At 42.3% G+C, this 559,780-nt stretch overlaps 6 protein-coding genes, 4 long non-coding RNA genes, 1 other non-coding gene and 2 pseudogenes across 34 annotated transcripts; 6 read left to right on the top strand and 7 right to left on the bottom strand.

The window, feature by feature from the left end:
* Window positions 1-12,749: 12,749 nt before the first annotated feature.
* On the bottom strand, window positions 12,750-16,496 carry LOC129644616 (uncharacterized). Its single transcript, XR_008710881.1, has 2 exons — window positions 16,392-16,496; window positions 12,750-13,233 (listed from the first exon to the last, which is right to left on the bottom strand). It is a non-coding gene; the product is annotated as an uncharacterized LOC129644616 (long non-coding RNA).
* A 52,388-nt stretch (window positions 16,497-68,884) lies between these two features.
* On the bottom strand, window positions 68,885-69,634 carry LOC129644615 (40S ribosomal protein S6-like; annotated as a pseudogene).
* Window positions 69,635-88,311: 18,677 nt separating this feature from the next.
* Window positions 88,312-92,421, bottom strand: LOC129644614 (uncharacterized). Its single transcript, XR_008710880.1, has 3 exons — window positions 92,358-92,421; window positions 91,483-91,591; window positions 88,312-88,766 (listed from the first exon to the last, which is right to left on the bottom strand). It is a non-coding gene; the product is annotated as an uncharacterized LOC129644614 (long non-coding RNA).
* Window positions 92,422-99,465: 7,044 nt separating this feature from the next.
* Window positions 99,466-349,334, top strand: RBPMS (RNA binding protein, mRNA processing factor). Of its 18 annotated transcripts, XM_055567171.1 has the most exons (13): window positions 99,480-99,606; window positions 106,328-106,419; window positions 110,688-110,797; window positions 135,570-135,609; window positions 230,310-230,387; window positions 234,209-234,247; window positions 235,516-235,578; window positions 270,572-270,722; window positions 323,481-323,611; window positions 336,177-336,246; window positions 342,694-342,795; window positions 348,623-348,679; window positions 349,110-349,334. In XM_055567171.1, exons 2-10 carry the CDS (start codon window positions 106,387-106,389, stop codon window positions 336,237-336,239), a joined length of 708 nt encoding a protein of 235 aa, XP_055423146.1. In that variant the 5' UTR covers window positions 99,480-99,606; window positions 106,328-106,386; the 3' UTR covers window positions 336,240-336,246; window positions 342,694-342,795; window positions 348,623-348,679; window positions 349,110-349,334. The 18 variants fall into 18 exon arrangements, with proteins under 18 accessions (XP_055423158.1, XP_055423156.1, XP_055423159.1 ...); XM_055567170.1 differs by lacking the exon at window positions 348,623-348,679; XM_055567172.1 differs by lacking the exon at window positions 348,623-348,679 and having other exon boundaries at window positions 348,957-349,179.
* Window positions 155,164-160,658, top strand: LOC129643080 (uncharacterized). Its single transcript, XR_008710057.1, has 2 exons — window positions 155,164-156,242; window positions 160,056-160,658. It is a non-coding gene; the product is annotated as an uncharacterized LOC129643080 (long non-coding RNA).
* Window positions 299,682-299,753, top strand: TRNAF-GAA (transfer RNA phenylalanine (anticodon GAA)). The gene has a single exon. It is a non-coding gene; the product is annotated as a tRNA-Phe (tRNA).
* A 6,159-nt stretch (window positions 349,335-355,493) lies between the features above and the next one.
* Window positions 355,494-442,839, bottom strand: GTF2E2 (general transcription factor IIE subunit 2). 6 transcript variants are annotated; one of them, XM_055567160.1, is made up of 8 exons: window positions 442,533-442,822; window positions 437,674-437,837; window positions 416,268-416,359; window positions 389,874-389,981; window positions 388,132-388,314; window positions 378,392-378,485; window positions 357,227-357,342; window positions 355,494-356,007 (listed from the first exon to the last, which is right to left on the bottom strand). In XM_055567160.1, the coding sequence occupies exons 2-8, from the start codon at window positions 437,831-437,833 to the stop codon at window positions 355,891-355,893; spliced, it is 870 nt and encodes a 289-aa protein (XP_055423135.1). In that variant the 5' UTR covers window positions 437,834-437,837; window positions 442,533-442,822; the 3' UTR covers window positions 355,494-355,890. The 6 variants fall into 6 exon arrangements, 5 of the variants coding, with proteins under 5 accessions (XP_055423135.1, XP_055423136.1, XP_055423137.1 ...); XM_055567161.1 differs by lacking the exon at window positions 442,533-442,822 and adding an exon at window positions 442,017-442,137; XM_055567162.1 differs by lacking the exon at window positions 442,533-442,822 and adding an exon at window positions 441,376-441,394.
* Window positions 409,510-425,610, top strand: SMIM18 (small integral membrane protein 18). 2 transcript variants are annotated; one of them, XM_055567187.1, is made up of 3 exons: window positions 409,510-409,618; window positions 424,751-424,829; window positions 425,277-425,610. In XM_055567187.1, the coding sequence occupies exon 3, from the start codon at window positions 425,314-425,316 to the stop codon at window positions 425,608-425,610; it is 297 nt and encodes a 98-aa protein (XP_055423162.1). In that variant the 5' UTR covers window positions 409,510-409,618; window positions 424,751-424,829; window positions 425,277-425,313. The 2 variants fall into 2 exon arrangements, with proteins under 2 accessions (XP_055423162.1, XP_055423163.1); XM_055567188.1 differs by lacking the exon at window positions 409,510-409,618 and adding an exon at window positions 420,949-421,017.
* Window positions 412,245-415,851, bottom strand: LOC129643075 (WASH complex subunit 3-like). The gene has a single exon (XM_055567186.1). The coding sequence runs from the start codon at window positions 415,748-415,750 to the stop codon at window positions 415,169-415,171; it is 582 nt and encodes a 193-aa protein (XP_055423161.1). The 5' UTR covers window positions 415,751-415,851; the 3' UTR covers window positions 412,245-415,168.
* A 20,836-nt stretch (window positions 442,840-463,675) lies between the features above and the next one.
* GSR (glutathione-disulfide reductase) lies at window positions 463,676-508,390 on the bottom strand. The gene is made up of 13 exons (XM_055567159.1): window positions 507,999-508,390; window positions 494,144-494,170; window positions 491,898-491,986; window positions 490,293-490,362; window positions 487,311-487,458; window positions 483,770-483,824; window positions 478,060-478,159; window positions 476,296-476,382; window positions 474,473-474,631; window positions 470,309-470,420; window positions 468,115-468,246; window positions 467,151-467,284; window positions 463,676-464,620 (listed from the first exon to the last, which is right to left on the bottom strand). Exons 1-13 carry the CDS (start codon window positions 508,293-508,295, stop codon window positions 464,471-464,473), a joined length of 1,560 nt encoding a protein of 519 aa, XP_055423134.1. The 5' UTR covers window positions 508,296-508,390; the 3' UTR covers window positions 463,676-464,470.
* Window positions 508,391-513,536: 5,146 nt separating this feature from the next.
* LOC129643076 (60S ribosomal protein L26-like) lies at window positions 513,537-513,967 on the top strand (annotated as a pseudogene).
* Window positions 513,968-527,811: 13,844 nt separating this feature from the next.
* On the top strand, window positions 527,812-545,398 carry UBXN8 (UBX domain protein 8). Its single transcript, XM_055567165.1, has 8 exons — window positions 527,812-528,031; window positions 532,491-532,613; window positions 533,409-533,479; window positions 535,134-535,256; window positions 536,034-536,171; window positions 537,846-537,887; window positions 542,712-542,786; window positions 544,813-545,398. Exons 1-8 carry the CDS (start codon window positions 527,944-527,946, stop codon window positions 544,978-544,980), a joined length of 828 nt encoding a protein of 275 aa, XP_055423140.1. The 5' UTR covers window positions 527,812-527,943; the 3' UTR covers window positions 544,981-545,398.
* On the bottom strand, window positions 536,185-553,604 carry LOC129643078 (uncharacterized). The gene is made up of 4 exons (XR_008710056.1): window positions 553,463-553,604; window positions 550,891-550,951; window positions 549,426-549,586; window positions 536,185-536,351 (listed from the first exon to the last, which is right to left on the bottom strand). It is a non-coding gene; the product is annotated as an uncharacterized LOC129643078 (long non-coding RNA).
* Window positions 553,605-559,780: the final 6,176 nt, after the last annotated feature.

Here is a 559,780-nt window from a genome sequence, read left to right as displayed (position 1 = left end):
ACCAAAGTCACTCTGCTGCTGCTGCTGCTGCTGCTGCTGCTAAGTCGCTTCAATCGTGTCCGACTCTGTGCGACCCCATAGACGGCAGCCCACCAGGCTCCCCCGTCCCTGGGATTCTCCAAGCAAGAACACTGGAGTGGCTTGCCATTTCCTTCTCCAATAGTCACTCAGCTAGTCAATGGCATTTCAGCTCCAAAGTGCATAACCTTTACCCCACTCAATGCCGCCATTAGGAAGGCTAGTTAAACCTTTTAAGATAGAGATTCTATAACTTGGTGAGCTTCCTAAATGCTAGTGGGAAAACAGCTGTGGATTTGTCTTGCTTGGTTTTTGGCTCTCAAAGTTTTTAAACAGCCTGAGACAAAACAATAGGAACATAAAAGATTTGGTCTTCCCACTGGATTCAATAAGAATTACTCAAAGAGGGATTAAGGTTAAGACTACAAGTCATTCTATCTAGAACTCTAAACTGCTTCTGCTTATTATTACTAATTAAGTGTGGTGGTAAATTGTGGTGGTATTTTCATTGTTTTTACTTCTAAAAGTAATATAATTTCATTTTAGACATTAAGAGGGTAGAGAGGAAATACTTCTAATTCCATGGCTTATCCTCAAGCACCACCTCTTTTATCATTTTGCTGTCTAATTCTTAGCATTCAACTCCTAATGAAGGTAAATGAAGATAATTTAATCTTAAAGGTTTATAATCCCACTGTAGACCTGCTGTTTTATCACAAGAGGGCACCAGAAACAGGATCATTTTTCCCCCCTTTTGGCTAGCAGATGGGTTCTCCTAGAGAATTTTATTATCCTTAGTAATCCAACCTATATTAAGGCTACTTTAGACTTAAGTGTTTTATTAAACGTAAACTAGGAACAGTTCCTCGCCTGCCTCCTTCAAAGGAAGATAGGTATATTTTATATTTTAGAGTATTTACCAGGGGCAGAACCAGTCCCACTGCACACATCCAGATGGGGGCTCAGGCACAACATCGTCCCTCAGAGAAGCGTTGCTGGTCCCACTAGGGAGCTATTAATAGCAAATGAAGGTTGGCCAGATCTTTGTTAACATCCCTTCCAGAAGAGTGTCTGCACTAACTTCATGTGTGTGTGAGGGCTAAGTCTCTGAGTTTAGATGTTCTGTTTCTTAAACCGACTCTGCTTCCCTATGGTTCAGACGTTTGAACCAGTCTCTGTTCTTTCTGAAAAACGGTGAGGAAGGCCCACAAACTTTTTACAGCTAGTAAGTAGGCCAGTTCCTGATGGGCTAGTCACGTTTTTCCTGGCATTGTACGCTTTTCAAAGTCAATCACTTGTTCCCAAACTTGTTTATGCAAGTTGTACTCAGTAATTACATAATTTCATGCAGTATTACCAAAATCAAACAAATATGAGTGTGAAGAGAGTCATAATCTCTCTGAAATTACGTTGAATGCTTGAGAAAGACCTGGTATCAGGAAAAAAAAAAAAGATGCTGTGGAATCAAGTGTGGACAGAACAGATGTGAAAGTTTGGGTGGGAGGAAAGGGCAAAATCTAGAATTCTGCCCTTGGTTTGCTCCCCAAGTGTCTTGAGTCCTCACTGCGCTGAAACTAAAATGACAAGGCTACCTGCTGTGCTAGTGGATATCTTCCGTGCACCCCAATCAGGAGACCCCGTTCAGAGAAGAGGTCTTAGCCTGATATCAAAGGAATGATGGGTGAATGAACTTGTATATGTTTTATGTTAAAAATAAAGTTATAAGGACATTTATTATAATTTTGTGATTCCCCATTTTAACTTGCTTTTCTGTTCAACTTACTTTTCTCTTTAACTGGCCATTGACAGATCCTGACGACACAGCAGCAGGGAGGTTCCACAGTGTGATATAACAAGCAGCTGCCAACCGCACACAGGTACAGGAACATGAATTACCTAGACCTCAGTGCTTGCTAGTGACGTAAGTACTTTTTTAAATCAGCCTCATTTTTATAAAGATTACACGAAAGTCCTTATTTCTGGGTTAGACGTGCTTCATTTTTAATACAGTAGATTTTATAACTTAACTACATATAATGTGCCTAAGCCCATTATCTGAAGAGATGGTTTCAGATCTTTCAACTTATCCTGTAACTGTGCCTGAAGTATGTTTCCGTTTTACTTAAGGCTGGCATAATTGTAGATATGTGCTATATCAATATATTGCTTAAATGCTTACAGCCCAGAAGGAAAGACTGTGACTTTTTATTTACTCCTGTAGTCAGTGAAGCTCTGCCATCATGTTTAGTATATTTTTGGGAAAAGAATGACCCACACCTGATCGCATACACCAGCTTTTACATTTTAACTTTGTCAGAATGTAATAAGAAAAATTAGAAAGCTCTTTACTTAAGTATAGACAAATTATTAAAGTTAGTTTGTGCCGGGTGACAGAAAATCAAATGCGTTTGGGTTTTGAATATTGAAATAAGAAGCGGGGGAAGTCATACTGCAGTATGACTGTTTTGCTTAAATTACCTTCCTCTGTCTGCAGTATACAGAGGCCCCTTCCCTATATTTCAAGCTTTGTATATAAGAAGAGCCATATTAGATCAGGGGCAAGCATCTGTCTCCTCTTCCTCCTTCTCTGCAGATTCTCAAGTTTTGTTCAGCTGTCCACCTAATCCACAAGTAAGCCTCAGTCAGTCCAGGCCAACAAGTTTTTGGCCTTTCCTTGGCCCACACAGGTGCACATGTAGCTTAGATTTGCTCAATTCAAGCTCAGGGAAGAACTTATAGTTGGGAAGGAGATTTTCCTTCTACCACAGGATGTGTTTAGGGGAATAGGCTGCATATTTGCTCCTGACAGCCACCTTACCACCCAGAGGGGAGGCAGCAGAATGGAAAGATAGGAAAAACATAGGCGCTTCAGGACATGGCTGAGCCTACCTTAGGGCCTACCTAACCTTGAACTTGTTAGGAGAGATAATACATTTTCTCACTGTCTTAGCTGGGGTTTCTATTACCTGCAGGAATTTTGTATCCTAACCGATAAAAAATACAAAATTTTTCAAGAAAGCTTGTCTCGATTTTGTGTGTGTGTGTGTGGTGAAGGTAAGTATAGCATTTATTTGCAGGACACAAATCCAGGAGAATGAACAATTTACCCTCAAAAGACCTGAACCCCCTGATGCTTTGGAGCAAAGGTTTTTTTTAAGGCAGCATTAGGAGTGAGGATCACAGGTTTGTGATTAACTCATAGACATTCTTCTGATTGGTTGGTGGTGAGATAACAGGATGATGTTTTGGGAATCTTAATCATCAGTCTTCTGGTTCTAACCATTCTGGGGTCTGCATGCTTGTGGTCAGTATGTACTCTGACTGTTTGTGATCCCATGGACGGTAGCCCACCAGGCTCCACCTTCCATGGAATTCTCCAAGCAAGAATACTGGAGTGGGTTGCTATTTCCTACTCCAGGGGATCTTCCCGACCCGAACCCGTGTCTCTTGCATCTCCTGCACCGGCTGGCAGGTTCTTTTACTACTGCACCACCTGGGAAGCCTCCACCTGGTGGGGCTCTTAGTTTATATCTTAAGCAAGGTCCTGGATCAACACCCACTGTGTACCACAGACAGCAGGCATGACATGGCAGGCTTCCTGCCTCAGTTTTTTGGTGGCCTGCTTTGTGGGACCAGCATAAGCCTGGTCCATCTATTGAGCAACCCAGCCCTGTCAGCTACTGCGTGGGTGATAGGTTGAAGAGCGGTAAGAGTGAGTAGAGAGACCAGAAAGAAATTTTGTTAGCAAGAGATGTTTGTATGTAGGCTTGGTATGTAACAATAAAGGTATTGACAAGAGGAAAGGGACCAGAGGAAAAACTAAAGGAGAGATTTATGAGATAAAAATGAAAAGATTCAGGGATGAACTAAACCTTGCTGGGGGGAGGCAGGCAGGGCAGAGACAAGATGCCAAGCATGACCCAGGGGTTTCCACTTTGCATAAGTAGATGCACTGTGGTCCATTCTGAGCTCCACAGAGCATAGAAAGAAGACAAGGTTGATGTGAAAGAGCAAGAATTTAGTGTTGGACTCCTGAGTTAGAGCTGCTTTTGAGATCCCCAATGAAGATTTTTCTAGAGCAGTTTGAGACATAATTTATCCTACAAAAAGAAAACCCCATACTCATTAGCAGTGCTTCCTCCTTAACTATGGCCACCACTAATCTATTTTCAGTCTTTATGGATTTGCCTGGTCTAGACATTTTACATGGAGAAGGCAATGGCAACCCACTCCAGTACTCTTGCCTAGAAAATCCCATGGACAGAGGAGCCTGGTAGGCTGCAGTCCATGGGGTCGCTAGGAGTCGGACACGACTGAGCGACTTCACTTTCACTTTTCACTTTCCTGCATTAGAGAAGGAAATGGCAACCCACGCCAGTGTTCTTGCCTGGAGAACCCCAGGGATGGGGGAGCCTGGTGGGCTGCCGTCTATGGGGTCGCACAGAGTCGGACACGACTGAAGCGACTTAGCAGACATTTTACATAAATGAAATCATATAATATGTGATCTTCAGTGACTGGCTTCTTTCATTTAGCATAATGTTTTCAAGGGTCATGTAAGTTATATCATGTATTGATACTTCATTCCTTTTTATGGCTGAATAATATTCCAGCATACAGATAATACCTTATTTTGTTTATCCATTTATCTGTTGATGGACATTTGGGTTGTTGCAATTTTTTTGGGGGGTATTATAAATAATGCTGGTATGAGTATTTATGTACATGTTTTTTGAGTGACAAGTTTTAATTTCTCTTATTCATACCTGGAAGTGGAAGTGGAATTGTTGGGTCATGTGGTAACTACGTTTAGCTTTATTTTTTTTTAGAGATCTTATAGGTTCTTTTTAAAAATTTTGCCTGAGATCAGCATGTACACACTGCTCTATTTATTTATTGACATGTACACACTGCTTTATTTATTTATTTTTGGTTGTGCTGCCTCTTTGCTGCTGCACTTGAGTTTTCTCCAGTTGGAGAGCACGGGCTCTGGACACATGGGCTTCAGTAGCTGCAGCACAGGGGCTTATTAGTTGTGGCTTGAGGGCTTAGTTGCTCTGCGGCATGTAGAATCTTCCCAGACCAGGGATCGAACCCGTGTCCCCTGCATTGGCAGGAGGATTCTTACCCACTGTGCCACCAGAGAAGTCCTGTGCTTTTTGAGGAAATGCCAAAATGTTTTCCATAGTGGTTGCACAATTTACATTCCTACCAGCAACAAACAAGGACTCCAGTTTTTCTACATCCTCACTAACACTTGGTAATATTTGTCTGTTTTATTTTAACCATTCTAGTGGATGTGAAGTAGTGGTGTCTTATGGTTTGAGTTTGTATTTTTTTGATGACTAATGATGTTCGGGGTACAAATCATGGTTTGTATGCAAAAAGTTATTTTAGTAATTGAAAAAAGTATTTTTCAATATTGCAAAGTTTTGGGGGTTTTTTTTTGGTGTTTTTTTGGCTGTGTCCCATATCATATGGGATCTTAGTTTCCTGACTAAGGATCAAACCTGCAGCCCCTGCATTGGAAGCACAGTCTTAACCATTGGACCTCCAAGGAAGTCCTATTATAAAGTATTTTGATAAAATATATATCCAGTAGTTTAACAGATAATAATAACTTTATTGAACAGTACCATTTGAGCCATCTGGTAATAAACTAAATTTACAGAGAAACAAATCTTTTATCTTTTACAAAGAAGCTTATAATTGGGAGATATAATGAAAATAACATGTATGTAAGCCCCATTTATTAAGGCTCAAATCAAAACACTAATTACCTAACTATTTAATTTGTGGTCCATGGATTATATGCAAAATGTGGGGTTTTTTTCTGAAGAGAGGGTCTGTAACTTCCATGAGTTTCTTAAAGAATTCTAACCATTAACACCCCCCAAAGCTAAAAATGACTGCTCTAAAGTTTTCATCAGGGAAAAATGACTAATATATTCTTAATGTCTGCTTCTGTTTACGTTTCTTTCTCACTATTAGTTCCTGATTAAGTTACGCATTTTGCTTTGGTTACCATTTTTCCTAGTCAAGACTTTTTGGGTCACAAAGTAAAGACATCACTTCAAACTAGTTTAAGCAAAAAGGCCTTTATGGAAGGCTCTCGAGGTGGCTGATGGAATCCGAGGGCATCCAGCCTGCCTTGGGACCCACAGAGGACTGGCCCAGAAAGCCGGCAGCCTGCGCCCCTCGCTTGCGTTCTCTCTCTAATTGTCCGCTTGGCTGGTCCCTGAGCGAAGCAACTGCCACTGCAGATGCGGGCCCCTGACCGCGTGCCTGCCCTCGCTCCCTAGTTTCCAGTCCTCCGTTCACTGCCCTGCGGTGATGACTAAATAGCATCTCACAGCCCCAGTGCAAAACTCTCAGGACTGAGACTCTTAGTCCCACTGCTAGTCCCATCCGACTCTAGCCAGGAAGGCCGGATCCTGTGGACCAAGTGTGACTGCCCCTGGGTCTGAGCAGAGACAACTCTCAGGAAAGGGGAGCAGAGGCCAGGGGACATCTGGTCTGTGTCTAATACTCCAGTCAACTGAAAATCAATTTGCATGTCTGTCTACCTGACTTTCAGGAACTTTTCATTTATCCGAGTCTCTAGAATCTGAAATGAAACACCCTCATGTCCTGTGGAGAAGATAATCAAGAGAGAAAACTCACTGATTTTACTTTTAGATCAAAATCTCCATTATGTTATCTTTATTGCCAACCAAGCCTTGAGTGACTTATGTCACTTCTCTTGTTATAGTTTCAGATCCTGGCCAGCATCACCACCACGGCCACACCCACCCTCACACCCGCTAGCCAAAAAGACGTCATTGTTTAGTCGATAGTGTTTCTGTTCAGTTGCTCAGTGTCTGACTCTTTGCGACCTCATGGACTACAGCACACCAGACTTCCCGGTCCTTCACCATCTCCCAGAACTTGCTCGTGGCCAACTCTTTGCAACCCCATGAACTGTAGCCCACCAGGCTCCTCTGTCCATGGCATTTCCCAGAATGCTGGAGTGAGTTGCCATTTCTTTCTCCAGGGGATCTTACTGACCCAGGGATCAAACTCGCATCTCCTGCATTGCAAGTGGATTCTTTACCACTGCCTCCTTGAATATTTAGCTTAAAAGTTGTCATGGTTGGCCTGTTTATTTTTATCAATCTGAAAGAGGTGAATCCCAACCTATAGAACCACATATATATTTTATTTCACAAATCCTCTCCCATTTCCAAGAGTGCTATGAGTTTTGTTTGTATGTGTATTTTTTTTTAATGAATTTAAATGAATATTGCTTTGAAAATTAACTGACTATTTTCCAGTATCTGGTAGGTTAATAAAGGATGTGGAAACCACCCTGGGGAATCTGTTCAATCCAAGGGACCCAGGGGACCCACGCCCTGTTATCCATTCATAGCAGTGGGTGGCTGCTGACACTCCCTTCAGCTTCTGATTCCAGCCAGAGTCTTGCTGTCATGGCCTTCACAGGAGGGTCCTACCCAGATTAATGAGAAAGCCTGGAAACCATTAGCTTGTTACCTAAAAACTGGGTTTTTCTCTTGACAGACATCAGGCCAGAAGACAAAACCAAGCACAGAACTCATATACACAGAACTCATAGCATTCTTGGAAATGGGAGAGGATTTGTGAAATAAAATATATATGTGGTTCTACAAGTTGGGATTCACCTCTTTCAGACTGATGAGTAGAAGGAGGGATTTATTATTACTTGCAGCAAGTAAGAACACTAGGGATCTTTCCCAAAGCAGTCTCTCTCTGAAGAGCAAAACTGGGGAAGTCTTAAGCTAAAGGTACATACATACTCATGAAGGTCTTTGAGCAGAGGAAAATTCAGCATAGAATAGAAAATTCAGTATCGAATGGGGCAAAGATCGACAGAGGCCAAGCTTTAGTTGATTGAAATCAGGAGGGTCGAGTCAGCACTTTCTGGCTTCCACATGGAAAGGAGCCTTAGTTCCTGCAGAACTCAGACATAAATCAATATTATGTATATCCCTTGAGAAAGAGCTAGGACTCTGCTTTATCATTTCACTATTTTTTGACTGCCTTTTCTCAGTTCCTGTATTCCTTTGTTCCCTTAGCATCGTTAATTACTGAGCCACGTTAAGGCGAACACTGTGGCTAGGCTTAGAGCCCAAAATGACTTCTCTTATGTTGAGAAAGCCATTCCTGGTTCTCTTTCTCCAGGGACCCTCTAAACTATCTGTTTTAAGCTCAAGGGTCCTCTACCTGGGCTTTACATCAGCACCCCCATTCTAGACCTCACAGTCTCTGAAGATTAAAAGCTTTCCAGGTGACACACGTCCCCCAGGTTTGAAGATACTACATTTGATGGAATTTTCAGACAAAATGTGTAGCATAAATTGCAAAACAGGGTAGGTTCCCCCCCCCCCCGCCATATTTCAGTTTCATTATAAATATGTCCCATTTAGTACAAAACTTGGGAAAAAAAGACACCCACCTCAACGTGAGGAAATCACTGGTACTATTTAATTATATTTTCTGCTAATTTTTTTCCTATCCATATTTTTAAATAACTGAGGCCCCAGTGTAAATACACAAAGACTATTTGGTTTTATTTTGTACTACTAGACACCACAAAGAAGCATTTTCCCAGGCAAGGCAGGCAGTAGGATTATCCGAAAATGAATGAAAATCCTTCCATCACTGTAAGGTCCATCCCCCCCATCTTACTCCTAGCTTCACCAGGTCAGAACAAGAACTCACCAAAGTGTACAATGTTAAAACACAAACATGCCAATGGCAAGTCAGAACGCACTGGTTTTACCTCAGCACCTCACCGCGTAAGGGCCCTTTTGATAACAGAGCTCCGTTTAGGGACACTGAGCTGCCTCCCCTCAGAGTCTAAGGGCCACTTGCTTTGATGTGCAGTGCGCTTTAAGGTGCCTGGAAGTTCCTGAGAGGGCCTGTAAGTCAACAGCACGGATTTTTGAGCCATGACCTGACCTGATGTCCCTTCCCTACCTCTCCCAAAGGCAGCATGTGTGGGGCAGACAACGGGACCCCAGCCCCAGAGGGAGCATCCGTCCCTCTTCACCACCGCCGGAGTCACAGGAGGGAGCTGCCAGCCAGAGAAGGCTCCTCCTGCCCTCGAGTGAAGGTGTGGCCAATCCTCCTGGAGTCCTCGTTAAGAGTCCTTGTCACTGGGCAGCCGCCCTCTCTGGAAATCTGAATTCTCTTTGAATAGTTTCTATTTCAGTTAGGTTACTGTGCACAAGTATTTTGCATAATTCTGGGGGGTGACTCGGGGAGAAATGAAACAGAGAAATGATCAGATACATAACTGTACTTACAGGCACACACATATAGATTGTCCATAAAGTACAAGTGTAAAGATTATGTATATGTGAAGACACATTATTTATAAAGGAGAGTGAGCTTCATTCTAGACCACAATCCACCCCACCTGTCACTTATGATGCACGGGCAGGTGTGGAAATGCCAGAGCCTCCCTCTGAAGCCCCACCAGACAATACAGATCCTCCTCAACTTGCAGAGGGGTTACTTGCTGATACTCCCATCATAAGTTGAAAATGCATGTAACCTACAGAACATCATATGTTAGCCTAGCCTACATTAAACATGCTCGGAATACTTTAACTTGTGTACTTAGTCAGGCTTCCCTGGTGACTCAGTTGGTCAAGAATCTGCTTGCAATGAGGGAGTCCTGGGCTCCATCCTTGGGTTGGGAAGATCCCCTGGAGGAGGGCATGGCAACCCACTCCAGTATTCTTGCCTGGAGAATTCCCATGGACAGAGGAGCCTGGTGGGCTACAGTCCATAGGGTTTCAAAGAATCAGACATTAAACACAGAACACTTACATTTGCTTACAGTTGGGCAAAATCCTGTATCACAAAGCTTCTCATGTCATTGACTGAGCGCTGTACCGAAAGAGGAAAACAGGGCGGCCATGAGGGTCTAGAATGACTGTAAGTGTACGAATTGCTCACCCACGCGATCACAGGGCTGACCAGGAGCAGAGGCTCGCTGCCCCCACCCAGCATCACCAGGGAGCAGGCCGCTAGTCCAGGAAAAGATGAAAATTCAGAATTCGAAGTATGGTTTCTACTTGCTGAGTATCACTTTCACACCATCCTAAAGTCGAAAGATTGTAAGTCGAACTAAGCTGAGGACTCTAGTGTACACTTAGTAACAGAGGAAAGGCCTTTGCCCCTGCAGGGCCCAGATCCAGGCTTTCCAACTTTGTTTGCATAAAAGAACACTGTTTACAAAGTAGAAATGAGCAGAATAATTGAACAAGAATGGCAGTTGTCTTTTGGTAAAGCCATAAATTCTTTAGCATTTGAGTCAAACTGAAACCTTAATAATCAATCACTCTAAAAAAGTCATTCCAAAAATATTTCATTCCTCAGGATGTTGCCTTTTTCCAAAAGAAACTTGAAGTGGGTTAAGATAAAGATGTGTACACGTTAAGATTAGCAAAGCAGACATGAACAGGACAAGCAGGAAAATGAGGAGAAGCAGAAAACCTGACCTCAAGAACCAGCTAATCTCTGACGATCAGCCTGGGCTTCGAGGGCAAGTTTATAAGGCACCTATCAGGAAACCTGAAACATGGTATGGGCTAATAAATGGTGGCCAGTGTTATCATAATTCATAACCAATATTACATTTCTGCTCTCAAATTCCCATTTTTTAATTTATTTTTTAATTTAGATTTTCCTGTTTTTCCTTTTGGCTATGTTGTGCAGCTTGCAGAATCTCAGTTCCCCGGCCAGGGATTGAACCTGCGCCGTTGGCAGTGAAAGCACAGATCCTAACCTCTGGATCGCCAGGGAATTCCCTCAAATACCTATTTTGTTTCACCACATGAAATTGCAGCTACATTCATTTTTAAGGCTTTAAAATAATTCTGGAACAAAATGTCATTGGGTTGGAATCTTCTGGTACAGCCCCATACCAAACTCCCTCTTCTGAATCAGGATCATCTGAACCTTGCATTTCAGCAAATAAAAAGGAATGATTAAATTAGCAATGTGCTTTTCCCATACATTTAGCTCTTCCATCTCTGACTAGAAAGTTTGGAGGCAATAAGGTCCCCAGTATTTTGGTTTGAAAAACATTTCTGTGATTCTTGGTAGCCATGACACACAAGAAAAAAGGACTTCCCTGGTGATCCAGTGGCTAAGACTCTGAGCTCCCAAGGCAGGGGCCCCTGTTCAATGCAGTCAGGGAACTAGTTCCCGCATGCCACAACTAAAGATCCCCAAGCTGCAACGAAGATCCTGTGTGCTGCAACTGAGACTGGAGCAACCAAATAAATGCGTGCGCTCAGTCGTGTCCAACTCTTTGCAACCCCATGGACTGTAGTCCGCCAGGCTCCTCTGTCCATGGGACTTTCCAGGCAAGAATACTGGAGCAGGTTGCCTTTTCCTATTCCAGGGATCTTCCCAACCCAGGGATTGAACTTCATCTTTTATGTCTCCTGCATTGGCAGGCGTGTTCTTCCACTAGCGCCACCTGGGAAGCTCTTAAAAAGGGGGGATTCATTTTGATATTTGGCAAAACTAATACAATTTTGTAAAGTTTAAAAATAAAATAAAATTAAAAAAAAAGGGGGGGGGATAAAAAGAGTAATTTCCATTTTCCCCATCACCTATAATGGAAGGTTTCAACTGGGAGACTCTCAAACGATATTTCCAGTGCAGGTCAGAGAGACAGAGAATTGAACCAAACGGGATTTTTCTGTTATCCTTCATCTTGATCTAAGACGCTGCCCTCAAGGACCAGCTTGTATAGCCGATGGCCCCAGCACAGTCCCCGCAGGTCTCCCAGAAATGTCTTGTGTTGAAGCCTGGAGAGAGTGTCCCACTTTGTACAGCAGGCTGTCGCCGGCACCAGGGGAAAACTAGCAGATTCCACCTGGGCACGAAGGCCAAGTCTCCCTTCATAGCCCTTCCTTTAGCTCTTCCGTTTGCCTTCTGCCAGATCCTTAGGTGAATCCATCCTGAGATTCACCTGAGATGATACCAGAAGGTGGTTTATAAAAGCCTGGCCTCTCCCCAGGCGTCTAGCACAGTGCATGACGCATATGTGCTCAGTAAGTAAATGAGAACTGAACTGCATCCAAACAAAAATGACCCCAATGATTCAAGTTCAGTCCAGAAGGGGAAAAAAAAAAAAAAAAACAAACTCAAAAGAGGAGAATGAGCTGTCAGAATAATACTGTCAAAATGAGATCCTCTAGATTTTCCCATATATGAGTCCTCCTCCTCCAGTCACACTGGTTGGATGTCCCTTCATGTCTGTATTCATTCGAGCCTCCTCACCTATCAGAAACCATCATCGGCTATTATCATTTAGTAATTCTATCTTGATGAGATTAACAAGATTGGAGGTGAGAGGGGGAACAGCAGATGGAATATATTCTGAATTGATAAGATAAAGAAGGGAATGTGGACATGGACAGTTTGCATCACTGATCAATTAAAAAATACTCATTTCCTGAAAAGAAAATGTGTGGGTTCAATGCGTCTTTGTTGTTTTAGTCACTAAGTTGCGTCTGACTCTTTTGTGACCCCAGGGACTGCCAGGCTCCTCTGTCCACAGGATTTCCCAGGCAAGACTACTGGAATAAGTTGTCATTTCCTTCCCCAGTGAATCCTCCCCATCCAGAGATCAAACCCATGTCTCCTGCATTGGCAGGTGGATTCTTTACCACTGAGCCACTAGAGAAACCCCAATACCTTTCTACTTTTTCTCAAAAAAAAAAAACTGTATTTGCTTCCCATGCACCAAATGAATGTAATTTTCCCGGATTTATATCAGGCTAAAAACTACCCTATCTCACTTCATTCATAGTTAAGAACCTATAAAAGCTGCCTCCTGTCCACTGGAATTTTTATTTAACCAAAGAAATCATCATTAATACTAACATATACATTGTTTACATTGTGATTATGCAAAGCAGAAAATTTAAGAGAGTAATTTGACTTGTGGAGTCTTTCCGTCATTGTTAAATTCTCTAACTGTCCCCCACTACAACCCCACATTAAAATCTTCAGAAGTGAATTTCAAACTTCATACAAATGTATTTTAAATTTGTTTGCACATATAGAACATGATTTCAGGGTCTTCCCTGGTGGTCCAGTGGTTAAGACTTCTTCCAATGCAGGGGGTGCAGGTTTGATCCCTGGTGGGGGAGGTAGGATCCCACATGCCTCAGAGCCAAAAAAAAAAAAAAAATCAAAACATAAAACAGAAACAGTGTTGTAAAATTCCATAAAGACTTTTAAAAATGGTTCACATCAAAAAAGGAAATCTTTTTAAAAAAGAAACAAAACATGATTCCACTTGTGATGTGAACCTAGGTACACAAGCCTTTTATGGCATTATCAGGATTGTTGTTTAAGTAAAATTTCCAGCTAACATATGGTAGTTGTTAGAGGTGCTTAGCCGAGAAGGCAGTAGCGGGCGGTCGGGTTCAGAACACACCACTCAGGTCCTCTGATGGCCACGGGAGAGCCTTTTTCCCTGACTGCTGAGCGTTGAGACCTCCACCAATCAGCCCCACACCCAGTCTCTCAGCCAACAAGCAGCAGATTGTTAAGAAGCTTTTTTTCTTGTTTTTCTCCTGGAATGTTTCCACTTCAAGATCAAAGCCATGCTTGGAAATATCACTGTGTGGTATCTACACTGATTTTTTTTTTTCTTTCAGTGCAAAACAAGAAGGATTGGAATTGGCCCAGTGGTCCAGAAGCTCTTATCCAGAGATAAGTGAAGGGAGGCTATACACCCTCCTTGCTTTACCTCTGATCCCAGAGGCTCGAGCCCCCAAGGGTCAAGAGCCGGGAAGGATAGGCCCAGAGCAAACTAAGCTGGGCCTGGATTCAAAGAAGTTAGTACACAGGTGGGAGCACTAGAGTCCTGGTCACTTGGGCTAACCACCACCCCTCACCCTCCTCTCTGCCCCATCCTGCCCCGCTCTGCTTGCTCCCACTCTGCCAGTCTCCCTTCACTGGTGAAACGCCCTTTAACCAGCCTGGTCCACCCTGCAGCCGATTCCCAGCCTCTGCTCTCCCCTTGTCTTCTTCACACCCCAGTTTCCACGGCCACCACCTCCTCAGCTGCTCCCTAAACGCTGCCGTTCCTTGGGTTTCTGTCTGGGAGTTCTACTTGAGTGATTTCATGCACACCCCTGGCCTCAGCTGCCTCATTTGGTAATTGTTTGCAGCCTGGATTTCCAACCTGGGCCTCTCCTGGTATCCAAGCTCCGGCTGCCTTCTAGCAGGTTCCACTGAATGGTCTGCTAGTACTGCCTTCAGCGTGCGCTCTCTTCCGACCAGCCTCCCAGACGTGCCTCACGTGTGGGGGTCTGGAGCGAGTCCCACTTGACTCCGTGCCCGTTTATGCAGTGGTTGGCACCAGTGGCAGCACTTGCAGGCGTTAGGAGACCCAGCAGAGTCCACCTGGGCGCGGAGAACGAGCTCTCTCCACACGTCCTCCCTGAGCTCTTCCTTTTCCCTTCTGCCAAATCCGTAGGCAATTCCATCCTGAGATTCACCCGACACAGTAAAGTGTTAGTCGCTCAGTCGTGTCCGACTCTGCAACCTCATGGACTGTAGCCCGCCAGGCTCCTCCATCCATGGGATTCTCCAGGCAAGAACACTGGAGTGGATTGCCATTTCCTTCTCCAGGGGACCTTCCCAACCCAGGGATTGAACCCTGGTGTCCCACATTGCAGGCAGATTCTTTACTGTCGAAGCCACCAGAGAAACATCCTTCGATTCACCTGACATGACCAGTTTATAAAAGCCTTAGCCTCTCCTCAGGTATCCAAGTGCGTGGTAGGGACCTGCTCCCCCAAACCAGCAAACTTTCTGTCATGCCTTACTCCTTCCTACACCATCAACAGCCAACAGAGCTCAATTCTACATCCTAAATATTTCAAGATACTGTCCCTTTCTCTCCATCCCACCTCCTGAAGCAGGCTTCATCACCTGCATCCTCTAAAAGCTTCCAGATTGCTTTTCATCACTCCCCTCTCTTCATGTCTCTCTAGTTATTTTTCTGAAAACACAATCCACCACTTCTGCACACATTCAATGAGTTCCAGTTGCTTGTACTTTAGTAAAGCCCAGCCCCAGTGTGTGGTGCGCCAGGGCCTCTGCAGGCGACTATACCAGCTGCATTCTGGTCACTCCCCAACCCCCCCATCCCACTGGTCACTCTTGTCTCCTCAGCTCTAAATGCACTTGGCTCTGCCTGCAAAACACCCACTTACCATTTAAAAACTTAGTTTAGACATGAGAAGCCCCAGTCCCTTGGGCAGAGTCCACCGCAGCTCCCTGTGCTCCGTGGGCCTGCCAACCTAACCTCCCGGGACTCACGACTGGGCTGTCCCCTCACCCACCACCAAACCCACTCCCAAGGGTGGTGCTTTCAACAGGCCAGGTGCTCAAAAGTGCCTGTGCTTTTGATTCCACGAGAGTAAAAAAGCTGGAAAGCCACAGATCCGTTTCCTAACAGTCTTGTTATGTTTGTATTCTCTTCCATCCCCACAACAGATACTGTCTACATAAGAATCTAATCTGGTGGGTACTTATTGATTTCTAAAAGCAAAGAAGAAGCTCTCAATGCAGAAACTTCACAGTGGAAGCCTGTTTGGGAGCCATCAGGCACCACCCCCGGGACGCGGTCAGTCTTTACCTGGACAACCCGGAGCCTGGCAGAAGAGGGCAAGGGAAGGAGGGAGAAGAAAAACTAGAATCGCCAACACTACAACAACCCCTCATACGTGTCTAGATGAGCAATTCATTTAAGCCAATAGAGAAGTAATGGTCTTAATCAACTGCAAAGAGCAAATGACATTACGTGGTGATCAGATATGAACTCAGGGTAGGAAGGCCTGGGGGCCTCTGCTCCATCTCTGATCCGTCTCTTCCCCTCTCCTACTTCTGGCTTCCCTGCTGTTTAACGGGAGCCTTGCAGAGGCTGGCTCATCAGAAGGCTGGGGAGCTGCTGGGGAAAGGCTGTCGGGGGCAGGGAGGACGGAGGGTGGTGAGGAGGAGACAGAAGTGTCACTTGGGTTGTGGAACAGCAGGGTAGTGTGGGACCTTCTGTCCACTGCTTTCTCCCCTCCTGGAATTCGGGCTCTGGTCGCCTCTCTCCTGGACTGTTTCCTTTGATGACTAAGCTCAGTGTCCCACCTCCACCCTCATTGCTCTGGTCCCCAGGCGGCCACCAGAGCAATGCTCCAAGGGGCTAATCTAACCTTGTCTTTCCTCTGCGTCCCGGGGCCCAGTGCATTACAGGATTCACTCGTCTACTTCAGCCAACAACTATGGGCCCCCCAGTCCTAACCCCTGTCCCCTCTCACCTCCCATTCCAGTTGATGGGTCTCAACTTGTCATCCATCACCTCTGTACTGGCTCTGCCCTTCTCTTTGATTGGAGTCTCCTTTCAAGATTTAGGTCAGGTGTCTTGTCTTCAGGAAGGTGTATACCTTGTTGACCTAAAACAAACAGACTGCCTGTCATTTCTCCAAGAAAGATGGATCAGCAGAGAATTGTGGAGGAGAGCAAAACTTGCCACTCTAGGGCTTCCCTGGTGGCTCAGATGGCAAAAAATCCACCTGCAATACAGGAGACCCGGGTTCAATCCCTGAGTTGGGAAGATCCCCTGGAGAAGGGGATGGCTACCCACTCCAGCATCCTTGTCTGGAGAATTCCATGGACAGAGGAGCCTGGTGGGATACAGTCCATAGGGTCTCAAAGAATCGGACATGAGTGAGCGACTATCACAGACAACATGCCTCTCAGTCTTGGGGATTATTTCAAGCTGGAAACAGTCAAGGCCCAAAAAACCCAGAAACTTTGACCTTCCCACTAACTGCCTAAAAGAATTTGCATAGAGATGTCTGTTCCCAGAATAGAGCTGCCCCAGAGGCTTCGGCAGAAAGTATGGACCAGAGTGGTAGGGAAAACCCCTAGAGATCAGGGTCCAATCTGGGTCCCAATGTCTCTGCAGGCCCAGAAGACAGATGTTTATTTACCAAACATTTGCATTTCCATCTCCTTGTGAAGTGCCCTCCTCCCCTTTGAAGTCCTAAACCACACCCAACAGCCTCTTTTGCCTTTGGCTGTTCAAGGTGAGGGCTTGGCCCCATTTTCATGACTTGCTGAGTTTTCCTGGGTCTCCTCCATGAATACATATTATTGAAATTTTGTTTGTCTCTTGTTAATCTGTCTCATGTGCATTTTATTCTTAGACCAGCCAGAAGAACCTGGCAGGGTAAACAAGAATTTCTTGCTCCCCTACAATTGCAGCTAGGGGTCTGAGCCATGGTAGTCAGGGGAAAGAGATCCCTTTTCTGGTGGCGGGCGTGGGAAGGGAGGCGTGGGGGCAGAGGAAGAGGAGGGCTGTAGTAAACGCAGAGTCTGTGGCTTTCCATTGGCTGAGAGCTTGCCAGGAAAGGAGTCTTTCTGCTTCCTGGTGGGCTCTGCGGTCATCACAGGGCCTGAGAGCTCCCTCTTCTGTTCTCCCAACTCCATTTAAAATAAATCGAGGGGGACTTCCTTGACAGTCCAGCGGTTAAGAGTCCAAGCTCGATGCATGATACTGGTTGCTTGGGGCTGGTGCACTGGGACGACCCAGAGGGATGGTACAGGGAGGGAGGTGGGAGGGGGGTTCGGGATGGGGAACATGTGTATACCTGTGGCGGATTCATGTTGACTTATGGCAAAACCAATACAGTATTGTAAAGTAATTAACCTCCAATTAAAATAAATAAATTTTATATTAAAAGAAAAAAGACTCTACTTTTCACTGCAGAGGGCACTAGTTTGCCCTGGTCAGGGAAATAAAATCCCACATGCTGTGTAGCACAGCCAAAAACAAAGTTGGAAGAAAAAGAAAAGAAATTGAGGTTTCTACTTAATTTTTACAAAACATATAGATATACATATAGACAAACACAGAGATAGACACATATGTTCATACACACACACACACACACACACACACGCACACACACAGCATACTACACCACACGTTGACACTGGGCTAGATCCCTTCCCTGGACCCCCCCAGCACCTCATCCTGACCTCATCCGCACTGAACCAACCATCTTTTACCTACAAATCTGTCCTATCTCACTGATAAACCCCTCCAGGTCAGAGACTGTGCCCCTCTCAACTTTAACACCCTGTTTTCCCCCACACTCTGTCTGCTTCATAGTGGGCCATCAATAAAGCTTTGCTAACTGAACCCAACCCTAAGGGTGACCAAATTTAAAACCGATTACCCTCTTCGAGTCCCTGGGCAGACTGCAACTACCTTTCATGGCAATGGACAGTATCACACCCCTCCCCGCACCCTTCAAGTCTTATCTTTGCCCCTTAAAGCATACACAAAAATTGTACTCCTAAAACCCAGCCATTGGCTGTTGAATTCAAAGCCCTTCTCCAATTTGAGATATTCCACAGAATAAATGGAGTCAGTGCCGTTTCTAGGCAGCCAAAAGGAAACAGAAAAGGGACTAGCTTAAAGTTTCATTCAGCACTCACTCACTTTCCCATTTATCTCCTTTATTAAGACCTTTTGAAGACAGAAACTACATCTGACTGTTCTTTCAATTTCCCACAGCTCCTCGCAGGATGCTTTCGATACAAAAGACAAAGTGTTGCCAGAGGAGACAGGAGAGGATGGACATGGGCCCTTTGGATCCATGGACATGGGTTTTCCAGAGGAGAAAAATAACACGTAACATGGAAATGTAATACACGCTTCAAAAGTACATGTCACCACCTGTGTGCATCGCAGGAACTCAGCTGTGTTTCTGTCTGTCCCACGGCAGTTTATACACCTGAATCAGCTGCTCATCTGGGTCACACACAGCCACCACCACAGGCTTTGGGACCAGACGGCTCTGGGTGGAATCCCAACTCTCACCCACCAGCTGTCCGCCCAGGGCTAGCCTCTTGGGCTCAGTGTCCTCACGGGTAAAGAGAAGATGACACGCCTCGCAGGGATGGGGCGCTGTCACCGGGGGCGGTGTGCTCTTCAACAGTCAGTATCTGTCTTTCAAACTTCAAACTTTTGATTTTGCACTTTGTATTGGAGTATAACCAACTAACAATGTTGTGGTAGTTTCCAGTGAACAGCAGAGGAACTCAGCCATACAGAGACATGTGTCCCTTCTTCCCCAAACCCCACTCCCATCCAGGCTGCACACGTAATTGAGCAGAGTTCCCTGTGTTATCCAATAGGTCCTTGTTGGTTATCCATTTTGACTATAGCAATGAAACAGTCACTATCTGATTGTTATTGTTATGTGGGTCCTCAGTATTATCTGAAATGAGAGCAGAGATTCTGAATTAGAGCAGGACACTATTCAATTATTGGTGGAAGTTTGGCAATTTGGAGAGTATAATGGGAGAGATCACACCTGAATATTTCTAGAGCCAAACAACAAATTAGTAAAGAAAGTTTACTTTAGGCACTAAGACCACTGCCTACATAGGGCACTTCTTTGGCAAAAGAAGGTGGGGAGGAGGGGGTCCAGCTGGGCCCAGCACGTGGAACAGGGGAGTGAGGGAGTGGCCGACCACTGACAGAAGGTCAGCTCCGAAAGCCCCTTTAGGTCTCTGGTGGCAACAAGTTCCCACCCGGAGAGGAGGAAGCAGCCCAGGAAATCCAGGGCTCAGGCGAACCTGAGCCTGGACCTTAGATGAATTCCACCTCTCAGGCAAAAGCGGTCAGCAGCCGCACAGAAGCCCTTTCCAGTGCTGGTGAAGCCTGGGCTTCTCTGAGGCTCCAGGACTGGCCAGACCCCTCTCCATGGGACTGGCCGTCAAGCACAGTGGAACCAAGATGGAAACCGGGGGGTCATTTGGAGGCCAAGGCTCCCTAAACCCACAGGAATCGGGGGTGGGGGGAGGTGCTTAAACTCTGTAATTCCTGCCTGCCCGAGCACTGACTCAGGAAACTGCACTGAAGGGAGAGCATCAGAGAAGTCAGTGGTCCCAGCTCTGAGCAATTGGTGGAAGGAGTCAGGAAGACGGGATGCAAGCCACACGTCCAGCCGGGTTCAAATATGTTGTGTTATCCATCATTGACATTGGTCAACTTTTTCCCTCCCAGATGCATCTTTGGATCGAGGTGCAGCTACCTACCTATGGGCACATGTCGTTAACTTGCAGATATTTTTATTTAAGAATTTTTAAAATTTATTTAGGCTGCAACACGTGGCTTGTAGGATCTTAGTTCCCTAACCAGGGATTTTTTTTTTTTAATTTTAATTGGAGTATAGTTGATTTACAGTGTTGTATTAGTTTCAGGTGTACAACAAAGTAAGTCAGTTATATATACACATATATCCACACTTTTAGATTCTTTTCTAAAGAATACAGGCCATAACAGTGTAGAGTCCCTTGTGCTATACAGCAAGTTCTTACTAGTTATCTTATTATATAAAAATATAGTAGTGTGTATATGTCAATCCCAATCTGTCAATTTATCTCTCCCCACCTCCCTTACCCCCTGGTAACCATAAGTTTATTTTCTACATCCATGACTCTACTTCTGTTTTGTAAATAATTTCATTTGTACCCACTTTGTTTTCAGATTCCACATATAAGTGATATCATATTTGTCTTTGTGTCTAACTTACTTCATTCAGTATGACAATTTCTAGGTCCACCTGTGTTGCTGCAAATGGCATTCTGTTCTTTTTTATGGCCGAGTAATAGTCTATTGTGTGCAGGTACCACGTATTCTTTATCCATTCCTCTGTGGATGGATATTTAGGTTGCTTCCATGCCCCGGCTATTGTAAATAGTGCTACAGAGAACACTACAGTGTTTGACCAGGACTGAGCCCATGCCCTTGCCAGTGAGAACGCAGGACCACCAGGGAATTCCCTGCAGATATCTTTATAATAACATCACCAGCATTTACACAGTGCTTTTTGGATTCCGAACCACTTTCATGAAAACCGGCTCACTTGTTTCTTGGAATAACTTGTGAGGTAGAAAAGGAGGTGATTTTTACCACCTGAGATATATTTTGAAGCCTAAGAGAATTTGAGGTGTCACACAACACTTGATTTGGGTTTCAGAAGAAGGAATAGGAGATTGCCAAGCATACTTGGAAGGCTGCTTTCTCCGGAAGTGATGGTCATTTGCACCATTATATGCATGCCAACCCATCCGCCCAGTCACTTTAATGCTGGACCAAAAAGTTGGGGAGACATAACCACTTCCAGTAGAGTATCTTTGTGGGACCAGTGCCCTGGGACTTGCGTGTGACCTACAATCTCAGTTTTAACGTAACATCTTCCAAAGCAATTAAAAATACTTTACCCACGGATTGACGTCGAATTCCCTTCTCTGTACCCAATTAAAAAATAATGATAACAGTCTTATTAGATCTAAAATAAGCCCAGATTAGAAACAGCCTGTTTAAAAATCAATAAACTTTCCTTAATCCCTGCAGTGGAAAAAGAAAGAGGCTCCTCTCTGTCTTCCCTAAAAAGTCAGTATTTACACAAAGCATTGCGTTGCCGGATTCGGAGACTCAGAGGTGCCCGAGCCTTCACCCAGAGGCCTGCACCCCCTGAATCCTACAAGACTTATTTGGCCATAACTAATCTTAGCTCCAGGCTTGCTTACATTTTTGGGTGACCCTTTCGCCTGGAATGCTTCTCAGTGTTCTCATTAGCACTGTCTTCCCAGCCCCGGCCCTCATCTCCTTTTGTTGCTGTTACTTTCTGTCCTGCCATTTGTAATCTTGACTGCTCCCAGCAGCCGGCCTGGCATGTTCCCTCTCACACTGACATCTGTTCCCGCACCAGACCCGGCCCGCCTCCTACCCCCCTGCCCTGTCCCCACGGCCAAGCCCCTCTGCTGCCCTCCCTGGATGTTTGCACCTGGATTTCTGATGTTGTTAATTCTTTTTCCAATTATGAAACATACTTTATGCTTTTTATATAAGACTGTAAAGAAAGATATTAAGAAAACCCCCATAATATACACTCAGAGTCAGACACTGCTTTTTGTAGTGTGATCCGTATTTATATTTTATTGTATGTTTCATTCAGAAAGTAACGTAGGGAGTTGTCTGGGGGTCTGGCATTAAGATTCAGCCCTGTCGCTGCCGTGGCCCTTGTTCCATCCCTGGTCGGGGAACTAAGATTCTGCAGGCCACACAGTATGGCCAAAACAAATAAAAACAAACCAAGTAATTTTTTTAAAGTAATCTATTCTGTGCTGTGACGTGATGAGAATGACACTTAACTTTTGTGGTCTTTTTCCCCCAAATTCATAACCGCAATCTAATCATGAGGGAAAACATAAACAAAGTGAGGGACCTTCTACAAAATATCTGACCAGAACTCCTCAAAACCGTCAAGCTCACCAAAAACAAGGAAAGCCTAAGAAAGTGTCATGGTCTAAAGGAGCCAAGGGAGACACGGTGTCTAATGTCTCCTGGTGTCCTGGATGGGCTCCTCCTGGAACAGGAAAAAGGTATTAGATGAAACACTTTAAAAAATCCCATGAAAGAATAGATATTGGTGGGATTCCCTGGTGGTCTAGTGCTTAAGACTCTGTGGTTCCATTGCAGAGGGTGTGAGTTCAATCCCTAGTGGGGGAACTAAGATACTCACATGCCATGAAGCCAAAAAAAGTTGACATTGGTTAACTAAAGTTGTTCATTAGTTGTAACAAATGCAAGATGTTAACAATAGAGGAAACTGGGTACTGAATATATGGGAACTCTCTGAATTATCTTTACAACTTTTCTGTAAATCTAAACCCATTTTCAAATTTAAAGTTTATTTTTTCTTCCAGTTTTATTGAGATATAATTGACATGCAACACTAAATAAGTTTAAAGTGTACAGCGTCACGATTTGACTCACATCACGAAATGATTATCACAGTAAATTTAGTGAACATCCATCAACTCATATAGATACAAAAGAAAAGAAAAAAATTTTCCTGGTGATGAGAACTCAGGATATACTCTCTTAAAAATGTTCATATAGAACAAATTTTCATATATAACATAACAGCAGGGTTAATTATATGAATCATACTTTATATCCCAGGTACTTATTTATCATATAACTGGAAGTTTATATATGTTTTGAGCACTTGCATCCAAGTTTCGGGAAAAAATATTCAGGCAACACGGAAGAGTGAAGCAAAAGGCAATAGGTTTCCAGCTCACCTCCCCACCTCACAGTTGGCACCATCCTTATTTTCTGGAAACGTTGCCTCTTTGTGTAGTTGAGCTCGTGCTGCGGTGCAGTTCTGAGTCCTGGCTTTTTTGTTTTGTGTTACAGTGTAAGCATTTTCCCATGTCCTTAAAATTCTTCTTAAAGACAATGTTACAGGTTGTATAACAGTCATGCACTGTTTTCTTGCCTAAGGTAGCTGTGATCCACCTTTATGATTCCAGGAGATTTGCTTTCATTTTCCATATTTTAGAAACTTTCCTCCTGCAAAGAACTGCTCCCCTACTATCTCCAAGCAACAAGGAAGACCTCAAAATCCTCATCCAGGCCTTCCTAGGGCCTCCAGAAAACTTGTTTAATCCAACATGCTTCAGCAGAGTTTGGGTGTCAAGCCTTTCTTTTCGTGATCTCTTCCCTTGCTTTTATTTCTCACGATGGAGGATTTGTAATCCAATGGGTAAAACTCAGGGGCTGTCAAGACTGGTGATTAAAATGTGGACTGTTTGAACGTTAATGTACAGGGTAGCATCCTTCCCAAATTAGATTCACCTGGAGCCCCAGAACAAGATGCTATTTCAAGGTAGGGTCTTTGCTCATGTAATATGGTAAAATGAGGTCATGCTCATTAAGGATTAAGGTGGGAGTCCAGTCCAATCACTGGAGTCCTTGAAAGAAGGCCACGTGGAGACACACACACACGGAAGGAGAATGCCACGTGAGGGTGGAGACAGGTTGGAGGGACGTATCTAGAAGCCAAGGAACGCCAGGGGCCAGCGGCGGCCACCAGGAGAAAGGCAAGGGACGATGATCCTCGGAGCCCCCAGGAAGGAACGAACCCTGCATATAGCTTCAGTTTGGACCTCGAGTCTCCGGAACAGTAAGAGAATACATTTCTGTTCTTTTAAGGCACCCAGGTGATGGCATTATTTACAGCAGCGCTTGCAAACTAATTCCAGCAGGCTGTGGTCTCAGAGGGTGGTGGGTGTAGGCAGAGCTCCGGCACTTGAGTGGGGAAGGGGTCGTGGTTCCCCTGTGGGAGCAGTGAAGTATCTGGGGATGGGTGGGCGGGCGAGAGCTGGGGGTCACAGGCGTCAGGCACTGAGCAAAGGTCCCACTGGCCGCAGGTGTTTCGTGTTATTTCCTTTCTCCACAGTCCTCCCCACCTCACGGCCGTTTCTTTCTGGTCAGACAGAAACAGGCCCACAAAGATCCCGTTCTTCCCTCACATCTGCGTCCAGAATATTTCTAGAAGACCCAAGCTGTTGTTTGCCAGGAAATGCCTTAATTACACAAAGCCTCGAGGGTGCAAAGCAGTTCATTTCCAAGCTCTGGCTATGACAAAATAAATTACTTCAGCGCTTCGTTTCTTATTCACTATTTGTAGTGAATTTGCTTGGATAACACACGCACACCTTAACAGCGATCGCTGTATGGATTTTTCACTTTTTCCAAAATCATCTTAGATTACTCTCCTAAGGAAAATATTGTCACAAAACCTCCTTTAAAAGAGAGGTGCTGTATCTGCTGTAAAAGCTGATTGCTGATGGAGAGGTTCTCCTCAGAAAAGAGGCTGAGGCTCAAGGTTGGTGAGCAAAGTGTGAGTGGGATGCTGTCGATAACTCTCAGCACGGTGACGTCTCAGGGGTCCATGGAGTCATTGTCTTTAAGGGGCTAGAAGGTTCCAGGAGATCATGAGGCAGGTATGTGGTGAGGGATTCCTCTCTTGGGGCTGGGGGAGGGGTGGTGCTGGAGAGCAGAGTCTTAAAGGGGCTTGATGACTTTTCCTACGATTATGACAGCGGTCCCCAACCTTTTTGGCACCAGGGGTTGGTTTTGTGGAAGACAATTTTTCCACGGACTGGGAGTAGGAAGAGTGGTTTCGGGATGATTCAAGGGCATTGCATTTATCATGCACTTAATTATAACATCAACTCCACCTCAGATCACCAGGCATTGCATCCCGGAGGCTGGGGACCCCTGAACTATGGGGTCAGAGTGGCAAGAGAAAACAGTCACCCTGGACTACTGTGAATGAAACCTGGAAGGAGGGTGCGGTTTGTGGGAGGAGAGAGCTCCCGGGGTTCACTGCAGGCAGATGGGCCACACCTCCCCAGAGGGGCCTTCACATCCTCTGAAAGTCCCAGCGTCGCTTTCTGTGTTGCTCATCAATTGCTGTGTAACCTCAGAACTGAGTGGCTTCGTACGACCAATGTCTGTTACCTCGGAGTCGACGTGGGTATGGAATGCGGGAGTGGAGTGGCTGGTCACCAGCCTCCGAGCCTAGCAGCCTCCCACTCGGGTGTGATCGTCTCCTTCACCTTCCTGACCTGAGTGTGCATCAGGGTGAGGTCGGGGCTGCGGAGCACCACCCGGCCCCCCACCCCGCCCCCAGGGCAGAGCTAGGTGTAAGTACAGATACTCTCCCCTCTCAGCTCTGCGGCCTCATTGCTCTGAGCTTGGAAAGCTAACAGGGCCTCCCACCCAACCCCAAGCCACCCAGCCGTCCCTCAACCCCAGTGCTCACTGGCTCCAAGGCAAGAAATTGACACTTTGCTGTAGGCAGTAGCGGGTCAGCCTCATTACCGGTCACTCTGAACATTCTTGGTCATTACTGGTCACTCTGAACATTCTTGGTTGGGTCCGCTAGTCTTCTGCATCAGGATGTTGCCAGCATGCAGTAATGAGCCTCTTGCTGCGGTGAGGAGGGAGGTGAGGGACAAGGCCAGAAGTGGGGTCACAGAGCCAGCGATGGGCCGAAGGTCTGGCCAATCTGATGAAGCAACCTCAGAGAGGTCCAGAGAGTCCAGCCCAGGAACAGTCTGGGATGATGCAAAAGGAACCAGACATTGACTGGGAAGCCTTCATCCTAGCTTCACTTCCTGAACAGGTCTGGAGGCCTGGCCTGGTGAGCCAGGGCCAGCAGCTGGGAACAAGGACTCAGAAAAGCACCTTTTCCGTGCACGAGGGATGTGTAGCCATCAAAACAGGTTCCAATCCTTTGGCAGAAAACTCAGGCCCCTTCCTGCTGCAGCGCCTGCTTTTTGTAATTTAATTCATTGTAGGAATCCTCCCACCCCATACTACCCCTCCCTCCCAAAAAGCCAACTCTGCACAGTCCAGACAGGGACTCCTGCTTCCAGTAATGCTGAGTCCCTTTAGTTTAGACACTCATGCAGCTGGGCTCTCCGATGGAGACTGGTGGAGAGAACGCTGGTGCCTGGTTAGACAGACTTGTGTGGGGAGTGGGGGTGGCCAGTTACCAGTTCATCAAGGGTTTTAAAAATCATCTCAAAAACGAGTTCTTTTGTCATTTGCAGAGGCCAGGAGAAGAGTTTTAAGGAAAGGGTGGGAGAAGGGATAGGAATGGATAGAAGCCTACTATGAACTGTTTTCCCTCCAAGACTTAACCAAATGCCCGCTCTCCTCCACGCACAGACCGTCTCCCAAAGGCCTCATCATCTTATATCCATCTCCCTTTCTGTGATTCCTAAAGCACTTTTTATCTGGGCATTCATCTGAAGTTTAGTTATATGTTGTGTTAGAAATCTGTGATGGCTTACAAAAATATGAAATTGAAAAGACTTTTAAAACTCAGGTATATTGTCACAGAGAAGTGCATGGTCTTATCCAGTTGCTAAAAGGGGTCAGAAAGTTTCTCTGAGTATCCTTCCTGGAGGCAGAAGTTAAAGGGCAAAGGACCGTTGCAGGGGCCACACAGTGTCCCTTAGGGGTGATCAGACTGGTTTTTAGGAATAGAACATCTCTCAAACAAAACTGAGAAAAATCTCCCCTGTGGGTCCAGCCAAAGACCTCCGTGTACTGTCTCATCTGAGAAAACGGATCATCTCTTATGACAGTGTGGGCTTTTTGTTTGGTTTGGTTGTGGTTCCTTTTTTTTTTTAATCAAAATCACAAGCTGGCTCAACTAACTTACTCCTTTAATAGGAATGAGAAAAGCGTGTGTGTGTGTGTGTGTGTGTGTATTAGTCGCTCAGTCGTGTCCGACTCTGCAATCCCATTTACTGTAGCCCGCCAGGCTCCTCTGTCCATGGCATTCTCCAGGCAAGAATACTGGAGTAGGTTGCCATGTCCTTCTCCAGGGGATCTTCCCGACCCAGGGATCGAACCCAGGTCTCCTGCATTGCAGGCAGATTCTTTACAGTCTGAGCCACCAGGGAAGCCTGAGAAAAGCGTAAGCCAATGCAAATAGACAAGAAAGAAGACAGGAGGCAGGAAAGGGCACAAGAGGCTTCCCCGCCCCGACAAGAACAGACCATTTTACTAAGCAGTCGGCTGTTGTCCTTCCTTCCCAGACGGGGGCTGTGACTGGGCACCCTGCTGCATCTTCCCTGTAACCCCTTCTCCATTTCTCTGGGGGTCGAGAGGTTCCTTGTCCCTGTCTCCCGATTAGGGGCTTCTCCCAGGCCTGACTGTCACCAGCCTCTTCCTCTATACGTAGGTCCTCAGGAAACGGCATGCTGGCCTCTGGGTGCAGAACCTCCACCCTTGTTTGGCTTGCTGTCTTGTTGCAGCTGGTGGATGACCTTGTAGTTTTATGTGTAGAAAAGCTCCTGTTGGGCTCCAGCCAGGCGAGTCACTGCTCAAAGACGGGGTCCAGCCGGGCCATCAGACTCTTCAGGTGTCGCCCTGTCTGGGCCAGCTGTTGTGTCACTTGGACCAGCTGTTGAACAGGTATTTTTTAGAAGCTTATCAAGAGTAAAGGACAGAAACGTTTAAAAAAAAAAGAAAAAGCACCTAAAATTTCCACACCAAGAACCATGTCTAAAATTTGCTGCCTCCCTCCTACAGCACCCATCACAATGACTGGCCCAGAGTAGTTCCAAATTTTTCTTATTTATCACAAGGTCGCTGTCTTCCCATTTGTAACTTTAAACAGTGTTTAACAACTGCTTCCTCTCTTCTTCCCTGAAGTCGCAGCCTGTGCTAGGCTGCAGGGTTCCAAGTGGCCAGCAGGTGTCGCCAGCTAACACGATTCTGAGACGCCAGAACACGTGAAATTCTTTTTCTCTGAAAACTTTCCATGGACCCTTAATATGGGCCGTGTAAAGTCCAAATCCTAACCAGGACATCCCAGGCCCTTCAGATTTAATCCAATTCACTTTTTATGGCCTTAGTTCTTACCAGTCCAGGCATCCATTCAATTAATCAGGAAAGGCTTATTGAATTTTTGTTGTTGTTGTTTTAATTAGGTGCTTTGCTGGGGGCTGGAGATAAAAAGATGACAGAGATTTCATCTCTGCTTTGGAGAAGCTCTCTGCCTACTCCACCTCAGAAAGCAATGTAGGGTTAAGCTGCTATGTTAAAGAGACATCTATCTACATACACATACACAGTGGCTTAAATTAATTTCTTTCTCACACCAGAGACCAGAGTGGTCCAGATTGGTGGGTCAGCTGGGGTTCTGGCTTCTTCTCATCCTGTTGTGTGTGTCATCATCTGTAGGATATTATCCTTAGTTCAGTTCAGTCGCTCAGTCGTGTCCGACTCTTTGCAATCCCATGGACTGCAGCACACCAGGCCTCCCTGTCCGTCACCAACTACCGGAGTTCACTCAAACTCATGTCCTTTGAGTCAGTGATGCCATCCAGCCATCTCATCCTCTGTCATCCCCTTCTCCTCCTGCCTTCAATCTTTCCCAGCATCAGGGTCTTTTCCAATGAGTCAGTTCTTCGCATCAGGTGGCCAAAGTATTGGAGGTTCAGCTTCAACATCAGTCCTTCCAATGAATATTCAGGACTGATTTCCTTTAGGATGGACTGGTAGGATATTATCCTTAATTGCACAGTCACTGCTGGGTCATAACCATATCCATGCTTCAACCTAAGAAAGGAAAAGAGAAAAAGAGGAGGGCGGGCAACTTCCTTTCAAGCAGCAAACACAGAAGTTGCACCTACCCTTATATTCACATTCCAGGGCAGGAACCTAGTCCTGTGGCCACATCTAGCTGCAAGGAAGGCTAGAAAATGTAGTCTTTATCCAGGTAGCAGCACGCCCAGCTAGCAATAACTTGCAACTATCAGTCTGGTCAAAAGCATCTCTTTTTTCATACAACCTAACTTTACGTTTCTTTAAACTTAAAAAAAAAATTTTTTTTTCAGCAGAGCTCTGCGGCATGTTGTAATCTTAGTTCCCTGACCAGGAATGGAACCTGTGGTCCCTGCACTGGAAGCTCAGAGTCTTAACCACTGGATTGCCAGGGAAGCCCCAACCTAAATGGATTCTTGAAACAGTTTATGTATCTTCTACATTGCTGTCAATAGTAATTGTACTGTCAGGGTTTAGGAATGCTAGTTCATGGGAATTTGTGGTGACTGATAGCAGTTTACCATGCATGTTTCATATTTGTGAGACATACCTATTTCTGCCCAGCAGAAATGATAAAGTATGACCACAAAGACAACTAAGTTGATAAAATTCAGTGAAATGAAACTTAAAATCCAGTTTATTTTCCACTCAAGAAGATATGACATCTGAGTTAGTCTCTTGAGAATGTTCGGGTGGTAAAGGAGGAAGAACATTCTAGAATGTGAACAGCACCTATGGAGACCTGTAGTCATAGAGAGGCCAGCTATAGTGGTACATTGGTTATGGGGCGTGAGTATGTGTATGGGGAAGGGAGGCAGGAGAGAAAACGGAAAAATAGAATCAGATATTGCTAGGCTTCCTACTCCAAACCAAGGAACTTGGATTTTCCTCGGCAAAGCAGTTGCTTTGGAGGTACTTCCCAGTCCAAGAGCCACACTCAGATCTCAAACTTTCTGTCACTGTACGTGGGTGGGCTCCTGGCAGCCAGTGTGTAGAATGTGACGCAACTGACTTGTGAGACCGTGAGTGGAGATAACGTAGCAAAGGTATGTGTGTGTGCCTGTTGTTGTGTTCTTATTGGAAATTACTTGTGTGCGTTATGAAATCAATAGTAACGATCTAGAAGCCAAAGGTTGAGAACAGGAGAGAGAAGATTTATGTTCCTCCAGAGGGCTCTTGGCCAAGATTCAAGGCAGGATTGAAGGACTGCGCTTTCATGGGGGGGTTGTCAACCCTGCCATAACGAGAGGACAAGAAAGGAAAAGACAGGCTTTCATTTGGTGTTGGGAAGAAGAGGTGGCCATTACTGTCCCAGCCATTTCCGTGTCTCTGCATGGTAGAAGCAAGATCACTTCCTGAGTGAGGAGATCTGAGGAGAGTAGAGTGGGTTCAAAACCGGCAAACCTGGTAGTGTTACTCAGTAGTCATCAATTTATGCACGTGTTCAATCAACGAATGTTCACTGAGATCAGGCCGAATGGCAGGCAGTGGGAAGTGCACAGACGAGTAAAGCACAGCAGCTGACCCCAGGGCTTCCCCGCACAGCTGTGCCGGTTGTGCACTGCCCAAAGGTGCCAGTGAGGGACGAGCCTAAGCTGAAATCTGGTTCACATGTAACGAGGCAAGTCCTGCAGCAGATACGTGTGCCCAGAGTTAGTGCCTTTATCAGTGACCTCAGAGGGCCAGTGTGAAAGTCTGAGGGCCTGGTTAAGGGCTAGTTTTGTAGGAGAGAAGAATTCACTGTGGAGTGAGTGCTGTGATGAGGAGAAGGCTCTGCGGGCACAGAGGGAAGCGTGACATGAGCCAGTGGAGAGTGAGCAGGGGCCTGGAGCCACCAGAGAGTGCTCTGGGAAGCAGGCAGAGCAGGGGGGAGCGGAGTCACGAGCAGAGGCAAGGAAGCTCCGTTCACCACTTTTTTCTGTTTGACTCTGAACAATTCTCCACTGCAGGCACGCTCTCTCCCCATCAGGGACACTTAATCAGAGCTAGTTGGCCCCACAGGCAGGGGGCACCAGGCCCCCCAAGTGTAACACTCCACTCAGCCTGGAGTGTTAAGATGCTGATTGGCAGCAGGCTTTCTCCTCAGCCAGGGTGGGGTGGCCCGCATGGCAGTTCTACTAAGCAAGAAGTGTTTATTTTCACGTCTAGGCTGTGTTGGTGAAGAACAGGTCCAGGAAGAGGACAGGACTGGGGTAGCCCCATGTAGCTTCTGACTCTGAAGGCTTTCTTTCCTTTCTGAAGCCGGGGGTCCTGCTCACAGAAGCCATGACGCCCTTATGAGACCTCCAGCAAGCCATGTTTTGGGCTTCCCTCAGATGGTAAAGAATCCACTTGCAATGCAGGAGACCCCAGTTCAATCCCTGGGTTGGGAAAAACCCCTGGAGGAGGGCATAACAACCTACTCCAGTATTCTTGCCTAGGAAATCCCATAGACAGAGGAGCCTGGCAGGCTACAGTCCATGGGGTCTCAAAGAGTTGGACACGACTGAGCAAGTAACACTTTGACTTTTTTCAAGCTGCGTTTTAAATATTTATCAGTGATTGGTGATATTACATATATTCACTTCATGGAGTAAAAGCTCTCACCTGTGTTATCCAGTCTGAGATGGGAGACAGCTCGGCGAGTGGACAAGGCCTGTGTCTTGGGGAAGGTAGCTGATTCAGCTGAGGACACGGCTGTTTCACCGGCAGAGCCAGGATGCAATCCCTGTCTGCCTGATTCAAAAGAACTGCTCTTATTTTTTACCCAGAGAAAAAGAAAGGTGACTCCTGCTTTATAGTTGTGAGAATCCCATGAGAAAATCAACACAAGGTGCCCAGCAGAACTCTCTACGCACAGTCGACATGTTCACTCCCAGAAACTCTTCATTGCCTTCTCTCTGTAATCAGAAGTGACCAACCGCTGCTAAACCACGACACTGAGAACACGGCTGGTCCCAGCCCCCGTGCCTGCGCGTCACTCTGCTCTCACATGGCGCCCGGCTTCTGCTTGATGTTCTAAGATGGGCTTCTTGGGGTAGTGTTCTTCCTCTGGCTCCTCTCCCATGTGGTGGTTTAATTGCTAAGTTGTGTCCGACTTTTGAAACCCCATGGACTGTAGCCTACCAGTCTCCTCTGTCCATGGGATTTTTTCCAGGCAAGAATACTGGAGTGAATTGCCATTTCCTTCTGTAGGGGATCTTCCCGACCCAGGAATTGAACCCAGGTCTCCTGCGTTGCAGGCAGATTCTTTACCTACTGAGCTACCAGATGCACAATAGCTAAAAAAATGAGAAACAGCATGGCGGTCGTGGTGGGGTTCCAAGACCATCATCAATTCTTATAAAAAAAATAATCATTCTCTTTGAATGTGGTGTTTATCTGGGTACCGTGCCAAACTCAGTCTAGGACAGACACTGGGATAAGTTGAGGGTGGGAAGAGCGTCTCCTGACTCTCTAACCCACCAGCTGTAGGAAGTTTTTCTAGACCCAAGGGTTCTCAACCTCACCGGATCCAACTCCCCCCTTTTTTAATGAATACTCTATATTATTACCATGAAATAAAAAGGTAAACCACTGTAACTTGCCTTTGATGGAGTATTGATGGGCAAACACACAAGGGAGCCTTCTGAGGTGTTGGAAATATTTTATATATTGATTTCAATGGTGGTTACATGCCTATATTCATATATAAAAATTCATTAAACAAGGGATCTCTCTTTTATTTTTTTATAAATGTATGTGAATCTATAATTATCTCCTTTAAAATTGAAATTAAAAGTGAGATCCAGGTAAAAATTTAACTGTGTGTTTTGCCATAATTTTATATAAATGAGGTGTGCTTACACCCATAAGTGGCAGAAATTGGGAAGTTTAATACTATTCAGTTTACAAGGATGTAGAAAAAAGGGGAACTCTTCCGGGCTGGCAGAAGCATAAATTAGTACAGTGACTATGGACAGCAGTGTTGTCTGGTAAGACTGAAAATGTGTATGCCCAGCAATTCCACTCGCACACGTGAATAGGGATGTATGTATGAGTCTGTTCCCTACATCTGCACCTCTATGCCTACCCTGCAAATAGGTTCTTTCTAGATTCCATATATATGTGTTGATGTAGGATATTTGTTTTTCTCTTTCTGACTTACGTGGGGGGCAGAAGAGGGGCACTGAGAGAGCAGCATTGACATATATATACACTACCATCTATAAGACGGCTAGCTCATGGGAAGCTAGCTATCTTAGCGCGGGAGCTCCGCTCAACTCGGTGCGCTGTGATGACCTAGAGGGGTGGGATGGGGGTGAGAGGGAGGCTCAAGAGGAAGAGGATATATGTATACTTAGAGCTGATTCACGCTGTTGTATGGCAGAAACTAACACAACATTGTAAAGCAATTATATTCCAATAAAAAAAGAATATATGAGATATTCTTTGGAATATTGCTAGTAATGGTACCATATTTAAAGCAAAGTATTCATAAGTTTTTTTCTTTTATTTAAAAATAAAAAATACTATGTAAAAGTCAACATGGAACAGGAAATATTAAACTTGACTCTGGGCTTTGAGAAACCATTCAGTGCCCAATAAGCACACACATACCATTATCAAGCAATTGTGGTTATTGAAGAATTAAATAAAAATACTGTTTTTTTTCCTTAAAAAAAAAATCACTATTCCCCACTACAATATTTTGAAGCAATTAGCCTCAAATTAAAATTAATTAATTAATTAAAAAAATCACACTTCCATGTTGCCTATCAAAAGTGTAACAGACAGATGAGGTACTAGACCATTAACTCGTTTCTGTCTATTAAAAGCCCTTAGAGAAGCAAGCAGGTAAGTCATCCTGGCGTTAGTTCAATGATGGGGGTCAGTGTTTGCTGACAGTAAGCATAGTTCTCAGAACTCTTGAAGACACCTAGGAAGGTGCAGTCCTGAGGAGCCGGGGCGACCCTAGAAAACTACCCCCGCAGCACTCAAGACCTAGGATGTTAAGAGACGATGTGGCATTGGCACAACCGTGGGACCAGGAACTGAGCCCATCCACGGGGCAATGTGCTAGCCATCCCCCTGTAATCCTAGGCCCCAAGTGTTCATGCCCTTGTGTGGTCCCTTCCCACGGGGAGTCAGCTGGTCCTGTGGGGCCAATAGAATGTGGCAGAAATGACTTCATGTGGCCTTCGAGGCTAGATCATGAATAGTACTGCAGATTTCACCGTGGTCTCCTTGATCTCTAGGGAGGTCCATCCACCATGTTGTCGGGACGCTCCAGCAGCCCCAAGGAGGGGTCCACAGAGAGAGGAACTGGGGCTCCCAGCTGCCAGCTGGCACCAACTTGGTTCAGTGTATGAGCCACAGTGAAAGTGAATCCTCTTACCAAGCCGTGTACATTATGTTCCGCTTTTTGTATACGAATTATACCTCAGTAGAGCTGAATATAAAAGAAAGAGAATCCTCTAGCCCCAGCCAAGCTTGCAAATGACTGCAGTCCCAGTTGACATCTGACCTAAATAAGAAACCCTGAGCTAGAATAACCCAACCAAACTGCTCCCAAATTCTTTGTGTGTCTATAATAAATGACCTGTAATATATGAAATATGAATATATATAGCCTTAAATCAAAACAAATAAGAAAATTTTAATAAAAAAATTTAAAAACTTTATTATAGTTGACTTGCAATGTTGCATTAATTTCAGGTGTACAGTAAAGTGAATCTTTGGTATACATATATATATATATATTTTCATATTCTTATCCCATGTAGGTTACTACAGATTATTGAGTAGCATTCCCTGTGCTATACAGTAAGTCTCTATTATCTATTTTATGTATAGCAGTGTGTATATGTTAATCCCAACCTCCTAACTTATCACTTCTCCCCACTTTTCCCCTTTGGTAACTGTAAGTTTGATTTTGATGTTTATGGATCAGTTTCTGTTTTGTAATTAAGTTCATTTACATCATTTTTATTAGATTCCACATATAAGTGATATTGCACTCTATCTGTCCTTCTCTGTCTGACTTGCTTCACTCAGTATGACAGTTTGTAGGTCCATCCATGTTGCTGTAAATGGCATTATTTCATTCTTCTTATTAGGTTGCTTCCATGTCTTTAGTGCTGCAATAAATATTGGAGTGCATGTATCTTTTGGGATTATGGTTTTCTTTGGATATACGCCCAGGAGTGGGATTCTGAATTCTTTTCTCATTCAATTTATATCAACAAATAAACTAAACAAACAAAAAAAAACCCAAAACAGTTTACTCATTTCCCCCATTCTCTACCCCTCACCTCTAGCAACCACCCATCTTTTCCAAATATAAGTGAGATCGTATGGTATCTGTCTTTGTCTGTCTGATTTATTTCACTCAGCATAATGCTTCAGAGTCCATCCATATTGTCACAAGTGGCAAGATGTCCTTCTTTTATGGCTGAATAATATTTCATTATATACATATAACACAATTTCTCTATCAATGGACACTAAGATTATTTGGCTATTGCAAATAATGCTGCTGTAAACATGGGAATGCATATATCTTTCTGAAATAGTGTTTTCATTTTCTTTAGAGGCATACCAAAGTGGAATTGTTGGATTATATGGTAGTGCTGTTTTTTTTTTTGGAGGAAACTCCATACTCTAGTGGCTGTGCCAGTTTACACCCTCACCAACTGTGCACAAGGGCCCCCTTTCCTCCACATCCTCACCAACACTTGCTATTTCTCATCTTTTAGATAATAGCCATCCTAACACATGTGAGGTGATACCACAGTGTGGTTTTGATTTGTGTCTCCCTGATGATGAATGATGGAGGGCATCTCTCATGTAATATCTATTGGCAAACTGTGTGTAGTTTTTTGAAAAATATTGTTTCAGGTCTTCTGTCCATTTTTTAATCAGATGGCTTATTTTTTGCTATTGAGGTGTATGCATTCTTTATATATTTTGGACATTAGTGCCTTATCGGATATACAATTTGCAAACATTTTTTCTTGTTCAGTATGTTGCATTTTCATTTTGCTGATGGTTTCCTTTGCTGTGCAGAAATGTTTTAGTTTGATATAGTCCCACGTATTTATTTTGCTTTTGGTGTATGTTGGTTCGGGGAATTTAAAAAAATATCCAATTACTAGCTGACCACTAAGCTAAATGAGCAAAGAATTCAGTGGCCACACATGACCAAAAATGCAAACTCTATAGAATTAGTTCAGGAAAGTCACTAGGCAAGCAAATAACAAAACAGAAAGAGAGAGAGGAGAAAAAAAAATCTCCTCCCCCTGGGGGAAGAGAATCTGATTTCCAGAGTTGCTGATTATATATTTTTTTAATGTGCAGTTTTTGACAAAAATTACAAGATATGAAAAAAACAGAAAAGTATGGGGCTTCCCTGGTGGTTTAGTGATAAAGAATCTGCCTGCCACTGCAGGGGACACGGGTTCAATCCCTGGCCTGGAAGATCCCACATGCCGTGGAGCAGCTAAGCCCCAGCACCACAAGTACTGAGCCAGTGCCTGAAGCCCAGGAGCCACAACTGCTGAGACCGTGTGCCTCAATTACCGAACTCCACGTGCCCTGGAGCCTGTGTCCTGCAGCAAGAGAAGCCACTGCAGTGAGGAGCCCATGTACTGCAAGTACAGAGTAGCTCCTGCTCACTGCAACAAAGACCCAGCATGGCAAAAAATAAACACACAAATTTTAAAAATACATAAATCAAAATATATTTTTAAAAAGAAAAACATGACCTATACACAGGAGGAAAAGCAGTTTATAAAAACTGTCCCTTGGATGTCTATACATTCAAGACCCTTAGCAAACTCCAAGTGGATTAAACTCTAAGACACCAACACCCAGACACATCATAATCCAACTACAGAAAGCTAAAGACAAAAAGAGAATCTTGAACATAGCAAGCGAGAAGCAGCTCATCACAAAGAAAGGATCTTCAGTAAGATTAACAGATCATTTCTCATCAGAAGCGATGGAGACCAAAAGACAGTGAGTGACATATTCGAGGTGTTGGGATGAAAAAGACTGTCAACCAAGAATTCTATATTCAGCAAAGCTATTCTTTAAAATAAAGGTGAAATGAAGGGATTTATAGATATTTTTAAGCAAGAGCATTGCTTGTTAGCAAACCTGCCTTGCAAGAAATACTTAAGGAGTTTCTCAAGCTGAAATAAAAGGATACTAGACAGCAACTGTGATCTATACAAATAAAGAACACCATAGGTACATATACGTAAATGTACCATTATACTTTTCTGTTCTCTGACCACAATGCAAACAAATTATAATAGCAGAAGGAAATTTGGAACATTCACAAATGCATAGAAATTAACCAACACTTTCCTTGAAATTTTCTGAGTGACAAGTATGAGAGGAGTGTCTTTTGTTTTTCATAACAAGACACTTTCAACCATACCTGAGTTATTCTACTGAGGTAACTCTTTTGGTTTCCTAGATAGCTGACCGACAGAGGAAGCAATCTTGTGATTAAAAGGTTGGAATTTTCAGTCCCAACCCCTGACTTCGTGGAGACTGAGTTAATCACCAAGGGCCAATGATTCAATCAATTATGCCAGGTGGTACTCGTGGTAAAGAACTTGCCTTCCAATGCAGGAGACATAAGAGATGTGGGCTCAGTCCCTGAGTTGGGAAGATGCCCTGGAGGAGGGCATGGCGTCCCTCTCCAGTATTCTTGCCTGGAGAATCCCACGGACAGAGGAGCCTGGCAGGCCACAGTCCATAGGGTCACACAGAGTCAGATATGACTGAAGTGACCTAGCACTCACACATACACGCCTCTGTAATGAAACCTTCATCAAACCCCTAAAGTGCAGGGTTTGGAGAACTTCAGGTTGGTGAATACATCAAGGTGCTAAGAGGGCGTGCTGGGGATTAGCTCTCATTTGGCTATTCCTGAGTTGTACCCTTGAGTTCTGTGAGCCATTCTAGCAAATTATCGAGCCTGAGGAGGCAGTGTGAGAGCCTACCTCCCAACTTTACAGCTGATTGGTTAGAAGTACGGGAGGCCTGGGCTTGCAACTGGTCTTTGGGACTGAGCCTTTATCCCATCAGGTCTGCGCTAACTTCAGGCAGTTGGTGTCAGAATCAACTTAAATTAGAGGAAACCCAGCTGGTGTCCAGAGAGTTGGGAAATTGGTCGTTGTGGGAAAACTCCTCACATATTTGGTATCAGAGGTATTCTGAGTAAAAACAAATCGTAGTAGTAGGGTTTAATATATCCATTATGTATTCCTGCTTACTAAGTCATCCCAAACTTAGTGGCTGAAAACAAAACCGCTTATAACTTCTCATGATTTTGTGGCTTGGCTGGGTGGTTCTTCTGCTGATCTTGCCCGGACTCCATCAAGATGCTGCATTCAGGGACTTCCCTGGTGGTCCAGTGGCTAAGACTCTGTGATTCCAATGCAGGGAGCGCGGGATCGATACCTGGTTGGGGAAGTAAGATCCTGCATGTGTTGCAGTGTGGCAAAAAAAAAAAAAAAAAAAGAAACTGCCTCCAGCAGCTGGAGTGGCTGGAACTGGAAGGTCTCACTTGGTGGAGACGGCCAGGAAGCTGGGACCTCTCTTTTGGCAAGTCATCTGGATTTTGAGAGCGTAAGCCCCAGTGTGCACGTGCGTGTCAAGCCTCTGCTGTGTCACGGTTAGGTCCCATTAGCAAAGCAATTCATAAGGCTAAGCCCAGTGTCAGTGTGGGAAGACGCTACCCAAGGGCATAGATGCCATGAATACCAGTGGGCTTGAATCACTGGGAGCCATCTGTGTAACAGTCTGTAATTCTGTAATTTTATATACATTATTGCTACCTTGACAGACAGCAGCCTGCCACCTAATTTTTCTTGTCACATCTTTTTCAGATGAGGCATCTAAGGCCCAATGAGGTCAAGTAACTTATACTTGCCCAAGGGCTTCCCTGTTGGCTCAGATGGTAAAGAATCTGCCTGCCAATGCAGGAGACATGGGTTCAATCCATGAGTCAGAAAGATCCTCTGGAGAAGGGAATGGCAACCCACTCCACTCTTCTTACCTGGAGAATCCTCATGGGCAGAGGAGCCTGGCGGACTATAGTCCATAGGGTCACAGAGTCAGATATAATGGAGCAACTAACATTTTCACTTTCCAGGTCCATAGCAATTAAATAGTGGGAAATTCTAATTTTTTTTCCAAAATCTGTGACCCTCTACTGGATTACAGGCTCCTCTTGGGAGGACCGAGAATATGAGAAGGAACGCAACTCACGCTGCTGCTGCTGCTGCTGCTAAGTCACTTCAGTCGTGTCCAACTCTGTGCGACCCCATAGATGGCAGCCCACCAGGTTCCCCTGTCCCTGGGATTCTCCAGGCAAGAACACTGGAGTGGGTTGCCATTTCCTTCTCCAATGCATGAAAGTGAAAAGTGAAAGTGAAGTCACTCAGTCATGTCTGACTCCTAGCGACCCCGTGGACTGCAGCCTACCAGGCTCCTCTGTCCATGGGATTTTCCAGGCAAGAGTACTGGAGTGGGGTACCATTGCCTTCTCTGCACAACTCATGAGAGAACTCCAATTCATGTTTATATTGCAATGAGAAGCAAAGTGAGGTTTATTTTTGTTTGCATGTTCATGGAGAAGATGAATGAGTCCGATAATATGGGCAGAGGAGATATTAAAACTATTGACCTCGATGGCCAAGTCATCCATGCTCTCAGTGGAACGTTCATGGTTCCTCAGCTGTGGTCACTCAGTATTTCATAGGTGATTCTCTGTTGTAGCTCTTTCCTGTATACTATTTGGTGTTCACCCTTTATTATGAGTTCTTCCTGGTCTGAGTCCCCACAGCCTTTTACACTATCTGAAGCACAGAAAACTCTGAACAAATGTTTGTTGAATGAATAAATGAGCAAGCAGAGGTTAGGAAGACCAAAGATGGACTCCACACTTTTCCAGGGAGTCCAAGGAGAATCAATGATTCACCAGGGAGTGAAACATTAAATGTGATGAACAATGAATGAATCATGTATTATCTGAAGAGCAAGCAAGAGTTCATAGGAGCAGGTGTTTTGATTAAACAAATAGGTCAAAATTCGAGAACTTAAAGACTAATCTTAAAATTGATTTACACTTCTAAGTAGCCTTGTCAGATTTTTCACTTAGAAAATTTCTCTTTCATTTCAGCCAAATCTGCTTGCTTGTTTCATTTTGATTTGTTGATTTTTTTCCTATAGCTTTTTATCAACAATTTTGAAAGTCCCCAGACAGGAGCCTGACTCAATAGCACAACTTCTCTCCTCTTGCTCGTTCTATTCCTTTCAGCCTTGATTTCAGGAATTTAAATTTTCCTCTCCAATTGAGAGTAAATTGTCCCAAAGAAAATTTGTTTTAAAACACAAGAGTTGGGAGGTTTTGTCTCCAGAGAGATTGAACCATAAAGGGTTTATCCCCAGTGAAGTAAAGGGGTGAAGAAACAATTCAATAAAAAAAAATAAAATAGACTTTAAAAAAGTGACTGTTGTTCAGTCACTAAGTCATGTCTGACTCTGTGACCTCATGGATTGCAGCACGCCAGGCTTCCCTGTCCTTCACTACCTCCCAGACTTTGCTCAAATTCATGTCCATAGATTTGGTAACGCCATCCAACCATCTCATCCGCTGGCCTCTACCACCCTCTTCTTTTGCCTTCAATCTTTCTAGCATGACAGAGTTGGCTCTTTCCATCAGGTAGCCAAAGTATTGCAGCTTTAGCAACAGTCCTTCCAATAAATATTCAGAGCTGATTTCCTTTAGGATTGAGTGGTTTAATCTCCTTGCAGTCCAAGGGACTCCCAAGAGTCTTCTCTAACACCACAGTTCAAAAGCATCAATTCTTCAGTGCTCAGCCTTCTTCATGGTCTAGCTCTCACATCCATACATGACTACTGGAAAAACCATAGTTTTGACCATAGAGACCTTTGTTGGCAAAGTGATGTCTCTGCTTTTGAATATGCTGTCTAGATTTGTCATAGCTTTCCTTCCAAGGAGTAAGCGTCTTTTAATTTCATGGCTTCAGTCATGGTCTGCAGTGATTTTGGAGAAAATAAAATCTGTCACTGCTTCTAGTTTTTCCCCATCTATTTGCCATAAAGTGATGGGACTGGATGCCATGATCTTCGTTTTTTAAATGTTGAGTTTTAAGCCAGCTTTTTCACTCTCTTTTACCCTCATCAGGATGCTCTTCAGTTCCTCTTCATTTCTGCTATTATAGTGGTTATCATCTGCATGTCTGAAGTTGTTACTTTAAAAAAGTAAATGTATTAAAAAAAAACAAAAGAGTAAGTGTAAGTCCACTCACTGAATTTGGCCCCCCAGGCAGTTCGAATGCTATGTTTGAGTGGCGAGGGTCGAGTTTGCTACAAAAAGAAAAACGAACCTCCAACAGAAAGGAAGGGCAGATTCATATGGACCATTTCTGGAAAAAACACTAAGATGAGAAGGGGTAATTTAACATCCAAATGAAGTATAGAGGGAAAAGAAGGGTGTTTTGAACCATTTCTTGTTTAGCTGGATCGAGTGTGCTCACACAGACAGCTCGGCTTCCTTGGGTTCCCCAGATGTCCTGAGTGAAACTGGGAAGGGGTCCTGATCACCCAGGGTTGCTGTGGTGGCAGGAACCACTCCTGGTCCCAGATTTCCTTCCTCCTTCTAGAAGTGTCTGCGGCTCAAGTGGGTGTCTCCCTGGGACACTTGGGGCAGGGAGACAAGCGATGGTAAAGGCAGGGCTGGATAGTGTGAGATCTGGGAGGCCGGGCTAGAATTCCAGGAAGCTCATACAGATTTCAGATTCTTTCTGGACTTGTCTTCACGCAAACATGTCTCCGGCATGATTTCTGGCGATAGTCAGAGGCTTGTGGAACCAGAGCAGGCACTCTTCATGTCGAGAGCTGATGCACAGCATTTTTTTTTCATTTTCCTTAAGAGCATGTGTGCTCAGTCTTGTCTGACTCTTGGCAACTCACCAGGGTCCTCTGTCCATGGAATTTTCCAGGCAAGAATACTGAAGCAGGTTGCCATTTCCTCCTTCAGGGGACTTTCCCAACCCAGGGATCAAAGCTGTGTCTCTTGTGTCTCCTGCATGGCAGGTCGATTCTTTACCACAGCAAACTTAGTTTAAAAGAACCTCTATATGCTCCATCTCAGTTGAGCAAGTGAGGCAGGTTATCACTGACCCAAGATTAGACAAGGCCCAGCTAGGACTTCATGGCAATCACACAGAAGACAAAAACCAGACTAGAACCCAGGTCTTCAAGTCAATTATCCAAGAAAGTGCACAGGGCTCCCTAGGGCCCAATACCAGCCCTCCAAGGCCAGGTGGGCCCAGGATCCCCTAGATGGGCCAGTCCATCAGCCTGTTGCTGGCTCTGAGAACTCTATGTCTGGCCATGTCCCTCACCCCTCTCCCAGCTGCCGTGACTGGCCCCTCCAATGTTGCCAAGGGGTGTGGGGGACTGTGGCAGAAGTGGGTATAAATATTTATAACGTTATGCATTAATAAAACACATATTGAGCACAAAGTATGGATTCCTGCTTTGAAGATCAAGGTGACCTTTGATGGGTGCAGGGCTGATGGGATGCAGGGCCCCATCTCTATATATGGCCATGTTTTGGGGGATGAGTTTCTATGACTCTTGGCTCTCCCCAGCCTCTTGCTAAGGTGGTTCTCAATCAGGAGCAATTTTATCCCCAGGGCACATTGGGAGATGTCTGCAGGCATCCTGGGTTGTCAAAGCAGGGAGGAAGGTACTCTAGCCTGCAGTGGGCAGAGACCAGGGTTGCTGCTGTGTATCCCAGGACACACAGCACAGCCCCCACAAATGTCAGTGGTGCCGAGGCTGAGAAACCCTGCTCCCAGGCAACAAGCCTGGGCTCAGGAAAGGACTCCCTTGACAAGGCAACTTGCTCAAGACCTCATGCTAGTGGAGGCCAAGCCTAAGGTCAGGGATTCCAGTCAGGTGCCTCCAAAGCCCCCATTCATTCAAGGAAAAGCCATTATGTTTCCTGACATTTCATTTCTTTTCCTTTCATTGTTGATTTCTTCTCCTATAGAATGGGGTCACGGGACTTCCCTGGTGGTCCAGTGGTTAAGACTCTGCATTTCCAATGCAGGGTATGGGGTTCAACCCCTGGTAAGGGAACTAAGATCTCACATGCCACTCATGGTGTGGCCAAAATACTATAAATAAATAAATGAGTAAATAAATGAAAAAATTTAAACTTGGATCACAATACCTATCGAGTAGTATTATTATGAAGATTAACTCATCTAAGGCATATGAAAATGCTTTGTAAACTGGCCAAGTACTGAACTAATACCAGTTATTATGAATAATCAGATGGTGAGTAACCACATGGTACAAGACAGACCGTATCTGATCTTGTAGGTTATGGACCGTGCTGGGATGTTGCTTCAACTCAGCCAAGAGAGAAAGCTTCCCTTGTGGCTCAGACAGTATAGAGTTTGCCTGCAATGAAGGAAACCCAGGTTTGATCCCTGGGTCGGGAAGATCTCCTGGAGAAGGAAATGGCAACCCGCTCCAGTGTTCTTGCCTGGAGAATCCCATGGACAGAAGAGCCTGGTGAGCTCCCCTTTGCATCTCTGCGGTAGACGAAGGACAGTGGTGTCTATCTCACTGTTGTTTCTTGTTTATAACACTGCTTGGCCCATAGGAAGTACAGAGTAAACTGTTATTTTGCTACCGTTATTGTTGCTGTTCTGCTATCTGTCACCTGCTTCCCACAGTGCTTTTTGTTTTTAAATCCCTGTATGAGCTCTCTGTACTTTTTTTTAGCCACACCAGGTCTCAGTTGCCGCATATGGGGTCTAGTTCCCTGACCAATATCAAACCCAGGCCCCCTGCATTGGGGGTGCAGAGACTTAACCACCAGGACCACCAGGGAAGTCCCTATAGTGCTGTTTGACAAACTGCCTGTAGCAACTCCCCACCTGGGAACATTTTTGTCACATTTTACTCTTTGTAGTAAATGTCGCAAATTCCAATCAGATTGAGGTCAGGACTGTTTTGTTGCACCTCCACTTCCTAACACAGTGCTATGGACTGAATTGTGTCCCTCAAAAAGTCATGCGTTGAAGACCTAACCTTCCATGTGACTGAGTTTGGAGCTAGGGCCTTTAGGAAGGTAATTAAGGGTGAAGTCATAGATGAAGTCATATGGGTGGGGCCCTGATCCACTGGGATTGGTGTCCTCATAAGAGTGAGAGACCCTGTGGAAGACAGAGATCTCTCCCATGCGTGCACACAGAGGAAAGACCACATGAGGTCACAGGGAGAAAGCAGCCACGTGCAGGTCAGAAAGAGCTCTCACCAGAAACCAAGCCTGACAGCTGGTTGATCTTGCACTTGAGAAATTAAAGTTGTGTTGTTTAAGCCACCTTGTCGGAGGTATTTTATTATAGCAGACACATGGAGTGCACACAAACTTTGGTGGAAAAAACAAGTGAAAGAATAAATACATTTCCTGCTCTTGAGAATCATACCACCTAGTAGAAGTCTGTCACCAAGTACTCACAGTGTAATACTTGTAATTATTAAAATATCTACTGGTTCAACCAGTATTTATTGACCCTTTACCATGTGCCAGGCACTGTGACGTTACTGAGGATAAAGCGGTGAATGAAATAGGGTCTCTTCTGTCACATCTGATGTGGGAGACAGCAAACAGCTTGATATCCAATCAGGGAGAGGAATACAGCAGGTGAGAGGGAAGGAAATGGTGGCGGCTATCTTTTGTACAGGATGCCTGCGAAGTGCTTTCTGACCCAGTGGTATTTGAGCAGAGACCTGAAGGAAATGTGGAAGGAACTGTACAGGTATCTGAGGGAAGAAGGGCCAGGCTGAGACGGGCAAAAGCAAAATCTTGAGCAGGGAGCTGACATGTTCATGCAAAGGGGGCCCCTATGGCTGGAGCGAGACAGGAAAGGCTGAGCAGGGCTGGGGTCCCCATGGAACACCAGGGCCCCCACTGGCTCAGGTGTCTCCTCCAAGCCCTGAGAGGAGCCTGGTCATGTCTCGCTTGTCACCCACTTTGTAATTTACACAGTTGAGATATTCCAGCTGAATTGGGCCTCCTGCCTCCTTCTGTCCTGTTCCCTTCTATGGCACTTACTCCCAAGGTGGGTGGTGTCACCTGTTTGAGTCTTTGGTGATCCAGAAGAGAAAAAGCTAGGAAGCCATTAAGTGGTTGGTGGAGTGTTTTATTTTGGTTTTTGAGGGAAATGTCTTTCTTTTATTATGGTAAAATAGAATGACATAAAACTACCATCTTAGTTGCTAATCCTAACCCTAACCCTAACTACCATCTTAGTTGCACTTCCCTGATGGCTAGTGATACTGTTGGGTGGTTAGAATAGGAAACAGGAGTCCAAAATGGTGCTGGCTAAAAGACAAAGAAGGGAAAAGCCCTCGAAAATAGAACAAAGGAAGGTCAAAGGAAGGTCCGAGGACCGTAGTGAGGACTTCAGGTAGAACAAACAGAATTTCTGGCTAGCCCAATTTGCATAGGGCAGGCCCAGGGGGAGGAAAAACATATAAAAAGAGGAGCCAAAGGGCTCTCTCTCTCTTTCTCTTTCTCTCCCGCATGCTGGGGCATTCTTATCTTCGAGTCTTTGGGTCGACATGCCCTCAAGCCTTGAGGATGGATTTTCCTGCTATTATCTAACCTTTTCCCTTTCACTATCTTAATAATTTTTAAGTGTGCAGTTCAGGGATATTAAATTCATTTGCATTATTGTGCACCCATCCTTGTAAGTCTTTTAATCGAAATATTGTTGACGTACAATATTATGTGAGTTTCAGGTGACTGCATAGTGATCTGATATTTGCATAAACTAGGAAATGTTCACCACAATGAGTCTATTAGTGTACAAAGTTATTGCAATATTATTGACCATATTTCTTATGCTGTGTACTACATCCCTGTGACTTATTTATTTTATAAATGGAGGTTTATAAATCTTAATCCCTTTCACTTATTTCACCCAGACTTCACCCCATCTGGAAATTACCTGTTTGTTCTCTGTGAGTCTGTTTCCGTTTTGTTTTCTTTCTTTGTTTGCTTTGATTTTTAGATTCCACATGTAAGTGAGATCATACAATGTTTGTCTTTCTCAGCCATTCTTTTTTATGGCTGAGTCCGGTCCCATCACTTCATGGGAAATAGATGGGGAAACAGTGTCAGACTTTATTTTGGGGGGCTCCAAAATCACTGCAGATGGTAGCTGCAGCCATGAAATTAAACGACGCTTACTCCTTGGAAGGAAAGTTATAACCAACCTAGATAGCATATTCAAAAGCAGAGACATTACTTTGCCAACAAAGGTCCGTCTAGTCAAGGCTATGGTTTTTCCAGTGGTCATGTATGGATGTGAGAGTTGGACTGTGAAGAAGGCTGAGCACTGAAGAATTGATGCTTTTGAACTGTGGTGTTGGAGAAGACTCTTGGGAGTCCCTTGGACTGCAAGGAGATCCAACCAGTCCATTCTGAAGATCAGCCCTGGGATTTCTTTGGAGGGAATGATGCTGAAGCTGAAACTCCAGTACTTTGGCCACCTCATGCGAAGAGCTGACTCATTGGAAAAGACTCTGATGCTGGGAGGGATTGGGGGCAGGAGGAGAAGGGGAAGACAGAGGATGAGATGGCTGGATGGCATCACTGTCTCGATGGACGTGAGTCTGAGTGAACTCCGGGAGTTGGTGATGGACAGGGAGGCCTGGCGTGCTGCGATTCATGAGGTCGCAAAGAGTTGGACACGACTGAGCGACTGAACTGAATGAACTGAATATTTGATTGTGTATATATGCCACATCTTCTTTTTCCATTCGTCTGCCGATGGTTGCTTCCATGTCTTGCCTGTTATAAATAATGCTGCAATGAACACTGATGTTTGTCTATCTTTTCAAATTAGTGCTTTTGTTTTCTTCAGGAGCTGACAGAGTGTTTTGAGCATTAAAGGATAGTGCATGTGTCCTGTTAAGACTACACCACTCTGAGGGGGTCATAGTACATCAGGACACTCTGGCCCTGCAAACCTCTGCATTTGAATGGAGTCACAGGGGTTTTTCTAGAGGGTGCAGGCAGCCTCACCCTTGGGTGGGGAGGAAGTTGCCATGGGGACTGGCCAGATAAGCAGTGAGCGGAGATTGATGTGAACTAGGGAGATCAGCAGGGCTGGATCACAGTGGACTGTCGATCATCTCCCTTTTTCTTGGTTTTGTTGTTCTTAATAAACAGGCACCATATTAAAGTGGGGAAGCAGTGAGATCCACCAGTATCTTCTTATGCTCTTACTTGGCCCACACAGACTCTAGCAATGTAGCTGTCTTCTTAGTTCTTGGTCACAAGAGAGAGATCCTGAGGACATCTGGGTGACACCAAGGCAGCATATTCATGCTGTAGGGAACTGGCTCTCCACTGCACCCTAAAGTTCCGGGACCAGCAGGCCTGTCTGGGGCAAGGAGAGCTTGACGGATCTCTTTGACCATGACCCCTGGACACATTAGACATGAGTTTATGTGGTTTTGTGTGTGGGGGTTTGTGTACATGTCCCTTTCTACATCTTTCTGCCCTTCATTTCATTACCAAAGCACCATAAGTGGCTCTGTTTCCCAAAGACAGGTGGTCTTATTCTCGGAGGGGTCTGCTCTCTGTCCCAGCACGTCTCATCATTGTCCCTCGAGTGCACCATCTCATGTAAATAGATCCCAGGTGGCCTCACATCTGGCCCTTCTTTCATGTCTGAATATGTCTGAATTTCCAGGGGACATCCCAGGCTAGGCTCTCACTCTGGAAGCCCCACTCTCTGTACAAACATGTGTATACCCTATAAAGGCGTTATGCACATTCAGAGGTGTTTGTATATCTGGATGATGTGCCACGGCTCATGGAGCTAACCACAGGAACGTGCGTTTTGGTGTGTAGGCTAGAGTTTCTGCTCATGCCCACGTCCACACGATTGCCTTCTGGGACAGAATGACACAACTTCTCTGCCTTAGTGTAAACATGAAGAAGGAGATCCTTTCTGCTGTTTCAGTTACTCTTATTTTACATTAATCGGGGGGTGGGGGAAGAGAATTTTCCATTGAGTTTTTGGCTGATCATTTGGAGGTCTGTTGTCTGACGGTATTTCCTTTGTCTTCCTTCCGCTGTGTGTGTTTTCTACTCTGTTTCGACACAGGCATAATATTCAGTATCTACCATTCTCGTCGGTAAAGAGCTTTATAATTTATAAAGTTCTTTGGCATACAGCATTTCGTGTAAACATCACAGCAGCTTTGTTTAGAAGGCATTGTTTCTGTTTAATAGATGGAGTAATTACAGGCCAGAGAGTGTATACATTTACCCAAGGGCGCACAGATAGGAAATGGCAGTACCGGGACTTGAACCCTACATGTGTGTGCCAAGGTCGCTGCCCCAGTATGAGACTGTTGGTGACTCCTTGTGTTTTTGTTTGAGAATGTTCAGGTGGGTGGTTAATGCTTTCTTGCCACAGAAACACTAATGCTAAGGAAACAGTTCTCACTCTTGCTATCAGACAAACACAGTATTATTAGCTGTTTGAGAATGTCCATTTTCTAGCAGGGCTAGGCAACTTTTCAAAGCCAAAATTCCTGTTTTGGATGAAGAAGCATAATAATAAAGAATCAATGAGCAGTTTGAAGCTAGTTTGTATCCAGAAAAAAATATACCTTGGGGTTTTCCTGGTAGTCCAGTGGTTAAGAATCTGCCTTCCAATGCAGGGCATGTGGGTTCAATCTCTGGTCAGGGAACTAAGATTCCACATGATTTGGGGCAGCTAAGCCCGTGCACCCAACAGGAAGACCCAGTACAGTCAAAATAAAAATAAGGAAAATTTATAAACACATAAAGGACTGATGCTGAAGCTGAAACTCCAACACTTTGGCCATCTGATGCAAAGAACTGACTCACTGGAAAAGACCCTGATGCTGGGAAAGATTGAAGACAGGAGAAGGGGACGACAGAGGAGGAGATGGTTGGATGGCATCACCGACTTGATGGACATGAATTTGAGCAAGCTTTGGGAGTTGGTGATGGACAGGGAAGCCTGGCGTGCTGCAGTCCATGGGGTCACAAAGAGTCAGACACAACTGAGCGACTGAACTGAACTGAAAGTTTAAAAAAGAAAAAAATACATCTTCCTACTGGATTATCAGTTGAAGTTCAAGGACCGGTAATAGAGATGAACATGGGTTAGCATAAACCAAAAGGAGGAATAAATAAAATCACAGGTTGTCTCAAGGAACCAAGGAGCAGAAGGCCGCCAAGCTAGGAGCAGAAAGCCACCAGGCTAGGACCAGAAACCATTAGGACATTTTCACCCCAGTTCTTGTCTCTGCTTCCCTCTGAGCATGTGCTGTGGTCTCCTTTCTGTTCTCAATTCAGACATGGTTTTTCTGCCTCTCTGGCCCTCCAGGAGGATTATGGAAATATGGCCACCTAGTATTTCCACAGCTTGAGACACCAGCAGAGGCTGACAGGCAGCTTTTTGGTCCCAATTCTCAATTCCCAGAAGAGAGAACCTGGGCCCCACCTTGGGGCCAGGTGTCCCCTCTGTTCTAATTAACAGGAGCAAGGAGAGGAGTTGGTCCCATAACAGTAACACCGTGAACCAGGGGAAGTTCCCAAAGGATGAAGAATAGCAGTTTTGCACTTTGTATGTGTCCTCAAAAGTGTTTATCATAACTGAGTTGCAGGAAAATTGTTTTTAAAATTTGGAATTAACCATTAGTGATAGTTCTGTATGACTTAATTTTCACTACTGTTATAAAGAGTTCAGAAACTCTTTTTTCCCTCCAGTTTTTTTGTGATGTAACTGACACATGGAACTGTATAAATTTGAAATGTACAGCATAATGATTTGACATGGATACATCATGAAATGAATATTGTAAGAAGTTTAGTGAGCATCTGTAACCTCATGTAGATATAAAAGTAAAGAAATAGAAGCAAACTGTTTTCCTTGTGATGGAATTCTTAGGATTGACTCTCTTAACTTTCATATATAATATAGAAGTGAAGTGAAGTCGCTCAGTCGTGTCCGATTCTTTGCAACCACATGGACTGTAGCCTACTACACTTCTCTGTCCATGGGATTTTCCAGGCAAGAGTACTGGAGTGGGTTGCCATTTCCTTCTCCAGTATATAACATACAGCAGTGTTAATTACACTTATCAGTATTGTGCACTACATACCGGTACTTATTTATCTTATAACTGGAAGTTTATACCTTTTGATCACCTTTATCCAGTTCTCCCTCCTTCTACCTGCTGCCTCTGATAACCACAAATCTAATGTCATGTGTTTCCTTGTATGTTTAAATTTGAGAACATCTTTAGAGAACACCTAATCCACACCCTGTTATGTAACAGTGATGTAACCGACACTCGGAGGGTTAAGTGACATGACCAAAGTCACACAGCAAGTCAGTCGAAAGATGAAATTGGAACACATATCTGAATCCCAGAACTGTGCTCTTTTTATTGTACCAAGTTTCCCTACGTGATCTGGAAGTCTGATGACTGGTTTTGGATAGAAACGACATGTATCAGGCAGTGCTAGCTCCGAGAAGCCGAATCACTAGGAAGGATGTTGAATAAGGGCGTTAAATTGACTGAGAAAGCTAGTTAAACAGTTTGAGTCCAGCTGTCCCTCCTGGATCTGGGGCCAAGCCCAGTGTCTCAGGGTGGGTGATGGAGAAGGTAAGATGAATGCAAAGTGGGGAAAAGGGGGGCAGCTGACCTCCTTCTGCCTCTCACTGAAGTCCACATCAGGCCACCCCATCTCCATTGTCACCATGACCTGCAGGAGAGGGTTTGGAAGAGCTGGAGGAAGAGATCCCACTGAGCTGGAGCTTCAGCCCATTTGCTTCCCGCACCAGTAATGGATCTATTGGATCCACAAAACCCAGTGGGAGCTGTGACCGAACCTGCCCTGTCTGGGCCCTCTGGGAATAGTTGCAGCTGCCACCCCACCTCCATCTTCCACATCACGTGCAGATGCCTCTTGTAGGCAGCCCTCACCAGAAACACGGAAGAAAGGGAGTTGTGGGGGCCCTCGCTCAGCCCCACCAGGTTGCAAAGCCACCACATTGCAGCCGATGGCTCTGGGGATGGAGCCTCCCAGCTGCCGCCCCTCCCCCGAGACCAGCTCTCTTTCCAGCTCTCTTGTTGCCGCTCCCACCAGAACACAGGCGGCCAGAAGTCTGCCATCTGCACTGATGTCCAGCGGGGGAAATGAGGTGACCAGAGCGGGGCTTCTCACGGGCATCCTCATTGCCTGTAAGTGATTCCCTAGAAGGTACCGACTCTTTGCTTGGGTTCACAGAACGCGAGCATCTCCCTCCCTTGGAGGGTGGGGAGAGAACCGCTCCTCATTATGCACCCTGACTCGTCCCCAGTCTCAGACAGAATCCGTCTGGAGCAGCACAGGCATGGTAGCGGAACCTGTTCTGCCACTTTCTGTGAACTCCAGGGGGCGGGGTGGATGTGTCTGGCCCGTTATTGGCTAATTGTGTCAGTTTTAGCTCCTCTCGTCCCCAGCTTTGAGCCTTAGCCACAATTCCAGCCTGATAAGAAAGTTCTGACCTAACATCTCATTTCACAGTTCTCCCTTGGAGCTTTCCGAAGACACTAAAGCTCCTACTATTAGGAACACCAATTAGGGAGCTTTTAGAAATATGTGCTTTTCAGCTGGGAAGGAAATACACATCTGTCATCTGAAAAGTGATGGGGAATCAATAGAAAAACTGGATGTCCAAGATAGGTACCCTTCAGTTCAGTCATGTCTGACTCTTTGCGACCCCACGGACTGCATCATGCCAAGGGAATAAAGAAGGGAATGAAGGACTTCCCTGGTGGTCCAGTGGTTAAGACTCCATGCTCCCAGTGCACCAATGCAGGGAGCATGGATTTGATCGCTGGTCTTGAAACTAAGATCCCACATGCCACAGGGTGTGGCCAAGGCAAAAAAAAAAAGACAGAGAAGGAGAAGGGAATTGAAGCAACTTTGAGGCTTTCATTGAAATGACTAGAGTCCTCTGGGCATCCTGGTTGCTAGGAGGAAGAACTAGGACCATGAATGGCAGAGGGAATGACTAACTTGCTGTCATACTTAGGATTCCAGGGGATAGAGGGTCATCATTCCTGCCCCAGGGCCATAATGTCTTCATGGCACTTGGCTAGAGGTTCCATTCCATAAGAGATCGTAATTTGTTCCTCTAAACACCTACTCAGAAAGCTTTCTGCTTTTCTTTCTCCATAATCGCATCAGAAGAAAGGAGCAGATGTTTTTAATTCAGTTAATTTTCCTTCCCCAATCACATAAAGAGGAATCTTTGGTTTCTTGGCAGACTTACGTCTCTGCATGTAAGTTGCCCTTACATGTAAGTTGCCCTTATAAGATGCTAGGCTGGTAACTTTCTTTCTACTTAAGTTCATCCTCAGGCTGATTCCTTTCATCCCCGCAGGCCGATAGGAAGACATCTTCAGAGACGCACCTGGAAATCTTGTTCTCCCTGGCCTCTGCATACCTCGGGCAGTCAGGTTCACACATAAAATTAACCACAGCATGACTTAACCTCTCTGAGTTTAAGTTTCTTTACCTGTAACTGGGACTAAGACTTTCTCCATCGAGGGGTATCTGTGAGGATCAAGGCGGTACCCAGTGTTCCCCTTCACCCTTTCTGTTCCCTTGTAGTGAGCACCCGTGGCAGGGGCTTTTATCCCCCAGGCCGATTCATGCTCTTTCTGACTTCTGCATCCTAGGAAAATAAGCAGAGAGCATCAAGGTCAGTTTCTCTGAGCAATCAGGCTTGTCCAAGTCTCTGTTCCTGCTCCTCTCTGCCTACAATGGGCTGAGTTTATTACCTTGAGGCTGCATATAACCTTCTTGGATTCAAGAAGGCAGAGATCAGAGAGTTCCCCTGTGTCTCTCTGGTCTAACCCATATTCTCCAGTGCATTTCCCCCAAGACAACCCACATCTGGGAGTATGGAGGGCTAGGCCAACTATGACCAAATCATGCTTTGTTTCCCATCTGACTGTTCTTCCCTGCAGAGAAGCCCCTTGGAGCTATGGGCCATGGGACTGAGAAAGTCCTACATTCCTGGGCATGATACAAACACTGGCAAAACCTCACTTCTAACTTCAAATACTGCCTTTCTTTAAGTAATACAGAACCTTTCTAAAGTCTTCAGTTCGGTTCAGTTCATTTCAGTCACTCAGTTGTGTCCGACTCTTTGCGACCCCATGAACCACAGCATGCCAGGCCTCCCTGTCCATCACCAACTCCCGGAGTTTACCCAAACTCATGTCCATCGAGTCGGTGATGCCATCCAACCATCTCATCCTCTGTCGTCCCCTTCTCCTCCTGCCCCCAATCCCTCCAGCATCAAGGTCTTTTCCAATGAGTCAACTCTTCACATGAGGTGGCCAAAGAATTGGAGTTTCAGACTCAGCATCAGTCCTTCCAGTGAACACCCAGGACTGATCTCCTTCAGAATGGACTGGTTGGATCTCCTTGCAGTCCAAGGGACTCTCAAGAGTCTTCTCCAACACCACAGTTCAAAAGCATCAATTCTCCGACGCTCAGCCTTCTTCACAGTCCAACTCTCACATCCATACATGACCACTGGAAAAACCATAGCCTTGACTAGACGGACCTTTGTTGACAAAGTAATGTCTCTGCTTTTGAATATGCTATCTAGGTTGGTCATAACTTTCCTTCCAAGGAGTAAGCGTCTTTTAATTTCATGGCTGCAGTCACCATCTGTAGTGATTTTGGAGCCCAGAAAAATAAAGTCTGACACTGTTTCCACTGTTTCCCCATCTATTTCCCATGAAGTGATGGGACCAGATGCCATGATCTTCGTTTTCTGAATGTTGAGCTTTAAGCCAACTTTTTCACTCTCCACTTTCACTTTCATCAAGAGGCTTTTGAGTTCCTCTTCACTTTCTGCCAGAAGGGTGGTGTCATCTGCATATCTGAGGTTACTGATATGAATAACTTTAATGTTAAATCTATTTATGAATGAAATAACCACTGAGTTGTTGGAGGTTCAAAAGGAAGGAAACACATGCATATCTAAGGCTGATTCATGTTGATATTTTGCAGAAACCAACAAAATTCTGTAAAGCAATTATCCTTCAATTAAAAAATAAATAAATGTAAAATTAACCAAAAAACCCTTCAACATCCAAAAAAGTACTTTAAAATTTTTAGTAAAACGTAGTATGTAATTGAATAGAAAATGTCCTAGAATATCCTTATTTCGGATCTGTGATTGCACCTGCTCCCACCCACATGAAAAAGTCACTCCAGAAAAACAGGTAAACTGGGTCAATGCTGCTGTTCAGTCGATCAGTCGTATGTGACTCTTTGCAACCCCAGGGACTGTAGCATGCCAGGCTTCTCTGTCCTCCACTATCTCCTGGAGTTTGCTCAAACTCATGTCCATAGAGTCAGTGATGCCTTCCAACCATCTCACCCTCTGTCACCCCCTTCTAAACTGGTGCAAAATATCATTTTGGAGACAGGGAATTTTGCCTTACGTTTGGGGACATGAAGCTCTCTGGGGGGCAATTTCTTATAAGCAAGAGCACACAGCAGGAGGCGGGTCTTGGGGCAGGGTGGTCTTCTGCTGTCATGTATCTCTGTTATTGTAAGATTCTCACCCTAGGCTTATGGGATTTCTGTATCATTACGGGCAAAGCTTTATGCCAATCTTGAAAAATCAAGAATTTTCTAAGGCATCCTAAACTCTGCTTGGGTGGAAGCAGACACTGCTTTAAGGCCACTGGAACTGAAGGAGGTGCTGAAAACAGGAGGCTTACAGAGGCGCTTCAGCTGTTGATAGTAGGGATGAACTAGCCATGTCCTGCGGCAGCGAAAGGAATTCTACATGATGGGAGCCACAGAACAGGCCTGGAAGGGGCTCAAAGTCATGGAAAGGCAGAATGACAAAGGAACCCTCTATCTTCAAGGAGGCGGCAGCTGTGTGCCCTGATGATGACTTGGCAATGACATGGTTTGAGAACTGAGACCCCAAATCCTCCAAAGTCCTGGAGATGAACAGAGGGACCCAGAAAAGGAGCAGGTACCAGAAGAAGAAAGTGGGACAGCACCCCTCTCAGCTGCTCTGTCTTGCAGGCAAACACATTCTGGATGCTGGTCACTGGATGATGTCATGATTGTCGTCCTTTTGACTTAAACACCATTTGAGTTTTACACATTCCAGGACTGAACATTTGCTTGACTTAAGAAGAAGCAACATTAGCAGAGGCAGTCTCTGAGTGGCAGGGTCAGAGGTGTTATCATCTTACTTTAATATATTGGCCGAACTGTCTACAATGAATATGTGCCACTTTTAACATTTTATAAAACACTACTTTAAAAAAAATTGTAATTACTCAAAGCTGTATTTAGACATTCTATTTGAGACTAAAGGAAGGAGATGCAGCCTGGGGAAGTCCAGGGGGCTGAAGAAGAGGGGACCCACAGTCTGGGTAGATGTTAGACTGGGAAGATTATGGTTGGAAGGTTCTAGGTTGTTTAAACCAGTGGCCCAGTGATATTATCAAGGAGCTGAATCCTTCCTCTCTCTGTTCTGCCTTCATCAGTTTCCGCTGCATCCAAAGCTGACTCCCCACATTCTGGCACAAACGGCTCCAATAATTCCAGGCTTCACATCTATGCACGGCGCCATCCAGCACAGCACTGTCCGGTAGAAATATAATGCAAGCCCTGTGTGTGATTTAAAATTTTCCAATAGTCATGTTTTTAAAAAGCGAGAAGAAAAAGGTGACGTTAATTCTAGCCACATACGCTATTTCACCCAATGTATACAAAACATTATCTCAGTGTGTAATCATTAAAAAATCAATAACCTATTTTGCATTCATTTTTTTGTACTAAGTCTTCAAAATGCAGTGTGTTTTTTAAAGTATTTATTTTGTATTTTTATTAATTTATTTTTGACTGCACTGGGTCATCATTGCTGTGCAAGGGCTTTCTCTAGTTGCGGCAAGTGGGGGCAACTCTCTAGAAGTGTGCAGGCTTCTCATTGCAGTGGCTTCTCGTTGTGGAACACGAACTCTAGGGTGTGGGCATTAGTAGTCGCGGCTCACAGGCTCTAAGCTCAGGCTTTAAGAGTTGTGCATGGGCTTAGTTGCCCCCTAGCATGCGGAATCTTCCCAGACTAGAGATGGAGCCCAGGTCCTCTGCAATGGCAGGCGGATTCCTAACCACTGGGCCACCAGGGATGTTCCAGCATGCGTTTCACATGTGTTTTACACTTAAAGAGGGCTTCCCTTGTGGCTCAGCTGGTAAAGAATCTGCCTGCAATGCAGGAGACCTAGGTTCGATCCCTGGATTGGTCAGACCCCTTGGAGAAGGGAAAGGCTACCCACTCCAGTATTCTGGCCTGGAGAATTCCATGAACTGTAAAGTCCATGAAGTTGCCAAGAGTCGGACATGACTGAGCGACTTTTACTTTCACTACACTCAAAGAATATCGTAAGTCAGAGCCGCATTTCAAGTGCTCGATAGCCTCATATGTCCGGTGGCTCCTGTACTGGGTAGGACAGATCTAGAGCAGAGGAAAAGTCCTTCTGTCCCAGCGTTTCCAGCTAGCGTGGACATCCACTCTGATTGGACTGCATTAGGCTATTGCCTAGGACTGTAGCCAGGGCAATGGATTGTGCTAATTGGATACAGCTTGGTGTGACTGTGGGAGGCAGAATACTGCCCCTCCCCCAAAGATGTCCACATCCTAATTCCTAGAATTTGTGAACTTGCTAGATTACATGGCAAAGGGGAAGTGAAGTTACAGATGGAATTAAGTTTGTGATGAGTTGATCTTGGGTGGAGGAGATTGTCCTGGCGGTAATGTAGTCACAAGGATCCTTACAAGCGGAAGAGAAGTGGCAAAAGAGAGAACCAGCAAGATGGCAGCATGAGCAGGGCTCAGCTGCATGCCCCTGGCTTTGGAGACAGAGGAGGAGGGCCACAAGTCAATGAATGTAAGCTGCCTCGAGAAGCTGCAAGAGGCAAGAAAGGGATTCTCTCCTAAAGCCCCTAGAAGAAACGCAGCCCTGCCAACACCTCAACACCTCGACTTTAGTCCAGTGAGAGCTGTGTTAGACTTCGGATCTCCAGTGCTGTAAGATAATGTACATGTATTGTTTTAAGCCACCATGCATGTCGTCATTTGTTATAGCAGTCAAAAGAAACTAAATTGATGACCCAACTTGGAAATCCAAAATCTTAAATGACAGCCGTTTTGAGAGATAAGAGTCTTTAGTTCCAAATGCTTGGTTTTTAAGTGTCAAAAACAAAACCATGAAAGAATGAGAAAATGTGTGCCATAAACAATAGACTGAAAAGAGAACAGATAAAGAATTGGACGACTCTGTACCCTGGGAGGTCAGATGAGGTTTTCCTAGGAGAGGGAAAGGAAGTCAGAAAGGCAATAAGGTCATAAGATGCTGTTCATCTTACTGTTAAGATGGTCCTTGCACTCTGTTGCTTCTTTTATGCTCGAACAACAATAGAATTCCACATATATATATGTATACAAATACATACACACACATACGGGCTTCCCAGGAGGCGCTAGTAGTAAAGAACTCACCCGCCAATGCAGGAGACATAAGAGATGTAGGTCCAGTCCCTGGGTTGGGAAGATCCCCTGGAGGAGGGCATGGCAACTCACTCCAGTATTCTTGCCCGGAGAATCCCATGGACAGAGGAGCCTTGTGGGCTATAGTCTATAGGATCCCATAGGGTAGGACACGACTGAGCAGCTGCATGTGCACACACACACATATATATATGCGTCTAAGAATAGTTAACCGCCCCCCTACCAGGGATCAAACCCACACCCCACTGCAGTTGAAGAGGGGCATCTTAACCATTGGAGGGCCAGGGAAGTCCCAGCTGAAGGGTTTTTTTGTTTGTTTGTTTGTTTTTTATTTTTGGCTGCACTGGGTCTTTTTTGCTGAGCTGGGGATTTTTCTCTAGTTGCAGCAAGTGGGGACTACGCTCCAGTTGCGGTGCTCAGGTTTCTCACTGCAGCGGCTTCACTTGTCGCAGAGCACAGGCTCTAGGGCATGCAGGCTTCAGTAGCTGTAGCTTCTGGGCTCTAGATCCCAGGCTTCAGTAGTTGTGGCGCGTGGACTTCGGTGCCTCTCAGAATGTGGGATCTTCCTGGAGCAGGGATCCACCCGTGTCCCCTGCATTGCAAGGTGGATTCTTAACCACTGGGCCACCAGGGAAGCCCAAGGTTGGACTCTCAGCAGTTGTAGGAACACAGACCTAGAGCCTGGAGATCCAGAGCTCCTGCTCTCTGGCTAACTGAACTGTTGGGTCATCCTTGACTCCAATATTTTTCAATGAAAACCCCTCACGTGTTTAAATTACTTTCCTTGCCTAAATCCAACAAAATGAATCTTTTCTTCTAGTGGAACATCTTGCAGGGTCAAGGCGGTCACTATTCTAAACATTCGCTCTCCTGTCCTCCAGGAGTATTTGCATCTTGCCAGCTTCCTTACAGGAAAGGTCCTGGAAGACCAACCTGAGGTTGTCCACAGACACCCTGGTCTCTGACAGCCAGCTCCCCAACTCTCTTCCCAGCCCTTTCTAGTCTCTTCTGACTTCACACGTGCTCCAGGTTTAATGTGTGGTCAGTGAGAGCCAGCACTTTGTAGACTTCACAGTATTTCCTGGTTCATGGCCCTGTGAAAAATCTAGGTTTTTTTTCCCCCTCTGTGTTTACAACAGACTTTTGTTGCTTAGATTCCCACACAGAGGGGAAAAACCCAGGAAGCTGTCTGCTGCTTTTTCCTCAAACTCTGCAATGGCACAGCCAACCCCCTGGGCTATTGTGAATCCTTAGAGTTTTGACCTTAGGATGATTTATGGAGGTTGTAAAAGTAAGTTTATGAGGGGAAAAAAGTGCAGGCATGTAATGTGTATGGAGAGAGAGAAAGAGAAGGGGGATGGGGAATATAGACACAGTAAAATCTACTAATCTTAGGGGAATGTATATGTGTGAGCTGTGTGTGTGCTTGGTTACTCAGTCATGTCTGACACTTTGCAAGCCCATGGACTGTAGGTTACTGTCCATGGGTTTCTCCAGGCAAGAATACTGGAGTGGGTTGCCATTTCTTACTCCAGGGCATCTTCCCCACCCAAAGATCGAACCCGCATCTCCTGCAGCTCCTGAACTGCAGGCAGATTCTTTACCACTGAGCCACAGGGGAAGCCCCAATAATTATTTATATTTATCATATTTGTCCTAAATAGGCACAAGTGCCTTAAAGATACGAACAGAAAATTCACATAGACATACAACTGATTAGCAGACATACAAGCAACTGTTCAATCTCACTAGCCTAATAAATATTTCTAGGTTAAAAGAAAATGCCCTTTCTATTTTTCAAATAATTAAACTTATTTTTTAAATGAATCCAATAAAATCCAATCCAATACTCCCATTGAGACTATAAATTAGCACAAGTCTTACAGAGTAAAATTCAAGAGCTTTTAAAAATCTTGATTCCCCTTTAATAGTTCCCTGTAGTGAGTCTAATACAAGGAAATCATCTTAAATATGGCAAAAGACTTTTGAAACAAAAATGCCCAGCCAGCACAATAAGTAATGTGTAAAGTAAGAAACAAGCAAATACCTAGCACTTAGGGAATCTTTACAAATATTGTGACAGGTTCACTCAGCAGAATATTAGATCGTCTAGCTAACTCCCTTTCTTTTTTTTCTTTTATTTATTTCTCTTTTTTTTTTTTTGGCTTGCGGGATTTTAGTTCCTGGACTGGAGATGGAACCCAGGCCTCAGGCTGGCAATGAAAGCGGGACTTCTAACCACTGGACTGCCAGGGAACTCCCAGCTGCCTTTGTTAGGACAAAGACAGACAGGAGAGGACAAGGTTCCAGTTAGCTCTGCCAGGATTGGCTGTTTTGTTTTACACACAGTGTTATAAAGCTGAAACCTCTGGAATCCAGGGATGTGCTTATCAACAAACAATGGACTTATTAAACTATTTTTTTACTTAATTAAGAAATGAAAAGCCTTTTCTGGTAAATGACTACAGAGTAGATTTATCAGTTTCTAGCACATTTCCTGGCCAAAGGAGGTGACAGTGGTTATTATCAGAGTAGTCAGGGATGTTTTATTGAATGCTGACTATATGTCAGGGGCTTTCTCAAGTGGTCCATATCATCTTATTCTCATTGCACACATTTTGCAAGGCTGCCCAAACTAGTGTTCCAATCTGTTTCCCTCCTAAGCATTTTGCCAGCCAGGTAGGTACGATGGCCCTGAGGGATGAAGACTTTCGAGTTATTAGCTTGGGGATCCTGGCAACCTGATCCTGGATTTTATTGCACTTGTGAAAGAGGACTGTGCAGGAAAAAGCAGGGAACTGGATTTGCCCATCAGCAGCCAGCTCACCCACCCAGACCAGCAGTCCCCAGCCACCGTAGGGCGTCACTGGGGCTCCAGGAGGAATTGGTACCCATGCTGGTGCCAGCCAGGTGCCCGCTCCAGATACAGGCTGAGACACCAAGTGTAGACAGCAAGGTCAGGGCAACCTGGTGTGTGGAGTCTACTACGGAAGATAGAAAACCCCTGGGAAGTAAAGGAGATGCAAATTCTTCCTTTTGAATTTGGCCTTTTCAGCCTTCTTCGTAGCCTCCCCACCACCCCACACCAGCCCCTTCTTCCCTCCCCCAACCCTCCACCTCCACCCGCAGCCTATAAGTTCACGCCTTTCAAACCAACAGGGAAAAAGCAGAATATTGTCGTCTTAGTCCCATTTCTTCAGAACAACACTGGCAGGGCACTGTGCCCTCCTCCCGAGGGTGTGACGGTGAAAATCTCAACCAAGTCAGCCTCGGAGTGGCCAAACCTCAGAACATCCCAGCTGAGCCAGCCCCAGGTAGAAACCTGAAGTCAAAAGCATTTCTCTTATTCCTTCTCATGTCTCTCATTTTTGGGGGGGAAAAAAGGAATTTTATGTCTATTATAAGAAGAAACGTTAACTTGTTTGAAAAACTGAACGCTGCTGGATTTGGAAGGAAAAGCGGGAATCCCTGATGTAGCCCTCTGCACTTCTGAGGCCTCTGCTTTTGTTTTTTCTGGTACTTACTCTGTAGTTTTGAAATATAAGCCTACTCAACTACAGCTCGATTTTTCAGTTTTAGATAGTGCCTATTGCCTTCCTAGCGGAAAAGCAAGATCTAGGGTTACAGAAAGGAAGACCCCTTCTGGGGCCGGAGAGAGGGCTCTTGTCTGACACCAGGAAATGATTGTTCAAGGATACACACGTGCTGACTAAACGAGAGACTTTATTGGGTGGGGGCAGCTGGGCGGAGAGCAGGAGGGTAAGGGAACCCAGGAGGACTTTTCTCCCATCTAGCTGGTATTATGGTGATGCTATTAGTCTCCTGTCTCTGGCCAATCACTCTGACTCAGGGTCCTTCCTGGTGGTGCCTGCATTGTTCAGCCAAGATGGATGCCAGCGAGGAGGATTCTGGGTAATTCTTACCATCTGTTGGTAAGACATATGGGCTGGTGTCTCCTTTTTGACCTTTCGGTGGTGGCTTATTAGTCCTGTGTTCCTTACCAGGATCTCCCTGTCATAGAGTACCTCACACACACGGTTACTGCGATGCCTGACTAGGGTGGGCAGTTTCAGTCAGCGTTCCCCCAACACCAGGGCTCTCCTGCGCACTGCCTCCCACACATTCCACCTCACCCCTCATCCCGCTCACAAACCCTAAATCCACATTTAGGGTTTCCATTCTGGTGACCTTTCATTTTATTCACAGCTGTAGCAAAGTTGTGTATTCTCTCCTCTGAGTTCTCGTCCATTGATTTTGGCCCTTGTGGATTTATGCTTTTTTTTTTCTTTTCACTCCTTCGCTCCATTTTTGTGGGTTTGGGAAACTCATCAATCCTCTTGTCACCAAAAGTCAGCTTATCAGTCTCCAGTGTGTTCTTTCTCCTCCAAAGCCTTGACTTGGACCCATTCTTCAGAGTCTGTGAGCCGATAAAAGAAAAGCTTGTCATTTCCCTTCCCAAGGGTACTTGCATAATTTTATGAGGAAACACTAGATGACAAAAAATATTCAGGTTCCAGGAGACAGGTTTATGGAGCAGAATTTCAGGCAGGAGTTTGGGTCCCTGGAAACTTGAGTGACACCTCTCAGAGTCTGTCTGTCCTGCCTAAGGGTGAGGCCAGTAGGCACGTCGTCCTCAGGCCAGGAAGGGGTTAAGGGCCAGCCGGCAGGAAGGACTAGGAAGGGAGGGGAAGGGAGAAGACAAAGGAATCCGGGTCTCTGAAGGAAGAGGGCTCATGGGCTGGACCAGCTCGTCCCTTCCCTGGACTTGCTAAATATAACTGTTCAGTAATCTGCAGTCCCAGGGGGTCAGGCTCAGAGGAGGAGCCAGGCCGGGAAAGAAGTGGGTGTTGGGCCCCCCAGGTCAGAGGTGAGCTGGGGAAGGCGTCACCAGAGTCTTCTTTTCCTGGACTCAGTGCCCTGAGTTCAGTGTCATCCCCATCTGGGGGTTTCACATGGAGTAGTCTGAGGGGCTGCCTGCACTTGCCCAGTGCGTGATAAAGATCCGCTGTCCCTGGGTCACTGCGACGGAGGGCCTGCATTCCTCCGGGTTCTTTATCTGGGGAACATTCCTGACTAAAACGGGACAGACCCCAGAGGAGTGCTGATGGACAGGGCCTCTGCCCAGAGCACACAGGCCCGGCCCCGGGCTCGGGGGCCCCGCCAGGACCGCTCCCTGGAGGGCGAACCCTTGGGAAGGGCCTCGCGCCTTGCAGAGGCGCTGGGGAGGGACCTGACTGGGGTAGCACCATTGCTGGAAGTCTCTGGCGTCCCCCTGCCCTGTCTGTTTACGGGACAGCCAGAGGTCTACATCTTGGGTCCAGGGTTCGGTGAAGGAGCAGATCGTGGGCTCTGTCAACGGGAAACTTATGTCCTCTGTTAAAAATATCAACAGAGAAAATCTCTTGTGGGCAGGGCAGTGAGAAAGAGAAAGCTGGATTCAGAGACTGGTTTCACTTCACAGTAAAGAAAAAGCCCTTCCCTCTCTTTGGAGAGAGAGGTTTCTGTACCCTCTCAGAAAAGGTCTTAATCATCTAGTATTTCCTTTTACGCAGGCACAGCGGTTCTGTTTATGAAAGAAAGCAGACCTTTTTCCTCACCATGCATATTGTGGAGAGGATTGTTTACAACACAACACACACAGGGCTAAGGCTCCAGGCACTTTGCAAACATAGCCTCTCGGGGCTGACCAAGGCTGTGGTGCTTTCAGTCTTGCCACGAGGTTAATTTGCTTCATGGTTTATGCAGGATTCTCCCTTCACCAGGCACCGCTCAGGGTTTCAGTGGATCTGTCCCCCTCTTCTCCCATACGAATGGTTTTCCTGGAGAGGGGCCCCTGCGAGGTGTTTGACAAGGGGGCAGCCAGCCTGGAGGTTTCTTCTCTGACCAGCATCTTCTCTCAGTCACCCAGAAACATCGTGAGGGCTGTGAGCTCCTCCCACCTTCATGGGAAGGTGTAGCTGGTTAATAAATGGGGCTAACTGAGTCCCTCAGCTCCAAACTCCCAAGTGCTCATGAACCACCTGAACATCTTGTTTAAAATGCAGATGCTGGGACTTTCCTAATGGTCCGATGGCTAAAACTCTAATGCAGAGGTTGCGGAATCCATCCCTGGTCAGGAAACTAAGATCCTGCATGCACAGCATAGCCAAAAATAAATAAATAATACAAATAAAATGTAGGTGCTGATTCCGGCAGCCGGGGGTTGGGCCTGAGAATCAGCATTCCTTACCAGCCTCCAGGGGGTACCAGAGCTCTGGTCCAGACCACACTTTAAGCAGTGAGGCCTGACCCCAGGGAACCTTGTTACAGAAACACAGAGGCTTTGTCCTCTGCCTCACTCTGTTTGTAAGGCTCCGCGTCCTCCCCATGGACCTGGGGTCTTCCCACCACCCCAGTGCTCCAGGTCTACACCCCTGTCCTTGAACACCATGCTCACCATGCCTCCTCCTTCCCGCTGAAAGCTTACTGCATGCATAGCAATAGTAACCGCAACTGCTCCCCTCCTCATGGGCACTATTAATAGGTATTCCATGCCCAGTGTGTGCATCACAACAGTTGTGTCCAACTCTTTGGGACCCTTTGGACTGTAGCCCGCCAGGCTCCTCTGTCCATGGGATTCTCCAGGCAAGAACGCTGGAGTGGGTTGCCATTTCCTTCTCCACTCCGTGCCCGTTTGTCGTCACAAATGAGGTAGACGACCATCATAACCGTGATCCAGGTGAGGACCGCAAGGCTCCGGAAAGGCTAACCTTTCCAAGGTCACAGTCAGTGGGAGATGCAGCTGGGGCGCCTCTTTACTGCCCTGTGCTGCCACCCCATCCGTGACATGGGTGGCAGCTGCTAGCAGGGAACCGAAGAGCAGGGCGCTTTCACGGACTCTGGACGTAACTCTGGAACCTGTGCCTGAGTCGCTGTATGTAGGACTCTACCCACACCCAACAGGTTCCCTGCATCTGGGACATGGGAACTGGAGCCACGGGGTCTGAAAATGAGTGGAGCAGGGTTATCTTCCATCCACGCTGCTGGGAAAAGACCGAAGGGGTGATAATCCTCAGATCATGAGGCTTTGGGAAAGACAAGCTGTTAAGGGAAAATGGGCTTATCTCCAAAAGCAGCCCTGGGTAACCTTTGCTTCCACCTTCAGCCCTGGCATTCCTTTATTTATTTATTTATTTTGGTAGAGAATAAAGAGTCAGGGAAGCAGCTGTTTGCTCTAGAATCTTTTACTCTTCTCTGTTTACCACTGTGATCAAAAGGGGGGACATAGGTCCCTTACCTCCAAACATAGCAAAGGTCCAGTGAGCTCTTGTTATCTTGTGTGCACACACACACATATGCACATGCATGCACACATGCGCGATTTGCCAAGCAGATACAGGGCTCAAACATGGAAGCATGGAAGAGGGGAATGTGTCCACACTTGTGAAAACAATCTCGTAAAAAGAATTCCATCTGCCTACGTCTCCTTTTTTTTTCGGTCTCATCATGTGGTGTGCAGGATCTTAGTTCCCTGTCCAGGAATCTAACCCTAACCCCTTGCATTGGGAGCTTGGAGTCTTAACCACTGGACTGCCAGCGAAGTCCCTCGATATCTCCTTTTTTTAAACTGACTCTTAAAAAATTTATTATTATTTATTCATTTTTGGCAGTGCTGGGTCTCCGTTGCTGCGAGGGCTTTTTTCTTCTCTAGCTGCAGTGAGTGGGGCCTACTCTTGTTGTGGTGCACGGGTCTCTTATTGCAGTTGCTTCCTATTGTGGAGCGCAGGCTCTAGGGTATTCCGGCTTCAGTAGTTATGGTTCCCGGGCTCCAGAGCGCAGGCTCAGTAGTTGTGATGCCACGGGCTTGGTTGCCCCATATCCAGTGGGATCTTCCTGGATCAGGGATTGAACCCATGCCTCCTCCATCAGCTGGCAGACTTTTTACCACTGAACCATCAGGGAAGCCCTTTTTGCAAAATGACTTTTACAGGTTTTTTTTTTTAATTGATTTTATTTTTTATTTCCAGTTTTATTAAGACATAACTGACACATGGCACCGTATAAGTTTAAGTGTACAATGTAACAATTTGACTTACATATGTAGTGATTATCATAATAAATTTAGTGAATGTGCATCATCTCATATAGGTGTGACATAAAAAAATAGAAACATCTTTTTCGTTCTGATGAGTGCTCTTACGATTTACTGTCTTGACTTTCATATATAACATATGGCAGGGCTAATTATATTTATCGTGTTGTGCATTACATACCTGGTACTTATTTATCTTCTAACTAGAGATTGGTCCCTTTTGACCCTCTTCATCCAGCCCCCCTCCCCGACTCCCTCCTATGTCTGCTTCTTTATCATTAATGTGAGTCTTGAGCTACTCTCACTTCATTAAATTTACTGTAAAAATTATCAACCATGCTCATCTTTTTTTTCCTGCATTCTTGGTTCTCTGCAGCTCAGTCTGAGCTCTCCTCCAGGCCCCCTGGGCAACCAGTCATCTCTTGGAAATAAACCATCTGATACCCTCAATCTTTGCCTCAAATGCTTGTTTCATCACCTTTTGTCAAAATCTGACTTTATCTGCAGGAGGATACGTTCCTCCTCTTTTTGCACAGCATTCCACACACATACCTCCTTTCCCCACCCTCCCCATTCCAAACTGACATGAGTCTCCTGATGCTTGCTTCCCTGGTTCCTTTTCCTGACTATTTTTTGGTCCATCATCAACTCCAAGGAAGTCCACGCCGCTATGCTTCCTCAGCTTCCCCAGTCCTTCTTCCTGCCTGCCACCCTCTAGGGTACTCTTCAGATGTCTCTTGCTCCTCACCATTCTAGAAACACCCATAGATCTTTTCTTATAGTTCCTCAGCCTCCTAGGGTCGAGAGAGCTTTATCTGTACTGCTTAATGTCATCAAGACACAGGCAGATAATCAAACAGGATCTCTCCTGGCCCACACTCTGAAGCCTGGAAATTCTCCACTGGGCTCTGCAGGCTCTCACATTCCCCCCCATCCCTACCGAACCCTTCTCGTTGTTTTCTTTCTTTGTTTTTTAAAAAAACATTTATTTATTTGACTGTGCCAGGTCTTAGTTGTGGCAGGCGGGACCCTTAGTTGCGGCAGGTGGGACCTAGTTCCTGGGCCAGGGAGGGAACCCAGACCCCCTGCACTGGGAGCGCAGAGTCTCGGCCACTGGACCTCCAGGGAAGTCCCCCCTTCTTGTGGCTTGAATGTCCTCCTGGACTTCCTTGCATCTTCACCCAGGCTGGAAAGTTCCCACTTCTGAATCACGCAGTTCCCTGTGTAAGCTGTTCCCAGCCTCCACCGTTTCTACGAGGGTCTCTCTGTGCCTCTTTGTTTTTTGATTCTTTTGCGTTTGTCTTTCGCAGGCTTCCCGAGGTCCCTCTGGTGGGGAACCTGCGCCTTTTACCTTCTCTCCTCTGCTGTGAGGCCACCACCGTGGAGCCTGGTTCCTGGTTTTACTTCTAGTTCTTACTAGTTAGTCTCAAGAAAGATGTCAATGACGCAATGCTCCAGTCACTCCTCAAACCCCGCACTGGAGGAGGAAATGGCAACCCACTCCAGTCTTCTTGCCTGGAGAACCGCATGGACAGAGGAGCCTGGTGGGTGACCGTCCCTGGGGTCACAAAGAGTCAGACCTGACTGGGCAACTAAACAACAATATACTCCCCACAGGGCCTGTCTCAGCCTTTGTTTCACCCTGTGGGTCCCCAGGCCGTCCCTTTTCCCTGCTCTTCAGATATCGTTCTGGACTGAAAACCCTGTGATTATCCAAAGTAAGGAGTTTCCTCATTTCCCCCATTCCCTATTGGCCTTCTTCTAATCAGAACATTTATTATTTTCAGCTTGGCACACTGTAAGAACCTCCTAGCTGCATGATCCCATCGTCTCCTCCATTCCAACCTACTGTTCAAAGACCACATTCCTGTCTTGCTTAAAAATCTTCATGTTTCCCCACTGAGGCTCAATGCTTTGACCTACTGGGCATGCCTATTTTTCACACATACCCCACTTTGCTGCTTAATCTTTGCTCATGTTCTTTTCTCTCTCTTTTTTTTAAAGATTTTTTTTTTAATGTGGACCATTTTTAAAGTTTTTTATTGCATTTGTTACCACATCACTTCTGTTTTATGTTTTGGTTTTTTTGGCTGCGAAGCATGTGGCATCTTAGCTCCCCTACCAGGAATCGAACCTGCGCCCCCTGCATTGGAACGTGAAGTCGTAACTACTGGACTTCCAGGGAAGTCCCTTTTCTCCATCTCAAGGGCCTTCTCTCCTTCATGGCCACATGAGCGAAATTCATCTTACCTTAGAGGCAAGTTCAAAAGCTATCTCAGACAAGTTGTCCCTAAAGCCTCCCCGTAGAAGTGATTTCTCCCACCTTTACTTTCCTACAGCTTTTGAGTCCTCTTAAACCTTGATAATTTTCCACCCCGTATTATGGTTGACACACAGAACTGTAAGTCCTTTAAGGGTGTGCATTCTTGTCTGTTCATCTCCGCACGCCCCCTACAAGCAGCATAGCACACGCCACAATGCTGGACTACAAGTGACAGGAACCTCGCTAACAGGCCGGGAAAAGAGAACGTATTAGATAAACAAACACAGCAGGTCACACAGCAGTGGGAGGCACAGGGGAACAGCTGGGCCTGGAATTCAGCAGGACACAGGCTCCATGTCTCTGCTTCTCCCTACCTGTTGGATTCATTCTCCTTCTGCAATCAAGATCCCTCCGCATGGCACTGACAGCTCCCAAGACTCACATACCAGGCTTCCACCTCCAAAGAGGGCCGGAATTTAAGTTGCAGTTGGAAAAATTGTCTTAGAGAACTACTCTGATTGGTCCAGCCTGGACCAGAGGTCTTCCTTCAATCAATCAGCTTGGCCAGTTGATTGGATGACTCAGTCTTTCAGGAGCTCACTCTGACAGTTCTGGAGCTGGTTTTTAGAAAAGAGGAATTTTCATGAGCCAGGCAGGCACCCCAAGAATTAGAGCATTCTTTTTCTCCTTCTTTTTTTTTTTTAAAAGAAGTACTATAGTTGATTTACAATGCTGTTTTGTTTTGTTTTGTTTTGATGTCTGATCTTATTTATTTGTTACTCTTAGAACATCTCATTTTTGACTGGACTCAGAAGTAGAAGCTCTCAGAGAGGACAGCCTCCGTCTCTTGGCAATCTGTTCCTGCCGTTTTTCTTTGGCCTCCTTCATTCTCTTGGCCAAAAGTTTAGCATATTCTGCAGCCTCTTCTTTATTTTTCTCAGTACGCTGTTTCTTCAGAGCAGTATGCGGGCGTTTGTGCTGCAGAACTCCTGGAGTCATGAGACGCTGAATCTTGGGTGCTTTAGTCCTAGGTTTCTTACCGTCTTTGTTTAGGGGCTTTCGCACAACGTACTGGCGGACATCATCTGCTTTAGACAGATTGAGTAGTTTGCGGATTCTGCTCGCTCTTTGGGGACCCAGGCGACGAGGCACTGTAGTATCAGTGAGTCCAGGAATATCCTCCTCCCCTTTTTTCACGATGACCAAATTGAGAACACTCAGATTGGCATCCACAGTGCAACCCCGTACAGATTTGCGCTTTCTCTCTCCAGTCCTCCTTGGTCTGTAACAGGAATGCCCCTTACTCCGTAGCAGGCGAACTCAGCCATGGGTCAAGACACTCTGCTTCATGGGGAAACCCTGCTTATAGTTCCTGCCACCTATTCGGACCACATAACCCTTCCATTCTTCACCCAGAGCGTCAGCAGCAACTTCTGTGGCCATACGCTTCTTGTTGAAGGTACGAAGTTTCGTTCATCGTCCACTTCAATGAGCTTCTGGCTGCCAGTGGCCAGGAAAGAGATGTTCAGCTTCATTCTGAAGCAGCCGACAGCCTCCAAGGTGCCACAGAAAAGAGCTACAATGCTGTGTTAGATTCTGATATACAGCAAAGTGACTCATATATATATATATGTATATATATATATAATTTTTTTAATTATAGGTTATTACAAGATATTGAATATAGTTCCCTGTATTATACAGTAGGACCTTGTTGTTTATTTTATATATTAGAGTGTGTATCTGCTAACTCCAAACTCCTAATTTATCCCTTCCCTAGCTCTCCTCTTTGGTAACAATAAATTTGTTTTCTATGTCTGTGAGTATTTCTGTTTTGTAAATAAGTCCATTTGTATCATATTTTAGATTCCATATATGAGTGATACCATATGATATTTGTCTTTCTCTGTCAGATTTACTTCACTAAGTATGATAATCTCTAGGTCCAACCATGTTGCTGCAAATGGCATTATCTCATTTTTTATGGTTGAGTAGTATAGCACTCTTCTATCCAATAAATTTATTTCAAACATATTATTAGTATTTTTGTTGATGAGAATTATGTAGTAGTGCCCTAAGAATTCAATCACTGGTTAGGGCTGTTCTTTGTCATATTAACCACGTACCCATTTCTTGAAAGGGAAAGTCGTTCAGTTGTGTCTGACTCTTTACAACCCCATGGTCTATACAGTCCATGGAATTCTCCAGGCCAGAATACTGGAGTGGGTAGCCTTTTTCCTTCTCCAGGGGATCTTCCTAACCCAGGTCTCCCACATTGCAGGCAGATTCTTTACCAGCTGAGCTACCAGGGAAGCCCATTTCTATTCCTTAAAGTAGGACTTTTAATAATTCCACTTGTCAATCTCACTCCTAATAGAATATACACCTGAAAGGAAGAAAATTGATTCTTTCCTTCTTTCTTCCTTCGGCCACAACCTGAAGCCTGTGGGATCTTAGTTTCCCAACCAGGGATTGAATCGGCACCGTTGGCAGTGAAGGCATGGAGTCCTAACCAATAGACCATCAGTGAATTCCTTCCTAAAGATCCTTTAAAATCAAACTTTCCTCTAATCTAGATAAACTTTACCTCTAACTAAAATGGGTTGATGAAATTTCTATGTGTATGTAGCTGGACCCCAGTGAAAAAATGGCATCAAGCTTATTATAGCTCTTGGTTGTTGTACACAAATTCCTTGTATTTTTGACCAATTTTCTCTCTTCCACTTTCATCAACATCCTATACCTTGAATCCCAGCACTTGTGGATTTGCTATGTAGAATGCATGTTTGTTTCTTTTGCTCAAATTGACCATTATTCATTATGAAAAATTATGAACATATTCTTCAAGACTGGTTTTTCTGGGATGGGCCCTCATGGCCAGGGCTGTGAGACTCAGATTGGAAAGTAGGTCAAGGGTGAATTGGTTTTCTCACTTTGAGCTTTTTCACACTTTGAGATCTTTACTAACCATTTTGACCCCTTTTATCAATGTCACCTCCACTGAAAGTCAATAAGAACTGAATTACCCAGACCTTCTGGTCCTTGAGTCCTTGAAAGCTGGGGGGATGGCAAGAAAAACCTTTTATTTCAACCAATACTTATGATTAAGCGAGGAGAGAAGCAAAGAGATGTTAAGGATAGCAGAAAGTGGGCTGTTAAAACTACACACAATAGCCAAACATCTATATGAAAAGGAGATTAATTTATCCAGATGATATGTCAAATGTCTAGACCATACCATGAACTGAATATTTTTTTCATAGATTTGGAGTTGCCAGGCTTAACAAAAAATATATAAGATGCCATTTAAATTTGAAATAAACAATGATATTTTTAAACTATAAGTATTTCCCATGTGATACTCAGGACAAACTTACACTAAAAAATTTAGTGTATCTGAAATTCACATTTAATCGGGTGTCCTGTATTTTATCTGGTAGTTCTACTTAGGTTAGGTACTTTGGCCTTATATAGACACAGTATGAATTTTACTTGTAAGTCAATAATTTTTTTTTTAAGATATATATACATAGGATTTCCTGGGTGGTCCAGCAGTTAGGAATCTGCCTGCCAATGCAGGGGACACCAGTTGTATCTCTGGTCTGGGAAGATCCCACATGCTACAGGACCACTAAGCCCATGAGCCGAAACTATTGAGCCTGTGTCCTAGAGCCTGGAAGCGGCACCTACTGAGTCTGTGAGTCACAACTACTGAAGCTCGCATGGTCTAGAGCCTGTGCTCCACAGCAGGAGGAGCCACTGAGATGAGAAGCACATTCACCACAGCTAGAGAGTAGCCCCTGCTCACCACAACTAGAGAAAGCCCATTCACAGCAACGAAGACCCAGCGCAACCAAAATAAATAAATAAATAAAAAATTTCAAAAGGTATATGTGCAGAGAAATGAAGCCTTTCCCATGGTTTATCTTTCCACTGTCTTTGAAATGAAAAACTTGACTACTCTTCTAAATTCCAAATTTTATCCCATATGGCTCACATCCTGGAACCCGAAAGCAGTTTAATCAATGGATAAATTGAGTTAATACTCTATTCTGTTAGCATGCTCATTGTTAATTTGATTGCTTCTTACTTTGAATACATTACAGTGCTTAGGCCAGTGTCACAACCTTTAGTCCTCTCACAAAATCTCCTAAATAGCGGTGATGCAGTCATCTATTCAAGGACCAGTTGTCAAACGCATAGTCCCTGCGATGCTCCTTTCTAGGCTCTATGAGATGCGTGCGTGCATCCCAGGTCGTTTCAGTCATGTCCAACTTTTTGCAGCCCTACACACTGTAGCCAGTCAGGCTGCTCTGTCCATGGAATCCTCCAGGCAAGAATACTGGAGTGGGCTTCCCTGATAGTTCAGTTGGTAAAGAATCCGCCTGCAATGCAGGAGACCCCAGTTTGATTCCCGGGTCGGGAAGATCTGCTGGAGAAGAGATAGGCTACCCACTCCAGAATTTGGGCTCCCCTTCTGGCTCAGCTGGTAAAGAATCCGCCTTCAATGCCGGAGACCTGGGTTCAATCCCTGGGTTGGAAAGATCCGCTGGAGAAGGGAAAGGCTACCCACTCCAGTATTCTGGCCTGGAGAATTCCATGGACTGTATAGATCATGAGGTTGCAAAGAGTAGGACACCACTGAGCAACTCTCACTCACTCATACTGGAGCAGGTTGCCATTTCCTTCTCCAGGGGATCTTTCTTACCCAGGGATCAAACCCATATCTCTTATGTCTCCTGCATTGGCAGGCGGATTCTTTACTACTAGTGCCAATTGGGCACCCCCATGAGATGTACAAAGATGTATGAAATTCATCAATGACCCTCCGAAAATCTACTGTGGCAGGCACTACTCAAGGTGCTGGGAGTGCTGTAGATGGACTTGCAATTGATCAAGGAAGAACACATCCAATAAGGTGGTAAAAAGACACCAAGGTCCCCATCGCCAAGGGACTGTGTTCTGCTAAAGAGTAGGGGTTTTGTTTTGCTGAGTGGAGGGTACAAGCTGAGGGCAAAGTCTGACTTTCTTAGGATGACAAAACGAATTCTTTTTTTTTTCTTTTTTGTTTTAGCTTTTTATTTTGTGTTGGACTATAGCAGATGAACAATGCTGTGATAGTTTTAGGTGAACAGCAAAAGGACTCAGCCTTTGAATATGCACGTGTCTATTCACTGCCAAACTCGCTTCCCATCCGGGCTGCCACAAAACACTGAGCAGAGTTGCCCATGCTACTGAGCAGAAGACATTGTTAGTTATCCGTTTTAAATGGAGCAGTGTATACATGTCAATCTCAAACTCCTTAACTATCCCTCTCCCCTCCCCTTCCCCCCTGGTAACTATAAGTTGTTTTCTAAGCAAAGGCAAGTTGAGTGGGAGGAAAGAAAGAAGAGAGAAGAGGCAACCAGCAGAGCTGGGCTCTTTGATGGGAAAAGACAAAGATGTCTGCTGGGGTAATGGATTCAGTTTCTGCCCAGTGATATGTGTGAGAGGTGATCCCTCTTTCACAGGCTCCAAAGAATCCCCAGTAAAACATCAGTTTTCTCATTAGTACTTTGTGGTATTGGATGTGTTTTGGAGCATATGACAGAGCGGTGAGCATGGCCTCATAGCGAGTGTAAAGTAAGAGTCAGGGCCCCCACGGGAGGCCCACCCATCTGGGCTGCATCTTGGGAATGTTCATCTCACATGTTTGGTATAAGTTAGAGAATCCAGCTGCAGTTCAGATTAAGTTGTTGCTAAGAAGACAACCTCGCCATCCATGCCAAACATTTGGACTTTTATGTAAGAGAGTGAAGATACTTCTGGCATGAGCCAATGGTTCTTGGCATCAGTTAAGTTTCTTTTGTTTTAAAGCAAATCAAGGCCGATTAAGCAAGAAGAAAAAAAAAAAGAGAGAGAGAGAATGTGGGGAAAGGGATTGGTGGGAGAAGGTATTGCAAGCACAGGGGAGAGTTCACAGACTCAAAGGAAGAGCTGACCAGCTAGGCCTTGGGAAGGACAGGGGGCAGAGACAAGGGCTTCTCCAGGGACCTCGGGGGCCAAAGCTCATAGATTTTTTTTTTTTTTTTTCTTAGCTGCTGCATTCATGTGTTTTAGCCTTACTTATCATCCTGGTCATGTTTTCAAGTCCCCACTAAAGAATCTTACTAGTACAGCTCACTCCAGGGTTCTCTACCCATTGTGGACAGCCAGATCGTACAGACATGACTCACAACAGAATCACCTCTTCTTTCCAGGCCTCCAATATACTCAAAACTAGCTGGAAGTGCTGTTTTCTTGGATGCTTATACAGCTATATCCCTTCTTTTGGTTTAACTGAGAATTTTAAATTATTCCATCTTTCTCACAAACACTAATTTGGAAGTTACATACTTGATTTATATTCTTCTGGTGGTTACCCTAGAAATTCCAACTTAATTTACAAAATTTAGGTTAATCAGTATCTTTACTCTCTTTTCAGGCATTATAAAGACCTTAAATACTTAAATTCCATTCCCACCTACCTACTTGTAAACTGACTTTTTTCATATATTTTAATTCAACTTTTAAAGCATAACCTAAAATTATTTATTACAATTTTATATTGCCAATGTTCATTTGCACTTGCCACTTTCTTTGCTTTTCCTTCTTTCTGTGTCTCGTACATTCCATATAAGATCACTTTTTTTTCCCTATGTCAAGTATCTTTTAGCAATGCCTTTAGGAGATTTTGGGTTTCCCTGTGGCTCAGCTGGTAAAGAATCTGCCTGCAATGCAGGAGACCTGGGTTCGATCCCTGGGTTGGGAAGATCCCCCTGGAGAAGAGAAAGGCTACCCACTCCAGTATTCTGGTCTGGAGAATCCCATGGACTGTATAGTCTGTCATGACTGAGCGACTTTCACTTCACTCTGCTTAGGAGATTTTGTTAGTGAGGAGTGAACAATCTTTATTTCCCTAGAATATTTATTTATTTATTTTGCCTTTATTCTTTTTAAAATTTATTTACTTATTTACTTTTGGCTGTGCTGGGTCTTTGTTACTGCGTGGGCTTCCCTAGTAGCTCAGATGGTAAAGCATCCACCTGCAAAGCAGAAGACCTGGGTTTGATCCCTGGGTTGGGAAGATCCCGTGGAGAAGGAAATGGTAACCCACTCCAGTATCCTTGCCTGGAAAATCCCATGGACAGAGGAGCCTGGTAGGCTACAATCCATGGGGTCACAGAGAGTCGGACACAATGGAGCGACTTACACACACAGAGAGGGCTTTGTCCAGTTGCGGTGAGCGGGGGCTGCCCTCTAGTTGCGTTTCAGCGATGTCTCATTGCGGTGGCTTCTCTCATTGCTTAGCACAGGGTCTAGAGCATGTGGGCTTCAGTAGCTGCTGTGTATGGGCCTCGCTGCCTCACAGCGTGTGGGATCTAAGTTCCAAAACCAGGGACCTAACCTGTGTCCCCTGAATTAGCAGGCAAATTCTTAACCACTGGACCATCAGGGAAGTCCCAATTGTGTCCGTATTCTTAAAAGATGTGTTTTCACTAGATACACAATGGTAGGCTTGCAAATTGTTTTTTTTTAATATGCTGAAAATATAGCATTATTTTTCTGGTGTCCATTGTTTGCTGTTGAAAGCTTGCTGTCAATCTAGCTCCTGGCAATCTTTTCTCTCTGTTTTTTCTGAGTATTTTTAAGAATGTCTTTATTTTTAGTTATCTATAATTTCACTATGATGTATCTGAATATATCTAAGTATGTTATATTGCTTGGATTCAGCAAATTCCTTAATCTCTGGATAAGTATCTGGAGCAGTGGTAAAAATGTTTGAGCATTATGTCTTCACATATTGCCTTTGCCCAATTCTTTTCTCCCTCCTTCTGGAATTCCTCTGTAACATTATCTTGCATGTCTCTTAACCTCTATTTCGTATTTTCCATCTTTTTGATTTTGTGTTGCATTCAGAACAGTTCATTGCTCTTTCAATAACTGTTTCTTCAATTGCACTCTTAATCTATCCCCTGAATTTTTAATTTCAGTTAAAACTTAAACTTTTTTATTTTTAAAGCCCGACGACACTTTTTATAGTTTACAAATCTCTGCAGATATTTCTAAAATATATCCTTTAAACACTAAGTAAGGATGTCTTATAATTTATCATCTCTAACTTAATCATCTAGAATCTACATGGCTCTTTTGATGGTTCTCTGTTGTTTCTGTTGGTTTCCGTGTGTGCCTGGATATCTTGGATATTTTAAATTATACACTGCTCACTGCCTTAGAAAACTGTTTATGGAGATGCTCTGTGGCCTAAGATGAAGGGGCTCTTCCTCAGGAGAATTTGAATTTGTCTTTCCTTCTTTTGGGCACATAGGTACCCTTCTGTGTGGTACCATTTTAACTTCATTCAGGGTTTAGGATTTCTCAGACCACCCAAGTCTTTTGAATCTGTGGGAGTAACTACCTCAAATTACAACTTCTCATGCATTTTGTTTTGCTCCTTTGCTCCTTCTGGCCCAGTTTAATCTCCTCAAACCCCATGGAGGTGGAAGCAGGGAGGTGGCGTCCCCTTTGAAAGTCCTGCTTCCTGTGGAGACTTCCATTTAAACCTCTGTCTTGGGCTTTAATTTCGGTCCCTCTCACACTGAGAGCTCAGTTCCTCGGAACCATCTGGCTTTTGTGAGGACAGAAGAGTGCTCTGTTTACCTCTGGATTTCTGCTTTCTCTTAGCTTTTGGCCAGATTTTTTTGTTTTTATTTGATCAGTAATTTGATGCTTTCGTGAAGATTATGAAACATTTTTCTTTTCCTCATAGTTTTTAGATGCTCTTAGCCAAAGGGTATCTCTGAATAACCTAACTCACCACAAAGAACAAGGCCAGGCCACATAGACTGAGCGCTTGCTCCTCAGGCCTCCAGCTGGTGTCACGTTTCTTGGGGAGAGTCAACACAGCACTTTCTGCCGTGAGACAAGAGGGTCTGCTTTGTGTCAGTCAAATGTCAAATGATTTTTGAGGACTAGAGGTTTATAACCGTCTTGAGGCAGTTAATTTTAAAAGGACGTGAAAGTGAGAAGAATTTCCATTCTGGAGTCTCTTAATACTTCTTCTATCCAGTACTAAAAGGGCTCAATCCACATCTGAGCTCCACACTTGGAAAGAGGAAACATCTGATGGGTGGCCTGTCTCCTGTAGCCTTCCCCTGTGGTCCTGCGTTCATCACGGTAGATAGAGTGTTTACCATACTTTATTCCTCACAGGTAGAGTCTGCCTCAAAAGACAGGTATTTGCACCTGACTGAGTCGAGTTCTATCCTTGTTTTATTTCAGAACCTGCTACATCCACATAGAAATTGTATGCGGAGGAGGAGACAGAAAGGGAAAGTAGCTGGCAGGGAAAATCTTCTGGGTAAAGATGAAGAATTTGATGGTCTTGTCTCTTGGCATTCAAATGCTTTGCCCTTCTCTCCATAAAGTGAAAGTGAAGTCGCTCAGTCATGTCCAATTCTTTGCGACCCCATAGACTGTAGCCTACCAAGCTTCTCCGTCCATGGGGCTTTCTAGGCCAGAATACTGGAGTCGGGTGCTGTTTCCTTCTCCAGGGGATCTTCCCTACCCAGGAATCGACCCCAGGTCTCCGGTATTGCAGGCAGATGCTTTACCCTCTGAGCCACCAGAGAAGCCCACCAACAGTGTAAGAGGATTCCCTTTTCTCCACACTCTCTCCAGCATTTATTGTTTGCAAATTTTTGGTGATGGCCATTCTAACTAGTGTGAGGTGATATCTCATTGTAGTTTTGATCTGCATTTCTCTAATAATTAGCAATTTGAGCATGTTTTCATGTGCCTCTTGGCCATCTGTATGTCTTCTTTGGAGAAATATCTCTTTAGGTCTTCTGCCTATTTTTTGATTGGATATTTTTTTATATTGAGCAGCATGATTAAGCAGAATACCTTAAGGAGAAGGCAGACATGATTATCATTTGTAGCTGTAGACTCGGGTTCAATCAGCATTGATCAAGGACCCCTTAGGCACAAGGCCCTAGGTTGAGAATTTTAAAAAATATAACTCATTAAATTCAAAACAAAAAAATCATGTCCCCTCTCTAGTGTTGAGCAGGGAAGTGTGAAAAACAACAACAACTATTTTAGGACTCTGGAAGGAAGAAAAGTTATTACTAGATTTTCTCCCACGTAGGGAAAAATATTTCAGGAATATGTTTGGAGACTCGGGGGTACATTTTAAAGCTCAAGTTTGTATAATATTCCATTCAATTAAGCCTCCAGTTCTTCTGAAGGATGTGGTAAGAGTCCTGGACGTGAAAGATTTGCATTTTAGCCATGTTAGTTCAAATTACATTTTAATTTTCCAAAAATTTATTTATGTATTTATTTTTGGCTGCTCTGCATCTTCGTTTCTTCATGTGGGCTTTCTCGAGTTGCGGCCAGCAGGGCGACTCTTCAGTGCAGTGCTCGGGCTTCTCGCTGTGGTAGCTTCTCTTGTTGTGGAGCATGGGTTCCAGGCGTACGTACTCAGTAGTCGCGACTTGTGGGTTCTAGAGCGTGGGCTCAGTGGTTGTGGCACACATCCTTAGCTGTCCTCAACATGTGGAATCTTCCCAGAGCAGGGAGTGAACCTGTGTCCTCTGCATTGGCAGGTGGGCTGCTAACCACTGGACCATCAGAGAAGTCCTTACGTCTTCATTTTAAGAAAAGTTGCACAATGTGCTATTTCTGTGAAACCCCCTGTCCACAGGGTAAAGATGCTCAGCACCCATACAAGAAATTGTATGCAACCCAGTTAAGGAGGGGAGTACCATGTGTCCACAGAGGGGAGTTTTTCTTCAGGAAGCACCTTACTGATTTTTCTTTGATGACATGTAGTCATTATACTACCTTCCACTGTAGCTATTTATGGATGCCTTCTATATCATATTAAACTCTACTTTCTTGTACATTCCGAGGCCTTATTTTCCCACAGCCCCTAGCACTAGACAGGCAATAAATCACAAGAGGCAGTATGGGGTATAGAGCATTAAGTACTAAGCTCTGATACTAAAGACAGAAGAGATGTGAGACTTCCCTGGTGGTCCAGTGGTTAAGGCCCTGTACTTCCAATGCAGGGAGTGAGGGTTCAATCCCTGGTCAGGGAACTAAGATCCCACATGCTGTGAGGCCAAAAAAATAAATAAATAAAATAAAAATCTTTTTTAAAAAAGACAGGAGAGGTACAAGTGTCACAGATGCTTGTTCTTTTTCTCGCGCCAATTTTTTTCTTCTTTCCTTCCTTCCTTTCAATGACAACAGAATCCCAATTTTCATCACTTATCCATTCCTTGCTCATGCAGTCAACGCCCCTTGGGAAAAATCTGATCCCACTCCTGGCTCCAGGGGTGTATTAGTCAGGGTTTTCCAGAGAAACAGAACAAATATATATATAAAGAGATTAATTATAAAGAATTGGCTCGTGTGGGGCTAAGATGGAGCTTGCAGATGGAGGCTCAGGAGAGTGGATGGATTGAGTTCAAGTCCAAAGACAAGAGGAAACTGATGTTGTTGCTCAAAAACAGAGAGCAAATTCTTCTTTCCCCCCAGACCTTTGTTCAATTCAAGCCTCCAACGGATTAGACAAGGCTCACCCACATTGGGGAGGGCAATCTACTTTACTCAGTCTACAAATTTAGACATTCATCTCCTTCAGAAACACCCTCACAGACACAGTCAGAAATAATGTTTGATCAGTGTATGGAAACCCTGTGTCCCAGTCAAGTTGATACATTGAATCAGCCATCACCAAGGGCAAACCCTATTTGGTTTAAGCCAGTCATCACATCCTGCCATGTTGCTGGTCACAGTGCTTGGTTCAAAATGAGCAAATATCCAACTCCAGGCCAATAAAATGCAAGAGGAGATGACATTTTCTGGAGACTGCAAGAATAGAAACTTTCTTACTTTTCTATGGAAGTGACTTCTTATCCACCTGGACATGAATGAAGAAGATTCAGCCCAGGAACTTTGCTAGTAGTCATCTTGAGACAATGAAGAAGCCAGGCTTGGGACATAACAGGTAGTGTGGAAGGCAGAGAAAGGCATGAAATTAAACTGGATCAGTGTTGAAATTATTGAGCCTGGGATCATGGTTTGCCTTAAAACCACCATATAGCTGAACTTAACAGTTATAGGAGCCAGCAAATTCCATTTATCATGTCAACTGGTTGGGGCTAAATTTTCTGTTACCTGCAACCAAAAGATTTCTAATACAGTTGGAATTTCAACGTGATGATCAATGAGAGACTTTAACATTCAATGATTCCGTTAAGAATGCACCAGAAAAGTAAACATTTCTGCTACGTGAGCAACCAAGTTGGACTGCATACATCAGAAAAGATGACCATGTATGCAAAACTTGAAACCACCAGAGGAATTCTGCAGAGCTACAGGCTACATTCCTTCCTTCTCTGCAGCTATAAACATCCTTCAAAGTAGCCTCCTCTTCTCCACAGGGTTCCAGGGATACATCTCAACAGTTCTCTGAGAGTTCACTTGATCGAGAATCTTTAAAGAAAGGGAGAGTAACTTATTTTTCTTTGTGCATTCAGCACTTTGAAAAGTGCCTGGCAAAGACTAAGCCCCTAATAAATATGAATGTATGAATGAATGGATTTATTTATTTAACAGTTACAGATCTTCCTCAACTTATGCTGTGGTTACGTTCCAGTAAACCCATCATAAGTTGAAAATATTGTCAGTTTAAAATGCATCATAAGGGGCTTCCCTGGTGGCTCAGTGGTAAAGAATCTCCCTGCCAATGCAGGAGACACAGGTTCGATCCCTGGTCTGTGAGGATCCCACATGCCCTGGAGTAACTAAGCCGTGCATTGCCATTACTGAGCCTGTGCTCTAGAGCCTGGGGAGCGGCAGCGGCTGAGTCCACGAGCCCCTAGAGTCCGTGCTTCACAGTAAGAGAAGCCCCTGAGAAGCCTGAGCAGCACGATTAGTGCAGCCCTCGCTTCTGGCAACTAGAAAAAGCCTGTGCTGAGACGAAGACCCAGCACAACCAGAGGTAAATAAATAAAATTATTTAAAAAAATTAAAATCACCATAGGGAATTCTCTGGTGGTTAGGACCCCACACTTCCATTGCAGGGGCACAGGTTTGACCCCTGGCTGGGGAACTAAGATCCTGTGTGCCTCATAGCATGGCCAAGAAAATAAAAATAAAATGCATCATAGCTTAGCCTTCAACATACTCAGAGCACTGAAACTAGCCTACAGTTGCACCAAACCATCTAACACAAACCGATGTTAAAGCAAAGTGTTGGGTATATGTCATTTATCGAATGCTGCACTGAGAGTGAAAAACCAGACGCTTGATGGGTCCAGAATGGTTGTAAGTGTATCACGTGGTTGACTTGAAGCTGTGGCAGGTGCCACTACCCAGCGTCAGAGTATGTAACCAGTGGAAAGATCAAAATTCCAAGTGTGGTTTCTATTGAATGTGTATCTTTTTCACACCATCAGAAAGTTAAAGAAAAAAAAACGCAAGTTAAACCATTGTAAGTTGGGAACTGTCTGTGTTTATTAAGCACCTGCTGTATGCCAGGTACCGAAGGAGGTGTCAAATTACAACAGAGCTCAAGACCAAGGCAGTCCTGGGAGTCTTGGTGTGACAAAGCTTCTAGGAAGAGGGAATGTTTTATTCCAGATAAACAGGTACTGGTTACCTCGGTGTGTTTATGTTGCAAAATTTTACCAGGCTGGGGACTTCCCTGGTGGTCCAGGGGCCAAGACTCCACGCTCCCAATGCAGGGCACCCGGACAAGATGCCTCGTGCTGTAACTAGATGATCCTGCATGCCACACAGAAGACCGGGAGCAGCCAAATACATTTTAAAACTGACCAGGTTTATGATGCATGCATGCTGTGTCTTTACTTCAATAAAATGCTCCCCCAAATAAAACACAGAAATAAAAAGTCCTTATTCTCAAAGTTTACATTCCCATCAGAGCAGACAATACAAATAAATATACAATATGTTGAGAGGTAATAAGTGCTATAAACGTCTGACTGTAAGAAGGATGAATTCAGCGAGAATGCAGACGTGACAGAGAAAGCACACTTTGAATATGTACTGCCACATGAAGAGCGTCCCCAGGCTCCCAGCCATCCACCTCAGAAGCTCAGCTTCAACTTGCTTTCTGAGTCAGGCTGACACATACCTTTGTGCTGCTAACTGGGCTCAACTGAGGATGGTCCTGCCAGGGACGGATGTGGGAGTGGTTAGCAGATGGGTACATGTGGGACTTCCCAGGTGGCTCAGTGGTAAGGAATCCACCTGCCAATGCAGCAGATGCAGGTTTGATCTCTGGGTTGGGAAGATCCCCTGGAGGAGGAAATGACAACCCACTCCAGTATTCTTGCCTGGAAAACCCCATGGACAGGGGAGCCTGGCAGGCTGCAGTCCATGGGGTCACAGAGAATCGGACGTGACTTAGCGACTGACCGCACATGCGCGAGCTTACGTGTAAAACCTGACTCCAGAAGAGTGCTGGGATACGCATCCTCAGCTCTGCTTCTCCAGATGTTGGAAGGATTTGATCAGATATTTTGTACATCATTGTTTATATTTTAGAGTATTTAACGAGAAATGTTAGAATTGCAGAAATGGAAAAGACATTTCCCCATGGCCAGCGGGTGTTTTTGGACAATCTATTGTGTGCCCAGACCTGTGGAAGTCAGTTCTAAGATACAGTTCCAACCACAGGCAGTTTATCATCTTAATAACAAGATGGATACCTGTCAAACAATTACAGAATAATATAGGAATTTAAATAATCAAACTTAGGACCACCCTGGTGGTCCAGTGGTTAAGACTCCTCCTTCCAATGCAGGGTGTGCAGGTTTGATCCCTGGTCAGGGAGCTAAACTCATATGCTGCAGGACCAAAAAAACCTAATCATAAAACAGAAGCAGTATTGTAGCAGATTCAATAAAGACTCTAAAAATGGTCCACATCAAAAAAACAAAGATCTTAAAAAAAACTATCTTGTGTGATTTTTAAAAACTGTAAAAAATTGGAAAACAAAAACACGATAGGCTTGTACAGTATCCTGTATCTCCTTTTTATAGCATTTGTCACATGTGAAATTTTATTTATTTTTTTAAATAATTTTATTTATTTTAATTTTTTGGCGGTGCTGCGTCTTCACTGTTGCGTGGGCTTTTCTCTAGTTGTGGTGAGCGGGAGATACTGTCTAGCTGTGGTGATTGGACTTCTCATTGCCGTGGCATCTCCCGTTGCAGAGCACTGCTCTAAGAGGGTGCAGGCTTCGGTAGTTCCAGCACGTGGGCTCAGCAGCTGCAGGTCCCGGGCTCTAAAGTGCAAGCTCAATAGTTGTGGCCCACAGACTTTGTTGCTCCAGGGCATGTGGGATCTTCCCAGACGAGGATTGAATCCAGGTCTCCTGCGTTGGCAGACTGAGCCGCCAGGGAAGCCCACGTGAGCACTTGTATTTTTATATGTGTGGGTGTTTGATCGTTCGTCTCCTCACCAGCCTGTTAGCTCTTTAAGTCTGGGACTGGGTCCAGTTTTGTTGACCGTCATAGTCCTCAGAGTGGAGGAAACTGCCCCGCACAGAGCAGGCCCTCGGCACACATGTGGAATGAAGTAACTGAGTGTGACAATGTAACCACATCACAAAGCCAGAGCGGCTTAGCAGTCCACAGCACGGGCTGTGCGGTTAGATCGATCTGCAGATTCCTAGATGGTTACTTGTGTGTCCTTGGGTAAGATCTTTAAAGTAAATAAATGTTTTACTCCATTATCTCTGCATAAAATGGGGAGAATTATCATTCTCACCAGGACGGTTCATTGTGAAGAATGAATGACAGGGGCAAAGGACCTGGCACATAGTGCTCAATAAACAGTACTTCTGAGTATTACCTTTGAAAGTATTCCAATAGTCGCTTTTATGAGGTTGAGGCAGAAACTAGCAGAAATTATGAATCTAGTTTCTAGTCCTCGTTTCTTAAAGAAGAAAAGAAATGAGATGTGTATCCTGGTTGTATGCATCCTTCACTCACTCATCCCATCTGATGAAGCCCCAAAGCCAGTGTTGTGGGGTGAGCGTTTAACTTATTGAAAGTCAGCAGACCTGGCTCCTGAGCCTCTCTGGGCTGCGCTGGTGAGTCGACTACACGCATCAAAGCTGCAGGCCAGCACAGGCATCAGGGCACTGGCCCTGGGACTGGCAAGGCTCAGGGTCTGTGTGACCCTGAGCCTTCCAACCACAGTCCTTAGATCTCTGCAGGAACCACAGTGAGTCTTCAGGGCCCAATATCTCAAGGATCCCCTTCCTGTGAAATTTCAGAGGTTTCTCCTGGGTCAGGAAGCCTTGGGTAGTAGTTAGCATAAATATTCTCACTTCCCTGCCCCAAATCCCAATTTAAAAACTGGCTTAAAATCCAAATACAATCACATGTTTACACCCAAACATGATCCAATGTGTATTCCCCACGTGGGAGGAATTGGCAAACCAGGTTGGTGAGCATCAGAACAAAATCACCTGCCCAACTAATTGCTCAGTCATGTCCAATTTTTTGTGACCCTTATGGACTGTAGCCCGCCAGGCTCCTCTGTCCATGGGGATTCTCCAGGCAAGAATACTGGAGTGAGTTGCCATGCCCTCCTCCAGGGGATCTTCCCAACCCAGGGATTGAACCCAGGTCTTCTGCATTGTGGGCGGATTCTTTACCAGCTGAGCCACCAGGGAAGCCCATTTCCCCAATAGTTTACTGGCAAAGGAAGGAGTTTCTACTCTGTTTTTACCTGAGCAGCAAGAACCAGGTGGACCACGTGCAGGATAGGTGATAACAAGCTCCAAAACCTAACCTACCCCGCCATATTCCAGATGGTGCAGATCATCCCCCCAAATTCCCTCATTAGAAATTCATCCTTTTAGTAAAGTTATTGATCTTTCCTTACAGTTCTTTTACTGCAATGTTTTAAAAGTCTCTCTCACTACCTGTATTATTAGCAGGCTCCTGTGAACTGATGTAACAGTTCCTTTATCCCAGCCCCCAGAAGGTTAGATGGCAAAGATGAAGGGCACAGGGGGATGGGGGTGCCTTGTGGATTTCACAGTTGAAGGAGACTGGGTCAAGTCTGAAAGCCAGGAATATGCCCTGCTTTTGATTTGAATCATTGAGGATTTGATATTGTTTATTAAAAAAAAAAAGATTATTTTTTGATGTGGATCTTTTTTAAAGTCTTTATTGAATTTTTTACAGTATTGCTTCTGTTTTATGTTTTGGTTTTTTGGCTACAAGGCATGTGGAATCTTAGCTGCTTGACCAGGAATTTAACCCACATTCCCTGCATTAGAAGGGAAGTCTCACATGGATGGAGTCTGTCATGCAGAGTGAAGTAAGTCAGAAAGAGAAGAATAAATATTGTATATTAAAGCATATATGTGGGATCTATAAAAATGGTACAGCTAAATCTATTTCCAAGATAGGAACGGAGACACAGACATAGAGAACAGACATGTGGAGCCGGTGGAGGAAGGGGAGGGTGGGAGATTGAAATTGACAAGTATATACTACCATGCGTAAAATAGATAGCTAGTGACAACCTGCTACAAAGCACAGGAAGCTCAGCTCAATGCTCTGTGATGACCTAGATGGGTGGGATGGGGGTGAGAGGGGAGGGAACCCAAGAGGGAGGGGATGTAGTATACATACAGCGGGTTCACTTCATCGTACAGCAGAAACTAACACACTATTGTAAAGCAATTATGAAGATTTTTTAAATTAATTAATTAAAACATAGGTGAAGTCTCAACCACTGGACCACCGTGGAAGTTCTGATGTTTTCTTTGAAGGACTGTGTAATTCAAATAAAAAAAGCTTTGAAGAGTAACTCACACATTCATTTATTCATATTCACCAAGTGCCTGCTGTATGCCAGACATTATTCAAGGTAGAGTCTCCCCCAACCCCCTACCTTTTGAGAGGCAAGAGGTAAATACAAAGGAAGACCCCGGCCTGTGTCCCCCTCTTCTTCTTATCTCATCCTGAAACTTTCTCCCACACCAGAAAGGCCCCTCTGCAAACTGTGTGGATGCTCCAGCCAGCCTGTCAAAGCTCCATCCACACCCATTTCGCTAGACTCTTAGGACAGACTCAAGGAAGAGGCTGATGCAGACTCTGGAAGTGGGCTTGAGGCCAATATGTGGATTCCCGGTGCATGTTCTAGAAGCAGGGGTGTGGGCTCCATGTGGCATAGCCACTTACCCACACAGACTCTTCACCTCAACAGTTGCGGGGGGCTGGTGCGGTGAGGGAGGCATGACCATAGAAGGGCCAGAGAGAGCCTCGTACAGCCTGTTGGGGTGTAAGGGCAGTATTGATTCTAGATGCAGGGAATACATGAAGAAACGCACCAAAATCTCTGCCTTCGTGTTGTGTACACTCAGTGGAGGGAGACAGACTATAAACAAATACAGAGCAAAAAAGTAAATAGCTACATATATAGTACACTTAGGGGCTTCCCTGGTGCCTCAGTTGGTAAAGAATCTGCCTGCAATGTGAAAGACCTGGGCTCAATCCCTGGGTCAGGAAGATGCCCTAGAGAAGGGAATGGCAACCCACAGCAGTACTCTTGCCTGGAGAATCCCATGGAAAGAGGAACCTGGTGGGCTATAGAACATGGGGTTGCAAAGAGTCGGAGGTATTTGATAGTAATAAGTACTCTGGAGAAAACAAGAGGTACACACAGGGGAATTTTAAATAATGTGGTTCGAGCAAGGTACTGTACTGGGATTGCTGTAATAAAGTATCACAACCTGGGTGGTTTAAGCAGCAGAGATATATTGTCTCATGGGAGTCTGAATCCAAGGTATTGGTAGGGTCTGTTCCTTCTGAGGCTGTGAGGAAGAATTGGTTCCGTGTCTTTCTCCTGGCTTCTGGTAACCTCAGGTCTTCCTTGACTGGTAGATAGCTGTCTTCTCCTCATGCCTTCACACCATCTTTCCTTTGAATGCGTCTGTCTGGGTTTCTAAGTGTCATCTTTCTACAAGAACACCAGTCATGTTGGGTTGGGATCGCACCCTAATGAATGACTTCATCTTCCCTTGGTCATCTGCAAAGATCTTGTTTCCAAATAAGGTCATAGTCACAGGCACTAGGAGTTGGGATTTCAACATATTCCGAAGGGACACAAGTCAACCCTTATCAGAAAGCTTTATTGTCAAGATGCTGCTGCTGCTGCTAAGCCCAAAGGTGAAGGGTTAAAGGAGTGAACCATGCTGAGATCTGGGGCCAGGGCTTTATAGCAGAAGAAACAGCACGTCCAAAGCTGCTCATTTCTCCAGAACAACATTTTTGTGGGTTAATACAATGAGCCTGGAAGGTCAGGGAAAGAGAGTCTGCAGCAGAATAATGCATTCCTGGGACTTCCTTGGTGGTACAGTGGCTAAGACTCCATGTTCCCAAAGCAGGTGGCCTGGGTTCAATCTCTGGTCAGGGAACCAGATTTCACATGCTGCAACTAAGAGTTCACATGTCGCAACTAAAACACTGTGAGTCAAGAGCCCACATGCTGCAGCAAAGATCAGAAATCCCCTGTGCCACAACCAAGACCAGGCGCAGCCAAATCAATAAAACGTTTTTTAAAGAAATAGAGGAAATGACCCATCCACCTCTCACGGATGTCCTCCATAACCTCAAAGTCCATCCTTTTGAAATGTTGGAGACTCTTACATTTCCCGAGAGCAAGGTGTAAGATCATTGGAAATGGAGAATAAGCCCCCTACCTCCTGGTGGTCAGTGAACATCGGTGGTTAGTGAACACAGGTGATGCTGAAGGTACCCAAGCCACCGTTCTCTTTCATCTCCACTCCAAGAAGTGGCTTGTACCCTTCAGCCCAGGAGGAGCCCATGGAACAAAAGGGAGTGTGGCTGGAGGCAGGTAAGGGCTAAGATGACAAAAGGCAAGGGAGTCAAGCTTATCATTGAAAGATGCCTATGGAATTTTGAGGATGAGATGAGATGAGATGGTTGGATGGCATCACCAACTCAATGGACATGAGTTTGAGCAAGCTCCGGGAGTTGGTGATGGACAGGGAAGCCTGGCATGCTGTAGTCCAGGGGGTTGCAAAGAGTTGGGACACAACTGAGAGACTGAACTGAATGGAATTTTGTCATCATTTATTGTTACTCTCTCGTCACGTTCAGTCCCCCATAACACGACCATCACTGACAGCTTTCATTCTGATTTTCTTAGTATTTTTTTTCTTAGTTTTTAATTGGAGGATAATTGCTTTACAATGTTGTATTGGTTTCTGCTGTACAACGTGAATCATCTTAGCTTCTGAAATCCTATCTTACCAATAAAAATTAGAGAAGTAAAAGAGAAAAGGCAAGTTTCCTGGAATTCAAATTTAGAGTAAGAGGAACCAGCCATGGATAGTTAGTGTGTGTGTTAATTGCTCATCATATCCAACTCTTTGCGACCCCATGGACCAGAGCCCACCAGGCTCCTCTGTCCATGGGATTTCCCAGGCAAGAATACTGGAGTAGGTTGCCATTCCCTTCTCTAGAGGATCTTCCCAACCCGGGGATCAAACTCAGGTCTTCTGCATTGCAGAGCCACCAGGGAAGTTTTCAGTTAACACACAAAAGAGAACAGGCACATTTCCTGGAATGCAAATTTAGAGTAAGAGGAAACGTCTTTAGTTGAAATCTGACAGCCACTGATCAAGCCCAGCATTACAGACCCACAAAGCCTCAAAAGTTCTCCCTGATGTGTCTCATTTCAACTCAGGTCAGGAGTGGAACGGGCAGTTCTTCAGACTTCCACTGAATCATGCCTAACCTTCTGGCTTCACTTATCTGCAAGCTGGAATGCTCTCTGCAGCCGTCAGCCATCACCCCCCACCCTTCCCTTCATCCTGCTCTGTCCTCAGATAACAATCCTCTCCAAACAGGCTCTGTTCCCACCACGTTTGGAATGCTTCAAAGTCAAACTGAATGTGAATCAGAACCAAAGTCCCTTCATACCATTCCGTTCACCTTCCTCTCACATTCCACACCTCGCCCTTAGCTGGAGGGGCCCGGGTGGTTTTCCGCTCACGACTCCCCCAGTTCCGCCTGACCCGGCCCAGGCTTGTTGGGAGACTAAGTCCTTTGTTCCCGTCCCCCTTGGGGCCCTGGGCACCCTTCCTCACCATCCCAGCTCTGCAACAGTCTCCTCCTTGTCTGCCCAAAGCCTACTCCGGATCCAAGTTCCCGTGTAAGGCTCTGGCCCCGTAGTTATTTTCTAGTGACGTGTACCCTTGGTTTCTCCCTCAGGCTGGGACAGGAAGCCCAGAACGTTCTTTAAAGCATGGCAGAGGGAGAAAAGAGACGGTATCAGCCTGTCCCAGAGCCTTGCGCTTTCTGGGGTTTTCAAAGTAGAAAACAGCTTCCTTTCCAGGGCTCCCCTATCTCCTCCAAAATGGAGACACTTGGTGCCTAGGGGAGTGGGCAGCCCCCCTAGGTGGGTTGTCTGTGTCATCAGGAATGTCAGGATGGGAAAGGGAGAAGGGTGAACAAAAGGCCTTGTGTGTGCACAGCAAAATTTCCTTGGAACCTACCAACTCCCAAATATCCTTAAAGGGCTTGGAAATCAATCCGTAGTGAGCATCCCTCAGGCGCCTTGCACATTTTCCTTGTATAGTTTTATCTTGATTTGTATGCAGATAATACACATGCAAACCACTGCGGGGTAGGTTTTATTATCCTCATTTTACAGATGCAGAAACTGAGGTGTGCCGTGCTAAGGGCCTCGCAGGTCACAGAACTAGTAAGGGGTGTAGCCCAGACTGAATTCGATCCTGAGTTCAAACCCTGGGCTCTTTCATTTCCTCTTATTTAAAAATAAATATTGTTGTTTTTCTGAATATCTAAGTGATACATATTCTTTTTTAATGTGTTTTTCTACTGAAGAATAGTTTATTTACAATGTTATGTTAGTTTCTGGTGTACAGCAAAGTGATTCAGATATACATATATATATATATATATATATATATATATATATACACATATTCTTTTTTAGATTCTTTTCCTTTAGGTTTATTACAGGATATCAAACATAGTTCTCTGTGCTATACAGTAGGTCCTTGTGGCTAATCTAAGTTTTTTTAGACAGTAATGTGTATCTGTTACTCCCATACTCCTGATTTATCCCTTCCCTCCCTTCTTCCCCTCCCGTAACCCTGTTTGTTTCCTAGTCTGTGAATATGTTTCTGTTTTGTAAGTAAGTTCATCTGCATTTTTTTTTTTTTTAGACTCCACATATAAGTCCTAAAAGTTTCCCTCTAAGCACTGCTTTTGCTGCATAGTTTAAGCTGTATTTTCATTTTGTTCAAAATATTTTAAAATTTCTCTTGAGATTTCTTCTTTGAACCATGTGTTGTTCAGATGTGTCTTGGGGATTTTTCAGCTATCTTTTTACTCTTATTTCTCGTTTAATTCCTGTCAGATCTGAAAGCAGAGATTGTATGATTTCTGTTCTTTTACAACCACTGAAGTATGTTTTATGGCCTAGAAGGTGTTCTATCTTGGTAAATGTTCCACGTGAGCTTAAGAAGAATGTATATTCCATTGCACGTCGATGAAGTAGTCCACAGATGTCTATTCTATCCCGTTGATTAATGGTGCTATTGAGTTCAACTATGTCCTTACTGATTTTTTGCTTCATGGATTTGTCTATTTCTGATAGAGGGGTGTTGAAGTCAATATCTATGATAGTGCATTCATTTCCTTGCAATTTCTCCTTACATTCCATCAGGTTTTCTTCACGTATTTTGAGGCTCTGCTGTTAGGCACATATACATTAAGGATTGTTATTTCTTCTAAGTAACTTCTTAAGTCTAAGTTTATGATACCTTGTACAGTTTTATGTCCTTTTTTTCTCACTAAAAACAGGATTTTGCTCCTAGGTACAAGCCCTTTCCACTACATAAGTCTAATATTTCTTAATCAACTTGGTTGGGACCAATTTGTGATGATTCACAGCATTGCCTGGCTACTCATGTGTTCTGGAAAGTGGTAGGAGGGAGTACAGGACTTCAGGTGGAGAATGGGTTGAGAGGGAGCCCTTAACTGCTGGCAGCCATTATCAGCAGGGGAGATGGCAAAAGAACAGGCAGAAGTTTCAGTTATTGAGTGAGACAGCAGGTCAGCATCAGCATAGATTGGACCAGTAATGCTCTTGCCATCTGAACACCTGCCTATTGGTACCGAGTTAGGACCAGGAACCCAAAGTAAAAGGCATTTTGAGTACTTCTTAAAACAGAAGCCATGTGGGCAAAGGACAGGGCAAAGTTGAGAGCCTGTGTAGAGTAGACACCGAGGTCAATACCACTCACCCAGTCTGAGTGTCCAGCGGGTCTCCTAGATGGCGCCTCCAGTCTCTGTTCTGAAACTCCGGGAACTTTCTCATTTGTCGCCTTGGAGCTCTGCATTGCTTCCTGTCACCTGGGCAGCCGAGCCACAGTTTGAAAGTGAGTCATGACAGATGTTTGACATGTAAACCCTCGTTAGTAACCACCTCTGGAAATTTCTTCAATTACTTTCCCAATCAATTCACTTGTCTTCTGGAGCTTTGGCCTTGATTGGCCATGCTTATGCTCAGAATGGAAGAAGGAAAAAGGCTCTAAAGAAAGGATTGAGCAGTGTTAAAATAGTAGGTTGGGTGAGGGCAATGACCTTAACACTACTGAAATCATCTGCATTTTATACTGTTCTCAGTTTCAAGGTCTCCAAGGTATGTCTGTGCCCAGTGCAATCATATGCTGAGCTTCAGGACTTCCAGACCTTTCACACAACAGTGACCCTGAGCAACCTTTTAGTGCCAACCAAGTCACTAGCTCCGAAGATAAGGGCTGACTTTGTCTTGCCTTGTAAGAGGGGCTTTGGCATCTTTCGTGGACTAAAATTTTTTCTGAGACATCTTTTGCTTTCACTGGAATACGGTTGTTGCTTTTCCATAATAGATTAATAAGGGATGTTCTAGAACTGGCAGTAACATCCTCTCATAAGCATTGCCTTTGAGCCAAGAGACAGTGTAGTATCATCCCAGAGATTGAAGTCTCAGACTTTGAATCAATGTTATGACCAAGTGCAGTGGAAGGACCAGGAAGAGCAGAGCAGGAAGGAAAGGAATACAGCGATGTGGTCAGGATACAGAAGCAGACACGCCTTCGCTCCTTCCTGCCTTGTTATTGTCCAGCTAGGTACTTACCCAGAGCTTCAGTTCCCCCAGCAAGAATTCCCAGCGTGGCCTCTTGAAGAGGGATTCCTTATCTGTTTATTGAGCATCTATTAAGCACTGTGAGCCTCTTGTCAAGCATAGCCAGATATTCTTCATCTTCTATCCCAAATGCCTAACACAATGTCTGCTACATTTCAAGCATTTTATCAACAATTATTGAATAAGTAAATAAATGTATGGGTGGGGAAAAAAATAAATGAATGGAGAAACAAATGAGTCAGTGTAGAACTGCTGACCTTTGAGAATCTGCTTTGGAAGGGCTGAAGGTTAGAGGAAGTGCTGGTTTTGAGGTCCCTAGTGGTTACTAGTACCAGCCACGGAAGTAAGTAGAAATAAAAGAGTTGGCTCCCTTCAAAATACACAGCCCGTAGAAACAAGGTTGCTACGAAAGGGGTGGAAAAAGCCAGAAGTTAACGGGCTCCATTGTGTATGGAGCAATGTGGCCCAGCAAGACGGTTGGGTCAATTTCATTAATGCCCTTAATGATTAATTTCTTAGTTAATAATTGACATGTCGTAGCAGAGAAGCCTGAAAACTGAAATGGCGATTGTTTCATTATTTCAAATTCTCGTGAGTGTCTGGGTCCTGTTAATAGTCTCCATGGGAAACATCTGCAAGGGTAAGGTGCGCTTTTAATCTTCTGACATGTTTAAATAAATTCAAATAAAATAAATGTAAATACAGGTCTCCTGGGATACCAGAAGAGGGATGAGCATCATCAAGAAGGAATACTGGACTTCCTTAAATATCTGGGTTCTCTGAACAGGTCCTCATTTAAGATCTGAGGCTCTCCAAACAGGGCTGCCAGAGAATCGAGTCACCCCACATGTATCGGGGGTGACTCATATAACAGGAAGAGCGCTGGAGATTTTTGCTTTGTCATTTCCTCTTTGAATACAACAGAAAAATCCATTTAGCCAGGATTCTGGAACTCTGCCGATGCTTCCTGTCCTATCTGACTGTAAAATTCAACAACGGATCATAAATAATAGACACGAAGCCAAAAATACATCTGGGGAATCCTGTCAAAGAGAAGGGCTGACGTCAATGACTTCTGCATGGCCTCTGATATTTAGTCCCAAGAGTGAGAAGCGAGATTACAGCTGAGGGGAGGGCATGAAGCAGGGACTCAGCTCAGCCCAGGTAGCCCTGGTGTTCTCTGATCTGTGGCTGCATAAAAATTTCCCCAGGGCTTAGCAGGTTAAAACAGCAGTCTGTCTCCTGACCTTGGGGGTCAGGAATTCGGGAAAGTTCAGTTGGGTGATTTTTCTGCTTCATGTGTATCACCTCAGGAGGTCTCAGCTGGAGGGTCCGTGGCTTCACCCTTCCACTCACGTGTCTCGAGCCTGGTGGGCTTGACTGGAACTGCTGAGTGGAGTGTGTTCCCAAGACCTCATGGCATGGCAGTCTCAGGGCAGACAACCTCTTACGTGGTGCCCAGGGCTCCCAGAGAAAGTGTTCCAGGAGACCTGGGTGGAAACTACACAACTTCGTAGGTCTTTACCCCCAGAAGTTCTAGAATGTCCCTTGGACAGCATTCTGCTAGTCAAGGAGGTCACTAAGGACAGGCCAGCTCCAAAGGGAGAGGCATGAGACTCCACCTCTAGATGGGAGAAGTGTGTGCCCAGCTGCTCTGTTGTGTCTGACTCTCTGCAACCCCATGGACTGTAGCCAACCAGGCTCCTCTGTCTGTGGGATTTCCCAGGCAAGAATACTGGAGTGGGCTGCCATGCCCTCCTCCAGGGGATCTTCCCCACCCAGGGATCGAACCCACGTTTCCTGCCTTGGCAGGCGGATTCTTTATCACTGAGCCACCTGGGAAGCCCTGCTGGTGGGAGAAGGAGCAAGCCTTTGTGGCCCCATTGACCTAGGCCATTGGAGAATGGAAGAAATGTCCCCCCAGTGGAGGGTGGTCCCCTGCAGAAGCCTATTGTCATTTCTCTGCAATAGCAAGAAGGAGACTGGAGAGATGAAAGGCAGGTCTTTTTTTTTGGCCCCCACCCCCACCTCAGCACTGCATGGCATGTGGGATCTTAGTTCCCCGACCCACGGATCTAACCTGCGTCCCCAGGAGTGGAAGGGCAGAGTCTTAACCACAGGGCCTCCAGGGAAGTCTCACAAGGCAGGTCCTGAACACATCCTCCCAACCTCTCCCAGGGACTCAAGGGTGCTGCAAACAGCCTTGGGGACCCAGAGACCCAGGGCCTTCCCTGTGAGTACCTTTTTCTGAAATGAAGAGCTCTCTCTGACCTCCCTCCCTAAGCTTTCAGCCCATCTCGTCTACAAAGTCATATACCTTTGGAGGTCTTGAAAAAACAGAGATGCTCTTCCTGCAGCCGCACTGATGAGGAAATTGATGAGGAAACCAAAGCACAGGCCTCAGACCCAGCACATCCTATAAACATTTACGTGCGGGCCTTTCCTCACCTGTTAAAGACATAATTCTTCATAAACTTTTCCACAATGTTTTCCAGTTCCTAAACACAGGGAAGCAAGGTTATGGGTGAAGACAATCCATGCATTCCCTGGCAGACATTTATTGCCCTCAGTCCCGGAGCAAACAGAGCTGGCTCCTAGCAGTACAAGGAAGGAAGGAACTCGTAGACCCTTCACACCAAGTGAGTCATAGGGAATGACAAGAGCCCAGAACTCTACAAAAGTTTCTCAAAACTCCCTGAGTAAGGACTATCATTTAACCTCTTCACAGACGAGGAAGAAATCGACTCAAAGGGGTTAGGGGATTTGTCTAATGGCACACATTTGGAGATGGTGGCAAAGCTGAGATTAGAACCTAGGTCAGGCAGTGAAACCTCCTTTCAGAAGACAAAAATCCCCTCACAGAAAGGAAGCAGAGACTTCCCTGGCGGTCCAGTGGTCAGGACTTTGCCTTCCGATGCTGGGGGTACAGGTTCGGTCCTTGGTCGGGGACACAGAATCCCACGTGCCTAGTGATCAAAAAACTAAAACATGAAACAGAAGCAATATTGTAACAAAGTCAATAAAGGCCTTAAAAATGGTCCGCATTAAAACAAAAACAAAAACAAAACCAGAAAGGAAGCGATTGCACTTCTGGGTAAACACGTCTGGGTACAGAGGGTGGGTCTTCCTAAAGTCCCCTCCTTCACATCTCCATCATTAGTGCTGGAGAGGGTACTAGAGAGGAACCTGAAGCAACATACAGGACCAACTTTTCCAGTTAAGCTATGATCTCTCCAGGCCCTGGTTGTCTTCTATGGCACTTTTGAAAAATATCCATCGCCTCTGGAGATCAGGCTGGCAATATATAAAAGAGAGCTATAAAACTGTCCCTACACTTTGACCCAATGGTCCCCGCTGTGGAATAGACCCCAGGGGAAATATGCAAAAGAGAAAAGCAAGTAAATAGCACCGAGAGGTTTACGGTAACACCATTCACAACAGTGGAAAAATGGGGCATGACCCAATGCCCCAAATTAGGAAAAGGTTATGCGAACTATCGTACATTAAGACAATGGAATGTTATGTTACTATTAAAGGGAACTGAGTTTACAGATTCTGTTGATAGATCGAAAGGCACATGTAAGATAATCGCAAGAGAAAAGAAAAGAATGTGAAAGAGTATGTTCACCCTGACCGCGGACATAAATCAGTCTGTGTGCTCATCGATAAGGATCAGAAGCCCACAGAATGCTGCAGATAGCTGGTGCTCGACATTTATAGCATTTTTTCCCCTCTAAACTCCATAGTACCTTGAAAAAAGATCCATTATTCACATTTGTTCCCAGGGAGGAGAGAGGGGATTTCCTCATTCCGGGGCTCAGTATGTGTCTGCAATGTAATATGTCTGTAGGGAGAGCCAGTAGCTGGCTCATCCACATGATAGAAACACGGTGTTCAGGGCAAAGGGAGGGGGTGCCTGGCCTACACTCACTGGGCCATCTCTCTGTAATCACAGATAGTTCTGGGCCCCGCACCCCAGGCCAGATGAGAGCCCATTTCAAGGAGGATAGCTAGCATGTGTGGTGACTAAGGATCATGGAATATGGGAAGAGCTTGAAAAGCCTGGGAATATCTGGTCTGAAGCAGAACAACCTATCAGAGACCCAAGAAACTCTCCTCCAGCCCTTGGGAAGCAGTCATTTGAGAGAGGGTTGGGCTTTAGTGGGTTGGGAAGACCTATGGACAGAAGTTATGGAAGAGCAGACTTCAGGCTGAAGTGAGGAATACAGTACTCAAGAGGCGGTGCGTCTCACACCACTAGACGTATGGAAGCAAAGCATGTAAATTTCCATCACATAAATGGCCCTCCAGTTTGACCTTCACCAGCTCCAGCAGAATTACGCATCAACCCAAGGGACAGACACAGTTCCTCTGATTCACGGAGGCCTGAGGGAAAAACATGGTAAAAATAGAATATTCTGCCCTCCATGTACCAAGATAATTTTACTGACCTGCTGTCAGCGGGGTTTCCACTGTCAGCTGTTTTCCTAGGACTGATCCTAAGTGTTTACAAAGTGATGTTGTGGAGAACTGCAGACAGGCCAGAGGTACAACCTATAGCTTTCCTGTTTTCCAATGGAAAGTGAATTATCCTGAATTGAGCAGTATCCATGATCTTTGACCTCATCAGTGACACAAACAACTATGTCTTCAAAAAATTTACCCTAACAGAATGTTGTAGTCTAGTGGCTTCTACACTGTTTAAAATGAGAAGCCCATCAGTAAAAAACAAACAAACAAACAAACAAACCTGAGTATGTACCCCTAATGGCTGGATGTTAATATACAAATTTAAACATGAACTGGGGCTTCCCAGGTGGTGCAGTGGTAAAGAATCTGCCTGCCAGTGCAGGAAACACAAGGGTCGTGGTTTTGATCCCTGCATGGGGAAGATCCCCTGGAGAAGGAAATGGCAACTCACTCCCATATTCTTGCCTGGAAAACTCTATGGATAGAGGAGCCTGGTGGGCTACAGTCCCTGGGGTCGCAAAGAGCAGGACACGACTGAGTGACTGAACACGCACACACGTAAACTACTGTCAAAACATATTAAATATCCACAAAGTTCAATTTCTTTCCTACCTATCTGCAAAAGTATATAAACAGAAGCTCCAGTATTTTCTCTCTAAGCTCCTTGGATCCTTTTACTCACCCCTCCCTCCCTGCCCTCAAACTTGAATACTCACTGAGAGTCCATAGCTCATGCCAACAGAGAGGTCAGTCTGATAATACTGGAGCAACTATAAAAGGAACAAGCACATTGGGCTTTAAGATAATGGGAATATCTAATAAACACTACTACCTCTGGGAAAAAACTAGATCTATTGGTAGGTATTGGAGCTGTGATTTGAGCAACTTTTCCCAAACCAGTTTAAAAGTATGATGAATAAAATCTTATACTAAAATATGAGCAACTTTATAACAACTAAATAGAAAGCTTTAAAAAGTAAAGGATAAAAAATAAGGGATCTCATCACTGAATGTCAGTCGTGCTACCTACTGAATGGATGGATTCATCTATTAATTCAGTGTTTATTAAGAACCTACTAAGTATCGATGAGGCATTGTGTGTTAGATGTTGGGGATACAGTAAGAGGAATAAAAACAGAGGGTCCCTGAGATTGTGAGATGATAAACAAGTGGATGAGACAGAAAACACACATGCAGATAAACAAATTTCTGATTATGAACTGTGGTCCGTGCCATGAATTAAATAAGCAAGGTGATATGATACACAGGGATGGGAGGAGGGAAGAGACAACTTCAGAGAAGGTCCCCAGGGTGGGCTTCTCAGGAAAGTGATGCTGAAGATTGAGAAGAGGCTGTCACACGAAAGAGGGGAAAGACCTACACAGCACATTGCCAAATGCAAATCGTGACACCCAAAGGCCCTAAACCAAAGGGCAAACTCACGCTCACCTTTTAGTTGGAGTCCATCGTGTATATTTTTTTAATTTTTTGGCTGTGCTACATAGCATTCAGGATTTTAGTTCTTTGACCAGGGATTGAGCTGGTGCCCTTGCAGTGGGGGCATGGAGTCTTAACCACTGACTGCCAGGGAAGTCACCCATCATGTATATTTTAATGCCCTCTAGGGTGGCTTCCTTGGTGGCTCAGTCGGTAAAGAGTCTGCCTGTAATGCCAGAGACCTGAGTTCGATCCCTGGGTTGGGAAGATCCCCTGCAGAAGGAAATGCCAACCCACTCCAGTATTCTTGCCTGGAGAATTCCATGGACAGAGGAGCCTGGTGGGCTATAGTACATGGGGTCACAAAGAGTTGGACTCGACTGAGTGATTAACTTTCAGGGTGGCGCTAGTGGTAAAGAATGAGCTTGCCAATGCAGGAGACATAAGAGACACAGGGTTCAATCCCTGGGTTGGGAAGACCCCCTGGAGAAGGAAATGGCAACTCACTCCAGGATTCTTGCCTGGAGAATCCATGGACAAAGGAGCCTGGGGGGCTATAGTCCATAGGATCATACGGAGTTGGACACTCCTAAATCAGAGTTGTTTTTTTAGGCTCCCAATGCACTGAGTGAACAGGTATCTGGTGCTAAGAACTTCCCTATAATTGGGCCATTAATGTCCTCATTTAAGGAAGCACACACACTCTCCTCTCCTTGGTCAAGGCTTCCTGGCAACCTTTCTGGATGACACCGAGACAAGAAGACTTCATAGCTACAGACAAGCTTCCCACTGGCCCTGCCCATGGGGAGCCCTCTTGGTTGAGCAGGGTCACCCAACCCACACCAGTGGGTACAGCAAACAAAACTGTGGACTTGCTCTAAACTAGTTCAAATTCCCTGCAAGGGCACCTGACTTATCTTAAAATGTAAAACACCTGGATTGAGTATGTTGTAGTTTCCGTGCCTGCTGAAGACGTAAATGCATGGTCGGTAGGTTGGATTTATGAGACGGTACCATCTGGGATTCACATTCTGTCCATTAGGTCGAGCTAAGTGCTGTCAGGAATGCGGGAAGAGCCATGCTGAAATGGGGGAGCAGATAAGCAGTTAAGGCGCCTTAAGTGAACCCAGCTGGACGAGCAGGCCCATCAGTAGCAGCGCCACACCAGGCAACCCCGCTGAGCCAACTTCAGACTCACTTAACCCTCAGACGTTCGAAAAGCAAAACATCAGTCCTTTGCTGTTTCATCTCACTGGCTTTCTGTGCACGCTTACGTGACAAGAAAACCGGAAGAGAGATCACCCAGACACACTTCAGACTGCAAAGAAGAAGGGTAAGTCTGACCTTGAACTTGAACTTGACTCACTCTAGGATTTTGTGGAAGACTAAGCACCACAGCTATGACTCTCAGAGGTTCACTGACACTTAGTTCAGTTCTGAATATCGCCAATGAAAGGGTGAGGAGGAGAGTCCCTAGATTCTGTTTATAGAAAGATAACCCTGAAGTCAGGTAAAAAAAAAAAACAACAACTGGGTATTAAAAATAGTATTAGAAGAGAAAGATAGCTTTCTAATGGGACCAGGAATAGCAGAGACACTTCTGATATGAAACCTTTGTCACTTTAATGTCAAAGAAACATGAGAAAAGGGAACCCTCGTGCACTGCTAGTGGGAATGTAAATTGGCACAGCCACTATAGAGAACTGTATGGTTGCTGTTCAGTCGCTCAGTTGTGTCCAACTCTTTGTGACCCCATGGACTGCAGCACGCCAGGCTTCCCTGTCCTTCACCGTCTCCAGAGCTTGTTCAAATTCACGTCCATTGAGTCGATGATGCTATCTAACCATGTCATCCTCTGCCACCCGCTTCTCCTTTTTGCGTCAATCTTTCCCAGCATCAGGGTCTTTTCTAATGAGTCGGCTTTTCACATCAGGTAGCCGAAGTATTCGGAGAAGGCAATGGCATCCCACTCCAGTACTCTTGCCTGGAAAACCCCATGGATGGAGGAGCCTGGTAGGCTCCAGTCCATGGGGTCGCTAAGTCGGACACGACTGAGCAACTTCACTTTCACTTTTCACTTCCATGCATTGGAGAAGGAAATGGCAACCCACTCCAGTGTTCTTGCCTGGAGATTCCCAGGGATGGGGGAGCCTGGTGGGCTGCCGTCTATGGGGTCACACAGAGTCGGACACGACTGAAGTGACTTAGCAGCAGCAGCCGAAGTATTGGAGCTTCAGTTTCAGCATCAGTCCTTCCATTGAATATTCAGGGTTGATTTCCTTTAAGGTGGAAGTACCTAAAAAAACTAAAAATAGAACTACCATATGATCCAGCAATCCTACTCTTGGGTATTTTTCCAAAGAAAACAAAAACATGAAATTTGAAAAGATGTATGTACTCCCACGTTTGTGTGCGTGTAGTCACTCAGTCGTGCCTGACTCTTTGCAATCCCATGGACTGTAGCCCACCAGGCTCCTCTGTCCATGGGGATTCTCCAGGCAAGAATACTGGAGTGGGTTGCCATTTCCTCCTTCAGGGGATCTTCCCACCCAAGGGATCGAACCCAGGGCTCCTGCATTGCAGGCGGATTCTTTACCGTCTGAGACACCAGGGAAGCCCACCCCCATGTTTATTGCAGTGTTATTTACAATTGCCAAGATATGGAAACAACCTAAGTGCCCGTCAATAGAGCAATGGATAAAGAAAACAGTATGTATGTAAATACAATGGAATACGACTCAGCCATAAAAAATACAATGAAATCTTGCCATTTGTGATAATAAGGATGGATCTAGAGGCTAGTAGGCTAAGTGAAATCAGTCAGACAGAGAAAGACAAATACCATATGATTTCACTTACATGTGGAATCTTAAAAAAAACACAAAACAGATTTACAGAGAAGAGATTGGTGGTTGCCTCAGACAGGGTCTAGGGATGGATAAAATGGGGAAACAGAGTCAAAAGGTACAAATTTCCAGTTATACAATAAATACGTCCTGGGATGTAATGTACAATGCCCAAATTACTATAAATAATAATACAGTGCTGCATATTTGAAAGTTGCTAAGAGAGTAAATCTTAAAGTTCTCATCGAAAGAAACAAATTCTGAAACTTTGTATAGTGAGGGATGTTAACCAGACTCCTTGTGCTCGTTGTTTCATAATATGTACAAATATTGAATCATTATGCTGTATAACTGAAACAATATCATGTTTTGTGTCATTCATACCTCCATTAAAAAAAAACACAAATTGAAGTACATCCAATGGTTGTATAAAAATGTAATCTGGAAAAAAAAAATGTAGTCTGAGCCATTCTCAGTAATCATTTACACACTTAAAACAGAGAGCAACCAAATGCACAAAAATTCAACCAGGGAAGAAACGTGTATTCCAGAGAATGTAGACCAGAATTGGTTTGATTTTGATTCCCAGCAAAACCTAAAAATTAGTGAATAACAGATGGTAAGTAAACCCTGAGAAAAGGAACAGGTGAAAGATACAATCAAACTAGCTTCAGTTATTTTAAAAGATTTTTTAAAGATTAATTTAAAAAATAGAGAAGGCTGTGTCCTGTGTGCTATGATTTGCAATAGATGTGTAACAGAATCCCTCAGGGTCTCTTGGTCAGAGGAGACACGTGGGTTCCATGTACAGGTGACAGGATCTGCGGGTGATAGAACAAACTGAGTGGGCTGTTGGCCCTGCGTGAGCCTAAAGAGGGCTCCCCGCTGTCTGGCCCTAGTCCTGCTCACTGAACTGTTTTTGCTAGCTTCCCAATGGACACACGGAAGACCGTGTATCCTGTTTATGATTGATGCCACGTTATAAGGGACTGTCGGCACACTGGAGGGTTCCACCCAAGTGTCCACGCACGAGCTATGGGAGCTTTTGTGGGCTTCGATTTCCTTCTCTGAGTCTCAGCAAATGAGAATACCTCCTAGAGGCTTTGCGAGAATTAGACTGCACAGCAGAAGTTAAACACCCAGGAGAGAGATTAAGTAAATGTGGATTTCCTTCTAATCTTTAGGAAGGGCTGGGATTCAATATTATCTCGATAGCTGAGATTGATAGATTAAAAATCCAAAACAAAATAGAATACACACCTTATCTTAAAATAGACAAAGGGTAGCCAAGGGAGAATGAACCTAATATCAACTTTGATTAAAAAAATAGAAACCCTGGGAATGTTTTAATTGCCTACAAGTTCATGGTAAAAGGGTAGCTTTTAGACTTCTTTTTAATGTATCTGATTCTGGAATTTTTTTTTTTTTTTTTTTTTTTGCCACGCATGCAGGGAGGGATTGGGGGCAGGAGGACAAGAGGACGACAGAGGATGAGATGGCTGGATGGCATCACTGACTCGATGGACGTGAGTCTGAGTGAACTCCAGGAGTTGGTGAGGGACAGGGAGGCCTGGAGTGCTGCGACTCATGGGGTCACAAAGAGTCGGACACGACTGAGCGACTGAACTGACTGACAGGGTTTGAGGGGATCCTAGTTCTCCGACCAGGGATCGAACCCCAGCCCACAGCAGTGGAAGCACACAGTCCTAACCACTGCACCACCAGGGAAGTTCCAGAGGTAGCTTTTAAAAAGATACACAATCTGAAGATACCTACCGTAGGGCTGGTGTGGCATGGAATAGGGCTGATGGCTGGGTGTTGCAATTAGGCAAAGTTTGCTCAATGAAAGAATGTGTTTCCTAAAAGAAAAAGCTGTTTGTGGATGAAATTAGTTTCCGCATGAGGTCGTGGCACCTCCATTAGGCTCTCTAGGAGGAGAGTACTCTTGTTTAAGGTCTTTCAAGGTCTCTCTCAGCAACGCCTGGGGTCCCTCATTCCTGGGCTTCTCTCCCGTGGGCTCTGGTCTGGGAGAGAGGTACGCGTGGCCTTTGCCTGAGTGCCGCCTAACACCTGAGCTCATGTGCAAGGAAGCTCTTCTCATATTTGGAGACTTGGTCTGGCAGCATCACCATGTAGCATTATGATTCTGTTTCTCACCAAGATGAGGCAGTAATAAAATAAAAAGAGAGCAAGTCCCAGTTCTAGAAAGACTGCATGTCTCAATTTCTGCTCACCTTTGAGTCACATGGAGGTGATAACAAGTACTCAGGTAATGTCTGCACTGACCAAGGAGTAGACCTGTGTTTGACAACATCGTGGTAATCATCGGTTCAAGATACTGTATATTTATTGAGTGATCAAACTGATCTCTTCTTTAAAAATACTTATTTATTTTTATTTGCTTGGCTCTGCTGAGTCTTAGCTGTGGCATGGAGAATCTTTAGGGTTAGGGTTAATTTGCAGCATGTGGGATCTAATTTCCCAACCAGGGATCAAATCTTGGTCCCCTGCTTTGGGAAATCAGAGTCTTAGCCACTGGACCACCAGGGAAGTCCCTGATGATCTCTTAATAATGAAAAATTCTATAGTTCAAATTTGATCCTGTGGGTGACCCTTTTCTTGCTTCTCCATTAGCTGAAAGTATTGTAACAATTTACAACCTAGTCTCATAAACTCATATCAGGAAGGACCATTGAGTCTTTCCTGGAACTTAGTTATTTTTGAAAATTCATACTGACTCAGATAATGTACTTTTCAAATTTTGTTGTTTACAGAAGTAAGTCATCACTGAGTCATGTTTATAGTAAAAGTAAGCAAAAGGACAGTAACATACTTAAATAAAAGTAACACACCGCATTGAGCCTGTACAGAAATAAATGTTTCATATTTACAAATACAGGTACTCAAAATGAACTTTCTTTAAATAAGGTCTTTCTTATCATCTGCCACCATATTTAGTACATGCCAACGTTATTAAAAACAAAGCCATTTTTTAGTTAAGGGCATAAAAATGCATCGCATCTGCTTTTTTTTTTTTTCCCCCAAAAAAAGAGGAAATAATTTCACCATTCTTAAAGTGATCAAAAACATCCAAGTGGACTTTTAGGGAGTTTTCCAAAAGCAAAAGAAAGGGGAAGTTAAATAGAAGAGAATCTGGTACCTGAATGAATTTTTTCCCAAAATATAAAAGATTAGTTTCGCAAAAATCAAAGCGCAGTGTATCTCAGGGGCTCAGAATAGCTCCTGAACTAGCTGGATAAGTATATCAGTTGTTATACAATTTATATTGTTATAAATGTGAATCTGGTGTTAAGGCATGAGAAGAATACAAGCTCTATAAATAAGTATATTATGATTTTCTATTGGGACAAGTTGTTATCAGTAATTTTGAATCTCAGCCCTTTGCTTGTTAAGCTTTACACTAAGCAGAGCTTCCAAATTAAGAATAGATTTGAAACACTTTCTTAAATTGCCTTTATCACGAGACTCCTTGATTGAATCTAACCTGCTTTGTGCTGCCGACTCTCTTGTTTTCACTGGCTAGCTGCCCCGACCCTAGACAGTGGGTCAGGAAGGTAGAAAGACACCCAAATATCCTCCCCAAATAGCTGACATACCTGTGGAGGCAGAGCTGTCTTGACTACACTTCACCACGCTGGCATTTTTCTGTCCAAGTCTTCTCCCACCATGGGAAATTGTCTGTGGACGAATCTATCTTCTAGTCCACTGGGTTACCTTTTCCTCAAACTTCTGTTTACCTGGGGTTCTTCCTTCCTCTCCCCAGAAATCTATTGCCTTCAGTCTTTCTCCTCCTCCAGTTAGCTCTCTGATTGAAAACATAAATATTGAATTTAACATGACTTCTGGGTGCTGTTCAGAATAGTTCTAAGTGGCAAAATATCCCCCGCAAAAGAAGAGAGGATTATGGAGGTGAACGGTACTGAGAATGAATCTGGTGTGGATATACCTGTTGCTATGAGGATAAATCTATGAGAAGTATAATTGAGCTTGTAGCAGGGTCTACTAAAATATAACTTTTCTTAAAAATTATTTTATTGAAGTGTAGATGATTTACAGCATTGTGTTGGTTTCTGGTGTACAGCAAATTGATTCCGTTATACATATATAAATTTATTCTTTTTCATATGCTTTCCCATTATGGCTTATCACAGGATATGAATATAGTTCCCTGTGCTCTTCAGTAGGACTGTATTTATTCATTCTATATAGAGTAGTTTGCATCTGCTAATCCCAAACTTCCAGTTCATTCTTCCCCCACCTACTCCCCCTTGGCAGCCGTAAGTCTGTTCTCTGTGTCTGTGAGTCTGTTTCTTGTTTGTAGATAAGTTCATTTGTCATATTTTTAGTTTCCGCATATAAGTGATATATGGTATTTGTCTTTCTTTGATTTACTTCACTTGTTGTTTAGTTGCTAAGCTGTGTCTGACTCTTTGCGACCTCATGAACTGCAGCATGTCAGGCTTCCCTGGCCTTTACTATCTCTCGGAGTTTGCTCAAACTCATGTCCATTGAGTTGGTTAGTATGATAATTTCTAGGTCCATCCATGTTACTGCAAATGGTATGATATCATTCTTTTTTATGACTGAGCAGTATTCCATTGTATATGTATATATGTATATATACACACACACATCCATTCCATTGTGTGTGTGTGTGTGTGTATGTATATATTTATCATTTCTTTATTTATGGACATTTAGGCTGTTTCCATTTCTTGACTATTGTAAATAGTGCTATACTAAACACTGGGCTAAAACATGAGTTTCTATTTTAAAAAATCAAATGGTATTTTATTACGTGAATGTTGTATACACATAAAATCAATGATCAAGAACAGCTTCAAATAACCTGTGGATGGCCCATTACATTAGGAAGCCTTGTGTTGCACTGTGGCCTGGTTTCAAATTTGCAGCACTGCCTAAGCTCAATGTCAGATATCTCAGTTTGCAAAGATCCTTTGGCTCTCTCCGTATAAATAAACGAGACTTTTTTTTCCTCAAAAATGATAATCACACTATTTGTAGATTGAACCAAGGACATGGGTAGAAAATTTAATGGAAGGGATGGAAGAGAAGCAGGAGTTAATGTTGATGTTTCAGGTGCTAATAGGTTTAGGGGAAATTAATAAGTTCGGTTATGAAGACATAATCTATAAACTGCTAACATAATGTCCATGTTTGGTGTAGGTACAAAGAAACCAGCTGAGAAGAGAAATTCTGGGAAAGGGATACTGGGACAAAGAGTGATGTATTTGGATGGGAAATTTCCACCTTGGAGGGTAAGATATTTAAGCAGATGTTTCTGACTCAATTGCAGATTTCCAATCGGAAGTTGAATATGGCAGTAAGTAAATTGGGTGGTGCTAGTGGTAAAGAGCCTGCCTGCCAATGCAGGAGACGTAAGGGACCGAAGAGATGCGGGTTTGACCCCTGGCTTGGGAAGATCCCTGGAGGAGGAAGTGGCAATCCACTCCAGTATCCTTGCCTGGAGAATCCCATGGGCAAAAGAGCATGGAGGTCTACAGTCCATGGAGTCGCAAAGAGTCAGACATGACTGAAGTGACTTAGCACGCTCGCACTGGAGACAGACACTTAGCAGTCATCCACACAGGGGTGATGCTTAAGGCTCTGAGTAGATAAGGGAGAATGATGACAATCCCGTTGATTTTTATAATATAAATCTTTTCATTGCCTTCTCCTCTGGTGTGTAGCCCATTACTATGTCTCTTCTGTGTCCATCTATTTTGGTTTAGCTTATGTGCTCACAGTGGGTAAGAATGTGTCTAACTCACTTTGAACAGTACACAATTCAATATCATTGCTAAGCAGGCTCTCTCTCTCTTTCCTTTTTTTAGTATTTATTTTTAGTTATTTGGCTGCATCGGGTCTTAATTGCAGTACTCAAAAATCTGATCTTGGTTGCAGCATGTAAACTCTTAGTTGCAGCATGCAGGATCTGGTTCCCTGAACTGGGATCCAATCTGGGCCCTCTGCATTGGGAGTGTGGAGTCTTAGCCACTGGACCACCAGGGAAGTCCCGCCAAGCAGGCTCTTAATGTGTACATTTCTCATCCAGATCTGAGTTGGTTTGACCTGGGCTTGGGGAGGGCAGGACCCAGCTCCAGGACACAGATCATGGAGTTAAGTATGAGCAGAGAGACAGGGTTGAGAATTAAAAACCCACTCAAAAGGCAGCGCTGTTGTGAAGGTCCTCCGAGGAGTCAGAATCCAGGCAGAAGACCATCAGAGGGCAAGCAGAACAGGTTATAAAGGGAGGGCAGAAGCTTTAATGAGTAAGGAGGAAATAGATAACGTGTAATGGTTTTCTCTGAGCTCCTCCACCAGGGACATATTCCTGAGTGTATGATTTCAGAAGCTCTGACACACTCTCTGCATAGTTCACCCAGTATCTTCGGCTTTGGAGCATGCATCCGGACGTGTACCTTCCCACATGTGAATTAGTGTCTTTTCTTAGTCAGTTGTGATTTTGACCATCTGCAAAGTACTAACTTGTAAGCATCTCAATGGCAGGGATGTGTCAGAAGCGCCCCTGCCCGCCCCCTTCATGGTCTACCCTGGAATCCTTGAGGAGCTGCCCCAGGCCTCCTGCAACCTGGGTTGACTGAAAGCAGGGTCCACTGGGTGCCCCCAGAATCAAGGACTCATTTTGCTAATACTAAACCGAGGACCTCTCCCTCGCTGTACCTTTCTCCTCCCCCACATCATTCTCTTCGTACCCCCAGGCAACCTCCTCACTCCCCAGCCCTCACCAAGCAGGCTCTTAACATGCACATTTCTCAGCCAGAGCTGAGTTGGTTTGGCCTGGGCTTGGGGAGGGCAGGACCTGGCTCCAGGACACAGACCACAGAGTTGAGTGTGAGCTGAGAGACAGGGCCCTGGAGGAGGATGTTAGAGAAAGCCATCGCATGTTATCTCTTTCCTCCTTACTCATTAAACTTTCTGCCCTCCCTTTCTGACTTGCTCCGCTTGCCTTCACAATCCAGGTCTCCTCCGGCTGGGTTTGCAGCTTTCTCTGACACAGCACTTTCTCTGAAAAACCCTGCCTCAAGCTAAATGGCCCCCAGGCTGAGAATCTCTGCACTTTTGCGCAGGCAGGCTTGCCCAGTTCATCCCAGAAAGAGATCTGGTCCTTCTTGTGGTTGTCCGCACTCTTGGCTCTGGCCTGTTCATCCCACATTTCTGACATCCTTGCCCCACTTCCTCCACTATGAAGGAGAGTGAAAAGCTAAAGGTTGAAACACTTACATCCTGTTTTAACAGGTATATGATCATTAGCAAATAAATATAATAAAATATAATTCAAGTGAATGAATAAAAACAGCTCACCTTTGGGTGAATATAGCTTTGGGGTTAAATAGAGACTTTTTTGCGTAAAATTAGAACCAGTTGCTGTGTTTTCAGAAAAGGCTTTGCTTCGCCAAGCAAATTGGCAGAGATGTTCTTGCAATAAAAGGACTACATCCTAACATCTTTTCCTAGCTCCAACCTATAAAATGCGGTCTCTGTGGTATTTCCCAACATCAGGGAATTATAACTTCCTCTCATCACACCACCAACGTTGCTAGGAACAGAAAGAGACAAGCCAACATCTTTATTAATTTTTTTGAATAAGTTGTTACTGTACACATGTCAAGTGTTAGAAATTGGGCTAAGCACTATGAGAATTACAGCTGCATAGCTGCTCTGATCCCTGGTCCTCAGGCACTCACAATCCAGCGGGGGACACCAGACAGGTGCATTTAGCCACACTACGAGGCAGTGTGTTGTAACTGCGGTGGGAGTGAGTGGGGAAGGGGGGAGGGAAATCATGTGCCGTGGGTTTTCAGAGGAGGGAGAGAGCATTTCTGGCTTAATAGTGGAAGTTCAAGTTGAGCTTGCTTTTTGCTTATTCAGTAACTATTGACTGGATGTCTCTGAGGAGGACTGGGGACTGTGCTCATTGTTGGGAAACACTAGAGTGGGCAAACAGCCACGGCCCCATGGCTCCCATGAGAGCCTAGAGAGAAAGTAGACCTTAAAAGATCATATAGTAAGGGGGGGGCGGTGTGCCATGGATTGGGAGATTGGGATTGACATTTATACACTATTGATACTATGTACCGAATAGATAGCTACTGAGAGCTGGCTGTATAGCACAGGGAACTCTAGTCAGTGCCCTGTGGTGACCTAAATGGGAGGGAAACCCAAGGAAGAGGGGACATATGTATACATGTAGCTTATTCACTTTGCTATGCAGCAGAAGCTAACAGTGTAAAGCAATTATGAAAAAGTGAAAGTTAGTCACTTAGCCGTGTCCGACTCTTTGTGACCCCAAGGACTATAGCCCACCAGGCTCCTCTTTCTTTTTTTTTTTTTTTTTGGTCTTGTTTAGTCTTACAAGACCTCCAAAAATTGGGTGGGTGAGATAAAATTCCCTTCCTTGGTTCTACTTGGCTTAGTCTGCACGGTGGTACCGGAGACTAAGCTCAAGCAGCACCAAGCAAGGGAGCATGGATGGAATTCTCCAGGCAAGACTATAAGGGGTTGCCATTTCCATCTCCAGGGGATCTTCCCAACCCAGGGATTGAACCCGGTTGTCCCACATTGTGGGTGGACTCTTTACTGACTGAGTCACCAGGGAAGCCACTATACTCAGTATTGATTTTCCTTCCTGTGAAGAGCTTGTCTCAGCCCCTTCCTCTTCCTCTCAGGAGTGAGTGGCTAGAGAGCAAGCATTCTCATGGACTCCCAGCAACTAAACTCCAATTTTAAAAATCACACAATATATAATAATAACTTATGGTAAGTTGAAGGAAGGAAGTTGAGGGAGTTAAGAGGGCTCAAAGGAGGGGGTCAGGTCAGGGAAGAATTCCCTATGGAAGGGATGTGACAGCTGAGATCTATAAATGAGTAGGAGTTAACTGGGGAAAAAAAGAGAAGAAAAGCAAGAAGAAAGGAGAAGGGAATAAGCATTACTCTCAAAGGGAACAGCACATGCAATGTTCTTAATGTAAAAATAAACGGCAACTTAAAATGTTTGAAATGCCCTATGTAGTGAAAATAATAGGGAAGAGGGAAGAACAGGAAGAGACTGGAGCCAGACCACTCAGGACCTGGGGAGATAAGCACTTTGGTCTTGATCCCAAGAGCGGTGAGAATCTACTGAAGGAATTTAAGAAGAGAAACAGGACTTCCCTGGTGGTCCAGTGGTTAAGACCCCACCTTCCAATGCAGGGAATGTGGATTTGATCTTTGATCGGTGAACTACAAAAAAAGAAGAGGAGAAACAATCAGATTCATCTGTTAAAACACTCTTCCGGCCACTTTGCCAGGAATGATTATTTCTAGAGCTGCAGGGTGGGTGCAGAAGACAGTTCTGCTACAGGCAATTACACTGGTCCAGGCAGTGGGTGACGATGGCATGGGAGGAGAGAAGTGGGTGGGTGGGGGAGATAGGTGGGAGTACAAAGCTGGTACCAGTTCTTAGTAGTGGGTTGCAAGAATATGGAAGCCTTTATTCTCAATTCTGATTTTCCTTCCTATAAAGAGTTTGTCTCAGCCACTTCCTCTTCCTCTCAGGAGTGAGTTGCCAGAAAGCAAGAGTTCTCATGGACTCCTAGCAGTGACTGAAATGAACATGCCCCTTGGGACTGTGATGTGAGTGGATCTGCTTTCTATGTAGCTATCTGGCCCTCACACTGAATTCAATCCTCAACTCTATCAGTAAAGCCAATCTCCTGATCTTCATACGTCCTCTTCATTTTATTTCTCAAGTTTTTCACAACTTAGGAAGAGAGATGCTGTTTATCAGGGAATCCTTTGAAACTTCCAATAGACTAGAGATGGGACGTCCATAATGGATGAATCAGATTTTGACAGAAACAGAAGGGAAAGCAGATATGAGAAAAGCCTAAGGAGAGAGGAAAATGATAGAAAAGCCTACAAGGCGTGAGGGTGGAGAAGGGAGTGAACTAATCTGGCTAAAGCTAAAGATCTATGTGGAGAAGTTGCTACAATCAGGCTGGAAAGATTGGATTAAGATTATGGAAGGTTCCTGAGGGATGTGCCAAAAATTTTGGACTTTATTCTATAAACAAAGGAAAGTCATTAAGGTTTTCAAGCAGGTGGCCTGAGCTAAACAGCTTGTGGTGTGTTGGGTAGGTTGAGCATGGAAACTAGTTAGGAAATTATTACAAAGTCCTGAACTAGTGTGGAAATGATGAAGAAGAAGCAAATACAGACATGTGAAGGAAGAATTCGCAGGTTTTTCCTAAAAGATGAGATGTGATGGGTGATAAACAAGATGAATTTAAGACAGCTCCAGGGTGTGCATTCTGAAAGCGGAGAGAACAAGAGTACCATGTGGATGTTGGGAAGAAAATGATAAATTCAATTTTAGACACCCCAGGAAAGGGACAGTTGTGGGAGACAAAAGACCATGAGGGACAGACAAGTGGGTGCATCAGCATGTGGAGATGGCACTGAACCTCTATCAGCTAAGGGCATCTCCCTCCCCTATGGTTACAAAGCGCGGTTTCCCAGGTCGGGGGTCCTCAGGCTATTGTTGGTCTAGAGGGCCTTAAGCATTTACAAGCTGAGTTTACCTTCCAAGAATGGGAGAAGACAGAAGACAGTTGCCTCGTCCAGATACAGGAATAAATTTTATTTAATGGGTTAACATTTAAAAGTCAGGAACTGATTTTCAGCAAAGATATCCAGCCTGAAGGGGGAAAGAATAGCGTTTTAAATGAATAGTGCTAGGAAAACTGGATATCAACATTCCAGAGAATAAGACTGTACCTTTACCTTACATCGCATATAGAAATTAACTCAAAAATGGACAAAGACCTAGATTTAAAAGCTAAAACTGTAAAACTCTTAGAAGAAAACAGAGAGGCAAATCTTTGTGACCTTGAATTTGGCAGCGGTTTCTTTAAAATAACACCAAAAGCAGGCAACAAAATAAAAATAGATAAATCAAACTTGATTAAAATTAAAAACTTTTGTACCTCAAAAGACATTATCAAGAGAATAAAAAGACAGCCCAAAGAATGAAAGAAAATATTTATAAATTGCATATCTGACAAGGGTTCAATATCTGCGTTATTTATTTATTTGGCCACACCATGCAACTTGTGGGATCTTAGTTTCCCAATCAGGGACTGAAACTGTGCCCCCCGCAATGGAAGCAGAGTCCTAACCAATGGACTGCTAAGGAATTCCCTGGGTTATATTTTTTTAAATTCCCGGAACTCAACCACAAAAAGATAACGGAGCTAATTTAAAAATAGGCAAAGGATGTGAACAAACATTTCTCTAAAGAAGATATACAGATGGCCAATAAGCACATGAAATGATGTTCAACATCACCCGTCATCAGGGAAATGCAAAATCAAAACCACAGTGAGATAGTACTCGATACCTGCCAGGATGGTATAATAAAGAATGAATCCTTGTACATTTCTGATTGGAATATAATATGGTGTAGACATTGGAAAACAGTCTGGCAGTTTCTTAAAAAAGTTAAACATAGAATTACCAAATGATCCACCAATTGCACTCCTAGATGTATACCTAAAATAATTGGAAGTAGGGGCTGAGGTATGTACACCAATATTCATAGCAGCATAACTCACAATAGCCAAAAGGTGGGAGCAACCCAAGTGTCCCTCACAGATGAATGGGTAAACAAAATGTGGTATAGCCATACGATAGAGAATAGCAGTCAGCCTTGAAAAGGAATGAACTTCCGATGTATATTACAGCATGAATGAACTTAGAAGATACTATGTTTAAGGAAATAAGTCAGATACAGAAGGACGAATCTTGTATGATTCCACTTAGATGAGATACCTAGAAAAGGCAAATTCACACAGACAGACGGTGGACTAGGGGTTACTTAGGCGTGAGGGAATGGGAATGGGAAGTTACTGCTTAATGGGTACAGAATTTTGTTTGGAGTGATAAAGTTTTGAAAACAGTGGTGATGGCTGTTAAAATGGTTAAAATAGCAAATATTCTTACCACAAAAGGCCAATAATAGTTGAATGCAATAATTATATTTTTATTTTAAAAATTGTTTTATTTTTTCCTTTTTTATTTTTAGTTGGAAAATAATCTCTTATAATGTGCTAGTTTTTGCTGCAGTAATTTAACTGTCCTTTACTGACTGCTGTCTGCATGCCAGGAGCTTTACAAGTACCATCCAATGTTATCTTCGTAATAGCCCTATAAGGGAGATGCTATTATTATCCCCATGTTATGCAGAAGGAAACTGAGGCTAATAGAAGCTAAATGATTTTCCCAGAGTCACCAAGCTGGTAAATAGTGTGAAAGTAAAATGATTTCAAGTCACTTAGTTAGAAGTTAAAAGAATTCTGCTTTCTTTTGTTGCTGTTACAGTTAAATTTTGTATCTAGAAATAATATTTCTAAGAAAATAATGTTAATAAGACTATAATTACTTCTAAAAACAAAGTGGTTTTAGAACAACAGTGAAATACCAATTTCTGCCTCTTTAAAAAAAAAAATATTTATTTATTTTATCTGGCTGCATCAGGTCTTAGCTGCAGCATGCAGCATCTTTTGTTGCAGAAGTGCTCGGGCTCTAGAGCACTCCAGTTCAGCTGTGGTACCTCGAGGGCTTAGTTGCTTCAGGGCATGAGGGAGGTTAGTTCCCCAACCAGGGATGGAACCATTGTCCCCTGCATTGGACTCTTAACCACTGGACCACCAGGGAAGTCCCCCAATTTCTGCGTGTATGTTAGTCACTCAATCCTGTCCAACTCTGAGACCCCATGGACTACAGCCCACCAGGTTCCTCTGTCCATGGAATTCTCCAGGCAAGAATACTACAGTGGGTAACCTTTCCCTTCTGCAGAGGATCTTCCTGACCCAGGGATAGAGAACCCAGGTCTCCTGCATTGCTGGCAGATTCTTTACCATCTGAGCCACCAGGGAAGCCCAATTTCTGCTTATTTAATCGAAAAGATGTAAACCTGTATAATAGCTGCTGTTTTTGAGGATGTAATGAGTTGAAAACCTTTGAACAGCAATCTGGTAATGTAAATCAGCCATTTCACAAGATATACCAGAATACTAAACACTCATTTTCAAAGTCGTTCTACTTTTGGAAATGGATTCTAAATGAGATTCTACATATATAGAGAAAGTTAACTATGCAAAGGTATTAACTGAAGCATTGTTTAAAAAATGGTTTAAAAAAAAAAACAGCTGTACCGTTTGATACAACCCTGGGCTCCTCAGGAAGCCCATATTATTTCTTTTTAAATAAAATGTTTAAAATCCTTATTTTTATAAGATCCTTTTTTTTTAAGATTGAAAAGGGTAAAAAAAATTGAAAACAGTCTAAACTGCTCAAAAATTTTTGAATACATTATTATATATTTATTCAGCAGAATATTGGAGAAGGAAATGGCAACCCACTCCAGTGTTCTTGCCTGGAGAATCCCAGGGACAGGGGAGCCTGGTGGGCTGCCATCTATGGGGTCGCACAGACTGAAGTCAGACACGACTGAAGCGACTTAGCAGCAGCAGCAGCATTTAGCAGAATAAATTTCTTAGAATATCACATATAATATTTGAAAGTACCTTTTTACAAGCTTGTTTTAAAAGTTAGATTAAAAATTGGATGTCCATTATGAGTGTAGTTCAGAAAAAAATAGTATACAGAAGAGAAAAATAACTTTAAATAAATAAACAAAAAATTTCAAATGAGATTATCTTTCAGTGGTGGAATTCTATAATGTATGGAATTCTTTTATCTATTTCTCATATATTTTAAAATGAGCATATATTACATTACAATTGTAAAATAAACTTTAAAAAAAGTATAGTTAAAAAGGATCAAATTCATATTCTTCTTCTGGATTAGTGAGTGAAATAAAAGATTTTATTTTCTCATCTTCAAAGATGGTATGTTCTTTCTATCACATCTTAAGAGCTCTGGTGTGATTAAAAAGACTGATAAATGACCAAGAAATCATGGGTCATCAACTACAACTCCCTGAGGAATGAGCAGAAAGCCCTAAGCCTTGAAGTTAGCATTAAACTAATGTAAAAAATTAGTCATGTTAATCCACCCAAATTACATACATGGTACTTCATTTATTGCTTAGTTATGTAAAGACTCAATACGCCAATGCAGTGAAATTGAAACAAGTTTTAATAACAAACAGCAATGGAGGTTTCACTAAGTGAAGCAGAGATACGACCGGAAAGATTTTGAAATGATTAAAATATTACAAAGAGCTGAAGACAATGCCAACACAGGGAAAGCCCTTGGCTGATTTATAGCCAGATCACCCCCTGTTGGGGTTGGCATGTGTACCTCGGGTGACCCTGGAAGAGACCTGGCTGAGACATGGGACAGAGCTAATGATTCCATCAAGCTGAGACCAGGGTACAATTAGATGAACCTTTATCCTAAATGAACATCACACATTTGTGATTCTGTCCGTGTAAGATTTTATTTCTACCTCAGGCTCTGTCCTGTGTCAAAATTTGCCAGTGATTTTTATGAATCCCTTGACGATTTTACACAGATCCAAATGATGCCTCTGACTTCTTAATATCCCTATTTAGCCATTAGATTTTGATGGATCAATTTAATTTTTAATATTGAGCATATTCTATATTTTAGACCAGGGAGTATAAAGCCATTCGGCAGTTAATGAGTTTCATCATTACATACAAGCCAATGAATGGTGTCTTATTTAACCTGGGCAAACATTAACAACATACCCAGAACATTTTTTAAAAACACTCTATGGCATATGGCAAAGTTTCATGGTAGATGTGAGAAAAGAAAAGGAAGAGAGAATTGACAGTGGGGAGGCCAGAAGGAGACACCTCCTCAGCCTACTCTTTTACTGGAAGGAAGTTCTGTGGGACAGGGGAGGCGTGTGGGCACGGAGCAGACCTCCTAGTTGTATCCATCTTTCCTATAGATTTATCACAGTGCCTGAGGTGCTACCATTACCGTTTTCCCCTGGAATCTTGAAAGCTAATCATGTTTATGGTTCTGCTTTGAAGATTGCAAAGCGCCTCTGGGAAGACTTCTTTTCTAATACCTCCAAGCAGGCGCTCTAACCAGTTGATCGAGATTGACTGGTGGACCTTTAATGGAAGAGGTTTGGGTTTCCGTTCTGCCTCGCCACTTACTGAGAATGACCCGGGGTGGGTTATCTTCTCCAAGACTCAGTTTCTCTAATTATAAAACAAGGATAATAATATTTACTTCGAAGGGCAGTTGTAAGGAGAAAACAGATGTAAAATAACCACAACAGATGCTACCTGGGCTTCCTTGGTGGTCCAGTGGATGGGAATCCACCTTCCAGTGCAGGGGACATGGGTTCCACCCCTGGTCTGGGAAGATTCCACATGCCCCAAGGCAACTAAGCTTGTGCACCATAACTGCTAAAGCCTGTGCACCCGAGAGCCCGCGGCAAGAGAAGCCACTGCAATGAGAAGCCCACACAGCCACAAAAACCCAGCGCGGTCATAAATAAATAAATGATACCTCTTTCAGCACAGCCACGTGGGTCAGTGGGAAGCTCTTAGCTCCTGACTGAGTTTCAGCAGCTCAGATCACGAGCTTCTCCAATAGAAGAGTTTTTGATCTAGAGGCCTCCAAACTTGGAAAGGTGGAGATATGTTTGTGTAATAAAATGAGATACTCAGACACACACACTTTATTTTTGTGGTTCAGTCGCTAAATCATGTCCAGCTCTTTATGACCCCATGGACTGCAGCATGTCGGGCTTCCCTGTCCTTCACTGTCTCCCTGAGTTTGCTCAAATTCATGTCCATTGAGTCGGTGATGCTATCTAACCATTTCATCCTCTGCCACCCCCTTCTCTTTTTGACTTCAATCTTTCCCAGCATCAGGGTCTTTTCCAATGAGTCAACTCTTTGGATCATGGAGCCAAAGCTCCATGTATTGGAGCTTCAGCTTCAGCATGAGTCCTTCCAATGAATATTCAGGACTGATAATACTACAAGGAGAACCAATCAGTCCATCCTAAAGGAAATCAGTCCTGAATAATCATTGGAAGGACTGATGCTGAAGCTGAAGCTCCAATACTTTGGCCACATGATCCAAAGAGTTGACTCATTGGAAAAGACCCTGATGCTGGGAAAGATTGAAGGTGGGGGGAAAAGGGGATGACAGAGAATGAGATGGTTGGATGGCGTCACTGACTCAATGGACATGAGTTTGAGCAAACTCCGGGAGATAGTGAAGGACAGGGAAGCCTGGCATGCTGCAGTCCATGGGGTCTCAAAGAGTCAGACACGACTGAGCAACTGAACAACAAAGCTTTAGGATGGACTGGTTGGATCTCCTTGCAGTCCAAGGGACTCTCAAGAGTCTTCTCCAACACCACAGTTCAAAAGCATCAATTCTTTGAAGCTCAGCCTGCTTTATGGTCCAACTCTCACATTCATACATGATTACTGGAAAAACCATAGCTTAGACTAGACAGAGTTTTGTTGGACCAACACTTTAGAGACTGTGATTCAGGAAGTCTAAGAGGCTTTGGAGGTCAAGAGTATAGATTCTGGAGTCAGACTGCCTGACTGGGTTCAAATGCCAGCTCCCTGGCTTACTGTGTGTCTGTGAGCAAGTCATCCATCTTCTCTGACCTAAGTCTCTTCATCTGTAAAATTGTGATAATAACAGTAACCTACCTCAAATAATTGTTCATGGGATAAAATTAGTAAGCGTGGGGTAGAGCCTAGCATCTGAGATGTTTAAAAAGCAGAAGATCATGAGATGCAGCTGAGCTAAAATCACTTTGCTACAAAGCTCTTTTTAATTAGCTTCCAACCACTGGCCCTTAATGTAATTTCAGAACTAGAAACAGAAGATTCGGGGACATCAAAGAATAATTTTTGGCAAATGACTGGTCCCTGACAAGGAAGATAAAAATGAGGTGGCATTGCTTTTTGATCACGCCTTATATGGACACATTTATGCCACACTGGGCAACTCTCAAGGTAAACCATTTACGTCAAGAAGCACAAAGTCGAAAGATTGGAAGGAAAACTGAAAATTACAGGATTGCACTTGACAAATCATAAGTAAATTAATCATTGCCAGAAATGTTTAACACTGCTTGAGTTGGACACTGAAAGTCAAGGGAAGAAGATATACCCATCTTAAAATGGAGAGAATTCCATAAATTAGATCCAGATGCATTAAGAGCTTCATACTTGTATATTACAAATAGACCAGCTCCTCTAAGAGTCAGAAATGGAAAGTAGACAATATGTAGAGAGGAAATTTCTGTACTTTTAGCAACTTAGTATGTTATCCATACTTCCAAAATTCAGAGACTCTGTCGGGCATTTCTTACAGCTTCTCTTCCTTGCTTTTTAAAATTGCCCTTTCCAAATTCCTTTCTCTTCGTCTTATGTGCCATCATTTACTCGTCTAAGCTGCTATAATATCAAAACCCATCGAAAACCATGGCATCTAGGTATTTACACAGCATATTTTAATTGAAAACTTTTTGTTGCAATAACTATAGATTTACATGCAGTTGTCTGAAATAATACAGAGAGTCTCTCTATCCTTCATCCAGTATTCCCTAGTGGTAGCACTTGGCAAAATTATACTATGGTATTATGACCAGGTAATTGACATGGCTACAATCCACTGATCTTATTCAAATTTCCTTTATTGATACTCATTTGTTTGCATGCCTGTGTGTTTATTAAGTTCTATACAATTTTATCATCTGACCAGGCTCATATATCTGCTACCAGAGTCAAAATACTGAATATTCCAACACCACAAGGATGCCCCTTTAAACCACATCCACCTCCTTCCTGCCCTACCCCACCCCCAGCCCCAAGTCCCCTACCCTGACATCTATCTTTCTCCCATTTCTAAAATTTTGTCATTTTTTGAAATGTTATGTAAATGGAATCATCCACTGTGCAACCTTTGGGGACTGGCTTTTTTCAGTTAGGATAATTCCCTGGAGAGTCATTCAAGTTGTCCTGGGTATCAGTAGTTCATTCCTTTTTATTGCTAAGTGGTAGGAAAGATGTTCCACAGTTAACCTGTAGGAGGACATTTCGGCTGATTCTAGCTTCTGTCTATTACAAACAAGACGTCCATGAACATTCATGCTCAAGTTTTTGTGTCAATATAACTTTTCCTTTCTCTGGGATAAATGCCCAGGAGTACAATTGCTAGATCATAAGGTAATTGCATGTTTAGCTTTCTGAGAAACTGCCAAAATGTTTTCCAGACTGGCTATATTTTTTACATTCCCACCCACAACATACAAGTGATCCAGTTTCTCTATAGCCTTACAAGCATTTAGTGCTGAGATTTCTTAATTTTAGTCTTTCTGGTAGAGGTGTAGTGATATCTTGTTGTAATTTTGATTTGCATTTCCCTGAGGGCTAATGATGTTGAATATCTTTCATGTGGTTATTCGCCATCTGTATATTCTCATCAGTGAAAGATCTGTTTGCGTCTTTTGCCCATTTTCTGATTGACCTTTTTTTATTTTGCTGTTGAACTTTGCAAGTTCTCTGAGTGTGTTTTATATACTAGTCCTTTGTCACACATGTGATTTGCAAGTACTCATTCCCAGTCTGTAGTTTATCTTTTCATCATTTCAACATGGTCTTTTGCAGAGGAAATGTTTTCAATTTTGATGAAGTCTGCCGATCTATTAGTTTTTCCATTTATGTATTGTGCTTCTGTGTCAAGTCAAAGAGCTCTTTGCCTAGCCCTAGACCAAGATTTTCTCTTATGTTTATACCTAAAATATGTTACAGCCTTACATTTTACGTTAAATCAGTGATCCATTTTTAGTTAATTTTTGCATAGGTGTAGAGTTTAGGTCAAGCTTTGTTTATTTATTTTTTGGCCTCTGAATGGCCAGTTGCTACAGTGCTATTTGTTGAAAATGTTCTACTCCCTCCATTGAATTGCTTTCTCACCTTTACCAACAATTATTGACTGTATTTCTGTGGCTCTATTTCTAGAATCTTTATTCTCTTCCATTGCTGCATTTATATCTCTACCTTGATTACTGTAGGGATACAGTAAGCCTCAATATAGGTGAGTGATTCCTCCACTTGATTCTTGCCAAGATGGTTTAGCTGTTTTAAGCCCATGACTTTCTTTATAGATTTTAGAATAAGCTTCTCTATGTGTGCAAAAAAATCTTGCTGGGATTTTGATAGGAATTGTATTAAATCTATAGGTCAGTTTGGGGAGAACTGATACTTTAAATATGTTGGACTTTCTAGCTATAATCACAATATGTGTATTCATTTATTTAGATCTCCTTTGATTTCTTTCACTGAAGTTTTGTAATGTTCAGCATACAGATCATGCTTTATGTATATTTAAATATTTTTCCTTTATTTGAGCGATTGTAAGTGGCATTGTGTTTTAAGTTTAATTTCTGTAAGTCTACTGTCAAACTGAAATGCTATAGTATTTTTGTGTGTTGATCTTATATCCTAAACCTTTGCTGAACTTATTAGTTCTAAAAGATTTTTTTTGTAGACTTCTTGAGGTTTCTACATAGACAATCATGTTGTCTACAAATAAAGGTAATTTTATTTCCTTTCTAATCTGTCTACCTTTTAAAAAAATTAATTTTTCTTGCTTGTTGCAATGGATAGAACTTCCAGGACTATGTTGATATGAGTGAGAGTAGACTTTTTTGCCTTGTTCCTGATCTTTTTCTTTAATTATTTATTTTTATTTTATTAAATTAAAAAAAAAATTGGCCATGCCACGTGGCATGCAGGATCTTAGTTCTCCAACGAGGGATCAAACCGGTGCCCCCTGCAGTGGAAGAGCAGAGTCCTAACCACTGGACCACCAGGGAAGTCACTGCTCCCTGATCGTAGAGAGCATTCATTTTTTCATCACTGTGTTATTAGCTCTAGGGTATTTTGTAGATGCTATTTGTTAAGTTTACATATCTCCCTTGTATTTCTAACATTCTAAGAGTTTTATCATGAATCAGTTCTGGGATTTACCAAATTATTTTTCCTACGTAAAGTTGATACGGTCATACAATTTATTTCTCTTCAGCTTGTTGATCTGGTGCATTATCTTTATTGATTTAGAAAATTTTTAATTGGAGTATAGTTGCTTTACAATGTTGTGTTAATTTTTTCTTTATTCTTGAATGTTGAACCAGCTTTGTATACCTAGAATAAATCTCATTTGGTCATGGTTCATAATTCTTTTTCTGAGACATGTTGTTTTGGTTTTGTTGTTGTTGTCGTTGTTTTGTTTTTGTTTTGAATAGATTTTTGAGTTTTATTGAAATCTTACATGAACAAGAAATTGGAAATACAATCACATCAAAGAACAAATTGTCACGGCTTTGACGTTTAAGCCAAACAAATTTTGTAGGGCAGGTTTCAAAAAGGTGTGAAGTTATAACAATTTAAAAACACAGTTGACCTACTTCTAGGAATGCAAAACATACAATCATAGGTTATTTTCTATACAAGAAAACTTAAATTTGTTTGCTTTTAATTTCTTCAAACTACTAAGACAAAGCACTAGCTTGTATTTTTATTTGCTTTTGTTATCAGGGTTCATAAAATTAGTTGGCTTCATAAGATTAGTTAGAAAATGTTCTCTCCTCTTCTATTTCCTGGAATACGTTGTATAAAATTGGTCTTAATTCTTCTTTAAGTGTTTGGTAGAATTCTCTAGTAAAACTATCTGATCCTGAAGATTCTGGGGGGCAGGGTGAGATGGAGGAGGAGAAGGGTAGTTTTAAAAAACATATATATTTTTTTAGAACAGTTTAGATTCATAGGAAAATTAGATGGTACAGAGAGTTCCCATGTATCCAGTTCTTCTGTTATTAATATCTTACTTTAGCAAAGTGCATTCATTCTAACTAATGAACAATATTGATACATTAATATTAACTAAAGTAGGGGACTGGAATGCAAAAGTAGGAAGTCAAGAAACACCTGGAGTAACAGGCAAATTTGGCCTTGGAATACAGAATGAAGCAGGGCAAAGATTAATAGAGTTTTGCCAAGAAAATGCACTGGTCATAGCAAACACCCTCTTCCAACAACACAAGAGAAGACTCTACACATGGACATCACCAGATGGTCAACACCAAAATCAGATTGATTATGTTCTTTGCAGCCAAAGATGGAGAAGCTCTATACAGTCAGCAAAAACAAGACCGGGAGCTGACTGTGGCTCAGATCATGGACTCCTTATTACCAAATTCAGACTGAAATTGAAGAAAGTAGGGAAAACCACTTGACCATTCAGGTATGACCTAAATCAAATCCCTTATGATTATACAGTGGAAGTGGGAAATAGATTTAAGGACCTAGATCTGATAGATAGAGTGCCTGATGAACTATGGAATGAGGTTCGTGACATTGTACAGGAGACAGGAATCAAGACCATCCCCATGGAAAAGAAATGCAAAAAAACAAAATGGCTGTCTGAGGAGGCCTTACAAATAGCTGTGAAAAGAAGAGAAGTGAAAAGCAAAGGAGAAAAGGAAAGATATAAGCACCTGAATGCAGAGTTCCAAAGACTAGCAAGAAGAGATAAGAAAGCCTTCTTCAGCGATCAATGCAAAGAAATAGAGGAAAACAACAGAATAGGAAAGACTAGAGATCTCTTCAAGAAAATTAGAGATACCAAGGGAACATTTCATGCAAAGATGGGCTTGATAAAGGACAGAAATAGTATGGACCTAACAGAAGCAGAAGACATCAAGAAGAGGTGGCAAGAATACACAGAAGAACTGTACAAAAAAGATCTTCACAACCCAGATAATCACGATGGTGTGATCACTGACCTAGAGTCAGACATCCTGGAATGTGAAGTCAAGTGGGCCTTAGAAAGCATTACTACGAACAAAGCTAGTGGAGGTGATGGAATTCCAGTTGAGCTATTTCAAATCCTGAAAGATGATGCTGTGAAAGTGCTGCACTCAATATGCCACCAAATTTGGAAAACTCAGCAGTGGCCACAGGACTGGAAAAGGTCAGTTTTCATTCCAATCCCAAAGAAAGGCAATGCCAAAGAATGCTCAAACTACCACACAATTACACTCATCTCACATGCTAGTAAAGCAATGCTCAAAATTCTCCAAGCCAGGCTTCAGCAATACGTGAACCGTGAACTTCCTGATAGTCAAGCTGGTTTTAGAAAAGGCAGAGAAACCAGAGATCAAATTGCTGACATCTGTTGGATCATCAAAAAAGCAAGAGAGTTCCAGAAAAACATCTATTTCTGCTTTATTGACTATGCCAAAGCCTTTGACTGTGTGGATCACAATAAACTGTGGGAAATTCTGAAAGAGATGGGAATACCAGACCACCTGACCTGCCTCTTGAGAAATCTGTATGCAGATCAGGAAGCAACAGTTAGAACTGGACATGGAACAACAGACTGGTTCCAAATAGGAAAAGGAGTACGTCAAGGCTGTATATTGTCACCCTGCTTATTTAACTTCTATGCAGAGTACATCATGAGAAACGCTGGACTGGAAGAAACACAAGCTGGAATCAAGATTACCGGGAGAAATATCAATAACCTCAGATATGCAGATGACACCACCCTTCTGGCAGAAAGTGAAGAGGAACTAAAAAGCCTCTTGATGAAAGTGAAAGAGGAGAGTGAAAAAGTTGGCTTAAAGCTCAACATTCAGAAAACGAAGATCATGGCATCCGGTCCCATCACTTCATGGGAAATAGATGGGGAAACAGTGGAAACAGTGGTTGACTTTATTTTTCTGGGCTCCAAAATCACTGCAGATGGTGACTGCAGCCATGAAATTAAAAGACGCTTACTCCTTGGAAGGAACGTTATGTCCAACCTAGATAGCATATTCAAAAGCAGAGACATTACATTGCCAACAAAGGTCCATCTAGTCAAGGCTGTGGTTTTTCCTGTGGTCATGTATGGATGTGAGAGTTGGACTGTGAAGAAGGCTGAGCGCCGAAGAATTGATGCTTTTGAACTGTGGTGTTGGAGAAGACTCTTGAGAGTCCCTTGGACTGCAAGGAGATCCAACCAGTCCATTCTGAAGGAGATCAGCCCTGGGATTTCTTTGGAAGGAATGATGCTAAAGCTGAAACTCCAGTACTTTGGCCACCTCATGTGAAGAGTTGACACATTGGAAAAGACTCTGATGCTGGGAGGGATTGGGGGCAGGAGGAGAAGGGGATGAAAGAGGATGAGATGGCTGGATGGCATCACTGACTCGATGGACGTGAGTCTGAGTGAACTCCGGGAGTTGGTGATGGACAGGGAGGCCTGGCGTGCTGCGATTCATGGGGTCACAAAGAGTCGGACACGACTGAGCAACTGAACTGAACTGAACTGAACTGAAAGTCTATACTTTATTCAGAAGACCTTAATTTGACCTAGTGTCCCTTTTCTGTTCCAGAACCCCACGTAGGGGTTTCCACATTGTGTTTGTCATGTCTCCTTAGGCTTTCTCTTGACTCTAACAGTCTCTCAGACTTATTTTTGATGAGTTTAAAAGTTTTGAGGAGTACTGACCAGATATTTCGGAGAAGGCAATGTCACCCCACTCCAGTACTCTTGCCTGGAAAATCCCATGGATGGAGGAGCCTGGAAGGCTGCAGTCCGTGGGGTCACTGAGGGTCGGACATGACTGAGCGACTTCATTTTCACTTTTTACTTACATGCATCGGAGAAGGAAATGGCAACCCACTCCAGTATTCTTGCCTGGAGAATCCCAGGGACGGGGGAGCCTGGTGGGCTGCCGTCTATGGGGTCGCACAGAGTTAGACACGACTGAAGCGACTTAGCAGCAGCAGACCAGATATTTTGTAGGATTCCCTTCCATTGGAACTATCTGATGTTTTTCTCATGATTAGAGTGAGGTTATAGGTTTGGGAGAGGAGGAACATCAAGGTAAAGTGCCATTTTCATCACACCTTATCCGTGTTATTAATACATAGTATCCACACGATTTATCACTGTTGATGTTGACTTTGACCACTTGGCTGAGGTGGTGTTTGCCGGCCTTTTCCACTGTAAATGTAAACCCTTACTTTCCATGTTACTTTTTGGAAAGAATTTACTACGTGTAGCCCAGGACTTCCCTGTTGGTCCAGTGGTTAAGAATCCACCTGCCAGTGCAGGGAACACAAGTTTGATCCCTGCTCCGGGAAGATCCCACATGCCTTGGGGGCAACTAAGCCCATGCTCCACAACTGAGCCCACACTATAGAGCCGGTGTTCCGAAACAAGAGAAGCCATTGCAATGAGAAGTCCACGGACTACAACTAGAGAAAGCCCACGCACACTGCCAAAGACCCAGCTCAACCAAAAATAAGAAATAAACTAATGCTAATACAACGAATTTATTATGTGTAGCCCACACTTAAGGAGGAGTTACGCTCCTTCCCAGTTCCCTTGCAGGCAGAGTATTTGTATAAATTATTTGGAGTCATACATGGGAGATTTGTCTCTTCTCCCCTATTTATTTATTTATGGTATGGCAGATTTTCCTTAATGCATCCACCTTCTCACATGTCACTAATGGCAGATATGAGATGGCTTTCCAGGTGAAAGCACCCATTATCCTTTCTTGGTTCTGCAATGCTTGGATACATAACAACCACCTCACTTTATAGGTGCGATACGGCACAAGATCCTTAGTGAGACGGAAGTGAATACAGACTCATCAGGATGTCAGGGTGTCAAGGCGCAGAGGCTGGGCTAGGAATCTGGAGGCTGCAGCTGGACTGCTCTGGACTCTAATGAGCTACGTGACCTTGGGGAAGTCAGACTCTGCAAGACAGTATGTTCACATGCAAACACGAGAACTGAAACCGATCAGCCCTTCCGATTCTAAAAATATCCACGTGTTGCAAAGCCACAGCTAGGTTCAGAGTGGTTAGCTGATCACTGCAGGTGCAAACGCTGCGGTTTTCCCTGACCAGCACTGGTGTGTGGACTTGAACCATACAAGCGGTGGTCTTGTGCTTGGCCCTGCCTCACGGTTCCATAGCCGTGTTTCCTGACTCTCTCTTCCCTTTCCGTGCCTATTACTACACTATCGTTAACATCATCAAGCTTCCATACCGAGACCCCCACAACACTCTCCTGGTGAGTATCCCAACTCCCATCTCTTGCCCAGCACTTCAGCATACATCCTGCAGTAAGGGTTATCTGAGAGCTGCAGATTTATTGAAGTTATAGGTTGAAGGAGACCTTAGAAAACAACCACTCCAGGGTTTACCAAACTGTGTTTTTGTTTTGTTTTGTTCCCTTTACATAGAGTTTCCTTTTATTTTTTTCACTGTTCACATTTTATTTTATTTATTTTTAAAATTGGGCTTCCCTGGTGGCTCAGATAGTAAAGAATCTGCCTGCAATGCAGGAGACTTAGGTTTGATCCCTGGGTTAAATTGATTTTTATTGAAATATAGTTGCTTTAAAATGGTATGATAGTTTCTACTGTGCAGCAAAGTGAATCAGCTCCACATATACATACATCCTTTCCCTTTTGGACTTCCTTCCTGTTCAGGTCACCACAGTGCATTAACTAGAGTACCCTGTGACCTAAACTGTGTTCTTTTTAATAGTGGTTATGCTCACACACATAAACCTGAATTTGTGATAAACTGCTTTTGAAAATTCTGTATTCCTCCCAGAGATTTACAACTCATGCTTGTATATGCAAGCATGTTCCTTGCATCATACTTTACCACCACCTATGAGTCAGGTCTTAAGACTGCTGAAAAAAAAAACAGGATATAATTTTTAAAATATTATAAAATATTTCTACACATATACTTTTTAGAAAAATAACATGTATGTGGGATAAAAATGGCTCTGAGAAGTCTTGTTATAGGGAAACCCTCTTAATGTTTAACCCAGAGTTCCTCAAATGAATTTGACCACAAAGCTTTTTTCTTGTTGTTGCCACAAAATACCAATAACATATCTTAGAACTAATGTTCTGAAGAACATGGTTGGAAAGTGCTGACCTGCCCATTTTCTAGATGAGGGAATTTTATCAATTGTTCAAGGTCACAGGGCTACTTAGCAATACTTGTTGTTGTTTAGTTGCTAAGTCATTTCTGACTCTTTTGCGACCCCATGGACTGTAGCCCGTCAGGCTCCTCTCTCCATGGGATTTCCCAGGCAAGAGTACTGGAGTGGGTTGCCATTTCCTTCTCCAGGAGATCTTCCCAACTCAGGGATCAAACCCCTGTCTCCTGCGCTGGCAGGCGGATTCCTTACTGCTGAGTCACCAGGGAAGCCATTTAGTAGTATGCTGCTGCTGCTGCTGCTGCCAAGTTGCTCCAGTCGTGTCCGACTCTGTGAGACCCCATAGATGGCAGCCCACCAGGCTCCCCCATCCCTGGTATTCTCCAGGCAAGAACACTGGAGTGGGTTGCCAGTTCCTTCTCCAATGCATGAAAGTGAAAAGTGAAAGGGAAGTCGCTCAGTCGTGTCCGACTCTTAGCGACCCCATAGACTGCAGCCTTCCATGTATTTATTTATTCAGGGCTTCCCAGGTAGCACTAGTGGTAAAGAACTCACCTGCCAATGCAGGAGTCGTAAGAGAAGCAGGTTTGATTCCTAGGTTGGGAAGATCCCTGAAGGAGGCCATGCAGTGTTCTTGCCTGGAGAATCCCATGGACAGAGGAGCCTGGCAGGCTATGGTCCATAGGGTTGCAAAGAGTCGGACACAACTGAAGTGACTTAGCATGCATTTATTTATTCTCCTGTCAATTTATATCTGAGATGATTCCTTCTCTTTTTATTTTGGTTGCTTTGGAACTGTGGTGTTGGAGAAGACCCTTGAGAGTCCCTTGGACTGCAAGGAGATCCAACCAGTCCGTCCTAAGGGAGATCAGTCCTGGGTGTTCATTGGAAGGACTGATGCTAAAGCTGAAACTCCAATACTTTGGCCACCTCGTGCGAAGAGTTGACTCATTGGAAAAGACTCTGATGCTGGGAGGGATTGGGGGCAGGAGGAGAAGGGGATGACAGAGGATGAGATGGCTGGATGGCATCACCAACTTGATTGACATGATTTTGAGTGAACTCCGGGAGTTGGTGATGGACATGCTGCGATTCATGGGGTCACAAAGAATCAGACATGACTGAGTGACTGAAATGAACTGAACTGAAGCAGTGTTGTATGAATTATCCTGCATGTACACACGTGTGTGAGCACATGTGCTAGTGTTTCTTTAGGCTATAACCTCAGAGAGAAGTTGATGAGTTATTAATATAAAATATACTACCTTCACTTTTACTGCTAAATTGCTTCAGTCGTGTCCGACTCTGTGTGACCCCATAGATGGCAGCCCACGAGGCTCCACCATGCCTGGGATTCTCCAGGCAAGAACACTGGAGTGGGTTGCCATTTCCTTCTCCAATGCATGAAAGTGAAAAGTGAAATCACTTTTACTAGATAATATGAAATAGTGTTCAGTTCACATCTTCACCAGTAGCATATGAGGATTTCCATTGTTCCACATCCTTGGCAGCAGTAACTTGGCAGATTTTTTTTCAAGTTTATATTATAGAAAATTTCAAACATAAACAAGAATTATAAGCATTCTTCAGCTTCAACACTTACTGACCCACAGCTGATCTTCCATGGGCCATCCTGGGGTATTTTAAAGCCAATTCCAGACATACTATCACTTTATTTGTAAACATTTCTGAATGTATCCTTAAAAAGATCCTACCTTTAAAAAACTGAGCTGAGACTACATGCAGTAAAGTACACAAATCTTAAGATTACAGCTCAGTAAATGAGTTTTCTCACATACCCACAACTACCACCCAGATCAACATCTAGAATGCTTTCAGTTCACCCAGAAGGTTTCTTTAAGAACCTTCCTAAGACCTAATAAAAGACCTTATAAAAACACAAGAACAAGACCACTATCATACTGAAAATTGGATAACAATTCTTTTAAAAAATATTTGTGTATTTTTGGCTGCCTTGGGTCTTAGTGGTGCAAGTGGAATCTTTGTTGTGGCACGTGGGCTTCTCTAGTTATGGTCGAGGGCTTAGTGGTCCCAGGGCATGTGGGATCTTAGTTCTCCAGTTCAGTTCAGTTGCTCAGTCGTGTCGGACTCTTTGGACCCCATGAACCGCAGCACACCAGGCCTCCCTGTCCATCACCAACTGCCAGAGTCCACCCAAATCCATGTCCATTGAGTCGGTGATGCTCTCCAACCATCTTATCATCTGTCGTTCCCTTCTCCTCCTGCCCTCAATCTTTCCCAGCATCAGGGTCTTTTCAAATGAGTCAGCTCTTGCATGAGGTAGCCAAAGTATTGGAGTTTCAGCTTTAGCATCAGTCCTTCCAATGAACACCCAGGACTGATCTCCTTTAGGATGGACTGGTTGGATCTCCTTGTAGTCCAAGGGACTCTCAAGAGTCTTCTCCAACACCACAGTTCAAAAGCATCAATTCTTTGGCACTCATCTTTCTTTGTAGTTCAACTCTCACATCCATACATGACCACTGGAAAAACCATTATCTTGACTAGACGGACTTTTGTTGGCAACATAATGTCTCTGCTTTTGAATATGCTATCTAGGTTGGTCATAACTTTCCTTCCAAGGAGTAAGCGTCTTTTAATTTCATGGCTGCAGTCACAATCTGCAGTGATTTTGGAGCCCAGAAAAATAAAGTCAACCACTGTTTCCCCGTCTATTTCCCATGAAGTGATGGGACTGGATGCCATGATCTTTGTTTTCTGAATGTTGAGCTTTAAGCCAACTTTTTCACTCTCCACTTTCACTTTCATCAAGAGGCTTTTGAGTTCCTCTTCACTTTCTGCCATAAGGGTGGTGTCATCTGCATGTCTGAGGTTATTGATATTTCTCCTGGAAATCTTGATTCCAGCTTGTGCTTCTTCCAGTCCAGCGTTTCTCATGATGTACTCTGCATATAAGTTAAATAAGCAGGGTTGATGTAAATATACAGCCTTGATGTACTCCTTTTCCTATTTGGAACCACTCTGTTGTTCCATGTCCAGTTCTAACTGTTGCTTCCTGACCTGCATACAAGTTTCTCAAGAGGCAGGTTAGGTGGTCTGGTATTCCCATCTCTTTCAGAGTTTTCCGCAGTTCTCCAAACTAGTTTCCAATTTCCTAGCTCTCCAACCAGGAATCAAACCCACGTGCCTTGAATTGAAAAGCAGATTCTTAACCATTGGACGACTAGAACAGTCCCACAATTTTCTAATATCATGAAATATCAAGTCAATGTTCAAGTTTCTTCTGCTTTTGTTTTATTTCATTAGTCCTATTAATTGTTTCTATTTCATTTATTTGTTTTTATTTTATTTCATGTTATTTCATTAATCTGCTCAAATCAGGATTGAAGTAAAAAACTACCCCTTTCTCCTTCTTGCAGTTTGTTTGATGAGCAAAACACGGAGTTTGTTCTGGAGCTTCCTGTGGTCTGAGTTTTGTTGGAGGCATTCTTGTGGTGCTGTTTCACAGGTTCCTCTGTTCCCTGTTTCCAGCAATGTGCTTGTTGCATCCTGAGACTGGATGAGATTCAGGATCAAATTTCTGGCAAGAGCATTCTGTAAGTGGTGGTATGTTCTTCCATTAGGAAGAAGGTTGTCTCTGTTTCTTGTTGGAAAGGCAGAAATCATTGATGATCATTGCTTAGTTCATTAATTCACTGGAGGCTGCAGACTTGTCAGATGCTATCATTCCCTTTTCATTTATTAGCTAGAATATTTCTTTAAAGAGAAACTTCTGCTTGCCATTTATTTGCTTAACCTGAGATGCATTTTGTATGAGAAATTGCCAAACTTTAAAATTTCTACCAATATAAAATAATATTGTGGTTTACATTTTCTATTTCCCTAATTACTAATGAGATTTTCATATATTTCATGATTTTCTTCTGCCAATTTCCCATTCTTTTCTTTTGCCCATTTCCCCCCATTGTACTATAGGTCTTCTTACTGGCTTTTGAATCGTTCACATATTTTGGATACTATTTCTTTGTTGGTTGAAAATATCTTCTTTTGGTTTGTGGCACTCTACTTTTGGCCTCTGAGGCTTTCCCCTTGCTTTGCTACCAGCTTGGGAAAACATTTTAAAAGACGTTCATTTTGCCATGTAAAAGGCACAGATATGTACACCACTAGAGGTATGTGTAAATAAACATGATGTTTACATGAAATATGCAGAAAGAGCAAACGGAATGGTCTGCCGCCTGCCATCCTCTCTCTATTCTGTGAATAAATGTGTTTGAGTAAGGTATAGCTCATTTGTAGAGAATTTAGACCACGAGAATAAAAGCTTCCTAATCAATGATACTGCTGCTGCTGCTGCTAAGTCGCTTCAGTTGTGTCTGACTCTGTGCAACCCCATAGATGGCAGCCCACCAGGCTCCCCCGTCCCTGGGATTCTGCAGGCAAGAATGCTGGAGTGGGTTGCCATTTCCTTCTCCAATGCAGGAAAGTGAAAAGTGAAAGTGAAATGGCTTAGTCATGTCTGACTCTTTGCGACCCCATGGACTGCAGCCCACCAGGCTCCTCTGTCCATGGGATTTTCCAGACAAGAGTACTGGAGTGGGTTGCCATTGCCTTCTCCATCAATGATCCTAGCTTATTCCAAAGAGGAACTTCCAGAGCTCATCTTCTGATATCCTTTTGCTGAAAAAGCTATCCTTTTGCTGAACTATGGTAGACCTGCTGAAGCAACTTCTTACTAAGCTACAGAAATGGGAGAGGAAATAAGCCTCCAGAGCCATCTTTTAAATTATTTGGGGGGGGCGGCTGTGCTGGGTGTTTGTTGTGGCATGTGGGCTTCTCTAGTTGTGGCCCACGGGCTTAGGTGTCCCAAGGCATATGGGATCTTGGTTCCTCGACCAAGATGGAACCTGTGTCTCCTGCACTGGACCTCTAAGGAAGTCCCTTGGGAATTTAATTTTAAAAATATTATGCAGATCCTAGCATGGAAGGCAGTTGGAGTTCACAGGAAGAAGGCAGCCAAGCAGGGTGACAGCCTGGCAGCCCTTAGAAGAGCGTGTACAGTGAAACTGAGCAATAGGTGAATTCATTGAGGGTAATGAGAGCCAGGTTACTCACTGATGGAGGAGGGAATTACAAATATAGAAAAGGAAAAAACTAGAATGAGCGTTGTATGTTGGATTGGGGTTACAGGGATTGATGTGAACTAATGGTATGGAATACAAATATGTAGAAATGAAGATATATATTTTATGTATATATATGTGTGTGTGCAAAAATCTAAGTGTGAGGGTGGCACTTTTATATATTCCCTTGCTCTGTCCATTAAGAGAACTAGTAGCAATGAGCACCTAATACCCAGATTTTGGTATCTAAATTCCTTTTCTCCACTAAAAGGGGTCCTTGTAGAAATGACTGATTCCAGGTCTGGGGCATGGGAAGTACAATTTGAGTCTATGATATCTTTTACCAGAATGTAACGAAGTGCGTATAGATGGATGGGATGTAACAAAGGGACACAGGAGTCAGTTTGAATGGGGCTCAAATCTGGGAAAATCTGAGCAACAAAATAAAGAAGAACAGGGACCTCCCTGCTGGTCCATTGGTTAAGGATCTGCCTTGCAATACAGGGGACTCAGATTCACTCCTTGGTCGGGGAACTAATATCCCTATGCCATGGAACAACTAAACTCTCATACCACAACCAGAGAGTCTGTGTGCCTCAGTGAAAGTTCCCACATGATACAACGAAGATTCTGCGTGCTGCAACTCAGACCCAGTGCAGCCAAATAAATAAATGTGTACCCTGTAGCCTGTCAGGCTTCTCTGTCCATGGGATTCTCCAGGCAAGAATACTAGAGTGGGTTGCCATTTCCTTCTCCAGAGGATCTTCCCAACCCAGGAATCAAACCCAGGTCTCCTGCATTGCAGGCAGTTTTTTTTTAACCAACTGAGCTACAAGGGAAGCCCTTAAATAAATAAATATTTAAAAACAAATAAATAAATAATGACAGTAACAGATTATATTCCATTGAATAGAATAGGAATCCACCAGTCCACACTACTTGTCAATAGACAAATGAGTAAACACACAGGGAGAAGGCCAACTAACAAGTTTAAAAAGAGTGGTTGAATTAGAAAATTACCACTTGTCAGTCATTATAATGATTTTTAACTGAGGCAGGAAACATCGACTGATGCTAAAACTGGAAGGTGAAAGTTGGATGAGAACAGGATATTCACACAGCCTCAAAGTTCCTTCCCAAAAAATAATGATTAATTATGAGGAAAAAGAGTAACCTTTCCATCAGACACTATTAACGTTATTTTCAGACCCTCTGACATGAGCTTCCTGATACGCAATAAGAAAAACACAGCATCACTTTTCTGATATCCCTGCCAAAGATGGATGATAATCTAATCATGAAAACAGAAAGCACCAGACACACCTAGTTGAAGGATATGCTACAAAATAACTGAGGAACTATTCTAGGTCAAAGGAAACTGAAGAGACATAACAAGACATATACACACACGACAGCATGTGACCCGGGATTGGATCCTTTTGCTTTAAAGGACATTATTGAGACAGATGGGGTTTCCCTGGTGGCTCAGATGGTAAAGAAGCTGCCTACAATGAGGGAGACCTGGCTTTGATCCCTGAGTCGGGAAGATCTCCTGGAGAAGGGATTAGCAACCCACTCCAGTATTCTTGCCTGGAGAATTCCCTGGACAGAGGAGCCTGGTAGGCTACAGACCGTGGGTTCACAAAGAGTCAGATATGACTGAGGGACTAACTCCTTCAGTTTCACACGTTTTCATTGAGACAGACAGTCCATGAAACTTGATGTTTCTGGGTGAATAGTATATGAGAATTCCTTGTACTGTTCTTGCCATTTTTTCTGTAAGTTTGAAATTGTTTCAAAATAAAAAGTAAAACACACACACATCATAAACCAGAATAAGTTCCAGATTTATAGTCAGATGTGGGAACAGGATGGAACACTTAGATACTCAAACGCTTCTTTGTGGTTAATGGAAGAAAGAGAACCCTTTAAATGAAAGGAGAAACAAAAAGGCTCATATGGCTGTAAATATCAATATGTCTTGCCTAGGTCTTTATGGAAAGTACTTCAGCAAATAACATTTGTATTAATTAGGAAAAATATAACAGAAATGGGCTTCCCAGGGGGCACAGTGGTAAAGAATCCTCCTGACAATGCAGGAGACGAAGGAGATGTGGGCTCAGTCTCTGGGTCAGGAAGATACCTGGGAGGAGGAAATGGCAACTCACTCCAGTATTCTTGCCTGGAAAATTCCATGGACAGAGAAGCCTGGCAGGCTACAGTCCATGGGGCTGCAAAGAGTCAGGCATGACTGAGCGATAGCACACACCCAGGTAAAAGAAATGATTGATCAAAAAATGAGGCAGACCTGTGTAGGTCAATGCGATTCTAGTCACTATCTCACAAACAACTACATAGTGAAAAGCAAGAGTTGAAAGTGAAGAAATCACATGCAGTTCAAAATCCAATAAAATATATAATACTGAGAAAAATAAAAAAGAAAGATAAATATATAGGACTGTGGGCCCAGCGCCAGAGGATATTCTCAGAATGGGCTTCAGACCTAAATTTTAACCATCTGGATTTTTTTTTTTTTTTTAAAGACTCATCCTACTCAACCTTTTCAAAAAGGATGAACCTTTTACTAGGAAGTCTGTATTGCCTCGTAAAGACCTGAGAAGCATGCCAAGTCCTTAGCTGAGTTAATCTCCAGAAAGCAGGCTCTTTTTTAGCATTGCAGAGTATATTGTATGGACTTGGCTTATGGCAAGCTTATTTCACGTGGTCATGTGTCAGCATACCAATCAGGAGCTGATGGACTGGCAATGTGCATCCTAACTTTGTACTTCTGTTAAAATAAAATATGGTATTGACTTTCCAGTGGTCTTGACTTCAGCTCTGAGAAGAAGGCAAGTCACCGTCACTAGCCGACTTTACAAATAAGGAGACCACATCGAAACGAGATGAGGCACCTTTCCCAAAGTTGATTCTTACAGGTGGCAGGACTTGGGCTTAACATAGATGCACTATTGCTAAATTTGCTTCGGTTTCCATGATACCAGGCTCATGCACAAAAATAAAAAATCAACAGTAAGCAGTAACTCTGTGATATCAAACAGTGGTTCATATGTTATGATGTACAGCTCAAAAAACTTATCCATTCAATTACAGCTAGTATGAATAACTCATTTGTAACTCATTTCTTTTTAAAAAAAAGTATTTTTAATTGGAGTATAGTGGCTTTATAATGTTGTGTTGGTTTCTGCTGTACAACAACATAAATCATCTGTAAGTATACGTATATCCCCTCCTTCTTGACCTCCCTCTCATCCATCCCCATCTCACTCCTCCAGGTTTTCATGGAGCCCTGAGCTGAGCTCGCTGGGATATGCGGTAGGTTCCCACTTGCTGTCTATTTCACACATGGAAGTGTATATATGTCAATGCTACTCTCTCAATTCGTCCCATCCTCTCCTTCCCCCAGTTTGCCCACAAGTTCGTTCTCTATGTCTGCATCTCTGTTTCTGCCCTGCAAATAGTTCATCAGTACCATTTTTCTAGGTTCCATATATATGCTTTAATATATGGTATTTTCTCTTTCTGACTTAATTTTTTGTATGACAGACTCTAGGTCCATCCACCACACTACAACGGATGCAATTCCATTCATTTTTATGGTTGAGTAATATTCCATTGTATGTATATACCACAACTTCTTTACCCATCCCTCCACTGATGGACATGTAGGTTCCTTCCATGTTCTGGCTATTGTAAATAGTGCTGCAATGAACACTGGAGTACATGTGTCTTTTTGAATTATGATTTTTTCTGGGTATATGGGCTTTCCCAGTGGCTCAGCGGTAAAGAATCTGCCTGCAACGCAGGAGCCAAAGGAGACATGGGTTAGATCCCTGGGTCAGAAAGATCCCCTGGAGGAGGGCATGGCAACCCACTCCAGTATTCTTGCCTGGAGAATCCCATGGACAGAGGAGTCTGGCAGGCTACAGTCCATAGGGTCACAAAGCGTCAGACACGACTAAAGCGACTTAGCATGCACGCACGCACGCACAAGAGTATATGCCTAGTAGTGGGACTGTGACCAAGCAATTTCTTTAGAATGTATTCAAGGGAAATAATCAGGCAATGTATGAAGACATTTCTGCATGGATATTCCTTATTTAATATTAAGAAATTGTCAACAACTTAAAGGTTCACTCATATACAAGTTGAACACCCATAGGGGCATTCTTCAAAGCTTAAAAAAAGATTAGATAGGAAAATCTAAAGTGTCTTAATACAGATAAATATTCATAACATGGTTAATTTAAAAAGCAGGTATAGAGTATTAGTATATAATAATAACTTTTAAATACACATTAAAATTGATTTAAAAAATAAATTTAAAGCAAACCAATTAAATAAATTGTTGAAACAAACTGTTTAAAAAATCTACTGGACCAAGGCGAATATATCCAGCCTCTAGTTTTTAACCTTTTCAGTCAGAGAATATCCATTTTACGTTTACAAGGATTAGTCATACATACATTTTAATATAGGTCACTTAGGGTAAAAATTATGGTAATGCTCAGGATTGCTGAGACCTTAAATTTATATACACGCACACACACACACATACACACATACACACAAAGATCTAGGTTTGCAACTTTTCAGCCACTGGTGTTTAAATTAGTCCTATTTCTTTGTCTTTTAAAAATTTATATACTTACTTTATATTTAAACTGATTTGATGAGGCTTTTTTTTGGGGTGGGCGCCAGGCTCCATGGCATGTGGGGGCTTCCCTGGTAGCTCAGCTGGTAAAGAATCCGCCTGCAATGTAGGAGACCTGGGTTCGAACCCTGGGTTGGGAAGACCCCCGGGAGAAGGGAATGACTACCTACTCCAGTTTTCTGGCCTGGAGAATTCCATGGACTGTATAGTCCAGGGGGTCACCAAGAGTCAGACACGACTTTCACTTTTGTGGCCTGTGACTTCTTAACTCCCTGACCAGGGATCGAACCCATGTCCCCTGCAGTGGAAGTGTATAGTCTTAACCATTAGACCGCCAACAAAGAAGTCCCAGTGAGGCTTTTTTCATTAGAAGAGAAATTAATTTCTGATATATAGGAAAACATGCTGTTTTTCTTTTTTATGCTGGATATTCCTAAAAAAGAGGAGAGAGACTTAAAATGTTAACAATAAAATGTGCAAAAAAAAAAAAAAAAGAGGAATCTGGGTATAAAATGCTTTCCTTTCAATCAATCCTCCAGGCTAGAGCCCCATTTTCACTCTCACTTCCAAGGTACCAGCTGCTCTCAAAGCTTTTGGGGATTCTTCAATGTAAGGCTGCTTCTCAATTTTCTCCCATCAGGCTTAGGATTTTATTTTCTTAGTTTCCCCCAATTTTATTGCTGTTGTTCTCTTTCATTTTCTTTATCCTTGTTAATTTACGTCTTAAATGGTAACAGCCACAGCAAGAAATCTTTTCCGTGTTTTTATTGGAGATTTTGGAACAGAGTGAACAGAAACGTGTAGGTTTCACCTGCCGTCTTAAACAATAAAATGTGACAATCCACATGAAGTCTGTAGCACCGTTCCCTGGCCAGTGCTTTTAGCTGGTATTATTTTTATTAGTGTGCTTGTTCCCCTTTTATATCTGACTGCTTGGTCTGCCTCTTTTCTGGCTAGTCTTTCTCCTTGTCCTCTCTTAGCATAGATGCTTCCTAAGATTCTACTCTTCAATCTCTTATTTTTTTTTTTAAGCTCACCTATGATTCCAATTCCGATGGCACCCAAATATACATATTAGCTCCTATCTCTTCTGGATTGCAGACCCATTTTCCAACCATCAGCGTGATCCTGACACTTGCAAACCTTATAACCTTATAACCTTGATGTTGAACTTGATGCTCATCTAACCATACAACCAACTCTTTCCTGACATCTGTTTTCTTTTTTTTCTTTCTGGAGTTGGCATCACTAAATCCTTGAAGCCTTGAAACCTGGCTTTTAGGTCAGATGCCTTATTCTTCCTTCGCTCCTACATTCAGTCATTTGTCACATCACATAGCTTTCATATTGGAAATGGCATTCACGTCCATCCTTTTTTCTCTGCTTGTCCATGGACCATTCACCATTCCTGTTTCCCATCTCCCACCTCACCTCACTCAAATCTATACAAGCCACTAACGATTTCTTTCTAAAGGGCAATTCTTTTTTTTTTTTTTTTTAATGTATTTCTATTTATTTATTTAATTTTTGGCCACACTGTGGGGCTTGTTGGCTTTTAGTTTTCCAACCAGGGATTGAACCCAGGCCCTTGTCAGTGAGAGCATGGAGTTTGAACCACTGAAGTGCCAGGGAAGTCCCTCAGGCAGTTCTTAACAATGACTAAATGAATGAAATCTTCAGCCTTATCCCTAATACTCACATATAAATTCTTTACATTCTCAACAAGTTAGAGTACGGTAGGCATTTACCATGTTTATTTTAGCATTTGACTTTTGACTGTTTATGAGTCTCTAAAAGGCCAGAGACATTTGCTAATTTATTAATTTCCTGAAGCACAAATTCAAATCACAGCTATAAAATTGGTTACAAAAAAAGAGTCACTTATCAAAAGCGTGCTTGCCAACTGCCCTGCAGCCACACCTCAATCTGGCTTTGTTGTTTTCTACTTATCATCATGTATTTAGCGAAATTTATTGAGGTTCTGAAGGCACTGCATATATTTTTTCAATTCCACTTTTCTTGTCGTGGAAAGGAAAAGTACACGTCAGAAATGGCATCTGCGATCTTCGCTGTTTTACAAATCTAACTCTTGGGTCGAGAGTTACCATACTGGCCCGTCCTTAAGAATGTCCAGTGCTTCCTGGTTTGCAGAGCTTGGCTTCCATTCTTCCCTGCTCCAGTGTGTTCATTGTCTATTGCTATATAAATAACCACCCCAAAAGCTAGTGGCTGAGAACAAGAATCATTTACCTGCCCACGAGCGAAGTGAAAGTCTCTCAGTCGTGTCTCTTTGTGACCCCATGGACTGTAGCCCTCCAGGCTCCTCTGTCCATGAGGTTTTCCAGGCAAGAATACTGGAGCGGGTTGCCATTTCCTTCTCCATGGGATCTTCCCAATCCAGGGATCAAACCCAGGTCTCCTGCATTGCAGGCAGATTCTTTACCATCTGAGCCACCAGGGAAGCCCTGCTCACAAGGGTATTTACAATTTGGGCCATTTCTAAGACCCACATGGGTCTACTCCATGTGGTGTCAGCCATGGCATCTCACTGGAGAGCATCCACCGCCAAGCCAGCTCACTCCGAAGGCTGGCTGCTGATGCTGGAAACTCAGACAAAGCTGAGTGGGGTTGAAGGAGCATGGCTAGGGCTTAAGTTTCCTCCACGTGGGCCTCTCCCGGTGACTGCTTGTGCTTTCTTATTACATGGAAGCTGGGTTTCAAAAGGGAGGGAACAGAAGATACCAGAATTTTTTTTTTTTTTAATTTATTGGAGTATAGTTGCTTTACAGTGTCGTGTTACTTTCTGCTCTACAACAAAGTGAATCATCCATACGTATACACATATCCCCTCCCTCGTGGACCTCCCACCCCACCCCCATTGCACCCCTCTAGGTCATCATAAAGCACGGAGCTGAAGTCCCTGTTCTATGCTATACAGCAGCTTCCCACTAGCTAGCTATTTTACACATGGCAGTGGATATATGTTGGACTTCCCAGTGGTAAAGAACCTGCCTGCCAATGGAAGAGACACAAGAGATGCAGGTTCAATCCCTGGTTTGGGAAGATCCCCTGGAAGAGGTCTTAGTTGCTCTAAGGTGTGTGGGTTCTCCCAGACCAGGGATTGAACCTGTGTCTTCCACATTGGCAAGCAGATTCTTTATCACTGAGCCACCAGGAAAACCCTACCCAGAAATTTTTTATGCCTGGGTGCAGAAATGTCAGACTGTCATTTCCTCCACATACTATTGCTTGAAGTAGAAATAGGCCTTTACCTCTGGATGGCAGGAGTGGTGTGTATGTACCAAAAAGTGATGTTATTTGGGGCCATGTTTTATTTTTTTTATTTGAACTCGAATGGCTCAGATGGTAAAGAATCTGCCTGCAATGCCAGAGACCCGGGCTTGATCCCTGGATAGGGAAGATTCCCTGGAGAAGGGAATGGCAACCCACTCTAGTATTCTTGCCCAGGAGAATCCCATGGACAGAGAAGCCTGGTGGCTACAGTCCATGGGGTTGCAAAGAGTCAGACACGACTGAGTGACTTTCACTTTCTCTGAAGATTAGCTAAGACCATCCGCCTTGTGGCCATAATATATTCTCCTCCCATATGAAAATATACTTGTCTCCTTCCCTAAAATATCAAAATATCTCATCACATTATCTACCAGTTCATAGTTTAGGATAAGGGTTGATCAAGTCACTATCAAGTCCATAGTGGCTTCCCTGGTGGTTCAGTAGGTAAAGAGTCCCCCTGCAATGCAGGAGACCTGGGTTCGATCCCTGGGTCAGAAGATCCCCTGGAGAAGGAAATAGCAACCCACTCCAGAATTCTCGCCTGGAGAATTTCATGAACAGAGGAGCCTGGGGAACTACAGTCCATGGGGTCACAAAGAGTTGGACACGACTAAGTGACTCACTTTTCAAGTCACAGACTGAGGGCCAAACCTCACCTGTGGGCTATTTTTGTACAGCCCTGAGATAAGAATGGTTTTTAGATTTATTCAGGGTCATAAAAAACAAAAACAAAGAATAATATGCAACAGGGATCACACATGTGACCTGCAAAGCCTAAAATATTTTCTATTTGGCTCTATGTGGGAAAAGTTTGCCAGTCCCTGGTCTAGAATATCAGTATCTAAGTCAGGTCCAAGTGCACACGTGGCTTCTTGGGTGTGTTCCTTAACTGTGGCTCCTCAGACACAATTTTTTTTTTTTGATCTGAAGATCAGTGGACTTAAGAGACAAAATATCTGTCTCTCACATTTGTTGTTGTTCAGTTGGTTAATTGTGTCGTACTTTGTGACCCCTGGACTACAGCACGCCAGGCTTCCCTGTTTTCACTGTCTCCCTGAGTTTGCTCAAACTCCTGTCCATTGAGTCGGTAATGCCATCCAACCATCTCATTCTCTGTCACCCTCTTCTCCTCCTGCCCTCAATCTTTCCCAGCATCAGCGTCTTTTCCAGTGAGTCAGCTCTTTTTATCAGGTGGCCAATGAATATTCAAGGTTGATTTCCTTTAGGATTGACTGGTTTGAACTCCTTGCTGTCCAAGGGACTCTCAAGAGTCTTCTCCAACACTACAGTTCAAAAGCATCAGTTCTTCAGCACTCAGTCTTCTTTATGGTCTAGCTTTCATATCCATACATGACTACTGGGTAAACCATAGCTTGACTAGATGGACCTTTATTGGCAAAGTAATGTCTCTGCTTTTTAATAGCTATCTAGGTTTGTCATAGCTATTCTTCCAAGGAGCAAGCATCATTTACTTTCATGGCTGCAGTCACTGTCCGAGGTGATTTTGGGGCCCAAGAAAATAAAGTCTGTCACTATTTCCATTGTTTCCCCATCTATTTGCCATGAAGTGATGGGACCAGATGCTCTGATCTTACTCTTTTGAATGTTGAGTTTTAAGCCAGCTTTTTCATGCTCCTCCTTTACTTCCATCAAGAGGCTCTTTAGTTCCTCTTCGCTTTCTGCCATAAGGGTGGTGTCATCTGCATATCTGAGGTTATTGATATTTCCTCCAGCAATCTTGAGTCCAGTTTGTGCTTCATCCAGCCTGGCATTTCGCATGATGTTTTCTGCAGAGAAGTTAAATAAACAGGGTGGCAATATACAGCCTTGCCATACTCCTTTCCCAATTTGGAACCAGTCTGTTGTTACATGTCTGGTTCTAATTGTTGCTTCTTGACCTGCACACAGGTTTCTCAGGAGGCAGGTAAGGTGGTCTGATATTCCCTTCTCTTGAAGAATTTTCCACAGCTTGTTGTGATCCGCACAGTCAAAGGGCTTTAGTGTAGTCAATGAAGCAGAAGAGGATGTTTTTCTGGAATTCTCTTGCTTTTTCTATGATCCAACGGATGTTGACAATTTGATCTCTGGTTCCTCTGCCTTTTCTAAATCCAGCTTGTACATCTGCAAGTTCTCGGTTCACGTACTATTGAAGCCTAGCTTGAAGGATTTGAGCATTACTTTGTTAGCATGTGAGATGAGCACAATTGTCTCTCACATACCCAACACCTAATGGTAAGGTAGGGACAGAAACCCCATAACAAATACTCCCATTTAAAAAGGGAAGAATATGAGAGGGAGGTGGATACTGGTCCCTAGCAATTCTGAAACCCATCTGGTCAAATGATATCACTTCCTTAATTATGCTCACTCCTGATCTTTAGAAGTAATTCTCAATGACTCTTTCATGCATGTTGAGTTATCTTCCATTTTGGAAACAGTTCATCATTTCAAATAAATAGTTTCCTCAGCCTGTCTATAATACTGAAGGTCCAGAGACCTCTTTTCAATATGAATAGTTTCTATTTCAGTGCAAGCTATTAAAGTTACAATCATCTCTCTTAGGCAAAAACCGTATTCATATTTTTTATCAAGACAGGCCCTTCTCAGGGACTTCCCTGGCAGTCCAGTGGTTAAGACCCCATACTTCTAAGATCCCACAAGGTGCAGGCAAAAAAAGAAAAGAAAGACCCCTCTCTACTTTCTCTGCCTTTGTACACTATTAAGGGACAACATCATTTAGATCCCCAGAAGCCCTGCTCTATAGTTGAAAGGATCTATAAGGTACTACCTTAAATTTTTCTGAGATATTCTCTTCTTGTATAACAATTAACTCCAACATTTAATGGATTCAAACTGTTATATTTCACACTTTCTGTTGGTTAGGAATCCAGGCTCTGCTTAGCCAGGTCCTCTGCCTTAAGGTCTCTCAAAGGTTGTAAACCAAGATGTCAGCCAGGGCTATGATCTTGTCAACCTGATCTGTGTCAGTTTCCAATAATAAGATAACATAGACTAGTGGTTTAAACTTTTTTTTTTTTCTTATAGTTTTGGAGGTTGGGAAGTCCAAGATCAAGGTTCCAGACAATTTAGCTTTTGATGAGGGCCCTCCTCATGGCTTGCAGATGACCATCTGTATACTCATAGAGCAGAGGGGCCAGAAGCTCTGGTGTCTCTTCTTATCAGGGCACTAATCTGATCATACAGGCTCCTCCCTTGTGACCTCATCTAAACCTAATTACCTCCCAAAGGCTGTACATCCTAATACCATCACACTGGGGATTCAGTTCAGTTCAGTTCAGTTCAGTTGCTCAGTCATGTCCGACTCTTTGCAACTCCATGGACTGCAGCACGCCAGGCCTCCCTGTCCTTCACCAACTCCTGGAGTTTACTCAAACTCATGTTCATTGAGTCAGTGATGCCATCCAACCATCGCATCCTCTGTCGTCCCCTTTTCCTCCTGCCTTCAATCTTTCCTAGCATCAGGGTCTTTTCAAATGAGTCAGTTCTTCACATCAGGTGGCCAAAGTATTGGAGTTTCAACATTGGGGATTAGGGCTTCATAATATGAACTTGGGGGAGGATACAAACATTCAGTCTGTAATAGTCCTTAACTAAGGCTGTACTTAGGTGAATGCTTCCAGGCATACTCACATGGTTGTCGGCAGGATTCAGCTCCTCGTGGGTTGTTGGACTGAAAGCCCCAGTTCCTTGCTGACCCTTGGATGGAGGCATCCACCACTCCTTGCCACATGTGCCTCTCTATCAGACAGCCAATATCATAGCTGCTGGTTTCCCTCAGAGGCAGCAAGTGAGAAAGCAAGAGAGAGTGTGTACAACGGGAGCTGAGGTCTCTTTGTAATTTAACCTCCGAAGTGATATCCATCACTGTTGCTATGTTCTAGTCATTAAAAGCAAGTCACTATGTCCAGCCCAGGCTTCCTTGATGGCTCAGTGATAAAGAATCCACCTGCAATGCAGGAGATATGCATTCAATCCCTGGGTGGAGAAGATCCTCTGGAGGAGGGCATGACAATCTATTCCAGTATTCTTGCCTGGAGAAACCCAGGCACAGAGGAGCCTGGCGGGCTACAGTCCATGGGGTTGCAAAGAGTATGACACAATTGAAAGGTCTGAGAATGCATGCACGTGTGTCTAGCCCACACTCCAGGGGAAGAATTTATTAATTTATTATACCAGGGCTTGTGTACCAGGGAGTAGGGATCACTGGGGGCCACCATAGACGCTGCCTACCACGGGAGTCTTCTAACTGCATCCTTGTGGTTTTCTTTTTTTCAGGTCATGCCCTGGGTCTTAGTTGCAGTATGCAGGATCTTTGATCTTTGATCTTAGTTCCAGCCCGTGGACTCTTTAGTTGCGGCCTGTGAGATCTTGTTCCCAGACCAGGGATAGAACCTGGGCCCCCTGCATTGGGAGTCTTAGCACTGGACCATCAGGCAAGTCCCCTACATCCTTGTCTTGAACTTTACCTATGGCCAGATTTTTCTGGTAGCACCCTGGCTTTGAGCTTTACCCTGAGGCCATATTTTATTTTGAGAGTGGAGAATCTAGGAATAAAGCAGCTTTATTTCAAATCCAGTAAGTCCTGACTTCTTTAGATTTCCCCCCATATTCTGATTGAAAATGGAACAGTTCCTTTTTCCTTTAGCTCACCTCATTTCTCTTGCACTAAATCAAACACATCTAAAAGAAACCATCCAATCCTTTTGGCAATCTATCCAGATCTAGCTAGATCCACAAGTTCATTAGGTATCTTTCACATAATAGCAGGCTAGTTTGGCTAACTGTTCTTCTAATACGTAAATGGGGTCCCCTTTTCTCTTGCCTGTAGTGACAATACTCAGTGTCCTTAAACAAAGTTCTCTGGCAGTGGTCCAGTGGTTAGGACTTGGGCTTCCATGGCAGGAAGCACAGGTTCAATCCCTAGTCCGGGAACTAAGATCCTGCAAGCCACAGGGTGTGGCCAAAAAAGAAAGAAAAAAAGAAGAAGAAAAAAAAAATGCTCTTCATGAGCAGACTCCTCAAAGTTCTTCCAGCTTCTAATAGAGGCCCCCAAAGCCACTGCCACTTGTTTGGGGTTGGTCACTGTGAAAGCAGGATCCCATTTCTAGGTATGCAAATTATGTTCAGATATCTATTTCTGTATAACGAACCACCCCAAAACTTAAGTGTTTTCAAACAACAGTATTTGCTTTTTGGCTAAAAATTTTGCAGTTGGGGAAACAACTCACTGATGACTGTTCACATCTCTTCCATGCGGTGTCAGCTGGGACAGATCAAGTGGACAGGAATGTCCACTTGTGAGATAACTCACTCGTAAGTCTGGCATTTGCTCCCCACTGTCTGCTGCAAGCTCAGCTGTAAGCCAGGGACCTAATTCTCTTCCACTTGGGCCTCTTCATGTGGCTGCGTGGGCCTCCATAAATGTTGGAGGGAAGTAATTGAATCTCAGAATTGTTTTAGGAGGTAAAAATCAGGATGTTGTACAACAATGTGAATATACTTCACACCACTAAACCCTACACTTAAAAGAGGTTAAGATGGTAAATACTATGTTGTGTGTTTTTAGGCACAATTAAAAATTAATAAATAAAATCAGGGGAAGGTGGTTATGGCCTGGAGGTGAATGGGGGCGGGGTGAGGGAGAGAGAAGTGCTAAGAAGGAAAAAAAAACAATCAAAGTAGTGGCTTCAAAAACATTTTTGGTCCAGCAAAGTATGTAAAAGAGTTAACGGACAATCTAACACTTGTGGTAGATCCTGCAGCTTTCTGCCACGGGTGCTAACAGAGTTACGAAGCCCACGCCACGCAAACTGCCTCAAAATAGACCTTTAATGTCTGCAATTCCCAGAGAGGAACATTTAAGACATAATTATAGGTTTGGATTTCTTAAAGCAAACTTCAAAATGAACACTGCCAGAGAAACAGAGATGAGTAATGAAAACTACAGGTGCATAGAATATTTCCCTCTCAATCTAGTAAAGAACCTTCTTTCAGGCCAGAAGCAATGAGGCAAAGCGGTGGGCAGGGGGGTAAGCAGATGTTTCTTGGTCATTAGCCCTGTTTTTCTAGGACTATAAAATCCCTTTGTTGTCTGATAACTCTTAGCATGTCTGGAAACTATTGCTACTGAGATCTCATTTTGATACTGTCTTTCTTTGAAGTAGTAAACCAGGTCATAAAGATCATTTATATCCTGATTCAACCGTTTGTCCTCCTCACTCTTTTGCTTCACTGACAAAGTTTTATAAATAGCCAGTCTATTTACAGATTTTCACTGAGTTTTGTTGGCAACTTAACTCTATTGTTCTTCCAAGTAAGCCTAAACTATTCTTCATACAAAGGACAAAATAGGAGTCCCTCTTTTCTGGTATATTATACCATGAATTTCACCCTCACCATTGACTATATGTTGTAGATTTCCCTGCTTTGTTGTAAATTGCCTGATGTGTCTGTCAGTTGACTGGCTGAGTGGTGTGATTTTATTTTTTGAAATCTCATCAGTTATCCCATCCTGCACAAGCTCTCTCTAGAGGGTCTCCCACTGCAGAACAATGACTAAACACCAAGACCAGGAACCTGCCTAGCGCTTCTGCGGTGCTCTCCATGCTGAGAGACCTCCACTAATTCAGTCCCTCCTGCAAGGTCTTGGAAGGGTCTGTTTGAATCATTCACGCCCTAGAATGAATACCCGGTAATGTGTTGATTCATTCCGAAGTAACTATAGAGTGCCTACTATCTGTTGGGTGAACACAATAATAAACAGGCCAGACAAGGATCCTCCATAGAACATATCCTCTTTTATTCCAGAGGCTTTTGACTTTTAACAACGGACAAGGTGCCAAATTGGCTTAAAGACAAAGGCATCAGGTTCTGTGTTTGAGATTAAGCCACATTTCCTTGGATGGGGTTAGGGGAAGTTCTCCAGCATCCTAGAATCACAGGACACCCACCTACTCCTAAGTGGAGTCTGATGGGGACTAGTTCTATTGTCATTTTTCCTGGGCCTCTGCCAGGCTCCAGTTAGACAATATCTTCCTGTGAAGTGTATTCAGGAACAGGCAAGAATGGCCAAGGAGGGCAAAGAATGGCCAGTGGCTGGCATCGGTGGTCAGCACATGGGCCCAAGACCACCACTCTGCCATTGCTCAGAAAGACATTGCCCCCTCGTGGTTCCTTGTATAACCCAGGGAGGAACTGGAAGTTCAAAGGGCCAGTTTTCAGATTAACTTTTCTCTTACCTCTTTTGAACTTCAACTGCAATTTCGATAGTCTCTTGGTTTATTTTCATCCGGGGTATTTTTTTTTCCCCATAGAGAGAAATGACATCATGACAGCAATGGAATCTTTTATCAAAATCTCCACCCCAACCCCAGAGAAGTCTAATTTAATATGTAAATCCAAATATCACTCCTGCTTTTTTTTTTTCTTTTCAAAATGCTCTCAAAGCAAATTATTTGTTTCGGTTTCTACGTTGAACCAGAACCTGCTGTTCTGGTGATGTTGCCGCGGAGCTGTTTGGGGTATCTTGTCTCCAGGGCACCACTTTAAATTCCCTAAAAGCAGAAGCCTTATCTTCAACTCCGTCGCCACCCCCATCTCATTCCCAGGAGCACTTAAACCAGTCCAGGGTGAAGAATGTCTAGTGGGGGAGGAGGGCGGGGGCAGAAGGGGGAGGGGAGGAGATTGAAGCAAGCCAATACGTAATTAGAAATTGTGACCGTCGCTGGGGCTGGAAGGGCTTGCTGTGCGAAATCCCGGGAGTGAGAAATGAAGGAGAATCTACCCATGTTTAGAGTTTTAAATTATGTGTTTGTAGAAATGGCAACCCACTCCAGTATTCTTGCCTGGAGAATCCCAGGGACGGGGGAGCCTGGTGGGCTGCCGTCTATGGGGTCACACAGAGTTGGACACGACTGAAGTGACTTACCAGCAGCAGCAGTCACTCAGTTTGAAAGCTTAAATGATACAATATTGGAAAAGTTCTTGGTGGCGCAGGAAAAGTGGAAATTAACCATGTCAGCTTCCAAGTATAGCCAACAACTGGGTCCGAATGGGTGCCAGCTGCTATAGTTTTATCTATCAATTTACAATCTCCTCTAATAACAAACTCCTGGGAGAGGAATAGAGCTACTTCTATTTCACAGAGGAGGAAGCAGAAACCAGGCAGTTCGGCGTGTGGGGAGCCAACAGGCATGGTACGCTGACCTCCCAGTATGCTGAGTCTCCCTTCTTTCAGCGGCTTTTACCCTCCGAAGATCATCTGTCTTGGCCTCCAGGTCGGCTGGCAGTGAGAAATGTTCCCTTAGCCAACAAATATTTATTGAGTGCCTACGATATACCAGGTAGCGTTTTCAAACTGCCATGGGATTCAAAAGACAAACAGGGCCCGGTCTTGTCTTCCAAGAAGGATCTCCCGAAAGGGTGAGAGAGGCAGCCAGGTAAACAATTCCAGGACAGTCTGATAAGGGCCGTAGAGGAGTCCGAGCAAGGGTGGCCGGAGAAGTTTCGGAGGACCCGGCGTGGAGGTGAGGTTTGAAGATGCGCCCTGAAAACGCCGGCCCGGCCCGGGCTGCCCCCGGACGTCACCCCAGTTCCCGCATCCTGTCATTACCAGCTGCCCACTAGGTACTGAAGAGGAGGGGCAGGGATTGGGGAGTGAATCCCTCGTGAAGAGCGAGCAAGCAAACAAAAGTAACAATCACACTTCCCGGTCGCCGGAGCCCCGCAACAAGCTGCGCGCACGTCCCGGCGGCCTCCAGGTGCCAGGCGGACCCAGCCTTTTGCCCTCCCCCTCGGCCCTCGCCCTCCGACCTACCGCGGAGTCGGGGGCCGGGGTCCGCCGCTTCCGCCCGCCGCCCCTCCCCAGCGAGCGCCATCCGGCCGCGGGGCCGCAGCCCTCGGCGCGGCCCCTCCTCCCGCGGGGGGCTCTGCCGTCCCTCGTCCCGTCCCTCCGGGCTCCAGCCGGCAGCCCACGTCCAGGGAGGGCGGAGAGAGGAGGAGGGGAGGGGAGGGAGGAGAGAGCGGGGGGAGGGAGGCAGGCAGGCGAGAGAAGGGGAGCTGCTTGGAGCCCGGACTTCCCAGAGCCAGCCAGGAGCGCGCACTCGGCGGCTCTCCGGGTCCCCGCCGCGCCCCGCCGTCCCGCACCTCCCTCCTCCTCTCGGGATACCCCCTCGCCCTCTCCCTCCAGCAGTTGCTACGCCCGCGCCAGCGGCCGCCCCCCAGCCCCTCTCGGCCACATCCCCAACTCTGCGGACTCACTCCCGGGACGCGCGTCCTCGCCCCATCCTTTCTTCCTTCCTGCCTTCCCTCGCGCCCGCCCGCCCTCTCCAGGTCTCCCTAGCGGGTCGCGATTGTCTCCGTCCCCTCCGCGCTGCGCCGGCGCCTCGCCCTGCCCCGTCTCCCCCTCGCACTTCCTGAGTCGCCGGCCGCCGCTGCCCCGACTCCAGCCCGCGGCGCCCGGGGAAGGGAGAAGTGGGCGAGCGCGCCCTCGCCCAGCCCCGCGCCCTAGCCCTGCCCGGCGAGGGAGGACCGGGAAGATGAACAACGGCAGCAAAGCCGAGAAGGAGAACACCCCGAACGAGGCCAACCTTCAGGAGGAAGAGGTACGGAACGGCTCGGTGCCGGGGCGGGGACGACCTGGGACGGCGGCCGCGGGCTCTGCCCAGAGTACGGGTGGGTGGCCGGCGGGGCGCGGGTCCCGGGGCGCGCTGGGGAAGGGGCACCGAGGGTTTGGGAATCGCCCTGGCGTGGAGACGCAGCCCCAGACTGCGGCCACGGGATGAGGGTGTATCATCGGAGAGTGTGTTTTGGTGGGTCCACGCGCGTCTGCGTGCCTGAAAATTGCGTAACTTTGAGGACTTTCCCGAGACCTCTGTAAGTATAATGGTCAGCTTTGTTTGCCCCGGATTTTAAAAGCGGAATCGAGAGCTGACTCCTGGGTGACCTCAGATGATGGGGACCCGGAGGGTCAGCACTTAAGTTCTGCGTTTGGGGCTGGAAGTTGTGGGGTGTGTGTTTGTGTGGTTTAGGGAAAAAACTCGGGGAAAGTTCTCCTGAAAAGACACCTTCCGTTCCCTGCCCCCCTAACCCCCACAATTTCTATGCGAAAAGTTCTCGGTGAAATATCTTTCCCAGCTAAGGCGTTTTGGATTAATAGATAACTCATCAGCCGCATTCTTCTCTGATGAGTCAAAGACCCCGAACCTGGCTGATTAGTTTTTGTAAATTTAGGGGCGTTGCGGTTGTGGGGCGCAGCATGCTGGAGTTTCAGACTTTGCAACTCGCGAAGTGTTGATCCAGACTATTTTAATAGGACTTTGACGTCTGAGCGTAAATTTTATGTGGTGCGTCCCTAACAACGGTAAAAATGTTGCGGCTGCAGAGCGTTCCTTTGGTAGAAACAAAACTCAGTACATGTGGGGGGCGGGGAACTCCTGAACAATCGTTTCAGAATTTTGTCGTTGGGATATTTGCGTTATCTTGTTAAATGGGCTCTGTTCTTGTTAGTGCGTTATCTAGAACCCAGTAAACACTGTTTTCCGCCTACCTTTTGAAAAGCCCAGGAAATTGACTTCTGAAACATTCCAAAAGGAACTTTAGAATATATGTAGATGCAAGAAAGTATGCAGTCTAGATAAAAGCATTCTTACAGAAAGGTGAACTGATTCCTAAGCGGTTAAGGTGTTCAGATGATTATGGAAATACTATGTTGCGTGTAAACGAAAATTCTGATTGTGAAACCCAAGGTTGCGGAGGACTTAATACATTTAAGCCCTCAGCACTTGTAAAATGGGAACTATTTAAATGGGGAAGACGGAGAGCTCCAAGACCAAGCCAAACATTATGCAAAATAACAAGATTTTACTCTTAACACAGATGTTTGTGGGTGCAACCCAGGTGAAATGCTGTTGAGCCTGAAGTTGCCGTCTCATCTGAGCAAATCGCCTTTATTATTATAAACTGTTCTGAAAAGCATTGTTTTTACATGCTGGTTTTTTAAATTGCAAGTGATGGAATAGTACTGACATTCCTTCTCTCTCAAAAAGGTGGAGACTTGAATTTCAAGTTCCGCTTTTTTTCTTGAACCTCACTGTCTGCTTTCCTATTTTATTTTCCCTACCACTGAAATAACCTTTAAAAATGTAGCTTTTTTTTTTTTGAGAATGCTGGAGTATTTTATTTTTTATAATTAATAAAAAATGTAGCTTTTTTAAGGAGTTGCAATGGCTTCAGAAACCTTTCTGTGTTTCACTTAGATTGGCAATCTGTTGACTTCTAAGGGTAAGACTGTATCACATGAAACCATCTTTCTCTCTTCACCTGAAAGAGAAACTTGTAAAAGTTCATTAGGGTAAACCAAAAACTTTTTTTTTTTTCCTGCACACCATAAACTATTTGACAGAACTAAGCAGAGAAAACTCAGGTTTTTCTTTTTTGACCTAGCTCAGCTTAACTGCCTGCAGCCCTGGCCTGTTCGCCCAAACCCCGGGTGTCTTGATGTGCGAGGCTGTGTACCAGTAAAATCACAGGTGATTCCAATACAATCGCTGTCTCTTAACCTGTCCTGTTGCCTTAAATCTTCCTTAATGGCCCGTGGTTCTAGAAAGTATCTGTCTTTTTAGCTAGATACTTGTTATTTTAAAAATAAGGGGACAGATTAAAAAATCTTAGAACCCAAGCTGTACAAGAGATGGAGTAGACAAAACAGATACACCGTGAAGGGAGAGGTTTTATGATATTAAAAATTTGGTAAAAGAAGTTGGCCTGAACTAGGTAATTTTGCCCTAATTCCCTGTTTGGGGCTTATGTTTTGTTTGTGAAAAACTCCTTTTTTCCCCAACCCTGAAAGCCACAAGTAAAACACATGTGTTTGAGTCCCATTAATGTGCTCAGCAGTATACAAAACCACCCGAATGGTCCTTTCCCTTGCCCACCCAGGGATCAGCAGTTTGTCCTCAAACACATTGGAAAGCCGTGCAGTGGAGGATTCCAGTAAACAGAACACACACATAAATGTATATACACATAATGATTGTTTTGTAGCTTCTGGTAGCCATTGAGCTGATGAGGAAGAGTAAGTCCAGTTATCTTTGAGGGAAAATAGTTCATTTCCTAGATCATCAGGGTTGTTTAGACTTCCTCTATCGACAAAATCCAGGTTTTATTCCACACTCCCCCCCCCCCCCCCCCCCCCCCCATTTAAGTGTGTTCCTTTATCTTCTGGTACATTTCAGCGGCCCACCTCCTGGTTTGAGAGCTTCTGAAGCTCACTCTGAAACAATGATGCTGAAACACTTCCTTTAGTTCCATTGCTATAGAAGGAACAGTCTTGAGACCTAGGAGCATTTCTGCAGCTTTTTAAGTAAGGTTGGAAGTTTTTGAGATTTTGGGCAGGATATACGCTTCTGCTTTGGGTAATATTTAAAACTTTGAGGAAAAATAATTTTAAGATTTGGCTAGCCAATAGTGTAAGAGAGAGGATACATCTGGCTTTCTGGCTTCTAGTGTGTTGTACATGCATAGTCCTATGCAACTTGTCCCGATAAAGAAGAACCGGTTGTCAAAATCTTAATGGCATCTGAGATTTACAAGGCTTCTGTATACATTTGTGTAGGGCAGACAAGACTGGGTGACTGAATAACAGGGCAGTAGAGCTTTTCTTACATAGCTTTACAGTTAATAAAAAATTCCTCGAATTTACCTCTACTTTTGGACTAGACATTCTTCTCTTCAAATACTTCACACTTGACAAGTTTCAGTACTGTTAATATGTGAGAGACATAATTTTTTGGCTTGAAGTTCTGTATATTGAAACAGTCTTGTAGTAGATATTATTTTTGATCCCTGAATTTTCAAAATGGAAATCAGATAAATAATTTGGTCTTATTTTTACTTTTATGGTATGCCGTTGGACACTTTTCAAGCTGATTACGAATCATTTCTAAAAGATGTGTTATTACGTCGAAGCACTGATGTGTGTTTTCTCCTTAAATCGCTGTGAACATTCTTTAAAACAAAACTTGGCCTTGTTGAAATATTGATCAAAAAGATGTTTGGCAGATGGTGGTCAGAAATCACAAAGTCAGGTGTTGAGAAGTTTAATACAGATCTTTACCTCGCATTCTACATTTTAAAGTGCTTTGTAATTTTTCCCAAATAACTGGGGTCATGAAGAAAATTGTTTGATACAATTGGCACAGAGAAATGTGTGGTGGTTTGATGCGTCAACCTCAGGTTTTCATTGAGCATTAAGATTAATCAGTATTTTGACCTGGGGGAAAAATACCGAATGGTTTTGTACAGTTTTACCAAGTTTGGAGTCTGTTACTCCAAATCAAATCAAATACAGTAAACTTATATTTCAGTCATAAATAGGATTCGGTGACAGCGTTTTGGATGAAAATGTGATGATTTCATAGTAAAATGATGCTGCAAGACCACTGCCAATATGGCATGCCCTTAGTTTTCCAGTAGAGGTTTTAAAATTTCCATGATAAACCCTGACGCTCACATGCAGTCATCTGTTTCTAAGGGCATTTGTGTGTTTAATGCTCTCACTGGACATGCTTTCATGTAAATTTTGCAGGTTCATCTTAATTTTCCACTTTGAGGATAGAACTGTGACGTTGGTGATGGGGCAATAAAATGGGAAATGTTGGGTGCTGCGATGAGGGCATGAATTATTACGGCTTTCGGAAGGACTTTGGTGCTCTATGTCAAATTTTCAAACCCTTTTATTCCGTGCTTTTATTTTTAGAAATTTACCCCAAGGAAATAAGCATGCGCAAAGATTTATTTGTAGGATGAATATTGGTTACTTAGGACAGACATATCTAGAGTCTGTGAATTTTCACTAACAAGGAAATTGCTAAGTAAATCGTTGTATAATTCCTCAAAGAGAATATTATGTGGCCATTAAAAGCCACAGTTTAAAAGAATGTACCTATGTGTATTTACCTTTTTGGGGGGGAGTGGCTTAAAACATTTATTCTCTCAGTTCTGGAGGCTAGAAATCTGGAATCAGTATTTACCTCTCTGAATGCTGTAGTAGAGAATACGACTTAATCTTCCAGCGTCTGCATTTTAATTGAGTTAATTCCCATGACATTACATGAAAAAAGTAAAAATGAAAGTTTGCTATTACGTGATGCCAATTTTTAAAAGTAGTTGAATATGAATACAAACAATGTGGTGGATTACAGGTCTTTGTATTTACCTTGTGATGCTTTTCTGGGTTCTCTGAATTTTCTGTAATGAACATAGACACAGAAGCAGTTCTAGGTCTTTGCTTAGATTTCATTAAAGACCCTTGCAGTATCTGTAGGTTTCACAAAACCATTGTGCCGGCCACGCTGCGTTTTGCTCGCAAGCCTTGCCCCAGGAATCAGGCCTCCATTCCTCATAGCATGTTTATCTCGCTCATTTCCTTGTCCTGTCTGTTCTAGTGATCTTAGCCTGCTCTCCTTGTTCTGACGTTCTTTCTCAATCCGTCCACACATATGCTGCCGGATGCTCTGGTGCCCAACTCCGTCAGCACTTGGTGAAGTTTAAATATGACCTTCAAGATTGCTCTTGGTGCTCCGTAATATTCTGCACACCATTTATTTCAACCAGTTTTCCCCTCTTGGGCGATCTTGACCTGCTTTCTAGGCAAAAGCCAAGGTTCAGCATGCATTTTGCAAGATCCCATCACCTGAATGTCTTATCCCAAAGAGATGACTTTCCTCAGATTTCCAGAAGTTATATTCTTCTATCAACATTTAACTCCTGGATCATTATCTTTAAAAAAAAAAAAAAAAAGGCTGTGCCATCTTACCAGAGTATTTCTAATCCCCAGCACATCCCCAGGTAAGTACCACCGACGCACGCTTACACCTGTGTGTGCACATATATTCCTGATGAGCAACTTATGAACGTAGGAAATATCCTTACTGGTAGGAGTGGTGGCCATGACCTTGAATAGGTAAGCTCTCAAAAAGCAGCCACTTAACTTCATGTGCAACTTAGAGCCTGTGATGGATGGACCCCCCACATGTCACCTGCAGCCTCCCTTTGTGCCCAGAGGCCAGTGTGCTGGCTGCATCTAACAGTGTGGGCCCCTCATCTCCAGGTGCAGCTGGGGCTTCACTGTTAGAATGTGGCGTCTGCTGTGGGATCCGTTCTGACCTTTTGGACCAGGGCTTCTGGGAGCTCCGGTTCGATGCGAGAGGAACCTTCCCAAAGGAGCCTGCTCTGTGTGACCTGCGCGACTGCCACTTTGGAATGTTTGTGTTCTTTTTCATTTGGCACCTTAGTGTCTGCCCGGGGGTAGGGGAGACGGAATGCAAATGGTCCTCTTGAACAGTGCTTGCTTTGGTGAAAGGAAAAATTTAGGAAGGAATGAAGAGAATGAACCTTAGTAAAAGCTGGGGCAGAAGTGGCAGCCTGGCTCTGTGGGGCTTGAGGCCAGCTGGGACCAGGCCTTTAAAGTGATGCTCTGTTGATTGGAGAGTGTCATCGGTGGATGACCTTGTCTGCCTTGTGGGGATAACTTGGGTATGATTGCACCGACTCGCGTCCCTCCTTTAAGTGTGTGGGGAGGATATTGCAAGTCACTTCAGTGCATTGTGAGTGTTGGGGGCAAGTGGGGAGTGCTTGACTGCAGAGCTGATCAGAGCAGAGTTGCCTAGTTTGTGGCCTGGTCATCTTTGCTGGGCATCCCAGGTGGCTCAGTGGTAAAGAATCTGTCTGCCAGTGCAGGAGACTCTGGTTCGACCCCTGGATCAGGAAGATCCCCTGGCGAAGGAAGTGGCAACTCTCTCCAGTATTCTTGTCTGGGAAATCCCATGAGCCTGGCAGGCTACAGTCCATGGGGACGCAGAGTCAGACACGACTCAGCGACTGAGCACGCACGCACATCTTTGCTGAGTGCAGAAAAAAGAAAATTCTGAACTACTTGATCCTGGGAAATTTTCAGAGATCTTTTTAGCCATTCACCCAGGTAAGAATTATTAACTTTTGAGTATTTACTCTGTGCCGAGTACGGGCCAAGCACTTTTATATGTGTCTTATGACTCATCCTCACAATGAGCTAATGTAGGGATCAGGGCAATGATGAAACTCATCATATGGGAAGGTGACTGAGATCCTGAGTGACTTGGGACCTTGAAGGTTCTGAGGAAGCCAAGATCTGGGACAAAGCTCCGACTCTTAAGTTGCTCCCAGGTTTAGTGGAGAGGGCCTTGAGTGCACAGGTACCATCTAGCACTGTCTTCAGTTAAGTGAGGCAGTAGTTTGAGCTGGAAACCAGTCAACACCCTAAGGAGGGAGAGGGTCATGGAGCTATATCAAAGGAAACTTTTTTTAAAAAAAGAGGTGATACTGGGATATTTTTTTTTTCCCAGGCGAGGGAAGGATTGAGGCATTAGGGGAAAGATGGTCCAGTCAAAGGGATCGGGCCTTCTATGAAGAAACAGGCTTAAGAAGTAAAACAAGCAGGGGAGAAAGGGGAAGTACGGATGATTGGGGTGGGAGAGGGATGGAGGAGTCCCTTCCGTGCCAGGGACCAGCATGCTTCCTGTGATGGGAGCGGACTTCTGTGCAAGGGGGACGTGGCATCCTGGGATGTTCCATTGAGGAAGTGGATGCATTAGGTTTCAAGGCTAACGCTGCAGGAATCCTGCTCTCAAAATAAGACAGTGGCTGCTGGTGGTAAGTGAGCCTGGCAGGGGCAGGAGACGTGTTCACGGGCTGCAGTAACTGTCAGATGCTCCAGAGAGGAGACTGGGAGCCTCTTGGATTTCTCTTTTCGATGATTAGCTGCGTGGTGGTTGTATTTGTAGAAGCCAGAAAATTTACCTTGAAAGGGGAAGAAAAGGCTGCTGGGAGGTGAAGAGGTTGGATTTGAGATGCAGAGGTCTGCTCTTGCAAAGAAATTTTCAGAACACTTCAAGATTATGTGGGACTTCCCTGGTGGCTCAGGGGTAATGAATCTGCCTGCAGTGCAGGAGACATGGGTTCAGTCCCTGGATCAGGGAGATCCCTTGGAGGAGGGCATGGCAACCCACTCCAGTATTCTTGCCTGGAGAATCCCATGGACAGAGGAGCCTGGTGGGCTACAGTCCATGCATGGAGTTGCAAGAGAGTTAGACATAGGGACTCAACAAATAAGATTATGTAGCTGGTCATCAAAAAGATGGGTGAATATGAACTGGGTGCCCATAAAATTGGAGAGGGTGTAGGACCCCAGTTCCTAGGAAACCTTGCAAGGGTAGGCAGCAGAAGATGGACAATTGACTTAAAATTTGAAGCTTTTTTTTTTTTTTTTTTAAGGCGTGGTGGTGGGGCGGGGTGAGGGGGAGAGCTGGACATTCTCAGAAAAAGTTAAAGCAAAATTTTAAATGCGCTTTCAATGTAGGAACACAAACATGTATTGCATATAATCTGCCTAGTTATACTAGTGTTCGAGATACTTAACCATTTGAAAGGCTGGCTCGGGGGAGCCTAAGAAATCTAGGTATATATAGTGTATATCATATCCTTTTATTTTTTCTTTCATCAGCAGTCTTTGAACATTGTTTTCCTCTAAAATTTGCAGTTTATGCTTAGGCTTTTACTTAAACTTTTCTTTTCCCAAACCTTTACCTAGAAGGGACATAAAATTTGCAAATGGGTTTGGAAGGTAAAGATGGAAGGCCTGAAGAGGCTTGCGTATTTTTATAAGAAAATCCCAAGTTGCTTTGTTCTTTTTCATTTCATAAGGGTTGGGGGAGTTAGAATGAGTCTTTGGCTAGAGCCCAAAGTTGTCTCTTCTGTGGGTTATATTTTCAATTTATTCATTTCGTTTGCTGCTTTTTCTGCTCACAGCGTAGTGTCAGCTTGTGAATAAAGAAATGCGGTCCAGGAATTTAAGAATAAACAATTGTGTTTCTCGTAGGTTTTAACCCTACTGCAACCATTCTGATGCACATTATGTAGAATACAGGAGTTAAGAAAAGGAAATGGCAGTAATAAATGCCAATCACGCCAAGGAAGATGGTTCCAAATTCCAGGCTGTAATACAGTATTGTTACACAAATTTAAAACGCTGAGGGGTTGCTAACAGCTAGCTTAGTTCTGTCACCCCCCCTCAGACTTTGCAAACATACAAAGAAATTTAGGCATCTCAGAATCAGTGCATCTCATGAGCCCACAAAAAGAAGTTAGAGACTAATTTCTACTTTCAGTTAATCTTTATTTCTCATGAGTTTTTTTTTTTTTCTTAAACATTCTTTGCTCTTCCTAAATTCTTATGTCACCAGGTAGATAGGCTGGCAGGTGGCCAACTTTAAGAAATCCTAGAGATTTTTAAAAAAAAAAAAAAAAAATTTTTTTCCCCTCAGATCCCCAGGATCCTGTTTTATGAACTTTTATTTTTCTGATGCCCACCTGTAGGATGGATAGTTTTGGCCTCATGAGAGAAGGGATGGCTCAGAAAGTGCTATCTTATAACAGAAGTACCAGAATTTCCTTTGTGCTCAGAGGAGAAGTGCTACAAAAGTGTAATTACTTTACCCAGCATGTGTGATTTACAGGCCTGAAAATGTGCGAGTTTCCAGAAGCATCTGTTTTTATATACAGTATCCCTCTAAGCCGGCAGGATGTGTTTTGGGCCAGGGAGGGGACATACACCACACATACACACACAGCTCTCTCCACTGTGACACACACACACACTCACACTCCCCGTCCTGTCCTATGCCTTCCGTGAGATGCTGGGTGACAAGAGACTGAAAATGTCGGTAATTGCTTCTCTGGGCCTTGCTTATCCTGAGAAGAAACACAAGCTGTCCTGGAGTCCAGTCAGCCTCCCCTCTGCCAGATCAGTGTGTCCTGAGTCTGCCTTCTCTCCTCTCTACCCTTCTAAGCCTGTTTCTTTCTTTTCTAGGAACTCCAAGCATTTTCCCAGCAGTGACCAAAACAACAAAAAAGGTCAGAGCCAGTGCTGAGACCATTTTTATTGCAAACATTTTTTTTTTAGTCTTCAGAGGTATAAAAAAATTGGAGGGATAATTGAAGATCAGGTGCATAGCCCCAGTATAATCAAACTTATAAAAGCTTTTATGGATTCTTGGCACATTGATTCACTAAGCATCTGTGGACTAATGTCGTCTCTTTTAAGCACTGCACTTCGAAATTTTTTCTTTTGGAGTATAGTTGTTTAATGGTGTTTCACGTGATTCAGTTATCCATATACATGCATCTACTCTTTGAAATTGTTTTCCCATTTAGGTTATTACAGAGTACTCAGCAGGGTTCCCTGTGGTATACAGTAGGTCCTTGCTGGTTATATATTTTAAATATAGCAGTGTGTACACTAAGTGTGTACTTTAGCCAGTGTGCACTTTAACACAGTGAGGTGTTCTCATGTTTAGGGATGAGGAAACCAAGGCTCTGAGAGATTAAGTAATTTGAGGTTTTATTTGTAAGTGGTGCTAGGAGCTGAAAATGTCTATAGTAGTATGTGGGGTTCATGTAATCTAGGCCTGCTGGTCTCTCTGACTACATCCACCAGGAGTCACAGCTTCATTCATTATGCTTCAGCTGCTGGGCCTTATTTAAGTCTCTCCAACATGCCAACCCTTTGCTGCCTCAGGGCCTTTGTATGTGCTCTCCTTTCCTCCTGGGAAACCATACACCCAGGCATGAGGCAGCCTTGTCCTTCTCATTCATTCAGATCTCACTTCAGATGTTACCCAGAGGGACCTTTGACCTCCAAGTTCAAAGGAGCCCCAAGTTCCCAACCACAGTCAGCTTCCTCTTATTTTCCCCACAGGACTTCTTCCTCACTGATGTTACCTTGTGTACTTGCCTTGTACTCCTGGAATGTGACTCTGGTCTTGTTTAAGGCAGTAATTCCAGCGAATGGAACAATGAGTGGAACTGCCTGATGCATTTGGTGTTTGTTAAATGACTGGAATACAAACCAACTTGTCAGATTCTGAGGCCTGTACAATACATTCCATCGTCCTAAACCTTTTCCAGCAGTTTTTCAGTTCAGTCACTCATTCGTGTCCCATTCTTTGCGACCCCATGGACTGCAGCATGACAGGCTTCCCTGTCCATCACCAACTCCCAGAGCTTGCCCAAACTCATGTCCATTGAGTCGGTGATGCCATCCAACCAACTCATCCTCTGCCGTCCCCTTCTCCTGCCGTCAGTCTTTCCCAGATTTTCAACATTTCCCAGCAGTTTTTAGATTAAATCTTAATGCTGCCTTCAAGATGATCACTTCTGGATTCCCATTTTATTACATCAGAAACGACAATTAGCATATGCTTTTAAGCCAGAAATTTTGGATGGGAAGTGATGAGTCCCATGGAGATGAAGAGGGTGGGAGAGAAAAGCTGATTTTCACATGTAAAGGTCTGCTTCCCCTTGTCCAGTAAAAATGGAAACCGAGTACATATTTCCACAGAAGCAGGAATGAAGTGTGGGCTGCCCAGAGAGTGGTAAGTTGAGTGGAGCAGGGTGACTTGGATTCCTGCTTTGCAGATGTGCTGTTGGTTTGCAAAGAGTTAATGTTAACAGCCCAGGTGGAATTGATTTGGAGATAGACACACAGGCCTTTGATTCAGTCTAGCCTCCAGCTCAGTGTGCTTTCTTCGCTTTGCAAAGTGAGAAGGCAAGCAATGCAGGACGCTGTGGGCTTTAGCTGGCCCTGTCCAGCCTGTGAGCACCTGTGCAGTAGCCCCAAGGCCGCCGCTAATCTGAGCCCTGTGAACCCTTAGGGAGGCACCTCACAGCCACTGGTCAGCCTCACAGACTCAGGAGCTGCTTTTATTCCCTGTAAAACACAACAGATGACAGGTTAGGATGAAAGAAATCGAAGTCATCCTTACTTTGGTCATCGGATTGTCTGTTAATCGAGCCCACGAAGGCACTCATGAAAACGCAGGCCATTGGCATATTCTTGTTTATGGCCTTCAGGTCTAATACTTAAGCCTGAACAGACTTTTTATTTTTCTTTTTGGCCACCTGTGCGGCAGGTGGGATCTTAGTTCCCCAACCAGGGATCGAACTTGTGTCCCCTGAAGTGGAAGCATTGGAGTCTTAACCACTGGACCACAGCGGAATTCCAAGAGCAAACTTTTTAAACTTTGCCGTCGTCCAGTGTCTGATAGTCTTGGAACCAGTGGTATATAATCTTTTTATTAGTCGGTTCTTGACCAAATAATCAGTACTCTTTAAGATCCCCTGGAGAAGGGAATGACAACCCACTCCAGTATTTTTGCCTGGAGAATCCCATGGACAGAGGAGCCTGGAGAGTCGCAAAGACTTGACACGACTGAGTAACTAACATACACGTTAAAAAAAAAAAAAAAAAAAAGATACCTTTTTTCCCTTTTGTAAGGGACCTAGGACAAGTCACTTAAGTATCTTGTTTCCCTAACTAAAATATAGAGATGGAGAGTCAACGCTTGCTGTGCATTCAAAGAACTGAAAGTTTTTCTATTTCATCCCACTTTCCATCTCCTCTGTGTGATGCCAAGTGCTGCGGTGGCCCGCCGGCCCAGATACATCCGGGGTGGAGGGGGAGAGACGGTTTGGGAGGAAAGGTTTTAAGCCTGAGATTGTTTTGTTTTTGTTTTTCGCTAAGCAAATCAGTGCCTCTTCTGGAGAACTGGGTGGGAGTTTCTGGGTGTGAGCTAACGGCAGGAAATGACCCTCTCTAAACAAAAGGACTCTTTAAGGCCCATCCTGAGTCTTTGTGTTTCTCGAGGAGGGGTTATGCAGAAAACCAGAGCTAGGAAATTAATCTCTGCTTTTAGCCTTTCTAAGGGGGGGGAGGGGAGAAAGAAGATTCCTTCCCTGCTTGCCCTCCTAAACGTCCAAAGGGCCCGCCACTACCCACTGTGAGCGCAGAGAGGTTTAAGAGCAAGGCAGCTTTTGGGCCACTGTGCCTTCATGCGTACAACACGCAAACAAACACCAGGTTGGGTAGAATTACACCCACTGTGACCTTCAGCTTTAACCTTGGCTTTCAGCTGCTGCTTGAAAAAACCCATCACCAGCAAAATGCAGAATGGGGAAAGGAGAAGAAAGGAATATTTTGTATGATCTATTAGTTGGGGTGCTGAGGTTTGCTAAATAACGTGAACGTCGCTCAGTCGTGTCCGACTCTTTGCGAGTCCGTGGATAGTCCATGGAATTCTCCAGGCTAGCATACTGGAGTGAGTAGCCTTTCCCTTCTCCAGGGGATCTTCCCAACCCAGGGATCGAACCCAGGTCTCCAGCATTGCAGGCAGATTCTTTAGCAGCTGAGCCACCCCCATAAATAAAAGATTTGAATACATTAGCCACAGTCTTCATTTTTCTAAATCTTAACAGATAAGAGCCGGTGACTTCTGCCAGTTGATTAACACAAGGCATTTCTAAGCTTTTCTGTGTTAAATGGCAAGCCCATATGAAGAAACGTTGGGCCTTGCCCCTGCTTTGGCATGCTGCTTCTCTTTAAAGTGACCGTTCACTGGATTTCTGTATCTGTAGGGCTGAGTCCCTCTGCTGTTCACGTGAAACTACCACTACATTGTTAATTGGCTATACCTCAATACAAATTGATCTTGCTGTTAAAAATAAATTATAAAAAATGGCCATTATATCAATATTTATACTGTAGGATTCTGAATTTATATTGCTAGGGAAGTGTCGATAGTTCTGTCTTATCAAAAATTATTTTGCTTTTACACATTCTTGCTGACTTGCAGTAATGAATTTCTTCCAACCACACCACTTTTATTTTTTTAAAGGAATATAAATCTTCCCACTAATAATTAGAAACACATATTTTGTTGAAAATGGTTTTGTGGTTTTACTTCATTTTCAGAATGAAAATGACAAACATCTTCTCCAAGAAACTTCCTTAGCTTACTATTTTAGGCTTTATATTGTAACTGTATTTTTAGAAAGGCCTGCCGATGTATTTGGTGGGTACAGTGTGGTGGGGTGGGGGCGCGCGGTGCGGAGGAGGGTGGAGAGGTGGATTCTGTCACAGCACCAGACACTTAACAGAATCGCAGAGATAAGATTAAAGCCAATGCTTGGATCCCAGAATGAGAGGATTTTGTCTGGATGTTGCATGTGTTGAAAGACTCTGTATCTCAGATAGGAACTGAGTGTAGTATCATTGTAAATTCCAGGGTTTACAGGGGAAAACTACTCTTGTTAAATTCTAGTGTCTGATGCGTCGGTAGGTTTTTTCATTTTCTTAAACTTGAGAGAAAGGTTTCTGTTGTAGTGTTAGTAATTTACAGATAGGAAAATTACACATTGACTTAGATTCCTTTGGAGGCTTATGGTATACATTTGGCATGTGTTTTTCATTTGTGAAAGATGACTTATTTTTCAGTTATTATCTGTGTAACATCACTTGTTATTTTTACAAAGATTAAAATACCAGCGATGATCTGCTCTCTGCATTTAAGCACTTATTTAACTACAGTGTCTGGCCAGTAGAGTTCTTTACATTGAGAACCATCCTGCATCTGTCTTGGTAGAAACTGGGACCAAATTCCCAACCTGCATTTTTTACACAGGTTAGTGTGTGGTTTAGCTGGATTTTGGGAATGAAGCGTATCTGATTGTATTGGGTGGAGGGACAGCTTTTTCCGTAGCTCTGTCCACTCGTGCAACTCCTGGTAAACCTTGAAACAAACTTGAAAATGTCCTGATCAGGAATGTTCTTTGATGATCAAAAGAAAGCGTCTTGCCCTCTGCATCTGTTGCTGTTTGGTCATAGTGCACCCAGCCTGCTGACTCTGTGTCTTAAAAACAAAAACAAAAGCCAGTAGGGAGGGAGCAAAGAACTCAAAAATACGCGTGGGGCTTTGGAATATGGTGAATTTCTGGTTTTGGCAGATGATCATTTGAGAAGTTTTAACCATTAAGTTGTCCCTTCTCCCCTCCCAAAGCCCCCCAGTTTTAATTAACAATTAACCAGTATCAAAATGGGTCATGATTATACAGAAATCCTATTGGTCTGAGCTTATTCTGAACTTCACTATAAAGTGTTACTTCTTTTGTTGTTTAACAAGTCGTGTTTCTAAGTCGTTGTCTAACTCTGCGACCCCATGCCTGTAGCAAGCCAGGCTTCCTGTCCTTCACTATCTTCTGGAGTTTGCTCAAACTCCTGTCCATTGTGTCAATGATGCCATCCAACCATCTCATCCTCTGTCCCCTTCTCCTCCCGCCTTCAGTCTTTCCCAGCATCAGGGTCTTTTCCAGTATGCTGGATCTTCATATCAGGTGCCCAAAGTATTGGGGCTTCAGTATCACTCCTTCCAGTGAATATTCAGGGTTGATTTCCTTTAGGATTGCCTAGTTTGATCTCCTTGCAGTTTAAAGGACTTTCAAGTCTCCTTCAGCACCACAATTCAAAAGCATCAATTCTTTGGGGCTCGGCCTTCTTTATGGTCCAGCTCTCACCCTCATTCCCAGTTGGCACTAGGTGGTAAAGAACGTGCCTGCCAGTGCACGCGGGTTTGATCCCCAGGTTGGGAAGATCCCCTGGAAGAGGGCATGGCAATCCACTCCAGTATTCTTGCCTGGAGAATACCATGGACAGCCTGGAGGGCTACAGTCCACAGGGTCGCAAAGAGTCAGACACGACTGAAGTGAGTGAGCACTCAGTTAGCACTCACATTCATACATGACTTCCTTATTCACTAATAGATTCAGTCCCAGGTAAAAGCTTGGGTGCTGCTCACAGCAGGAGACCCAGGCATAGAAATCCAGCAACTTGACCGCAGTCCTCCGACTCATCCCCGTGCGTTCTGAAATCTTGCCACAAAACTTAAAGGCATTATATTCTCCAAACTGAAACTGCAGTCATATTCCTTGGAAAAGGTATACCGTAAATACATCACTTCCCGCCCCCGGTGGGTTAATTTGCAGCCATACAAATAGGTTTGGGATGACGAGTAAGCATATTGTTCGTTGTATAATCCTGGAGTGGTTTCCTTTGTCTGAAGCTGTAGGATGTTAATTCCATTTTTTGTTGTTTTGGACATCTGTGGCCCCCACTCCTGTAATGGGCCACAGCTTAGCTTCCGTGTACAGCCTAGGTGATCTCCTGAGTAACTGCTGCATATTTTAAATCCTTTTATGCACTTAACGTTGCAGTCATTTCTCCCAACACTAAAATAATAGCTCCATTGGATTTTTAATTTATCTGGTTTGTATTATCGAGACTACCAAAATGCATAAACCACTTGTTGACTTAATTGGATGACATTGGGTGGGTCCAAATTTCTTCACTTCTCCCCGCCCCCAAAATAAAATCTTTTATTTTTTTTAAATAGCAAAAAGTTTACTTACATTATCCTTTTTTTGCCTTCTCCTCATTCCAAAAATAAAGGTAAGCAAAAAAAAAAAAAGCTATAAAATTTGTTAAATTTTTTTTCTTTTTGTTAAAATCTTATAATTTCTTTCTCTACAAGTAGCATTAATATTTTGGTGTATATCTTATGTATATGCTTTTCTGTGTGTATGAGTGTAAACACACTCACTCCCCTCTTTTTTTACAAAAATGAGATCATATCATAATAGTGTTTAGTTACATTTGATTTTCTTTTGACAGTATGAGTATCTTTGCATGCCAGTGGATAACAGTCTGAGCCCCATCTTTGTTTTTCTTCTCTAAGGTTCTAATTAGTTATCTGTTTTATACATAGTAGTGTATATATGTCAGTCCCAATCTCCCAATTTATCCCACCTCCGTTTTCCCCCTCTTCGTGTCCTTGTATTTGTTCTCAGCCCCCTCTTTAATTCTTAATACTGTGCCGTGGTAAGGATGTGCCTTCATACACTGAACCATTTTTTGTTACTGAGCAGTGAGTTTGTTTCCAGCTTTGTGATATAAACTGTATATCCTCCTAGCTAAATCTGTGTGTACACCCTTAGTGATTTCTTTCGCTTAGACCCTTAGAAGTTGTAATTTCTGGGTCAAAGGACTTACATTCCTTTTTAAAGACATTTTGATGTTTATTGCCACATCTTCCCAAGAAACAATTGTACTAATTTATACTCCCACCAGGAGAAGGCAGTGGCACCCCACTCCAGTACTTTTGCCTAGAAAATCCCATGGACGGAGGAGCCTGGTAGGCTGCAGTCCATGGGGTCGCTAGAGTCGGACACGACTGAGTGACTTCACTTTTACTTTTCACTTTCATGCATTGGAGAAGGAAATGGCAACCCACTCTAGTGTTCTTGCTTGGAAAATCCCAGGGACAGGGAAGCCTGGTGGGCTGCTGTCTATGGGGTAGCACAGAGTCGGACATGACTGAAGCGACTTAGCAGCAGCATACTCCCACCAAGAGTATTAGCAGGTCCATTCTCCTGCATCCCTGGCCACTGCAATTTTTAAATCTTTCAAAGGTTGCTTCTTCACCCTGTGGCTCAGTAGTAAAGAATCCACCTGCAATGCTGGAGACTCAGGTTCAATCCCTGGGTTGTGAAGATCCCCTGGAGGAAGAAATGGTAACACATTCCAGTATTCCCAAGGAATACTGTCCCTGGGAAATCCCAAGGACAGGGGAGCCTGGCGGGCTACAGTTCACGAAGAATTGGACATGACTAAGCGGCTGAACACAGCACACACTGATCTGTACAACACCTGGGTGTTACACTTTGAATATTTTTTTTTTTTTTTTTTTAGTGTCGATTATGTATTTGGCTGCACAGGTCTTCGTTGTGCCCCACAGGATCCTCCATCTTCGTTGGCAGCATACGAGATCTTTAGTTGTAGCATGTGAGATCTGGGTCCCCGATCAGGGATTCATACCTGGGCCCCCTGCATTGGGAGTGCCTTGTCTCTATATTGACTTCTTTAACCCCACTTCAAGACAACCCAGTTGTCTCAGGTACTGCTGTAGGCACTAAAATACTTCGCAGTTCATTTCTGGAACTGTTATTCTTGAGTTCCCTTGAACCCAATGAAAAGTGTTGATTTTGTGATCCTTGATGTATATTTATATTTAGGTCCTTGATGTATATTCTGGCTAAAAATGTAATGACTGGGTGGTGAGGCCAGTACTTGAGGTGTTCTGTGCGCATGGATAGAATTTCATTGCATTGGTTGCAATATCTAGTGAACCAGTAACGCTGCTGATTAAACCGTATTGTAGGGTGCATCCTGATCTCAGAGATGTTACTTGGTGGGGAGATGTCAGAGCCGGTGGATATGTCCTTGTAACTCTCCTTTTCTTGTCTCATGGCTTGAGGTAAGCATAGAGACACTTGGAGACACATTGGTCAGTCTGACATAAGTTTTGGTGGCCAGTTAGCCAGTTCTATCCCTGGAAAGAACTTCTATGGACACAGTTAAAACAGTAATGCCTTTCCTTAGGCATAGACACTCCAGTGGTCCTTTTCCTCCCCTCTAGATTGAGGAGGGCGCCTGGACCTCAGTGTAGACTCTGTCATGAGGATTCCTCAGTCTGAACGAGGGACCATCAGCACTTTCTCGTCTGCTCCAGAGGGGATGTTTTCACCATGATGCCCATAATGTACCAAGAGCTACATGTGGCTGAGGAGTGGGGCTCAGGTCTTCCCGTGTGGGTTGGGCAGTCTCCATTAACCCCAGCCCACAAGGTCTCCTTAATTGTTTCCAGAACATTCCTTCAGAGCACTCGCCCTCCACAAAGCCTACACAGATGTTCTTAGAGTGTGGCTCTAGGAAATGAGCAGATGTAATGGAAACCTCAGTCTTGACTCATTCTGTTGCATATGAATGGAATTTGCATCTCATTTTGCATTTACTCGAACACTGTTTCAGGGCAAATTCCCACTGAGGTCATGAAATCCTGAATTTTATGCACGCGGCACCTTTCTCAAAGGAACTGGAAGCTCTTTTGCAAAGAAAAACATGCCTTTTCCTTGAGGCCTTGATTGTGGTTGACAGATAGGGAAGGAGTTGGTGGAGAGACCATTGATTAGGGGTGAAAGAGGTACATCTCCCTGGGGCTCTTTCTTCCTTACGGCTGGTCCTTGTCTTGGCCCTTCAGGTAGGATGAGGAAGTGCTACAGAGAGTTCTCTTGTCTGCTTGGAAAGACTGTCAACACAGAAGACAATGGGAAAATACCGCGAGTTCCTTTGTAAATTGACGCTATTGTGCAATATAGACAGACAGCTTAGTAATTCAGAGATCAGTGTAGATGCGAAGGAAACAGACTTTTAAGAAAGTGAAAAGAAAGATGGGTCTTTATGAACTGGGAGGATTTAAATAGGTAGAATTGGGGACTGGAGTGGAGGTTCACCATCTTAAAGGGTTTGGAGGTAGGAATGAATATGATTTATTTCTGTGATGGGGGGAGCCTTTTCTGGCTGTGTATTTTGAATGAATGGAGGAGTGATGATAAAGCCTTGAGGATATTTTAAAGTTTCTATCAGTTTTCATTGGTTCCCCAACCAGACTTGTTCCATAAGTGACAGGTATAACCACCTGCAGAACACAATGCCAACACATAAAGCCCAGCTTGTCTGCTGGCTCTGAGGGTGGAGAATCTGCCTGCAATGCAATCTTCAATCTCTGGGTTGGGAAGATCCCCTGGAGAAGGAAATGGCAACCCACTCCAGTATTGCCTGGGAAATCTCATGGACAGAGGAGCCGGAGGGACTACAGTCCATGGGGTCTCAGAGTCAGACATAACTGAGAGACGAGCACTTTCTCCTTCCAGTTCTTTTTTTTTTTTTAAATATGTATGGCTTGCAAAGCCACCTAGCCATTCAGATTAGCATACTGGAAAAATGAAACAATTTCATTTTTGACTCTTCCCATTCAGCTTCCTCGATGGAGTCATTTACTCCATGAGGGCACTTGTTGCTTTTTGTCTTCCTTCTACAGTAGTGGGGCTGCTAATCAGTCATGGTGGCCCTCAGTTTTAGAAACTGAATATATAATTCCCCGGTGATGCAGTCACTCCACATATATATTAAACTCCGAATGTATTAGGCCCCGGTGATAAAAGGGACAGCGAACTTAGACATTGTCCTTGACCTTCCTGGAACTTCCAGTGTAGTGAGAAAGCATATACTAAACAAAAGTACCAGTAAATATAAAATTATAAACAGGGCCAAGTCTCACGTCACTACTGGAAAAACTGTAGCTTTGACTATATGGAGGTGTTACTTCTCATAAATCAGCTAGCACCTGAAAACATTTGGGGGCTTCTTGGCAAAGCATCTGACATCTAGGGAAGTACTTTGAAAACTGGAAAGCACTGTCTGCCACCATTTTTTTTGGTTGTAGTTAGTAGGTAGGATCCTGGTTTCCAAAGCTGACACACAAAGCTCTCAATGATCAGGCTCTTCAGTGCATTTCCAAACTTGGTGTCTGCTGTCTGCCTGCGTGCATTCTCTCTTCTTAACCTTCATCCCTGCATCTAGTTGGGTGATGGTGTCTTCATTCTTTTTTAATAACTTTCTCTCTCTCTCTAGTCGTTAAGTCATGTCTGACTCTTGGGACCCCATGGACTGCATGAAGGTATAGTTCACAAACCTTAAAATTCACCCTTCTGAAATACAGAATTCTGTTGTGAGTTTTTTTTTTTTTTTTTTAATATTTATAGAGTTGTGCAACCATCACAGCTCTAATTTTAGAACATATTTTGCTATCCCTTCTCCCTCCCGAAATAAAACCTGTACTCATCAACCCCTCCTCCCAGCCCTTGGCAACTATACTAACTTTTGTCTTCATGGATTTGCCTATTATGGACATTTTGGACAAATGGAATAGTACAAAATGTGGCCTTTTGTGTCTGACTTCTTTCACTTAGCATAATGTTTGTGGTTCATCCATGTTGTAGCATGAATTCATCATTTGTTCCTTTTTAATGCCTGAATAATATTCCGATTATCTGTCTGTACTGCATTTTGTTGGCATATTCATCAGTTGATAAAACATTTGAGTTGTTTATCAACTCACTTGTTTATCAATTTCTGGGCACCCTGTTCTTAGAAAGTGACAATTCCATCCAGGTCCCTGACTTGCTTGTGCCTGACCTGCTTTGTTCTGTCCTCTCCATAAATTTACATCCCCTTCGCACTTCCAGGCTTCCCCTGTGGGCTTTCCTACTTGTTAGCCTGTCTGGCTTTCCCCCATAGAACAATTATGTTAGTCTCTGACTTAGCACCCTGAATATGCTACCTAGTATTTTTACTTCTATCCTTTCATGAATATCTCCATATATTTATTTGGATCTCAGACTCGCTTGTTAAAGACGGTTCATTCAACAAATACAGAGTTGAGGCTAAGTCAGTGAATAAGGCTAAGAGCCTTACCTTTGTGGGGACATTAAATTCTAGCAGAACTTAGGTGACTTTTTAATTTAACTTTTAAAATTAATTTTTATTGAATATAGTTGCGTTAAAATGTTTTTACTGTACAGCAAGGTGAATCAGCTATTTGTATACATATAGCTTGGATTTCCTTCGTAGGTGGACTTATTAAATACATATATATTTTACTGCTATTCTTTTAGATTTCCACCTGACCACAATATATCACAGTGTAGATTCTCAGTAAACATTACTTGATAATTATTGCATTGAAATTTTCTTAACTTAAAAATTGAATGAGGCCACTTAATCCTCTCTGAACGGCATAGGTTGCTGTCTTATTTCCTACTGGCACGGTAATCACAGCTTCGGAGGTGATTCCTGAAGGTGAGAGGATGGGTGTGAAGTGGCTCCTTGGAGACTGGAAACCAGCTTGCAGAGGACGAGTCTCTCATCCTCCTCTACGCCGTCTTGAGTCCAGACCCTCGCCGCCGTTGTCTTATTTTGCTGGGCTGTTGGAGTCTGAAGTCTTCGTTATTCTAAGGACTGGAATCTGGGGGGGAGAGAGGAGGACGGGCGGAGTCTATTCTCCACGTACTGTCAGAGTTGAGAAGCTTTCCTCCTCCTTCCTGTTCATGAGGAGGAAAGCGTTTACTCAGTTCCTGATAAAGCTGAGGCTTGTCAGGCCCTGAGCAAGGCGCCGGAGAAGGGCTGCCAGGCCAGCCTGGGAGCAGGGTTTGGGGGGGAATGGATGCATGCATGTGTGTGGCTGAGCCCCTTGGCTGTCCACGGGAAACTCACAGCATTGTTGTGTTTTGTTTCTTTGGCTGTGCCGGGTTGTAATTGAGGCATATGGGATCGAGTTCCCTGACTGAGGTTCAAAGCCGGGTCCCTTGCATCCGGAGCTCAGAGTCTTAACCACTGGGCCAGGGAAGTCCCTCACAACATTATTAATCAGCTCTTCTCCAATTGAAAATAAAAAGTTTAAAAAACAAACAAACAAACAAACAAAACCTGCCAGCTCCTCACACAATGTGCCATAATTACCTGTGAGGTCAGGTGTCTGGCTTTCCCAGCCTCTTTTGGAAATGGTGGTAGAATGGCTATCCCAGAGCCCTGTGAGGATTCAAGAGTTAACATTTGTAGAGGCCTCTGGAAATGTTAAGTGCCTGGTGTTCTTATCTCCTTTCTGGGCATAGTTGCCTTATAAGGCTGTCCACTGGGCTGAGGGACCTCTGCTGGGGAGCTGGGCCAGCCCGGGAGGCTGCATGACTGGCAGGCTGTGACAGTTGGCCCAGAATGGGCTCCGATTTCTTATTTTAATACTGGTGATACCACTTTTTTTTTTTCCCTAATTGTTAGTGTCAGCCTCACAAACACTTTACCCTCAGCTTTATTGCATCTATTTTTAGCCCCTCATCTCCGTGATTCTTTCCCTGTGAAAACCAAGTATAGTAAAATCCATTTGAACAAAATAACCCAGTCAAAGTTTTTAAATTTTCTTTTTTTGGAAAGGAAGACTACTCATCCCAAGACGTATTTTGAAGTAAATGAATTCCCTTTTTTTTTTTAAAGCTGTATTTAAAAAAAGAAATAGCAGCTATGACTTTCCCATAGCGCTTCTAAAATAATCGATGAAAATGCACAGATAATTCAGTCTAGAGGACTATGAACTTTTGTTCATTTTTCTTTTGTGAAATAGACTGCTTTTCAAATAGCAGTATGTAAACATGGAAACTTAGGTGTTTGAGAGCTGGTTTTAAAAGGTCTTCCTTCTTACTCTGGCCATTTACTCTTGGCATGTCCATTTATGCTTATCAGAACTTTTTGGAGCTTGGCGACACCCAGGAAGTGCTTTTGTTCAACACCCTCCTCTGAGCAGTGAGTCAGCTGAAGGCCCAAGGTTGGGTCTGGAGCCCATTCTGTTTGTAAGACCGTGCTATTCAAATTGACCCTGTGTCTCTTTCTGGGTCCCTTGATGTCAAGCAGAATGACCCCTATATTTTGAGTTGGTTAATTTATAAAGTAGAGGGGATGATAGCTACTCTCAGCCTACTCCAGGAAAGGTGCTATCAAGGTGAATGGTGTAAATAGTCCAAGATGTTTTGGGATCTAGAGACAGGGAGTAGAAGGTTAGAATATTATTTCTTAGATCCTTATTGATCTCTAGAAGTATTGAAACCTTGGTTCAAACCTGGCTTCCTTTTTTTTTTTTTTAATTGAAAGTATCATCAGAACAACAGGTATTGTGGGGAACTTCCCTGGTGATCCAGTAGTTAAGATTCTGAGCTTTCTATGCGGGGGGGCATGGGTTTGATCCCTTGTCAGGGAACTAAAATCCTACATGCTGCATAGCGTGGACCAAAAAAAAAAAGAAAAGAAAAATTAAAAAGCTAATTAAAAAAGAACAACAGATGTTGAGTCATTGGTAACTATCTATACCAACTTACTGGGTTACCATCATTTTCATTAATGATACACTTCTGCTTGCCAGGGCAGTACCTTGTGAGTAAACCTAAGTCCTATTTAGAGGCAATGAGAAAATATTTTTGGTGAGCCTTGTACCTCCTGTATCTGTGTGAATGTTTATAGGCAATCTTGTTTATAAGAAATGGTGCAGAGTTGGGGAACTTTGGCCTTAGTAGTGGTGGGAAGTGGGACACAGTAGGCTGGGTCTGTTGCTGGTTAGCTCATTTGATGAGAACAGTATGCTCATGACCCCGAGGTCAGTGGACCATCTGTGTGTAGGCCAGCCAGCTCTGCTCTGCTGGGATTCCAGGAGGCTGGGCCATGTGTGTCACTGGTCACGAAGCTGGAGCAGATAGATCACCAGACCCAGAGAACGAATTCAAAACACATGCCCTAAGGATAGAAGACTGTTTGTGGCTCTTGAATTTATGAGTCTATCATAACAGTTAGACATTTTACACAGTTCAAGTTTTCAGAGGAATAACAAAATACATCACTCTCAAGGATCCTAGGAAAAAACAGTAGAGCATAAGGAAGAAAATTTAAAAAATCACTTATCCCGCTAGTGACAGATTTTATATTTTGGGTTTTTCTCATTCTTGACACTATCTATCCTTGACTTTCATAATACCGTGGACTTTCACCCTCCCCCCTCTCCCCCGCCACTTTAACCTCACTCCTTTTCATCTGTTTTCCTTGGTTTGGTTCTTAAGTGGTAGTATCCCTTAGCCTTCCGTTCTGTCTTCATTTCTCATTATCCTACCCTTCCATGGATGATGTCCTTATGTTGGACTTCTCTCCTCAGCTCGATTCAAATATCTGAGTGTCCACACCACCTCCAGTTGAATGGCTCCCATACACCTTAAACGTACCATGACCAGTAGCTGACTTCAGTATCCACACCCCCCTGAACCTGCTCCCCTGTATTCTGCATCTGAGCCACCCTTTACCTGGGTGCCCACTTCTTCCTCCTCCCCTCCCTGTCTGTCTGGCAGCCCAACAATTCATCCTCTCATGTGTCTCTCACGTGTGTTGACTTCTCTCCATCTTCCCTGCTGCTATCAGGAGGCCATTGTCAAAGCTTTCTGCACTCTGTGCCAGGTTTTGAAACACCTTTCTGTCTCTAGTGCTGCCTCGCCACGGTCCTTGATCTTTAGGACAGCCGGGGTTACCTTTCAGAAATTGGAAATATGCTCTACTATTCTGCTTAAAACCTTTGGCCATATCCTCTCACTAGGTAGCCTCACCTGTGACCCCGTCTCCTGCAGATTCTGCCTTTAATCATACTGAACTGAGCTTCACTGACTTCTCTAGTAGCGCACCGTCTCATTCGTTTATTCAGGAAGCATTTTTATTGAATATCTACCATGGCAGATGCTGTTATAGGTTCTGGCAACGTGCTCCAAGGAGAATGAGGGAAGGGGTCAGGATACACCTGGGGGAGGGCTCCCCTTAATGGCTGTAAGAGCTCTGTTTTTGGGAAAACCTGGGCCAGAACCGTGCAGTTCACTGCATTCTGTGTTAGATGGCAGTGCTTGTGCATTCTGTGCCTAGCCCAGTGCTTGCGATGCAGGAGGCACACTCAGCTTGCATTTCTGCAGGACTTTGAAGGATGACTCCTTGGAAGGACTGTATGAGAAGCACATTGTACAGAGGAAGGGACATCTGATTTCTTCATCAAGAATTAAGTGTCTGAGGTTTGGCAGTGTGGTTTTGTGTTAGTTTTATACTTAAAATGAGTTTGGATAGGGCTGAATTTTCATTGAATACAGTAATTCCTTTTTGTAACATTCCAAGTCATGTTACATTGCAATGTGGGATTTTCAGAGTTGGGAAATTCCTGTGGAGCCAGGATAGAGAGTGTTGTTTCTGGATATACTAGTGACTTATGACTTGAAAAAGTTGCATATATAGTAGCCATGTCCCCTGCTTCGTCTTGGGTTTGTTTCGCATCATCCTGGACAAATAAACTAAACAAAATGATAAAGGGTAGAAAAGGGCCTGCGTTAGTGGAGTCAGTGTTTGTATAAATGTTAATCCTTAGGAAATACAGTGTTCTTCAGGCCTACAGATCCATCCTTTGACCCTCATTCTACTGCCTCCACGTTTCTTCATATATGTTCCTTTTTGTGGGAGAAGCTTGTGTGTCAAAAGGACAGATACATCTTTTTGCCTAATCTCAGAATACAGTAAAACCTTTTGATAGTGTTTGTGATCTCCGAAAAATTTGTTAAAATGTTCAGATGATTTACTTTCATATGGAAACAGAGCAGAATAGATCACATTGATTGGGTACTTAAGCGTTTACAGAATGTTTGCAATCATTGGATGCATTCTGATTTTCTTGCTCACTGTCTCCACTTCCCAGGGACTTTTCCTACCCAGTGCCAGAGAACTGATACTAATCAGTGACTGAAATCAACATGGAGACTCCTCAGAAAACCTGTTGTTCATAAACTTTTAGAGACCTGCAAAGGGCCATAACTACGATGGCTCCTCATTTTTCCATTGTTAATATAATGTACAAAGTAATAAGACGTGATTTTTGTATGTCAAAATACAGAAGTACATGCAGCAAAAAAATGTAATTTCTCCCTCAACCTCCCACCCTATCCTGTACCAAAAATGTAATCACAGTTAATGATATAATATTCATCTTTCTTTGCACTTAGATACAGATAAAAATGTCTTCTTACATGAGTACATTATGATTTGGTCCCTCTTTTTAACTTGACAATAAATCTTAGATCTTGTGTATCAGAATGTATAGCCTTACCTCATTCTTTTTAATAATTATATAGAATCTGTTGTATGGATGTACACTAATATATTTTACTACTTCCTGCTGACATTCAAGTTATTTTTCAATACTTTTGCCATTACTAATGTTATTGCAGGAAGCATCTTTTATGCATACATCTTTGGACAGGAATGTGCTGGTATTTCTAACAGTAATGGAGTTGCATTTTATGCATTTAACTTATTAGAACTCAACCTCATAATATGCTCTTATGTAATTAAAGATGTAAAATTTTATTTTGCCTACATGTTCTTTATGATATATGTACATCATAAATAAGTTTATATTTATGTATATTTTGCATATTCAAATTAGGTTACATAACACTTGGACAACTTAAAGGATATTTAAGGATTAAAACAAATTTTTTTTTTTTTTTTACCATATGTCATTTTAAAATTTACTCTTTAACTCTGAAACATGAGTATAATGTAAAGATTCCTAGAATTGGATTTTCTGGATGAAAAGGTTATATGCATTTAATTTTTTGATAATACTGAATTTGCCTCTAAAAAGACTCATTAATACGCAATTCCATCTAGTGTTCATTTCTTCACCTCCTTTTTAACATCAGATGTTATCTTTCTTTGCAGTCTTTGGCTGGGAAAAAGGCATTTCATCACTTGAATTTGTATTGTCATTAATGAAGTTGAACATTTTCATATGTTCACTGGTTTTCTGCTTTTAAACAACTTGGTTAGTAGTCCTCTCTTATCCAAGGTTTTGCTTCTGTGGTTTGTTACTCACAGTCAACTGTAGACCCAACATATTAAATGGAAAATTCCCGAAATAACTCATGAGTTTTAAATTTCATGCTCTTTTGAGTAGTGTGATGAAGTCTTTGCCATCCCACTCTGTCCCATCCAGAGTGTGAATCATCCTTTGTCCAGTGTATCCATCTTGGGCATGCTCCCACCAGTTAGGATGGGAAGAAACATGTATAGACTGTGGGTTTCAGGCGTCCTCTCGAGTCTTAGAATAAATAAAATGGTGGCTCAGACAGTAAAGAATCAGCCTGCCATGAAGGAGACCTGGGTTTGATCCCTGGTTCAGGAAGATCCCCTGGAGAAGGAAATGGCAACCCATTCCAGTATTCTTGCTTGGGAAATCCTATGGACAGAGGAGCCTGGGGGGCTACAGTTCATGGGGTCACAAAGAGTCAGACACGACTGAGCGCCTGACACTTTCACTGTATTTATATTCTTTATTTTTCTATTATTGATTTCTAGGCTCTCTTTATATATTATAAACATTGTTTATGTACTTTCTAAAGTATTTTGGAAATATTTCGCCTAGTTTTTTGCTTGTCTTTTAAGAATAGGTCAAGGTGTGATTGTTTGTCTAGAAAATCCAGAATTATCAAGTGAAAAGGAAAAAAACCTAGAATAATAAACTTCGGTAAGGTGGCCAAACAGAATAAGCACAAAATCACAAGGCTTTTTTTGTTTGTTTTTTTAACCTACCAGCATAGGAAAGCAGTATTAAAGAATTAGAAATTTTAAGAGATACATTTTTGGCACCAGTAAAACAAACTTGAAAGAACAACCTGAAGAATATTGTAAAGAACATAAAAGACCCGAATAAATGGAGACAGAAACTATATTCCTGGATGTATATTGTAACGTTGCCAGTTTCCTCCAGATTAATTTATAAATTAAATTCCAATAAAAATTTCAAAGTAATTTTAAAAGAATTTGACGAACTAGTTCCAAAGTTCAATTGGACTTAAAGATGTAAAGACAGCCAAGAAAATTTTGAAAAAGAAGAACTATGAAGGGGGACTTTCCTCACCAGATAGCAAAATCCATTTCAAAATGTTGTGTTTTTTTTTTTTAATTTTTCTATAGTGCAGCATTTGAAACAGACAAATCACTAATTGAGGACAGTGAAGTCCAGAGAGGTGAAATGAGCAGCTGAAGGTCATAGAGCTCAATAAGGTCATTTTTCATGAAGTAGAAAAATATTTCTCAGTTTTTGAACGGATGGCATGCCATTCTAACTTTGAGCAAAACTCCATTTGGGGATTTCTGGTTTCATCATCTGAAAGAGTATTTTAGTATGCATTCAGAGAATCAACTTGCAGAACATTCACAAAGCTTGAATAGAGTTTAGAAAAGATGCTTGTACGCGTCAGCCAGGCTCACATGTTTTTTGTGTTGTGTGTTTCCTGGTGGAGGTGACTCAGTAGTTCAGAGGTGCAGGGGTGGAAGGTGAGAGTTCTGGGGTGTATCTAGGAACAGGAAGTAGGAATAGTTTAGAAATTTGGAATCAATTGACAGACAGGTTGGTTAGTATTTTCTTGATATTGAGTTAAAAGTTTCAAATATTGATCTGTTGCAAGTCATGAGAATGGCCAATTTTATTTCCCATTGATTTCCCCCTTATGCTTTAAATGTGTGCTGTGCTGTAAAAATATGCATGGATGGGAAAAGGGTGTGGAGAATTTGTAGTGACTTGTATGAAAATTTGGCTTTTTTTTTTTTTTGACTGTGGCTGGTCAGCTGCAAAATGTTCTGTTTAAGGAACTGATAGCATCTTGGGTGGAGCTAGGAGCAGAATCATGTCTAATCACATACTTACCAACTTCCTGGCACTAAGAAAATTATCACCAGGCAGCAGCTACCGGGCTCATGTAACTTCAGTTCTGGACAGGCACATCTGAACTAAATCATTTTTGAAGTAAAATTTTTTTGAGCAAATGTAGGCATTACTTGGCTTCCTCTTTCTCGTGATGTTTTCTTGCATCCTCTACAGTGTTTTTGTCATTGGTGTGTGCACATATGTCTTTCCCATTAAAAAATGCGTTAAAGTACAAATGTCATATCTGAGTACTATATTAGTATTCTTAAATTTGAAAGTACAATATCACATAGATGATTCTTGAAGATTTCTGTGTTAATCTATGTATCTACTATTGCAGTGCCCTCAGGTCGCATGTAGGCTAGGTGGAAAGTATTAAATGGAGGTTGAAAGTGTTGAAAATGTTAGTTGCTCAGTCGTGTCCAACTCTGCAACCCCATGGACTGTAGCCTCCCAGGCTCCTCTGTCCGTGGAATTCTCTAGTCAAGAATACTGGAGTGGGTTGCCATGCCCTCCTCCAGGGGATCTTCCCGACCCAGAGATTAAACCCATGTTTCATGCATTATAGGCAGATTCTTTACCGTCTGAGCCAAAAAGAAGTTAGAAAAGGTTAATTGCTGTAACAGATAAAAATAATCGCTGGGCAGGGTATTGAGGAAAGCAAGCAGTAGCGTTTGGGCAGGGATGTGTTGGATTATCTACTGTTACTTTATACACAAACCTGGGCTTTGTTTAGGGATGAGAGAGTTCCATGGCACTTCCTTTTGTAGGAACTTAATGTACAAGAGAAACCCAGATATGTCTTTCTGAACAAAGACACACGAGGGTAGATTTTGAAATCCTTCTACTTGGGCTCATTGCCATTATGTTCTCTTATATAGCCTAACACACAAGAAGTTGCAGAACAAATATGTAAAAAATTTAAAAAATAAAAAAGCTCCTCCTTAAAATGGAAAGATCCTATTCTTCATGGTATTGAATGGATGTGTGTTCATTTTCAGTTAGTATTGGTCCACTCTTCATGTTAGAGGAACTCATGAAACAGGAATCTTCCTGTCTGCAGTAAGTGCCTTTCCAATTTAGTTTGTTTTGAAGAGGTCATGTGTCCATTGATCCCCACTATCTAAAGTAGGGCTGAGGGGGACTTCCCTCATGGTCCAGTGGTTAAGATATTTTCTTCCCATGCCAGGGGGCTGTGAGTTCGATCCCTGGTTGGGGAGCCTTAGCTGCCATATGCCTCCCTGGCCAAGAAACCAAACCATAAAACAAAAGTAATATTGTAACAAATTCAATGAAGACTTTAAAAAATGGTCCATATTAAAAAAAACAAACAAACAAAACACAACGGAAAGCAGGGTTGAGAAGCAGGACCTGGCCCAAAGACCTTGGAGCAGCTGAAATAGGTATATATTACAGAGTCCACACCCTCCTCCTTCATGGCTGTGTTCATAGCAGAACTGTTCAACCTCACTTTTGGCCTCTTTGCTCTTGAACAGCATCGCCATGGGATTAGCTATCTGGTGTCCCTACCTAGCCCTGCAACTTTCTGCCCACCAGTGTCTTACCAGGGCTTTTAAAATTCTTACCCGGACTAGAGATCCAGACGCTCAGACATCTGTACTGGGTGTCCCTTATCTCTTTGTTCCGTGTTTCCGTCACCTTGCGGGTATTTATAGGTCACCAGTTCTGCTTTTGTTGGAAGCCCTGGTGGCAGGGCTTGGCACCTCTTTCCTCTTTGTGTACGTGGGGTCTGGTTGCCCAGCTACCTTGGAGGGAGAGTGAGGGAGGGTCTAGAAAGGGAAGCCTGGAGTCCGGGTTAGACTCTGACTCTCCTTGTTCTCCAGGGTGGGCGGAGCTCCAAGGGCCCACGGAAAATCTATTGCTGGGAAAACGGCCACTTCCCTTCCATTTCTTCTTTATGGTCTTTCCCTCTTTTTCTTCTCTCGTTAGTTCTTCATCTCTGCTTCTGCCGCAGACGCACTGGCGCTCATCGGGACCCAAGAATCTGCAGAGTCGATTGGGTGAGGGGTGGGGGTGGGAACTTGCTGAAAGAATAAGATTTAACTTTTCTGTGAGCGGACTCAGGGATCAGTTGAGAAGAAAGTTTTCGGGATGGTGGAGAGTTTTACCCTGGGTCTGTGTTCAGAAAATTTAGATGACCTTTCAACTTCTTCAGAGTGCCCACATTGGCACACCAGTGTAGGTTTTGAATCCCGGTCTCCTCTGCTGGCATTGTCAGCTAATAGCTGTGTTACTTTGGGCAAGTTACTTGATTTCTCTGAGGCTGTGTCTTCCTGTGTAAATTGCCAATCACAAAATATACCACATAGGGGGCTGCATATGGGCTTCCCTGGTGGCTCAGAGGGTAAAGAGTCTGCCTGCAATGAGGGAGACATGGGTTTGATCCCTGGGTCGGGAAGATCCCCTAGAGAAGGGAATGACAACCCACTCCAGTATTCTTACCTGGAGAATTCCATGGACAGAGGAGCCTGGTGGGTTGTGGTCCATGGAGTCCCAAAGAATCTGATATGACTGAGCAACTGACACAGGGTTGCATATGGATTATAGCAATAGTAATAGAGAGTATGCCTCCTTGGGTTGTAAATATGTGTTGTACAAGTACAGAGTTACCATTATTATTACTAATTTTACTATTTATTTGGAAGGGAGTCATCATGGAGAAATGGATGAGGACAGGTTATGGAGAAATCAGCCAATAAGCTTGGTTTTTGTGACGTAGAACATTTAATTATAAATCACTTACTTCAGGGGACTTTCCTGATGGTCCAGGGGCTAAGACTCCATGCTCCCAGTGTAGGGGGCCTGAGTTTGATCCCTGGTCAGGGTGGTTTCCACATACCCCAACAGAGACCTGGCACAGCCAAAGAAAGAAATACTAAACGTGTATTTTAAAGAAAATAAAATCACTTGAGGTGCAATTATGTTGGCTTCATGACTAGGTTCATAATCTGTTTTGCCTGCTAGCTAGGTGAGCTTTAACCTTTCTAAAATGATAGTTTCTTCATCTGTTTTTAAGAAAATGATAATATCTACTTCATGGAACTGTAAAGTAACCTTGTATGTAAAACATGTGGCAGAGTGTCTGACTCAGAGCTTGACCTAAAGGATCTTATTTTTAACTCTTAGTAAACTTTAAGGTAAAAGAGCAGTAAATTCTACAGTTAAATTATATCAGCATACTCTCTGTTCCTGGAAACATGGCTGTTTCCAAAATTTTTGACACTCCTGCTTTATTTTCCTGGAGAAAATATACATACTCAGCAATAGCATGAGCCCATTATTAAGGAACACTACTCCATAAAACCTTTTTTAAGTTTTTTGGCCATATCATGTGGCATGTGTAATCTCATTTTCCGGACCAAGGATCGAACCCATGTCCTCTGCATTGAAAGCATGGAGTCTCAACCATTGGACCACCAGGGAAGTCCCTACACTGCTCCATTATTACTTGGGTAGAAATTTGTCTTCCTTCAAAAGTTAAGCCTGGCTCTTCAGTGTATTGCAGTGGATATAAGCATGAATACTACTCTCAGCTTTCTATGCTCCTGTGATATAAAGATATATATGTAGAATAATTTTTTTTTTTTTTTTACCACCAGCATCTAGCATAGTGAATAATATGTGGTAGTAGCTCAGTAAATGTCTCTTTAATTTGGTTTGATTTTCTGATTTTTAAATGTTTTTCTTCTTAAAAATATATTTTTTTTCATGGAGAGTTACATTTTTTGCACTTGTAGTGGTTATCTTGGTGTTTTGTTTCACACTGAACAGGAGGCATATTACCCTGGATATTGGCATGTTACTGAACATGACTTTTCCTTCTCAGTTTTGTTGAAACAGCTCTTTTCTTTAACCAAGGAATTTTGGTGAGATTTGGCGTATTTGTCAAACACTAGCTTCCAAACACTGTTCTAAACATTTTACGAGCCTTACCTTACTGACTTCTCACAACAATCCTATGAGAAGTTAAAACCATGATCCCCATTTCATACTTGGAGAAAGCACAGAGAGGGCAGGTAACTTGCCGGAGCTCACACAGCTCGGTGATCAGGCTGGCAGTGAACTTGGACCACCGCTCTGCTGTTTGCTGCTGGGCGTGCTGCATGCCCAAAGGCTCGTCTCTGTGTCTTTCATGAAAAGTTGCTTCTAATCCCTTGGCTTTGTGCAGCAAAGAAATAGAACAGAAATAGAAAAGATGCTGACAACAGAGGAATTGTGATATGTTGCAATGCTGGTGATGTGATGTAAGATGTAATCCTGATGACATGCTGGGTTAGCAATGTTCACATTCCACCAGGGGACCCAGTCGCCAATCGGCATATAAGCTTTCTTGTGTTCAGACTCTTTGGTGATTATTATTCCTCAGAGGGCAGTCATCCTTTTAATCTTGTGGTAGAAAATTAAGAGCGAGTCTCACTGAGGTATGGTTTATTTTTAAGTTTTCTTTTAAATATTAGTTTCGAGAAGTTAATTAAGTACCCAGCCTGTGAATCTAGCGTCTTGGATTTCCTCCGTGTCTTCCCCGTTTAGAGGGCAGGTTTTCTTAGGAGAGTTAGATTACAAATTGGTGAGTTTATGCCTTATCAGTAAATCAGGAACATTTGGGGTCCTGAATAGGTGGCCGGCTTGCATAATATGACCTGAGTAAAGTTAAGCAAACATAACTATCTCAGATCTTAAAGGCCTTTTGAACAGAGCCTTAAGCTAACTAACGTGTTTCTCAGCTTTTCAAGTAAAGCTCAAGAGGCACGGATACTTTATCATTTTGCTTGCACTGATTTTTTTTTTTTTTTTTAAACATAATGTCTTAGGGTTGCTCCCGGTGTTACACGTTACGGGGAGGTCTGGTCTGCTTGAAAGCAGTGATTGTTGATTTGAGGGGTCATTAATCCCTTTGAGAATCTGGTGAAACCTGTGGGTATTCTCCCTAGAAAATGCACACACAGTTTTTTCCTAACCCCCTAAGGGCCACAGACCTAGACTTTAGAGTTTATGGAAATCCATCATGGGGGCAGTCACCTTCCCCTTCTGTGTGCCAGCTTCTGCCTGCCTGGCTCTAAAAATTTCAGCTAACTGGTTGGTTTATCACACTTACATTCTTGCTTGCACCCCAGGACTATTTGACTCTGGGGAAGTGTTACCTCAGAAGGGAAGAAAAGATATTCCTTTAAACTCCACCAGATATTACCCTTGTAGGACAGGGCTCCCCAACCTCCAGGATCTAATGCCTGATGATTGGAGATGGAGCTGATGTAATAATAATAGTAGAAATAAAGTGCACAACAGATATAATGCACTTGAATCATCCCAGAACCATCCCCCTACCCTGATTCATGGAAAAATTGTCTTCCAAGAAAGTGGTCCCTGGTGCCGATAAGGTTGGGGACCGTTGCTGTAGGAGACAGCTGTCAGTGGGCCCTTTCCTAGCCACCGTTAGTCAGGTAGGATGAGGCAGAAAGGGGTCCGGTGAGCGAGCCTGGAAACTCCCTGTCCCTGGCCTGCCTTCTCTCCCCTCCTGCCCCACTGGATTCCGTGGCTTCGCTCACCTTTATGTACCTTGGCACATGCTGTTCTCCACCTGGAATGCCTTTCCATTCTTCCTGCTCCCCAGGAATGCGTGCTCATCTTTCAATACCCAGCTCAAATGGAAGCCTGGCTGAACTCCCAGGCAGCCTCTCCTCTCTCGCTTTGCTGTGTTGCCACAACAATGTTTAAAGGCCTGGGTTACAGCGCACATACTGTGTTGTAATTATTTCTTAAAAGTCTGGCAGGCTCCACCACCTGTAAACCAAGCGCTTGTCTTAATTATCTTGATCCTTTCGAACGGTGTCGGATGCTTGGTAGGTTTGCCGTCCAGCGTTTATAGACAGGTAGGCCGTGGGGTCAGGAAGGCAGAGTGCAGATTCTGCCTTCACGACCTTGTGAGGAAGTGACTTCTCTCTGCCTCTGTTTTCCTCGTCTGTAGGCTTCTGGGGGCAGGTGGATGCCTGTTCTCTCTGGCACATGGTACACTAGTCAGCAAGTGCTAACCATCATGATTAATCATAATGTTAAGCAGTTGTATTATTGAGTGAAAAACTCGTAAGTAATCCAGCTGTAATTGGAGATAACATTGTTTAAAGAAATTTAGTCAATGCTGTACTGTCCAACCAATCTAGCATTTATAAGGCACCCCAAGAGGCTTGGTAAGACACCCTATACTTTCAGCCTACTATCCGTCTCCGTATTAGTATTAACTGTGATCTATGTGAGGGCTTTAAAACAGTTAGAAGTAGGTACGTACTGTGGGAGACTTAAAAGAACAAACATATGGTTACCAGAGAGAAGGGGCAGGGGAGATAGATGGGGAGTTTGGAACTGACGTGTATACATTTATCACATTTAAAATAGATAACCGACCAGGACCTACTGTGTATAGCACAGGGGACTCAGCTCGGTATTCTCAAATAACCGAAATGGGAAAAGACTTTGAAAAAGAATGGATATTTCTGTGGATATAACTGAATCACTTCGCTGTACACCTGTAGCTAACATACCACTATTAAGTAGCCATGCTGCTGCTGCTACTGCTAAGTCACTTCAGTCGTGTCCGACTCTGTGCAACCCCAGAGACGGCAGCCCACCAGGCTCCCCCGTCCCTGGGATTCTCCAGGCAAGAACACTGGAGTGGGTTGCCATTTCCTTCTCCAATGCATGAGAGTGTGAAGTGAAAGTGAAGTCGCTCTGTCGTGTCCGACTCTTCGCGACCCCATGGACTGCAGCCTACCAGGCTCCTCTGTCCATGGGATTCTCCAGGCAAGAGTACTGGAGTGAGGTGCCATTGCCTTCTCCAATTAAGTAGCCATACTCCAATATAAAATAAAAAATTAAAAAAAAAACAAGTACTGTGGGAATATAAGACTTTCTTTTCTTTCCCTAAAAAAAACGCACACGGTTTTAAGGTGTAGTTTAAATGTGTTCACAACCTTGTGTTTTTTTACATCACTTTCAGAGCATCGCTAGCGATCTTTGGGAAATGGAACAGGTCACCACCATGTGTAGCCCCAGTGTATCCCCATTCGGCCCTGTGGGAATCCCTAAGAAACACTTAATCACAAAAGCATTTGCTTCTGCTTCTAAGACAAGTCAAAGGTGGTGAGAAGAAAACATCTTCGAAGTTTCTTCCTGTGTGTGTTTTGTTTGTAGGCAAGCTAGAGACATCCTGCTAAAGTCATAAATGTCATAATCCTGTTTTAGAACTGGAAGGAGCATCACTGGAGCAGCCTTTTCTCCTTTTTCACATAAGGAAACCGAGGTCCAGAGAGTGGCTTGCTGTGCTTTGTAACATTGTGTGTGAAGGTGGGATGGTTCTGTGTCCCTGCTCCTCACGTGAGTCACATGGATGGCTGTGTGACGGGCTCGGGGTGAGAGGGTGCTGGAGAGCCCGTGGTCTCTGTGCAGGACGAGAGAATCTGCCTTCCAGCACGCAGCTGGCTTCTAGAAAGCCTTCCTGGACTCCCTAGGCAGTATCTCCTTTATGCTTGCAAAACTAAATTATGTCTAAATTAAAAGTCGTGAAATCCAGACCTCCTGGGAGGGTATTTACTTTTCCCTTTTAAAAAAAGTAAAACAATTAAGCTAATGACAGTGTTGGAAGCCTTAACTACATCATTTAGTGACCAATATCTATGTCCCCCAATTTTTGTAGGGAAACATAAAAAAGTCTATAATCTTATTTTTCAGTCAAAGTTTAATCAATTATAGTAGGTCTCAATACATCCTTATCAAGTTTTTTTTTGGGGTGGGGGGAGGGAGTCCTTAGGTCACCCAGCAAGAGATCCCTTTTGTCAATTTCTTTATTTTTAACTGGAGGATAATTGCTTTACAGTGCTGCGTTGGTTTCTGCCGTACAACATGGCGAATCAGTCACACACACACACACACACACACACACACACCCTCCCTCCCTCCTTGAGCCTACACACACACCCACACACACCCACCCTCCTTGAGCTTACACACATACACACACACACACACACACACCCTCCTTGAGCCTACACACACACACACCCACCCACCCACCCACCCACCCCCTCCTTGAGCCTTCTTCCCCCCTTTTATCAGCTTCTTGCTTCTCTCTTTCATGTTTTGGCTTCTTGATGTCTACATAGTTTATAAGCTCAGCAGCCCAATAAATGGTACTATTATCTCCAGATTTCCATGCTTAAAAAACAAAAGGTATATACTTGCTATTATCTCCTTTTTCAAAGTGTGGGTCAATTTGTGAATTTAAAAAAATTTTTTACATGAAAGAAGGGAAGGAGAAAGTGCTCTAGAAGTAATTAGATGCTAGTGGTTTATAAATTAAATTCCTGAGCCCTAGTAACTGGATTCACAGAAGGTTCCTTTTGTTGTAACTGTATGGTTATATAATCTACACTTAGCAAATTTTGAAAGTGTGAAATCTCACAATTCCTTTTGCCACTGTTGGCAGCACAGGAGAGAACCATACTACTTGTTCTAAACTTGTAGTATTTCTCTAAGAAACAACAAGTTGCATGTCTTGATTCTTGGCTTCATGTGGAATCAGGATATTTGAGGGGTGAAAGCAGAGAAGAGACTTCATCATGCATATCCCTGAAATGTACTTTTTGGACACGTTTTTTGGAATCTAATAAAGAGCCAATCTTCTAGTGAGTTGTTGAATAACTTTGATCCATTCCTCCACTGTATGTTACAAAGTAAATAGCATATCAAAGAACAGAAATGCAATAACGAGAGCATTTAAAAAATTAGTGGTATTGAAGTATTATATGGAGAAACCAGTGTTTTGAGTTCCTGGTAGCACTCTCAGTTACTGATTGGAAAAAGTGGCATAATCATGCAATAATCCTTTTATATGTGTTTGAGAATTTATGGGTAGCTTTGAGAGACATGTACTAACACTCTTTATTATTTTTTATGGGATACTGGGCTTTTTTATTTAATTGGACGATAATTGCTTTACAATGTTCTGTTGGTTTCTACCGTATGGCAATGCAAAGCTCTGATAAGATATATATATATCCCTTCCCTCTTGAGTAATAATACCTTATGTGGTAGTTTGTCCTAAAGGGCAAAATTTTAGCTTCTTGCTTCCTCTTCATTTACTTTTCTTGAGCTATGGATGAACATGCTGTGCATTTTTTTGAAAACCCATCTCTTACAATTCACTTATTCCGGTAAGATGTATTAAGTGTCTCCCATGTACTTGGCACTGTACAAGCTGCTGAAACTTAGACAAAAACAAGGCCATTTTCTCAGTGAAGGTGATGAGAAGTGAAGCGGGTGACAATGGAGGATAAGTAATTACATGTGGGTATGATTTACTATATGGTTTTAAAATGAAAAAGGCCTACTCCATTCACTCTCTTTAGTTGAATTAGAGTGCTTATCAGTTTATGAATGACTGATCATACAGTTCTATTGTCAAGAAGACACTTGTAAAGGCTTCCTTGGTGGCTCAGTGGTAAAGAATCCACCTGTCAACACAGGTTCAATCCCTGGTCCTGCAAGGTCCCACGTGCTACAGGGCAGCTAAGCCATGCGCCCCAGCTACTGAGCCTGCGCTCTAGAGCCCGGGAGCCACAACAGGAGAAGCCCCCGCATTTAGATGCTCCCGTGCCACAACTACCGGAGAAGGCAGTGGCACCCCACTCCAGTGTTCTTGCCTGGAGAATCCCAGGGACGGGGGAGCCTGGTGGGCTGCCGTCTCTGGGGTCGCACAGAGTCGGACACGACTGAAGCGACTTAGCAGCAGCAGTGCCGCAACTACAGAAAAGCCTGTGAAGCAACGAAGACCCAGTACAGCCAAAAATAATAAAAAAGGAAAAGACTTAAAATTTTTGGTTCAACCTCTCAAAGATCACTTTTCTTTAGAGCCAATCTTTAATTTGACTTCTTATCTGGTAGTTGTTTAAAGTGACCCTTTGGTCAAAAAGTTACGATTTTCCATCCCTTTGATGAGATGTCCGGAGTCTTTGGTTAGAAGGAAAATTGCAGTCAGGTTAGCAACCCTGCATCTCATTTGCATTATTTATTTATTCTTTTACTCTTAAGCAAGGCATCTTCCACCAGGACCTCTGATCTGGCACTGACGGGTATGGACCTCAGAGGTGCTCTTGACTTCTTTTGATGTTCCTTGACGATGTTGGTGCTGAGGGCTACTTAAATCCTCCTTGGAGTGATTTTTTATCCCTTGAGGACTATTGCCTTAACTTAATGTCGCTTACCTGTTTTGCCTTCCTGTCAACCAAGCCACTTTCTTTGTTCCTTTGACTGCAGTGACTATCTCCATGAAGGTAGTTATTTTAAAAGCAGACGACAATATTAAAATCAGATAGACTTCATTAAATATAGCATGAGAGTATGGTATGCCTATTAGTCATATGGCTAATAGTTTAATAGTAGCTACTGTAATAAAACCAAGTACAGCTTCTTGGCTCATTCGTAGCTTTGGTAGTTTCAATTATTTGTTACTATTTATGGCTTTATTCTTGATAGAACAAGGCAAGGAATAAATAAATGGGAAAATATCCTTACACAGTTGCTTTCTATCTGGCTATATTGCAATGTAGGAAAACAACAAAAGCAAAACTCTTGAGCTTGGACATTCCATTGACTCAAGAAAAATCACCCAAGCTCTGAAGACAGCTTTTATTTGGAGAGCTAGACTTTCTGAGTTTTTCTGTGTGGAATGTTCAATAGAAATCCAATGCAAGCTTCTGCTCCTCTAAAATGATGATGACTTTTGCCTAAGAATAGACCCTTCTTTCAGTATAGAAACCAGATAAGCTGTCCCACAGTGATCCAAACAGCTAGCAGCCTCACCCCCACCCCACCCCCAAACTTGAATAACAACACAGCAATATAATTTTACCGTTTAAAACTTGGCTGACCCAAACATGAACTTTCAAAGAAAACAAGAGTCATTACTAAAAGAGATTCCATTTCTTTCCGGGGCCTAATTTAAGATGACTTTCCAGAACTTTGAAAAAACTTATTCTTCCAATGGCCACTTAATTGTGAAACAAAATAAACACCCACAAGGGAGGCAAAAGAGAAAGTTCTCTTATGTTTGGATTTTAAAATTATCCTTTTTTGCGGGGTGAGCTTTTTCTTTCTAGGGTTGTCATCCGTTGTTTGGAATGATTTATCAGGTTCCATCCGAAGATTATACTCTTCTGTGAATTTTAAGGGTGATGATTTATGAGTAACTCTTAGTAAGACTTCATTTCTCAAAATTCTGCCCTGTTAAGCTTCTCATAATACCTCTCTAATCTGTGTGCCCTGGGTTATTCAGAACCAGTGAGTGATGGTGTCAGGAGTCTTAAGCCTAGTGGGCCTGGCTTCTAATCCCTTGCTTGTTTTAGTAGACCATACTGCTTTTCATTGGGTATGCCTTTCTGAACATTTGGAAACTTCCTAGAGAACTGAAGAATTCCATGGACAGAGGAGCCTGGCGGGCTACAGTCCATGGGGTTGCAAAGAGTCGGACTTAACTAAGTGACTAACACTTTCATTTTTCTTTCACTTGTGAGAATTGAAACAGCTTTGAGGAACTAAAAGGCAGCAAAGTGGCACAGCAGAGAGTGGACAAGCTTTGAAGTCAGGCTGGGGTTTAAATCCATACTCTGCATTTTTGAGACATTGTCTTTGGGTAGAATGAGTCTCTTTGGCCTCATCGGTCTTTTATTTGCCGTAGCAGGGTCATTGGGATGATGGCATGGTTGTATGTATAGGATCAAATCAACTAAAATGCAGTAGGAGTTTATGACACGATAGCTGTTTTTACCATAACTGATTCATTATTATAGTTGTTGACTGGACCTAGAACTCCTGTGTTCTGATTTTTGCCGTTGGGCTCATAAGACTTGTCATTGTACCCATGTTGTCTAAGTGGTGATGACTTCCAAGTGTGAGTTACTTCAAGAATAAAGTAACTGAGCGGTCATGAATCTCAGGTGGTCCTAAACCAATGCAGTGATTTCCATGAGGTGATTGAACCTGTATTTTATTCTTGATTTGAAAAGAAAAAGTGAGAAAACTGTTCAGAATCCTTCATCGTCAAGTCATTTTACTTTTCTAAGCAGTAAAATGAGGGAACTGCGTTAGATGGTCTCTAATGGCAACCCACTTCAGTACTCTTGCCTGGAAAATCCCAGGGGCGGAGGAGCCTGATAGGCTACAGTCCATGGTGTCGCAAAGAGTTGGACACGACTGAGTGACTTCACTCTCACTTTTCACTTTCATGCATTGGAGAAGGAAATGGCAACCCACTCCAGTGTTCTTGCCTGGAGAATCCCAGGGACGGGGGAGCCTGCTGGGCTGCCGTCTATGGAGTCGCAGAGTCGGACACACCTGAAGCGACTTAGCAGCAGTAGCAGCAGCAGCAAGGTACCTTCTAAGTCTGAAATTCTGTGATTGGCATTAGACCCAGTAATAGAATCCTGGGAACTTTTAATTTCCACAGCTTGTAGAAAATTAGGTGTATCAAGGATTATTACATGAGCGTTGGCAGTAAGAGAGTTATTGTCGGTGGTCTTCTGTGTCCACAAGAACAGAAAAAGGAAAAAATCTGATTCTACCAGATTCTCAAAAATAGTAAGTACCCACTCTTCTCATACACACACACACACACACACACACACTATTACATGATTTAGTTCTCCAAGTGTAAGTTTTTTTTCTATTTGTGAGCAGTTTATGGAATTTCATTTAACCAGCTACTAAGGTCACTTGTGGAACTGGCAAAGGAAGACTTCTACATCCTTAAGTAATTTATAATCTTAAGCAATGCTGAACTATATAAAATGACAAAGATTCTAGAACATGTTTCTAACGGACAGATGTTCAAAGAAGACACACATCCATATGATCCAAGTGGTTCCTAACTCCTTGGATGCCAAGGTAGAACCCATACCCTCTGGTCACCTTTTTAGGTGTATTACTTTTTTTTAATTAATTTTTTATTGAAGTGTAATTGATCTGTGATATTCTGTTACCTTCAGGTATATAGCACAGTGACTGTTGTATATATGTATACATATTTATTTACATACATATTCTTTTCCAGATTCTGTTCGCATGTAGGTTATTACAAAATACTGAATACAGTTCCCTGTGCTAGACAGTAGGTCCTTGTTCATCTGTTATACATATAGTAGTGTGTATATATTACTCCCAAATTCCTAATTTATCCACCTCCCCCACCCTTCCCTTACGGTAACCATAAGTTTGTTTTCTATGTCTGTGAGTCTGTTTTGTAAATACATTCCTTTGTATCATTGTTTAGAGTCCACATATAAGTGATACCATGGGATATTTCTTTCTCTAAGTGAAGCTTTGCTTCACTTAGTCTGATACTGTCTAGATCCATTCATGTTTCTGCAAATGGCATTACTTCATTCTTTTTTTTTTCATGGCTGAGTAGTATTTTGTTGTGAGTATGTACCACATCTTCTTTATTCCTCCATTGATGGACATTTAGGTTGCTTCTGTGTCTTGGGTATTGTAAATAGTGCTTCAGTGAACATTGGGGTGTATGTATCTTTTTGAATTACAGTTTTCTCTGGTTATAAGGTGCATTGCATTCTGATTTAGTTCTTTCATAAATTTCATAGGTTTTTGCAATTCAGTAGTAATACTTTATGGTACAAAGTCTTAAGCTCTAACTTAGAATTCTGTTCATGTCAATAATCCTTATGGGACAGAGCAGTATGTAGGGTGATACACACAGAAAACCATGAAAGCTTAAAGAGATAGCAGCCTGTGAGGATGTGTGCACAGTCTTGCTGTGTGCATGGTGATGGGGTGATGAATTACGGAAGACTGTAATCAGATATGATGTTGAAGTGGTTTCAAAGGTAAGTTGGTGACTGGGAGAAAAAGAAACAATTTTTGGTTAGATTATTTAAATCAGTTATATACTGATGCAAGATGGAAAAATTTGGAATATGGATAAATACAGGAAAGGAACCATTTCTGACATCTCCTTAAGTCCATATTTGGAATTTGTTTCCAATAATTATCCCCCTTTTTCATTTGAATAAAATATATGTTCATAGTAAAACAGACTAACTTGGAGAAGAGAAAGCTTCTGGCCCCAGAAAATGTTTAGAGGTTCAGAAAAGTAATGACTCCAGGCTTTTCATTTTTCTGAATCCTTTAAACGTTTCCTACAGCCAGGAGCTTTCTGGTCTTGAAGGTATTCCGTTTTACTATAGACACTTCCAGTGGTTCTACACGCCTGGAACTCTGACTTCCATGCTTGATGCTATTCCTGCCTAGTTGGATGGTGACATAGTTAACCTACTCCTTGTATAGGGGCTTCCCAGGTGGCACCAGTGGTAAAGAATCTGCTGCCAGTGTAGGAGACACAAAGACATGTGGATTTGATACTTGGGTCAGGAAGATCCCCTGGAGGAGGAAATGGCAACCCAATCCAGTATTCTTGCCTGGAAAATCCCATGGACAGAGGACCCTGGTGAGCTACAGGCCATGGAGTCACAGAGTTGGACACGACTGAACGTGTGTGTGCATTTGGTTGAACAGGGCAGCTCTAAAAGTATTTTAAATGTGCTGTCAAGTTTCTCCCAAGCCCTTGTATTTTTCCCTTTAGGACAAACATATCTACTTTGATCAACCATTTTTATGTGCCATGGTTTCCAGTTCCTTTCCTGACCGGATTGCTCTTCTGGGAAGTCTTCAGATGGGGTTCTGTGCTCTGAGCACAGCCCTTCTATTCAAGATAGGTTGACACCATTTTCATTCCTTTGTCTAACGACATTATTGTCACTTAGGACTACACTGTTTTTTCTCGGCACATAGCGGCCTGTTTCGCTTTTTTCCCCAAGACTGGGGCGTGTGGTTTGTCGCAGCTTGCTGGTGCCCTTATATTTTTTCATGCAGTTTTGGTTTTCCTGTGTATTTGTTCTCAAAAGAGAGTTGGATTCATTGTGTTGAATTCATATGATTGGATTTTGTACTAGCAGAGATCCTTGTTCATGGGATTTCATGTTTCTTGAACATTCGCATAAGAACAATTTGAATAAGTCATGAACCTTTGTATGTTTATATTCCTCGTCATGATATGTGTAGCAATTTGACCTTAAGTTGTTGGGATTATAGGTCAAACGTTAAAATTGATCTTATCAAAGCCTGCCATTTGGATAAACAAGTTCACTTCAGAAGAATTTTGTAGTGAACTCTGAGTGCTTAAAAAAAGAAAACAGTGTTGTTTTTACTTAGGAAATGATTTATCTATTATGGAAGTTTGTCTTAAAGCATAATTTTAGATAGTTATTTGCTTAGTGTTCATTCCTATCTTCCTCTTCCCTCGCTGATGAATTAGCCTCCTGACTTTTAGTAAGATAACGGCAAATCAACAGGGTTCTCTGAATATCTATTGTAAAATCACTGAGCCAACTGATCCTCTTACTTCCCGGGTTTTAGGATGGTCATTGTAACCTGTATCAGATACAGAATATAACTGGGTAGGTTCACCACTTCTGTCCCGTCTGTGCCGTGAGGTAGACTGATACTGTGTAGAAGCAGAAGTTGATGGTGGTCATTATTGCAAGGGGTAAGGAAGATGATAGCAGCCAGGAATACCATTTTCCCTGAAACTTCTAAGTGACTTGGTAGAGGAAATACTTGTTCAAGCAAAGGTGTAACTGATTACCTTTCACAGAGGAATAAGAATTGCCATTTAGTTCTGCATTTGGAATTAAATTATTTAGTCCTTTATCCTTACACACGTGAGAAGGTGAAAGGCGTTTCAAGTACAGACTGTACTTCTCTACCTTTTTATGTTTTTCTTTTCCTTTGCATTAATGATATATATTATTAAAATATCTTGGATGTGCCATGATTTACATTAAGTTTGTATTTATTACATACAGAGCTAGAAATAGAAAGACATGGTCTTATTTGAAATGTCTGTTTGCAGAGGGGAGGTATTTGAATTTACTTGAAAATGTCAAAAATACTCTGATACTGTAATACTGGTGGTTATTTTGACCTTATTTTAGACAAAGTTAATGTGAGCTGTGATCAGTCACTAACGTGAATTACTGTTTGGAGGATAAACTGTGTGTGTGCGTCACTGAAAAGTAAATCTCTTTAATCCTAAAGCCAAATGGAAAGGATATGTTCTTTCTTCGGCGTTTCCTGTTGGGTCTTACAGGAAGAAGTTGAAGGAGTCGTGAATCGGCACTTTCCAAGAACTTAAAAGTAATTTTGATAATTCATAGAGCAAAATCTCCTTGGAGAGCCCTTTTCCAGGATAGCCTAATGACGTGGAGACACTGATTCACAGTTTACAAGGACCCTTCTGGAACCTAAGAGCCCTTTAAGTAGGCTGGTTTGCAGTGACCATCTCAAAAAAGGAATGTTGTGAGAAATCTTTTGACATTCTGAAAGCGAACAAGACAGAAGTTTGTCTGTAGAGAGTTAATCTTCCATCGGGTTCTCTCTTGCCAATTGTTTCTTCTTTTATATCATCAAAAATTTTTTTAATTGTGGTTAAAAGATAAAATTTGTCATTGTTTTTAAGTGTACAGTTCAGTAATGTTGAGTATATTCACATCGTTATGCAATAGGTCTTCAGAACATTTTTTTCCTAACAAACGTGAAACTCTATACCTGTTAAACAGCTTCGCATTCCCCGCCCCCCACCCCAGTCCCTGGCAGCCTTCATCTACTTTCTGTTTCTCTGTATTTGTCTGCTTCAGATAACTGTGTCTAAATGGAGTCATATACTATGCCTTTCTGTGACTGGCTTATTTCACTTGGCATCATGTCCTCAGGTTCATCCATATTGTAGCATGGGTCAGAATTTCCTTCCTTTTCAAGGCTGAATAATATTCCATTGTAGGTATAGACCACATTTTGTGTGGCCTCTCTGTCGGTGGGTGTTTGGGTTGCTTCTACCTCCAGGATATTGTGGATTATGCTGTGGTGAATGTGGGTTCGCGAATACCTTTATAAAATCCTGTTTTCAATTCTCTGGGATATATACCCTGGGATAGGATAGCTGAATGATACGGTAATTCTATGTTTAATTTTTTGAGGACCTGCCATACTGTTTTCCTTAGCAGTTACACCAGTTTGCATTCCCCACTAATGGTGAAGAAGCATTCCAGTTTCTTCACATTTTCGGCAACACTTTTGTGTAATGTTTTTTTCCTATGGTAATTATCAGTTTTTCACATTAACCATAATGAGCAAATGCTTTGAGTGTCTGAGAGTACACACATAGGAGATTTGTGTGTAGTCTGAAAAGCTGGGGTTTTGATTGTTCTCTAACTTGCTTTTAATAGGTCTAGTGCTCTGTTTCTGTCTTGATTTTCAGCAAAGCCAGTAGGGGATTTTTTAACCAAGGTAGAAAAAGCGGTGGAACATCATGGTAACTAAAATTGCCGATTTCAAACTTGGCACAGCTATTTATGCTGATAGAAATAAGGTAAAGTTCAGTAGACCAGATTGTAGGGAAAGCATTATTCATGTCACAAGAGTTTACAAATAACAGGTGTACATAGTGTACCAGGGTCTTTCTTGCCCATTAATGGAAATGTTCCAGAGACTGAGCAGTCTAGAAAGATGGATAAGGTGGTGGATCTCTTCAGCTCCCCAGGGTTTCACTTTTTCCATCATAATGCTGCTTTTCTGTCCTTTGTGTGTGATGATAGAGGCTAGGTAGTATCAGGATTGTTTCCTTGCTGTTATGCCACAACACTAATCTGGAGCAAAGGGCTGTGTGAATGTTGCTTGTTTATGAAATACAGGCACACACATTGGCCCGGTCTGTTTCCTTGAAATGCAGTACTTACTGTACTTTTCCCAAAGCTTAAATATGGTTTTTAAGATTTTTTTTTTTCAGTGTCCTGCATGAATAACTTTGGTGATTATGATTAGAAAACCCCAAACCTCATTCATGTGGATGCTGTAAGAAAGAAGAGACTGCATAGCATAATGGTTAAGAGTTCAGGCTCTGAACTGCTTGAGTTGAAGTCTTAACCTTTAACACTTAGCAACTTTGTGAGCTTGGGTAGTTTCCTTGATCCTTAGTTAGCCTCATTTTCAAAATAACTCCTATCTCCTTGGGTTGTGATAAGGGTGATTGAATTGGTACAAGTCCACACATCCTTTTCTGAAATCTTTGGGAGCAGATATGCTTTTAAAAAAGGTAACACAGTATATAACCCACTGATAACACAATACCCTCAGTGAGGTCTAAAGTAGAGCCTTTTAAGCACACTAATGTTTCTCCGGTGAAAGAAATACGCGGAGGAGGGGAAATGAAAACTCCTCATTTCAGGTCACGGTTTGCTGCTCAGTGTATTTGCATACACCACTCTTTTCTCCCAACACATAACAACTTTAGGCTTTATAAGCATTTAGGTTTTGGAGTTGGTTTAGGAATTGGATCCATACATTTGTAAGCATCATGTTCATTATGTACAGAACTGAGTTCTTTCTATACTTTATGACCTTTGGCCTGTCATTATAACTGTTCTTATAATAACAGTTAAATCATCGTGGTTTAAAGTGAGTATGGTGGGGGTCATGCACTTTTATGTATTTTTCACACATTACTATTTCATTTGGGTTTCAGGTCTACCCCTTTTTCCTGTTATAAACAAACTAGAAAGATTGGGGACAAGGTGTGGCAGAAACATGGCATGTTCTCTGAACTTCCAAACAAAATTTTTTTTTTTTTTTAAGACTATCTTTTTCTAGGACTTCTTTGGCGATCGAGTGGTTAAGACTCTACTTCCACTGCAGGGGGCTCAGGTTTGATCCCTGGTTGGAGAACTAAGAGCCCTCAAGCCATGGGGAGAGGCCAGAAACAAAACCATTTCTTTCAAAGATTTAAAATTTCTGAAATGGGTTTTGTGATTTCTGCTTTCATTTGCCTCTGCTCCGTAGTACACATTAAGAACAGAAAACTGCCCAGTAAATCTTAATCTTTTGATGTGCTTTGCTGCCAGCGAATCATGGCTAGAATATCTGGTGTAGAAAAATTTTAAATTTTAAGTGAATTAAGTGCACTTCAGACTTTAGTTTTCTTTTCCAAAGAGAGGAGCCTCCTGAGCTTAGGACTGTGGGGTTAGCTGTCTTGTATAAACTCATGGTTAGTATTACAATTGGCCTGAATGTCTAGCAATCTGGTATATTTTATTCTATTTAAAACATGCATTTAAAATCTATTAAAATCCATTGAAAAATCTCTTGAAGCTTATACTAGAAAATAAATAGAGCTCTTGGTTTTCATCCTTTTTTCAACTACTGCATGTATTTGCTAGTCAGAACCTGACCCAAAGGACAATGTGAAATGTTTGGAAAAAAATAATGTATGCTTTTGAAAAGATAAGATACTGTGAGCAGAAACTGTGTACTCTGAGAGGCAAATTTAAAAATTTAAAGGAAATGTTAGTATCCTTAAGTCTGTAAGAAACATCAACAGAAGTAACTTAAATACATAGGTATTTAAGCACTACAGGAGAATAATCTTTTAGATTAATTTGCTGGCATATATCTGTTTACTGAAGAACTTCCAATTCCACTTATACTCATTTATAAATCAGTAGTCTATTAGTTCCTAAAAATAACTAATTCTCTATAGACGCCATGCTGATACTGGGGCTTTTAGATTCTTGTGCTCTAACATTTCTTTATCACTTATCTTTAGTCTGCCTATAAATATATTTGTGTGAGGACTTTGATTCCATTGCCTTGTTAAGGCATACCAGTGTGGCACATTAAAAATAACTTGGAGGGGCTTCCTAGGTGGTCCAGTAGCAAAGACTTTGCTACCAGTGCAAGGGGCCCAGGTTTGATCCCTGGTCACTAGATCCTGCTTGCTGCAACTAAGATTTTGCACGCCAAAACTAAGACCTGGCACAGCCACACACACACACAAAGAATTAAAAAAACCATAACTTGGAAAGTTAGATCAAAATTGCCAGAAATCATCCTGAAGTAAGCGTTGTTTCTTTGTATAAAGTTGCCTTGGTTGCTGCTTTGCATCACAATGATGTGGGGTATTAATTTCAAAGATGATTTTATAGTTTAGTATAGTTTATGTGTCTAGTGATTGCTCCAAGTTCGCTTTTCTCTTTATTGTGGTTAATCTGTGGGGTACATTAGTCACTTGGTACATTTTATTTTTAGTAGTCTCACAGTATTTTAAATCTGAACATTTTACTCCTTTCCCAAGTAAGGAACCAAGGCCAGCAATCGCTCAGGGTGAGACTGCTCCAGGTTTTCAGACTCGCTGCTCAAAACGCAAGGAGCTTAAGAAAGAAACCAAGATATCTTAGGTTCTTCTGCTTTTGTTTTCTATTTTAAGATTTAACACAGGTAGATTAACTTTTAGTTTTTAGTTTAATGAACTTTTAGTTTTTAGTTTAATAAACTTGTTTTTAAAGTGAGATTTATAGGATTCGAGTGTATGTGTGTGCATGCATGCAAGCTTGCAGTAGGACATTGACTGCAGCAATGGAAAACAAAGGCCTGTGGCTGAAACATAGCAGATGTTTATTTCTCTCACATGAAAGTCTGAAAAGTGGTCCATGATCTGTCTGTATGCTTGGTCCACATTCATCGGGGACCGTATTTTGTTGCTCTGTCATCTTCAACAGGTAGCTTTTATCTTAAGGTCTAAGATGGCTACTCCAATTTTCACCATCATATCTTCTATGTAGCAGAAAAGAGGGAAGAGATACGGTGCCTTTGTGGGACAACTCAGAACTTGCAGGCAGTGGAGTATAACCTTAACGAGCAAGGGAGTTTGGCAAATCATGTACCCAACTAAATTTTCTTAACATTGGCTATTCATCAGTATTTACCAAAAGGAAAAAAGACCCACCAGTGTTATACAAAGGTCCATCTAGTCAAAGCTATGGTTTTTCCAGTAGTCCTGTATGGTTGTGAGACTTAGACTATAAATAAACCTGGACACCAAAGAAGGGATGCTTTTGAACTGTGGTGCTGGAAAAGACTCTTGAGAGGCCCTTGGACTGCAAGGAGATCAAACCAGTCAATCCTAAAGGAAATCAGTCCTGAATATTCATTGGTAGGACTGATGCTGAAGCTGAAGCTCCAATACTTTGGCCACCTGATGTGAAGGACTGACTCACTGGAAAAGACCCTGATGCTGGGCAAGATTGAAGGCAGGAGGAGAAGGGGATGACAGAGGATGAGATGACTGGACGACATCACAGACTCAAGGGACGTGAGTTTGAGCAAGCTCTGAGAGTTGGTGATGGACAGGGAATCCTGGCATACTGCAGTCCATGGGGTCGCAGAGTCGGACACGACTGAGCGACTGAACTAACTGACTGTTATATAGCCATTGGTATTTATACATCACCAGTCTTGGATAACCCTGAAGAATATTTTCTTACAAATCTGTCCTGTATAGAGAAGGATGCATGTGTGTTTGCTCACTCATGTCTGAATCTTTGTGACCCCACAGACTGTAGTCCACTGGGCTTTTCTGTCCATGGGATTTCCCAAGTAAGAGTAACTGGAGTGGGTTGCCATTTCCTTCTCCAAAGGACCTTCCCGACCCAGGGATTGAACACACATCTCTTGCATTGCAGGTGGATTTTTTCACTGCTGAGCCATCGGGGAAACCCTACATGTAGAGAAGGATCTCCTAATTCTTAATTTAGGAAAGACTTTCTAAGGAGAAAATTGTTAAAAAAAAAAAAAAATACGGTTTAAAAAAATAAAATCAATAGAGGTTAAAAAGTAAACGTTTTTCATCTAATTTGCTTTGAAATAGTTTTGGAGCTTCACTATGTCGTTGTGCAAAATTGCACCCTCATGTTTTTGAATCTTCAGCATCTTTCTGTATCAGCAACATAGCTCTCACTTTACAAAATGTTATTTAGCAATTATTTGGCAATTTTTTTAATTAAAATTTTAATTGGAGTAGAGTTGATTTACTTTGTTGTGTTAGGTTCAGGTGTTCAGTGAAGTGATTCAGTTCTGTATAGATCATTTTTCAGATTTTTTTCCATTATAGTTTTTTACAAGATGCTGGATATAGTTCCCTGTGCTCCACAGCAGGTCCTTGTTGTTTATTTTATATATAGTAGTGTGTATCTGTTCATCTATTTGGGGAATTTTTAAACAGTGCTGTTAATGGAGCTGTCACATACTTCATTTGTGATTACATTTTTTTTTTGTTAGTTGATGAATTATAGATCGCTCCCTGATTAAAACAGGAGTTTTATAAAGCTTCTTAGTTCATTTTGTTCTTGCCTCAGAAATGTGTAGCTTGGTCTTTCAGTGTTCCAAATTTTCTCTGAGAATACATGTGATGTTGAAAGTTGGAGGCTGTTGGCATGAAAAGCAGACAAACAAAAACTGAGATGGTTGCCCACTGTTAAATTTAGAATGAGGGACTTCCCTGGTGGCCCAGTGGATAAGACTTCATCTACCAATCAGGGGGTGCAGGTTCAATCCCTGGTTGGGGAGCTAAGATTCCACATGCCTCGTGGCTAAAAAAACCAGAACATAAACAACGGAAGTATTGTAACAAATTCAGTAAAGACTTTTAAGACTTTTTTTTTTTTTTTAATAATGTGAACCATTTTTAAACAATTCAGAGTGAAACATTAAAAAATAGATCTGTTTTTAAATTCTGGATCACTTTTGCATAACTCCTTTCTGTTCATTAGAATGTTAGAGTTTAACAGATTGTATGTTAGTAAAGCATTAGAAGAATTGGTATTTTTTGCATGTTATTTGAATGCTGTAACATTAAGGATGTGTGAAGTCCTTTGCACATTTTTTAAAAAAATGTATAGCGTGACAGTGTTGGTGGAAGATGCCAAGAGACTTGCGAGGTTGTGCACTCCCAGTGGTTGGCCCCCATGTCCTTTTTACCACTGACACAGGGATCCCCTCCACCACTGTTACCAATGTAAGCCTGTATGCTCCAGTCTGTCAGCCATGTCTGACTCTTTGCAACCCTATGGACTGTAGCCTGCCAGGCTCCTCTGTCCATGGCATTTCCCAGGCAAGAATACTGGAGTGTGTTGCCATTTCCTACTCCAGGGGATCTTCCAGACCCAAGGATAGAACCCAGGTGTCCTTCGTCTCCTCCATTGTCAGGTGGATCTTTACCACTGAGCCACCTGGGAAGCCTATTGTGTTGTTTAATAGCGAAGTCGTGTCCGACTCTCTGTGACCCCTGGACTGCAGCCCACCATGCTCCTCTGTCCATGGGATTCTCCAGGCAAGAATACTGGAGTGGGTTGCCATTTCCTTCTCCAGGAAGCCCATACTTGGGCCTAAAAGAGATCAAGCCCTAAAACTCACCCTCTTATATTTTTAGCATTTGTAAACTTGGGGTGTTGGTTAAAATACTGGGAATCTCTAACGTGATCCTCCTCTTCTGACTTAGTCCTGTATTCTTATATCCAGAAGCCACTTAAGTTGTGTCCCCTTTTCCCCTCCAGCCTTTAGCTCTTCTAGGTCATGAAGTCTGTCCTCCTCACGTACCACCTCCTCTCAGGATGTCAGCCCTGGCACCTCACCTTGGACAGGGAGAGACGGCCCCCTGCGAGATTGACCCAAAGATATACTAGGGGGTTTCTGCCCCTCTGATAGTCTCTTAGGCGTTTCGTCTTTCAGAGTACTTTTCCATTGTTTTAGAAACAGCTTCTTGAGCACCAGAGCCTACAGTTTTATGGGCAGAGTTTAGTTTCAACAGCAAATCATGAAAAATTACAATTTACATTTAGTTATACTCTAAGTCAACTCTCATGTCCTGTTAGAAGCAGGGTTCCCAGCCTTTTTAAAGAACAGTTTATCTTTCTTTTAAACAAATGGAGGTATTACAAGGGACACAGATGGAAGACAGGTTGCCACACCAAAATAAATTAATGCATAGTTTCCTTCTCCCAAAGAACTTTCCTCTTAAAAAGAAGGGTGGGAGAATGGATTAAATGTACAGAACTTTAGATTGCTACAGTTAGTCCCTTTACAATCAAGAAGCACAGTGCCTAGCCAGCCTTCTAATAATTGTTTTAAAAGTAGACGGCTTGAAAAGCCCTAGAGGTAGAATATTTAATTGCTTGCGTGCTGGTTCCTAAGAATTAATAATTAAGCAGTTCAGCATGAAATGGACTTGCAGTCTACCAAGTAGACTTTCTTTCAGTCTGGTGGAAGCTCTGGATGGTTATAACCTGATTTATTTGCTTTTATTGCTTACTTCCAGAACCATTCTTTGAAGGGGACCCCAATGGAGGTCACTTTAGGGTAGGGGCTGGAAGGCTGTGAGCAGAAAGCCAAGCCCACACCTGTGGCTGGAACTTCACATGGTAAGCACATAGCAACTTCTGATAAACAGCCAGTTCAGGCTTTCAGTCCCACTTTCTGCCTTGGAACTTACGACAGCTTGAATGGGAAGAAGTCATCACGTAAAATGCTGCATAATATTTCCAGAGCGGCATGACTGTGAAAAAATAAGTGGCATTCTACAGACTCATAGAGGACGAACTTATGGTTGGTGGGGAGTGTGGCAGGGGGCACGGGGGAAGAGGCAGAGAGTTTAGGATCGATGTGTATACACTGCTATATTTTAAATGGATAACCAGCAAGATCCTCGTGTATAACACAGGGAACTCTGCTCAATGTGATGTGGCAGCCTGGATGGGAGGGGAGTTTGGGGAGAATGGCTACATGTCTCTGTACGGCTGAGACCTTTTGCTGTCCACCTGAAACTGCCACAATATTGATAATTGGCTATACCCCAATAACAAAATAAAAATTAAAAAATATATATAACTGGCAATCTGAAAGCTAGCATAGTCTCTTATTGCAGCAGGGGTGACCGTGGCTATTAATTTATTGGTCATTTTTTATTTTATCTGGTTTCCCTTTGTCTGAAAGCAGTAGAAGTAAGGTTTTCCATTGGAGAAAACGTTCTTTAATAATAGAGAAACTTCAGAGTAGAATTATTTTTCCTTAGTCTTGTGATACTATGATGAAAGGCAGGTGTGTTTCTAGAGCAAAAATCCTGCTACATATGTTGAAATGAGTAGAAAACATATGATGAGCGTGGTGACTAGCCAGCATTTAATATTTGTTTAAAAGTGGACTGCCTTGAAAGCCCTGGAGGTGGACTATGTAATCAATTGCATATTGCAATTCAGTCGTGTGGTCTTGGACAGGCCCTGAGTGATGCGACACAAGAGGCCTTTGGTTTTTCATGACCTGCTCTGTAGCAGAAGTAGGCAGACCAACTCGTTTCACTGGCCTGGGCTCCTGAGATCTTTAGAATCACACCTGCCATCCCAGGACCCTAAGCCTCAGAAAATTTTATTTTCATGCCACCCTAAGCTAATATCTAATAAACTTCATGTATAAAATGGTGTATATTGGGTATTACTGCAGCTGTTGACACAGGTCTGTACTCATGGGGCTTTGTGGATTTCACAAGACTGAGCTGTCTTTCATTATTTAGTGGGCATTTTGATATAGGTCATGTGAAGGTTGTCAAGAAAGGCCTGAATGGTTTGCACAGGAACTGAGATTTTGATAGATATGGATTACCTCCCCTTACCCCCCAGTCTTCTCTTTGGAAATAACTCCCATGATTTCAGCCTCTCCAGAAGTATGAATGGGGCTAGTGTCTTTTCTCAGGGGAAACTGTCTTTTTCACTGACGTTTTCCAGCAGGAAATAGTGTGTTAGTGATGGACATACTGATAAGAAAGGAGAACAAGGGAGAAGCTGGAGGGTTTTGGGTAGAGTTGAGGGATGATTTTGTTTAGGGGGATATTTAACCACTTTTTTTCTCGTTTGTAATTTCATTTACTTATTTTTGGCTGTGCTGGGTCTTGTTGCTGTGCAGGCTTCTCTCTAGTTGCGGCAAGTGGGGCTACGCTGGTTGCAGTTGACAGCTTCTCGTTGCGGGAGACTGCCCTTGTTGCACAGCACGGGCTCGTGGCCACGCAGGCTTCAGGAGCTGCGGCTCCCAGGCTCTAGAGCACAACCTCAGTAGTCGTGGCACACAGACTTGGTTGGTCCGTGGCATGTGGGATCTTCCTGGATCAGGGATTGAACCCATGTCTTCTGCACTGACAGGCTGATTCTTTACCACTGCGTCATCACTTCATGGCAAATAGATGGGGAAACAGTGGCTGACTTTATTTTGGGGGGCTCCAAAAATCACTGCAGATGGTAATTGCAGCCATGAAATTAAAAGACGCTTACTCCTTGGAAGAAAAGTTATGACCAACCTAGATAGCATATTCAAAAGCAGAGACAATACTTTGCCAACAAAGGTCTGTCTAGTCAAGGCTATGGTTTTTCCAGTGGTCATGTATGGATGTGAGAGGTGGACTACAAAGAAAGCTGAGCGCCAAAGAATTGATGCTTTTGAACAGTGGTGTTGGAGAAGACTCGCGAGAGTCCCTTGGACTGCAAGGAGATCCAACCAGTTCATCCTAAAGGAGATCAGTCCTGGGTGTTCATTGGAAGGACTGATGCTGAAGCTAAAACTCCAGTACTTTGGCCACCTGATGCAAAGAGCTGACTCATTTGAAAAGACCCTGATGCTGGGGAAGATTGAGGGCAGGAGGAGAAGGGGACGACAGAGGATGAGATGGTTGGATGGCATCACCGACTCAATGGACATGGGTTTGGGTGAACTCCGGGAGTTGGTGATGGATAGGGAGGCCTGGCGTGCTGCAGTTCACGGGGTCTCAAAGAGTCAGACACAACTGAGCTACTGAACTGATACTGACATCTGGGAAAGCCCAGTCCATTGGTTTTTAAAAACCAAAAATAACTCTACAAATGGCTCCCATCTTCTAAGGAATGCAGAGTAGTTGGCCGCTAGATGCAGTGTTGATTCAGGAAGTCATTAGCTTGGAACCACTGTAAAGTGGTTGGTTCTAGGTTTCTTCTCCATCATGATTTCTGTTGCTTTATTATTTCAAGCATCCTTAGAAAGATGGCGCATCCATAGACAATACAGTTTTTAGGGATGAAGCAGTGATCAGAGGTGTTTAGTACTAGAACACAGAACTCAGAATTCCCTGTCCAGAGTGTTTTCCTCCATATCTCTACCTTTCTCATCTATGGGCTCCCTCAATGAGGCTGTATTCCTGTTTCTAAAGATCATCAATTCAAGTTGTACTAAGTTCAACATCAGTTGAACTTCAATAAGAGTGAGGCAGTAGCCAGAAATGTATTTTACAGTCATCATTGCTTAGTTATCATGAAAAATACAGGCATTCCAGTGCCCTTTTATCTCTATTTAAGAGGTGGCCAAGAAACCCAGTTCCATTAAGTCTAGTAGGAAAACAGGAAGGAATGAGTAATTCAGGTTAAATGTGCAGAGATGATTGTACCGGCCATTACCACTCAGAAGGCATCCAGACTGTAATTTTAAAACGCTAGATGTTAGGGGAAGAGAGGTGAAGAATCAGTAGGCTGGAGTTAGGTATTTCACACTGGCATTTTCTTCAGACAGTAGGTGAACATGATCTTGTAGCTAGATTGATTATTTTTCCCCACCTCTACTCCCTCTCCCGTAAGAATTTTTTCTTTATTTAAAAGTGGCTGCAGTGGGTCTTAGTTACAGCGTTGAACCCGGGTCCCCTGTATTGGAAGTGCAGAGTCTTAGCCACTGGACCACCAGGGAAGTGCCAGATTTTTTTTTTCTTTTATTGCATAGGATTGGTCCTTCTTTAATTTCTTTTGGCTTAGTACCTGTTGTTCCATCATCTTTGATATCTGTAATGTTGCCTGGGTCGTGGGGAAGAGTACCAAGGGATTCTTAGGCCTCAAATTCCTGCCCAACTATGAGATGTTTGTAGTATTTTCTGCTACAAAATGTACACCAGGATCCATTGCTTCAGCTTGAAACCATTTCTTGTCAGAGAATTGGGGGAGCCGATTTCTGACATTTCTTTGTCATATGAGGTCTGCTTCTGCTATTGGTCTAAAAACTATTATTTTCCTACTTAATAGTTTTCTGTTGACTAGTCAAAACTTCCAGATCTTTCCCTTTCTAAAATATCAATATCTCCTAACTTTGGAGCGAATTGTGAGTGCTTTTGTTAACAAGTATCTCATACTGCTTTGAAGTATGGCTTCTTAGCACAGATCTCTTCTTTGCCCTATCCTGTAAATTCCTCAGAAAGACGTACCAAACTTTATTCATCTTTGTGACCTTCATAGCAGTAGTTCTCAGCGTGTGTTCTGCTTCTGTCAGTATCATTTGGGGCCCTGTTTAAAAATGCAGATTCCAGGGGCCCAGCCATAATCAAGTATCCAGGAATGGTGACCAAAAGTCTTCATTTTTAACAACCATCCTGCCCTTCCTATGACCCTTCCATTCATTAAAGCTTGGGCAGTCATTCCTGTAGTCATTTGCGTCTGTTCTGTGGACCAGGCAACTAGCTAGAAAACCAGAATCTTGGGCCCCACACTAGGTCAGCTGAATCACAATCTACATTTTAATAAATTCCTTTGAGATAATACGCACACTGCTTTACAACTCCATGCAAGCAGTAAGCTCTCAGTAATTAATCATTGCCTATTGGTTCCTTGATCTGCTTCTCAGATATTCTACTTTTCTAAAAATGGCCGTTACTTTCAGCTTTTCAGAAATGTAGGGAGTGTCTCAGAATTATTCTACTACATTATTTTCAATACAAAATTACAGTGAAAGTTCATTGTCTCACTAGTTTAAGCACAGACTTTGTGCTTTCCTCCTAAATAAATGCAGAAGTACCTCATAAAATATAATCACAGATCAGTTTCTCATAAGAAAGGGTCTGATTCTTCTCTGCCTGTGTGAGATTCATTCTGGGCCTGGCTGAAAGGCCTCTGCTCCGTCCAAGATGAAGCCAGGTCTTCCCAAAAGCCTGCGTGGCACTTAGCGGCGGTGAGGAGCTTTCAAGGGCCACAGCCTTGTCTCGGTGGGAGCAAGCATAAGTGAATATTGTTTTGGTTGTTTGTTTAAGACCGGAAAACCTTCCTGTGGGCGTGGCAGCTTGTTCATTGGTGTTTCCCAAATGTGTCTGATCAGAAAAATCATCTGTGTTCCTTGTTAAAATTCAGAAGCCAAAGCTTCATCCTCAGGTCAGCTGAATCAATTTCTGGGGGAGAATCCCAGCAACCTCTATTTTTGGACACTCTAGACATTCTTGTAATCAGGCATATTTGAGAAACACCGAATAGGTGATCCTTCCCCAAGCAGATCACCTTCCCGATTATATTTTTTGTCATCCCTTGTGTTTTCTCCAGTATATTGTACATTGCCCCCAAGAGCTGCTCAGGATTACCGGTTTAGAACTGCAAACCAGAAATGTGAATAAGTACTGCATAATACTGTTTTTCAAAGACTTAAAGATTAATGTAATTTTCTACTACTGTGTTCCTTAAAAACATAAAGATGACAGGTATTATGAGGATGGAAGACCTGGTAAAACATCAGAAAATACTTGAGGGGTGGGTGGGTTGTGTGTATGGGTAGGAGGCTTAAATATGTGACTTGTCATCTCTAAGAACTCCTTTTCTTTACATTTAACTCTTGAATGCTTTAACCTCAGATAAATTTTTATTATTATGGCTATGTTAGAGAAATGAGTTGTGCTTTCTTTTTTTTATAATTAGATAATTCATGTGCCATCCTTTTGGAACTTTGCTGGTCCTTTCCTCTTAGAGAATAACAAGTTACGTTGACCTCTAGTTTAGGTCTGGTGGCTCAGATGGTAAAGAATCTGCCTGCAATGCACGAGACCTGGGTGCGATCCCTAGATCTGGAAGATCCCCTGGAGAAGAGAATGGCAACTCATTCTAGTATTCTTGCCTGGAAAATCCTGTGGACAGAGGAGTCTGGAGGGCTGCAGTTCATGGGGTCACAAAGAGTCAGACTTGACTGAGTGATTAACACTTAACACTAGTTTAGGATAAGAGGGATCCTTGTATCTCAAGCATTAAAACAAGAATTCGGTTCAGTGCAGTTCAGTCTCTCAGTCATGTCCGACTCTTTGTGACCCCATGGAGTACAGCACGCCAGGCCTCCCTGTCCATCACCAACTCCCGGAGTTTACTCAAACTCATGTCCATTGAGTCGGTGATGCCATCCAACCATCTCATCCTCTGTCATTCCCTTCTCCTCCCGCCTTCAGTCTTTCCCAGCATCAGGGTCTTTTCCAGTGAGTCAGCTCTTCACATGAGGTGGCCAGAGTATTGGAGTTTCAGCTTCAGCATCAGTCCTTTTAATAAACATTCAGGTCTGATCTTTAGGATGGACTGGTTGGATCTCCTTGCTGTCCAAGGGTCTTCTCCAACACCATAGTTCAGAAGCATCAATTTTTTGGTGCTCGGCCTTCTTTATGGTCCAACTCTCACATCCATACATGACTACTGGAAAAACCATAGCCTTGACTAGATGGACCTTTGATGAAGTCATGTCTCTGCTTTTTAATATGCTGTAGGTTGGTCATAACTTTCCTTCCAAGGAGTAAGCATCTTTTAATGTCATGGCTGCAGTCACCATCTGCAGTGATTTTGGAGCCCCCCAAAATAAAGTCAGCTACTGTTTCCACTGTTTGCCCATCTACTTGCCATGAAATGATGAGACTGGATGCCATGATCTTTGTTTTCTGAATGTTGAGCTTTAAACAAGAATTAATCTAATACTCAGTGGTACTGTCATAAAGTCACTGAATCTGTTTTGCTTGTGTAAATCCACTGTTAGGTAATGTTATTTAATTTGGGATTTCAGGGTCTTCTACTTTATTAATCATTTCACAGGTTTAAATTGTTTTTGATAGAAAAGGAGCCCTTTTCTCTTATATTAAGATCCTGACCATTTCTGTGAAATAATTTAAATACTATCCAGTTGTGGGTCTCCCCCAAGTGAGTGTGTCATCTGTAAGTTTCCAGAGGAAAATTTCAGTCCCTCAGCTTGGGACATTGAGATCCCTAATTGAAGATGGTAGTGATAGGTGAGTAAGCATCTGCTCTCAAGGAATGCATAGTTTAATTGGAAAAGACTTAAAGCCTGTGAAACAATTAGAGATGGAATCAGGCATAGGACCTTGCTACAAGCAGCGCAGCAGGAGTTGCACATAGAAGGAAGTAATGGAGCAGTCACGAAATGCTACTGCTTCGGTGGACGAAGGAAACTTGATTTGGGCTTCTAAGTCTAGAAGTGAGCCTTCTACTCATGAGTAACTCTACAACAAAAGACCTTTAGTCAGGAGCAAGCAATATATGATGGATATTAAGACGGACCTAGGAGAGCCCAGGGAGCTATGTTGCAGAACAGGAAGGAATCACAATTATGAATATTGGAAGGCCGGAGGCTTAGGAATTTTGATGTAGTAGGAAGAAACTGCTGCATATTATAGCAGTGCTGATTGTGAGGTTAGATAGAAAACCACTCATTTTGTTTATGTCTTTTTTTTTTTAATTTAAGTTATTTGCTTTAATTGGAAGATAATTACTTTATAATATTATGACGGTTTTTGCCATACATCAATGTGAATCAGCCACAGGTATACAAGAGTTCCCCCCCATTCTGAGCCCCTTCCTACCTCCTTCCCCACCCTATCCCTCTGTCTTGATTTATTTGTAGGTGTATCTGATATTCTGTGTTTTAGCATCTTTGAGCCGTAAGATGGCTTTGCAAGTAAAATTGAAAATTTCTGATAATTTAACATTTTACTGTGTTCTGATGAATGGAATATTCTCTAGCACAGATTAAGATGTTTGCCTCATGGGCTCATCTGAGAGTTATGGGCCGATGTCCCAGCATTGCTTACACTTGTATAGTGTAGAATGGATGAGGCTTGGGGTTAAAGATCCATTTTCATCTTCCTGGGTTCATAGGGCCTGTGACACCATTTCAGTGAGCAAAGAAATGTATCGCTTGCCGTGTGTAGAGTACACTGCACACTAAAAAGATTTCAAATCATTGGCGTACTGTAGCTCAGTAAAAACACAGACTGTCTTTTAATTTTCTGATGACGTTTTATCTTCAATTGTATTTAGAACATTAGGAAATTCTTTCACTAGGCTCCAAATAAGTTACATTTGAATCACTGAGATGTGGCCATTTGGAATGGCCAAGAATTTGATCGAGAAGTTTTGGCACAACAGAACAGCAAAATCTGGAAAGTTGGTTGTATCTTTATTTGGTCTTATTAGAACACAGACTCTGGCACGGGGAGAAATGTTTTGGCTGTGCATATTTTAGCCCGTGTCCTGGGCTGGCACAGCGGGTTCCAGGGAGATCGCCGACAGGCTGGGTCATGTCCACTATGAAAGAGCCTTCACATGCCCCCAGGTTTTGACAATTTGAGAATTCTTCCTCAATTGGAAATGAACAGTTTTGGAACCACCTGAGCTGTTTGAAAGTCACAAAATGGGTAAGAGAGAGCTGGTTTCTGGAAAGTGACTGTTTTGTGTTCTTTACAAATACGCTTTATCAGAAATGCATATTTTCATTCACATGTTAAACCTTGAAGAATTGTAAGAAGTTCCTGGAAGTGTGAACAGCAGCCTTTCACTCTGGAGAGTCACTGTTAATAATGAAATATTTGGGGCTTCCCTGGTGGCTTAGTCTGGCTGCCAATGCGGGAGACAGGGGTTCGATCCCTGGGTCAGGAAGATCCCCTGGAGAGGGAAATGGCAACCCACGCCAGTATTCTTGCCTGGAGAATCCCACAGACAGAGGAGCCTGGCGGGCTACGGTCCATGGGGTTACAGAGAGTTGGACATGACTTCGTAACTAAACAACAACAATAAATTTCTTGTGTCTTGTGTCCTAAGTAGTGTATGCAGTTTGTTCAGTTTTTTTTTTTTTTTTTCTTTTTTTCCTTAATAGCTATTGTTGAAAAACTATTTGGGGTAATTTTTCGAAGTTTTTGTTTTGTTTTGGCTGTGCTGGATCTTTGTTGCCGTGAGGGTTTTTCTCTGGTTGCGGTGAGCAGGGGCTACTCTCTAGATGCAGAGCACATGTTCTCATTGCAGTGGCTTCTCTCTCGTTGTGGAGCATGGGTTCTAGCCCATGCGGGCTTCAGTAGTTGTGGTTCCCAGGCTCGAAAACACAAGCTCAGTATTTGGGGTGCATAGTCCTCGCCCCTCCATGGCCTGTGGGATCCTTCCGGACCAGGGATTGTACTCTCCTGTCCTGCATTGCAGGCAGATTCTTTACCACTCAGTCTCCAGGCAAGCCCCCAAAGTATCTTTCGCTGGCTAACTGAAGTCCTAAGTTCTGCACTTGAATAATTTCATTTTTGAGTATTCTTTTTGCTCTGCCAGCAAAAAATATTACCTGATAGCATTTGAGAGGTTATATTTATTTTACTTATTTAACAAACACTTACATAATGCTGCTTTCTATGTGCTAGGTGCTTTTCTATATACTTTACAAATATTCACTAATTTGATCTTCTTAGCAACTGTATAAAGCAGGTTTTATTCTATTTCCCATTTACTGGTGAGGAAACGGAGGCTCTAATTAGTGATAGGTTGTTCAAGATAGTTTAACTTATAGCAGTGGAAGCTGGGGTTCAAATTCAGGCAGTCTACCTCCAGAGTTTGCATCCTTAAACACTGTGCTCTGTGGAGTCACTCTTTCTCACAAGGGAAAAAACCCAATGCAAATAGATTCCATCATGACTGTTTTGCTATCAGTTCATCAAATAATTTTACCTATCAGGAACTCTGGGGCCCATTTACCTTGTTTGGCAATAACAAGTCTGAGAATTCTTTAAGTTTGTGGCTTAAGATGACATTCTCCTTTATGACTGTAAATAGAAAACAATTTTTTAAAAGTACTTATAAAAACAAAGAAATGTGTGCTCCATTGGTTTGATTGAGAGGTCCTCAATGGCAAGAACTAGGTGGTGGTCTTTTTTCTTTTTTAATTTATTTGGCTGTGCTGCGCCTTGGTTGCAGCAGGCAGGATCTCTAGTTGTGTCACGTAGCATCTTTTTAGTTGCAACATGTGGGATCTGGTTCCCTGATCAGGGTTCAAAGCTCAGTCCCCTGCTTTGGGTCTTAGCCACCAGGGAAGTCGCCAGGTTTTCCTGACTGGTGTCCTTTGACCCCAGTATGCTTTTACTCAAAGCCTTTCCTTTCCTTTTGCTGTACCTCTGGGATTGGGATTGGGACCTAGAGGTGAACTATTCCACACCTTCCTTTTATAAGTAGGAAAATTGAGGCTCAGAGTGGTCATGCCCAAGACCTCAATAGCTAGTTTTGAAGCAGATATGTGACTTAAACTACTAGGCTCAACTTAGTGGTCTTTTCCTTTCATTATGGAAATTGAAAAGTTACAGTGCTATGGGAACCCAACTTAAATACCTAAGAAACTCTAAAATATTTTAGATCCATTTGGAAAGCATATATTATGCTTTTATTAATCTAGGCTATTTCTCAACCTCAAACCTCATCATTTTTTTTCTGACATTTATTACATCTTTCAGTATTTCTAACCAACATATATTGTCCTGCTTGTTACTCATGCTGAGTCTTCTGAGACCTGCATCCCTTTACATAATTATACATATACATAAGTCATGTATGAACTTAATATTGATTTGATCGAAATGACCACACAAATGGAAAGTAGGTATGATTATAAGTGGTGTTCAAACCAAACAAATATATCCCACTAGAGAGGTAGTTCACATATAGTGGTCTGGGAGATTATAAATCATCTTGTAAATTCATTGACTGTATTTGGAATTGACAGTTTCTATCACTTCATGGCAAATGGATGGGGAAACAGTGGCTGACTTTATTTTGGGGTGCTCCAAAATCACTGCAGATGGTGATTGCAGCCACGAAATTAAAAGAAGCTTACTACTTCAAAGGAAAGTTATGCCCAACCTAGACAGCATATTAAAAAGCAGAGATATTACTTTGCGAACAAAGATCCATCTAGTCAAGGCTATAGTTTTTCCTGTGGTCATGTATAGATGTGAGAGTTGGACTATAAAGAAAGCTCAGCACAGAAGAATGGAAGCTTTTGAACTGTGGTGCTGGAGAAGACTCTTGAGAGCCCCTTGGACTGCAAGGAGATCCAACCAATCCATCCTAAAGGAGATCAGTCCTGGGTGTTCATTGGAAGGACTGATGTTGAAGCTGAAACTCCAATACTTTGGCCACCTGATGCGAAGAGCTGACTCATTTGAAAAGACCCTGATGCTGGGAGGGATTGGGGGCAGGAGGAGAAGGGAACGACAGAGGATGAGATGGCTGGATGGCATCACCGACTCAATGGACATGGATTTGGGTGGACTCTGGGAGTTGGTGATGGACAAGGAGGCCTGGCGTGCTGTGGTTCATGGGGTCGCAGAGAATCGGACATGACTGAGCAACTGAACTGACTGATCACTGGAAAAACTAGGTGATCCAAACTTAAACATTCAAGTTTGCTCTTTTACTGGAAAAATGCATTATTAGCACTGGGCTTTGCAGTAAGCTAACTAGTTTATAAATTAGAGAAAGTAGCTGACATAAAATAGATTGTGTTTTTTAAATGACCCAATCAAAAAATGGGCCAAAGAACTAAACACATTGCTCCAAAGAAGACATACAGATGGCTAACAAACACATGATAAGATGCTCAACATCACTCATTATCAGAGAAATGCAAATCAAAACCACTATGAGGTACCATTTCCCACCAGTCAGAATGGCTATTAAAAAGTCTACAAACAGTAGGTGCTGGAGAGTGTGTGGAGAAAAGGGAACCCTCTTACACTGTTGGTGGGAATGCAAACTAGTTACAGTCACTCTGGAAAATAGTGTGGAGATTCCTTAAAAAACTGGAAATAGAACTGGCATACAACCCAGCAGTCCCACTGCTGGGCATATACACCGAGGAAACCAGAATTGAAAGAGACACGTGTACCCCAATGTTCATCACAGCACTGTTTAAATAGCTAGGACATGGAAGCAACCTAGATGTCCATGGGCAGACAAACAGAGAGTTGTGGTATATATATACACAATGAAATATTACTCAACTATTAAAAAGAATGCATTTGAATCAGTTCTCATGAGGTGGATGAAACTGGAGCCTATTATACAGAGTGAAGTTAGTCAGAAACGAAAATGCCAATACAGTATATTAACGCATATAATATGGAATTTAGAAAGATGGTAACGACGACCCTACATGCAAGACAGCAAAAGAGACAGACTTTTGGACTCTGTGGGAAAAGGTGAGGGTGGGATGATTTGAGAGAATAGCATTGAAACATGTATATTACCATATGTGAAATAGATGACCAGTCCAAGTTTAATGCATAAAACAGGGCACTGAAAGCCAGTGCACTGGGACAACCCAGAGGGATGGGATAGGGAGGGAGGGAGGTTCAGGACCAGGGGACACATGTACACCATGGCTGATTTCATGTCAATGTATGGCAAAAACCACCACAATATTGGAAAGTAATTAGCCTCCAATTAAATAAATCAATTAAAAATAGATTGTGTTTTTAAAAATTCTTATTTCAGTTGTGAGGTATTTCACGTACATACCAATATGTGCTGAAATTCTTATGTAGAAACAGGTATGGAAAAGTGGATGGTTCTTGGTGAGTTCACCAAAGCCCTGTTAATATAAAATATAGCCTACGAATATTTTTCTTTTTTTCTTATGATTTTTCTTGGCCAGCTTGTGGGATCTTAGTTTGTCAACCAGGGATCGAACTCATGTCCTCTGCGTTGGAAATGCAGAGTCTTAACCACTGGACCACCATGGCACAGGCATCAAGCCTGCGCATATGTATTTCTCTGCTTTTCGGAAATCACTGGGCTTGACTCTCCAAGTTTTTCCCCTGGTGGTAGTTTAAAATATTTTAAATTTATACTTGCTATTTTTATTTTCCATATTATATGCAATGAATTTTAAATGAGATATGGATACTATAATAGAATATAACTAAGATGTATCATACAATAAAAGGTAGTGATTAAACAAATCAGGAAAGTTAAAATTAAGTAAAATACACTTTAAAAAGAAAAGTCACATTTCATTGTAATGTCCTTTACAATACTGAATCGTATCAATTAAAAACTTAACAGGAAAAAGATCAGTCTTTTTCTGATAGTGCTTTGAAATGGAAATGTGTGTGAATTTGTCACTACCAGCCTAGCTTCACTGCTTAGTTTTACCGACTGATGTAAATCTCTTGGTTAATGTTTATATAATTACTTATATGTCAAAGTCTTAAAGACGCAGTTCAATTTGTTTAACTCAACTGACTTGGAAATAATTTATACACGGTTCTAAGAAGTACATGTAGAAAGATCCTGGGTGCCCTTTGCGTGCGTGCGTGCGTGCGTGCGTGTGTGCATGCTAAGTCGCTTCAGTCGGGTCCAACTCTTTGCAGTAGTTCTCCAGGCTCCTCTGTCCATGGGATTCTCCAGGTAAGAACACGGGAGTGGGTTGCCATTTCCTTCTCCAGGGGATCTTCCCAAGCCAAGGATCAAACCCGTGGTTCTTACGTCTCCTGCGTTGGCAGGTGTGTTCTTTACTACTAACGCCACCTGGGAAGCCTGTGCCCTTTGCTTAGTTTTCTCTAATGATAACATATTGTAAAATTATAGCACAATATCACAACCAAGAAATTGAGGTTGGTACAATCCACTCCTTTTGTTTAGATTTCCCCAGTTTTACATGTATGTGTTTTGTTGTATGCATTTTTATCCCATTTATTATTTCATTTTTTAAGGGGCAGAAACCTAGGCATGGCTTAGCTAGGTGTGTCTAGTTCAGGATGTCTCATGAGGATGGACTTCACTTTTTTTTTTTGCCCTGTGCTGTATACTAGGCCCTTATCTGTTGATAGTGAGTACATGTCCATCTCAAACACCCCAACTATTCCTCCCATTCCTCTTCCTTCCATAAACATAAATTCATTCTCTATGTAAGTGCTTCTGTTTTGTAAATAAGTTCATTCGTATCATTTTTTAAAAAAGATTCTGCATGTAAGTGGTACCATATGATATTTGTCTTTCTCTGACTTCATTTAGTATGATAATCTCCAGGTCCATCCATGTTGCTGCAGATGGCCTTATTTCATTCTTTTTAATGACTGATATTCCACTGTGTATATATACACACCACATCTTCTTTTCCCATTCATCTGTCGATGGTGTCTTGGCTATTGTAAACAGTGCTGCAATGAACGCTGGGGTGCTCGTATCCTTTCAAGCCATGGTTTTCTCCTGATATGTACCCAGAAGTGGGATTACTGGATCATATGGTAGTTCTATTCTTAGTTTTTTAAGGAGCCTCCATACTTTTCTTCATAGTGGTTGTGCCAATTTACATTCTCATCTGCAGCGTAGGAGGGTTCCCTTTTCTCCACACCCTCTCCATTTATTGTTTGTTGACTTTTTGATGGCCATTCTGACTGGTGTGAGGTGACATCTCGTCGTAGTTTTGACTTGTGGTGCTCTAATTCTTAATTAAGATGCTTAATTAATTAAGACGCTTAATTAATTGAACATCTTTTCATATGCCCCCCAGCCATCTTATATGTCTTCTTTGGAGAATTGTCTGTTTGAGCCTTCTGCTCATCTTTTGATTGGGTTGTTTGTTTTTTGGATAGTGAGCTCTTTGTAAATTCAGAAATTAATCCCTTGTCAGAGATATTGAAAAATACTTTCCTCCCTGGGATAAATCACACTTGATTGTGGTGTATGATCCTTTTAACGTGTTGTTGAGGGGTTTTGCGTCTATGCTCATCAGTGATCCTGGCCTGTAATTTTCTTTTTTTGTGTGGTGTCTTTGTCTGGTTTTGATATCAGAGTGATGGTGGCCTCATAGAATGAGTTCGAGAGTATTCCCTCCTCTGCAGTTTTTGGAAGAGTTACAGAAGGATAGGTGTTACCTCTTGTTCTAAATGTTTGATAGAATTCATTTATGAAGCTTTTTGGTCCTAGAGGTTAGTTTTTTGGAAGTTTTTAAGTCGATTGGTTTGTTTGTATTTTCTATTTCTTTCTGTTTCAGTCTTGGGCAATTGTACCTTTTTAAGAATTTGTCTTATTTCTTTTAGGTTATCCATTTTATTGGCATATAGTTGCTTGCAGTCGTCTCTTATCCTTTGTATTTCTGTGGTGTCTGTTGTAACTTCTCTGTTTTCATTTCTAATTTTATTGGCTTGAGCCCTCTCCCAACTAACCTTATAACTAAAGCAACTAAGAGAAAGAAGAACAAATAAAACCCAAAGTTAGTAGAAGGCAAGAAATCATAAAGGTCAGAGCAGAAATGAAGTGGAGACGAGGAAAACGGTAGAACAGACAATGAAACTAAAAACTGGTCTTTGAAAGATAAAATTGATAAACTTCAAGACAGGTTTCCCTAGGGCTGCAGCCATCTGACTACTTGGGTAGAGCTGGAGAATCTGCTTCTAGGATGACTTGCTGGCATGGCTTTTGGTCCATCACCATGTGCTCCACACACAGCTTCTTACAATCATCATGGTACCCGGCTTCACTGAGTGAATGATTCGGAAGTCCTCTCCTGAGGAAGCCAGAGTGCCTTTTTTGACCCGGTTGTTAGAAGTCTCTTCAGCCACATTCTCTTCATTAGGAGTGAGTCGCGAAGTGAAGCCCGCACTGACGGGCAAAGGAATTAAGTTCTATGTTACAAATGGAGGGATATCAGAGATTGGATGTAATTTTAAATTGCCACATGTGAGATTACTAGAATTGTCTCAGTTTTCCAGGTGAGGAAACTTGTGACTGGAGAAGTTAAGTGACTGGTCTGAGGTGTGTAGCTAGGTGGAGAAGTGGGGCTTAAATGACAGCAGCCTGGCTCCTCATGAATCCTTTTTTTTTTTCTTCTTCTTCTATTTGTGTGTTGTTTTTACTGTGTGTGCTTTACTGCCCAGAGACCTTAACCTTTGGAAATGAAAGTGAAACTTTACTGCTCGGAGACCGTAACCTGTTGAGTGCATGTTGAAAAGTCATACTGATTTGACTTCTTCATAATCATCCATATCTGGATATTTATGGTTTATTTTGCTCTATAATGCCTCCCTCCTGGTACTGTGATTTAATGCTCATTTAGTTCATTCTGTAGAATACTAGCATCTATTGCTACCTACTGGGATGCTCACCACTGTCATTTTGAAGGCATGCTGACCTGGCAGCAAAGAATTTAAAGGTATATATTGGGTAGTTTCCTATGACTAAACATTGGGAAGCAAACCTTTTCTCTACAGCTTTCAGCTTTTGATTTCTGTAATCCTGACTCTGTAGCTGTTAGAACTATGGTGCATTGTGGTTCTAACAACTACAGAAAGTGTGAAAATCACAAGATTGGAAAATGGCATCACCGACTCAACAGACGTGAGCTTGAGCAAATTCCGGGAGATGGTGAAGGACAGGGAAGCCTGGCAGGCTGTAGTCCGTGGGGTCGCAAAGAGTCGGACACGACTGAGGAGCTGAACGACAATGGCACTTTGTGAGCTGAAGTTGACAGTGGATCAGGCTCCTCAGATGGAGTTTGTCTGTTACTGATATCAAAGCAATAAATGCATTAGACCCTGGGTAGTTTTAGTACCATAATCTGCTCCTGTGAATTTTTTCTGGTTACTTTTAAGTGACCATAAAGAACTCTGTGCTATCTGGGGTGGTTTTCCTGTGTAGTGTGGGAGAGGTAAAATGACTTTTTATTTATTTTTTTAATTTAAACGGAACTGCTTTGTAAAATAACAATCACAATCACCAAAGCTATGCTAAAAGAGAGAGGTTTTAGAATTTTGATTATATATCTTCATATTTTCTGCTTATATTTCATTTTGTTAGGCCATGGAAAAGTCTATATTAGGGGTAGCCCAAGGGATCTTTTTGACATATAATTTTGGGGTACTCCATAGGATTGAAAAACACCTCAAGGGTAAGTGCACTTTGAGCTTCCCTGATGGCTCAGTGGTAAAGAATCTGCATGGCAAGCAGGAGACACAAGAGTGTGGGTTTGATCCCTGGTTTGGGCAGATCCCCTAGAGAAGGAAATGACAACCCACTCCAGTATTCTTGCCTGGGAAATCCCATGGAAAGAGGGGCCTGGCGGGCTACAGTTCATGGGGTCACAAAGAGTCGGACATGACTGAGCATACACACACACCACTACATTTTATAGCATTATTAATGCATACTTCTGTTTATAACATACTATATTAATATATCCATTTAAAAATCTTCGTGTTTTAATGACATAAGCAGTACAGTGTAATTGAACGAAGAGTGGGATTCCATGGGCTAACCAGTATGAAAACAGGATAAACCATCAGAAGTTAACTAAAGGAACTTAGAGAAGCCAGGGTGGGGCGTTTAAAGGGTAAAGCTTCCTGCCTTTATAAGGAACTTCCTGTTGACCTCTAAGGACTTGACAACCATATATTGTATTTGACAGCACTCGGTGAATTTCTTAATAATGAGGTTAAGTTCTCACATGCACACACACAGATATCTAGTTTCCTATCGAGGCTAATTCAGATCCTAAATTCCTGATTTGCCTCTGGTACCCACCTCTCTTTGTGTGACAGCACTCAGTGAATTTCTTAGTAATGAGGCAAAGTGCTTACATGTGCAGACACGTCTACCTATCTGCTTGGGCAGTTTCAAACCCTTGAAAGTCTTGATTTGTCTTATCCGTTTAAAAATACAGGACTTCTCTGTTGGTCCAGTGGTTAAGACTTTGCCTTAATGCGGGGGGCGGCCAGTTTGATCCCTGTTGGGGAATCTAAGATTCCCACGTGCCTCGTGGCCAGAAAACCAAAACAGAAAACAGAAGCAATATTGTAGCAGATTCAATGCAGACTTTAAAAAAATGGTCCACATTAAAAAAAACAACAACAGATGTGAGAGAGGGCCTAGATAAGATTTTGATGTTAAGAAGTCCTATCAAGGTTAGAGATTGAGATCATCTGATTATAAAGGGACATCAGGTTGGACTGGGAAAAGTTCTTCCAGAACAACAGTAGAAGCATGGTGTTCGTTGTGCTAACTTGGAACCCCAACCCCCTGTCCTCGTTCTGAGCCCTGTACATACAAGTTTTTGAAACGTGGCATTTCTCTTCCATGTGTTTCCCTGAGTCTTCCTCCTTTCCCTGATAACTTGGTGGTTTAGTTGCTTAGTCGTGTCTGACTCTGCGACCCCATGGACTGTAGCCCACCAGGCTCCTCTGTCCATGGAATTCTCCAGGCAAGAATACTGGAGTGGGTTGCCATTTCCTTCTCCATCCCTGATACTTAATGGAAACTTTCTTATCACCTTGGCAAAATGACCCTGGTTTCCATGAACCCCAAACATATAAATTTGGTTATACAGATCGGTTCAGTCGCTTGGTAATGTCCAACTCTTTGTGACCCAATGCACTGCAGCATGCCAGGCCTTCCTATCTATCACCAACTCCTGGAGCTTGCTCAAACTCATATCCATCAAGTTGGTGATGCCATCCAGCCATCTTATTGAATAGCTATTAGAGGGCCAAGACAAGTGGATCCCTCAAAACTAGGGAGGTGCACATCATGGGTAATGATGTGACTTTTTTCTTTAGAAAGGATAGAACAGTCCTTCATTTAAAACTAAAACAAATGTGGGAGTCCTTAACAACAGCATTTATCCTATGGTTAGTTGGTCCTTGGTGTCTGTAGCAACGTGGCCTCATGAACCAACGCATACTTTCCCAGGGCTAGAAAAGGAGCAAATCTTTAGGTTCAGTAGGTGGCCATTGTCAGGAACAAGGAACTTGACCACCTGTTCCGTCTTGAAGCCAATGCGAAGAAGAAACTGGAGCTTGACCAAAGGCTGGTCAGTTTCTACTGAGCTGCAACCAGAATTAAATGCCTGGTAGACCATTTAATGATTGTGGGCATCCATTTTTGTGGTGGCAAGATGCAAATGGGAAATCCTTGCAGGCCGGCCAAGCCTTCTTTGGAACTGAGAGGATGGGCAGTCCTCGGTGTGGTTCAGTCTTGCAATTTGGTTTTTCAGCTTGTGCTTATAGAATAAGCAGAGAACTCAATTCATTTAGACTTTATTTAAAAAGAATAAAATAATTTAACCAGTGTATAAAACTGAGAAGGCTCTGGGACACACAGATCCCCCGTCCCAACCTCATGTGTATAAGCAACCCAGCTCTGTGGAATTTATACTGCTACTCATGAGTGGAGCTCTTTTCAACTCCTCTGTCCCTGAAACTATGTTTATTTCATCATCTCGGAAGAGATAAGGCACTTCCTTAGATGTTGGAAAGTGAGTGATCCCTCTTTTCTCGTTCGAGTGAGAAGTAAGTTGATCACAAAGCAGGAACACTCTTTGACTGTAGTTAGGGTAGACCCTCCTGCTCTGAGGATCTTCAGCCATCAGTGTCCCTTTTTGGGTGAGATTGTCGTTTTAGACTAAGTTCGAAGAAGCACTCACTCGTTGTCAGATTCTGAAAAATGAAGTTAGTTAATATGAATGTATATTTCTACTAGATCAAGTTTGTACCTGTAGAGCAAGGACAGGCAGAAGATGAGAATTTCTAGGGACAAAAGTGGATGGGAGTTTATGCTTATAAAATGCTTAAATACCAGATTATATACATAGGAAAATGAAAGTTCTCTTCATTCACCTTCCCTCTCCACTCAGTGAAGAATCTGCCTGCAATGCAGAAGACCCAGGTTTAATCCCTGGGTTGGGAATATCCCCTGGAGAAAGAAGTGGCAACCCACTCCAGTACTCATGCCTGGAGAATTCCGTGGACAGAGGAGCCTGGCAGGCTACAGTCCATGGGATCGCAGAGAGTCAGACAAGACTGAGCAACTAACTTTCACTTTCAATGTGGTATGGTCTTTAAAAACTTAAAAAAAAAAAAAAAAAAAGCATGTACTACTTTATAAAAACACTAATAAGAATTAGTGGGATTATGAGCAATTTCTGGTGCTTTTTTAAACTTAATAATCAGAAACTTTGTTCTCTATCAGTAGATAAAGATATCTACTTACCAGTTTAAATGTGCAAGAATTTGAGAATTTTCTCAAACTTTTTGTGAATTACTTTTGTTGAAGTTGAACTTATTTACACAAACTTAAGGATGTTTCAGTCATCAGTTGTAAGAAATGTGATTTTTTTAACACTATTTTCATATATTGATTCTATATTGATATTCTATCCTTAATAGGTTCAAAGTCCTGAATTTTTTGTTTTATGACTTTTTAGGTCTGTTTTGATTTCAGTCTGTTTTTCTTTTTCATTTTTTGACCTTTTTTTTTTCTCATTCCTCTTTTTCATCTAATTTTGATCACTTATGCTGTTATCTCTTCTGCATTTTTGTCAGATGAGTATTTATCATTTGATGTTTTAACTAATACTATATCATCACCTCATTTTGTTTGCCATGTCATCACTAGAAGTGTTGACAAGCAAACACTTATCTGTTTCCCCTGAATACACAATGTTATCCTGTCGATTTCTAAAATCAAGGGAAATTTTTATATCATGTACCTATGGACTGCTGTTACACACTACCCCAAAACAGCACTTTCAGACTCGAAAATGCCCACTGCAGGATCTTACCTGTGAATCCACTTGGCATGTCTCAAAAGTTAGTTATTCCAAAGAATGATTTAAACATCCAGCACATTTTAAAGCTGCTTTTGGAGTCTGTCTGTGTGAGAATTTGGATAGGTGGAGAGAAAGTTTGCAGATGATAGATGATCATTGAAGCACTCCTGTGGGGTTTAGAATGTTTCAGATGAGAGATTATACACAGTTATTTGTGAGTCATCAGAAAATGAAAAGTTGCCTTTCCCAATCCTATGAATCTAAGAGGAACCTCGAGAGGTCAGCTCAGAGCAGCTGGAGATGATGACGAAAATCTTTTTTATAAACAATTAAAACTTACACAGAAAATGCCATAGTCTTTGGACACAGTGTTTATTGGATGTGACTGCTGAAAAGCGTGCGTGACTATTCTCTACTTTGTATTGAAATTAATAAGCATTTGTCTATTGGTTTTTATTTTAATGTCTAGATTTGTTGTTGTTGTTCAGTTGCTATGTCATTGTCTCTTTGCAACCCCATGGACTGTAACCTGCCAGGCTCCTCTGTCCTTGGGGTTTCTCAAGCAAAAATGCTGGAGTGGGTTGCTATTTCCTTCTCCAGGGGCTCTTCCCGACTCAGGATCAAACTTGAGTCTCCTGCATTGGCAGGTGGGTTCTTTACCACTGAGCCACCTGGGGAGCCCAATGTCTAGATTACCTGTGGGTAATTATCTTATAAGATAATGTGTGTTCTTTATTAAAGGAAGGGCCTTTCTGTTTTGAGGACTCTCTTGGCCTTTCTATCCAAGAAAGCCCAAGACTCTCACAATGACTGTACTTCTTGAATTTATTAAATTGGAAGTCAGTCACTGAAATGTGGCTTCTGTGTCCCCATGGGAGCTGGCAGTGCCATTTCAGAACACACATCGAGTTTCATCCGGAATCTGACTGTGGGCTCCGCAGGAATGGTTGGTCAGGGCTGAGTCAAGAAGGCCCTGGCTCTTACTGACAGGATGATTTCTCCTGGCGTTTGTTCTTTCAGTCCTGTTGGGGGAGAAGTGAAGTTGGAGGTACAGCCGCAGAGTCCATTAGCGTCCCTTTGGGATAGAGCTGTCAACAGCTTCACGTCTCGAACGTCTATGAGGCCTGTTGTGTCCTTGACGAAGAAATGTGTTTCCCCGTGTGTCTGATAAAGTAAACATCTGCAGTGCCAAAGGCGGAGTGCCAGGCACATCTGTGTCCATAGACAATGCTGTTAAATTAAGGGCCGACCTGGAAGAGGATTGACCCGCCACAGAGTTCATGTGGCGTCATTCATTTGTTCTTTGGGGGCACTTTTATTGAGTATTTGATTGTGGATTTACATGTCTTTTAAACTTTGAGCTCACTGGGTTCTAATTGGTTACTCTGAATGAGCTAAGCTTTCTCTTGTTGCCGTGACAGTTAGGCTCCCTGCAAGCAAGTATCATATCTAACCTTGGTGATCTATATAGACACACAGCAAAGGCAAAACTTAAAAATGCTTTGCTCTTTAATGACTCAGATAAAATGAGTGGTGATAAGAAAAGTAGAGAAACTAAAATCTTTTTTTATTTTTATTTTTTAAAATATTTACTTTTATTTGTTTATTTGGCTGCACTGGGTCTTAGGTGCGGCAGGTGGGATCTAGCTTCCTGATCAGGGATCGAACCTGGGCCCCTGCACTAGGAGCAGGAAACTGGACCACCAGGGAAGTCCCTAAAATGTTTAAAACATCCCCATGATTTTAGGTTCCAGTCACCGTAGGTAAGTATGAATTAGACACTCACCCGACTCATTAAGTTTTTGTTTTTAACTTAATGAAATTTCTTAGTCTGGGGAGGTCTAGAAAGGATTCAGAGCACATCGATTCCAAAATTTGGATTTAAAAGACCTTTAATTGTTGTCATAATTCCATAACCTAGCTAGCTATTTAAGATCTATTTCTCCTATTCAGTCTATCTGTCCCATCAGAGGAGGGATCAGCTCTTCAGTGTGTGATATCTTGGCAGGTTTCTGAGAAAATAATGGGCTTCACTGACTTCTAGGAAATGTAATTTATGCCCATGTGTAAATAAAATGCCAGACATCTTAGTTGCCTCTAATTTGATGAACAACAACGAAAAGCAAGTGGCTTGAGTGAGTGGCGAACTTCAGCCTAATAGGAGGTCACTTTTTGTTTGTTTTTTTAATGTATAACCCTTTGCTGTTGAAATATTAATCTTCTAATTTTGAAATACTTAAAGTTTTCTCTATGAACTTTGCAATTTTTATTGATACAAATATTGACATTATATATGGTTTTCTAAATATAGAGCAAAGTAATAAAAAACAATCTAGGCTATTGTCAACCTAACAATAAACTATAAGACATGCTTATTATAGAAAGATAGAAAATATAAATAAGCTCATAAAAAACAGTAAAATCATTTATTAGGACTTCCCCCGTGGTCCAGAGGTTAGGACTCCGTGCTTCCATTGCAGAGGGCACGAGTTTGACCCCTGGTCCCAGAACTAAGATCCCACTTGCCACAGAGTGCAACCGCCACCCCCCGTCCCCAAATTGCTTGTTAAGCATATATATCCTATAAGGTATTTTTACCCCCTTTTGTATACATACATGTGTTGGCTTTTTGCTTTATAGAATAAAACTGAATGTACTTTTCCCTGAACATGATTTTTATTGCTTGCATAGTAATATATTCAGTGGGTGTACATAAACCTTAATTTATATCAAGTAGTATTTTGTTGATAACTCCCAGATTTCCAGTTTTTTTTTGTTTTTTTGTTTTTTTGGATAAATTGTTTGACTACAACTTTCTAAAGCCTCTTTCTTTAGAATAGTGCTATAAATGGTAGCTCATTTCCTGAGTTAACTCCCAGGTCCTAACTGATACCTGTCACATGGCTAAGCTTCCCAGCTGGACAAACGGTGCTCCAGTGTTTAAAACACAGCATCTGCTTATCATTATTTCCATGGCAATCTCTATAATAATTCGGTCAGCACCCGGCATAGTGCCAGTCACAATGGGCACTGAACAAAATATGAATGAGTGGAGTCTGGAATTCCCTCTGTCCAGGTTGTCCTGGCCAAGGCAGCCAAGTAGAACAGATGGTGTTCACTTTCTGGAATGTGGGGAGGGGGTGTGGGTTGCAGGGAGGGCCACACGGGGTAGCAGGATCCCTTTGACTGTGTTTTTGGCAGTTGTCAGTAAGTCAGTCTTAGCAGCTTTGATAAAGAAAGTTCTTTAGAGTACTCCCCTGGCAATCCAGTGGCCAGGACTCTGTACTTCCACTGCAGAAGGCACAGGTTCGATCCTCAGTCAGAGAAGTAAGATCCCACATGCTGCATAGGCAAGAAAAAAAAAAACCCATTGTTTTGGAAAGAGTGTTTATCACTGGCAAAGTTGAGAGAGAAGGGAGAGACAAAAGGTATATTGAACAACAAACTTGACCTTGATTGAAATTTATAAAACACTATACGCAACAGCAACAGAATATACATCTGTTTTACATTCAATATTTATCTTGTTCTAGGCCACGAAACAAGGAGTTGAAGAGGGTAGTTTCTTAAAAGTTTGAAAGTGAAAGTCGCTCAGTGTGTCCAACTCTTTGCAACCCCATGGACTATACAGTCCATGGAATTCTCCAGGCCAGAATACTGGAGTGGGTCACCTTTCCCTTCTCCAGGGGATCTTCCCAACCCAGGGATAGAACCCAGGCCTCCTGCATTGCAGGTGGATTCTTTACCAGCTGAGCCACAAGGGAAGCCCAAGAATACTGGAGGTGGGTATCCTATCCCTTCTCCAGCAGATTTTCCCGACCTAGGAATTGAACCAGGGTCTCCTGCATTGCAGGTGGATTCTTTACCAACTGAGCTATCAGGGAAGCCCTTTTTTTTAAAAGCATTTTAAAAAAATGTTTTAAGCATATTCCTACCATATCATCCATTCCATTTCTAGTTTATTATCCAAAAAGAAAGCATGCTGCTGCTGCTAAGTCGCTTCAGTTGTGTCCGACTGTGCGACCCCATTGACAGCAGCATAGGTCCATACAAAGACTTGTACACACTGATCCCTGAATGTTCATAGTCATTTTATTTGTAAAAACCAGAAACTAGAGATAACTTGTATCTCTTATAAACAAGTGAATGGATAAATGAACTGTGATGTATTCCTACCACAGAATACTGCTCAGAAACAAAAATAGCCTTTTGAGATGCACAGCAATGTGGATGAATCTCAAAATAATTATGTTAAAGTGAAAGAAGTTGGACAAAAAAGGGCACATACTTTATGGCTCCATTTGTATAAAACTTCAGAACATGCATACTCGTCTATGATGACAGATGAGTGATTGCCTAAGGATAAAGACTGAAGGAAGATTACAGAGCCATGAAACAAGGAAACATCACAGGGATGTGATGAGTTTGTTCATTATCTTGATTGTTATAAAAACAATATTGGTTTCATAGGTTAAACATAATGTCAAAACTTGTAAACAAGATGTTTAGTTATAGTCAATTATATTTCAGTAAAGCTGTTTAAAATATAAATAAATGATAGGCATTTATGATTCCATGACTGTTTACTTCATCATAATGTTTATTATACACCTTCATGTAAACGGCAGGACATTTTTCCATATACTTTGCTGGATCAGCAAAAGGGTCCTGCTTGCTGCTTTGTGGTTCTTCAAGCCAGAATCAATGGAAAGTGTTAAGATTCTAGAAAATATTCTCCTATTTCTCACGGAGGAAAAATCTTCCATAGTTGTACATGGTTTACAACTAAGCACTGGTTTTTTTTTCCTTTGAGTAGTAACTCACTTTCAGTTTTCACATTCATGCATTGGAAAAGGAAATGGCAAACCACTCCAGTATTCTTGCCTGGAGAATCCCAGGGACAGAGGAGCCTGGTGGGCTGCCGTCTATGGGGTCGCACAGAGTCGGGCACGACTGAAGCGACTTAGCAGCAGCAGCAACTTGATTTCTAATGAGGAACTCAGTCATGTCATATCAGCTTGAGAAGAGAAGAGGAATAGAAAATGGGAAAGTGAAGTTGAACTCATAAAAACAGAATGGAATGGTTAGTACCTGAAACTGGAGGGTGAGGAAAATGGGAAGATGTTGGTCTAAGGTTACACACTTCAGTTAGAAATTGAATAAGTTCTGGAGAATCTAATGCACAGTACTGTATTATAGGTGTACTTGAAGGTTACTGAGAGTAGATCTTGGATGTTCTCACCACAGAAAAAGAAATTGTAGTTATGTGATTTGATGGCAGTGACGTATCTCAAAGCTAGGGGAGTAGGGGACGGAGTAAAGGCTCGCAAAACAGACATTATTTCTTCCTTTTTTTCGTGGCTGAGTAATATTCCGTTGTATATATGTACCTTTTTCATACTGAGTTTAGTCAGAGAAAGACAAGTATTGTGTATCACTTATGTAGAATCTAAAAAATGGTACAAATGAACTTATTTATAAAACAGTCACAGATATAGAAAACAAACCTATGGTTACCAAGAGGGAAAGGGGGTGGGAAGGATAAATAGGGAGATCGGGATTGACATATACACACTACTATAAGAAGTGATAAAATAAAAAATAGATAACTAATAGATAACTGACTCAATAATAGCACAGGAAACTCGACTCAATACTCGGTAATGGCCTGTATGAGAAAAGAATCTAAAAAGCAGTGGATATATGTATGTATATAACTGATTCACTTTGATGTACAGCGGAAACTAACCCAACATTGTAAATCAAGTATACCCCAATAAAATTATTTCAAAACTTTTTTAAAGGTAAAAATGTGTATATGTATGTCTTAGTAAGTTTCAAATAAAGTTTTTAAAAACACACTAAGTAGAAACAAATTGTGGTGATGATAATTCAGTGGTGACTACTTGCCGATTCATGGGGTTCTCAAGGCAAAAATACTGAAGTGGTTTGCCATTCCCTTCTCCAGGGGACCACGTTTTGTCAGAACTCTCCGCCAAGACCCGTCCGTCTTGGGTGGCCCTACACGGCACGCCGTAGTTTCATTGAGTTAGACAAGGCTGTGGTCCATATTTGGACCACTTGCCAATTGAATTAAGACCATATTCCTGTGCTGATGACTTGCTGTCTCTGTGGTTTGAGCCCCCATTTCCCGTTCAGTTGAGGCTGGCCCTTCTCCCAGAACGCACTCTGCTATCCCCCTCTTCGTTAACTGGTTGATGCTTTTTTTCTGCCTGTGCTTTTCCCCACTTCAGCCTTTATATACCTATGTGGTAAATTCCTACCTGTTCTTGAAGGACATTCCATGCAGACACCAGCATACTCTGAGTAAACATACTCTGATCCTCCCAGCTGGAAATTTCCCCTGCGTTCTGTGTTTCGGCACACATTAAGTACATATTTTGTACCCTGGGCCTTATGGGTATGTATAGGTTGGCCACATCTGCCATGCTTTTCCGGAACTGAACAGATATAGGGCTAGTCATTTGGCTACTGTTGATACGTAGATGCATTTCAGTTGTTTAATAAACTTCTTCACTTACTAAAATTGCTGTAACTATTAATGCCGATGAAGGAAGCAATGACAAGACAAGCAGAAGGAAACAAAAATTGTTCTGGGACTTCCCTGGCAGTCCAGTGGTTAAAATTTCATACCTCCAATGCAGGGGCCCTGGGTTTGATTCCCTGGTCAGGGAACTTAAGGTCCCACATGCCACAAGGCAAGGATAAGAAATTTTAAAAATAAAAAAATATAAACTTTTTTTCCCAGAGGTTCAAGAGTGAGGGGACATACATATAACTATGGCTGATTCATGTTGATGTTTGGCAGAAACCAACACAATATTGTAAAGCAATTATCCTGCAATTAAAAATAATTTACGTTAAAAAAATTTTTTTTTCAATTGTGTTTTTGAACCACATTTGTATTCCTTTGTTCACAGCAGAGGGGTGGTAGATTTACTGTCCTCATGACACTTTTTTTTTCCCCCTTAAGCTAACATTTTAATTTCGGACCCTCTCTTCCCCTCACAGTCTTAGAACCAGGCAATGGCAAGGAAAAGAGAGGTCACTTTGTAAATTTACATTGGCTAGAAGTGATCCACTCTGATAATTCACACAGAACTGTTTAAGAGTTGGCTTAAGAGCATCTTAACATTAGTCACTGTGTCATAAAAAGAGCATGAATTAGGTAGGAGTTGTGGAATATCTGAAGAAACATGTTTTTTTGGATTTCAAGTGAGCTGTTCTATGACTGTCCCCCTCCTTGATTGCTTCTTATATTTATTTTCCAGGTCCGGACTCTCTTTGTCAGCGGTCTCCCTCTGGACATCAAACCTCGGGAGCTATATCTGCTTTTCAGACCATTTAAGGTACCTTTTCTATCTTTTAGAAATCGTAAAAGGAGACAGAAAGTGGGTCTGTCTGGAGAAGGAGATGAAATGTTTGAGAAACGCCTATTTTTTAAAGTGCTTAGTGAGCAAAGAAGATTTAACAACTCAGTTCTAATATAATATACATTCTCACTTTGGAAATACTGAAACGGCCTTTTGTCCTCCCAGCTGCTAATCTCGAGAAGCTAATCTATCCTAATTTAGAACAGCCTCAGTTTCCTCCCTGTGTATTCTCTGCCAATTGGGCGTATTTTGAGTACAGATCACTCCAGATACGATCAGTGACTTACCATGTATTTATATCTCAAACGCAGGAGTGTAAGTCAAGCCCTACCTCTAGGAAGTTCCTTATTAGCTGAAATGCTGCTGTTCATACAATTCCTAGGAGACATAATAGGTTAAATAAGCTTTTATGAACTTGACAAGGAACCTAAAACCATTATTTTTTCGTTGGCAAAATGTCCAACGTTGCTGAAACAGTAGAACAGAATTTTAAAGAACTGCTTGGCAAGAGTTGAGGGACGTCTTCCCTGGTGCTTTGTGTGTGCTCAGTATCTCATTGTGTCTAACTCTTCGCAACCCTATGGACTGTAGCCCGCCAGGCTCCTCTGTCCATGGAACTTTCCGGCAAGAATACCAGAGTGGGTTGCCCTTCCTTCTTCCAAACCCAGGGACCGAACCTGCATCCCTTATGTCTCCTATGTTGCCCAGCAGATTCTTTACCACTGTGCCACCTGGTGAAATATTTAATACAAGTTGTGTGTCCATTGTGATTATCAAGATAAATTTACTTTAGAGATCGTTAATTTTGTTGGGATTGAAAATTTAACAGGAGAATTGAACTAAGGCTGAAATAACCGTGTGCACAGAGAAACCTTGAAAGTTAGCCTTTGGAGGGTCAGAGACAGCTGGGATTGGGCACAGTGTGGGCTGGAGGCCTTGGCCCTCAAGGAGCGATCCTGCAAGTCAGGGCAGACTCAGGGCCTGTGTCTGAGCTGGTCCCGTCGGCTGAGGACATGTCAGCAGCAGTCGCTGGCCAGGGCCACACTTAGGACTGAGTGATGGACCATCTTGATTGCTGGTTAAAGATCCATTCTGATGGAAGCAGGATCCGAGCCACAGAGGCAGGACAGGTTCTAGCGTCTTAGGGAGAGAGAGTAAATGTGACAGCTGAAAACAGCTGGGTTGGAGAGAAGAACGGGGGTTGAGGGGGCGGCCAGTGAAAACCAATAGAGATAAAACAGTCTAGTTTATGTGCCCCAAAGGCACCAGGTGATAATGGACATAACTCCATTCTGACAGCTCTCCGTTTTTCTGCTGTTTTTTTTTTTTAATTGGAATATAATTGCTTTACAGTGTTGTTAGTTTCTACTGTACAGCATTGAGAATCGACATTATATATACGTATATCCCCTCCCTCTTGAACCTCATCTTCCCGTCACATCCCTCTGGATCATCACAGAGCTCCCTGTGCTTTACAGGAGCTTCGCGCTAGTTAATATAAGACAGCTCTCCTTTTAATGCAATGATAATGATGATGTTACAGAGGGAAACAGGTTAGCCGAGGGGTTGGCTAGAGGAAGTGGGGAAGAAAGAGAAGGTGCTATGGGAAGAGTGCCAACTTGGCAGAATTTCCCATTTCTTCTGCAGGATTACAGTTTTTACAGTTTTGTAGGATGAGGATTTTTTAAGCTAACCATTCCTCTTAATGAACACAACAGCCGTGTTTCTGTGTGCATATGGAGAGACCTAGTAGTAAGTCCCTTAGGAATTATGTCACTTAATTCTCATCACAGTCCTTTAAAGTGGGTTAGCCTCATTTTTTCCCCCACTAAAGAAAGAAAATGAAACTTGGAGCAGTTGAATACATTTTGCTCAAGTTCACACACATAATAAGTGGCAGGGCCAGGATCAAACCCGAGCAGTTTGACTCTGCCATTCCTATTCTGAGCTACTGTGTGATGCAGCTTCTGATTTCTGTGACTTGAGAGGACAGTATATCCCTACAAGTGGTCTTTTACTTGAGTGAAATACCCATTTGTCCTCTGCCTCTGAGGCCTTCGGGGTGTTTAAACCTGCGTGTTTTTCAGAGAGCGAGAGCACCTTAAAAAAGCAAGAGGCAGGGCTGTGAATCATGACCTCTAGGGCCAGAAGAGCTCAAGGCCTTTGAGGTAAAATGTTTACAGTAGCTAATTGGTAACGTAGTTCTCTGCTGGGAAGATAGGAGGGTGAATCAATTGAAACATGCTGCCCAGAAACCCCAAAGCGAAAGTCAGGACCCTGGTACATTCCTACAACCCTTTTTTAATTAAAGTCCCTGGTGGCTGACCCTCGTTTGCAAATCTTTGTCTGGACCAATATGTGCTGTGGTCAGTCATGTCAAGTGGTGTTTTTGTTTTTTTTTTTTTTTTTTCCCTTCTCCTGTGTCATCTATCAGTGCAAGCCACCTGCCTTTGATTACTTTCAGAAATAAGCAGACTTTGTTATCTTCATCCTGGGGAACCAGGAGGGATCAGAAAGGGAGTGAAAGGGAGTGTTTCCATCTTCCTTGAAGATGAGCTGGAGTAAAATCCAACAGGGAATGTTTGCATCTCCCAATCCTAATAACAGCATGAAAACAGATGGCTGCAATAAATAAGCAAAATAACAGAATTTAGCATTACTGCCTGTTTAACTTTTCCAGGCAATTTTGAAATTTTCATTGACAGGTTCTACTAAGTACATATCAGTGTTTTGTTGTTGTTTTATAGCCAATATATTTTTCAGTGTGAACAAGTCATCACATACTCTTACCCGCCTTTCTTCTCCTGTGCTGTGTGCGCAGTCGCTTGATTGCGTCCAGCTCTTTGCCACCCCATGGACTGTGGCCCGCCAGGCTCCTCTGTCCATGGAATTTCCATGGGAGAATACTGGAGTGGAGTGGCTTTTATCCTATATATAAAATGAAAAAGACTTGCTGTTGACATAGATACCGTTTTCCTACTGTTTCCCAACTTCATAAGAACATAGAAAAGAAACTTAAGAGTGAGTTTCAGGGCTTGATCCCTTTTAGGCCCAAGTATGGGCTTCCTTTGGGCTGCAAGGAGATCCAACCAGGCCATTCTGAAGGAGATCAGCCTTGGGATTTCTTTGGAAGGAATGATGCTAAAGCTGAAACTCCAGTACTTTGGCCACCTCATGCGAAGAGTTGACTCATTGGAAAAGACTCTGATGCTGGGAGGGATTGGGGGCAGGAGGAGAAGGAGACGACAGAAGATTACATGTCTGGATGGCATCACTGACTTCGATGGACGTGAGTCTGAGTGAACTCCGGGAGTTGGTGATGGACAGGGAGGCCTGGCATGCTGTGATTCTTGGGGTCTCGAAAAGTCGGACACGACTGAACAACTGAACTGAACTGATGGGCTTCCCAGGTGGCTCAGCGGTAAAGATCCACCTGACAGTGCAGGAGATGCAGGAGACTTGGGCTCTATCCTTGGGTTGGGAAGATCCCCAGGAGTAGGAAATGGCAACCCACTCCAATACTCTTGCCTGGAAAATTCCGTGGACAGAGAAGCCTGTCGGGCTACAGTCCAGGGGGTTGCAAAGAATCAGACACGACTAAGCATACAGCACATATATATATATTAAGGCATATATATCGTGTGTGTGTGTATAAAACTTGTTTTATAGTTAACAGACATTTGTAGGAAGAGTTAGTGGTCATAAAGGACTCATTGTCACTTGAGCAAGATGGTATTACAGTTGCTTCTTTTCCTGGCATATTTTTTTGTGGTCTAAATCCTGTTCTTTATTTTCAGGGTTACGAGGGTTCTCTTATAAAGCTCACATCTAAGCAGGTAAGCATTTCAAACTTGCACATAAATGATCACTTCTAGAATAAGTTTTGATTGACTTTCTTCAGGAATGTCACAAGGGCTCAACATCGTTTTGTTTTATATTTCCATTAAGATTTAATTTTTTTTATTGCTCTAAAATTAAGGGTGAGATCAGTTAGGAATTAGCAGAAGAAAATGATTCCTAATTCCAAAGCCTCCAGCTAGAGTGTCTGAGACTAGCCTCAAGGAAGGCGAATATAATGCCTCCAGCATGGTTATATTAGGATTGATCTGTATCTTCAAAAGAAATTATTGTCCAGATTCACTTTTACTGCCAATTCTTTCCTGTTTTTTTTTTGTTTGTTTGTTTTGTTTTGTTTTTAATACAGTTAAATAGTCAGACTTTTCATTCACAGTCAGTATGAGGAGTTGATGGTAAAGAATCAGGCTCTCTCTCAAACCCTTAATAACCACATGCAGAGTCTTAAGTCTAGAATGGTGCATAAAAGGCACAGGTGCAGAATGGAGGTAGGAATCAGTGACCCTGATAGCAGTCTCAAGTGCCTTGAAATTTTTTAGCTGTGTGCTTTTTTTAACCCTGAGCAACCGGCGTCTCACTTTGGGTCACTTTTCGTCTCAATACGGTATTCTCTGGTTCATCAGGAATAAGCTGTGTTGCAACCATCCTTCTGGACTCAAAGATACTGAGTCCAAAGCAATTAGGAGCCCTCTCTTGAGTTGGAACAATATGGTTTGCACACCTAATTAAACCCAGAACTTTTAAAAAATATCCCTTGGGATTTGAGATTAAAATGTTCATTATATAATTTTGATCGTGCAGTGAGACTACAGGGCTTTTATCACTGTGTCATTATATTCCTTGCACTTACAGTGTACCAAAAGGTGATTCGGTTCTCTTTGCATTTTAAACGATGAAGATGCTGAGGTACAGTGAGTTCGATGTAGGACAGTAGAGCCTCTCCACCCAAGTTTTCCTCTGTTCCCTGGTTCACTGCTGCTCACCTTCCAGCCCCTTCTAGACTTTTTTTTAAAATGATTCTCTAAATCTCCAGCTGTCCCTTGAAGAACCATCCTCACCATCCCTTTGATCCATGTTAGAAATTTGGCTAAGCCACTGAGTCATGATTCTTCTGGACTGGCTTTCTGATTTCTACCCATTGCCTGCGGTCATTTCTTTATCTGAGCTCTTTGGTTTGATGTCACCTTTGACCCAGAAACAGAGACATCCCCTGATATTTTTTTCTTCATATTTCTCTTTCTTTCCTTAGCCCGTAGGTTTTGTCAGTTTTGACAGTCGCTCAGAAGCAGAAGCTGCCAAGAATGCTTTGAATGTAAGTACGAATGATGTTCATCTTCGGGGGTTTCCTTATGAGGTGAAGGGAAAGTAATAGAGTCTCTTTGGACAGGAAAGCAAATGGAAGGGATGTGACTACTTGATCTAAGAGGAACAGACTCTAATTAGCTGCATAAAGAGATTTTGCCTAAAATTGTGGTTAGATGTGCAGACTATTAAATAACACTTTGCTCGTCTCTAGCCCTTACTGTAATGCTCAAGATACCTGATGCTGGGGATTTTATTTTAATTCAGCCCAATCACATCCCATGGTGGTATGCAGTTTACTTCAGCCCCCATTATATTCTCAGTGGCTAAGCCCAAGTCAAGAATAGATCAAAATCTTGGCTTTCCTTAACACATGAGGTTTCTAACTTATGTGGCTTTTAAGGGCTTCCCTAACTGTCCATTGGTGAAGACTCTGTGTTCCCAATGCAGCAGGCACGAGCTCCATCCCTAGTCAGGGCTCGCTAAAAATATTTTTTTAAAAGGTATGTGACTTTAAAAAAAGGTTGTAGTCTTTATTCTGATTGATTTAAAATTTGCATATACTGCTTCCCCAGTAGACATTCAGCATTGTGGTGTATAATAAAGGATTTCCTTCTCCAATGCACGAAAGTGAAAAGTGAAAGTGAGGTTGCTCAGTCGTGTCCAACTCCTAGCGACCCCATGGACTGCAGCCTACCAGGCTCCTCCGTCCATAGGATTTGCCAGGCAAGAGTCCTGGAGTGGGGTACCATTGCCTTCTCTGATAATAAAGGACAGGCAACTACAATTGAGTAGAGATAACCTGTCTTTGGTTTGTAAGCATTTTGTTTGCCATATTTTTAAGACTTTTTACCAGCTTTAATTTAGTAAGATTTTTTTCCCTCCCTTTGGTATGTTTAAAAAAAAAAAAGGCAGTTTAAGGGGAATCAACCTGAGAGAAGATGGTAGAAAGCAGAATTTAGTTCTGGGTGCCAAGGCCTGATCCAGGTGAGGCGTCTCAGTGAAGAGCCTGGCTCTGTCTTTCTCCAGACAGTTGACTTAAGCGGCTATGAATGAGGTGTGAGTACAGCTGCCAGGAGTGTTGGAATACTTCTCGGAGGGTCGGCATATGTGAACTTGCGGCTGTGGGTCCTGCAGGTGTCCTCCCAGCTGTTTCTCGGTGCCTGGAGGCCCAGGGACCCTGTGGTGAGGGGGGCTGCAGGAGGGACCCTTCCTCGTGACTTGGAGACCCAAGGGAAAGAGCTTCCGAGGGAGACTGTTTACTTGGCATATGGGTGTCGTCGTGACACAGTCTTGAAAGGGTTTTCAGCTTTGGAAAACACGTGCACTCAGAAGAACAGTTTACTCATTTTGTTGGTTTTCCGTGAAAGTGTACAGGCACATCTGAGAATCCAGGAAGTCCAGAGAGTTTTAGGATTTTCTGGATTTGGACTAGGGACTTCCTGGTCAGAATAACTGCTTCCTCTGTTCCTCTCCCACAGAACAAAATGTAATTATTTTCTTCAGTTGTACATGCTGAGGCACAGTGTATAACTAAAAATTTTGATAGAAAAATGGTTTTGTGAATTTTACATTATACAGATACAGTCAGAATCTTTTCAGTGTAACCAAATTTTAAACTTAAAATGGATTTCTATTTAGGCAGTGTTTCCTTTCATTCTAGCCAGGTGGCATCTTTCTTTTTTAATTTAAAATTTTTTTTAAATTTAAGAATTTATTTATGTGTAGTTGATTTACAATGTTCTCTTAATTTCTGCTGTATAGCTCTGTGATTGTTATACATACATGTACATTTTTTTTCCATTATGGCTTAGCACAAGATACTGAATATAGTTCCCTGTGCTATACAGTAGGTCTGTGTTGTTTATTCAGTCTATATATAATAGTTTGCATCTGCTAATCCCGAATTCCCAATCCATTCCTTCCCCCTTGCCCCTCACCTTGGCAACCACAAGTCTAGTTTCTGAGTCTGATTCTGTTTCGCAGTTAAGTTCATTTGTGTTGTGTTTCAGATTCCACAGGAAAGTGATACCATATGGTATTCGTCTTTCTCTTTCTGCTTTACTTCACTTAATATGATAATCTCTAGGTCCATCCATGTTGCTGCAAATGGCATTGTTGCATTCTTTTTGTAGCTGAGTAATATTCCGTTGCATGGACATACCACATCTTCTTTATCCAGGTTGTTTTTTTTTTTCATTGTCTTACAAAGGAAATAACAGCAGTTGAAGCTTGTTCACAAAGTGGGCTTTCCTTCTCCTCATTTTATCTCTCCTCTCTGTAGAAACATGTTACTGACTGTCTGAAAAACTGTAAGGTTTTTATAGTGGGTTGATTTTTTTTTTCTAACAAGAGTTTATTTTTTAGATGTTTAAATGATCATAGTCGCAAATTGTTTTTTGCCTTAGTAAAAGTATAGCAAGCATCATTTCATTTTTTCTCAGTGCCGAGGGTTCAGTTCAGTCGCTCAGTCATGTCCGTCTCTTTGTGACCTCATAGACTGCAGCATGCCAGGCTTCCCTGTCCATCACCAACTCCCGGAGTTTACTCAAACTCATGTCCATTGAGTCGGTGGTGCCATCCAACCATCTCATCCTCTGTCATCCCCGTCTCCTCCCGCCTTCAGTCTTTCCCAGCATCAGTGTCTTGCAGCTGGTTCAATATCCTTGCCGTCCAAGGGACTCTCAAGAGTCTTCTCCAGCACCACAGTTTGAAATCATCAATTCTTCTGCACTGAGCCTTTTTTATGGTCCAACTCTCACATCCGTATTTGAATATTTACTGGTGGAGTTTTAAACCTGAGCTTTCTCTGCTAAGAGGTTGACTTGTGGATTTAGAGCATCTATTAAAATGCTGGTTGATCTGTTTCTCGATATTTTTAACTTTTATAAAAAGTATTGTATTACAGTTTTTGGTACCTTAGAAACTGTCCTGTTCAGAGAGCTGAGACCAGAGAGGATGGATGGCCCAGCCAGGAAGGGTGGGTTTACAGCTATAACTAGTAGGAAGCCTCCCGTGTCTTAGTTCTGTCTGCTTCCTACAACATCTTGGTGTTTGCTTAGTCCGTGGAATGTGGCTTCATTTTTCCTGGTGGCAATGACAAATGATTTAAGTCTCTTTGTCCAGGACAGATGCCCACGGTAAAGTTTGGTGCAGGACCGTGGAGCAGGGTTTCTTTCTTCTCTTTACAGAGAACATGGGCCCGTTCAGGACAACATACTTAATCATGAAACTGACACATCTCTGTGACCCGACCTAGTGTGATCTTTTTCACCATCATCTTTTCTAATTGGTGAATTAAAAACATACGGCGCTCGTAACCATTACAAAATTTTCTCCTATGTCATTCGTCCAAGCTTCCCTTAAAATCTTTCCTTCGCATTCCTTTGGGGGAAGGTTCCATGTTGTAATGTCTTGTTTTCCACGATTGAGAAACGTAAGCCTCATTCCAGTAAGTCCCTCTTTGTAGGTTTGTTCACAGTATTATAAACCACTTGTCCATGTTTAGAGCGTCTTTTCTTGTTGTTTGTCTGTCTTGGTTACTGTCTGTTTCAGTTATGAGTACTAAGTCTTTTTTACCCAAATGACTTGAAGTGATTTTTAAATCCATTTTTTTTTTTTTTTTTTTTCCAGTTTTGGACTATGCTTTAGCTAGTTTGATAATTTTATGGAAAAACATGCCCAGACTGAATTAAGTGGTAACACTGAACTTTTTTCGGGGAGTTAGTCAAATCTTCTAAAGTAAATATAGTATATTTTGGTTTTACTGTAAAAACATTCAAGTTAGGCTAAAAAATAGCCCAAACCCAGACTTGCCTTCAGGTTATCTGTTATCTCATTAATCCACATGACTGGAAACCCCATCCATTCTTTAACCCGACAGCAGAATATCTAACCTGTCCTTTACCTCTGCTCACATTTATAATTGCTGTGCTAAACTTTCTCCATTTTCCATGCTAATGGAAGAGGGAGCTGATAATCCAAACTGTCTAGTTATTTTTCAGATTTGTTTTTAATTTTGGAATGTAAATCAAGTGCAGCCATATTGACAGTCTTAATTTAGTAAAAATATGAAGAAACACAGGAAACAAGACTGGCCTGGAGGTAAGGACCCTGAGCAGAGGTGGAATAAACCATCTCTGGCTACTGCTGCCAACTGGAAACCCTAATATTGCCATTGCTGTGTAGCTGGAATTGTGTTTCATAAACAAGAAGGATTGGAAGTTAACACTTAAAATACACAGACCTGTCAGCGGTTTCTGTTTTATGTCCATTTCCATGGCAGGCATTGTCTTACGTTGGTGTTTGAGATTCACTCATATAGAGTACTTTAAAAAGTTGTATGTGGCCTGTTGAGGACATGTGCCATCTTGTTGGATACCCCTTCTCACCTCATTTTAAACAGTTGTCAGTGGCCTAGGCTTCATTATAAATTTATCAGAACTTGAGAAGTGTGATGCGGTGTAACCATGAACATCATTACAAATTGCCTTCACAGCTGAACCTTGCTTGGGATGTCACAATAATTTGCTTTACTGTCCAATCTAATCTCACGGACCTAAGTGATCTCTAATTATTACTGTGCCCTCAAGTCTATTGGATTCTTTTTAAAGTAGCTTTCTTGAGGTACAACTCAGTGATTTTTGGTATGTTATAGTTTTGAAGTATATAAAACATCTATACCAATTTGAAATGTTAATGTTTTTTAAGTGTACATTTAATACATTTACCATGTTATGCAGCTAGCCCCACTATTTGTGTCTTTTCATCATCCCAAACACAAACTTTGCAACCATTAAGCAGTACCTCCCTGTTACTCCCTTCCTCTGACCCCTGGTAACCTGTCATCTGTTCTGTATCTCTTAACTGGCCTATTAACTGGAATACTTGTCATTTTGCGTCTGCCTTCTTTCAATTAGCATGATGTTTTCATGATTATTCCATGTTGTAGCAGATACCAGAACATCGTTCCATTTTACGGCTGAATAGTATTCCATTGGATGTATATTCCACATTTATCTGTTCATCTGTTGATGGACAGTTGTTTCCACTTGTTGGCCATTGAGAATAATGTTTCAATGAACAGAGGGTTACAAATATGTGGGTCCTTAGTTTTCAGTTCCTTTGGGCATATACCTAGAAGTGGAATTGCTGAGTCATATGATATTAATATTTTTAGCTTTCTGAGAGACGTCCAAACTTTTTCATATTGGCAGTACCGTTTTATATTCCACTGGCAATGTCTGGGAATTCCAGTTTTCACTATTGTCACTAGTTCTTTAAATAACAGCCATCCTACTAAGTGTGAAGTGGTCGTTGGTTTTTTTGATAAATACTTTTTGACTAATTTCAGTAGTAGAGTTGATCATTGCAGTTGGAGATTTGATTTCTCTTGGAACCCCATATGACTTAAGCTATTGTTTCTTTTAACGGGGATTAGTAAGATTTTTGTGATGTCAGTTAAAAGTAATGGAACTGTGTTACCCTTAAGTAGTTTAAAGTGGAGAAGTGAAATGGGTAGTTGCTCAGTCGTGTCTGACCCTTGACACACCATGGACTTAGCCTACCAGGCTCCTCTGTCCATGGGATTTCCTAGGCAAGAATACTGGAGTGGGTTGCCATTCCCTTCTCCAGGGGATCTTCCTGGCCCAGGGATCGAAGCCAGGTCTCCTGCACTGCAGGCAGGTTCTTTACTGTTTGAGCCATCAGGGAAGCCTATAATTGTTTACCTGTTCATAAAAGAAGGGAAGAGCCAACCCTTAGATGATTCATTTAATAAGATAAGACTAAGATTTTGTATTCTCTCATATACAATATGCCACACATGGAGAAAAGGTGTTTTCTGAAGGTCTCAGTAGACCTTGGATTAAAGAGAAAAAAGCAACTTGATTTTGAACAGGGAAAATGTAGCTGTTATCTTATTAAGAAGAAAATGAAGAGGACTTGAGGATATATAGTATTAAATTATTTATTGTTTACTGAGGACATTTATTCGACTGTGTGGTAAAAAGAATTTTTAGAAAAATCTTTGGTAGTTTGTAAGAAAGCATGCTGAAAAGGTACTTGGTAGTGTCCCATGTGTAAAAAACTGATATAATCAGGAAAACTTAGTTTTCTTTATCTCCATAAATTCTTGGCATTAAAGTAAGCATTACAGTTACTTGCATCACAGTGATCCTGGCCTTGTGCATAACTTAAATTTAGTTGAATAGCTTGAGCTCTCCAACTACTGAGTTTTTAAACACTTGCATATAATTCATTCATTATTCCTATACCAGGTTTCTCACTTGTGAAATAGGGATATTACTTCCAAAAGTGTTAGGGAAATCGAGGAAAAATACTTGCATGCTTCCTCAGTGGTAGCTCTTTCCCCAGGCAAGAATACTGGAATGGATTGCCATTTCCTGCTCCAGGGGATCTTCCAGACCCAGGGATTGAACCCCAGTCTCTTGCGTTGTAGACACATTCTTTAGCACTGCATCACCTGGGAAGCAGATGTTCTCAGTGTGAACCCATTCAGTTCAGTTCAGTCACTCAGTCATGTCCGACTCTTTGCAACCCCACGGACTGCAGCATGCCAGGCCACCCTGTCCATCATCAACTCCCGGAGTTTACTCAAACTCATTCTCCATTGAGTCAGTGATGCCATCCAACCATTTCATCCTCTTTTGTCCCCTTCTCCTCCCACCTTCAATCTTTCCCAGCATCAGGGTCTTTTCCAGTGAGTCAGTTCTTCACATCAGGTGGCCAAAGTATTGGAGTTTCAGCTTCAGCATCAGTCCTTCCAGTGAATATTCAGGACTGATTCCCTTTAGAATGGACTGGCTGGATCTCCTTGCTGTCCAAGGGACTCTAAAGAGTCTTCTCCAACACCACAGTTCAAAAACATAAACTCTTTGGCGCTCAACTTTCTTTATAGTCCAACTTTATAGTTCATCTCTCACATCCATACATGACTACTGGAAAAACCATAGCCTTGACTAGACGGACCTTTGTTGGCAAAGTAATGTCTCTCTGAACCCATTACCTGAATCTGTTTTCTCAATGAAAAGATGTACAAACTGTTGAGCACCGAGTGATAGCAGGGGAACTTGAGACAGGTACTGGCCACACAGAAACAGAAGTTTGGATGACAGTCTCTGCATCCTGTATCACAGGGTTTGCTGACAGTTTGTATGAGTCAGGACTTTTGATCTTAATATTTGTACAGCTTGCGAGTTCAGTGAATTGTTTCCACTAAACAAAACCTTTCACGTGCACAAGCATCCAGATGGCCTGTCTCAGCTCCCCGTTCACCAGGCACCCTGTCAATATGTTTCTTATCAGGTCTAAAAATTTCTCCGTGAATTTCTTTTAGCCTGTTGCCCAGAGCGGTTGATGAGGCCCATTTACTGTGATCCCAGCTGGGAACTGTGCAGGGCTGCCAGATGAGATCATGCATCTGATCTAGTGTTTATCTGTTAAATCTGTTGATAACTGCTTACTCTTGACTTGCAGTTTAGAAGCAGCCATTTGACCTCACTGAGTTGGGGGCTGCCTGTGCCCTTTCTTCCTTGATGACTGATCCTCCTCTTTTTCTCAGCAACTGTGTGCACTTCGGGGCTTGGCAAACAGCTTAATTAGGCTACCCTCCTCACAGAAATTTGAAATAGGCCCCTTTTTTTCATGTGTGTGGGAGAAGGGGGCTGCGGTCTGCTCTTTCTTGTAGTTTTGGATTGTTGCAGAACCTTGCTAAGGATACTGCAACATAGAAATTAAAGTTGTTCTGAAAGAGCAATTGAAGATGAATGTGAGGAATTTGCTGAATTCCCAGTCTTTGAAGAAAAGGAGGTTATTGAAGTCTATTAAGCATTTTCGTAGGAAAGTGGGAATTGGGATGCTAGTAAAAGACATTCTAAGGACGTGTGAAGAAGGAAAAGTATCTGGAAGAGTTTGCATCACCAGTTCCCCAAGGGAAGAGGCAGATGGAAGCCCAGGGTCTTGTGCATAAACCCCTGTTTAGTCCAGCGACACTTATGTGTGGAAATCTCAACTCTGCCCGGCTTTTCTCTAAGTGAAATAGTTCATGAGATATTACATGGCTGTGTGAAACCGCCCTCAGGCTTCACATTCTAGCCTTATTTTTCCCCTGAGGATCTACATGTTAAAACTTATCTCGACTCTCTTTAAAAGGCTATCTTGTATTGACCTTGCTTGCCCTTTCTCCATGGTTCTTCAGGTATTTCAGAAATGCTGAGAAGCTCTTTGCCCCTGTTGTAAATGAAAGTAGAAAATATCGTTAGTGTTTGCAGATCCTGTAGTGCAACGAATGATTTATTGGCTAGGATTCTTTTTGGTCAGGAAGCCAAGCTAGTTTTAGAACCAATGATCTTGACACTCTAGGCCATATACATTCCTGATTATTCTGCAGTGCAGCGTATTTTGGGGCTTTAAATCCCAGTGAAGTGAAAAAGTGTTAGCTCCTCAGTCATGTCTGACTCTGTGACCCTGTGGATTATAGCCCGCCAGGCTCCTCTGTCCCTGGGATTTCTCCAGGCAAGAATACTGGAGTGGGTTGCCATTTCCTTCTCCAGGGGATCTTCCCAACCCAGAATTAAAACCCAGGTCTCTTGTACTGCAGGCAGATTCTTTACCATTTGAGCCATCAGGGAAGTCTTTGCTGTAAAATCACTCTTCTACTTCTTAGTGAATGATCAAATCATCATAATGACAATGGCTTAATGTTTCTGACCATTTGAAGTTTTGGTCCTCAAAGCTGAAACTCTATGCCTTCCTCTATAATTAAAATGCATTAGAACATTTTTAAGCCTGGGGGTGGGGAGGGGTAGGACTTAATGGGAAATAGGTTATTTTGACAGGACATTTGTAAATTACTCTACTCTCATTTCCTTTCATATATATACAGTATTTCTTTATGATTAAATACAAACTTTTCTTGCTGCTTCAATAGACGTTAATTATTACTACATGGAAACATTTTAAAAAATGAGAGAAGCACAAGTAGTCAAGGATTGTTTTGTACCTAAAAATAGGAGGAGATAGAGTAAGTATTTCTAGAATGTGAAACATACATCGAATGCATTATAAACATGGGAATAAGAGGATAAGGAATGAAATAATTCTAGTGAACATCAAACTGACTAATTTAGAATGTTAAAAGTAATAAAATCTGCCTTAAAATGCTAAGATCTGTAGAAACATAAACCATGAAATTTATTGATTAAAATTTCTCTTCTAAAAATGTAGTGATAAGTTTCAATAAAAAACAGTTTGGAAAAATTAAGACATACCTCAAGTAACCTTGACATTGCATAAAAGGATGTATGTTTTGGTTTTCTAGGCATTGTGGCAAGTTGATTTGAAAGACTGTTTTTAAATGAAAAGATCCAAATAATTTCCCTGGGAAATACAGTCGGGTAGAAAATTCCCAGTGTGAACTTCCCCCTTGGTAGCTAGAAGCTTGTTTTTGCATCTGTGACTGTTTCTGTTTTGCAGATAGGCTCACTAGTAGCATATTTTTTTAGGTTCCACATTTAAGCAACATCATATATTTGTCTTGAGATTTGTCTTTGACTTCACTCAGCATGACACTAAGTTCAAGTGGCGTTATTTTGTTTTTTCTAAAGGCTGAGTAATACTCCATTGGATATATGTACCACATGTTTATCCATTCCTCCATTGATGGACTTACAGGTTACTTCCGTGTTCTGGCTATTGTAAATAGCACTGCAGTGAGCATTGGGGTACATGTATCTTTTTAAATTAATGGTTTTCTTTGGATATATGCCAGGAATGGGATTGCTGGAGCATGTGGTATCTCTATTCTTAGTTTTTTAAGGAACCTGCATACTGTTCTCCATAGTGAATGTACCTGTTCATACCCAGTTTGTATATGGATAGCATAGGCATTTTCACAGTATTGATTCTTCCAGTCCAAGAACTTGGTATATCTCTTCATCTGTATATCTTTGATTTCTTTCATCAGTATCTTACAGTTTTCTGAGTATAGGTCTTTTTGCTTTCTTGCATAGGTTTATTCTTAGGTATTTTATTCTTTTTGATATGATGGCAAATGGATTTGTTACAGTATTGCTTTTTCATAGAATTTTAGCATTCATTTAGAAAGCCGGTATAACGTTGCCAATAAAGGAAAACTGAACAGAAGGCGGGAAAAGCCCATCCTGGGTTACAGGTCATAGATAGACCTCAATGAAAAAAGTGAACAACTGGATTATAAAAGAGAATCTGTCTGTTTTACACAGCTTAGAATGCTCTATCAATGACAAATGGAGCAAACTCTTAGAAAAGTTCACAGTAAGAAGTTGATTTTTGCCAACCATTGCTATATTTTCTTAGCTTATCTGTGGGGGGTGTTCACCAAATTCTAAAAACATACTTAACATATCCCTGAGAATGAATTTTAATTCACTGATGTTAAAAGTATATTGCATATTTGATTTAGGTGGGTGGTTTTTTTGTATTTGTGCATAACACTAAGTATACCTGTGAAAAGGTACTCAATCTCTAAACTGTGGCTGAGAGGAGAACAGAAAGTATGTCTTCTTGATAACCACTTAGCCTGTCTGAAGGGCTTTCTGGACAAAGGCAGTGTAATAAAGGTGTCAAGCAGGCTGACCTGGCTCAAATCCAGATTCTGCCACTTACTAAATCGAGGTTTTCTGCACCTAAATTTTCCTTCTGTTAATACTGACAGTACCTATCACAAAAGGTTAGGGCATCAAGTTAAATGATATAGGTATTTTTAAAGCCACTAGTACTCAATAAATGATAAAAATTCTGATAATTGGTGATTACTGTCAAAAAGAACTGGTTTTAATTCCATAAGTCCCCTTTTCCGCAGTTTGATTTAAAAGTAGTTTCTGTGGAATCCCAAATTATACTGAGTTCAGAGTCCTTCTAAACATTTATTTGTTTTATAGTATTGTTAATGGTAAGTTGATTCATCAATCCTTGGGGTGTTTTAGGGAAACAAAGGAATAGTGTTGTCCTTAAAGTATCCAGAGAAGGAGGCTCAAGAGGGAGGGGATGTATATATGTATCCATAGGGCTCTTTCATGTTGTTGTACAGCAGAAACGCAACATTGTAAAGCAATTCCCTGCCAATTAAAAGAATAAAAAGCCTCCAAAATACTGTGAGCCCAGCAAGCACACTCTCATCTCACGTTTTTATTCTGTTAAGCTAACTATGCACATGGCTTTCTCCATTTCCGGTTCCAGTCCAGTCTGTTTAAAACCAGAGATACCGCCCCACCCCTCCACCCACCCCATCAATTCCATAGGAATTTTTGTAGCAGCCAGTGAGATTCTTCCGAGTTTTGTGTCTAGACTTTTGTGTCTAGATGGGCCTTTTAGAGAGGGAGAAATCTGGACTCTGCCTTGTCAGATCCCGGTAAGCGCCCTTGAGCTGCCGCTTTCTAGAGGAGGAAGTGTGTTGATTCCCGTCGCTCAGAGATGAGATCCGCTTTGACTCACTTTATTTTGGCTCCCTGTGCAGCACAGGAAGTACTTTTCGGTGAACTTCCGAAGTTTGGACTTCACTGTTTACATTCTTTTCAACTAACTCTTGCTTAAGCCCTAGATTCTTGGTTGGAAAGAGCCTGCAAGGCATTTGATGGTCTGGGCTCGAGGTTTTTTAAAAACCAGTTTAAGGAGCAAATGCTACCTTCTTCTTTTAATTTCTTTATTTTTGTTGTATTCATCAGAACACATTTCCCACCCACAGATCGATTTATCTGTTGTCATGTTAATAAGTGACTTTGGGGACCAAATAAGTAACTTATTGGTTAAAAAAAACAACAGCTGAACTCATTTTTATCCTCTATAAAGTTGAGGACATACCATCGACTTTTTAAAAATGTTTAATCTTTAAATGTAATGAAACCTTTACTTTCTAAAGACTTTTTCCTGATGTGCAGCTGAAAAGTACATAACTTGGAGGTACATATTTTTGACTCTTCTTGGTGTTTCACTTCATTAAGATTATCCTAAATTTGGTTATACACACACAGTATGGGACAGTCCACTGGATCCTGTTGGGGTGAGGGCTGTTCATTGCTGATAAACTAGAGAGCAGAAACAGGGCTGTAAAAATATTCTCGGAGGCCCGTTGTGGGCTGTATCTGATCTTTAAATGGAAGTCTTTCGAAATGGTTTTGGAACGTTTAGGCAACTGCCTATTTTTCAGTTGTAGGGTTTGTATATATTACTACTATTCTCCCCCCACCCCACCTATTTGCTTCTGCACCAGTCACTAATAAAGACTCAAAGTAAACTTTGCACAGCGATCCTTGAAGCATATACAAAAAGTTAAGATGGGTGCTCAGATGACTTAACATGCACTGTCCGTGAACCTGAAAGAAAAGTGTGTTAAATGCATTCTCTTTGCCCGCCTACCTCACAAGTAGGACTTACTCTTCATAGGCATTTCTACATAGACATAGAAATACTTGGTTTCTGTAATTCCAAGACTGTTTATATTGCACACTATTCATCATTCAACGTATCTCAGAGTTTAGAAAGTACCTTAATAACACAAACTCACATATATCCACTGTCTTTATTTTTCCTGGCATGCACCTAATATGTGCAAGAGGGTGTTGGTTTCTTTCGTGCAGTAATTAGAAAATTAGTATGTAATTAGTGTGATTATTCTTTGCCTTAAAGAACTGACATCACTCTTGAAACTTTAGGCTCAACACTAGTAAAAACTAGTAACCCTTTTATCTTTAAAGGACCAAGTCATCTATTCGTGATACATTGGATTCGGAATTAATAAGCATTTAGAAATGCACTCCTTTGTAGTTTAATTCTGGGTTTTGTGATTTGCACAAGCTGTATGAACACGTGTGTGGCCTTAATGAAAGTGATGCCCTCAATTTGCCATCACTAGGAAAGGAGATTTACACTATTATTTTCCAGTTGTAATTGATAGGAATTTGAACATAAACACCCTTGCCTTTTCATCAGATACACTGTGTGACCAGCTGTATATATTTTCTAGACTGGCTGGTTTAGAAATATACACTATGGCTAGGGACAGGGTTGTGATTTCTTCTGTTAGTTTTATTGTTTAGCTTTCCTTTTTCTTCATTGGCAGATTTGCTGATTTAAGCTCATGATCTGGGCTTTACAGAGATGAATCACACACCCTAGGAATCATTTACCTTGGCCTAGCACAATTTACGGAGAAGGCGATGGCACCCCACTCCAGTACTCTTGCCTGGAAAATCCCATGGACGGAGGAGTCTGGTAGGCTGCAGTCCATGGGGTTGCAAAGAGTTGGACATGACTGAGTGACTTCACTTTCACTTTTCACTTTCATGCACTGGAGAAGGAAATGGCAACCCACTCCAGTGTTCTTGTCTGGAGAATCCCAGGGACGGTGGAGCCTGGTCGGCTGCCGTCTATGGGGCCACACAGAGTCGGACACGACTGAAGTGACTTAGCAGCAGCAGCAGCACAATTTATCTCTTACATTTCTTTAGGCTCCCTCTTTACTCCCTGAAGTTTTTGCTGTGACAGCTATAAGGTTTTGCACAAATACCAAGTAGTTGGTTAAGGCAGAACCTCTTTGTTGATTCCTCAAATAAGTTAACCATCAAAATTCTGAGGTTCCTCCGGTGTCCCGTGGAGGAGCAACAGACATGAGGCTAATGTCACAGACTGCCCTCAAGCCGATGTGGACTGTCAAAAGACTATGTGCAGGTTGCTCCAGATCACGTTAAGATCTTCTCAGACACGCAGGCCTAGAGAACAGACTTCTGGACACAGTGGGGGAAGGAGACGGTCTGTTTATATATTGAGGGTGGGCTGAACCGAGACAGTAGCATGGAAACATATATTACCATATGTAAATCAGATAGCTAGTGGGAAGTGGCTGAATAACACGTGGAGTTCAACCCAGGGCTCTGTGATGACTTTCACGGGTGAGACGGAGGTTCAGTAAGGATGGAACGTATATATACTTACAACTGACTCATGATTTTGTATGGCAGAAATCAACACCACATTGTAAAGCAGTTATCCTTGAATTAAAAAAAATCTTCCCAGAGTCAGAGACTTTAAATAAAAACCATTGCCCAGTATCTACGTTCTTTTAAACTTCCATCGTGAGAGCCATTTCATGCCTTCGTTCAGCAGATAGCTGAATGACCGCCTTTTACTCCTGCTATTACTCCCTCCCCTGGGGGAGTGAGGAGAGGCTTAGGTTTACAGTCACTGTCCCATTAATGAGACAGGAAAGAAAGAGTCTTCAGGACTAAACAGTAAGAGGGACTGCTGGCAGCCTTTGTGGTTTAAGGATTCCAAGAGATGCCTTTGTCCCCACCAGAAGAGTTGACCCTGTGTGCCTTCAGAGGGAAAATGTTAACGTCAGGATTCCTGAATGGACGCGTGCTCTCTGCACCCTGGCCTGTGCTGCCTCCGTGTAATATTATTTGTCTCCAAGCGTCACTATAAAATAGTGTTGTAACAGGTTAACTGACTGCGCTTGAAGTGGAGACATCCCCTTCCTAACGTTGTCAGGGCCCAGCGCTCTCAATCATCCTTTTCAGGACAGTTTGAGAACATAGCGGCAGAAGTTCAAACAATCATGCCCTCTCAACCCTTTGGAAAATAAACTCCGTTTGACTCTGATTCTGTTGACAAGTTAAAGATGGAGTTTATAGCATTTTCAAAGGCTCTGTCATGACTTTATAGTCATCCTATACAAAGCAGATTCTTCCAGGGCATGGTTATGTACCAGCAGGGGTGGGGAGAGCTGCCTAACAAAAAGTGTGCTTTATTGGAAAAGAAAGAAATTTAGCCGGGGTGAATGGTACGGAGACCCGGATCCAAAGGACTTTTACCTAATTCTCTTCCATGGTGGATCTAGTCTCTGGAGTTTCCCAAGAGCTACTCACTGTGAGAAACCAGTAGACATGGGCTAGAGAAACCAAGGTCACACATCTGTTCCCTGTGGGGGAAATGAAACCAAAGACAATAAAAGAATATTTTGAACCTGTATATCACTAGCTTCTCAAACAGCAGCTCAGGTAGCCTGCTTCCTGCAGTTGGAGAAAGTCTGATAGTAGAATATGAATGGCATCTTTCTCTTTGACACGTGGGAGAAGCACCGTTCCAGAAAGTCCAATGGAGAAGAAACCCCATCAGTCCATGGTAGCTGGGCTGCAGGAGTGTTTCATAGGCTGACATTAATCTAACCATGGAGCAGAATTCGTTTTTTCTTACAGTCAACCCTGTGATGTATGGACGATGATTCCCAGTTGATAGATTAGGAAACTGAGGCACAAAATTTAAAAAAACATACCCAAGATCAGTACTGGAGGTCGATATGAATGCATACGGGCAGACTCCAAAAGCTAGACAGTTGCTAAATTTTAAATCGGTTTTTGGAGGGAGGTTCTACTCAAAATTGGTTGTGACCCTGAATGGAGTATCTCCTTATAATTGTCATTATAATTTGCTACAAGTGATGGTTGTTCTGGCGAACCTGTTTTCTTGCTTCCTTCACCAATATGTGAAGAGGATTCACCAGGACAATTTCTATTTGTTTTTCTGATCCTTCTAGATTGGCTGCAGAGGAGAGGCATCAGAAACCAGGTTTCCCTCATTTTGTTTCTGTGTCAGATAAAACCTAGCCTTAACTAGTTGTAGGTTTTAATGTAAGAGTCTGGCTTAGTTCTGAGACAATCTGAATTTGAATTCTGCTCTTCACACAAAAGTGAAGCCAGAGATAAACTGTGTTTTACTAAGTGGCCTGGGAAATAAAAAAATTTTTTTATTCCAAGCCAAGGTTGGCTAGTGAGGGATAATTGTGGGCTTCTCTGTCTTGGCCAAGCTGGTTCCATTATGACACTCAGACCTGAGCTGATTGCACAGTATTATCAGAGGAGGAATTATTCAATACATAGGCTTCAAATCAAGGGTAAACCTCAGGAGACATTTTCGTCTAGATGTGGACATAGTATTTCTTTCACTGAACTTCTCAAAACAAGATAAAGCTTCTTTGTATTTTAAGGAATAAATATCTGGTTTAGAAACAAAATTCTACAATTTTTTTTTTTTTTAATTCAAAGAGTTAAAAATGAGGGGCTACAAGACATTTGGGCTTCCCTGGTGGTTCAGATGGTAACGGATTTGTTTGCAATGTGGGAGAACTGGGTTCAATCCCTGGGTTGGGAAGATCCCCCTGGAGAAGGGAATGGCAACCCACTCCAGTTTTCTTACCTGGGAAATCCCATGGACAGAGGAGCCTGGTGGGCTGCTGTCCATGGGGTCTTAAAGAGTCAGACATGACTGAGTGCATAAGACATCTAGAAACATAATGGTTATTGGAAGATTTTTACTTTTTGTTTTTAATGTGGACTATGTTTTAAAAGTCTTCATTGAAAATGAATTTGTTACAATATTATTTCTCTTTTATGCTTTGGTTTTTTCGTCCCTGAGGCCTGTGGGATCTTAGTTCCTGGATCAGGGTTTGAACCTGCACTCCCTGCACTGGATGGCAAAGTCTTAACCATTGGACCTCCAGGGAAGTCCCTGGAGGACTTTTAAATCAGTCAGTGGAGTGGGTCAGAGTCCAGCTCTGCTGGGCATAACCATGTAACCCAGAGTGCATCATTTGGAACGGATCTCTTTCTGAAAGCTTGATCTAGATACGTTACTGTGGAAAGGGACACATTCTTTCCAGATGACTCTGCTTAGGCGAGGACGACAGTGAGTAGTAAATCAGATTATTCTAAGGTAAATCCAGGGCAAGCACTTCGAGGTAGTTGGATTAAGAAAAAGAACAAGGCGTAATCGGTCTGAGGGTTTCTCAATGGGCAGTGACCCAGCGGCACGAGCTGTCGTATTAACAGTGCTGTTGTTTCTGCAAGCAATGCCCTTATTTAGGAAAAGTATGAAATATGGTTTACATCTGATGGATTCTTCTCTTCACTTACTCATTCTCTGTTGGAATTCACGTCTGCCTAAATATTAGCACAGCGGAAACAGAATAGCAACCTCCATTCTTATGTGAAAATAATGTCTTCTTCACGGAACTGTAATGGATGGAGGTTCGCGACATATACAGGAGACAGGGATCAAGACCATCCCCAAGAAAAAGAAATGCAAAAAAGCAAAATGGATGTCTGAGAAGGCCTTACAAATAGCTGTGAAAAGAAGAGAAGCGAAAAGCAAAGGAGAACAGGAAAGATAAAATAAGCATCTGAATGCAGAGTTCCAAAGAATAGCAAGAAGAGAAAAGAAAGACTTCCTCAGCGATCAATGCAAAGAAATAGAGGAAAACAACAGAATGGGAAAGACTAGAGATCTCTTCAAGAAAATTAGAGATACCAAGGGAACATTTCATGCAAAGATGGGCTCGATAAAGGACAGAAATGGTATGGACCTAACAGAAGCAGAAGATGTTAAGAAGAGATGGCAAGAAGACACAGAAGAACTGTACAAAAAAGATCTTCACGACCCAGGTAATCATGATGGTGTGATCACTGACCTAGAGCCAGATATCGTGGAATGTGAAGTCAAGTGGGCCTTAGAAAGCATCACTACGAACAAAGCTAGTGGAGGTGATGGAATTCCAGTTGAGCTATTCCAAATCCTTAAAGATGATGCTGTGAAAGTGTTGCACTCAATATGCCAGCAAATTTGGAAAACTCAGCAGTGGCCACAGGACTGGAAAAGGTCAGTTTTCATTCCAATCCCAAAGAAAGGCAATGCCAAAGAATGCTCAAACTACCACACAATTACACTCATCTCACACGCTAGTAAAGTAATGCTCAAAATTCTCCAAGCCAGGCTTCAGCAATACATGAACCGTGAACTTCCAGATGTTCAAGCTGGTTAGAAAAGGCAGAGGAACCAGGGATCAAATTGCCAACATCTGCTGGATCATCAAAAAATCAAGAGAGTTCTAGAAAAACATCTACTTTTGTTTTATTGACTATGCCAAAGCCTTTGACTGTGGATCACAATCAACTGTGGAAAATTCTGAAAGAGATGGGAATACCAGACACCTGACCTGCCTCTTGAGAAACCTGTATGCAGGTCAGGAAGCAACAGTTAGAACTGGACATGGAACAACAGACTGGTTCCAAATGGGAAAAGGAGTATGTCAAGGCTGTAAATTGTCACCCTGCTTATTTAACTTCTATGCAGAGTATATCATGAAAAATGCTGGGCTGGAAGAAGCACAAGCTGGAATCTAGATTGCTTGGAGAAATATCAATAACCTCAGATATGCAGATGACACCACACTTATGGGAGAAAGTGAAGAGGAACTAAAAAGCCCCTTGATGAAAGTGAAAGAGGAGAGTGGAAAAAGTTGGCTTAAAGCTCAACGTTCAGAAAATGAAGATCATGGCATCTGGTCCCATCACTTCATGGGAAATAGATGGGGAAACAGTGGAAACAGTGGTTGACTTTATTTTTCTGGGCTCCAAAATCACTGCAGATGGTGATTGCAGCCATGAAATTAAAAGACGCTTATTCCTTGGGTGGAAAGTTATGACCAACCTAGATAGCATATTAAAAAGCAGAGACATTACTTTGTCACAAAAGGTCCATCTAGTCAAGGCTGTGGTTTTTCCAGTGGTCATGTATGGATGTGAGAGTTGGATTGTGAAGAAAGCTGAGCACTGAAGAATTGATGCTTTTGAACTGTGGTCTTGGAGAAGACTCTTGAGAGTCCCTTGGACTGCAAGGAGATCAGTCTGGATGTTCATTGGAAGGACTGATGCTGAAGCTGAAACTCCAGTACTTTGGCCACCTTATGTGAAGAGTTGACTCATTGTTAAAGACCCTGATGCTGGGAGGGATTGGGGCAGGAGGAGAAGGGATGACAGAGGATGAGATGGCTGGATGGCATCACCGACTCGATGGACATGAGTTTGGATAAACTCCGGGAGTTGGTGATGGACAGGGAGGCCTGGCATGCTGTGATTCATGGGGTCGCAAAGAGTTGGACATGACTGAGCAACTGATCTGAACTGATTGTATACACATGCATGCAATCAGGGAGAATCAAAATTAAATTTTGATCTGGATTCTACCATTAGTTAATCAGGACTTTAGGGAGATTCCTCGACTTTTCTTCACCTTCCTTTCTTCATGTATGTTTGGGAGGCTATGGAACTTTGGGTGAGGCAGTTCTTATATCGTACAGGACTGTCCTACTCATTCTGGAGTTTAACATCCTTAGTACCTTCTGGTTAAAAGCACTCTCATACATTTCCAAATATCTCTAAGGCGTGTGCTGGGTAGTAGGGATGGGGGACAGGTACCCATGGTTGAAAACTAGGAGGTTAGGAGGTCCCCAATATGCAGTACTAAATGCTGTGACTTTTATCCTTTACACACTCAGTGCTTAGCATCTGAGAGCCTACCCCAGTTCCCCCTCAGTTCCCCTCTTCTGTGATCTTTACTCAGGTAGTTTGTTTTATGGTTTTTGTTTTAACATTTGGGCATCACAACTCTTCACTTCTGGTACAATGACATCTTTAAAATGGTAGAAAAATTCTATTCATTGATTCATTTTCAGAAACAGTATTGAGTTTGGAGAAACTTTTTAAATTGTGGCATTGGTCCCCCTCCCCCCACCATTTCCTTTCCTCCAATCATCTTTTCTGTATGTATCACATACAGAGATCTTCCCTTACCTTCTGTCCACGCTTGTCTCTGAATGAACCCCATCCATTTCACAGTAACAGGTTACCCAGGCATGTTTCTGTTTGGCTGGTTATTGAACCCTTTTAAGGCTCTGACTGAATGTAACAACTGTTTTCAGAATCCTGGGGAAAGTTTTCAATGTACCTTGCTTAGAGTCTGTTTCTAATTCTACTGAATATTTTATGCTGCCTTTAGAAGAAAAAGATGTATTCAGAAAACTATAAATATATTCCCCTGAGACTATCTCTGAAGTATGTATTTACCTCCTCTTACTATCTGATGGGAGTAACATGTCTATCAGTAATTTTCAGTAATTACCCTAAAAGGTAAAAATTCTTTCAGTTTCATTTTTTTTCTATATGTTGAAAAATTTGTGGTCCTCAGGTTATATCCTTTCCTTGTGACCTAAATGCTCTTTGAAAATAGAAGCCTTTTATTCTTTACAAAATATTTTAAAATATAATGGCATAAAGATATAAAAATCAAAAGCACATTGAGACACCACTTCACACCCAGGAAGGTGGTGAAAATAAAGATGGGCAATAGCAAGTGTTGGCGAGGATGTGAAAAAATTGGAATCCACCTACATTGATGGTGGGATTGAAATTGTATAGCTACATCAGAAAACAGTTTCACAGTCCTTCAAAAAAAAGTTAACATAAGAGTTATATTCTATGCTCCAGCAGTTCTCCTAGAGAACTGAAAACATATCTGCACAAAAACTTGTACACAGTGTTCAAAGCAGCCCCCCAAAGTGGTAACAACCCAATGTCCTGTTGGTGAAAGGATAAAATGTATATGTTTGTACAATAGTGTATTATTCAGCAATTAACAATGGATGGATCTTGAAAACATTCCGACGGATAGAAAACAGTTTAAAAGATCAGATGATGTAGGATTCCATTTATAAGAAATGTCCCTAATGAATAGGTACAGAGACCAAAGTGGATTTGTGGTTGGGAGAGGGGAGTGAGTGAAGTGGAGCGAGAGAGAGAAGTGGGGAGAGACTGCTAATGGATGCCCTGCCCTTTTGGGGTGATGAAAGTGTTCTCAGGCTGTATGGTGCGGATGGTTGCACAAGTCTGACTATACTAAAAATCATTCAATTTCATGTAAAAGGGTGACTTTAATGGTGTGTGAATTGTGTTTATTTTTAAAATTTTATTTCATTATTTGGGGTCGTGCGGGGTCTTCATCGCTGCTTGGACTTTTCTCTCCTTGTGGTGATTGGGGGCTACTCCAGTTGGCGGTGAAGGCTTCTCAGTGTGGTGACTTCTCTCTTTGTGGAGTGCAGGCCCTAAGGTGCTGGAGCTTCAGTGGTTGTGGCAGGTGGGGTCAGTAGTTAGAGCTCCCGGCCTCTAGAGCACAGGCTCAATAGTTGGGGTGCTCAAGCTTAGCTGCTCTGCAGCACGTGGCATCTTCCTGGACCAGGGATTGAACCCGAGTCTCCTGCATTGGCAGGTGGGTTCTTTACCACTGAGCCACCAGGGAAGCCTGTGAACTATTTTTAATAACAGCTTTATGCAGTGTATCTGTAATAGCAGAAACTACTATCGAAACTTTGACAGCATTGAATTTTTAGTTAGGCTGACCTTACATAACTAAAGTAGAAACTTAAGTTATAAGTAAAAGACCCCTGTCTCTTAGCAGGAAAGGATTCAACTACATTTTTGTGTTAAAAAAATTTTTTAATGTAGTGTTGTAATTAAGCCACCTCCTACCTCTGAAGATCTTGCCTATATCTTCCTGTACATACAATTATGATTAGAAATCTTTTGAGTACATTGTGTACAAGAATAAGTACAAATAAGAATCATTTTCTTGTTTGTTTATTAGCTTGTTTGAGTCAGCAGTAGGTGAAGGAATTAATTTATTAGCTTGTCCTGGTCAACCATAGTGGAGGGAACTGGTATTGGAGCCCTGAGTTTCTTAATGAAGACGTCATCTTGGTTTTTTGGTTCCTGAGAAACTGGGTAGTTGTTTATTGAAGGTCAGCTAACTCATGATCTCAATGAATAGGAATATAAATGCTTTGCAAACCCCTCACATCACCAGCAGAGTATGCTTTTTTCTTTATTACTCCCGAGAATTGATTCATTTCTTTCTTCCCTATAGATCTCGTTTTGTATACCACTGTTTATAGAAATGAGCAGTGTTTGTTGAACTTTTCTGTTTAAAACTTTAGAGTTCTGATTATTTAAAAGGAAATCACCTTACCTCCCACTCCCTAATCCTACTATTCAGTAGTCACTACAGTATAGTCACTACCTTAAAAAGAAGTTAAGCAACCGTAACACAGCTTAATAATAAGAAAGGTCAATGGCTGTATGGAGAGTTCTTAAAAAACTAGAAATAAAACCACCATATGGCCCAGCATTCCCACTCCTAGGCATATACCCTGAGGAAACCAAAATTGAAAAAGGCACATGTACCCCAATGTTCATTGCAGCACGGTTAACAATAGCTAGAACATGGAAGCAACCTAGATGTCCATCAACAGATGGATGGATAAAAAAATTCTGGTACATATACACAATGGAATATTACTCAGCCATAAAAAGAAATGCATTTGAATTAGTTCTAATGAGGTGGATAAACCTAGACCCTATTATAAAGTAAAGTCAGAGAAAGATAAATATCATATACTAACACATATATACGGAATCTAGAAAGATGGTACCAAAGAACTTATTTGCAGGGCAGCAATGGAGAAAGAACATAGAGAACAGATTTATGGACACGGGGAGAGGGGAGGAGAGGGTGAGATGTATGGAGAGAGTAATGTGGAAACTTACATTACCACATGTGAAATAGGTAGCCAACAGGAATTTGCTGTATGGCTCAGGAAATTCAAACAGGAGCTCTGTATCAACCTAGAGGGGGTGGGATGGGGAAGGAGATGGGAGGGAGGTTCAAAAGGGAAGGGATATATGTACACCTATGGCTGATTCATGTTGAGATTTGACAGAAAACAGCAAAATTCTGTAAAGCAATATCCTTTTAAAAAATAAATAAATTTTTTAAAAGGTCAGTGGGTACCAGGTATATCAGTAACCACCTGGTGGAGCTCTGAGTCCTGGTGGTTTTGACAGCAGTTTTTCAAACAAGTCTAGATATTTACTGGAGTCTCTGCTTGAGTAAACCTGGAGAGGTGAATGAGAACTCCATGCTTCAGAGGATCTGGGGTTTAGGACCAGAGCTGTGGAGCAGGAAGATAGGATCCAGGTACTGAGATAATGTTATAAGATCACAGAGATATTATTACCAAGTTTGACTTTGATTTGAGCTCCTTTTCTTCTCATAAGAATTTCATATCCTTCCATTAAAAATATTGTTTTTTAAAGATGGGGATTTCATTGACCTCATCTGTGAAGGTATGAAGATTCTAAAGGCCAGAGAAGAACTGAGCAGATGATTACAAAAGAAAATGGATTTTCCAACACCAGGATTTTATTGTACAGCATATAGTTTCTGGTGACAAATTATTCTCACTCTGTATTAGAAAGTCCGAATGAATTGGTTAAAACCTATAACCTACACCAGGAACATTATTTCTCCCGTTCAGTGTAGACACCTGGCTAGCCAGTCTTTCTGGATACTCCGCATTCCTTACAGCAGCAGTGGGTTTTCTTTGGGAGTTAGTTATAGAGAAAAGGGCAGTAAGAAGCTTATCAGAATCAACCAAGAAACTCAGCAGTTATACTAAGTGGACTCTTAGGAGATTGCTGCCACTGTACTGGAGAAGGAAATGGCAACCCACTCCACAGTGTTCTTGCCTGGAGAATCCCAGGGACAGAGGAGCCTGGTGGGCTGCCGTCTTTGGGGTCGCACAGAGTCAGACACGACTGAAGCGACTTAGCAGCAGCAGCAACCACTGTACTGTTTTTTATTCTACTTACAAAAAAATATCTGGTTCAATAACAGATACCATAAAATTACCTGATTTAATACAGAAGCCTTGGATCCACTAGATTACTGCTTCAGAGTGGGGCATGTGTGAAACACCAGGAGATTTCGATGGGAAATGACCTGTGCTCTAGAAGAGGTGGGTCCCCGGCAGCCCAGGAGAGAAGAGGGTACTGACAGTGGGGGAGGTGGTAGAAGCAGCCTGTTGCCTTACAGGGGAAAGTCATGTGGCTCACCCGAGTGGAATCATGTTCTTAATGCTTGAACTTGCCTATATCAGCATCTGGTAAAGGCTTTTGACCCAGGAACCAGTAGAAACCAGGCTTCATGCAAACCCTAGGTTCATTCAGGCCCTGAACTTAACCTTTATAGCGGTATTTACGACAGCAATTTTAGTTCCAGTTGCCTTTACTCCTCCTCCCATTATTTTTTTTTAACATTTCAATATATTTCAATTAGAAGTTGAAAATTAACTAAAAAATTTAAGTGCAAGAAACAACATTGAAAACTTGGTCATTTAGAAGCTTCCTTCAAAAGATTGGGCCTCTTGGGAAGTCATAGCGGTTTGGGAGGATGTTAAAATTCTGGGTCCTCAGCTTTTTAGTCCATATATGTAAAATTATTCAGAAATTCCTAGTCAGAAATTCAGAAATGTGTAAAAGATGAATGGGTTGATGAATCAACTTTGACTTTTCAATTGGTAAAAGTTTTACCTGCTATGAATATGTAGAAGGAAACGGTGAAGATGACAAGAGCAGGGAAGACACTCCAAGGCAAACAGAAACAAAGGAATCGTAACTATTTCAAGTGAATAGTACAGCCATAATGAAGTTGGAAAGAGAACTGACTTTTTAATTCAGGAAAGAGAACTGAATTTTTTAAAATTATTATTAAAAAAATTATTATTCCTGAATTTTTTAAAATTATTATTAAAATAATTATTATTATTATTTTTAATCTATATTGGAGTATAGTTCCTTTACAATGTTGTTGCTTCTACTGTACAGCAGAATGAATCAGCCATGCATATATATGGAAGCCCTCCTTTTTGGGGTTGCTTCCCATTCAGGTCACCACAGAGCATTAAAGAGAGTTCCCTGTGCTCTACAGCATGCTCTCATTAGTTATCTATTTTATATGTTATATATGTGTCAATCCCAGTCTCCCAAATAATTCTCAGATGTATATATTGGCTGTATACTTTTGGGCTAAAGACACGAAAAGCTGTAAATACTGAACTATAATTAATAGGTTTTCTTTTTATGTTGAAATTGTTAGCACTTCTGAAACTTTTTTGAAACTTTTTGTTAGTATTCCTGCATTGAGCAAATAAGCAAATGTATAGTGGGTGTTGAGTGCTAGGATTCAGTGGCGGAGTTAAAAATAATGGAAAGGGAAGGCTAGAATTAACCTAATGGTATTGGATTGGAATTGGAACTCTCAGTACTAACTTGTATTTTTAATACAGCTAAGTAGATATAGAGAAATAGATGTGGATGTAAAAGCATGTGTGTGTTTCCATATAAATCTGGGACAATTTGAGCATGCAAACAAAAGCTGGTAATTATAATGTAAAATAAGGCATGAATCGGTACTGATGTGTGAGTGAATGAATGAACAAATGAATGTGGAAAGGAATAAATAATAAACAGGGAGGAGGGGTAGGTGTTTCCTTAGAGTAGAAGACTAATGAATATGAAAGAAATGATGGGCTTAGGGGAAGAAAAAAAAAAATCACCATTTGGCAGTCCCAATAGTAAAGGTGGCTTCAGGTAAAAAATATTTATAGATGTTAAAATTGATGGGTGAAATGTTGAGAAAATATTTAGTCTCAAAAGTACCTCCCTATGACATACTTCCTAACTAGAAAGGGGGAAAATAGTAACCTCACAGTGGAAACTTGGCAAGTGATCAAAGATATTACCACTAATAATGAGACAAAAATGACATCATGTGTCTCCTTGATAGGATGCATGGAGAATGACACTTGTGTGATATTCCTGTCAAATACTTATAACCTTAATTTAATCAACAAGCAAATCAGATAAACCCAAACTGAAGGACATTCTACCAAAAAATAGCCTGTACTCTTCCAAAATGTCAAGGTCATGGAAGATAAGGCCTGAGGAAAATATTCAGGGAGACTAAGAGATGACAGCTAAATGCTATGTATGACTCGAGATTAAATCCTGGATCAGGAAAGCAAAGAGATGGCCTTTGGCTTTTACCAAACTGATTAAAAGGCATCATGCTTTCAAAGTTATTCTTTTTTTTAACTTCTTATTTTGTATTGGAGTATACCCGGTTAACAATGCTGTCATAGTTTCGGTCAGTTTAGTTGCTCAGTCATATTTGATCTTTGTGACCCCATGGACTGCAGCATGCCAGTCTTCCCTGTCCATCACCAACTCCTGGAGCTTACCCAAACTCATTCCCATCACGTCGGTGATGCCATCCAACCATCTCATCATCTGTCGTCCTCTTCTCTTCCTGCCTTCAATCTTTCCAAGCATCAGGGTCTTTTCCAATGAGTCAGTTCTTCGCATCAGGTGGCCAAAGTACTGGAGCTTCAGCATCCATCCTTCCAATGAATATTCAGAACTGATTTTCTTTAGGATGGACTGGCTGGATCTCCTTGCAGTCCAAGGGACTCTCAAGAGTCTTCTCTAACACCACAGTTCAAAAGCATCAGTTCTTCGGCACTCAACTTTCTTTATGGTCCAACTCTCACATCCGTACATGACCACTGGAAAAGCTATTAGTTCAGTTAGTTCAGTCGCTCAGTTGTGTCCGACTAGCTTTGACTAAATGGACCTTTGTCAGTGAAGTACTGTCTGCTTTTTAATATGCTGTCTAGGTTATAGCTTTTCTTCCAAGGAGCAAGCATCTTTTAATTTCATGGCTGCAGTCACCATCTACAGTGGTTTTGGAGCCCAAGAAAATAAAGTGTGTCACTGTTTCCATTGTTTACCCATTGTTTGCCATGAAGTGACAGGACCAGATGCCATGATCTTACTTTTTTGAATGTTGAGTTTTTCACTTTCATCAAGAGGCTCTTTAGTTCCTCTTTGCTTTCTGCCATAAAGGTGGTGTCATCTGCATATCTGAGGTTATTGATATTTCTCCTGGCAGTCTTGATTCCAGCTTGTGCTTCTTCCAGCCCAGCGTTTCTCATGATGTACTCTGCATATAAGTTAAATAAGCAGGGTGACAATATACAGCCTTGACGTACTCCTTTTCCTATTTGAAACCATGATGCCACCACTATCCACAGGTTGTTTGTCACATTGTAAACATTCCTCGCATTACTAGGATACACTCATGAGTTCACACACATGTACGGATACAAAGTCTCCTCTTTTAAGATGACTAAACATTGTTGAGTATCCTTTTTTTTTTTTTTTTAAATCTAATATTGTCATGGACATCTTTCTCAGTGTAATATGTTTCAGATCAGATCGGTCACTCAATCGTGTCCGACTCTTCGCGACCCCATGAATCGCAGCACGCCAGGCTTCCCTGTCCATCACCAACTCCCGGAGTTCACTCAGACTCACGTCCATCGAGTCAGTGATGCCATCCAGCCATCTCATCCTCTGTCGTCCCCTTCTCCTCCTGCCCCCAATCCCTCCCAGCATCAGAGTCTTTTCCAGTGAGTCAACTCTTCACATGAGGTGGCTGAAGTACTGGAGTTTCAGCTTCAGCATCATTCCTTCCAAAGAAATCCCAGGGCTGATCTTCAGAATGGACTGGTTGGATCTCCTTGCAGTCCAAGGGACTCTCAAGAGTCTTCTCCAACACCACAGTTCAAAAGCATCAATTCTTTGGCGCTCAGCCTTCTTCACAGTCCAACTCTCACGTCCATACATAACCACAGGAAAAACCATAGCCTTGACTAGACGAACCTTTGTTGGCAAAGTAATGTCTCTGCTCTTGAATATGCTATCTAGGTTGGTCATAACTTTCCTTCCAAGGAGTAAGCGTCTTTTAATTTCATGGCTGCAGTCACCATCTGCAGTGATTTTGGAGCCCAGAAAAATAAAGTCTGACACTGTTTCCACTGAGCTTTGCCTAATTCTTTAACATTTTTCCCCCTCCAAGTGAGGGCTTCCTTTGTCTATAAAATTAGGTGTCAAGGGCTGATAAACCCATTTACTTTAATGGTAGAACCATCTGTACAGACACTGGACTGTAACTCACAGATTTGAAGGATGTACCAAATAAACGAGACTCCCAGCAGGCGTTAGAGCAGCTTTGTTGACCTCAGTGACGGGAGTTTGACCTTTTCTGTAGTGGGAGATCGTGGAGGTACCTCAGCTCCAGCCACCTTGATTTTATCTGAATTTATTGATATATTTTTGGCTGCCCTGGGTCTTCGTTGCTTTGTGTGGACTTTCTCTAGTTTCAGCGAGTAGGGAGCTACTTTTTGTTGCCGTGCAGGGGCTTCTGTTGTTGAAGAGCATGGGCTCTAGCACGTATGGGTTCAGTAGTTGTAGCTTGCAGTCTCTAGGGCACAGGCTCAGTAGTTGTGGTTCACTAGGCCTGGTTGCTCCATGGCATGGGGGATCATCCTGGATCAGGGATTGAACCCGTGTCTCCTGCATTGGCAGGTGGACACTTTACCAGTCAGCCACCAGGGAAGTCCCAATTTTCTCTGTGTTTTATACTCAAGGTTGAAATCCTCAGGGGGAAAAAAACATGTTTGGTCACTGTGTGATGCATCTGTCCCTTAAATAGCCAGCTGTTGTTAGGGCAGTGAAGGGCCCTGAACCTGGCCTGAGGTTCTAGGTGCTTCCTGGAGAAGGGCCAGCAGAGCCGTGATCCCCGCTGCATTCTCAGGCTGTTCTAACTGCTTCACGTCTGGTCTGTTTCAGTCTCTCAAGTCCAGCCACCCTTCCACCCCTGGAGTTAGCCTCCACTGCAGTGATTGTGAGATGTGATCCCTACATGAGTATTGTTAGCATCAGCCTGGAGACTTGGTACAAATTCAGATTCTCAAGTCTCATCCCAGACCTACTGAACCAGAAACTCTGGAGCGGGGTCAGCACTCTGTGTGTAGGAAGTCTTCCAGATGATTCTGGATGATCACACTTGAGGATCACGCTCTACTACCTAAATCCGATCATACTATTTCCCCAGTTTAAAAAATTTTTAGCAGCTCAGCCATGCAAATATTCCAGAGCCCTCACTCATGACCTAAAAGGTCCTGATGATCTCATCCCTGTGCTTATACAGTCATCTACCAAGCTCCCCTGCTCCCCGGTGGCTTAGTGGGAAAGAGTCTGGAGACCCAGGTTCTACCCCCTGGGTTCAGAAGATCCCCTGGAGGAGGAAATGGCAGCCCACGCCAGTATTCTTGCCTAGAAAATCTCATGGACAGAGGAGCCTGGCAGGCTAGCTACAGTCCATGGGGTCGCAAAGAGTCAGAAACAACTGAGGACATAAGCACCTGCTTACACACAACACATCCACACCCTCTCTACATCCTGTCTCTCAGAACTTTGCTGAGCTCTTTCCTGGACTACCACCTGGTAAATTTCGGCTCTTCCTCTGTGATGCCTTCCTGGTTGTCAGTCACTCCCGGCCTTGGCTGTGTTTCCTGTGGAGTTCTAAACCTCGTGTTTGTCTCTTAATCTAACCATTAGCTTACCTGTACAATTCCTCTACCAGAGTGTACCCTCTGAACTCCTCAAGGCAGGGACTTCACTGATTCTTATATCTGTAGCACATGGAACTGTTATGTGCTTGCTTAAATCTGTTGTTTTTACTTTTATGAAATTTCAAGCATACCAAAAGATATAGTAATGAACATCCACAAACCCATCAGAATATACCAACATTTTGTTGCATTTGCTTCCATTTTTTCCCCCCTAAGTATTCTAAAGTAAAATACTCGCTGTTATGGTATTTTGTCACATTCTCATTATTCTTTGTATTTCAGTACCAAAATTTAAAGATAGGATGAATCGGGAGATACAGATTGACATATATACACTAGCATGTGTAAAAGAGATAGCTGCTGGGAATCTACTGTAGAGCACAGGGGGCTCAGCCCAGTGCTCTGTGGTGACTGAGAGGGGCAGGGTGAAGGGGTGGGATGGAGGCTCATGGTGGGAGCCGGGGGGGGGTGGATATATGTATACTTACAGCTGGGCTCATGAATTCATTCAGCAGCAACTAACACATCCTGTAGAGCTATTATATTTCAATTAAAAAATAAATTTAAAATATGCATGAGAAAAACATTGTTGAGATCACAAGAAAATCAAAAGATATTTTCCTAAATTATGATATTATCATGCCTAATAAAATTGACAGTTCCCAAATACCACCTAATGCGCATCCTATATTCAGCTTTGTTCATATTCCCACAAGAAGTCTTTTACATCTGGCTTGTTCAGTCAAGGACCAAACATTGCATATGCGGCTAGGCCTCTAAGGATATTTGAATCATTCTAGAATAGCCCTTCTCTTTCCTTTTTACTTCCATTATTCAGTGAATAAGCTCCTGACTAATATTTATTCCACTCTTGTGAGACGACATTAATACCAGTGCCACTGCTAAAGGGTTGGAACGATGTTGAACCTTTATGTTCAGAATAATCATGATTCCAAACCCATGATTTGCAGACAGTAAATCATTCCAGCGCAGCCACTGTGCCTAAGAAACCTGAATTGCAACAGCTAGAGGAACACGAGAGCAACTTGGGATATGAGCTTTGCAGCGCATTAATTAATAGGTTTTCCATCCTGTCTTCCAGAAAGACACTGAAAGAGCTACAGTCCATTTCCAGTGATTCTCTAGATTTCTGTAGGCTTGGGTCTTCAGGATTTTGTGATGTCTTTTCAGTTTGCCATTTTCTAATATACTAGCTCTTCCCTTGTCCTTCTGAGACGCCACCCTTTGATATAGGCCGTAGAGCTGTAAAATGGCGTTTTGAAGCTCTGTAACTTGCTTAGAATCTAAATTCAATGTAAATAAGAAACAAAGATTTTCATTAAGGGGGATCTTAGTTTACAACTCTGAAAACTCTCTTTTCAAGATTTTCTATTTATAGATAGTTTTAACCTTTCATTTGCGGAGAAAGAGAAGGGATAAAAAGATATTTTGCAACTGCCTCAATAAAGTGAGTGTAGAATATTACTGTATGCAGATGTGGAGTTTGAATTTTCCTTCCAGTCTGTAATTGCTGTTTGTCACTTTTGAGATTGAATTGTTAAGACTTCTAGTAATCGCATACATCAAGACAGATGCGTTGACTCAAACTGTCCGTACGGGTTGAGTCACTTGCAGTGAGGGGAGAGGTGGGCTTGGGGCTGGGGCTAGTGGAGAAGAGGAGATTCACCTGGATGAGACTCCAGAAAGTTCAGAAAAGAGTACTGTGGCCTATTTTAGGAACTATGGTGCAAGAAACAAAACCGTGTTATTAAGGTATCTTAGCTCTGGCTGCCATAACAAAATAACACAGATGAGGTGGTATAAACAACATTAATTCTTTTGGTTCTGGAGGCTAGGAAGTCCAAGATGAAGCTGCCAGGAGATTCAGTATCTGGTGAGGATCCTGCTTCTGCTTTGTAGACTGCTACCTTCTCACTTTGTCCTCGCGTGGCCTTTCCCCGGTGGGTGCTCTTGGAGAGAGAGATCTTGCATGTCTCGTCCTCTTCTCTCAAGGCCACTAATCTCTTCATAGGGGCCCTCCCTCTGAATACATCACGTTGAGAGTTAGGGCTTCAGCGTGGATTTTGAGAGATCACAGGCATTTAGTTGGTAACACATAGGCTTATGGATTTGCTACTGCCCTGATAACAAACTTTGGTGTTATTCAGTAGACTGCTAAATCCTAAAGGAAATCAACCCTGAATATTCACTGAAAAGACTGATGCTAAAGCTGAAGTTTCAGTACTTTAGCCACGTGATACGAAGAGCCGACTCACTGGAAAACACCTTGATGCTGGGAAAGATTGAAGGCTGGAGGAGAAGAGGGTGACCGAGGATGAGATGGTTGAATGGCATCATCGGCTCAACGGACATGAGTTTGAGCAAACTCTGGGAGTTAGTGAAGGACAGGGAAGCCTGGCGTGTCGCAAGCAGCTCATCGGGTCACAAAGACTTGGACTCGACTGAGCAGCAGTAGACTTCTAAGGATACTTTCTGGCCCCTTGGGTAGGGAGTTCGTCTTTGTAGATCACAATGAACCTGTGTTGCTTTGGTCAAAGTGTATTAGGCCATCTTGGAGAGGTTGTTGGCTGTCCCTATGGCCAGTAAGGTTAGGTTGCTTCTGAAAAACTTCTCAAACTGGTATCATCCTGATATCCAGAAACTGCCCTTTCTGGACACCATTTACAATCGGAAGAGAAAAGGTTTCTCTTCACTTATCAGAAGGGTTTTGGTCAATTTTAGACAATAATGAAAAAGTTGATTTTGAAAGTCACAGATTCCCTCTTTTGATTTAGTAGTGATCTTATCCTGATAGCATTTAATATTGAAGTCACTGTGGCCAGAGAGTAATCTTAATAGGCTTTAATTAAAAGCACAAGGAGTTTGTTTTTTCTTTCCGTGTCTCCTTCATCTGTCGTTCTCATTTTCATCTTTCTCCTCTCCTTTCTTCCTCCTCACTTCCACGTTCCCCCCATCTCTGCCTTCTCTTCATCCTTTCACATTTAAATGTTTTTGGCTTGGCTAATCCCTCTGGATAGAAACTGAGCTGAGCAGGATATTGATTACCAAATATGGTATTGCTGCTAAAGATGTTAGAGGAATGTGGCTTGTATTCTAAGCCTCCGGCCTCTGAATAAGCTGCCAAACAAATTAGGTCATTTTAACTTCTGAGCTTTTTTTTTTTTAATAAGGAGCTGGAACTTTGATTTGGAACATGATGGTGGTGTTATTTTAGCTCACAGAGGGAGGAGGAGTATGAAGAGTGGGGGTGAGGAGTTGGGGCCACTCAGGCATGTTTTAGGACCTGAGTCACGAGACCAGGTTGTGTAAGAGCCTCAGTCAACTCAAGCGCATCAGGAAAAGGACTGAGGCATCGGATGCAGATGGAGAGCCTCCTCTTGGGGACTAGAAACTCCAGAGGACCCCTGACCAGGGTGCTCTTCCCACGCTGCTCATGGTGATGTGGGCTTAGGGTGAGAACAGGTGCTTCTTCACAGAAGGATGATGGAGTTACGCGCCAAGGAGGTCACTGAAATTGAAAGCACGCTGTTTCTATGGGCGGTTGGATGGAGCATGAGACGAATATGCAGGCCTTTCCACGGCACCCCTCTGACAGTGGGGAAACTGTGCTCATCTCCCAGCAAAGACCACAGCCCTTCAGACCCATATTTGGACATCCTTACTCTGTTGTGATACCAGCTCTGATGGAGGGGGATGCTCTCCGTGGACATGGATGGAAGCAAACACGACTTTTGCATGCTGCCTTGTCTTTTTCCCCCTAGATACATTTTTGGCAAGACAGTCCTGAGGTTTCCCCAATTAAGACAAAAACTAACGGCAGTTAAAGAATTGCTTTTTACATTTCATACAGCTGCCCCCTTTTTCATTTTTGTCACTGTTTAGGGCTGCCCAAGAGGATTCCTTGTTCACTCCAACCTGCTTGCTCCTGCAATTGGTTTCTTCTGAGAAAGTGTGAGATCAGGCTTAGAAGGAAATTCCACCCACTCTGGGACATCTGTGGGTCGGGGCTCTGTGGCTTCTGTGGTGCCTCCCCTAGGACTTCTGTCCCCCTCACCTCCTTTCATTTTTCTTATTGCTGTTACCATGAAGTCACAGCTTGTCCTCCCATCTTTGGACCTGGGCCTGTGAAGTTCAGAGTTGTTCATGCTGGTCTGCAGAGTTAGAGACTCTTACTAATTTCTGGTGGAAATTGCTGTTTAATTCAAGCTAATTAAATAAAGAAAAGGGCTTTGGAACCCGCACGCTCCTGTGGGTGCTAATTTAAAAACCTGTGTTCTTAAGACCCTCATTTTCAGAACTCACTCCTTTTCCAGAACATGCCATACAGACAAACAGGGTGCCTAAGTCTGTTCTGAACACACCGGTATGCACCATATTATACTGGTGTGTCTTTTTCATACCATTATTGAGGTCCAGATTCCATAGCATTGGACAGTAGATCTCATGAGATGATTCAGTATGCTCAGACCTTCTTGAATGATGGAGTTGGGGTTGGGGGGGTGTTCAGAACAGACTTATCTTGTCCTAAATCTTGTATTTCATAGGGACTTCCCTGGCAGTCCAGGGGTTAAGACTTCGCTTCCAATGCTGAGAGTTGCATGTTAGGTCTCTGGTCAGGGAGCTCAGATCTAACATGCCTTGTGGCCAAAAAATCCAAAACATTAAAAAACAAACAATATTGTAACAAATTCAGTAAAGGGTTTAAAAATGGTCTACATCCAGAAAAAAATCTTGTATTTTATAGTGTGTGACTTATTTTGTTGAATATGTTTTGTGTAGATAAACTATAATAATAGAGTTAAGGGTAGAAATTACTAGCCTCTCTTTGGCTCCAGTAATTGTTGTCTGTCCATCCATGTAGCTAACAAGCCAGCTATAGTCAAAATCAGGACTTTAACACGCCAAGGCATTCATCTAAATTTATTAGTCTAGAAGCTAACTGGAATGAAATGATGCTAATTATATTGAAATCTTAAAACTGTTTCCTTCTTATCTACTTAGTAATTCAGAGCACATGTATCATCAATATGAAAGCTCTCCAGTTGGAAAAAGATGGGAATTTTCCCCCTCTAGAGGTGATGAAACTAAAGCATTGAAGAATTATCTTGTTTTAAACACTGGTCAAATTCTTCTTACGATTTTTGGTATTAGAATTTCCGGTGTTGCACAGGGCTTTATGTTAATTTATTCTTGTTGGTAGGCATTAATTAGTTTTTAGCCATGGTAGGAATTTGTTGGTCCAGATTTAAAATTTTAGCCTGAGGGAATTCCCTGGTGATTCAGTGGTTGAGACGTCACCTTCTAGTACAGCGGGGTGCAGGTTCAATTCCTGGTAAGGAAGCTAAGATCCCACATACCTCTTGGCCAAAAAGACCAAAACATAAAGCAGAAGCAATATTATAACAAGTTCAAGAAAGACTTTTAAAATGGTCCACATTAAAAAAAAAACAAAACCCGAACCCTGACAATGTAGTCCCAAAAGAAAAGAAATAGTTGGAAAACCATGCAACTAAATTGAGTTTTTGATAGAGTAAATGAAATCTCCTTGACCTTATGGACATGTTGTATCACAGGTTTTCATGTATTCTGTATAAGCAGTGAGAATGAGTGCTCTTGCTGACTTTTTTTTTCCTGATAGGCTGGGTTGACTGGTATGTTTATTTTGTCACCATTCCGGTTTGCTTCTAAGGAAATGAAAACATCTTCCATTTGTTCTTTATTTCTAAAGGGCATCCGCTTCGATCCTGAAATTCCGCAAACACTACGACTAGAGTTTGCTAAGGCAAACACGAAGATGGCCAAGAACAAACTAGTAGGAACTCCAAACCCTAGTGCTCCTCTGCCCAACACTGTACCTCAGTTCATTGCCAGAGAGCCGTGTAAGTCCGTCTCCTTTTCCTTTGGTGGGGGCGGGGGGGCGGGGGAAGAATTGTTCAAGGGCTTCATGTGAGAGTACACCACGGGACACAGAGCTGGCTGAATGTCATTTTCCATTTCTGAGAACAGGCTGCCTAGGCTTGCTGTCTGAATTCCAAGGACAGCAATCTTGTTCGTGACTGGCTGTCCCAAAAGATGGTTCGGCTCAATCAGAACTGTGACGGCACAGCTTAGCTTTAACTGCTGTAGGCTTCCTAAATATATGATCTTGACCTTACTGTGAGTATGCCCTCTTTGCCTTGAGGTTGAAATCCTTATTTATTTCCCATCCTTGGACCATGAGGGCTGGTTCTTGGCATTCCCTTTATTTCATTTTTTGAAGATTGTCAGTTCTGTGGTTTTGGGAAAATACAATGTGAAACTTGAAAGAAGCAGATCATAAGTTCGTTCTATTTTTGAGAACAGGTTGGCCATAAATCGGGGAGGGGGAGGGTGGCCAGTAAACATACACAAACAATTTATATAGTAGAACAGTCAGTTCTAACAAACTAATACGAGCAATGCTTTAAGGAAATTCAGGGCTTCCTGTTTTAAATGAATTGGGTAAAAAGACACTGACTAATTGCAAAACAAGTCTTTTGCCCCCACCTAATGAGCTCATTCTCCTAAATGCCCAGGCTACGATTTCTGCCTTTGATGGAATAACTTGAAAAGCTTGTCTTCATTTTCTTTGTCGATCAGTAGAAGGGGCGAGGCGTGCGATACGCCTGCCCTTCTCCCGTTACTGCATGGCCGTGTGGGACTGAAAATGGCACGGCCTTCAGGGAATCCCATGTGCTTGGTGCTACTTGGAATCTTTCTTCCCTCTGGTTCTTGACCTTTTGCCCAAGCCACATGATCTTGATCTTCTTCCTTCTCTCCCCGACAGTCCGCTTCAACTTTTCTTATTGAAATTGAAGGGTGCAGGGGTCCTCTCTCCCTCATGTCTTGTGCGTGTCAGATTTAATCAGGTGGTTGTGGAAATTACAGTCATTCTGTAGCTCAGTCATTCTTGAAAAGCTGCTGCTTATCGGTGGAAACTGATAGATAAAAAAGTTTCTCCCTCAGTGTACTGGGCAGTTTTTCTATGAATCCAGGAAGTCATAATAGAGAGAAACATATATATTTTGTTCTTCCATGTCCTAGGGAAACTCAAAACCTTTGTTTATTGGGGAAAATTAAACACAAGTTTTATCTTAGGGTGCAGTTGGATATATGGATATTTCTTATTAATGCTAATTATGTGTCATTAACAGCATCTAGTCCAGTGCTTTGTATATTACATATATCTAGTAAGTATTAGTGATGAGAAGTGGATAAATTTCATATTTTTTAATTTGGCTATTTGCAGAATTATTCCATTTGTATGCCTCTTCATTTCTTTCTGAAATGTCCTCACTCTTTAAGGCATCAGAACCGATTATTTGTAGGATACCTTTACTTAGAAAAGAGAACCTAGAGTAACTCTTTACTTTCCTAGTGATTTTGCACCAGATCTCAGAGTACTTCTTTGAAAAGCTTGATTCAGATAGGAAGTGTAAAAATGCTGCCAATACTTTATCCTTTTAGTTCTTTATTGAATGTTTTTCTTTCTGGGAGTTTGGGGGGTGGTGGTGGTTTTGTTTTGTTTTTTTCTAAATTTGTTACAACATCTATGTAAAGTACTTAGTCAAAGAGATGATAGCCAGTTCACAGTAGGGTCCATGAAAACAAAAAGATGGGTAATCTGGACGTCCACACACGAGGCGCTGAAGTTCAGGAGAGCTGAGAGCAGAGGTTTAACCACTGCTCTGGCCGGCCCTGGCTCCCCGCCTTGCCTGTGTACAGAACCGCTCAGAAGCGGTCAGATAGTTTCCATGGCAGGGTCAAAACTTGTATGGCATGTTATGGCAAAACAAACTGGAAGCTTTAAAAACAAACCAAACACTATAGTCTATTCTTGAGAAAACAAATTAGCGTGATTTCTCTTAATAGAGCTCCTTTTTATGATGTAGAGCCCTCGACAGACAGCAGTTACAGTGGCCACGCAGACTGACCTTATCATCCATTTCAGTTCCCTCTGGAAATTGGGAGCTTTTCTGTAACTTGTGCAAAATGGTTGTTTTCCCCGAAGCACTCTACAGACTAAGAATGTGACGGTGGTTCTGCCCTGGTGAATTCAAGTGCGTTGTGCCCGTAACTGGTGCTAGAGGTGGAATTTATCAGCCAACCAAGAGTAGAACCGGTGGAATCGTTGGATTTGGGACTTGGGAAAGGCCTGTAGGCTTCTCCGTTGCAGACCATGAGAGAGATTTTATAAACGCTACATGCACACACACAGTTGTTATTCAGTTGCTACATCATGTTTGACTCTTTGCGGAACCATGCCAGGCCTCCCTGTCCTTCGCCATCTCCTGGAGTTTGCCCAAGTTCATGTCCATTGAATCAGTGATGTTATCCAACCATCTCATCCTCTGACACCCTCTTCTCCTCCTGCCCTCTGTCTTTCCCAGCATCAGGGTCTTTTCCAGTGAGTTGACTGTTTGCATCAGGTGGCCAGAGTACTGGAGCTTCAGCCTCAGTGGTTCCAACGAGTATTCAGGACTGATTTCCTTTAGGATTGACTGGTTGGATCTCCTTGCTGTCCGTGGGACTTTCAAAAGTCTTCTCCAACACCACAGTTTGAAAGCATTGACTTGATTTGCTTTTGGTTGTGCTGGGTCTTGGTTGCAGTGCACACACTTCTTCTTGCAGTGGCTTCTCTTGTGGTGTAGCATGGGTGTCGGGGGCAGGGGCTTCGGCACTTGCAGCTCCCAGGTTCTAGAGCACAGGTTCGGTAGTTGTGGTACGTGGGCTCAGTTGTTCTGCTGCATGTGAGATCTTCTTGACCCAGGGATCGAACCCATGTCCCCGGCATTGGCAGCTGTATTCTTCCCCTTGGTGCCACTGGGAAACCCCAAATGCTTTTTTGTTGATGTTATTTATATAGTGGTGGCTGAAAAATACCCACTGCCAGCACTCAAGGAAGAATGTGATTTGATTATACTAACAAATACTTACTTGAACTTCATTTCTCAAGTATCCATTGAACCTAAATGAGCACCAAGTGTGCTTGGCACAGGGGAGGAAGGGGACTGTGATTTTTGCCTTAAGAGAGCTGTCAATCCAAAGGGTTAGTGGTGATCAAAGTTGTCAGGGCACTTGGCATACGTCAAGGGTGTGAAAGAGATTCATTACAGCTTAGTTTAAATGTCCCCAGATCAGACTGCCTTATTTGCTGAATGCCTGCTCTGTGCCAAGCATGAAGGATGAGAAACCCAAGTATTGGAACTTAAAGACTATTAACCTTGCTATGCTCCTGTTCTCTCACCTTGGCTGAAAAATGGGAATAATACCATTTTCACATGATTGTTGTGAGAGCTAAATAAAATGGTATTATAAGATGGTGTTGAGGATTAAATAGGTGTATTATATGCAGAATACTAGGCAAATGTAAAGGATAATCTTAATTTTTTTTTTGAGGGTTTTTTTTTCCCCTGAGAGCTAAATATAGGTATTTATCTTCTGAGGTGTCATCTCTATGTGGCTCTAGCCAGTTGCCTTTCCAAATTAGGAGAAAAGATGAATGAAATTTGCATCCAATCCCAGGAATGTAGTCTATTTCCTTCAATAAATTTTTATTTGTTTGAGCTTCTCCTTCTTTTACTCACATTTATGTAATAAAAATACTGTGAGGGACCTTCCTCATGGACCAGTGGCTAAGACTTCACCTTCCAATGCTGGGGATGCCAGTTTGATCTCTGGTCTAGGAGCTATGATCCCTCATGCCTCGTGGCCAAAAACTCTGGAACATAAACCACAGAGGCAATGTTGCAACAGATTCAATGAAGATTTTTCAAAATGGTCCCCATCAAACAAAATCTTAAAAAGAAAAAAAGAAAAACATTGTGACAAAGCAGAAAGTCGAGATGTATGACATGTATGAATTACATAAAATTGTGCTGCTGCTGCTAAATCGCTTCAGTTGTGTCCGACTCTGTGCGACCCCATAGACCACAGTCCAGGCTTCCCCGTCCCTGGGATTCTCCAGGCAAGAACACTGGAGTGGATTGCCATTTCCTTCTCCAGTGTGTGAAAGTGAAAAGTGAAAGTGAAGTCGCTCAGTCGTGTCCAACTCGTAGCAGCCCCATGGACTGCAGCCTACCAGGCTCCTCCATCCATGGGATTTCCAGGCAAGAGTACTGGAGTGGGGTGCCATTGCCTTCTCCAAAATTCTGCTAGATGATGCATTTGGTTATGGAGGAAGATAGTGTTGTGTAGTGTAAGAAGTCCACCTCAGAGATGAACACAGGGCAAGTCACCCTCTGGAGATGTGTTCTCTTCCTCTGTAAAATGATGATACTCTGTGTCAGACACTGTGCTGGGCATTTTGCATGAATGACCTCGTTTGATTCCCAATAGTACTGTTTGACAGTTGAAGAAACTGCCTCCTGGGAAGATCCAGTAACTTTCTTGAGGTTCCACAGTCATCAGATGGTCGGGATTGATGTGTGCCGCCCCCCCCCCCCCCCAAATCCGTATGTCAAAGTCCCAACCCCCAGTTGAGGGTTGCTTTCACATGTAACCATATTTGGAAATAATCTCAAGGTGATTAAAGTGAGGCCCTTAGGGTGGACCCTCATCATATGACTGGTGGCCTTCTAAGAAGAAAAAGAGATAAAAGGGACGGCTCACACAGAGAAAAGGTTGATGCTGCCAGCTAAGGACCGAGGCCTCAGGAGAAGCTCACCCTACCCACGCCTTGATCCTGGACTTCTAGCCTCAGAATTACGAGGAAAGTAGTTCTGTTGTTTAAGCCACCCTGTCTGTGATATTCTGTTACGGCAACCTGAGCTATCTAGTCCATTAAGCGATAGAGCCTGGATTTAAATTCTGGTCTGTCAACTCACTCATTTTATACCTTTGGTCTAATTACTCAACTTGTCTGTACCTCACTTTTCTCACCTGTAAAATGACAATGCTTACACATAAACGCTTGTGAGGATTAAATTAATTGACAAATGTGAACGTGAGAAGATGGGGCCTCATAGTGTTCAGTGACTGTTAATATGTGCAGAGAGGAATGTATGTTTCTGCGCCTCTTCTCTTGCTGTGGGACCTATAGTTTTTGTATATTTAGTATCCTAGCACCTAGAAAAATATGTAGAATTTTAAAATATATATTTATTTATTTGGCCATGCTGGTTCTTAATTATGGCTTGTGGGATCTAATTGCCTGACCACAGATAGAATCCAGGCCCCCGGCATTGGGAGCACGGAGTCTTAACTACTGGGCTGCCATGGAAGTCCTTGGAATTTTTTAAGGTGTACAGATTTCATTTTCTGCTTTTTCATATGGAACTTTAAAAATTCTCCATGTTAATGAGTATGATTGGGATATAAAAATGATGCACATAATGCAGGTGTCTGGGTAAATTTTGTCACAGTACATACTGGATTTAATTGGATAAGTGTTCTTGCTTGCTCTGTTTACACTGTTGTATACTGTATTATAACAGTGCCGTTAAAGACGGAGGCAACCAACACGTCAAAGCCCTTCCTCAGGTTAGACAGTCCTCTTTCAATTCAGATCTTTGGAGTAAATACCAAAAGGCTCTAGAAAGTGAAGTCGGTCAGTCGTGTCCGACTCGTTGCGACCCCATGGACTGTAACCTACCAGGCTCCACATGGAATTTTCCAGGCAACAGTACCAGAGCAGGTTGCCATTTCCTTCTCCAAAGGATCTTCAGATTCCTGTAGTCCAGGATTCAGATATCCATGGGTCTGGTCTAGGACTTACTCATTGTAATTTTTAAAGCTCCTTGGGTGATTTTGATTTTCTTTTCTTTTTTTGAGATTAAGTACACAAATCCTTTTGTTACTGTAAGCAAATAAATTGCAATTCCAGTTAGACAGCTTCAGCTCATTTATGCATATGGGAGTTCACTAGATTGATTGATACACTCAGTGAACAATAGAAAAACAACCCACTTCAGCCATTAATCTGATATTTGGGGACAAAAACCCCAAACTATTTCCCTATTAGAATACAGGTAAAAAGTAGTCCAAAAAAATTTTTTTTTTTTTGGTACTTCACACTAACATTTTAAGATTTAGAAAACTGAAATACCTGTGTGGAAATCATGGCAGAAAATGGCATTTTAAGCTGATAGTGTATTTCTTCTCTAAGTCTCAGTGATTTCTACTTGGGAGACCTGTTGGCCAGAAAATTAAATTAGAATTCTGTGCATGTTGAGGTGTCCAAATAGAGATATAGGAGCTGATACATAATCATTTTTGAGAATCACCAGCTGAGCAAGAAATTGTAAAATTAAGTTCTCTTCACTACTCACACCCTCTCTTCCCTGACCCTGGCCCCTGCCGTGTCGCCTCCTCTCACAGCAAACCAGTGCTGTCTCAGCTTGATACTCTTAAATACACTGTAGGCACATAACCGTTTGGTGAATAATCAGACCACCGCCTAGATTTCCCGGCACATCACTGGAATTTCTCATCCATCCTATACTCACCCCAGCCATCAGGAAGTGAGTGTTCTGTCTGATGTCTAAAGAGATCCTGTCAAAGTTCAGAAAAATCTTCAAAGTATATGGCAGGTGCCCTCCCAGGGAAAACAGTCAGCAAATATGAAATCTCTTCACCTTCATCTCTGTGGACTAGAGGCCTTCTGGGGTCTGGTCTGAAGCTCCTGTGCCCAGGGGAACGCAGCCTGTGTGCCTGCATTTTCCAGGGCAGCATGCACAGTGTGTGCCGCCTGAAGGATCACGGGTGACTTTACAGTCCCCACCCCTGCTCTGAAAATGTGCTGAGTGCCTCCAGTACCAGATGCTGGGTGTCCCACGCCTCTTGTCCTCAGTGGGGGACCCCCAAGAAAGATGGCAACTGGACCTGAGGAAGACCTGGTCAAACCGGGCGGAGGGTGGCAAGGGAACGATGACATAGGTGTTGTTTGGGGAGGAAGGCAAGATTTTTTTTTTTTTTTAACTCTGAAAAGCAGCTTCCTTGCATTTTTGTGTTTTATGTTTCATCATGCAGATCCTTTTATTTCTTTCTGATGATAAAAATTCTACATGCTTCTCAGAGGAAAAACATTTTTAGGCAGTCCAGGAAAAGAGAGGAAAGAAGTCAGTACAATTCTACCAGCCTGAGACAGTCACCCTAAGATGCCTTTAGCATGTGTATGATGATAGTGTATTTCTGTCTGATTTTTGAATTTCAGAATCGTTTCATTCACCCCTTTAGGACAAAGTTCCAATGCCCAGTGAGATTAAATGGCCTGGCAGGGCCATTTAATCTGGTTCTCACAACCTTTCTCTCTGTATTGTGCTTGCTGTAGGGCTCTGTGTATTCAGGTGGCACAGATACCTTGCTAGAACCAGAGGAGTGGGAGGAAATGTGTCTGTTTGGCTCTTAACTATGTGATGTCTCAAGTGAGTCCAAAAAGCATCTGGGCTGCTAGAATTTGGGAAGTTGACTGAATGATCCATCTGTCAGTTCAGTTCAGTTACTCGGCCATGTCCAGCTCTTTGCAACACCAGGGACTGCAGCATGCCAGGCCTCCCTGTCCATCACCAACTCCCGGAGTTCACTCAAATTCACGTGCATTGAGTTGGTGATGCCATCCAACCATCTCATCCTCTGTCGTCCCTTTCTCTTCCCGCCTTCAATCTTTCCCAGCATCAGGTTCTTTTCCAAGGAGTCAATTCTTCGCATGAGGTGGCCAAAGTATTGGAGTTTCAGCTTCAGCATCAGTCCTTCCAATGAATATTCAGGACTTAACTCCTTTAGAATGGACTGGTTGGATCTCCTTGCAGTCCAAGGGACTCTCAAGAGTCTTCTCCAACACCAGAGTTCAAAAGCATCAATTCTTCAGCCTTCAGCTTTCTTTATAGTCCAACTCTCACATCCATACATAATTACTGGAAAAACCATAGCCTTGACTAGACGGACCTTTGTTGCTTTTATTAGATGGATGACAGGGACTTCCCTGGTGGTCCAGTGGATAAAACTCTGTACTTCCAATGTAGGGGGTGTGGGTTCAGTCCCTGGTCTGGGAACTAAGATCCACGTGCAGTGCAGCATGGCCAAAAAATTGAAAAAAGAAAATGATGGGAAAAGAGGGAACAAATGTTTATCAAGCAACTATGCTATATATACCCTTAAGAACTGTGTGTAAAACACTTATTTTCCAGCTAAGGAGACTGAAGCACTGAGAGTTCGAGTAACTTCCCCAGATTCACACAGCTCAGTTTTAATCTGTTTGGCCCTAAAGCCCATCGTTGTTCTCACTGTACCATACTATGTAACTTAACAGCCCCCTGATGCTTTTGGTCGGAGCTATTTTTAAGATCCTCCTTAGGAGGTGCTTTAAAATCAAACGTTTTTAGGGTGGTTGTATTAAAAAACCCAGAGGCCTGCATCAAATTGTAAGGGCAAGATTTCAGAGCAGGTTGCTGCTTAAGTGAAAAGCAGGCTTTAGTATAACTCTTTGAGGGGGGTGCCCTGCCTTGTGGCATGCAAGATCTTAGTTCCCCAACCAGGGATAAAACCCATGCCCCCTGCTTTGGGAGTTCTTAACCACTGGACCCCGCCAAGGAAGTCCCAGGCTTCAGCATTAACTCTTTGAAGTATCAGATTTTGATGGCCCGAGTGTATTAACTCTAAAATGTATTCTTAAGTAGCTGACCAAATTGAAATACTTGGCAGTTTTTATTTAGTTTTGGTGTACTTAATTCTGAGTCATTATTTCAGAAAAGAAGAGTGACCACTTTCAAGAGTTGATGTATTTTAGTTCAGTAAATAATGGCATGTTCAGCCATCCTTCAGGCAGGATATTTGGCTTCTTTGTTTTATGCTTAGAGGACACGCACTTGGGTTATGTAGGAGGCTTTTCATATCATTCGAGTGGAAGTGGCAGTGAGCTTGGGTGGAAAGGCATGTGAAACAGCCCTGTTTTATTTACATTGTTTGGGATTCTAAGACCTCACCTGCCCACTCTTTGAAACAATGCTAGTATGAAACCAGCATAAATACTGGTTTATGTTAAGTTAAGTAGATGGTATGCCGGGTAAGTGGTGCCTTGCTGTAAAGTCCCACAAGGCTGATGAGCAATCTGCAGGAAACTTCTCACTTATAATTTTCAAAGTGATTCAACAGATCAGCCAGACACCTCGCCTGTTCTTTATGTTAAAGATAAAATTGAGACCTAGTTCTACAATTTTTTTGTAAAGTAAAAGTAACACAGAACTATGAGGAATCATCTCACTGGATATTGGGTCTGTTATTTGAGGAGATGAAAGATTTCAGTCTACCTTAGGGACCATCCTGGAGATAGAGGTTTGATCATAGGATTATAATCTGAGCCCATCTACATTTGAGAAATAGGTCCTTTTTCAAGCAATATCATTTTAGCTTGAATTTTCTCTTTACGCTAAAATTTATAAAATTGTGTTTTAATTTATTTTGTAAAATGATTATGCCTGATCCATTTTTATTGTTATAAAAGTAAGGAGGTCATAAATGAAATTTAAAGGGTTAAAATGATACATTTTCCTCCCATCTGGAAATAACCTCTGTTAACATTTTGTTTCTCTATGTACCTGTCTATACATTTATACATCTATGTATAAAAATACAAAGTGTCACAGGTAGATTTTGTTTGGTTTAGTTTGGTTACAACATAGGACCATGCTGTCTTTATCATTTCTCACATACTGTCGGAGAAGGCAATGGCACCCCACTCCAGTACTCTTGCCTGGCAAATCCCGTGGAGGAGCCTGATGGGCTGCAGTCCATGGGGTCGCTAGGAGTTGGACACGACTGGGTGACTTCACTTCCACTTTTCACTTTCATGCATTGGCGAAGGAAATGGCAACCCACTCCAGTGTTCTTGCCTGGAGAATCCCAGGGACAGGGGAGCCTGGTGGGCTGCCATCTCTGGGGTCGCACAGAGTCGGACATGTCTGAAGCGACTTAGCAGCAGCAGTCCTTCTTTTAGGCAGACTATTCTTAAAGCTCTCCTTTTGTCTGGGAAGACGAGAGGGAACAGGACACCATAAAAATCTTTTTTTTTTTTTTTTTTTTTTAACGTAGACAAGGAAATTGGATAGTAAGGAGGAGGCACTCACCCAGATTTTGCCAAATATGACTTCAGATGCCACTGGCAGTCCCTTCAGGAGGTGGCTTTCTGCTCCCTCTCTTATCTTCCCAGACAAGAGAAGAGCCCAAGGGTGAAAAGGAAGTTCTGGAGAAAGACAGTAATGACTCTGGGCAGTCAGAGACTCGGGGAAACATTGCGTAAAGGAAAGGTCAGGAGATGGACATCGGGAGGAGACCGGAGTCAGCCATCCCCTCAGAGGAAGGAGATGGGGATATCTGAGCCTGAACACTAAACTTGTAGGAACTCTGCTCACTAGACTTAGGCACCTTTATGCCCCTGTGCATCTCTCGAGTGGGAACCGTCAGGGATTCCCCCTGAGGATTTCTGCCCTTGAACTGGATCACTTTGAAGCTATCAAGAAGTGATGTTCTCGGAAACGTGCCAGTGACTTCTATTCTATGTACTAGGACTCCATGATAATTGAGTAACCCACTGAGCATCTCTGAACACTCGCACCCTCCCCCCCAATACCAGCAGGCATTTGTTAGCCCGATTGTCATAAATTAGGATATGTATTTGGCACTCAGGACATATAAGGGCACCAGATGCCTAGGCCCCTGGACATTCTGAGAAATAAAAACACAGAACAAATCTACAGTAAATAAGGACAGCAAATACTCTTAGAAACCAGAGACCTAAACTAATGTTTATTTCCACATATGTCCCACTGTGAAAAAGCAAAAGCATGTTTTCCTTTTAAAGAGAAGAATCAAACATGTACTGAGCCACATCGAGAGGTGGAGCCCGCTTCCATCTCTTTCTTCTCTTCAAACCTGCATATATTCCTAGTTTTTGCTTAATGCACATAATTGCAATAATTTTAATAATTAAGTGTAACAATAATATTAAAATATTAGGCAATGGGTTTGGTAAGAACAATTTCCATGTGATGTATCTTTTATGTGGGAAGTACTTTTCTTATAGCATCAGTAGGTCAGCTAATCGGATCCTATTTATTTAATTATGATTTAATGAATAACCTACCTTTGATTAGTTTCCGTGATGGCTTAATGGTAAAGAATCTGCTTATCAGTGCAGGAGATATGAGTTGTATCCTTGGGTCAGAAAGATCCCCTGGAGGAGGAAATGGCAACCCACTCCAGTATTCTTGCCTGAAGAATCCCATGGACAGAGGAGCCTGGTATGCTACATACAGTCCAGAGGGTCTCAAAGAGTCAGCTACATTTAGAAACTAAACAATAGTAGCAATCTTTGATTAGCAGTGGCTATTAGTTAACATTTTGCTTTGAATTTCTTTTTTTAAATTGCTTTGAAATGTTGTCTTAGTTTCTGCTGTACAATAAAGTGAATCAATTATATATATACATATATCCCCTTCCTCTAGAAACTCTGTCCCACCTACCACTATCCCACCCCTCTTTAAATTTCTGTTTATCTGATCATTGATCAGCAGACTTCCCTGGTAGCTCAGCTGGTACAGAATCCGCCTGCAATGCAGGAGACCCTGGTTCGATTCCTGGATTGGGAAGATCCTCTGGAGAAGGGATAGGCTACCCACTCCATTATTCTTGGGCTTCCCTGGTGGCTCAGATGGTAAAGAATCCGCCTGCAGTGTGGGAGACCTGGGTTTGTTTGATGCCTGGTTGCGAAGATCCCCTGGAGGAGGGGGCATGGCAACCCACTCCAGTATTCCTGTCTGGAGAATCCCCATGGACAGAGGTGTCTGGCGGGCTACAGTCCACGGGGTCTCAAAGAGTTGGAAGCAACTAAGCACATAAACAAATGCCTTAAGAACTCAGGAAGTCAAATCTCCTTGGAAGTCAGAGATTTCTTTTGTAATGTAGATAACGGCCATAACTTTAGTGTTTTGTAAACTCAATGTATTTATTTCCTTGGCAGAGAAATGAGAGAATAAAGGTAATTAATTTACTAGGACAGTCCAGAAGAAACAGCTGGTACCGACTTCATTCTTTTAAGGCCATGTTCTCTCCTCACCTGCTTATTAAAAGGAAGGCATCTCCTTCTTTGTCAAAGTCTTATGCAGGCTTCTGTTTCTTCTGCTCTTTCATACACTTGGAATCCTCAAATAGACATATTTTCTTGTACAGCAATTCTCAAAAGTATTTGTCTGCCAGCCCCTGGTTGGTCTCCAAAACCCATTCAGGGAGTTCACGGGGTCTAAACTATTTTCATGAGAAGAGTTTGTTTTTCGTACTGTGTCGTCATAGACACAGCTGGTGAGTGCGTGTCAGGACAGTGGCACTGAACTTACCAAACTGATAACCCCGTGATCGCCACTGCCTCACACTCTGAGTTTTGAAAAAGTTTCACTTAAGACTGTCCTAGGAATTACTAAAAGTATTACTTTTGTTCAATCTCCACTCTTAAATACCAGTCATTATGTAATTCCTTTTTGACAAAATGGGGCAGTAATGTTAAGTTGTAAGCGGAACCGGCTCCCATTTGGGGGCTTCCCTTGTGGCTCAGCTGATAAAGAATCACCTGCAAAGCGGGAGACCTGGTTTTGATCCCTGGGTTGGGAAGATCCCCTGGAGAAGAAAAGGCTACCCACTCCAGTATTCTGGCCTGGAGAAGCCCATGGACTTCATGGGGTCACAAAGAGTCGGACACTACTGAGTGTACAAGTCATTATATGATTCCTTGTTGACAAAACGGGGCTGTACACAATAAAGTTAAGTTGTAAGCTGAATCAGCTCCCATTTTTTACTTGAAAGAGTAACTTGATAGACAATTATGGTTATTCAGACTGTGATACTTGGCTTTTTTTTTTTTTAGTGAAAATTAATGAAAGAACATGTCCTTTTAAGAAAAACAGAGTTTGTTGCAACAATAAAATTAGAGCTCTAAAAAAATCGTGTGTGTGTATTAGTCACGTCCAACTCCTTGTGACTCCATGGACTGTAGCCCACTAGGCTCCTCTGTCCGTGGGAATTGTCCAGGCAAGAATACTGGACTAGATTGCCATTTCCTCTTCTAGGGAATCTTCCTGACCCAGGGAACAAACCCAGATCCTCCTGCATTGCAGGCTGATTCTTTACCATCTGAATTATAAGGAAGTCCACTCTAAAAACATTAGAATTCTTGAAAACGTAACGTTTACTACCATGAGTTTGACAACTTGCCAACTCTTAAAGACTTTTTTTGTTGAGATTAATGGTGATACTAATGAATTTCTTTTTGAAAAATGAAAGTAATCAACATTTGGAAGATCACCATAATGCAGAGAACTAGTATTTTTCAAATGACCAATGCATCATGTTATAAAATGATATGGTTTTTGGTTTAAAAAAAAAGACAAAAAAAACACATGTGAAATAATAAAGTGGAATTTAATGTAAAAATACAAAAAGTTTATTGATAAGTTTCCAGATACCACAGTGCAACAAAATTTTTGGTGTGATATGAAAAAGAGATGTCCACAGTTACATGTAAAAAGACATAAAAATACCCATTCCTTCATAAGCTACCTATCTCTCTGAGGCCTTTTTCCCCCATATGCTATAGCTGGTACAATTCCTTGTAATACATTGAATTTTTTTAAAATTTATTTTAAAAAAGGAGGCTAATTACTTTACAATATTGTGGTGGTTTTTGCCATACATTCACATAAATCAGCCATGGGTGTACATGTGTTCCCCATCCTGAACCTCCCTCCTCATCCCATCCCTCTGGGTCATCCCAGTGCACCAGCCCTGAGCACCCTGTCTCATACATCGAACCTGGACTGGTGATTTATTTCACATATGATAATATACATGTTTCAATGCCATTCTCTCAAATCATCCCACCCTCGCCTTCTCCCACAGAGTCAAAACGTCTGTTCTTGACATCTGTGTGTCTCTTGCTGTCTCACATATAGGGTCATCGTTACCATCCTTCTAAATTCCACATATATGCGTTAATATACTGTATAGGTGTTTTTCTTTCTGACTGACTTTGCTCTGTACACTGAATTAGAAGCAGATATGGGAATTGTCTTTTTTTTTTTAATGTTTATTATATATTGGAGTGAAGATTTCGCATATGATATTTGTCTTTCTCTGACTTCTCTTAGTGTGATAATCTCCAGGTCCATCCATCTTGCTGTAAATGGCATTATCTCATTCCTTTTATTGGTTGAATGATACTCGATTGTATATATGTACCACATCTTTATTCATTCTTCTGTCAATGGACAGGTTGCTTCTACGTCTTGGCTCTTGCAAACAGCACTGCAATGAACATTAGTGTGCATGTATCCTTTCAAACCACGTCTTTTGCGTATGCCCAGGAGGGGGATTGCCGGGTTTACATGGTAGCTAGTTTTAGTTATCTCCGTACTCTTCTCCATATGTGGCTATAACCAGTTGAGAGGCCCATCAACGGTGCTAGGAGAGTTCCCTTTTCTCTACATCCTCGCCAGCGCTGCTGCTTCTAGAATTTTTGATGATGGCTATTCTGACCGGTGTGGGTTGATAATCTCATTTTCATTTTGATTTGCATTTCTCTAATAATTAGTGATGTCAAGCATTTTTTCATGCGCCTCTTGGCCATCTGTATGTCTTCTTTGGACAAATGTCTTGGCCCATTTTTTGATTGGATTGTTTGGTTTTCTGATATTAAGCAGCATGTGCTCTTTGTAAATTTTGGAGATTAATCGCTAGTCAGTCACATCATTTGCAAATATTTTCTCCCATTCTGTGGGTTGCCTTTTCATTTTGTTTATGATTTCCTTTGCTGTGCAAAAGCTTTTGAGCTTAATTAGGTCCCATTTGTTTATTTTTGCGTTATTTCCATTACTCAAGAAAACCGATCGAAAAAGATTTTGCTGCCATTTATGTCAGAGTGTTTGTTCGTTGTTAGTGTATAGAAATGCAACAGATTTCTGTGTATTTATTTTGTATCCTGCAACTTTAACAAATTCATTCATAAGGTCTAGTAGATTTCCTGTAGCATCTTTAGGATTTTCTATGTAATAGTATCATATCTCCTGCAGATTGTCTTCTATTAAACCAGATATTAAAGAGCTTTGCAAAAGTGTAGAATTTAAGTTTTTCTTTGTTTTGAAATGCGTTTTTCACAAAATATATCTTATTTTAGTATGTAATGGTTTGATTTTAAGTTTTAATTTTTAATGTGGTGGATATCAATTAGATATACCCCATATAAAAATTCTTTGACATCGTCAGTAATTTTTACTAGGGTAAAGAGGTATTGAAATAAAAATTTAGACAAGTCTAATTTTGACCTTAAAAAAATTTTTTTTTTTTTGGTTACGTTGGGTCTTCACCGCTTTGCTTGGACTTTGCTCTAGTTGCAGTGCTCAGGCTTCTCATTGCAGCGGCTTCTCTTGTTGGGCAGCACGGGCACTGGGCACTCAGGCTTTAGCTGGTGCAGCTTGCAGGCTCTAGCGCCTGGGCTCAGTAGTTGTGGTGCGTGGGGCTAGTTGCTCCAGTGCGTGTGGAATCTTCCCAGATCAGGGATCGAACTCATGTGCCCTGTGTTGGCAGGTGAGTTCTTATCCACTGTACCGCCACGGAAGTCCCCCAGTCTTCACCGTGTAAAGTTCACATTTTATTCCTGGTTGGGTAGAGTGGGTATGGAGATGATGCAGTTAACAGAAGATGACTAGAGATTTGGGGCCAGGGACTGTTTGGCTTCAGCAGCTGCAGCCACTCTGGGCTAGACTGGAGGGGAACATTACCCCTGCGGTGCCCGGGACCTGCAGGCTCTGTGCCAGCCTCAGTTTTGAGGGCCTCCACTTCTGCCGCTTACTGTGTGGAGGCCAGCCCAGGAATAACTGCTCAATGGTGGTTTGAACAGCTGGATGATACACCGCCGATTCATCCTCAGAGACCCTCACACAGGCCTGGGCCCGCGCTGCGTACCTTTCAGAGACGCTGACTCCTCCCCCACCGCATCCCGCTCCCTTTCCCCAAAGTAATAGGAGCTCATTTCAAGAAATTTGGAAAAGGCAAAAAGTGAGTTTTTAAAAGCTAATGTTTCAAGGTCCTAAAGACACGTGCTATTAAAGTCGTTCATATTTCCTTTGTATTTTTTAATGTACAACTTTTGCAGACTCTTTTAAGTGTAAAGGCTTGAGACATTTTAACAGTTTTAAAAATACACGTTTTCCTCATGTTCACTGGTTTTTAATAATATTACTAAACCTACTGTTTATTTTACAAATTAAATGCAACAAATGATCTTTTTTGTAAAATTGCCCAAGGAGACACTGACTTTGTGAGATGGACTTCTAATTATTGATTTAAGTTATCCAGCGAATGTTTTCATCACAGGGTTTTTTTGTTTGTTTGAATTACAAACATGTCCCATTCTCAATCCTCACAAAGTAAAGAGACTTTTTTTTAAGTTGTAATTTGCGGTGTTGTGTAGTTTCTGGTGTTTAGCAAAGTGATTTGGTTCACACATACATATATTTATATATTTTTCATGTTCTTTTGTGTTGTAGGTTATTACAAGATAGGTTCCTGTTGTTTTTATCTACTTTATATCTAGTTGCTGTTTTTGCTAATCCCCACCTCTTTAATTTATCCCTCCCTCGCTCCCTTTCCCCTCTGGTAACCATTTTTGTTTTCTTTGTCTGTGGGTAATGAGACTTTTTAATGAAGGTTTCCTTTCCAATTAAATTCAGGCTTCTGGGTAATGGACAGAAGGTAGGTGCAACTGACAGAATCTTTTTCCGTTTATCAGGAAGGGAAAAAAAAAGCACTCCTCTTAGCTCTGCACCCCTTTCTCCATCAAACAGGGCAGTACTGTCCCGCACAGCTGTTATGAGGGCAGCGCTTATGTACTTACCGCGTTGTGGGCTTGGTAGCGGCTCAATTAAATGACAGCTTTAAAACAAAACTCATACTCATAGCCGGTGGCCTGCAATCTCAGGATCTTCGAATCTACCACAAATGTGTGGGCATGGAAGATTAGATGAGATGGCAGCTCACTCAGCACATTGATCTCAGGTCTGTAAGACCAGGAGCAGAGGACCTTGAAATCGTGACCAGTAGGGACTCCTGCCAGTCCAGTGGGTCTTACTGCACTTTCCAGTGCCGGGGGTCAGAGTTCGATCCCTGGTTGGGCTGCTAAGATCCCACATGCCTCTTAAAAACCAAGACATAAAAAGAAAGAGGCAATATTGTAACAAATTCAGTAAAGACTTTAAAAATGGTCCACATTCCCCTCCCCCCCAATTTTTTTTTAAATAAGATAAAAAAAATTCTGACCAATAGAATCTGTGAAATGGGGTTTTATGCCCCAGCCTCCGAATCCATCCTTCTTCAGTTTGCTTATTCTGGAAGTGCTTATCTATGGCTGCAGCAGCTTGCTGATCAGATGTGTACTTTGATGGGGTCAGAGAACCTAAAATGGTTTCCTCCCGCTCACAGAACAGGACCTGTCACCAGGGTTCCCTGCGATCACACACACTCTTGCCCAGTGTTGTCGCCTGTTCTGTGCACCCCTCCTGCCTCCCCAGATCCTCGAGCCCTCCTCGGGTCCCTTCCTTCCTGTTCCCTCACAGTTTTCATCATCACGTCAGTCACCGCTCCAGTCTTGAGGCCATTTTGCATGTGTTCTTTCTAACATCTTTCTTGGGCTCCTGTGCTAGGTCAGCATGCTTCTAGGACATCCTTTCCCCATTCTCTGCGTGATGATTGACTTCTTCATTTGCATACAGCGCTATCCATACATTGAATTCTGCTCTGCTGCCTTCTTCTGTTTTTAAAAAAATTTTTATTAGTTTTTGGACACACCACTCGGCATGTGAGATCTTCGTTCCCAGACCAGGGATTGAACCCATGCCCCTCTGCAGTGGAAGTGTGGAGTCCTAATCCCTGGACCGCCTGGAAAGTCCCTGTCACTTACAGACCTGTTTCTCCTATTAAATTGTAAATATCTTGAGACCAGATCAGGACTTCATTCCATGCTTTACCTCCCCTCCCCTCAAATGTTTGCTAAACTCAAGTGAGAAAATTGGAACAGGAATGCACCATAATTTCCTGTATAGAGCTGTTCGTGTTTGGGCAGGGCGATCTCCTTGACCTCCTGAGAGAGATTTAATTAAAAGGCAGAAAGGCACTCCTCCACCCTCAGCCCCTGATTAGATTGTTTTGTTCAAGTAGACAAGCTTCTTCTGGCCCCAGCTCCATCATTTCTCTGGAGAACTAATATCTGACTAGAGGAGGATGACAAAGCATGGACTTTGTTGCACTTTGAGTCTGACATTTTTCATTTCATTTATTCCCCAAGCAACCACCACTTCTGCTAGTCTTTTTGCCAAGGAAAAGAGCATTGATTTCATGGTAATCCATTGTTACAGATCGGCTATATATTTATTGATGTGGAAAAATGAGGCCTAAAGCAGAGAATGAAAGCAAGTATCAGCATCACGTACTATATAATCCCATTCATATCAAGGGCTTCCCTGGTGGCTCAGACGGTTAAGAATTCTCCTGCCACGTGGGAGGCCTGGGTTTGATCCCTGGGTTGGCAAATCCCCTGGAGGAGGGCATGGCAACCCACTCCAGTATTCTTGCCTGGAGAATCCCATGGACCAAGGAACCCGACGGGCTACAGTCCATGGGGTTGCAAAGAGTTAGACACAACTGAGCGACTAAGCACATTCATATCAGTATGTATATATTTGTATGGCTTTTCATCACAAATGTTAAAATATGTAACTCAAGACTTTTTACAGTTGGATTGTTCACACCAGGTCAGTATATTGCATTTAGTTAAGTCTCTTAAGTGTCTTTTAATCTAGAAGAGATCGCCACACTCTTTCATTTTTGCTCCATTGACTTGTTGAAAAAAAGTGTCAGTTTTCCTGAGGGAAAAAACTATCTTCCTGGGCTTTTCTGTTTATTTCTTGAGATGTCCTTTTATTTGTTCTTGTGTCCCTTCTAATTTATTGCAAACTGAAAGGTTGATTAGATTTTAATTTTATAGCTGAATTTAGATTTCACTTTTCTGTCAAGGTGGGGTACCGAATACTTGCTATGGCATTGCATTATGAAGTAACTAATGTTAGGGTTATTCTGAGTTTGGATGGACCTGTGGATTCAGATTCCATTGTAAAGGTTTCAATTCCTTGGTTTCCTCTGTTGATCTTTCCCTCATTATTTAGTTAGGGTTTGAAAAATGATGAGTTTACCAGTTCTGTTTGTTTACTCTGAAATACAGTTCTTCCGAAAACAAAAAGGTGGAATGGATACTGATTATTTCCCTTTCAACGATAATTTTGAGCCTAAAAGATTGGTGCCTGTTGTCTACATTGGTGATCACTGTTTTGGGGGGAGGGAGGGTTGTCACTTTTTTTCTTTAACTTGCTATATTATTCAATATCATAATGAACTTGTATGCTTATATTTTCAAGGTATTTCAGTTTATTTCAATCATTCTTTCTGATACCTGGCAGCATCTTTAAAAAAAATTTTTTTTTAGCTGAAGTGTATATAGTTAATTTACAGGTTACAATAAAGTGTTTGAGTTATAAATTCACATATATTATTTTTTAGATTCTTTTCCAGTATAGATTATTTCAAGATATTAAATGCAGTCCCCTTTGCTATATAGTAGGTCTTTGTTGAAGTCTATTTTTGTTTTGTAAGTAAGTTCATTTATATATTTAATTTTTTAATTCCACATATAAGTGGTATCATGTGATATTCTCTAGATCCATCCATGTTGCTGTGAGTGGTATTTCATTTTTTTTTATGGCTGAGTGTTACTCTATTTACTATATTCTATATGTGTGCCACATCTTCTTTATATAGTCATCTGTCAAGGGACACTTAGGTTGCTTTCATGTCTTGACTATTGTAAATAATGCTACTGTGAACGCTGGGGTGTGTATATCTTTTCAAGTTAGGGTTTTCTCCAGGTACATGCCTACGAATGGGATTGTAGGGTCATAAAGCAACTCTGTGTTTAGTTTTTTAAGGAACCTCCATCCTGTTTGCGTCGTCACTATACCAATTTACACTCCCACCAACAGTGTAGGAGTGTTGCTTTTTCTCCACACTCTATCCAGTATTTCTTATTTGTAGACTTTTTGATGATGGTCTTCTGTGTATGAAGCGATACACAGTGTAGTATTCATTTCCTTTTCTCTAATAATTACTGGTATTGAGCATCTTTTCTTGTGATTCTTGGCCATCTGTATTCTTCAGAGAAATATCTATGTAGGTCTTCTGCCCACTTTTTCACTGGGTTGTTTGTTTTTTTGATACTAAGCTGCATGATCTTTTTGTATATTTTGTTGGAGATTTATCCCTTGTTGGTAGCGTCATTTAGAAATATTTTCTTCCAGTCTGTAGGTTGTCTTTTTGTTTGTGGCTTCCTTTCCTGCGCAAAAGCTTTTAATTAGGTCCAAAATGTTTATTCTTGTTTTTGTTTCCATTACTCTAGGAGATGGATCCCCCAAAAAAATACTGCTGTGATCTATGTCAAAGAATGTTCTGTCTTTGTTTTTCTCTAGAAGAAAAGTCCTACATTTAGGTCTTTAATCCATTTTGAGTTTATTTTTGTATATGGTGTTAGAGAATATTCTATTAATAATTTCATTCTTATACATATATCTGCCAGTTTTCCCAGCATCACTTATTAAAGTGACTGTCTTTTCTCCATTGTATATTCTTACTTCTTTGTTGAAAATTGTTGTTGTTGTTTGGTTGCTAAGTCATGTCTCCTACCCTTTGTGACCCCATGGACTGCAGCATGCCAGGCTGTCCTTCACTGTCTCCTAGAGTTTGCTCAAACTCATGTCCATTGAGTCAGTGATGCCATCCAACCATCTCATCCTCTGCTACCTCCTCCTTTTCCCTTCAAGCTTTCCCAGCATCAGGGTCTTTTCCAATGAGTTGGCTCTTTGCATCAGGTGGCCAAAGTATTGGAGCTTTTGACAGAGCCAAATTATGGATCTGTCATTTTTTTCCAAAGTATTGTCCATAAGCGCATGGGTTTATTTCTGGGCTTTCTTTACTGTTCCATTGATCTGTATGTCAGTTTTTGTGCCAGTACCTCCTGTTTGGCGACTGTAGCTTTGTCTATTTTAGTATAGTCTGAAGTCATGGAGTATGACTCCTTCCACTCCATTCTTTTTAGTTTGGTCAAATCAACTTTTTTTTTTTTTTAAATCCTCTCAAGAAAGCTCCACTTATGACCTCACTGAGGATAAGATTTTTAGAAAACAGATTGTTATTTTTTGTTTTTTAAATTCTTCATATTCCTTAATAAGGAACTGTAGTAGAGCACTGGAATTACTAGTCATTTTATGGCATTGATTATTTTCTTCTTATGTGAGCAGAAGAATAATGAAAAGTAGTTTTACATGTCCTGCAATTTTCCGCAGTGATATTAAAAATGGAAACATGGGACATTTCTTAGCCAGAATGGTCATCAAAAAGAAATGAAATTTATCTCAGAAAAGAGTATCTTTGGATTATGCACATTAAAAACAAAGTAAAACAGACTGAGCTATGATATTGACTAGATACTTTTAAAATAGGCTCAGGGGCAGAAAGTTAAATATTTAGATTAGTGTGAAATGTTAGCTTTGTAGCAGTGTACCATTGATGGAGTACTCCTGGAACATGTCTCCTCTGCTTGTTTTAGCACCTGACCTTGGTCCCTGAAATGGAATGTATAGTGGGGAAGACACTCCGTGATGTGGGTGGGTTTGTTTGACATTTTCTCTTTGTTTGTATAAGTACTTTAGTTGTTTCTTTGCACTCCCTTTAATACCTCGGAAATTTTGGTGATTTTGTAGAATCAAGATAGTATGGATCTGTCATTCCATAATGATCTGTTTGGGTTCACTGACTTTTCCTCCAAAAAGACTAGACACTTGAGTCTGAGGTTGATCTTACTTGACTTTTTCATCTTGTGTTTTTGAAGGGTAGATTGATTATATCACCAAGATTGGTGACTGGCACAAAGATGGAAACTCAGTAGGCTTAAAGATGCCTGTTTCCCTGACTCTCCCCCTCCTCTGGGGCTATTATCGCATATATAAACTGATTCCTTCTGGCTGATAGGTCTAAATGACATGGCGTTTTGCTTGTTTATTAATAAACTTAGTTTCTTGTCATATATGCATTGGCCATTAAGATTGGTATTTTTAGTTTTCCTGTTTCTTGTTTCCCTTACTGATATGTTTCTGTTAAAACAATGCTTTCTTCACTACTGTTGTTTATTTTCATTGGATAGTTTCTTTATCATTTGGTTGAAGAAGAATCTGGTAGTTTTGTGTTTTCTTTTTTCTTTCCCATAAAACTGATAACGTGAGCACCCATCAGAGCTGGTGGTTTCCCTTTAAAATAATGATGAACTCCCTGTTCTTTGTGACCTCGCAGAGCTGTATCAGGAGTAAAATGAGAAAATGTGCTTTGACATATGTTAAGCACTACAGAATGGCACATTGCAAATAATACGGCTTCACCCGGAGAACCTGAAACTCAGGTTTAACATGGTGTCATTTAGAACATGGTTAGTTGCTCGAGAAATACCTTTTTCTAAATTCCTGGACTCGTACAAAGTTGCTGCTGCTGCTGCTAAGTCGCTTCAGGCGTGTCCAACTCTGTGCGACCCCACAGACGGTAGCCCACCAGACTCCCCCGTCCCTGGGATTCTCCAGGCAAGAACACTGGAGTGGGTTGCCATTTCCTTCTCCAATGCATAAAAGTGAAAAGTGAAAGTGAAGTCGCTCAGTCGTGTCTGACTCTTAAAGACCCCATGGACTGCAGCCCACCAGGCTCCTCCATCCATGGGATTTTCCAGGCAAGAGTACTGGAGTGGGGTGCCGTTGCCTTCTCCGTACAAAGTCGCTAGGTTGCATTATACTCCCTATAGACACAAATTGTGATATTATAATGGCCTCTTGGTATTTACACTCCGAGTTGGGGGAAGTAGATAACCCAGAGGACAGACAAGAAAGAGTTTATATTTACAAATTATCTTGCTTTCAGTGTTGACATTTTTTTCTTAATGGTGATCTCCTAGTTTTTTTAACTTTTTATTCTGGAATACTTCATATGCAAAAGTAAAGCCTATTTGCATAATGTTTTGATGTTTTTAACAATTTGTTTAAATCAAGATACAAATCTATGTACAGTCTTTACATTTGGTTGGTCTCTTAAATTTCTTCTCATCAAGTCATCCCTGTGTTCCTTCTCATTCTCTCTTTTTTCCCTTTCAGTGTAGTTACTGAAGAACCCAAATTGTTTGTCCCTCAATTCCCGGTAAGGTGTTGCTGCTTGTATCTCTGTGGTGATGTTTAGTGTGATCCTGTTTCTGACTTTTCTGTAAGTTAGTAGTTTAGTAATGGAAAGCTTGATCAGATTTGGGTTTGAATTTGCAGTCAGAGGGCAAGAATACCTTAGACCAGCAGTAGGTCCACATAATGATTCAGTTCAGTTCAGTTCAGTCGCTCAGTCGTGTCCGACTCTGCAACCCCATGAATCACAGCACGCCAGGCTTCCCTTTCCATCACCAACTCCTGGAGTTCACTCAGACTCACGTGCATCGAGTTGGTGATGCCATCCAGCCATCTCATCCTCTGTCGTCCCCTTCTCCTTCTGCCCCCAAACCCTCCCAGCATCAGAGTCTTTTCCAATGAGTCAACTCTTCGCATGAGGTGGCCAAAGTACTGGGGTTTCAGCTTTAGCATCATTCCTTCCAAAGAAAGCCCAGGGTTGATCTTCAGAATGGACTGGTTGGATCTCCTTGCATAATGATTAGTTATATCCTAATCTGTTTTTGTAATTAACAGCCATTAATGAATTTCATCTAATGGTCCATTCCTTTTGTATTTAGTTATTTACTTACCTTGGTTATTTTAATATATTTTCATGAAACTTTAAAAACACACTTTATATAACCCTGTATAAAAGATTATAACAATTTATATAGCATACAGCCATGTATCAGAGTACATCAACTCTAATTTTCTTAAGGGAAATTGCTGTTTTCCCCAAGGGCACAAGATAAGGTACCTAGAATTCAATATGGGCTTCCCTAGGTGGCTCAGCAGTAAAGAATCTGCCTGCAGAATTGGGTTCAATCCTGGGTTAAGGTTCCCCCTCGAGAAGGAAATGGCATCTCACTCCATTTTTCTTGCCTGGGAAATCCCATGAACAGAGGAGCCTGGGTGGGCTACAGTCTATGGGGTCGCATACAGTCCAATACGACTTTGTGACCAAACAACAACAGAGTTCAACATATGGGTCTTGCCTCGATCTCATACATAACGTCTGCTTCCTTCTTCTCTTCTTTAATCACAGCCCAGTTAATTGCTCCTCTTCGTTTAGAAGAAATGATAGGCTAAAGGAGGCAAGGTGACAGATTCAAAGAAAGGAACTGAACATTTAGCCTTTAGCCCAGGAGAGTTAAAGATGGAACAGTGACTTCCAGAGGCTTCCCCACTTTATCCCGTCATTTGATTCTCTGGTGCTTATCCAGGCATTGATTATCATTCCTTAGGACTGCTAATTTATTGCCTGATCCTGTGTATTTTTTAAGATCCACATTTAACCAAACCTTAGTGACTTTAGAGTCTTAATTTCAAATTTTGCCAGAAAAACTACTTTTTTTGAAGCACCTTTTCCCACGCCCTTTAAAGATCGTTTTTAACACGATAATAAATAGTGAAGCTGGAATCCTGTGGGAACATGACGACTGTATAGTCCATCCTTTCACCTAAACACACCACTTTTCATAACATTTCTCTCTCAATTTATCAGTGGATGTATTTATGGAGAAATTTAATCTAGATATATTTATGAAAAATGTAATAAACAAGAATAAGCCGTGTCATTTAAAGGTATTTCAAAAGGCATTTTATTATATAGTAAATGTTTCTCAAACTTGTTCCATTTAAGTTCTTTTCCTAAAATAGCCTTTTAATTTGACTTCTGGCAAATACTTATTCCTCAAAGGTTGAGCTAAATTTTGAATGTAGTGATTTTTGCATAGAAGCTAAATTTAGCAATTAGCAGTCTCCCACTTTTAGTTCAAATCTAAGTGAACTTTTAAAAGTCTAAAATACACTGGCCTCTCCCAAGACCTAGACTCTGATATTAACAAATACCAAAAGAGATGTGCAAACGGGAAACTATGTGATTCTTTTTTTAAATGTTTGAAATCATATAATCATTTTTCCACTTGACCCCCCCTCACCCCCAAATAAAAAGGATCTTCAGTAAACCTGTGGAAACTTGAGAAATCTTCTTGTTTTTCTTCCCCACATCTCCCTATTTATATATTTTAAGTGCCACTTGATACGGCAAACAAATGTAAATGATGTCTTTTCAAAGTTCCCTGGCTTCCTCTGTGAAGTCATCTAAAATTCTGGAGCCATAATACAAACCAGCAGATAAAAGTGGGAGGCTCTAGAGAAACATCAAGTGCCTTCAAATGATTAAATGAAACCACAGGAGCGCTCTTTTTTTTCTTTTCCAGTTTGTAGAAGGGATTGTGTTACTCCTTTAAGTGATACTCTTAAGTGAATGAGTCATGAGATTTTAGTTCAGGAGAATCCAAGTTACTTGAGACTACAGGTATGTATATTCTCATGTGTTCGGTGTGTGTTTGTATGTTTGGTATGGATAGTGTTTGTCGCACAGACCCTTTGAAAGACAGGTAGGTTGCTGACTTTAGGATCAAACCAAATAGCTCCCACCTCTGCCTCTGATGACCACCCCTCCAGCTGGGTTTCCAGCCCTGTCAACTCACTTCAAGCCTTCCCAGCCTCTCACCACTTCTCTGTAGAATTCTCCCTTGCATACTGCACAGTGTGGGAAAGAGTCCTCAACACTCAGGTGACATATATTGTTTTAAAATAGCTGTTGTATTTACATCCCAGGTTAGCAGCAGTTATGATAGCAGTTAAAATAGCTTTCTGATGGAAAGCTGTTTTTCATAGATCCCGTAGTGGCCTAAGAAGGGCTCCACTGTCCTTTGGGGAGAGTCTCACCACCTTACCGTGGTACTCTGCCCCTCTCACCAACACACAGCCTCTGGGAGTCTGTGCTGGCATCTCATGTCCCATCTTTGCCTCGGGGCTTTTTGCTCAGTGCCCATTCTCTGGCAGTAAATTCAGTCCTTTTGCAGATTAGCTACTTGTCCTATAGAAGTCATCTTATCAGTCTGCTCTTTTGGAAAACCTGTCTGACTCGCCAGAGGAGAGAAATTCATTGCCCTATTGGATCAACTGCCTTACTAGATGAGTTGCTGCTGTGGAATTGTGTTCATTCCTTTAGAGAAAACTTGTCATGCTGTATTCATAATGTCTCCATAATAGTATGTATACATCATACTGTATCAGGTATTGAAATCGCTAATTACTCTCTACCTCCCCTCTGTAATCTCCAAGCTTCCTGAGTAATAAGACTGGATGTAGTGTTAGACACAGTAGTAGTTAATAAATACTTGCTATATTGATTCTTCAGTTCTGCTTGTAACTCACCAGAACTTCCACCCAGCAACCTGTTTTTAATCCTTGGGCCTCGTGGTACAAATCTAATTCCACCTTTACATGCTAGCCCTTCAGAATGTAGATTTCTGGCAGATGGTTCTCCAGGGAAAAAAATGAGATATTCCAGAAAGTGTGGTTTCTTACACGTGGGCAGAACACACTTAATCTACTTGAACACGAGCAGTCACTGTATAGCTTTCCTTCTAAAGAAGGATAAGCAAAGATCTTACAGTTTTCCTTCTGATGAAGTAAGGAAGACAGTTAAAGGTGTGAATACTGACTACATTTAAGTTGGATGATAGGCGTAAGAAGTTACTAAAAGTAGAGACATTCCACTGAGATCAAATTTTCAAGCTCAGTTTTATTTTAATAACTGGTGGTCCAGTGGCTAAGACTCCACACTCCCAATGCAGGGGGACCGGGTTCAGTTTCTGGGAACTAGAGACGGTATGTGCTTGTGCTTAGTCGCTCGGTCATATCCAACTCTTTGTGACCCCATGGACTGTAGCCCGCCAGGCTCCTCTGTCCATGGGATTCTCCAGGCAAGAACACTGGAGTGGGTTGCTATGCCCTCCTCCAGGGGATTGTCCCAACCCAGAGATCAAACCCAGGCCTCCTGCATTGCAGGCAGATTCTTTACCACCTGAGTCACCAGGGAAGCCCATCTGCCACAAAAAAAGATCCTGCAGGTCACAACTAAGACCTGGCACGGCCAAATAAATAATTAATATTAAAAAAAAATAATAATAATACCTGGGAAGCTCTGAAGTGGGGTCTGGAAGCATACACATCCTTGGGAAATGCACTCTGAACTGCATGGCTACCCCCAGATTTAGACAAACTACATTCCAGGGAAGAGGAAGAATGATTTTGATGTTCCATGGCAAAAATAACTTTTCAAGAAATCATTAACTTTACCCAGAGAGAGGTGAGTTATGTGGTAGTGGGTAGGGGAGGGAGTTGGGAAGGAAGGAAAGAGCAAATGGAAATCCTTTTTACAGTTAGGAGTGACTTTGATGCGGAAGAAATTGGAATCTATTAGAAATGTGTGAGGAGGGTAAACAGCTTTATCAGAAAGAACTCAGCATTAGGTTTTTGAAGGCGGTAGCTTTGTTTTAGGTATTTTTTCTCATCCCCCGAAATTAAGCATAAATGCATCATCTTGTTCTGTGATGACCTAAAGGAGTGAGATGGCAGGGTTGGGAGGCTTGTGAGGGAAGGGATTATATATATATTCATAGAGCTGATTCACTTCCTTGTACCACAAAAACTAACACAACATTGTAAAGCAATTGTGCTCCAATAATAAAATTTTTAATGCATCATCAAAAGTGCCAGGGTGATGATTCAGATAATACTCTCTGGCTCCATCCTAAAAAGGGCATGTCAGCCTGTTTCTCGGACACATACTCTCAAGAAATGTTCCCAGTGGGCGCCCCCCCCCCCCACCCCTGTTTATTTCCAGCACCGTTTGCCCCTTTGGACTTGATTCTCATCTAAAGATATTCTGAGTGTGGGAAAAAAATAACTACCAACAAAACCTTGTGATAAGTTACTGTGAACCCTCAGGCTGGCTTCTTGTTCTTCGTTCGCAATGGGATCAGAGGAACGAACAGAACTTTCCCGGGAGCCAGTGTGAAGTCTCCACACCATGGGCTCTAGCCACAACCTCACAGCTGCCCGGAGAGGCATCTTCTGGGACTCCAGCCTCACCCTGCATAAGGCTATTCTTCTAGCAGGTCTCCCAACTAAACTTCCCATTCTCATCTCTTTTTATTCATTCTTATGAAAGGTCCGGAAGCAACTCTCCAAACAGCTTCTCTTCCGTCTAGGAAACATTTGCAAACTAGTCTTGTCTCCCACTGGCTGGCCTGCGGCCACTGGTTACACTCACAGCTTCTTCTCATAGTTCACCATCTGAGCCCCAAACTGTATGTGCCGTGGGCTTCATAATTCGTTTACCTGATCGTCTCTAGCTCCTGCATCCTATGCTGGGCCTCAGCACTGTTTGAGAAAAACAGTGCTGAGAGAAAGAGAAAAACTCGAGGGGATCCAGCACAGTGAAAATGATTGAAAGTTTGGAGAAAGGAGCTGCAAGAGAAAAGGGTGAAGGAAGTGCGTAGGTTCGGCTCTGAGAAAGAGATGGACAGGGAAAGAGGTGGAGAACAGTCTACAGTCCCATAGCTTGCTTCCTTTTCATCACAGTTACCATATTGTCCATAAAGATACTTTTAAACAATTGTATTCCTTATTTGGGAATAATCTGTATTTGGGGCTTCCCTAGTAGCTCAGTTGGTAAAGAATCTGCCTGAAATGCAGGAGACCCAGGTTCAATCCCTGGGTTGGGAAGATCCCCTGGAGAAGGGAATGGCAACCCACTCCAGTATTCTTGCCTGGAGAATTCCATGGACAGAGGAACCTGGAGGGCTATAGTTCATGGGATCGCAAAGAGTCAGACACGATTGTGCGACTAACTTTATTTTTCTTTTCATTCCTTATTTAGTGATATACTCTTTGTGTTGTTGTTCATTGTTCAGATTCTCAGTCATGTCTGATTCTTTGCAACCTCATGGAGTATAGCATGCCAGGCTTTACTGTCCTTCACTATCTCCTGGAGTTTGCTCAAACTCATGTCCATTGAGTCGATGATGCCATCCAAACATCTCATCCTCTGTCATCCTCTTCTTCTCTAGCCCTCAGTCTTTCCCAGCATCAGGGTCTTTTCCAGTGAGTTGGCTCTTCACATCAGGTGGCCAAAGTATTGGAGCTTAAGCATCAGTCCTTGCAGTGAATATTCAGGGTTGATTTCCTTTAAGGTTGACTGGGTTTTGATCTCCGTGCCATCTAGGGGACTCTCGAGAGTCTTCTGCAGCACCACAGTTTGAAAGTATCAATTCTTAGGCATCAATTCTTTGTGGTCCAACTCTCACATCCGTACATGACTACTGGAAAAACCATAGCTTGAGAAATATCAATAACCTCAGATATGCAGATGACACCACCCTTGTGGCAGAAAGTGAAGAGGAACTAAAAAGCATCTTCATGAAAGTGAAAGGAGAGTGAAAAAGTTGGCTTAAAGCTCAACATTCAGAAAACGAAGATCATGGCATCTGGTCCCATCACTTCATGGGATATAGATGGGGAAACATTGTCAGACTTTATTTTTCTGGCTCCAGTATCACTGCAGATGGTGACTGCAGCCATGAAATTAAAAGACGCTTACTCCTTGGAAGGAAAGTTATGACCCACCTAGATAGCATATTCAAAAGCAGAGACATTACTTTGCCAACAAAGGTCCATCTAGTCAAGGCTATGGGGTCACAAAGAGTCGGACACAACTGAGCCACTGAACTGAACTGAGCACGTTTTGTTTCGCCATTCATCAGTCGATGGACACTTGAGTTGTTCCCACCTTTTGGCTGTTGTGCAGAGCCTAAGTTTTAACTGGCATGTATACATTACAGCCTAAACTGAGGGCCACCCCAGGGTGGAAGCTCCTGTCTACTTGGGCATCACATCTTGTTACATCTAACTCTGCATCGCACTGACTTTTCTAGAAGTATTTTCAAGAGTCAGGAGGTCTGAGTTCTGAAATCCAGGTGTGTCACACGTCCATTGTGGGAAATAGGACCAGTTTCTCAGCTTCTCTCACCCTGAGGTTTCTCAGTGTCTTAACAGGGAAGCAGTTATACCTGCCCTTCAAGGTTATTTTGAGACACATAATATCTAGTAGTTGTGTGTGTGTGTTTTTAAATTTTTATTTTAGTATAGTTGATCTACCATGTTGTTAGTTTCAGGCATACAGCAAAGAAATTATACATATATCACCCCCCCCCCCTTTTTTTTTGTAGCAATTGTTTTTTAAGTGGCTCGTTTGCTGAGATTTAGGTATTTTTCTTCTGTATATTTTTACTGACATAGGATTTAACAGGTGTAAAATTAAGAAAATGTAAAATCCACTATCCAGAAGTAATCCCAATAATATCATTGAATATGTGTTATATCCACAAGGATTTTTCCAAATCTTTTACATTACCTTATTTAATTCTCATGGCAGCCTATGAGAACAGGCATTCCCTTCCTCCTTCTCTTCCCCTTTTTCTCTTTAATAATTTTCAGATAAGGAAGTTTGGCCTTAAAGAAGTTACTAACTTCTCCAGTTGTGGTTGTTTTTAGTCCCTAAATGATGTCCAACTCTTTTGCGAACTCATGTTGTTCTGTAACCTGTTTACTTTTTTAGTGTTTTGTCAACGTTTTTCCGTATTTATACATACAGATTTCTCATATCATCCTTTTCAATGGCTATAATAATACGCCATTTTAAAATTATTTAGCCACACTCCAGATTTGAACAATAAGGTCCTCCCTCTCAATTTAAAAAACCAAAACCTTGGTTAACCAGCTCCCAGTTCTAGATTTGTGAGAAATCTCCCTGGCACCAGAATGGTTTGGACAAATCCTTTCTACTGTCAAGGTGTTCTGGTATCTTGACTCCTAAGGAGGTGGAGAAGTCCCACAGACTCCTTGGTTCCTGCATGGATCACCTACCCGGATCACCTACCCGGGCTCAGAAGTCATGTCAGAGCCAGCCAGCCTTTCTCCTCACTCTCTCATGCAGGTTTCTCTAGTTTTATGTATTAGTGTAAATCTGGAAAAGACCAACACTAACAGCCAACCAAAATCACTGCAAACTGTGACTACAGCCTTGAAATTAAAAGACTCTTGCTCCTCGGAAGGAAAGCTATAACCAACCTAGACAGCATATTAAAAAGCAGAGACATCAAATTGCTGAAACAGGTCCGTATAGTCAAAGCAATGGTTTTTTCAGTAGACATGTACAGACATAAGAGTTGGACCATAAAGAAGGCTGAGCGCAGAAGAATCGATCTTTCAAACCTGGTGCTAGAGAAGACTCTTAAGAGTCCCTTGGACTGCATGGAGATCAAAGGCAGTCAATGCTAAAGGATATCAACCCTGAATTTTCACTGGAAGGACAGAAGCTCCAAAATTTTGGCCATCTGATGCAATGAGAGGACTCATTGGAAAACACCCTGCTTGAAGGGTCTTTTAGGACCCTGGGAAAGATTGAAGACAAAGGAGAAGGGGACCACAGAGGAAATGAGATGGTTATATAGCATCACTGGCTCAATGGACATGAAGTGAAGTGAAGTTGTTCAGTCGTGTCCGACTCTTTGCGACCCCATGGACACTAGCCTACTGGGCTCCTCCGTCCATGGGATTCTCCAGGCAAGAATACTGGAGTGGGTTGCCATCTTCTTCTCCAGGGGAACTTCCCGACCCAGGGATCGAACCTGGGTCTCCCACATTGTAGGCAGATGCTTTACTGTCTGAGCCACAAGGGAAGCTCAATGGACATGAATGATAGCGAACTCTGGGAGATAGTAAAGGACGGAGGAGCCTGGCGTGCAGCAGTCCATGGGTTGCAAAGAGTCAGACGTGACTTAGCAACTGAACAACAGGCGACCTTTTAGAGTTTGAAGGTAATCTGATCATCCCAGACCTGAGATCCTCATGCAGTAGACATACTTTTCCATTCAAATGAAGAAGCTCAGTTAGGTTGAGCCCTCCAGTTGTCTTTCGGTATTTCAGGGCTTCTAACCAGGTTAGGATGCCCTGTTCTCTCAGATGAACTCTTCCTCATTCACATCCCAAGAATGAGTGCAGTCTTCAGGAATGAGGCGGGTGGGGAGGGGGGATTGCAGAAGTAGTGCTTGGCAAGTTTTTACTGTTTATCTTACTGTAAAGTCAACACTGTGGCTCTTCACCTCCTGCACAATTAAGACGTAGGCTTTTTCTTATGGTTGTTCTTACACTTGATGCTTAAATCTTTCTGATTTTTATGAGGCAAAGAGATGGAGAAAAAATGGAAAATATAGTTTGACCAGTTAGGGACTGAGGTGCATCAGCTTTGGAGCTGCGGTTCTAACTTAGTCCTGTCGTAGCTGGTGGAATTGGGTGACCGGGGACGTTAGAACAGTTTCCAGAGGTACTTGGCCAGTTATGTTTATGAGGTTAAGTGGAACTTTGAGTGGATCAGATTCTCTTAGAGAAGCTAAAGGGCAGTGAGACTTCTTTGAAAGGAAGCCTTGTGCTATTAAAAAAGAGCACTGTTGTTTTAAAAAATAAGAGAGTAAATGTCATATAGTTAACAAAGCTGTATCTTCCAGTGATCATCAACTTATTCCTAGTAAAAAGAGAGAAAGGAAAAAAAGTATTCGTCACTCAGTCGTGTCCAACTCTTTGTGACCCCATGGACTATAGCCACCAGGCTCCTCTGTCCATGGAAAGGGTACCCACTCCAGTCTTCTGGCCTGGAGAATTCCATGGACTGTAGTCCATGGGATCACAAAGATCACAAAGACACAACTGAGCGACTTTCACTTCAGTAAAAAAGTTGAACAGTAAATATGAAACACAAAGGACTTCCCTGGCATGCCAGCAGTTAACCCGGCCCTGCAGGGGACACGAGTTCAATCCCTGGTCGGGAAACCAGGATCCCACATGCCACATGGTACAGCTAAAACATTAACAACAACAGCAACAAGAATGAGGAAGAAACATGAAAAGTGGCTTAGAGCACGCATTCCAAAGCTCCAGTCCTTGCTGTCTCCTCCAGGAAGGTGCAGACCCAGACAATTTGATGACCCAAGGGAATTTCTTGTCATTAGCATAGATTTCCTATAGCATAGACATCATTGACACTCCCAGACTCACCTCCTTTCCTATGTTAATGTCATAGGATTAAGTTGTTAGCTACCACCGCGTGCTCTGGTACATTTACTGTCTGAGCCCCAAATTTTCAGTTCCTTTTTATGCTGAAGCTATATCATAGTCTGTATTTTTATCTGAGGAAACTGAGGCTTGGAGAAATTAGATAAAATTGTCCAAGTTGGCACAGCTAGCAACATTTACAGCTAAAATGTAGGAGAGAAACACTGGTTTGACTTTCAGGTGAAACTTTTTTTTTTTAGTTGGAGTATAATTGCATTACAGTGTTAATTTCTGTTGTACAATATAACTGCTGTATGTATAACTGAAGTGAATCAGTTATATGTATACATATATCCCCTCCCTCTTGATCCTCTTTCCCACCTCCCTCTCATCCCATCCCTCTAGGTCATCCCAGAGCAATGAGTTGAGCTCCTTTGTGCCATGGGAGCTTTTTACCGTATTTTTGGAATTATGTGCACTACTGATCCAAGGTCATTTATTCTTCCCTTGTCTAGTCCTTTTTGGTGACCATTTGCGGACTCCCTGGAGAGTTTATAGCTGTTCCAACACTTTCCAGATGACAGATCACATCATCCTAACAGCCTGCCATCTTGAAATTAATAAGTTCTATTTCCAAATAGTTGTTTTTCAAGAACATTCTTCCCCACCCCAAGATCACCAAGATACATTCAATTAAGTAGGAATTACCTTCCCTGGTGGTTCAGCTGGTAAAGAATCTGCCTGCCATGCAGGAGACCTGGGTTCGATTCCTGGGTTGGGAAGTTCCCCTGGAGGAGGGCATGGCAACCTACTCTGGTATTCTTGCTTGGAGAATCCCAATCCCATGGCCAGAGGAGCCTCACGGGCTACAGTCCATGAGGTCGCAAAGAGTCGGACATGACTGAGTGACTAAGCACAGCACACATTTCAGTTGTGTAGATAATAAGGTTCCTTCATGGCTCATCATTACTGTCCCGAATTTGGGCTGGAGAAGTTTTAAATGATGGCATTCACCTGGCATCTGGTCCACAGTAGGTACTTAGCAAATATGTGTTGAAGCCATTGACAGAGATGCTATCAAACATGAGAAAAAGTGGCAGTGTGCATACTGAGTCGTGTCTGACTCTTGGTGACTCCGTGGACTGTATTTTCGATGCTCCTCTATCCATGGGATTATCCTGGCGAGAATACTGGAGTGGGTTGCCGTTACCTTCTCCAGGAGATCTTCCCAACCCAGGGATGGAACCCTCATCTCTCGTATCTCCTGCATTGGCAGTCCTTTACCTCTAGTGCCCCTGAAAGCGAAGTCGCTCAGTCGTGTCTGACTCTTTGCGACCCCGTGGACTGTCGCCACCAGGCCCCTCCATCCATGGGATTCTCCAGGCAAGAATACTGGAGTGGGTTGCCATTTCCTTCTCCAGGGAATCTTCCTGACCCAGGGATCGAACTCAGGTCTCCCACATTGCAGTCAGATGCTTTAACCTCTGAGCCACCAGGGAAGCCCACCTGTGTCCTGACTAAATTGACATTTTTGCATCCCTTGGGCTATATTCATTCATGCTGGCCCAGTACCCTGAGCTGGTACTGTTTCCCTCAAAACTATGCACATTCTCTTGTAAACATTCGGCCATGCCTTATGACTTGCTGGATCTTAGTTCCGTGTCCAGGAATTGAACTGGCACCCTCAGCAGTGAAAGCGAGAGGAGTCCTAGTTGCTGTTGCTGTTGTTAGCTGAAGGCCACCGGTTATTTCATCCAGCTTGTGGCTCAAGGTTCAACCCTCTTAGAAAACAGTTTATTCAGCGCCACCCTCGAGTGCGCAGATGGAAGCGCAACCTTCAGTGGTAAAGTGAGATCTGTGTCTCTTCTGAGAGTGCAGGGGACCAAGGAGAGCAGCTTTTGCAACAGATGTTTCTGGAAGTGGGAGTTTGTTTGTATTAGTTTTCCTCTGAGGTCACTAGATTATAAAAGTGAATGCATCGAGGAAAGCGAGTTCTACATGTTCTCAACTACGTTACCTGTGGACAGAAGTGTTCTGATGGCTATTTTCCTGTAACTTTTTCAGAGTTCACAGTAATGGGAGGTATGAGACTTCCTATTTAAGTAATTGATTTCTAACCTCCTGAAAGAAATGTTAAAACACCTTGGCACAGAGAAATGTTTAAGCAGCCTTTGCCATACCCATCAGCGTTCCTGTGCTGAGATAATCTGATGTTAAGTAAAGAGTGATGATGATATTTCATTCAGTTCATTTTTTAATGTGGACCATTGTTAAAGTCTGTAGTGAATCTGGTACAGTATTATTTCTGTTTTATGTTTTGGTTTTTGGCCTCATGGCATGTGGGATCGTCGCTCCCTGACCAGGGATTGAACCTGCAACCCCCTGCATTGGAAGGTGGTCTTAACCACTGGACCACCAGGGAAGCCCCTTGGTTTGCTTTTTAATATTACCAAATGACAATCACCACAGTGCCATGAGGAATAAATGGCCTCGTTATTTCAAATGTTCCTCCTCACTTTCCAAGTGCCATTCAGGGACCATGGCAAGGAGAGCTTGGGAAAGCTTGCTCGTGGAGGGGCTTTTTTGGCATTCATCATGCATGCGATGTGGCTGTCATACCCCCTGGGCTTTGAGAGTCTGGAGGGCGGGGGTGAGGTGGTGATGGCCGTGGTTGTAGTAAAGTGCCCAAGCGGCCACAATCAGGAAGGTGATAAATGACACAGCTGCCTCTAGGTTAAGTAATGTGCTCAATTTTATTTTTTATAGAGGGTTTTTTTTTTTTTTTTAATATGGACCGTTGTTAAAGTCTTTATTGAATTTCTTAAAATATTGCTTCTGTTTTTAATGTTTGGGTGTTTTTGTTTTTTTCTTTTTTGCTGTGTCTTCAATTTTAAAATTGCAGTTTGAATTTGAATTTCTAGGAGTCCAAATTATAGTATCACCCGAGAAACTCTGAAATATCCATCTGTCTCTAGAGATGATGACATTTGACTTCAGTGGGTCTTATGTAGGACCAACACCTTTTGGTGTAGAGGCTGTACCTTTTCAGTGATTGGAAAGGCCCCTTGAGATACAACAATATTAGCATAAGCGAATGCCTATTTTTTCCTGATTTCCAAAAGATGGGTAAATTCCCTTGAGTTTTACAAAGTATGCTTGGAACTTTTTGACATAGCCGTGCATATTGAAATCAGAATTATTTTCAGAATAGTGAACTACAGACTACAATTGCTCTGACATGAGAGAACCGGCAAAGAAGGGAGCAGGGATGACATGGGTTTTACCAGGCTGGCCCACCCGCCTGTCATCTGTGTACTCAAGATGTAACACTCTGCCAATGACTTGTGAATATTCTTGTCCTTCCCTGTGGATAAGTCAAGGGCACGGAACCTGGGGTGCGCAGTGGACATAGATGGAGAACCGAGAGGGATAGAGTTCCTGAGCTCATAGAGCAGGAGGTGGGAAGGCATGAGAGCAGGGGCTCTATTCAGATACACAGCTTCATTCAGAAATGCCTCACGTGGCCAGAGGCTAGCGTGCTCCTGCCTGTGTGTGGATTTGTATTGTTTGTACTCTGCGGCAGTGGTCCCCAACCTCTGGGATCTAATGACTTAATCCACTGAGGTGGAGCCTATGAAATAATCATAGAAATAAAGTGCACATTAAATATAATGCACTTGAATCATTCCGAAACCATCCTCACCTCACCCCTCCCACCCCACTGTGCATGGAAATATTGCCTTCCACAAAAGCAGTCCCCAGTATCAGAAAGGGTTGGGGATCACTGCCTAAGGTGTATTTTGAGGTTCTGCTTCATTATCTCCTAGAGTCATCTTCAAGCTCTTAAAAACGGACAGCTATGACAGATTATTAAAATCTCTGCCTTTACTTCCAGGACCAGGGCCTGTGCAGATTTAGACTGATATTTTCTTAAAAGTCAAGGGAATGTGCCAAATCATACATCGTTTGGGTTGATCATTTCCTAATTTTACGTGTGCTTGACAGTGTGATAAGTTGCAGGCACTTGGTAATATCAATTAAATTTAACAGACTTTGTTTTAATGTCATACAAAATGTCCCTCAAAACTATGCACATTGTAAACTTGTAAACTTTACTCGGCCATGCCTTAGGACTTGGTGGATCTTAGTTCCGCGTCCCAGAATTGAACTGACACCCTCAGCAGTGAAAGCAAGAGGAGTCCTAGCCTCTGGACCATTTGGGAATTCCCTAGATTTAATGAACTTTGATTGAATATCTTTTGTGTGCCAGACAGAAGTGATGGGAGTAGGAGATTACAACTTGGAGAAGGAGAAAAATACAGAAAGAGATCGTTTTCAATGCCGGTGATAGGCGCAGTAGTCAGGGTACATATGCTGTTATGGGAGCTGCCGTGAAGATTGTTTGGTCCTTCCTGGATTTTTTTTAAGAGAGCAGCATGCGTTAATGAAGACTTTCCTAGGTGGCACCTGCTCCAAATAAGAACCTGGCAATGAGTGAGTTCAGCTTTGTTAACTTAGTAATATAGAGATTTTTTGCTTCTAAAATTGTCTGTGTTTGTTTAGTTTTGTTTTCAATAATAATCCCCAATATTGTCATACTAAAAGCTGGTACAAATATTTCTGTTTCTGTTGGGAATATCTATTGAAACATTTCAACACAGAAAGATGTATCAACATCCTTAAAAATTCTCATCACCTCCGACATAGTCGTTTTCGGTCTTAGAATTTATCTCAGAGAAAATCAGCATGTGCAAAGATTTAGTGCCTAACAGAGCATTTATCCAAAAATGATGAGTGGAACTTCCCTGGCCGTGCAGTGGTTAAGACTCGGCACTTCAATGCAGGGGGCAGAGGTTTGATCCCTAGTCAGCGAATGAAAGATCCCACATGCCTTTGGTGTGGCCAAACCAAAAAGGAAAAAAAAAAAAAAGAACTTCTGTTAGATAAATGTGCTATACTAGGCACTGGGGATACTGTGGTGAGCAAAAGAGATGCAGGCTCTGGGCTCAGGGAGCTTGTCATTTAATGAAACAGTTTGTAGATGATCTCTTTGTATAACTAAAGAGTGTAGCGTTAGTTGCTCAGTTGTGTCCGACTCTCTGCGACCCCATGGACAGTAGCCTGCAATAGTCCGCCAGGCTCCTCTGTCCATGGAATTCTCCAGGGAAGAATACTGCAGTGGGTTGCCATTTCCTTCTCCAATAACTAAGTAGCGATGTATCCAAACAGCAGTTTCATTAAAAGACACCTACGCCTGTACTTTCTTGTAAACATCTCTCCCTTCCCCACTTTCTTCCCTCAGCAAATGGTATCAATACATCTATGCCCCACGAAGGTCAGTGGCAAGTGGAAGTTTTACTGAAGCACAAAGTGGTTATTTTTTCCTTAAATACTTTTTAAACAGAGCAAGAAATGTCTTCTGCTTTCTTTCTACTCGGGCCAGTATTCTCAGTAACTCACACATTGTTACCATCTCTCATCTGCCATCTCTGTGATCCACACCTATAATTAATTTCTCATGCCTTCTCTCTCCCTTACTTAGTGCTTATATACATATTGTATATCTTCTAACTAGTTTTGTAGAACTCATGTCGAAACTACCTTATGACTGGGGACTTCCCTGGTGTCCAGTGGTTAAGGCCTCGCCTTTCGATGCAGGGGGTGTGGCGGGTTCCACCTCCGGCCAAGGAGCCCAGACACAGAACAGAAGCAGCGTGGTAACAAGTTCAATAAACACTTGAGAAATGGTCCGCATCAAAGAAATATTTTTTAAAAATTTTACCTTATGACCATGCTTTTCTTTTTATTATAAATTTTAAAAATTAAGTGTTCATTACACATCATCAGTGCCCAGAGAAGCAGACCAGAATTGTCATGTTGCCAAAATGACTTCTTATGATATTTATTCAGCTACCCTAAAGTAGCGTTTTGTTTGTTCTTTGTCTTTGAAGGTGGTGACCTGTCTTTTCTAACTTGTAAAGTGAAACTTGATGGCTTGTGGGGAAGATGTTTGGCTAGGGGTGGGGGGAAAAAAAACACCGTTTTAACAGTGGGTCAAAGCATGCGCTCTGTAGCCGTACTGCGTGAATTCAGATCATGGCCCCGTTCCTCCCCGCTGCCTGGCCTTGTGCCTGTCACTTCGTCCCTCTAAACCCTTAGTTAGATCCTGCTTTTGTGACATGGAGTAGTAATCGCAGTACCTCATAAGGATGTTTTGGCAAATAAATAGGTTACAGTCTGGAAAATATTTTGCACCAAGTATGTACTGTATAAATACCCTTATTACAACCATTTGCTATGTGGCTGGTCCCATGGACAGCCACACACCCACTCTTCTGGACAGTCTGAGATCCCTTTATAATTAAATGACCTACTACAGATGGAGAAGTCTGTTTGGGCAGCAAGAGAGGCAGAAGAAACATTTTACCTGACAGTACAGTTCTGGATGAATATAGAGGAAGGAGGGGGTGTGCTATGTAAAAGGAAGGGTATATCCACTCAGGGAATATTTATCGGGTGCCTACTTTGCTCCAGACACTGTGAAAATGGCATGTTAGTAAATACAGCTATTAATAGTATAATTGCTAGTAGGGAATATCTAGTAGTGAATCCATGAGAGTATTCTATCTTCATGAAGCTTACCTGGGTCTCTAGCAGAGTAGATCTGGGGGAATGTTTTTATGTTGTATGTGTGTATTAGTTGCTCAGTTGTGTCCAACTCTTTGAGACCCCATGGGCTGTAGCCCACCAGGCTCCTCTGTCCATGGGATTCTCCAGGCAAGAAGTCTGGAGTGGGTTGCCATTTCCTCCTCCAGGGGATCTTCCTGACTCAGTGATTGAATCCGGGTCTCCTGCATTGGCAGGCAGATTCCGCACCATCTGAGCCAGCAGGGAAGCCCTTTATGTTGTTTATATGATAGAAAACCAACGCTTGGGATTTCCATTGTGGTCCAGTGGCTAAGACTCCATGCTCCCAAGGGGCCTGGGTTCAGTCCCTGGTCAGGGAACTAAAGTACCTCATGCCTCAACTAAGTTCTGGAAAGCTGCAAATAAGACCCAGTGCAGCCGAATATGTTTAAAAAAAAGACAAACGAACAAACATAAAACCACCAGTGCTTTCTGGAAATAGAGCTCCTGTTAAACATCTAGATTTGATTGCAGTTAATTGCTTGTTGACCAGCTCTCAGAGAGAAACGTAAAAGTTCAGTTGTGATGTCTGGGTGGGAAGTTGCTGGGGAAGTTCTGGGTGATCCTCCACCCTGCAGTTCCAGGTCTCAGGAAGGAAGAGGTATGAAAATGGGCCATTCTGATGAGCAAGAGGCAGTAACAGTGATGACTTTAATTAAGTCACCAGAGAAACAGTTTTCCTGCAGCTTGTTCTCTGGGTTTCCTTCCTCGCTCAGATCAAGAGTCAGTTTAGTTCAGTTGCTCAGTTGTGTCCAACTCCTTGCAGCCCCATGGACTGCAGCACGCCAGGCTTCCTTGTCCATCACCAACTCCTGGAGCTTGCTCAAACTCGTGTCCATCGAGTCGGTGATGCCATCCAACCATCTCATCCTCTGTCCTAGACTGGAAGGTATTTTAACATGGAACATCTGCCCAGTAAGGAAAGAATGGGACCCTGGGAGCAGTGAGCGCTCATGGCCCGGCCCAAAAACCTTTAACCTGGAGGGGAGGTGCCCCAGTTGAATAAAGACCAGCTTGCTTTTGGAATTTCCTTGGCATACCTTTTTTGGTCTGGGTTAGCCTGCAGGTTTAAAGGGTTGCTTTAGGAATATGTATTAGGAGAGAAGAAAGTGAGTGGAAAGACCGTGGAAGTCATTAGGAAACCAGTTTAAAAGTCAAGGGGAGGCTGTTAAGAGTCCAGCTGGGAACCTCATTTGGGTGGTAGAATTAAGGCTGTAAAGGGAAAGATAGTTATGAGAAAGGCACGGAGGAAATGCCACCTGTGTGAAGAGGCAGAGAAGTGGAGGGTCTGGAGATGACTGATGCACACCCTGGTTCTGTCGCTTGCTGTGAGCCAGCGGACGAGGAACGGAACCTGTGAGGACCTGTGCTTCCTCATGACGCTCAGGGGCTGGAGTTGGAGCCTCCCACCAGCGGTGTGAGCATGGTGGGTGTCCTGTAAGACATGTTCCATAAACATTAGCTACTTTCTTGCTACTCTTATTATCGTTAGTCTGCATCATCATCTTTAATGTGTTAAAACTCTAGTCATTGGATATGAGAAATGAAGGAGGCTTGTACCTGAATGGATGGGATAATGGAGTGTGGGGAGGCATAAAGAGGCATCGGTTTATGAGCGATAGTGAGTGCATTTTTGGATGAGTTGACTTGAATGTGTTTAGGATGTCTGCACTGAAGTGGAAATCTTAGCTGTATATTTATGTTGTTGTTGTTCAGTCACTGAGTTGTGTCTGACTCTTTTGCAACCCCATGGACTGCAGCCTGCCAGGCTCCTCTGTCCTCCGCTGTCTCCTGGAGTTTGCTCAAATTCATGTCCATTGAGTTGGTGACAGTATCTAACCATCTCATCCTGTCGCCCTCTTCTCCTTTTGCCCTCAGTCTTTCCCAGCATCAGGGTCTTTTCCAGTGAGTTAGCTCTTAACAAAAATGGCCAAAGTATTGATGCTTCAGCATCAGTCCTTCCTATGAACCTTCCAGGTTGATTTCTTTAAGGATTCCTTGGTTTGATCTTATAGTCAAGGGACTCTCAAGAGTCTTCTCCAACATCACAGTATGAAAGTATCAATTCTCGGGCACTCCGCCTTCTTTATCGTCCAACTCTCAAATCTGTACACAGCTACTGGGTAAAACCATAGCTTTGACTATATGGACCTTTCGTAAGCAAAGTAATGTCTTTGCTTTTTAATAACACTGTCTAGGTTTGTCATAGTTTTCCTTCCAAGGAGCAAGTGTCTTTTAATTTTATGGCTGCAGTCACCTTCTGCAGTGATTTTAAAGCCTAAAAAAGTAAAATCTATCACTGCTTCCACTTTTTCCCCACTTTTTGTAACTTTTTCCACTGAAGACTTAGGAATTATCCTAAATTGAATTAGTAACTGAAACAAAGAAAATGGCCAAGGACTGGATTAAAGACCAGGTGGAGGGACTTCCCTGGTGGTCCCATGGTTAAGCATCTGCCTTCCAGTGCAGGGGATGTGGGTTTGATCCCTGGCCTGGGAACTTAGATTCCTGCATGCCTCAGAGCAACTAAGCCCAAGTGCCACAACTGAGACCCAGTGTAGCAAAATAAATATTAATTTCAAAAAAAGAGCAGGTAGAGTAGAGCGAGTGCTGAGCACTAATTGATTTTTTCCTAGGGTCTCCAGCTCTGAACACAGCTGGCTCCCTATGCCGAATGGACAAACTCCATTCACGATTGGTATCACATTCATTTGAACTTTTCACCGAATCTTTTGATTGTCCCCCTACACTTACCTTCTTGGGGAGCTGATGAAGTATGTGACCTTTTATGGGAACCAGAGGTTTTCTTGGGCCATGACAACAGATTCCCACCAGACGGGTGGCTGAAAACAACTGAGATATATTCTCACCGTTTAGGAGGAGAGAAGTCTGAAGTCGAGGCATCCACAGGGTTGGCTTCTTCTAGAAACTCAGAGAGACCATCCCGTGTGTCTCATAGCTTCTGGTGGTTCCTTGGCTTGTGGCTGCATCATTCCAACCTCTGTCCCCGTCTTCACATCACCTTCTTCTCTGTGTCCTCTGTTCTTCTTATAAGGACATCAGTCTTTGGATTTAAGCCCACCTCCACCACCAAATCTAGGATGATTTCATCTCAAGATCCTTAAATAATTACATCTCCAAAAAGTCCTGTTTTCAAAAAGGTTACATTCTGAGGTTGCAGGCAGACAGGAATTTTAGTGGGGACACTCTTCAACCCCTACAGCCTGTGTTCACTGTCCCTGGCCACAGAAACTGGGAGTGGACTGTGTTCTTAGCCCTTATTACATCAGAAGAGCATGTCCTAATGGGATAGTCCTCAAAAGAGTGGGCCTCGTAAGGCTGGTTTTTGAAGGGTTTGCTTAACAAACTTGGATCAACTACTTGCAGAGGTATGTGAGTAGGAGTTGCTTGCTTAAGAGTCCTGGATTTATTTTTCTTGTTTGGAATTTTTCATCATACTTGGGCCTTCTGTGACATGGCTGCTGTTTTTTCTGGCCGAATTCTTCATCTATCAGGCAGGCCCTCGTGGAGTTTGTTCTAGTATATTGAGTATGCTGAATGCTAGAGATGAAGACCACTTGTGCTCCAGGGAGCCCGAACCATGAGACGTGGGTGAAAATAAGTCAAAGTGTTAGTCGCTCAGTTGTGTCTGACTCTCTGTGACCCCATAGACCATAGCCCACCAGGCTCCTCTGTCCATGGACTTCTCCAGGCCACGGTACTGGACTGGGTAGCCATTCTCTTCTCCAGGGGATCTTCCCTCCCCAGGAATTGGACCCAAGTCTCCCACATTGCAGGCAGATTTTTTACCGTCTGAGCCACCAGGGGAGTCCAAGACATGGGACCTGGGTTCTAATCCCAGCTCAGACACTTAAGTTTTTCTCATCGTTAAAATACGACATCCATTCCTGCCCTTTTCTCCAGGATTTTTTTTTTTTTTAATATTTATTTATTTGGCTGTGCTAGGTCTTAGTTGTGACATGTGGGATCAAGTTCTCTGACCAGGGATGGAACCCAAGCCCCCTGCATTGGGAGCACAGAGTCTTAGCCACTGGAGTAGGGTATTTTCCACTTTTCTGAAGAAATCTCTCTCCAGATTTTTTAATAAGGATTCAGAATAATGATCTGCACGTTCTCAGTTTTGTATAAAATATATGAAAATAGGTGTTATTAATATAGAGTTAAAGTGTAATCTTACTTAAAAAGTAGCATTTGGGGGCTTCCTGGCAGTCCAGTGGTTTAGACTCTGTGCTTCTACTACAGGGGACACGGGTTCAATCCCTGTTCGGGGAACTAAGATCCCGCATGCTGTACAGTATAGCCAAAAAATAAAATTAAAAGTAGGATTTGCAGGCTCTCACCTTCATCCTCTCTCTGCCTGTTTCTCTCCCACACAGAGTTGAATTAATCTACAACTTGATCATTTCCTCCTGAAGGGCAATTTCTCTCTCTTTTTTTTTTTTTCTCCATTCATTTTATCAAATACACAGCAAAGAGTTGACTTCTTAATACCTTCTGATGTACTAGTCTAGGTACCAGGGTAAGCAAAGGGTGTCTGTGACACTGGGAGTGCAGAATGTAGCAAAACACAGAAACACAGAGAGAGAGGACTTTGCTGGTGGTCCAGTGACTGAGACTCTGTGCTCCCAATGCAGGGTACCCAGGTTCGTTCCTCGGTCATGAACTAGATCAGACATGGCTCAACTGAAGTTCCTGCATGCTGCAACTAATAAGATGCTCATAATCTCAATAAATAAATAAATATTTTTTTAATTTTTTTTTTTTTTAAAGAACACAGAGAGGATTCTCATGGCCCCAGAGATGGTCATTTTCACCTCCCTTCTACCCTCTAGGAAGTGACGTCTAAGGGGAATCCTTTAAAGAATGAATAAGAGTTACACCAGGTGAAAGGAAGGTGCATGCCTGACAGAAGAGATGTGTATGTACTAGACCTAGAAGTGGGAAGGGAACCGTGTGTGGTCAAACCAGGTAAATAACTCACTTATCCTAGACCAGGAGGGAAAACCAGGTGAGAGTAAGGGCTGGAGGGGCTAAGGGGTTCACAAACTATCCAGACATCCAAGGGAAATCATAGGAAGGTTTTAAGCTGCAGAGTGACAGTACTGAATCATATATTTTAAAGTTCTTGGGTTCAGGAATCCTTTTCAGTAGTCCAGTGACGGTGGTTAGGATTTAAGTGATGTGATGGGATAGATTCAGTAGGACCTTGATGAAAGATTGGATATGGGTAGGGTGATTTCCAAGTCATCCTGGCTTGGACATCTAAGCATCTTTTACTGAAATCTGGGACTGAGGAGGACAGGCCATTGGAGGGAGTATGTTTCCTTTTATGAATATTGAGCGTGATACTGCTATGGAATATTTCCAAATAGAAATGTCCAAGAAACAAAGTAAATGGTGACTTAAAGTTCTTGGACCTTGTGTTCTCAACTGTACTAAGGTTATGTCCTTTAAAGATTCTCCTTTTCCCTCCCTCTTGATCTCCGTCATTTCTAAGAGTCCTTCATCTTCACCTAAGTTTCAGCATGACCTTAGACTGGAAACTTCCCTTGTCTGCCTCCTGGTTTTTTCTCATCCAGAAGAAAAGGCAGACTGGGCGATCTTCAGGAGCTCTTTGGGTTTAAACCTTTCTCAGAGACTTTGCACAAGTTGACTGCTTTCGCGTACAAAGATTACTTGTCATTTGGATATGTGTATGTCGGTTTGAGAGGGGCAGAAGAGATGACAAGGCAATACAATGTCAGTATCTATACCCCCACCATCCTGATCGTTAAAGAACACATCCACAAGCCTGCAGATGTTATCCAGGTACGTGGGTGTCACCTTGTTTCAAGATGGCCCTCCCATTTTCTCTCAAGGTGTCATACACAAATAGCAAAATGGAACAGAGTAGGAGAGGAGAAGAAACTAGTTTTAATCTCTTCCTTCAGGGACTTCCCTGGAAGTCCAGTGGTTAAGACTCTGAGCTTCTGCTGCAGGGGGCACAGGTCTGACCCCTAGTCAGGGAACTGAGATCCCAATGTGGTGCAGCCTAAATAAATAAATAAAATAAACCTTTCAAAAATATCAGACTTGGCTGTTGTATGTCAGACAGTATGCTAAGTACTGAGGATACTTCTCAAGCAGCTCTCAATCTAATGGGTGACTGTTGCCTTCATAGAAGGACATTCTTAAAGTCATAGAGTTTAAAAATGAGTTTTTTAAAAAATATGATTTGGTACTATTCTGCTTACAAAGATAGTCTTTTGACGGATAATCTTTTGTTGGAGAAGGAAATGGCAACCCACTCCAGTGTTCTTGCCTGGAGAATCCCAGGGACGGGGGAGCCTGGTGGGCTGCCGTCTAGGGGGTCGCACAGAGTTGGACACGACTGAAGTGACTTAGCAGCAGCAGCAGCAGAGACTTTGCAGTTATTTCATTTCAAAGAGATTGGAGGGTGGAGTTGGGGATTCTAGTCCTTGTTTGTTAGAATTCAGTTTGAACTGTTCTGGTTGAATATATTCTTATGTTAAGAAAGAGGTCAATTCAGATGGATACTGCCCCAACAACTGTATGTATCCTCAGTGGTACAAAAGGAAAAAGAATGTGACCAGATGTGAGGCAAGGGGAAAGGGTTGAGCCAGCCTCCCAGGAGGGTTGACTTAGGCCCAGACAAAAGCCCTGGCCTCCTGATCTTTTTCTGCTCCCTGGGCCCTGGCTCACTCAGCCTCAGTGACTCCCAGGCCATCCATCCCCATGGGCTCAGGCCATCAGAGGTTCTCTTGCTTTAGCCTTGCTTTCCTACTAAGTTGGCACAGGATGGGCCGAGACTAAGGAACGTGAAGCCCACCTGAGCTCTGCTCCTTCCAGGGGGTGGTCAGGTGAAGGGCTTGTTCTATGGAAAACCCATCTCTTTACCTATTACAATTTTCTCAAACCACATTAGCAACAACAACAACAACAAAAGCATACAGATGCAAAAAAGCTCGTTCAGCTTACTACCTTCTTGCATCAAAGGAGAGCATGTGCGTTTTCAGGGAGTTTCAGCCTCTCAGTGAAGTGGAGGTGTTCTTGTGGACTCCTCCTTTCCAGGTGTGATCCTGCCCCGGGCCGGCCACCTCCACTGTTCTTGTATGGCTCTCTCAACTCATGGGTGGCTCTGAGCCTTAGTGGCTCAGTGGTAAAGAATCCACCTGCCAATGCAGGAGACATGAGTTTGACCCCTCGGTCAAGAAGATCCCCTGCAGGAGGAAATGGTAACCCATTCCAGTGTTCTTGCCTGTGAAATCCCATGAACAGAGGAGCTTAGAGGGCTACAGTCCATCAGTCCATAGGGTTGCAAAGAGATGGGCCCGACTGAGCGACTAAACAACAGCTGAGCCAAGCAAGAAATGCCAGGCTGGGTCTACTTTGACCCTTCAGTTTCTCTTCACAGAACAAGTCCAGGATGATCGCTTTCATTTGCATCTTCTCTCCTGGAGTGTCTCATTCATTTATTCCACGGGTACTATGTCACAGCACTTGGAAAGCAAAATACCCCAGACTTTACTCAGGTAGCTACTGTCGTTAGTGGTTCTCAGAGTGAAGTGTGTACCAGAATCACCTGGAGGGCAGAATTCCCGATTAAGTGGGTCTGGGGTGGAGTGGAGAACTTGCCTTTCTCCCGTGCTGCTGGCTGCTGGTCTGGGGAGCACATTTTGAGAAGCGGGGGCCCCCAGCACAGCGCTCTGTGGGGGCTGTTCTGCCACTGGCACCTCCGCCTTGGGAGCACGGGGAGGGGCGTGAAGAACTCCACCTGGGTTGTTGGCCTTTCTTCCTGTTACTTTACCTGCTGTACGGCTTGGGTCAGATTTCTCAGCACCTCCCTCATGAGGCCATTAAGTGTTAGTCGCTCAGTCGTGTCCGACTCTTTGCAACCTCATGGACTGTAGCCTGCCAGGCTCCTCTGTCCATGGGGTTTTCTAGGCATGGAAGTGGGTTGCCATTCCCTCTCCAGGGGATCGTCTCAACCCAGAGGTTGAACCCAGGTCTCCCATGTTGGAGGCAGATTCTTGACCATCTAAGCCACCAGGGAGGTCATTAATCCATGGCCTTGGCATACCTTGGTACCTTGGCCCCTGAAGTCAGGCCAGCAGGCCTGCTTGCTTCCCTCCCAGCTGCGTCACTGTTCCTTGGTTTGTCCCCATCCTACTTTGACAACCCTTTGCACGTCTGCCTGCTCCACGAGGGGTTTCCAGAAACTATAGGAATGAATTCAGACTTCAGAGTTTTGGAAGCAGAGCTTGCTTTAAAAACTGGCCCCTGGATGAGAACAACTGGAGGAGCGATTTTCAGACAGTTACTTCCAGAACCCCAGTGTTCTCCAGGAACTGTCCCAGGAGTTGAGTTCCTCCAGCCAGGACCACCGGAGAGTCAGCCCAGACCGCTCCACTTCTATTAAAAAAGAGTTTCTGGGAAACATGTTTGAAGAAAGGTTCCATTGCTTTTATTTTTAACTTTAAAAACGCCTGCTTCAAAACACTTGCTCTGATTTGAGCCTCCCTTGGGTCAATATTTCGGGTGCCTATGACAGATATTGCCAGGGTTGAGAAACTTTAGATCTGGTTCCTCTGGCTATTCCCTCAGTTCCTTGAACAAAGAAAACAGTGGTATCTCTTTAAAGAAGTTTTGGGATTTTCTGTCAGGTGCTGTTCAGTACACCAAGCATGACTGCATGCTAAATGCCGGGCTCAGAGCCGGGCCAGGGGTGCAGAGTAAGACCTGGCTCCTGCCCGAAGGATGTGCTGTTAGTCATCACTTCACTGCCCTCCTGTCTCAGCACTCATCACACAGAGCATCTCCACTGATACCCTGAGTTCATCTTCCTCCTGACCAACCTTTCATGCGCTTCTTAACAGTTACCATAACTCCAGATTCAATTCTAAGAAGAGAAGGGAGAGCTGACGAGCTGGAGCAAGGGATTTACCCAGTGTGTGTTCCCCCTGGTCTCTTAGGATCTGCTTCACTGGCGCTTTGCTAGGAGCTCAGATGGTAAAGCATCTGCCTGCAATGCAGGAGGCCCCCTATTTGATCCCTGAGTTGGGAAGATCCCCTGGAGAAGGGAATGGCTACCTACTGCAATATTCTTGCCTGGGAAATCCCATGGACAGAGGAGCCTGGTGGTCAGTCCGTGGGGTCACAAAAGAGTTGGACACGACTGATAGACTAAGACTTAGACATTTTCACTACCTGACTTATACTGTTACTCTGCAGTTGGGATATAGGACAGCGGTCCCCATTGTTTTTGGTTCCAGGGACTGCTTTTGTAGACGGTAATTTTCCCACAGACTGGAGTGGATGGGGTGGTGTGGGGATGTTTCAAGCACATTAAATCATCGTGCACTTTATTTCTACTATTATTGCATTGGATCCTGGAGGTTGGGGACCCCTGGCTTAGAGGACTTGGAAGCAAGCCCCCCATTCTGCTGGGCTAGGCTTTTTAGTATTTATTTATTGGTTGCACTGGGTCCGCCATGCTTGGTGGGCTTTTCTTTAGTTCTAGCAAGCAGGGGTTACTCTTGTTGTAGAGCACGGGCTGTAGGGTGCTCTGGCTTCTGTAGATTCTCCCGGGCTCTAGAGAACAGGCTCAGTAGCTGTGGTGCGTGGACTTCGTTGCTCAACAGCATGTTCGATCTTCCTGGACCAGGGACTGAACTCTGCATTGTCTCTACAGCGTCTGCGGCACTGCCCGGCAGATTCTTTACCACAGAGCCACCAGGGAATCCGTGGGCTAGGTTTTGTGCAAATATCCATCCGTGACTGGTCAGTGTGAAATAAAGCTATAGGACAAGATACGGAAAGATCTGAAAAATACAAATTCCATCAGGCTGAGATCAAAACTCAGACCCTATGTCTTTACGATCAGATACCTTAAAAGACATACTTTCTGGAAACTTTCTGAAGGGAGCCCCAGAGCACCCTGCAAGGCTTCCTCACCTCTAGCCATCAGGCAGCAGACTGAGCAGAGCCCCTGGGTGGTGATGATTGTCCTCTGCTGTCACCGTGGGGCCAGGCAAGCATGGGCCGAAAGATGACTGTGCTGGGTCTTGAGACTCTCTTGACTTTTTAAAAAAAGACTCAGAATGTCTTAAAATAACCTGGTAGCTGAAATAACAACAGCAGCCATGGTCACAGCCTGCCAGTCCTGAGAATGGTTGTTTGTTTAAAATCTGAGGCATTGGTTCTGGCAGCGGTTGGTTTCCACGAGCCTGGGCTCTCACAAGAGTTGTTGCTCTAATGGAAATCATATGGTCTCATCGCCACAGGAATCACGGGGCTCAGCTAACCCCTCGCTATGGAATTTCCTTCCAGAAACTACACACACACCTCCACACCCTAGAACTGTGGAAGCAGGTGGTGGAGACCTGATCACTTTAAAAAGGATTATGATGTTAATATTTTCCCATCCAAATAATTGGCCTGGGCTCCAGCAGACTGTGTTCCCATCACCACGAGGAGGTCGCTTTAACAGCCTTGTTGAGAGAGGGAAAGTTGGGGTGCCTGAGCAACCAGAGTCTCATCACCCCACCTTGTTGGGATCCCCTGCCTGGCACCTAAGGTGTCATCATCAACAGCTCTTGGCTCTCCCTCATCCTTTCAGAAGCTCTTCCTGGGACTTCTCTGGTGGTCCAGTGGTTAAGATGCCACCTTCTGATGCAGAGGGTGCAGGTTCGATCCCTGGTCCAAGAGCTGATTCCCATGTGCCTCACAGCCAGAAAACCAAAACATAGAACAGAAGCAGTATTGTAACAGAGTCAATAAAGACTTTAAAAGTGGTCCACATCAAAAATAATTTAAAAAAAGAGAGAGAAGGATAAACTATTACCACAATGACAACTGAGTTGATTTAAAAAAAAACAAACCTCTTCCACGCTGGCTGGAGACAGAAGCTCCGCACACACCCATCCACTGATGAGACACTCCTGTGGGCTCACCTGCCTTCTGCTTGTTCTGTAGGGTGGTCTCCATGTCACACTCCGCATGGCACTCTTCTTTTTCTAACCTCCTCCCCACACTGAAAATCTGCCCAGAATCAGAATTTGGGGAGATAGGGGAGACCTGGAGTGAAGACTTGGGACAGCTTGGATGGTGAGAAGGAAGCAAATGACTCTCTGGACCTTGGGTCACATGCCATGCACTGTCGACTTCTGGACAGTCCTGAATGGCAGAATCACTAATGGCTTTAGGGGTCACCTTTCCTGACTCCCTTGGCAGTCCCAGGGAGCATCCCTGGCCTACATGATATCAGAATTTGACAGGTGATAAAAGCACATACTGAGATGCTGCTTCATGGGTTCCAGATGCATAACTATTGACTGGGTATTTTTGCCTTGAGACACACCCCAGCCCACCCCCCACGTGTGTGTCGTGGCTTCAGCGGGCTGCTTCCCAATGCATTCTAAGACCCCAGCACTTGCCTGTCAATCTGACAAAACTGCAGCCTGACCAGCATGGACTCGATGCTGAATGAGGAACATTGAGACCAGCCGGTCAGCATCACAACTCACGTGTTTTCCCTAGAAAATGAAATCTGTGTCAACAGAAGTGAATGCCCTTATTTGGATCTTGGTACAGCGCCTCTTGAATCTGAACATCCCAGACTTTGTTTCCATCCTCCAAACTTAGAACACTTTAAATGCCCTGTGGGCAGTATCTGCCCTTGTGCTTCTAAACAGAAAACGCTGAATGATCACAATATTTGCCAGTAATTAGTATGCCCATGAACAGGGTCCTCCTCCAGTCCTTCTGGGGTCCTTCTGGTCCTGCCGGGCGGCTGCTGTTCTCCCAACGGCAGAACACTTTAAATGCCCTGTGGGCAGTATCTGCCCTTGTGCTTCTAAACAGAAAACGCTGAATGATCACAATATTTGCCAGTAATTAGTATGCCCATGAACAGGGTCCTCCTCCAGTCCTTCTGGGGTCCTTCTGGTCCTGCCGGGCGGCTGCTGTTCTCCCAACGGCTCTGCAGTGGGTCTTCACGGGAGATCGCTACTGGATCTCTCTCTTCCTTGGAGGACCCTGTTTGCTTTTGGCTTCAGGAAGTCCCACTGTTCAGGGGGTTCCCCGTATTCCAGTTGGAAAGACATCAGAGTGTCCACTGCGGAGCCTAAGATCTCAGCAGGCCAGGCTGGAAGCAGATGCTTACTGCTTTTTTAAAAACTTTTATTTTACTTCCTGATTTTTATAAATACTAGATAATTATATATGAATTTATTATATGGTATAAATTTATACTTTTAAATAAGTATGAAATATGTTTAATTACTTACAAATTTTAAATGTGTTTTTAATTGGAGAAGAATGGCTTGACAGTGTTGGTTTTTGCCGTCCAACAACGTGAATCAGCCATAAGGAGACATAGACCCCCTCCCCCCGTCTTGAGCCTCCCTTCCACCACCCGCAGTCCATCCCGGCCCTCGAGCTTTCCCCCCCCCCCCCCCAAATTCTGTATGTACTGGTCAGTGGTCGGTGTTCAGGAGACCGGAGCCAACAGGCGATGCCGCGGCCGAGAGCGATGCGACCCGTGCCGTGGCCGGGGGCTCGGGCGCGCGGGTGTGTTTGCGACGCGGAGCCGGCGGCGGGGTGGCCACTAACTGTGCCCTTCTTCTTGTCTTGCAGATGAGCTCACAGTGCCTGCACTTTACCCCAGTAGCCCTGAAGTGTGGGCCCCGTACCCTCTGTACCCAGCGGACTTAGCGCCTGCGCTGCCTCCTCCTGCTTTCACCTACCCCGCTTCACTGCATGCCCAGGTAATTGACGCCCCTCGGCCACGACTCCACTCACCCCAGCACCCGTCCTTTCCAACCTGGTTCCCCAGAGCACACCGTACAACTAACACCGCTCCGGCTAACAGATCCACCTCCGAGAGATTAATGTCCCCCTCTCGATCAGCCGCCACTCCTCCGGGACTTCTGAGGACCGTCTGACAGCCATGACATCACCCACTGCCTGACGTTTGCCCCGCCCCCCCCAGACAACATCACTCTCTTCCTTAATGATCTCACCTCATGTCACACACATGGGAGAGGGGGCCCGGGTTAGACCTCCCCCAGCCGGCTCGAGCACAGCTCGGGGAGCACAGACGTGTGTGCCTTGTCGTGTGGAGGGACCGTGGAGGGAGGCGTGCGCGTGGCCCTGGAGTCGTGTGTCTGCGTGTGTCTGTCTGTATGGAGTTCTCGTGTGTTCTGGGAGCTCGAGTGATGAAGGGGGCATGTCGGGAGTCTTAGGAGGAAGGCTGTGTGTTATCCAACGTTGTCAAAGACCAGATTTCACACTTCCATTTATTTTTAAGAGACCCTGTGGGAAAGGAGGTACGATATAATGTCTTAAATGTAATTAGAAGTCAGGGTCGAGGTGTGTATTCTGACCGGCTTTCTTTCTCAGTTAAGAATAGCCTGAGTTTTATAAACAAACTCCAGTGTTTCTTCACAAAGATTACTGTCTACTTACGAACCCTTTCTCTTCCCTTGGGGAAAAATAAATTGTTTCTCTTAGCTTTTCTTTTCTTGCAAGCAGTAGTAGTAATCCATGTTAGGATCCAGAGTGATGATCAATAGCAAATAAGAGAAAAAGAATATAGCTGTCATGTGTCTTATTCCACGTGAACTCCTCTAAAAGCAGAAATCCTGTTTTTAAAATATCACCTGCACAGGTTTGGAGGGGAGGGGGTTGTTTTGCTTAGTGTTTATTGACCAGGCCGGGTGAAATCAACAGCTTGCCAGAAAAACCTTCTGACTTAATGCTCTTTTACGTGGTACAGAACTTAATTGTGTTGTGCACGACACCTACCAGCTGCCCCAGTGAGGGTTCTCACAGGGAAGCCGTGGGCTCAGGAGTCTTGTTAGATGGACATCCTTCCGTTCCCTTCCAGCTCAGTTGTCAATGCTTCGATTGTGCATGGACAACCCAGCCTCTCCGGTACTGTGCAGGCAACCTACAAAGAAAAAGCCTCCGTGCCTGGACCTCCAGAGTTGGGAGAGGCGGGTGGAAAGAGTCCAAGTAGTGAAGAAACACGTAGGTGGTGGTGGTGGCAGCACTTGGCACAGAAAACAGAATAACAGGGTTATTCCAAGACTGACACGCAGTCTGGATTGTCCATGCTGTTCGCTTTTCCTTCCCTTGCTGCCCTTTCCACCTTTGTCCACGTCAGTGCTTGGTCACCCTTGCAATGGCAGGCAGCCAGAGCTGGAAAAGGGAAAGAGAACCAGCAGACGCCTTCTGCTGGGTTATCAGAATGTTCATGGGGGCCTCAGGCATAATTTCATAGAGGCCGTGGAGCAACTCAAAAAGTCCTCTCTGTTGGTGGCCCACCCCCGCCATCTGGGCTATGTAATAGCCCCCTTCTCCCTGGGAGCTATGTAATAGCTGCCTTCTTGACTGCCTAGATACAGATCCATTGACTGTTGAGGCCATGTTAATAATACCATGGTGCCAAGTTTGCATGGTCTTCTAAATACCCATGGCTTTGGTTAATCAGCCACAAAGCCTTTTCACCACTGCCCAGGAAAAGCAAGACCTGACACTGGCCGAACAGGACCGGGAATGAGAGATCTGAAAGCCCAGGACGTTGTGAGAAAGGATGAGGAGAGACGGTGCCAAGATAAATGGACTCACTTATTCTGACTTACGGGGATAGGTACCGCCCATGGTGGCATGTTCCCCGTGAGCTGTTCTTGGTCTTGAGGCTTTCCCAGCCGGGCATCCACTTGGCATTGCTACATCAGCCCTAGAGCTGGTGGGACTCTCATCTGATACCAGTGTGAGATCCTTGCGCTCAACCCCGCTTCTTGTTGGGGGTCATTCCCAGTACAAGCTTGAGTTACTGTGTTGCAAAGACTGATGAACAGATACGGTCATTTAAATGTCTTTGTCCGATATGAGAATCGTAGAATGAACTGGGAGAGGCTTGACAGATCAGCTGGTCTGACCCATTTTACAAATGAGGACACAGACCGGAGAAGATGCAGAGAATTATCTGAAGTCTGCATGTGGCTCTGCTGTGGCCAGAGTCAGGTCGCCTGATTCCCAGCTCTGTCCACACCTCAGTGCTGGCTCACCAGAGACTAATTCTTTAATGGAATTGTGGAGAGGCCTTGCTCCAATGACTCCTTGGATCTTTTTCTTCTCTAAGTAGATGAGAAGCCTATAAGAAGAGACTTGGAGGCAGAGACGAGGGACTCAGAACTTAACCATCACCCAAAAGGCCTAAGAGAATTTTTACTAACTGGAGGTAGAGCAGAGGGGAAGACCAGAATGGAGCGTCCCCTTAGTGGCTAATTCCGTTTTTGTTCTGGAAATCTTATTATATGTCTTTGGAGATCAGCTTTGAGATGATTTTGCTTTTCTTAGTGATGTTGTGCTCTGTTTTGAGACTTGGATTTTTTTTTTCTTCTAGTGTTTCTCTCCTGAGGCAAAGCCCAACACACCTGTCTTTTGTCCACTTCTCCAGCAAATTAGATTTGTCTCTGGGAATGTGTTTGTAACATATCAACCTACTGCAGACCAGCAGAGGGAGCTCCCATGTTGAATTTGCTTGTTAGCTGTTTTTTGTTGTTGTTTGTTTTTTCCCTTCCCTCCCTTTTGCAAAAACTATTTCTTGGTAACGTTTGAGAGATTTCAATAAAAATTTTAATTAGAGCAAAAATGATCTCAAGTAGACTGCAGCGTTTTGTTTTTCATGGTGATGCGACTTTGGAGCTAAGATGTTATCTCTGACTGAGATTTGGGGAGAGCTGGGCCCAGGACGCTGAGTACACATTATATGGGAGAAGGAGCCAGCATCCCAGGGAGACTTGGTCCAGGGCCGAGGCCTCGCTGCTGCTGCCTGTATCCTCTTGGGCTCCTGAACTATCAGAGCTGCATATCAGAAGTTGCTCATTCTAGCATCCGTGGGTCACACCTGCCGGGAGCTGTCACTTCAACAAGGATGGATGTCTTTTCCAGTCTGTCTGATCCAGAGGGAAGATCCAGGAGAGACAGAAATTATCGCTGCAAAGGAGTTGATGCTTCATATCTCTAGTTCTGCCCGGCTTGTATGGTGCCTCCATGGCTACATTGAAGATGCATGTTGGACATCACATCACACCTGTAAAGAATTACTGGAGGAGGACTGTAAGCCGCAGTGCTGCCTTTTGTACTTCTAGAGATAAGAGAGCAGCTGATTTCTGAGAAGATCATTCACATTTTAAGAAGTGCTCATCCTGCTTACTTTCACCATCGTTGGTACTTGAAATGTATTCAGTGTATTATGTGAGTCACTGAACAAGGGAGGAAGGTTTCATTCACGACTTTTAGGAAAGGTGCACGCGGAAGAGAGTCCACACAGTTCCTCTTAACTCACACTCACACATCTCAGCTTTTTTTTTTTTTTTTTTTTTTTTTTAAGTCTGAATTCATTTTTGCTTTTGGTCTGCTTGCTAATGGGGCTGAGAGGAAGCCAATAAAACACACTGTCCTCTCCCACAGTCTGGAAGCAATACCATTTACCCTTGACCAGAGTCACCGTGAATTGAGCCAGGAACTTGCGCAGGTAAGTGGGACCGAGTGAGCAGGTCCTGGCTACCACCCTGTCTCCTCCGCGGGCCCCGTCTGCCCTGAGTCTCTGTACGTTGTGTCCCAGGGCTGCCCTGCAGCTTGTGACTGGAGCGCATCACCTGCCCGTGAACAGAAGGTCTTCAGATGAAACGACAGACTTCCCGGGGCAAGACGGGCCCCTGGGGAGGTCTCCTTGTGACACACTGGAAAAATCCTAAAGGTTAGACCTAAAATAAATGCCAAAATGGACCATGGGAAAAACACATAGGCAAACAGGGAAGAGAAGTCATGGGGGAGAGATGGCCTAGGGTGACGTGTGGGTGTCCTGACCTCCGGGTCCTCACCCCAGACACTGCAGTTTCTAGAACTGCATTTGTAAACTTCTCATTTGTTTTTTTAAAGCAAATCTCTTCAGGCATCTCCTCTGTCACTGAGCCCCCATAGTGAATACTGAGATGAAGCAGCATGGTCTGATGTGAGTCGGATTTAAGTGTGGTACATAGCTGGTCAGAGGGGCCATGGTGAGGGAGGCAGGTGTGACTGTGGACTCGGGTGAGCACACAGCGGGGCAGCGGGGCTTGCTTCCTACCCGGCTGCTCCTGGGGACTCGCACAGGGGGGACTCGGTTCCTTGAGCTTCTCCCTTCTATTCAGAAGGCAGCAGCCAGTGTTTAAATGCTGGGCCTGAGAGCTGAACCCCCGGAGGCGACTTCATTCCCTCACCAGTGGCCAGCCTCCCAGAGGAAAGGGAGGCATCAGGAGATTCAGGCGTGGTTTCTCTTCCCCCTGACAGCCTCATCCTTGAGGCCTGACTTTCCCAAATATATCTTATCCTGTAGCCCTGGGGCTGGCCTCTGCCCCAGAGACCCCAGCCTTGAAGGACTGCCTTTGAGGCAGATCAGCTCAAGGCTTTGAATTGTTCTCGGGCATAAATGAAAGTATTAATCCTCTGACATTTGCTTTTCTCTTTAAACCTGCAACTCCGTGAAGGTCAGAGTAGGGGCGGGGAAACCACGCCCTGGTAGTCTGTCTCCTGATGGAACCAGCCTTGTCTCGTTCCCTGTTTTTGTTGGACTTTCTGGTCACCTGAGAGCCCCTGGCTCGGCTCCCATAGTAGACCAAAGATGGGCAGGCGTAATGTTCACAACCCAGCCTCTCGTGAGCACCGGGCCCCCTTTCCTGTTCCAGCCCCCGCAGCCCCTCCCTAGGGGGCTCTTTCCCTGTTAACCCCATAAGGCCTGAGGTTTCTGGGACTCCCTGGTCAAATGCGGGCTTTGCCATTTACAGGTTCTGTGACCTTGACTCAAGTTCCTTAAAAGAATCCACCTGTAAGGTGGGAGACCTGGGTTCGATTCCTGGGTCGGGAAGATCTCCTGGAGAAGGAGATGGTAACCCACTCCAGTATTCTTACCTGGAAAATCCCATGAACAGAGGAGCCTGGCAGGCTACAGTCTGTGGGGTCGCAGAGTCGGACACGACTAAGCAACTAACACTCAAAGTGGGGCTAAAAATCCCTCATGTAAAACAGGGGTGCCTGGTGCACAGTAAGGGCTTAGAAAATGTTAGCCTTTCCAGGTGCATTTGAAGCTTCAAGGAGAAGGGAGCCCAGGACTAGCTACCCCCACGAACTGTGCTGGTTCAGACGTCTAGCCCGTCTGGACACCAGTGGGAATGCAGAGTCCTCGTGGCTGCAGCCCAAGGGAAGACCAGAGGCTGGGGAGGTGGCTGGGGAGTGGGTGAGCGAGATGAGGCCTGAATGATGGTCCCCATCGTCACGAGCGATGCCTGCCCGCATCAGCACTGTGGTCCCTGCAGCCGGTGCCTGCTCTGGGAGAACGTGGCCCCCAGAGGAAGCCCCCCACACCCTGGGGGCAGGCCAGGCCTGGACACGCCTGTCCCCGACAGGAAACAGCTGGGTTCCCAGAGACCAGTGGTTAAATGTGTTCCTTTACTCAGAGCTCTTCAGCTGCTGGTTACCCCGCCTGTCCTTCCCTGGGCCTTCTAGCTCATTCTCCCTCCAGTCTCTCTGCTATGACTCAGCTCCAGTCTGGTGTCCAGGTGATGGGGTTACACTGTGTGCCTTGGGGGCGGGGGAGATGATTCTCCTAGTCCTGGTGGCTGAACACTGCCTCCCACCCCCAGGAGCCAACTCCTGGCCTAGGAGATGCTCTGCCCCCTTTTACCTTCTCTGTCCCACCTGTCCTGTGTCTTGCCCTTGCTTTTCGGCATTTGAAGACCTAAGGAGCCTCTTCATAAGGGAGCGACGTACGCCTCTGCCCTGGCCTCGCCAGCCTCAGAGCAGTCCAGAGCCAATGTTCCGTCTGGTGGTTGGGCCCGGTGGTTCCTGTGATCAAAGCCGCAGCTCTGGCTGCAGGAGCCCGGACACCCCCAGTCCTGGGCAGATTTCCTGACAGTGGGGGCAGGTGGCAGGATTGCCTTCATTTGGGGTTCCTTTTTTTTTTTTCCAGCTGTAAGGCTACATCCCCCCAATGCTGTGTGTTTCCCCCCACCTGCATCCCTCCAACCTCGTGAGCAGGGAGAGCCCCCAAGGCTCCGTGAGCCTCACCTGGGTGCTCCCCTTTGGGACCATCGGTTCACTGCTGAGCCGTCTGCCTGTCGCAGTGGGACGGTGCAGAAAATCCAACAGACCGAATTTAATGACAGGTTCCTCCCATGCTCCTGACTGAGGTTTTAGGCAGGCTTTTGTTCTGTTGATTTTGCTACCTCACTGAGCCTCCGTTTCCTCATCTGTAAGTAGGAAGAATGAACCACTTATTTCATGGGGTTATTTTGAGACAAAGTAAAGTGCTTGGCATAGAGCAGTAATTACTGTTAAAATAGCTCTTCCATTTCCTTTTTTTTGTTGGTCAAGAAGAGATGCCTGGGACCTCTCTCTGTAGCTTAAGAAGCAGTTAGGATGCAGGGGCTCAGGACTGGTACCCCTGCCTGCAGAAACCCGAGGGCCCAGGCTTCACACTTTGGTAAATTAGAGAAGCATCTGGAATCAGGCAAAAAGGGCCCCGGCGTGAGCTGAGGGGTGGCTGGGGCCAGCTCCACTGGCCCGTCCACCCAGGTGTTTGGCCTCTGGTGGGACAAGTCCCCAGATACCATCTGAGAGGACATGGATTCAAACTGCTTTGGGAGCAAAACCAAGAAAGGCTACCAAGAAACTTTGGAATTAAAAGATGCAGGCGCCATAAAAACCAAGTGAACTCCGTGAAGAAAACCCGTGGTGACAGGGGCGAAAAGGAAAACGAGCTCCAAATGGGATCATGTTTTATTCAAGGCCGGCGCTGCCGGTGGGGAAGGCCAGAACTCGGTGACAGGAGGGGAAAGTGGGACGCCCCGACTTCCAAGTTTCATTTGCTCTGCCACCGAGCGCTTCTCGCTCCACCGACCGCAGCTCCTGGAGACCTCTAATGGCCCTTGATAGCAAACATAGTTAAAAATTAACAGACTGACAGAATTAAATATGGATGACCAGCCAGCACTGCGGACTTAATCTGACACAGGGTGTTACACGCCTGGGTGCCTTCGACCTGAGTGGCGTCCTGAGTGAGCTAGGATGTCTGAGCACATTTCGCATGCCTGTTTGGAAGCGCAAGCTGAGTTGGTGCTGAGGAGAGACAGGGAGAGATCTGAAAAGGCCAGAAAAGAAGATGATCCCTGAAGGGTTATGTTTAATTAGCCCTGGCCTTGATTTGTCTTAGCGGGAGGGGTTCACTGGCCTAGGACCTTGCTCTTGGGATCTAGACCGTGTGGCTGCCTGGACTCAGACCTCAGCAGCCTCGCACCGTTCAGACCTGGAGATGGTGCAAGGTCACGGGGCTGGGGCCTGGCCTCAGCCTCCTCTCCCTGCCATCCCTACCCCCACTGGCTGTTGGAGTGGGTCAGATGGCACACTTCAACCTTTGAACCAGTTCACAGAAATCTTGACATATTTGTCTAGGTAACGGCCACTTGCTTAATCGCTCCAGGCAAAGAGTTGTTCAGTCACATGGCAAACAGTATTGTAAAAGAAATAGTAAGAAATGCTGATTGCAGTTCTGTCTTCTTTGTCCTTGGAAAGAGTAGGAGGGGGCGGAAGGGAGACTGTGGGGGTGGACGTTCCTTTAGGGAATGGACCTCAGTGGGCCTCATCTTGTGGGGTAGAGAAATTCCTGGCAACTGTTCTGCTTTTGGTGAACGCCTTGTTAGAAATGGGGAAAATTGCTGTTTCACAGAATCCTGTAATTCATCCCATCATGAGGATCATCACTTTTGTAATTGCGAATCATCACTGGGGTCTGTTGGGTGAGTTTGTACTTCCTTAGACCAGAGGAGGTGTCCGGCTTGGCTGCTTCTCCACAGCCTGCAGCGGAGTTTGCTGTGGGACCTGACCTGTTTATTTGGTGATACCGCTTAAGAGCTGAGCCTTAGAGCTGGAGTCAGTGGAGGCAGAGTTGATCATCAATAAGTAGCATAGGAGTGGCTGGTGGCCGGTGGCTCGTGGCTGAGAAAGTTCTGGCAGGTCTTCAGGGCTTTGTGTTAGGGACAGTTGGGAAAAACCCGCCTAAAAATCTCCATGTCTTCAAGAGGAGAGAGAGCTCAGTTCTGAATGTGGTGCCGGGAAGTCTGCATCCAGGCCCAGCACCCGCCTTAGGAAACGGAAGTTGCGACTGTGACCTGTAGACCAGACAGCCAGGGAACCAGCTGGTTTGGTGATCGCCTAGCCCTGATTAGTTTTGTTCAAGAGCTGGTTGACGCGTCAGCATGCTCAGCCTCCCACGTCCGCCAAACGTCACCACTGGAAGGCACCTTCCAGACCAGCATTTCTCAACACTGTTATGTAATTTAAAAGATGATGTGATCCGATAAACTTGGGAAACCCAGGATGAAATCAGGCCAGACAGGTTTGTTTCAACTTCTCGGAGCCTTTCCCGTATTGATGTGGATCTCGAATTGGCTGAGACGGTGTGTTTTTCTCTCAAACATACTTGACTGCAGAGCGTGACTCACTTCTTCCAGCTGCCCTTTAGGAAACCTTGTTCAAGAGCAGGGTCTCTCAAAGTTGAGCATGCATATGCAGCAGCATTACCTGGCGGACTTGATAAATGCAGGTGCTTGAGCCCTCCCCCTAACAGCTTCTGCGTTTTGGACATGGTCCCAGGTGATGCTGGTGGTCGGGGGACCATGTTCTGAGAACCACTGGTCTAGACTTGTCCCTTGAGTCCACAGAGAAGAAAATCGCTAAATCAAGGGGTGTTTATTAATGGTGGCTCCCAGGAGTTGAACCAGCCACCTAGTAAGCACTTCTCGTGACTGCTTCTAAAGGCAAGTGGGATAATGATGGCATTGTCACTAGGAAGGAAGACCACAATGAAATAGTAGCCCTTTGGATGCTTCACTGTGTTTGCTCCTCAAAGCACTGTAGGAGAGCTACTGGGTGAGGCAGGGAGCCCACTGTGGAGCCCAGTCAAGGTCTTCCTATGCTTGGCAACACTATTTAGGATGTGAAGTCTCTGTATTTGAATCCTCTGGGCCTTAGTCCCTCATCTGTACTTGGAAGAGGATGGATGTTTTATGGGTATCTTGTCTTCTCTAGCACTTTATTTGTGCACTGAGTCATTTCTTCTCTGGCTGCTCTCCTTCTGTCTGTCACCAGTCACTGGAGCTGGTATGATGCTGAGGTGGTGGAGACTCCAGGGTTACCCTTGCTGCCCTGGGGAAGAGCGTTCCTCAAGAAGCGTGATGGCGGAACCCCAGTGTGTTCCCTGGGGATGAGGTTCTAGTGGAAGCGCCAGGGTCTTCCACGTTGCTTACTCACGTGTTGCAGGCTGCGTGCTGTGTCTGGCAGTCTCTGGTTGGATCTTATGTGTTATGTTAGAGTTCTTTCAGGGACTTCTGAGGCCCCTGGAATTGCACACAACACTGTGAGCATGCAGTTGTGTACATGGGGTCGAGCACACATGCATTTTTCTGCTGAACAGGACGGTGGCCTTAGGAGGAAGGTCAGCCACGCTGGATGGTCCCTCAAGCCAGAGTCAGCGAGTCATGGGTTTCCCCAGGGTTAATGACGCATCTAAGTAGCCCCTAGGCGCCAGGCAGGAGTGGCCACAAGTGACCGGGAGCCAGAAACCACAGCAGAATGGCAGTCTGAGTGGGCGTAAGGATGAACCCTCTTTTCTCAGAGGAGAGTGGCAATTAGCACAGAACACTTGTTCCCCCGGGGCTGGCTGCCTGTGTGTTTTGCCCCGTGAGCTCTGCTGCTGCTTTGCCCTCCTCGGGCACGGGGACGTTGCTGATGACAAGCGCAGGCTAGGGGATGCTGAAAGGGGGATGGCGTTGCACCCCATGGAGCTGGAAGGAGGCAGCCTTTGGTTGAGGTGGGCGGCCCGGCGGAGAAGACCCCACCTTCTGGGCATGTGCAAGACTGGCCACGTCCCATTGAGTCTCAGGCCCATTGCCCCCTCACCTTCCCTGAGGACCAGCCCATGGGCTGACTACCTCTGCTCAGCTGAGCCTGGCTTCTGGCCCCTGGCTCAGCATCTGCCTGCCCATCCCCCGCAGGGCTCCGGCCCCCACCGCAGGCAGGTGCCCTGGAGAGTGCGAGGCTGTGTGTGCAGTGGAGAGGCTGGAGCGGATGTGTGGGATGGGGTAGGGGGGTGGGTCTCCTTGTCACCATCACCTGCACAGAAACGGGAGTCATGCCATCCACCCTGCGTCCCCCCTCTCCCCGGGCTCCTGTGAAACACCAGCGCGCCTTGGGCTCCGTGCCCCAGCCCCACACCTGGGCATCACCGGCCGCCGCCACTGCTCCCCCAACCCCGGTGCACTCGGACCCATCCCCCCTCCACTGTGTGTCTAGGTTCCCAGCCCCCCACCTGCCACGGGGCTGTGCCCCTGCCCCATCCTTTACTACCTGTCTCAGGGAGGCAGCTCCAACTCTGCCCTTTGCTTAGTGAGCAAGTGGATTCAGATGCACAAAGCCGTAAGCCATGGGTAGGTATGAGTTTTTTCTTCTGTGTCTCTCCCTTCTGCCTTCTCCCTCTCCTCTACCCTCCCTCTCTCCCTTCTGCCCCTGCCTCCCACGTTTCCCCCTCCCTCTCTCCCTTCTTTGTTCTGCACCCCCTAAATTCCCCATGTGACATGTTTTTAGCCTACCTGCATGAGAAGGTTTGATCTGTGTTCCCTTTGTTGCTATGAGTATTGAAAAGACTCTGGTTCGGTCCTAAAAGAGCTTCAGTACCAGCTGGTGGCCCTCCCGATACAGGGGCTCCACTTTGGCTGGTAAACCCGTTTCTAGTCATATGTGATGTTCTGCCCTGGCGGGTCTCTAAGGCACAGCTGGCCCAAGGGCTTCCACGAAACAGAGTCCTGGTGTTAGAAGCTCCATATACACCCTTGGTATATGGAGTGAGCGAGGCCAGACCACTTTGCTCCACAAAGGGATGGTGTCCCCCAGTGTGGCCCCTCACCACAGAAGGGACACAGTCACTCTGTGAAGGATGCCTGTGGGGTCTAAGGGAGCTCTGCAGACTTCCGCATGTGACCCACGGGGAAAGGCCAGGATCAGCCCAGCTTGTAGAATCTAGTTAGAGCTGGAGGAGCCTGAGCCCTGACCCAGCCCCAGGCCCACTGGGCTCTGACCATGGTGGACACCACTCAGAATACCCAGCCCTCAGCCGATTTCCCCACCTGTACCTATCAGGTGAGAGGAGGTGGAAGGTCTCCAGGCCCTCTGCACCTCTGGCTCAGCCAGAGGGCTGCTTCATCTGTTCATGCTTTGGAGATATGAATAAGATGGCTGTGAAAAAGGGGTTCTGCTGGCAGATTTGATTTTATTAAGCCACGGAAATTGGCTTGCCAGGGTAAAGTTCCCCCCAGCATCGCATTCCACTCTAGAAACGAGCTCCCGTGAACCGAAATGAAGTGCAGTCTTCCTCCTGCCATGCTAGGGAGGGTACCACCTCCGGGTCTCCTGCTGGCAGCCTCTGCCTTTGCTGTAATTTGCCCGCCTTCCCCCAACCCCAGCGCTGCTTCCTGTGTTGCTCAGGGGCTGGTGGGGAGTATAAACGGAAGCAGCGGTAAACGGGGATCTCTCATCTCTCGCCTCTATCCAAATGCTTAGGCGCAAAGCCCACGATGCCAGTAGATGGACGTCTGTTCAAGCCGAAGGGCACTTGCCCTTTTGTTATTTTCACATTTTCTTTGGTACAGGATGGAGAACATTCTGCCAAGCGTACCCAGCATCACAGTCCATTTGTGGGTAGGGCTGGCCTTGCATTCTGGAAACCTAACAGAAGAGGCTGGGCCCCACAGAGTGAGCAGAGGACATGGGATACCAGACACCCCCTACAGTGCCCAGAGGCCTTTTCTAAAAGCACAGGAGCAGATTCTCAAAAGCCCTCCTGGCCAGACCACTGGCATGGATGGTGTCAGGAACCGTCCCTTCCTGATCAAAGAGAGACAAGTTTCCAGCTGTTGGGCAGGCTGGCCCCCCAGCCTGGGTGATGCTGGGTGAATGTGGGGATGGCGGCTCACTGGGCAGATTCCAGCCCTGCACTGGCTGTTGGCTATAGAGGAGGCTGGGAGCAGGGGACCCCCGGGGCTCCTGAGAGCATGGTCCTGTGGAGGCGTTCTCAGGATGTGGCTCTGATGCTTTTCAGCCCCTGATGGGGAGCTGCCCGCAGGCAAGGACCTGGGAACAGTGACTGGGGTGGGGGCTCTGCTGGCCGCCCTGTGAGGAGTGGACGTGCGTCCGGGGCCTTGGTTCACAGCCTTCTCCCCACGTGTCTTCCAGATGCGCTGGCTCCCTCCCTCCGAGGCTACTTCTCAGGGCTGGAAGTCCCGTCAGTTCTGCTGAATCCTGCGTAAGTACTTGCTTTCAACAAGAACTGTGTCCAGTGCCTGGACGAGCCCAGGACAGAGCAGACATTTGTAACTGGGTGGCCCCCATCCTGCCCCAGCACCCACTCCTAGGTGCTTCCTGGGCTTGTCCAAGGTCGTTCCACTCACCCCAGGATCCCCGCATGGCCCAGAGAGTTCTGAGGTTCACTTTCCTCAGGCAGGTTGCCCTGTTGACCTGAGGTCTCAGCTGGTGGCTCAGGTCCCCTTCGTTTCCGTTTCCAGGGGGACTGCCGAGGGCAGATTTTACTTGCTGACATTCTGGGTACCATAAAAGGTCAGGACTTCCAGAGGGCTCTCGTCCTGGGTCAGAAGGCCAGAGCCTCACCTAACAGGAGGATTAGCAGTAGGCATCAGAGCCTCAGAAATCCCACCCCCCAGGGGTGGTCCACACTCCAACCCATCAGGATTCTTCCTCTGGCAATAAGTAAGTTGAGGGATGACATTTTTGTACTGGAAGACATCAACTTCAATAAGCTACGCTTGTACCTTTCCTTCTCCTAACCCAGTGTATTGCTGAGTGTGGTCAAAGAGCACTTGTCCTTGGGTAGAGACTTACATGCTTGTGGGGTTGGAGCTTAAAAGATTTCTTCACCAAGCAATTCTCAGAACCTTTATAACAATGTGAATCGTTGAGATCAGGAAACTCTAGGATGCAACAGTATTTCTCAAACTTGAGACCAGGAAACCCTTTTCTCAGAATCTTAGGAGACTCAGGTGTTACTTAGAACACGCCTTGGGAAAACTTGCCCTCACCTCACCAAGAACCTTAAACCAGTGGCACCCATGCCTATAACCCTCAGACCAGTAGTCATCTGTCCATGCTTGTCACTCATCTGTGAAGAAAGGGGAAAAACCAGGGTTCTTCCCTTAACGCTGCTTGTATTTGTTCTTTATTCTGGAATGATGTTCTCTTCTGTGTTAAAATACACTTGAATGAAACGGTAATGTTAGTGAATGACAATTATATTTTAAATGTTCGTGGTAGATACCTAAAATGTTCCTTTAAAATATTTTGTGACATCTTAAAGTTTGTTATTTAAGGGACTTTTTTTCCCTGCCTGAAAACACAAATTTTAAGTTTTGAGGTGTTCCCGAGTCCCTTTAAGTACAGAATTTCCTAAGTCCATGCTTCATATCAATATGCAGGCCCATAATTAATTATTATTATATTTTTTTATGTGGACCATATTTAAAGTCGAATTTGTTACAATACTGCTTCTGTGTTATAGGCGGGGTTTTTGGTTTGGTTGGTTTTTTTGGCCATGAGGCATATGGCATCTTAGCTCCCCAACCAGCGATTGAACAGGCACCCACAGCATTGGAAGGTGAAGTCTTAACTACTCAGCCACCACGGAATTCCCCATTTACTTTCACACTTGATTTATATATCCCCAGCCATTGTGTCTTTGTTCTGAAAAGCCTTAGTCATTCCATTCTGTGGGAACCTCCTCCCTTAGCGGGTGGCGCGGGACCAGCACGGTCGTGTTACAAGCTCCAGAAGACACTGTCCCCACGCACCTCTCTCTTCCATGACCATGTTTCTCTCTCAGTGTTTGGAGGCTGGTAGGCATTTACCTAGAGGTGTCTAGGGTAAGAAAACCGAAAACTGTGATGCTCATGAAGGAGAGCACAGGGTGGAATGTAGATCTGGCTTTTTTTTTTTTTTTAGCATCAGCTAACAGTTGAGGAGATGAATGACATCGGAGGGGAGGCCAGTGGGACAGAACCTGGAGGCTCCCCCGACTGTCAGGAGTCAGCTTGTCCGCAGTGAAGAGGGACCAGGAGCGGGGGCAGCCCGGGGCCGGGGCGGGGGGGCAGTGTTGAGCTGCTTGGTCTGCAGCGTCGGATGCTGAAGGAAAGCTGTGTGAGATGCTGGCATTTCCAGTTGGCAAAAGGTGGTGGTGGAGGCATAGGGCCTAAGGGAGGATTTTGCTTTAAGCGTTTATAAAGAACAAAGAGAAGACGTGGTGATCAGTAAGCAGTTGAAGAGAGCTCCCTCCTTTCCCCAGAGACCTAGTGTGGGTGTGGCCTCCAGGGCAGGGCTGGCAGTTGCCCCCGCCCCCACCCCACTCCCCTTGAAGTACAATTTCTAAGACACGGTCGGATCCACATAAGGATGTCATGTCTCCTGTGGCTGCATCGTTTGTTCTGAGATAAACTCGGGCCACAGGCCAGGCGCCTTCCTTGGGGTCTGAGGGACTCGAGTGGGTCGAGGAGGTGCTTAGGGAGGAAGACAGATCCCTGAGCTCATTACACCGCGCTTGCGGTTGGGGCTGCAGTCTCCCGTCCCGCCCGAAGTTAGACCAGCTCAGTAGGGCCCCATGACTCAGGCTCTGTCCAGCCTCTTGGACCAAGCCCTTTCCGAGACAGCTAATAATCCAGGCTGAGTAATCGTAGGGAAATGTAAGTTAGAATTGAAAACAGTGGCGCCGCTGCAACGGCCAGCGTGTTATAGCAGAAGGAGTCCCTTGAAAAGGCTAAGTGAGGGGTAAGTGCCACCCGTGTCACCACTGGTGACCCACGCGGCCTTTCTGCACTCACTGGAAAGGGCCCCAGAACAGGAGCAGGAGTGACATCTGGCGTCAGACACGAGGACCTGGGAGATGTCAGGGCTGCCTCCTTCTGGATCCTGAAGACTCCAGGCCTGTCCCCCTGGGGGGCCCTCAAGGATTTTTTAACACATTATTGACTGGGAGCGGGGGTGGTGTTGCAGAAACTAATGCCTGTGGCCAGTGGTTGGTTATGTAAGTGAATATTGAACATCTGGGTAACAAAAGATGCGTTAATACATCTGAGTTGTTGATTGACCCACGCTGAGCTCTTACTTCTAAAGGGAAATCACTGACTAGAAAAGTAAACGAGCTCTCTATTCTTTAAATAAACACATTATGTGTCTACTTTGTGATAGATGTAAAAATGCAGGAAACTAGGCCTGTGCCCTTGAAGAGCGTAAGTTCTAATGGGCAAGAGCCATGGACACACATTTCAGAGTGAAAGGAGAATTACCGCTCAGGATGCTCCTGAGGAGGGGTGTGTGTGTGGACCGCCATCTGTGGCATAAGTAAGACCTTTAGAAAAGTGGTTGTTCAATGGTTGGGTGTTATTGACTCTTTAATTTGTTCAACATCTTGCTTGACAGATGATGTTTAGTCTGGTTGCAGTTGTGTGCACCTCACTACAGAGTTTTGCTGATGGTTCAGCCATGTGGTAGAGAGTCCCAGAATACATAATACTGATTGGAAGTGAACAATTTCCCAGATGGTTTGAGAATAGGACACTCGAGCAAGTCTGTATTCATTCCTTAGTAGGAATAAGGGTTACACAAGTTTTCCTGGTTGGAGTTCCTGGTTATGCAATTTTCCTGCATTTCCAAATGTAATTAAATAAATCAGATAAAAGGGAGAAGAAAGAGTTGGAGTTGGAGTGGATGTGAGAGGGTGTTCATTAGAAACTCATGAAATTTTCCTGGCTGTGGACCAAAACCACAGCATAGAAACTACAGGCACATGTAGTTACAGCCTCACCAAATCAGAGGACATAGCAAGAGAGATAACAAAGCTGGAATTTGAAGCTGTTTGTTCCTTTTGTTTACTTTCAGGGAGGAATGGCCTAGTCTGTCTTTGGTTGTGAACAGGAGAGCCTTGGGTATGTGGCTATCATCCAGAGTCCAGGAGCTAGATATCCAGGCAGAATTTCGAGTTTAGCAGGGTGGGAAGGGCAGTCTTCGTGGTATCCTGATAACTGCTGTGGCTCTTGCAATCACCCCTGCCTTCTCCTAGAAGAGGCCCCAGGACCCCTTTCTTCTATGAACCAAGGTCTTTCAATCACACTGAAGTAGATGAGCACAGTCAGTATTCAGTGAAGATCTGCGGGGCATAAGGTGCTATTCTAGGTACCGCATATACAGCAGTGGACAGAAGCAGACAAAACCCTTGCCTTGGTGGAGACATTGTAAGACAGGGAGAAGAGTAATAAGCTACTAAAACACAGTAGGTCAGATGTGAGAAGGGCTAATGGAGAAATGCAGAACAAGAAAAAAAGGCAAAAGTCAAGGGTAGCAGGTGCTTCTTGTACACAGGAGCAGAGATGAAAGCGCGCCCATATTTACATGGGGTTCCTTTCCTAGAGCAAACCTGTGTGCATACCTGCTAAGTCACTTCAGTCATGCCCGACTCTGTGTGACCCTATGGGCTGTGGCCCGCCCAGCTCCTCTGTCCATGGGATTCTCCAGGCACGAAGACTGGAGTGGGTTACTATTTCCTCCTCCTGTGGATCTTTCCAACCCAGGGATGGAACCCGAGTCTCGTAAGTCTCCCGCATTGCCAGGCGGGCTCTTACCACTAGTGGCACCTGGGAAGCCCCAGAACAAGCCTCCCTTTACTCAAGTTTAGGGAACAGTTTTACTTCTCAGCTTTTCTGCTCACCTCCTGTTTTGCTAAATCAACGTGAACAGGCTTGAGCCAGCTGGCGCGTTAAAGCACTGCTGGCTGTCCCAAACCTGGGAGGCCTGAGTCCATGAGCCCTGTCCAGGGGGTCTCCACATGCCCTGGTTATGAAGCCTGGGGTTGGTCTCTTCTGCTTCCTATGTGCATTAAAAAGTAGGGATGGCCTGAGAACCTGCCTCCTGCCAGGTACTGGGGTCGTGGCGTCCCTTCCAGCTTTGGGAGTTCAGGCACACCAGGCGTCTGCTCACCAGCGCATCTGCAAAACCGTGTGACACCCCCAGCCCGCCCTTCGTCCATAGCCTGTTTCTGGCTGGGAGACCCCTGAGCATGCGCACCAGGGAGCTGCCTGTCTGGTCCCTGGAAGACGTTCACAGAGAGCAGAGCACTGAGTCTGGGTGGCTCCACGGGCGCAGGGCAGGGCCACCTGCAGGAGCCCACCTGCCCCTCTGCCCTAACCCTTCCCACCATCAGCTCCACTTGGCGGAAGGTGGAGCCTCAGAAGGCCCACGTGCTCCCCATAAAGTTAAAGCTGAATGCCTGGGACTCCCCTTTGGTGTGTTGTGTTCCTTGGGGAGTCATCTCCTGGGGTGTCTACAGAGCAGGCATTCTGTCTGCCTGCCTGCCCGGTGTGCAGACAAGAGTTGCTGATGTTAGCAACTGCAAAGAGTGCCTTGGTGATAAAACACCCCGTGCTCCCAGAACCTGGGGCGAGAAGCTAGGTAGGGTCCCAGGACTCTTAAATCACCAGTCCTGAGTCATCAGTCCAGAGGCTGAGTGGCATCTGGTCATCAGTATGATTTCTTCAACAACAAACATCCCAAAAATGCAGCCTTGGTCTGGCTGCCCCGGGGCCTCTCTGGGTCTCCCTCCTTCCTTGCCTGCGCCCGGCAAGTGTGGACAAGGCTGGGGGAAGTTGGGTGAGGGGAGATGTTTTGTTTGCAGGGTGAATATTTATTTTTTCTGTCCTCAGATAACCCAAGTTTTACTAGGAAAGTAGAATCACATCTATTCATCTTTTAATGTTTTTTATAGTGAAATTCTGGGGAAAACGTTTTTTTCCCCCCTTGATTCTGAGAAGAGAGATGCCCTAAGAAGGTGATCTTTCAGTGCAGGGCATGGGTCTCCCTGCGGCCTCCTGGGGTCAACTTTGTACAGCTGACCTCCAGTTCACACAGCCTGCCTGGAGCAGGTGCTCTGTCCCAGGAAGAACAGCAGTGCTGAGAACCTGAGGAATGTTAGTGGGGAATGGGGTCCACATGGGCCATCCTTCAGGCTTCCTCAGCACCAGCAATTCTTGATGAAAACCAGCCAGCTCGGAGGCAGCCATGCCTGCAGGAAAAACATTTAAAAATGTACGGCCCACTGACACTCTGTCCCTTTTAGTGTTGCTTAGTGTTGCAAAATTCTCAGATCTTGGGAATAGCAGAATATGTGTTCACATGTGTTTGCCTTGGGTTTTTGTTTTCTAGTAGGTGGTTCTCCTGGAGAGTGGCTCCTTGGCCTTGGGCTGAGCAGAGTTGACCGTGGGGTCTGGGGTGGCCCCTGGAGTTGGTTTCAGGTTCCTCCTATCGGGGAACCTGAGGCTTTTGGCCAGTCCTGGGGATCTAGCCTGTGGGGATGTGTGTGCAGAGGCCCTGCCAGTCTGCCCCCGGGGTGCTTACACCCTGGTGTTCTTGAAGGGCACCCCTTTCTCCAGGTGCCCTCCCCACTGGCCTAGCTATCAGGGAGCTCCCCTCTGCTGCCGGCCGCCTCACCCCCGCCCCGCAGAGCCTCCTCCACTCCACCGCACCTCACCGCATGCCCTTCATGGCCCTGACGGTCCTGGTCACTCCTAGTGGTGTCTGTCCTTGGGCTCAGCGGGCAGATGCGTTTGGTGCTGGGGCCTTTGCCTTTCAGCTCTTTGCCCTCAGAACCAGCCGGCGTGGACGTCACTGGTGTTAACGGCTGCTCTTCTCTCCACCCCAGGTTCCAGGTGTGTGATGGTGGCTGCAATCTGTCTTGTGGGTATTAATGCAATCTTCAAGTGGCTACTGTTCTCGAGCTGTTCTACAAAACTGGAGCGTGCTGGTGAGTTCCAAGCCGAGACTGAACAGTTCCTCCCGAGAAGCAGCATGTCCTGGGCCGGGCACAACCGTGTAGATGAGAGTGATGTGGTCGGGACCAGCCTCCTATGCAGGGTGGGTGCTTGGGGATCAGGGCGAGCTCTTTGTCGCCTCCTCCAGCCGCCGCATGCTGAGACGTCGTCCCAGGAGAGCAGGTGAGCTCTGAAGGTTCTTAAGAGCGTGTGGCTCAGTGCTTGGTCCTCACAGCTTTGCTGGGTGATGCCTGGTTGAGAGTTGACACTTCTCATCCAGCAGCATCCAGGGATGAGATCATCCACCAAAGGGAACTTAGATACAAATGAAGCTTTTCCCTTGAAGCCCTAAGCCTTTTTTTTTTTTAATTAACAGTTTTGGTGGAAATCTTGATGTAGTATGTATATCCCTCTTATTAATCCATTTATGCTAAATATAGTGTAGCCCTTTCTTATGACTCGAGACATATTGATGAGCCTTTTCAGAAATAGAGCGACGATGGGCCTTGAGCGTGACTGAACTATGATGGTATCTCACTGGATTCCTCTAAACTGTGGGGCTTTTCTGGTGGTGAGGATTTGAGTGACTTGTCCGTCTTTTCCGTTGATACCAGCTGTCACTGCTCAGTTCTGCTTGTAGCAGTGCAGTGAGGTCTCCATCGTGCAGCAGAGTTCCCAGAGGCGAACCGTGTGTGGGCCTTCCAGTCTTTTTGGAAAGCTTGACCTAGGACAACAGGAATGCCAGGGGCAGGCCAACCGCAGTTACGGCTCGGCCCAAATAAGGTGGCAGATTGCATCTCTGTGAGGGGCCTATAAAGCACAGATGAGTCACAAAGAGAATACGATTCCTGCTAAGGACAGAATCGGGCAGTCGGGCCTAGGAGGTCATTACCCCATTTGGGAGGTAAGCAAGCATGTGCTCAGAACACCACCTCTCCTGGCCTCCAGAGGGGCATGTGGTGCCTGTGCGGGGAGCTGGCCTCCAGCACTTGGGGGTCTTTTTTCCCCAGTGAGGTCTGTTTCTCACACTAACCTGGGGCTTCCCTGGCGGCTCAGGCAGTAAAGCATCTGCCTGCAGTGCAGGAGACACTAACCAAACTTACTAACAGGTAAACATTTTTCCCACATCACTGAGGAAAGCCGACAGATACCCACCAGTTGTACAGGCTTCTGATTGGTCAGGTTTTCCTGTTGTCATGGTCCTTAATGGAAGTGCCCACGGTATTCTTACTGATGTTACCACTCAGTAAAAAGATTTTATTTTGCTTTCTCCGCTCCTCTAGGGACATTTAAGGACCAATTGAAAGCCACCCATATATAACTTTGAAACAGGTTAGAGTAGGTTTTTTTTTTTTTAAATGCAATAAATCAACCCAGACTTCAGTAATTGGGGCACAAACAGATGAGCCCGTCAGGACGCAGCTGGAGTGTGTGGTGACTGTGGACACCAGGAGGGCCTGGTGACGAGGGGGAGGAGAACCAGGGCTTGGTCCTGGCGGGAGGCAGCTGGGAGTCTGACCACAGGTGAACCTGAGTGAGTGGGCGGTGCCAGTGTGGATGCGGGAGGGTCGGCAGCACTAGCCCTGTTCCTGGTGAGGCTCCTGGGTCCCAGGGCCACCCAGGGAGCTCCCAGACCTCCCCGCCCAGCTCGGACAGCCCTGCTGAGTCTTAGTTGTGTCGCTTAGGATCTTTAGTTGTGGCATGCAAACTCTTAGCTGGAGCACGTGGGATCTAGTTCCCTGACCAGGGAGCAAACCCTGGTCCCCTGCATTGGGAGTGCAGTCTTAGCCACTGCACCACCAGGGACGTTTTGACTGACCCTTTTTAAATGTTAACTTGCCTGGAGAATGCCAGGGACGGCGGAGCCTGGTGGGCTGCCATCTATGGGGTTGCACAGAGTCGGACACGACTGAAGCGACTTAGCAGTAGCAGCAGCACTCTTTTTATTACAAATTAGTATGAACATTTAAAAACTGACAAAATAAAAACTAAACCACTCATTAATTAAAAACCTTAGTCATATGATGTTGGGATTTGGGTAGAAGAGAATATTCCTTTACTTGACTTTTAGTAAAAATGAACAAGTGTTGGAAAAACTCTTGGGGAAGAAATCGTTAGGAAACAGGTCAAGTATATAGGGATGGATTGGTGGAAAACCGGATTTTCTTACTGCTGGGAGGAAAAAAAAAAAAAAGGTTGTAAGGTGCTTGGATCAATAGACTTGAACCTACCAAGTTACCTCTGGGAAGAGCGGCCTCTCCCGGGTCACGGCATTGACCACCACCAGCAGGGCAGCCCTTGACCCACACACATCAGCAGCTGTCCCCAGGCACTGGGGAACACACAGCTGAAACGAGCTGGATTAGAATAGCTTCCTCCGCCGTAAGACACCAGGAGACGTTCTCCATTGTCTTCACACTGGGCGGGTGCCACGTGGCTCACTGCCTTCCCTTGTTTACCCCACCACGTACGTGTCGTAGGTGACCCCCTTTCAGGAAAGGCTGTGCGAGGAGAGTATGCTGTCTGAACAGAGGGGCCTGACCCCTCCCTGCCACCCCAGTGCTCTGCGTTCCCGGATGTCTTTGCCGTGTTTAAAATGTCCTTGTCAATACATTCCAAGGTTTGAACTCCGTTTCTAGCTAAACCCCCTTCCTTGTTTACAGGGACTGAAATAGCCACATTTTGACCTTGTGTTCAGTCTGGAACAGCTATGGCAACGCGGACACATTCTTTTCCCATGTGAGAGCTGCCTTTACCCAGCAGTTATGGAAAAGTTCAGGAAGCTATCAACTTGCACCCCCTTCCTTGTCCTTTTTCGCTCCGAAAGGTCCGTCTTTCAGCCTAGGTTAGCCAGCTCCATCCACCTTTCTTTCTGCTCAGGAACCCGGCAAAGGGGCAGTATCCTGAAGCCAGGTGGGCTTCTTGAAAAGCTGGGCAGGTGCCTTCCCAGTCCCTGTGTCAGCTTTCTGTGGCGACTCCCGCTCTGCCCCCAGGGCCAGTGTGCAGAGCTCCACACGGGCTCCGGGCACCTCCTCGCTCTCAGCCCAGCCCTGGCATCATCAAGCCTAGGGGCCCATGTCTCTGGGCCTCCTCCCACTAACGGCCCATCGTTCTGGTTTCAGTCCCAAGTGACTTGAGTAGAGGAAGGTGGAGCTGGTCTTAGGAAAATAATCCAATCTGATCCTTGTATAATCCGAGTAAGTGGTCTGGACAGGGAGGGTACCTGTGAAGAGCTGAGAAAGCCCTGAAGGGACCAGGAAAGGCTGGAGGAAGTGGGGCTTCACCTGAGTTTTGAAAGATAGGAGGGTCTGTGTGTGTGGAAGATACACTAGCAAAGGGAGGAGGTGCAAATACAGACAGCATGGTCTTGCTCAAAGGGGATTTTAACGAAGATTTTGAGGGTCTTGGGGAGGCACTGAAAATCTGGGCGGGGGGCAGTGGTGCTTTAGGAACTGCCCTCTGGCTGGCCAAAGCACAATGAAGAATCAAGTGGAGACACCAAGGTGAGGCGAACCCAGATGCTAATGTTGGTGTCGGGGTGACAGAGTGACCCGCGTGCGGTGTACATGAAGGCAAGGCGGCGAGTCTGAGCAGAGACACGTGGCCTTTGTGGTCGTGGCAGAAACGCCCAGCACAAAGGTGAGTGGAACAGGGGGAGCTGGCTGTGGAACCAGAAAGAGGCCAGAGCAGGCACGGTGCACTTCCCGAAGGCGGCCTCAGCTCCCGAGAGGCAAGCAGGCCTAGACCAGCCAGGCTCTGCCTGCAGGGGCTAAAGCTGTGGGCGCACCGAGGAAAGGGCCTCCGCCTGCTCAGTCCCTGAAGGCCCACGTGCTGTCAAGGCCGCCGGCCGTTGCAGGCCCCTCAAGTTCTCAGGGCCCCAGGCTGCCCGCTGCTGTCCCCAGTGAGTTGTTCGGAAGTGGAAACTGCTGCTCCTTAGAATCAGTTTTTCTGCGATCCATGTCTGCAGCTTGGGTTGCTGGTGCAGGACTTGTCATTCCAGGCCTGATGAGCCCAGAGTGTGGAGGAAGGAAACTGGTTCCCCTCCTCCGTGGACAGAGGTTGGGGCGGGGGCGGGGCGCTCCTTTGGCAGACTGAGGGCCGAAGATCACTCATGGGGACATGAGGCCTGAAGCTCTAGAGTTCATTAGGGAACGGCAGCTACTGTGTGACCCTCCATAACCCTGGTCCCAACCCCAGAGCTGCTGCTTACTGTTCACACCTGGACGTGATCGTGATTTCTACTGGGTAGCAAGATTCAGGGGACAGAAGACACGTGGCTTCTTTTAAGAAGGGATCCTTCCAGATGATGAAATTGGTGTAGTGGTGTATTGTTGGTTATCAAAATTGCGTGGCTTTGGTACTTTGGTAGATATCCGTGATGTGTGGAAAAGCATGATAGCTGTATAATCTTAATCACATGAAAGTGGACGCTTAGTTGAGTTGTGAAAACAGAGACCTAGAAGGACACGTCAGCCAGCAAACTGCTCGTGAATATGGATGCCTTTTTTTTTTTTTTTTGCTTCTTGTGTTTCTGATTTCCTATTATGCAAGTGTTAAACTCTGCCCACTTAGATTCCTCCATCATTGAGCGAGTTGCAGGGGGTGGGTGGTGGTTAGGCACTGTGCTGGACTCTGAGAGAAGCAAAGGAATCAGAGTGGTGTCTTCCTTAAGGAGGGCACCTCCTCCTGCTGAACAAGTTCTGTGTTTCTCAGAAAGTGGAGGGAGGAGGTGGGGATCGCCGAGCTTAAGTTGGAAGCATTTCTCAACCCAGGGGGGTACACTCATTCTCTAATCACAACAATCTAAGCACACCAGTACTTTACTGGGTTTATAATACTCTTTGCACAAACAAACAATGCAGAGAAAACAAAACACTTTTAATCCTCCAGTCCCCTTGATAAGTACAGGAATACAACAGCTGGCCTCCAGGGGCTGGCATCGAGTCAACAGGCAGGAACAGTTACTGACCGGAGGAGGAGGGGGAGCTGAAGGATCGTCAGCAGTAGGAGGTGAAGGCAAGGTGCAGTTTCACTCACACCTGACGTTGACGGCACCATAGATTCTGGTTCCTTGCCGGTTCAATTCTCTTTTCTTGGGGAAAAAACCATGCAGTGATGTCTCGATAGTAGTTTTTTCCTTATCATAGATGATATATGGTAACACTGGACTGCACTCTGACTAGCTGCTGCAACCTTTGTGTTCCGGTCCTACGTTCCCATCCCGTGCCTCCTTAAAGAAAGAAATCCCCTTTTCACTTCCTGCATCTCGAAGCTCTTCAGTTCCTCTTCATCCTTCCATTCCATCTTTTCGTCTTGCTCCACACTCTGTTATCTTCACTTTTGTTTCCACCGCCAGCTACTTGCTTCCACACACCCTGGACTTGAGCTACACTAGGACTATCCTCTACTGTAAAGTACACAAACGCACAACCACTTGGAGAGCATGCACGCACATGACGGTTTACTGCAGACACCTGACCTTACCTGACTGGACATCCCAACTGTCAAAAGTTCGAGTATAGGGGACTTAAACTGTATGTGTAATGACAGCTGCCTCCCATGTACAAACCCAAAATTCTAGTCCCTTTCCTACAGTCAGATTTATGTGAGTCTCACCTATTGGTAAGAAAAGAAGGGACTGGGTAGACGATAGTAAAATGAGTAAGAGGAGGACACTTACCAATGCAGCCTTGTTGCGTGCTTAGTCACTCAGTCAGGTCTGACTCGCTGCAACCCTCTGGACTGCAGCCTGCCAGGCTCCTCATGGATAGAGATTCTCCAGGCAAGAATACTGAAGTGGGTTGCCATTTCCTCCTCCAGGGGATCTTCCTGACCCAGGGATCCAACCCACATCTCTTATGTCTCCTGCACTGACAGGTGGGTTCTTTACCACAAGTGCTACCGAGGAAATTCGGACACAATTGAGATGTGTTTAAGAAACTCCTGGGACCAAGGTGGGGCTCTGGCAGAGGCAAAGTCTTGTTGATTGTCCAAAGGCCCTTTTTTATGCCACACAAAAAATGAGTGTTTCCTTGCAACTGCAGGGGAAAGAGAAAGATAAATAGAAATTAAGCACCCACTGTGAGGCCACCGACCCTCTAGTGCAGGGTCTTGCTGTGGAGAGGGTCAGTGAGTGTATTCTGTGTTTACACAGACGAGCACATGGACAACTCTGAAGGGGAGCAACCAGGGGTTTCTCAGTCGGGACTTCTATCCACCGGTGCCTCCAAACAGCCCTGCGGCTCAGAGAAAGGATTGTACGCGGTTATGAGATCAGCTCCTCTTAAACACCTTCTTTCTGTTTCAGGCTTGAAAAACACCTCGCCCAGTTTTGAGCCCTTCAAGACTTTGCCACAGCCTCTATCACACATCTGTTTTTCTCGAAGAAAAAAAATATATAATAAAAAATGTTTTACTCTTTTACACTGTATAATTGTAAGAAATAGTGTGTTATTTGTGAACGCATGGTCTGCCATTTCTGTACAGTTTGGAGATATTTTCAAATGAAACATAAAAGATGTCAACGATAAAACCAAGAGAGTGAGTATTTTTATACCAAACATTTTAAGTGTGACAGGATGGATGATCTTACACTGGGTTGGATCACACATTTTGTGCTTGACTTTTGAATGCTTGTAATTTAAAATATATATATATATTTTTTTTTTTTTTCCCTCTAAAATAAGCTGCATGTTTGAGGCATGGTTTAAAATATTATCAGAATTTCCAGGATCATATGGTGAATGTATAGAAATCTGTTTACCTGGCCTGGGTCCATGAGTAACGCGGTGATTAGAACTGCTGGTGCGGCACTTGAGGTTTGCTTCCAAGTCTGCTAGGACGTCCTGCAAGACATCAGAGCCTCCAGGAGCTTCCAGTGTGATGGCGGATTCGCGGCTGGGCAAAGCAGCCTGTGCTTGGTGCAGATTCCTCACTGAGGTGCACCTGTAACACGCCCACAGCTCCAGAGGTGACTATACAAACTGAGGTTCTGGGTCTTGCCTTTTTCTTCTAACAGCAGGCTCCTGCGTGAGCCCCGCTGATGCACAACACCCCCAGTGGGCGTGCTGAGTCTAAAGGGGAAGCCTCCCGCTTGGGAGCCCAGCCCTGCCGACGTGGCCGCAGCGGGCCAAGCGATTTGCAGAACATGGGTTGAACTGAGCTGGTGTTCCTGAGTCTTGGCGGCACCAGGCCAGACAAACCTTTTAAAAACCTGACCTTGAATCCCGCTGTACTCACTGGGACACTTTGACACACTGGCCTGGGGGAAGATGCGTGAGCAATGAGGAGAGGTCAGCTTGCTTCAAGACTCCCTCCACACCCAGGTCAGTCCTGTGTGGGAAACTGACACTCTTCCAGGGTCACCTCACACTCTCCCCACTGTGCAAGAGCAGCTGTGTGTAAACATACATTGACCTACAAATTTTTAACTGCTGACATATTAAACATGACCACAAGCTCTTATTGATCTGCTCACAGTGTGCTGAAGATTTTGATGTTCTAATAATTATATGGCTGGTGTTCGGTTTTTAGTTTCATTATTTTCTATTAGAAATCAAGGTGTCAAGATGCTTTTAAAGGTCATCACAAAACAAATAAACGAGAGCCAAGGGTGAGAGGCTCTTAAACTTAGGAGAAATGCTGGCAAGGGGTGTCCCCGGTGCACCCAAGCGCTACTGAGGCCTCCAGCACCACCTGGTTCGTGGTGACAGTTCTAGACTCGTGCTATTATCAACTGTTTAAAGGGGCTTTTCTATTGTCATTTTTAAAAATAAAGTGCTAATTCCAGCTGTCACACCACTGCTTGGCAAATTCCTTCTTGCAAGACCAACCAAGTACATCTGATACTGCAATCCAGGAAGTGGCAGATTTTGTTCCCATTTTCAGGTCTGGATGGAGCAACCAAGGGAGGGATGGGAGAGCCTATGCAAATGCTCTACTGTGGGTGCCTGGTGCTCCACAGGGACCCCACAGGAGGTTCACGGGGGAGACACATACCTCTCTCTCGATGTCTTTTTACTGCACTCAGCAGACTGCACATCTACCTCAGCCTACAAAGACTCTGCAACCTACATTTGTGGTTTTCTACTAACTTATTAGAGTAACAAATACATTCTATTAAGTGGTAAGACAGGCATTGATAGCCAAGCAATAGAAATGCTCTACCTATATAACACTCTCACCAAGTCCTCTGTCCCCAAAAGGGGGGAGGGAGGTCACAGTGCTCACTTCCAAGTGAGGGCAACAACCACTAACGCTACTAGTCTTGCTGGGCACGGACATTCTAGGTTCTGTTGGATCACACATACCTTTTGCAGAGGAGACCAGCCACCAAAAGTGGGTCCCAGCCACAGCCTGCCAGAACCCTGGAGCGGGGGCTGAAGGCAGACACTGACTGCACAGCTCTGCCGCCCTGCCCAGGCTCTGAAGCCCACAGCCATCAAGGCTCAGGGGTCGTGGCTCTGGGACAGGCTCAATCACGCGGCTTCACCGTCAGCCCATCTGGGACTTTCCCACTCACTCCAAGGCACCAGGTTCAAGCCAGGAGGCATAGATCTGAGGGCGCCTCCTTGGAGGGGCTGAACGCCATCACTGCTGAGTGCTCTTTCATAAAATGAGGGCCTGGTCACCATCACTGTGCAAGGGACAAGTGTGTAGAGAGTACCTGCCCGTCTAGTGTGAACTCCAGGCACAACCCACTGTCTGGTCGCTTGAACACCAGCTTCATTTCCTGTCACTCCACTGAGCAGAAACACAGTATATCTTCTGGAACTGGGAACTTGGGATAAGAAAAGGGCAGGTCTGTCTGTTCCCTCTGCTTACACACATAATGTCCCAGTTTGTAGGATCCAGAAAAACGATAACTAGGCCATTTTTTGTTATCGAGTAAATCCTCCCTTGGGGGTAAAGATCTGCCACTTCTGAACACAGGACTAATGCAGCTATAATATAAAACCACCATTTAGTACTGAAATTAAGAACTGTGCCTTCTACCTCTAACAAAATTACAAAGTAAAGGAATCTGGAAAAGAACCTTAAAACTTGCAAAATGTGCATTATACTTACAGGGTAATCATATGTGTGGGCTTTAAATTCACTGGACCCAGCACCTGAATATATGTCGCTGACCCACTTTCAGAGAGTAAGCATGGCGGACGCCCCAACAATTCTTGGGGTCTGTGTCACAATGACATACAGGAATGAACTGATTCTCAGTGTTTCAGGCAGGCGTGCTTAGCTCTAGGAGTGCGAGCTGACTCACTACTGTTTCCCCATCCATCACTGGGACGTCCAACTGTTAGGGGACAAGCATGTTCAAGTATCAGCCCAGGGTCGCTCTCTTGCTCTTCAACTGGTCCCCCTGTTCTGTCACACCTGATGACATCAAACAATTGTCCAACATTCTGAGAAGGCAGAAGAGTATCTGCTACTAATGACATTATCTGTAACACTGGTCTTCACAATGCCTACACCACAACTCATGACTTGAATACTGAAAAAAACACATGCCGTCAACCAACGGATAAGCCTCTCTAAGCAGGGAAACATTTACCTGCCACAGTGAAGCTCCGTCACCACTGCAAACCGTCCTGGGTGGCACTCAACTCCCCAAGACTGGCCTGGCTCTGTACGACCCCAAGCCCCAGATGCCAATATGCTGTGAGAAACCTTGGCTTGTTTCCTCCTCTTTGCAGCTCTCCAGTGACCCATGGGTGCTGATTCACCCGGACTTCCATGGTACAAACCACACTTTCCTGCTTTGTGACGGGAAAAGGGCCCTGTGCCCATGAACCATTACAACAGGCCCATAAATCAAGACCACAGGGAAGCCTGTTCCCCACTGCTCACATATACTGCTCATTTCAAGTTTAACTCTCTTGCCATGCTAATTAACAACAAACAAATTTAATTATGTTAGACGCTTAAATTCAACCCAAACTTGTCTTTGGAGTTAAAAGACACACCTACATGGAATAGGAAATAATGCTCAGGTTAAAATATTAGTATTTACCTGGACAGAAGAGTACTTTTTCCTTAAAACTAGGATGCAGAAAAGTTCAAAGCTTCTTGACACTCACATGCAAGATAAAACCTGGTCTTGGAGTTTCTGGAGATGGGCCTGCCAAGGTCAGGCTGTGATTTACTCCATAAGGCAAGTTGGCCCTGAAGGTCTTTGGAGCCCTGCACAGTTCTGGGTGGTGGCAAGTCACTGTGTTCTCACAGGGTCTTGAACCCACATGGTTTGAGTCACAGGAACATGCTGGCCCATCTCCAAACGAGGAGAGCTAGGTGCGTGTCCAGCCTGTTTCCAAAGGCCCATGGCAGCAGCCTTCCACTTGGCCTGCAAGCACCAGCAGGTCTTTCCAGTGGAAGCCCCACTAAGAAGGGAAATGTGCTTTTGTTTCTTGAGCTACGGCCAGAAGGAAAGGCAACAGCATGATGTCAGGGCCTATTCCAGCTCTGCGCTTCCCAAGTGCTCATTCAACACCATGCTCACAGGGCAGGGACAGGGGTTCCAAGGTCCAGCTCACCTGAGAAGTGGTTTCCAAGAGGTCCTTTGATTCCAAGAGGTTCTCCCCCACAGAACACCCATTCTCTCGGGAACAGCCCACAAAACACGCCTGGGGAAAGGGTGGACTGTTCTCCATGAAGCCCCAAGGGTGGCATCACGTGATGAAGGTCATCACGCTGTCTCCACACACAGCACCCCAGCCTTGCCACACAGCAACAGTAGTGGACCCGGCTTGTTAAGGACAGTCACTAACACCTTAAAAAAAAAATCACCCGCAAATGAATCATTTTTGCAAGTAAAAGCAGCAGCTAGAAGGAAGAGGGGACATCAAATCTCATTTCCCATGCTTCAGAAAACCATTGTTAGCCACTAAGAACTGGGGAGTTTATAAATCCAAATACCCTATCCCCACACCCAAAATGTATTTTCTGCTGGTGACTTCAAACACCCCATCACAGAAGAACCCAGGGCTGTATGTCTGCAGTGCCCTTGCTACAAACCATGGACCGAGCAGGAACGGGAAGCAGCTGCCCTGCCTTCTCGCTCAGGCACGGCTTCACACGTATCAAGTGCTCCTCTGTCCCTCGAGTCCCACCATCATCTGACCACACTTACAGGATGTGACAGCAGCGGCCAAGTATTCATTTTTTACACTTTGGGCTCAGAGACATTCCTCTTAGCCATCCCCTTAAAAGCCTCAGCTGATTGTGATGAATTATAGATCAAACACACTAAAGATGGTCTTAAACTTTTAATGCACCCAGACAAGCCCATTCCAACTTGCTTCTTCTAAACAGCCCACAAACCCAGCAGAAAACAGGTAGAGGTGAGACCATGACTTTGACTTTAATTTGAATTTCTCATGGAAATGTTCCTAGGTACCCAGAATAACTGGTAAAGAACTTCTTTCTATTACAACCTTCAAACACAACTGGGTTCCTATCAAAATTTGCCACAAAGACTATCTCCCTTTCCATATATCAAAACAGCCAGAAAACAACAAAATGGAAACAGTACAATGTCCTCCCCTATCAGTAATTACCTTAAATGTAAATGGATGAAATTCTCCAATAAAAATACATAGACTTGTTGAATGGATTAAAAAAAACCCCAAGATCCTGCATGCCACAACGAAGATCCTGTGCAAATTATTAAAAAAAAAAAAGAAAAGAAAAGAAAAGATAACCTATGGAATCAGAATATTTGCAAACCATTTACCTTACAATGATAAGGGGGTTAATATGACCATAATATATAAAGCACTCATAAAACTCAGTAGCAAAAAACAACTCCAAAAATAATCCAATTAAAAGATAGGCAAGGACCCAAACAGACCTGAATAGACATTCATCCAAATAAAATACACACATGACCAACACGTACCTGAGAAGATGCTCAACACCATTCATCAGTGAGGCATCTGTTTTACATCTTCTCATGATGTATTTTGGGGCTTGGGTATAAGAAACAGGTAAGATGACACTCAAAATCAATGAGACGTAAATACAAAGGATAAAAATTAAAACAACAAAATGGCTCCTTGTCCTGTGTACAGAGTAGTTACTGCTCTTGGTTATCATTATGCCTTTTTTGAGAACACCAAACCCTGTTCTTATAATCCACTGGTTTCAATTTGTGATATGAGGACCTTATCAACCAACCCAAAGGGCCACTACAAATCATAAACAAGCACAGAGAAGGAAAATGGGTTGTTTAGAGTAGAATGCTGGAATGACCACAGACCTCCCCAAAAGTCATGACGATTCTTCGGAACCTACATATGTGGTAACAGCTCTCGTGAGCTCAGTCAGTGAGAACCTCGGGGCCAGGCGCCACCAAGCCTGGGACACCATAACACAGACGTTCAGGTTGGCAAGTAGACTCAGTCCATCCTCGCTGTAAACAGCATGACAACATGACTTGGGACATCCAGGAGACTAAACAGTGATTTATCCTCTTAAAAGAAAGCCTTAAAAATCACGTCAAGTGTACCTTTACTGCTTCACTTGCCAACAAGAGGCACACCTCGGGTTCCACCTGTGAAATCCACACGCTCAGTGACACAGCCCAGACCATGGGCTTCAACAACATTCCAGACCAGCACCTGCAGGACTCAAAAACCACCTGCAACTGCCAAGAACGGAAAGAAGCAAACTAAAGTCACCGACGTCTTAGAGCTCCTTCTACAATGATTTTATTATAAATATGATCTTTTGGAATAAACAAATATTGCATTCAAGACTACCAGCAAACTTGTTCTAAAGTAATAAAAGAGGGGAAAATGGAACCAGGAGCCACTGAGAAGTAGCGATAAATAGCAAAGATGCCTGCACGCCATGCTGAGCGCCGTTCCCCCAAGAAGTGACAGGAGGTTCACAGGGGACATCACATTTCTCAGTAGCCCATTAAGGAAAACAAGCTTCGAGTTTGGTAATTTGCCCTAGTTCTGTAAACTGAACTGCTCCTCTCCTCGGTCCTAGGTAGGAGAACAGGAAGATGATCAGTCTGCAGATGCCAGCGTCAACACGGAAGATCTTGTACTTTGAAACTCTTTGCTCTCGGACCAAACTGTTTACTACTTGCCAGGAGCAATATCAGAGTAGTCCTTCAGCACCCCAGCCAAATGCTCATTGTGAGTCTTAAACCGTCGCTTTTTCTGTGAGGCAGGCTTTTTCCTTCTTTGAATTGGGGCCTACAGGAAGGTAAAAACAGAAATGACAGCTACTCAGAGCAGTGATATGGGGAGGATTTACAAAAGATGCAGCAAAGAGATGCAGGGTAACCTGTTCTCTGTTCCTCAACCTATCCTCACACACACACACACCTCCCCCCCAATACACAGCGCATCCCCAACCACAAACACCAGCCAGCGGTTTCCGTTACAGTGAGGTGTGTGTACCTCCACCTGGAAAGAACGGGCTGGCACGACAACTTAGCACAACTACGCTAGGCGCTAAGTGGGTGAAGAGAGAGGCAGTACTGCTCTTTTGTTTTTCATCTCTGTTATCAGGTTTAAAAAATTTTATCCACCATTAATTACCCATAAATCAAAAACCTGAAGCAAATACAACAAAGAATAGAGACATAGCAAAACTGGGGAGTGAATGGGCACAGAAAGAGTTGTTAGGTATTATTCTCTTTACTGTATCACATAATTTAAAAAAAAAAATCAACAAACTAAGCAATGACAGGAAACCATGAAGTGCTGCAATCACACTAATTCTTAGAGATCACTGGCAATAAATTTTCCCTTTAAAGGAGTCCTAAACTTCACCGAATAAAACACACGCACACACAAAAAAGTCACAAAGAAAACAAGCTACAAGGCATGATGGTGGCCAGGGGCAGGAGGGTGTTAGTGAAATATCCCTCATTCTGGCTTTGTCTCTGGACTGCAGAGAGCTGGTTAGCTGGCACGAGGCAATTCATAAATCTTCATCTGGCTACAAATCCTTCCAAATGAGTGGATCTGGGGTTATCAAGACAGTAAAATCTGGTTCCTAAAGGATCTGAGAGTCATCAAGGACAACTGAGTGTGATCAGCACTAAGGCAAAGTCAGGCACCAGCAAGAAGCGGGTCGGGGGATGAAGATCATGAAGGCCAGGGGGATGGAGCAGGCTCCCGGCAGAAACCAGGAGGACATCACGGGGATACCGGAGGTCCACATGGCAGGCACCGCCAGGACGGGGGCGGGGCAACGGGAGAAGCACTCCCCTTACCCGGGGAGCGCCACCTGAGGGCAAGGAGTACACCAGATGGACCTGAAAGCATCTGACCAAGGTCAGAGGGTTAGGACACGGAGAAAAAACTGGAAGGAAGAACCAGATACATGCTCTTCCGAGAGCTGCACAAGAAGCAGGCTAACAGTTCAAAGGGCACAGCATTACATTCTCTCCTAGAGACTACATACCACTTTCTTTGGTCCGGAGTCCTGCATGGAAGAAATACCCTGTCGCTTCAGATACTCTTCAATTTTCTCCTCGTCCATTGAATCCACGGTGACACTCCTCCACAGTTTCTGAAACTCTGCGCCAACAAGAAGTAGTTACCATACAATGAAAGTGAAAGTGAAGTTGCTCAGTCGTGTCAACTCTCTGCGACCCCATGGACTGTAGCCTACCAGGCTCCTCCCTCCATGGGATTCTCCAGGCAAGAGTACTGGAGTGGGTTGCCATTTCCTTCTCCAGGGGCTCTTCCCGACCCAGGGATCAAACCCAGGCCTCCCGCATTCCAGGCAGACGCTTTAACCTCTGAGCCACCAACAGATGTTTACAAACATCTTGGTGTTCAAAATCAGGCTTCCACATTATCTCCTCTCATCTGCATTAGCACATCTGAGATTTCATTATCAAAATGAAGGACGACAGGAACATTCAGATGCTGGACACTGAGCAGCAGAAGGGCCTGGGAACACAAGCTGCATCCCTAGGCCAGATCAGCACTGCTCTATTTTTAGAGTCTATTAATGAAGGGCCATGTGACTGAGGCCTCCCGGCTTTCCTGGGAAGAAAGGCAATTGACACTCTCCTTTTATCCCCAAAATCAGTTCTCTCCGCTGAAATAGTTCAAATTCCTGCTCATCTCCCACGAGCCCAGTACATCCCACTTCCTTTCCTACAGAAGAAGAGAAACACAGGGAGATGAGGAACCAAAGTTTTATATGAGAGTGAGGAGTTATAACAGCCTATTTGCAAAAGAGCCTTCTGAAATCTGAAATAAACTGGGGATGGGTGACTAAGAGGCAAGTGAAGGGAGGGAGACTGAGGCAGTAACACTGCTTCTCTCATGCCCTGCAAAACAGGACAAAAACCTTCCTACACCTTGTTCTCAGAGTCCCTTGACCCCTTTGCCACATCACTATTTTTGCAAACAAAAGGGATCACAATTGGGACGTGTCCAGAATGAAACTCATGTGCATCTTAAATTCTGTCCCTAAAGACAGGCCCCTTTCCAAGTGGCACCAGTGGTAAAGGACCCGCCTGCAGATGCAGGAGAACAGTAAACTTAGGTTCAATCCCTGAGTCGGGAAGATCCCCTGGAGAAGGAAATGACAACCTACTCCAGCACTCTTGTCTAGGAAATCCCATGGACAGAGGAGCCTGACTGGCTACAGTCCATAAGGTCGCAAAGAGTTGGACACAACTGAGCATACACGTAACAAAGACAGACTCAGACAGCCTGGTTTCACTTCATCATTAACTACTTGCCAACGCACATCATCTACTTGCCAACGCACAAAAAGTTTATGACGGAAAATCCAAAGATGAATGTACTCTGAAAGACTAAAAAAAAAAAGCAAAGTTCCCTGGGTGCTGAGGTGAGCCTTCTGCTCAGATCAGGACACACAGCCGCCATCCCTCACGCCTGCCACAGGATCTGGAGGCCTAATGCAGGCAGCGCCAGTGCCAGCACCGCCCCACCTGCCACTCTCACCGCAGAGCCCTCAGCCTTCAGGTGGACCGTGGGTACAGTCCATTCACAAGCTGTAAATAAAATCAGCACACAATACCACTGGACCAGACTATTCTCTTTCCTGTCTCAATACAAACCACATGAAGCCAACGACGCCCTAATAGCTGGGGTGCCAGTGATATTTAAGAAATCTGTCTGGAAAAAACTTTGGTTGTTGACAATGACCAAATGCAAAAATGACAGTCCACTACAAAGAATTCAACTTAGGCACAAACTGTTTTGGGGTTTTTCCTGTTCGTTTTTTAAAATATTATTTGGTCACACGAGGTCTTGGTTGTGGCACTCGGGATCTTTAGTTGCAGCATGCACACCATTAGCTGCGGCCGGTGGGGTCTAGTTCCCTGATCAGGGATAGAACCTGGGCCCCTGCATTAGGAGCGCAGAGTCTTTGCCACTGGACCACCTGGGAAGTCCCCAATCTGAGCACAAAGTTATTTCAATACAAAACATCTCTAAATAAAAATATTCTATATTTCTATAGATACATTAGGGACTCATTCTCTTATATGTTCCCTGAACTTCCATCTGCATAGATTTCAGAAACCACTTAACAGAGGGCAATTATTTGTTCGCATGACTTTCTCAGCCTCTTGAAGCTCCTTGGGAGGGGGATTCTATTTCATAAGTTTTCCGCTATGGTTGGCGCTGAACTTACTTATTAGCACATCCTCAACAATCTGACCACTGAGAGTATGAAATGCTATTGTCTGGGCATCAGAGAGTATCTGTTTTCCTTTTACATTTTTTAAACCTCAGTTGCATCATTAGTATACCCAATTCCAGTATGTGCTTTGACCCCGTTTTTCCTAATGTTAACACTATATAACCTTAACAAAACTATTTAAACTAATATAAGCCTATTAACTAAGCCATAGACCTTATTCTCCCATCCAGCTTTAGCAGCAACATCCCCATCCTGGCCCAGGATCCCACTGTGTTTAGCTGCTGTCTCCTTGCTCCAGGCTCTAAGTACATGCCCAGTCTCTCTGCTCATCTCTCAGGACCAAGACACCTCAGAGGAGTTCCGATAGTTATTTTATAAAATGCCCACATTGATGTGGGGTTGTCTGATGTTTCCTCATGATTAAACTGAGGTTCTACCTTCTGGCCAAGAACATCACAGAGACGATACTGTGCCCTTTTCAGGGCCTAATAACATCAAGGGTCCATGATGTCCACATGTCTTTTTACTGGGGCTATTAGACTGATTGCTGGTTAAGGTGGTGTCTCTCAGATTTTTCCACCATGAAGCTATTATTTGTCCCTCTGTAATAAATAGGCATCCCCTGGAGAGATCCACTAAGACTATGCAAACTTACTGCTTCTCTGCATACTTTAGCTCACTAATTTCAGCAAGTGTTAATTGTGGATTTGCTTAAAGGCACGTTATTTTCATCATTCCTTTCATACATATGGATTAGAATTCCACTGTAAGGGAGGAGACTATTCTCGATCCAATCTATTTAATTAACTTAGTATGGATTTATGGATATTTATTTTACTTCACTTCAATGGATTATAATTCATTACTCTCAGTTACTTTGCTCTTCAAATATCCTGGCTTTGGATATTGAGTCCCTCCAAATTGTTCCTGTGTCTTTTTGACTTGTCCCTTTTTTGTTACTTGTTTTGGGATTTTTTTGAGCACTTGCTCAATTTCTGATACCAAAGCATGTTTCAAGCTCAGCTTGCATTTCCCCAAACTTGGAATCAAGGAGTCCTGACTCCTTTTACTGGAGAATAGTACTGTGAAACCAAGATTGAAGCAACCTGTTTTCTTTTTCTAGCAATCATTTTTCTTGTTTTGAAAACAGCAAATAATTACAGGACATCAAATTTAAAGACAAATGATTTGTTTCAGATTATTTCCAAGTATCATGAAAGTCAGTCAAGATCTATATTATATGGGTAAGTAAAATAGGAACTGTTTTAAAATCTGCTGTATTTTAACAGAAAAGAAGATAACAGGCTAGAATTCAGAACTCAAATTTGACCCTTTCAATGGAAGGGAACCCTGTCCTACCTTGAAGCTAAGATTGAAAACTGTATTACAGAAAGTATGCCAGGAAGGAGAATAAACAAGCAAATTCTTTAATAAGGTTTTGCTTAAATTCCCAAATAACTCTTTGGCTGCACCCAAAGCTTTCCTGTGACACACAAAAGCAGCAGAATAGAGTATGGAGCCACATGGCCCGTGTGTGGAACCTAAGGAACCCATCTGTCTATGTCCTCAGATGGTAAAGAATCTGCCTACAATGTAGGAGACCTGGGTTCGATCCCTTGGTCAGGAAGAGCCCCTGGAGAAAGAAATGGCAACCCACTCCAGTATTCTTGCTTGGAGATTCCATGAACAGAGGAGCCTGGTGGGCTACAGTCCATGGAATCAACAAAGGGTCAGACATGATTGTGTGACTAATGTGCGCGCGCATGCGCGCGCGTGCACACACACACACACGAGGGAGGTTACTTAACCTCTCTGCCTCAGTTTTCTGATTTGTAAAACTGGGATAATATATACTTCACAGAGTTGTGGCAATTAAATGGGTTTATATAAAGCACTGAGTTTAATGCCCACAAAGGAAAAAGCACTATCTATATCTCTCAGTTACCATTATCATCTGACGCTGATCATTTATTTCTGAGTGCTAATGCCTTTAAGGAAAGAATGACACATCTGAGCTCTACCCATGTTGTTGGGCATGTCAGCTCTTCGTTCCTTTTTATTTCAAAATTGTATCCACTGTAAGGATGTACCACACTTGGGAGCAACAAAGGGACAAGTTAAAGGGCACTTGAGTTTCCAGATTTTGGAGGAAATGAATAAAATTGATATGCACATGGATTTTGAGCAAACCTGGGTAAAAACCTGAGTAGGATGACTGGGTCATGCAGTTACACATATCATAATGCAAATGCAAAAATAAAAACAACACTGGACACACATCTCACACTATATGCAAAAATTAATTCAAAATGATAAAAAAATCTAAATGTTAAGAGCTAAAACCGTAACTCCCTAAAGAAAAAACAGGAGTAAATCTTTGTGTTGTTGGATAAGGAAACGGTTTTTTAGATATGACATCAAAAACACAAGCAACAAAAGACAAAATGTTATCTCATCAAAATAAAAAACTTTTGTATCACAAAAGATACAAGATAGTAAAGAGACAATCCACAGAATGGAAGAAAATATTCACAAAGTATAAATTTTCTAAGAGACTTGTATCCATAATAAAGAACTCTAAAATTCTGTAATTTAAAAAAGTTTAAAACGGACAAAGAACTTAAACAGACATTTTCCAAAAGACAATAAACAAGAATTGATGCTTTTGAACTGTGGTGTTGGCGAAGACTCTTGAGAGTCCCTTGGACTGCAAGGAGATCTAACCAGTCCATTCTGAAGGAGATCAGTCCTGGGTGTTCACTGGAAGGACTGATGCTAAAGCTGAAACTCCAATACTTCGGCCACCTCACGCGAAGAGCTGACTCATCGGAAAAGATCCTGATGCTGGGAGGGATTGGGGGCAGGAGGAGAAGGGGACGACAGAAGATGAGATGGCTGGATGGCATCACCGACTCGACGGACATGAGTTTGAGTGAACTCCGGGAGTTGGTGATGCACAGGGAGGCCTGGCGTGCTGCGATTCATGAGGTTGCAAAGAGTCGGACATGACTGAATCACTTTGTTGTACACCTGAAACTAACACTGTAAATGAACTATACTCCAATAAAAAATTTAAATAAATTTAATAAAAAATAAAAAATATATAAATGGCCATTGAGCACATGAAAAGATGATCTTTAGAAAAATGCACATCAAAACCACAAAATTCCATTTCACTAAATGGTATCTTAAATAGCTCAACTCAGTGTTGGCAAGGATATGGAGAAACTGGAACCCTCGTGCACTTCTAATGGGAATGTAAAACGAGGCAGCCACTTTGCAAAACAGTATGGCAACTGCTCATAAGTTAGCCCTTGGAATTACCACATGTTCCAGCAATTCCACTCCTATACTTAAAGGAAAAATTATGGCCACACAAAAACTTGTACATGAATGTTCACAGTAGCATTGATCACAATAGCCATAAAGTAGAAACAACTCAAATGTCCATCATGAATGCATGAATAAAGTGTTATATCCAAATGTAATGTTTTTTTTCCTAGTGTTTTTTTTTTTTTTTGGTAATGTTCTTTTTAATGTAAGCATTTAATGCTCTATTTCACTTTAAGCACTGCTGCAGCCGCATCCCATGAATTTTGATATGTTGTGCTTTCACTTCCATTTAATTCGACATACTTTTTTTTTTTTTAACTTCCCCTGTGATTTCCTCCTTGAACCATGAGTTATTTAAGTGTATTATTTGATTTCCAAATATTTTGGAGAGTTTCCAAATATAGCTGATTTCCAGTTTGATTCCATTATGACCCAAGCACATCCTTTGTTTCAATTCTTTTAAATTCATTTAAGGTTCTACGATAAATACCATCTGTCTTGGTGAGTATTCCAAGTGCACTGGAAAACATATATACTCTATTGTCAGGGTCATCTTGTTTTATAATAAATGTCAATTAGGCAAGTTGGTTAGTAGAGTTAAGATTTTATATACTAATTTTCCATCTATTTGTTCAATGGCTGAGAGGAATGCTATGAACTTTAATCTTAATGATAGGTTTGTCTATTTCTCCTTTCACTTGTGTCTATTTTTAATTCATATACTTTAAACATTTTTATGATTCTACTTTATTATTTTTTCTTTATTGAGATAAGTGTAATTGACATAATACTGCATTAGTTTCAGATATATAATGATTTGATATATATATAGTGAGAAGATTACCACAGTAAGTTTAGTTGACATAATTTTTTTCCTGTGATGAGAACTTTTAAGATCTTCTCTCTTAGCTTTCAAATGTACAACATGGTATTGTTAACTACAGTTACTTTTTAAAAAATGGTTTTAGTGGTTGTCCTAGGGTTTACAATACACACCTTGAGTTAACCAGAGACTGACTTCAATTAAATTGTCCCAGATCACACGTGAAGATGTATAACAGCACCCTTCCTGACCTGTGGTGACCGTCAAAAACTTCATTTTTACATATGCTCTAAACACAAATTTCTCTCTTAATAGTCTGCTTTATAGTTAGCTATCTTTCAGAGTGATAAAAAATTTTTTAATAAGACAAGCGTGAATTTTAAAATTGTTTTTCATTTATTCCAGCTTTAGCACATTTTCCTATACATATTCAAGTTTCTGTCTAGTATCATACCCCTTCTGCCCGAGGACTTCTGGCAATGCAAGTCTGATGTCAAGGAATTCTCTCAGTTTCTGTGATACTGAGAGAATATTCCTCTGAGACAGGACTTCGCTTTTTAAAGATCACTTTGACTGCAGATGCAATTCTGTGTTGAAAACTTCTTTCCCTTTTAGCACTTAAAACATGTCACAACACTGTGCTTTGGTTTGCATAAGGTCAAATGACAAGTGTGCACTAGTTCTTTTTTTCCTTTGTAATGAGCTTTTGCCTCTCCTTCAGGTATTTTCTCTTCACCATCAGTTGTCAGCATTTTGAATGTGATATGCCTAGATGTTTTTCTGTCATTTGTTTCTTTTGGGAGGGATTATCTTGCATCCTGTTCTCTGAGCTTCCTGGACTTTTGTTTTGGTGCCTATCTTTAATTTGGGGGCAGGGGTATCCCTTGTAGTTCAGCTGATTAAGAATCCACCTGCAATGCAGGAGACTCCGGTACCATTCCTGAGTTGGGAAGATCTGCTGGAGAAGGGATAGGCTACACACTCCAGTATTCTTGGGCTTCCCTGGTGGCTCAGCAGGTAAAGAATCCACCCGCAATGCGGGAGACCTGGGTTCAGTCCCTGGGTTGGGAAGATCCCCTGGAGAAGGGAACTGGCTACCCACTCCAGTGTTCTGGCCTGGAGAAGGCCATGGAGTCACAAAGAGTCAGACACAACTGAGTGAATTTCACTTTCATCTTTAATTTTAGAAAATACTTGGCCATTATTTCTTCTACCTCATTCTCTTTCTCTTATGAGATTTTAATTATACATTCAGGCCATTGATGTTATCTCACAGTTAATGGAGACTCTGCTGTATTTCTTCCCATTTGTCTCTGTGCATTTCAGTTTAATTTGTACTGGCCTATCTTGCAGTTTGGGCTCTCCCAGGGGCTCAGTGGTAAAGAATCCGCCTGCAATGCATCAGCCGCAGGAAACATGAATTCGATCCCTGTGTAGGAAATAGCAACCTTTGAGGAGGAAATAGCAACCCACTCCAGTATTCTTGCCTGGAGGATTCCATGGACAGAGGAGCCTGGTGAGCTACAGTCTATGGGGTCACAAAGAGTTGGACACAACTGAACATGCACGCAGAAGCAGCATCTTGCAGGTTATAGATTCTTTCCTTGGTTATGCCAAGCTGACTGATGAGTTTACAGAAGGCATTCTCTGTCTCTGTTACTGTGCTTTTCATTTCTAGAATTTATTTGATTTTCTTATAATGTCTATCTCTCTGCTGAAATATCCTACCTGATCATGCATGTGCTCTGTTTCATATCAACCAGAGTTATTTTAAATTTCAAGTCTGACAGTCTCAATACCCGTGTCCTCAAAATTTGGTTCTATTAACTCTCTTCTCTCAAAAGCGCTTTGTTTTTCCTTGCTTCTTTTTATGCCTCACCTCATAATTTTTTAATAGCAGAATACCCTCTAGAGAACAGCTGAGACTGAGGTTAATAGTTTTGTGCTGGGATTTGGGCACGCCTTTCCCTCTGCTACCCCTTCAGCGTGTGGAGGTCGAGGCAGTCTATGATGAGAACATGAACTTGGTTTGAAATCTGTCGCTGCTATGGTTACCCATAATGCACCACAGGCTCCAAATTCCTCCAGCCATACCCTGCATTCAGTGGAAAGACCGCTTTGCCAGAGGGTTTTGCCTCAGTGTCTACTCAACCTGCTCTTTTAGGTCTTCCCTTAATGCTATAACCCTGGTTGGCCTGTCAGCCTCCATGCTCTTGCGACTCTCACAGAATTCCACTGCTACCTGTTTCTGCACATCTGTCAGCCTGGGGTGGGAGTTCTGATATTCTAATTAAGCCTCGGCCTCAGACAAGCCCTGCGTCCCATGTTACCTAAACGGGGTCTCCTCAGTGTTCCTGCCTTGACCTCTGTCAAATTTTAGGTCCAGCATATATTTCGGCCTTTCCCTTGAGTAGATGTTCACTCCCAAGTGTCTGCAGCCTCAAGGGTTCTACAGTCTCTCGCTAGCCTACACTAAGCCTTTAGCAGTTCATTAAACATTTTAAAACTGAATTCTTCTCACCAGTATTCACATTCTCAGTATTCATGTCCCAGGTGTACAAGTGTTTGTAGCCCATCTTTTCTTGGTGTCTGTCTTTCCTTCAATTTCAGGTTAGGTGGCTGCCCTGCACCTCAGCTCTCTGATGGAGTCAGAAGTTGCTCAATCATGTCCGACTCTCTGCAACCCCATTGACCATATAGTCCATGGAATTCTCCAGGCCAGGATACTGGAGTGGGTAGCCTTTCCCTTCTCCAGGGGAGCTTCCCAACCCAGGGATCAAACCCAGCTCTCCCGCATTGCAGGTGCATCCTTTACCAGCTGAGCCACAAGGGAAGCCCAAGAATATTGGAGTAGGTAGCCTATCCCTTCTCCAGGGGAACTTCATGACCCAGGAATTGAACCAGGGTCTCCTGCATTGCAGGCGGATTCTTTACCAACTGAGGTATCAGGGAAGGCCCCTGATGGAGTCAAGAAAACTATAAATGTGTAGCTGTCTAGGGTTTGTTGTTGTTCCAAGACTGGGAACAGTGCTTCCTCCATTCTAAGTGAAAGCTGCAAGCCCCAGCTATCTCCTTTTTAGCCAAACTTGAAGAACAATGTGACTACCACAACTAGGTCTGATCACAACAGGGACATATGAGAAAAAACAGCTTCAAACTTCCACGTCAGCAATAAAAACATCTAATACCAAGAAAGCACACAAAATCGTTTTAAAATGTGTATCATAACTGGGATTTTACGTGCCAACTTTACCATAGCTGAAAGAATTATGTAACACACACACGAACAGTTCTGATATTTTAAATGTGACTTGCTAAATTCTAACTATCAACATGTACAAACTGCACTCACTTATTTAGAATAAGTAACACATGATATAACTGTATAACAGCTATACTGTGGACTTCTCTGTATAAAAAAAAGGATAAAAAATACATATAATAAAAACACTTTTCATCCAACGTTAAATTTCATTCAGTTCACTTTTTACCAAGCCTATGTTTGCCAGGATTTGCAAAATTTCAGCTTCTTGAAGACAAACTACTTTGACTTTGTACCTGACATGTGCAGAGCTTATATACTTCACGGCACTCACGACACGACGACAGACACTATGACAGTAATGGTTGGGAAAGCCAATCTTTGTTAATGTACCACCAAAAAGAATATACAATGCTACATATACATTTTTCAAAGTACAACAGAATTGAAAGTACATTAAAACAAAATGTAACTACTTCCTTTTACTAAAAGAAACATCACTTGAGCTGTATTCAGAGGAAAATACCTGAATAAAAACTCTTCAATGTGTTTGTTTCAATAAGACATTCCTACTTTAATCCTTGGCGTTCCTTAGCTCAGTGCTAGTGCAGTATTTAAATAATACATCTACTATGGAAATGTATTACAGCTGCATAAATACTTAAAATGAACACTGGAAGGCAGGGCCTAAAATAGAGACAGAATCTCACAGGATTCCAAATTTAATTACTTTTTAATGTATGTAGGGACAGAAAATGCTCAGATTTTCTGTCATAGGTACAAAAAATAAAATAAAATAAACTGGTATAAATTTTATTAAAATCATTGCAAGAAAAGAAAAATTAAAATCAAGATAATCTTTATGTTCTGTTGAGTCTGGCAAAGTCAACTAAAAACATCCAGTATTGGTGAAGGTAAAGAAATGGAAACCTCTGCATAAAAACTGGTCTCCCAAAATAGGTTGGGCAATAGGCAGGCTACTGAAATTTTTTCAAGTATGCCTTATCTTTTGTCTCATCAATTATACTTTAGGAAAACAAAATAACATAACTAGGCAAATATATTTATGTACAAGGATTGAGCATTATTTATAAAGCTTATAATAGCACATAGCAAAAAAATTAAATTTCTCTCTGTGGAGCATCAGAAAAAGTGTTTTAAAGTGTAGTCATACCTGGAATACCATATAGCTATTAGAAAATGAACTAAGACAGCATCAGGGCCCCAGGGAGAGTGGCTGGCCACTGGGAGGAATCCTGGATTCTAAGGATAAAGTTGAAATTGCTGATGCTTCCAGGCAGAAAAGAACAATTTACTGGCAATTGGAAGGAACAACCAGATTGTCATCGGACTTCCTCCAAGGAACACCACCTAACATTACATCAGTGCCACAGATCAGCAACTCCAACTAACTGCTAAACTGACTTGGTTTCTTTGCTGTCTGTATAGCTCAGTTGGTAAAGAATTCGCCTGCAATGCAGGAGATCCTACTTCAATTACTGGGTCAGGAAGATCCACTAGAAAAGGGATAGGCTACCCAGTCCAGTATTCTTGGGCTTCCCTTGTGGCTCAGCTGGTAAAGAATCTGCCCGCAATGCAGGAGACCTGGGTTGGGAAGATCCGTTGGAGAAGGGAAAGGCTACCCACTCCAGTATTCTGACCTGGAGAATTCCATGAACCATATAGTTCATGGAGTCGCAAAAAGTCAGACACGACTGAGCAACTTTCACTCACTTCACTAACCAACTGCCAAGCCATAGATTCACTGAGTTAAGATTAAACCACCAAGTATTTTGGTACTACTTTATATTTTTAATGCTGCTAATAGTAGCTAACCTGATGTTCCTATTATTCTTACTATGTGCCAGGTTCCATTCCAAGCTCTAAGCATTTTGATTTACATTTACTCATTTAAGCCTCATAAGGACCACAGATGAACAGACACCACTATTCCTGTTTTATACAGGACTGGCTCAAAAGATCAATCAAGTTTTTCCATAGCATCTTGCAGAAAACCCAAACAAACTTTCTGGCCAACCCAACAGATAAGAAATCTCAGACAGAGCATCTGTTCACTAGTAAGGAGCAGAGCCAAGATTTACACCAACAGATCAATTACTCAGCCCACCCTCTTGACCTCTGCATTTATACTGCCGCTAAATGAGTAAGATTCTGACTTAAGGAAATAAGCACCTCTGTGAAATAAATCACATACCAAGGTTCATCTACTCTGGGTTCACTTATCTATTTAATGTTTTAAATTACCACACAACAGACTCTCTCGGTACTTAGGCTGTATCTCATTTTTGGACATCTGCTTCTATCATAGAACGAATGGTGAGTCTTCAGTGTGACTGGAAAGCTTGCTCACTCAAGACGTCCTCTCTACAGCTAAGGCTGCCACCTAGTGGGCTAACACAAATAACCTCATCAGCACAAAACAAAACATTTTGAGAAATAAAATACAAAAGAAGAGACAGATGGACAGTGAGAAAGACAGATGTTAAAATATGCATCGCTTTTCAATAAATCTTCTGTGGAAACACATAATGTAAGTCAGTAAGAGAAAACCTCAGTTTTTAAAATTAAGTGCTTTAGGCAACACCAACACTTTGAACTAATGGGCATCTACCCCGGGAGCCCTGTGGTGGCTGTGACCCCCAGGCCTCTGCAGCACTGTATGAGCGCCGCAGGGACGTGCTGTGTGGCATGCTGTACCATAACACGTGTACCCGTGTTATTCCTCCTCCTGCCTGCGCTCAAGGACAGAAATCTTATTCAACTTTGCTATCTTTGCTATCACTGAATGTGCTGAAGAACACATGAAAAGAAGCTTGAAGACAACATATTGTAGCATTTCTGTTTTATAAATGTAAACTATACCTTTAATATAATTCTCAACCTGGGCAATTCCACTCTTCAGGGAACCGCTGGTAATGTCTGGATACATTTTTGGGACTCACACTGTGGGGGAAAGTCTGCTACTGGCACCAAGAGCAGCCTGGGATGCTGCTAATCATCCCACAATGCCCAGTGACAGTCGTGACCCCCAAAAAAGTATCCAGCTCCAAATGTCAACACTGCCAAGGTTGAAAAATCCTGCTTCCTCCCAACCATCTTTAGTAAAAAGTATACAGATTAATGATAAATATAAATTTATAATAAACTGATAACACCACTAATAACTAATAAAAGATGATACCACTCTAATGGCAAAAAGCAAAGAAGAACTAAAGAGCTTCTTAACAAGGGTGAAAGAAGAGTGTGAAAAAGTCAGCTTAAAACTCAATGTTAAAAAAACTAAGATCATGGCATCCTGATCATGGCACACTTCATGGCAAATAGAAGGGGAAAAGGTGGAAGCAGTGACAGATTTCCTCTTCTTGAGCTCTAAAATCACTCCAGATGGTGACTGCAGCCATGAAATTAGAAGACTATTGCTTCTTGGCAGCAAAGCTATGACAAACAAAAGCTATGAAAGTGTGTTAAAAAGCAAAGACATCTCTTTGCCGACAAAGGTCTGCATAGTCAAGGCCTACGGTTTTTCCAGTAGTCATGTACAGAAGTGAGAGCTGGACAGTAAAGAAAGCAGAGCGTCGAAGAATTGATGCTTTCAAACTGTGGTGCTGGAGAACTCTTGAGAGTCCCTTGGACAGCAAGATCAAACTACTCAATCCTAAGGGAAAGCATCCTTGAATACTCTTTGGAAGGACTTAGCTGAAGCTCCAATACTTTAGCCACCTGATTCTAATAGCTGACTCATTGGACAAGATCTTGATGCTGGAAAAGAGTGAAGGCAGAAGGAGAAGGTGAGAGGGTGAGACAGATGGCATCACTGACTCAACAGACATGAACTTGGACAAACTCAGAGATGGTGAGGGACAGGGAAGCCTGGTGTGCTGCAGTCCATGGGACTGCGAAGAGTTGGACACGACTTGGCGACTGAACAACAAAATAAACTGAGCTAGAACCCAACTCTGGTTTACATATATAAGGTATTTCTTACATTGGTTAAGTACACACTTGATTTTTTAGGAATATATGGTACATAATGTATATGAATATACTATGATTAACCTTTGTATATCACAGAAAAGCTATACTTTGTATGAATTTTTTTAGAACTTTACCAAGAATTTTTATCACTTCAGGAAAATACCAAATATGAATGGTATTTTCATAAATATATCACACATTTATTGAATCAAATAAATCATACATTAGTTCACTTGTAGCTATACATTCAGTGGTTAATTCTACATAAAAATATAAACAACTACTTCATTTATATTCTAGTCTGTATAAAAAACAGTCCACTGAACCTGATTAAATAATTAAAAATTTCTCCAGCGTTTGCTGTTTTCTACCTGAGAGATCTCTCCCTGCACAACTGCATGCGTGGGCACTGTCCTAACACTTCACCAGGCTGGCTCCAGCTCATTCTTCATTTTTTTTCCCCACAGTGGTCTTTTCTGAGCTCCACCCTTCCTATTATTTTACTAGCTCAGCACGTACCTTATTGAATTCCTTCCTAGCATTTGATACACTCTGCAATCACTTTTTATTTTGTGTGATATCATCTCTTTTCTGCTTCAGAATATAAGTAAGCTCCATGAAGGCTAAAACTACCTATGTTGTTCACCACTGCACCCCCTACATTAGCAAAATGACCAAAGAACGCAATAGGAAATCAGTATTTGTTGAAAAATGGATTCATGAATAAATGATAACAGACTGTAACAAAATTCTCATAATCTATCAACTAGAGAGTAAAAAGAAAATGAAGTTGATAAACTGATACCAAGAATAAGCAAACTACTTAAAGATGTAAGGAGAAATACTTTATATATGAATAACCAAAAATAAACTATACAATTTCCAAATAAATAATGGTGAGGATACATCAGATAACAAAAATGGTAAATACAAAATGACACTCACAACTGGTTCAGAAAGTTAAGACTAACTATATGCCATCTACAAAGGAAGTACCTAAAACAAAAGAACGCAGGTACAAAGTAAGTATTGATTTTGAAGAAAAAGACAAATTACCAAGACTGATTCACAAGACAGAATACTTAAAGAAGGACATAATGAAAGAAGATTGTAAGAATGTCTAAAAAAGCATGCTGGATACATTCACAGGTGTATGCTTTCAAACCATCTTTAAGGAATCCAATATTCTCCTAAAGAAAGGTAAGGAGGAAAGGCAGCGAAGGGAGGAAAAACTCTTCTTCCCTTTTCTGAATCCAGCATTATACCCATACCAAACCGTAAGAAAACAAACACGCAGAAGAAAAAAGCAAAAATCCTTAAATACATTAGTAAGAAAAGAACACACAAATACATAAACCAAACAAGTATTACTCTAGGACTAAAAGGATGTTTCAATACTGAGAAATCTAGTAATGTATTTCACCAATGGCAGTAAAAAATAATTTACTGTTAAACTTCCTAATAGCTTCCTAAATTATATGTATTTCATTAATATAAAATACATTATTATAAATTATATGTATTTTATTATTATAAAATACATATACATATCCCACTGTATAAGGGTTTTAAGAATATTTGCTGCAGCAACATTAAATGTTTGAAAATACATCTATCAATCAGACACATCTATAAAATTAAATACTAAATAGTCACACAGCATCACAAAATACCTGCAGTACAGAGAAAATAAACTGGAAAATTTTACAGAACTTGTATCTAAAAATATATCTAACAAGCACATATAATCTGTGGGGTGGGGGTGGGGGGTAGTTAAAATCCTTATTTTGCCTTTACAGACAAATAATGAGGTGATGGGAAGAGTTTAAGCCAGCAGAGGCCATAAAACACAGCAAATGAAAAGAGGTTAACACTAGGGAGCAGAACTCTACGTAAAAGGCACGAAGCAGGAAAAGGCTGAGCAAAGTTAAAACAACGGTATCCAGAGAAAGCACACACGAGGCACAGAAAAATCACAATCCAATATAAGGACCAGGGTGACAGCTACTACTGAATCCTAAGTGCACTGCCTACAATGTTTCCAATAAAACACGATCAAGAAGCCCTACAATTTCAGGCTATTTCTTTCTCTTGACATACAGAATTTTATTTAGAAACTGTTTAAAGTAGGAAAAAACCCTGTCAAGAAGGAGCAGGTAGAAAATGCGTTCCCAATAAAATGGAATTCTAGGGCAACGGAAGTCTAAAAGGTCACAAAAGAGAAACAGCACCACTGTTATTTGAATAATGGCTAGTTGCTTGCATTTTCTGGCACTGTTAATCACTAAATCTGGATTTTCCTCTGAATGCCACACAGAGCATGCACTACGCAACAATTTTTTCATAAAATACCTGCTTGCTACACACATGTCATGACAGGCTACCACCAGAAACAAGACAAACACATTTCAGGCTATTCTTACAGAACTACTGCGATCTCTCTCCTGTCAAACACGTGCTGTGCTTATTAGTTGCTCAGTTGTGTCCCCACCCTTTGCGACCCATGGACTGTAGCCCACTAGGCTCCTCGGTCCACAGGGATTCTCCAGGCAAGAATACTGGAGTGGGTTGCCATGCCCTCCTCCAGGGAATCTTCCTGGCCCAGGGATCAAGCCCAAGTCTCTCTCGCATTGCAGGTGAATTCTTCACCATCTGAGCCACGAGGGAAGCTCAAGAACACTAGAATGGGTAGCCTTACCCTTCTCCAGTGGATTTTCCTGACCCAAGAATCGAACCAGGGTCTCCTGCAATGCAGGTGGATTCTTTACCAGCTGAGCTACCAGGGAAGCCCCCCAAACCAAACACTTGCTTAAACATCTACTTCCAGAACAGATATGCTACACTATGCTGCCATCTAGAGAGCAGAACTAATTAATACTACATATTATCTCTGAGAAAGTTGATGTTGTTGAAAGTTGGATGTGGTCAAACAGGAGATAGCAAAAGTGAACATGGACATTTTAGAAATCAGTGAACTAAAATGGGCGGGAAGGGGCAGATTTAATTCAGATGACCATTATATCTACTACTGTGGAAAAGAATCCCTTAGAAGGAATGGTGTAGCCCTCACAGTCAACAAAGGAATCCAAAACACAGTACTTGGCTGCAATCTCAAAAATGGCAGAATGATCTTGGTTAGTCTTGAAGGCAAACCATTCAATGTCACAGTAATCCAAGTCTATGCCCGAACCACTAACGCCGAAGATGAAGTTGAATGATTCTATAAGGACCTACAAGACCTCCCAGAACTAACAGCAAAAAGGATATCCTTTTGATCATATGAGACTGGAATGCAAAAGTAGGAAGTCAAGAGAATAGCTGGAGTAACAGACAAGTTTGGCCTTGGAGTCCAAAATAATGCAGGGCAAAGGCTAACAGCTTTGCCAATAGAATGTATTGGTCATAGAAAACAAAACAACAGAGGACTGCTGTGGACATCACCAGATGGTCAGTACTGAAATCAGACTGATTATATATATTCTTTGCAGCTGAAGATGGAGAAGATCTATACAGTCAGCAAAAACAAGAGCTTACTATGGCTCAGATCACCAGTTCCTTATCATAAAATTCAGGCTCAAATTGAAGAAAGTAGAGAAAAACATTAGGCCATTCAGGTATGCCCTAAATCAAATTCCTTATGATCATACAGTAGAAGTGACAAATAGATTCACAGGACTAGATATGGTAGACAAAGTGTCTGAAGAACTATGGACGTAGGTTTGGAATATTGTATAGGAGGTGGTGACCAAATCCATCGATAAGAAAAAGAAATGCAAGAAGGCAAAGTGGTTGAGGAAGCATTATAAACACCTGAGAAAGGGAGAGAAGCAAAAGGCAAAGGAGAAAGGGAAAGATATACCCTAATGAATGCAGAGTCCCAGAGTAAAACAAGGAGAGACAGGAAAACCTTAAGTGAACAATGCAAAGAAGTAGAGAAAAACAACAGAATGGAAAAGATTAGAGATCTCTTTTAGAAAATTGGACATACCAAAGCAACATTTCATGCAAAGATGGGTACAATAAAGGACACTTACCTAGAGCCAGACATCCTGGAGTTCAAAGTCAAGTGGGCCTTAGGAAGCATTGCTATGAATAAAACTACTGGAGGTGATTGAATTCCAGCTGAGCTATTTCAAATCCTAAAAGACAGTGTTGTTAAGCTGCTGCACTCAATATGCCAACAAATTTGGAAAACTCAGAGCAATGGCCACAAGTCTGGGAAAGATAAGTTTTCATTTCAACTCCAAAGAAAAGCAATGCCAAAGAATGCTCAAATTATTGCAAATTACACTCATTTCACATGCTAGCAAGATTATGCTCAGAATCCTTCAAGCTAGGCTTCAGTAATATGTGAACTGAGAACATCCAGATGTACAAGCTGGATTTAGATATGGCAGAGGAACCAGAGATCAAATTGCCAACATACACTGGATCATTAAATAAGCAAAGGGAATTTTTAAAAAATCTACTTCTGTTTCATTGACTATGCTAAAGCCTTTGATTGAGTGGATCACAACAAACTGGAATATTCTTGAAGAAATGGGAATACCACACCGTCTTATCTGTCTCCTAAGAAACCTGCATGCAGGACAAGAAGCAACAGTTAGAACTGGACATGGAACAACGGACTGGTTCAAAACTGGGAAATGAGTACATCAGGTTGTGTACTGTCACCCCGCTTATTTAACTTATACACAGAGTACATCATATGAAATGCTGGGCTGGATGACTTACAAGCTGGAATCAAGACTGCCAGGGGAAATATCAACAACCTCAGCTATGCAGATGACATCACTCTAGTGGCAGAAAGTGAAGAAGAACTAAAGAACCTCTTGATGAAGGTCAAAGACGAGAGTGAAAAAAGCTGGCTTAAAATTCAACATTCAGAAAACAAAGATTATGGCATTCAGTCCCATCACTTCATGGCAAATAGATGGGGAAAAAGTGGAAACAGTGTCAGATTTCATTTTCTTGGGCTCTAAAATCACTGCCAATGGTAACTGCAGCCACAAAATTAAAAGATGCTTGCTTCCTGGAAAAAAACCTATATAAACTCTAGACAGTGTATTAAAAAACAGAGACATCGCTTTGCAGACAAAGGTCCATACAGTAAAAGCTATGGTTTTTCCAGTTGTCATGTATGGATGTGAGACTTGGACCATGAAGAAAGCTGAGTTCCAAAGAATTGATGCTTTTGAACTGTGGTGTTGGAGAAGACTCTTGAGAGTCCCTTGGACAGCAAGGAGATCCAACCAGTCAATCCTAAAGGAGATCAGTCCTGAATATTCACTGGAAGGACTGATGCTGAAGCTCCAAAACTCTGGCCACCTGATGCAAAGAAGCCCATTGGAAAAGACCTTGATGCTGGGAGCAAGAGGAGAAGCGGGCAACAGAGGATGAGATGGTTGAATGGCATCACTGACTCAATGGACATGAGTTTGAGCAAACTCAAGGAGGTAGTGAAGGACAGGGAAGCCTGGCATGCTGCAGTTCATGGGGTTGCAGAGAGTCGGATACCACACAGTGACTTATGGACAACAAGTCATTAGACAATATTTCAAGTTAAAAATAAATAACAGTATAAACATATTATTTAGCAATTTGGGAAAAACCACTGAAAGAATTTAAAGTAAAACCAGTTAAGTTACTTGCCATAAAAGAAAGGGACTGGAACCAGAGAAAGGAAAAGTACATCTGCTTTTTACTGTATCTTTCTGACTATTTGAAAATGTGATGCTAGTGTTAAGTTTAAGACTGAAAAATTTTTTTCAAATGGATTAATTATGCTTAAGGAATCAGTTTGTTTATTTAAACTCAGAAGGACTTAAAGATCAAGTCCATTTTTATGGTTTTAAATAGGAAGAACTCAATCTGACAATTATAAAAGTTTATATAACAGCAAAACTCCAAGTAAAAGAGACACAGGCCAAACAAAAAATGCTCAGCTGAATCTTTCTTGAATGAGCACCTATCATTACAATTTACAGGAGGAGTTGACTACTAGCCTGTTTACATACAGGAAGCTTATTCAGAGAAATGGCATTATAGAAGAGCTGTAATACTTTGCAAATTTTCACTTAATTAACAAACATTAATAGAGAACCAACTGTATACAAGGCACTCTTGATGAGAATTCTTACAAAAATATAACATTCTATTTCCTACAAAAAAATCAAAGTCGGGGCTTCCCTGGTCCAGTGGTAAAGAATCCGCCTTGCAATGCAAGGGATCAGTTGGATCTTTGGTCAGGGAAGGAAGATCCCACATGCCCTGGGACATCTGAGCCCATGTGCCGCCCCTACTGAGCCTGCTCTCTGGAACCTGTGAGCCGCAACTACTGAGCCCACGTGCCCCAGACCTCGTGCCCCAGACCTCGTGCCCCACGACGAGAGAAGCCACTGTAAGAAGAAGCCCTTACAGGCAACTCAGAGAGTAGCCCCCGCTCGCCACGCCCAGAAGCCCACGCATAGCAACGAGGATGCACCATAGTCCAAAACAAACAAATTTTTAAAAATTATGGTCATCTAAGTAACTTTAGGTTGATAAAATTACAGCACCACAAGACTGAGTATCCACAGCTAGATAACACATAAAAGAAAAATCCGGAGTTACTGTACAAATTACAAATCATAATCAAAACAGGGCTCTCTAGGAACAAGATTTGTAAATGCATTTCTTTTACAAAATTATTCGTTCAATAGACTCTCCTCTATTTACTGTCATAGAGAGAGTCAATATGATTACCAAACTGGGACAGCAACGGTGTCACTCTATTGCACTCTGCGTCTTTCAATATTGTTAAAATATTTTGCTGGAGTTTAAATTACTTTTGAAATTTTATAATTAAAATGTTCAATTTTTCTTGCCTTTTAATAAAACTTCAAAGTTAATACAAATTTAGAGTAAAAGATATTTGCTTAAATGGGAATATCTACTTGTCTAGAAATTTCTCAAAACTAAACTTTCACTTCTATTTTACATCCAAATATTGATGAAATATTTGAAACTAAAATCCAAAATATAAGTATCATGCATTTAGAAGACAGCATAGAGCTCATAAGCATCCAACTCTACAACTGCCAGAAAGAAAAACATTAATCTCCTTTCTTATCCAACTGGATAACCAAAAATTCATAAGTTATTTAAGAAAATATCAGTCTCCACAAAAAGTTAGTATATTTTTTCCCCATCATGGATCGAGCTTTCATACCAAGATATGAAGTAGTATTTGTAAAATAGAAATAAACTCCTGTTTGGTACACCTGAAGTATGAGAACAAGAACTTACTGTTACACTACAACTGTTAAGTACAATTAACCTAAAAGCTTTCAAATTACATATTTCAAATTGTATTGCGAGAAATACATTAGACATATAAAGCTGTTAGCTCTAAGAGATGATAATGCTAAAAAAGCAGTATTATACCATTTAAGTTATAATTGTACTATGAACAGTATGAATTTTATCATCCTAAATTTGTAACATGCTTGCAATTTAAAGAAAGTATCTAGAAAGGAAGGCTCACCTTCATCCACAGAAAACTGACAGCTCTTATCATTGAAGAAAAGAATTTTCTTCTTATCAGGACGGTTTACAAATAGTATCTGGTCCCCTAAAGCCTTAAAGATAAAGAAAAAATTTTCAGTTTCCAAATTAAATTCCAAAAAAAATTTCCAAATTACATCACTCAAGATTTTTTTTTTAAACAACAAAGGATTTCCAGTTTCTTTAACTCTCAGTATACCAATAGGGTCCACTAAACCAAATTTTAATTCTAAAGTTTCTTTCTTGAGCAGTTTGACTTTTAAGGATTGATATTTTGAAACTTTTAGAGATCCTTTACAGTACAAAAAGAAGAAAAACTGTTTTAAATATCAGAACAAAAGTCAATCCATCTGACAATTACAACTTGGTCTAGTGGGCTCTTATTAATCTGTGGGAAGAAAACCACGGATCTCAATGTTCTTACTTGTCCTTAAAATATTTTGTTACTTACTCATCATTATCCATCACTTACTTCCAGTCATGCTTTGAAAAGCTAGAACCCTAAGATAATGGAAGAATGATTAAATCATCTAAACTGTGTATGACTATGAGATAAATAGCCATCCTTCGGTGTTCTTACTGCATTGCCCAAAATACTGCATCATCTTTACAGAAAAAAGTAAAGGACTTGAGTTTTCATTGTCTTTTAGCTTTGATTGAACACAACTGACAATTAAAATTTTCACTCACTACTCTAGCAAGGAGAAGAAAATCGACATATTTCATTATTATTAATTAATGAGAACAAGAATGCAAAAAGTCTGATAATACTCTGGACTATAATGATGATGGTAACATTCATCACAGAAATACAGTCTCAAACTATAAGTCTTTAGACAACAACATCACAGATGCATAATCTCAACCTTAGGCATCAACAAGGGCTTCCCTGGCAGTGACAGTAAAAAATCTGTCTGCAATTCGGGAGATCTGGGTTTCATTCCTGGGTCAGGAAGATTCCTTGGAGAAGAGAATGGCTACCCAGTCCAGTATTCTTGCCTGGAGAATTCCATGGACAGAGGAGCCTGGCGGGCTACAGTCCATGGGGTTGCAAAGAGTCAGATATGACTGAGCGACTAACACTTCAGGCATCAACATGTGAACCATATGCACTTAACAGATATATAAAGAGCATTCCATCCAAAGATAACAGAAAGAATATATACTATTCTCAAGTGCCCACTCAACATTCTCCAGAATAGCTAATATGATAAGGCACAAAACAAGCCTTAACAAATCACATCAAACACCTTTTCTGACCACAATGGTATATAAAACTAAAACTCAATTACAAGAAGCTAGAGGATTCACAAATAACAACAGAATAAGTCCACTACATATGAACAAGTTCTGTTCTGAGAGCACATTCCTAAGTCCAATTTGTTTGTTAAGTCCAACAAAGCACAACAGGTTATACAGTATTGTACTGTAATAGATTTATAATACCTTTCATACAAATAATACACAGAAAACAAACAAAACATTTTAAACCTTACAGAGCAGTTTCATGAAAAGTATAGTAGTAGAGTATAACAGCTGGCATACCAGGGCTGGCATCAAGTGAACAGGCAAAAAGAGCTAGAAGACTGGAGGAGGGAGAGGAGGTAGGAGATAGCAGAGCTGAAGCATCGTCAGCAACAGCAGATGGAGGTCAAGCTACAATTCCACCCGTGCCTTATGTGATTGGACATGGAAACACACATTTGCCTCTTTGAAAGTTTACTACTTGAAAGTTGGTACGTAGGGGACTTACTGTATGCTGCTAATTGCTGGGTCAAAGAAGAAATTTTAAAAACACCTTGAAAAAATGAAAACAGAAATACAATGTACCAAAACTTATGAGAGGTTATAAAAACAGCAATTCTAAGAGGAAATTCAGTTATAAATGCCTACATTAAAAAAACAGAAACATCTCAAAAAAACCTAAACTTACACCTCAAGGAATTAGAAAAAGAACAAATGAAGCCCAAAGTTAGTAGAAGGAAGGAACTAACAAAGATTAGAGTGGAAATAAATTTGAGAGAGACTATAAAAGACAACAGAAAAGATGAATGAATCTATGAGCTGATTCTTTGAAAAAATAAAACTGACAAAACTTTAGCTTAACTAACCAAGAAAAAAAGACAAGAAGACTCAAATACATTAAATCAGAAATGAGATTCATGTTGACATATGGCAGAAACCAATACAATATTGTAAAGCAATTATCCTCCAATTAAAAATCAGAAATGAAATAGATGTTACATTACAGAATACAAAAAATCATAAGAGACTAGTATGAACATATGCCAAAATTGGAAAACCTAGAGGAAATGAATAAATTTCTACAAACGTATAAACTATCAAGACTGAACCACAAATAGGAATTCTGAACAAATCAATAATTAATAGAATAAGTAATCAAAAATCTCCCATCAAAAGTCCAGGACAACTGCATTAGTTCTACCAAACATTCAAAGAAGAGTATCAATCCTTCTCAAACTCTCCCCAAAAGCTGAAGCAATGCATCACATTTATTCTGTGAGGCCAGCACTACCCTGATACCAAAACGAGACAAATATGCAACAAGAAAAGAAAACCGCAGGCCAACATCCATGATGAACACATGCAAAAACTCCTCAACAAAATACTAACACACCAGATTCAACAATACATTAGAATAATCACACACCACAATCAAGTGGATTTACTCCAAGTATACAAGGATGGCTCAGTATCTGCAAATCAATCATGATACAGCACATTAACAAAATGAAAGATAAAAGTCACGTGCTCATCTCAAGAGATGCAGAAAAAGCATTTGGCAAAATTCAAAATACACTGACCATAATGCTCCACAATATGGATACCAAGGTAACATATCTCAACATAATGAAGGCCATATATGACAAGCCCACAGTTTACATCAAAATCAACAGCTGAAAGCACTGCCTCTAAATCAGGAGCAAGACAAGGAAATCTAGTCTTGCCACTTTTATTCAGAGTATTGTGAAGTCCTAATCAGAGCAGACAGACAAAGAAGTAAAATATCACTTTTTACAGACTATATTTTATATACCTCCCTAAAGACTTCACCAAAAAGCTATTAGAATAATGAATTCAGTAAAGCTGCACAATACAAAACCAATATACAAAAAATTTGAGTTTCTATAAATTAACTATCAGAAAGAAATTAACAATCCCACTTATAACTGCATCAAAAAGAATAAGGTACTTAGAAATAAATTTCACCAAGATGAATAATCTCTACATTGAAAATTATAAGACAATGATGAAAGAAACTGAAGAAGACTCAAAAAATGGAGATATTCTGTGTTCATGAATTCTAAGAGTTAATACTGGTAAAATATCTATTACCACCCAAATGAATACAAAGATTCATTGCAATCCTTATCAAAATGTCAATGGGATTTTTCACAGAACTAGAACAGTGCTAAAATTTATTTGGAATCACGGAAGATCCTATCAAGCCAAAGCAATCTTGAGAAAGAACAACAAATCTGGAGGCATCGCACTCCCAATATTACAAAGGAAAATTACTGAAACAGTATGGCACTGACATAAAAACAAACATGCAGATCAATGGGACAGAACAGAGAATCCAGAAATAAACCTATGCATCTATGGTGAATTAATTTATGACAAAAGTGCTAAGACTATACAACAAGGAAAGGACAGTCTCTTCAATAAATGGTTCTGCGAAAACGGGACAGCCACATTCAAAAGAATGAAATTGGACCACTATCTTATATCATATGCAAAAATCATTTTAAAATGGATTAAAGACCTGAATGTAAGACTTGAAACAGTAAGAATCTTGGAAGAAAACAGAAGCAGTAAGCTCTGTGACATTCATTTTGGCAATTTTTCAGACTCAACATTAAAAGCAAAGGCAACAAAAGCAAAAATAAACAAGTGAGACATCATACTCATAAGTTTCTGCACAGCAAAGAAACATCAACAAAATGAAAAGGCAACCTAATCAGTGAGAGAATATATTTGCAGATCATACATCTGATAAGGCGTTAATACCCAAAATACATAAACTCATGGAACTCAACAGCAAAAAAAAAAAAAAAACAACAACAAAAAGACACTCAACTAGAAAATGAGCAGAGGATTTGAATAGACATTTTTCCAAAGAAGACACACAGGTGGTCAAGAGGTACATGCAAAGATGCTTCACAACACTAATTATCAGGAAAATGCAAATCAAAACCTCAAGATTATCACCTCATGCCTGTCAAAGTGGCTATTATCAAAAAGACAAAATAATGAGTCTTAGGATATGGAGAAAAGGGAACCCTTGTGCAGTGTCGGTGGGAATTGTAAGCTGATGTAGCCACCATGGAAAACAGTATGGGGGTTCCTCAAAAAATTAAAAATAAAACTACCAGATGATTCAGCAATGCTAATTCTGAGTATTTTTATCCAAAGAAAGTGAAAATACTAACTTAAAAAGAGATACGCACCACCTTGTTCAGTGCAGCATTATTTACAATAGCCAAGACAGGGAAGCAACCTAAGTGCCCACTAAGGCATGAATGGACAGAGAAAATGTGTTATATATAAACAATGGACCCTCAGGGCATTATGCTAAGCCAAGCAGGTCAGAATAAAAAAGACAAAATACTGTATGAACTCACTTATATGTGGAACCTCAAAAAAAAAAAAAAAAAAGCTTACATATACAGAAAATAGACTGGTTGATGGTTTCGAGAAACAAGGGGTTAGGGGTGGGCAAAATGCAAGCAGGGGATCAAAAGGCACAAACTTCCAGTTACCAAGTTGGTCAGTCGTGGGGATGTACTACACATTATGATGACTACAGTTAATAAAGGGCTTCCCTGGTGGCTCAGACAGTAAAGCATCTGTCTACAATGTGGGAGACCCGGGTTCAATCCCTGGGTTGGGAAGATCCCCTGGAGAAGGAAACGGCAATCCACTCCAGTACTATTGCCTGGAAAATCCCATGGACAGAGGAGCCTGGTAGGTTACAGTCCATGGGGTTGCAAAGAGTCCGATACAACTGACTTCACTTTCACAGGTAATAATACTGTTCTGCATATCTGAAAGCTGTTAAGAGCAAATCTTAAAAGTTCTTATCACAAAATAAATTTTTTGATAACTATGTATGGTAACAAATTTAACCAGACTTACTATGATCCTTTTTAAATTAAAAGATTAAAAACAGAGTAGCTGATTCAATATACCATCTTAAAATTTAAAATCCTATCACTAAAGCAGAATGGTCTATTTAAAATCATACTGGTTTCATTATTTCATTTCATTATTAATCTCCAGAACACAGCTACTTAGAGAAGAATAATCTGGAACAATCACTGCTTTCTCTCATTCTCTTCTCTTCTTGCTTTTGCATACTCCTTTTTGTTCCTTGCTAGCATTATACATTTCTTCAAAGCACTGTATGGTCAACAAAATGACAGTAATAGTTATCTTCTATCTCTGCCAAGAACTCAAGAAAAGGAAACAACCCAGAAGGGATTTAACTTAATTATGCCAATTTCTCCCTTGAGAAATTACTTAGGATAGAACATGAAAGTGAAAGTGAAGTCACTCAGTCGTGTCCGACTCTTTGCGACCCAGTGGACTGTAGCTCACCATGCTCTTCTGTCCATGGGATTTTCCAGGCAAGAGTACTGGAGTGGGTTTCCATTTCCTTCTCCAGAGGATCTTCCCAATCCAGGGATCGAACCCAGGTTGCCTGCATTGTAAGCAAGACGCTTTACCGCCTGAGCCACCAGGGAAGTCCATATCTTCACCTTTTTTAAGTGTGGGGGTTTTAACAATTTAGAAATAATCCTGCCTGAAAATAACAGACTGTCCACTTTTCATGACCCCTTCAATTCCTTAAGGAAAAGAACCACTAAAAACAGGATATCAAAGTGACTTTACATCACAAAACTATTTAAAATAGAATAAGCAATTGTTAAGTTTACATCACCGTTCTACTTTGAATGTAATGAAAAGCCTACTGAAGATTAACAATACTAGCTCCAATCAAACTGGAGGAAAAGAATGGAGCGGGAAATGCACCCAGAACTCCCAACTAGTAAGCTACGATTCAATGCTTCTACCTTACAACATGCTATAAAAGTGCAATTTATCAACTCTGGTCACATATTATTTGCAACATTTGTGTGGATTAAGTTTAGATACTTAAGTTGAAATCTCAAAAGGGTTCTTCAGGTGGTAATGGCCAAGTAGCTCCTAAGGGACCAGCCCACTTGAGGACAACTACTATAATCTCTGGACAAGGTATTCCAAAAAGAAATCTCCTCCCTTCAAAAAAATAAAAAACAATTCCCTGGCAGTCCAGCAGTTAGAGATTCCTCACTCTCATTGTGAGGGCCCGGGTTTGATCCCTAGTTGGGGACCTAAGATCCCATAAGCTGTGTGATGTGGCTCCAAAAAAGACCCAAAAAGGAAAAAAAGAGCTAAATGAACAAAACAGATGTGTCATATGGTACCTACCACAGAGAAGAGAAAGTCTGAAGTTTGAGTCTAGTCAAGACATATGCCCACTTAAAAACAAAATAAACAAAAACACTCTTTTGAGGACTATAATGGAATCCTGAGTAATGTAATTCACAATGTTCAAAATTCAAAAGAAACTAGGTATCTGAAGAAACAGGAAAACATGAGCCATACTCAAGAAACAAAGTCTCAGTGCAGACCATTCCCAATATGAGCCAGCTCTTAAAATTAGAAGATTTTAAAGCACTTTTTCAAAGCAGCAACAGAAATTATTCACAAGGGTGTAATGGAAAATATGCTTGTGATCAATGGAAAAAATAAGAGTATCTCAGCAAAGAAACAGAAACCATTTCATTCAGAAAGAATGAAAAGCCTGAAACTGAAAATACAATTTAGAAAATAAAGAATTCACCAACTGGGAGCAGAAGGACGTGCACTCACCTCCTGCGAGAACACCAAATCTCAACTAGCTGTTGAGCAAGCATTAACAGAAGGACACTGGAAACTACCAAAAAAGACACCCCACGTCCAAAGACAAAGAAGCCACAGCAAGACAGCAGGAGGGGCACAATCACTATAAAATCAAATCCCATACCCGCCGGGTGGGTGACCCAAAAACTGGAGAACAGTAATATCAGACAAGTTCTCCCACTGTTGTGAAGGTCTGGAACCCCACGTCAGGCTTCCCAGCCTGGGGACCCAACAAAGGGTCTGGGAATCCCCAGGGAATCTGACCTTGAAGGCCAGCAGGATTTGATTACAAGACTTCCACAGGACTGGGGGAAACAGAGACTCCAGTCTTGGAGGGCACAACAAAACCATGCACACACCAAGACCCAGAGGAAAAGAGTAGCAACTCCACGGGAGACTGAACCAAAACCACCTGCTGGTGTGAGGGTCTCCTGTGGAGGTGTGGGTCGGCCAGGGACCAAGCACAGGGTGGGACACTGGGAGCAGCAGGCTGGGAAGGTCCCCCCTGGTGTAAACCCTCTTGGAGGTCGCCATCAACCCTACCATAGAGCCCACAGACCTGAGGGCTGGGTTGCCTCAGGCCAAACAACTACCAGGGAGGGAATGCAACCCTACTCCTCAGCAGATAACTGGAGTAAAGCTTTACTGAGCAAGGCCCTGCCCACCAGAGCAAGACCCAGTTTTCCCCACCAGTCTCTCCCATCAAGAAGCTTACACAAGCGTCTTAGCCTCCTTCATCAGAGGCCAGACAGAAAAAACAAGTAGAACCACAATCCCACAGCAAGTAAAACAAAACCATATTACAGAAAGTTAACCATCATGAAAAAGCAAAAAGGTACCTACCAGATGAAGGGACAAGATAAAACCCCAGAAAAACGACTATATGAAGTAGAGATGGGCAACTTTCCAGAAAAAGAATTCAGAATAATGATAGTGAAGATGACCCAAGATCTAGGGAAAACAAAGGAGAAGATACAAGAAATGTTTACCAAAGACCTACAAGAACTAAAGAACAGAGATGAACAGTACCCTAGAAGAAATCCACAGGAGAATAACTGAGGCCTGGAGGACAGAATGGTGGAAATCACTGCCACAGAACAGAATATAGAAAAAAAGAATGAAAAGAAATGAAGACAGCCTAAGACACCTCTGGGACAACACTAAATGCATCAACATTTGCATTACAGCAATCCCAGAAGGAGAAGAGAGAGAGAAAGGACCTGAGGAAACATATGAAGAGATAATAGCTGAAAACTTCCCCAACGTGGGAAAGGAAATAGTCAACCAAGTCCAGGAAGCACAGAAAGTCCCAGGAAGGATAAACACAAGACACATCGAGACACATAGTAATCAAGCTGACAAAAATTAAAGACAAAGATAAAATACTGAAAGCAACAAGGGAAAAATGACAAATAACATACAAGGGAATTCCCATCAGTCTATCAGCTAATTTCTGAACAGAAACTCTACAAGCCAGAAGGGAATGGCACAATATATTTAAAGTGATGGAAGGGGAGAATCTAAAACCAAGATACTCTACCCAGCAACATTCTTCAGATTTGATGGAGCAATCAAAAGCTTTCTAGACAAACAAAAGTTCAGAGAATTCAGCACTACCTAACCAGCTTTACAACAAATGCCAGAGGTACTTCTGTAGTCAGGAAACACAAGAAAAGGAAAAGACCTACAAAAAAACAAACCCAAAACAAATCATACATATCAATAATTACCTTAAATGTAAATGGATTTAATGCACCAAGCAAAAGACACAAACTGGCTGAGAGGATGAAAACAGGTGCATTTATGCACTTCCGCTCACCGCTCTGCTCGACCCCCCAAATTGTATGTAATTATTTTATATTGTTAGGTTAATCATGTTCCCATTATGGCTTGCAATTGTAATTATCTTTTATTTTCTGTCTGGCTATTGATTGTGAACACTGATAAAACATCTTTACTATTAAAAAAAAAAAAAAAAGAATTCACCAATTCGGCTTAATAACAAATTAAAGGTAAAAAATAAGTCAGTATAATTAACAACAGATCAATAGGACAAAAAAAGTCCAAAAGCAGGCACACACATATGCACGTACACACACACGCACACGCAGGCACACACCTCCCCCCATCCCCGCCAAGGCACTAATGGGACAATACCAAAAAGACCTAACACATGTAACTGAACTACCAAGAGGAGGAGAGAAAGAAGCAAGCTTTCTCCACAGGTAGCCAAAAAAAAAAAAAAAGAACCTAAAGCTTCCAGGTTAGCAGCAGTCATTAGAAACTAACAGAGACCAGCGGCCTTCCCAAGAGAGTTGAAAATTTAAACTAGAAATATAATCTCTATCACATTTACTGACTGCCCCTTTCAGAATGCAAAACCAAGTTATTAGTCAATGCTTTTGTGTGTTAAAGCCTCTGGTTCCCTCGGGTTGGCAATGTGCCCAAGTGCTGTTGAAGGAGTTCTTAAATACAAACATTAACAACTTAAAAGAAAAACACTTATGCCATTGAGGAAATCTTTCCAGATGCATTTTGAAGAATCAATTATATACAACAACATGAGAAAGGTGTCAAAAGTTACACAATGACTATGCTCTGTCCTGTTCTGTAGCACAAAACACAAATTTCAAATCTTCAACTGATGATGAAGGTTTTAAAATAATTTTTTTTAAGTCTTGATGTTTTTTAAAGCCAAAAGACAGTATCAATTCAAGTTATATTAAGGTGTAGAAAGAAGAGAGGGGTTACCTTGACAGCTTTCTGGGAATTGGGCAATCCTTCCTCGATGTCTTCTAGAAGAATCCCTCCTAAGCCTCGCTGGTCATGTTGATCTAAGAGCCTAAGCAGAGCCTTCTTATCTTTCAAGTTGTACTTGGGCTTAAAGGCATACTTCCCATCTACTACTTCAATTTTGGGATTATTGACTAGTGCCTGGAACAGTGACACAATTTCAATATATTAACAAAAGGAAATACCATACATACATTATTTAATTCAACTAATACTAAAAAAAAAAAAAAAAAAAAAATACCTAATACAGAGGCAAATTAAAAGTAGCTTGTGGATATCAACAGATCTGAACAACAGGCTATCTATCAACAGGATCTAAAACAACAGGCAGAGATCAGCATGGTGCTCACTTTTTATTGAAAAAAAAAAAAAACAAAACTTTATTATTTACATAGAATCTCTGAATAAGAAACCAGTTTATTAGAAATGCTTTGAAGAAAATGTACCCATATTGTTTCAGAAGACAAAAGAGGTGAGAATCAAAAACACACCTATTAACATCAATAGCCACTGCCTACCCACCCTCAAAGTATCACATATCGGGATTATAATGTGAGAAACATTCCCCTGGGATGAACATATCAAAAATCAGTCTGTTCACATGGTATCAAATGGCACTACCAGCTGTAGAAGGACTTCAAAAGGACCAGAGTAGTGCAGATACGAAATTACCTATAATGTCAGTTGAGACTGAAACTGAGAAGGAATACAGAAATTTCTGAATATAATTATGTTCCCAGTCAGTTCTGTTGTATAGCTAATACCAGAAGGAAAGCTCTTCAAGAAAGAGCAACCATTTTATTTTCTTCTACAGTTGCCAGCCTGACTGTGAAAGGATAAAAAAAAAACAGAAGAAATGAGAACAGAACAGTAATTAAAGTAACCTTTACCTAATGTCAGTAATCCATGAAATTTCAAAATTAGGAAAAGCATCAAAAATGTGGATTACCACCATTCGTATATCACTAATATAATGAGCCACAATGATACTGCCTAACTAGTTCATTTTACATTACGAAAATCAAGACTATCTTGCTTGGTAAAATAAACTGAATTCTATTTTAGGAAGTTTACATTTAAAATCAGCAGTGGTCTTAGAAAGTTGCTTTACTGAATTGTCATTTCATACTTAACCAGAAAAGAGACAAATATCTCAATTTTTATTTTAAAGTGCTACTCATTTCCAAATTAACACAGTCACTGATTGTTTTCAGATTCATTTTCTTCCAATGTTGTGTGTATATACACAAAATATTCGTGGTTATTTTTCCAAGTGACTTGCCAGAGGCAGTAACATCACTATCAACTCATAATAGCAGCAGCAGTACAACAAATACATTTCTTAACAAATATCTTGCTTTCCCTGTAATACTTCATGCTTTAAATGTCCCAAAACATAGAAACAATACAATCTGTCAATACATACATTACAAATTTAGCAATTCAAAATAAGCATCAATTATTCTGTAAAAACTTAAAAATTAGTAGTGACTGACTTCTTTACAACTTTAATGCTACTGTCTCTGACATTTAAAAATAGATACACAGAATATATGAAAACAAATCAATCTCAAAATGTGTATGTTTAAAAAAAACAAACCCTATACCAATTCTTTTAAGAAAAAACATCAGATTTCAGCATATGAAAACCCTTCTTACAGTAAAAAAAATTTTTTACAATAATTTAAGACTATTCTTACCTCACTCATTAGCCATTGCTTCTGCTTGAGTCCAATATCTAAATGTTGCGTTTCATCCAAAATTTCTTCTAAAGTAAGAGGATGTGTATCTCCTCGCTGATGCCGTGTCTATTGAAGGAAGAAATTGCTATTTGAAGACAAGTTTTAAAATGATAGATGTATTAAATAATAGGCTAAATGAATCTTTTCAGGAATGCAGAATGTGTAATTATTTGAGGCAGTACAATTATAGTGATGAAGAGAATGGACTATAAAATCAGAACTGAGTTCAAACTTGAAGCTACATAAAATCAAACAATAAAATGAGAAAAAAACATTTGCAATTCTTATCACAGAAAGTTAACCTTCCTAACATTTGAAAAGTTCCAAAAAGCTAACAAGAAAAGGACCAAAAACAGGAACATATAAATCACAAAAAAGAAATGCCAATGACCATCAACAGAGGAAAAGATACTCAACTTCCACTAAGATATATCTCATCTATTACAATGGCAAAAATCCTTATCTGACAACTCAATTGGTAAGGCTATAAGGAAACAGGCCCTCTAACACACCACTGGTAAACAATGCAAATTGATATAATTCCTTGGAAGGGAATTTGGCAACAGAAATGCACTGAAACCCTTGATTCAGCAAATCCACTTCTGAGCATTTATCCTAGAACTACAACATAGAAAAGCAGAAAGGTTACCTGCAGCATACTTTTAAAAGGAAAATACTAGAAACAACTCAAGTGGTCATCAATGGACCTGAGTTTGAGCAAACCACAGGAGATAGTGAAGGAGAGGGAAGCTTGGCGTGCTGTAGTCCATGGGGTTGCAAAGATTTGGATACGACTGAGTGTCTGAACAACAAGGGCCCATCAACAGAGGACTTATTAAATTACAGCATATCAATGCTACTATACAGATGTTAGAAAATGCAGGTGTTCGCAATGTGCTGATTTGCAAACATGTCCAATACGAACTATTAAGAAAAATATGTTGACACCAAATGCTGGTGAGGATGTGGAGGAACAGGACTCTCATTCTTTGCTGGTGGAAATGCAAATGGTAGGTGCAGAGTACATCATGAACTGTATAAAAAAGGTCTTAATGACACAGAAAACCACAATGGTGTGGTTACTCACCTAGAGCCAGACATTCTGGAATGTGAAGTCAAGTGGGCCTTAGAAAGCATTTCGACAAACAAAGCTAGTGGAGGTGATGTAATTTCAGCTGAGCTATTTCAAATCCTAAAAGATGATGCTGTGAAAGTGCCACACTCAATATGCCAGCAAGTTTGGAAAACTCAGCAGTGGCCACAGGACTGGAAAAGGTCAGTTTTCATTCTAATCCCAAAGAAAGGCAATGCCAAAGAATGTTCAAACTGCAGCACAATTATGCTCATTCACATGCTAGCAAGGTAATGCTCAAAATCTTTCATCCTAGGCTTCAACAGTACATGTACCAAGAATTCCCAGATATACAAGCTGGATTTAGAAAACACAGAGAAACCAGAGCTCAAACTGCCAACATCTGTTGGATCATGGAAAAAGCAAGGGAATTCAAAAAAACATCTACGTCTGCTTCATTGACTACGCTAAAGCCTTTGACTGTGTGAATCACAACAAACTGGAAATTTCTCAAAGAGATGGGAATACCAGACCACCTTACCCGAGAAACCTGTAAGCAGGTCAAGAAGCAACAGTTAAAACAGGACATGGAACAACAGACTGGTTCAAAATTGGGAAAGGAGGACTTCCAGTTCAAGATGGCAGAGTAGAAAGACGTGCACCCATCTGCTGCGAGAACACCAAAATCATAGCTGTTGAACAGCCATCAACAGGAGGATTCTGGAAACTACCAAAAAAAGACACCCCATGTCCAAAGGCAAAGAAGCCACAGTGAGATGGTAGGAGGGGCACAATCAGGATAAAATCAAATCCCACACCCACCAGGTGGGTGACCCACAAACTGGAGAACAATAATAGCAAAGAAGTTCTCCCACTGTTGTGAAGGTTTGAAACCCGACATCAGGCTTCCCAGCCTGGGGACCCAACAAAGGGACTGGGAATCCTCAGGGAATCTGACCTTGAAAGTCAGCAGGATTTGATTCTAAGACTTCCACAGGACTAGGGGAAACAGAGACTCCAGTCTTGAAAGACACAAACAAAACTTTGCATACAACAAGATTCAGAGGAAAGGAGCAGTGACTCCACAAGAAACTGAACCAAACCTACCTGCTAGTGTTGGAGAGTCTCCTGTGGAGGCCTGAGTCAGCAGCAGCTCACCAAAGGGACGGGGAACTGGCAACAGCTGTCTGGGAAGGTCCCCTTTGGTGTAAACTCTCTTGGAGGTCGCCCTTAACTGGACCATAGAGCTCAAAGACCCCAGGGCTGGGTCGCCTCAGGCCAAACAACTACCAGGGAGGGAGCGTAACCCTACCCATCAGCAGATAATTGGAGTAAAGTTTTACTCAGCACTGCAGATGGTGACTGCAGCCATGAAATAAAAACACACTTACTCCTTGGAAGAAAAGTTATGACAAACCTAGACAGCATATTAAAAATCACAGATATTACTTTGCCAACAAAGGTCCATCTAGTCAAGGCTATGGTTTTTCCAGTAGCCATATATGTGAGCGTTGGACTATAAAGAAAGCTGAGTGCCAAAGAATTGATGCTTTTAAACTGTGGTGTTGGAGAAGACTCTTGAGAGCCCCCTGAGCTGTAAAGAGATCAAACCAGTCCATCCTGAAGGAAATCAGTCCTGAATATTCATTGGAAGGACTGATGCTGAAGCTGAAACTCCAATCCTTTGGCCATGTGATGCGAAGAGCTGACTCATTGGAAAAGACCCTGATGCTGGGAAAGATTGAAGGTGGGAGGAGAAGGGGACAACAGAGGATGAGATGGTTGGATGGCATCACCCACTCAATGAATACGAGTTTGAGTAAACGCCAGGAGTTGGTGATGGACAGGGAGGCCTGGCATGGGGTCGCAAAGAGTCGAACACGACTAAGTGACTGAACTGACTGACTGACTTTAGTCAGCAAGGCCCTGCCCAGCAGAGCAAGACCCATTTTTTTCCCACCACCAGTCTCTCCCAACAGGAAGCTTACACAAGCTTCTTAGCCTCCTTCATCAGAGGCCAGACAAAAGAAGCAAGTAGAAGCACAATCCCACATCAAGTAAAACAAAACCACATTACAGAAAGTTAACCATCATGAAAAAGCAGAAAGGTAACTCCCAGATGAAGGGACAAGATAAAACCTCAGAAAAACAACTAAATGAGTTGAGATAGGCCATCTTCCAGAAAAAGAATTCAGAATAATGATAGTGAAGATGATTCAGGATCTTGGAAAAAGAATGGAGGCAAAGATTGAGAAGAAGGAAGAAATGTTTACCAAAGATCTGCAAGAACTAAGGAACAAACAGAGGTGAATAATATACTAGACGGAATCCATAGCAGAATAACTGAGGCAGAAGCTCCAATAAACACCCTGGAGGACAGAATGGTGGAAATCACTGCCATAGAATATAGAAAAAAAGAATAAAAAGAAATGAAAACAGACTAAGACACCTTTCGGACAACATTAAACAAACGAATATTCACCTTATAAGGTTCCCAGAAGGAGAAGAGAGAGAGAAAGGACTTGAGAAAATGTATGAAGAAATAATAGCTGGAAATTTCCCTAACATGGGAAAGAAAATAATCAACAAGTCCAGGAAGCACAGAGAGTCGCAGGAAGGATGAACTCAAGGAGGACATACTGAGACACATAGTGATCAAGCTGACAAAAATTAAAGATCGAGATAAACTATTAAAAGCAACAAGGGAAAAATGACCAATAACATACAAGGGAACTCCCATCTATCAGCTGATTTCTCAACGGAAACTCTACAAGGCAGAAGGGAATAATGGCAAGATATATTTAAAGTGATGAAAGGAGAGAACCTACAACCAAGAATACTCTACCCAGCAAGACTCTCCTTCAGATTTGATGGAGAAATCAAAGGCTTTTCAGACAAGCAAAAGTTAAGAGAATTCAGCACCACCAAACCAGCTTTACAACAAATGCTAAAAGAACTTCTCTAAACAGAAAACAAGGAAAAATTTTACATAAAGAAGATAAACCCAAACAGTTAAGAAAACGGTAATAGGATCATACATATCAATAATTATTTTAAATGTAAATGGATTAAATGCACCAACCAAAAGACACAGACCGGCTAAGCAGATGAAAACACGGGCATGTATGCACTTCCACTTACCACACCATTCTGCCTGACCCCCCAAATTGTATGTAATTATTTTATATTGCTAGGTTAATGATATTCCCATTATGGCTTGCAATTGTAATTATCTTTTATTTTTTGTCTGGTTATTGATTTTTTGAAAAAATACAAATGCCCAGGGATTGCTTTTTTTTTTTTTGGCCAGAGCTCCAGATATGTTTCTAATGAGCAGCCATGTTTAAAAAAAATGGAACTATATGAGAATCTTTTACTTTTATCTAGGTTGTTTCACTTTTTCTATCTCATATTCAGTGCTCCTGTTTATGTTTTCCAATTTCTTCATTGCTTTTTTTTCTTTTGATGTTCTTTATCAGGCACAATAGAAAAGCTTTTAAATACATATTATACATAATATGTATATAGAAAACTTATGAATTTTTGCCTAGCTAAAAAATTTATTACATTTTGATTCCACTTGCTTGACTTAGTATAAATAGAAAGCTCAATTTCTAACTGAAAAAAATAGATATGCAACAAGCAACAAAAGTTTTTACTGCATAACATAGGGAACTGTAGTCAATATCTTATAACTTATAATGGAAAATAATTTCAAAAATAACATATGTGTATATGTATAGCTGAATCACACACACAAAAAAGAATTCTACTTTTCAAAATTTAGCGATGTTTATCTTTTTGCAAGTTTTTCTAAAATGCCCTATGGAGACCTAGTAACAACATATGACATTCAAAATTTTAAATGTATTTGTGTAGGATAGATTAATATCTATTGTATTTAATTAATATATATTGTATTTAAATCATTAATGCCATCATTCAAGACGCTCCTATTCTTATTTTTTCTGCACTTGATAAAATACTTTCAGGAAATGTTAATGTCTCATGACGATTATATTTTTTATTTTCCCTTACATTTCATCTGATTTTTGCTTTATGTATCTGTTTCTTTGTTGTTAAGGTGTCTAATGGTTTAAGATGTCTATATTCTTTGTACTTTTATCATTAAAAATATTCCTGTTTCATTTAAAATAAATAAATTTTTTAAAAATTGGGAAAGGTGAAGGCTTCCCTGGTGGCTCAGGTGGTAAAGAATCTGCCTGCAATGCTGGAGACCTCGGTTTGATCCCTGGGTGGGGAAGATCTCACTCTTATCTCAGAATCATCTTTAAAAAAAAAAAAAAAAATTGGGAAAGGTGTATGTCAAGGCTGTATATTGTCATCCTGTTTGTTTAACTTATATGCAGAGTACATCATGGGAAATGCCAGGCTGGATGAAGCACAAGCTGGAATCTAGACTGCCAGGAGAAATACCAATAACCTCAGATATGCAGATGATACCACGCTAAAGGCAGAAAGCTAAGAGGAATTAAAGAGCCTCCTGATGAAGGTGAAAAAGGAGAGTGAAAAGCCTAGGTTAAAACTCAACATTCAAAAAACTACAGTCATGGCATCTGGTCCCATCACTTCACGGCATCCCATCACTTCACGGCAAATAGGTGAGGAAAACATGGAAACAGTGACAGACTTCATTTCTTGGGCTCCAAAATCACTGTGGACAGTGACTGCAGCCATGAAATTAAAAGACACTTGCTCCTTGGAAGAAAAGCTATGACAAACCTAGATAGCGTATTAAAAAGCAGAGACATCACTTTGCTCACAAAGGTGCCTGGAGTCAAAGCTATGGCTTTTCCAGTAGTCATGTACACATGTGAGAGTTGGACTATAAAGAAGGCTGAGTGTTCAAGAACTGAAGCTTTCAAACTGTGGTGCTGGAGAAGACTCGAGAGTCCCTTAGACAGCAAGGAAATCAAATCAATCAATCCTAAAGTAACCCAAACCTGAATGTTCACTGAAAAAGATTGATTCATTCAAAAGATTGATGCTGTAACTTAAGCTCCAATACTCTGGCCACCTGATGCAAACAGCCAACTCACTGGAAGAGACTCTGATATTGGAAAAGATTGAGGGTAAGAGAAGGGGGCGATAGAGGATGAGATGGTTGGATGGCATCACTGACTCAACGGACATGAAACTCAGGGAGATAATGAAGGACAGGAAAGCCTGGCGTGGTGCAGTTCACAGGGTCACGAAGCGTCAGACACGACTCAGTGACTGAAAAACAACATATTAATTATATGGCATTCTGAAAAAGCAAAACTATGGAGACCATAAACAATTTAGTTGCTGCTAAGGGTTCTCTGGTGGTTCAAATGGTAAAGAATCTGTCTGCATATGCAGGAGACCCAGGTTCAATCCCTGGGTTGGGAAGATCCCCTGGAGAAGGGAATGGCAACCCCCTCTAGTATTCTTGCCTGGAGAATTCCATGGATAGAGGATTCTACACTTTCACTTTTCAATTTCACACATTGGAGAAGGAAATAGCGACCCACTCCAGTGTTCTTGCCTGGAGAATCCCAGGGACGGGGGAGCCTGATGGGCTGCCGTCTATGGGGTCGCATAGAGTCGGACACAACTGAAATGACTTAGCAGTAGCAGCAGCGAGCTACAGTCCATTGGATCGCAAAGAGTGGGCATGACTGAACGACTAACACTTGCACTTCAAGGGTTAAAAAGAAGGGAGACATAAACAGGCAAAGGATAGAGGATTTTTAGGGCACTGAAACTATGCTGCATGATATTGTAAATGATGGATACAATCACTATGCATTTGTCAAAACCTACAATCCGTGTAACACCACGAGTGAATCCTAAAGTAAACTATAAACTTCAGGTGATAACAATGTGTAGGTTCAAAGAGTTTAACAAATGTACCACTATGGTGCAAGATACCCATAGTGTTGGAAGTTGGGGGGATGGAAGAGGACACACACACACACACATACTTTCTGTCCAGTTATGCTGTAAACCTAAAACTGCTCTAAAAAAGTAAAATCAGCTTAAAAACTTTTACTTACATACATACACAAACACACACAGAAGAATGGTATGTTATTTAATAACAGAAGGCAATCCTGCCATTTGCAACAACATGGTTGGACCTTGAGGGCATTATGCTAAGGGAATTAAGTCACACAGAGAAAGACAAATATTATATGATATCACTTATATATGAAATCAGATAAACTTAACAGAGAACAAATTAGTGGTTGTCAGAGGTGGCATGGGGGATAAGAGGGGATAAGAGGACAGCAAAATGGGTAAAGGTGGTCAAAAGGTACAAACTTCCAGACAAGTAAGTCCCAAGGATGTAATGTACAACACAGTAACTACAGTTAACTATACTTCACTGCATAATATATACATATATCAGATCATTACATTGTACACCTAAAACTAACACAATGCCGTCAATTATATTTCAATTTTAAAAAATTAAAATGTTTTTAAAAAGCTTATGTTAAAAAACATGTATGAAATCTTTTATATAGAAGGGAGAAAAACAAAAATACATATTCCTACTTTGTTTCCACATAAAGAACCATGAAAAAGTCACAAAAAAGCAATAAATGAGACTACCCATAGGAAGTAAAGCAGGAGAGAAAATAAGTAGAATTAGAGCCAAGAACAAGACTTCTTCATTTATACCTTCTCATATTGTTTTAGAGACATATTACTTACTTTAAACAAAAAAAGGGTTCAATTAAAAAGAAATATTCCAGGCTCTAAGCTTCATCACTTTTGGGTAGGTTTTTGAGCCTCTCTGGGCTTCAGTCAGGCCACTATACAACTAGAACAAAAATATTTCAAAGGTATGTTTAGAAAGCATATAAAGATATAAAGCCTGAAACTTCCCTGGTGGTCCAATGGTTAAGACTCTGTCCTTACAAGGCAAGAGGCATGAGTTCGATCCCTGGTCAGGAAACTAAGATACGACATGCTGCATAGCGTGGCCAAAAAACAAAAATATCTAAAACTGAACACATACCATGAAGAACCATTTACTGAGCATTTGCTTTTAGTTCATTCACTTACTTGATAACTCCCATATGCCAAAAGTACTGCAATGAGACACACAATGAAACGCAAACCACTTCTGCCTTTCAAGAGCTCCCAAAATAGGGTCAGAGCTAAATGTACATATATGAAAGTTAGGTATATAATCATCTGCCCAAAAAACAGGGACATTCAGAGGAAATGAAAGAGAAAGCTGAATGTGGACAAACCTCTGAATGGTGACTAAAGAAACAGGAAGGAGCAGCAGCTGTAGTACAGCAAGCACTGCTGCTGCTGCCACTGCTGCGTCGCTTTAGTCGTGTCCGACTCTGTGCGACCCCACAGATGGCGGCCCACCAGGCTCCCCTGTCCCCTGGATTCTGTAGGCAAGAACACTGGAGTGGGTTGCCATTTCCTTCTCTAGTGCATGAAAGTGAAAAGTGAAAGTGAAGTCGCTCAGTCGTGTCCGACTCTTCGAGACCCCATGGACTGCAGCCTACCAGGCTCCTCTGTCCATGGGATTTTCCAGGCAAGAGTACTGGAGTGGGGTGCCATCACCAAGCACAGTGGGCTCCAAAGCCAAGTGTACACAATCCAGAGCTATGAAGGTCGATCCATTTGAAAGCTTTATTAAATTTTTTAATTTAAAATTTCCACTTAAAAATTATGCTTTACAAATACTGAATGTGAACTGACACCGGAAGACTCCCCTTGGCTTCATGTCAGATGACCCACATTTCAGAGGTGACACGTGTGGAGGAATCCTAAGAAAAGAGTGGGAATCCCATGTGACAAGAGGGTTGACAGACATGACCTCACTCATTCACTCTCAGCCTTCTGCAGCACGCTATAGTTTACCTGCTGGAAGATTCCAGCACTGCGGTGAATCTTTTTTTTTTTAAGACCTTTAAAATAGAGCCTGTACAATGATTTTATTAACCTATTAAGGAACATCCACTTAAAACTGAGTCACAAATTTGTTTTACAAAAAGGCAAGTGTTTCAAATTTGTTAGCTATTTCTAAGATTACAGAGGTTATTCATAATATGCTAACAACTCCTTCAAAGTAAAACTAGCATTTTAACAATGTGTGAAAGTAACAAAGCAACTATTTTGGAAAGCAATTTATGCTGAAGGAACAGGACTTTGAAAAAGAACCTTTAGGAAATATTTCCATCACTATGTGACTTGAGTTTAAAAATATTTATGAATAAAAACTCTTATACCTGCCTATTTTCAAAATTTTAGAAATTTTTTTATTTTTAACCTTTATTTTTAAAAACACTTCTGAACAAAACCCTTCAGAGAGTTTCAAATCAATGCATCAAAAATATAAAAAATTATAAATCCTTCTGACATATTTGCATGAATTGAATGACATAAGCAAAGATGGAATGTACTCACCAAACTGCCTAATGAGTTGACAAGACTACTAAAAAAAACACAAAAATTTTTGTAATGTAATACTGTGCCTGTGTCACTAGAGAATCCCCTCCCCCAAATACTGCATCCTCTCCCCCAAGGATATCCATGTCCAAACCCTTGCAACCTGAAGTGTTACCATATATGGCAAAAGGGATTTCACTGATGTGACCAAGTTAAAGATCTTGAGAAAGATTACTGTGGCTTACTGCATAGGCAGTAATCACAAGTATCCTGGGAAAAGTCACAGTGAATGTGAATAGCAGCAGATGTGACAATGAGATGGAAGATGGAAGGCTGGAGAGATGGAAGGAAGGGGCCATGTGTCAGGAAACACAGCTGGTCTCCAGAAGCTGAAAAAGGAAAGAGAACAGAAGGTCCCTCAGAGTCTCCAGAGGAACCACCCTGGCTACAGCCCAGTGAGACTGACTTTGGACCTACAAAACTAACGAATTTGTGTTATTTTAAGCCACCAAGTAGGTGGTAATTTGTTACAGCAGCAATAAGAAACCAAGATAAGGACTTTCTTCCCTGCAGATCTAAAAATATATGTATTTATAGCTATGAAAGCAAATTAAAACCCAGGATCCAAATACACTAAACTTAATTTTTAAGACACAAGTCACTTTATAGAAAAAGCTAAATGAAGATTTTCAGACATGATGAATGACATATTGCTTTCACTTAGCAAAAGAGCTTTTAAGAAAACATTCCTTTTTTTAAATCTCAACTTTTAAAAATTCTTAATTCTGTGCAAGTTTAAAACATGCACACTTTATCTGTGCAGTACATGAGCACATATAAAAAGAGTAGGCCAGAAAAAACTTAATTTGGGGGTGGCTAATCAAAAACAGGTGGAGATTGGGACTTCCCTGGTGGCCTACTAGTTAAAATCCGCCTGCCAATGCAGGGGACACAGGTTCGATCCCTGGTCAGGGAACTAAGACCCCACGTACTATGGAACAACTAAGCCCATGTGCCACAACTACTGAGCCCGTGCACCTACAGCCTGTACTCTGCAACAAGGGAAGTCACCTCAACAAGAAACCCTCGCACCTCAGCTACTGAGGAGCCCCCACTCACTGCAACTAGAGGAAGTGCATGCACAGCAATGAAGACCCAGCACAGCCATCAACAAACAAAACAGGTGGGGACCAGTGCAGCATTTTGCACTAATACTTTGCTTACTTTGGATATATGTAATACATTTGTACATATTTTGGATATATGGACCTGGAAAAGCCTAGCCTAAAGGAGAAGGAATAAGGGAGTTTAGGGTAATTTTACTTGTCTAAGGACAGCCAAATCAAGTCCTTCAAAGTAATTATTCCATACTCTTCATTGTCACTAATTATCAAATTTCATATATTTTCCTTAATTTTCTTCACATTAAAAACTTCTCCCCCATTATAATATTATGTAAAATTTTCAAAAGGCTAAGTTAATCTGGAAACAGAAGAATGAAGACAGTTCAAGAAAAAATTTAGAAAGCACTAGCCATGTCTGTTATTACTCATTTTAATATTTAAAATAAGTGGGACTTTTAAAATTAGAAAAGTACAAAGATGAAATACTCAATATATGAAAGCCTAACCATTTTCAAACTATGTAAACAGAGAAGCCAAAAAACACAGCTATCAAACTGTCAAGGGAAAAGATTTAAGAAAATACGACCAGCAAAAAAAAAAAAAAAAAAAAGAACGAGAGATATAAACCTGAGAAACTTAAAATTACTTTTATTTCTTGCTCTTAGATCAAGAACTAAGAAAAATGGGGGAGCACCTAGAGAGAATACTCAATGCTATAGAGCTACAGACTTCAGTTTTTAGTGAAGAGTATTATACATCTTTGTTTAATTTCTTCCTGGTCATTAGATGATTTTTGGTGTACTGCACTTTGTAATTTTACTAATTTTTTTCTTGTTACTTTGTAGAGACTGATTTTAGCAATACTGACTCTCTATGTAGCAACCCTATTAAACATATTTAATTCCAACAGTTGGCAAACTGTCTTGGCTTTTCTATGTACTTAATCACGTCTACAGTTTTACTTCTTCCTTTACAACTTTTACATTTGCCATTTCTTTTTTCTTGCTTTATTGCATTGGGTAGGACTTCCAGCATAGTATAGAAGTGACAAGTAGTTATCTTTTTATGACTTCTGAGGAAAAGCACTATTTCACTATAAGTATGGAGGTTTTCACCAGGCTTCCCCGGTGGCTCAGTGGTAAAGAATCTGCCTGCAATGCAGGAGACACATGTTCAATCCCTGGGTCAGGAAGGTCCCCTGGAGAAGGGCATGGCAACCCATTCCAGTATTCTTGCCTGGAGAATCCATGGACAGAGGAGCCTGGTGGGCTACAGTCCAGTGGAGTTGCAAAGAGTCAGACACAACTGATGAGACTTGGCATGCATGGTGGTTTCCATAGACACGCTTCCATTACAGGGTTTCCCCATCATTGTTCCACAGAAATCTAGGGATCCATAAGATGTCACTAGGTGTACCATAAGAAATTGTGATTTAAAAAATGACTTACAGGAGCAAAAAGCAGCTCTGCTTGTGTAACAGGAAATTTGGGGAAAATTCTAAACAAGGAATCTTCCATACTGGGACTCAACTGCCTCCTTCTGACCTGCTGTTGTAAATGTTGCAAAACATGACCATGTAGTAATAAAACTAAAATTCTGTGAGTTGTTCATATTTTTTGAGACATTTTTTGCAAAGTTAGTATTACTTGCTGTTTTATCCTTTATTAGAGACTGTTTTATAAACATGTCCAACAGTTCACTGTGATGATTTCTGAAGGTGAGATCTGTGACAGAAAATTCTAAGCCTAAGCCCATGAACAATCCTATCAGGTTGTTGTTGTTCTTTAGTCGCTCCGTCGTGTTTGACCCTTTGCGATCCCGTGGACCACAGGACACCAGGCTCCTCTATCCATGAGATTTCTCAGGCAAGAATACTGGAGTGGGTTGCCATTTCCTTCTAAAGGGGATCTTCCCAACCCAGGGATTGCACCTGTGTCTTCTGCATTGGCAGATGGACTCTTTACTGAGCCAGCAGGGAGGCCTCTCTCTAATCATCAGGTTGGTAGAACTATAATCGGCTAAGCCATTTCACTGCACCAGTGCAACAAGAGATACCAAAAGAGCCTACCATTACAATGAGAGCTAGGAACCAATGCATTTTACATGGCCTGATAATCCACAGGGTCCTATCCCATTATTCACCACTATGGCAAACAACTTATAACGGTTCCAGCAAAACTGAAAAGACACTTAAACAGAAGTAACAGGCACTGGAAAAGTCAAGGTACTTACCATTTTAAATAGCTATTGGAAATCTCAAACCAAACAGAGTAAAAGTTCCGTTTAAAAAAGTTACATTCAATGAAAAGGCTCAGGAAGCAAGTTACAGTAAAACTTATTACCCAGAAAAGGGGGATTAGGGGATATCCCACTGCTAGCAGGAACCCTAATAACGCCATCATATCAAATGACAGTGAGTAAAATGCATATTATGAGAAACTGAAAAGTATCAAACAGTTTAAGTCAACGCACTGATGACATATCACATGATGCTGATAAGTCATATTTAATAAACTGAGAAACAACAGCTTGTCTATCTAGGCTGACAAGCCAACAGATTTCACCAATAAATGTCATGAAGTAACATCTGTAAAGTTTTTAAATGATGGTGAATTTCAAGAAAAACTTTGCTACTGCAAAGAACAACCATGAACAAGCAAAGAGAAGGACATTTATGTGGTGTCTTTATATCTGGAAACAAAGGTCTGTCTTGGAGGAACCGTGCTGGTATTCTCATTGATGTGTCCGATCAATGGCTGGCTCAGTACAAGGTTTTACGTCTCTTGTTTAAAAAAAAAAAAAATACACACACACACACATATATATAAATAATGATGTTATCACAATACACTGCTTTCTTCAGAGAGGTACCAGTATCAAAAACCTTTGGAAATGAAATGAAAAATGTCTTAAATAATGGTACAAAAATGGTCTGCTTTATTACACAAAGACCAGTACACTTGGGCACAGAAATCTCCTGCTGCATACAGAAATCCAGTGGCTTAGCAGATTTCTCTCAAAGAACATTTAAGCTGACAGGTGAGTTACAGAAGTGCTTTCAAGAAAATAGGAAACCATACTTCACTGAGTGCTCTGAAGATGAAAAAGGACTGCAGAAGCCAGCTTTCTTTGCAGACTTTTTTTTTTTTAATTATATGAACCAGTTGAACAAGTTTCTGCAAGGCTCTAGAAAAAAACGTTCTGACTTACAGTGACTTCTGATTTTCAAAAGAAAACAGAATTTTTGGAAAAAATCATGTAGCAAAAGGAAATCCTGCTGTTTGGGATGGAGAGCGAGGAAGGATGTCAGCAAGTCTCAAGCATTACTGAAACGTAGATGGAGAAGGACAACATGACAAAAATCAAACCATATTTTCCCTCCCTTTCAAGTATGCCTGGCTGAAGGACTCTTTCTTTCTCTGGCTTGTCTGCTCATCTGTGAACAAGTAAACTGCCTACCTGGGTAAGGTTAAAAACAAAAAATTTAAAGGAGCTTCCCTGGTGGCTCAGCGGATTTGATCCCTGATCTGAGAGGGCCCCACATGGTGCAGAGCAACTAAGCCCGTGTGCCACAACTACTGAGCCTGTGCTCTACAGCCTGGGAGCCACAACTACTGAAGCCCTCACATCCGACAACCCACGCTCCACAGGACAGTCACTGCGGCGAGGAGCCTGCGCATCACCACTAGAGAGCAGCCCCACTCGCCGCAACTAGAGAACAGCCCATGCAGCAACGAAGACCCAGCACAGCCAAAAACAAACTAATTTTTAAAAATTAAAGAAAAAACTGAAGTTTACCTATACTACCGACTTGCATTAGAGTTGATATCCTTTCTGGAGAGGAGGAACCTCACACACACGAAAAAAGTAGGCTAATAAATAGAGCAAAATATATACAAAGAAAACTGCATTCTCTACTTAAATGAACAATTATTATTGGCTATGATAGTCACATGAAGAAGGCAATGGCAACCCACTCCAGTACTCTTGCCTGGAAAATCCCATGGACGGAGGAGCCTGGTAGGCTGCATGCAGTCCATGGGGTCGCTAAGAGTCGGGCACGACTGAGCGACTTCACTTTCACTTTTCACTTTCATGCACTGGAGAAGGAAACGGCAACCCACTCCAGTGTTCTTGCCTACAGAATCCAGGGGACAGGGGAGCCTGGTGGGCCGCCATCTATGGGGTCACACAGAGTTGGAAACGACTGAAGTGACTTAGCAGATGATAGTCACAACTTACAGATTAAGTAATGTACATGAGCTGTAGGTATAACAATTTTTTTAATAAGAGTTCCCTGAGACCTAAAAATTATTTCAAGGCTTCTTTCAGAGTAACAAAGATTGAGAAAGGCCATTCTATTTTCCTAAGGAACTCTGCTTCTATTACTAACTTGTTACAAGTTTTTATCATAAACAGGTGTCAGCTTTTATGAGAAGCACTTTATAAAATTAAAAAATAAATAAAATGATCCTATGATTTTTCTTATTCTGTTAATATGACTCACACTGATTGATTTTCAAATAGTAAAATCTCTAACATTCTTAAACTCTTCTTCATCATGACATATTATACTTCTTAGATATGAGTGATTTGGTTTGTTCCTCTCTGTTTAAGGATTTTTACACCTGTATTTATGAGAGATACTGGTCTATGACTTAAATTCACTTAAAGCTGTAAATAAATCCAGGTTCTTGACCCAACCTTGCTGTCAACCAAAGCTGTGCCTATGAGTCAGTCATTTAATTTCTCCAAACTTCAGAGTTTTGAAATTCAAATATGATTGTCTGAATTAATTCAGACACAAGCTAGCCCAGTGGTCCTCAACCGTCAGTGTGAATCAGAATCACCTGAAGGACTTGTGAAAACCCAGACTGCCGAGCTGCACCCCCAGAGCTTCAGCTCAGTAGACCCAGGAAAGGGCCCAAAAATATGCACTTCTTACAAGTCCCCGGGAGATGCTGATGCCACTGGTTGGAGAATGACACTTTAAGAACCACAGAGCTAGGCTAAACCACACTGCTTTCAACATGATGTTTTACATAACTGAGGTACAACCACCTAAAGGGGTAATATAGTGAGATCAAGAGAAAAATCATTCGATCAAAAACAAAGTGCACCACTGACTTGCCATCTAAGAACTAGAACAGTGTCTCATATGGAGCTAATGGTGTCCGCTGAACCGTCTCCATATAATTTCTACTTAATTCTCATTAAGCAACTAAAGAGAGCTCTTCCATCAGTGAATGAATAAACTAGGAGGAGCATTTACTGTTGCCTTTTTTGCTTTCTTTCTAAGTTTTTGCGGAGAAGGCAATGGCACCCCACCCCAGTACTCTTGCCTGGAAAATCCCATGGATGGAGGAGCATGGTGAGCTGCAGTCCATGGGGTCACTAAGAGTTGGACACGACTGAGCAACTTCATTTTCACTTTTCACTTTCCTGCATTGGAGAAGGAAATGGCAACCCACTCCAGTCTTCTTGCCTGGAGAATCCTAGGGACAGGGGAGCCTGGTGGGCTGCCATCTATGGGGTCGCACAAAGTCGGACACGACTGAAGCAACTTAGCAGCAGCAGCAGCAGCTAAGTTCTTGGTTTTGTCAGCTCTTCAGAGTTGAAGACTTTTCAAAAAAGAGCTTACAGATCATCGTTTATATGTACTCTTTCCCTTTCAAAACAGAGCCACCCTCTTTTTACTAAAAAAAAAAAAAGGTAGTAACTCTAACCTCCACCCAGAATTTATAATGTGTTGCCTGAAGGTATAATTAAACTCCAGGGACTCAAGTTAAAAAAAAAAAAAAATGCTGTTTGGGGAATCCTTCATAAATGATAACTGAAGTATCATAAACTATCCACTATAGACAGGGCTTCTGGTTTCTTCCCATCCTAAATATTTTTCTGAGAGTTAAAAACAGGACCCTTGCTAGGACATTCTAAATTCTGAATTCTGATGAATTACAGTTTGTGGGCAATTGAGAGCCAAACCTTTCAATAACTCCATCTCTTCCATCTCCACACACCCAATGTTCATGCCATATTGTCCAACAACACGTTGCTTTTAGGGGAGAATCTCCAACGAAAGGAACCATTGATAAGAAACCTCTGATAAACTGCTACTGCTGCTGCTACTGCTAAGTCACTTCAGTCGTGTCTGACTCTGTGCAACCCCAGAGACGGCAGCCCACCAAGCTCCCCTGTCCCTGGGATTCTCCAGGCAAGAACACTGGAGTGGGGTGCCATTTCCTTCTCCAATGCATGAAAGTTTAAAGTGAAAGTGAAGTCGCTTAGTCATGTCAGACTCCTAGCGAGCCCATGGACTGCAGCCTACTAGGCTCCTCCGTCCATGGGATTTTCCAGGCAAGAGTACTGGAGTGGGGTGCCATTGCCTTCTCTGCTAATGATAAAAGTAAACTTTTTTCAAGTATTTTCAGATAAGTAATCTCCTCAGTAATTCTCAAAATCCATCCCTTGAACATTTATTAGCTTGAAGGAAAAGCACATTTGAAGAACTGAAGAAAAATCAGTAAAGGAGGTTGATTCTTTTAAATGTAACAAATATTTTCTGGGACTACCAAAATGTTCAAATTATGCTACATAAAATGCACAGACAAAAACCATATATGAACTTTTTTAGCTTGAGTGTACATTATTCAATGTAGTAGTTAAAACCTACTCAATCAAACTATACCATAAAATTTTTATTCTAATTAGTCAATTCTCATTACATCTTTTAAATATTTAATATTTCTACATCCTATTGAAAAAATAAGTCATAGCTAGTTATAAAACCAATTCGTTTTCAGCAAAAGTATCCTTCTCCTTCATTAATCACCTCAAACTAAAATTTACAGTTATTTCTGAACCAGTCCCCCTTTATTTATAACTAAAGGCTGAATATTAGAGATTAGAAGATACAAACACACACATTTAGAAAGAGTAACACGATTTAACACATGCTTGCTTCATAAACATTTGATTATTTCATTTTTAACAATGCAATGTAACATGATGGCAAACCACATATTTTTTTTAATTATTGTAAAAATGAACAAATTTCTTTTCTTATGCATGTAATTTAAAACTCAACTACCTTAGTAGTAACTGTTAGTATACATTCCATACTATATTCCTAAGTGATTACTACTTAAAATATTAATCTGTTTATTCAAACTTAATAGTGAAAGATAATAAGATTATTAGACCTTAGAAGATGGCGCTCATCTTCTCCCGGGAGAACACCAAAATCTCAACTAGCTCCTGCACAATCTTCAAGAGGAGAATATTGGAACACACCAAAAAAAGATACACTATGTCCAAGGGCAAAGAAGAAGCCACAGCAAGATGGCAGGAGGGACACAATCACATTTAAAATCAAATACCTCATACCCGCCAGAGATGCCTGCAAGTCACAAACAAAACCTTGTCCGCACCAGAACCAGGGAAAGAAGCAGTGACCCTGACAAAAGACTGAGCCAAACCTGTGAGTGTTTCGGAGTCTCCTGCGGAGGCATGGGTCAGCAGTGGCCTGCCATGGGGACAGGGGCTCCGACAGCAGCAGTCCTGCGAGGCGTGACGTGTGGCACAAGTCCTCTTGGAGGACGTCACCATTAGTCCCTATAAACATAGGGCCACCAGGAAGGCGATACCCAAACTGGAGAACAATTATAACAAAAAAGTTCTCGCACTGTTGCAAAAGTTCTAGGTCCCACAGACTTCCCAACCTGGGGATCCAACAAAGGGCCTGAGAATCCCCAGGGAATCTGACTTTGAAGGTCAGCAGAACTTGATATAGAACTTGCACAGGGCTGGGGATACAGACTCTTGGTGGGCACAAACAAAACGGTGTACTCATCAGGACCCAGCAGAAAGGAGCAGTGACCCCACAAGAGACTGAGCCAGACTTGGCTGTGAGTGTTTGGGAGTCTCTGGAGGAGGCATGGGTTGACAGTGGCCTGCCATGGGGTCAAGGACACTGACTTGCTGGCGTAAGTCTTTTTGGAAGAGGTCAGAGGTCACCAATACTGCCATTACCCCTACCATAATTAGGCCTCAGGCCAAACTAAAGGGAGGGAACACAGCCCCGCTCATCAGCAGAAAACTGAATTAAGGATATATTGACCAAGGCTTTGTCCACCAGAGCAAAACCCAGTTATCCCCACAGTCAGTCGGTCCTTTCCATCAGGAAGCTTGCACAAGTCTCTTATCCTCATCCATTAGAGGACAGAATAAAAACCATAATCACAGAAAACTAGCCAAACTGATCACATGGATTACAGCTTTGTGTAACTTAATGAAACTATAAGCCATGCCATATAGGGCCCCCCAAGATGGACAGGTCATGGTGGAGAATTCTGACAAAACGTGGTTCACTGGAGAAGAGAATGGCAAACCACTTCAGTATTCTTGCCTTGAGAACCCCATGAACTGTATGAAAAGGGAAACAGCTGTGACACTGAAAGATGAACACCCCACCCCCAGCTCAGCAGGTGACCAACTGGCTACTGGAGAAGAGCAGAGAAATAGCTCCAGAAAGAATGAAGAGGCTGAGCCAAAGCGGAAATGACACACAGTTGTGGATGTGTCTGGGGGTTAAAGTAAACTCCAATACAATAAAGAACAATATTGCATAGGAAACTGGAATGTTAGGTCCATGAATCAAGGTAAATCAATGTTAAGTCCATATCCAAGGTTTGGTTGTAGTCAAACAGGAGATGGCAAGAGTGAACATGGACATTTTAGGAATCAATGAACTAAAATGGATAGGAACGGGTGAATTTAATTTAGATGGCCATTATATCTACTACTTGGGCAAGAATCCCTTAGAAGAAATGGTGTAGCCCTCATAGTCAATGAAAGGGTCTGAAATGCAGTATTTGGACACAATCTCAAAACCGACAGCATGATCTCGTTTCAAGGCAAACCATTCACTATCACAGTAATCCAAGTCTATGCCCCAATCACTAATGCCAAAGAAAATGAAGTTGAATGACTCTATGAAGACCTACAAGACCTTCTGGAACTAACACCAAAAAAAAGATGTCCTTTGCATCACAGGGAACTGGAAAGCAAAAGTAGGAAGTCAAGAGATACCTGGATAACAGGTAAGTTTGGCCTCGGAGTACAAAATGAAGCAGGGCAAAGACTAACAGAGTTTTGTCAAGAGAACCTGTTGGTCAGAGCAAAAACCCAAGAGATGACTCATGGACACATGGACATCACCAAACGGTCAGTACCAAAATCCGACTGATAATGTTCTTTACAGTCAGAGATGGAGAAGCTCTATACAGTCAGCAAAAACAATACCTGGAGCTGACTGTGGCTCAGATCATCAGCTCCTCATTGCAAAATTCAGGCTCAAATTGAAGAAAGTAGGGAAAACCACTAGCCATTCAGGTATGTACTAAATCAAATCCCTTACGACTAAACAGTGGAAATGACAAATAGATTCAAGGAATTAGATCTGACAGAGTACCTGAAGAACTATGGACTTAGGTTTGTGACACTGTACAGGAGGCAGTGATCAAAACCATCCCCAATAAAAAGAAAGGCCAAAAGGCAGGTTGTCTGAGGTTACAAACAGCTGAAAAATGAACAGAAGTGAAAGGCAAAGGAGAAAAGGAAAGTTATACCCATCTGAATGCAGAGTTCCAAAGAAGAGCAAGGAGAGATAAGAAAGCCTTCCTCAGTGATCATTGCAAAGAAATAGAGGAAAACAATAGAATGGGAAAAACTAGAGATCGCTTCAAGAAAATTAGAGATACCAAGGGAACATTTCACGCAAAGATGGCTCTGGTGGACAAAGCCTTGGTCAGTATATCCTTAATTCAATTTTCTGCTGATGGGTGGGGCTGTGTTCCCTCCCTTTAGTTTGGCCTGAGGCCTAATTATGGTAGGGGTAATGGCAGTATTGGTGACCTCTGACCTCTTCCAAAAAGACTTACGCCAGAAGTCAGTGTCCCTGACCCCACGGCAGGGGGGGGGTCACAAAACTCTGCCCACCAAGAACATTTCACACAATAAAGGACAGAAACGGTATGGACCTAACAGAAACAAAAGATATTAGGATAGTAAGAATACACACAAGAACTATACAATAAAGGTCTTAATGACCCAGATAACCATGAAGGTGTGGTCACTCACCTAGAGCCAGACATCCTGGAATGTGAAGTCAAGTGGGCCTTAGGAAGCATTGCTATGAACAAAGCAACTGGAGGTGATAGAATTCCAGCTGAGCTATTTCAAATCCTAAAAGATGGTGCTGTTAAACTACTGCACTCAATATGCCAGCAAATTTGGAAAACAGTGGCCACAGCACTGGAAAAGGTCAGTTTTCATTCCAATTCCAAAGAAGAGCAATGCCAAAGAATGTTCAAACTATCACACAATTGTGTTCATTTCACATGCTAGCAAAGTAATGCTCAAAACTGTCCAAGCTAGACTTCAACAGTACATGAACCAAGAACTTCCAGATATATAAGCTGGATTTAGAAAAGGCAGAAGAACCAGAGATCAAATTGCCAGCATCTGCTGGATCACAGGAAAAGCAAGAGTTCCAGAAAAACATCTACTTCTGCCTCATTAACTACGCTAAAGCCTTTGTCTGTGTGAATACAACAAACTGTGGAAAATTCTGAAAGAGATGGGAATACCAGACCACTTTATCTGCCTCCTGAGAAATCTGTATGCAGGTCAAGAAACAACAGCTAGAACTGGACATGGAACAGACTGGTTCCAAATTGGGAAAGGGACATGTCAAGGCTGTATATTGTCATCCTGTTTATTTAACTTACATGCTGTGTACATCATGCAAAATGCTGGGCTGGATGGAGCACAAGCTGAAATCAAGATTGCTGGGAGAAATATCAATAACCTTATATATGCAGATAACACCACCCTTATGGCAGAAAGTGAAGAGAAACTAAAGGGCCTCTTGATGAAGGTGAAAGGAAAGAGTGAAAAACCTGGCTTAAAACTCAACATTCAAAAAAGTAAGATCATGGCATCCAGTCCCATCACTTCATGCCAAACAGATGGGGGGAAAAATGGAAATAGTGACAGACTTTATTTTCTTAGGCTTCAAAATCACTGCAGATGGTGACTGCAGCCATGAAATTAAAAGACACTTGCTCCTTGGAAAAAAAGCTATGACAAACCTAGACAATGGATTAAAGGTGCATTTAATTTCATGGCTGCAGTCCTCCTCCGCAGTGATTTGCCAACAAAGGTACACAGAGTCAAAGTTGTCAAAGCTATGGTTTTTCCAGTAGGCATGTAGAGATATGAGAGTTGGACCATAAAGAAGGCTGAGAACCAAAGAACTGATGCTTTTGAACTGTGGCACTGGAGAAGACTCTTGAGAGTTCTTTGGACAGCAAGATCAAACCAGTCAATTCTAAAGTAAATCAACACTGAATATTCATTGGAAGGACGGACGCTGAAGCTGAAGCTCCAGTACTTTGGCCACCTGATGCAAACAGCTGACTCACTGGAGAAACCCTAATGCTAGTAAAGACAAAGCAAGAGGAGAAGGGGATGACAGAGGATGAAATCGTTGGATGGCATCACTGACTCAATGGACCTGAGTTTGACCAAACTCCGGGAGATAGACAAGGACAGGGAAGCCTGGCGTGCTACAGCCCATGGGGTCACACAGTGTTGGGCGACTGAGCAACTGAACAAAACAACAGTAAAAGATATTTAATGATAAAAAAAATAAGTTTGATATACACAGTTGGCCCGACAGTGGAAACTAGTTTTATTAACCAAGAAAAAATTTCCATAAATTGAATATGCTATACCTTCCACATGACAGCTTTGGCAAAGATATATTTATAAACATAAAAATATTTCATTAAAAATTGCATTGGCAAAACTGTTGAAACTAATAGTTTTATTTTTCAACTGCTTCTGAATATATGATTAACAAAAGTGCCTAAACAGAGAAGAGGAGGAAACTGATATAACACTTATTTACTGAGTCTTGGTAAAACTTTTTTTACATACATCGTAGAACTAAACAAATGGTTAAGGACAAGGTAACAAATTATTTGGCTAATTAGGTGATTCCCATTCTTCTGCATTCAACAAAACTGAAGGAGGACCTAATATTAATAGAATTGTCAACTGAGAAATGCTTGATGATAAGTCACTATGTGATTTTTGGCACACAGCTTGGAACGTTTTCTACCACAAAATTTCTATTAGGATGAACATATTTATATCAACATTTTTATTTTTCAGCACTACAAAATCTCAAAATAAGACCAGAAATCGATGTCAAATCCTATTTAATTCTATTAATAAATATTATCTCCAGATACAAGAACCACAGATATAAGAAAGACAGCTCCATTTATTTCATTAAAAATGGATTTCTGTTGTATAATTATTATATACAAAGTGCATTTTAATCAAAATTTTAATGTATTTATGTTATTCCAAGCAACTATGTGGTAAGAATAATTATAACTCAAACCAGAAAATATTTAAGTCTTATGGTCATAGGGAAAACATCCCTTATTGCATATACATAGTGCCATGACAAAGGAGTTTGATACACGATCAACAGAAGATTCCTGAACACTAAAATATGTAAAACTTGCATAAAATTTGGCAGGAGTAACAGAACTACCATACAAGTTGAAAGGGAAAATAATTAAAATTTCCAACCACTCAAGTTTGTTTTTATATTTAAAAAAAATGGCATTTAGATTCCCTAAGATAAATTTAAGAGTGCTATATTTTATTTAAAATATTAAAATATGCCAGCAATTTCATCCCGTGTCACTATGTATACTTTTGTTAAAACAGAAATAGACAGACATAGAAAACAAACTTATGGTTGCCAAAGGGGAACACAGTGAGTAGCAGGGAGGTGGGCAGGGAGTAACAGGAGTTTGGGGTCAACAGATACACACTATCATATATAAAACAGATAAACAACAAGGACCTACTGTATAGCACAGGGGACTTTATTCAGTATCTTACAGTAAGTACCCTATGAGGGGAAACCCAACCGAATCACTGTCACACACCTGAAACTAATACAAACTGTGAAAGTGAAAAGTCAGTCACTTAGTCGTGTCCAACTCTTTCTATCAGGCAAGAATACTGGAGTGGGTTGACTGTATTTCATTTAAACAAAAATTCTGCTGAAAAATTATACTTATCAATTCAAATATGTGCAAAGGAACACACAGTTTTTCAAAACTGTTTCAGGGAACATTTGAGTAAAAATTTTAAGATCGCTGTTCTAGATTAACAAAGCTATAAAATGAAAACTGTTTTAGCAAGATACCGAAAACATGAGATTTAAATGTCAGTCTCCCTCAAAAGGCTGATAGCCTCAAGGGCATATATTCGTCTGGGTATTCATACTATTCGTGCCATGATTAGCATATAGTATTGTTCAGCGGCAGAGTCATGTGCAACTCTGCGACCTCATGGACGGCAGCACAGCAGGCTTCTCTGTCCTCCAGTATCTCCTGGAGTTTGCTCAGATTCATGTTCACAGAGCTGGTAATGCTACCTAACCACCTTATTCTCTGCTGCCCCTAACAGGATACAGTACAGATACAGTAGTTTTAATAATTGTTTACCATGTGGGGGAATGGACGGATGGAATTAATGAATATTAATTATGAGAGTATATTACTCAACAATGGGAAATTACAGATTTCTACCAAAAATCAAATACAAACCACAGATTTCAGATATAGCCAGACAGATACCAAGTTCTCTTAAATTACGAAAGAAAAGCCTTCACATAAATCTGATTTATATACTAAGGAACAAACAGCTAAAACATGAAATAACAACAAAAATATCAGTAGTATTTTCCATGACTTTTTTCAAGAGGTGCAAGCAGTAACTAAACAGAATATGAGTTTGGCAGACAAAGAGGTTAAATCTGAAATCACTTAACCATTTTAGCTAAATGAAATTTCACTTTGATACAGTAAGTTCGGGTTCAGAATTTTTAGTAAAGCCAAAATGTTGTATCATCAAAACTTCAAAATCTACTTCAAAAAATACTAAATCTCCCATAAAACATTAAATTCTAATCCTTTTGAAGTCAAAGCTTTTCTAAGACCCTCCGTAAATCTTGATTTTCCCCCTCCAAGATGCAGAAAAGCCACCACTACCATCTCCCTGAACTGTGTAGTGTTGTGTGTTTTTTTTGTTTTGTTTTGTTTTTTTTTCCACAAAAAATTTCAATCCAGTATTACTGCCAGAAATTTAACAACTCTTATGATACAAGTGTACATAATACTTTTCATGCTAAAGTATTCACAAAAATTAAATCATTCACTTTGCCAAATTCACTTTTTTTTTTTTCCCCCTGCATTGAGTCTATTTTTGATCACTAACCTCACACTGACTTCATTCTACATGCTCCTTGCATCTCTGAAATACTCCATCTTGGTACTTTATTTAGGCTATTCTATTTCTCAGCAGGGACCTTTATTTTGGTAACAATACATACTGCCAGCTTATTATAAACGCTTTATTTATTTTTTAACACAGAGGAAGCGTGGTGGCAGATCTGTAGCCACTTGATGTTTTTATAACTAAGAATTACAGTTCAGGCTCTCTTATAGAATGTAAAGGTGCACTAACACATGTATATGTAATTGTTCTGAAAATTAAGCTTAGTCACTAAAAGAAGATTCGCTATCTGAACTTTCTTCTGTGTTTTTTTCACCTTCACCATCAGGCACTGGAGCATCTGGCCTCTCAAGAAGATCTGGATCTAGTCCTTCTGATATCATTTTGTTTCTTATTGCCATCACTGGAACACCCACTTGAACCATTTTGAGATATCTGGCATATCTTGGATCCTTGGCTACAGTTAAGATATTTTCTGGTGTTACTTCACTTTCCTGTGGTCCAGAGTCTTGTAAACTGTTCTGTGATTGCTCTGAAGTGGCTTCAGAATGTGTTCCATTTGTGATCCTAGTGACATTTACAGGAGATACTTCAAATGTGACATCATCTAGGCCCGGGATAGATGATAACTTTGCATCTAAAATATTGAGAGTTGTTTCAATCTGCTGGATACGAAGAGAAAGGTCTGCTAGTTTCTCCTCACAAACTGTAGAAAATCGGTTGAGGAACTGTACAGTGTGCACCACAAACTGGTTTAGAAATGCCACCGTTCTTTTCTGTTGAATAGCTGGCACCTTAGTCAGGTCTATGCCTGAACCCATGAGAGGAAGCCCATCCTCATCCATTTCCTCAGCGGGCGGGGGACTCAGGGCTCACCCCCAAACCCCTCCCAAGCCCGGCCCGCCCAACCCGGTAATAGCATCCAAACGCCTCTCCTAGTCCACCGTGTAGTGTTTTTTACTTCTCACCATCAATGGAAGATCCTGTAAATCATTCACATTTTTTCATTGGTTTCGCCAACAGGTATTGACTAATTAAGAGGTGGCTATCTCTACTGCCTGAGCACAATTTTATTAAGTGAAATGGTGGGCTCACACTGTGTACTTCAACTACCGCTCTGCAATGTAAATAAAATATACTTAGATGACTCACTGCAAAGCTAACTTGCTATCATGTAAAAAGCTTGAAGCATTAAATATTTTTTTAGTTTTGCTGAGGTATAATAGGCATACAAAAACCACATATTGAAACATACAATTTGATAAATTTTGACATGTATATACAAATTTACTTCTGAAAATTCCAATCCCCCTCTTCCGAGCAAAACCAAAAGAATTTTTGTTAGTTGAGAAAAGTACTTACCTTCATGTAATTCACAATCTTAGCCAGAACGCCAAACTTATATCCAGAGCTTCCTGATAGAGCTTTCAAATTAAATGATCCATTGCTATGATCTGAAAATGAAGTTCAAAAAACAATTACAACATTTTCATTAGATGTGATTATCTACTTTTAAGCAGCTAAAATGATTTTAAATCTGGTAAAATATTTATTGAGTTCTTCTATCTAGAAAACTCCACCCTATGAAATTTTGGTGACAAATTCAAAATCTTTGCATGTGTAGTAACTATTTTCTGAGGATGGAAACAAAGTACAAATACTCCAAAAGCATTAAAATATATTTCTTTTATAAGTACCTTTATCTCACTCCTTCCTTAAGTCTGACTAGATTTCCTCCAAAATTAAAAGTTAGGTTTTTTAAACAAGACGACAATACAAATCACAATCTGATCCATGGTGCTTTTCTAACAACCTTAAAACCATGAGAAGTGAGTAGATTACTAAGGGATAAAAAGTTCAATTTATCACCAATTACATCAATTTCTGCTTATCAAAATAAAACAAATAGGTATTGATCAATGGGAATTAATAAAAAGTATGATCCCATAACTATTTTAAAGTCCACTTCAGAGATATATTGGAATAAAAAATGTAAGCAGTACCACTGTATAAACATGAAGACTTTAAAATGATGGCAGCATGATACAAGGAGCAATTTACATAGATCATTTGGTTCAGAACATATACCATTCTGTTGCATATTTACAGGCAGAAATCTGAATGCTACCATTACATCACAAACCCATTCTATAGATCATAGGTAGCAAGAGTGAAAAATTCATAAATACTAGGAAAACATTTTAGAAGTACACATTCTATTAGCAAGGAATCAGATCACATGCTATAAAGTTCCCATGTGGCTGATCCACAATGGAAGAGGTTAAATAAAAGCGGAGAGAGTCAATTTCTGGCACCAGTTTGGTAATAATAATTTAAACAAAAGAATGCATTAGAATAACCGCAAGTCAAATGGAACAACTGTCAGAGATCCAAAAGAACAGCTTCTAGAAGGCAGCATAATATTCCTCTGAGATTAGTTAGTGAAAAGGCTTTATTGAATATCATTTTTTTTAGACTAAAATGAAACCTCATATGCAATTTTCCTTTAAGAATAACTGCTACAACTTTAATGAAACTTAACTGACACATTAAAGTCTACTTTATGTTTTCTGAAATAATATTAAGAATGCCTTACAGGTGTGCCTTCACATTTGCTATTTCAATTATGAATTACTTCCTATGTAATTTTCATTTTCCCAAGGTGTTCAGGACACTCATAACCAACAACAGCAACTAACCTTCACTGAACACTGACTACTGCCAATAATCATGCTAAAATGGTTTTCTCATTTAATCCCTCCCAGAAATCCTATTTAAGAGGTTTTTACTGTCTCATTTTAAACATAAGAAAACAGACTAATAAGTGGCAGACTAAAGATTCCAATCCAGTGGTAAACTGTGATGTGCCTGGTATAAGAATCATTAGTTACCATTTAACGCAATTATTCCATTTCCAACTGGATATTTTTTCAGAATACAGGAATTCATAAATACATATTTAGTGAATTCTTATTAAAGTAATACATTCATCCTATAATACTAAATAAACAACTGGGAAGACTATGAATAATAGCTAAGGACAATGTGCTAAGGATAAGCACCATGCAAGTAATAAGCAATCATGAAGCATATACAGTTTTGTTTACCATAAGGTCTCCAGTGTAATAAATATTAGTTGACTGAACAAATGAAGGTAATAAGATTATTTCCACATACTCCTTTACTGGTCTTAGAAACAAATGTGACTTATTCAAAATTTTAAAAAATAAGTCTGCACAGCAAGCACTAACCCAATCGGCTGCTGTTCTAATAGCCACTCTCACAAATAAAAACCTTGACCGTTACACTTAGACCACAACTCTAATAAACCATAATAGAAACATCATTCTATCTCTATAAACATCCAACTGAGGATTCTTTTGCAATTTAACTTTCACAGACGGTTTTTTTAGTATCGCTGATGTACCTACCGAAGTTAACCCTCTCCCAATTAGTAGAGATAAAAACCTTTTTTCTTTTTCGTCTCCCTCAGAATTTCATACAAAGCAAACTACCACATGGAAATAATCACTTCCAAGAGTCAGGTTCATATAAATGGCAAGTTGAAAGAAGAGAAAAGAGAATATCACTTATGAGAGTCTATGCACAATTTGTGGAGGAAGCACCATGCTGGAGAACCTGGACTGCTGGTTTCCCAGGTTACTGTCTCTCTCGAGATTAGCTTCTAGCCTGAGCACTTAAATAATCACTGAAGGATCAAAAATTCTACAGCTAAACACTAAGGAATCATCAATTTGTTACTAACTCACAAATTCTTATGCAGCAATTTAGCTTAAAAACAACAAAAAAATTAGGCCTAAAGAGGGGGTGACAGTTGAGAACCCAGTCCGCTCTAGTCAAGTTTATGAATGATTTACTCAGGGTGGCAGGACTTAATGCAAATGAACACAGGGGAAACTGTCAGCTGCCCTGCGGTTCAGCCAATAGAAGCGCAGCTCCACCTTAGCTGTGCGCTGGACTGCACTACAAACAGACGAAACCATCGCTTCAACTGCAGCCTTTCAGACGAGAGGTAGGTTTCTGAAATCTTTTCATTTAATAATACATGTTCTTATGATACAATATAAATATTTTACCATAAAGCCCAAGCAGAAAGCTTTGTTCCTACTGAAGACCAAAAAACCTCTATTCTTTTCATTGTCTGGTAGGATTTTATTATGAAAATATGAAGACTGCCTTTGCTATTTGACAAGCACCCTTACCATCTGTGCCTTAATGGAAAATTCATGACATTTTCTATGAACCTGATCTATATCCAGACCTTAGAGTAAGCCATATGCATTTGATATTAAGAGATTACTTGCAAATTTAATTTTCTCTGAGCTATTTCATTTCAGCAGTTTGTTCTGTCTTAACAAAGGATTTTTCTTAAAGAAGAATCTAGACTAAAAGCAAACCCAGGACTAAAGCTTTCTGATTATACATACAAATTTAAAGCATTTATATTAAAGTTTGTTATATTTTAGAAAATTAGAGAATATATTCAAAATTGTTTTATTTAAGTGTACATGCAGAGAAGGCCAATAATCACACTGTGATTTTTATACAAAAATAAAAAGACCACAAAGGTACCATTTACTAGGTTGCATTATACTGTAAGCAATGAGATGATTTTCAGAGCTAGAGCTTTAGACTTTCATACATTTTAATTAAAATAATTTCCTACAGTCAAATTTTAAAGTCTGTATTACTGTAGCATATAAGTCATGCTATTATTAAATAAAAATCTAATGTTTAATTTTTAGATGCCACAGAAATATGTATTTATCACAGTATTTCAATATAATGTTATATTCTTAAACTAATCTTCAAAAATAAATACACAGTAAGTCTTTTTGATAAGCTACATTTTAAAATGAAAATATGTCCTAAGAATTGGTTAAGGGAGGGAGGAGGGTACCTTTTGAGGTAATAAGATTAGTTTCATAGCTCAGAGCCATCATTCATGTCTACTCAGAATTAGTATCAACTTGCTGACCAAATTTCAAATCCTATATGAATTTGAAATATTCAAGCATGAAAATTTAACTATTTTGTAAATGCTAGAGTTCTAAAATATTACCTATATATACTGACCTAAAGATTCAACTTTTGCCCTTTTCTTTGCTGGTAAATCTATTTTGAATTTTAAAGGTTTTTTTTTCATAATTTTTATTCCTTCTGTAATAATCAGTGTTCCGCCAGCATGAGAAAAGTATCCCCTACAAAGCCCAAAGGTTGCTGAAAGATTTCTCCAGACTCAGTACAATGTGGTTAATTGTTTAGGAAATATTCTTGCTTGCTACCCAAAGTAAGAGGGCTCAAAAACAGTCTCAGATCAAATACAAATAACTGTCAAATAGAACAGTTAACTCGTAACTCAAACTTCAGACAGAAACTCCTGCCTCCCAAACTGTCTTAACGCTATAATCAGCCTACGTCTTGCTGGTAACTGTCTATAGCTATACGGATGGAGGCTCATTGCCATTTCACCCAGCTAACTAGATACATGGCCTACCCCAGACAGCTCCAGAGTTGGGTGAGCTAGTCTATATGTAAAAGCTATAATGATTAATCGATCATATTTCAAAGGGATATGCTTTTAAAGGCACCAGAAAATTCAATTCAAGGGCTTTTCCATAAATAGAACAAAAGCATAACTTTATTTCAATCTGGCAATTCAAGGGCTCCAGAACAGTTCCAAGTCCTATACCCATAAATATCTCACTAGGGCCTTAAAATGGGAGGAAAACTAGGTGAAGGGAATTTATATTTTAAAAAACTAAAAATTATCTATATAATTGTATATATATGTATAACAGACTGTTCCCAACTTTGACTGTTTTCTCTCACTTTCTCTAAGGCATGTTTACAGCATTTGCTTCATATAAATTAACATTTTAATTTCAAAAACAGTATCACAATACAAGAAAATCCTATCAGTAAATGACTTTCTACATACCCGCGTGCGTGCTAAGTCGCTTCAGTCGTCTCCGACTCCATGCGACCCTATGGACTGTAGCCCACCAGGCGGCTCTGTCCATGAGATTTTCCCGGCAAGAATACTGAAGTGGACTGCTATGCCCTCCGCCAGGGGATTTTCTCAACCCAGGTATCAAATCCATGTCTCTCACGTCTCCTGTATTGGCAGGCAGGTTGTCTACCACTAGTATCACCTGGGAAGCCCCTCTACATACATATCTAATTACGTCTAATTCATCAAAAATTTAGATTTTAACCTAAACACACAAAATTATTAGAGTTTTAGTGTACTATTTCATAAACCACATTACATGTAAGGTGGAAAATAAATCTATATTACAGGGTTTACTTTTTCCAGGTTATGCCCAGAAGCTAACTAAAGGGTGAATGTTCTGAGTTGCTCATCAGTTAATCAACACATTCACAAATGGCAAACTGCCATCATTCACAACATAAGCCTGCTATGTATATACTCTGAAAACTGCTTAGATACCCATGGCAAAAAACTTACAGGTACCCTTGGAGGTGGCATATACGTCTATCCATAGTCACCATTCCAAGAATAATTATTATAAGCATGTTTGCATGTGGATAAAGTATGCAGTCTAATCAGTCACGATGCACTAATTCTGTTTTAGAAGTAATCTAGACACAATAAACTATTAAAAGCCAAAGGCAAGGAGTACTTTTGGCTTTGAATAACTACATTCAAATGGTTCAAAAACCAAAAGATTATAACAAGGTACACCTTGACAAGTTTCACACACATCCCTATCACCTGACTGTACTCTCCAACCAACCCTACAAGTAATCATTGTTATTAATTTCTGTATATCCCCAAGATTCCTGTGCAGATACAATCAACTAAAAATACATATTATTTCCCTTTTTCCTCCACATACTGGCCTGCACTTTGTTAACAACATATCCTAAAGATCTTTCTGGATCACTACAGTTGCGCATTCACACGTAACATTCGATTGTGTGACTATACTGTATTAATATAACCAGTAGAACAGCTTAACGACAGGTACAAGTCAGCCTCAAGTAAGTGAATGTAGTGTGTATCTCTCTGCCCCCTTCTCTCCTCTCCTTATCTCTCCCATTCCATCTCTTTCCCTCCCTCCCGCTCTCTTTTTTTCTTTTTTAAAGGGAGAAAGGGACCTGAAAAAATTTTAAGCAGTTCACTTGTACCTCAAAAATAAACAGAATACAAAGTTCCTTAAGCCAACTTTCTAATCATTCTAAAATTTCATTTTGAAATAATAACTTAATTATTAAGTCTCTATAATTTCTCCCCGGTCTTAAAAAGTCACCACAAATTTTAAAAGAGTTACTCAAAATAAATTAAAATACAAAGGAGTAAATTCAGTATAATTTCAACCAGGTTTGACTTACACATTTTACACAGCCAATTTCTAGGAGAAAAAAAAAAAAATTAAAAGTTTGATATGTTAGGGAGATAAGATTATAAATGATATTTTTTAATTTAAAATTGCTAGGATAACGTTTCTGAAATCAGTCATGAAAAACAGAAGTTTAAGTTAATGATCAGGATAGGTTAAATCTGAGAGGTAAAACGAGGAAACTGCCTCACTCTGCATCTTCCTCCCTCCCCTGCCGTGATTCTCCCTGCAGTCAGTTCTAATGTCAGATTTAGACATTTCAAACGCAATTTCCAAATTTTATAAAGGAATCACAACCTGAAAGGCCTTAACACAACCTGAATCACAACCTGAAAGGCCTAAGGAATACTCTCCTCTGTGCTGGAGAGGTCTAGGCAGGCCAAGACAAAATTACTAGATAGGGCTCAGGCAATTCTCCCTGTTTTTACGCATCCACATAAGACACCCCTACCCCGATTTCCCCAAGGCCTTCATCTTCTTCCTCTCCCTCTCCTCTATTCGCTCTGCTTTTCAAAAAGAACCTAAAACTCATTCATACTGAAGCAAAAATATCCAACAATCTGTGTTACCCCTCCAAGGAATATCTGCATTTTAGCAGTGCTAAAAATTCAAAAGGATTTTTTTTCATTATTCAGGAATTTGTGCACACACATACATGACACTACTCTTATCAGCAAGGCTGGGTCAAAAGGAGGTAACTTTTGTCTCCATTTGAGTTAGCTTCTATAGGTTACTTGACTATTTGTGTAAAAGGTGCTAAGGTCAGAGGCAGCGACCATGCAGAGGAGGAAGGGTAGGCTATCGGGACCTTCACATGCACAATGCCAGCACACACTGTGTTCTACCTGAAAGGTGCCCGCCACACACCAGACGTGACCGATACTCCCTGGAGCTGTGCAACGCAGAAACCCTGCCTTCTCCTAGGGTGTACTTGGAAAAGACAAAACCAAAAGATAAAAGAGTAACTTTGAAAGGCTGGGTCTCCTGACATAGTCTGAAATCCCACTGGACAGAGGAGCCTAGGCGGGCTACAGTCGCAAAGAATAGGGGTAACAAATCAAAGAGTAGAACACAACTAAGGGACTAAACAATAACCACCACAAAACTGTAAGTTATCAGATACCCATGTGCCAGAAAATGTATTTTTGTATCTCCCATAAGCAATTGATTCAATTACTGTCCATTAGTCTCCTGTCTCTCATTTCAAGATGAAAGGTCACCAAGCATCATAAAACGGAAGGATTCTTAAATCCAACAAGAAAAAATGAACTTGAACCTTTACTTTTGCCCTCAGATCATCAATTTAACCTTCAAAATACACGAAAGAAGAAAGGAAGGAACCAAGTCCATCCAGAGGTGAAATGACTTGTCAAGCAAATCAGATTTAAAAAAGAAAAGGAAAAAAAAAAGCTTAGAAAATATTAGTTTATTAACAGCAAAGTTTTAAAGTTATATTTATAAGGAAAACAGAGAAATCTAAGGAATTGAACTGTTACATTTGAGGGGGCAAGGGGTTTAAGCTTTAATCTTTTTTGAAAATGATACTGCAGTTATATTTAAAAACAGAGTCCTCACCTCTTAAGATATACATACTGAAATATTCCTAGATGAAGTGACATGATGTCTGGAATCTGCCTCAAAATATTCCATGGGATGGAAGTGGGCAGAGGTATAGACTGGCCAAGCGTTGAGAAATGAAGCTGCGTTATAAGTATGGGGGTATTTATCATACACTTTCACACTACCTTGGAATTATCTATAAATGAAACATACTCTCACACACAAGTTATTTCTAGCACTTAGAAAAGTATTTACTACATAGCAGGTAATCAATAAACACTTGTTTACAAGAATAAAAGTCTACTTACAACTATGTAGCAAAAAAAAAAAACCACACTAAATAATTCATTTCTGTCATAAAAGAAAGCATAAAACTGACAACAGTCACCGAATTAGGGAAGTGGGACTCTGGGGTTTTTTCCTCTCATTTCAAAGTTCCTTAGTATTTATGTATTTTAGAACTTCTTTCAAAAAGCTTAAAAAGATTATCTTTGAAGATTAAGATAATAATAAGTCATTTTTTATTTTTAATACTATCAAATCTTCAATCCTTATGGTCCCACTTAAGGCCCAACCAGTATCAGGTCAACAGGAGCAAAGCTCAATGCAAGAATAGTGAAACTTTAATTCCCTGGCTAATTTTGTGAAATGGAATAAAAATTTAGCAATACATACCTGTGGAATGCTGAATCTGCCTGTTTTTTTTCCTTAACTATTCCTGTCCGTAGGCCATTTAAGTATTATGAAACATTTAAGACTATCATATGCATATATATATATATATATATAAATCCTAAGATTAAGGTCTCTTCATAGGCAACTTTAATCTAAAATTGTATTATCCTTATTCTGAAAACTCATTATTTGGCTTTTCTTTCTCTACTATTTTTCACTCAGCCATTATTTCCTGATTTACATCACCTGTCTCAGAAGTTTAAAGGCGTGGAACTAAGACAGAATACACTGAACCAGGAAGGTGAGAAGGATCTACAAAGGTATGAGAAAAGCTTTTCTGGGGGCAGTTTGAAGAACACAACTCTAAAATGCTAAGTTTTGGTTTTGCCTTTTTTTTTTTCTTTTAGATAATAGTTCTGTGACTTCTGCTCTAGTCAAATTTTAAACCAATTCAGCTGCCTTTTTTCTCCCTCCATTAGCAGTTAATTTCTATATATGAATCTTGAAGATAAACACTTGTCTAACAAATGATCTATATTAAAAAAAAAAAACATGGTGTGGTTTATAGAATTTTATACTCTATAAACAGAAATATAGAAAAATTCAAGAACACCATTTTGGTATTAATTCTGACAGAAAATAAGGAAGATTCATGCAGTCTATATAAACTAACAAATCTTAGAACTGAGATTTTAACTGACAAATTTGTTGAGTTTGGTTACATATATTCATTTTCTACCTTCTATAGATTCAAAGGAGAGATATAAGAAGTAGAATCTCTAAGAATGGCCTCACTGAGCTCCAGCCTCTGGAATGAAACCACTACCTCTGTTTATCAGTACCTTGGTTTTCAAGTTCAAAAAATTTACCCCTTCCATGATAACTGGAACACCGCCTGCTTTGTCATTCTGCTTTTATTTATATTTACAGTGGTTTCTTTAGTGGTGCTGGCTTTTCTTTATGAAGTGCTTGATTGCTGCTGCTGTGTGAAAAACAAAACCGTAAAAGACTTGAAAAATGAACCAAACCCTATTAGAAGTATGATGGACAACATCAGAAAACGTGAAACTGAAGTGGTCTAGTACTCTACACGGAATGAACAAAAGCTCTGAAAACAGTCTTCAACTACTGAGAAAAAAGAAAAATTTCTGAGACCAGCTGTTATAATATCGACTATGAATAATTAAAAGATTTCTACTAGAAGGGAAAAACAAGCTAAATATGCACTTTTTGTGTCTGTATCCATTTCATTAAATATACAATAAAACTTTGACAAATGTGAGTAATTGACCAACCTGTTTTAAAATGACACTTCAGGGAATTCCCTGATAGGCCAGTGGTTAGGACTGGACGCTTTCACCACCGTGAGCCTGGGTTCAATCCCTGGCTGGGGAACTAAGAACCCACAAGCCGCACAGTGCAGCCAAATAAATAAATTTTTAAAAATAAACTAAAATGACACTTCAAAAACTGGATTAGATTCTTAGAATTCAATTCTAAGAAGCATTAAGAGGTAAACTGAAAAACAAAAGAAAGGCTAATGATCCCAAAATAACTTACACCTAAACAAACCATGTGGACTAAAGAACAGTACTGTCATTATTGTGTTTTGATAATTAAAACACTACTTAAAATGCTTATCTAAGTCCAAAGTAAAATACTTCCACATACATGTAAGACCCTACTTATTAAGCAGCAATATTTTCTAGTTAGTTACAGACAACTTTCATAGTTTTAAAGACTTAAATTTTATGTAGAATTAGTGTGAAAGACTCAAAATATTCAGCAAGGTCACAAGGACACTCGCATACACATTTCATAAAACCGACTTACTCTTTAGTAAGAAATTCATGATCTAAGACAAGCTATTTTCAAACTGAAACTCACTAGCACACCTCCTAATCTCATTTCTTAAGCTTGTCCTTTCATTATGCCTCTCATACTCACTCTCTCAAGAACTAAGATACCCAATGCAAAAAAACTGCTAAAAATGTCAAAAGATAGGACCACTTAACACTTGTTAATATGGCAGTTTTATTTATTGAAATGCCAAAGGCTATATAGTATTAAATTTTATAACCCTGATACTATTTCGCTACAAGCCATGAGCAAACCAAAGTATGGTTTTAACTCCTACAACTGCCCTTAAGCCAGAAACATCACCTCTGGAAATTTATTCTGAGAAATTAGTTCAAAAGAAAAAAACTCAAGATACAAAGATGTTTACAATAGCATTATTCAAAACAACAACATAAAATGGAAGCAACAGCCTGTCACTAAATGCGTCACATCAACTTAATAGATTAAGAAGCTACTGAAAATTATGGCAAAACAGAAAAAATTTGATATGTGAAGTGAAAAATAAATATCATTTTCAATTTAAAGAGCCCTACATGCCAGTCTGAAATTGCTTATCCAGAGTATTTATTTATTTTAAAGTCTTTACTGAATTTGTTACAATATTGTTTCTGTTTATGTTTTGGGTCGCTAGGCATGTAGGATCTTAGCTCCCCAACCAGGGATTGAACCTGCACCCACCCCTGCACTGGAAGGTGAAGTCTTAACCACCAGACCACCAGGGAAGTACCTAGAGTATTTATTTTCTATATTTTTCTTCTAACGTTAGAAACTAACACAAATCACATAATCAACTATCAAAGGACTTCTGAAACTTAGATATACAAAATATTTTGGTAACCAGGAGCAATTCGGAGCAATTGTTAAAACCACATTTTCATAAACTGAAAAACTTGGGGTCCATGCCATAGATGGGAAGCATACAGGTCCTTTAATAACCAGACTTTTTGACCATGAACACTATCTTTTCCCTACCTTACTCTGTAATTTATTTAACTCGTTCAAAAAAATGAATGCAATACGTTCAAAAAGCACGTATTGCGTGCTTCTCTGTGAGAGTGATTAGGTTACAACAGCAAACAGGTAATCATGGCTCAGTGGGTAAAGAATCTGCCTGCAGTGCAGGAGACACAGGAGATGCAAGTTCAATCCCTGCATCGGGAAGATCCCCTGGAGGAGGGCATGGCAACCCACTCTAGTACTCTGGTCTAGAGAATCTCCCATGGGGAAAATCCTATGGACTCAAGAGCCTGGCAGACTACAGACTGCAGCCCACAGCCCAAAGGGTTGCAGAGAATCGGACATGACTGAGCGGACTAAGCATGCACAATCATGTAATTAGAGTAGCACAAACAGCTTTGTCAGAACAGGGAGTGCTGTGGGAACTGAAAGGCTAAACAATGAACACAAACTGGCAAGTGGAAAGGACTTTTAGGCTGAAACCTAAAAGAGAAATAGGAGCTCACCAAAGGAAAGAGGGAAGGAGGTAAGAAAGAAAGTTCTGTTAAGAGGAAATACTATGACCAAAGACCAAGAGGCAAAAGAAAGCAAAGCATGTTGGAGGGGCTCCAAGCCAGTGGCACTAGGACCTAGGGTAAGAACACTGAGGTCAGATTCATCAGCGGAAAATCACTGACGGAGGTAAACAGAATGGCCAGGAGAGAGGCGAGCCCAGGAGACCCAGCAAGCAGCTGACCGGGCAATCCCGTGATAATGACCCAGGTAAGGGTGCTATGGCAGTCTTTGCTGTTTACACCCAGTATTTCAAGCTCCCCTCTCATTCAGCACATGGAAGTGGTGGGGTACATAGCCCTGTGATGAGGTCTGGTCAATGAGCTACGAGAGGAAGTGATATGTGTCACCTCCAAGTGCTAGTCTCTCAGCTGTGTCCAACTCTTTGCGACCCCATGGACTGGAGCCCACCAGGCTCCTCTGTCCATGGGATTCTCCAGGCAAGAATATTGGAGTGGTTGCCATTCCCTTCTCCAGGGGATTTTCCTGACCCAGGGATCAAACCCAGGTCTCCTGCATTGCAGGCGGATTCTTTATCATTTGAGCCACCAGGGAAGTACAAACCAGAGCATTCAACTGCCAGGCAAGATTTTCCAGAGTTCTCTTTCCCTCAGTCATTGAAACCAACAACATTTGATGTATCACCTACTATGTCAGCTTGGGTCCTTGAGTGACTACAATGAGTTAAGACCCCTGTCAACACATGACAAACATGTGATATGAAACAGAAACAAACCTTCGCTGTTTTAAGCTACTGAGATTTTGGAGCAAAGATATTCTTGCTCAGACGTTCAGTCGTGTCCAACTCTGCAACCCCATGGACTGTAGCCCGCCAGGCTCCTCCATCCATGAGGTCCTCCAGGCAGGAATACTGGAGTCGGTTGTTGCTGGGGACCAGCCCTGGCTGATCCAGGGTATTTGAAGGAGAGATGGCATCGGCGATTTATTTAAATATTAATTAGAGACATAAAGAGTAATAGAATGAGGATAGCTCAGTAGGAAAATTCAGTGGAGAAAAGAGGCTGAGTAGCTTGGTTTACGTGGAAAATCAATATAACCTGTGACACCAGGTTAGCTCTGACCACGGAGGCTGCAGGCACCCTCTCGGATAGCGGAAGGTGCCCCACCTTAGACACCTTCTCGAGTGGGTCTTAGAAGCCCAGGCAAATAAATGGTCGCAGAGGACCTCTGCGCTCCAGATGGAAACTTCAGCCAGAAATTGAGAAAAAGAAAGAATGACATGGGGAGACCAAGCTTTGGTGAGCAAGGCCCGTAGCTTTATTTTCAACAGGGGCTTTTATACCCTAAGTTGCACATAGAGGATAATAGGGGATGTGAAATCATGCAAAGTCAGCAGTCTTTGATCCTTATCAAAAACTAGGGTTTCTTTCCTGCAAATTTATCGTATACAAATGGTTTAGGTGATTTACATCATCTTCTGGCCAGAAGGCCTATTAACATTTTATGACTCTTGACAAAGGTTTGTCAACTGTAAGACTTATTTTCTCTAAGAGTAATTATTTTAAGGTTTAGCACCATCCTCCAAAGGTGTTAGATAAAGTTGCAATCCTATAGGGCAGAGGTGCAGTAGGTTTACAACAAAGGAAAGAATTTATTACCTTAAGGGTCTAAAGTTGCTAACACCAAGGCCACTGCTTATTTTTTCTACATACCAGCTATATTAATTAATACACATTCAAGGATACAATACAGGGGATGTGGAAACTTGGCAGCAAGCATTGGCTCATCAATGAAATCTTTTACTAGTTTTATTTTATTTTATTTTTATTTATTTATTTATTTTAATTTTATTTTTTTTTAATTTTATTTTTAAACTTTACATAATTGTATTAGTTTTGCCAAATATCAAAATGAATCCACCACAGGTATACATGTGTTCCCCATCCTGAACCCTCCTCCCTCCTCCCTCCCCATTCCATCCCTCTGGGTCGTCCCAGTGCACCAGCCCCAAGCATCCAGTATCGTGCATCGAACCTGGACTGGCAACTCGTTTCATACATGATATTTTACATGTTTCAATGCCATTCTCCCAAATCTTCCCACCCTCTCCCTCTCTCTCAGAGTCCATAAGACTGTTCTATACATCAGTGTCTCTTTTGCTGTCTCGTATTCAGGGTTATTGTTACCATCTTTCTAAATTCCATATATATGCGTTAGTATACTGTATTGGTGTTTTTCTTTCTGGCTTACTTCACTCTGTATAATAGGCTCCAGTTTCATCCACCTCATTAGAACTGATTCAAATGTATTCTTTTTAATGGCTGAGTAATACTCCATTGTGTATATGTACCACTGCTTTCTTATCCATTCATCTGCTGATGGACATCTAGGTTGCTTCCATGTCCTGGCTATTATAAACAGTGCTGCGATGAACATTGGGGTACACGTGTCTCTTTCCCTTCTGGTTTCCTCAGTCTGTATGCCCAGCAGTGGGACTGCTGGATCATAAGGCAGTTCTATTTCCAGTTTTTTAAGGGATCTCCACACTGTTCTCCATAGTGGCTGTACTAGTTTGCATTCCCACCAACAGTGTAAGAGGGTTCCCTTTTCTCCACACCCTCTCCAGCATTTATTACTTGTAGACTTTTGGATCGCAGCCATTCTGACTGGTGTGAAATGGTACCTCATACTGTTGGTAGCTTGATAGGGATTGCATTGAATCTATAGATTGCTTTGGGTAGTATACTCATTTTCACTATATTGATTCTTCCAATCCATGAACATGGTATATTTCTCCATCTGTTAGTGTCCTCTTTGATTTCTTTCACCAGTGTTTTATAGTTTTCTATATATAGGTCTTTAGTTTCTTTAGGTAGATATATTCCTAAGTATTTTATTCTTTCCGTTGCAATGGTGAATGGAATGGTTTCCTTAATTTCTCTTTCTGTTTTCTCATTATTAGTGTATAGGAATGCAAGGGATTTCTGGGTGTTGATTTTATATCCTGCAACTTTACTATAGTCATTGATTAGTTTTAGTAATTTTCTGGTGGAGTCTTTAGGGTTTTCTATGTAGAGGATCATGTCATCTGCAAACAGTGAGAGCTTTACTTCTTCTTTTCCAATTTGGATTCCTTTTATTTCTTTTTCTGCTCTGATTGCTGTGGCCAAAACTTCCAAAACTATGTTTATTCTGACAGTTTCTAACTCTCTGAGAGGCTCTAAGCTATTTGAATATCTTAAGCTTCCCGTGCCTCTCGAGGCTGGGAGACTGTAAACAATCGTATGCATAGCTGTAGGAGTCCCGGTAAACTTGTCAGGCGAGTTAGAGAGCTATCTGAGGGGTTTGGATTTAAACACTCCTAATGCCCAGGAACTTATTAACTGGAGCTGTAAGTTAACTCTTTGTCAGAGAGAGCGAGATGGTGGTGGGGGACAGCCCCCAGTAAAGTCAGAGGTGAGAGCACAAAGCAATAAAGTAGGCAGACTCTGGTTTTTTGGGGGTAGATGCTCGAGAATATCCAGGGGGACTCCTGAGGCTCGATCCCGCCTTTGTGTATGCCGAGCCTCCTTCCTCATGACCTTTGCCATGAGTGGAGTGCCTCTCTACGGCTCCCAGCAGGTTGTCATTTCCTTCTCCAAAAGATATTCTTAAGTAGATAAAAGAGACTAGTTCTAAGAGTAGATTTCTGCTAATGCTTAAAACAGTTTCTAAAATTTTGTTCGTGCATGTGTGTTTAGTCAGTCATTTGTGTCTGACTCTTTGAGACCCCATGGACTGTAGCCTGCCAAGCTCCTCTGTCCATGGAATTTTCCAGTCAAGAATACTGGAGTAGGTCGCCATTTCCTTTTCCAAGAAATCTTCCCAACTCAAGGATCAAACTCAAATCTCCTACGTCTCCTGCATTGCAGGCTGATTTTTTTTTACCACTGAACCCCTTTTGGGAAGCCCAAAATTTTCTTTACTATGAATTAACTCAATATGAATTTCATTAAGGGACTTTTGAAAGTCCAGTGGTTAAGACTCCATGCTCCTTATGCAGGGGCCATAGGCAGGATCCCTGGGGGGCACAAGAGAGCCAAAAAATTAAACTTAAAAACAAAAAGAATTTTGATTTAAAATTTAACTAAAAGAAGAGATAGTCAAACCTAATGTATGTGCTAGTAAGAATGATAAACCTGCTTTGATAGAAAGATTGGCTTTGCTTTAACATCGTTAGTAAAACAGTCTGAAAACCACGTAAGATGACATCAGTAAAGATTACTACTGCTATACTTTGAAGGAGGTAAATAATTTCTGTTGTGAACTAAGTTACACTGATCTAGTTCTCTAAAAAATAATAAGAGTAAACTAAACCCAAAATAAGCAGAAGGGAAGAAATTATGAAGTAGAAATAAATAAAATTTTAAAAAACCAGAAAAACAGAGAGAAAGCAATGAAACCAAGAGTTAGCTTTTTATTTAAAAAAAAAATATCAACAAAATTGGCAAACCTTTAAGCGAGACTAACCAAAACAAATAAACAACAACAAAATTCCTAAAATCAGAAACTAAAGCGGGGAGGGATAGCACTACTGATCATACAGAAATCAAAGCATTGCCAGGGAATAGTCTGAAAAACTCTGGACAATGTAGATGATGAAATGGACAAACTCCTAAGAAAGACACAGAGTACCAAAATTAACACAAGAGGAAACAGAAAATCTGAACAGATCTATAAGAAGAAACTTCTATGAAGAGCATCCCACAAAGGAAAGATCAGGCCCAAAAGGCTTTCCATGGGAATTTTATCAAATATTTAAGAAGAAATTTTTATCAAACCTTTCCAGACAACAGAGGAAAAGGGAATACCTCACAAATCATTTTATGGCCAGAAATACCCAACAGGCACAAAAAAACTACAGACCATATCATATCCCTCATGAATAGAGATACAGAAATCCTGTACAAAACATCAACAAAGTGAATCCTACAACAAAAAGGATTACACACCACAGCCAAGTAGAATTTATTCCAAGAATATAAGGTTGGTTTAACATTTAAAAATCTATTAGCATAATATCCACATTAATAAGAAAAAGAACAAACGTCAATGGATGCCAAAAAAGCATTTAATAGTAGCCACTACACAGTTACATTAAAAGTTCTCAACAAACAGAAATAGAGGGGAACTCCCTGCAGCTAACAAAATATTACAACATGAAAGACTGAATGCTTGCCCCCTAAGATTAGGAACAAGGCAAAGATGTTCACACTTACTACTATTAGTAGCCAATATTGACAAGAAAAAGAAATAAAAGGTATTCAAACTGGAAAGTTGAAGTGAAACTTCCTATTCACAAATGCCATTATCTTACACGTGCTTGTGCTCAGTCACTAAGCCGCACTGACTGTGCAACCCTGTGGACTGCAGCCCACCAGGCTCCTCTGTCCATGGGACTTCCCAGGCAAGAATACTGGAGTGGGTTGCCATTTCCTTCTGCAAGGGATCTTCCTGACCCAGGGACTGATCCTGGTCCCTGGATTGGCAGGTGGGTTCTTTACTGCGGGACCACCAGGGAAGCCCCAATCTCACATAATCCGTAAAACTTCACATAAAAAAAAACTAGAAATAATGAGTTCAGCAAGGTTGCAGAGTTCAAGATCAATGTACACAAATATAGTGTATTTCTAATAGTAGCAATTAACAATCCAAATACCAAATTAAGAAAATAATTTCATTCACAATATCAAAAAAAAAAAACATTTAGAATTTAATAGAGCAAGACTTACACATTAAATACTACAAACCATTGCTGAAAGAAATAAGAAACCTAAACAAATGCAAAGACAGCCATATTAACTGGCTGCACGACTTACTATTGTTAAGGTAGCAATTCTCAATGCAATCTCCATCAAAATCACAGGTGACTCTCACAAATGAAAACAAGCTGATCCTAAAATTTATGTGGAAATGCAAAGGATCCAGGAGAAACCAAAACAACCTTGAAAAAGGTAACAGGACTGAAGGACTTATACCTCCCAATTCCAAAATGTTACCAGAATGCTACAGCTATCAAGAGACTGTGGTACTGGCATCAGTTCAGTCCAGTCGCTCAGTTGTGTCCAATTCTTTCTGACCCCATGGACTGCAGCACACCAGGCCTCCCTGTCCATCACCAACTCCCCGAGTTTACTCAAACTCATGTCCATTGAGTCAGTGATGCCATCCAATCATCTCATCCTCTGTCGTCCCCTTCTCCTCCTGCCTTCCTTATTTCCCAACATCAGGGTCTTTTCAAATGAGTCAGTTCTTCACATCAGGTGGCCAAAGTATTGGAGTTTCAGCTTCAGCATCAGTCCTTCCAATGAATGTTCAGGACTGATTTCCTTTATGATGGACTGGTTGGATCTCCTTGCTGTCCAAGGGACTCTCAAGAGTCTTCTCCAACACCACAGTTCAAAAGCATCAATTCTTCGGGGCTCAGCTTTCTTGATAGTCCAATTCTCACGTCCATACATGACTACTGGAAAAACCATAGCTTTGACTACACAGACCTTTGTTGGCAAAGTAATGTCTCTGCTTTTTAATTTGTTGTCTAGGTTGGTCATAACTTTTCTTCCAAGGAGCAAGTGTCATTTCATGGCCGCAGTCACCATCTGCAGTGATTTTGGAGCCCATAAAGCTAAAATCTGTCACTGTTTCCACTGTTTCCCCATCTATTTGCCATGAAGTGATGGGACCAGATGCCATGATCTTAGTTTTCTGAATGTTGAGCTTTAAGCCAGCTTTTTCACTCTTGTTTTTCAGTTTCATCAGGAGCCTCTTTAGTTCTTCTTCGCTTTCTGCCATAAGGGTGGTGTCATCTGCATATCTGAGGTTATTGATGTTTCTCCTGGCAATCTTGATTCCAGCTTGTGTTTCATCCAGCCCAGCATTTCTAAATGATGTACTCTGCAAATAAATAAGCAGGGTGACAATATACAGCCTTGACAAACTCCTTTCCCTATTTAGAACCAGTCTGTTGTTCCATGTCCAGTTCCAACTGTTGCTTCTTGACCTGCACACAGGTTTCTCAGGAGGCAGGTCGGGTGGTCTGGTGTTCCCGTCTCTTCAAGAATTTTCCACAGTTTGTCGTGATCCACTACTTTGATGTAGTCAATAAAGCAGAAGTAGATGTTTTTCTGGAACTCTCTTGTTTTTTTGATGATCCAGCAGATGTTGGCAATTTGATCTCTGGTTCCTGTGCCTTTTCAAAATCCAGCTTGAACATCTGGAAGTTCACGGTTCGCATACTGTTGAAGCCCAGCTTGGAGAATTTTGAGCATTACTTTACTAGTGTGTGAGATGAGTGCAACTGTGCGGTAGTTTGAGCATTCTTTGGCATTGCCTTTCTTTGGGATTGGAATGAAAACTGACCTTTTCCAGTCCTGTGGCCACTGCTGAGTTTTCCAAATTTGCTGGCATATTGAGTGCAGCACTTTCACAGCATCATCTTTTAGGATTTGGAATAGTTCAACTGGAATTCCACCACCTCCACTAGCTTTTTTCGTAGTGATGCTTCCTAAGGCCCATTTGACTTCTCATTCCAGGATGTCTGGCTCTAGGTGAGTAATCACACCGTTGTGATTATCTGGGTAGTGAAGATCTTTTTTGTATAATTCTTCTGTGTATTCTTGCCACCTCTTAATATCTTCTGCTTCTGTTACGTCCATACCATTTCTGTCCTTTGTTGTGCCCATCTTTGCGTGAGGCTAGACGTATGAGTCAATGGAAACTAACTGAGATTCCAGAAGGAAAAAAAAAAACTCATTTGTAGTCAACTGATATTCAACAAGGGTGCCAATGCAAGTCAAAAGTGAGAAGAAAGTGGTTCCCCCTGCTCAAGAAATTGCACAGGGACAACTGAATAACCACACACAAAAAGATGAATTTAGACTCTTACATTAAAACCACACATTAAGAAATCAACTCAAGGGATCACAGGCCTAAATATGAGAGCTAAAACTATAAAACTCTTAGAAGAAAACACAGGAGTAAATATTTTTATGAGCTTAGGTTAGGCAAAGATTTCTTAAATATGACACCAGAAACACATGTAAGGGAATTCCACAAGGTGGCCTAGTGGTTAGAACTTCACACTTTCACTCCCAAGGCCTGAATTCAATCACTGGTCAGGGAACTAAGATCTCGCAAGCCATAGCATGCCCCTCTACCTGCCTCCAGAAAAACAACAACTTTTACAAATCAATAGGAAGACAACTCAATTTTTTCATAGGAATAAAAAACAATCTGAATACACATTTCATCAAAAGACACATGAATGATCAACAGCACATGAAATTTTATTCATATTAAAGCCACAATGATACCACTTCACATCCACTAGAAAGGCTATAATCAAAATGGCAAGGATGAGAAAAAATAGATTCCTCATGCATTGACGTGGAGAAGGCAATGGCACCCCACTCCAGTACTCTTGCCTGGAAAATCCCATGGACGGAGGAGCCTGGTAGGCTGCAGTCCATGGGGTCGGCTAGGAGTCAGACACGACTGAGCGACTTCACTTTCACTTTTCACTTTCATGCATTGGAGAAGGAAATGGCAACCCACTCCACTGTTCTTGCCTAGAGAATCCCAGGGACGGGGGAGTATGGTGGGCTGCCGTCTATGGGGTCGCACAGAGTTGGACACGACTGAAGTGACTTAGCAGCAGCAGCAGCAGCATGCATTGATGGTGAAAAGTAATATGGTACAGCCATTCTGGTAGTTTCTTAAAAAGTTAAACATAAATTTACCACATAACCCAGAAATTCCACTCAGGTCTCTTTCCAAGAGGAAATACACACGCCCACACAAAGACTTGTACATGAAATCTTCCCAGCAGCACTATTCTTAACAGCCAGAAAGTAGAAATAACCCAAATGTCCATTAACAGGAAAAGGATAGGCAAATTGTGGTATATCCATCTAGTGAAATACTCTTCAGCAATAAAAATGCAATGAAATGCTGATATATGGGATGACACGGATGGACACTGAATAAAGTATCAGCAAACTGAATCACACAACAAAGGATTATACACCATAACCAAGCAGGATTTATTCCAAGAATGCAAGGCTGGTTTAACATCTGAAAATCAATTAATTAATACCATATTAATTAACTGGAGTAGGTTGCCATTTAATTAATTGGAGCAAGAAATGGCAACCTATTCCAGTATTCTTGCCTGGAAAATTCCATGAACAGAGGAGCCTGATGGGCTACAGTTCACAGGGTCACAAAGCCTGAGCCCAGCACAGCACACAACACCATATTAACAAAGAACAAGAACAACATTATCATCTCAACAGATGACAGGAAAAAGAAGCCACATACTGAAGAACATATTCTGTACAATTTCATTTACATGTAATATCCAGAAAAGGCAAAGAGACAGAAAGTAGATTATCAGTTATCAGGGGCTGAGGTGGGAACAAGCAGTGACTACCAATTGGCACAAGGAATCTTTTGAGGGTGATGGAAATGTTCAAAAATTCAATGCAGTAACAGCTGCACAACGCTGTGAACCTACTAAAAATCTTTGAACTATACACTTAAAATGAGCGAACTATAAGGTACGTAATTTAAATCTCAATGAACTTTTTTTTAAGATAATATCCTAAATTCTAACTACAAAACAACTATTAACATCTTAAGAGCCAAAAAAAAACTCATCATTCCAGCCCTTATACTTAACAAACTAAGAACCAATATGAATGTTGAAGTAAAAAATGAACTTACCATGACTAAGTGGTTCCCTGAAAAATAAAAACTAAATAGTCAATTCTACTAACCAGAATTTTGTTTAGAGCCCGATGATCCTCCATGTTCTAGCTTTGCTTTTTTCTTCTTTGATGATGATGCCTCAGAAGACACAGAACGTTTTTCTACTACAGGAGTGGAAAGAGCTCGTTTTTTGAACAGCTCCCGTTCTCTCAAAAGGCTTGGATCCATAATGCTGCAAAGGTAAAAATAAGTTTTTTTTAATACAGATTCAAGTCACTCAAATCTATATGCCAAATCCACAGGTCTCAACAAGTTACTTCCCAAACAAAATTGCCTTTTATTACTAGTTCTCCAGGACTTGTATTCATTCACTTACTCATTCACTAAAAAAAAAAATCCTTAATTCGTGCCTGTTATGTGCCAAGCACTGCACTAGGCACTGGTAAAGAAAAACAGGATTATTCTCTAAAGCTCCAGAACTTATGCTGTCCAAGATGACCGCCACTGGCTGAAGTGCCAACTGAGCACCTTAAGCGGGGACAGAGTTGAGATGTACTCTAAGTGTAAAATACACACCAGATATACAAAGACTCAATACAGGGACTTCCCTGATATTCCAGTGGTTAAGACTGCACTGACAATGCTGGAAACACAGGTTCAGTCCCTGGTCAGGGAGCTAAGATCCCTGAATGGCATGAGGTGCAGCCAAAAAACTAAAAAGACTCAAGACAGTGAAAAAACGTTTTAAATTACTGAAATATTTTAAATGGATTATGTAATAACTAGAGATTAATGTAATAATATTTTGGATATACTAGGTTAAGTAAAATATTAATTTGCCCTATTTTTTCTTTTTTCTTAAATTATGGCCACTAGAAAATGTTAAATTACATGTGTGGCTGACACTCCCAGCTCACATGGTATTCCTACTGGAGAATGGTGCTTCAGAAGCACTGGGCAGAAATTAGGAGACAGATTTAGGCTCATTGCAAAAAAAAGAACCACCAGAATTAGTTGTTAATTAAAAGGTATATTTTCAAGCACTGGAGAAGGAAATGGCAATCCACTCCAGTATTCTTGTCCCTGAATAATCCAGGGACAGAGGAGCCTGGTGGGCTGCTGTCTATGCGGCTGCACAGAGTCGGGCACAACTGAAGCGACTTAGCAGCAGCAGCAGCAGCATATTTTCAAACTGAGGGACTCTATATCATAAATAATGAAGAGGTTGAATTAATATTTGTTAAGAAATATCTACAGAAAACTCCTGCTTTGGAAGGAGGTGGGACTAGACAGATCTCTTTGGGTTTTCTTCCGTTTTAAAATTCAACATTCTGAGCAATTTCAGTACAACCAGAGAAACCACAGGTTATTCAAGAAGTATTTTAAAACACTCCTCTCTTGCCTAGAACGCTACGGAGAGTCTCAGAAGTACATAAGATGACCATGTAAATGATTTCTACACTATTTAGACTAGTGTTCATAAGCTCATAAGCGAAGTCTCAGAGGAAATGAAAAGGAGCAGGACCCTATGGTCCTTGCCCCCACCAAGTCCTCTGCCTGCCTTCTGTCTGTGGAAAGGTTCAGACTTTACTCAGAGAAGTGAGAAATGAAGAAGCAAGGGAAAACAATCAAAGGAGACTAAACAAGAGTCCCTTGGACTGCAAGGAGATTCAACCAGTCCATTCTGGAGGAGATCAGCCCTGGGTGTTCTTTGGAAGGAATGATGCTAAAGCTGAAACTCCAGTACTTTGGCCACCTCATGTGAAGAGCTGACTCATTGGAAAAGACTCTGATGCTGGGAGGGACTAGGGGCAGGAGGAGAAGGGGACGACAGAGAATGAGATGTCTGGATGGCATGAGGCATCACCGACTCAATGGACATGAGTTTGAGTGAACTCCGGGAGATGGTGATGGACAGGGAGGCCTGGCGTGCTACGATTCATGGGGTCACAAAGAGTTGGACACGACTGAGCGACTGAACTGAGAGTCATTAAGCACAGTCAAGGACCTTTAGTTCTTTCTCAAGGACTACAGATAATATTTGAGCCATATCCTGTGAGCTTGTCTTACAGATACTGAAACCCCAGGTGGGAGAAGTTACTACATGATGACCAGACTGTATCCACAACAGAAGCTGCCACAATTCTGAGAACTGGCCTCAAAGAAATGTGAACAAATGGACCCTGGAACTGAAGATTAACTGTACCTAAAGCAACCAAGGTGACGCTGGTCAGACCACTGATTACCAAAGTGAAGATAACTGTCAGAGCTGACTGTGCTGTTTCTGCGACAGCCCCCTTCTTTTATCTATAAAAGCTCTTGCCCCACCGCCAATGCGGGGGGAGAGGGAGGGGGGGCGCAGTCAATCGGCCTTTGGACAGACATATGCCCTCTCCCAGCCTGCTATATTTCAAATAAGCAAACTTTCCTTTCCACCAACCTGGCCTGCTTACGGGCTTTTGAGCAGCGAGTAGCCAGACCCCACACACCCTTCTGTGACAAAAAAGAGACTCTCAGACTTTGGAAGCTTTCAGGCATGGGGTAGCTCAATAAATATTTTGTAAATGACTAACAAACAGAAGAACATCTTTAAATTGCCCTAGCCTCTCTGTTAATCGTTTTACAAGCCTTTATTAAATGTCTTCTGTTTGGCACTTTACTGCACTGCAGCCTTTGGAAAGTTTTGGAAGATAAATCCTTGCCTTCATGTAAGCAGCTTACATTTGAGAACATGAAAGCACTCAGCCCCTCACTTAAAAAGCAATGAATAAATAAAATGTGACTTAGCGTGCTAAAAGTTAAAAATGTAAGCACTGAATATCACTCAGTCATGAAAAAGAACGAAAATACTCTATATGCACAATATGGATGGACCTAGAGATTATCATACTAAGTATGAAAGAGAAAGACAAATACCATATGATTTCATTACTTGTGGAATCTAAAACATGACATAAAGGAACACATCTACGGAACAAAAAGAGACTCACAATTGTAGAGAACAAGCTTGTGGTTGTCAAGCAAGAAGGGGAGGATAGAAGGCAAGGGCTGGCAATTTGGGATTGGCCAATGCAAACTATGATACAGAATGGATACACAGGTCCTACTGCACAGTCCAGGGAACTATGTCCAATATCCCGTGATAAAGCGTAATGGAAAAGAATATGACAAAGAGTGTATGTTTAAGCCACTCTGCTATACAGCAGAAATTAGAAACACTGTAAATTAACTATACTTCAATAAATTTTTATAAAAGCACTGATAAGAAATAAACTTGTCCAACTTTAGTTAAGGAAAGAAGAATCACTGACCCTGGACCTCGAATCTAAGACCTCCCTAAATTCTGACCCCTCACAGTAACATGACCTAGGGAATCCACTAGACCTCTCTAAATCCAATTTCATCATAAGTAAAATGAGGACACTACCATGCTGTCTACATCTAGCCCAATTGTAAGAATAAAATGAGAAAATGTTTGTGAAAGTGATTTTTTAAGTAGCAAAGCTAGACCAACGTGTTATTTCAGAACTATTATTTTGACTTGGATCTGAAAAGAAATAACCCAGTGATTATACCCAGGTGAGGAAGGCAGAAGACAGTCTTGGGGAAAGGAAAGTGTATTAGAACAAGAAAGGAGAATTCCCCAATGACGTGGTGGGGGAAACAAGCTTAAAACAACAAACATCTGCTGATTTCGCTTTGTAAAGACAGATTATTAACCCAGGCTTTTATAATCACGATTTTAACACAGATTTAAATAAAAGTCTTACAGTTTACAAAGACCTGGATGTTAACAGCATTTGATCCTCACAACTCTATGAGATAGCAGGTATTTATCCTATTACACCTGAGGAGGCAGAGTTAAGATCACACAGCTGAAAATACCCAGCCTGGACGCCAGGAGACTGATTCCTAAACCAGGTGCTCCTTATTCCAGACCTAAAATGCTGGTAAAAGCCTCCAAAACAAAAGCGACCTGTATGGTATGGGTAAAGTTCAATGGTCCCTAGAACAGAAGGTTTAATGTCTTTCACCATCACATGCTCTGCCTAACTTTTCCACCTTTTTCTCAGAAGACTACTCCACATCTGTAGAGTTTCATATGTACTGACCCGTGTAGTAAACAGGACACATCAACCTCCCCGTTTTTACATTAACACACACATCACTGCCACAACTCAGTGAGTTCACGTGTTGCCCACTGAGAAGCCAAGTTCAGTGCAAATCTTGTAACTGCAAAGCCCACATTCCTCCCATTTTATCATCTGACTTTATCATTTATCCACTTTATCATTTGATTTCTTTCAACCTTTCAACTCTTTCCTCTCTTGCTTCATTTGCCTGCCTGAGCCTCGCAGGGGCCCATATTGCTTTGAATAGCCAGCCGGCAAGCTGAGAAGAGACTGCTTACCGCTGAAAAGACAGCCATGTAGAAGTGGAAGGGGAAAAAGTACCGCAGGGACTTGTTTTGGAAAATGTCTTTAAACTCTGCAGAAAACTATTATAACTCAAGGTTAGGAATCATTCCAAACTAGGTTTCCAAGAAGCAGCTGGAAAAAAAAAAAAAAAATCCGTGAAGGAGCGCCTAAATCACAGCCTTTACTTGGCTGGGCGCCGCGGTTCCCCAAACTCCACACACCTGGTCCGTGTGGCTACAGCCAATGTAAGTTTGGGGGCTCAGAAGAGGCACGACCAGCTCTCCAATTCGAATTTCCCCTCTTTCCAACCCAAAACTTTGCTCACTGAACCTCCGGCCTCAGAAACAATGCTCCCGAAAAGCTGTAACCGGGTCAAGCGTTTTGGGCAGGGAACCGCAGCCGCGGCTTCCCGCGGGATGGGAGGCCGCGTGCCCCCGGGAATGGGAGGAGGCCCCGAAGAACAACAGGCTGGGGCTCCGCGCCCCAAACCCGGCGTCCGCAGCTCCTACCTGAGCCAGGAGGGCCGCCCCACGCGCCCCGCCGCCGCCTCCCAGAGCCTCCGCCTGGACCAGCCGCCCACGCCCGCGTGGCTGCCGCTTCGGGCTCGTTGTCAGCGCCTCCGCCGCCCGGCACGCATGCCCAGCGCTGCCCCGCCAGCTCGGGGGTCTTCGCACTGGCGGCGGCAGCTAAGGCGGCGACTCTTCCCCCAGCTCCGCCCGCCACTTCCTGATCGGGCGACTGGGAGCTCAGTCCCGGTAGGCACCGCGGCGCCTCGGCCGCTGAGAGCGCGCGTGCGTCATCCCATGCTCCGCCCAGGTATCGCGGGAGGGGAATCTACCAACTTGGGCGTCCCGATCTCCATGACAACGGGAGGATGATTGGGGGCGGGACGTAACTAGGAGTTGAGTCGGTTCAGTTCAGTCCCTCAGTCGTGTCCGACTCTTCGCGACCCCGTGGACTGCAGCACGCCAGGCCTCCCTGTCCATCACCAACTCCCGGAGTCGAGTAGCCGCAGCTAAAATGGTGCGACTTTACATTAGATGCTATTCACCATCACCTAAAATTCGGAGAACGTTGTTCCAGCTCTCTCTCTACACAACTGAAACGAGACCCAGTGAAACTAAATGACTGGCTCGAGACATTACAGCTAGCAAAGGCAAATTCTAAAGCAAAGTCCGGTTTCTGAACTCCGAACCCCCATCCCTGTAAACTCTCTTAGGAAAGGATTGGGATTCAACAGCGTAAAGGGGTAAAAATAAAAATTAAGCGGCAAAAAAAACAACTGCCCTTGTCCACAGCCTGCAATGTATTGGACCATGCCAAATTGTGGTGCTGGCCTTGCCTCACTCCTGCAGCCTGAAGCGACCGCACGGCCAGTGCTCTACTATTTTATAGCTGTCCTTTACTTAATGCTGGTTACTCAAGTTACTTGTGTTTTGGTTTTCACATCTGAGAAATGAGAATAATTGAACTACCACAATGGGTTACTTTCATCGGATTGTTGTGAAGATTGAATGAGATAATACATAAATTTTTAATCAAAACTTGGAAATAAAGCCAAAAGATGATTGGGTATTTTTTTACATTTTTATTTGATTTATTTTGCCTGTGCTGAGGCTTCACTGTGACAGGCAGGCTCCTGCTCTAGTTGTGGCCCAGCAGCCTGTGGGACCTTAGTTCCCCTACCAGGGATCGAACCCACTGCCCCCTCATTGGAAGGCAACCAGGGAAGTCCCTGTATGGCTTTTTAAAATTGATTTCATTCTATGGGATTTTGTAATAAACACACTTGATATTCATTTGACACCCTCGGGAAACATAACTTCATTTGGAAAACAAGTTATTAGGACTCAAAGGTTTTATAACCCAGGAAAAATTGATGAGGTGTAACGAGGAGGAGTAGTCATAAACTGAAAAAAAAATTCCAAAGCTTAAAATTACATTGTCCTGAGAAACATAAGCCAGTTTTGTATAAATTTATTTTTATTTCATCCCTTCCCCAGTGATTATGTAAGTACCAATTTACCATGTAAGTCTCAATTTACTCATGGAATCAATTCTACCATTCTGCTAGCTTCCTTCTTAATGAATGAGAGAATTCCTATAAATGAACAGTGGCTAAACCATATATGCTTATAAAACTCTGGCCGACTTGAGAAACCAAGCCACAACCTCTGCAGCAATCAGCTCAGAATGGTCAAGATTTACCCAAAGGCTGCCAACTTTCCTGTTTCAGACATCCTTTCTCCAAGTTCCCCTTCCAGCGCATACTAGAAGCTTTCCACACCCACCACCTCCCCCCCCCCTCTTTTTTTCCCTCTATAAAGCTTCCCCTCCCCATGATTGCCTTTGAATCTCTGCTAAATGCAAGAGATGGTGGCTGACTCTCTTGCTTAACATTGTAGCAAGGGATGTGATCTCTCTTCTCATTTGAGTGGTCTTCGTTTTTTACTAGTGTTTAATAAAACTTGGCGTCACCGACTTGATGGACATGAGTTTGAGTGAACTCCAGGAGTTGGTGATGGGTAGGAAGGCCTGGCGTGCTGCAATTCATGGGGTCGCAAAGAGTCGGACACGACTGAGTGACTGAACTGAACTGAACCGAATAAAACTTGGATACATACATGCTCCTTACTAATCACTTGAGACAGGATTTTAACAATTAGAGAATCATGCTTTGACAGAACTAGATTTACCAGATGGACAGCATGCAAGGAAGTTAGAAGATAAACTAAGGTACTAAGGTACATTAAAATTCTGAAGAGTTTGAGCAAATGCCAATTCAAATTAGCCCCAAACCAAAAATGATTAGCACTCCACTCCATAGAAATTAGGGGAAAGGTTTTTTTACAGAGAAGACAAGGAAGCAAATCAAAGAAAGTATTGATTGGTTACAGCTCTTAAGTGGCTGCCTTATTGGGAAATCCTAGTTGGCTATTGGTGATTAGTTCTTAAGTTTCATTTTTTTGGATTCCAGTGACTCTGCCTTAGGTCATTGTTTCACGTGTAGACTTACCAAGGCTTTGGAGCCACCCAGGTCTATGGCCTCCTTGTTTAAGTACTTGGACAAAATGCTCACAAGCATTCCTTTATTTCAATATTCTGTCTCATTTCAGCCAGCTGGAACACCTATGTGGTGGTGGTGGTGTTCTAGTTGCTAAGTTGTGTACAATTCTTGTGACCCCACGGACTGTAGCCCACCAGGCTCTTCTGTCCATGGGATTTCCCAGGCAAGAATACTGGAATGGATTGCCATTTCCTTCTCCAGGGGATCTTCCTGACCCAGGGATTGAACCAGGTCTCTTGCATTGAAAGCAGTCTCCTGCATTGCAGGTGGATTCTTTACCAACTGAGCCATCCCAGAAGCCCTGGAACACCTGTAGGACATGTTAACCCTTCTAATGCCAATATTAGAATATGTTGCTTATAATACTAACCCTCAAATCTCAACTGCCCCCACCTTTACCCCAAAATTATAGCTGTTATTATCATTGTCCAACTTGAAACCCTCTCCTAAACACCCCAGCAAATCATTAAAATAAATAAATGATCAACAACATCAACCAGTGGCATCATTTCTCTCTGTTCTGGCTATTTGCTGTGACTAAGTCATAACACTGAAAGCAATGACTGCATTCATTCAAAACACTTTTGGGTGATATCCTGCACGCTAAAGGTGCTCTTCAAGTGGTATCAAAAATTAAGTCCCTATATGGCCTGTAAATAGGCCATTTTTGTGTCAAACATACACGTGGACAACACACTTATCAGTGAACTAGAAAAGGATTCCGTTCTTGTCTACTGGTAATGTTGACTATGTGATGACTGAATGATAACCACATTTCCAAACATCAGCCCAAGTTAGCCTCATTTCAGAGAATTCAAGACGTGAGGTTAAACATACAGACTTGCATTCTGCCTTTTCATCCTTGTTACACAATATAGGCACCATGTGGATGGCTTCTGAAGCAACTTCTAGCCAGGGCTCAGGGAAGGAATAGGAAAAACATTTCAATCTGAGGTGAGGGATGTGATGATTTATAGGAATGGCTATTTACACCATCTCCACAACTGATGCTTCAATAGTTTAATTACTATAGCCTCAATATTTCCAGGTCAGAAGGGTGTGGTGAATGTCAAATTATATGAAGAAGGATCCAAGCTACTAATGCAATAGCAATTTATGTCTTATCTCATGAATGCTTCACTTTGCATACACTTTGGTAGACAGTGTGGTGACTTCTTCAGGGAAATATACTTTGTATATTTTAAAAAAAAATTTTTCCCTCCTGGCCTATCCAAACCCTCTTACCCCAAGGAACAACTCAATATAACCACATGATTAATTCCAACACGGTGTTTAAATTATTTTTTACCATTTTGTTTAATTGTGATATATTGTGGTTGTGGTTTAGTTGCTAAGTCATGTCCAACTCTTTGTGACCCCATGGACTGTGTAGCCCACCAGGCTCCTCTGGCTCCTCTGCCCATGGGATTTTCCAGGCAAGAATACTGGAGTGGGTTGCCATTTCCTTCTCCTAGGGATCTTCCAGACCAGGGAATCAAACCCAGGTCATATATATATATATATATACACACACACACATACAATTTTGTGGCATTAATCACATTCAAGATACTGTGAAATTATCATCATAATTTCTAAAAGTTTTCATCACCTCAGACAGATACCCTGTACCCATTAAGGGATAACTTACCATTTCCTCTTCTCCTCAGTGCCTGCTCACTTCCAATCTACTTCCGTTTTATAATATTTATCTTTATTGATTTGGCTGCACTGGGTCTTTGTTGCAGTATGTGGGATCTAGTTCCCTGACCAGGGATCAAACCTGGGCCCCTGCATTGGGAGCACAGAGTGTCAGCCCCTGGACCACCAGGGAAGTCCCCTTAAACTGCTCTCTATCTCTATGAATTTACCCTAATTCTAGACACTTTATATACGTGGAACAACAGAGTGTTTGTCTTTTTGTGTCTGGCTTTTCCACTTGATATAATGTTTTCAAGTTTCCCCTATATCATAGCCTGTATCAGAACTTCATTTTTTTTTTTTATGTAGTGGCTTAATTTTACATTTTGATTTTTCACACTAAATAATTGCTTGGTAGAGGAAAACTGGGTAAAGCAAAAAACAAAATTTACTTCATTCTATCAAATAATTACTGCCTTTCAACTCTCCTCACCAGTTGATCCATCTCAACTAATTAGATAACTACCTTCTCAAAATAGCTGACAGAACAAATTAGCCAACAGAACAAAATTAGCCCACATCCACACAGATCATGAGCTAAAGTAAGTAGGTTTCTCTAGCATTGACAGTCTCTGCTCACTTGGAGAATTTACCCTGCCTTCTGATGCAGGCTGCCCATTCCTGAAAATATCTTTCTAGGACCCTGCTTCTGTCTCAATCATTTACCCAGTAAGGGAGGGAAAAAGTCTTTTTACCCCCATCGTAGGTTCTCAGACTGGGGTGTCCTGTTATTAGACTAACAAAAGGCAGACTAACCAGAGAAAAAGCAGAAGTTTAGTTTATTAGCATGTGCATCACACACACACACGGTAGTACCAAGAGATGAGTAACCCAAAGAGGTGGTTACAAGTGGAACTTACTTAGCACCTTTTGTTTTTGGCCGCACTGTTCTGCTTTCGGGACCCTAGTTTCCCCAGCAGGAATTGAACCCTCACCCTCTGCAGTGAAAGTGCAGAGTCCTAACCACTGGACAACCAGGGAAGTCCCTCAGCATCTTAACAAAAGAACAATACAATTTTAGAGAACTGATGAGAGTTTTGAGCAAAAAGGACGTTGAACTTCTAGGATGGTAGACTGTGTAAAGGCAGACATCTGGAGAAACTAATGCAAAAGGAGGGCTCGTTAGTAAAGTCTGTCTCCTGCCTTCCTCTGCTGCCATCTCTGTGATGACAAGGATCCAAAGTTGTCTCCAATGATTAACTTTCAACCTTCCTGACAGACAGAGGAAGGGGCAACCTTCACAAATTTATATCCCGCTTCTAGGCAAATAGGGGGAGGGCAGATAGTTTTTCCTCTCTTTTCCTTTTTTTTTTTTTTGTTTGCTTTTGGCCATGCCGTGTGGCATGTGGGATAATAGTTTCCTGGCCAGGGGTCAAACCTGTACCTTTTGCATTGGGAGTGTGGAGTCTTAAACTGGGCCACCAGGGAAGTCCCCAGAGAGCTTTTCTTTATCTGTTGCCACTGCTGCTGTGTGCGCTCAGTCGTGTCTGACTATGTGACCCCACGGACTGTTGCCCGCCAGGCTCCTCTGTCCATGGGGATTCTCCAGGCAAGAATACTGGAGTGGGTTGCCATTTTCTCCTCCAGGGGATCTTCCCAGCCCAGGGATCAAACCCGGTCTTCTGCACTGCGGGCGGATTCTTTACCACTAGCTCCACCTAGGAAGCACGATCCACCACTTACTAGTAGTCATATGGCCTTGAGGCAATATTTAATCTTTGTAAACCTGTGCTTCCTCACCTGTGATGAAAAGGATTTTCTCAGGCAGCTTGGGCTGCTATAACAAATTACCACAGACTGGGTGGCTTCAACAACAAACATTTATATCTCACACTTCTGGAAGCCAGAAAACCCAAGATGAAGGAGTCAACAGAACCAGTGTTTTGTGACAGCCTGCTTCCTGGATTGCAGACGGCTGCCTTCTTGCTGTGTCCTCACGTGGCAGAGAACAAAGTGACTGAAAGAAAGGAATCAAGCTCTCTCCCCTCTCTTCTTATAAGAACCAATCATGCCATGAAGGCTCCACCCATCTAATTACCTCCCAAAGACACTATCACCTAATACCATCACACTGGGGGTTTCAATGTATGAATTGAGGGGGTCACAAACACACAGCCCATAAGAATTTAGTTCAGTCAGTTCAGTGGCTCAGTCATGTCCAACTCTTTGCGACCCCATGGACTGCAACATGCCAGGCTTTCCTGTCCATCACCAATTCCTGGAGCTTGATCAAACTCATGTCCATTGAGTCGGTGATGCCATCCAGCCATCTCATCCTCTGTCGTCCCTTTCTCCTCCTGCCTTCAATCTTTCCCAGCATCAGGGTCTTTTCCAATGAGTCAGTTTTTTGTATCAGGTGGCCAAAGTATTGGCGTTTCAGATTCAGCATCAGTCCTTCCAATGAATATTCAGGACTGATTTCCTTTAGGATTGACTGATTGTATCTCCTTGCAATCCAAGGTACTCTGAAGAGTCTTCTCCAACACCACAGTTCAAAAGCATCCATTCTTTGGCATTTAGCTTTCTTTATAGTCCAACTCTCACATCCAATCATGATTACTGGAAAAACTGCAGCTTTTGACTAGATGGACCTTTGTTGGCAAAGTAATGTCTCTGCTTTTTAATATGCTGTCTAGGTTAGTCATAGCTTTCCTTCCAAGGAGGAAGCATGTTTTCTTGGCTGCAGTCACCATCTTCAGTGCTTTTGGAGCCCCCCAAAATAAAGTTTGTCATTGTTTCCATTGTTTCCCCATCTATTTGCCATGAAATAATGGGACCGGATGCCATGATCTTAGTTTTCTGAATATTGAGTTTTAAGCCAACTTTTCACTCTCCTCTTTCACTTTTATCAGGAGGCTCTTTAGTTCTTCACTTTCTGCCACAAGAATGGTATCATCTGCATATCTGAGGTTATTGATATTCCTCCCAGCAATCTTGATTCCAGCTTGTGCTTCATCCAGCCTGGCATTTTGCAGGATGTACTCTGCATACAAGTCAAATAAACAGGGTGACAATATACAGCCTTGACATACTCCTTTACTAATTTTGAACCAATCTGTTGTTCCATGTCCAGTTCTAATTGTTGCTTCTTGACCTGCATTCAGATTTCTCAGGAGGCAGGTAAAGTAGTCTGGTATTCCCATCTCTTTCAGAATTTCCAGAGTTTGTTGTGATCCACACAGTCAAAGTCTTTGGAGTAGTCAATAAAGCAGAAGTAGATGTTTTTCAGGAACTCTCTTGCTTTTTCGGTGATCCAACAGATGTTGGCAATTTAATCTCTGGTTCCTCTGCCTTTTCTTAATCCAGCTTGAACATCTGGAAGCTCACGGTTCATGTACTGTTGAAGCCTGGCTTGGAGAATTTTTACCATTACTTTACTAGCGTGTGAGATGAGTGCAATTGTGCGGTAGTTTGAGCATTCTTTGGCATTTCCTTTCTTTGGGATTGGAATGAAAACTGACCTTTTCCAGTCCTGTGGCCGCTGCTGAGTTTTCCAAATTTGCTGGCATACCCAGTGCAGCACTTTCACAGCAGCATCTTTCAGGGTTTGGAATAGTTCAACTGGAATTCCATCACCTCCACTAGCTTTGTTCGTAGTGATGCTTCCTAAGGCCCACTTGACTTCACATTCCAGGATGTCTGGCTCCAGGTGAGTGATCACTTCATCACTTATTTCTCACTCATGCTCCGTGTCTATTGTGGATGGGTCATAGCTCTACTCCATGTCATCCTCATTCCAGGATCATCAAACATCATGGCTATCAAACAAGGATTAAATGAGACCATAAAGGTAAGCCATTCACCAGAGTATGTGGATTACAGCAAGCAATCAGCAAATTATAGCTATTATTATTAGTATCCAAGTCTTCAGTTAAGGTCTATTCAAAGGTCACCAATGATTTCCCAATTGCCAAATCCAAAGGCTTCTATGGTAGGTTGTGTAATTGTTCATAATTACCTCTTCTTGAAGGAAGATTATACTGCCCTGTTAAACATAGGAGTGGCATGTGACTTGCTTAGGCTAATGGAATGTGACACATGTAATAACTAAGTGAAGCCTTAAGAGCTAGCTTGTGATTCACTGTCTTGTTTTTTTCACCTGCCATATTCCAGGTTGGGGCACTGTGTCTACTGATCCTGGAGTGAGGATGACATGGAGTAGAGCTATAACCCATCAACAATAGACACGGAGCATAAGTGAGAAATAAACTTTATGGTTGAAAGCCTCTGGGTTCATCCCTAGCCTGCTAGAGGAGTGCACTGAAACCTTAGCTCTTGCACCCATAGAGCTAAGCACCAACCTATGTCCTACTGACATCCTCAGAGACGCTTCCTGAGGGGCCAACTGGTCTCCCCATACAACAGCTGTAATTAGTCTCTATACTTTCAACAGTGGCTTCCCTGCTGGCTCAGTTGGTAAAGTGTCTGCCTGCAATGCAGGAGACCTGGGTTTGATCCCTGGGTTTGGACAATCCCCTGGAGAAGGAAATGGCAACCCACTCTAGTATTCTTGCCTGGACAACTCCATGGACAGAGGAGCCTGGTGGGCTACAGTCCATGGGCTCACAAAGACTCAGACACATATGACTGAGTGACTAACTTTCACTACTTTGAACACCATCCTTTTCTCAACTAGGGTCCATATATGAAAGTCAGCTGTCCCAATAACCCTTTGCCTGGCAACAACTTCATTGTAAGTCATCAAAAAAACTTTCACTTGAGACTTCCCTGGCAGGCCAATGGTTAAGACTCCACCCTTCCAATGAAGGGGATACAGGATGGATCCCTGTTTGGGAACTAAGATCCCACATGGTACATCCAAAAAATGGATAAAACAAAAAAAGCAAAAAACCTTTCACTCAAAGAGTGAAGTCAAGGATGACTACAAATCTTTATTTTGTATAACTGAGTGAGTGGTGATCCATGTACTGAGATGGGAAAGGAGCGATTCTGGAGGAGGAAATGAGTTCGTTTGACCGCATGAAGCTGACAGTCCTATTAGATACCTAGGTGGAGCTGCTGGGTAGGCAGTTGGCCCCAGGAGTCAGCTTAGAGATGGCATTCAAGGCCACAGAACTGAGGACTTCCCTGGCGGCTCAGTGGTTAGGACCCTGCATTTCCATTGCAAGGGGCATGGGCCATGGGTTCAATCCATGGCAGGGAATTACGATCTGGCAAATCATGTGGCATGGCCAAAAAAAGATTTAAAGCCATGAAACTGGCTCAGTTCATCTGGGGAGTAAATGAAAATAGAAAAGAAAGACAAGAAATGAGTTCAAAATCCCTCAAAGAAAGATCAGAAAGGATGCTGAGAAGGGACTAAGGAAGGAGAAATAGAACCAAGGAAGAGTGGGTTTCCCAGAAGCTAAGTGAAGAAATGTTTCAAGAAGAAAAGGTTGACCATGTAGTCATCAGTGACCTTCACAAGGGCAGTTATCATTGTGTGGTGAGGATGAATGCCTGAGTATTGACACAACATCCAGACAACTCTTTTAAGGGTTTTGCTAGAAATAGATTCAAAGTGATGAAGCAGCAGCGAGAGAGGGATATAAGATTAAGGAAGGATTTGGAATCAATGGGAGCTGATTATAGAACTGTATGTTGATGGTTCTCACCCAATGAGGAAAGAGAAATTCATGATGCAGAGAGAGAAGGGAGCAAAGTCCTCAAATATCTCTATCCGGACGCCTCCTCTGACCCCGGCGCCGGGTCGTGCCTGTCCTTGGTTTGCTCCACAGCTCCTGGAGATTTCCTATCACAGCTTGTGCACTCGTCAGCTTTCCCTCCTGATAGCTAACAATCTGGGGAATGGATAAAGCTACTCCTAGGAGAAAAAACCCAGGTTTGTCAGAGGACAACAAAGAGGACGAACATGTTAAGAACAACCCTTTAGGGAATTTCCTGGTGGTCCAGCACTTACGACTCTGCTTTCGCTGATGAGGGTGCAGGTTCAATCCCGGATCAGGGAACTAAGATCTAGCAAGACGTGCGGCACGGTCAAATAAATTAAATTGAAAAACAAAACAACAACAACACTTTAAAGATTGGGTATAACTTAAGTGTCCCCCCGGAGAAGGAAATGGCAACCCGCTCCAGCAGTCTTACTGGGAAATCCCATGGACAAAGGAGCCTGGCGGGCTACAGCCCATGGGGAAATAAATTCAGTTCAGTTCAGTCGCTCAGTTGTGTCCGACTCTTTGTGACCCCATGAACTGCAGCACGCCAGGCCTCCCTGTCCATCACCAACCCCTGGAGTTCACTCAAACTCATGTCCATCGAGTCAGTGATGCCATCCAGCCATCTCATCCTCTGTCGTCCCCTTTTCCTCCTGCCCCCAATCCCTCCCAGCATCAGAGTCTTTTCCAATGAGTCAACTCTTTGCATGAGGTGGCCAAAGTACTGGAGTTTCAGCTTTAGCATCAGTCCTTCCAAAGAACACCCAGGACTGATCTCCTTTAGAATGGACTGGTTGGGTCTCCTTGCAGTCCAAGGGACTCTCAAGAGTCTTCTCCAACACTACAGTTAAAAAGCATCAATTCTTCAGTGCTCAGCTTTCTTCACAGTCCAACTCTCACATCCATACATGACTACTGGAAAAACCATTACCTTGACTAGACGGACCCTTGTTGGCAAAGTAATGTCTCTGCTTTTGACATGCTATCTAGGTTGGTCATAACTTTCCTTCCGAGGAGTAAGTGTCTTTTAATTTCATGGCTGCAGTCACCATCTGCAGTGATTTTGGAGCCCCCAAAAATAAAGTCTGACACTGTTTCCACTGTTTCCCCATCTATTTGCCATGAAGTGGCATGCCATGATCTTCGTTTTCTGAATGTTGAGATTTAAGCCAACTTTTCCACTCTCCTCTTTCACTTTCATCAAGAGGCTTTTTAGTTCCTCCTCACTTTCTGCCATAAGGGTGGTGTCATCTGCATATCTGAGGTTTTTGATATTTCTCCCAGCAATCTTGATTCCAGCTTGTGCTTCTTCCAGCCCAGCGTTTCTCATGATGTACTTTGCATATAAGTTAAATAAGCAGGGTGACAATATACAGCCTTGACGTACAGCCCATGGGGAAATAAATTAATTAAATTTAAAAACAAATCAACAACACTTTAAAGATTGGGTATAACTTAAGTGCCCCCACCCCCAGAAGGAAATGGCAGCCTGCCCAGGTATTCTTGCCTGGGAAATCCCATGGACAAAGGAACCTGGTGGGCTACAGCCCATGGGGTCGCAAAGACTCAAATACAACTTAGGGACTGATGGCAATAATTTACGGCTTCTCTGGTGGTTCATCTGGTAAAGAATCTGCCTGCGTTGCGGAAGACCAGGGTTCAACCCCTATTTTGGGAAGATCCCCTGCAGAAGGATAATTTAAGCTTGTCCTCTTCCCTTTTCCTATTACAGTATGGCTTCAGCCCCACCTCTGTTGGCATCCTTGGCAGCAAGTGGCCTAAGAGAGCCAGAGACCAAAGGCCAAGGGGCACAGAAACTGCTGGCTTCAAAGCTCTTTTGTGTCTCCTCCCACCCTTCAACTTTTGGTTTGATTGCAAAGTCTCCTCTTCTTTCCTAACCAGAAGCATCTATCTTCTCTGGGACTTGACACAGTGCCCTGCACAGAGAAGAAACCCAGCAAATGTTTTAAAACAATGAACCTGATCTATTATTGCCTTAACTCAGACTTCCCCTTTTATAACCCCACTCACTCTTTGAACACATGTTGAAATCAGGCTCACTGGCCTGACAAAGAATAGCCATGGGCAACCGAGTTTATTATGCACTAGTTATTATGCTAACTTCTCTACCTGCATTAAGTCATTTAATCCTCACAAGAACCCAGTGAAGTAAATACTTTATCTCTATTTTGCATATGAAAAAAGGAAGGCAGCAAGAGATTAAGTAACTTGTCCAAGGTTACCCAGCAAATAAACAGTATTACACAGGCTCAGAGCCAGGCACCCTGGCTCCAGACCCTATAAACCACCTACAATACCACCTCATGGGGGACCAACCTCAGTCTTCTCCCCTTTCCCCAGTCAGTAGTTAAGCCTCCAGCATATGCCACAAAGTTGCTCTAGTCAGTCAGATTCCATTCTGCTCATCAGGCTTTGTGGCTTTATTTTACTGCAAGTGTTTGACTTGGAGAAGTCGGTCTACCTTCCATCTCCATGCTAAGTATAATTTCTTGAAAATTCCCTTGTCTAGTGTAGTATTGGCCTAGCAAATTTCTTGTTTCTATATTCACCTCATTCTTACTTTCCATTCTGATCCTGTTTGACATCTGAAGACCAGGAACCCATCATAGCAAAGACATGAAAATAGATCCACTCTCATAAAGAGTCCTAGTAATAATGCAAAGCATAACCACAATGGGATGTCGTTTTTGTTAGTCAAATTGGAAACAAAAGCCAACAACATCTATGCTGATGAGTTTATACTCCAGAGGTTTTGAGTAGAATTTTGAGACTTAAATATTTTTAAAACACTAAGGAAAAAGGAACTAACTTTTGAGTATTACCTAAATGTCTGATAACTGCTAATACTTTGCATATGCTATCACATATGAAACTTGCTCTAGAAAACAATCCTGCTCTTTAGTTTTTTTAATGTAAAAGGTATTTCCTACAATTTTGTAAATGCAGAGTTTTATAAATTAAATTTTTACAAGAAAAAGTTCATTTTTTGCTTATAAGCAAACTCAGAACTATGGAAATGTATTCTATGGTTTAGAATATTTTGACTGCAAGTAACAAAAGATCTATCCAAATATAGCTGAAATAATATGTAGTTTCTAATCTCACATAACAAATGCAGAGAGATATTTTGGGGTCTCATTAATTCGACACCACCACAGTGTCATTATGAACCATCTTCACATCCTCTGACTGTGGCAAAATTTCGTCCTCCTGGCCGCAACATGGCTGCAGCAGTTCCAGATATTATTTTCTTCCCTGCATTATTTTAAAAAAAATTTAATGAGGTAAAATATAAAGTAAATCTACCATTTTAACCCATTTTAGGTCCATAATTCAGTGGGATTAAGTACATTCACTATGTTATGAAACCATCACCACTCCCCATTTTCAGAACTTTTTTTCATCATCCCAAGCAGCACCCGTTAAATGTTAACTCCCCACACCTTCCTCCCCCCAGTCTGGCAATTTCTATTCTACTTTCTGTCTCTATTAATTTGTCTATTCTGGGCACCTTGTATAAGTAGACACATACAATATCTGCCCTTCTTTGTCTAGCTTATTTCACTCGGAATAACGTGTTAAAGGCTCATCTACATCACAGAGCGCGTCAGAACTTCATTCTTGTTTTTATAATTCAAGGATAGTTGATGTACAAAATTACATAAGTTAGAGGTGTACAGTTGGAGAAGGCAATGGCACCCCACTCCAGTACTCTTGCCTGGAAAATCCCATGGACAGAGGAGCCTGGTAGGCTGCTGTCCATGGGGTCGCTAAGAGTCGGACACGACTGAGCGACTTCACTTTCACTTTCATGCTTTGGAGAAGGAAATGGCAACCCACTCCAGTGTTCTTGCCTGGAGAATCCCAGGGACGGGGGAGCCTGGTGGGCTGCCGTCTATGGGGTCGCAGAGAGTCGGACACGACTGAAGCGACTTAGCAGCAGCAGCAGAGGTGTACAGTATAGTGATACACAATTCTAAAGGCTATACTCCATTTATACTTATTCTGAAATGCTGGTATATTCCCTGGGTTGTACAGTATATCATCATAGCTTATTTTCCACATAACTGCTTGTATATCTTGATTCCCTACTCCTGTATTGCCCCTTCCCCTTTCCTCTTATTTGTAACTGCTAGTTTGTTCTCTATATCTGAGTCTGTTTCTTTTTTGTTATATTCACTACTTTGTTATATTTTTTATACACATACAAATTTGTATTCCACATACAAATGATATCATACAGTATTTCTCTTTCTCCGAATTATTTCACTTAGCATAATAACCTCCAAGTTCATCCATGTTGTTGCTATTTCATTCTTCTTTACGGATGGGTAGTATTCCATTGTATGTATGTATGTATGTAAAACAGGAGGGCATGGCAACCCACTTCAGTATTCTTGCCTGGAGAATCCCATGGACAGAGGAGCCTGGTGGGCTACAGTCCACGGGGTTACAAAGAGTCAAACACAACAGAGCAACTAAGCACAGCACAGCACATGTATCTATACACACATATATACAAAATCTTCTTTGTTCATCCCTTGATGGACACTTGCTTGCTAGATCATATGGTAGTTCTATTTTCAGTTTTTATAGAAGCCTCCATATTTTTTTTTTCACATTAGCTGTACCAGTTTACATTCCCGTCAAGAGTATAATAGGATTCCCTTTTCTGCACATCTTCATCAGTTTGTTATTTGTGTTCTTTTTGACACCTATTCTGACAGGTGTGAGGTGATATCTCACTGTGGTTTTTGATTTGCATGTCCCCAGTGATGAAAGATTGATTATATTGTTTGTAGCCAAAGATGGAGAAGCTCTATACAGTCTGCAAAAACAAGACCAGGAGCTGACTGTGGCTCAGATCATGAACTCCTTATTGCCAAATTCAGACTTAAATTGAAGAAAGTAGGAAAAACCACTAGACCATTCAGGTATGACCTAAATCAAATCCCTTATGATTATACAGGGGAAGTGAGAAATAGATTTAAGGGACTAGATCTGATAGATAGAGTGCCTGATGAACTATAGACAGAGGTTCGTGACATTGTACAGGAGACGGATCAAGACCATCCCCATGGAAAAGAAATTCAAAAAAGCAAAATGGCTGTCTGGGGAGGCCTTACAAATAGCTGTGAAAAGAAGAGAAGCAAAAAGCAAAGGAGAAAAGCAAAGATATAAGCATCTGAATGCAGAGTTCCAAAGAATAGCAAGAAGAGATAAGAAAGCCTTCTTCAGCGATCAATGCAAAGAAATGAGGAAAACAACAGAATGGGAAAGACTAGAGATCTCTTCAAGAAAATCAGATACCAAGGGAACATTTCATGCAAAGATGGGCTCGATAAAGGACAGAAATGGTATGGACCTAACAGAAGCAGAAGATATTAAGAAGAGGTGGCAAGAATACACAGAACTGTACAAAAAAGATCTTCACAACCCAGATAATCATGATGGTGTGATCACTTACCTAGAGCCAGACATCCTGGAATGTGAAGTCAAGTGGGCCTTAGAAAGCATCACTACAAACAAAGCTAGTGGAGGTGATGGAATTCCAGTGGAGCTATTTCAAATCCTGAAAGATGATGCTGTGAAAGTGCTGCACTCAATATGCCAGCAAATTTGGAAAACTCAGCAGTGGCCACAGGACTGGAAAAGGTCAGTTTTCATTCCAATCCCAAAGAAAGGCAATGCCAAAGAATGCTCAAACTACCGCACAATTGCACTCATCTCACATGCTAGTAAAGTAATGCTCAAAATTCTCCAAGCCAGGCTTCAGCAATATGTGAACCATGAACTTACAGATGTTCAAGCTGATTTTAGAAAAGGCAGAGGAACCGGAGATCAACTTGCTAATATCCGCTGGATCATCGAAAAAGCAAGAGAGTTCCAGAAACACATCTGTTTCTGCTTTATTGACTATGCCAAAGCCTTTGACTGTGTGGATCACAATAAACTGTGGAAAATTCTGAAAGAGACGGGAATACCAGATCACCTGACCTGCCTCTTGAGAAACCTATATGCAGGTCAGGAAGCAACAGTTAGAACTGGACATGGAGCAACAGACTGGTTCTAAACAGGAAAAGGAGTACGTCAAGGCTATATATTGTCACCTTGCTTAATTAACTTCTATGCAGAATACATCATGAGAAACGCTGGGCTGGAAGAAGCACAAGCTGGAATCAAGATTGCCGAGAGAAATATCAATAAGCTCAGATATGCAGATGACACCACCCTTATGGCAGAAAGTAAAGAGGAACAAAAAGCCTCTTGATGAAAGTGAAAGAGGAGTGAAAAAGTTGGCTTAAAGCTCAACATTTAGAAAACTAAGATCATGGCATCTGGTCCCATCACTTCATGGGAAATAGATGGGGAAACAGTGGAAACAGTGTCAGTCTTTATTTTTTGGGCTCCAAAATCACTGCAGATGGTGATTGCAGCCATGAAATTAAAAGACGCTTATTCCTTGGAAGGAAAGTTATGACCAACCTAGACAGCATATTCAAAAGCAGAGACATTACTTTGCCAACAAAGGTCCGTCTAGTCAAGGCTATGGTTTTTCCAGTAGTCATGTATGGATGTGAGAGTTGGACTGTGAAGAAAGCTGAGTGCCAAAGAATTGATGCTTTTGAACTGTGGTGTTGGAGAAGACTCTTGAGAGTCCCTTGGACTGCAAGGAGATCCAACCAGTCTATTCTAAGGGAGACCAGTCCTGGGTGTTCTTTGGAAGGAATGATGCTAACGCTGAAACTCCAGTACTTTGGCCACCTCATGCGAAGAGTTGACTCATTGGAAAAGACTCTGATGCTGGGAGGGATTGGGGGCAGAAGGAAAAGGGGACAGAGGATGAGATGGCTGGGTGGAATCACCGACTCGATGGATGTGAGTTTGAGTGAACTCCGGGAGTTGGTGATGGACAGGGAGACCTGGCGTCTGCAATTCATGGGGTCGCAGAGTCGGACATGACTGAGTGACTGAACTGAACTAAATGATGAAAGCATGTCTTATACACTCTAGTATTTATTTCTCCCCACACTCAAGCATGGGGTTTTCCTGGTAGGTCAGACAGTAAAGAATCTACCTGCCATGTGGGAGACCTGGGTTCAATCCCTGGTTCAGGAGGATCCCTTGAAGGAGGAATGGCACCCCACTCCAGTATTCTTGCCTGGAAAATCCCATGGACAGAGGAGCCTGGCAGGCTACAGTCCATCGTGTCACAAAGAACACAACTGAAGCAACTTAGCACGCATGCAAAACTTGTTCAAAGATGGGATGCTCCTTGGCTGAAGAACACTGACACTCCTGTGAACGTTCCTCTGCCTTCAGGTTCAGTGGCCTAAGACTCTTCCCCTTTTCCTTGAGCACCTTCCCCATGACTTTATTCCTATTCTGCCTTTTTCCTCCAAGATTTTAGCCCTTTATCCATCCTTTAAATGTGGGCATTATTGATGCTCTGGCCTTGTCTCTCATCACACTCCCTAAGGGTCATATGGCTTTAACTATGATCTTCAGGTGTGTAATTCACAAATCTCTCCCAAGTCCTGACTTTTCTTCCAAACTCCAGCTTCTTTATCTCCAGGATCCTACTGGGACCACAAGCTCAACATGCCTAAATCTTGGAGCATCTGCTCCCTGTCAACCAGTTCCTCTGCCTGTTCTTGGTATTTTATTAATGGTCTTTCTATGAATGGTATCATCTTTCTCCCAGTCCCTCCTGCTGGAAATGTCAGGCCTAGTTTTGACTTTTCCCTTCCCCTCAAGCCCTAAATTCAATCAGCTCACAAATTCTGCAGGTTCATTTTAATACAATTTTTCTTGCATGTGTTCCTTTCCACTCCCACTGCCACCACCCTAGTCTGGGCCCTTTATGGACTCACACAAAGACAGCATCAGCCCCATTGCTGATCTCCATCCTACACTCTACTTTTTTTGCTACTTCCACCTTCATCTTCTAACCCCCACTTTGGTGACATTTCCTCCTCTGACGATCTTCAATGATTCCTTGTTGCTCATCTTCTCATCCATTTATCAAGGTTCTCTTCACACAGCACAACCTAATATTCTACTGTCATCTCCGACTGCTCCCAGTCACTCCACAGTACTGGACGCTGCAGTGAAGAAGAGGAACACACAGCACAAAAACGTGTAGGGTGTGCTCCCTGACTTTGAAAGGAGCAAAGAACGTGGAAAAATATTTAATGGCACTGCAGCCAGTGTACCTAGAGAGACAAGCTTTCTTGAAATTCAAGATGGTTTTAGGAAAATAAGACAGGGTCAGTGTAACTTTCAGATAACCATGGACTAATTTAAGCAAAAGGAATGGTATCCTATGTAGGGTAGCTCACAGAATCTTGGGAGGACTGGTGATCCATATTCAGAAGTTAGGCAGCCAGAGTCACAGTGGCCAAAACCACGGCTCTGAAATGGGCCAGTGAGGTCAGCATCAGGGTCATGGTGCTCTAATCACGACAGCTAGAAACCTACAAGACAGGCACTAGGGCTGCAGCCGGCTGCCCCTTGATTTTACTGCCACGATGGCCATCTCCTGCCACTAGGATGGAGCCTCCTATCCCTGTTCCTTTGCATCAGGTTTCTTGAATGGTCAGGAATGGCTGCGTCTGATTGGCCAAGTCTGCCATGTGCCTCCTCCTTAGCTGCAAGGGAGACTGGGAAGCCTTGCACCAGTCTAGGAAGCATTTCTAAGTTCTTTGTGGTGAGTTGGGCTTTGCCTCCAAGGTTTGTAAGGTTCGGATTCCTCAAATATATGGAGTCTAGAGGTTGAACATGCAAAATGAACAAATGTTTGCTTACACAACTTAAGGGGACTTGTTTGCATAAACACTGTATGTAAAATCTAGATTTAACGCCAGTGCTACCTACCATTTAGCATGTTTTGAAACTTCTCCTAAGACATTAAATAGCACTTAAAGTACGCTATATAAAACCTAGAAATGACTGTATACAATCATTCCTACCTTTAAAATGTTGACTTTGATCTTTATTGATGAGTCAACATGCTAAATTATTGTATCAATGGTAATGGCAAAAAAAGAGAGTATTTCTCAGAGTAGAGCACAATGGAAATCATTTTCTGTATCTACCTGTTTCCCTGGAGGTCAGATTCACACAAAAATTCATGAAAAGTTCGAAGGCCTGAAAATCCTGCCTACCCATTTTTCACACAAAAGTTAGGGATTAAAATGTTACGGTTAGGGTTACAGGGCTCTTTTAAAATATAGATCTTAGTCTCAAAAATCACACAATCATATACCTTCTTCCTCGTGCAGCCAAATTTGCTGTATAATATACCAGGAATATTACAAAACTGAAATAGAGAATACAGAAAATGATTGACAGTAAGTAGAAAGTGACATATACGAGGTGAGCACATAGTGTAGACCGCCTTATGTGACAAGGAATTATGGGAATACATACGCATAAGACCGTGAAAGAAGTCTTCACAAAGGTGGCGTTAGTCAAGCATTGTAAAATGAGTAGATTGCCATTAGTGTGTGTGATTACAGATGGCCACAAATTTACCACTCTTCCCAATGACAGCTGAAGTCCAATTCACTCCCTCTTAAATCCTCTGTGACTTGCTTAACTGATAACACAGAGTATTAGTGACATTCTAGAACTTCCAAGGTTAGGTCATAGGGCTTGCAGTGCCTGTCTGGGAATCCTGAAACAATCTCTGGGAGCCCGGAGCTTCCATCTATCAACCTGGAGACGGCCATGCTAGAGAGGCCACACGTGGGCAGTTTGGTTGACAGCCCCAGCCGAGCCCAGCCTTTCAGTCAGTCACGCTGTCCAAGTGTATGACACACGCACGATTGTTTTAGACTCACTAAGCCAGCCCATCTGCCATATGAACACCACCAATTGATTTTTATCAACATCAACAGAAGACTCATCCTTGCAAGCTCAGTCCTGCTCCAATTCCTGACCCGCAAAATTGTGAAGTTTAAGAAAATGATTGCTAGGTTAAGCCCGTTTTCAGGCAGTTCATTACGTATCAATATATTACCAGATCATCAGGTTTAACAAGTGGGAAAGAACATTCAGCTAACACATGCTCTTCAGCTCCAGTCAAGTTAAACTTAATCATTCCCCATGTATACATGGCCATCTCTGCCCCACTGTACCTCCCACATCCTCTGACCTCCTCCACAATCCCCAATTCCAAATCCTACATACCTCTTTCTTAGTTTCTGCTTCCTCTGAACTTGTATCCTTCCACCTCTCCAAAGCCTCACTAGGATGGCACTGTCCCTTTTTCCCACAAGAGTACAAATTTGTGTCTACTGTCCCAATTAATTGAGTGCCCCTCCTACTCCCCAAAGTGTCCCATTCTAGTCAATAAATTATATGGTCACTCTATGCTTAACACGCTGCTTTGAATCCCAGTTATTTGTGTAGAATTCTCCCTCTTATGCTAGATTATATGGTTACTTGAAGAAACCAAGTACTATAAGCTTTCCTTCCTACTGAGCACCTACACCGTGCTGCCTCATGTACCTGAGCCTTCAGTAGTAACTTGGGTGATCGGCTTGCAGGCTGGACTGAACTGAGGACTAATGAGAAAGAAGACGAACACTTGGAAAAGGTTATTTCCAGGTTGGTGTACTCTGGAACCAGGAAAAAGGCAGTGTGGAGGGCTCCTGAGATAAAAGGAAACCCACCAGGTCAGCAGAGCCCAGGACTGCAGGCCACGACCTTTTGGCCAGCAGTGATTATGTCAGTTCATGTCCAGGTTTTTAGACCGTTTTCTCGACATGACAGATATATAACCTGGTTACTAGTGACAGTTTTCTTTTGTTGAGACTGGACCTACTTAATCTGTCAGTGCAGCGGCAACCTGGCCATGGCTAACCAGAAGGACATTCAGTAAAAGCTTAATGACAGAAGTCAGTTAGCACTAAGTCACTATTGAAAGCCATGGGAAAATGTAACCAGCTTACTTAACCTAGCTGGTAAAGGCTAATGGAAATAAAATGCTAAAAACTTATGATTTCTCAACCATTATATTCACTAAATGTTTCTATTATGCCTCTGGTCTTATAAAAGCAGAATCTCTTTTCTCTCCCATAAGGCCTTAAGCCTACTTAATGTAGCTCACTTTAGCCATCTGACCCTTCAATCTGAAATATTCTTAGAAAATGAACTGTCACCCATTAACTCATAACAAATATTATAAGAAGAAAAGACTGTGATTTTATTTTCAGATTTTTGGAAATAGTTTTCAAAAAAATAAAATGACAAGAACACATACAAAAATTGCAACCATTCACTGAACTATGAGTTCTTGGCAGAGGAAAGGCCTTTTGAAGTATTTGAGTCCCTCTCCTTCTGAAAGCCAGGATCACTTCTCAAATGTCCCTCACGCAACCAGCCTCCTCAAATCCTTCCCAAATTTGATGAACTTCATCTCTTAAAAGTTAACAGGAATCATTTTAAATCATTTAGAACAAAAGAAAGAATAAAATACAGGAGGTATGCCTCTTAAGTTATATGTTTTTAAAGAAAACTCACATCCTTGAAATAGCTTTGCAATATGCAGAGCACAATACTGGCTTCATAAAAACAAAATGACTCTGTACTTGCATCCTTTAAATGTGAAAAGCAGCTGTCATCTTCCTCTAAAAAATTAGCAAGCAATATTCATTCAGGAACATTCGTTTAACTGTACTTCATATAGTTTTATACTTGGGATGAGGCTAAAACAAAAACACAAAAACCAGCCAGCCCAGAGCTACTAATAAAACAAATAGTAATTACTGAGAGATGTGACCAAGTGAAAAATCAATCCTGAATAACAAAACAAATTTCTAATTACAGAAATAAGCTGACTGAAAATTTCCACACTTGGAAGATTCTGATGACGATAAAGAAATACAGAAAGTGGGAACAGTAAGTAAACGTGATGATTTGGTTCCTTCCTGTAGGTCTACTGGTCCAGCTGCCAGCCATACAAGTCTCTGGGTTCTCAACGAAGTGTGACCAGTTCTTCTGAAGAGGTAGGATGAATAGCAACCGTGTTGTCAAAGTCAGATTTTGTTGCTCCCATTTTCACTGCAACTGCAAAGCCCTGCAGCATTTCATCACATCCAATTCCCTGCATATGAATTCCAACCACCTACAAAAGAAAAGAAAAAAATGTTTTTACCTCCACAATTGCATGAGCCAATTCCTTGTGATAAATCTTCTAGGCGTGTGCACACATGCACACACACATTTGTACACTAATGATTTTTGTATTAGTCATGAGAAGTAAAGTGAAGTGAAGTCATTCAGTCGTGTCCAACTCTTTGCGACCCCATGGACTATAGCCTACCAGGCTTCTCAGTCTATGGGATTTTCCAGGTAAGAGTACTGGAGTGGGGTGCCATTTCCTTCTTCAGGGGATCTTCCCGACCCAGGGATTGAACCCCCATCTCCCGCATTGCAGGCAGACGCTTTACCCTCTGAGCCACCAGGGAAGCCTAGTCATGAGAGATACCTGGTATTTAAAAACCTCTAAAAAAACTTACATCTTCAATCCTGATATAGCATAAAACAGCCTACATGTCCCTGCATAATTCTGCCCCAATATCCCTCCACTGCTCACTTCACTCAGCTCTCACAAAGGCTCTCCGCTTTCCAGCCTCACCAGCTTTCCTCCTAGCCTGAGGATTCACCACGCTCTCTCCTGATGGAACACAGGCTGTTCCCTCTGTCTGGACACTCTTTCCTCCCCTCTCAAGTGTTAAAGTCCCTTCATTCTTCAGATGGCTACACCTGCCTTTCTGACCAAGTTAAACCATCCACGTGAGCACTCAGTCCCAGTATTACTCCATCATGGTTCTATCACAACTGCAGAGTTGTATTACTTGGGGACTGGACAATTACAGTCTGTCTTTCCCAGCAGACATTAATCTGTGGATGGAGGGGACCCTGTCCACTTTTGCTTTCCACTCTATCCATCTGGCCTAGCACAGAGATAACTCTTAGAGGCACTCAACCCACATGGGCTGTCTGACTGCACAGATGACCATCAAAAGGCATTTGTTTCAAATCACACTTTCCAATGAGGTTTCTAAATATATTTAAAAACTAGTTAGTGTTCATCTAAATATATTTAAAAACTAGTTAATGTTCATCTCCAGAAAATATTTTTAGGGTATGTAGTCTGCTGAAAGATAAAGTTAGAGAATATAAAGTTTCACCACAAAAATATTGTGCTTCAAAACAAATCAGGAATATTCTTAATATACCTGAACAGTACACTTAAAGATGGTTAAGATGAAAATTTTATGTTATTTATATATATATATATATATTTTTTTAACAGTTGAAAAAAAGTATATCTCAATATAAGACAAAGAAATCCCAAATCATACACTGCATATATTCAACATGGCTAAATTTTTAGATACGGTGATCTAAAACTGAGTTCACAAACAGCTTCTGGTGATGGCATGAGTCTTATGCTATTTCTGTTCATAACCCAGTTCTTAGCCTTTAGTTGACTGTCAGGTAATGTTTACCAAATGAATGAATGATAAATGGTATAAAGAAATAACGGATATGAAGAGGTAAGTAACAACTCACTGTTTCAATAACTGGACATCTCAGGCTACTGAGAACATTCAGGGCAAGAAACGGCAACTTTTATCTTGCTGCCAAACTACTTACTTCTCTTCATACTGATTCTCTGCTTCTGTTAACTTTCAGTGACACTGATTTCCATAAGCCAGCGCCTGTCTCATGGTTTTTAGTGTAAGGGCCCAGTTGATTCAGATACAAACTATGTCCTCTTTCATAAGAAAAGTTGGAACCTACATCTGAATCTTCGGGTATCATTTCTCACAGAGCCATGTTCCCATATTGCTAAGTTCCACCTTAGTATTTAATTCAATTTCTAGAAAAGTCCAATAAGCTGACCTAATATCAAAACAAAATCCATTTTTTAAATTATTAAGAAAAAAAAAGGAAACTGTTCAACTTCAAACCAAAATCACAATGAAATACCACTTCACATCCATTAGGATGGCTACAATTAAAAAAAACACAGTAACAAGTGTTGGCGAAGGTGAAGGGGACCTGAAACCCTCGTATGTTGCTAAAGGGAATATAAAATGGTGCAGTCACTTTGGAAAACAGTTTGGCAGTTCCTCAAAACGTTAAACCACAAAAGATAACTGATTATCTCGGAACATTTTACTAAATAAACTTCTTCCTCACTGATTGGTTATGTTAACTCTAAACTTCTTACATTAAATTCTTACACTTACCAATATTTCTGAGTTGCCTATCTGTTCTGGCCTATTGGTCAATGACATTCTTTTCCCCTCACGTTTTTCTTTTTTGGGGCCAAACCATGTAGCTTGTGGGATCTTAGTTCTGCAAATGGGGACTGATTGTAGGCTCCAACAGTCAAAGGGCCAAGTCCTAACTATTGGACTGCTAGGGAATTCCTCTCCACCTTACATTTTCAATGCAGTGGAACCTTCTTTCTATGTGAAATATTATGAAGAACTCCAATATAGAGAGACAGATAAAAGAGCAACTGTGCTGGCTAAACCAGAAAAAGCTTTACTAGGTCTCTTCCCTTCCCACCTCACAAAAACACCTCCACCCCTGCCAATCTTGAAGACACTCTTCAGCTTACTGGACTTGACCCATACCTTTTCCTCTTTGTTGGCACAAACCATTTTCATCACACATTTTGTTTTCCTTTTGGTAACTGCATGATACATTGGGGTAAAGGTGGTAGAATAAATCTTCACATTTTCTTTTCCATATTTATAAATGGCTTCATCTGTAAGGCAGGGGGGAAAAAGCACCTATCAGAAACTGAAACAATTCCACCGAGCAGTCAGAGAGATGGCCAGAAATACATAACCTGAATCAAGTCATAAAGGTAAATTACTCAAAACGACAAGGAAGGACATTCTACAACATAAACGTCAGTATCATGAAAGACAAAAGACAAGCTAAGGAATTCTGTCTCTTGACTAAAGGAGACCAAAGAGGTATCAAAACTAAATATATTGTATTATCCTAGAATAAATGCAAGACTTGGGGGGAAATGTTAAATATAAAATTATCTGAGGTAATTAGCAAAATTCGAATAAGGTTTAAAGTTTAGATAATATTGCATGTATTTAAATATTCCCATTTGCAACTGCTTCTGTAAGGCAATGGCCTTATTCTTAGGAAATAGATACTGAAGTACGTGTATGCAAACAGCGAGAAAACGATAAAGCAAAAATGTGATCGGCAGACAGGAGTCCTCTGGTGTTTCTGCAACTCTTCTTTAAATTTGAAATTAGTTCAAACTAAAAAGCTTTAAAAAGTCAGACAGATAAAATGGAGTAGGGAAAGGAATTACACTTTCAAAGTAGTAACAGTTGGGGAAGAAACTGGAGATGTGATAAGAAGCTAACCACTGTGCTGGCCCAAAAGTTCATTCAGGTGTTTCTGTAACATCTTACGGAAAACCTCGAATGAATTTTTTAGCCAACCCAATAAAAAGAATTATAATTTGGGGGGGGGGCTGAGAAAGATTTAGTCAGCAGATAGACACCTAGCTAAAGTTAGCAGAGAAGGGGAAGAAACCATAATTGACCTTCGTTTTTAACCACCTACCTTCTGTGAGTCCCACTGTCCCAATAGGGGGGTGGCTGAAGACCACTGTGGGGATGTTGTCATAGTCTAATTTGGAATCTTCTTTGCACTCAAAAAGTCTATGGGCAAGTTTTCGACCAGCAGCAATTGCAACTACAAAGATATTTTAAAATCAGTGTCTAAGCTTATTGTTCATTTTAACATAGCAGAATTGTTCTACTAATCATTTATTCATCTGGCTTAACACACAAGTTTTAAGTTTTTCATCAATGCTCATTACAATATCCATTTCAATATAATAAAGACCTATCAATGCCTTAGTTAACAATCCAAAACAATTTGCTTATACGAATTCTACACATTCCATTACGATTCCCCCACATCCAAGAAACACATTTGCAAGTTTGCAAACATTTGGCAGTTACCTATTTTTTTAAATTAAACTTTTTATTTCATATTGGAATACAGCTTCTTAAAGGCTTCCCTGGTGGCTCAGATGGTAAAGAATCCACCTGCAATGCAGGAGACCTGAGTTCGATCCCTGGGTTGGAAAGATCCCCTGGAGAAGGGAATGCCTTCTTGCCTGGAGAATTCCATGGACAGGACTCCGGCAGGGGTTGCAAAGAGTCGGACACAACTGGGCAACTAAGCACACACAATAGCTGATTAACAATGTTGTGATAAGTGTCAGGTGGACAGCAAAGGGATTGAGCCATACATATACATGTATCTATTCTCTTCCAGTGGCAATTACCTCTTAATGAGGATATTAGCTTTTTGATACAATATTTATGGAGCAAACTATCTCAAGCATCTATTTCAAGCATCTTCAGTTCTACTTTACAATCAGCTACTTCACAGGAATAATTTAAGTTTCTTTTAAAAATTATTTTTATTTCTTATTAATTTTTTAAAAAGTTTACCTTCCTTAGCCTGTTTTTATTCCTAACAGTCTTTTAGAACAAATGCCTGAGTTCAATATAAGCACTGGTTTTTAGTTTTATTGACTTCAAATTGACAAAAAGTTTTTTTCCAAAGTAAGGCATCAGTAGGATATCGAAGAAATTTTCTTCACTTCAACAAAACTTTTGGCTGTTCAATTATGTTATGAAGTCTTTGAAACTTTGCTTGTTTTGCTTTTGTTGAGAGAGCTTCCTAAAGGAGGTGAAGGGCTTGGGGTGTGTGACCAAGGAAGTTTCCATTGTGAGTAAGAACTGGGTGATTATGGAAAGGCGGGTGAGGCCCTAGAGGGGACAGAATGAAGGTGATGGAGGGATGCTGCCAACAGAAGCAGGTAGAGAGCCTGAAACGACATCAGTTAACTCAGGCAGTAGTCTGAGGCATGGGATTCAGGGGATGGCGATCAATCTTAGTTGTATCAAGACTAAATAGTCAGGGTAGGAAATTGGGAGATTGGGATTAATATATACATGCCACTATATACAAAACAGAAGGCAGAGAAGGGGACGACAGAGGATGAGATGGTTAGATGGCATCACCAACTTGATGAACATGTGTTTGAGCAAGCTCCAGGAGTTGGTGATGGACAGGGAAGCCTGGCGTGCTGCAGTTCATGGGGTCGCAGAGTCGGACACGACTGAGCAACTGAACTGAACTGAATAAGAACTACTGTAAAGCACGGGGAACTGTTCTCAGTCCTCAGTAATGACCTATATGAAAAAAGAACCTGAAAAAGAGTGTATATATGTATAACTGATTCACTTTGCTGTACACCTGAAACTAACACAAAACTGTAAATCAATTATACCCCAATAAAAATTTTTTAAAAGACTAAATAGTATGTAAGAAATATATAAGATTAAAATATATATTTTCTTACAAAAATATAAGAAAGCCACTCTAAATCACTAGTTCCCAAAGCCACTTCCTCCCACAGTCATGAACACAACTCGGATTCTAATTTCCAGCACTGTTCAGAGGGTGACTGTATTATCTGTACAAAAGTTTCAGTCTTCACTAAGCATTTTAAAAATCTTTGAAAGAAAATTCAATACTACTAAAAGCATTCTCCAAGTAAAAATGGAAATTATTCAGAAAATGTCAGGTACCCAACCAACATCCATTTCAAAACATTTTTATCATAAAGACATTCATCTTTTTAACTTTGCTTGAGCTGATTTGACTGTAGAAAGCTCAACAGTTTTATATAACACACAGAGCCTCCCTTATCTGCCCCCAAAAGAAGAAACATTACCTGGAGTAAGAAGAGCTTTTCCACACACATCCCCAACTGCATAGACACCTTTTACGTTAGTATTCTGGAATTCGTCTACTATGATGTGACCTTTGTCATCAGTTTGAATCCCCTAAAATTGTAAAGGGACGTCAGGTAAGTATTTGGCCATCTATAAAACACAGCAGCTCACATCTCTGGATCCGCCTCACTTCAGGCACCTCTTCAGCCTGAATCTCTAAGAAACCACAGGATGAAAAACATCCTTGCAAGTTGGCAAGTTTGGTATCTTTTGTTGGACTTAAAAGGCAAATATTTTATGCAATTTTGAGGAGTTTTAACAGGATTTGACTTTGTGTTGTACGATTCAGTGGGCCAGAGAAGCCTGAGAAGGAATCACTCAGCTGTCATACATGGAAACTGGCATCCCTGTGGAGTCCATCTAAGACAGTGATTTTGCATTTTTCCCTTGGAAGCGCTGCTCCTGAAGCATGCTAACTCATACTTCAGACGGGCATAGCCTGAAGCAGTCATCAAAAACAGATTTCATTGAAGTTCACAGTTTTATCTTTAAAACCCCAAGCAAAATTTCTATTCTACTCTAAAAATATATCAATGTTGCCTTTAACCAAATTTTTTTGCCTATACGTTGAGTTGAATTTTTGTTCCAAAAAGATGTATGATGCTTATCTTGTGGTTTTGCAGATCCCAGGTGTATATATCCCCAAAGGAAAAGTAGAGAGGCAGCAGGCATAGGGAGAAGGTAGTGTAGTGGTGAAAAGTACAGCCTCTGGAGCACAGAGATCTGGGTTCAAGTCCCAGCTCTGTCACTTACTACTGATAGTTATGAGACCTCCCATTTATCGACAAATACTTGCACCTCAAAATGAGGCATTAATGTAGTCACTGTGGATACAGAGGTAAATAATACAGACATCTCTATTCTCTGCAGGGTTTACAAGCCTGGTGGACAATTTCTTATCTCTGTGCCCCTGGGCTCCTCACTCTTACCCCTAAAACAGTTGTTGGCAAGAATAAATTAGGCTAGTATAGCACAGCGAACTCTTCTCAATACACAGTAATGACCTATATGAGAAAAGAATCTAAAATAAAGAGTGGATATATGATGCTGTGAAAGTGCTGCACTCAATATGCCAGCAAATTTGGAAAACTCAGCAGTGGCCACAGGACTGGAAAAGGTCAGTTTTCATTCCAATCCCAAAGAAAGGCAATGCCAAAGAATGCTCAAACTACCGCACAATTGCACTCATCTCACACACTAGTAAAGTAATGCTCAAAATTCTCCAAGCCAGGCTTCAGTAGTACATGAACCGTGAACTTCCTGATGTTCAAGCTGGTTTTAGAAAAGGCAGAGGAACCAGAGATCAAATTGCCAACATCCGCTGGATCATGGGAAAAGCAAGAAAGTTCCAGAAAAACATCTATTTCTGCTTTAAGGACTATGCCAAAGCCTTTGACTGTGTGGATCACAATAAACTGTGGACAATTCTGAAAAAGATGGGAATACCAGACCACCTGACCTGCCTCTTGAAAAATCTGTATGCAGGTCAGGAAGCAACAGTTAGAACTGGACATGGTACAACAGACTGGTTCCAATAGGAAAAGGAGTATGTCAAGGCTGTATATCGTCACCCTGCTTATTTAACTTCTATGCGGAGTACATCATGAGAAACGCTGGGCTGGAAGAAGCACAAGCTGGAATCAAGATTGCCGGGAGAAATATTAATAACCTCAGATATGCAGATGACACCACCCTTATGGCAGAAAGTGAAGAGGAACTAAAAAGCCTCTTGATGAAAGTGAAAGAGGAGAGTGAAAAAGTTGGCTTAAAGCTCAACATTCAGAAAACGAAGATCATGGCATCTGGTCCCATCACTTCATGGGAAATAGATGGGGAAACAGTGGAAACAGTGTCAGACTTTAATTTTTGGGGCTCCAAAATCACTGCAGATGGTGACTGCAGCCATGAAATTAAAAGACGCTTACTCCTTGGAAGGAAACTTATGACCAACCTAGATAGCATATTCAAAAGCAGAGACATTACTTTGCCAACAAAGGTCCATCTAGTCAAGGCTATGGTTTTTCCAGTGGTCATGTATGGATGTGAGAGTTGCACTGTGAAGAAAGCTGAGTGCCGAAGAACTGATGCTTTTGAACTGTGGTGTTGGAGAAGACTCTTGAGAGTCCCTTGGACTGCGAGGAGATCCAACCAGTCCATCCTAAAGGAGATCAGTCCTGGGTGTTCATTGGAAGGACTGATGCTAAAGCTGAAACTCCAGTACTTTGGCCACCTCATGCAAAGAGTTGACTCATTGGAAAAGACCCTGATGCTGGGAGGGATTGGGGGCAGGAGGAGAAGGGGACGACAGAGGATGAGATGGCTGGATGGCATCGCTGACTCGATGGATGTGAGTTTGAGTGAACTCTGGGAGTTGGTGATGGACAGGGAGGCCTGGCGTGCTGCAATTCATGGGGTCGCAAAGAGTTGGACACGACTGAGCGACTGAACTGAACTGATATGTATATGTAAAACTGATTCACTTTGCTGTACAGCAGAAACTAATACAAAATTGTAAGTCCACTCTATGCCAATAAATTTTTTTTAAAAGATTAAAGTAGGCTAGTACCATATTGCCCAGACTTAAGCAGAGTAATCATTCAATTTGCAGTCTAAAAATATATCAACACTGAACTGAGGGAAAATTTTTGCCTCATTTTTTAAAAATTCAGCAAATATAGTTGAAAACTGGACTAGCAAAGCTTAGGTCTGTGTAATGGCACAACATCTCTTGAAAGGTGAAAAGCTGGGTGAATAGCTTCATTAATATAAAAATAGATTACTGATTTTACTAACTTTCACTGAATAATGAGATTAAAATCAAGTAAAACATGTCCCTGGATATTTTATTCTTTTTAATTATGAAAAATGGCTTTTAGTGAAATGAAAAAGGGATGGAATTTATAACAGATACTAATATTAGAATATAAACCAAACAGTCACACACTCCTCAAGAGGCTCCATCAAATACATAGTGAAAGTCACTCAGTCGTGTCTGACTCTTTGCCACCCTATATAAACCTCCACCAAATATATAAAATATTCTATTATTACTAGAAGAGTACAGCATATCAGAACAATTATCATTATCCTCACCATCAGCAGCAGCTGGTTAACATTGGCTGAGTTCATACTATAAGCCAGCATCTAGGCAAGCTAGTTTGCATGCACTTTCTCACTTACTTACTGTCTAACCCAATGTGACAAGTACTATTTTTATTTCCATATTTCCATGAAGTAGTTGAAACTTAAAGAGTAGCTAAGCGACTTGCCTAAGGCCATGAAACTGGTATAAGGCTCAAAATGGGGTCAAACACTGGGACCCACACCCCAGGCTACTGTACCAGACTATCCTTTAAAATTTTTAGTACCCATCCCATGCGTACCCATCCCTGAGTGCCACAATGTCCCGGACACACACCCATCCATCACGATGAGAGCTGCAGAGGGTAAGGAATAATTATAGGGTTTTAAAGAGACAGCTATCAGAGTACGAAGGAAATCTGTAATGAGGAGGCTAGTCAGGAAATAGCAAGACAACGACCTGATCTAGAGTGAGGACACCAGAAATGGAAAAAAAAACAAACAAAAAACAAACAAGTTTTAAAGAACTTTCAAAGGCAGAAGCAATGGGATTTGATGACAAATTAGACAAATGAAAAGAATCGAACAGAACCCACTCAAGTTTTGGGGGGTCTGGGACTGGATCAGGGGTAACCACAGGACTACCAACTGATTCAAGAATGTTTTAGGCAAGGAGGGTGGTCAAAAACAAACTTCTGGTTACAGTATAAGTAAGTATTAGGGATGCAGTATCTATAGTCACAAGATGACTATAGACAACACTGCTGTGAAGAGTGTATGTAAATCCCGAGTTCTCAACATACAGAGAAAAATTTTTCCTTTTTTCTTTCCTACTTTCTTTGTATCATATCTGTATGAGAAGATGGATGTCAGCTGACCCTTCTGTGGTAATCATTTCACAATATACATAAATCAAACCATCATGCTGTATTCTCTAAACTTACACAGTAATATATATCAACCATTTTTAAACAAAGTTGGAGTGAGGGGAAGAATATCATAGGCAGACTAGGTCAACTTACCAGTTTGTTTAAATTCAGGCCCCAGGAGTTTGGGTCCCGCCCAATGGCCCAGAGCAGGCAGTCAACATCTGCAATAGTGGTGAAGGTGGGTTCCCTACCAGGAATCGAAGTAACCATGCAGAGTTCCAGGCCTGAAGAAGTTTTTTTAACTTCCCTGACCTATTGGCAAATACAAGTTATTAATTGGGGGTGGGGGGAATGGGAAGGAAAGCAAATAAAAAGGAAACTAGAATTCTTGACATTTAAAAACTCTCCACTGAATCCTGCAAATGATTCAGGATTCAGTGTGTGTGCTCAGTCATGTCCGACTCTTTGAGACCCCCATGGACTGTAGCTTGCCAGGCTCCTCTGTCTGTGGAATTTTCCAGGCAAGAATACTGGAGTGGGTTGCCATTTCCTTCTCTAGGGGATCTTCCCGACCCAGGGATCGAACCCTCATCTTCTGCTTGGCAGGCAGACTCTTTACCACTGAGTCACTTGGGAAGCACACATATGAGTCCTGCTGCTGCTGCTAAGTCGCTTCAGTCGTGTCCGACTCTGTGCGACCCCATAGACGGCAGCCCACAAGCTCTGCCATCCCTGGGATTCTCCAGGCAAGAACACTGGAGTGGGTTGCCATTTCCTTCTCCAATCATACGAGTCCTACATGCTGACAAATTTACTTCTGCCCAAAGGCCGCCCACACTAGAACTCTCTGGAGCCAAGACAGTATCCTTGGTGACCCCAAATCAGACAGCCAGTGGCCAGAAATGTCAACTCATGCCAAGACCCTAACACTTCAGCTTAAAAACAAAGTATTTTAAAGTGTACTTCAAAGTTGTGATAAAATTTTAAATCACAAATCTAAGCACAGTGATTTGCAACTGGACTTGGGGGAGGAAATGGGCTGTAGCAGCTTCATTAAGAATTTTCTAAACTGCACAATCCTTGCTTCTCCCACGACACTCTTAGGATCGGGGAGGAGGGTAGGATTAGGTCAGGAGGGTGAAGGACATACAAAGTTTAGTGGGAGTCCCAAGGGGATTCTGATGTTGACTTTCACCACCAGTCTAGACCTCAGCATTTACAAAGCAACTTCACATTTATTATTTTACTTACAATATGGCCTATGCTGAAAGGACAAAGCTTTTGGGGGGGGGAGGGAATCATTTTTACAAGGCTCATACTCAGGGAAAAAAATCCAACAAGTTGGTGATTCCCTGAGAATAAAAAAAACTATATAGATATAGATATAGATATAGATAGTCACTTTGTCATTGTTTTCATCTACAAAACTCAATGATATGCTTTCAAAAGAGATTCCTTAATAATATTTCCTGAAAAAAGTATAAACCTGAAAAATAAGGATGTTCAATGAGGACTGTGGTTTTTTAAAAACATTTATTATTTTATCTATCACATATTTATCTATCTGTTCTGGGTCTTATTTGTGGCAGGCGGGATCTTTGATCTTTATTGTGGCATGTGGGACCGAGCTCCCTGACCAGGGATCAAACCCAGGCCCTCTCTTCTGGGAGTGCAGTCTTAGCCACTGGACCATCAGGGAGATGAGGACTCCCTGATGAGGAGGAATTGGAGCACAAAAATTATAGTTTTAGTTCCAACTCAACTAAATTAAACTACCAGATTCCTAATCTTTTATACCTTAGACTTCATTAAAACATCAGTGTAAAATATAGCTTCTTAGGATAAAGAAAAGACTTGGAAGTATTCTAGAAAGGAATAACCGACTGGGGTAGACATAATTTGTGTTGATAGAACTAGTGGGATGCAGGACAGATGGACGACCAAGGGTGGTAAGCTCGCCCAGGGCTCGGTCGTACCTGGGAGTACTTCAGCACCTCAATGCCAGCGTTCTCCAGCTCTTCGGTACAGTTGGAACTGATTATTGAATCAAAAGTTCTAAGCACCTGTATACAGAGGCAGCCGAGGGATGGGTGGCAGGAAAGAATAAAACCTGATTAAAGATACGCTACAAACCTGGGAGGAAATTTCAGTATCAGTCCCCCTTTCTTCTTCATTCATGGCCACACTGTGAGTTTTCTTAACCATTTTAAAAAAGTAACACAGTTAATTTACAACGTTGTACTAAGTTTCAGGTGTGCAGCAGAGTGAGTCGGTTATACGCACACATTCCTCTTAAATGTTTACTCCGCTCTCCTGCATCTTTCATCGTGCCATGTGAACTGAGCTGCAGCGTGTGGGATCCAGCGCCCTGACCCCGGACTGAACCCGGGCCCCCCACACTGGGAGCCCTTAGTCTTAGCCACTGGACCACCAGGGAAGTCCCCGTGGTGAAAAACACATAACATTAAATTTACCCATATAGCCATTTCTAAGGACACAGTTCGATGGTGTTACGTATATTCGCATTGTTGTGCAACCAGAATCTTCCCCCTTGCAAAACTGAGACTCTGGGGGTGGGGGAGGGATAAATTAGGAGGCTGGGATTAACATATGCACAGTAGTTTATGCAAAACAGATAACCCACAAAGATCTACTGTATAACACAGGGAACTACACACAGTATTGTGTAATAACCTATCAGGGAAGAAAATTTGAAGAATATATATATGTATGTATAACTGAATCAGTGGTTAACACTTGAAACTAACATGATACTGTAAATCAACTAGACTTCAATTAAGAAAAACTGAGACTCTGTACCCACTAAACAACTCCCCGTTTCCTTTCCCCCAGTCCCTGGCAATGCCACTCCATTTTCTGTTTCTCTGAGCATAAGTACTCCAGATACCACGTATAAGTGGAATCATAATATTAATTTTTTTGAGATTGGCGTATTTCATTTACCATAATGTCCTCAAGCTTCGTCATGCTGTAGCATGTGTCAGAATGTCCTGCCTTTAAAAAGCTGAATAATATTCCATTTTGTGTGGATATACCATATCTTTATCTATTCATGTGTCCTCAGACCCTTGGGTTGCTTCTACCTCTTAGCTATCGTGAATAATGCTGCAATGAACATAGTAAGCAAGTATCTTTGATGTTTCCTTTTAATGCAAAGAACGTACTAAATTTTGACTGAATGTTAATACTCCAATACTATCTGGCCAAATGAAATTGATTTTCAGAATAAGAAATTAACCTGGCAGTCTGCTCAATTTAACTAATATTTATGTTTAAGCCTGTATGCCTTATTAGGCACTTATTAGTATACCCACTACTTCATGACAGAAACACCAGCCGGGGTGCCCACTGTTCTCAACTAGCCGCTGGTGGCTGGGAGGAACACTGGTCCTAATCCTGCCTTCTGTGCAGCTCCACGGGGAACAGAATACACGCTGCACCTTGTATTTATTGACAGTGAAACAGGAAATGCTCCCTGTATTTTTATTTTTTGGCTGCGCAGGGTTTCACTGCTGCACACGGCCTTCTCTAGCTGTGGCGAGCGGGGGCTACCCTACTTGTGAAGCACAGGCTTCGCTGACTCAAGGCCTGTGGACTCTTCCCAGACCAGGGATCAAACCCAGTCCCCTGCATGGGCAGGCGAATTCTTAACCACTGAACTGCCAGGGAAGTCCTCCCTGTAAAATTTTTAAAAGATTAGCACCAAGAACAGATTTTACCTTATCATGCCGTATCATTATTGATGTCTTAGAACCCAGGGCAGACAGGATGCCAGCTATTTCCACAGCGATGTAACCAGCACCAACAATGACACTGCGGCTACAAGAGCAGAGGGTTAAGATCGGGAAATAAGCTCATTTTTGAATAAATGTAGATTTACAGAAAAGCTAAGGATATCCCCGCCCAGGTTTTCCCAACGTTAATATCTTATATTCATAGCAGCACTACTCAGAATAGGCAATACATGGAAACAGCCTGAACGTTCATCGACAGACAAATGGATAAAGAAAATGTGGTGCATGTATACAATCGAATACTACTCAGCCATAAAGAGAATGAAACGATGCCATTTGTAGCAGCACGGATGCAACTAGAGGTTATCATACTAAGTGAAATAAGTCAGAAAGAGAAAAACAAATACCGTATGACATCACTTACATGCGAAACCTAAGATATGACACAAGTGAAACTTATCGACAAAGCAGAAAGACTCATAGAGGACAGAGTTGTGGCTATGGAGGGGAGGTTGAGGAAGGGATGGACTGGGAGTTGGGGTTAGTAGATGTAGAGTGGATGGACATGGTCCTTCTGTATAGCACATGGAACTATATTCAATGTCCTCGGGTAAGTCGTGAAGAAAATCAGTACCAAAAACAACGTACAAATTGCCTAACGGGTCACTTTGCTGTAGAAATTAACACAATATTGTAAATCAACTATACTTTAATTAAAAAAAATAAAGTTAACATCTTACAAGCCGTGGTTTCCACAGGACTGGAAAAGGTTACTTTTCATTCCAATGCCAAAGAATGTTCTAACTACTGCATAACTGCACTCATCTCACATGCTAGCAAGGTAATTCTCAAAATCATTCAAGCTAGGCTTCAACAGTAGGTGAACTGAGAATTTCCAAATGTAAAAGCTGGATTTAGAAAAGGTAGAGGAATCACAGATGAAATTGCCAACATATGCTAGATCACAGAAAAAGCAAGGGAATTCCAGAAAAGCATCTACTTCTGCTTCATTGACTACACTAAAGCCTTTGACTGTGTGAATCACAACAAACTGTGGAAAATTCTTAAAGAGATGGGAATACCAGACCACCTTTCCTGCCTCCTGGGAAGCCTGTATGCAGGTCAAGAAGCAACAATTAGAACTGGACATGGAACAACAGACTGGTTCAAAATCAGGAAAGGAGTATGTCAAGGCCGTATATTGTCACCCTGCTTATTTAACTTATATGCAGAGTACATCATGTGAAATGCCAGGCTGGATGAAGCACAAGCTGGAATCAAGATTGCTGGGGGAAATATCAATAACCTCAGATATGCAGATGACACCACCCTTACGGTGGAAAGCAAAGAGGAACTAAAGAGCCTCTTGATGAAGGTGAAAGAGGAGAGTGAAAAAGCTGGCTTAAAACTCAACATTCAAAAAACGAAGATTATGGCATCTGGTCCCATCACTTCATGGCAAATAGATGGGGAAACAATGGGAACAGTGACAGACTTTCTTTTCTTGGGCTCCAAAATCACTGCGGATGGTGAATGCAGCCATGAAATTAAAAGACGCTTGCACCTTGAAAGAAAAACTATGAGAAACTTAGACAGGATATTAGAAGTAGAGACATCGCTTCGCTGACAAAGGTCCATCTAGTCAAACCTATGCTTTTTTCCAGTAGTCATGTACAGATGTGAAAGTTGGACCATAAAGACTGGTCCAATAAGAACTGATCCTTTTGAACTGTGGCGTTGGAGAAGACTCTTGAGAGTACCTTGGACTGCAAGGAGATCAAATCAGTCAATCTTAAAGGAAATCAACCCTGAATATTCATTGGAAGCCCTGATGCTGAAGCTCTAGTACTTTGGCCACCTGATGCTAAGAGCCAACTCAGTGGAAGAGACCCTGATGATGGCAAAGACTGAGGGCAAGAGGAGAAGGTGGCAATAGAGGATGAGAATGTTTGGATGACATCACTGACTCAACAGACAGAGTTGGAGCAAACTTAGGGAGATAGTGAAGGACAGGGAAACCTGGAGTGCTGCAGTTCATGGAGTTGCAAAGAGTCGGACACAACTGAGTGACTGAACAACAACAAACCGTGGAACAACTGTCAAAACTGACTCTGGTACATTACTGTGGACCAAACTCCAGACTTTATTCAGATTTCATCTGTCTTTTCATTCATTTCCTTTTTCTGTCCAGTTCAGGATAACATAGTCATCCTAAGCAGAAAATATCCTTCTGTAGAAGGGAAATATATTTTTAGGTGTTTAAAAAATTCCTTAGCTTCGTTTCTTCAGAGAGGAAATAAAAAGCCTGTGAAGCTAGAGATGATTCCTTATGCAGTGATCTTCATACCTAAAACTAAAATTGGCATAGTTCTAACCACTATTATTCCCCTCTAGCTCAGTATTTCTCCTTGATTACTGTTAAATCCTATCAGTCTCTCCAAGATGATAAAAGGCCAATTTAAGCAAGCCATTTTAACTTGTAGGATAGAGCTGCAATGAAACTAGATGTCCTGAATAAATTCTGGTCTAAGAAAGCAACTTAAACACTAGATAAATGTTTGGACGAAGGTCTGAGTCCACAACAGGGAAGCTAACCCCAGTCCCTAACTTCCCCACTGCAGCCTACAGAAAAAGTGCCCCCTCGGCCCCTGTTGGGATTGGTGTTCTCTCAAGCTTCGAACACGGTCGTACTACTAGCACAATGCTTGGGTAAGAAGCAAGCAGTCAGGGGAGAAGAAAGGAAACCCTTTTTTAGTATCTTCTACAGGTAAGGTGAGCTTCCTTTGCAGCTCAGTTGGTAAAGAATCTGCCTACAATGCAGGAGACCTGGTTTGATTCTTGGGTTGGGCAGATGCCCTGGAGAAGGAAATGGCAACCCACTGCAGTATTCTTGCCTGGAGAATCCCACGGACTGTAGCCTGCCAGGCTCCTCTGTCCATGGGGTCACAAGAGTTGGACACAACTTAGCAACCAAACCACCACCACCAGAGGTAGGGTATCCGTGCTGTGAGTCCCTGTCTTTAGAGGGCTTCAGTGTGAATGGAGGATGTGGTTATGAACCCGAATGGCTGGGGGGAGGATGGAGCACGGATCCTGTGGAACACTTCGGGGCAGGGAGTTCTTCCTATGGTATGACCAGAGGTAAGAACTCTCTTATACAACCCAGCGTACAAAAAGAGACATGTCTAATTCGGAAACTAGGAAATAGCTCTTCTTCCCTCTCTACCGTCCCTTTTTCTATATTGACTCATTCCTTTCTTTGTGTCTTTGCTTCTGAGTCCCTCCTCTTCCCTCTCCATCTTCTCTCTCCTGCCCAAACATTTCTTATTTAAGTCCTACTTTTGTTAAGCGTTGCGCTGGACGCCATGGGTAGCAATCCCTGCACTTGAGGAATTCCTGACGGGAAACATGCCCAGGGGTCACTAAAGCACAGAGAACGACATGCAGTTCCAGCGTGGGAGAGGTCACAGGAAACACTTCTGATTCAGAGACCTATTCTCAGCAGAAAGGATATACAAGAATAGGTTAAAAATCTTCAAGGAGCTCAGTGTTCCCCTCTCAGCTTCCACAGGCCCCTCTTGTCCACTTCTTACCACTAAAGTAACCACTGGAAACAATCTTTTCATTTGCTTTGGTTTAGAACAAAAAAAGGAATTTATTGATTCATGTAACCAAGAAGTTCTGGTCAGGGATAGCTGCATCTAGGTGCTCAGATGCTGTGGTCCCTTAAAGACGCTCAGCTGTGCACTTCAGGCTGGCTTCATTCCCAGGCTCCACGCTGTGATACAAAGACTGCCAGAGGAATGAAGACACAGTGGCATGGTCTTAAGAAGCTGAAGCTCAGGCTGGGGAGAAGACACCTAGGCTTGTGGGGTCTTGATTTAAAACACCAGTGTTCAGTAGATGAAAACTCAGTAAGTTAGGTAAAAATTGTGAACCAAGAACAACCTCCACATTCTCCTTCTTACCCTAAATGCCTACAGGTCTTGGAGAGTCTCCAGGAGAGGAGGTGGGGTGGCCACGGCTCACCCTGGGGACACAGACACTTTGGCTGTCACCCATGGGAGGCCTCCACCACGTGGAAACAGTCTTATATTCTGCTGGATCCCCAGAGCTCTTCCCTTTCCCTCATTACGGCCCTCAGAACTCCCTGTCCCACAGTATTCCACGGGATCTGTGCTCAAGCCTCCCCTCAGCCATAGGCCCAATGAGGGCAAAGCTGGATCATACAGCCCAGAGCACGTGTTAACCTCACCTACCGAATTTGTTCCTTCTTTGATTATTCACTTACTTACCAACATAACAATAATAAAGGAGTCTTAAAAAAAGACAAAAATCATATACCAATTGTTATCTTCCTGTGTTTCCAGAGTCTTATTTATAACACGCATATATTCACTTCTGAAACTTGCATTGCTACCTACACAAGTTTCATAAATGGTTTAAAAATATGTAATGGACAGATATCTAGAATGAAGCTTCTCTGAGTCTAGACTGAATTATATCATTTAAACACGATGAATCACAACCACATTTCTGCATGTATTCTCACTTCTCATGTCTGTCATCCCTAAAACTCAAAAGATCATGAAGAAAGGCTGCTCTCTTAACATGCTGCCATGTCCCAGCAAACCTAAACAATCTGCTTGCTCTTCTCAAAGTCAGAAGATGACCTGGTCTAAATATTGTAATGGGACATTTTCATAGCAGCCACGAAAATGCCAGGACCCCCTCTTGTCCCTTGTGAACAGTCTGCGGCTCCAGGTGAATCAAGGTAAAGGACTGAGCAGGGATTATGAGTCACCCACCAGGAAGGTCTTTATGTAAAAGCTCGGGATTAAGACCTCACAGTGGACTGGCAGCGCCCACTGAGGGAGCAACAAAGTTGAGCAACAGTAACAATGACTCTGGGAGTGAGTAAGCGCTACTCACAGAAGATGAAGGCCAGTCTCTGGGCTAACAGGACCCCTCCTCCTGTTCCCTGGTGCCCCAATTCTTAGCATGAGTGAGGGGAGCACCCCTCTCATCTAGGAAGCCTGCAACTGGGAATTTCTTCAATAGGAACTTCCCTGGTGGTCCTGTAGTTGGAATTCCATGCTTCCACTGCAGGGGCTGTGGGTTTGATCCCTGGTTGGGGAACTACGATCCCATGTGCTGCGTGGTGCAGCCAAAAAAAAAAAAAAAGAGAAACCATCTTCCTTGTTATCTTTTTTCTCTGTGTGTATCTAAACCAGTGGCAGAGGTTTACAAAGGTTATTTGGATAAACACATATAAATAACACTTTCAGGAAACCTATTTTTGTGGGACTGACGGAGGCTTCATTTATCCAGAGGCCTCTGCACTAGCCACTCTGAAAACCTGAATGAGTCACTTTAGACATATCATCAATGGATGCTCTGTCACGCTGAAGAGAGAAGACAGTTTTAGGATTTCAGTGCTTATTCTCAAAACCACCCCTGCATTTGAGTCTGGTCCTAAACATCTTATCATGGCCTTGGACCAAAAGCATGAAAAGATTTGAGTCATTTATTGAGGGGTGCTCATGGATGAGAGACCCAAGGTCATAAAAAGAAAAGAGGTGGGAGAAGAGAATCCAGGAAACACCTACACATAACATCTGGGAAGAGGAAGTAGAAGAAATGTTAGGAGACTGAGGAAGAATGAACACGGAGGTCAGGGAGGAAAGCAGCTTACCGAGGCAACTCTTCCAGCTGAAAAAACCCATCACTGGTTATTCCTAGGCTGGCACCTATGTAGGGAAAGGCAATATAGGTCACACCAATGGAGCTTTCTCTTGTAAAACAACCATATTCTATGCACAAACCAAACACCTCCTCAGCTCATCACTGTTTTGATGACTTCTGTTAAGTCTCCACTCAGGAAGCTGCCAATCAAATCCTCCCAAAGTCAACATTGTAATTTCCTCTGCCATGATGACTAAATAACTATTAAATTTCTTTGAGAAATTAAGATCTCAGGTCCACCCCCAAATGGCTCACTATCTTGGTTCTCTTCTCTCTGCCTTTTTTCCTTCAAAGGTTTTAACCAACTCTCCCTTCATTGTGGGGAGACTTCCAAATGCATAGTTTCAGTTTTGACCTTCTCCCCAGGCTCCAGTTCTGTATTTCTAACTGTCCAGCTATAAGATTCTACTCTGCTTCAAACTTGCTATTTTCCAAATTGAACCTTAGTTTTATAATATCTCCCAAACTATATCCCTTTCTCATTTACCACTTCAGTTAAAAAGACCACCCTCCATCAATAATCCAAAGTCTTGAGCTTCCCTGGTGGCTCAGTGGTAAAGAATCCGCCTGCCAATGCAGGAGACAATGGGTTCGATCCCTGATTCGGGAAGATTCGCGCACCCCCCAGAGCAACTAAGCCCGTGCACCACAACTATTGATTGAGCCTGTGCTCTAGAGCCCAGGAGCCAAAACTACCGAGCCCATGTGCCCTGGAGCCTGTGCTCTGCAGCAAGAAAAGTCACCGCATTGAGAAGCCCTTGTACCACAAGTAGGGTAGCCCCCGGTCTCCCCAATTAGAAAAAAGCGCACACAGCAACGAAGACCCAGCACAGCCAAAAATAAATAAATGTAATTATTTAAGAAAACAAATAATCCAAAGTCTTGAGTTCTCAATCTGTGATTCCTTAACAACCATCTCATGAGTTATTAAAAATACTGCATTTTGCCAAATTTAATGCACAATGATTAAGGATACAACTTGATTTCAGAAGTGTTGAACATTTTCTAAAAATGTGTTTTGGAATCAATGAAATAGAGTAGCTGGCTTTTCCTTCCGTGTTTCCTGTCTGCTCTCTTCTCCTAGCGCCTGGCATACAGCAGTGGTTCCGCAACTGTCTGCAGAGCCGAACTGAGTTCTTCCACCACATTTCAGACACTAACACTGTAGTTCAGAACCTATTACCACCTCCTGCACATTCTAATCGAACAACTTTCTAACTGGCCTTCCTCCTCTGTAAGTCACTGTCAGATTAGGTTTTAAAATTACCACTTAGATCTTGTCACTACTCTGCTGCTACTGCTAAGTCACCTCAGTCGTGTCCGACTCTGTGCGACCCCATAGACGGCAGCCCACCAGGCTTCCCCGTCCCTGGGATTCTCCAGGCAAGAACACTGAAGTGGGTTGCCATTTCCTTCTCCAATGTGTGAAAGTGAAAAGTGAAAGTGAAGTCGCTCAGTCCTGTCCGATTCTTCGCGACCCCATGGACTACAGCCTACCAGGCTCCTCTGTCCATGCGATTTTCTAGGCAAGAGTACTGGAGTGGCTTATAAGCTATTAATAATTGGTTTTCATAAATGACCATGAGAGACTCCTTATTTTCACTTTATAAGTCTTCACAATTTGGCCCTATGCTTCTTCCAGTTTCAGTTCAATGTATTTTGGGGTTTTTTTTTTTGCTGTACCATGTGGCATGTGGGATCTGAGTTCCCTGATCGGGATCGAACCCAAGCCCCCTGCCTTGGGAGGGCAGAGTCTTGACCACTGGATCCCCAGGGAAGTCCCAGTTCAATGTATTTGCTTCCAGATTTCACTGCTAGAAAACTGGCTCAATTGACTGAATGTCCCTTAAAGACCTATTCATCACCCACTGGTTCTTCTGGCCTTTTTCTTCTTCAGCACATAATACTCAAATCTGTAAGCCCTTCTCCTGGCACGTCTTTTTGGTCTATGCTAGCTCATAGTAATCCATCCCCCCTTTCAGCGACCCAACGCTCACTGTCTGGCAATCACCTTGGAATATTTACATTTCTCTGCATTTATTTTTATTACATGTTTTTAATAAATGTATGTTTTAAAAAACTCAAAAAGCACCACAGGCCATTGTGTGAAAAGCAGGTCGCTTTCCCACCCAGGGCTCTGGCCCTCCCCTGAGGGGAGTGGGCACTGCAGGGTTTTGTGTGCCCTTCCAGAGACCCCAGTGCATCTGCACAGTCTCCCCACCTTTTTAAAACAACACAAATTGCAGCATATGATACACATTGTTCTGCACATTGCTTCCTTTCTCTAAACAATCCATTTTTAAAGCTGTTCCCTATCAGGATATTTATATCCCATCTCACCAACTAAATTTTAAGTTATTTGACAACAGTATCTTTAACATTTTTTTTTACACTAGTTGTTCTTTAGCTTTTGAGCCACATATCCCTTTTAAAAGCTTATGAAATTTTATGGATTCCCTCTCCAGAGAGAAAGAAATACCTACATGCATAGAAACTCAAAATTTTCCATATCAGTTCAGGTTGGTTGTGGGTCTTCAGAAGCCAATCCATGGAGAGACTTCCCTAGTGGTCTAGTGGTTAAGACTGTGCACCCAATGCAGGGGACTTGGGTTCAATCCCTAGTCAGGGAACTAAGATCCCACGTGCTACATGGCATCGCCAAAAAAAAAAAAAAAAAGACACCAATCCATGGAGAATATAAAAGTTGTATAAACCACGATCATCATCTATTAAAAACAAAGGGCTTATAACTAGTTGGGGAAAAAGATACAGACACTGTTTCCTATGACAGAACAAGGCAGTACCTTATGATTCCTCTCTGTATATACAAAGTAAAGGCAGATGACTGTCGGAGATTCATTACTGCTTTAATTTCTAATTCTTTACATGAGAGAAAAATACGCATATAAGAAGGCTTAATTAGCTGATGAAGTTACATCTATACAAGATTTCTCTCCTTTAAACAAAACAGTAAATGTCTCACAACAAACTGAGGCCGGAAACAGACTCCACTGTGCCGAGAGGGGAAGGATGGGGCACTTGCTGATTTTTCCTCCTGTGTTACCTGTAGCCTGGAGCTGGATGAAATATATCTTTCTTTGCCCCATCACTGAAAAGTCAAAGTGTTAGTCGCTCAGTCGTGTCCGACTCTCTGCGACCCCAAGAACTGAGCCTCTGTCCATGGAACTCTCCAGACAAGAAAACGAGTGGGCAAGCCATTCCCTTCTCCAGTGGATCTTCCCAACACAGGGATCGAACCCGTCTCCTCATGCAGGTAGATTCTTTACCATCTGAGCCACCAGGGAAGCCCTGCCCTGTCACTTAGGCACCACTTAAGCCAGTTACATTCAGGTTCTGCAGAGACCTCCTCTCAGGTGTCCAAGACAAAGAACTGGCAAGGGGCAGATGCCCTGGTGTGGCGGATATGGTGGGAAACAACGGTAAGGGCTGTCTGACTGTTATTTGTTAGCAGATGCCTTTGGAAGACTCACCGGGGATCTGGCTCTCCTGAGGAACCGAGGGCACGCCGCCTGTGGCAATCAGGATGTGAGGAGCTGTGTATTTTTTCCCGTTGACCTCCACTGTGGGCTGGGGATCGCATGTGAATGCTGCATGGCCATGGATGATGTCTATGTGGGACTGGAGAAGAGAGCATGGTAACATTAGCCTGTTTGTAGGACTGAAAAACAAGGGAGTGGGGAGGGAAGTATTGGGAGTTTGGGGTTAGCAGATGCAAATGATTATATTTTGGATGGATAAACAACAAGGTCATACTGTATAGCACAGGGAGCTATAGTAGATATCCTGTGATAAACTGCAATGGGAAACAATATGAAAAAAAAAATATGTATAATTGAGGTACTTTGCATTATAGCAGAAATTAACAGAACACTGTAAATCAACTATACTTAAATTTAAAAAAAAAAAGAGAGAGAGATTAAATAAAAAGATTAAAAAAATAAAACAAGGGAATTCCCCAGTGATCCAGTGGTTAGGACTCAGTGTTTTCACAGCCAGAGCCAGGGTTTGATCCCTGGTTGGGGAACTGACCTCAAGCTGCACGGCACAGCCAAAAAAAAAGAACCCCCTCCTCCAAAAAATAAGCAAAACAAAACTTGCAGCAACTTATTTTTTCCAGTCTCTATGGAGGATTTTGATTTATGGCTTGCTGATGCCAAGACAACTCTCTGATGTCCGAGTTTCTGCAGAACTTCTAACTGTTGATTGATAGTTAGGTTGGGGGTTGCCACTGATGCTGAAGTATACAGTAAGTAGAAATAAAGATGGAATCTTGGGTGAAAACCCAGAAACTAAAAATATATATATGCAAGTCATCCCACGAGGAAGAAGATTACATGTTTGTTCCCAAAAGGTGAAGGAGAAAGCCTTCCTCACTTGGAATGAAAACACAATGAAGAATGATGTGTCTGGAGGAAAGAAGCCTGAGAAAAACAAGAAGAATAAAGGTGCAGGGAGCTGAGGCCCAAGCAGGGAGAAACGCCATCCTTCTCTCTTCTCAAACGAAAAGGGGAAGAACATCACAATTACGACTGTGAAGTTTTACACAGAAGGGTTTGAGAACTCAGATCTGATTTGCTCTCACTGGCAGCCTCCATGCCTGGGACTGAGTCTGAACTGCCAGCAAGTTTCTGCCAGCCGTGATACACGCACAGGCAAAAAAATGTGGGCAACCCACAAGGAGACTGGAATCCTGTAAGCACGATCACAGAACAGGACGGTTTAAGTTTGAGCACACCTGGTTCTAAATTGAGCTATTCCCTCCTTTCTAATCAGCCCTCCAGGCCTGTTCTGCAGATGCCCTGCTTTATCAAGGTGAAACAAGATTGATGCCAAAAGCCACAAGCCTCCCAAAACACCTTCCTTCATAAGGTAATGATTTCCTATGCGGGGTTAGACAAAAAAGGGAGTGAGTCGAGTGGCAATATAGGTAATCATTTAGGAAAGAAACTGATGAAATTTTAATTTTCATTCCCTAGGATATTTAACAGAAAGTTTCCTATTCTGAATTTCTGGATGACCCATGGTTCCTTTCCCATATGAGGTCATGGAAATTCTGCTATACACCAAGATTTGTGAGTATTAAAAAAATGTTGTTTCCTGAGTAACTTTCCATTCTCTTTTGCAAAAGTATTTTAAACAAGTTCCATTAAAAAAAAATTATTATTTTTTAAATTGGGTGTCTTAGTATAGCAAATGGCATCTCACATTCATGTCTATCAGCCTTAAAATCCCGTGAACTCAGTGCACAGGGATCTGAAGACCAAATATGTTCCCTTTGAACTGAGCTTAAGGTCAGAAAATATCACCTTCTCAAAAAGAAACCTAATGAAAAGAATTAATATAAAAATATAAACATGCTGCTAAGGAGATTACAGTGGCCCAAATATAACCCAAGTATACTTAGCATTAGCATACTGATCTAACATAACCTAAGCGATGCTGAAGTCTTAGAAGCTGCAGAGTGAGACCACAAAAACCAACGAAGGATGGTGAGAGCCATGCCATCAAAAGAGTTGGAAATTCCCTGGTGGTTCAGAGGTTAGGACTCTGAGCTTTCACTGCCCGAGGCTGTGGGTTCAACCCCTGGTCGGGGAACTAGGATCCCGCAGGTCGTGTGGCCCAAAATAAATTAATTTAGAATAAATAAATAAAAAAGAGGAAGGAGAGTTGGACGGTTCGTGGTGCACAGTTCGTCGATGTCTCCCACAGTGCCGTGGAAGAGGTGTGACATGGAAGCACAGAGGGGCTTCCCTGGTGGCTCAGACGGTAAAACACGAGGCGGGAAAGGCCTCAGGACAGCAAAGAACACCACAGTGTGCTGAAAGCAAACACACCGCGGCCTGATTTTCTTTTTTCCTTTCACTTTTAGACTCTTCATAGATACGTTTATTAATATATACATAGATAAGCATAAACACATGTATTTCCTTTCTTCATTGGCCAAGAGGGCCTAAAACCAATACTAGTAGCAATGAGCACATCTACAGCCCAGTTTATGTCTGCCTAATTTTGCTGACTGAACTACGTTCACAAAAATGCCCTTCTGAACCACAGCATGTCCTGAGTAGATCCAGCCACCAAGGACGAGGGTGTTCTGAGCAGGTGAGTGGAGGCAGTGTTCCAGCCAGATAATGGTCCTGAATTTAATCCACAAACTGGCACACTGTTACATAAATCAGGCTCTTAGGTGCTTGGTTTCTGGAACTGAGTGGAGGGTCAGACAGGTGCAGGCAGGTATTCGGTGAGACCTGGCACATACCACCATCTCTCCACACAAACAGAAACAAGATTGATCTACCGAGTCCAAATTATGCTCTGACAGATCAACATCAAAACCATTAATCACAAAGAAAGAAAAGAGATAAATGTAAAGGCTGTGTTTCAGCCTGGCCAGATTCAGTTCTCCAGCAGAGAACAGCTCCTTCTCAAAGTTCAAAGCCCGACACACTCACCTTGGTTAGATTATTTTGATAGATGGTGTTCAGGCGGCTCACATAGGCGTCCCGCTTTTCCTTTATAACCCTGCAATGAACCGGAGTCAGTACTGAGGATCTGTAGTCTCCTTGCTCAGTGGTAACTAGGGCCTCTGACCATGAACACCCCAGAGCAGAGAATCAGACTGTCCACGAGAGCCCTGGGGGTGTGTGTCTCTAAAGGCAGGCGCCCCTTCCCCTGTGTCTGTCTGCTTTCCGTATGCATGCAGAGAAACCTTAATCTACTCCAGGGAAAACATTCAGTTAACATAAACTGTTCATAAATTTCTTTCTGCACAAAAAGCAAGGAGCACTGCTTTGGCACAAAGCCTATATGTCATGGCCACTCATTATTTGCTCAATAAATGAATAAATAAGCTAATTTTTTAAATGTATGGCTTCACAGACATTTATACGAGGGGATTCCCTGGCAGTCCAGAGGTTAGGACTCCCCATTTCCACCGCAGAGGGCATGCGTCAATCCCTTGGAGAACTAAGATCCTGCATGCTGCAAGACGCAGCCAAAAGGAGACCAAAACAAAGTTTATGGCAGTTCCTTTAAAAGTTAAACATAGGGGATTAAGAGGTTCAAATTATTATGTATAAAATAAGCTACAAAGATATATTGGACAGCACAGGGAATACAGCCAATGATTTATAATAACTACAAATGTAGTATAACCTTTAAAAGGTGTGAATCACTATGATCTACATCTGAAACTTATATAATATTGTATGTCAACTATACCTCAATAAAAAATAAATAAAAGGTATAAAAGCTTCCCAAAAAAGTTAAAATATAAACTGTCACAAGACTCGGCAATTTTACTTCTAGGTGTAGACCCAAAAAAACTGAAAACAGGACTTGCAGACCAATGTTCATAACATCATTACTCACAACAGACAAAAGATGGAAAAAACCCAGGAGTCCATTGAAGGATGGATAAATACAACACGGTATATAAACATTAGGGACTATCACTCAGCCTTACAAGGAATGAAATTCTGACACATGCCACAGCATGGATGAACTCTAAAAATGTTAGGCTAAGTAAAATAAGCCAGGCATAAAAGGTCAGATATTGTGTAAGGTACCTAGAATAGGCAAATCCATAGAGACAGAAGATAAAGTAGAGATACCAGGGGTTTGTGTGTGGGAGGGAAGACTGTTTAACAGGTACCCTGTCTCTGCTTGGGAGGCTGGAAAAGTTCTGGAAACGGATGTTGGTGATGGCTGCACAACACTATGAACAAACCTAATGCCACTGAATCAACAACTTTACAATAGCTAACATGGACCTTGTATGTTGTATGTGTATTTTAAAACCACTCTATTGAGGTATGATTGAGATACAAAACGCTGTACGTATTTAAGGTATACAACTCGATGAGTTTAGAGGCAAGTACACACCCATGAAATTATCACTGCAGTCAATGCCATAAACACATCCATCACCTCCAAATGTTTGTTATATACTGTTTACATTAATAATAATAATACGCCCCCAAAAGTTTATGGGTCACTTCATTATGAAAGAAAACATTTGCACTTATAAACAGAACTGTCTCAGCATTTATACTTACCGCCAATTGAATTTACTTTCACAACTTTGAAAGCCATAATCAACGTGGTCATGCATGAATTCAGAGTGGACAGCAGTGTTCCACATTACCTGTATCAAAAAGAAAAGTGGTGCGTGAGTCTTGAGAGAAAAGAGCTATTTTTTCCTATAGAAAGGTAACTGTATAACAATAGATAAAAATACTGATCTTTAAGTCACAGATAAAAACGTAAGAAAAATAAATAAATAACAAATAAAACTAAACATTTTTAAAGAGAAGTTCAGAAATATGACCAGATAGATTTTCTAGTGAGGCTTCTGAAATGTTCGGGGAAATTACTTCTGCTCTTGAATTCATTCCCTAGTTTATAAGCTCTATAAAAGCAGAATAGTATATGCCTCACAGTTTTATTCACTACTGCTTACATTCATTCTAAGTTTCAGATTTCTTTAACCTTTTGCATCTATAACTTTAAAAGTGATTTGGAAGGAAACAGAGATAAAACTGATCACTGGAAACTTTAAAAGAATGGACTCTTACTATGTATTCGGTAACTACAACATGTCTTTGTAAGGATATATGTAATCAGACACCTGGAACTCACAAGATTTGACTGGGATGTCGCCTATAATCTGTAAAAGCTTTTTATACCAACTGATTGTCATGATAACTGAATTAAAACTGGCATCCAGAAGTCTAGATGGCAAACTGCCATTTTATTGGTCAGAAATGCCCGAGACTCCACTTTTAACAAGCCTTTGATTTCTTCTTTATGCTTTTCTCCCCGTGTGCCTCAAAAAGAATAATCTGATGACTTTGCTGGACTCTTTTAACTGAGGTGCAGTTCCATCAACTGCTTACCACCACGGCATCCAAATACTATCCTCAGAAACATCATTCAAGCAACTTGAGAAATTCAATTTTAGAATGGCCAGGAGATACCCCAAGTCACATGACACATGGTTTTAACATGGATAATTTACAGGGCAATAGATTCCTGCTGAAAAACAAAAACCATCAACATCAAGATAAAACAAAACAAAAAACCCCCGACAATCTTGACACATCTTTTCAGGAGAAAAACCGTTCTAGACTCCCTGGGAAAAAAATCAGAGCTGCACTGGAGCAGGTGAAAGACCAGATGGATTGAGGCAAACACCCAACTCTGTGCAAAGTCACTGAGGGTTCCAGGTATTAACTGAAGCCACGTGTGTGAGCCACACCCATCCATTTGCTACCCTCAGCTACTAGGTCTTGGTCATTTCGGCACTTGGGCTTAGAGTTGGATATAATCATTTTTATTTCCTGGCTGGACCTCCCTATTGAGAAAAGGTTATCCTGTGCAGACAGATAATGCTTTTCTTTGACATCATGACTATACATATTTGGTTGGCCTATGTTCCTTCTAGACCATCAGAAGTTGCAGACGACACTGTGTTCTATTCCTGGTTATCTCCCCACTGTGTCCCCAAAGGAACTTTGTCCCTCTGAGAACTTAACCACAAGGTGAATGGCCAGGATGAATTTCCCTTGTATGTATGATGCAGTTAGTATCCAGGAGCTAATATTTTGTGGTTATCTCTGCAGCAGCCCCTCCCTCCCTTTTTCTGGGCTGAATATGTCATTCACTTGCTCAGTTTCCTCTGCAGGGGTAGCTTGCCCTGGCCAGGAGAATCTAAAGCCATCTGCGGGGAAAGTGCTGGGTGAGGACATCCTGCCTGGAGCTCCACCAGCCATCCTGTGGCTTTGGGGCATGATACTACTGATCATACACTGAGGATACCAGAGCGGAAAGATGGAGAGAAGCCAGGGGTCTTTCAGATACTCTATCCCCAGGCATCTTTTCTCCCTCTTCAGGCTTCTAATAAATGTTATTTGTGCATGCTCAGTCGCTCAGTTGTGTTCAACTCTTTGTGACCCCCTGGACTGTAGGCCACCAGGCTCCTCTGTCCATGTGGATTCTCCAGGCACGAATACTCGAGTGGGTTGTCATGCCCTTCTCCAGGGGATCTTCCTGACCCAGGGATCGAACCCTAATCTTCTTCATTGCAGGTGGATTCTTCACAACCGAGCCACCAGGGAAGTCCGAATGATATTTACAAACACAAATAAAAACTATCCTGTGGTGTAAGCCACCATTAGTAGGTTTCTCAGCTCTTTTTTGTGACAAGGATTTTAACTGGTACATCTGAAAATAACCTTATTCTGATCACGATTCACCAAATATGCCCAAGGGGAATGAAAGGAAGGAGAAATAAAAGTTCTACCTTTTTGGGTACACATCCGACATTCACCTAGAAAAAAAATAAGAGGGACATATTTTAGGAAGATTCAATTCAAAACCATCAAAGAAACCTGCAAAAGATGAAACCCAAGCATCCACCCCAGAGATTTACTCCCTTTTTTCTATTATAGAGTTGAAAAAGTTACGAACAATACTTCCTTGTGCGAGAAGGCAGAGAATTTTACTTATCAACATTTTGTCCAGAAAAGCAGTGGGTTGCAGGGGGGAACAAGTCCATTTCTGAGGCAGGGCAGGGGGAGGGAGGCACTCCGGGGATGATACAGATCAGGAGGTAGCCAAGGTCAGAGCTTGCACAAGCCAAGAGGGACAAAGCAGAAGAGAAAGAGCAATGCAGTGGCGAGAGGACCCACCAGCTGAATAAAGGCAACTGAATCATTTGAGCAGCTGTCCTAGAGGATTTCTGAGAAATTTACTATGGCTTATGCTGGGTAAAACACCCAGAATGTCTCCTCTGAGAAAATCTATAGCAGAAAATTACATTATTTTTCAAGATCAAAGTATGATGATGAATCAAGCAGTAAAGTTCATCCATTCTCTCTCTCTACGCTTATATACATGAAGATAATACACCATATATACACTTATATTCATGTATATATATAGATCTTTATGTCTATATGTTAGAAACAGACCACAAACTTGACTCTTAGTCTTCGAGCAGCCAATACAAAGGAGAACACAGATAGTAAGATTTCAGTAAAAACCAGCCAGATGTTTAAAAGTATACTATTCATCATAAAAAAAAATATAACTATTCAAACTCCTTAGAGAGAAATTCCTCCCAACAGTCCTTGTAAATTGTGATGTATATGTATACACACACATTTTTGTGTACATTTGTTTATTTCCTTTTGATCACACCCTACAATTTATAACTTGAAAAAAACTGTGGCTAAGAGTAAGACTAATTAGTACTTAGGCAGCAATATTGTACTATAATTATGTAACATGATAAACATTCTTATATTAGGCAATCATATTACAATCGATAAATACATCAAAGTGACAGGCTATACACCTTAAACTTACACAATGTTAACACATCAAACTTATTCAACTACAAATATGTATTTTTTAAAAAGAGTAAGCCATTAAAACTGCACATACTGTTTGGCACACACCATTAGAGGTTAGCAATTCTAAATTTAGGACTGTATTACACTTAAACGGCCACATATTATGTTCCAGCATCCAAAGATACATAGATAAGGATGTGCATTCACTGTCACAGGGATTAACCGGAAACAAGGTAACTATTCATCACTTAGGAAGCATTATTATAGGGAAATTACTGTACATTGAGCCTATGGAATACTTTGCAGTCCTTTAAAAGGCCACAGTGATTTCTATTTACTGTTACAGAAGGGTTTCTTAGAATATTAAGTGACAAAAAGAAAGCTGCAGAACAATTTGTTCTCTATATTCTGATTTACATTTATATATATTTGAAAATGTGCACATACAATTAAACACTTTGAGCACATACTCCATGTTATTAACAGTAGTCATCTCTGGGGAGGGAGAAAATGTTCATATTTTACTCCATATACTTCCTATAATGTCATTCCTTACTTGTGTAATTCATTTAGACAAAGAAATAAACCAAAATGATTTTATCTGGGTAGTGGAATTTAGATGGTTGATTCTTTGATCGCTCTTATCTATTTTCAGTATTTTCTACTATACAATTATTTTTCTTTTACATGGAAACATTTGTTACACTGGAATAATTTATATCAGGTGCTCATAAGCTCTGCTGACCACGACCATAGAGAACTGGGCAGGCTCTCTGGATGCCTAAACATTACAGGTCTGGGGCCAAGTGTATGACTTTTGAGTAGTTTATTTTTTAGAAGTTTAACCATTCATTCATTCAGAAGTACTGATTAAGTGCTCACTCACTAATGCCAGAAATAATGCAAAACAGAGCACTAAATGGACGCAGACTTTGCTCTCATGGAGCCACAGTCCCGACCAGAAGGAGGTGCTTGGCCTGTCCAAGAAGCCGACTCCAGAAGCAGCAGCAGAATCACCCACATTCCCTAAAATCGCAGACTCTCGGGCCTGAAGTCAAAGGAGGAAGCTGGTAGAAAATTATGAGCTTTAGGAGCCAGAGAATCTGTCTAGCACACTTTGGGACCTGGGGCTAGGGCTGAATGGAAACCCATGACCTTGACATACTCCTCCTCCTATTTTGGCAGCTCCTAGTGACAGGCCTCCAGGGGTTTCCAGTGGTTTCCAAAACCTCAAACACTTCAGTGCAACCCAACTATCAAATGCTTCTTTGACGTGGAAGGAGAAAATGATTCGTTACCTACAAAACTGAGGAAGCTGGGGTGGAGAGCTCTATGCAGCCCTGGTCAACCCTCCTTCCCACTCTGTAGCTGAGGTTGAGCACAGACGTAGAGTCAGACAGACAGGAGCTTGAATCCTCTACTTGCTGGCAGTTAGGGGTAAGTTTCTAAACCCTTCTGAGCTCAGTTTCCTATCCCATAGAACGGGACTGATAATACTTATATTGTAGAAGTTTTGAGATGATCAGAGATGATGTATGTAAAGCACCTATTTTCTAATTCATGATAGTTCTGATGATGCCACTGACCTCTCTGAATTATTTCTGCAGTCTGCCGGCTCTTCTGGCTATAGAAAAGCCATATGGAAAAGTGTGTGTCTTAGTTGCTCAGTTGTGCCTGACTATGTGACCCCACAGACTATAGCCCACCAGGCTCCTCTGCCCATGAGATTCTCCAGGCAAGAATACTGGACTGGGTTGCCATTTCCTCCTCCAGGGGATCTTCCCGACCCAGGGATCAAACCCGCATCTCTTGCATTGGCTGGCAGATTCCTTACCACTGAACCACCTAGGAAGCCTGAGAGTCCATTGATACCTGTAGCAAAATTCATGAGCTTCACCATTTAACCAAGGTCTGGCCTTCTAACCTACAATTCTGCCCAGACAAGTAAAAACGTCACAGTAACTCAGCTAATCTGCAATCTCATGGGTCAAGAATGTCACTGGTGCTTAAGTAACAGTAAGCTTCCTTCCTCTGGTTTCCCCCTTACCGTTTCCCATCACGAGTTGCCTGTGGTTTCTTCCATCCATTTTCCTTCTTCACAGCCTAAAATCTAGTTCAGGACTGAGGCAGGAGCACTTCACAAATGACAAATCGTCATTCACTAAGCAAAACACTATTGGTTCATCAACAGCTTCTTTGAGCACAATCTTTCAGTCATGTTGCACAAGACACTGTTCTAGGGGCTCAGTGTTGATGACCAGAGGAGATAAAGATCTCTGTCTTTGGCGAGTCTCACCAGCTTTACATCCACAGCTAATAAGCCCCTGGACACCACTTACCCACGTCCCTTCACAATTCTGACCACTCCTGATGTGTGTTTTATTTCTCCACAATTTAGCTCCATTCTGACAGCATCCATTGGAGACAGGATCAGATCTCAGAGGTGAAGGGCTCAGTCCTACAAGACTGCCCTATCCCCCATGTCAGTCACCAAACACAAGTCCAGATTATCAGCTGTGCTTCTGACCAACCTGCTATAGATCCAAAGTTTCAATGACTCCACCTCCCACCGCCCTTTCTTGGGTTTGATTAATTTGCTAGAGTGGCTCACAGGACCTAGAGAAACGTGTGATGAAACATTTTACTCACGAGATTACCAGTTTATTATAAAAAGCTATAACGTAACTCAGGAGCAGACCAATGGAAGAGATGCGCAGGGTAAGCTATGTAGGAAGGGGTGTGGAGCCCTCATGCCCTCTCTGGGCACACACGCCGCTCTCCTCAAATCTCCAAGTGTTCACCAACCCAGAAGCTCTCTGAACTCTGTCCTTTTGGTTTTCTCTGAAGGCTTCCATTACACAGTCAGGGTTGACTAAATCATTGGCCACTGGTGTTATTTGACCTCCAAACCCTTGTCCTTGCCTTCCCAAGGTCAGGAGGTTAGGCTGGTTCCTTTGCCAACCAGGACCTATGCTTACATTCTTTCCATCAGACACCTCATTAACATAAACCCAGGTGAGGCTGAATGTCAAGGCACTCATCATATAGTAAATTCCAAAGGTTTTAGGAGCTCTGTGCCAGAAATGGGAACGAAGATCGAATACGTATTTCTTATTATAAATCCAATTATCACACCCTGGCACATATTAAACATTTAATATCCATGTCTTTTACCTTCAAATTTCAGATGAAAGTTAGTTTGGGAAGGCATCTAGCTTGAAAGAAGAGTGAAGGTATTCTATATAAAACAGAATCTAAAGCAAGAAAATGAACTTATATAAGAGGTATTCAAATGTTAGAACTAAAATTGTTTGAGCTCAATTCTTATTTTAGCAGATCCTTAGATTAACATGCAATCTCCCAGTCCCAGGGATCAAACACAAATGAACTGCTACTCTGGGGCAACCAGGAGAAACCAGATTCAGCTATGTGAGACTAGCTCCTCTAGGGTGTCACTTTTCTCTACCACCTGACACCCACTGAGTGATATCTGGCCCCACAGTTCTTGCTCACCCCCAAAAGAAAAAGGATCTAGGATTCCATATCCTATTTAATATCTCATGTTGCAACATTCAGTGAATAAACGGCTATTAATTGTGACTGTGTGAAATCTGCTTAGAAATGCGGAAGGTCACTCATATTTCCATAAAATTCTTTAATTCCACTCGACCAGAAAAATTCTGTTGCTACTTGTGCAAAATACCTTTTACACGCAAGCAGGAACTCTGAAGGATTAAGAGGCAGCCTTTCTTTTACCGGCCTTGCAAATTTAGTGGGTTCTGAGGTGGATGGCAAAGCAACATTACTAAGACTGTTGCAAAAGATTAAACAATCAACAAGGTAAATCAAAAGACTTCAATAATAGGATTTGCCTGCTTCAACGAACCCCACCCTTTCTGATCACTCCTTTCTTTGGCACTTATGAACATAGGTGTGCCTCATTTTATGAAACTCTCAACTCATGAAACAATCAGGATTATTTTCTGGTTTTGAGGGATCTTTGTCAATACTGAAGGAACTAATGGCAAGGTTCCCTAAACTGAGCTCTCTTTTTAGTAAATGTTCATTTAAAAATGCATGTTCAACCTTGGGAAAGTGTTAGTTGCTCAGTCGTGTCCGACTCTTTGCAACCCCGTGGACTGTATAGCCTGCCAGGCTCCTCTGTCCATGGGACTCTCCAGGCAAGAATACTGGAGTGGGTTGCCATTGCCGTCTCTAGGGGATCTTCCTGACCCAGGGATCGAACCTGGGTCTCCTACATTGCAGGCAGATTCTTTACAATCTGAGCCATCAGGGAAGAACATCGTGGTAAAATAAGACCGTCACAGAAAGATAGCTATTGCATGATTCCACTTACATGAGGGATCTAAGACAGTCAAATTCAAAGAATCAAACAGCGGAATGGTGGCTGCCAGGGCTGGGGATGGGAGAGGGCAATGTGGATTTACCAATTAACAGGCTCCAAATCTCGATAAGCAGGATGTTTTAAAGATCTGTTTAGTAAATGTTCATTTAAAAATGCATGTTCAACCTTGACAGCAATACTGTACCTACAGACAGCAATACTGTTGTTGTTCAGTCGCCCAGTCGTGTCTGACTCTTTGCGACCCCATGGACTGCAGCATGCCAGGCCTCCTTCCTGTCCATCACCAACTCCTGGAGCTTGTTGAAATTTATGTCCATCGAGTGGGTGATGCAGTACTGTACACTTAAAATTTTGTTAAGAGGGTAGATTTCATGTTAAGTATTTTTACCATTAAAAAATATGCATGTTAAGCCTACTGGGGCTGCTGCTGCTGCTACATCGCTTCAGTCGTGTCCGACTCTGTGAGACCCCATAGACGGCAGCCCACCAGGCTCCCCTGTCCCTGGGATTCTCCAGGCAAGAACACTGGGGTACATGCTACTACCTCCAAAAGTGTATGATTTACCTGTTATACCATGTAATTGTTTGCAGCCTGAAGTGAAGAAGTGTTAAGTTGCTTAGTCATGTTCGACTCTCTGCGACCTCATCAACTGTAGCCCACCAGGCTTCTCTGTCCATGGGATTCTCCAGGCAAGAATACTGGAGTGGGTTGCCATTTCCTTCTCCAGGGGATCTTCCCGACCAGGGGCACATTCTTTACCATCTGAGCCACCAGGGAAGCCCTGTAAACAGCCTAGATGAATACAGACAACAATTTACCAGATGGCTGTTTCTCAGGCCTCTTTTAAAGCCTCTACTCCTCCTGCTGGTCTCTCCAGCTGGTGTGTACAGCACAGCTCACTGTGACATTAATGATCAAGAAGACTTTTGCTAGGCACAAACTTTCCATTATAAAATAAGTAAGTCACAGGGATGTAACTACATACAGCATGGTGACTACAGTTAATAACACTACTTGAAAGCTGCTAAGAGGGCAGATCTTAAAAGTTTACAAGAGGGGACTTCCCTGGCAGTCCAGTGGCTAAGGCTCCACACTCCCAATGCAGGGGGCCCAGGTTCTATCCCTGGATGGGAAACTAAGATCCCACAAATCACAACTAAGAGTTTTCATACCACAACTAGGACCTAGCTCAATCAAATAAATTAATTAAAATAAATTTTAAACAGTGAAAAAAAAGTTCACAGGAAAAACTTGTAACTATGTATTGTGACAGATGTTAATGACATTTATGGTGGTGACCATTTCACAATATATACAAATATCAAATTATCTGAAAGTAATATAATACATATTTAAAAAAAGACTTTTTGTCCAGGGATCAACCTGGACAAAAAGTTACTCCCTAACTCTCATTGGTTAAGAACCTCATACTGATACACTAAAACTGGGTTAGTCTTTATTGCTGCATCAGTACACTCAGCAAGAACACTGGAATACGTGCTCCTGCAAGCCCTGGGGCAAGGGAATAGTAAGTCAGAAAGAAGGGCCCTGAACCACGATGACCAAGCTCCCAGAAGGCGCTAGTTCACCCTGGCTTTGGGCAACCTCTGCATTTTCCCTTGGTCTGCACTTGATCATGAGACAAGCATGATACAGGCAGGCCTCGGAGATGTTTCGGGTTTGGCTCCAGACCACCGAAATAAAGTGAGTTACCCCAAGAGTCACATGAATTTTTTTGGTTTCCTAGTTCATACAACAGTTATGTTTACACTACACTGTAGTCAATTAAGTGTGTAACAGCACTGAGAAAAAAGGCACAAAACTAAGAAGCACTTTATTGCTAAAAAATGCTAACCGTCATCTGAGTCCTCACCAAGTCGTGTAGTTACAATCAAAGATCACTGATGGCAGACCACCATAACAGATACAATAATGAAGAAAAAGTTTGAACTACCACGGGAGTTAAAATGACACAGAGACACGAAGTGAGCAAATGCTGCTGCAGAAATGGCACCAAGAGACGCGGGCAACGCAGAGCAGCCACAAGCCTGCAGTTTGTAAGAAGGAAACACAAACACAGAATCTGCAAAGTGCTACAAAACGAGTCACGTCCCTATTTACCTTTTTGGAGACTCCACAGAATGAACTCAAAAATTATCTCATGTATTCTCCAGCCCTCAGAAATGAATGACTTGCAGTAGGCAATACAAGATTACTTCTGATTGAAAGCTGATTTCTTTCAGCTTCCCATTTTTAATGTCTAACCTGATCCAGAAAAATAAAGACTGATTTAAGAGTGAAATCATGTTATTAGAGCTGCACAAGCCTTTTCCCCTAGTTCATCCACTAGACGTTGAGCAGCAGTACTACCTTCACTTATTTCCACACTGAACTCGAGGGCAACAGAATGTGCTACTCCAAAATAGTGGGCCACCCTACTGCCCATGCCACTCCTCCAGCATTATTTTGAGGTGAAGACAATTTAGAAACAGCAGACAGGAGGAACTCTGATCTCCCCACCTTTGTGCTGAAAAACAAAGCTAACATTTCCCTTAGTGAAGGTGTTTCCCACCCTATCCTATACTAGCTGGAGCAAAACCCTTATCACTGGAGATGGAAAGGTAGCAATGAGATGAATCTGTGCACACACACACACACACACCTTATAAAGTAACTCTTCTCTTCCATTAGTATTAGTTGCCCCCCATATATTTACCTTCCCACAATTTATTGCCTCTAGATGTCCAAATCCCCCTTCCTTTGGTTACTTTTCCACAATTTGTCACCCTCTGTTAATTTGTATTAAGCTTCCAGGTCTACGAGTTCCTTTTTTCCCAATTCTTTTCTGTGACACTCATGTGTGCATGTGAAATAAACCTTTTCTCCCATTAATCTGCACATTGTCAAGTTTAATTTGCAGGCCCCAGCTACTGAACATAAAAGGGTGAAGGAAACGTTTTTCCTTTCCTACAGAACACAGTATGGGACACAGTCGTCTCAAACCTGAGTTAGTAACAGTTTAAGGTGATAAACTCCATCAAGGAAAAGTGAAGTCTCAGTATACCAACACAGGTCACTCATCCTGAAAACACCTGTCTCCTTGGAAGGGGCCGACCCCATTATATCACAGAAGGGACAAAAGCATCCAGGAAAAGGAAAACTGTATATGTGGCAAGCAGTCACACCACATATACACCCATGGAAGGCATTTACTCTGGAAGCATGAAACTGTGAAAGCAGGAAATGACTCTTGGACCAAACTCATTATCATCTGACCCCAACAACTGTGCAGGGTTCACTAGATTTGTTCTTGTGCTTCCATGGGGTCGAATTCAGTCTTCGCACAGTTCCTGCTTCCCATGAAGCCTGCAGCATTGTGTCTGGCTCAAGTACACCAGAATCAGAATCGGGCTCTTCATAACAATACACTTGCCGGGGCTTCACTCCAGACCTGCTCCATCAGGAGCTCTGAAGTGGACACCCACCTGGCAGATTCCAAAGCAAGCGTTTTTTGTTTTGCTTTGTTTTTTAATTTGGCTGCACCAGGTCTTAGTTGCAGGATCTTCGTTGTGGCATGCGGGCTCCTTAGTTTTGGAAGGTGGGACCTACTTCCCTGACCTGGGATCGAACCCAGGATCCCCACATTGAGAGAGTGGAGTTTTAGCCACAAAATGATGACTGATTCCTAAGAGGCAGAAGAAGTTTCCTTCTGTGTAGCTGAGAAGATTAAAAATGTTCATCAAGTCATAAATTACTCCACACAATGACACCAAAGCCACAGCTTCTGATGGCTGGGCTGCTAATTCCATACATTATTTTATGCTTGGTTTGTTTTCAACCACATTTCAGCTGACACTCAATTTGCTCCTTGGTAAAAATGAGGGTCCTAGGCTAGAACACGGAGAAGGCCCTGGCACCCCACTCCAGTACTCTTGCCTGGAAACTCCCATGGATGGAGGAGCCTGGTGGGCTACAGGCCATGGGATCGCTAAGAGTCAGACACGATTGAGCAACTTCACTTTCAATTCACTTTCCAATTCCTGCATTGGAGAAGGAAATGGCAACCCACTCCAGTGTTCTTGCCTGGAGAATCCCAGGGACGGGGGAGCCTGGTGGGCTGCCATCTATGGGGTCGCACAGAGTCGGACACGACTGAAGTGACTTAGCAGTAGCAGTAGCAGGCTAGAACAATGCTTCTAAATTCCTATAAGGTTCTGTGTGAGTCTGATCCTTAATGAAATGAAAGCAACAAGGCACATGCCCCATTTTCATAAAGCTAAAAGTATTTAATTTAAAGGACTGTCAGGGCTTCCCTGGCAGTCTAATGGTTAGAGTTCCGCATTTCCACTGCAGGGAGCATGGGACTGTTACCTGGGCAGGAAACTAAGATCTCATAAGCCGCACAGCATGGCCAAATAAATAAATAAATGACTGTCCTTTACTTAAAATTATAAGCTTCCTACTTTTAATAAAAAAAATTCTTGATAAAAATGATAGTAATACAGTTTTTTCAAATGGTCATTAAAAAGAATTGAGTCAGCAAGCTTGTTAGTGCTTCCTATTAAAAAAAAAAAACAAAACTATAGTAAGACTGAATTAGTAGAGCTCCAACATCATTTCCAACTTTATCAATCCTTGAGTCTAAGTTTTCATGCAGGAAGGCTAAAAACAAAAATGTGTACTTTTTTATTTGTTAAAAACCACATGGAAAATTTAGAAATTACATATAATGAAAGAAGATCAGCCCTGGGATTTCTTTGGAGGGAATGATGCTGAAGCTGAAACTCCAGTACTTTGGCCACCTCATGCGAAGAGCTGACTCATTGGAAAAGACCCTGATGCTGGGAGGGATTGGGGGCAGGAGGAGAAGGGGATGACAGAGGATGAGATGGCTGGATGGCATCACCAACTCGATGGACATTGAGTCTGAGTGAACTCTGGGAGTTGGTGATGGACAGGGAGGCCTGGCGTGCTGCGATTCATGGGGTCTCAGAGTCGGACACGACTGAGCGACTGAACTGAACTGAACTGATCACAATATAAGCTCCATGAGGATGGGGATTTTTATCTGCTTTGTCTGGTGCTATGACCACAGCATCGAAAAATGTACCTATATACCTGGTATACTAATAAACGAGCAAATAATTAAAAACAAAACGTAATCGCACTCCCTGTAAATTACCACCACCACTAGAAGGCTCTAACCTGAAACTTCTGTGTGAATTCACCCACAGCAAAAAATTTAAAAATCCACCAAGCTTGAGATCTATATATTTTTTAAAGTTTATGCTCTTAAGAATTTTTTATTTATTTATTATTTTTGGCTGTTCTGGGTCTTTGTTGCTGCGCATGCAGCCTTCTCACTGTGGTGGCTTCTCTTGTTACAGAGCACAGGCTCTGGGCGCCAGGGCTCCAGTAGTTGCAGCACGCAGCTCAGTAGCTGTGGTGCACGGGCTAAGTTGCTTGCTCCATGGCATGTGGGATTTCTGGACCAGGAATCGAACCCATGTCCCCTGCACCGGCAGAAGGAGTCTCATCCTCTGTGCCACCAGGGAAGTCCCTAGACTTATATATTTAAGGAAAAAACTGGTTGTAGAGTCAAAAGTAAAGAAACATTTATGTCAATTTCCCAAGGGACATCTCTCAACAGTATTAATACCTTAACCATAAAACCACTTTTACAGTGTCCTTTTCCTGCTCAAAATCCTTCCATAGTTAACTGTGCTTCCAGAAACACTGTATTTTTACTACCCCTTGCCCATCAGCTTCTCTTTCTCATTGGAGACACCTCTGGTCCAGTCAAATTTGATTACACAACACACCCTGCCTCTGTGCCTAAGCCCCTGACCTACCCTGTCAAAAAATGATATATATCCAGTTCAAGTTTACAAAGATATTATTATCTCTATCCCCAAACTATCCAATGTGCCCAAGCAGACGTGATCATTTCTCAACTACTCTAAGGGAACCTTACTCTGGTGCCATCGCACTCTGGGGTTGACTGTCTACAATACATTTTGCTCCCCTATCATACAGTAAATTTCTAGAAGGAAGATACCTTTGCCTACAAATCTTGGTATCTACCCTTTTCTCTCAACCGCCTCCAGTCCAAATACTTCGCACTTAAGAGAAGTGAAGTGAAGGCAGGAACAAATGAAATGTGCTTCAATTTTCCCTACACCTGTTTGGAAATCACTGCATGTAAGGAGTTTGTTATGGCACCTGCAGATAACCCAGATAACGAGCATCCTGCTGCTGCTGCTAAGTCGCTTCAGTCGAGAATCCTGGGACAAATCTAAACTCACGTTTTATCAATTAGTTACTATCTTCTCTGATAGTCAAGGCATACTACACCCTTCCTGGCATTTCAAAACCAAATCCAGTTTGATACAAGCCCAAATGGCACATCATAAAAATATGAAATGGGGGATTTTCCCCAAGAGATCAGTGTTTACTGAAAACTAAATTGTAGCAGCAGAATGAGATAAGGAAAGTGAAAGTGAAGTCACTCAGTCGTACCCCTACTCTTTGCGACCCCATGGACTATATAACCTACCACGTTCCTCCGTCCGTGGGATTTTCCAGGCAAGAATACTGGAGTGAGTTGCTATTTCCTTCTCCAGGAGATCTTCCCAACCCAGGGATTGAACCTGAGTCTCCTGCATTGTAAGCAGACACTTTACCGTCTGAGCCACCATGGAAGTCCGAGCTACCAGGGAAGTCCGAGCCACCAGCGAAGTCCGAGATATGCAAAGCCAGGTTCTTCACAAGGAAACGGTGAGTGGCTAATTCCTAAGCTGTCCTTTGCTAGCTCTCCAAAGTAGTTGATTTTTTTTTTTAACTGGAAGTAGCTGATCTTGTAATTCATCTATTTACATTTCTAACAGGAATCTTAAAGTGGGGGCATCCTCTTCTTGATTAATACCAATTAATCAAGGCAATGATAAAGGATGCCACAGGCTGATTAGGACATTCACGAAGAAGGAAAACAGAAAAGCAGAGAGGGACTAAAATGGGCAGCTATCAAGTGATGTCACTGGCTGTCCCGGGGGCCTCTTACTGGCACCCCTCCATGTGCTTTCTGCAGTCAGACTTTTTCGAGGCTCCGTCTGGACTAAGGTGTCATGGTACAAGTTGATCATTAAACCGGGATTTTTCCTTTCGTTGTTCCCACTTCCGTTTTGAACTTCAAAAAAGAGCACTGGACACTGGAGACAGTGTCCTGTCTCCTTTAACCTTTCACAGCTGTTAATTTTGAGTTTCATTCACATACGGTTACTGAGCAGGGACTTTGTTAAAGTGATAAGAGGCTGAAAACATACAAACCCGCTTCTGCCTTTAAGGAGTTCCCAATGTAGTGTCATTTAAGTATCTCTCTCCAAAGGAACTTCAAGAACCCATTCCCAAGTCAAGGGACTCTTAGATACAACTTTTCTTTTTTTTTTTTTGGCCGCATGCGAGGCACGCGGGATCTTAATTCCCGACCCAGGGATCGAGCTCACGACGCCTGCAACGGAATCGCAGTGTTACCACTGGACCGCCAGCAAAGTCCCTGGGATAATACCAACAGCAAGTACCTCACCCAAGTCCTGCAACAGAAAAGCCCTCATCAAAAACTTGGAAACTAAACTTGTTTTTTTAATGAATAGTTTCTGAATCGCTGGATTTACAACCCTCTTTGGAGGAGAGGTAGTTTTAAAATCCCGCACTCCACCCCCCACCCCCAACGAAAGATCTGTAAAATCATTTAATAGTAAATCCTACATCCACGTAAACTGCAGTCGGTGATTCTCAACCTTGGCTGCAATTCAGCATCGCCAAAGCCGAGGTTGCACCCGGGTTAAGCAGAATTTTTTTCAACTCCTCAGGTGACTTGAATGTGTAGCCAAGAGAACCGCTGCTGTAACTCATTCTGCCCTTAACACTGAAGGGAGAGCCCCAGGATCCCCAGTGAACTGCACACGCTCCATCTTTCCTCCCCCCGCCCCAGAGAGACGCGGGCGAGCGGCAATTATTCTCCACGCAGTTTTACGTTTCAAGGGTCTGGTGTTGAGATCCAGCATGGAATACAATAATACCCTTCCACCCAGAGGAGTGAGGATGTAGGAAAGTTCTGTTAAATTTAATCACCTCGGGCCACCGTTAGGATGACACCTGCGCCAGAAAGGATGCAGGCTTAGCTTCGGGGGTCGCGGATAAGTCCTTTTATACTTCCTTCCTCTATACTCGCTGGGATCCTGACTCCGACCGGCTAGGCGAAGCGGAAAGCGCTGTGCTGGCGGCGGGGGGCGGGGGGTGGGGGTGGGAGTGGATCGAACTAGGGAAGAACGGAGGCTGTTCCTGCAGAAAGCAGCGGACACAAAGCGGGGCTTCGGAACGCTGCTCGGCAGGGACCCAGGCACGAGGAGAAGCGCCAGGAACCAGGGATACTCACGCATGTGCCGCCCAGCTTGTGTCTCTCCACTACGGCCGCCCGGGCGCCCAGCTCCGCCGCCCGGCGCGCGCTGGCCAGCCCGCCCGAGCCGCCGCCGATCACCAGGTAGTCGTACGAGATCTCGGCGCCGGCGCTGAGCGGCGGGCACGGCGGCTGCGGCTCCTGCTTGCATGCCATGGCGCGGGAGAAGGCGCAGGCTGCCCTGGCCGGAGGTGGCGCGGAGCTGGGGAAGGCGCGCGCCACCCGCAGCCAGCAGTGTCCCGCGCTCGCGATTAGAGTCCGGGCCAGCAGGGCCATGCGCGCGGAAGTGCGCGCCTTGGGGGTGCGGCCGGGGGCGGGCCCCGGGAAGGAGGGGGGCGTGCGGGCCCCGGGGCCGGCGCAGCCTCACCGTGACTAAGCACTCAGATGCCGCGCGGTGCTCCGCTGGGAGCGGGGCGGGGTGGGGGTGGAGCCCTCGGGCACGGCTGCCCTGGGGCGGGCCGGCGCCGAGGGGCGGTGTCGACCCCTCTGCGTCCCCTCGCGCTCGGGAGCCAGCCCTCCCTGCTCCAAAGGGGGATGTCTTTCCCGATCTCGCCGCCTACGTGTTCTCCCCAGCACCTGGGTCCCCGCACCCGAGTGGCATCAGCCGGATGTAGGTTTCTGAAGTCGGATGGGTGGAGGAAGGATGAATGCCCCTTTTTGTTCCCCCAGCCTTTTCTGAGCGAGCCCCTTGGGAATTGCCAGTGGCGCCCGACTTCTCCAGGAAAGGAGACTTGCCCACAATCATTTTGAGGGTGATGTTTCTCAAGGTTTAATCCGCAGGCCACCTGATCCCTGGACCCTAACCCAGATCTACTAAATCGGAAGCTTTGGGGCAGGACCCGAGCAATCTACATTTTAAACCCTCCACCCAGCCCCCATCACCACCACCAGATGATACTTTAAGCACAGTTTGGGAGGCTTTGGAACAAATGTTTTTGTGTTCAAAAGTTGAGGCATAAAGATAGCGTAGAGATGGACACACAAAAGCATTTCCTCCCAGGCTGTAGAGACTGGGGTGTCATTTTAGAATATCTGGAGGCTCTCAACGCCACACCACTTTGTGTGGCCAGCGCCCGTCACTCACGAGGCTGAGAGCGTTGTAGGCAGAGGAATAAAGGTCCGGTCTGAGAGAAGTTTAGGCCCCGCATGTGCCAGGGGAAGGAGAATCAAACGCACTCCAGTTAGACTAGTATCCAATTCTTTAAGTTTTTGTTTGGATTATTTTTGTTTTCTTTTCCTGATTAAAAAGGAATAGAGAAAAAAATGGGAAAGTTCCTCCTTTCACTAGACTGCCATATAGTAAATGTAGATGAAACTGTTGAGTTTTTTAAAAAAATCATTTTACAACTATCATAGTGATCGCTGTGTCATTAAACATTAAACCATTGGGTGAAAGTTTGAGGAGTAAAGTTATTTACATAGTCAGAATATGTCCGCAAAGATTGCTTACTGAGCACAAAGGGGAAACTGGTGGCTTTACAGTAGTCCACACACCACCCTATTCCAGTGGTCAAAGGCGAATATGGTGGGACAGCTCTCATTGCGTGCCTGGCGATGCAATGCAGTAAGAAGAATACAGCTTCACTTATGTAGTATTCCTGCTAAAAATCCATAACCTGAATCTATTCATGAAAGCCACCTGAATCTATTCAGAAAAAGCCACAGGGTGGGAAATTATACAAATAAATGACCTGTACTCTTTAAAAGCTATAAGTGTCTTAAAAACAAAGCAAGCTCAGTAACTATTCCAGGTTAAAGAAGATTGAAGAACTAAGAGAATGAAGGGCCAAGTTTGATCCTAGATGAGATTCTGGATGGGGAAATTTTCCTATAAAGGATGATTGGTGAAATTTGAATATGGCCTGTATAATACGTGAACCGTGAACTTCCTGATGTTCAAGCTGGTTTTAGAAAAGGCAGAGGAACCAGACATCAAATTGCCAACATCCGCTGGATCATGGAAAAAGCAAGAGAGTTCCAGAAAAACATCTATTTCTGCTTTATGGACTACGTCAAAGCCTTTGACTGTGTGGCTCACAATAAACTGTGGACAATTCTGAAAGAGATGGGAATACCAGACCACCTGATCTGCCTCTTGAGAAATCTGTACACAGGTCAGGAAGCAACAGTTAGAACTGGACATGGAACAACAGACTGGTTCCAAATAGGAAACGGAGTACGTCAAGGCTGTATATTGTCACCCTGTTTATTTAACTTATATGCAGAGTACATCATGAGAAATGCTGGGCTGGAAGAAACACAAGCTGGAATCAAGATTGCCAGGAGAAATATCAATAACCTCAGATATGCAGATGACACCACCCTTCTGGCAGAAAGTGAAGAGGAACTCAAAAGCCTCTTGATGAAAGTGAAAGAGAGTGAAAAAATTGGCTTAAAGCTCAACATTCAGAAAACTAAGATCGTGGCATCTGGTCCCATCGCTTCATGGCAGATAGATGGGGAAACAGTGTCAGACTTTATATTTTGGGGCTCCAAAATCACTGCAGATGGTGATTGCAGCCATGAAATTAAAAGACGCTTACTCCTTGGAAGGAAAGTTATGACCCACCTAGATAGCATATTCAAAAGCAGAGACATTACGTTGCCAACAAAGGTCCGTCTAGTCAAGGCTGTGGTTTTTCCAGTAGTCATGTATGGATGTGAGAGTTAGGACTGTGAAGAAGGCTGAGTGCCGAAGAATTGATGCTTTTGAACTGTGGTGTTGGAGAAGACTCTTGAGAGTCCCTTGGACTGCAAGGAGATCCAACCAGTCCATTCTGAAGGAGATCAGCCCTGGGATTTCTTTGGAAGGAATGATGCTAAAGCTGAAACTCCAGTACTTTGGCCACCTCATGCGAAGAGTTGACTCATCGGAAAAGACTCTGATGCTGGGAGGTGGGAGGGATTGGGGACAGGAGGAGAAGGGGACGACAGAGGATGAGATGGCTGGATGGCATCACTGACTCGATGGACGTGAGTCTGAGTGAACTCCGGGAGTTGGTGATAGACAGGGAGGCCTGGCGTGCTGAGATTCACGGGGTCGCAAAGAGTCGGACACGACTGAGCGACTGAACTGAACTGAACTGTATAATATACAATAATACTACATTGATGTTAAGTTTCCTGAGTTTGAGAATTGTACTGTGGCTAAATAAGAGAATATCCTTGTTCTTAAGAAATATTTGCAAGTACTTAGGAGTAAAGAGTCTGAGTCAGAGAAACTTGGTTTCATATCCGCCTCAACTCCCCCCCTCCCAACCCCAAAGGCACTATCATAGTCACTTAATCCCTCTGAGAGTCATTTCTTCATGTGTGAAGTAGGAAGACTGACAGAAAGAAGACAGGCATGTCAAACAAAGAAAATAACTTAGAGTGGAGGAAGTGAGCTAGCAGTAAGAGGAAGTAGTAAGCAGAGCAGTGCTGATTGGCTGAACCATAGGCAGCTTGAAGGGGGCAATGGGAGACGGGTGGAGGAGTCCTGGAAAGCCTTGCTAGTAAGCAGGCTAAGGTGTTTAGACATTATTCCACAGGCAGTAGCCTCTGGAGATTTCTCAGAGGTGTCTTTCCCTGGAAATAGATGAAATGGATTGGAAATGGTGAAACTGGCAGTGTAGGAGGCAAAGCTAATAGGTGGCAGTATTGAGAACAGACAGGAAGGAACAGATTGGACAAACTAAGGAAGTGAAATTGACAGATTGGGGAGAGGGCACAAGAGTCAAAGATGACAAGTCTTGAACCAGGAAATATGGGAGGACAATGATGCCATAAAGCAAACATAAAGATGATGAATGGAGGTCAAGGTCTACATCTCTGCTGGTTTTAATAGAGAAAACTTTCCATCCCCTAAGTACATAATCCCATGCAATATGCTGAACAAAGATTCATAATGTATTATTTGAATCTAAAATATTTTATGGTCAGGACTTCCCTGGTGGTCCAATGGCTGAGATGCCATACTCTCAGTGCAGGGGACCCGGGTTTGATCCCTAGTCCAGGAACTAGATCCCACATGCTGCAACTAAGATTGAAGATACTACATGCAGCTAAGGACCCAGTGCAGGCAAATAAATAAATAAATAAAAATATTTAAAAATATATATTATGTTCATGTAAATGTTTTTCCTTTTTGAACTTCTGACTTAGGTGGGAAGGAACAGGTAGCCATATCCCCAGCACTTGAAGACTTCAGACTGTACCTAAACTCTCTCTTCTTCAAGCAAAGAAATGTCAGTTAAAGAAAAAATTTAGTAAATGTAGCTAATAAGAGGTAGTTTCAGGATGCTGAGAATGAAAATCAACTAAGTTATTCAAGTGTGGCAGTCTTATGACATGATTATAATCTACCATAATTTGTAAGGAACAGCAGAGGAAAGCATCTATTTCATGTTTTAATAATTTCATCATTAATTTTTTCTTTTGACCACTAGACAATTTTAGGTGATTTCCACAAAGACTGTGAAATATTTGTCAAAATAATCAAGTGTAAGTGAAAGTTAGTCACTCAGTTGTGTCTGAATCTTTGTGACCCCATGGACTGTAGCACACCAGTTTCCTCTGTCCATGGAATTCTCCAGGAAAGAATATTGGAGTGGGTTGCCATTTTGCCAGTGATTAATATGGATTGAACCAAGCACTGTCCTGAAGAGCTTTCTTAGGGATTTCTCTGGTGATCCAATGGCTAAGATTCCACCCTCCCAATGCAGGGGGCCTGGGTTCGATCCCTGGTCAGGGAACTAGATCTTGCATGCCACAACTAAAGATCCCACAAGCTGCAATGAAGATTGAAGATCCCACATGCCACAAATCAGGCCTGGCACAACCAAATCAATCATTCAATATATATATATTTTTAAAATAGCTTTATTAAGCATGATGGTAAGAGCTTTCTGTTATCCCCTCCTGAACCCAAGAAATAAATAATATTATCATCTCCATTTTGGAAATAGAGACCAAGGCACAAAGACAGTAAATGCCTTAACTTGAATAAGATGACACAGTTGGTGAATGGCAGAGCTGGGTTTCAGATCCTGACTCTAAACCATATTTTCTTAACCATTACTGGAAAGAAATCATCAAAGATATTGTCTCAGTGAGAATACAAGATCCAAGTTTTTTTAAGTGTTTTTTTTTTTTTTGTAGGAGAAAATGTTGAATATCGCTTTTTATTTTGTTAAAAGAACTTGTAGCCTCATACTTCCCTGGTAGTACAGTGGTTAAGAATCTGCCCACCAGTGCAGTAGACACCGGTTCGCTCCCTGGTCTGGGGAGATCCCACATGCCTCAGGGCAGCTAAGCCCATGTGCCACAACTGCTGAAGCCTATGCGCCGAGACCCCAGGGTCTACAACAAGAGAAGCCGCCGCATTGAGAAGCGCAAGCACGGCAACTAGAGAGCCGCCCCTGCTCACCACAACTAGAGAAAGCCCTCACACAGCGACAAAGACCCAGTGCACCCAATAAAACATTTTAAAAATTGCTCTTCCCTTCTGTGGCCATCGCTGAAGCACTATCGGCCAAAATGAAGTTCAATCCCTTTGTGACTTCTGACCGAAGCAAAAATTGAAAAAGGTATTTCAATGCACCTTCCCACATTCTCAGGAAATTTATGTCTTCTCCTCTTTCTAAAGAGCTAAGACAGAAGTACAACGTTCAATCCACGCCCATCCAAAAGGATGATGAAGTTCAGGTTGTATGAGGGCATTACAAAGGGCAGCAAATTGGCAAAATAGTTCAGGCTTACAGGAAGAAATACATCATTTACATTGAACGAGTGCAGTGGGAGAAGACTAATGGCATGACTGTCCATGTGGGCATTCACCCCAGCAAGTAGTTATCACCTGTCTAAAACTGGACAAAGCCTGCAAAAAGATCCTTGAACGTAAACCCAAATCTTGCCAAGTAGGAAAGGAAAAGGGTAAATATAAGGAAGAAACAATTAAGAAGATGTAGGAATAAAGTCATCTTGTCTATAGCTTTAATTAAAAACTGTTAAAATGAAAAAAAATTTAATTGTAGCCTCTCCCTATGCATTTTTTTCTAAAGTGTAATTTATAGGAAATGTATTCATGACTCATAAGTGACATTTATATTACAACTCTGTCTTCTTTTAAGCTAATAGGTCAAGAGCTATTGTTAGAAGGAAGGTAGAAATGGTACTCCAATAAACAATCTGAGAAGTCCGTACAGGAAATAGTAGTACACAAAGAAGCTTGCACATCCCAGTTGCTCAATGAAATATAAATTTCTCATGATGCATATGTGAAAATAATTACAGTTATTTATAAGAAGGATAGAAATAATGAGAAAAGAAATAATATAAGGATTACTCAATTACACAATTTCATTGTTTCGTATTGAGAAAACGAATAAATACTGAAGAGACAGAGAACAATAACTATAATTGAATGTGAGATTAACAAAAAGCAAGTTTTATAATAAGAGGAATTTTTCCAAGGGAAAGAGCAAGACTCCTTTGTTGGAAAATGGGCCACTCCCTCAGAAGATATATCTAGACAGAAATCATATACGCACTGATTACCCTTTTGATCTCTACTTGTTTTGCTAATGTATTTTAAAAGAATATGGGTGGGGGAGATTATTAAAAAGCTTTAGAAATAACATATACCTATTCTGAATCTAAACATGTTTTATTATTTCTGTAATCACTTCTTTTTTTACAATGTATATTTCATCCCCATGACTTACTTGTTTTGTAAGTTTCTGCCTCTTAATCTCCCTCACCTGCTCATTCATCTGCACAGCACCTCCCACTCCAGCAGCCACCTGTTTCTTCTCTGTGTATATGACGGTTTCTATTTTGAGTGTCATTTGTTTTGCTTTTTAGATTCTACATATAAGTAAAATCATACACTATTTATTTTTCTCTTTCTGACTTATTTTACATAGCACTGTACCTTCTAGTTTCCTTCATGTTATCACAAATGACAATATCCCATTCTTTTTTATGACTGGGTCATATTCCATTTCATTCTTTATCCATTCATCTATCCATGGGCACTTAGGTTGCTTCCTTATTTTGGTTATTTGAATAAGACCGAGATGAACTTATGGTTGCATATACCTTTTCAAATTAGTGTTTTTGTTTTCCTTGGGAAAATATCCAGAAGTAGAATTGCTGGATCATAGGGTCATCCTATTTTTAATTTCTAGAGGAACTTCCACACTGTTTTCCATAGTCACTATCCAATTTATATTTCCATCAACAGTACACAAGTGTTCTCTTTTCTCCACATCATCACCAACACCTGTTATTTGTTGTCTTTTTGATAATAGCCACTCACAGGTGTGAGGTGATATCTCATTGTGGGTTTGATTTACATCACCCTGATGATTAGTGATATTGAGCATCTTTTCATGTATCTGTTGGCCATCTGTATCTCTTCTTTGGAGAATGTCCATTCAGATCCTCTCCCATTTTCAAATCAGGGTTGTTTGGTTTTTTTGATGTTGAGTTGTTGGAGTTCTTTGTATATTTTTGATGTTATATCAGATATATCTGGACAGATCATCCAGACAGAAAAGCAGTAGGGAAACACTGGCCTTACACAACACATTAGATCAGATGGATACATGTAACACTCCTTCCAAAAGCAGTGGAATACATTCTTTTTTCAAATACACATGGAACATTCTCCAGGATACATCACGTGCTAGCCACAAGTCTCAATAAACGTAAGAATACTGAAATCATATCAAGCATCTTCTCCTACCACAACGCTATGAGACTGGAAATCAACTATAAGCTAATGGGCTTCCCTGGGTATAGAATCTGCCTGCAGTGTGGGAGACCTGGGTTCCATCCCTGGGTTGTGAAGGTCCCCTGGAGAAGGGAATGGCTACCCACTTCAGTATTCTGGCCTGGAGAATTCCATGGACTATTCCATGGGGTCACAAAGAGTCGGACACAACTGAGCTTTTTTGTAACTTTTTAAGTTAATAAAAAACCTGCACAATAGCACAAATACATGGAAGGCTAAACAATATGCTACTAAACAACCAATAGGTCAATGAATAAATCAAAGAAGAAATTTTTAAAATACCCAGAGATATGTGAAAATGGAAACACAATGATTCAGAATCTATTGCTGTTGCTGTTTAATCACTAAGTGATGTCTGACTCTTTGCAATTGCATGCACTATAGCCCACCAGGCTCCTGTGCCTATGGAATTTTCAGGCAAGAATACTGGAGTGGGTTGCCTTCTCCAAGGGAGCTTCCTGACCCAGGGATTGAACCTGCAGCCCCTCATGCATCTCCTGCATCGAAGGCGGATTCTTTACCCCTGAGTCAAATCTATGGGGTGCAGCAAAAGAAGCTCTAAGAGGGAATTTTATAGCAATACAAGCCTACTTCAGGAAACAAGAAAAACCTCAAATAAGTAACCTACCTTATACCTACAGAAACTAGAAAAATAAGAACAAACAATACCCAAAGTTAATAGAAGGAAATAAATAAGATCAGAGCAGAAATAAATTGAGACCTAAAAAAAATTTGGAAAGATCAATGAAACTAAGAGCTGGCTCTTTGAAAAGATTAGAAAAAAAATTTTTTTAAAACAGATAAACTTTTACCCAGATCCATCAAGGAAAAAAAAAAAAAAAAAGAGCAGGCCTAAATCGATAAAATCAGAAATTAAAAAAAAGACATTATACTTGACACCATAGAAATATAAAGGATCATAAGAGATTACTCTGACCAATTATATACCAATAAAATGGGCAATCCAATCATTCCAAACCCAAAGAAAGGCAATGCCAAAGAATGCTCAAACTACCGCACAATTGCACTCATCTCACATGCTAGTAAAGTAATGCTCAAACTTCTCCAAGCCAGACTTCAACAATACGTGAACCGTGAACTACCTGATGTTCAAGCTGGTTTTAGAAAAGGCAGAGGAACCAGAGATCAAATTGCCAACATCCGCTGGATCATGGAAAAAGCAACAGAGTTCCAGAAAAACATCTATTTCTGCTTTATGGACTATGCCAAAGCCTTTGACTGTGTGGATCACAATAAACTGGAAAATTCTGAAAGAGATGGGAATACCAGACCACCTGATCTGCCTCTTGAGAAATCTGTACACAGGTCAGGAAGCAACAGTTAGAACTGGACATGGAACAACAGACTGGTTCCAAATAGGAAAAGGAGTACGTCAAGGCTGTATGTTGTCACCCTGTTTATTTAACGCATATGCAGAGTACATCATGAGAAACGCTGGACTGGAAGAAACACAAGCTGGAATCAAGATTACCAGAGAAATATCAATAACCTCAGATATGCAGATGACACCACCCTTGTGGCAGAAAGTGAAGAGGAACTCAAAAGCCTCTTGATGAAAGTGAAAGTGGAGAGTGAAAAAGTTGGCTTAAAGCTCAACATTCAGAAAACGAAAATCATGGCATCCAGTCCCATCACTTCATGGGAAATAGATGGGGAAACAGTGGAAACAGTGTCAGTCTTTATTTTTCGGGGCTCCAAAATCACTGCAGATGGTGACTGCAGCCATGAAATTAAAAGATGCTTACTCCTTGGAAGGAAAGTTATGACCAACCTAGATAGCATATTCAAAAGCAGAGACATTACTTTGCCAACAAAGGTTCATCTAGTCAAGGCTATGGTTTTTCCTGTGGTCATGTATGGATGTGAGAGTTGGACTGTGAAGAAGGCTGAGCACTGAAGAATTGATGCTTTTGAACTGTGGTGTTGGAGAAGACTCTTGAGAGCTCCTTGGACTGCAAGGAGATCCAACCAGTCCATTCTGAAGGAGATCAGCCCTGGGATTTCTTTGGAAGGAATGATGCTAAAGCTGAAACTCCAGTACTTTGGCCACCTCATGCAAAGAGTTGACTCATTGGAAAAGACTCTGATGCTGGGAGGGATTGGGGGCAGGAGGAGAAGGGGACGGCAGAGGATGAGATGGCTGGATGGCATCACTGACTCGATGGACGTGAGTCTGAGTGAACTCCGGGAGTTGGTGATGGACAGGGAGGCATGGCATGCTGCGATTCATGGGGTTGCAAGAGTCGGACACGACTGAGTGGCTGATCTGATCTGATCTGATCTGATGCATAAGTGAAAATAAATTCAGTTCAGTTCAGTTCAGTCGCTCAGTCGTGTCCAACTCTTTGGGACCCCGTGAATCGCAGCACGCCAGGCCTCCCTGTCCATCACCAACTCCCGGAGTTTACTCAGACTCACGTCCATCGAATCAGTGATGCCATCCAGCCATCTCATCCTCTGCCGTCCCCTTCTCCTCCTGCCCCCAATCCCTCCCAGCATCAGAGTCTTTTCCGATGAGTCAACTCTTCGCATGAGGTGGCCAAAGTACTGGAGTTTCAGCGTCAGCATCATTCCCTCCAAAGAAATCCCAGGACTGATCTCCTTCAGAATGGACTGGTTGGATCTCCTTGCAGTCCAAGGGACTCTCAAGAGTCTTCTCCAACACTACAGTTCAAAAACTTAGAGCTATACAAATTAACTTTGAACAATTTAACATAACATTAAATGAGAAAAGAATATATTAAAGTTTGTAAAACAATATTATTTTACTTAGAGTTACATAATATGCTAACATTTGAAACTTTTCCATATATATATATATATTTAGAAAATTTTAAAAATCATCCATAATTTCACCACTCTGATGTAGCCATTTTTCCTTGTTGGCCTATTTTAAAGTCATGTCTGCTAATTCAATCATCTATGTAATTTCTGAGTCTGTTTCCCCTGGTTTTCTTCTGCTTATGTGTCACCTTCTCCTGCTTCTTGTCATACCTAGTAATTTTTTAATTTAATAGCTGAGGGACTTCCCTGGTGTTCCAGTGTTAAGACTCCAGACTCCCAAGTCAGGAGGCCCAGGTTTCATCCCTGGTCATGGAACTAGGCTCTTCCCTGGTGGCTCAGATGGTAAAGCATCTGACTACAATGCGGGAGACCCAGGTTCAATCCCTGTTTCAGGAAGAACCCCTGCAGAAGGAAATAGCAACCCACTCCAGTACTCTGCCTGGAAAATCCCATGGACGGAGTAGCCTGGTAGGCTACAGTCCATGGGACTGCAAAGAGTGAGACACGACTTAGCGACTTTACTTCACTTCATGGAACTAGATCCCACGTGCTGCAAGAGCCAAAAAAGCTGCCACAGCAAAAAAAAATAATAATAATAAGTATTTTAAAAAATGTAATGGTTAACATGATATTGAATAGCTGAATTTTGTTCTTTTTAAAAAGTGTTGCTCTTTGTTTTTGCAGAAAGTTGTTACTTATGGATCAACTTGATCCTTTTGTGACTTCTTTTCTAAAGTCAACTTGATCCTTTTGTGACTTCTTTCCTAAAGTTTTTTTAGAGCAGTTCTAAAGAAGCCTTTAAGTAAAACTCTCTTGTGGTCTCATAAATGCCTCACAGAATGGTCAGAAAACCATGGTCTATAGGCCAAATCTAGCCCATGGACTGTTTTTGTAAATAAAGTTTTATTGGAACACAGCCATAACCATTTGATTATTTATTATGAATGGCTGCCTTTGTGCCACAATAGTAGAGCTAAGTATTTGAGATAGAGACTACATGACCTGCAAAGCTTAAAATATTTGCTATCTACTCATTTATAGAAATGACCACTACCTGGTCATTTACATAAAATGTTTGTTTATTCCTCTCCTAGAGGGGGGACTTCCATGCTGGTCAGTTAGAGTCTAAATGTTTCCTTACTTACATGAGCTGTATGGTTCAATCACCTTACAGCTCCTTGATCTGTCTTTGCCTGCCCTTGTGGAGTTTCCCTCCACCTGTGGAGCTTAGGATCCCAAGTAGATTTCTGGAATCACTCTGAAAAATAAATATGGCATTTTCTTACAAAACTAAAAATGTGTTTACTATCAGTTCAGTTCAGTCACTTGGTCATGTCCAATTCTTTGCGACCCCATGGACTGCAGCAAGCCAAGCTTCCCTGTCCATCACCAACTCCCAGAGCCTACTCAAACTCACGTCCATCCCGCAGTGATGCCATCCAACCATCTTATCCTCTGTCGTCCAATTCTCCTCCCACCTTCAATCTTTCCCAGCATCAGGGTCTTTTCAAATGAGTCAGTTCTTTGCATCAGGTGGCCAAGGTATTGGAGTTTCAGCTTCAGTCCAATATTCAGGACTGATTTCCTTCAGGATGGACTGGTTGGATCTCCTTGCAGTCCAAGGGACTCTCAAGAGTCTTCTCCAACACCCTAGTTCAAAAGCATCAATTCTTCTGCACTCAGCTTTCCTTATAGTCCAACTCTCATATCCATACATGACTACTGGAAAAATGATAGCTTTGACCAGAAGGATCTTGGTTGGCAAAGTAATGTCTCTACTTTTTAATATGCTGTCTAGGTTGGTCATAGCTTTTCTTCCAAAGAGCAAGCATCTTTTAATTTCATGGTTGCAGTCACCATCTGCAGTGTTTTTGGAGCCCGCCCAAAATAAAGTCTCTCACTGTTTCCATTGTGACAGAATAAATAATGATACACCTAGCTTGTATAAATCTCAAGGAGAGTATACTGAGTAAAAAAAGACCATGAACTCCTTATTGCCAAATTCAGACTTAAATTGAAGAAAGTAGGGAAAACCACTAGACCATTCAGGTATGACCTAAATCAAATCCCTTATGATTATACAGTGGAAGTGAGAAATAGATTTAAGGGCCTAGATCTGATAGATAGAGTACCTGATGAGCTATGGAATGAGGTTCATGACATTGTACAGGACACAGGGATCAAGACCATCCCCATGGAAAAGAAATGCAAAAAAGCAAAATGGCTTTCTGGGGAGGCCTTACAAATAGCTGTGAAAAGAAGAGACGCAAAAAGCAAAGGAGAAAAGCAAAGATATAAACATCTGAATGCAGAGTTCCAAAGAATAGCAAGAAGAGATAAGAAAGCCTTCTTCAGCGATCAATGCAAAGAAATAGAGGAAAACAACAGAATGGGAAAGACTAGAGATCTCTTCAAGAAAATCAGAGATACCAAAGGAACATTTCATGCGAAGATGGGCTCGATAAAGGACAGAAATGGTATGGACCTAACAGAAGTAGAAGATATTAAGAAGAGGTGGCAAGAATACACAGAAGAACTGTACAAAAAAGATCTTCACGACCCAGATAATCACAATGGTGTGATCACTGACCTAGAGCCAGACATCCTGGAATGTGAAGTCAAGTGGGCCTTAGAAAGCATCACTACGAACAAAGCTAGTGGAGGTGATGGAATTCCAGTTGAACTATTCCAAACCCTGAAAGATGCTGCTGTGAAAGTGCTGCACTCAATATGCCAGCAAATTTGGAAAACTCAGCAGTGGCCACAGGACTGGAAAAGGTCAGTTTTCATTCCAATCCCAAAGAAAGGCAATGCCAAAGAATGCTCAAACTACCGCACAATTGCACTCATCTCACACGCTAGTAAAGTAATGCTCAAAATTCTCCAAGCCAGGCTTCAGCAATATGCGAACCGTGAACTTCCTGATGTTCAATCTGGTTTTAGAAAAGGCAGAGGAACCAGAGATCAAATTGCCAACATCCGCTGGATCATGGAAAAAGCAAGAGAGTTCCAGAAAAACATCTATTTCTGCTTTATTGACTATGCCAAAGCCTTTGACTGTGTGGCTCACAATAAACTGTGGAAAATTCTGAAAGAGATGGGAATACCAGACCACCTGATCTGCCTCTTGAGAAATCTGTACGCAGGTCAGGAAGCAACAGTTAGAACTGGACATGGAACAACAGACTGGTTCCAAATAGGAAAAAGAGTTCGTCAAGACTGTATATTGTCACCCTGTTTATCTAACTTATATGCAGAGTACATCATGAGAAACGCTGGAATGGAAGAAACACAAGCTGGAATCAAGATTGCCAGGAGAAATATCAATCACCTCAGATATGCAGATGACACCACCCTTGTGGCAGAAAGTGAAGAGGAACTCAAAAGCCTCTTGATGAAAGTGAAAGTGGAGAGTGAAAAAGTTGGCTTAAAGCTCAACATTCAGAAAACGAAGATCATGGCATCCGGTCTCATCACTTCATGGGAAATAGATGGGGAAACAATGGAAACCGTGTCAGACTTTATTTTTCGGGGCTCCAAAATCACTGCAGATGGTGACTGCAGCCATGAAATTAAAAGACGCTTACTCCTTGGAAGGAAAGTTATGACCAACCTAGATAGCATATTCAAAAGCAGAGACATTACTTTGCCAACAAAGGTCCGTCTAGTCAAGGCTATGGTTTTTCCTGTGGTCATGTATGGATGTGAGAGTTGGACTGTGAAGAAGGCTGAGCACTGAAGAATTGATGCTTTTGAACTGTGGTGTTGGAGAAGACTCTTGAGAGCTCCTTGGACTGCAAGGAGATCCAACCAGTCCATTCTGAAGGAGATCAGCCTTGGGTGTTCTTTGGAAGGAATGATGCTAAAGCTGAAACTCCAGTACTTTGGCCACCTCATGGGAAGAGTTGACTCATTGGAAAAGACTCTGATGCTGGGAGGGATTGGGGGCAGGAGGAGAAGGGGACGACAGAGGATGAGATGGCTGGATGGCATCACTGACTCGATGGACGTGAGTCTGAGTGAACTCCGGGAGTTGGTGGTGATGGACAGGGAGGCCTGGCGTGCTGCGATTCATGGGGTCACAAAGAGTCGGACACGACTGAGCGACTGATCTGATCTGATCTGATCTCAAAAGCTAATATTAAAATTTTTAATATGGCTCAATATTTTTTTAAAGTTTTTAAAAAGTATTTATTTATTTGTCTGTGCCAGGCTTTGGTTGCAGCACGTCTTTAGTTGCAGCATGTGGTATCCAGTTTCTGACCAGGGACCAAACCTGAGCCCCTGCACTGGGAGCACAAGAGTCCCAGCCACAAGTTTGTTTTTAAACATGCTTATATGGGTACTCAAGGAATGGTACAATTAAGATAAGTGAATTTAAAAAAAAAAAGATGTGCATTTCATTGTAGTTAATGAACTCCAGTATTCTGGCCTGGAGAATTCCATGGGGTATAGTCCATGGGGTCACAAAGAGTCAGACATGACTGAGCGACTTTCACTTCATGTCAATGAATGCTGTACAATTTCACTTTACATACTATTCTTGAAACAACAAACTTAAAAAGATGGAGAACAGATTACTGGTTGCCTGGGGTATGGTGGTGATGAAGGATAGAAAACGAAGTGCCTGTGGCTATAAAAAGGTAGGGCAAGAGATAGTGATGGAGCTATTATTATGTGTTACGTATCTCGATTAGCGGAGGTCACAGGAAACACAGGTAATACTGTATACAGCGAAATACCCACCGATAAATGAGTGTACGTAAAACCGGTAAGATCTGAGTAAGCTTGATAGATTGTGTCAATATAAATTTCCTGTTTATATAAATCCTGTACTATAATTTTGAATGAATTTGCCAGTGGGGGAAACTGAGTAAAGAATGCATGTGCTCCCTCTGTATTATTTCTTAAACTCTATGTGAACCTAAAATTATCTCAAAATAAAAAGTTTAAAAAATTGTGATGTGTGTACAAAGCTTAATGAAAACAGCACATTTCCTATCATTCCATTTATAGAAGTCCTGTGTGTGCGCAGTTGCTCAGTTGTGTCCAACTCTTTGCAACCCCATGGACTACAGCCTGCCAGGCTTCTCTGTCCATGGGATTTTAGATGTTTTAAAAGAGACAGAGCTAATCTATAGTAGAAAAAAAATCAAAACAATGGTTACTTTCTGGGAAAAATCTTGTATCTTGCACTAGTATATGAGGTTAAGAAACAAGACAAGAGGCCTAAAACGGATTAATTATGAGAATCCCCACACCACCAGAATTTACTTACAGCTTCAGCTCTCCCAGAAATGGAATCACCTGATCAGCACTAGGTAGGGAATCTACTTCTTGGACCCCTGCCATCCTCTAAAATAGCCTTGCAATAACCAACCTGCTGTTTTGCCTAAAATAACTTCCGTGTTCCTGTTCCCTTTTGCCTAGTAAAGTCCTTCATTTTCTCGGCTCCCCAGAGCTCTTTTCTATCAGGATAGAAGATTTGAATCAACTTTTGCTCAAACTCTCAAAATTTTTAACATGTTTCAGTTTATCTTTTAACAATGATTATGTTGGAACCCAAGGAAGGGTAGAGTTAAGACGTTAGCTTTTCAATGTAGTTAATGAAATGCATGCTGAAGTATATATATGAAGTATGCAGACACATATGATATAGTTAATGATACGCACACTGAAGTATCTTGGGGAAAATGTTCTAAAGTCTCCAACTATGAAATGAATCAAAATAAGACCTATTGATGAATGGATAGACTGACAGATATATGATAATATGTATACATATGATCATATGTATAAATGTGGGCTTCCCGGGTGGCTCAGAGGTAAAGAACCCACCTGCCAAACCAGGAGATGCAAGGACACAGGTTTGATCCCTGGATTGGAATGATCCCCTGAAGAAGGAAATGGCAACCTACTCCAGTATTCTGGCCTGGAAAACCCCATGGCAGGCTACAGTCCATGGGGTCGTAGAGTCATATATGACTTAGCAGTTAAACAACAAATGACATAATAAAATGTCGGTGTATGGATAGTCATTGTAAATTTATTCAACTTTTTTGTCTGAAAATTTTCATAAGCTATCAAAAAACTTAACTAGTTCTTTTTAAATACAAAAATTTCAAATATTAGGTAACATAAGCAGTTTTGTTGTTACTCAGTCGTGTCTTACTCTTTGCAACCCCACGGACTGTAGCACACCAGGCTTCCCTGTCCTTCCCCATCTTCCGGAGTGTGGATTCTCTTAATACATACAATTCATGCTACGTGTTAATAAACATTTTCCCCCCAATCAAATATGATTCAATTTTAAAATGTGATGGCAATCCTACTTAAATTTTTTTTTTAAATTTATTTGGCTGCACCAGGTCCCAGCTATAGCACACAAGATCCTTTGTTGCAGGATGTAAACTCCTAGCTGTGGCACGTGGGATTTAGTTCCCCAACCAGGACCAAACCCTGGCCCCCTGCATTGGGAGTACAGAGTCCTAGCCACTGGACCACCACAGAAGTCTAAACAATCCTACTTTTTTACACATAAAACTGGTAGCATCACTTCTTAAATATTAAAAAATGTGAAATTTGTGTTTTAAGAATGCTAATAGAGAATGACTTAATATAAACTATCAAGATTTAAAAGTCCCTTCCTCTTATACCAAGGTTTCCCTGGTAGCTCAGATGGTAAAGAATCAGACTGCAATGCAGGAAACCCTGATTCAATCCTGGGTCAGGAAGATTCCCCCAGAGAAGGGAATGGCAACCCACTCCAGTATATCCATGCCTGGAAAATCCCACAGACAGAGGAGCCTGGTGGGCTACAGTCCATGGAGTCACAAGGAGTTGGACATGACTGAGCAACTAACATCATTTCTTCCTCTTATACAATACTCAAAGTGTTCATATAAGATTTTATTGCAAGAACTGTAACACCTACAAACAATAGCTTAATTATGATCACTGAGAACTGTGACCTTACATCAATCAACATGACTTTCCTATTTGTTCCAGGAAATTCTTGCCAACAAGGATAGCTATAAATCAGCACATAACTTAATTGTCTTCATTGTTAGCTTTATAAACTTCCTGAAAATCTAATTATGTGAACAACAGGTTACTCATCTGGGTAAAAAGCTTCCCTCTCATGCACTAAGAAGCTGAATTGGTCACTCAACTGGGCAAATTCCCGTTCTTATCAAAAAGAGGCCACATGTCTGCCGTCAAGTCCTGCATCTTGCTATGTCCACCAGAACTAAACCCTTATACCATGTACTATGTCTAATTCCAGTTAGAGCTCCACATCAAAAAGACTACCTTAAACCCTTCCAACCTAGATTTGAAAAGCCTTATAAAAATCATCCTTGAATTCCCCTCTAAGACACTACAAAAATTATGATACATCAGTATTCTCCCTTAATGCAGTGAGAAACTTGGTTTTAGTTGAATAGGTTAGTTTGGTGGTGTGGTGGGAGGAAGGGGTGGATAGAAGTAGATAACTGCGGTGAAGAGACTTCACAATCAACAAAGTTTGGGCAATGTGTTAAAACATCATGCAGTTCTTAGAGTGTGTGGGAAGCTCCGCTTTACTGTTCTGACAGAGACTCACCGCTGTCATCAACAGATTATACTAGGAATACAGAGAGGAAGCAAGATGCCTAAACAAGGAAATCACGCCAAAATGAAGACAGTTAAGAAGTGTGGAACTTCCTTTCTTTCCTTTCTTCATGTAGACAAAAAATGAGAAGCTCTGAGTCAATATAGTTAATTACTTCATTGGTATGCCATATGAAAATTTATAATACTTCATCTAGACTCATTTTGAGTTTGTGCCCTCCTATTTTGCACCTTCACTTCCAGGATAAAGTTCTTAGCCTACAAAGCCAAGCCCTGTGTGCTCCTAACTGCAACCTACCTCTAGGCACCTCCAAACTTGAAACTGCAATATTTTAATTCCTGGCTTTTCTGCATTTAATTTCCTAAACTTGAAATCCCACTCTTCCTCTTGCCCCCGTTCCCAGTTCCTAACCTTTAGGACATAATTTAGGGATGATTTCCTTCAGGAAAGCCTTCAAGCCCTCGCTGGGGATAGGGTTCTACAGCCCCGTGCCCATCCTTTTCACAACACTCAAGCACTGGCTGTATTTATGTTTGCTGCTGCTACTGCTGCTAAGTCACTTCAGTCGTGTCCAACTCTGTGTGACCCCATAGACGGCAGCCCACCAGGCTCCCCTGTCCCTGGGATTCTCCAGGCAAGAACACTGGAGTGGGTTGCCATTTCCTTCTCCAATGCATTAAAGTGAAAAGTGAAAGGGAAGTCGCTCAGTCGTGTCCGACTCTTCGCGACCCCATGGACTGCAGCCCACCAGACTCCTCCGTCCATGGGATTTTCCAGGCAAGAGTACTGGAGTGGGGTGCCATCGCCTTCGGCTACTAAACTGAGTTTCTGAGCTTCCTGGGGGCAAATTCACTAACTTACACGTATTTGAGTCTCATAAATCCTCCGGGCAGCAAACTGTGGGGCTCAATAAATGTTAGCTGAACTAAATGCCAGGGTGGGAAAATTGATGGGCTAGGTCAGAAAATGAACTTTCAAAGCATGAAAGCTTGTAAACTGCAAGGATCTCCCTAGCTTAATTGCGCTGCAGGTTGGCAGAAGCGCCGTGGAGGTAAGTCACGGGATGGCAATGAGGTCACAGAATTGTGAGGCCGAGTTAAGTCTTTAACAATAACCCTGCTGGCAAAACTAACCCGGAGCAGAGAAGGGGTGGCGGGTCTCCAGGATTAGGCGCCAGGTCCCACTTTTGAATCATCTTTCCACAGGAACCAGAGACCACGAAATGGGCCGGAGACCGTTGAGGCGATGAAGAAGGTGCTTCGGCAGAGTGGCGCTCAGTTGCTCCGACCCAGAAGTCCACAAGCACCCTCTACGGACGCAAGGCCAAAGGGCCAGGCTGCCTCCTCACAGCGTCAACTGCCCGTACCCTTTCTATTACGCCTCATTTTACTCTTGACAACTCTTTTTCACAGTCTCCGGAATCCAGGTGCGGCCAGCCTCGCCAGAGCCCACGTTTGACTTGACAGAGAGCACGTTTGACAGGACTTGACTAAGCGGGCGCCAGCGAGGCCGTCTCACCGCCCACGTGACGTGAGGTGTCCTGCATTTGTTCTAACGCTACAGATTATGAGTTCAAAAACCTGGGCTCATCTCAATCTGACCAACGACCCGGCTTCAGGGTCTAGCTGTCTCCCCAAATTCCTCCCTTAACAAGGTCTCCACTCCACTTTCCCAGGGAGGCGCAGCCGGAAGGGGCGGGCCTTCCGCCCGGAAGCGGGGCTCCCGTCACTATGGCTTCTCGTGGGGTTGTTGGTATTTTTCTACTCTCTGCTCTCCCCCTCTTGTGTCTGGAGCTCCGGCGTGGGATACCAGATCTGGGTAAGTGTTGGCTTTTCTCTTTTGACCCTCATACTCGGGTAACGGCCCCATGAACACTGCATTGAATTTCCGTTTCCCAGCCGCGATGCCTCTGGGCGGCTTTGACTACGACTCCCAGGTTGCACCGCGCCGGCCTCCCTCTTCCGGATCCAAGTCTGGATCGGGGTCCGGGTGGGGTCTTGTGGGGGAGCGCGAGACTCCCGCTTTTTTGAGGAAGTTGACTGCAGGTGGCTGAAAAAGTCGCCCTTGATCTGGTGAAGTTTTGCGTGTAAGGGAACATGAGGCAGAAAGCACAGGAACAAACATATACAGGACTTTCAAATTGTGTTGAATGCTCAAAAGGAAATAAACTGACGTGAGGTAAACCTGCTGAGGAATTTAAGCCGAGATTTATTTATTTATTTTTATTTTATTTTTAAACTTTACATAATTGTATTAGTTTTGCCAAATATCAAAATGAATCCGCCACAGGTATAAGCCGAGATTTAAATGGTAAGGAATCAACCCTTTGAAAAGCCGGAAAACATTCCAGACAAAGGAATTGTGACGCGTTGGAGGGAAAGGATGAAGACTATTGAAGCTGGATCAAGGAGACATAGAGGGAGATTGGCTCAAGATAGTATCAGTAACATTCATTTAGCACCAAATCCTAAATGCTGTTCGTTCATTATTTCATCTGATCCGCTTTACAATCAATATGAAAAGGCAAAAAGATGGGTATTATTATAATCCCTATTTTTGTTGTTCAGTCGCTAAGTGGTGTCGGACACTTTGACAGTGACCCTATGGACTTCAGCACACTAGGCTTCTTTGTTCTTCACTATCTCCTGGAGTTTGCTCAGACTCACGTCCACTGAGTCAGTGATGCCATCCAACTATCTCATCCTCTGTCACCCCATATCCTTCTGCCTTCAGTCTTTCCCAGCATCAGGGTCTTTTCAAATGAATCAGTTCTTCGCATTAGGTGGCCAAAGTATTGGAACTTCAGCTTCAGCATCAGTCCTTCCAATGAACATTCAGGGTTGATTTCCTTTAGGATTGACTGGTTTGCTTCCCCTGCATTCCAAGGGACTCTCCACAGTCTTTTTCAGCACCACAATTGGAAAGCATCAAGTCTTCTTGTCCTCAGCCTTCTTTATGATCCAACTCTCACATCTGTACATGACTACTGGAAAAACCATAGCTTTGACCATACAGACTTTTGTCAGCCAAGTGGTGTCTTTGCTTTTTAATACACTAGGTTTGTCATAGCTTTTCTTCCAAGGAGCAAGTGTCTTTTAATTTCATGGGTGTAGTCATCATCCGCAGTGATTTTGGAGCCCAAGAAAATAAAATTTGTCACTGTTTCCACTTTTCCCCCATGTATTTGCCATGAAGTGATGGGATTGAATGCCATGATCTTACTTGTTTGAATGTTGAATTTTAAGCCAGCTTTTTCACTTTCTTCTTTCACAGTCATCAAGAAGCGGTTTAGTTCCTCTTTGCTTTCTGTCATTAGAGTGGCAGAAACTGAGATATGGTGAGGTTAAGGGACTTCCTTAAGGCTTTTTAGAGGTCTCTGGGTTCTGTGTGGAGAATGTTTTGCAAGGATGCTACAGCAGAAGCAGTGAGGCATGTTAGGCTTCTGAAGTAGGGAAGTCATGATGACAGTTGGCCTGGACTAGGATAACAGAGAGGGCAATGGCACCCCACTCCAGTGCTCTTGCCTGGAAAATCCCATGGACGGAGGAGCCTGGTAGGCTGCAGTCCATGGGGTCACTAAGAGTCGGACATGACTGAGCGACTTCACTTTCACTTTTCACTTTCATGCATTGGAGAAGGAAATGGCAACCCACTCCAGTGTTCTTGCCTGGAGAATCCCAGGGATGGGGGTGCCTGGTGGTCTGCCGTCTATGGGGTTGCACAGAGTTGGACACGACTGAAGTGACTTAGCATAGCATAGCATAGGATAACAGAGGAGGTGAAATGCACACAGATTTGGGATTTTAGCCAAGTAGAATCAGCAGGGATGTTGATGGATTAATGATTTGGGTGACGGAAAGCAGAGATTCAAGGATGACTCCTACATGTGGCAAAGAACAACTTCAAGCAGTTGGTGGTACCAGTGATAAAGGGAAAAATGAAAGGAAACGTGGACTGGTGGAGAATTCGTTCATTTTTGGACATATTAATGATCTGTTTACATGTCTGTCTCCCTTATTAAACTCACTTCTAAAATTGGCCACTGTGAGAATTCCCTGGAATTGGTTAGGATTTGCACTCTCGCTGCAGAAGGCAGGTGTTCAATCTCTAGTTACTGCATGCATGCATAAATCAATGACTGGATGAGAAGGAAAGAGAGAAGGAAGAAGGGAATTAAGAGACCATGATGAAATTTAACTCTGTATATTTCCTCTCGTTACCCCTACCTGCAAGAAGTCAGGTACCCAGAACGTTGCTTAAAATAAGAAATTAAAATAAAATGCCTTTTAAAAAATCTAGAAGTTCCCAGCCATATTGGGCTCTAACAAGACCTTTATCTAAATGATAGACAGAAATGTTAAATTCACACTTATTCCAGAATCTACCTGCTTCCTTACCTTACAGAATTCACCGTTACTCTGCTCATCTATAATCTACTTTGCACTATTATTTGAGTCACTAGTCAATGAGAAGGTGGTTACTCAGTTGCACAAGGAGATGTTCACACGATAAGCTATGACCACAGGATAATATCCTTGAGCACAGAGGGCCCCCCCCCCTTCTTTTTTTGTATTCCCATCACTTATCACAATATCTAATTTAATAAAAGTAAAAAATTCTAGAAAATGCAGCTGGCCTCCTGGTAGCCTTTCCACTTACAATTGTGAACTGGTAGTTGTCTACTTTGGTTTCTTGTTACTGGTTCTGCAAATATCCAGTAACAGTGTTTTAGTCTATTTTAAAAATCATACATCTCAGTGCAACAGCTGCAGGGCTAGTTATGTTTGGACCAGAACTTAGAGATATTGCTACTTTTAGCTCGAACTGCTAATTGAATTACCAAAGAGAATTCAGACACGTTCATTCACCTGTGCTATATTTTTGGACATATATTGAGAAATGATCTGTTTTTTTTTCCACTCTGTAAAAGCATTCATTGCTGATACATTTTTACTTATACTTAAGCCAAGTGTTTTAATGCTGATTCATCACATTTGTTATCCTTTGAAGTGTCCTGCATATGGGCTCTTGAGCATAGTATAAACAAAACATCTCAACTTAATTTAAAAATTTCTTACTTGAGAGGTGTACACATAAATCTAGTTCTTTTGTATTCCCATTTGAAATTGCTTGCTTGTTAGAACAAAAAGCAGTGTTATAGAACATAAATTCCATAAAACATTTGTTTCTCTAAATATGAATACTCTAGGTATCAAATTACTTTTGAAATGATCATAGTTACTCTAGAGTTAATTACATGTCATATTGAACAATACCTGAATCAGTAGTTAATGCTGGCAAAGGTTGGAAGGGCTATAATGCAAAAGAAAACAAAAAAACTTTAAACAAATTTAAATTGCTTATTTTTTTAAGGATGATATGTGTGTGTGTGTGTGTGTGTGTGTGTGTGTATGTATATGTATGTGTGCGTGTATATATGTTTTCAGTTAAAAATAAAATATTTAAGTCTGTATATATGATTCCTTTGTTAATTCTTAGTTATTTGACTAACTGCCAGCCCCCATCACACTGGTAAGATGGTTCCTCTGTACTTTTGCCTGGTAACTTTTGAGAATTACAAAACAAAACTAGAAATTCATGGAGGGTGGAAACCATTTTAATCCAACTTTATATGTACACTCCCTACCATTTGGCAAAGTGTATTACACAAAGAAGGTACTTGTTACATTTTTGCTGGTTAATTTTCATTTGGTTCTTAAAATAATAAAAGTACTGAAATTTTAATTTTTTCTAGGCAAACGTGTATCTAGTAAATTTATTTACAAATGATGAAGTAAATATTGAGCAATAGAGAAGTACAGAGTTGCATAATTTACCTGTGAGAAGAATTTGGTGTTTCAGTGGGAGTGGCTTTTTTTAAATAGAACTAGAATCTAATAAGATGATACTATCACAATTTAATTCCCAATTATGTGGATTATTTTCTTTCCTTCTCTGGGCAGAAAGGAAACCAGAATTTATGCATTATGGATAGTCATATATTTATAATATAGCCAGTCACTCAGATTATACTTATATTCCTGAGAGATAAGATGTTCTAGAATCGTTTTCTGAAAACTTGTTCCGGTAATGACAGTCATGATGAATTTTGTTGCCCAAAGGAGACTATATGAAAAATCTTAAGACAGTTACATACCTTAAATTTTACTATACTTTTCTAGACAGATAATCTTCTGTCTAATGTATTAGTACTCATTATTAGTATCAAAAAAAAGTCTTGAATTGTAATTGTAATTTTTTTTTTAACCTTTATCAGGAATCAAAGATCTAATTTTGCTGTGTGGCCGGATTTTCCTACTGCTTGCTCTTCTTACATTAATTATTTCTGTGACAACCTCATGGGTTAACTCGTTTAAACCTTCCCAAGTTTATCTGAAAGGTAAGTTTACTCTTTATGCTACCCTTTTATACTTTTCTACTGAAATTTCTTTCCTTTATTCGAGAACTTTTGCACAATAAGCATTATTTTACCATTCATTTGTGCTATGTAATTTTATGGTAGAGTAATACTTACAACTTTAGTTAACAATTTTGAATGGGCTATACCCCAATATTTTTATGAGAAATTGTTCTTTTTTCTTGTATATATGTCTGAAACTGTATCATTTCTAACCCAAACTTTAAAAGGTCTATACAACAGCAGATATCCCTTCTTTTGACATTCAGTGGCTTATAATCTAATATTGGTTAAGTCACTGAAAGGGTTGCCACTCACACCCCACGTTGAGAATCTAGGCGTATTGCTTTTACCGTCATGTCCAAGGGTGACCAAATAGCTGGAGCACAGTATTCTACACCTCATGTGTGGGAATGGGCTTCTGTAGAGCTGCTAAAACCCTATCCGGCACCTGCAGGAAAAACCCCCACCATCATTATTCTTGAAGTCTCCCTACCAAAACTGTAACACGCAACATTAATACATGTCAGAAAGTTTTTGTTTCAGAACAGACCTTTTCCTACAGATTGACATTTCTTACAGAAAGAAATTTCTTGCAGATTTCTTTGTTTCAACTGTCTCTGTCTATCTGATCTTTATTATTTGAAAAATAAATCTGTTTTTTGAAAGCTTTTCTCTCCCCAAATGTGAGGATCTACAGATGATTTTCAGAGAAAATAACATTCAACTTACGGATACATGGGAATTAAAAAGCACTTATATGTTTTGATATCTTAGAAGAAGAAGAGAAGAACGAGAAAAGGCAAAAACTTGTGAGGGAAAAACAACAAGAGGCACAGGGTGAAAAGGTAAACCCTACTGTTCGGAAAGTATTATATAGAGAAAATACAAAAATATCCGGGGGAATTTCAAATTTAGGTCACAACTGAGCGACTTTCACTTCACTTCAGAGAGCCGTCTTCAGACTTCACGCCTGGCCTTACTGCCTATCACCCTTTTAGCCCATCTAAAAGAATTGAGAGGTATAAACATTGAGAAGTCAAAGTCGCTCAGTCGTGTCCAACTCTTTGCGACCCATGGACTATGCAGTCCATGGAATTCTCCAGGCCAGAACACTGGAGTGGGTAGCTGTTCCCTTCTCCAGGGGATCTTCCCAACCCAGGAACCAAATCCAGGTCTCCTGCATTGCAGGCAGATTCTTTATCAGCTGAGCTACCAGGGAAGCCCGTAATTCAGTGGCGTTTAGAGTATTCACAATATTGTATACAACCACTACCTCTGTCTAGTTCCAAAACATTTTCATCACCCCAGGAGAAAACCCCAAACCTGTTAAACAGTTATGTCCCCATTCCTCACTGCTTCGATCCTGTGGCAGCCAGCAATCTGCTTTCTGTTTGTATGGATCTGTCTGAATGTTTCATACAAGTGAAATCATATAACATGTGACCTTTTGTGTCTGATTTCTTTCCCTTGCCTAATGTTTTGCAGGGTTCATCCATACAGCATAAATCAGCACTTCATTCCTTCTATGACTGAGTCATATTCCACTGTATGGATGGATCAAAATTTGTTTATCGGTTCACTGATGGACAGTTTGGTTGTCTCCACCTTTGGACTATTGTGGATAGTGCTGCTGTGAATATTTGTGTGCAAATATTTGAGAACTTACTTTCAATTCTTTGGGAGTATATACATAGAAATGGAATTGCTGGGTCATGTGGTAATTCTATATATTAACTTCTTGAGGAACTGCCAAACTATTTTCCACAACATTTTGTATGTCCACCAGCAATTTCTGAGGGTCTCAGTTTCTCTACATTCATTTCTGATTTTGATAGTCATCTCTTTTTCTTAGTCAAGTTAAAGGTTTGTTAATTTTTTTTCAAAGAACCACTTTTTGGTTTCATTGGTTCTGTTGTTTTTCTATTCTATCCCCTGTTTTTATGTCTTCTTTATTATTTGCTTTCATGTGCCAGCTTTGTGTTTAACTTGTTCTTTTTCAAGATTTTTAAGATGTAAAGTTAATGATTTGATATTTTTTCTTCTTTTTTAATTAGATATATATAGCCATAACTTTACCTCTGAGCACTGCTTTTGCTTCATCCTATCCAAGATTGGTTTTGCTTTCTAGAAGTTGCATTTACCATGGATGATCATCTAACAGTTATTTTCATGATCTTGAAATATCAGGTAGCACTTGGGCATACTTATATCTCCAACCCTAGTAAGTTTTTGTTGCACTGAAAACCCATTAAAGGATGTATCAGCAGACTGCCATACAAGCAGAAGGATAGAACATTTGTTTTTCTTTGCATTATGTACAAACGCAAATTTTTAGAGAGTAATGCAACAGTGGAGGATGTAGGTTTTTGGGCAAAACTGAGTTAGTGTTAAAACACCACTTCTTACCTGGTTCTTATTTACAACTTTATAGACAATGTAAATAAAATCTTAGGGGTGTTAGTGTATAGTCACCTGATTTTTTTTTTTTTTTTTGAACAGGTCAGCAGATACATAGAGAATGTTGTAAAACCTAGCCAGGAAATGAAATTGAAAAAGCTGGAAGAACGCTTTTATCAGATGACGGGTGAAACCTGGAAGTTAAGCAATGGTCATAAACTTGGGGTTAGAAAATATTCTCATTTCATATTTTTTAATTCTGCTATTGTTTATGTTTCCTTTAACATATACTAATTTTTTTTAAATTGCAAACTATTATTCCAGTCTATTTTTAGGAGTCTTTATTAATAATGCTTATATATCAGTTATATATATATATAGAGAGAGTTTTTATTGATCATATTTGTATGTCAAATGTTTAAGTGGTTTTTGGTGCCTAAAGAGCATATAACTTAGATCCTTGAAAAGTTCTAACTTAAGACAGTCTGAGAAAACTTGACTAAATCACATCTTTTATATGAGGGCATCCAAATCTCTTGGGTATTATAAGCTCACATTATATTCATTCTGTTTAGCTCTGTTTTTTGAAGCCAAATTGACCTTTGACTCTCTTCCTTTGGCACTGAGTATGAATTTTGTCATTTGCAAGTGGAAGTTTACAATGTTAAGTTTTACTTCAGAGAAAAAAGGATATTCATAAAGAAATTCATTTTTAGAGGAACTGGCTGTAGATTTTTTTGTGTAAGATGCTTTCTGTCCCAAAGACTTCTTTTTTGGCTTTCTGTTTACATTGTACCTTTCATCATCTCATAACGAAGATGATCCAGTAGGGGTAAACAGGATTCTGACAGTGAAGCAGAATGTATGTATCCATTTCATAATGGTAAATATGTCATGAAACCGTCAAGGGTTGGTAAGAAAGGTAATGTGAAAGATGGCAACATAAGATACAACTGCTCCAGGTAGTGACTTCACTTCTGAATTGAGTTTGCTTTTGACCAGGGTGATGAAGATTTGGAGCTTGACAGTGAGAGTCAGACATCTTTTGAAACATCAAACAGAGAAGCAGCAAAGAGACGGAACTTGCCCAAGCCTGTAACCAACGTTTCACCACCCGCTGAGCAGCCCACGAAGAAGAAGGTTCATTACTTAATAACTGTTCACTGAGCTGTATCTGCATACAGTAGGGATATTGTTTTTTGGGTGGAAGTGGTATATTGAGGGAATCCAGATGGTGTCTTCATTAAGAATCACTTCAGCTTCATTAAGAATCACTTTTCTTGTTAAATACTAGCATTCTGAGCCAAACTTACAAGGAATCTAGGAAGATAAATGATAGTACATTTAGTAAATAGTTATTTTTAAGGAAGTAATTTAATTATGTAGAAACAAAAAATGCAATATTTACTAACGGAGACATTCCTTTGGGCAGCTAAGATATAAGGAAGTCATATATTTTGTTGTTGAGTCGCTCAGTTGTGTCTAACTCTTTCTGACCCCATGGACTACAGCATGCCAGGTTCCTCTGTCCTCCGCTATCTCCCAGAGTTTGCTCAAACTCATGTTCATTGAGTCAGTGATGCCTTCCAACCATCTTTTCTTCTGCTGCCCCCTGCTCCTTTTCCCTTCAGTCTTTCCCAGCATCAGGGTCTTTTCCAATGAATTGGCTCTTTACATCAGGTGGCCAAAGTATTGGAGCTTAGTTGAGTGGCTAACGTTATTAACATGAAAATATCATTGTCCTCAGTGCCCCTTTTAGGGAATGAGTTAGTAACCATTCACTCTGGAGCAATGTCCAGGTTTATTATTCGTTCTCTTCTTTCAAATCTTTGATCCCTAAGAAGACTGATTTGGAGCTGGTTAAGGTTGAAATAAATGTGTTTCTATTGAGTCTTAGGGAAAGCTGCTAAGCTATGCGTTCCCTAAAAGTAGTTTCCAATGTATTGCTTCTCAATCTGAGGTTTCCTGGTCCCTTCATGGAGCTTGAGGGTAGGAACTGGGTCTTTGAATTGTTTCTAACATTTGAAAAAGATCTAGAGAGCTACATGGACTCATAACATTTGTAAGATTCTTTGCTATTTGTTAATAGCATAGATTATCTCATGCTGATGGTAAATTCTAATTGACCATCACGTATGTTTTTGATACCAAACAAAAACAAATGATTTATTTAATAAATGCAATGAATATTTGTTAGATAAAATGTTATAAAATATGGAATCTATGGTATTAAAAAATAAAAAGCATCCCTTGAAGGTGAAATTGTTGTACAGTGTTTTAGTGAGAGAAAATGCTTTGTACATCTGGTTTTTTAATAGATTAACAGAAATAGGGAAACGTGGATAAATCATGAAAGCAACCAAAGTGAATGGTGGTTTTCCAGCCCCTTAGAAGGCGCCAGTGAAGAGAAATACATATGTACTCACCCTGATGCATATATGTGTGAACCTAAATAATTGCGGGGTTTTACTGAACTTAATTTTTATCCTCTGTTTCTTTAGCAGTACATTTTTATGTCATATCTTAGAACAGCATAAACATAACCTTCTTTAAATGTGTATAGATTAGCAGTGTCATCTGAGATCTGTTTTTTTTTTTCAAATCCTGTTTTTATGATGTATTGTTAGCACAGAGTTGCTTATCCAAAAATGTTTATTGAGTCTCTCATTGTAAACATTTTATAAATGTATATTAAAAGATTTCATTAAGCATAGATATGTCCAAACTCTATGTTGAAAGGAACTCTTCTCTTCGAGGTTATTTTTTTCTTCTTCTGTTTACATTCCTGTTTACTAAATACTTACTTTTCTTTAGGTTCTTGATTTACCTGAAGAACCTCCTGAAACAGCTGAAGAAGTAAGCTTATCTTTTTTTTCTTTGAAAATCAATGTATTTTTAATTTTCTTTAACATTAAGTAAGTACATCTTACCTACATTTGGGTTTAGAAAGAAAAAGTACAGTGTTTATGTGTTTGCACCATGATTAGGTCTTGTTTCAAATATGGGGTGGTATCAAATGCTTCAGTCAAGCCCTATTTTGGAAGCCTGCTGTCTGCTGAGCTTGTGTTTTAAAGCCCTTCCACTTCATCGGGCAGAGATTGGATATGTGGTCTTTTCCAGAATGTTAGGTCATCAAATGAGTTGCCTATTAAAATAGAATCAAAATAGGCAGATGACTTCAAATTGTAGTTTTTCCATTAAAAAAGAGAAAATGAAGGATGCAGCTACTTTGTAGGTGTTTGAATTGAAAGATGGTTTGCTGTTTGGGGTCAGGGTTGGACTGAATCCCGACTCTGCATTGTGTCCTCTGCCCAACTGTTTTGCCATAATCTGTGCCACCTTCTTGCGGTTGCCCAGCTCAGTTTCACTCAGTCTCTGAGGTACAGAAGCACATCTTTAAAGCCGTGAAATGGTGTAGGCAAAGGCAAGCTGGATGGTTTTCCATTTCTTGACTCTTCAGCGACTGTTACACTCGCTGAAAACCATTTCTGAGGCAGCCATGAATGTGCTGGAGGGTCTCATTTTTGCCAACACATTTGCAGCTCATAAGTTAGTATTTTGGATACTAAAATACTGAGGAAAATTCTGAAAGTCTTATAGAAATAGAGACAATGAAGTGTGCAGTCAGTCCTAGGAGAATCACAGTCCCAGGAGAAACACAATTTAAGAAAAAACCAAAGGTCTGATTCCTCCCTGTTACACCCATGACATCCACACCCATGGTATGTCTGTCCCGACCCTCCTACATCCTCACCTCTCCTCAAGCTCTGGGTTGGTATCTGTGACAACCACTTAAAATACGGGAGTAACTAAGTACAGCTCAGGTTGACAGGGAACGCCTTTTCTCCAGCTTTAAAGCACGTGACCTTATTCCCACAGAACACCAGTCTGTCACCAGTGACGATAGACGTCAAATGGTCAGTGAATCCTTTGAAATTGTACCTTTTTGCGACTATAGGTAGAAGGAGGGTGCTCTTCAGAATCTCATGTCTGTGACCCTAAAAAGGTCAACACATCTCCACCTGGAAGCAGTTGGTGTTGCTCTCCTCTTTATAAGAGTTATTCATAGTCATTCCGTTTTGTTTCTTTTCTGCTCTTTTCCCATACTTGGACAGATGACCTGTGCTACACTCATTAAAGTGTCTGTCACAGTAATGGAGTTTTAGAGCTGGGATGAACCTCAATCATGTCTCATCCCATCTCCTCAACTTGAGGCTGAAGCCACAGGCAGGATTTTGGAGCCCAGGCCCTCTGGCTGCGTGAGACCTCTGGGCTTAATTCCCTTGTTTACTCTAGAAGCAATACTATCCCTATTTGCTTCTCCTTGCTCCTATTTGCTTCTCTTCTGGCCTTGCTCTGATTTTTGGTCCTCTTTGCTATTTTTGGTTAATAAAGTCAACAAAATTATGGTAAAAAATTGTTACTTGAGAATTACATGTTACCTGAGAATCACATATATTCTTAGAATCAATCAGGTATAAGCAACTTTAAATTATATAAAAAAGTTTTGTGAAGAATGCCACTAATGTATAGTTAATACCATTTGATACTTGTCTAGTGTATTCTATTCTACACTAATCAGGAAAAGAAAATAAATTTTGGAAGATTTTGATTGTCAGAATCATCACTGGGCAAGGCGTTTTCCACCTGTGCAGTTGCTACTGCACATAGATTTCTTAGAATTCAAAGGATAAATTCCTAACTCCCCGCTAGCCATTCATTAGCCCTTATTTTTACCTCCCTGGATGACTCTGGGTGTCCCAGTTTATTCTCCTTGACCTGGTCAGCCAACGCTTTGATCTGATGAGCTGTTTCTGAGCAGTTAGCCTGGTCCCTCCGGGTGTCTCTGCCTGACCTTTCCCCTCTGTTGTAGTTGGACTGTTTAATAATAATGAAAGTAGACCTTAGGCGTGGAATGTCATCATCATGATAAAAGTTAAAACAAGAAAAAGGAAGCATTTTAGTTTGGAGAGTGTGCCTTTCCTACCTATCCTTCACCCTGTCACCCCAAAGAAGTGCTTTCAAAGTTAAAAAGGCACACCTGGAGTTGGCAATGAGCACTATGCCACAGTTACCCCAGATTTTAGGATGTCTGTCTTTGTCAGTCACAGTCATATTTGTTTCTGGCTCTCTGCAAAGTACCATTTCGTATTTTGTCAACTTTGAAGCTTTGCTCTGATACCATAATCATGATCTATCATCATACATAAAGCTTGCCCATCATAACTAATATGTTTTAATACCTAAGCCACACAGCTGTTTCATGAATCCATATATAAAAGAATAATTTCACCTTTAGGAATACTGGAGATTTTCATTTTCAGGACATTCTCTATTTTCTTTTTAAAGTTGGGCCCATTAAGTGTGTGGTGTCACCCACAGAATAGAGGGACATCTTAATAAATCTGTGTTGCTCAGGGAAGGGACTAACATTCATCTTAAAGGTTATCAAAACAGGATGAAGTTTTCACTGTGTGAGTGTGTATCCTGTATATGTAGTAGCTGTGGCTCTGTAGGCTTTGCAATAGCATGTGAGAAAATTCCTGTCATAGTGGAAGCCTCCTTGGACTTAGGAGCAGACTAATAGATGAGTGAACTAATGGCTGACATGGGTTTCTGAAAGGGGGGTGGTATCTGAAACAATGCCATTCTTAAGCCTTATACCGTGATTTAAGTGCTTGTTATGTATTTCATATTACAACTATCGAAAGTTATAAGTAATCTATAATTCACAACAGAATAGTCACATGTTACTGTTCTACTTTTAAACTGAAAAGACAATAACCATAGAATTTAAGATAATTTGAAAAGAGTTTTGTAAATCATCATGTAATTACCATAATACCATAGCAACTATTTTCATTATTGTATGCTATCTTATTTCATTTTAAGGGGAGCCAAATTTTAATTAGTGCTGCCCCTTTTCATTTAGATTTCATTTAACAGTCTGTGTTTGGGACAGAGATTTACTTTACAATTTGGACTGTGTTCCAGGCCTTTGACCTGTTCATAGGTCAGTCCATTGGACTGTCAGTAGCCTTAGGAGACAATTACACACCCACCTTTCACAGTAACTGTTATAACAGAACAGTAACTAGGTTTCAAACAATGATTGTTCATTTCTCTTAAGTATTTATCTAATCACAATGGTAAACATTAAGTCACTATTTTTAACCTTAGTTTCTTTGAAAGCGTTTGGCTTTAATTCTCCTCTTAGATCATTAAAGTTTGAACAAAACCTCACTGCAAAAGTTAGGTTTTATTGTTCTACAAATAAGCAAAATTGACTTTTGTGATTGTTTGTGTTTTATTATAAAACTTTCCTTTAGTAGAAGTAGTAACAGAGCTCAACATCACACCAATCTGGATGTGAATAAAACACTCTACCTACTTGCATGGAAATAATGCTAACGTGGCTTTCCTGAAGCGGGTGGGTGCTGCAATAAAACAACCATTTCCACCATTTCTGTAACTGTGCTGCCAACAAAACTCCCAGGACAGTTAGGATAACGCTCATAAAAGTTAAAGACAAGAAAAAGATAGCATTCTAGTCTGGGAAGTGTGCCTTTCTTACCCATAAGAAAGGGTTAAAACACTTTCCATAGGACCATCAGAAAGGTTTTCCTGAGGGTGAATAATGAATGTCAGAATTAATGACTAATTTGTCATCTTTTCTTTTTTTTAAATTGAAGTATAGTTGATTTCCAATGTTGTGTTAGTTTTGGTGGACAGCACAGTCATTCAGTTATACATATATACATATTCTTTTTCATTATGGTTTATTATAGGATATTGAATATAGTTCCCTGTGCTATACAAGTAGGACCTTGTTGTTCATCTGTTTAGTAGCTTGTATCTACTAATCCCAAACCCCTAATTTAGCCCTCCACTTTGGTAACCGTAAGTTTGTTTTCTATGCCTGTGAATCTGTTTCAGTTTTGTAAATAAGTTCATTTGCTTCTGTTTTTAGATTCCCCACATAAATGATACCATATGGTATTTGTCTTTCTCTTTCTGACTTTATTAGTATGATCATCTCTAGGTCTTTCCCACTCTTTTCTTTTTTAGAATGTTCTTTAAAGTACTAGCATGTTGCAAGCTCTTTTTAGCTATTTAACACTTTCATCAGAGGAAAAATTGTGGGGGAACTCAATATGTAGAACAAAGCTGCTCAGGAAAAGGGGGTCTCCTAGATCCCCAGCAGCCAGGACTAACTCCAGGCTCATCTCTCATTCTCATGAGGAAGACATGGTGCCCAGCCTACAGTGATGGGGTGGCCTGGGTAGCGTTTTTTTTCCTTCCAGTCCAGTGTTTGTCTTGCCTGCAGTCTCTGAGGTGGCTCTGGATCATCTCGGCTTGGTAAGGCCTCTTTCGAGGCCCAGCTGCAGTCTTGATATTGTCTGGGCAGACAGAAACCTCGGGTCTCTGGCGCCCTCTCTGGAAGACTCTGTCACTGGTTTCCTCAAGCAGTGGGAAGATATTTTTCAGGTTCAGAAGAATTATTTCTGTGTTTAAGGTGAATTTTCTCTGGACCTTAATGTTGGCATACAATTCTGAGAGCTAGATTTCTGCAAAACCCCACGAGTGCTTAAACTAGGTACAGGTGTTTCGCAGGAGTAGTAATTTTGGAATTACAAACAGCCGTGGTTGGAATTCTAATCTGAACACTTTTTTCCTCAGGTCGTGACTGTAGCTCTCCGCTGTCCAAGTGGGCGTGTCCTGAGGAGAAGGTTTTTCAAGTCTTGCAGTTCACAGGTGAGGAAAAATCATATTTGGAGAAATATTTGTGTTGAATTTGGCAATAGTTTATTCCCATGCAGGGAGGATGTGTTGTCTGTTGTCTGCACTACCATCAGGAGAGGATAAATGGGATTTATGTATGCTTTACGTGACAGAAATTTGGAGAATTAGGCATGCTGAGCCTTCTTGAATTGTGATTTCTGCATTCAGATTTTTTTCAGTTCTTCCTTGTTTTAATTTGTTTTTTTAATTATATTTCACAGCTCAGTGGTAAGATGCTTTCAAATCTTTAGGAAGCAGCTATTATTAACTCTTCTTATTAGCACTAATGGATTATTAATCTAAGAAGCCCCACTGCTTGTATGTGTTTTCAGATCATTCTCTAAAGCTTGTTCCTTTTTGTTCTAATAGACTTCTTTTCCTTTTAAAAACAATATTGTGTTCACTAGCAATGATTTGGAAAATATAGAAAACTAGAGTGAAAAACAATTTTGATTTGCCATCTGACACCAAAGCCAATTACTAATATGTTGGTGTATTTCTGATTTTAAGTACATTTGAATTTATCATTATGCATGCATTAAAAATCTAAGTAATTATCTAAATAAATTTCTCCTTATTGCTGCATTTAACCTTCTATGTCTAGACTGCTATAAACTATAATAGGAAATACTAGTAGGTTAGACTACATAAAAATTTTAAATTCTATAAAGCTCATCAAGTTAAAAATTTGGCAGCAACAATTTAATAATTATTTATAAAGTAATGATTATGCTAGCTAGAGAAAAAAGACTTGCCTGGGAAATCCCACGGACAGAGGAGCCTGGTGAGGGTCCATGGGGTTGCAAGAGTCGGACATGACTTAGCAACCAAACAACAACACTTTAATAAATATTTATAAAGTAATGATTATGCTAGCTAAAAAAATTTGAAAAATTTAAAACCAAGTGATAAACATGAAAAGAATGTTTGGTCTCACTTAGAATTAGAGAAGTGCATATTAAAATGGATACCATTTTCTACCTATCAAATTGTCAAAGATTAAAAAGAAGAGTACCCAGTTTGGGGCAGTGTGTGCAGAAAACAGGGATTCTTATTAAATTACATTCACATTATTCATGTAAATGTAATTTAGACTGCTGTTCTTGCAGGATAATTTATCAGTATGTATTTTAAAATATATCTTTTGGCCCAGTAATTTCATTTATAAGAATTTATTCTTTGGAAATAATGACAGATGATCAAAGGTAATAATATAAGTGCTTATGTAGGCATTGGTTAAACTAAGGCTCATTCACATACTGGAAAATTATGGCATTTTGTGACATAATGCACATTTATTACATGGACTATCAACAGGGACATGGATGGTGGTAGAAGTCAAGGGTTACTTATAATTGATATACGTTTCACTTTGATATAAAGTATAATTATTGATATAAGTTGATATATGTATAATTGATAGCAGCATCCCCTGAGAACATTCTGTCATTGAGCTTTCTTCCTAAAGCAACACACCATCCTTTAGCAGGAGTCTTAGTGGAAATTTGGACAATTACAGTGGGAATCTTTATGACAGGAAATGCAATACATTCATAGGGATGGCCTATTATCAAAAGGCAGAGTCTCTGGGCCGTGGACATGTCTGTTTTGCTGGTCCTGGGTGATTTTGATGTGGACTATTGGCTTTGATTGTAATCTAAATGACTTTTTTCCCAAATGCTAACCTTTTGTTCTTAACCTTTTTAGTGAATAATCTCCCCATTCCCTATGATTGGAGCTTTCCTAATTGTTAAATGCTTCTGCTGCCTATAGTGTCAGTAGTCCCTAGGCCTTCTTTGAAACAAAAGGTATCAAGGGTCATTCACATCTCAAAATTCATGGCATGCTGTTTTGCTTTAAACACTGGAAAGTTCCTTTGAAAGATATGAAAGTTCTGTTTTGTGGCTCCTAGGGGCATGATTTAACAATGAGAGATCATAAATTATCACGAGGAACACAACCGTGTGCAGTATTTGTAACAGAGCTTTTTCTCTTCTAGGTCTTGTTTGACTGGATGATGAAGATTGGGTATCGCACATCCCTATACAGCCTTTCTACTTCCTTTCCCAGAAGGCCTCTGGAAGTGGAGGGAGGCTGGTCACTGCAGGACATTGGAATAACTGTGGATACTGTACTCAACGTGGAAGAGAAGGAGCAGAGCAGCTAGTTAAGAAATGCCAACTAGCTGTTTTACATGAAATCAGTTACACCATGATCTTACAGGACAATAGAGGATTCACATTAAAATCATGCCATACGTTGATTGAGCTCAAGGCCATACACATTTCAATGTTGATCTCCATGGAAATGTATGGACATAAAGTATTAGAAAAGGATTGCTTTCTACATATAATAATCTGGGAGTGTGCCATTTTACAATGTACCAAATGAGGATGAGATAGAAATGTATACAGTAAGGTGCTCACTAATTTGTATTTTCCCAGCTGACGTCATTTATCAGTTTCTTCTTTCAGCGTGCCTTGCCATAGTGAACATTTCACCACTCAAACTCTTTAAGGTCTTCTAAGTAGGAATGTTTAGTCTGCTGTATTTCTAGAAATTAAACTTTGAAAATGTTTCAAAGCTCTTTTTAGACTTCAAAGTTCTTCTTGATAGAAAACACTGTACTCATGTTTACTTAACTAATGTTTGAGATTTATTTTGCCTTGCATTGAACTGTAACATTTACAACATTCCAGGTGGATCAGTGTTTTAAAGATAAAACAATGAAAACAAAGTGAAGGTGAGTTTTAAAAATATATCCGGCACTTCATTTCCCTGCTTATACTTCTATAATGGTGTATTCACACTATAATAACAAGTTCAAACTCCAAGGATGGTTTAAAGGCTGTCGAGAGTTGGACTCTGAAGAAGGCTGAGCGCCGAAGAATTGATGCTTTTGAACTGTGGTGTTGGAGAAGACTCTTGAGAGTCCCTTGGACTGCAAGGAGATCCAACCAGTCCATTCTGAAGGAGATCAGCCCTGGGATTTCTTTGGAAGGAACGATGCTAAAGCTGAAACTCCAGTACTTTGGCCACCTCATGCGAAGAGTTGACTCATTGGAAAAGACTCTGATGCTGAGAGGGATTGGGGGCAAGAGGAGAAGGGGAAGACAGAGGATGAGATGGCTGGATGGCATCACTGACTCAATGGACTTGAGTCTCAGTGAACTCCGGGAGTTGGTGATGGACAGGGAGGCCTGGCGTGCTGTGATTCATGGGGTCACAAAGAGTGGGACACGACTGAGCGACTGATCTGATCTGATCTGATCTGATTCATCCCTTTCCTATGCTACCACTCTTTTTTTTTAATAGATTTTTTTGTTTGTGTGATTGGCCGTGCCCCAAGGCATGTGGGATCTTAGTTCCCCAATCAGAGGTCAAACCCATGCTCCCTGCATTGGAAGTCTTAACCACTGGACCACCAGGGAAGTCCCTGCAGCTATCTTAAAGGGTCAGTTTAATTTGGCTCCTCTGTGTATTGCCCTTTATTTAAGCTCCTTTCATTCTTCTTCTGTAGAATTTATTACACTGTATTATAGCTGTTTTCCCAAATACATAATTCCTTAAAAACAAGGATTACATCCTTTCCCTTCAGAAGTACCTAGTGTCTAGTAATGCTTAATACAAAATGTTTGAAAATAATAAATTGTCCCAACCTTTAACTTCTTTTTCCCTGGAATATTCCACACTGGGAAAAAAAAAAAAAAAAAAGAACAATGTTTTCTGATTGTAAATTAATTATAAAATCATTTGGAAACAAAGTTACAAAAACAAAAGTAAAATCACACATAATCTCAATACCCAGAAATAAGTATGACTGACATTGTGATTCTGTAGGTCCTGCCAGATTTTTCTGTACTTACATGCCATAGATTAAAAAAATAAGACCTCATATTTTTAGAGCTTTTGGAAAAAATTATTATTGTAAAACCTACCAAGTAATGCTGCTGCTTAGGAAATGTGGGAGCAGGCTCCATGGTGGTCCCCAATGATCCGTGCCCCCTGGCCATCATACCACAGTGTGGTTTCCTACATTGTACCAGGGTGGTCGGTGTGGTCAATAAAATTCAACTGAAGTGGTGTGTGTCACTCTGAAATTAGGTTATGAAAGACTGTGGCTTCTGTCATGAGTTGTCTCTGGTCACTCAAATGGAGAAAGAAGTCATACTGCGGGTGGCCTCATGGAGAGGCCTGTGTGGCAAGGAAGTGAAGCCAACAGCAAGAGGAAGGAGCTTGTGCAGTTATGTGGGAGTTGGAAAATGCAGCTAACAAATTAAGGAATCTAGCTAAATCTATTTCTAATCAGAGTACTGAAAACATCAGCCTGTTTCTTCTTGCTGCTTATAGTAAACTGTGAGAAGAAAGAGAAGTTCAAGAAAGGACTTCAAAAGGAACCAGGGTTCACTGATTTGGAAGATCCCAAATAATGCCAAACAAAATGGCTTCAGAGCAAAGTTAAATCAAGGACACTCTCAGGAAGCGTGAAAGTGTTAGTAGTTCAGTCGTGTCTGACTCTTTGTGACCCCATGGACTGTAGCCCACCAGGCTCTTCTGTCCATGTGATTTCCCAGGCAAGAATACTGGATGGGTTCACTTCGTTCAGTCGCTCAGTCGTGTCTACTCTTTGTGACCCCATGAACCGCAGCACACCAGGCCTCCCTGTCCATCACCAACTCCTAGAGTCCACCCAAACCCATGTCCATCAAGTCGGTGATGCCATCCAACCATCTCATCCTCTGTCATCCCCTTTTCCTCCTGCCCTCAATCTTTCCCAGCATCAGGGTCTTTTCAAATGAGTCAGCTCTTTGCATCAGGTGGCCAAACTATTGGAGTTTCAGCTTCAACATCAGTCCCTCCAATGAACACCCAGGACTGATCTCCTTTAGAATGCACTGGTTGGATCTCCTTGCAGTCCAAGGGACTCTCAAGAGTCTTCTCCAACACCACAGTTCAAAAGCATCGATTCTTCAGTGCTCAGCCTTCTTTATAGTCCAACTCTCAAATCCATACATGACCACTGCAAAAACCATAGCCTTGACTAGATGGACCTTTGTTGGCAAAGTAATGTCTCTGCTTTTTAATATGCCATCTAGGTTGGTCATAACTTTCCTTCCAAGGAGTGTCTTTTTAATTTCTTGGCTGCAATCACCACCTGCAGTGATTTTGGAGCCCAGAAAAATAAACTTAGCCACTGTTTCCACCATTTCGCCATCTATCTGCCATGAAGTGATGGGACAGGATACCATAATCTTAGTTTTCTGAATGTTGAGCTTTAAGCCAATTTTTTCACTCTCCTCTTTCACTTTCATCAAGAGGCTCTTTAGTTCTTCTTCACTTTTTGCCATAAGGGTGGTGTCATCTGCGTATCTGAGGTTATTGATATTTCTCCCGGCAATCTTGATTCCAGCTTGTGCTTCTTCCAGCCCAGCGTTTCTCATGATGTACTCTGCATATAAGCAGGGGGACAATATATAGCCTTGATGTACTCCTTTCCCTAATTGGAACCAGTCTGTTGTTCCATGTCCAGTTCTAACTGTTGCTTCCTGACCTGCATACAGGTTTCTCAAGAGGCAGGTCAGGTGGTCTGGTATTCCCATCTCTTTCAGAATTGTCCACAGTTTATTGTGATCCACACAGTCCAAGGCTTTGGCATAGTCAATAAAGCATAAATAGATCTTTTTCTGGAACTCTCTTGCTTTTTCGATGATCCAGCAGATGTTGGCAGTTTGATCTCTGGTTCCTCTGCCTTTTCTAAAATGAGCTTAAACATCTGGAAGTTCATGGTTCATGTATTGCTGAAGCCTGGCTTGGAGAATTTTAAGCATTACTTTATTAGTGTGTGAGATGAGTGCAATTACCTTTCTTTGGGATTGGAATGAAAACTGACCTTTTCCAGTCCTGTGGCCACTGCTGAGTTTTCCAAATTTGCTGGCATATTGAGTGCAGCACTTTCACAGTGTCATCTTTCAGGATTTGAAATAGCTCCACTGGAATTCCATCACCTCCACTAGCTTTGTTTGTAGTGATGCTTTCCAAGGCCCACTTGACTTCACATTCCAGGATGTCTGGCTCTAAGTGAGTATTCACACCATCGTGATTGTCTGGGTCATGAAGATCTTTTGTGTGCAGTTCTTCTGTGTATTCTTGCCACCACTTCTTAATATCTTCTGCTTCTGTTATGTCCATACCATTTCTGTCCATTATTGAGCCCATCTTTGCATGAAATGTTCCCTTGCTATCTCTAATTTTCTTGAAGAGATCTCTAGTCTTTCCCATTCTATTGTTTTCCCTATTTCTTTGCAATGATAGCTGAGGAAGGCTTTCTTATCTCTCCTTGCTATTCTTTGGAACTCTGCATTCAGATGCTTATATCTTTCCTTTTCTCCTTTCCTTTTCACTTCTTTTCTTTTCACAGCTATTTGTAAGGCCTCCTTAGACAGCTGTTTTGCTTTTTTGCATTTTTCTTGGGTTAGTCTTGATTCCTGTCTCCTGTACAATGTCATGAACCTCCATCCATAGTTCATCAGGCACTCTGTCTATCAGATCTAGTCCCTTCAATCTATTTCTCACTTCCACTGTATAGTCATAGGGATTTGATTTAGGTCATACCTGGATGGGTTGCCATTCCCTTATCCAGGGGATCTTCTGGACCCAAGGATTGAACCCAAGTCTCCTGCACTACAGGCAGATTCTTAACCATCTCAGCCATCATGGAAGCTAACACTCTCAGGAAAGCACAAGAGTACAACTGTAAAGTCATTTGTTAAGATCTGAAAAAAGATAAAAAATGATGCCTCAGAATAAGACTCAAAGAAGATTCAAAGTTTTCAAAATATATCAGCAGGAACCTGGTCAACTTGGACCGAAAGAGACAGAGAAGTGAAAATACAGGGAGGCCTTTGGACCCCGAAGATTCTACTGGTGGGAAGCAGCTGAGAAACGGTTCCCCCGTAAACCGTTCATGTAAAAGGATGACTCAGAAGATGAGGCCAAAGCCTCAGAGGGCCCAAGTCAAGAGCCATTTGAAAGTCATTTTCTGGCAGGAAGACTGAATTCTAGTCAAGGAATTTCTAACACTTGCCCAGCTGGATTTCAGAACTACTCACTGAGCAGTAACTTCTGTGTGCCATTCATTTTGTGTCTTTCTGAGCAGGAATCATCCTGTCTGATAAACATGTGTACTGGGCACCAGGAGGGGGAATACCATTGCTATTCACAGGCCTACAGAACGGGAGGAACTGTGCTTAAGTGCTGCAGACATCCTCATAGCTCCATCTGCACCTGGACCTGATTTAGATAAGATTCTGGACTCTGAGCTGATGCTGGAATGGGTGGAGACTTTTATATTCCTTGGGAGGGGGCAGGCTGTGGGAGCCAGCCTCCCAGGTGGCCCTAGTGGTCCCTCTGTCCTGGTATTCACACTTCTGCACTGTTCCCGCCCACAACGTACCAGGGTGGATCACAGGCCCAATAGGATAAACTAGAGTAATGCTGTGTCCCTTCTTACCTTAGATGACAAAGGACAGCTGCTTCTCTCCCTGGCTTTGTTTCATCAGTTACTCTGATGGAATCATACTGTTTGCAGTCTGGTGGAGATGACCATGGGTCAGGCAATGGGAGCCTCTCGCCAACAGCTCTGTAAGTGAGCTTGGGGAGAATCCTCCAGCTTCAGTTTTATCCAGAGACTGCAGGCCTGTCTGACACCTTGACTGCAGTCCTAATCAGAGACACTGAACCAGAACCACCCAGCTAAGGTGTTCTGGGATTCCAGACCCATAGAAATGGTGGGAGAGAGAATACACATTGTTTTAAGCTATACTGTTTTGGGGAAATTTGTTACGTGGCAATAACTAACTAGTACAAGCAATATTCAGGGCATTGTCCCCAGCAATATAAAGACCTTCATCCTTAGGAATGACTTTTTACTTTTCCGGATTCTTTGGTTCCTCTAGCTGTTTAGATCTCTTAATCAAGATACCTTTCAAAGACTCAGGAAGCTTCCATTATTCTTTGAAATAGATTCAAATGCAAAGAGAAATGCAAAAGAAAAAAAATCCAAACATTTCATATTTACCTGTTCTAATCACAGGTTCTATTTTCAGTTGTCCATCCACATCCATTTCCAAGGATACTGGCTGCAGAAAAGAATTATTACCATTAAAAATAAAATCTGTGTTTTTTTTTAAAAGCTAAAATTCCAGACATTAACAAATAGGTCCTAAAATTAGTGGGATAAATATTCCTCCAACCCTCTAATCCCTGATTTTTAATACAAAAACGTTAAAGCCATTTCTTTGCCTGGCAATACATTTGTCTTTAACACAATGAAAAAACACTATGAGTTGCATGTACAGCTAAAGTGCTAAAAATAGATGGTTAATTGTTTCCTTGGTGATAAAAGCTAATTTTTCTTCTTAATTTAGGGAAACTGCAGATGCCTTAAATCTTCAGATTCTTGGTTAATAATACCATTCTCTTATACTGTAGTCTTCTTGAAATGAGTTGGAGAAATTAGAAACATATGATTAAGGACTTATTTTTTTCTAGATGTGATGATGGTATCATGGTTAGGTGAGAAAAAAAGAAAGCCTTTAAAGATACAATACTACAATATGATAGGAATTATGGTCAAAATCTGCTTCAAAATAATCAGAGGGGGACAGTAGGTAGGGATATAGATGAATAAATGTTAAATTTAAGTAAAAGATACATTGAGGCACCTTATACTCTTATTTCTACTTTTGTTTAATTTTCCATGATAAAATGTTTAAAGATATCACCAGCTTAAGACAAAAAAAGAAGCAGACTTGTAAACTGTCAAGTGATTTCTAAGAGAAGTATGACTTAAAATGCTTTAGATTTTTTAAAAAAGAATAGCCTGAGGGAAAACTAACTTGAATCCTATTTCAACTTAGCCTATGTATTATTGTTTTTAATAATAAAAACAATGCTAACAGTGAAGGAGCGATACTGAAAAATTTAGAAGACATTCATCTTTAGTGTACTAACGAAGAGTCTGAGTATCAACTGAAAAAAAGCAAAACATGAGAGTTGTGGGCTATGTTTTTATTTGGGGGCAAAAGGAGGACTAAAGCCCAGGAGACAGCATTTCAAATTGCGCTGAGAAATCGCTACCAAGAGGCAGGAGGGAAGGTCAGTGTCATATATGATCTCAGTGACGGGCTCAGTACAGTCAAGCTCACATTTTATCAGAGGCTTGCTGCTAGTCATAGGGAGCAGGTGTCACCATTCATGATGTTAGCATTTTTCTAATTATGAGGAGATGCAAGAATTGGGCTCATAAAGTCTTCTAAAGATATCTAACTATTTGAAGACCTGTTATGCCAGTTTTTCCCAGAACACAGAGTGGGTCATACCTGTTTTCACCCTGAGCTCTTTTAAGGGGGTGTTGAAGGTCAGCAGCTGCAGCAGCTCATGATTTAATCCTTGTCGAGGTAGATGGCATATGCCAATTTGTAGCTGGCATGAGTATTTAAAAAGAGTGTGCAGTCAATATGTGTACTATATAACCTATTTATCTCTAGCACACAAGCCACATTCTCTTATTTAGAGAATTTCCCCTAATTTTATTACTCCTCCTCTCTGTTCATGCTTCACTTTGTAACTTTCTCCCTGTTATGAGCTAATGGGGGCGATCAGTTGAGTAACTGGGTTTAATGGTACCATAGCTGCCTATTATCAAAATACCGTAATTGTCATTTCAGGTTGTTCTACTATTGACAGTGATACTAACACATATTTTGTTGTGGGCAGAAGAGAAAATAAAAAACATAAAACCATCTTTTTTTCTGTAGGATATTTTAAAAGAAATGTGATATTCCCTTTTAAGGTAGGGGGGTGGGGTGGGGAGTCGGGGGTGGGAGAGGGAAGACGCACCTTAATCAGATAATTGTTCTGTTGGCTGAAATTTTGAGATTCTGAAAAGAACAAGTTTTGAACCATACAGCAGTTTTGGACTTCCACTTAGGATGTGAAAAAAATTCCCTTAGAGACCTACAAAAATGTTTCTCCTACCCTAACAAACAGCTTGATGAAAGACACAATGGCAACGTTTTTGAGCCCTCAGAGGTTGCAAGGCAACCAGAGAAACTGAACTCTAAGATAATCCACTGGGAAGAGAGACAGGACAGACTGTTTTCCATTTCACATGGATGGGACAAGCTGCTCCAGAAGTCGATAAGAAAAACTCAGCAAAGATTCTAGCATCTGTAAAGGCTGCTGCTGCTGCTGCTAAGTCGCTTCAGTCGTGTCTGACTCTGTGCGACCCCATAGACGGCAGCACACCAGGCTCCCTCATCCCTGGGATTCTCCAGGCAAGAACACTGGAGTGGGTTGCCATTTCCTTCTCCAATGCATGAAAGTGAAAAGGGAAAAAGAAGTCGCTCAGTCGTGTCCGACTCTTAGCGACCCCATGGACTGCAGCCCACCAGGCTCCTCACTGGGTTACTTCATCTGTGGGTCTTAGTGCAAAAGGAAAATACGAGAACTTTTTGCTCAAAAATAAAGAATTCAGGATGCTGATGGCACAGCTTGAAAGCAGCTGCAAAATCAACCTGTGGGCTGTCTGTGATGTACAGATCACGTGCCTTGAAGCCAGTCCTCAGATATAGAGAGTTCTCACCTACCTGAGAGCTCTTCGCCCTCCGCCTTCACCAGTCGTCCCTGAGGAGGAGAGCGTGCAGTGCTGACCCGCTTTCACCAGTCGTCCCTGAGGAGGAGAGCGTGTAGTACTGACCTCCCTGCAAACGAGGAGGTGATTGGTGGCTGTGAAGGTGATGATTGGTGGCTGTGAAGGTGATGATTGGTGGCTGTGAAGGTGATGATTTGGTGGCTGTGAAGGTGATGATTGGTGGCTGTGAAGGTGATGATTGGTGGCTGTGAAGGTGATTGGTGGCTGTGGAGGATTGAGGAGGTGATTGGTTCCTGCGGAGGACTGAGGAGGTGATTGGCTTCTCTGGAGGACTGAGGAGGTGATTGGTGGAGGAGGTGACTGGTGGCTGTGGAGGAACAAGCTCAAAGTCCCATTAGCTTCCCGGACTCCCTCTGCTCTGCAGAGCACAAGTCATGACGTGCTGGGCATGGTACTTTCTGGAGAAGCAGCAGAAGTAAAATCCATCTTCCTCTCCTAGAACGCGGGCAAAGACTTGTTGCCTCAGGGGGAGGGTAGAAGTCAGAAGTCTCTGCTCCTGGTGGTGGGGCAGGTACAGATACCGAGTGATTGCTCTCCTTGGAGGGCGGGGGCGGTGGGGGGACCACCACGCCAGACCACCGCAGTTACAAGGCAGCATTTGGCGGCCACAGGAATGCCAGGAAAACCTCACCCCTGAAGCCAGAGTGCGAAGGGCCTGACTGAGATTTGAGGCTGAATTGGGACAGAACACATCTCACCTGGTCCTACCACGAGCTTAGCACCAGAGTCACAAGCAACATCTGTGGACAACCGGGGAAGGCGTCAGAGCCTGGAGAAAGACTCTCTGATGCATGTATGCGGGGACACTGGCAAGCTGAGAGGGGGCACAGGGACCCCAGAAAACCTGACACCCAGCGCCTACCCTGAGCACAAGGGGACAGCAGCCTGTCCACCTTTAATGGAATTTGAGGCCTATGGGCCCTGAGACTATGAGTAATAGAAGTCTATACCTAGTGAAAATATCTTTCAGAAAATGAATCATGAGGGAATTCCCTGGTGGTCCAGCAGTTAGGGCTCGGTGCTTTCACTGCTGAGGGCCCAGGTTTGATCCCGGGTTAGGGAACTAAGATCCCACAAGCCGCAAGGCACAGCCCACAGAAAAAAAAGAATCATGGGATACTTTCTAAGACATACAAAAGCTGAAGGAATTGTTCACCAGTAGACTTGCACTATGAGTTAAGTCTTAACGGTAGAAGAATAATTATACCAAAGGGAAATATGAACCTAAACAAAGATATGAGAAGTCCTGGAAATAGTCTACATTTAAACAAGCAAATACATATATACAAGTCTTAAACATTATTATTTATATTTCTTTAAATAATAATCTTATCTAAACAAAAGCAATATTATATATGATTTTTAATATGTGCAAAAGCAACGTGTATGACTAGTACAAAGTTTGGGTGAGGGTAAACAAATATTATAAGGTTCTAATTCTGTATGTAGCATGGTGTAATACTATTTGAAGACATTGTTTTAAGTTAAAAGCATACCACAAATCCTAAAACTACCAGTTAGAGTAACAAAATTATAAGCTAATAAGCCACTAAAATGATAAATGGAATAAAAAATATTCCATTAATCCAGAAGAATTAAGAAAAAAAGAATGTATGAGACAAATAGAAAACAAATAGCAAGATGACAGACATAAACCTAACTGTACTGATAATCACAATTAAATGTAAATACTCTCAATATTCCTAAAGACAGAGTGTTAAATTGGATTAAAAAAATTAGTGCCCAACTGTATGCTGCCTAAAAGAAACAGGATGGGGCAAGAGCTGATGCAAAAGCCTTGGAGGTGGTTCTCTGAGCCTCAGTTTTCTTATCTGTATAATGGGAATGTTTAGAGTTATGAGGATTAACTGAGTAACTATGTATAAAGACCATAGAACAGGTCCTGGAACATAAATTTTCTGTAAGTGTTAATAACAGTAATTTTTTTTTCAAAGTGGAGAACTGTTGGAAGGCTGTCAGGAAAGGAGATATTATAAATCAGAAAGTACCATTTTTCTAAAGGTCATTCTAGCTGCAGATTGGAACAAGGAACGAACAGACTTGCGGGTTTAATAAGGAGACTTTTGCAAGGGGTCCATTGAGAGCTATGAGACAGTTAAACCAAGGAGGCAGAGGGAACATGGAAAGATTTTGTGAATTAGGCGGTGGAAACTACCAGCCTTGATGTTTGAGGTGGTGGGAGGCTGTGGGAGGTGGCAAGGGGCCTCTCCAAACTGTGGCCCTGGCAGCAGGGGCTGGTGGTGACGTGCTTCACCGGGTCAGGGGAGCCTGGAGGACGAGGTCGGGGAGGTGCTGAGCCCAGTCCTGGACGTGCTCAGACTCAGGGACCGTGGGGCATCCTGGAGGAGGGGCTGCAGAAGCAGTCTGGAGTTCAGAGGACAAATTGTGGTTGGAGACAGAAGATTGAAACTGTTGGCAAATAAATGAAAACTGGACCACAATCAACCAGTCTGGAAAAGGTGGGGGGAAGGAGATAGCTAGATGATTTTTAGTTTCTCCTGGTTCCCACATGTGTAGGATTCCAAGTGTTGAGGTTGTTGAGGGACAAAAAGATACACACACAAAAAAACATTAGATGGCAAGATTTATACACCAAATAGTATAGTATGATGCTGAAACTAAGACTTGAAGGGGGCATGTGCCATCTCCATTGACTGGAAGGCTCTATGTGAAAGCATCTATTCTCCCCCAGCAATAGACACTGCAGTCCTGCTCAAAAGCCTAGCAGGTGTTTTTCTTCTTTTTCTTCTGCATGTATGACTATAAAAGCTGATTCTAAAAAAATTTTTTTTTGATTGTTGTAAAATATATATAACAGAATTTACCATTTTAGCCATTTTAAAGTGTACAATTCAGTGGCATTAAGTACATTCACCATGGTGTGCCACCATCTATTTCCAGAATTTTTTCATCATTCCAAACACACCAGGCATTGAAAAGTAACTCCCCATTCCCTTCTTCCCCAGTCCCTGGGGATCTCTATTCTACTTTCTGTATTTATGAATTTGCCAATTCCAGGTACCTCATATAAGTGGAGTTAAAACAATATTTGCTTTTTTGTGCCTGGTTGTTGCACTTAGCATGTCTTTTAGGGTCATCTGTGTTGTAGTATGTATCAGAACCTGACCTTTTTATGGTTGAATAGTATTCCATTGTATGTATATGCCATATTTTATTTTTTTTGCCAACTGATGGGCATTTGGGTTATTTCCACTTTTTGGCTATTGTGAATAACGCTACTAGGAACTTTGGTACCTCATGTATTCTTTGTAAGGTTTAAATAAGTGATTCGACTTAATAGTAAAAGCAGGTTGCATTGTTTTCTTTTCCATTACGGCTTAGTACAGAATATTGAATATACAATAGGACCTGTTTATCTATTCTATATATAATAGTTTGCATCTGCTAGTCTCAAACTATGAGTCCACCTCTCCCCCACCCCCCCATCCCCATTTCCCTTGGCAGCCACAAGTCTGTTCTTTATGTCTGTGTAGACTCATTTATTCTTGAGGCAGTTTCATAAGGTTAAAATATCCTAGTCATTTGCTCATTACTTGTGTTTTCAAATTTATCGTTGTTGTTCAGTCGCTCAGTTGTGTCTGACTCTTTGTGAGCCCATGAACTGCAGCACACCAGGCTTCTCTGTCCATCACTATCTCCATGCTTCCTCAAATTCATGTCCATTGAGTCAGTGATGCCATCCAACCAAGTTATTGGCAAGTATTATTCATACTACCATCTAAATGTTTTAATCACTTTTTTGAAAATTCATGGGTTTTTTGGTGCTCCCTGAATGCTTTCCTTCATTTTATCTTTTGAAGTACTTTCATTCTGTTGATATTTTGAGTCTTTTGATATTTGCTCTTAATTTAAAAAAATTTAATATTTTCTCTTAATCTTCTTTTATGGAATAGTAAACACAGCTCAATTAATTTTTAGCTGTTCCTCTATTCAGTTCAGTTCAGTCATTCAGTCATGTCCGACTCTTTGCGACCCCATGAATCGCAGCACGCCAGGCCTCCCTGTCCATCACCAACTCCCGGAGTTCCTCTATTACAAGCACTTAATGATAAATTTCCTGTAGAGCCTGGTTTGGTTGCATTGGACAAGTTTTATTTCTGTGAACAGGTTCATTGAGGTATATTTTATATACGGAATTTTCCCGTTTCAAGGGTAAAGTTTTTTTGTAAATTTACCAAAAGGAGCAATTATGACCATGAACCAGTTTTAGAACATTTTCTTCATTCTAACAGGTACCTTTGTGACCATTTGCAGTTAGTTCCCATTTCTACTGGCTAGGCAACCACTAATCTACTTCTGTCTTCATAAGTTTGCCTTTTTTCGGCATCTCCTAGAAATGAAATACGTGTAGTGTCTCATGTCTGGCTTCTTTCATTAGCATGTTTTGAAGTTCATCCATGTTGTTATGTTTCAGTTAACTTTTTTATTAGTGGTGGTTTACCACTCTATAACATTTTTGTCTATCCACTGAGCAGTTAACGGACATTTAGAATGTTTCCAGGTTTGGGCTATAATGAATGAACATTTGCATGCATGTCTTGGTGTGAACATGTATTTTCTCTTGGGAAGGTATCAATGAATGGAATTGTTGGGGCATAGTTAATTTATGTTTATGAAGTTGTCAAGTTTTCCCAAGTGGCTGCACCTTTTAAAATTAACTGATAGCAATATATGAGGGCTCCAATTTCTCTGCATTCTCACCAATATTTGTTATTTGTGAATAAATAAGGAAATCATTACACTTTTTCTGATGAGTGTGAAAACTCAATTGTGCATTAGTTTGCATTTCCCTAATGACTAATGATGTTGATCTTTTCACATACTTATTAGCTATTTGTGTCTTCTTTAGTGAAATGTCTATTCACATCCTCCACCCATGTTCTAACTGGGTTGTCTTACTGAGTGGTAAGAGTTCTTTTAAAATCTGGATACAAGTCCCTTATTAGATATGTGATGCAATCTTCTGGTTTAATTCTGTCCTTTGAAGCATTAAAGTTTTGAATTCTAATGAGGCTGTTTATCAACTTAAAAATTTTATGTACCATTCTTCTGGTGTTATTTACAAAATCTTGGCCTAACCCATTCTCAAAGGAGTTGTTTTCTTTTTAAAGTTTGTTTGATCCATTGTTACTGAATTTTTAGTATGATAAGGTTAAGCACCTCAGTTCACCCTTTTGCACTTGGACATCACTTTCCCAACACCATCTGTTGAACAATTCTTCCCTTAATGAATTGCCTCGCTACTTTTGTTGACTATAAATAGAAGGATTTATTTCTGGACTCTCAATTTTGTTCATTGATCTATATGTTCATCCTTACGCCCAAACGACACTGTCTTAAAAACTGTATAGTTAAATTCTGACATAGGGAAGAAAATGTACTCTTTGTTCTTGTTTCTCAAAATTGTTTTGGCTGTTCTAGGTATTTCATCCAGACTTTCCTGGCAGTCCATGGTTAAGATTCCATGCTTCCAATGCGGGCATGGCTTCAGTCCGTGGTTGGGGCACTATTGACCCCATGTGCTGCAAGGTGAGGTCAAAAAAAAAAAATTAGGTATTTTATTTACATAATTTTATATGTATTTTCATAACCAGTTTTTCTAAATTCTATTTTATGGAATTTTAAATTTCCTTTACTTCATCTTTGACCCTTGGCTAGTGGCTAAGTCACTTCAGTCCTGTCCGACTCTGTGTGACCCCACAGACGGCAGCCCACCAGGCTCCCGCGTCCCTGGGATTCTCCAGGCAAGAAAACTGGAGTGGGTTTCCATTTCCTTCTCCAATGCATGAAAGTGAAAAGTGAAAAGGAAGTCACTGAGTCATGTCCAACTGTTCACAACCCCATGGACTGCAGCCTACCAGGCTCCTCCATCCATGGTATTTGCCAGGCAAGAGTACTGGAGTGGGGTGCCATCACCTTCTTTGACCCTTGAGTTATTTTTTAATTTCACTATTAACCTCTAAATTAACTGCACTACAGTAAGAGAATTTGGTGTCATGGATCAGTTCTTTGAAAGTTTCTGAGACTTGCCTTATGGCCTAATAATTGCCAATTTTTATAAATGTCCCATATAAATTTGACAAGACTGTGTATTCTCTTTTGGGATACAGAGATGTATATATGTTTATTCTATCAATTTTATTCAAATGTTTTCAAATCTTCCACAATTTGTGTTTTACTGTGTAACAGAGAGGTGAGTTGAAATCTGCCA

This window comes from Bubalus kerabau, chromosome 2 (genome assembly GCF_029407905.1).
Source record: "Bubalus kerabau isolate K-KA32 ecotype Philippines breed swamp buffalo chromosome 2, PCC_UOA_SB_1v2, whole genome shotgun sequence".
Lineage (NCBI taxonomy): Eukaryota > Metazoa > Chordata > Mammalia > Artiodactyla > Bovidae > Bubalus > Bubalus kerabau.
The sequence above is the reverse complement of the archived record's forward strand: the minus strand, read 5'-3'. Positions and strand labels throughout refer to the sequence as shown.

Excerpts from the sequence above, each read along its gene's own strand:
- UBXN8 (XM_055567165.1), top strand. The coding sequence starts at position 527,944 with ATGGCTTCTCGTGGGGTTGTTGGTATTTTTCTACTCTCTGCTCTCCCC. Across the intron at positions 528,032-532,490 it reads GCGTGGGATACCAGATCTGG|GAATCAAAGATCTAATTTTG; the intron begins GTAAGTGTTGGC and ends AACCTTTATCAG. Across the intron at positions 533,480-535,133 it reads AAGAGGCACAGGGTGAAAAG|GTCAGCAGATACATAGAGAA; the intron begins GTAAACCCTACT and ends TTTTTTGAACAG.
- RBPMS (XM_055567167.1), top strand. The coding sequence starts at position 106,387 with ATGTATTTGGATGGGAAATTTCCACCTTGGAGG. Across the intron at positions 106,420-110,687 it reads GGAAATTTCCACCTTGGAGG|AGTTTGTCTCAGCCACTTCC; the intron begins GTAAGATATTTA and ends CTTCCTATAAAG. Across the intron at positions 270,723-323,480 it reads GTTCATTGCCAGAGAGCCGT|ATGAGCTCACAGTGCCTGCA; the intron begins GTAAGTCCGTCT and ends CTTGTCTTGCAG.
- SMIM18 (XM_055567187.1), top strand. The coding sequence starts at position 425,314 with ATGGCCTCACTGAGCTCCAGCCTCTGGAATGAAACCACTACCTCTGTT.
- GTF2E2 (XM_055567160.1), bottom strand. The coding sequence starts at position 437,833 with ATGGATCCAAGCCTTTTGAGAGAACGGGAGCTGTTCAAAAAACGAGCT. Across the intron at positions 416,360-437,673 it reads GGGCTCTAAACAAAATTCTG|ATCATAGCAATGGATCATTT; the intron begins GTTAGTAGAATT and ends CTTCATTTTCAG. Across the intron at positions 378,486-388,131 it reads ATTCCCAGAAAGCTGTCAAG|GCTTTAGGGGACCAGATACT; the intron begins GTAACCCCTCTC and ends TTTATCTTTAAG.
- GSR (XM_055567159.1), bottom strand. The coding sequence starts at position 508,295 with ATGGCCCTGCTGGCCCGGACTCTAATCGCGAGCGCGGGACACTGCTGG. Across the intron at positions 487,459-490,292 it reads ATCAAAATAATCTAACCAAG|TCCCACATAGACATCATCCA; the intron begins GTGAGTGTGTCG and ends TCTCTTCTCCAG. Across the intron at positions 468,247-470,308 it reads AAAAGCTCTTCTTACTCCAG|TTGCAATTGCTGCTGGTCGA; the intron begins GTAATGTTTCTT and ends ATATCTTTGTAG.
- LOC129643075 (XM_055567186.1), bottom strand. The coding sequence starts at position 415,750 with ATGGATGAGGATGGGCTTCCTCTCATGGGTTCAGGCATAGACCTGACT.